This window comes from Mercenaria mercenaria, chromosome 7 (genome assembly GCF_021730395.1).
Source record: "Mercenaria mercenaria strain notata chromosome 7, MADL_Memer_1, whole genome shotgun sequence".
Classification (NCBI taxonomy): Eukaryota; Metazoa; Mollusca; class Bivalvia; order Venerida; family Veneridae; genus Mercenaria; species Mercenaria mercenaria.
This window is the reverse complement of record NC_069367.1, coordinates 21,553,608-22,130,323: the sequence shown is the minus strand read 5'-3', so window position 1 is coordinate 22,130,323 and position 576,716 is coordinate 21,553,608. Positions and strand designations below refer to the sequence as shown.

At 34.3% G+C, this 576,716-nt stretch overlaps 4 protein-coding genes and 2 long non-coding RNA genes across 38 annotated transcripts; 2 read left to right on the top strand and 4 right to left on the bottom strand.

Annotated features, from left to right (window-relative positions):
• Positions 1-174,640: 174,640 nt before the first annotated feature.
• On the bottom strand, positions 174,641-180,757 carry LOC123524212 (uncharacterized). Its single transcript, XM_053547772.1, has 2 exons — positions 179,896-180,757; positions 174,641-175,668 (listed from the first exon to the last, which is right to left on the bottom strand). Exons 1-2 carry the CDS (start codon positions 180,525-180,527, stop codon positions 174,996-174,998), a joined length of 1,305 nt encoding a protein of 434 aa, XP_053403747.1. The 5' UTR covers positions 180,528-180,757; the 3' UTR covers positions 174,641-174,995.
• Positions 180,758-201,003: 20,246 nt separating this feature from the next.
• On the bottom strand, positions 201,004-201,594 carry LOC123556004 (zinc finger protein draculin-like). Its single transcript, XM_045346592.2, has one exon. It carries the CDS (start codon positions 201,592-201,594, stop codon positions 201,004-201,006), a length of 591 nt encoding a protein of 196 aa, XP_045202527.2.
• Positions 201,595-274,808: 73,214 nt separating this feature from the next.
• LOC123554765 (uncharacterized) lies at positions 274,809-314,623 on the top strand. Of its 9 annotated transcripts, XM_053547764.1 has the most exons (16): positions 274,809-274,898; positions 275,278-275,323; positions 286,153-286,291; positions 289,658-290,192; positions 290,563-290,879; positions 294,538-294,670; positions 295,107-295,226; positions 295,717-295,933; positions 298,848-299,185; positions 299,548-299,802; positions 299,969-300,106; positions 303,358-303,571; positions 304,097-304,438; positions 305,528-305,656; positions 306,235-306,642; positions 314,520-314,623. In XM_053547764.1, the coding sequence occupies exons 4-15, from the start codon at positions 289,869-289,871 to the stop codon at positions 306,558-306,560; spliced, it is 2,853 nt and encodes a 950-aa protein (XP_053403739.1). In that variant the 5' UTR covers positions 274,809-274,898; positions 275,278-275,323; positions 286,153-286,291; positions 289,658-289,868; the 3' UTR covers positions 306,561-306,642; positions 314,520-314,623. The 9 variants fall into 9 exon arrangements, with proteins under 9 accessions (XP_053403739.1, XP_053403738.1, XP_053403746.1 ...); XM_053547763.1 differs by lacking the exon at positions 274,809-274,898 and having other exon boundaries at positions 275,179-275,323; XM_053547765.1 differs by lacking the exons at positions 274,809-274,898; positions 275,278-275,323 and adding an exon at positions 275,355-276,020.
• Positions 314,624-326,073: 11,450 nt separating this feature from the next.
• On the top strand, positions 326,074-327,047 carry LOC128558778 (uncharacterized). Its single transcript, XR_008371917.1, has 2 exons — positions 326,074-326,332; positions 326,387-327,047. It is a non-coding gene; the product is annotated as an uncharacterized LOC128558778 (long non-coding RNA).
• A 4,448-nt stretch (positions 327,048-331,495) lies between these two features.
• Positions 331,496-536,359, bottom strand: LOC123554767 (muscleblind-like protein 3). Of its 25 annotated transcripts, none has more exons than XM_053547748.1 (14): positions 536,302-536,359; positions 450,430-450,503; positions 409,068-409,520; positions 374,560-374,730; positions 368,369-368,410; positions 366,792-366,853; positions 363,594-363,678; positions 360,528-360,737; positions 356,887-357,132; positions 352,512-352,577; positions 346,911-347,064; positions 344,610-344,722; positions 342,891-342,975; positions 331,496-341,955 (listed from the first exon to the last, which is right to left on the bottom strand). In XM_053547748.1, exons 3-14 carry the CDS (start codon positions 409,266-409,268, stop codon positions 341,837-341,839), a joined length of 1,554 nt encoding a protein of 517 aa, XP_053403723.1. In that variant the 5' UTR covers positions 409,269-409,520; positions 450,430-450,503; positions 536,302-536,359; the 3' UTR covers positions 331,496-341,836. The 25 variants fall into 25 exon arrangements, 24 of the variants coding, with proteins under 24 accessions (XP_053403723.1, XP_045201026.1, XP_053403721.1 ...); XM_045345091.2 differs by lacking the exon at positions 536,302-536,359 and adding an exon at positions 486,304-486,664 and having other exon boundaries at positions 363,594-363,668; positions 366,791-366,853; XM_053547746.1 differs by lacking the exon at positions 536,302-536,359 and adding an exon at positions 486,304-486,664.
• Positions 536,360-556,698: 20,339 nt separating this feature from the next.
• On the bottom strand, positions 556,699-560,171 carry LOC128558458 (uncharacterized). The gene is made up of 3 exons (XR_008371639.1): positions 559,965-560,171; positions 559,085-559,181; positions 556,699-558,570 (listed from the first exon to the last, which is right to left on the bottom strand). It is a non-coding gene; the product is annotated as an uncharacterized LOC128558458 (long non-coding RNA).
• Between the last annotated feature and the right edge of the window lie 16,545 nt (positions 560,172-576,716).

The following is a 576,716-nucleotide window of genomic DNA, read 5'->3' as shown; positions in this document are numbered from 1 at the left end:
CTTTATGAATATGTCTGTAGGATGTAGGCATACTTGTGTTTAAATGCTCCTGTATGATGAGACTTGCTGTCCAGTAACGTTTTAACCACTGACCTTTCTAAGGCCGCAGTTTCTTCCTTAATGTGTTTTGTTTGTCCTAATTGTCTATCCGTCTTATTTTGTTTAGTATTGTGTACATACATACATACATACATGCGTGTGTGCTGCTTGTGTGTGTGCGTGCGTGATACCCATGGAATACCTTCGCTACTATATCGTTCCAAGAAGCTATCATTTTTGCAATACAGCTTAACAGAATGATGAGCGTTTCCAAGTAAATTAAGGCTTCTTTTAGCCCAATCCCGTTGGAACTCATTTGTCATAATTTGATAAATTTTGACAATGGATATCTCGTGTCACGTTGTTCATGGAGTTATGAATTCGATAGAAACAATTCGAGGACCGTTAAAATCTGATCTTGTGTTCACTGAATTGAAAATCATTTAAGACACAATAATCATGCTTAATAAAGTTTGAAAGTAGGAACGCTCTCTTAATTCGAGTAAAGGGCAGTCTTTTAAACCATTTTGAATCGTACAGCAGATTTAATGAAATACAGATTTTCACAAATTAAAGCGGCAATATTAAGGGAATCTTGAAAATATTCTAAAATCAGAATTATGTTAAACCTATTTTGGTTGATTTCTACCATTCCGCAAGATCGCGTGTTTGTTTCAAAGCAACACGAAATAAAGAAAGTTTAACACTATCAATTTGTTGTGTATCTGGATCTTAAAAAACAACAAAAAATATATCAGATATTTTTCATCAGCTTAAAACAAATGTGTTTCGGAAGAAATGCTTGTGAAAGATGTACTCTAATATCGATGGAATCTAGCTCTCGTTGACCAAATATAGATAATTATAAGCTTACATGATTATATATGATTTCTGAAACCTTTCAAAATACGGATTTACAAACACATCGAATTTTCCATTAACATCTTCTTACACTGTACAGAAATAACCGAATTAAGAAATAGTCAAGAACAAACGACAAAAGAAGGTTATATTCATATCGGTATTGGTTAATTGTTTCGAGAATATGTAAAATGGTGTTGAATTATGGGCACATTTTATTGTAAGTCAATTACCCTTAATGTATAATGTTTTCGTAGAAAAACTACTCCAGAACAAAAGAAAAATATAATTATGATGGTAGGTTAATTCTTTTTTACATTAGCATTGCTAGTAGGGTGTAACTAGCCCTTAACTTACAAACTGTTACTCTCTTTCCTTGTTTGAAGGTGTTCCAGCTACCTCCTATCATTTCATATTCAGATTTTTCATATTTGGAACAAATGCACACCTTTTTATGCCGATTTTTAATCATATTTTAAAGTGCAGACTTTAAATCCTTGTAAATTACCTATCAAGTCATTGATAACTATTTAATCCCCAATTACACCTGAATTATTGCGAGAAGAACTTACCTCTATGCAAAAACGTTGTCAAATACACGATTGTGTGACGTCAGAAAATGTTTTAAGTTTAATAAAAATAAATTTAGATCACAATGAAATGAGTTATCACTAAGTTTTTAACCACACATTTACTTCATTATTCCTATTAACATGTGTCATGCAGGTGTACAGGTAAATGCAGGATTGGATTAATATTTGGGTCTTTGATTGATCTCTAGTACTATGTCTACAAAATATTTACACGGTATTAGGTATCTTGGTACTTGTAAAATGAATGTACTTACAACTGCTTTTGTATGCCGGTATTTTACGTAATTGAATATTTCTTAACCATGCCGACCAATGCTTCCTATAGAAAGTAAAAACATATATTCCTGGCTTCAGTAGAAGTAAAGAAAATTGCAGAGTTTCCACTGTTTTGGACAGTTTAAGTGCCGTAATTATTTTGAAGATGACTTGTTTATACGCGGGTACTTGAAAAAGATAATTAATACATCGGAAGATATGTCTAAATTTTCACGTATAAAATGAAGTTTCCGAAAAAAGTTTCATTTAAATGTAGTCAGAACAGTTTTATATTTGGTGCTAGCTGACAAATTTATTTCGCTTACTTCCTAAATGTAGCGTTTGATTTAAGATTTAAACATATTTTATATGGACAGGTTAACAGAATTACGGAAAAGATATTCTTAAACGAAAGTGTCTGCATTATTTAGTAAGGCAGAAATAAGATATGTTTAATCAACAAATGTTTTACAAAATAGCCTGCCTATGCGAATGGATAGACACTGCACATGCACTTTCATTTATGAAGTAATCGAAACAAACATTTACCGTATGAATCTAGTAATTAGGTTTGTACAGTAACTTGAAACAAACTTTATGTTGCGCATTACATGCATAGATAAAAGATGTGATTAATACTGATCTGTATGATTTGTATGTAAGAGAAACAAAACTTTTAAGGTGCTGTGATGTAATTAAATGCTACTATTGTTACTACTGGTAGGGAAGACATCATCCTTTTATCAGTCACCTACTGGTTGAACACTAGTTTCGGGGACTTTAGCATTGCGCTTTTTCGTCGGTCCGACCGTCACAGTCACAGTCGGAGGTCAAAGGTAAATAAGGTTTTATCCTGTCCGGTCCATAACTCTTTCATCCATCAAGGGGTTTTAATATTACTTGGCATAAATTTCCCTTATAATGAGATGATATGTCAAGCGCAAAACTAAGATCCCTAGCTCAAAGTTCAATGTCATAGTTGGAGGTTAAAGATTAATAGGGTTTTTATTCCTGCGCAGTTCATTACTCTATCATTCATAACGGTATTATACTATTACTTAATAATAATGTTCCCCACAATGAGACGACTTGTCATGTGTAGTGCCCAGACCCCGAATACAAAGGCCACGGTCACATTTGAATGTCAAATGTCAACATTGATCTTCTTTACCTGTCAAGTCTGTAAAATGTTCTAACTAGGGATGGCAACGTATAGCATTTTTGGTATTCGAATATTCGGTCAGCCTTCCGAACGAATATTCGAATATTCGGTCATCATCTGATTAACAAATCAACTCAAATTCCTACGTGTTTATCATAACTTAATCGGCGACATGCATTAGTTTAATTCAGCTTTCGTTTACACAGGAAGTCAGACTGACAAATTGTTCTTATCGCTTGTTCATCTTTTTGAATATAAAACATTCGTTATTTGCCTACATATATATACGATTTATATAGGATTTATTTATTTCTTACATGGGTGTAATCCTCACGTAGGTGAGGTTCTCTACACACATATAACACGTTAGAACTTCTAACATAAGCTCATGTGTCATTTAGACCAAAAGGGGAAAAATGGTGTTTTTTTTTTCAGAATTACGTTCCTTTAATATGATGAGTTCTTACATTTTTTTTCTAACATTTCCCTACCAATTTAAAAGTGAAATGATACATGTATTAAAATTGAAATTAAATGCTTTTTTTATAGATGTTATAATCATAATATAATACATAATGTATAGTTAGTACAATGTTGTATATACATCCTTGACAGATATCGATCATTACACTGCAGTGGAGATAATTAATCACCTTCTAGTAGGGGACTTCGTATTGCATGGCAATACTTCATTTACTTGTTTTTTTAGGCATAAATGTTATACCATTGCGTGCAAGTTGATTGAACCATATGTAAACATTGCAGTATAGAAAATTTGATATGGCGTGTTTACCTCAAACTTTACACTAAATGTACAAGCTTTTTTAGTTTTCCACTTAACACAAAACAGCACCGATTGCTGTAAAATAATCTCTTTGATATATCTTATGTCTTGATGAGCGTTTTGTCTACGTTTATATTTCCGTATTGGATTTACTTTAAATGCCTTCTTCGGGTCAATGGCTTTTCAAATGGAATTAAACTTACATATTGTGAAAATCGAAATTACTAAAAACAAAATAAAACCAATTTGGATTTTATTGCCTTCTGAGTAATTGGGTTATCCATGATTTCTCCATCGTACAATTGGTACTACTTGCAACAAGAAGGGGAAAGGTTATCATTTTCTTTTTGCAAGATGTTCCTTGTGTTATGGACATAACCACGATTTTGCAGCACAAAAAAAAGGCTTTCCGAGCGCTGTCCATATTATAATGAGTTTAATGTCGTTAAAAAGTAATTTGCAAGTCGAAACAGTAACAGCAGATTCTTATTTTTCATCACATATAAAGTAGCTCAGTTGTTTGGCTATATATAATGGTGTCTTCGGAAGCGGTGTTTCAGAAACCAAGAATACATTGATGCTGTATACAAACTTTCAAGTATTTTCTGCTGTATCAATGTCAATATTGCCCCAAACAATTTTCGCAAGTACGATGATGCTATGGCCGATGATTATGTCATTATTCAGACATTTTGATAGTGTACTCTCAGTAACTAGACTTTTATCTAAATCTAATCATACATGTACAAGTCGCCTGTTTGATACTATATTCGCGGTACTTAGAATAAAGAAAAACAAGATTGCATCACAATTTTTCTATTTACTTAGTTTACCTTTACATTGCTAATATTTCAAACAATAAATCGCTTTTCTAGTCCTAGTTTACATTCATATCCATCTTTAAGTGAATTCTGATTTCGCAGTATGGAATTCCTCATGATACAAATGATCAGATTTGTTTTCATAATTTCAAGAGTAATAATTGTATTACATAACTTTCAGACGTTGACAGGGTAATAACTTCGTCAATTAGTTGGACAACAAACAATTAATTACCGATTGTACTAGTTAAAAGATCTGCAATGGCATTTAAATAGAGACTAAAAGGCACGTCTTTTGATATCAATGTTATCAAATAGAGGTTGATATTGCCTGGAAGTGGTGAGGTTCACCAAACCCCTTCACCTATATATGCCGAGCCTGGTAACATTGATATCAGAAAACAGTACTCTTTTATTCTATTTAACATTAAACTCACATAACCTGCCTAGAACAACATATGGCCTTGTCTTATTACGTAAAGATTGATTTCTGATTCAAAAATAAATAAATTCAGATTTTACAGATTTGAAAATTCATCCGCTCCAAAAACATCTGAACGAAATAATATGGCAGTCATGTGGAATTCAATATGTACATGGTTTATTGACTTTGTGAAATGAGAATAAAATAAATTCCTTCCTGCGTGGAAATAAAAGTCATCCTCTAGAATAAATAAGAACTTGCTATATTTCCACATTTTTAAACATTTGACTAAGACAGCTACAGATCCCAAGCGCTAAAGATTTTGCTTCTAGTTCCAGGCTCAGTCAGAGAGACTTTAATATCTAAATTTACACTGTTCCAATAATTATAATTAATACAAAACACATTTGCTTCTACTTAATAAATATTGTCTTAAATAAATCAAGAATGCACAATAAGTATATTGTCTTAAGTGTATTATAAAGTTTTCCAAGAATCAATCCATGAAAACAAGGTGACGTCATGATGAATGTTAACAGTGACGTAATAAGTATTGTTGTTTGTGCGATAAAAGTCGAGACAGACAGAGTTAAGGAAACAATAAGTTGAGACTACAGAATCTGTTTAGAAATGTTATGCAGCATTAAAAGTGTACATTACAGTTAAGTCTGGAATGGAACTGATGTGAAAACTAGTGCGTCAATATGGGCTGGCCAATATTTGTTACAAGGACATTGAAGTGATAACAAAAACTGACATCAGGCAAGTGTTATCGGGCAGTTTTCATCACAAAAAATAATTATCTTACTTTTCTCCTGAATAAAGCTTGATATGTAATCAGGTCATTTTTCCTGTAGGTGGCGCTGTACATTATTGTTCTCATAAAAAATCAAATACCGAGGGAACGGATGTAACGCAAAAATAGCAACAAGTAGTATATTTTCACAACAAAAACCTATCTCAAGTTTGATGCATGCCACTTTAGTTCAAAACGTTATTTTAAGCATACTTTCATATTTACTAGAACAAAGACAATATCAATTATCTGATCATACAATGTTCTAAGAGTTGGTCCTACTGTGTCTACAAGGTCTTCCGTTTTGATTGAAATGTTAAGACCAACTTCTGTCTTGTCCTGCATTTTACGTAATTAGAAAAAGTGACACCAAAAGACATATTTGTAAATTTGACAGAACAAAATGTTTATTTACGTCTTTTCCCGATGGTTACTATTTTAGTGTATGAAAGGACAAGATGTAAACTCTGTAAATGCCTATCTAAAATTTTGTATCAAAATGACAGAAAGTTAAATGTGTGTTTACTGAAAAAATACCCATGCTGTTAAGGGTGAAAAAGAATGTTGATGCCAAATATTGGCGTTAAATGAATCACTTTTTGAGGGTTTTGTTTTACAAACGTTTCTGCCTGAAACAGGTCTTTAACAATGTCTGTATTTTATGCTAGTTTTATCCGGCATATCTCTAATATCTATGCTCTGACAACTCAATAATAAATAAAGACAATACCATCTTCGAAATTGTTTAGAAACCACCATAAATAAAACGTACGATTTTTATATTTTTCATAATATTTATATTGTCGTGAAATGCAATTCAAAGAATTTACAGTGAGTGGTGTACTCTAATACCACTGGAATGTAGCACTTGCTTGAATATAGAGTACAGCAAATAATTGTAATCTTACATAATTATATACTCTCATACCCTTTATTATGGACTGACAAACATATTATTTCACCCTTCAAAACTTCCTGTTTTTTTATACAATTAAAATAATAGGGCAAGTACCGTGGTAAATTATATGGATTACAGTTCATTATGTGGAGAAAAACTGAAATGGCGTTGTAATATATGCAAGGGGTCAGATGTAAAACATATGTTACTACACTTTTACGGAGGAGTTTGGTACTAGTAAAAAGAGGAAATATCTACGGCTTTTATGTTTTATGTTTCCGTACATTTTGCCCCGTACATGTAACACTAAAAATTAAAAATTAAACCTTGAAGTAGATCCCAAAGAGGTTGAAAATTCAAATTAAAAGTCTAATTTTGAACGACACAGATGTAGGCAAAAAAGGAAATAAACGGCTGTATTGTGTGACGCTAACTGATTGATTGATCTCTAGTACTATATCTACAAGGTTGTCTGATAGCCTACAATGATTGAAAAAAAAACCTATTTACATCTGTGTAGTGTGTAATGCTAACTCAATGAATATAATTCCATCTACCAAGTCATAATGTTTGTAATGTATTTACCTAGCGTATTTATATATGAACTGTTCGGTCTGTATTTTCCGCATACAGTATCAATGTTTGTGTTACGTCTTTAACTTGCATTTATTTCATTTTGTATCGAAAAGGATTTAGATATTTCGCACTCAAAACTGTCCATAATATTATATACTTGCGTAATGAAATAAAATTATCTTGGACCATTCTGACAGAACGAATCAAGGACTTTGGAAATACAGATTATTACCCTCACACATGTCTTACCTGTCATGGGAGAGAAAAAGTATTATTATTATTATTATTATACCAGAGTTATATAGCGCCCTTTCCATGATAAACACGTTCAAAGGCGCTTTACAAACAGCAGTCGCAGCCACACAGGGCGCGAAATTCATCCATCTCTACTAGTCAGACACAGAGCGATCTGACCAGAGAGAAATCAATTTTAGATACAGGCCTGTCCGGCTAACTTAGCCTTGCTCTTTACGAATAGACAGTCACGTTCTTTAACGTGCCCGGTGTATACAATGTAGCACCGATACACGCAAAGCCGTCTTTCCTGGGAAGAACCAGTACAGGCTTCTAAGTTAGGTGGGAGACACTCAAGAGCATCTCAGAAATTTCTAATGCAGGAACCGGGATTCGAACCCCGGATCTCTGAATTGTAAGTCAAGGGTGTTACCACTAGATCACCGGCCCACCAAACAGTACAAATGAATATAAACAAAAAGTAGTAGTAATTAAACCATTCGTAATAAGAAACATCTCTAAACATATGTATTTTTAGTTTTAACAAACGCCCAGTACAACTGGCAAACATATACAGCACTTTTTAGGGTCATTCCACTATTTGGCTTTGACTTTTAGAACCCGAACGTAAATGTACCGCTGGTGTTCACATTACTTCACATCTCCAAACCAGTTTCTGTCATTTGAAGCCTATGATCGCTGTCCAATTGTATAATTGCGTGCGATCACGATTTTTTTTAACTTAAACGATGTTTCATAAAGTAACATAACTAATGGGAATAAATCGAAGAAAATAATACCTCTGTCCTATTTGACGTTTTCAACTCTTGTTTTACAGTTTTATTGTCGTGTTTCTCTAATAATATTTATGTAATGAGTCTTTCTTTACGTCAGTTGCTCATTAAATTTAATCAAACTTACATAAACTGTGGCAAACAAAATTACTCAGAAGAATATAAAAAGGAAATCTGGCTTTTATTGCTTGGGTTACCAAATCCCTTTTCCACTGTATCAGAAAAGAAGTTAATTTTGTTTTCTTTTCCTAGAAACAGACCCGTAGTCTTTTATATCATTGATAAAACAGGTAGCCAAAACACAAGAAAATGTCATTCAAATGCATTCATGCATTCGGCACACTGAGATAGTGAAAGTGATACCACACGTCAGTTATTATTATTCACCTCCAACTGTCCTCTACAGTTTATAATTTTGATTCACTTGAGATATAGTACTGTATTTAATTACATTTAATTTAATCACATTAAATTTTTCAAGGTTTTGTTTCTAACGAATTGTATATTCAAAAAAGCTGACGGCACTGATAATGTAGTACTGTAGCCAGACGTATTTTCCACAGCAGTTAATAGTTCTTCTGTTGTTTTTCTTTTTTCTGTTGACTTGTGTCCTTCCACATATTGATACCTGATACATTAATCTGTGTGCAATCAATAACCAATCTAGTTCCTCTGTGCATCTTACGCATAAAAATAAACAATAAAGAACATAAAACACTTTGAAACATTTTATACAGGAATATGAACCAAATATCTCTTCCCTGTTGACTTTGTTACAGTATATGACTCTAAAACTTATCAGCTCAGCTCGTGCAATCCATTAAAACAAACAACGACGATATATATTTTATGAAATTAATGCACTTTAGATCGTAACACTCACGAGACTGCTTTTTGTTTCTATATACATATTAAAACATAACTTCCAAATCTGTAGAGCACATTATTCCTGTCTAAACATGGCCGTTAGTGCTACTAGGTGAATAACGTATCGAAACAAGGACAGGACAAACTCCATTAGTTTGCCAAACTGTTCGAAGCCAATATCCGTCTACTCTAAATCCGTCTACAACATACTTTCCTGCCAAGACAGCAATCAAATAAACCCGCCTTTTATGTAGTCCAAAATTAAAGCAGTTAGGTTATATCCTGTAACATGTATTTTGTCAGATTTATGGGTAATTGAAAGTCACATAGACGTAATTTGGTTTAAAATTGGCATTTGGCATAAATCAACGCCCTTCAGATAAATTTTCTAAGACATATTTTCTGAAAGTTGAACATAAAAATGGCTTTAATGACTTTTAACAAAATGGAAAGAACCATCAATCCCAATATCAGCGTGATTATATGAAGAAAATTATTCCTGTCGCACATTTGCAAAAGCTTGGATTTCTTTACTTCAAAAAGGCAGATGTTCAAAGCTATAACTGTAAAGATGCATTGCTGCATTTAGTTGGTCCTTACGTATATATTATCATTATTTTTTAATCAAGAATACATGAAGATTTTGCAAATATCATAAATAAGCTTAAGCAAATTGCATCGATTCATATTAGGAATTTCTAAGACTAAATAAGGACTTCGAATGTTCAAACACCTAACTACTGCTTTCTGTCTCCTAATTAATATATTCATTTTTCATATTTATAGCGTTCACACTTGCGAATAAACGGAAGAAATTGTAAATACATTTTACATAAGCACAAAAAACTAAATGTGTGTGTATTTTATATTGTAAAGTTATTTTATCTTCCAATAAGAGCAAAATCAGTATTTCTTTAAATCTGCTAAGACGGCGTTTTCTGAGACGACATGACATTGGACTTCTCTGCAGATACTAATAGAATTGATATCATTTTCTCCTGCAATAATGCGAGACAGTAATATCGTTTGTGAGACCACATTTAACCTTTAGATGTATTTGTGGTGGATACAATACACTTCAGATTGCAATATTTGCAATCTCTGATGCCTTTTCTCAGAGGAGACAATCTCTGTATTAGATCTGTATGTATAATATACGAAGGTCTTTAAACAGATAAATTGTGTTCTTATACATTAGCATACAACAAAATAAGACGGGCTATACAAGTGATTGGTTTTAGATATCACAAAGTTATTGTCCATATTACTAGGAAATAAAAACCTACATATGATTCAGCTTTAAACACACTTTTTTTGTCACAGCACGAAAGCAGGTCTTCGTATTTTAATTGCTTGTCTCACCTTACTGTTATTAAATAAACTGAAATATTTAAAAAAATGGATTACCCATATGGAGAGAAACGTCTTAATTCCCTCTGAGGTCGGCGTGTTTTGAATTTGTTTTTTCTACGAAATTGTGTTTCTGAGTATAACGTCTAAATTTATGTTGACGTCAGTGGTATATTAACCTTATGTCATCAAATGTATTTTGAATATGTGTTTGTATATCCATTCTTCTGAAAAAAAAAGCATGTACCGGTCTCCGATCTGATGCTTAATGGTTTATTTATGCAGAAATAATGAATAAATTGCCGCAGAAACGCTTCAAAACATTATTGCCTTAAGATAACGTCACTGACGTCATTACGTTAAGTGTCAGTTACCTCGTTGTGGTTTCTTAAATTAAAATGATGTTACCATGGAAACGAATCCCGTGACCTATATATCTAAATGTAAAATTTAAAGCGTTGACACTAGTCTATTTAAGGAATACAGTTTCGGCTTTTTATTTGCATTTCAACAATATCCATGATGCAGAACGATTTTCCATAAAAATGTCAGATGAGGGGGTACTGCTGTAAGTACTTTAAGCTGTGAAATTTGTTTAACTAAATGCAGATAACACGGAAATATTACTTACCGTAGAAATAAGATGTTATAAAGCTACACTAACAAGAAAGATTCTTTATTTAATATTTTTATAAGAAATTACGATAAGAATCAAGATATAAGCTATTTTAAACATCTCTGTTGCCATGGTTACTTTAAACTTTCAGAAAAAATAAGGTACCATCCATGTAAAGGGCTTGGTATTTTGCTTATATTATTACCCAAATATTCCCTGTTGGTCATTAACAGAATGGCATTGAAGCCGTCGAAAATCCCGTTTTCATACATAATTGTTTAAAAATGAGAGAAAATACGTTACCATGGAAACACGAGCCCCGCGACATAAACATTTTAAATTTATATTAGAAAGCTAACGCTCATAATAATAAAATTATCAATTATGCAGACTTCTATGGATAACAATGAAACCAAAATACACCAAAAAGTGTTAAATATCGGTATTTTATTACATGAGTACCTATAAATAGTAACAAATTTGTGCTGAAAATTCTCCCATTATCGCATTGCGTCATGCATTATCACATTATCATAATAAGCCCCGGGGCCATTATCGATAATGGCCCTGGCATTAGCGCGGGAAATTAACGTCCGTAAACAGAAAGGACGTCATGGCGTTTTATGGAGGTAAAACAGCGGATATTTCCGTTTTATTTTATCATCTTGAGCGTAATATCGTGTATTCTTCGTGAAATAACGTATTTTTATCCTTAAATTATGCAGTAAGCAAGAAAGTACAACTATCCAGGTATTTGATTTTATACAGTAAATAGACTCTTATACAAATAATATAGAAACTGAAAAGCTGAAATTTATTGTAAAAGAAGATGCAAGTACCCATAAAAATGACACAAAACACCATTTCTTACTATATTATAGTTAAACATGTAATAAACAGGTAACTACATGGGAGAGCGGTGCCTTTGAGTGGTAATGGCCCTGGAAGAAGATAATAGCCCTCGGGCTATTATCACCTTACCAGGGCCATTATCACTCAAAGGCACCGCTCTCCCATTTATTAACCTATACTTCCTTTTTCTTTCAATATAAAATACTTTTGGAGGGTCATGTACTTCAAACCTTAATAAGAATTTTACTTAAAGGACAGTGAGAAACGAAATTGAGGTTGTAGCAATTCAAACATTAAATTACACGAAATACAAAACATTGCTACAGTTCAACTAATTTGAATTTAACCTGGTAACAAGTTATCCTACCTTCTTAAGAGGAAATATTGTCCAAAGTGTCCCGTGACGCTCTATTAGCATTGCAAAGGTAATCAATTAAAATGGACTACTTCATTTACTGTCAAATAGATAGGTAAGGACTGAAATCTTAATCTTGTTATGATAACCAAAATATTGACTTGACAGGATGAAAAGTCAGATTTAATAAGTACTGGTTGGCGACCCAGATTCGGACAATTTTACAACCTTTTCAGCTGTCAGTTTCATTTTTAACGCAAGATCCATGAAATGTTACCTAAATCAAGTTCAGTTCTTTGATGTCACAAAACGCGAATTTATTTGTATCTAAAAAATAAACTGAACACGTCACTCCCAGTAAACACCTGACGTCGTAACGACGTTGGTTAGACGTTGGATTTTGGTCGCGACGTCGGCGACCTGAATCTAACGTCTAACCAACGTCATAACCACGACGTCTAATAGACGTCAGACTTAGACGTCTAGGAGACGTTGGAATTAGGCTAGATAGAAAGTCTGTTTAAATGTTTTCATTTATGAAATTAACTGGTGTAATTTTGCTATAATAGTTTAAAGATAGTTATGCCTGAACATGCGCTTATAAATAATAGTTCATTAGCACATAACCATTATCATTAATTATGTTACAAAATCGCATGAGATTGTCTATTTTCGGAAACGATTTCTTTTTCCAATTTAAAACTGTTCAGGAAAAATTACATTCTATACACATGTATAAATTATTATATTTCACCTAAGATCTTCTTCTACACATGTTGTTTATTAGTCATGCCTTCGCCGCGAGATAAGCTGCATCGGTTTACACAAGTCTTCGGTAATTTGATATTTGTGGATAAATAGCAAGTTTATAAATAACTTTACACAAGGGATCCGCAACGTGAGTAGCAGATTTTGAAAGTTGTACTTAGTTAATAGTTTATTCTTTTTAATGTTACGTATTTTTCAAAGATTGATGCATTAAGTTTATACTTAAAAATCAATTGCGTTTAACAAAAACTTTATTACATTTTATGAGTTATAGAGAATTCTTTTAGAATTTAAATATAACATGTTGTTTTGCACGTAGCAATTATGTTCTTAGTAATGCTCTAGCATACTTGTATAAGTTTTAAAAATTTAATGAAATGATAAACTGTCAAATTTTTATACATTTCAGATGGGAATTTTAGCGAGTTGAAGAATCATGCAGACATGACTAAACTTGAAAGTTTCAATTACTGATTACCTTTTTTGATTTATGATTTAGACTTATGTCGCTATCATGTGAAATAAAGATGATAAATACATGTGTTGATTACTTGTTTGATTGCAAATTCTGTTGAAAATTTGGTCAGATTTTGGTTGGAAAGTGGTTAGATTTTGGTTGGAAAATGGTCTAGCCAACGTCGGGATCCGACGTCTAAACGGTTTGCAAATCCAACCAAAATCCAACGTTAATCCGACGTTGGGGTCTGACGTCTATACGACGTCTAACCGACGTCAAATGCCTACTGGGCTGAGGTGCGAAAGAGGGTACGTAAATTTAATGTTTTTAGCGTGTTGCAGGACCCAGAAATGGGACAGTAGGAAAACGCTAATTATCGTCATTTCTGTCTCTCATAATCACTTTTAGGTCGATGTTAATGATAATAGACATGGTTACCTTGTTTACATTCAACTATTAATGTTTGATATACGGCTGTTAAAAAAATCAGCTGGCTTATATATGACACAAAATGTTGAGTAAAAATTTGATTTTAACGCATTTAACTGTTTTTAACGGGAAAACTTTGACACTTGTTTTTATATGGCACTATTAACCCATTTTGATCATTTTTAAACACGCAATTCTCTTGTCTGCATTTAGCAGATGGTAGATGAGTACCCCTTGAATAATGTTGGGGCCACAAAACAAGTATGCGCATGCGCACTGAAAGCACATGTAACTTCCCCCAGCGAGAGTTGTCTCAACATTTCGTGAACAAATGTAAATATTCCAGTTTTGTAAGTTTTTCTTACCGATTTGCAATTATTGCGGTGGATGTTGCACATAAAGCAAGCGTCTGTGTACTTGGCAACACGTGATCAAAAGGAACGCCGAAATAACGGTTTTCGAGACTGTCCGGGTTTTTGGGTCGTCCGAAATTCTGGGTCGCCAACCAGTAACTAAATGAAATCTAAACTGCAAATAATAAATTTATTTTGAGCGTTAATATTAATGTCTAATAGGAAGACCACATTAAATGTTAAAATCCAAAAAGTAATAGAACGTATGTATCGAACACAAATATTGAATAAAACGAATAAAGGAATTTCCTACACTAGACATACATGTGGACCTCATAAACATTTTATCGTATAGGAATCCTGAAGGATTATATTATTTATTGCTGTTTATGATTGTATGGCTGCTACAGAAATTGACGTCTATTGAAAACAATTTACACGTCGAAGCGATTTACTTGTAAGATAATTTGTTTTGGCAAGTTTATTCAATAACATTAATTTAATACTTTGTGTGGAAAGATATTCAAGTTGATAAATAAAGGAATAACGTGACCATGCAAATTTCTCATGATTTCAAGAAATGTTTACAATTCTTTATGTACCGGATTAAATGAAAACAACTGGTAACATAGGAAACGCGCATATTGTCTTATGGCCCTTTAAACCTTCAGATCATAATGTTGCATATAGACATCTAATTGTTATTGAACCTTTTTTAAAAAGACAAGACTTCTTGATCAAACAAAGTTTCTCAGGCATATATACACATACATACAGTAAAAATATAACATAAAATCTATAACAAAATTGTAGCAACGGAAGTCTCTCGGACTACAACACCATTACTTTAGTTCAGCTAGCTGGTAGGCAGAGCAAAGACAAATGTACCCAAAAAGAGAGAAAATGTGCTTCCATGCTGTATGTACCCATTATTATTTTTAATGCAATAATAATTTCTTTTGTAACATCTTAAATTACAGAAACATGGCTTTTGTTTACAAAACTAGATCAAACTTTATGTCGCGCATTTAATACGTAGATGAGTATGTGATTGATACTGCTCTGTATGACTTGTATGTAAAAAAAATCAACCTCAACTACTTTCAACTTTGATGTATTTAAATGCTTCCATTTTTGCCACTGGTAGGAAAAGCATTATCCTTTTATTAGTCCCTTTCTGGTTGTAAATCCAGGTTCGGGGACTAAAGCATTGCGCTTTCCTCCCTCCGTCCGTCCTTCGGAGGTCGAAGGTCAATAAGCTTTTATCCTATCCGGTCCATAACTCTGTCATCCATCAAGGGATTTTAATATTACTTGTCACAAATGTTCCCAAAGATAATATTTCATGAGCAACACTCAGATCTCTTGCTCACAGATCAAGGTCACTCCTGGAAGTCAAAGTCCAGTATTTTTTTTTTGTCCCGTCCATAACATTCATCCGTCAAGGATTTTTAACACACGACTTTTCAAGCGCAAACTCAGGCCCCTTGTCCAAAGGTTAAGGTCGCACTTTTACGGCAAAAAATATCAGTCATTTCCACCTTTCCAGTCCATTACTCTGTCATCCTCGAAGGGAAAATAATGTTAGTAAACAATAATGTTTTCCTACATTTCGCTTACGTCACAACAATATAAAATTATAAAATATGTAAATAGGTAAAATACTACATATGAGAATGGTTAAGTAAAGGTTAAGTAAAGGCTTCGTCGACCAAAAACATTATATTGCCAGTTCTGTCTTGTCTTGCCTTTTACGTAATCAGAAACAGTGACACCAAAAGACATATTTGCAAATTTTACAGAACATATGACATTTATAGTGCTGGGCAAACGAAAGTCTGTCTCTGATAATTATTATTTTAGTGTATGGAAACTTTGTAAATGCCTATTGAAAATGTTGTCTTAAAATGACAGAAAGTTAAATGCTTATACCGCAAAAGTGCCCATTCAGTTAAGGATGAAAAGAAATGTTGATGCCAAACATTAGGGTTAAATAAATCTTTTTTGGGAGTTTTGTCGTACAAATGTTTTCTGCTTGAAACAAGTCTTTGTTTAGCAATGTTTGTATTATACGCTAGTTTCATCAGACGTATCTCTAATTTGGTAACTTATACATTACTTAAGAATAAGTAAAGAAACATTTAACTTATACATTTTCAAGAAGCTACCGTAAATAAAACGAATGCTTTATATATTTTTCATAATATTGTCATGAAACGCAAGTCAAAGAAATAACAATGAGAGATGTACTCTTTTACCATTGGAATGAAGCACTCGCTGGAATATAGGCAAATAATTGTAATCTAACATAATTATATACTCTCACTCCTTTTTTACGGACTTACAAACATTTAATTTCACCTTTCAAATCTTCCCGTTTTACAAAATTAGGATAACAGGGCATATATCATTGAACATTATATGGATAAAAGTTCATTACGTGGAGAATAACCGAAATGGCATTGTAATATTAACACATTTGTGTATGCAAGAGATCAGATGTAAAACATACATTACTACTAGAGGAATGCAGTACTAGTACAAAGGAGTAAATTGTCTTATACTTCCTGTATATTTCGTCGCATAACACTTATATTAAACCTTTAAGTAGATTCCAAGGAGGTTGAGAAAATTGATTAAAAGTATATTTTTAACGACACAGATGTTGTTAAAAAGCAATTAAAAGGCTACAAGATTGTCAGCTAACCTGCAAAAATTGAAATAAATATTTACATCATTGCATTGTGTGATGCCAACTGAATGAATATAATGCCATCTGCCAAAGCATGTCTGTAATGATTATGTGAACTACTCGGTTAGTATTTTCCAGTATCAATGTTAGTGTGACATCGTTACCTTGCATTTATTTCATTTTGTATTGGAAAGGGTTTAGCTATTTTACAATCAAAACTATCCATAACACGTTACACGGGTCTAATACATGTAAAGAATGAAATAAACGTATCTTAATATCATAAAAATAACATTCATCCATTCAGGAACAAAAATAAGATTTCTTCTGATAAACATTTTTAAGTATTGGGTCATTCTGACTTTGTAAATACCTATAACTGGAACATCACACATGTCTTACCTGTCACGGGTGAAAAAGTACAATCAAGTTTAAACAACTAATAGTAATATTCAACCTATTTGTAATATGAAATTACTCTTTACAGGTGTATTTTAAGATTTAACAAACGCCTAGAGCAACTGGCAAACCTATATAGCCACTTCCATTCGAATATTGAACTTGACTTTTTTCGGCGACGCCGTCTAAATTCGTTTTCGTTACCTATGCCACGTGACTTCAGTTTGCAAATCAAACTACTTGATAACGCATTATAGATAATTTATCAAAATGGAAGATTTATGCAGCACTCTGCCTGATTGGACGAGAGTGTCAATTTCTTTCACTCTGTTGATTGTGCCACGTTGAGTGAATTGTAGACAAAGCGTTTATAAACGACGCTGTTCACAGTTTTAAAGCTAACTTTGGCTCGGTATATTTAGCAAGAATATTGATATATTTCAAAATGATAAGTAAGTTTAATAAATATGATAAAACCTGTTCAAATACCAACATATATCAAATTAAAGAAAGAGCTGAATACGGTCTGCGTATCACATGAATAAGGGTGTGATAAGAGTTTTTTATGTAGAGAAGTGCTTTTTAAAAGATTTCCCTTGTTACAATTGTCGTCTGTATATGAAAAGGTTTCTTGCTTTTGTGACTTATTCAGATTGAATATTAAAATGAGTACTTGTTTGCTTTGATATATTTGTTATAAATTATTTAACTGATTTATTATATATGAATATTTTTCTTTTGAACTCAGTTGAAATCTGTTTTATTATATGCTATATAATGACTGAATTTCATTACGCTGAAATGAAGGTACGCTGCATACAGTTTATCTATGTGATATGACTACGGTCAAACTTTGCTTATGAAACAGAAATATTGAAATAATTACAATTGTATGTTTTGCTTGACCTTCACGTTTTTTATAGGTGTGACGTCATTGTCCAAAGAATATGCATTTGTTAAAGCGGGATCAGTTGGCCTATTTTAGAAATAAATAAAAATAATAAATAAAAAAATCCTTTAATTGATTTTTTCTCATGTATTCTAATCAAACTTGATTTGTAGCATCTTTATTAGGCCCGCAGCCAACATTGTTCAGCTGGAACATTTAACCCCTTTTAGGGGCTGCTAGAGCTAAAAATAGAAATGCCTTTATACAGCGTCTCATGAACAGCTTGCTGGATCTTTGTCATACTTGGTCTGGAGCATCATTATAAGGTTCTCATCCAAATTTATTTATATAGGAACTTGGGCCCTATTAGGGACCACTATAGCTAAAAGTAGATATGCCTTTCTTCGCATTAACCACTAAAATGTAATGGATTTTTATCAAACTCGATGTGTAACAATATCGTAAGGTTTCCTGCTATTTTGTTACAAATGGGGATAGGGACCAATTTAGCTAAAAATATAAACACGTTTAATGACCTCTTCTCATGAACCGCTTCATGAATCTTCATCAAACTACTGCTGTAATTATTCGTCTAAGGATAAACGTAACAAAATTGCAACCCTACGAAACCTTTGCGAAAAATTAAAAGAGAAGCATTTAAATTGTTAAAGTGCGGTGTTTAGTTTTGCAATTTGAAAAATGTTAGATGAAAGATGAATGTTAGATGAAAAAATCATAAACTTCTTTCCTTATTACAATTCGCCGACCATCATTTTTAAAGATATTTCTTGTTAGAGCTATTGCTAGTATTATCATTACTGCATATCTCCACACCAGTTTCTGTCATTTGAAGCCAAGAATCGCTTTCCAGTTGATCGCATTTCATTTTTGTATTTAAACGATGTAACTAAACTATTGAAACAACAATTGGGAATAAATTGACGAAAATAATCCCTTCGTTCTATTTGACGTTTTTAACTTTGTTCTTACGTTTTCAAGTTTGTCATATAATGTATATGCATATGAGTCCTTCCTTACCCCAATAAAATTTAATCAAACTTACATAAACTGTGGCAAACAAAATTACCCAGAACAATATAAAAGAGCAATTGGGTTTTATTGCTTTGATATCAATTTGGTTGCGAAATACTTTTCCATTGTATCAGTGATATTTCCTGCGACAGGCAAAGAATTATGTTTTCTTTTTACAGAAAAAGATCCGTAGTCGTGTATATCATTGATATGACCAGAAATCAAAACACTACAAAATATAATTCCAATGTATGCGTTCATTTTACACATTCAAATAGTTAAAGGGTTATCACACAGCAATTACCCTAATTACGCTTCAACTTTCCTCTACAATTTATTATTTTGATCCACTTGATATGCAGTAGTGTATTTAATCACATTAAATTTCTCAAGTTCAATTGTGTGTATGACGGCATACTGTAGTACCCAAATCAGACTTATTTTCCACTGCACTGATTTTTCTTGTGTAGCTTTTCTTTCTTTGTTGAATTGTGTCCTTCCACATATTAATACCTGATATATCGATGTAACCTTTGTAAAATCGATAATTGCAATAATTCATCTAGTTCCTTCTTGAATATAACCAATTAGTATGAAACAATAAAGAACATATTGAAAAACAATTTGTTACATCCTGTACCAGAATATGAAACAAGAATCTGAAGTTGTTGACATTTTCCAAATTATTTCATAGTTGTCCTTTTATAATAATGTACATTTGATTAAGTTCCTTTTTAAATCAGTCTTCCCAATAAAGTTAAAATTGCATGAAGACCAAGATTAGTCTGACATGAAGTTTAGAAAACAGTATCTCTAACATATATCAAAGAAAACGTGAACAATAACTATACTATACTGAGTAGTTTATGATATATAGTTAAGTATTCTTATTTCAAGAGAAATGTTGATTGTAATATAAGTGAGATATGACGATCAGTTTAGTATATATCAAAATGCACTGCAATAAGTAACAAAATGTAAGTATATATTGATATTGACAGCTAACATTGAAAGTTAAATAGGTTATACCTACATGATAAAATGCAAGTCAGCGAGCATATGAGGAAATTATTAGTTTTGGTTACGTAAGTTGTATATATATTGAATTTATTATACATGTAATATAGGTTAAATTGTATAGCTTGAGTAAGTTAGATTAATTCTTCTTGGTTATGCTTCCACTTTGCTTAAGCCTTTTAATTTTCCGACAAGTTTTTGTTTGTTTGCTTTGGGTTTAACGCCGTTTTCAACAATATTTCAGTTATGTAACTTATCCACATGAATCAAAGGTGGAGGACGAATGATTTCAGACTCAATGTCTTTTATCAAATCGTCAAGGAGAACATATGCCACACCCGGGGATCGAACTCATGACCCCGCGATCCATAGATCTGCCCTCTCCCTATTGAGCTGAGCCGGCGGGCTTCCGACAAGTTTTGTCTCCAAATATAGAAACTACGCTGGAAACTATTATTTAACATACATAAACTGTCAAATATAATCTCATATTGTCATCGATTTGTTATTGTCTAATTGTTTTCTTGTAGATACAGTTTTGGTTTAAAAGTTAGTGCACTAGAATGTTTAGTAAAAGATAAATGAAGTAACGTCATTCGGTACACTTAGTATTACTTAAAAGACTATGTAATAACATACTACTGAAAAGTAAGACACCGTCTAATATTTGCTTTAATTTGTATATTGTCACCTCTTAGCTAGTTAAACAGAGTAATAGATATCGTACTGGTAAAGAATTGTTTTCTAATACTCAGGAATACCTTTCCCGGTTTGCTAATGTTGTATTTTGAATGTGACAATTGATTAAGGGGGAAAAGTTATATCATAGTTTGTCGCCATATAACTTTGTTACAAAATATGAATCCAAGCAGTGTGTGACTGTTTATAATCTAAATCATTATAACACTAACCTCGTGAAACCCATTAAAACAAACAATGACGATATAGCTCAAGAAATGCACTTTAGATCATTCTGTTTCTAAATACATATTGATACAACATAATTTCCAGATGTGTAGAAGACGTCCTTTTTAAACATGGCCGTTAGTGCTAGTACGACAACAAGGACAGGACAAACTCCGTTAGTTTGACAGACTGTTTGAAGTCAATATCCGTCTACTCTAAACCCGTATAGAACATATTATTACTGGCAAGACATCAATCAAATAGACTCGCCTTTTATTTAGTCCAACATTAAAGCAGTAGGTCTTTATCCTGTAACACTTGTTTTGTCATATTTATGAATTATTGAAAAGCAAATATATAGACATAATTTCGCTTTAGGTTTGGTGTTTGGCATCAATCAACGTCCTTCGGATAATTTTTCAAAGAAACAGTTTCTAAAATTGGAAAATAAAAGTGGCAGTAATGACTTTTGACAAACTGAAAACAACCCATCGATCCCACTATCAGCGTGAGTATATGAAGAAAATACTTCCTGTCACACATTTATAAAAGCTTGAATTTCTTTACTTCAGAAAGGCAGATGTTCAAATTTATAGCTGTAAAGGTAAATTGCTGCATTTTCTTGAACTTTATGTATGTTTTATGAAGATTTACGAAACAAAAACATGAAGATTTTGAAAATATCAGAAGTAAGTGTATTTTTTCTGTTCATGACCATAGTTCTTATAGTATACCTAGTGGTGGGGTATTGCATGTACAGCGGCTTCTTCTTTCTGGTCTGGTGCCAGTGAGTCACACTGTAACATGATATATAGCTTTAAGGACGTATGCTAGAATTTGGTGCGAAAATTTTCCCAATAACAGAATTTCTTCAAACTTGGGATATTGAAGGACAATCATCTAAGAAACAAAAATATGTAATAAAAATCATAGGTCACCGGTATCGAAAAAGAGTTATCTGCCCTTGAAAACAGCATTTCCCCCAAAAATGGCGTTTTCAAGGGCAGATAACTCTTTTTCGATACCGGTGACCAATGATTTTTATTGCATATTTTTGTTTCTTAGATGATTGTCCTTCAATATCCAAAGTTTGAAGAAATTCTGTTATTGGGAAAATTTTCGCCCATCTCATATACAGGGAATTCTAGCGTACGCCTTTTACGATCTACTTGTGCATTGTCTATTGAGGTTAAACGTGATGAAAATTTTAATCGCGCTTTGTTCTTTATATTATATTTTTCAATTCAAATGAGGACAGTGAACGAGATTAGCATGAGTGAGTGAGTGAGTTAGATTTTACGGCGAATCGACACAAAAAGGCCACATATCGCCGAAAAAAGCGGTCTGAAAACGTAAATTGTAAAGCATCTCTAAAAAAACAATTATGTACAAATGTATAAACATATAAAATGTAAAGTAAATTGTAAAGCACGTCTAAAAACATTTATGCAAAAACGTATATAAAGGGTTAAAATATTAGTGACAAACAACAATATTGCAAAATGTGTAAATAAAAATATAAGATTTCAGATTTTGTGATAAATGCCTGTCTGCTTTTGAATTAAAAAGGACAACATATTGCTGACTAAAATGTTTTCAAACAACTATTTCAAAGAGTGCACGTCATAGTATGTACTGCGCTGTGGAACGTGCTGACACATTTTAACTGCTTTATTTGCACGCATATTTTTTGAAATAGTACAAAATGTACCATTGATTTTTCCTTGACCCCTGAGCTACCATCCTGACTAGAAATGGTAGTGAAGTTTGCAAAAATCATGGTTTTGCAAATATATCCTGGTGGCTGTTATAAACAAATTTCAACGATCCTTATAAGGAGATACTAAGGCTAAATAAGGACTTGGAATATTTAAACTCCTAATTACAGCTTTGTGTCTCCAGATTAAAACTTAGAAATTCCTAATTTACAAGTTTTATAGAATGCTTTGGCACCAGGAGGCTTGCATTCACACGTTCGATACCATGAAAATTGTAAATCCATCAGCATAAAAAGAACTAAAAGAGTGTGTATTCTGTCTGAAAAAAAAACAACATCTGTATTCTAAAGTGATTTCATCTTACAATAAAAACAGAATTAGTATTTCTTTAAATCTGCTAAGACAGCGTTTTCTTAGAAGACAGGACACTGGACTTCTCTGCCGATACTAAAATAATTGATATTATTTTCTCCTGCAATAATGCGAGGCAGTAATATCATTCATGACACCACATTTAACCTTTAGATTTATTTGTAGTGGATTACAATGTATTTCAAATTGCAATATGTGCACTCTCTGATGCCTTTTCTCAGAGGATATAGTTTTACTTGATCCGTTTGCATTAGATACAAAGGTCTTTTAGCAAATAAATAGCGTTGTTATACATTAGCAAAACAACAAATTTAGACGTGGCATACCAGTGACTGGTTTTAGATATCACACAAAATTAGAGCTTCAAAGAATTTTTATTTGTTTTCATATTACGGAAGCACTTTCTTTAGGTGGGCCGGTGGTCTAGTGGTGACACGATTGACTGTCAATCCAGAGGTCCGGGTTTCGAATCCCGGTCCAGGCACTGGAAATTTCTGAGATGCTCTTGAGGTTTTCCCACTTAACTTGCAGGCCTGTACTGGTTCTTCCGAGGAAAGACGGCTTCGCGTGTATCGGTGCTATACACTGGGCACGTTAAAGAACCAAACTGTCTATTCGCAAAGAGGTAGGCTAAGTTAGCCGGACAAGTCTGTATCTAAAAAGGACTTCTATGTATCTGGTCTTGGGGCTTTATCTCACTCTGTCCCTCTGGTCAGATCGATCTGTGTCTGTACTAGTAGAGGATGAATTTCGCGCCCTGTGTGGCTGCGTTTGCTATATGTAAACGCCTTTGAACGTGTTTATAATGAAAAGGGTGCTATATAAATCTGGTATAATAATAATAATAATAATAATAATAATAATTTAGAAAACTAATTCTATCATTTAGAAGATTTTTGAGCTACCTGATGTCAAACAAATGTACCTGGTCATTTAGAGAGCTACGGTAAAACATGTATAATAAATGTATACAACTGGACTTCAAACCCACGCCTTGTTTAATGTGGTAATTATTTTAATATCTGGCCTTTAAAGATAACCATCGAAATTGATTTTAAGGAGTCATGCTTTTATATTTTTGCAGGTGTTGGCAGGCATTTGAATCAAAGGCATTTACCTGATCGGCTCTTTATTTTCTCTCATCCTTTGCCCAACTCTCCTAGTTATCGTATCTAATATAATATTTCAGTGTGGTTTTCCACATAAACTTACAACGATTTACAACCGCCTCGGTAGCCTAGTGGTAGAGCGTCCGCTTCGAGTGCGGGAGGTCGTGGGTTCGATCCCCGGCCGCGTCATACCAAAGACGTAAAAAATGGTATTAGCAGCTTCCTCGCTTGGCGCTCAGCATTAAGGGGATAGTGCTTAGACTGGTCAGCCTGGTGTCAGTATAATGTGACTGGGTAGGGTATCATGCCACGTGTCTACGTCGTGATATTCCAGTGAGGCAGAACTATAAAGTTGTGCTACAAGTAGACACCGTCGTTAATATGACTGAAATATTGTTGAAAAAGACGTTAAACCCGAACACACACACTTACAACGATTTACAAAGAATGAAATGTATATATTTATAGACAAAAGTACCCCAAGACTGATAACAAAACATAAATAAACAATACAACTGTCGAAAATTGCAAAGAAATCAAAACCTACGTATGCTTCAACTTGAAATACACTTTCCTTGTCGCCACAAGAAAGCAGATCTGTGTATTCAAATTGCTTGTCTCACCTTACTGTTAATATATAAACTAGAAAATGAAAGAGAAACGGATTTCTTTTCTGGAGGGAAACGCCTTGATTCTCTTTGACCTTTGTGGGAAATTAGTAAAAGTAGTTTCAATATTGTTTAGAAGTGTCAATTTACAATTTTAACGTAGTAATGGAATTACCGCACATACTATTACTATAATATTATATTTACAGGAAATGTAAATTTAAGATAAATGCATTACAATGGCCGGTCATTCATTCCGTACATTTTGTGAAAATGTCTGTAATACTTTGAAATACATGTATAACTCGTTATATTACATCATGTTCACATTCAGGAATCTAATGAATGTGCAAAGTTTTTTATGACTAAATTAGTAAGTCAATATAAATATCAACGATCGTGCATTATACACGCACTGAAAACTTCAGGCGTGTAATAAGTGGCATTATAATAATCAAAGTATTCCCTTCCTTGCTGTCGGAATTAATATACACATAATGCACTGCCGGACCACATTTATCTTGGACACGTCACATCATGTCGAGTCGCACGTTGAGACTTTTCTTCATTCAGGTTCAATCTCTTGCATGTTAGCGTACAATCTTCTGAATTTAGTAACGTTTATATATACCTTACTATAAAGAGATTGATTAAGATTCCCAAGAAATGTCATGTCATTATTGTGATCACAATATATTAAAGCATTATCATAATGAAAAGTATAATTGTCTATTTTGAAAACTTTTGCATGCCGGTTGGTGCCGGTCCTCCCAGAGCACAAAGCCTAATGATGGCGTGTTTTGAATATGTTTTTTCCTCTACATATCTGTTACCATTGCCTCTACGAAATTGTGTTTCTGGGTATAACGTCGAAATGTCTGTGGGTGTCAGGGGTATTTTAAAATAACATCATCAAAAGTACTTTATGCCAACTAAAGGTAATGGCTATGACAGGAATTTGTTACAGAGTTACTGACGGCCCCCACCTAGAGATATTTTCCACAAAACAATTTGCATGCCAGTACAACATTTTTAAGTAATAGGGCAACATACTAACAATGTATGTAAATCATAACTGTATATCATATTACTCATGAAGACGTTATGATGTTTGAAAATGTCTGGAAATCTATAATTGGTGAATGCTTTCAAATACTAATATCTGTATTTTAAAGATTTAATAAATGTGATTTTTTAAATTTAAATGGTTAACTAGAATGAAAAGAAATACAATGAACGATTTTATCATATTTAAGGGAGGTAATTAAAAAACAAATGCAATGCATAATACTTATATGGTGCTAAAAACAAATTATACACCAGTAAAAATGTTGATTCTACTGTCGGACAATTTAGAGGTGCATATCAACCTAATGTATTGCAACCATAGTAACGCTGCATTTACCTGTTTACACCGTTAAGTTATAACTTGTGTCTTGGTTTGCATTCTAAAAGTCTGGATTTGTTAATGGCTTTTTATATCTGTCAATACCAATCATCTTACTTAAAACATAACTTCATTTGTAAATAAGTGTAAATAACCTGACATGGTACTTTTTCATATAAAGGGGAGGTGTTTTCATTTACAAATAAGGAAAAAAAATTAACCTTGGTATCTGCGACCTTGACTTCTGCACATGACACAATGTCTTGTAATGGTGAATATTTAGATATAAACCAATGCATAAAAAGTTACATTATCTCTAGACCTTGGAGTTAGAGTTCTGGGTCTTGCAAAAGTTACATCAATTCATAATGGGGAACATTTGTGCCAACTGATTTTAAAATCCTTAGACGAATGTCAAGCAGAGTTGTGGATTGGACAAGAAACAGACCATTTTAAAATTTGACTCTAAGTGTGACCTTGAAATTCGAGCTAGGGATCTAGGTCTTGCGCATGACACATCAACATTGTCTCAAATATGACATGTCGTCTCATTATGGGGAACATTTGTGTATTTGACCTCTTAGTGTGACTTTGACCTTGGAGCTAAGGGTCTGAGTCTTGCGCATGAAACGTCATCTTATTATTGAAAACTTTTGTGAAAAGTTATTTCAAAATCCCTTCATGGATGGCAGAGTTTTGGACAGGACAAAAAGGTGACGGACGGAGAACGCAGCCTATTTCTATGTCCCCCTTTTGTTCTTCGAAAAAGGCGGAGGACAAAAATCAAAAGGGAACCATGAATAGAATGTATCGCCTGAAGCGCTCAGTGACACTCTATCAGCTTTGCAAAAATAATAGATTAAAACGGACTGCTTTAATGTTTGTCTTTTTCATGTAAGTCAACAAAAATACAAACATTAGGACTGAACTTTTAATAATGTTATGATAACTAAAATATTGATTTGACTTGTAAAAATCACATTTACGAAGTAACTCTAAATAACTTAAACGTAAATTATAGCTTTCATTCTTCATAAATGTTCAAATTCTAAAACAAAATGCATTAAATCGAGATCAAGACAGAACGAATGTATCAACCACAGGATTGAAATAAATGAAGAAGGCATTCCCTACACTAGACATACACGCGGACCTCTTAAAATGTTATCGTACAGGAACCCCCGGCGGATTATTTATTGCTGTTTATGATTGTATGACTCCTACAGAAATTGATTTCTATTGAAAACCATTTACATATGCCACGTCGAAGTGATTTACTTCTGAGATGATTTATTACGGCATGTTCTTTCATATAGTTCTTTGTGCAGCGAATGAAGTTAGATAAAGGAATAAAGTGACCATGTGAATTTCTCATGATTTCAAGAAATGTTTACAATTTATTTTATGTACCGGAGTAAATGAAAACATTTGGTAACACAGGAAATGCGCTTATTGTCATATGGCTTTTTGTAAACTTTTCAACATACATCTTCAGATATATTGCATATAAGCGTCTAATTGTTATTGGGCATTTTTACTGTGACAAAATTTCTTGTGAAAACAAAGATATTTAGGCATTTATTGACATACATACAGTAAAAATAAAGCATAAGTTCTATAACAAAATTTAACTACCGAAGTCTCTCGAACTACAACACCATCACTTTGTTTGTCAAGGACCAAGCTAGCTAGTAGGTGTAACAAAGACAAATGTACCCGACATAAGAGAAATGTGCTTCCATTCAGAATGTACCCATTATTAATATGTAACGAACTATTAAGTTCTTTTGCCAATATTTATGTAAAGAAACATGGCATACGTTTACAAAAGATAGATCCTCTACTAATCTTTCAAAAAGTTCAAAAAACATTTCATGGAAGTGACTGGTGTCTACTAGGTTTTTTGGAGAATATGCAGTTTCAATTTAATAAAATTATGACAAATTACCGGCCATGACTAGCATTAGTGTTGTTTACAGTATTACATAAAAAGGATGGTGTTGTCTCATATTTTAAGATAACTATAGGTAAAAAAACATTTTACGGAATAGATTGATGAAGAAGTAAACAAGACTTTTAAAAAAAAAACAACGGTCGGCGAATTGTGCTAAGACAAGAAGTTTATGAGGTTTTCATATCATTTGTGTTATTCTATCATTTATCTAACATTTTGCAAATAACAAAACTTAACAACACAATTTAAATGGTTTTCTTTTAATTTCTTTTACGAAGATTTCCTAGGTGTGCAATTTTGTTTTGTTTATTCTTCTACGAATAATTACAACTGTTAAAGTGGTATGGAAGCCTCTACTCTACATAGAACACTTTAATCGACCAGCTTTTCATACACTTATTTATGTCTTATGCAGACCGAATTCAGCTCTTTCTGTAAATTGATATACATGTATGTTGGTAGTTGAGCATGTTTATTTTCTGGTCCTTCGGGATCATTGATTACAACTCATTTAGATTTGAAAATTGAATACTGCTTAAGCCGATGCTAGGGGGCGTAGGCAGTGTTGCATTTTCCATTACTGCTCATGAACAGACTCAATCAAACCGAGTCTGCAATTTTCACTGTTTGCTTTGTTCTCGGTGCTTCCGAGGGATCTACTTTCCAGATTTTATTATATTCATTTAACTTACTTTTCATTTTCTAGATATATCAATATTCTTGCCAAATATACTGAGCGAAAAGTAGCTTTAAAACTTTAAACAGCACCATTAGGGATAAACGCTTTGTCTGATATTTCATTCAGTGTTACACACTCAGCCGAGTGAATAAAATAGATACTCTCTTTCAAACAGGCAGAATGTTGCATAAATCTTTCATTTTGATAAATTATCTAAAAATAAATGCATTATCAAGTAGACTGATTTGCAAACTTAAGTGACCTGGCATTGGTCAGTCAAGGTCACGAATACGTTCTTAGTACGACATTCTCCGAAAAAGACTCTTATTTCATAGGTTAATATATTTTCAGTAATTGTATTAGAAATAAGCTTACGACAAAAACATTCCACCTTTGTCTGGGTGCGATACGGTCAAATAATAGTCACAATTAATCTTCTTCCGTTATCCTGTCTAGACGATACAGAACATAATCAAAGATGTCATATACCCAGTCCGGTATAATAAATGTGACGATATATCTGACACGCCATTAATCTCATTACAGGAAGAAACGAAAGTTACAACCTAGACATGGGCCTTTTTATATCGCAACTTTAATAATTTGCCCTCATTATATGTGTGCACGCATCAAGGTTATAATATACTGACTAAATGAAAGGGTAAAAATTATCCTAGGTCAAGGCGTTTATTCAATGCGTGTGTACATTCAATGCGGCAGAATTAATGCCTTCCCTTATACTATTAATCAAAATATTCCACTCAGTTTGTCTTATAAACATATATGTTTCAAGGCGCAAATGGCAAAGGGTCAAGTGTGGAACTCGTACTAAAAAGGAATGCATTACATGCAGCTGACCTGATCAGGACATCACGAGAGAAAGTACATATCTGAAGTTCAGATATCTTCTACATACTGCACTCTTTACGTTAGTACGTTCAATTATCAAGGCTGTGTCAGAAGCAAAATTAATAAAATATATATTAATTCCTTTTTTGAACTTTTGTTTTCATTTAGTACACTTACCGGTATATCAATACCGCGATAATTTGTGCCGGCAAAATTTAATGTTTTAATGTTAATCATCTTTAGTAACACCGTTGCTTTTTTCATTTTATCTAATTTTCTTTTCACAAAGACATCTGGGGCCTTATTCATAAAGCATCTTAAGTATAAGAAATTGATTATTTACCAAGAGCTCGTCGAACACGAAATGTCCCCCTTGATGCATTTAGTAATTGCACAAGGAACAAAAATTATATGCACACTGTAAATAAGTATATGTAAACCATGTGACCCACAGGGCGGAGCCATATTTGACCCTTGGGGAATAATTTGAATAATCTTAGTAGAGGATCACTAGATGATGTCATATACAAAATATCAAAGCCCTAGGCCCTGTGGTTTTGGACAAGAGGTTTTTCAAAGTTTTTTCCTATATAAGGCTATATAAACCATGTGACCCTAGGGGTGGGGCCATATTTGACCCCAGGGAAATAATCTGAACAATCTTGGTATAGGACAACTAGATTTTGCTACATACCAAATATCAAAACCCCAGGCCCTATTGTTTTGGACAAGAAGATCAGAAACCATTTAACTGTTCCTGGCCAATGTGACCTTGACCTTTGACCTAATGACCTCAAAATCAATAGGGGTCATCTGCTGGTCATGACCAACCTCCCTATCAACTTTCATGATCCTAGGCCCAAGTGTTCTTGAGTTATCATCCGGAAACTGTTTTACTGTTCAGGATCACTGTGACCTTGACCTTTAACATACTGACCTCAAAATCAATAGGGGTCATCTGCTGGTCATGGCCAACCTAACTATCAATTTTCCTGACATTTGGCCCAAGCGTTCTTGAGTTATTGCCTGGAAACCATTTTACTGTTCCTGGTCACTGTGACCTTGACCTTTGACATACTGACCTCAAAATCAATAGGAGTCACCTGCTGGTCATGACCAACCTCCCTATCAACTTATGTGATCCTAGGCCTAAGCGTTCTTGAGTTATCATCCGGAAACTGTTTTCCTGTTCAGGGTCACTGTGACCTTGACCTTTAATATACTGACCTCAAAATCAATAGGGGTCATTTGCTGGTCATGACCAACCTCCCTATCAACTTTCATGATCCTAGGCCCAAGTGTTCTTGATTTATCATCCGGAAACCGTTTTACTATTCAGTGTCACTGTGACCTTGACCTTTGACATACAGACCTTAAAATCAATAGGGGTCATCTACTGGTGATGACCAACCTGCCTATCAACTTTCATGATCCTAGGCCCAAGCGTTCTTGAGTTACCATCCGGAAACGGATAGGTCTACATTCCGACCGACCGACCGACCGACAGACCGACCGACATCTGCAAAACAATATACCCCTCCTTTTTCAAAGGGGGGCATAATTAAGTATTACTTAGGTAAGAAATGCATTCCTAACGCATTACTCTTTATTTGGATCGACGTAATTTGATCTGATGCAGAAAACTGCAATCCAATGTTTAGTGATACAGAATATTGAGCGTTGCGTATAATTTGTCTCTGTCATGTTTGTTTTGCTCTGTCTGCGCTTAAACTTTATTTAGACATGTGAGCGATGGAAACGATTGGCAAATGAGAAAAGTATACAGATTTGCTCATTAGGATTTGATTTTGCCTTCGTGGGCGGTCATTTGTCAAGACTGGAATCACTTTAGACCGGAGAAAGCTGGTCTGAATTTGTAATTAACAAATACCTATATAGTGTCGTCTACAGGACATGTTTATATCTTATGCATTAATAATAGATTAATAAGTCTGGTTGCTTTGTTATTTTTCAAGTTGCATCTGGTATCTAACTAAGTCATCGTTGCGTATGTTTCGTTAAAATTTCTTTGCTGTATTTTACACATTGTGCATTTTTAACCATAACGTGTGCTACATTTTCATCTGGCGGGGTCGTTTCCTATCGATTCCTTTTCTTTTTTGGAAAATCTTTCACATGGCAAGTATTAAGTGTAAAGTGTTGTGAACAGTTAGCCGGTTGCAGTGTTCCAGTGATTTGTTTGAGACTGCCTGTTTTAAGGTAGAGTCCCATGTTTTTATACAGTCGTTTTTTATCCGTCCATCGATAATTTTACTTTGTCTATGTATTTTTATGTACATCTCCACTATTTTCATATTCAAAGCTGTAGTGTTTTGTTATTTGCATGTAATACTTACGTTACTTAAGTACTACAGAATAAAACGGCATCAAAAATATGTCTGCCTTCGAGACTATGAAAACATGTTAGGTTTTTAGGGCTTTACAGTCTGTGATTAAATTGGATATATATTCCTGAGAAGCTTAGAGCAATTTTGTGTTATTGAGTCAGGAAATATCTAATTACTGTAGTGATGTTTGGAGTATCTGTTCTAAATGATAGAGAAGGAACTGAGAAAAGCTGGATGTTGAATTTATTTGAAATAAAGTTTTGACCGAGAGTATGAATTTGTTATCTGATATGTTGCTGGTCTACTTTGAAAAAATGTTTCACCATGACATACTGGATGCGAGACGTTCGCCATCTTTGAAATCTTTTGATCTTCTGAACAGGACTTTTACTGTTAAATACGTCATCTGCAATTGTTAGGCAATGACCATTTAAGGAAAATAACACTAACTTCAAAAGTTAAGCTGTTTATGAAATCAGTATGAAATCAGAACGCTACAATGGCTTTCCACTACAATTGCTTTTATAGATTAACGATGTAATATTTTAAGGTGATTTGTGCATGTTATTAAATAATGCTCCCTACACCGTATAACAACAATTATGCAAGAAAAATAACTATTTAAGAGAGTGTTTTACAAAGTCATTACCTTTCATGTAATATGTCATATTAAACGATTTTGAGGTTGGTAATGGTAAAATTCAAATTTTCTAAGCATCTTGATTACTTGATAACTCCTTAATATATCATCAAAACGATAGTTATTGGGTTATTTTAACCGTCCACATCAATGAAGTCGAAGTAAAGTGAAAATGTTTGGCTTGTAGCATCAGGATTCTTAGAGGCATCAGCTTTCAGCTGTTTGGAATGGTTTATGAGTATTAGACAATTTCCTTTCTAGTCTTAAAAAATGTCACCAGTGTCGCAAGCTTTTTTGATTACCCAGTTGATGAGAAAGCAATAAACATCAAGAGACAGAGATTTGCATTTTCTTGCTACAACTTCTGGATAATTTACTTGGAAAATTTCATGACTGAATCAAGGACGTGCGTCCTCTTTGCGGAGCAGTGAATAATGTTGTGATTTGATCTATGGTACAGCTGTATATATATAGAAAAAGGCCCTAAAAGAGCTTTTTCATAGTAATTCTTACTAGCGGATTTAATTATTGTCAGTGTATATTGTCATTTATTAATGTGAACTGCAGAAATGAATCTTACTTTTTAGAAATCAAAGAATAGAAGGAAATGGAAAGCATTAGTTTTTCATTTGTTCTGACCAATTTACCACATTTCCGAACTATTTTCTCTGAAAGTATTCGGATTTTTCTCTTACTGATGTATGATTTGATAAGCGACAACTGAAATACGTGAATTATGAATTATGACTAGAAAACAAACAACGGAAATGTGTGAACCGTAACTAGAAATGTATGATTTGATAGCACACATGACTGTATAACAGACGGAACAAGAAGAATTTTGATGCATGGCATCAAAGAAGCCGCAATTTCTTTGTTCCTTAAAATATCTTAGACATAGAAATATGGAAGCTGTCTATGAAGTAAAATGCTTAGAAGAATGAATGATTATAAAATTGCACCACGTAGAATTATGATTGGTGCACGGTGATGTTAATATTTCATATCATTAATACTTCAGATTTATACTTCATTTATTCAGGACAGCTGAAATATCAGCCAATTATCCTTCTCCATGCCATATAACATCTTAGGAATTGTTTTACACTACAACTAGATGTCTTTGGACAACATGTCAAGCTTGAAAGGTGTCAAAAGGACTAACACCAAATTTTGATATTTGACCACTAAGTATGACTTTGAGGTAGGGGTCTCTGTAAAGAAATTTAGTTTCATCTAGCTCTTTCTGTCTAAAAATTATGTTAACCCGAGCCTTGGGTTAAAATTATTTTAGACAGAAAGAGTTAGATGAACATAAGTTATGTTTTGAACCCATATGCACACCGGGACAGCAGCTACTAGCAACAAAATGTACCAAAACGTATACCACTGGATCACTGAAAAGAAACTGTAACTATGATATAACTGTTATGTAAAAAGATTTTTTATTCAATTAGCAGACGTCTTGAAATGTGAAATATAACTTGATTATATTTTTTGCATGGGTCGAAAATCTTCTCCATTTAAGGTTTTTAAATCATTAATACCAACTTCTGCTAATTTCGACCAAAAGCTTTATGGCGGTCATTTTAGGAGATTATCTTCGATAGAATATCACAATAATTTGACATACACGCAGAGTTGAAAATTTCCGTGAAAAATCTGATAAATTGGTGCCTATTTTGCAAAAGTCATACACATACTCCTTTCATTCCAACACAAAGCAATCTGAAAATTATTCTTCATTTAAATCAAAGTTATCACAGAAACTTTGAATCCAAGTTATTGATCTACAGATTTCGGCTAAAAATTATCTTTCTTTAATTGTTTGGTCTTATTATGGACGTTAGAAAGTGAGTTTTTGTTTCTAAATTATCTTTAAAAAATACAAAAAAGAGGTGGGTGGGGGGTGGGGGGTGGGGGAGAGAGAGAGAAAAAGAACATGATTTCCTTTTAATTATGCCTTAATTACGGCTTAACACTTTATATTGTAAAACATCTAATCCCTTTTCTAATCTTAATCCATTGTTTAAATATTCATTCTGCCTATGCCCAAATTTAACTCAACACCATTCAATATCTGGTTAATATTATTCTTAAATATCATTCTTTTATATAAAAACAATTATTTTTGTAATACTTGTTATACTTGCTGCTGAGGATACATTGTTGAATATATTTACTAATTATGTTCTTACACGTGGATCGAAATGAACGGTAATTTACTTCTTATCTTATTATGCATTGTGCTTTTAGATAAGACTTACTGATATCAAAGTAACATAATGCACTTCTAAATAGTTTATACATATTTACTAATATAACGAATAAGAAGACTATTTTAGATGTTTTCATTTAGGTATCATAGTTTTTACATAATTGTAATTGAAGATTAAGGGCAAATCAAATCAGACCTTTAAGGGCTTTTTTTTTGGTGTATGATTTAAAGTATTGAGATTAGTAACACAAAACTGAACCTTAACTCATGAAGACGCACTGACCACCTGTTAACTAAATGTTGATTAAGATCTCTATCCATAGGGGAAATTCATTGCAGTGTCATGGTTCCCGATAATAGATGTGCGTAAAGTAATGGAGCAGATAAATTCGAAAACCAGTCTGTATAGACTTGCATTTCTGCAGGTAAAAGAGAAAGAATTTCAATCGCTTATTTTGCACGAAGAAGATCATTTTAAATATTCTATTACTTTATAAATATATTTACATTTTTCACTATAGTTAAATTATGATGTAAAAATATGCGAAATTCACGGAAATAACTATAAATAAATCAAATAAAGTGTTTAAGAAGAGGACCCTTGACAAGTCTACAAAAATGGGGAAAAGTTCTTTTACGATTGTTGCTGACAGGTTATTGTTATAATTAAGATTATATGCCTGCAAAAAAAAAGAAACTGAATGATTTTAAAAAATCAATTTAATTTTATGCTTTCAAATTTCATTAAATCATGTTGTGTTATGTACAATTTTTATATTCTAAACATAACAGGTAATACAACAGCTGGTCCTAAATTGATGACGTAATCTCTATAGGAGAAATTTTTAAGCATACCTACTGGAAGCCTACTGGCGGCTTCAACAAATATGTGAACTATGACTTTATTCAGGCTGACGGAATCCTAAGGAGGTACACAATTGTTTTTTCCTGCTTATATGGGTGCGTTTGTTTGATTGTGAGTCTAAGACGGTACCCAGCTGTTTTCTATGTTATTTAGTTGGGTATGGTTGTGTGTGGTACACGAGTGTCTGCACTTACGTTGTAGTGTCACTGTTAATAAGGAACGTAGCATTCCCTTTGTATTTTCATCCTTGTTCTTCTTTCCTCTTCAAATCCCCCACCCCACCATTTTATCACTTCCTCACCCTCTATCTATATTTCACATAAAGTAATATGTACTTGTTAGATGTTGGAAGCAACCCGTCTGTAATATTTTTCCATTACAGCTTCTTTTTGTTGTGGGCCTACTTTGCTTATGCGTGGCTCTGAGGCTGTGTTTTAGGTGCTCTGTGCTTCCGAGGCAGCAGAAATATGATTTGATAGCACACAACTGAAATATATGAACTTGATAAAAGACATCAGACATATGTGAATAATGACTAGATTACAAACAGAAAATGTGACTCTGACTAGATAGATACGGGAGTAACGATTTGATAAAACGTTGAACTAGGTAATAGACAGCAGAAATATGCGAATTATGTTTTACATTAGACACAGCAAAAATAAGTGAATAAAGACCCAATATAGCAGGCAACCAAACATGAATAATGACTAGATAACCGACAACAAAAATGCATGAAGTATGACTAAATACAATGTAACCGACAACAGAAATGTGTAAATTATGACTAGATAAAGACAAGAGAAGTATGTGAATATAACTAGATACTTTTACTGTATAACTTTAGAGTACTGACTGTCCTCATTTACAAATACATGCCTTTAATAGGGAAAAATAAATCACTTAAAAGTGTCTAGAAACATCTAAAGATTTAAGTGCGATGTCATTTGCAGTCTGTCTGATAAATTACTTTCACCGCTCAAATGCATTTCAAAGATTTTTTTAATACTTAGCTATTTCCTGTTCGATTGTGATTTGTGTAAATGGGTGCCGCTTCAGCTATTTATTTATTACATTTAAATTCGCACTTTATACTTTTATCTTTTATGCATCTTGTGTTAAAGCTGATTTCCACGCTCTAATTAAATTTCGTTATAGAAAAAAATAATTCTACTTGTACGTGGTCTAATAATTCTGGTTTAAATAGTGAAACATTGATAATTGTTAAATTCGGCGTACTTTCAAAGATTTCAATGGTAAACTACTAAGTGTCGTCGACGACACTTAACAGTTATAAGATAACCACTTTTTGGCCAACAGTAATAGGTGGCAGGGGAGCGGTTTCGTAGTTTGGCCCCTGTCGATTTTCTGTATAAACAGGACAGGGTAGATATAAAGGCATATCTGTCTTACTGGTTATTTATCATTATTAATTCTTTAATATATCTGGGGAATGAGGAACGGTTAATGATTCTACATGGCGGGTGTTTAAAAATTCCTAGCTCCGTACTTCCGGTTGAGGCTAAAACATAAACATCAGAACAAAAAGTCGGCCAGACGCTCGGCTGTTATCCATCCACTTTTTTCAAGTGAAAATTAGGGAAATAAAGTGGTGGTTGGGAGACACATTCCACACCACCTGGGTATGCATCTATGTTCGCACTATACATAAATGCTACGAAATTGGATTTAAAAATACAAAATGGATGAATGGCAGAGTTCAAAGTGAGGCCCGGTTAGGCTAATTTTGGTCTATAAAGTTTGGGTGATTTGGCCAATTTTCACTACATCTGGCATGGAAAGCGACAGGTGCATAGGACCGGAGAGTTGTCTTTATGTAGTCTATAGTATCTGCAATAGTCCATAGTAGTTTCAAAGAGAAATAAGCAAAAACGAGATTTCTATGGATATTTCAACATGGTACCCACACGTCAATGTGGAATTCGCAAATCTGCACTCCCCTGCCACCTAGAAACATAACAAAGATTTCAACTAGCGTTTATTGGTCGACGGAGCTTAAAAATGTACGGCACAGGTTCCTTTTTCAGGGAATATATAATACAATTCATCATACATGTACATCATTGTACAGATATTTAAAGATATTTACTGTCTTTCAAATTCATTTTGGTCCAGGCTTTTATCTCTGGTATGATTTAGGTAGTTCATTCAATCTTCTACCTTATGTCTATTAGAAGTATTTTCCCCAAGATAGAACATTGCATGTTCAAGCATTTGAAAGACAATATAATGTGGCAGGGGAGCGGTTTCGTAGTTTTGGCCCCTGTCGATTTTCTGTATAAACAGGACAGGGTAGATATAAAGGCATATATATCTTACTAGTTATTTATCATTATTAATTCTTTAATATATCTGGGGAATGTGGAACGGTTAATGATTCTACATGACAGGTGTTATAAATTCCTAGTTCCGTACTTCCGGTTGAGGCTAAAACATAAATATCAGAACGAAAAGTCGGCCAGACGCGCGTCTGTCATCCATCCACTTTTTTTTAAAGTGAAAATTAGGGGAATAAAGTGGTGGTTGGCAGACACATTCCCTACCACCTGGGTATGCATCTTTGTTCGTACTATACATATATGCTACGAAATTGGATTTAAAAATAGAAATGGATGAATGGCAGAGTTCAAAGTGAGGCCCGGTTAGGCTATTTTTGGTCTATAAAATTTGAGTTCAGTGGCCGATTTTCACTACATCTGGCGTGGAAAGCGACAGGTGCATAGGACCGGAGGTGTGTCTTTATGTAGTCTATAGTATATGCAATGGTCCATAGTAGTTTTAAAGAAAAATAAGCAAAAACAAGATTTCTATGGATATTTCAACACTGGTATCCACATGTCAATGTTGAATTCGCAAATTTGCACTCCCCTGCCACCTTAAGGAAAACAGACAAAATTTCAAACCACTCAAATATTGACTTTTTGCATTTATTGCAACCCATTACGGAATGAACTGAAACATATAGTGGTTTTTATTAGACCCCTAGTGGTTGAAAACCAGTTTCGGGGACTATAGGAATGCGCTTTTCCGTCATTCCGTCTTTCCGTCATTCCGTCTTTCGGTCATTCCGTCATTCTGTCATTCCGTCATTCCGTCCGTCCGCAATTTCGTGTCCGGTCCATAACTCTGTCATCCATGAAGGGATTTTAATATTACTTGGCACAAATGTTCCCCATGATGAGACGACGTGTCATGCGCAAAACTCGGACCCCTAGCTCAAAGGTCAAGGTCACAATTGGAGGTCAAAGGTCAACAGTGCTTTTTTCCTGTCCGGTCCACAACTCTCCCATCCTTGAAGGGATTTTAGTATTACTTGGCACAAATGTTCCCCATGATGAGATGATGTGTCATGCGCAAATCCCGGACCCCTAGCTCAAAGGTCAAGGTCACAATTGGAGGTCAAAGGTCAACAGGACTTTTTTCCTGTCCGGTCCATAACTCTCCCATCCATGAAGAGATTTTAATATTACTTAGCACAAGTGTTCCCTATGATGAGACGACATGTCTTGCGCAAATCCCGGACCCTAGCTCAAAGGTCAAGAACACAATTGTGGGTCAAAGGTCAACAGAGTTTTTTTCCTGTCCCGTCCATAACTCTGCCATCCAAGAAGGGATTTTAATATTACTTGACACAAATGTTTCCCATGATGAGACGACGTGTCGTGCGCAACACCCAGTACCCTAGCTTAAAGGTCAAGGTCACACTTTGAGATCAAATGTCAAGAGGATTTTTTTCCTGTCCGGTCTATAACTTTGTCATGCAAAGCAGAATTTGGATATCAGTTGGCACAAATATTCCCCGGGGTTACTTTGATTCAGAATGCAAATTTTGGCTGATTCTTGCGTGGAGGGGTGGGCATTTTTGTTGTCTTATTCACCGGCTATCTTGTAAATTACGACAACGCTTTTTTTCAGTTGATAGCAGCATAAGTGTCTTAGGATTCAGGACAGGTTACATTTTATCTTATTTAAACATCTAAAATACTTAAGGTGGCAGGGGAGCGGTTTCGTAGTTTTGGCCCCTGTCGATTTTCTGTATAAACAGGACAGGGTAGATATAAAGGCATATCTATCTTACTGGTTATTTATCATTATTAAACTATAAAATCTGGGTGCTGTGGCCGATTTTCACTACATCTGGCGTGGAAAGCGACAGGTGCATAGGACCGGAGAGGCGTCTTTATGTGGTCTATAGTATCTGCAATGGTCCACAGTAGTTTCAAAGAAAAATAAGCAAAAACAAGATTTCTATGGATATTTCAACACTGGTACCCACACGTCAATGTTTAATTCGCAAATTTGCACTCCCCTGCCACCTAAATACCTTTAAAATGGTGTACAGTAAGTGGTATCATATTCCCTGGCATAGTAATTGTTTGCTCTTCATTATGTTCACTAACGGGGTTTCTCCCTAGACAGCTACATACAAAATTGATTAATACACCCTATTCATTCTCAAAGTATGCGCGTTGCCCTACATGCATTTAAAAGAAATTAACATCACGTTTAAATTCATGTTTAATAAACTGTGTCACCAACGAACATTTACATTGCATATAAGGCCGTATATTAGAATATTCGCCGTTAATTCACCGAATTTCTTTACCCAGAAGCCTTAATGTGCGCTAGGGCATCCATTTTGTTACTGTTCGCCAGCTATTGTGCTCTTTTGATTATCATAGCCTACTTTCAATTTCACATTCTAAAAATAGGTTTCGGTACCCCGAGGAAAATAAGCGATTACAAAGTATCAAAATGGAATTTAGATAAAATAATTGCTATTTGCATAGTCTGAAACCATAAAGAAAATATAGGCAAATGATAAGATTGCTTGCGATTCTATGGAAAGTAGCTTTGAATTCGTGGTCGCAACGATGTAGTTTGAGCACATTTAAGACTGAGTTTATTCTTTAAGATTGACTTCGCATCCATTGAACGTGCAAACAATCAGTAACATTATACTTGTTACATTTTTGAAACAACATGTCTGTTGTGATGTCTGCTGATGAAATTGAATAAAGTTAGTGTTACTCTGTTGTTGTACACCTTAACTATATAATCACGGCTGATTTAATATTGAAAAAAGATTGCTTTCAAGAACTCAGATTGGTTGTTTATAATGTAATTAACTGTAAAATATAAAATTAATTTTATTGCAAATGTATGTCATTTCTGTCTTTTAAAAGAACGGATTTGTAGGATAAGATATAAATCATATGGTCTTATCATACAAAAACTGTTCTTTATTCATTCATATTGTCCTCAAAAAAGTAACAATTGTTGTTAGTTTGTGCTTGGTTTAACATGACACTGTCACAAGTTAGGACATATGAGGGCGGTGCAAGACCCTAGGTGCCTCTCCGTGCATTTTTTATGAAAGAATTGCACATCAGCGCCGCGCCGAGTCAGAACTGTGCAAAGAAGTAAAATATCGCTGATTTTTGTCTAGCTCTTAAATAGTGATGTGCTGCCAATATCATACCGCACGTTATGGATATAGTAATGGCGTAATAATGCTGTAATAATTCCAACTAAACAAGTCACTATATCGCCAGATACTTCAATTACAGTCTGAATGAACTGAGCGGCGATGAGTCCCCCCCCCCGCCCCTGCAAGGTCGTTAATGAGACAAACAAAACTCGATGGGTCTGTATAATTTGTATAAACGATGCTTGATGAAGCAATTTATATTCACTCCCTCGACTGGGAAAAATGGCCAAGAAATGTTATTTAACATTATCACGAATTCCATAATATCCACCTACAACAGACATTTGTGGAATACATAATTCATAAGAAATGGTAAAAGTTTCTTGCCAAAAAGATTCAAAGAGTCTTTTCAAAATCACAAAGCATCTGTTAAGTGCTACAAATGACATCACTTTACTACGGTGCCCCTAAAGTGACATGTTACACACATTTTTTCCAATTAGGTAATGTGAGACTTTTTTTATTTCGTTTAAACAATGTTTAAGTGTACAAATGATCATTTACACGTGACCCTAAAGTGATTGTTTACACACATTTTTCAATTATGTAAGAGAATTTTTTATTTCGTTTAAACGAAATGATTTCGTTTAAACGAAATAAGTTATTTCGTTTAAACGAAATGATTTCGTTTAAACGAAATAATCATTTCGTTTAAACGAAATAATTTATTTCGTTTAAACGAAATAAGTTATTTCGTTTAAACAAAATATTCGTTAACGAAAACTATTCGTTAAACAATAAACGCTACATTACAATGAAAAAAGTGTGTAACATGTCACTTTAGGGGCACCGTACTTTACAAAAAGCTGCATCCTCCAAACAACTCGCGCAATACTTTAGTGATTTTTTCATAAACAAAATAGACAAAATACGGACAGACATAGCATCCTGTTTTGTATCTGACATTTCTGACGACACTGAAACATAACCACAAATGGAGGACTGCCTAAACAGTTTTACTCCAGCCACACCAGATGAAGTGAAGAATATTATTCAGGCATCTCCATGTAAGTCGTGTGAATTAGACCCAATACCAACTTGGCTTTTAAAGACATGCCTTGACGAGCTCCTTCCAGCTTTAACAAAATTATCAACACATCACTGGAAACCGCGTATGTTCCAAAAGAATTCAAAAAGTCTCACGTTAGATCTCTTTTGAAAAAAGACAGACCTTGATTCCAATGAACTAAAGAACTACAGGCCTGTTTCAAACCTACCTTTTGTCTCAAAAGTACTGGAAAAAAATAGTAGATAAACGCATTGAGGACCACCTGACTTCGAAGAACCTACATGAACAGCACCAGTCTACATACAGAAAGCATCAACCGACAGAAACTGCACTTCTCAAAGTTCAAAATGACATTCTTCAATCCCTGCATCAAAACGAAATCAGTTGCGAGCTGCGCTTGATACTATCGACCATAAAACGTTGCTAAAACGCTTGAAAAAGGACTTCGGGATCATTGGCAAACCACTACGCTCGTAATACAACAAGAGGACCATGATGGTCCTGAATCGCTCACCTGTCCCAACATGACCCAGTTTTGAACTGAGTATGACGTCGTTTTTTTTCTATTATTTGACATAGTGACCTAGTTTTTGAGCTCATGTGACCCAGTTTTGAATCTGACCTAGATTTCATCAAGATGAACATTCAGACCAACTTTCATACAGATCCCATGAAAAATATGGCCTCTAGAAAGGTCACAAGGTTTTTTCATTATTTGACCTACTGACCTAGCTATTGATGGCACGTGACCCAGTTTCAAACTTGACCTAGATATCATCAAGATGAACATTCTGACCAATTTTCATGAAGATCCACTCAAAAGTATGGCCTCTAGAGAGGTCACAAGCTTTTTCTATTTTTAGACCTAATGACCTAGTTTTTGACCGCAGCTGACCCAGTTTCGAAATTGATCTAGATATCATCAAGATGAACATTCAGACCAACTTTCATACAGATCCCATGAAAAATATGGCCTCTAGAGAGGTCACAATGTTTTTTCATTATTTGACCTACTGACCTAGTTATTGATGGCACGTGACCCAGTTTCGAACCTGACCTAGACATCATCAAGATGAACATTCTGACCAATTTTCATGAAGATCTATTCAAAAGTATGGCCTCTAGAGAGGTCACAAGGTTTTTCTTTTATTTGACCTACTGACCTAGTTTTTGAAGGCACGTGACCCAGTTTCGAACTTGACCTAGATATCATCAAGATGAACATTCTGACCAATTTTCATGAAGATCATGTGAAAAATGTGGCCTCTAAAGAGGTCAAAATGTTTTTCTATTTTTAGACCTACTGACCTAGTTTTTGACCGTACGTGACCCAGTTTCGAATCTGACCTAGATATCATCAAGATAAACATTCTGACCAACTTTCATAAAGATCCCGTGAAAAATATGGCTTCTAGAGAGGTCACAAGGTTTTTTCATTATTTGACCTACTGACCTCGTTATTGATGGCACGTGACCCAGTTTCAAACTTGACCTAGATATCATCAAGGTGAACATTCTGACCAATTTTCATGAAGATCCATTCAAAAGTATGACCTCTACAGAGTTCTATTTTTAGACCTAATGACCTAGTTTTTGCCCGCAGCTGACCCAGTTTCGAACTTGACCTAGATATCATCAAGATGAATATTCAGACCAACTTTCATACAGATCCCATGAAAATTATGGCCTCTAGAGCGGTCACAAGGTTTTTCTATTATTTGACCTACTGACCTAGTTTTTGAAGGCACGTGACCCACTTTCGAACTTGACCTAGATATCATCAAGATGAACATTCTGACCAATTTTCATGAAGATCATTTGAAAAATATGGCCTCTAGAGAGGTCACAAGGTTTTTCTATTTTTAGACCTACTGACCTAGTTTTTGACCGCACGTGACCCAGTTTCTAACCTGACCTAGATATCATCAAGATGAACATTCTGACCAACTTTCATAAAGATCCCATGAAAAATGTGACCTCTAGAGAGGTCACAAGCAAAAGTTTACGCACGGACGCACGGACGGACGCACGGACGCACGGACGGACGACGGACGACGGACGCTGCACGATCACAAAAGCTCACACTGTCACTTTGTGACATGTGAGCTACAAATGGTTGGAAGAAGGTCAGCGTACGCCGTTGAAATACGATCCTATATTAAGAATCGTTGTATTCTTGGCATAGGATGCAAAGACATTTTTGATAAAATATGTTCTGTTTATTGGCATAATGAAATGTCTTTTTCGACAGTTATTCGTTGGTTTAAGAAATTCAAATGTGGGTTAGTTTCAGCAGAAGATGCACCACATGGCCGTCGGCCGAAAACAGCAATGTCTGCCAAGATGGTTGCTAGAGTGAAAGAAATAGTTGCTACTGATCCAAGATACACAGCTAGGCAAATAGCTAGTATGGCTGGCATCTCATTAGGAGCAGCTCATACAATTCTGAAAAGTAATTTGAAAATGAGAAAGATCTGTGCTAGATGGATTCCCCATCTGTTGACAGATGAGCAGAAAAAGGCACGCGTGCAATGCGCAGAACTGTTGCTTAAACAGTTTCCAAATTACAATGCACGGTCTTTCGCAAATGTCGTCACTGGTGACGAGACATGGGTTCACTTTTTTGAGCCCAAACGAAAGATTCAGAACAAAGTATGGGCAACAAAGTCTGGCAAAAGACCATGCATTGCAAAGCGGACCATGAGTGTCAAGAAGGTAATGTAGACCATATTCTTCACAACTCAGGGTCCTGCCATTCAGGTTGCTGTACCTAAAGGCAAATCCGTAAATGCGAAGTTTTACAAGACTAAAGTTTTTCGAAAACTGAAGAAATATTTTAAAAAATCGAAGACCCGCATCTGGTTTGGCCAATGTCAGATTGCTACATGACAATGCGTCATCGCACAAGGCGTCTATTGTACAAGACTTTCTGAAGCAGGAAAAGGTTGTTGTGCTCCCTCACCCTTCTTTTTTCGCCTGACCTTGTCTCGTGTGACTTCTTTTTGTTCCCAAGGCTCAAAAAATACCTTTCTGGTCGAAAATTTGTGCAGCGCAAACACCTCCGTTCTGCAATATTCCAGTGTCCTCATAGTATACCTAGAAAAGACTATGAAAATGCCTTCAAGAATTGGATTAGAAGACTGAAACTTTGCATATCTGTTGGAGGTGAATACTTCGAGGGGACCAAATAAAATTTTCATTGAAATCTATCAAGGATACATTTTTATGTGCTTAGATGCATTCATATTTGAACAATCCTCGTACAGTGGATGACTTCTTATCTGAATGACCGCTACCAAACAGTCTCAGTAAATGGCGAACTGTTTACTCCAGTCCACATGAAATACAGTGTACCACAAGCATCTGTCCTAGGACAGAAAAACTACATCATGTACAGAAAACCTGCTGGCTCAATCTTCAGAAGCCATGGACTGAATCGTCACTTTTATGCCGATGACTCACAACTATACTTGTCGTTTAAGCCAAAAAATATTTCCTACCAACATGAAGCCCTATCTCGAATTGAAATCTGTCTCAACGACATAGTCTCTTGGATGCATCAGAACATGCTGAAGCTCAATACTGACAAAACTGAGGTCATTTTGTTTCACACAAATTACACAAAAATACCCGAAGATATCTGCGTGAAAGTAGGACCCTCTCAGATTAAACCATCAATTTGTGTGAAGAATGGATTCAAACATGGTTATGACACAGCATGTTAACTCTCTTTGTAGAGCTAGTTATGCACAACTTCGGCAAATAGGCCACATTAGGCAGTGCATCACAGCTGATGCTACCAAGTCTCTTGTGAACTCTCTTGTTACATCGAAAGTAGACTACTGTAACTTGCTGTTGTATGGAATTTCCAAAGACACACTGCAAAAACTTCAGTGTACAAAACACAGCGGTCTTGAATGAGATGCATTGGCTTCCGGTCCAGCACCGCATTGAGTTCAAACTCTTGACACTTACATGCAAAGCCATGCACAATGAATTTCCCCAAGTACATTGTCGATATGCTGGACATTAGTCCTATAAATAAGACCTGACATAACATATTTTTACATTTTGACGTGTATCGGTTATGTCAGGGCTTATCGGATCGCCATTTGTAAGATGTAGTAAGTAGCGAAGAAACTTCTTGTCGCCTTAAATCTTCAAATTTTGACTAATATAACACAATCCAAAGTGAAAGAACACTACTTTCACCGTAAATAATCCTTTTTTCAACTGCTTATGTTAAAAATTACCGGAAAAACTTACTTTATATGTATAAATATCGACTTGTTTCTTTACACCGTATGTATCGCCATGAATCTGTGTTAGGGTGTGCAACATTGCCGGTCTATTCCGAATGTTGTGTAAACACAATTTATTCTGAGAATCAATTTTAGACGAAATATGTTCCTTCTTGATCACTTCGAAAATAGTTCTCGTGGAAAATTGTTTTCGTCTAAGTCAATTTTAAATATATTATAACCCGCTGGAAGTGCATGAAAAATGGCGGATTGTGTATTGAAAAGTGTACACAATTGACATGTAGGATATTAGGGGTTTCAAAGGTAAATTTTAGCAAGATATCACTAGAAGATGACAGGTCAAAAGTTTTTCCGCCGCCAGAAATGTACATTCAGATCAGTCATAATGATCTCAAAAATAATTGGGGTCATTTGCAGGTCATGGCAATCTAAATATATTAAATTATATCCTAAAAAAATCTGATATTTATAGTTTATGCAAACTAACCACACTTTCCTAACCAGAATCCTAACAGAAGTATTGTAAACACATTTCCATTTACTCATCTCTATCAAAAGTTATCAGCTCACTGAACAGCTGATTATTTGTTTACATGTTATGTACGTGGATGACGTCAAACACAACCTGTTTTTACAATTTAATATTAGGAAAAAGCATAATTCCACAAATCTCCGATAATCGTGGTAATCCTACATCATTACCTAATTATAAAATTCTTGTATCTAAGTCAAATGTACCACATGAAAGGCGAAAGTTGTAGAAATAAAAATGTAAAAGGATCGTGTGAATTAGGTCGCGGTCATCCGAGATGGTTGTAACTCACGGTGTGTTACGAAGATGGTCGAAACTTGTCACGTGACCTAAGTTTTTTTCTTATTTTTTAAAAAATAATAAAATATATTTATATATAAATAGGATATTTTATAATTTAAATATAGTATTAGTGTATCACATATCTACGAACAAAAAAATCTGTACAGGATCGAAAACCTGTCACGTGACTTGCTCCATGTCCCACACGCGAAAATGTTTTAGCATACCAATAAACCCACCGCCTCCTGACGGCGGGTAATAAATAACGGTAGATTCAACTGTTTAAACCTGCGTACATAGTATATTTTACGTATAAGAAAATGCTACATTCTGCCGAGTACGGCCATTTTAGACGTTACAATGCAAATTGGAAATAAAAAGTAAAATAATAAAATAATGAATGTTGAAGGTAAAATGAGCATGTGCACGTCTAATATTTTGGACTAACTGGACATGTACAAGCCTCGAAGAGACTTAAGGTCGGAAAATGGCCCGGTGCCTTTGGTTGTACCGAGGAGTCGAACAGTTAAGTATGGCGTCAGAAGTTTCAAGCATGCAGCTCCAAAGCTTTGGAATGCCCTCCCAGCAAGCATCAGAGATTCAAGCTTACTGTCCGCATTTAAAAAATCTATGAAAACGCATCGCTTTCACACATGTTATATAAAATAACAAAATCTGAAATACTGTTAAAAATGGCGTTAAACCCAAAACAAACCATGACTGATTTGTTTCGTGTTGAGAAAGGGATTGCTCTCGTAATGTAATTTGACGTTGAACATGATTTATAGATGATCTTGTTTTAATTATGTCTCTCTCTTCCCTCCCCCCCCCCCCCCCCCCAACACACACACACTTCTGGGGGGAGACATATTGTTTTTGCCCTGTCCGTCCGTACGTACGTCACACTTCATTTCCGAGCAATAACTGGAGAACCCTTTGACCTAGAAACTTCAAACTTCATAGGGTTGTAGGGCTGCTGGAGAGGACGACCCCTATTGTTTTTGGGATCACTCCGTCAAAGGTCAAGATCACAGGGGCCTGAACATTGAAAACCATTTCCGATCAATAACTAGAGAACCACTTGACTCAGAATGTTGAAACTTAATAAGATGATTGGTCATGAAGAGTAGATGAACTCTATTGATTTTGGGGTCACTCTGTCAAAGGTCAAGGTCACAGGGGCCTGAACATGGAAAACCATTTCCGATCAATAACTAGAGAACCACTTGACCCAGAATGTTGAAACTTCATAGGATGATAGGTCATGAAAAGTAGATGACCCCTATTGATTATGGGGTCACTCCGTCAAAGGTCAAGGTCACAGGGGCCTGAACATGGAAAACCATTTCCGATCAATAACTAGAAAACCACTTGACCCAGAATGTTGAAACTTAATAGGATGATTGGTCATGAAGAGTAGATGAACCCTATTGCTTTTGGGGTTACTCCGTCAAAGGTCAAGGTCACAGGGACCTGAACATTGAAAACCATTTCAGATTAATAACTAGAGAACCACTTGACCCAGAATGTTGAAACTTCATAGGATGATTGATCATGGAGAGTAGATGAACCCTATTGATTTGGGGTCACTCCGTCAAAGATGAAAGTCACAGGGGCCTGAACATTGATAACCATTTCCGATCAATAACTAGAGAACCACTTGACCCAGAATGTTGAAATTTCATAGGTTGATTATTTATGAATAGTAGATGACCTCTATTGGTTTTTGGGGTCACTCCGGCATACGTCAAGGTCACAGGGGCCTGAACATTGAAAACCATTTCCGATCAATAACTAGAGAACCACTCGACCCAGAATGTTGAAACTTCATAGGATGATTAGTCATGAAGAGTAGATGAACCCTATTGTTTTTTGGGTCACTCCGTCATAGGTCAAGGTCACAGGGGCCTGAACATTGAAAACCATTTCCGATCAATAACTAGAGAACCACTTTACCCAGAATGTTGAAACTTCATAGGATGATTGGTCATATAGAGTAGATGACCTCTGTTGCTTTTGGGGTCACTCTTCAAAGGTGAAGGTCACAGGGGCCTGAACATTGAAAACCATTTCCGATCAATAACTTGAGTACCACTTGACCCAGAATGTTGAAACTTCATAGAATGATTGTACATGCAAAGTAGATGACCGCTATTGATTTTGGAGTCACTCTGTTAAAGTTCAAGGTCACAGGGGCCTGAACATTGAAAACCATTTCCGGTCAGTAACTTGAGAACCACTCGTCTCAGAATGTTGAAACTTCACAGGATGATTGTTCATGCAGAGTAGATGATCCCTTTTGATTTTGGTGTCAGTCTATTAAAGGTCAAGGTCACAGGGGCCTGGTCATGTAAAATCATTTCTGGAGAACAACTTGAGAACCACTTGACCTAGAATGTTGAAACTTAATAGGATGATTGGACATGCAGAGTAGATGATTCCTATTGATTTTGGGACCAAGAATGTTGAAACTTAATAGGATGATTGGACATGCAGGGTAGATGATCTCTGTTTATTTTGAGGTCACTTGATCCAAGGTCAAGGTCACAGGAGCCTGAACAGTGACTTGAGAACCACTAGGCCAATAGTGTTGAAATTTAGCGGGATGACTGGATATGCCAAGTAGATGATCCCTGTTGCAGCCAACCATCAGTGTCTCTTTGACTTTCGCTCCTGACCCCTATTGACTTCTTGCCTATAGGACTTTGCATTGGGGGAGACATGTGCTTTTTTACAAAAGCAATTTCTAGTTACTATTCCTTTTAATCTTTTACCAATATATTTACATGTATGTATATGTATGTATGTGTTCTTTATGTTTTTGTAAAGCACTTTTGAACATACATATCTTATATGAAATAATAATAAAAAAGTAGAACCTCACTGCGATAGAGTGGCCGAAATATAATACTGTATCAGTCTTTCAATGCACACACTACTGTACGAATTGACAATCTTGAAGGCGTAATATGTCTGCTATTAAGCTATATATTGCTTATTCAAATTCCAATGAGAGCAGTATTTGTCTGAGGTTTCAGGTTTATTGTAAGGTATTCCAGTCTTTAAGTGATTTAAAAGTTGCATTTCATCGTCGCAGAAAATCACGTGGATGTGGTATATTTCGTATAAAATTTTATTATTCAATTTGTGTGTCTCAATTGTAGACATATATTTGATAGAAACAATAACTTTAATTTATTGCCTGTCTTAATGTGAAAGTGTCTCTGGCAAGTTCCAAAAGAAGACATTTTCTTTCCTTCAATTTCTATAAAGTCAAGACTTTAAAGATATATTATTTTTAAATTTAATATTTGAAACAATAAACAACAGTTACTTCACATTATCTACGTCAAAATAAAATGACAAGTATTTTTGTATAAACAGTACTGTCTGTTAGGTTAAAATATACATGAGTGTTTTATTAATTATATATTTATTGCAAAAGCCTGTCCAACCCTCCGAATATATTCAGATTCGAATGTATGTCAAACGTTTGCACCGCAGTAACAAAAGAATGGTTCAAAACAATATATTAGGGTATAAAAACACATAAAATAACACATTATTTATATATTTAGTCTGACATACCATCTTTTTCCCTGCCTAACTGATATAAATCAGTATGTTTCTTCGCAATCCCATAAGAAGTTTGCATTACTCATGAGGTAACTAACGTTCTACATAAACATGTATCCTTGGCTAGAACATATTTTAGTTGCTGGTGAAGTAGTGATAGTAGTGTCATAGGTCCATTATTCTCTGGTATTTTCAATGGGCCGGAAGATACAAACTATTTCTTTATAAAGATATGTCAAAAATAGACCACGAACTACAGGAAACTGTTAGGTTTATGAAACAATGACAAATATTAAACTGATTCTTTGAAATGGCAATGAATGTTTAGTAGTCTAATAGTTGCCCCAGTTACAAAATTTATAAAGGCTATCTATGTATGTTGTTCAACGGCAGACAATGAAATGAGATTGTGAACTATTATATTTTTCTGAATACAAATGTATTTGATTTATTTCTGTATGAGATAAATCTTGAATTTTGTTTTCATATATTAAACAGTGTCACTTTAAACTTTTTCTGCACCAATGGATACTAAGTTAATGATTTTAATACGATTTTAACTGTGTTCTAGTAAAATCAAGGTGGACGGACATTTGCAGTAAATGCATATGTACAAAGATGGTGATAAGTAAACAAAGTATGAATATATAGATCTACTTACATAACAAATAACTTACTATAATATATGAATGTGCAAAATGATCGTTAGAACTTTAGCCTATTGAATATATTTTATAAATATCTTCAAGATTCAAAGCGATATTTAATGAAGAGATATTCTAATGAAGAAATGAGTATGATACATCTTCAGACTTGCTAAGTTGAATATTATGAATATATATTTATATATATTCAACTTAGCACGTCTGTAATCAAATAATTTAACGTGACCACTGACCTGTAATGTATAAATGACTGTTTTTTTTACTGCATGCAAATTTCAGTGCTATCTGTAACAGTCATTTAAAATACGAGAACTTCCTGATTTTAGGGGCAAGTACACAATTCTACTGCTCTTAATACATGTATATGGTTTGTACTATCTTTAAGTTGACATTCGGCACTGTCTGTACGCACAAACGAAGTCTTTCTCCGTGTTAATCAACTTTCTAGTTTTTGATGTTATTGCTTTTTGCTTATGAAAATGACTCAAGAAATTGAAAAACAGTTAATATCTAGCTTGTGATATGTCATAAAATATCCTAACTCAATAAAATCACTGTAATTTAAGATTAAGGATGACAGTTTTCCTGTTTTTACTCAGGAGATAATCAAGTTACTTTGCAATTAATTTTGCGGACTCGGAATCAATAACCATTTCCAGAGAACGTCAAAAATTGTATTTAATGTGCAATTTTATTGGACTGGAATAAAGACAGCTTTGAATCAGTTCATGGAGAAATGACAATACTACGGAAGCATTATTGTACCTCTATTTTCGAAATGAGATTTTTGTATTTCGCATCTTATCCATATATTTTCTTATTTCACTGTAAAAGTATGCAAACGCCTGTCGGCTCATATTTTCGTCGACAGATATATCTGTTTTACTGTCAATTTCTATTATAATTTATAAGCCTTACGGAGTGCTCCAGCATTCATGCCAGTATGTGATTGTAACAGAAAAAGATAAAATGTTAGCTAGGTAATGATTAAAATATATATCTCTTGTTATTTGCTATTGAAGGAAATGCGAAAGTTCTAATTTAAAACCAGATCATTTTTGTCGAGTCCGCTTTCGGAAACGAAGACGTAGTTGTCAAAATGGCTGTTCGGTGTATGTGCGTGCGTGCGTCTATCCGTGCGTCCGTCCGGATTTGTTTATCCGGACCATCACTTTGACATGCATAGAGCAATCTTGTTTATATTTGGCATGAATTTTAATCTCAGTGAGTCGGAATGTCCTGCATAAACCCCAGGTTCTTATCTCAAATGTCAAGATCACAGTTGGAGGTCAGAGGTCATGTCAGATCTTGTCCTGCCCATAACATTGATATGCATTGAGGAATCTTGTTAATATTTGGCATGAATGTTTAACTCAATGAGACGAAGTGTCTTGTGCAAACTCCAGTTTCCTATCTTAAAGGTCAATGTCACAGTTAGGGGTCAAAGAGCGGGCTCGACATGTTGCCCGTGTGCATCTAGTTTTACTTTTGTTTTGGTTCATTTGCCCTAAATATGTTTTAAAGAAGAACTGATGTCTTAAACAGTGCACATTGTACTTATTCCCAATACAAGGTTTTTATCAAGAACAAATGTTAGCTTTTTACCTATCTTATTGCTTGAACATGTCAAGTTATGTGCGCACAATATTTGGAAGTGTCAGCAATGCAAAAAAGCAAGAGATTAATTTTATTTGTAAGAAATGGAAAAGAATTGTCGCAATGCAAACGTTGCATCAATATGTATAACAACAACACTGGTGCAGTATGGCGTCCATTATAATGTCATATATAGGTGCTAATTTGTTTATACAGCAAGTAATACTGTAGTCGGAATTAGAATACAATAGCAAAGTATCTTAGAACTTTGAATTCAATGTGTGAACATTGTACATATTAATGTCAAAAACTGTGATAACTGTGGTATTTTACTGACCTTTAGGCATATTCTTCACCGTATTGATCATAATTCTTAATACATTTCTCAGAACGCTGTAATTTGTTTTAACAAAAGCAGTGCTATTTTAATTTAGGATATGAAAGTATATATGCTTTCAGTAAGAAATTGAACTGTTTACTGTCAAAATCTGATGTTATACCCAATTTATTGAAAATATGTTGCGAAATGCCATTTCTCTACGAATAACTTTTGAATTTTGATTGAGCTTATATTTTGTTTACACATCTATTTTACATCTTAAATGTAAAACTAGAGAAGGGAAAAGACATTTAATAAATGCCTTTTTGAGATAATGATGATAATGAGAATCGTAGAAACTTTACGAATATTGACGGAACATAAGTGAAATATTCGATGGAGTTTTCTTATAATCAGGGTATGACAATAGCAGTAGTCTCATTCTAATCTTGTTATGGAAATTGCCTTAGACATCGGATTCACATTTCGTTATTTATTTCACTGCCAAAAGTTTGTACGGGAAAATAAGATAATTGAATGCAGTGGCACTGATATGTCTAGTTGTTCAATCGGAATCTGTTAATCGCTCTTTTTTTTTAATTGATTCAGTTAAGGATCATGTCTTTAAATTAATTCCCAAAGAATATTGTAATCAAGTGTAATGTGCTCGTAAAATGAGAACGTGGAAATAATTCAAACGTGAAAATAAATATATGCCTTGCCAGCAGCCAAAACGCTGAAACGCCGTTTTATATAAGTAACTGCCAAGAAGACTATATGTTAAAACCCATTGAATGATCGAATCACAAATAAGAAAGTAAATACTAAAGATTAAATTAAATTTGAATCAGATACAATACTCATTATCAGAATCTATATTTGTCTCATAGATTTGATTTTATGAAGACCAGTACGAGACATGATAATTTCGCAAAGTTTGTGGCAGTAATGACATCTGCAATGGGATCTTTTCTTGCTTTCCGATTAACTATACTATAAATAATATTTAAACATTCTTTTATCTTTTAACTGTAAATAAGAAGGCTGGCTTTATAAGCTTACAGAATTTGCGAAAGGCGAACTTCAGCGAACCATCTGATTGAGCTTATCTCGTATTTTATTACGTATTTTGTCGTTTAATTTATATGAATACAAATAAACACAAAGTGAAGTTTGGATTCGTTCATACCAGAATGGCTTTAATACGATTCAAATGAGTTCTAGCTGAGACTGTAATCTATAGTGTAATGAAACTCGTGTTTTCTAAATGTCTTTTTCTGTACTTGAAAGAATAAAGTGGTCATCCATGTATGAGTGGTTAAAGTTGCTATCACTTGCCTTTCATCGTTTGAGTTCGAGCCCTGCTCGGTTTGTCATTTCAAGACGTTATACAGCAGGTTTCCGGCCGGTAGGTGATTCTACCAAGGTGACCACCCGTGCCTGAAATAATGCCAAGAGGGACATCTGAAGTCTTCCACAAAAATGAATGAAGCGTGACTGTATTTTTTTCTTTTTTGCGTAAATATTCTACTTTTTTGTCTACATGTGGCACCGGTGAAATCAAATTCTAGCCTACTGCTGAGTAGTATGAATCGCCGTAACTGTTGAATGTTGGTGTAGCCACGTAGTCATTTAAAACGTATTGATACCTCTATCCGAAGGTCGTTATAACCCACAATTCGGAAACTGTCTTTCGCATGTACCTTTGCCTCCAGTAATCGCCAATTATCATTGTAACTCTTCTGCCACCGTATGATGCCTTCTCCGTTTGTCTTTGCCTTTCATGAAAATATAAATTCATAATGCAGTTTCAATTATTAATTAACACACCAGTAAATAGACTATAAAGCTATTGAAGATTAAACAAAATGTTCATGGCACAATTAAAATCATCTTCAAAGGACTTAAGTCAGAACCACTTTCTTATTGATTTCATTGATGGATATATATGGAAATACAACACAAATCATTAAGTACCTGTTATGGGATATTTTATGAATTACTACATACGAGAGGCATCTAAAAGTAATGCACTCATGTACTTTTTATGTCATTCTTTTGTTATTTTGATTTTTTTTTTACATAAACTTAAGTCGTCCATTAAAATATGATACTCTGGAAAGTCATTCGTAAATAAATTAACAAATAAGCAACAAGAAAATTGAAAAGAATTCTATAGCTTTAAAAGCGACTCATTCACAGGATTGAATACTTTAATATCTTCATTTAAATATATCCTAATAAAATGTATATTGTATTATTGAGGAAAAAGGAACAAATCTCTAACTTACGAGTTATTTTGTTATATTTTCTTGTTCGCTTAGGATCAAGGAGTTCATACAATGTTAATGTGTAAGCTAGGGGCGTGGGGTGTTGCGCATTTTGTTACGTCTCACTAACAGACTCAATCAAACCGTGTCTTGGTTGCTTTTCTTCGCTTCACATGAAGCATATGGACTGTGCTAAAACACATACAAAACTTTGACATAATCATTTCATATCGTTTCACGAAGACTTTACTGCCGCTAGTATGTCTATAACCATTTTCATTAAACAGATTTTAACTAATTCATACTCTTCCCTTTTACCCTATAACTGCGAATGAACCACTTTGAATGAAAAAATGTCTATTATAAGACTTCATGTTAGCGATTTTCTTTCTGTATACATGATAAGGACCTAAATACCATATAAATGGACTGTGATATTAATCTTGAAACATTTCCAGTTAAATTGAAGTTATAGAAAACCTTAAAGTTGGGGACACATATTGTTCCCCTTTACATTTAACCAATACGGTAATATAAAATTATTGATTCTAGAGCAGTTAAAAATCCTGTAATATTCAACAGAAAAAAGTTGCATGCAGATCAAAGACAATACCAGACTACGTACATTAAATAGATTATAATTTAGGACTTCAAAGAAGCCACACACAGTGGAAGAAATTATAGTATATTAAAATACAACTCTAATTTGCTTCGTCCTCTTATCTTAATACGCCATGGCTGTAGTTTGTTTATCTTATGAAAGGAGTGTAATTTGTTTACTTTTTATTTCCTTCAAAGCTTTTCACAAATTGTAAAATTGTTCCATTTATCTGTGAATATTTTTTTTCTAATTATCATTATACCACATCTATTTAACACCCTTATCATGTTCTATGTGTACAACAAGTTAAAAGTGCTTTCATGGTCATTAAACAAAAATACATGTTAACTTAACTTTAATAAAGAGTTAAGATAAAAACCATGAAAATGTCAAAAAGTAGGTGTTTAACTGATGTTTGTAATAAGTAAGTGCATCGTCCTTTTGAACTTTGACTGGGAGTACATTCAATAGTGTTAGAGCAGTGTTAGCAATTTTCTGGTTTCCATACGTCTCGGATAGAGTCTTTTACATAACCTAAGACAAAAATGATATTAGGTTCTTTACCAGCCGTTTAACTGCTAGAGTGACCATAATGTAGGCTTGGACTCAGTGTAGGCATATATTACTTGTTCTTTTGGGTCACGGAGAACAATTATTTTTTACTGTAATAGAATTCCGCTTAAGCCGGTGATAGGGTGCGTGAAACATTTCATTTGCTCTCATGAACAGATTCAATCAAACCGAGTCTGCTATTTTGTTTCTTGCTTGCGTTCTATGCCTCAAAATTATCATTTCACAGACTTTATTAATTGTCACAAAACAGTCTTTAAGTGTCGTATGTCTACCCGGACTTAGACTCAGTGTTGTTATAATTTCTGACCCTTTTGAGATCATGGAGAACATTGAATATTACTGCAATAAAATTCCACTTGAATTCCACAATAGAATGCACATGTCATTGCGTCTCACAAGCAACTCAGTCAAACCGATTTTCTAAAGATCTTTTCACAGATCTGATTGGAATGTAGAGCCTTGAAGGTGTGAGTAAGAATTGTGTACTGTATCATATATCTCACGGATCACTAGTGGATCTTCTTCAACACAAGGTATAATATAACTAGCTTTTCACGTCCTACTTAAAAACCGAATTGACGTGTTTCTGAACATTTTAGTAATTTCACTGTAAACAAACAAAAACCGTCTTCCGTACAATAGTCTACTAGCGATGTGACCAAGCTCTGTACATAGTCTGACATGATCTATTCTGAATATTTGTGCAAATCATCTAGTCGTGTATACAGAGTTAACATGTTGTTCCAACTCCATACTACAGATAGCACGGCCACGAGATTTTTCATGCATTTAACTGATTAATCACAAAGTCGCCAAGATAACCTACACGACAGTAATGTGTCTTGACAGATGCTTTGGTGTGAATAGATTATTTTTGTATATCGGCATGGCAGCCTTCAATATGGTACACTGCCCCATTCCTTTGAACAGATTATATCGGCTTGTGCTTTAAAGTAATCGGTGTAAAAATGATTAAGCGATCCGTGGGCGCCTTAAAATTTCATCTACGGGCTACGTGTACATTATGAAGCTCTTAAGAACCAGCGCCGATCCCTGTACCAAACTTGTATTAGCACAAGCTCCGAAAGCTCAAGAAAGCTGTCATCCAGATTTGACAACATTTAAGCATGTGCTTTGTCTGTTACTTCAGAATGTTGTTAAAGGTAGTAAAACCGTGTAAACAGTAACACAGTTTTAGTCATAATCTATCAAGTCTCGAGTTTCGAATGGCTCAAAAACATTTTAAAGCTTTTAAATTTTCAATATTATTCATGTTCTTCTATGTTTTTTACATTCTTTTATGTTTTTTTACATATTTCCATGTTCTACGAAAGACAAAAAAAAAATACTTTGCCGGTTATAGATCACTCCAAATGCTGATAAGCAGTTTTAAAGGTACATCCGTGGCCGAGTGGTTAAGGTCGCTGACTTTGAATCACTTGCCCTCATCAATGTAGGTTCGAACCTCACTTTTGGCGTTAAATTCATCCAGCTAGCTAACGGAAGGTTGTTGGTTCTATCTAAACAATCACTTTATTAACTCAGGTTACATGTTACATAACATAAGAGTGTACATATACAAAGTTCACATGTAAATTATTTTTCACCTGACACGGTACCTTTTGATAAATGATTAACAGCATATTTGTTTTGTTAGTGGAGCAAGGGGGATAGGGGTAAATGCCCTACTGTATCAAGAATAGATTTGTAAATGTCTATTACATATTTGAAACGGAATATAGTATGGACCTCGACCTCAATTGAGTCATCGACTGTGTACTATAATACAATCAATTACACGTGAATTTCGCAAAAAAGGAAATAATGAAAACATGGAAAGTTAAAAATGCTTGTCCAAAAATAAACTATGCTGTAAACATGTCGGTATAGTAGGGACGTTGGGCGGACAAAGGGGAATTAACCTAAGGTAAATTTTACATTCACAGATCTAACTGTATTAAAAATAACATAATATACAGTCAGTGAACGGAAAAGAAAATGTATACATAACTTTATATAGAATTGTCTGTTAAAAAACGAAAGAAGGAGAGACTTAATACGTTACTTAATCGTCCTTAACAAAACTGATATAAATTTGCTGAGTTTCTTCAGCTGACTTGCATTGGTACAGGTTAATAATTCTCTAAATTTGTCAGAATTCGGCCTATATTAATAGTATCTTTTTATGTACTTTCTGTGATCATCATCAAAAAATGGGCATTTTAGTAGATAGTGCTGTTTATTGTGATTGTTTATTGTGCCTAGTATTAGAACTTTTGTTTTGCTGATGTTTCCTTTAAGTTTCCATAAATCACAGTACTGTATAAAGTCATTTAAACATTTTTGCAGCTTATTTGGGTTATCTGATATTAAAACTGTGTCATCAGCATAGGGAAGAAGTAATATTTTAACATAGGTTTCTATTTGGTTAAACGGGTCTCCAAATTCGATAACAATATTATTCTTTTCTTCTAAATAATTTTCTAAATCGTTCAAAATTAGAGAGAACAAAACTGGAGATAAGTTTTCTCCTTGACAAACTCCGCAGTTACACCTAAAAAAGTCAGACGTTACACCATTTTTAGATACACAAGACTTAATGTTTGAGTACATGTTTTTGACAATTCTAAGAAATTTATCGTCTATGTTTTTTTCTAAAAGTATTGTCCATAGTCCGACTCTCCGGACAGAGTCAAAGGCCCCAGAGAAATGTATGAACAACCAGAATACTTTTTTATTTGATTTTCTGAGAATTTCTATCAGCGAGTTCAGGGTAAAATGTGATCAATTGTCGAGTAATGCTTTCTAAAACCGGCTTGATTTTCCTCAATTACTTTATCATCTTCCAAAACGTTATTTAACATATTGTTAAGAATAGAAGTAAATAGTTTACTAACGCAGCTAAGTAGGGTTATAGGCCTATAATTCTCTGGAAATGAAGACTCACCTTTATTTTTAAAAATTGGTAGTATAATACCCCTGGATCATTGTGTAGGATATATACCAGTTACAAGTACACGATTAAATAATGCAATATACACAGGTAATAGTTTATCGGCAAAAGATTTAATACATTCATTCATTATACCATCTAATCCTGCAGCTTTACCATTTTTCAGGGCTTTAATGCACTTTTTAATTTCTTCACTAGTTATATTAGAGTTTAGAGAACTATCATTTGTTAAGTCTATATTACGAATCGCATCTAGGTCATCATCATCATCGTGGTTATCGTTTTCACTGGCTTGTTTAAAGGCCTAGATTCACTACTATATAAGTGTCCCCCCCAAATCCAATATACAACTCCCATCTTATCTGCTGCTTATCAGCAATTATGTAACCGTAACTGATTAGATGGCAATTAGCACAGCAGGGACCCCTAGACCATGAAGATGTGTGCAGTGGATTTGAAAGAAATTTATTTTTTCTTCAGTGAAATGTGGAAGAATATTAATTATCATTTTGATATTATATAAATGATAATAACTACAATGTATTACTTAAATGTTATAATAATGATAATAATAATAATAATAATAATAAAAATAATAATTATTATTATTATTATTATTATATTACATAAAGGATGATTAAAGATACAGTAATAATATTGAAAATAATAATGATAATAAAATACAAGTATAGTGAAAACTTCATGAGTTCTTTGTGCTGACAAACAATATTTTTCTAATTGGAAACTGGATTTCTTGTATTCATGTAATCAACATTATTTGAACTTCAAATTATTGTGTTCCATCTATACTGAATTTTCTTTTCAGTATGTTGCCAAAAGTGACTTTTTTCATGCTTTGCCTTGTCACGTAGAAATGCACATACTGTTTTCGATTTTTAGACAAATGCTATTTACATAGATGAGTGAAAGTCACATTTTTCTGAAATATCACAATTCTCCAGACAGACTTTGAAAAAATAAAAACTTTTTAAGTAAGATTATCATTATTTCATTATTGTGAAAATAAGTTTCTGATTATCTTATTATTGTGTTTGATCAACAAATACTTTTCTTCACATAGAAATGCCAAAAAAACACAACAAACTAATATAACTTTAAAAGTTATCAATTATATATCAATTTAAAATAAATTTCATTGTTTGCCCTTTTCACTAATTGATACACTTGTAAGGTAGACTGACTCTCCAATAAACATTGACCCTTGTTTATTGGAACCATACTGTGATGGTCATTAGCCCCCAACTGTGCTGGTGAAGACAGAAATCCTTTGACCCACTGCCAAAATCTAGGCCTTTAAAGTAGTCGTGCAAAGCATCTAAAGATGGTGTTTCTACAGATTTATTAATTCGAACTTTATTTAATTACCTCCAATAATCTTTTGGAGACCTACTTTGTAATTTTCTTAGTTTTAATTCTTTATTTTTATTATATATATTTATGTATTTGTTCATTATTTTCTTATAATTTTTTATATAAGTGCCCGCCCGTGATGAAATGTTGCACAGAAGGGCAGCTGGAGGTCTTCCTCCACCATCAAAGCTGGAAAGTTGCCATATGATCTTTAATTGTGTCAGTGCGACAAAAAAAATCAAAAAAAGCAATTTTAAGGTCACCGTTACATATTACTTACATTTGAAAATTTATACTAGTTTCATATTGGCGGACATCTGCTGATAAATAATTAAACTGTATTTTCTAAAATATGAATAAGAAAATAATTAAAATGCATGTTTGGCTATGATTGCACAATGCGCTTTAAAGGTGAAGAATGGCAAGTTAGAGAATTATATTTTAAATTGACATTTCAATGTAACAGTTTTTATTTCATTCCCAAATTAACTACATTTGAATCAAAACTTATAAGATTTACTTTTTGTTTTCTCTTTTACTTTATATTTTTTTACTATTATTAAAGAAGGCTACAGAGCAAACTTTCTAACAAAACAGGCTTTGTTCACTTCCAACGGGCGTTCTGCTCAGAAACTGATTCAGTTTGAAGTTCATTCACATGAAATGAATTACGGCCAATGTATTAAGTTTCATCCAAAGCGCCGCCTAAGGTGGTAAATATACTAAAACAGAACTTATTGTTTAGACGATTTATTGGAGATTTGTCTCCCCAAGATGTCAAAACATATTTTAGTGCTACCACAAAGATAGACAATATTGTCTATTAAGCCTCAATATAATGTATTTGCATTATGATAATTACCGTGTTCAGCTGTCTTTCTATCAAACAGTATAATGAATGCTTCTAGACCGGAGCCAAAACTTTTTAATTTCCTAAGTTGTTGTTTGTTATTATCGTCTTTAACATTCCGTAAATTGTTCAGATTTTCCTCTCTATAGATTCACTGACTTGTTTAAGAAAGCAGTTCATTAACCAGTTTTAGATATATGATTTGAGCCCGACCGCTCAGTAGGGAGAACGCAGATTTACGGATCGCTGAGTAGTAGGTTCAATCCCCAAGCGAGGCGTAAGTTTTCCGTAACGATTTGATAAAAGACATCATGTGTAACATCATTCGTCCTCCACCTTTGATGTTGTCAGATACATGCTGAGAACAGTTTTGTACTGGTACAGAATCCAGGAACACTGGTTAGGTTCACTGCCTGCCGTTACATAACTGAAATACTGTTGAAAAACGGCGTTTTACCAAAAATAAAAAGCAAACCAGGATTTTGATGTTTATTATACAATTATTTAAGAAATCTACATTCCCGTCATTCATTATTACTGAAACATTATTTTCAAATTGTGTTAAGACAGAGCACATTCTGCTACAAAATTAACAATTATTATATTAAATGCAAATACTCAGAGACAGAATGCTTTGTGTATTTATATGAGAGACTTTGTTATATATGACGTATAAACGCAATGAGATACAATCGTTAACTACTCACAATATTGTTAACATTATTACAATATACCCGCTGTAGCACTTTAGCTACGCCTTGAAGGTGTGCTTTCATGTGTCTGTTATACATGATATATAACAGTATGGGTAGTTTCCACCAAGTCTAATTCTGGAAATAGGCCATTTCAGATATCTCAGTGTCTAAAAAGCAGCAAACCGAGAGTACTTTTTCTTGTTTTGATAACAAACATACAAATTTAAATCTAACACACCAATCAAAACTGTTATTTCTATTTGTTATAAAAGCAAGCAAACCCTTTATTGCACGTGAATGACTATTTTATTTTACCAAACATAAACTCACATCACAAACACAATTTCATGAAATATATCGATATAATTATATTACATAACGGGTATAATTTGTATGCATCCAATAAAAACATATCAGACGTTCAAATAATCCTTTTTAGAATCTGATATTACCATATGTTTTGCCCTTGGTTTATTTGTATTTCATATATTCATGACGTGGTCAGTCGTTAAAAATCAGGATGTTTATAAATTGATACAACGAACCGTTCGACATACTGTTTTAAAGGTGAGAGAAAAAACTAAAGTGAAAAGGTTAACAAAACTATGATCCCAGAGAGATTTTAACTCAAGATAGGAAAACGAAAAATATCTTATGGCGAAAGCTTTAACTATATAGATACGAAGCCAACACATCGAACAGCTCTCTAAATACGTTTTAAGTGTTATCCAGAATCGACGAATATCTAAAGGAGGGTTTGAATTATATATATAAATCTATAATTCAAATTATTTATGGACCTGCTAATTTGTCAATTAGTGTGTTTATTCCTTCCTAATCAGCAGTCAGTCATATTATGTCAATCGAGTTAAACACAATCAATTATTAAGCCCAATCAATCATACTATTTTATACTGTTGTACACATTTTTATTTCCAAACCTCGTTCTACTTCACTTCAACATTTTTTGTAGCCTATAATTATTATTATAATATACCAGGTTTATATAGCGCACTTTTCGTAATAAACACGTTCAAAGGTGCTTTACATATACTGCAGCCACACAGGGTGCGAAATCATCCTCTTCTAGTACAGACACAGAGCGATCTGACCTGAGGGACATAATGAGATAAAGCCCCCAGCACAGACAGAGAGAACTTTTCAGATACAGACGTGTCCGGCTAACTTAGCCTAGCTCTTTTCGAATAGACACGTGCCCGGTGTATAGCACCGATACACGCGAAACCGTCTTTCCTGGGAAGAACCAGTACAGGCCTCTAGTTAGGTGGGAGACACTAAGGAGATTCTCAGAAATTTCCAGTGCCTGGACCGGGATTCGAACCCCGGACCTCTGGATTGACAGTCAAGCGTGTTACCACTAGACCACTGGCCCACCTTATGAATTCCTATAAGGGATGCCTGTGGTTTTGATTATATTGATTAGATAAGTTTCAAATAGGATTTTATAGTCCTAAATCTTATAAATATGTATGTAATTCAATAAGTTGCTTCAGGCCTATACACAAACAGTTTTGACGATCATTTTCAACGTTTACGTAAGACCTGAAAGACTGCAACATTTTATATATGAATATATAAGAAAATGTCTTGTTGGGAATTAAACCTGCAATGAAATGTCGCATCCCGTTTTTGGGATATTCTGATGCACGAATGATTTTTTGTAATAGAAATTGATAAATCCTAGATTATGTTCTCAAAGAGATAAGGTTTCTTCATGTGTATCTTTAAACATATCTCGTGCGTACAATAAGATGTGTACTGTTTTTATTTTACAACAAAGGACTTAAAAAAGGTTCTCTCTGATCAGCATGCATTTGTATACAACGCTGTGAGACAGATAGCTAGCTTGGTAAAACTAAGATGTTCTTTATTTTCTTTTTTATGTCGTATAATCATATTGATCAACTCTATGCAGACAAACACACATTTTTTGATCGGAAGGCTTGGGGCTTTCAGTACGCTAGAAGATATTTCTATGATTTCTCTAGGGACAAATATTTACCACATCTTTCCGTAGTTAATAAAATAAAACATGAATTATCTTCATTCCTTTTTATTTGTTGTGACAGAATTTGAATTAATGCAGATGACTATAATATTACACTAATTCAATATCTATGGAAGCAGAAAATTAAGGAAAATTTGGTCTGAACTGTGGAATTACATTGTTTTTATCAAACTAACTCAATTAACCGTTCAGAATTCATTCTCGTAAGGGTAATAAATACAGACACTGTAGAAAAATGAAAACAACTATTGGGATTAGTTAGAGTCAAACATTAGTTCCAAATATTTTCAGGATATACTCTTGAAATTTGATAAATAATTTAAGCATGGATGTTTTTTTTAAGATTGGTTTACGGATATACATTTTAGCAAAATGAATACAAAGTCTACAAGGACACTAGATAATTGTACACTGGTTTGTGTTATAGATGCTCGATCATTGCTTTTACGTTGTGTACAGGTGTACATTTGCTACAGTGACCCTTATAAACCACAAATTTCTGGAAAAGTTGTTATTCATTGCATAAGTCCTTTTCAGTAAAATTGGTAATTACCTTTTCTGTTGCATATCCAGACCCGAAATGAGCGGTATCAGGGAGCGACATTGTACTTGTCAAGGTGACTTGTTTTGACTTAAAAGGAACCTTTTTTGTATTTAATTACCCCGCCTTAGAAAAGTCAATAACCAGACATAAAGGCAACTTTGGATAAATTAGGAGCACCTAAATAAACCTTTAATGTGAACGTAGCATGCAGTCAATTGAATTTTAAGACTGTATTAAGTTTAAGATTGAAGGTTCGCTTATATTATTCTCGAAAATGAAATATTCATGAAATACAAGAGTTACATGCTGAATATGTATATGGGGACACCAATGGTGGTCATTTGATTTACTCTTTACTATCTCTGTCAGAAGAATAAATTGTGCTCATTTAGTGATATGAAAGATATGTAATTTCTTTGATAAGTGAACAAACAATGTTTTGCTGATTTGTATTGAATGTGACGGAAATGAAAATTTGACTGTCAAGATCTGTTTACTCAATTATCTGATATTACAAATTGTTGCAATTGTTAAACGATAATGTTAAATGATATTTCAGATTCTACAGCTATTCTTCTGTATTATTATAAAACATTTTATCTAAGATGTCACGTTACTGTCTGAATTGAGGGTAGAAAAGTATGTTTTAAAAAGGAATGTATTATATGATTACTATTTATTAGACAAAATAGTTTATTTAACTTTTAGTGTTCAATTTTGTCATTTAAGGTGTATAAAATGCAGAAAATTGATATTTTTATTGAGTGCTTCATGTGCATATATTGGTTTATGATAAAACCCGTTTTTTTGCATCGAAGACTTACTTGCTAACACCGAGTGAGTTTATTTACACGTAAATACGCTTGTATAGCCCTCTCTCTATTTTCTATGGAAGGATACGTATGTCCATTACAGTCTTTTTTCGAAGTGTTTAACTCGAGACAGAGATTGTTTTTACATTGCTCCCCCATAAACAATTATCAGAACATTAAAATGAAAATCAAGTTGTCTGAGCGATATCAATAAATCTGGATAACTAATCTGAAAAGTTTCACGTTTGTCAAGCGTAACTCTTACTGTATTTGTAGGCATTGTAGTGTAAAAACAACTGTCTGACCCCTTAACAACGATCGCTCTATTCATGACAAGAAAAGCCGAATGGTGATATAAAAGCGTGTACTTTAGTCGAACATAGACTTGGCTTTCCTGTAACTGTTGATCAAACTAGTTATAACCTTTCCTGTGATACACCTGGTTAGAGGGAAATTAAGTTATTAAAGGCTTGCAAATACAGTACACAATTGTAAATGATTAAGGCGATCGGGATAAATTGTTCTCTTTGCTCAAGGATGAATGAGATTTTTGCAGACAGACAGTCCTTGTTACCTGAATTTGATGAAACTCCTTCACATTATAGGATAGCCATTTTATTTCATAGAATGGAGATAGCTGATGTTATACGACCAGTTGTTTCTTGAATTGTGTTCACTGTGGAGTAGTACGGCCACTATAATTTTAAAAATACTACTTAGTTATTCTGAATAACAAAGTGATAAATTTTGTTTAAAAGTTTTAACTCAAAGCACAAAATTCTAAAAGGCAGGCAATGTTTTAATACATATATCATATCCCAATGTTACAGCTAACCTTAACATAATCCACAGGTCTTACTAACTGACAATTAATAAGTAAATAGAAATAAATATTTTACCAGACACTCGCTTGATAATGAAATTGATGCCTAGACATTCAACTTTTTCAATTTTGTACAATGGATGTCACTACAGATTAACTGATCTGTATTCAAGTTATAAAGTTGACTTACTTTCGCATTTCTTTGTTACTACTGAAGTGTTAAACTAGACAACTGTACAGAAAATATTGCGTTTTACGTGAACTGCATTCTGAATTTTATTAATGGAGCTACTGGTTAGACTATCAAATCGTCTGGGGTACCTTTCTGTTAAGTATATTGAAATATTTGAACATTTGTTTGCAGAATCGTCGTTCCTTTTCTGTTTTTTTTTTTTTTTTTCTTGTTGAAAAATTGTTAATAGCAACATGTGTACATTTTCATCGTTGTAAGTAAACCTGTAAATGTAGAATTTCAGAATCTAGCACTGGGTTTGTTTTTCTTAAGACGTTAATATTTCAAACAATTTACAAGAAGCATACAATAGGGTTATTATAACAGTAGCTCGATCTGGGATGCTGTATTCGGCTCGAGTGGATTTTGCCAGATCGGATCTCACGAGGCGTCCTTGCAAAATCAACGAGATCCGAATACAAAATCCAAGATCTAGTTACTGTTGTAATGACCCTGTTATTATATACCTCCACCTTTTGTATGTTTATTTGTAATCGAACGAAATCTCAAATGTTTCTTGATGTTAAAATGAAATGAGTGGTGTTTTTGTATGCGCTAATTATATAACTGTGTCAGCTTATGCATATAAACGTTATTTGTATTAGTCCGGCAACAAACAATACGGAGGTACAATATGGGATTTTTGGAAGTACAATACAGGATTATTTTCAGCCCGTTCGTATTTCTTTGTATTTTTGACATAATTTAAGTAGGTATATAATAAAGAGTCTGTTCATGAGAGGTAATAGAATCTGCAATACAACTCAAGCCTCCTAGCACAAGCTTAGGTGGAATTCTTTCATACAGATATACTTAATGGACTTTTTGGTTCCATCGATCAATAAAACAGCAACGACGTTTTTTTCTCGTTTTTGTCGGGTTTCGCGGCACAATCGTATGTCATATGGTGACGTTCCATCTTTAATCGTAGAGGAAGACCCCAATTGCCACTCCATGTACTATTTCACCAAAGGCGGGTACCTGGAGGGCTTCATCACATAATGAATTCAACGCCCCAAGTTTGAACCCTCATCGGTTAGGGGCAAGTGATTTGAAGTCAGCGACCTTAATCACTCAGCAACAGAGGCCCAGAACAACATCCTGAATAAAGAAATCATTTATTGCAATGAACTTTAAAGCCAAACATACTGTTTCAATTTATCTTTCGGAAGATAAATACATGCTTTAACGGAAGTATTACCATATATATCAACAACATCCCCATTAATTCAGTTTTATTAAGATAGTCAAGCGCTTCCAAGATGCTTAAACGCATTTATAGTATTTATCTAAATGTGTATGTTTATAAAATTACCACTAATTTGTTTTGACATAATTTGGTCTTGTATTTATTATACAAGTTTCATAATATTAATTCAATATCCAGACATACAGAAAAATACCTATTGTTTGTAATGAAATCTAAAATTATAGTTAAGGCATGATAGCGCTCCCGCACAATTTAGCGACATATGTCATTTTCTTCAGCTATGTATAGAATAAACAAACGGCTTTATTTCTGATCGAAAATCCAGACTAGACCGAGTTATGGTACAGTGATATTAAAAACAAGTTAAATATGCAAGTGTTGATGACCATGTAATTGTTATGTCTCTTAAAGAAACGGTGAATTCTGATTTTTTCAGATTTGTAACAGGACCAGGAAATATTTACATTCGACAGGTTAATTGAACTTGTTGACTGTATTCTTTTTAACATTTTTAACATGACATATAAGATCCTACATGTTCATAGTGATAGATACACTTAATATACAAACCGCCAACAGTCCATCTGTCTGGATGATACTGAACATAATTCCTGATATAGTAAACTTGGTGATTAATGAGACTCCATGTTGCAGACAAAAAATTACAATCCAGACATTCTTGTTCTTGAGTGTATTAATTCTCGCCGCCGAGAGTATATATGTCAATTCCGAGCTTCTGTGACAATTCTAAGAACATTGTTTTAATCTGCATCGATCATATCGGCAATAGTCATCAGTTAGAATTAAAACTAGCAAAGTAACAAGGATTTATTATGAAAAGATGGTTTTTGTTACTCTTAATGTGGCAATAATGGACAGAGTGTTTGCCAAATATGTTAAGGTGTTTTGTAACCGCTATGACCATTTTAGTTGTAGGTTGTATTGTACAGTCACTGTTTGTACAAGACACATTGAGAAATTCCGCGTCTCTTGCCTCCAGACTTTGAATTAGCCTGATACAATTATTTTCCTTCAACTTGTATGAAAATTATTGCCTATTATTTACAAAGACAGATCTATTTTTCTTTTTCGACTTTGGGTCGATCCAAATTTTTTTTAAGAGTTTGCTATATCTAGCATTTAATGCAATGTATTTTATAGCTATTATCACGAAATGATAGCGGACATCCGTTCCAAATACAGTGATAGACGCGCAATTCGAATGGGGTCGCTACAGATAGGAGGTACAAACGACTATTTTTGTGTGGAATCGAGAAATAATTAAAAGGAATTTCTTCGAATATGATTAAATATGAAATAAAATCGGATTGCTTGTCAAGATCTGTATAATTCGTTGTCGCATTCAAGTTTTTGTCTTTCGAGTTCGTAAGTTCGGTCTTTGTTAATGTTTGTCCAGTTTGTTTATTTTCTAGATTTTAAGTCACATGTACACAAATTAAGTCAAATGCTCTGATGAACTTGGAAGATCCCAGGTTCCATTTCAGACATACCTTCTGCGTTGAGAAGAAGGTCAACTGACCATTCTCACGCCTACTGAAAACCTTACGTGAAAGAAATATTCAAAAGCAGGGTTTCAAACAAGCGTTGATGTAAGACAAGTGATTAACATTTTTCGACTTTATCCACTCAAACACATTACAATTTCACAATTATACTAACCAACTATTCACATGTAATACTTGACTTATCTTCACAACGAGCGACAATATAATGTTCAAATTTGGCGTACGTTTAGAAAAACATGTTGTTTCTGACAAGTCGAAATGTTTAAAATCAAAATTCTGCCAAAAGTCAACCCAAAGTGGTGTTTTATCGGATTAAAATATTGCAACGGAAGGACAGGTTTAAAAGGTTCACTAAATGTATGGGAAGCAAATTATGAGTATACCTAGCGTTGTGTTTATTGGTACTACTATGCTTCATTTGCAGACTTTTGTTTGCCTGCATACGAGCTTGTGTTGTTATCGAACAAAACAAAATATAATGGTTTGAGTGTTATTAAAAATTGGTGTCAATGCCTGTCGTCGGCAAGGTAGAGGAACTGATTTTAGGTCAGAAATATTTTACCTACTTTTTGAAGAAGATTCATTTTATGAGTGTTACTGAATATCATTCCGTATTTCACTAATATATTTCCCAAGATGACTAAAACTCTAAAGAGAGGTAGAACGTAGCTTCTAAACTGACGTTAAGCCTCGACAAGACCTACGATTTAAGCTCTTGAACAGAAAGTCTAATTAGCAGTAGTACTTGATAACCTATGTCTGATTTGTACTGTCATGTGTAAAACAGAGAAATACATATACATGTATGGTTTTTGGAGTTAGAAAAATACTTAAAAAGTAAATTCCTTATTCGAAAATAAAACGTTTTGTTTTAGAAGATTTTTTAAGTGTAGAATTAGTTTAGTAAGGTCTATAAATAACTTTAAAAATCTATAAAACAAGCTTTATTGCAATTTTATTAACTGCAATCGTTTCTGTTACAAGGAAATAAAAACACTTTTTAACTTTTATGCTTTTACCAGTTTTAAAATGATTAAAACTTGTCTACAGATTTATTTATTTTTTAACACATCCTTAAAGACTGCAGATTTTCACTAAATTGATCTTTCTTTAAAATAAAAGTTTGGGCATTTTATGAACATTAGAACATGAGATTTTTTTGGCCCCAGTGTATTACAAAAATAATAAATCAAGACCATCTTGATCAGTTCACCAAGGAGGAATTCGTACCTAACGACTGTTTATATAACCTTTTATAATTAACTAAAAGCAGTTTGCATTAAGTACCACGTGACATACGCTTTGAATGGAAACGTTAGTACAGTAACTTATTATGTTTTCTCATTATGTATAATATTTCAGTAACTAAGTTTCAAAGCCTTCTTAAAGGACAAGGAAAACCTGACAATAAGTTAATTTAATATTAAAGCCATCCTCAAGTCTTTCATAACGCTGAAAGAATTTTTAAAATCAGACATCCTCTGTTGACAAAGATATGGCAATTTGAAATTTAAGAAAATAACTGATCATGGAGGCAGCCATTTTAGTGTGTTTATGACGTCATTTGCACACTGCTGAATTCTTTACTTAGCAAATAACCTTTTAAATAGATTAACTTTACTTATTTCTTGTGTGTAAGATGTAAAACATGGTTATGTCTTTCATTATAGCTGGAAAAAGTAGAGAAATTATTTTACAGAAATAAGTAAATTCAGTTTAAATATTATCTAGAAATTTAATAAATCCAACATTGTGTGTTCTGCTGCTATGGAAACAAAATGGCCGCTATTTTGATCAAATACTCAAATGCTCATAACTTTCTCATTTTTAAGCCGATTTCGAAAATTATTTCACTTCTTTAGATGATATAGAAAATTCTGTAAGTCAAAATTAATAAGAGAACAGCATTGCCTTTCCTTTTAAGAAATACAGCAATTATTTGTTGATATCTCAATTTTTTCTTTTTTCCCTGTTGTTGTACTAACTGGAGGTCAGTCCATTTAATTCCTACACACAAATTTTACTGATTATGAAACTCAAAGCTGCTTTCTAAATCTTCTCCATGTTTTCACTTTAGTCGCGATACGGTTCATATGTACATAAAATACAGCCAAGGCAATTTAAAGCTTTATAACTGCTTACGTAACAAAATATAATTTTATTCATTGTAGATAATTCCAGATATATTTCATAAAAGAAAGACTGAATTTTCCTACATTAATCCCCGCACAAAATCGATTATTCCGAATTCAGTTCCATGACTTTGTTTCCATGTACTGATGCCACATACTTATTTTATACCAAAAATGGTCAGTTTGGAAATTTATCTATTTTATTGCTATATTACATTTATTGTACGATTGAAATGTTATGTAACCGGACGTTCATTTTAAAAATATCAAAGTAAAATATAAGTGGACCACTTCAGAAATTAGCTTAATAAATATAGATTGTAAATTCAGTATTTTTCAAACGCTTTTAAGTCAAACAGTTTAACTGACATTTACAAACAAATCTACTCGTATTTCATCTGCCCACTAAAAGACTAAATGTCATATGAACTATTCATTTCAGTATGAAAACACCACACACTTTTGTCTGGTAATAAATGCATTTAATCTTCCAAGAGAAGACAGGAAATTTTATTTGTCTGCAGATAAGAAAAGTATTGATATAATTATTTCCTGCAAAACTGCGATGTGACCATATTTAATCTTGCGGATTTCAATAAGCTTCAATTTGTTATTTTGCTGTTTTTGCCTTTTCGCAGAGGATATAGTCTTTATTACATTCATATGCACCAGACAGAAAAAACAGACGCACTCGTCAGTTAGTTACCGTTTCCATTGGTAAAGGGTGTAACGAAAGTTAGTTCCAGTTAAGCTAACAGCTACACTATTTTTACCGAGATATAAATGACGATAAGAAAGGTACCTGTTATTCACTAAAAGACCACATATGATAATATTTTTATTACCGGATTAGTTTCGATGAATGTATTATACTCGATGAAATCATATTGTTGTGTTTTTTTTTTTTTGTTTTTTTTTTTCGTATAACATTGTAAGAATGACATTTACCACTAAATCTCATAGAGGTAAGCCACTTTCACGCTTAAAAGCACATCTATGTTCAATACATTTAGAATAATATTGTTTTGTTTTAAATAAAAAAAAGTGTTTTTGAACGCACAATTATAAAGACACGATATAAAATGTGAGAGTTATCATCGATTAAATCTTGTATCATAATATTCAAAATTTACTTCTTAATTTAGCGTATAAAATAAATCGTACATCGTATTATAAGAAAATCTGATATCAACAAAGTTAATTTATCAACGGTATTTAACATTTTTGAAAAAGTACACAGTATTTTTTTCCATTTGTTTGATATGCTGGTTTAATTGTTGAGTATGAACTTTCCTTACACATTTTACCTTATGCTAAAATTCTTGGTATAATAATGATTTTGAGCAATTCTACAATGCTAAAACAAAACAATTTTTTTTAAAAACAAATCTGGTAGTTTCTTTCAGATAGACACATATTGTATAAGTTTCTAGAATAATAAAACTATAAGTTTCAGATCTCAACACTTATAACGATAGGTTGCTATGGCAACAATCTTGGGAGACGACTCTTCTTTCTATATATTACGGACGCCATTGCAATAGCCCGTATGATTTAGAACTGTTTGGTTAGTATTCTTACTTGTTATTTACGGTGCTGCCATAAAAAGGAAGAAGCGAACAGCACTTCAGCCTCAGGGTTAGATAAACATGTCTTACATTAATAGTGTTCTATGATTTTTACAAAAAAAGAAATAAACACAATTGCTCGGTTTTCCCTCAGTCATTTTTTCTTTAAACAGTAGGCTCTACGCTTCTAAATCTCCGTGGCTAATGAACAATTATGGGAACGACGCTATGCGCATAAAGATGCGAAATGCAAACCATCGGATGTGCTTTTAGGGTAGTTCTGCGTGTTCGGACCAAAGTTTGTACTACATTATAGGATTTGATTAAACCTTGATTATTCTAAACTTCAATATATACTACAAATAATGGAAAAACAAAAAATATATGGTCTTGCGCTTGATTGTTTGCTAGACTTTCTTTAAAAGTTTGGACCTCTTGCGAGTTTTCATTTTGGGAGTCTACTGGAAACTCACAATTTTGAAGACATTATCGCGAACAGATTTTTTTTCATACTGTATGTCTTAACGAAACTTAAACAGATGTAAATCAACATATTATCTATATTGGTCACATTTTTAAAATTATTTTTCTTTAGAAAGAAAGTAATGTGGCCGGTACACGGGATGCTATTTTATGCAAGACACTTTTCATCTCCGTATACCAAGTTCAAGCTTTATTCTACGTTATCCGGATAAAACATGTTTCACTCCGGCACCCGGTTTGCAGAAATACTTTAAGAGGTGGTAGCACAACACATAATATTTAACATTGATTATGTGCTTCGTTGAATACGAGACAAAGATATAGAGGATATTCAAGATTATTTTATATACACGGAATTCGTTAGTGGTAAATAAAAGTATTTCACGACTGGCGGCAGCCACGAGTGAATTTTTGATATTATCATACCACGAGATGAAAAATAAATACCGTATTTACAAAAAATCTTGAATTTTCTGTTTATGATAATTATACTTTAGCAATTATTGACTTTACGTAACGAAAGACTTTCCCTTTAATTTTGTGTATTGACAACCCCTGACAACCCATTTTGTTCGATATCGATTCTTTTCATTTCATACGCTCTAAAATAGATTGTATTTTGGGTTCTTTGAGCTTTATAGATGGAATATAAATCTTCTATTTCAGAAAATTAACTAATTTAGTGTCTACTTATACTTAATAGTTGCTTAAATTCAAGTTAGCACATTCTGTTGACTCTTAATATATATTCATCCGCCTCAGGATCGAATGTCTGTCATTTTTGTTGGTAGAAAAAAAAACGCGTGCCAGCATGTCTCATGAAATGTTGGAATATGGTTGATAAGCAAAGACAAATGGAAGGTCATACATATGTAATATGTGAAGAAACATTTATTGCAGCACGTAAACACTTACGTATAGGCTGTCACGTCGCCTATGAAGAGTTTTTGATTATACAAGGTTACTGTCACGTAACGTCATGCGTTTCTGCTCTAATATACTTATTATATTGGCATTATTTAACAATTAAGTATCCAATCAGAGACAGGTTTATGTAATTATCCAGAAGAGTGAATATACAAACACCCTTAGTTGTCGTTTATGTTGCCGTTAATCATTACGTTCCGTGTCCAGTTACACATGCACACATTAAATTCTTTTGATATACCACGCCCTTAAGTCGACCGCATGACACCAGAACAATTGTTTTTTGGTTTTGTTTTTCTTTGTTGTTGTTGTTTCTTTTTTCATAGGCGTCGTCGTCTAAACTTACTTAAAACGATGTTTTTAATAAAAACTCCAATTGGACTTCTTCCAATTCTATAGATTGGAAAAAACAACGGGATTATTTCCAACTGGAAATTCGTCCGGGCGGACATTTTTAAATTAAAAAAAAAGAGGGCAAAAATCCCTCTGGATTTTTTTTTTAAATCTCAGAAGACTGCTATTTGATAAAAATTACGTTATTATATACCATATAAACAGTGACTAATTGTTTTTACACAATTAAAAAAAAGAAGTTTCCGCTCGAAAAAAAAAACCAGCACGCCACAATAATTATTGGAAAAGATTCCGATTGGACTTTCTTAAAATCCGATTGGACGCATATAATCAAATTAGATTTTTAAAAAGATCCGATTGGACAAATTTTAAATCATCTTTTTGTACATGAAAAATTTAAAAAACACACACATACACACACACAACTTTGTCATTCATTGATTGCTCCTTGGCACCTAAACTACCATCCAAACTGAAACTGAAGTTTCTAAGTCACTTAGAAATGATAGTGAAGTTTGCCAAAATCCTTGTTTTACAAAGATATCCTGGTAGCTGTTCAGTGCACTTTATAAACACAAAAACAAATAATGCAAAACATTCGAGGAGTCTAGCGTATAAAATTCCATAAAGCACTGTACTTTACCTAAAGTTACTTGAAAAAGAACTGTTTGCGTGTAAAACAAGCATAGTTTACCACGAAGCAGCCTTATGAAACAGTTAATTAGGAAATACACGTGTCTGTAATTTTGAAAATCTATCGTTGAAGTGGACAAATACATAAGTTACTGCGGTTTATCAGGAAAATATTGATTTAAAAGACGAAAGCTAACAACATATCCTTATTTTCAGCGCCTATGAGCGTACGTCATTATTTACTAACTTGCTTTGAAGAGGTCTGTAGCTTTCTATATTAATATGACAAAATCTAACATATCTTCAGTTTAACCTGTATAAAAGACGTCCTCATAAATACCAGTCAGCTGTTTTAAGTAAACCCATTTGTCAACATACAACGCAAACAAGCAAAATACTACTAGGTTTAGTTGTTCACGAGAGGTTATAAAGTGTGCAACGTTTTAGGGAATCCTATGATACGTCTATATTGAATGGTAGGTAGGATCAAGGACATTTTAACATTTAAATATCCTTTGAAAAATGCAAATGAAATTTCATAAACTATCAAAACATTGCAAAAACGAGTTGCTAATTTTGGATCGATAAATCATGCCGAATATTGGTAAACGTAAAACCATTAATCACTTAAGCTCATCTTAAAGAATCCCTGAGAACAAAACATTACTCGTTTGCAAAGAAAATACATGCCCTTCAAAATGTTCACCCATGGGGATATGTGAAAATTATGGGAACTTTACCCTTGTAGAATTTTTAAAAACACACAAGTAATATATGTGCATCAAATATGATAAAAAAAACTATTGAAAGTTTTGGTTTTCATTATCAAATTATTTAATTTGATTTATCTGACAGAAATGTTTTTTATTGCATGTTTTGTTTTTTTTTATTTGACGAAGTAGTACCAACTCATTAAGCGAACATTTATACGAAACTGTTTTATTAATTTAATATCTCTTTAATTAGTCAGTAACTGTAACCGTCAAGTAGCTATGTCTATGAAGCTTCGAACTTGTCATAGAACAACTAATTAATCCGAACAAAGTTTGGTTAAGGTATTGTATGCGGAGACAGAATATGTAAAGAGCTGAGAAATAATAGACTAGTAAAGACCGAGACCGAGATACAATAGAAAAAAGCTAAAACTGTAAGAAGTAAAAAATAGTACTAATTTCCTCCCATGGCACTTAAGAGGATAGTACTAGGACTGGTGAACCCGTTGCAAGTGAAGTGTGACCGGGTCTGGATGGGGTATCATGTCACGTGTCTACGGCGTAGTATTCCAGTGAGGCAGCACTATAACGTTGTGCATTGTGCTCACACCTCCGTTTATATGACTGAAAAAGTGTTGAAACAGACGTTAAACTCGAACACACACATTTGTATACATTGTAGCAAAGATGTGTGAAGTCGATGTCTCAAAAACAGTCACCTACAACTGGTAGATAGAAATAGAAAACTAGAACGTTTTCACTTTAAGCTGGTTATTGCAGGTAAAGTTCCGGTAGGAACAGATTTAGATATTCTCTAAGGTTTCAGTTTTATTATAAATTTCTTCCAATAACTGAATAACTTTAGCGTCACATTTCACAGTCCAAACTTGTGTGGACGTTGAATCAATTCGCTCACAGGTAAACGAATTTCTTATAATGTTTACCTCTTCAGTACCATAAAGGCAGTTGTAAATCTCTATAATACTGAGAGATTTCACAGACAATTTAAATAATTACCTATTCTATTAATTTAGCTTCCGGACATGGAAAACAGTAAAAGGTACATATTTTTGTTTTGAGTGCAATTTTTCAGCCTTTTTTTCAGACTTCACAGAGAAATTACGTACGATTTCTCAGCTCTGTGAACAATTTGGAATAAGTTTACTTGATTATTAAAAAGTAATGTCTTTATATAGCAGGAAAATATACGGCAATGGGGTATTATTTCCAGTTAAAATCACCTAAATCTCAGTTATTTTTGTTTTTCTTTTCAAGCCGGACCGATTTTGTGTTGCTACTTCCAAAAATAAATCAAAAATAAAAACGTGTTGAGTTTAATAAAAGTATAGACAGGTTATATTCATTTTGACAAAATGAATGTTGAAATTAGTTTCACTGAACATAAAAACGACGAAGGCCGCAGAGTGTCATTAACACATACTACTTTAATGATATATATTCAACGAATGCAGTCATATTTTGCTAGAGTTGATGAGAGTTCAATGGATAAATCAGCATGATTGTAATGTCTCAAGCCTTTGTTTTATCAGCTGCATCAGATGGTCTAGAGCACTCGTGAATGTAGACTGATCAAACTCCATTGGAAATAAGACTTATTTTTAGGACGACGACTTAAAAAGATCAGTATATCACTTTTGACCAAAACAGCAAATATTTTGCAACCTTTATCCGTACATAACAGTTTTAATGTTATTTGGAAAGAATGAGAGTAAAGCGTCAATTGTAAACTCGTACTACTTGAATAGAGGTTTGTGATACACTTTGAAAGTATCCTAAACCAATGTCACTGACATTCAAAATAATGGATTACAGTTTTCCAATTGTTATTTGAATAGATGACCAAGTTATAGTTATCCTATAATTGATTGTGGGGACTCACAATCAACTACTGGATCAAGGGAGTGTAAAGTATTGTATTGTTTGAGCATTTTACTGGAAGCAGCTTTTAAGGAGCTATTATGCGAAAGGATAATATGTAATTTGTGCCTCGACTTGCGAAAACATATTTTGAGATTTCATTTCCTTTTTTTCAAAATTATTTGCTGTATTGACATTTCACACATAGAAACCGACTTAATGTAGTTCAGTTTTGCTATTATCAGCTAGCCAATGATAATGAAACTGGCTCCGCACTGTTTATATATAACACATATATGATAAAATGAATAATACATAATACGAGCATTTCCGATACAGTGGTCATTACTGTTAATAGGCATTTTATGAAATACCTAAAACGATATTTAAATCAGACAATTCACCTGTAACCAATAACTCTTTAAATTACAAGGTTTACTGTTTACGTCATGTTTATGGCACGACATAAACGTTACACGTTGACGTCGAAGTCCGTCCGTCCTCGTTATAAATTTTCGACATATTCGAATAATAATATAAGGAGTGCCGACAACGTAATTAGCTGACGGGTCTACTGAACAGAAATACAATGTAGCTAAGAAGAGCGAGTCATTTCGTACCTTTGAAACGCTTGTGCAGTATGGTGAGCACATAAAAAGTCATTTATCGGCGCTAATTGCTAATTTAGAAGCCGCCTGTTAAGCAAATGACAATAAGGTTAGATTGATGAAAGTGTCTTAGAAATTAAGGTCCATTCTTTTATAGTGTAAAAATGCAGACATCTTTAGATAAATTTGGGGCATGTTATGCGAAGTATTGACCAAACTCGACGCTATATTCAAGATAAACAGACAGTATTATCTTTATTATAGTTGGTAACAATATTTGCGCTTTCACTGCAATGACGAATGCATGAGTTTGTGGTCTTTTAACTGTCGCAGTCTAAATGTGTTGCTACTTTCTGTTGTTCTACAAATACCTCTTAGATTGCAACTTGAATTTGGAATTATTTCAGATTTATTTTATATACAAATTACGCATGGAAATGACATTCAATAAATAGCTTTCTGCGGTAATGTTAACGGCAACCGCAGAAACTTTACAATGAACATAAAATAAAATACTCATGATTCGAAAATCGAAAATTCTTCAAATAAGACTAACAATAAAAGTCCTCTGATTTTAATCTTATTACGGAAATTGCATTAGATGAGTAATTACCCTCAGGGTATTGATTTTACTTGTGAAGGTTGATACGCGCAAAATTAAATAATTGGATGTAGTTGCACTAAATTGTCTGATGCTTAATCGGATTCTGTTTATCTCCTTTTTTGTTAATCACGTTTGGTTTAAAATTCATTTATTTTCATCCTTTCTTTAAATCGATACCCAAGGATGACAGTAATAGAGTCGCCTGTGCCCATAATTAGAAAGAATAATACGCTTATCTGCCGCATCATCTGCCAAAATGTAGACTACTCATTAATATCCCACACAAAAATATAAAAAAAGATAAAAACAATGAATACTGACCTATATATATATATGTATAAAATCAATTGGCATGAAGATATTAAACAACTGGAACTTTTTTTATTTGATCAGTGCAAAGTCGTATATATGTTTGTGTCTTTGCAAATCAGTTCTTGTAAGAAGCTAAATACATCGTTCCTGATATTATATTTCAATCCTGATCAAAGATCGAAACACAACTTTTCAGAACAATCAAATGGGAAAGAGTTTCTTAAAAAGCTTATAAGCTTACTACTCGATCCCTTTCTTTTGAAAAATATATTATAATCACATGCTAGTTGTTGAATAAAATATTGTTTAAACCAACGATCAAATATTTCAAGCTTGCATTTAATGTCAAGGTTACACCAAAATTCAAATTTTAATTTTGACACTGCAGAATCAGTTACGAGCCTAATCAATTTTGGCCCAAATTTAAGACAGAAACTTTGAGTTTCGATTTTCGAGATAGCTCCAAGTTCGACGTCAATTCGAACTTCGACAATGAAATTATAAAATTTGGAATATTGGTACTCAGACTATTTAAAATCGGCAAATGACTACGAACAACATTCAGATTATGGATCTTTCACTAATTTCTAAACCTTCAGAATACTGCAGTTTAAATGATGAGAAGAAATCAGTATTTACCGTTATTCTGTAAGAATTTCTGGAAATTAAGAGATTGTTCGAGTGTTGCTGATAATTAAAATTTAATGTTCATTTAAAAGAACAATGTCTTCTTCAGCTAGAAAGCTATAGTTAATATGAAATAAATAACAGATATAATGATTATAGAATACGCCGTCTGCAGTGGTCTTAAAGAGTAAATGATAAACTATTTATTCCTGCTCGAATAGAAGTATTTTCGGCAAATCTGTATTTTATTAAACGGGTTTATGCTATCAATATACCATATGATATTTCGAAATGAATTGCAAACCATTTTCTAAGAGCAATAGTTTTATAACGAGACAAAATAAATGCTAAAACTTAGTTGTTTCTACAAAAGTGATACAATTTAAAATTGTTTATTTACCTTTTTGTAAAACGTGATAAATTTTGACATGGTGCTGAGTCTAAGTTAAGACTTGATTACCTTACAAAATCGGATATTCAACTTTATGCAATTGGTAAGATGAATCAAGTTGTAAATATATGACAAACGATGAATGTATGTATTTTATAATGTCAACAGTATTGAAACACCTTATGTGTTTGATGTATTATTAATGATAGAACAAGAATCCTAGATCTTAAACTCGATTTTATCTAAAAAAAATATTTTTTCAAACATTCAGAGATATTTATATGATTTGACTTTATTTGTCAAGCATTTCCTCCTTGGACATCGTTCCTTATTATGAGATGCTGGATCGTCCTAAAATTAAATTGATAAGGATTTGAAATCCTTCAACAAACTACATGTCAGAAATAACGTAAATTTATGTATCACAACGTTTTAACGTTATTCACACGTATTACGTTTTGGCGTCATTGACGTCACTTCCTCATATTGTAAACATCTTTAGTTTGAATAATAGATTCATATGAACCAGATGTGTGTTCTTATATAGTTTACCCGCAACACCCCACACTCCATGCAGCTGTTTCAGTTCCTGGTAAGAAAATAATGCACCCACCTCTCTAAGACTTCTGTATATGGATTTCTTATGTCTTTTAATTGACTGATTTGAACGCTTAAAATGTTGCATGACGTTGTTCTTGTATATCTGAAGTCTATATTAGGCAAACATAATCAACACATACAAATGAAGAATGCATCGACAGTTAAAAACTAAAATGTTTTCAGGAGCAAAATCACTTAGCTAAACAGGTTGCAAAATCAGTCATTGTTGTAAGTAAATAGAAACTAGAAACAAACACAGCTGCTGTTTCAGCAGTTCAAACATCAAAGTATATGGGTAAGGTTTTTATAACGAATTTATACTTTCGTTAATTTTATCCAATCAAGGCATAAATTCGAACTTTCTTTCCATTCAAAGGCTGTTTATCGGAGTTTATTTGTTCAAAACTTTAACTACTGATCATTTTCACTTATTCATGTCCACAGAGTTTCTTCATTAACGTTAGATTTTCACTGGAGGTATTTTATTTCTAAAATTGGATTTTCATATCAAGATAGAGTTATTTTATCATGGATATTATTTTGATAAACATTTTTGTGATACAAAATGTTTCAACTACTCCAAATCATCTGTCGACATAACAACGCCAGAGAAAATTGTCGTCATTATATAAAGAATATACGAACGAAAATACAGTTGACAAATGTGACTTTACATTTTCAAATCGACATGTTCGACATACAAGTGTTATTTAGGATACACCGTAATCAAATTTACAAAGACAAAAACACATTAAAGGCAGCCTACATTTTCAGTGTGACGTTTCCACGGTCATGAACTGTTTCTAGTATTCATTTTCTTCGACACATGTAGTTGATTGTATTGATAAGGCAAAGACACTCGTTTTATTCTGATAATCTAATTATGTTCCTGGCAGGCTGTAAGCTGTTCAAAGAAATACCGGTATTATCGTAAATTAAGTTTACTAGCCATTAAAAACCTTCTTTGTAGCAAGCTACGGATGAATTTGTACTGAAACCTAATCAGGAGTTAATATTATAAGCTGTTATTTATTAAATTATCAGTGGAATGCTACTACAATATAGAAAATATAATGATGGTTTTGTTACAATGATCTTTACGTAACGTACTGGAACTCGCTATATGTATTTTCGATCTTATGACATCTCTGGAGAGATCACTTGGAAGCATAGAAAGCAACCAAGAAAGGTAATAGGAGACCCAGTTGAACTATCTCTGTTCATTAGAAGTAATGAGCTATACCCCTTATACCTCTAGCACATGGAATTCATGTGCTGCATAAGATATCTAGTGATAAAAGCAGTTCTGTAACTTGACATCATTCGTCTAAAATTGGTTAAGTCGGACTAAATAAATTTACTTGCTTCTCCAGTCAAAAGAAATACATTTGAAGCTACAATCGCACTACAGATAATATTCATGCCATGTGCTTGCTGCTAAAGCGATTTCACGTAAAATTATTTGTTTGGACACAGGAGAGGCAACAGAGCCACAAACGGTATACGAATATGACTATATACCGAACATCTGATATCAGTAAGTGAGATATAATAGTCAGATTTTGTGATGTGTTACGTACGTCTTGAAATGGTGATATGTAATATAAAAACATATCAACCAGAAGTGGTGACGTCCAAACTGGTCGATTTGTGTTATGACATAGGGTGATGTAGGCTAGTATTTTATGTAATTATCTTAAGAAAGTAACAAACTTTCTTTATAAGGTCAAGTGTGCTGTCCTACCCCCAGTTTGTAGTTTTTTAGTTTAATGACAGTAAATGTAAACTGTTATCGCAATTTATAATAAATGTTTGTTATAAAACGTAGCTACAGAGCTTTCTCTTCCAATCAGTGGTCATAACTGTGTTATTGCATACAAAAAGTCGTGCAAAAAGAGCAACGAAACAAACGAAGTAGGAATAAGATGTAAATGTGTCTGCTAAAATCTAAACAACACCCATCTATGCATATGGACACAAAACCGTATACTCGTTCGAAACAAAGTCTCGTAATCAGAGTGTATAAAAACATGATGGTAAGAAAGCAGTGAAAGTCTTATTTGTATAGGTTATGGAAATGTTATTATAGCCCAGTAAGTCTTTTCCTTAAGAATGAAATATCTTACGTACCATTCAATGTATCTTATTTATATTGAATCTGCATTCCCAACGATGAATCTGTGTAACACTTGTTTACATTTTCTAATGATCTTACATTGCTATTACGAGTCCTAATAATAAAGTTGTCATATTATTTCATCGGCCGTTATCCTTAGGACGCGAACTTATTCATCAAACACCTTTTATTTTACTTTTGCAGCGCAAAAATTAAAATTCAATTTTAAAATCATTGGATCAGGCAAAATAATGTGAAATAATAGTGAACATTAGATATAAATATCGTATTAGTAATTTCCAGTTTGGTATGAAATTCTTTTGTTAAGTACATGTTGAGACATAATTAACACGTCTATATATCTCATGCCAAAGTATAACCTCCTGAACCACAATTTATATCTCAAATATACGCCGTATTTTAATTATATAACTTTAAAACAATAGAGATTATATATAATTAGACATTCTATATTTCATTGTAACGGTAAAAATTCAGGGGTACTACTTTCCTGCAGAATTAACAATATGTGTTATTTAGTGTTAGTAATACAAAGTAAGTATTTGATATGCATTGAGTGAGTAGTTTTCTCTTTTGGAAAATTGTTTTAAAAAAGAAAAGCATTTTTGTGGCTCATGATTGACATTCTTCTTAGATATATCGTTCCTATGATTGGAAAATCTCTCTTTCTTCGAAAACGAAGTAAACGTCTTAAAACATCAAAAAAAGCTCAGTTAACTCCCAATATTTCTCTTTACAGTGCACTGACACTCTAATCAAATAAATACTCCTTCAAGATAACAAATGTCACATGAAAATTGTTCCAGCCTTGGGGACAACTCTCTGATCAAAGGGATTAAATAAGTTCTAAGTAAACTTGTTGCTTTTGTGTGATTTCGTGTTTGATTACTATCGTTTAATTCATGAATAAACTTTTCAAATAAGTTAGCACAGATATCTGCAATAATAAGACTACATGCACGATGCAACGTAAAGTCGTGTCGATACAAGGGATACAAGGTTAATGTCGCACGGTAAGATATTAAAATGTTGCAACGCGGGATCTTATGTCAGCTATTTATAGTCTGAATCTAAGCCTTGACACGTAAGTTATTTATAACCATAATAAGACGAAAGACTTCATATCAAGATTTTTTTAAATCGAAGTCTTGGAATGAACAACAACAACACGTAAAATTAATATTATAGTTTATCAACGCATTTCGGTAGTTCTTACCTTCATCAGGATAAACAAACATATGTGACGTGTAAAACAGACGTCACAAACGTTGGCGGAAAAATATGACGTTACATTTGTAAAGTTTACCGAACACGCTTTCGGATATAATAATACAAAAGATAATAGGTAAGGGTAGATTTCTCGGAAGCCCAGAGCACCACAAACACAGCATTAGAGCCACGCATTTGCAAAGTAGGTCCACAACAAAAAGAAGCTGTAACGGAAATATTATAGACGGGTTACTTCAAAAATCCAACAAGAACATTTTAATTTTATGCAAAATATAGAAAAAAGGGGGAGGAAGGAGAAGGGGGTAGAAAAGGGGAGGGGGTTGAAGGGGAAAGTGGAACAAGGATGAAGATTTAAAAGGGAATGCTACGTTCCTTAATCACTGTTACCCTACAACGTAAACCACAGCAGCGCAGACACTGATGAACAAAAGACAAACACACACACACACACACACACACACACTCGCACGCACACACACACACACACACACACACACACACACACACACACACACATAACTAACTTACATAGATAAACAGACAAGTAAGATATAACAACACTGTAGGGCACCGCCCAAGACACACAGACGCACAAGCACACAAACGCACACAAATAAGCAGGAAAAAACAACAATTGGGCACCGCCTTAGGATTCCAGCAGCCAAAATTAAGGTGGTCACGATAACTTACTCATAGTAAAAGGGGAGGGGATGCCAAACCAAGGGAGCGCAAATGCAAGGGGAAAGGATGGGAGTCGATAGGGGGAGTGAGGAGAAAGAGGAAAGAAACGCTAACAACAAACAAGACAACATACACAACACAAAATACAAGACAGTCAGAAAATAAGTTTAAAATAGGGGCACCGCCTTGGAACGGTCAGTAACCTATATAAAGGAAACTGGGGATTTAAACGCGTTTAGGGCATGCCAACCTCACACTTACCTTATTTTTAACAAATTAGACCACGCAATGTAAATAAAATCATTCCTCGCTGAGAAAGACTTTAACATTAGTGAAAAAAATACCAGATCATATTAAGTAAAACATAAAATTATGGTAAATCTAAGGTATAATTACACCAATGTACTCAACAACTTGTCTGAAGTCAGAGCACCAAGAGCCTAACTTTTAAGGGCACGACTAAGAAAGCTGCAAGACAAAATCCCACTCCCTCCGTCCGTTTTATGTAGGATTTAGGAGAAAAGCATCAAGGAGTCTTACATTTAATTGGTCATCGCACCATCAAATAGGAAAGCGTTGCGATTAACTGTAGAGGGGTCAATCACCAAGCATGCACTGTGCTTCAAGATTTTCGCATCGTATTCCCTTTGGATAAACTTTTTACAAATATCTGATTGAAATAAGGACTATGTTTAAATTTCCGAATTTTATAAACTACATCTCCGTAGTATTCCGGGTGTGTAAGAGTAAGTTTTAAAAGTGTTTTAAGGTAAGTATTATATTTCTTTAACAGTTCGGACGATCTGTAATAAACTTTAATGAAAGCTTTCCGTAGCTTATGATAACGGTAACCCAGTTGTAATAATTTTTTGATGATATGAATTTGAGCAAGCTCTTGCAAAACGAATAAGTTGTGAAATATAGACACCGTATGATGTTGCTCGAAGGACATCTCCATTACGGTGGGGGAAGTTGACGATTTCGAAATTAAAATCGTCTCTTTTATCATATGTTTTCGTTTCTAGATTATTATTCACAATTGTTAAATTTAAGTCCAAAAATGACGCTGCTAAATCTGAAGTATTAGCCTTGTTAAATCTTTTGGGTAAATGTGTTTCACCATTTCTGAAAAATATAGGTTGTCCATATTTAAAATATCATCAAGATACATCGAGGTTCCATTAAAAGCTTCAATAATTTCAAATTTGTCTCAGTGGACAAACTAAGCATGAAATTCCGTTCATTACAGTATAAGAATAAATCAGTGGGGCGCAATTAGTTCCCATTCGGATACCAATTACTTGTCTGTAAGTTTTATTGCCAAATATGTTATCTAACAGAAATCTAAGAGCTTCACAAACCTGATCACAACTCCATATGGTGTATCTCTTAATTTTACTGTTAGAAAAGTATGCTCGTTTTTCATTGTATGCCAGATAATTAACGTTTTCTCTTGCAAATGTTTTCTCAATTAAAGCTACCAGATTTTCTTTAATAAGATTATGTGGTAAATTAGTATAAAGAGTAGAAAAGTCATAAGTACTTATAGTTGCACATTTGAAATGTTTGTATATTAGCTTATTAGCTTTTTGATAACATCTCCAGGGTTCTTGATGGACCAAAACAGATTAACCCCAGAGTTCTCATATACCTTGGAGCAATACTTCTGTACGTGGTCTTTTATTGCAGTAAGACAATAAGTCAAAAGTAGAGAAATAATTTTTGTAGTGCATAAGGTTGAATTTGCAATGAATCGAGCTTTATATGGAGTTTTGTTTAGCTTAGGGATCCAATAAAGAGTAGGGAGCTTCATCAGGTTGTCGTCAAATGTTACATTAAATTTTATACATTGATCTACAAGACTTTTTACAATATTATTCTCATCTTGTAGCGAAAACTGATAAGTTTTCGTATGTTTAAGTTCATTTTGTAATATTCTGTGTAGTAAATGCGTCATATAATAATAATATTATTTGAAGCTTTGTCTGCAGGAGTCAAAACAAAATTCTTGTGTAACTTAGATAAAGCTTTCTTTAAATTTCGAAGTGAAAACGTGAGTTTAGGAGATAATAAGGAAGCGTTTGATTCATGAAATTTTACTAGAGATTTTATGATTTTAAAAATATTCCTTTTCCATTCAGTAAGAGCGTTCGGGTCTGCATTTTCTTTCCGACACCATTTTTTAGTATAGTCGTCAATAGACTGAGTTATTTCAGAGAGACATTTTTCGAAGTTAATAGATGATGGAATTCTATATTTTGGACCTCGAGAAAATATTTCTGATTCTTTTATCATTAAAAATCTTTAAGTTACCTGTTATGATATGGCCGGTAACAGTATTTAGATTCTTTACAGTAACAACTATCTGGAACATTAATCTCTATGTCTAAATCCGAAACAATTTTATTGTAATTAAATGTAACGTTTCCCTATAGTGAATAAATAAAAAGAAGAACAATAGGGAACAGCGAAAGCGTGTTCAGTATCTAGAAAAAAATGATGTTAGTTTGAATTGAAAACCACCTTTGTATTTAAGCCGTATTGATATAAAGCTTTCAACTTGTGGATTCAAAATGTCTCTTTACACAAACGGTCGATATTGTTTTAATATCAATTGACAAAAATGTGAAGTCATTTAAAGAATGTTCATCAGAGTTTAAATGTATAGCTACATAGGTTGAGAAATCATTATCAATGAAGTTAGAAATGTCAAATCTATGACTATTCATACGGTTTGACACAAGTTGTACCGTCTGTCCAACATACTAAATATTGCATGTTTTACCTGTAATCAAATATATAACACCACTAGTTCTGTAGTTTGTGTTTTTGGCGTAGACTGAAAATATCACATGTTACATGACTACTAAATGTAGAGCCAACCGTTATACTGTTGCAATGCGAGCATCTGCTTCTGCTACAATTAGTAGATGCATATGTGTCAAAGTGTGAAATTTCGAAGTATTCAAGGGTTTAAAAAGATGTGAAACAAGCAGGAATCCAACCAAGCTGCCGTTTAACCTCACTGCAAGACCTTGACCATGAATCGATCTGACAGAAATAAGTAAGTGTTTGTTTGAGTTGTCGTCTGTTTATGGCAAACATTTTGCTACGATCTTAAAAAATCTTGATATGAAGCTAGTCGTCTTATTATGGTTATTAATAACTTATGTGCCAAGACTAAGATTCCGACTATATATAGTTAACATAAGATATCGCGTTGCAACATTTTATCTTACCGTGCGACATTAACTTTGTATCGACACGACTTTACGTTGCATCGTGCACTTAGTCTTAATGTTGCAGATATCTGTGCCAACTTATATGATAAGTTTTTGCGTGAATTAAAGGATAGTAATCAATCACGACTTGTTAAATTCTTTTGTATTTTGTTTAGAAAAAAATGAAAGATACACAAATGCAATTTTTTAACAACCGTCACAGTCGTCAGTCTTCATTTCAATTAATTAATCTACGGGTTAAAATTATAATAATATTATATCATATATTATATTTATTATTATTATCATTATTTTATTATAATAATATACTAAAGGTTAATGATCAATTGCGGCTATAAAATAAATCGTTGGAAAATTTCAATCATTTATCATTTCAAAATTTATAACTGTATGCATGGTAGGGTTCATCAAAAGGCCCTCAAGCTTCTAAATACTGAAACGTTGACAAAATGCAACAAGATATCATTAATTTCATGGTTTATGTCAAACGAATTAAGAAGTTATTGCTCAAATTCTTAACCAACTTCATAAATGTCTTTTCCATGTCTCGGTTTGGATATAATTGACCACGCATTCCACAAGAATAAAGTCTAGGTATACAGTACGCATATATGCTGTGTTTGTGTTTTATCAAATTCGTTTTGAACATTTTGATTACTACAAAGAAATATTATTTCATTTAGTTTCATCCTAATTTTTTACGTTACTTGCATTCATTTTATAACGTTATAGTTGTATCTAAACTGTTACCAAAAAGGTGTTATAATTTCACCTAAACGTTGTAGCATTGCTTCATTGACAAGTAGGCATATATTCACAATAAATACACTTCTGAAGCACCAAAATGTAGTCAACAGACGTACATAATAATTGTAAGGTTAATTTAAGTCATTTTGATAATAAATATGCGCCACCAATGAAATAAATTTCAATAACTTTCTCATCTTAAACATAAAAATTGCTTAGCTTAGGGTAATGGCGTACATTTTTAGTGCATATGTTATGACTAAGGCGTATCATGTATTAAATGAATGCTTTCGTCTAGATCTTACGACAGTTTCTTGGAATGATTGAGGTTATGAGTGCTTGGTTTTAAAAAATCAGATGTTCTCATTTGAACTTAATCTAAAGGATTTTGTCATTCATCGTTTCTTTTCATATAAGGGTAAATCAGTACTTATAAACCATTGCTCTCAAGGTGGAAAATGTTTTTAAATTGTCTTCGTTTAAGCAGCTGTTTAATAGACTATGTATTCACTTTAGACTATTCAACATAAATTGATGTTTATCTTGATTAACATTGTAGTAGAGTATTGGATAAAACAACCTATCCCAACTCAGAGATACATGTGATCGGATATAAACGGATCTACGCTGGACTGATAAATACTACTCACCAGACTGATAGTGAGAAGAAATATTAATATAATTGTCCAAACAACATCAACGTCTATGATTATTGGCACATAAAATTTGCGCTTCTGTGAAAGTATTTAAAGAGACTTAGCGTCGGCTTTCTAAAACATGTCCACTTTTTTGATATTAAATGACATTTTTCTATCTATCAAACTTTTGCTGAACCAGCATTAACTTCTTCACAAGTCAGTCGCGCGTGTGTACAAGAAAAAATAATGAAAATAGATTTTGTGAGGCTAACATGTGTAATTTCAATTAATTTGTTACAGTTGTTCAAATAAGGGGAGGGCAAATTGATTAACAATAATTGATCAAATGATTTAACGAGATATCGTAAGCGTTCAGTGCAGTGATAAGCTTATGCTATATTTAAGGATTTTCATTTTAGCAAACAGAAACGCAGAAAATATCTTCACAAAAGCATACATGTTGTGCACAATATGTCTACTTGTTAAACTTATGTGGTAAATCTAATTATGGCAATATATGTGCCAGGTTATTAAAAAAGATCAAATGATAAGTGGGTAAACGATATAGGACAGGCATAAAATACTGCGCTTCGTTGTACGACCTTCTAGGCTTGAATGGTCACGGTCTGTAAAGTTAAATCAAATCTACATTCTACAAATCAAAGCCTACCATTCCCCGATTTGTGATATTCGATACAATGCTTGTAAAAAATCAAAAAATATGATGGCACTCACCTTTGTTGACGTTCTTTTATCGCAACATGTACTAGCTCGGAAGTTGCGACAGAGCGATTTACCGTATACCTCTGAAAGAAGTAGCTCTGTTGTTTACCAGGAGCTTTTGCTGTGACTGTAGTATCCTTTCAATGTTTGCAATATTGAGATTCTTACTTCAATAGATCAACTAAAACGAGCTCTTAATTCTTTAGAGCAAGGGTTAAGTAAAGTTTAAACTTTTCATGGACAATTTGTGGAAAATAAGTTCATAGCCTTTATCCAGAACATTTCGCTATGTCAATAAACCTTATCTAACCATACATCTAAACATACATTGGACTATAGTTGTACGATGATAGCGATATCAAAGCACCTGTGGTACAGTAGGAAACGACTAATACATCTTCAAACTATTCGAAAGGGTATTGACGAAATAAATAATTCATCAGTGTACAAATGACTAAATAAATATTAAAATGGCTGATCCTTTCAACTTTGTGAATGGCTGGTCGATGGCCGTCAAGTAAAATCAACTCGTGGTTAGGTATGCCTTACGCTTTAAGTGATAAGCTTTTATTTTGTGGGCTGCAAATATGTCTATGTACTGAACGACTACTTTTGTTTTGACATAACTTCAACAGGATGTGCTTAAAACATACTATCAGGTTACTTCTACGAACTTCAGCACACACAAATAAACTTTTGCATTATTTGAACTTGAATAAAAGAAGTCTTTGAAATGTCTTTTTCTCTCTAAATAGGACTATTCCACACCACTATTTTCTACATCTCAATCTGTTCATAGAGGAGCATTTAACAAAATGAATACATTAATCTGAATGTCTTCATAACAGTATTTGCATAAATCTGAATCTGAAGATTTTCACACAATGTGTGTATACATCTGATTGTCTTCGTATATTAGCATTTCACACAGTTTATGCATGCATTTGAACTTCATCAATCATAAGCATTTCTCACAGTGTGGCTGAATATTTTTATACAGCATGCGTGCTTCATTCGAATATTTCATGCTGTGACATTGCACAGCGTGAAGATTGCCATTGCTGGAATCTTATTAAGCACACTGGTTGTTAATAGAATCATAGAAGCTGACTCAATGAGTATGCAAAGAAGCCCCAACCCACATTGCACTACAGTTCAATATAAACAAAACTAAGCACAGTTAATGTATCATCAATAACGGAAAATTTCAAACAGAATTTAAGGCATTATCTGCAATTGTTCCACTTTTTGTTATCAATTTCATCAATGGAAACAAAATAATGTTGTCGTTTTATAAATGTACACACGAGATGACATTCATACGCATGGTGATTTTCATTTCCGTGTGCCGGGTTCAAGATCATTCTATGTGATTATTCGAATATATAAGTTAACGCTTTGACTTTTTGGTTGTGAAACATGTAGAGCTAACCTGAGCTATGAATAAATAAGAACCTGTCGACAGTTACGTATACAAATTCAGCAATACCTATATGTAATAATCACAAAGCTGCCTCTCACCGGATACAACATTTCATGACAAGAATGTGTAAAATGTTGCAATTTGCTTTTCAGAGCAAGAAAGTGTCGTTAAGAAGTGCAATAATATGAAAAAGAAATTATTGGCCTCAAATACTAGAAGCTAATTTGTATACACTTGCTAGAGATAATGTAGTCACTAGTTATACATTAAAGGTCAATGACACACTAGGTTAAATCTTATTTTGAAACGCGATGAAAATGTAAGGAAAAATGAAAATATCATACATTTTTCTTCTTTATTCTAAACTAAAATAGGTATTTTTGCAATATAAAAAAGGGTGTTATATATATTATAAACTTACTAACGAATATACACACTGAGTCATTGATAGATACGACAAGACAGCATTTCCTAGTCAAAAAGGAAGGTCTTAGAAAAACAAATAATGGCAATGTAGGATCAGATAATTGGTACTAGTATCTCACCGATCATCAAGGATTATGTCAATTAATTCACTGCTTGAAGTTATAAAGGATAGTACCCAAAACTTATTTGGCACTCTCAGACAGTAAATATGATTACCATTCAAAGCAAAGCTGTTCTGTAATCGTTCTTTTAGGCTAGAAAAAAACGATGCAAAATCTGTCAGAATAACTTCTATTTTCAATGTATATCAGTACAGGATTTCTCAACATCTTCCATGCACCATGCAAGAGTTCAGATGAGTGGATTTTCTTGCACGGAAAGCTTGCGTTTCCGGTGATTTTACCCATGCCGTCAAGATCAATCTGGCACCCACATGCCAAATGACTCTCGTGTTGTTAATGACGACTAACGATTTGTGCGTTGATTATATATTGTTTATGTAAAATTCCATAAAATAGTTTTTAATTTATATATAATCAAGAAACGGGTTTAAGTGCAATATATTCAGTCAAGTGTAAATATGCACTGGGTCACTGGTAATGAAATTTCCTAAAATGTATGTAAGATAATAAAGATGTAAAATGCAAATGTAAAGTTCAAATGTAAACAAATGTGATTTTCTTCATCCAGTGTTTGAAAAGAAATATTTCTCATGATTCACAGTACGTCAGAATATCAGAACTATTAGTTCTCATTGTTTTTTATTTCTGGGGTAATAGCGGGAGGGGTAATGAAGAGGGAATAATCGCGCCGTATCGACAAAAAATAGGGGAAATTTGCGTCGAAATACTAATAGTATCGTTCATATTTCTCACTTTCTGGAAGAAAATGTCTTATTAAACACATTGTTCATAAACATGCATTTTCAAATTTAATTCAGATGAGTTCAAGGCAGGTCGACTCCCGATTTAGGCAAAGCTTTATTTCATATTAATTTTTATCATTTAATACAATAGCAATCAGCCGAAAGACGTGTTTCTTGATGACTGTCTGCAAATAATTTTTACCAGTCAGCATTTATCATTATCGGGCATGATAAACACACTGTAATACATAAAACCGTAACCGTTCTCATTTGTCAAATGTTTCAATGAACATAGATACCATCATGATACCTTAAATTGCAGAAAAAACCTTATCATTAATTTGAATGATCTCGTCTTTGTGTAGTTTGTTGTTAAAAAGAAGAGTGTTTAATGTCTTTGATATAAATTATTGCAGTAGAAGGTATGGACTACAGCCGATAACAATACAACAAACTCTGTGGAAGAAGGCATACAGAATCAAAAAATTTAGACGTTTGTACTCTTCGTATTACTGATTATGATAACGCTGTTTAGACAGCGATGGTCATTAAGACGAATAGTTTTTAAGTGTCGCATTATACTGAAACACACTAACAATAATAGACTGTTTTATTGACGAGATATTTGCGTTCCCATTTTGCTGAGAAGATACAAAAATTAGAATATTTCTTCAATAAGTCATTCAAAATATATGAAATTTTCCTTCACCAGGATTATTAAGTTGCCTAATAAAAACATTAATTCCTCGGTTTTTGACAGCCTGAATTATGTTTTCTATATATTGAGCTTGATGTATAGCACTTCAAAGAGAGTGTTGGATTATTTATTGATCAAGTACAGTGTTTCCTAGCAGAGGCCTTCATAAAAAGCGGAAGCGCCTCTCCACACTTTGGTTTTTCCCATTCTGGTCATATCACGGCAGAAGGAAGATCCTCATTCAGCAATATCAGCCCAAACTTCATTTAAAACTACCATTACGGGGTAATTTCTAATGCTACTGCGCAAATTATTTTCTGCTGCATCCGTATCATTACAGGTTTTAGGCAGTATATATCTTGAAGCATTGCGCAAGAGAACAAAATGTATATCGTTGTTTAAAAGAGCACATTAATCTACATTAGACATATGACAAGAAATATAAGTATAAGTTGGGCAAAAGCTAAACTTTTTTGACGATAATGCTTATAACTATATTCAAGCTAGACATATCTATCAAATTAAAAGCTTCCTTTTTAACAGAAATACTAGAAGCGTCATAATGACGGACTCTCCTTACCTTTCAATATTGTATCGAAAGGCTTTTTTCCTTATTTTGCATTGGACTTATACAATAGTGGTATCATTATAGTAGCTTGATATGGGTGCTTGCGCGCCTCATGCGATCCGACCTGGCAAAATCCACACGAGCCGAATACAAAATCCCAGATCTAGCTTCTGTTATAATGACCCTTTTATTATATATCTCCATCATTTTGTTTGTTGGTTTTTCCCTAATGCGTATCGACTTTAAAATGAAATAAAGTGTTTATTTTCTGTGTGCTATTTATAGAATTTTACTGAATCAAAGTAGTCCGGCAGCATAACATACAAATGGTACAATGCTGTCAGAATAATTTGTACATTGAATATATTGCTAATGTAACAAATAAACACAGATATTGCTTGACTCCTTTTTCATTGTATCATTGCTATAACTATAGTTGATTTGTTGTAAATAGTAGAATTTGGGTCATTTAAGGCTGATTTGGGTTAATTATGGCGATAGCTGGATCCTAGCATCACGCATAATATTATGTACAAAAAAGGGAACCAACTATGTGTTAAAGTAAGTACCCGTTGTAAAATACTAAGTGCTAATTTGGACCAATCAGAAACAAGTGCTATAAATAGCACCAATCAAAACTAACTTCCATATATGTAATGGCGATGAACATGTATATATGTTTATGCCTAATAAACTATTGAATTGATTGAATTTAATTGAATTGATAAGGTATAAATAGGTAGATGGATGACAGAGATTATTCTGTATCCAACGATTGGTGTAGACACATCGAGGAATCAGCTAATATTGTATCCCAGTACCTTAATGATGAAGTTATTGATAAATTATTAAAAAGAAGACGTTTGAAGTTCATAGACTAAATTAGAGCTGCAGAATTTCAGCAAGGTTTCGAGCTATAGGGCCAGAGCATAAGAGTTTTACCTTAAGGGTAGTTGAATGCTATAGACGATAGCAAATATAGGCTGAGCATCGGAAAGCTGAGGCAGAGACACAGGTTTTGGTAATCTACTGAGACAGTAGGAGAGTTCCAGCTTATAGACGAGGTTCAGCGTTATAGGAAAGTACAGCCAAGGCATCGGAGTTATATGTATACGATAGTTAAATGCTACATGTACATGTGATAGCATATAGGCGCTGGGCATCCAGGAGTCAGGGCAAGCATATAGAGTTACAGCTTCAATAAAGAAGACATAGGCTGAGTATCTATGCGATAGGACTCGTATGTTGTAGATTCAAAGACATTGTCTGACGGAAACCTAAACAAAAAGACCAGTCAAGTATAGTATCTCCAGCCTATAGGAATTTGAGCTGATTTACATTAGTTGAAGGTTGTTAGTTTAAAACTGATTTGCCTGATCCTTGAAATTATCTAGCTCATAATTAAAATATTTTACAAATCATTGGTACACGAATCATTTAGGCGTGGTAGCCAGAGAAAAAATTTATATACGAGATACATGGTCTCACCAGCTATACGTTTTAACAAAGGTAATTCTGCATCGTTTGTTAGCTAGTCTAAGACATAGACACCTTAGCGATTGGAATCATTTCATTGTTTAAGATACTAAAGGTGTAGGCACTTCCCTGGGTCTTATAACTCGTATCCTGACAAATACGGATTTTTTTCTGCCTGTTCGTATTTACTTGTCAAGTAAAAGCCGTATTTTTGACAGAATTTATATGAGTTATATTTTTGTGCAATTACAAAACGTCATTTAGATAAAGCAAGTGTAAGGCGGGAAGAATCTCAGATCGTTATACTCGAATTTATAGGGTTGTTGATATTTGATCGTTTCAAGTTTAATAGATTATTATATGAAAATTACTAACTTCACCCTTATCTGGCTGAAATATCATTGGTCATTATTTCTTATTACAATCATCTTAAAAACCCAATATGTCCTTTAGTTAATAATTTAATATATAATGAATATGTTAGAGAATAAGTTAGGGACAAGAAAAACTTGAAAACAGGCATTACTTCTTTTGCGTTTTACATGAGCACCTTGCATTTAAAACATAAACTTTATCAATTTTGGAGACGAAAGTATTATGAGTGACAATTTTTGAATATCATCACCCGGATCAGGCAAAATAACCGATCTGGTAATATGCCTTTTTGATACACGCACGACTGTGCTATAATTCAAAACATGTCTTCAATATGTAACAAATATTGAATTTCTGTACCGTAGAACGAAATCTTAAGAAAATTAATATGTGATCCAATCTTGTGAAATCATGTGAGATATACTACACACATTTTGGAGTAATACTTATCTTAATTGCTAAAGCACGTGGGACGTATCTATCTTTAGATAAATCTTATAGAGATCTAATTTAGCATATTTTAAGCACTTAACTATACTAATATTGCTGTGTCACTTATCATAAGACTGTTGACCGATATGATGCTATGCAATATACCCTCATGCTGTCTTTTAAGGAAAATGTGATATTATGTTTTAGACTTAAATAATATATGTACAAAACGATGCCTTTTCAGTAAATGCCTTTTCTTGTTTTCCATGGCATTAGTATCAAGAATAATTGCACAGCAGAATTTCTACATGTAATACGTTCAGTTCTTCATTATTAACAATATTTACTATACTAACATTTGTATTTGTTCTTTAAATACCACAGTAATTTGATATTGGTGTATAAACGATAAACAGAGAATAATATTCTAAAGAACTTTGCACGTAAAACAGTTCCTGACTACTTTACATGAATGTTTAACGCAGAAATGCATGAAATTCTTGGTCAAAAGTAAATTTCGTCTTTGACAAAGCCTATGATACAGACGCACAATTATACTTTAAAACAGAGAGAAAATATAGATATTACCTACCTATATTTTTCCGTTCAAAACACAAGCTTAATCAAACAACATCTTGTATCATCATCAATTCAGTGTTTTCAGAACTAGTCCTAGTCTGTAGGTCTTGCTCTTCTTTCGTGATCTGGGATTAAAAGAAAAAAAAACATTATTTTTTCTTTTGCTTTACTTTTCGTTAAAAACGAAAGCAGTCCGATATATTCAGTTGACACGAAAATTCACACAACTAACTGGATTCGACAAAAATGCCGATATCAAAATACTAAACGCAAATGTCAGTTGATAATTCAAACTTCTTTCCATTGAAATTTAAAATGTCGTTATCAAATATTTCAGGGACAGGGAATTTTCTTTGATATATATCAAACCCTCTGGCTAACGGCTTATCAGAAGCTGCATGATATGCAGGAATATACACAACTTCTATTAAAAAATAAAAATAGGTGAATTTCTAACTGTTGTCTACAAGTCAGTCTTGGTTATTGTGTCAAAGTAATAACAACGTATATAATATCAACTCGTCTATAACTTAACATTTATTTTTATTATTTGGAAAAAAGTGTACGATGTATGGCATGCTGTGCACACATACAATTAAATGTTGCAAATGACGTCAGTGATGCTATATTTTCTGGACCTTTTGGATCATCACTATATCCATTCAGTTTTGCAAGAATAGAATTCCGTATTACCCCTCACGAACAGTCGAAATCAAATCGAGTCTTGTATTATATTGCTTGGTTGTGTTCTATGCTTTAAAACGAACTTCTGAATAACAAGAAGAAGAAAAAAGCGAGCGTCGAAACGCTTACAACACATGTAATAATTATGCTTTATATTACATTAACAAAATTTGTATTCATACAAAAGGATTTACTATCAAATTGATAAATGAATACTTTTTGGGGGGAAAAACGGAAGAGACATATTAGTTAACTCTAAATACTTCCTACATTTCTTGATTATTATTTTGTCAGAATCTGATATTGTAGCCTCCAGACTATCAATTCTGATTATTTGGTTAAATCAAATTAGATATCCACACTTAGTACAATCTTCCATTAATGTTCTGCATAGTTAATATAACTGCCATCTCCATTAGGCAAAATTATGTCACAACAAAGAAATAACAATGAAGGTTTAAGTACGGGAAGAAAGGGTATGAATGTCTCTAGAGAAATCATAGAATTGCATTATAACTTCTTAAAAACAGTAAACTTGTGTCCTTATCGGGATAAAATCGAGTGACATGATTCTGCAAGATAAACAGGAAAAATACACAGAATTAATATTTAAATCACATATTGATCCATTCTGTTTCGTTGATTATTCTTGTCTTTAGTGTGCAAATGAGTGTCATTGATCTTGTTAGAAATGTTTGCTAATTCATTTGTGCATGTATATATCTATGATCGTCAAAGCTACTTGCCTTTGTACCTTTTCTCATCCTGTTGCAAGAAAACCCTTAATCTGATTATCAGGCGACCCATTACTTGTTTTAACTGTTGTATACGAGGGGCGGTCGGAAAATATCCGGACTTTTTCATGCTCCTGTCTTTCCACGTGCAGCTACCTACACATATTCGACACGAGCGAAAACTACATTTTATCGCCAATAAATCGATTGAAAAGAGTGTATACACGAAGTTTTGAGCATTTAAACGAGATAGGTATAATGGCTACCACGGACTCTAAGCCGGAGGGACAGAGATCATTTGGGGCGTTTTAACCGTGATGAAAATAAGTTCTTGAACTGTTTTTCCACTGGAGCTGAAATATGGGCTCATTATGCTGAATCTGAAACAAAAGCTCGGTCAAAGCAGTGGAAACGAACTGGTTCGCCACCTCCCAAGAAGTTAAAGCCGTCTCCCTTTTATTTGTTTCCAGAACTGAAAAACGGCTTGCTTGAAACAAACATTGAGACCGGGGCGGCTTTGATTTCAGCTGTTAATCGGTATCTCAGCAGTAGGTTTACTTTATGGTATGCAGGGAGAATGCAAAAGCTCCAACGAAGATGGCAAAAGTGTACAGTTGTAGTAGGGGGATACTTTGAAAAATAATGAAAATAATTCGAAAAATATTGAACGTTTTTTTGAGAAAAAGCAAAAAGTCCGGATATAGTATCTGCCGAATGTTTTGTTTTAAGGTCGAGCAGTCTTACTCTTATTTGCATTGCTGTTCTTGATAAAGTATTGCATTAAGATTTTATTCAGTTTATAAGTTTGTAAACAGATAATTTTACTGACCATATAAATTCCGTATATATATTTATCTTTCCCACGAATAAATACGAATCATCGATTGAATCACCAAGTTAGTTTCTCTTATCTTATATCTACTACATAAATATTACTCGGGTTTATATCAGCCTTAAAAAGGCCAGTGTTATTAAATTAATAAGCGTTCAAAGTGGTTATCAAACTTACAATCACTGCTTTTTATCGGTTTTCATCAATTGGGTTAATAACGATTTTCCATCATTTTCTTTCTTCTAACGTAATGACATTGTTTATGACAGTGCCCGTGATGCTTGTCGTTTAAAGACTTCCCAATGGTGATTTCCCAAACACTTCTCTATACTTCTCTCATATTAAAGCTGTCAGTAATAAACAATCAAATGATGTCAAACCTAGTTTCCATCTGTTGACCTCCATGCACTAGTTGACCTCCATGTACTAGTTGACTGTAGTTCAACCATTAACTCTCTGTTTACTAGGACGAATATCTGTCTATAACTCCGGTCAGTTGGAGTATGCAATGGTCCCTTCAAGCATAGTGAACTGAGCCTTTAAGTAAAAACGTACGTATTTACCTGACACTCATGAATATTTTGTTTGTTTCTGTAAATTAATTGTCTGTGTCCGAACGTTCTTTATTACTAATATTACACATGAGTAACCATTCGCAGATAGCTGTTTGGACAAAGCGTTCAGGTTATGCTTTCGAGTCCTATGTCCGGCCTGTCATTGTTTTTATTTTTGTCTCAACCAAAATTAACAAGCGGGAAAATTGCCAAACATATCATACTTTTTAATGGTTAATACTCAACATTCTTCTACCTTTAACTTTATGTGCATATCAGTTATCAGTAATCGAAAATGTCGGCCAATTTGAAATTGTTTATATGCATTAATATATGATGATAAAATTGGCTGAACGAAAGAAAGGAAAGCTTTGAAAAAAAAAAACAATTAAAAAGTAACACATGTACATCATTGAAATGCATTTGAATTTCGGCGCTTACACTGTTTGAGAGGTTGTAGTTGTTGTACAGTGGTTTGTATTAGAATGACTAGTTCCAGAATTTTGCAATACTGGTCGGCATGTAGGGGTCAAAATTCTAGATATCTTGAGATATCTTCAGATCTTGCCTGATCTGTAGCAGATTTTATATTAGGAAAACACTACAAACTGGCGGCTAGTAGAAAAAATATGTGCTAAGCATCTATACACATTTAAACATCTCGTTTATAGATAGCTATTATCAAAAATGCATTAAACTTGAATTAATCTGTAGCATATTCTTTAACGTACTGTAAGGCGAGATAGAGTGGCACATACTCAAGTGTGCCTATACAGTTATCTAATATATGCGACTTGAAAATGTCATTGAGAGTGCCAAACAGTTCAGCTTCTCATTACTGTATTGATTTCACTTCAAACTTCCAAAGTCTGGTGCGTGAAAATAAGATAATTGAATGCAGTTGCATTGCTTTTTGTGCTTGCTGTTCTATTGGATTCTATTCATTGCATTTCTGGGAATCACTTTGGCCTAAGGCTAAGTCTAGCAAATTCATTTTAACTGAGATTCTGAATTATGCAACATCACTAACACTCCCCTCCCCCACTTCCGCACAAATCCAAGGACGGAGAAACATGCGTTTTAATTAATTGGCTATTAAGCTTTTTGCATTGCTGACACTTCCCTTTGTTTTGTGCAGCTATTTAAATTTACGTAACATGACATGCATGTACAAGCAATGTAAAATAAAATGCAATTATTGCTCTTCTATCAAAATTATATCCTATAAATGATGACGTCAACGGCACATTACCGTCATTAAACATATAGTTGCTGTATAATATATTTAAATAAAAACTGCATAAATTTCAATTATTTTTTTTTTTTGTAAACCTCTATATTAACACTAGAAACAGATCAGTTGAAAGTTATGACACCTGTATCGACAGTTTGAATCGCATTTATGTTGCGAAGTTGATTAGCAATGAAGTGAAGCCCCTAACTGATCTAAATTTCCGTTGTTTCTTCATTTAATTTTTTATCAAATCGCTATTTTCATTTCTTCATTACCGAGCATATTATTTAATTTCTGTGATATTTTATAGTGTTGATTTAGCAAACTGATATGAAATAGAAATCTATTTTGATATCAGGCACATAGAAACACATCAGCTGCTTTTTCTTTCAATGAGCCTCTTCGAAGCCGACTTTGCTCCAGTAACGTAAAGTAAGGCTTAGATGTGTTTATGTGACATTATTAAAATCCCCATCTCCATGACTGAATACCAATGAGATATTTACCGGTGGGATTTTACCATCATACAAAGTCTCAAATAATTAATTCAAGTTCTTTGATAAACTTATCCAAAATTTATTTCAAATTTACATAACGTATGCCTTTAAATTGAAATTAATAATTGCAATCATTTTAATCAGGGGTTACCATATTAATGTGGTTATAGCTCTCGGGCTAAAACTCTCCTTGTATCAGTAGGGGAAACTTCCCGTTCGGGAAAATATTCAATGGTTTTTCCCTACTTTCCGAACGGAAACTTGTAACTATATATTGTAACTTGTTTCATGTTCGAAAAGCAAAATCGTCATTTTTGACTCGTTGCTATCAAGAGTCCCGGTGCATAAGAGTATACAAGGTGTCATTAAACGAAATATGCCAATTTAAACAGGAAATGTATATTTACATTGAATTGCATTCAGTCATTAGCATGACCCATTTTCCACTCAATTTTTTTTTCAGGTTTTTATTCAGGCCTGTTTAAAAGATTTTAATGAGGCATTCTATTGCTTAAAATAATTTTGGGTCATACTAATTTTAAGCAACATAACATTTAAAGCAAAGACTGCATTTTTTATAAGTATAAACTGCGTAATTATCAAAAGAAAGTCTTGAAGCATCTGGAAATATACTGCTTTAGCAGTCATCAAGCAGGGAAACCTTAAAACAGTTATATAAGTATTACTTGTGTCATATTTAGCCTTTTATTAAAGAAACCCCAGGTATTTGTATTTCTATTGTGTTATCTACATCAAAGTCTACAGCTTACTGTCAGTCTTCAAATATAAATAGGTTTAACTGAAAATCAGTTTGTAGCGCTTTTTCACTTCTGACTGAAAATGAAGAACCTCTTCAAAGATTATTGCATGTATGTAATAAAGAAATACGAATGATAACAGGCTCTTAATGTCATCAACCTGTCTCGGATGGATCTGTATTTATGTTCTCTTGATGGTATTTCAGATACATAGGTGTTGATCATCTTCCTTTATATAGCCTGATTGCAGACCCATGTTTTCGCTAATTAGGCAAGTTGCTTTTCTTGTATTCACTTTCGTTTACACGCAAAGTACTTTTGCCGTTATGTTGAAAGAACATTTAGGCTTCGATTATGTTTGCTATTCATTGTTTACTATATATACATTCATTGTGGTACATCAGCCATCACTTATTTAAAGAATCCAACGATCTTGTCACTAGCGTAAAAGAAGTTATCCTCAGACTGCTGATAATAATGACAACTTTTATTTCTATATAGTTACAAATTTTCATTTACAGAAATCAGGAATGTTTTAAGAAAACGCATTGCACTATTCACTTGTTGAAATTCCGACGCAATACGACTTGAATATCAAAGAAAACGTGAACAACATCACAAATTTATACAATATTTAAAATCGGGTTAAACGAATCAGCCTGAAAATTAAACCCTTCATTAGTTACGTGTAGCACGACAACCTAGTACAAAAAGTGTACAGTGTACGTTTGCAGACAGGATCACAATCCTTCAGGGAATAGTACTATATTCAAAGAATATAGAGCTCTCTGGAAGAGACTGAAGTAGCAAACTAGAAAAGGTATAACACTGCATGTTCGTGTTTTGTTAGATGTTTATCTTGCATTAATTCTAGACGAAATCAAGTGATTTATTCTTCTCTGATAAAGACATCCATTTGTTCATTTTTCACTAAGTGAAAATGGTGCTTAAATGTGATGAGTTGATTACAACAGCAGGCAAAACGATATTTCTTTGTTTAGAATTTAAAAGTATATTTTCTTGGTTTTAAAGTACTTCAGCAGGGTTACCGTTATCATAAATTAAGTAAACATTCTAATATTTCACTATTGTAACAGTAATTTAGATTTGGTTTTAAAATCTATTAGTAACTTAAAGACACTTCTGCGAGGAGGTATATCAAAACATGATTTTTATAGGGGCGACTTTGCAAACGTCATAAGATTTAGGGCCACTGTAATATTCCTACTGTTTCGTCCTGGTCGTTTTTTTCTGTTGGATTTTTGTCTCTATGAAATCTAGGTCAAGCTTGAAACGGGGTTACCTGAGGTCTTAAACTATGTCACTATGTCAAATCATAGAAAAACCTTGTTACAACTCTAGAGGCCACATTTTCTATTTGATCTTCATAAAACTTTGAATGTTTTTCTCTATGAAATCTAGGTCAAATTAAATCTCTCGTTACCTGATATCTTAAAACTAGGTAACTTGTTCAAGTCATAGTACAATCTTGTTAACACTTCAGAGGCCACATTTCATACCCGATCTTCACAAAACTTTGTCAGTATGTTTGTCTCTATGAAATATATGTCTAGTTTGAAAAACTCTATCACTATGTCAAATCACAGAAAGACGATGTTAATACTAAAAGGGAACACATTTTCTACCCCATCTTTATTAGACTTGGTCGGAATGTTTGTCTGGTTAAAATCTAGGATAAATTTGTAATTGGGCTACTTATGTAAAACGCTAGGTCATTAGGTTAAATTATAGGAAAACTTTCTTAACACTTCAGAGGCCACTTTTTGAACTTGATGAACATAAATCTTTGCCTGAATGTTTGTCTCTATGCAATCTAGGTCAAGTTCAAAAGTTGGGTACCTGAGGTCATAAACTAGGTCAAATCATTAACAAACTTGGAAAATGATGTACCTGATTTACATAAAACTTTGTCAAAATGTTTGTCCCTGTGTAATGTAAGCCAAATTAGATACTAGGTTTTCTGAGTTAAGAACTAGGTCAATTGAGCGATATAGGGCCTTCTGCTCCATTACATCTGATTTGTCATCATGAAATTAGAACTTTATGAAATTTAGAGAAACGATTTTTTCGAAGAACAAGAAAAAATTCATCCTTGAAGATGTAACCATTTAAACTGAGGACAGGGTACATATAATAAGCGTTTTCCCATGGGTATGTCAAGCTACAATCAGACATAGAGCACTTTTACACTTTAGTATTTCGTTTTCAACATAACTATGAGATTAAAGGCACTTTTTGTCTAATATTAATTAATTATTTTTTCTCTAAGAAAAACATCAGGTATTGCACATATTGCAATTCAAATTTATTGAATTTACTGAATTCCATCACAAAAAAAATCTCAAGAATAAATTTAGTTCAGGAATAATATAACCGTCTCTCGTTATTGCAAGGGAAAATGATACCTCTGACTTTAATATTTGCAGGGAACTTAAATTTAATGTCTTCTAGGAACCCGTTGTCATGGAAAATATGGCAGATTGATTCTGTATTCGTGGTAAGTTGACATAGCTACAGCCCTAGTTACTGAAACATTGTCACATATGCTTTTCATATCATATTTAGCCTTCTTCCTTTCATAACAGACTTTGTATTCTCAGAATTTGACTCAGAATTTGTATTTCGGAAAGGTTATTTGTAAGTATCACCAAAGTTATTCCAATGGTAAAACTGCAATTTAGTAGTCACCAGTGATTGGAGGTAGTAGCATTCTTTTAAATTCTATTAGTCCATGATCATGTATCTTAAGTGTAGTTATGGATACCAAAATATCGTGTTTAGTGTATATGCAAAGGCAAAAACAAGTTTAAATATTAAGAGGATTTTTTTTCGGTCTGTATAAACATTTTCTCAGATTATAGGTATGAAGATAAAAAGCTTTTAAACACTTGCAAATGATTTAAACCCTAACTGGGACCCCAGGAAGGCGGCGGACACCATGCTACATAGCTATGACAGAGGGTCTATAGCTTTGTAGTGTAAGTGCACCCTTATATTCTACCAGACTACATTATGGAAACTGAAAAAAATACTGTGACAATGGCATTTGCAGATCACTCCAGGTCACTGGTGTATAATGAATTGTGTGTAAAAAAATAATAGTATTAGTTTGTCCAATGTATTTGATCCGTCAAAACTTCCTGAATATGTTTAGATTGGAAATTCAACTCAGAATAGCTTTCTGAACTGTAAAAATTTGGCTCTAGTTCCAAAATCAAAATTAATATGACGCAAGTTCATAAGCAAATAAATTATTAATATTTTTCAAAACTTACACTCCTGACATCTCTAAGTATACAAACCTTACAGTAAATTAAAAAAAAAGTACACATGGTCCATTTGCAAAGGAATCAGAACTAATTTAAACCCAATTAGTGTGAATCGCAACGGACGGGAGTGGAATTTTGTCTTGTAGCTTTCTTAGTCGTGCCCTTAAAAGTTAGGCTCTTGGTGCTCTGACTTCAGACAACTTGTTGAGTACATTGGTGTAATTATATCTTAGATTTACCATAATTTTATGTTTTACTTAACATGATCTGGTATTTTTTCACTAATGTTAATGCCTTTCTCAGCGGAGAATGATTTTATTTATATTGTGTTGTCTAACTTGTTGAAAATATGGTAAGTGCGAGGTTGGTATGCCCTAAGCGCGTTTAAACCTCGGGTTCCTTTATATAGGTTACTGACCGTTCCAAGGCGGTGCCCCTATTCTCAACTTGTTTTCTGTCTGCCTTGTACTTTGTGTTGCATATGTTGTCCTGTTTGTTGTTAGCGTTTCTTTCCTCTTTCTCCTCTCTACCCCTATCGTCGCCCGCCCCCCCTCCCCCCCCCCTTCCCCGCCCCCAATCCTTTCCCCTTGCATTTACGCTCCGTTGCTTTGGCATCTCCTCCCTTATTACTATGAGTAAGTTAATTTTGGCTGCCGGAATCCTTAGGCGGTGCCCGATTGTTGTTTTTTCCTGCTTATGTGTGTGCGTCTGTGTGTCTTGGGCGGTGCCCTACATTATTCTTATATCTTACTTGTCTGTTTATCTAGTATGTAAGTTAGTTGTGTGTGTTTGTGTGTTTGTCTTTTGTACATGAATGTCTGCGCTGATGTGGTTTACGTTGTAGGGTAACTGTTATTAAGGAACGTAGCATTCCCTTTTGAATATTCATCCCCCACCCCTTCCTCCCCCTTTTTCTATATTTTGCATAAAATAAATATGTACTTGTTGGATTTTTGAAGCAACCCGTCCATAATGTTTTTCCGTTACAGATTCTTTTTGTTGTGGGCCTACTTTGCAAATGCGTGGCTCTGGTGCTGTGTTGTGTTGCTCTGTGCTTCCGAGAAATCTACCTTTACCTATTATCTTTTGTCATCAGTCTTATGGAGATTTATTAAACTTTTGCCTATATCAACATTTATAGCTTCACTGTTTTGGTTCTCAATGTGGATGGATCAGAATAAGTTATGTCTGAAATTACACTTTGCACCTTCTTTCATCAGAGTTAATATATATTTTGCGTCATTGTGGCCTGCAGTCAAGAAAAATGGAAACGTAAGAGGAATTTACTTGATTAAATTAGCACTGATTTTAATATCTCTTGATATGAAACAATAAGATAGTGACAATTCATTTGCAGTAAATTCACTTTAATCATCCCTCAGTTGTTACAGTTAGAACTCCTTTTGTTTCTTCCTCTTTTTGCTTTCCATATTTATCGCTATCTGTGAATCAACTTCGTGATAAAATCAAATTCATTAAGTAAAAGCTGCCAATCGCATAAAAAAGCAAAATACGAATGCTGCCTCTGAATAAGAAAATGTACCTAGTGTATTTTGTTTCAACTTGTTATTCTCTCTGATCTTGATGAAATGCTAGAGTGTATATTCTCGGGTCTTGGTAAATCACGTTTGCTGGAGCATGATCTTGCATTGGTCGTTCATGTTTTTCAGGAAAATGTAACTTTGATAGGAGATATATTTAAATATATAGCTTTTGGTTTTAAAAAGGTCCCTAATATAAGTATAAGACTAGTGAGAATACGTATTTGTATTTAGCTAGACATTTTTCAAAGATATGATTAATATATAACTTTAAGTAGTATTTCATTTACATCTGTCAATTTAAAATGGTCAATTTATTCATTTAGCCAACATATTAGGGCATTTTTTGCTTCAGATATTCTGTTAGAGATTTATTTCAGGACAAAAACTGTCCATTACATAGAGTTAAATTCGTATTTGAAACGTCTGTATGTCATAAATACAAATGTGGAATTTGCGGGGTTTTTTTTTTCATTTCAGTCAGTTCATTCGTATTTATTTGATACACTGGGATATTGAACAATCTGTAGTGATCAGTTTTAAAATTACTTGAAACTTTACTATTGACTTTATTTTGAATTATTAATAAAAGGGAGGTTATATATTTTTGATAATCTGCATTTCTTATAAATTTTCTAAATTTACCGCCACTGAGTATAAGATGCGATATCGAACACGTATCGCTATTCCGCCAACGCATACATCGATCATGTTTGTTAAAAAAATGAAACATTTTACTTGTTATCTTTTGCAAACATTTCTGACAAAAATCTTTGTGTTCCAGTTCTCTGTTCACATTAGTTAACTTTAAAGTAGCGTCAGTTTAACAATTTGATTTAATTAGAATTTGTCTTGATCAAATATCCATTAACTGTCATCACAAATGTCTAACGCGATCGCCAAGTGCATACGTTTAGATTTATGCACTTGCAGTGTCAAAAAGAAAAAAAAAGAGTATTATTCACCAGGCCTGAAAAAAATGATGTTTCTCAGGGTAGAAATATTCTCCAGCTCAGGAATTCCAACGTCATGAACTCTTATTACCTATGCAGTTTTGAAATTTTCTGCATTACATCTAAATGTTAAACGAAATGCTGGATTTATCTAATTTATGAAATTATGTGTTATTAATGGCAAAATAATCTATTGCAAATATATTTTACATTTTCAGTTCAACGAACGAGTTACATGAATTTAAAGATGCGTTCAAAACCGTGTATTCTGTATAGAAGTTAAACTCGGGTTTCCTAGTAACGTGTCAGTCATTTACGATAAAATCAACATCATAATAGAAAGGTATATCATCCTAGCAACTTCGATAGCCTGAGGTTATTTAAATCGTACCTAATATATGAGAGAGAGAGAAAACAACTTACTACCTATACAAAATTCCGGGGACTAGTTGTCAAAACTCAAAGGATTCAAATTAAAACAATAATAATATTATGTAATTGGAAGTGAAAATGAAAATTTCTAAAATTGCGATAACTAATATGTTCACCTTTAAAAGCGCATTTGGCATCACTTTTTTTAAAAAAAAAGTAGTGGTCGTTTAAAATACATCAGTATTATTCTGAAACCGGCACGAGATCAAGACAATCAATGCAAAAAAGACGGACGAAACTTTATTTACTTTGAGTATTTACCACAGATGAAAGACACTCTTGTTTGTAGGTGCCAGACAAAACAGCAAGTCTTCAAACCCGTTTCATTGTAAACCAAACAATAAATGCAGCAGTGCAGTACCAGGATATATATGACGGACTCTGTAGACAATATATTCTTGCATATCAGACTGGGATTTTTGGTTATTTCACCGGTGCTGGAAACCTTCATGACGTACTTCCTGTTTACGAACGCAAAGTTCCTGCGCTTTGTTCATACGCTATTATAAGAAAAAAGTGCTATAAGAACATTATTTGTTTGAATTTATTTTTACTATTATTTTATTGAATATGACATGCAAGAAAACAATTCTACCACTTGTGGTAGATGCAGATGGAAATATCCGTCTCTCGGGTAATTATCTAATCGGTAACTCGGCAGAGGCTCGTTACCACCAAAAACAGTTACACTCCAGACGGATATTCCCATCTGTACCAACCACTAGTGAAAGAATCTTATAATCTGCTCCTCATTTCCAAGAGGACATAAATATACAGTATATCAGTATTCAAAATTACAAGACCTGTAGCAGTTTATGCAAAATAAGGGACTCTTATTATTTTAGTAGGAAATGTGGTTTATAGCGGTGTAAACGCATTAAAGTAGCATCCAGTTCTTATATTTACATCTGTACAGTATCTTGCTACAAAAATAAGCAGTTTATTTTCGATATATACACGAAATCTAAATAAATAAATCTTAATTGAACAGCCAAAAAGACTTGCCATTGTTCAATTGTAATTCGCCTTCCGATAAAAATACAGTTCTGATTTTTGTTTAGCATTTCGTTAAATCTAGTAAAAAATAATATAATCACGTCAATTCAACTTTGATTTTTAATGTCAGAAACTTTCGTTACTTTCAGAAAGAATTAACCGTTCTTTTTTAATTTTTTAAAACGACGCCATTTTGTTAACGTTTTTAGTAAATGACGTCAGATTGTGCGTGCAATCTCGCGGAAAGAGCCATCCTTGATATCGTTACGCCAATGTTGTTTATACAAAAATAAACGCTTATTTTCTTTCCATACAAAATATATTAGTGAATGTAAATAATAAGAGTATGAAATAAACATGATCAGAAACAATGATATTCCCGTGCATTTTACGAACATTTAATCACGCTGATGGACAATTTATTCATTTTCTTAGCTTTTCTTAGCTTTTCACACATTTAATGCTAGAATAGAATAAACACATGTTTTGTTTCAAGTTAAAACATCCCTTGAGGATACCTGACAGTTTCGGGCATCAACGAAGTCCTCGGGGTTCTGCAGATGTTATAACACGGCAAAACATGTGTCATCCCAACATTTAAAAAAAAAATTCTTCAAAGGAATTATGTCAGGTTTTTCTGTCGTGTACAATTTAAAAGCACTGGATAGAGTTATTCTTGTAAAACATAATTAAAGGAGCCTGTTTTCTTCTGTATAAATACGTCATTGAAGCATTTGCACTCTAAGCAAGTTGTTTTTTTTTCTCTTATAAATAAGACGATATGAGACAAAAAGCAACTTCAGTTATCAATCAAAGCACTAAGAGTACTGATGGGGCGGTGCATTTCAGCTGTTTTTGTAACATTCTTAGATGAAAGTCAAATATTGAGATAGGAACCTGTGGTTTGCGCAAGAGACTTCGTCTGACTGAGGATGACATTCATGCCTAATATAAAATAGATTGCATGATAAAATGTGAAACACCAACCCCCATCCCTAGCACCGGCATAAGCACAACTTTTATAGGCGACGTCGGTCAAATTGACTTGTTTATATAGCTTGTTTATATATTGTTTATATAATTTTTGGTGTTTCGACACGAAAGGCTACCATGTGATAAAAAGAATTCATCTTACATTTGTGACTATCCACATTGAATTTATTACACTATAAATGACGCCGATGTCAAAGCTTTATTGCACTAGTGTAGTATCGCTTTTATTTAATGGCTGTTTTACACTCCTGCAACGTCAAACATGTAATAAATAGAGAATATTAGGTTACTGTCATATGAATTTAAATTTATTACGTGGGTCAGAGAAAGTATAAACAAGAGGGCCATGAAGGCCCTGTATCGCTCACCTGACCTATTGACCTAAAGATCATCAAGATTAACATTCTGACCAAGTTTCATTAAGATATGGTCATAAATGTGGCTTTTCCTTTAATCTGACCCGTTGACCCAGTTTTTGACCCGACATGACCAAGGTTCGAACTTGACCTATAGATCATCAAGATGAATATTCTGACCAAGTTTTATTAAGATATGGTCATAAATGTGGCCTCTACAGTATTAACAAGCTTTTCCTTTAATTTGACTTGCTGACCTAGTTTTTGACCTAAGATGACCCAATATCAAACTCGTCCAAGACTTAATTGAGGGTAACATTCTGGTCAAGTTTCATTAAGATTGGGCTTGAATTGTGACCTCTGGAGTGTAAACAAGCTTTTCCTTTGATTTGACCTGGTGACCTAGTTTTTGACTCCAGATGACCCAATGTCAATCTCGTACAAGATTTTATTGATGGTTCTATTCTGACCAAGTTTCATTAAGATTGGGCAAAACATTTGACCTATAGAGTGTTACATGTAACAAGCTTTTCCTTTAGTTTGACCTGCTGACCTAGTTTTTAATCCTATATGACCCAATATCGAACTTGTCCAAGATGTTATTGAGGTTAATATTCTGTCATCAAGATTGGGCAAAAATTGTGATCTCTAGAGTGTTTACAAGTTTTTCCTTTGATTTGACCTGGTGCCCTAGTTTTCGACCCAAGATGACCTAATCTAAAACATGTCAAATGACGGACACAGGGCAATCACAAAAGCTCAATTTGAGCACTCAAAAAATGAGGCTCAAAAATATTTTTTATTACATTCAAACTTTACAACCAAGTTGATCCGAGTCTGCCTTGCATATAGTTCTGGATACCATAACTTTTAAAATAAGGTCATTTATATACTGACGGTGATCTTTTAGTTATGGAATTGCCCTCTTTCAAAATCAACTCTGTGTGTGATCAGCACATAAAATGCGTGTTCACTGTTAGAATATTGCAAAAAAGTAATGTCTACATATAATTGTAGTATTATTCAAATGTTTTGTCGAAAGAATTTTGATACTAAACTAATAAACGATTTTATGCTGAGAATTGCATTATTTCCAAGGGCTTTTCACCAGCAAATTGGGAAGAGGCCTAGGCCTTTAAAATCGGGAATTTTCTGTGCGATAACCGTCCAGATTGGGGAAAAAATGCTATATATGGAAAGATGGTGTTAGTGTTAAAATTTAAACAGTAATAAATATTTTAAACTCAAATTTAATTTTTACTGTTATAGACCAACTAGACTGTTGCATTTTAATTTTCAGACTTCCAAGTTTCACAAATTTAATCACAGGCCGTGTCTTCGGTGTTATTATTACCCGGTACCCTCGAATTTACACTTATTTATCCCAAAGTCGAACAATGACTTCTGATTTCTTTTGATATCGCCACGCATTTGATTGATTTGCAGTAATATTTCCAGTCATATAATATTTTGTTGGGAGAATAATCAACTGGAAGTAAACAGAGAAAGATGGATTAAATTTATCTCCCATGAAGCACAGACTAAAATCTAAAATCCGGGACACAGAACATAACGGATTTAGACAACACGCAGTTCTTTGCGCTTTAGTAAGACAAAAAATCGATACCCGACAACCGCTTTCCCTGATAAAACTAAAATGTGAACAAAATTAAACCATTTGTTGGTGTGATTTTGGAAAATGTTATCTTGCATTTTGGGAAGTGTCTCTGCCATAGTGCCGTTTTTTGAAAATCCTTGATTAAAATAGAATAGGCTAAGTTAAAAATAGACTGCATCAACATCACTAGTCCAAATCCGTGACTCTAGTTACCTCCCCTGACGGTCCGTCCACAGAGTCACAAGCAGCCACTATTAAACATTGGAGTAATTTATGTACTTGAACTTCAGTCTTTCAGACATGATTGCAAGCATAATGATGATTTAATCGCGGAAAGAAAAGTTTTTCAAATAACAAATTTATTCTTGTGTTTTTCTTGTAATGTCCTGAGCACTTCGTAGTTCCTGAAGAAAGTCACTTGCTGACCTACATTATCGATTTGTTTTTCGCCGTAGGTGTCGTCACAGCTTTATTACATCACTATTGGCGCATTGCATTCATAGTCAGCTACCGGTACTAGATGAGCTCAACATCTAAGGCTAATTCTTAATGTATTAGCGCAATATTATTAGTATATTTACCTCGGAAGATGAATTACAAAATTTGAAGACAAAATAAATATTGGGAGAAAACTATTCACGTATATTCTCATGTGCTTGTTCCTTCACGAACACCCGGAATAAACTTTGGAGAACAAATCGAGTACAACTTCACACTGTGCTAAATGCTGTACGTTCATGAATGTATATTTGATAGCTGTTTTTCTATACTTTTTTATGCAGAATATGTCAAATAACATTTCTGTTCAAGAGATAAATGTTTTACCTACAGCAAATTAAAATATTTTGTTTGTTTTTCATACTGTGAAGCTTATAATTCATGTCCATATTTTAATCACTAATGATTACGCCTGAGTCCGGACGTGGCTGAGTTGGACGTAATATCAGACTGAAATGAAATGAAAGTGATAATTACGCCACGAGTTGGACTACAACATCACCAAATACACAGTATAAAATGTGTTCATGGAAAATGTTGATTTACTTATTAATTAAGATTTAATAGGGGAGATCATGTTTGTATACAAATCCGTTGTATATTCTATTTATAGAACTGATAAGAAAAGATTGGATGGGCATGTTTTTGGTTAACAGTGATGTTTTTCTAACGGCTTATATCTTCTAAAAACACAAATGATATCAATAATTTTTTGATCAATGGAAAGGATATAAAATAAGCATTTATTGATAACTTTTAATTATTATTTCGAAATAAAACGGATTAATTATGAACGCTTACCTTACAGTGTTTTTTCTAAAACTTGAGGGCATCTACGGCGCAATTTAATTAGTATGTCATTTAAAACGGTTATTCATTTTCAAAAGATATTTGAATAACAAAACATGAATATCGTAAGCATTTTGAAACTTTTAGATTTTCTAAAATCCATAAATGAACGAAAAAGTTATTAAAGAATTAAAAATTCTGATCCCATACACAGTGTAAAATTATTTGTTTTGCCCACCACCAGATAAATAGGTGTTGGTGCGTGACGTTGGGGCGATCTCTCCTATTAGATAAGGAAAAACTTGGGCTACAAACAAAAGTTGATTTCTTTCTTAATTAAGATTTAATTCGTCATGGAAAAGAGGTTGGGAAACTAAAAATCGATCACATAATAACGGAATACCTCAGTTATTGTCAATTCCGAAAATAGCAAATCGAAGGGAAAAACAGCTAATTGGAGTGGTATTTATTGTATAAACATTTTGTTTTTCAGTGTACATTAATAGAATGTGGTCCAATTGATGGGATACCAATTTGTAAAAAATGTGCCTTTTGTAATAAAACGAATGCAACTACTTTGGAGTCGTACCCTGTTGACTTTCAAAGAACAACTGGCTTTGACAATGAAATGAAGTGTAATTTGTTTGTTTGTTTATTTTGGGTTTAACGCCTTTTTTCAACATTATTTCAGTCACGTAACTAACGGCAGACAGTTAACCTAACCAGTGTTCCTGGATTCTGTACCAGTACAAACCTGTTCTCCTCAAGTAACTGCCAACTTCCCCCACATGAATCAGAGGTGGAGGACTAATGATTTCAGACACATGTCGTTTATCAAATAGTTATGAAGAACATACGCCCCGCCCGATAATCAAACTTGCGACTCCACGATCTGTAGACCAATGCTCTACATACTGAGCTAAGCGGGTGGCGGGCTATGAAATGTTATGCTCATGATGATAATCATCAAAGACCTTCGACTACCTTACATAGAAATCTAAAAATTAATATGTCAAACCGTTATCTATTTATCTATTTATCTATTTATACTGCATCACCCCTCTTTACAAGAGTATTATGTGAAGCTGCGCCCCTGTTCAAGAAACTTAAAAGTAGAATGGACAGTAGAATACACAAATAGCTGAAAAGAACCTTTTAAATCAAAAATATTATAAAATAAGAGCTGAAAAACAAACGCTAACCTTGTTTAGCATTGTGCCCGACCTCTCTGTTCTGCTTAACATTTTTGGATAATTTTGATTTGCTGCCAAGTAAAATTTAGTCAGAAGTTCAGTTGCATTCCGGGTTACCCATCCTCACCAAGCAAACGAATGACGGGACTTATACAAACGCCATAACGCCGGGCTTGCAGAACAAATAAGCAACCCGTATCCTCGATGATTTTATTCAATAACATTCCATTCCAGATGCAACATCTTCCTAGATTTAATTGCAGAAAGCTAAAATTCTAAACAAATGCTAACATGAGTCACTTTCTGTTTCCTTAAGCGTTTCCGTTATAAAAACTTTTATGTAGTACTTGCAAATACGGTGCGCATACACTATACATTTGTACCAGGGTCTCACGAACCTAATAAAAGCCCAGTTAATAATAATAATCGCATAGATATGTCTTTTTTGCAGTTATTCTCAAGAACAAGATGGCTTCGATTAAAGAAAAAAATTTAAAAAGTAGTCCGCCAAGCTTTACAAGTCACTGACCTAATAAGCAAAATTATTTGACCCCTTGATTTTTGCCTCTAATTTGCATGAAGGTAGGATAAATATGTATACATATATATAGACGAATTCTGATTAAAAACAAGTTGGGCTTCAGTAATATGTTCAGTAATTTTCCCTCATGACGTCAGAGTATAAAAATAGCCGTAATATAGGTCATATTCATGCGCTTTGTTGTAGGTGCTCTTATTTATGAGAGGATGTAGAAAGTGGATGCGCTTTGCCGTTTTGCACTAAGAAGTGTCGGGCTTTCATTTTCCCGTCTTAATTCCATTGGAGGCGGAGCTTACGCACCGCCCCAAAAATGAGGACATTGTCTGGGTCGCGACTTCCGCCCTTCCTTTAAAGAGAACAATGGAGTGTGTCAGTTATCATCACGTACATTATTCCAGATATTATAAATATATCATTTTGATTAAGTTACGTATCGTCCGGACTGCGGTAGGTGTGTTAATATGTTTGCTTGTGTCACTTCCTCCTTTACATTTTGAGAAGGCTCGATTTTCTGACTTTTTTTCTACTTTTTATTCATTATTTTACGGGGAAAAAAGACGGCAAATTCTATTAACCTGTACAATGTAGAAATTTGTCTTATTCCTCCTGTATGGAATAGATATTCATCACGTCTTACATTAACCATGTGATATATAATTTGCTATGATCATATCATTTAATCTTGTCAGTCAATGGTAACATGATTTTCTGAATGACTCTCTGCGTGCAGATATTTCTGCCAATATTGATCACTTTTGGTCAAGATAAAAGACGGATAGAAACTCCCTCTTATCAACAAAATTGTACACTTCTCTCATCTTGAATGGTTCTAACATATAATATATATTTTGCATTTTGTGGATTATACAAATTACAAAAAGAATTACCTGTCATCCGATTACATTTTGTTTTTTTAGCTGAATGACCATCACGTGATCGTGACCTTTGCACGAGCTGACCAAGACTATGCATTCAAAGTAGCTGAAGGACACTGAATAAGTCAATGTATGCTTTATGAGTGGCAGCAGTTGGACAAATTTCTATTGTAGAACTCCGCATTATCTTATTTATGAGACCAATTTTCTTTGCATATGAGACTAGAAACTACCGCATCACCCGGGCCAATTTATCATGCGTTCACTTTACTCTGAATAGCGTCTAGACATTTATCAAATCAAGAAAAAGAAGTTACGTCTTTGTCAATAAACGCGATCACGATATTTAGGAACATTTCAATCTATAGTAATATTTCTGTGTCAGAATTGTTTATCTAGATTCATCTATTAGATACAAGCTGTCTGTCTTGACGGCCCGGCCGTTTGCTACATTGTCAAACCGTTTTCGTGATCTTTCTGAACATACTAGTCTAGTAGAAATTGAAGAGGATAGAATTTTATAAAATTATGAAACATCCCGAGTGCCTGAGGCGGGACTCGAACCCGGGCCGCACGGGTGGAATTCCAATGCTCTAAACACTGAACCAAAGAGTCGACTCCCTGACGCAGTTGTCAGAGATTGGGTTTTTAAACTTACAGGCTATGCGTAAGCGACCGTAACACTTACCCTCTTCAAAGAAGTCATCATTTATGATGACGTGTTAGCCATTTCGGCATAGAAAATGCCATTAAGAGCGTAACAGAAATTGAAGAGGATAGAATTTTATAAAATTATGAAACATCCCGAGTGCCTGAGGCGGGATTCGAACTCGGGCCGCACGGGTGGAATTCCAATGCTCTAAACACTGAACAAAGAGTCGACTCCCTGACGCAGTTGTCAGAGATTGGGTTTTTTAACTTACAGGCTATGCGTAAGCGACAGTAACACTTACCCTCTTCAAAGAAGTCATCATTTATGATGACGTGTTAGCCATTTCGGCATAGAAAATGCCATTTTCGGCACGAGATCAAGTCCGTTTCTCGAGCGAGCTACGATTTTTAGCCGTAACAGAAATTAAAGAGGATAGAATTTCATGATAAAAAAATCCCAAGTGCCTGAGGCGGGATTCGAACCCGGATGGAAGTCCAATGCTCTAACCACTGAGTCAAAGAGTCGACTCCCTTTTAGAAATATCAGAGGAAATGAAAATAGGTATTATATACTGGTTTCAAAGCGTCTCAGACGTTAAACTTTTGGATATGTATACTTTGTAATCCAATGTATGCCAAAGTCTACTTCTAAAATGAAATAGTTATCAATATTTGAGAAGACTTCACTTTTGATAAAAGTCTAAATTAGCCGTTTTGGAATCATAGAGTTCCACATTTATGTATATTTTATGAAGGTTTACTGCTGGGCATTACTCATTCCATTACCTGTCATGAAAAGTCCCGATCAAAATCAGTGTTCTTACATTTCGCTTGGTTGCTTGCGTTAGGTGTTTCCATAGGGTTTGCTTCTAGATTGTTTCAAAATATATATATTACCGCTTTTTTAGTTATATCAAAAGTCTATCAAGTTGAGACTTTCGTGTTTCGTTTACCCCTTAATAATGATGATATATTAACAGAATTGCAGCGCTTTGATGCCGTAACTGAATACACTCAAAAATATTTGACAAAAAAGCAAGTCACAATTATTCCAGATTTCCATACAAACAAATGTTCATATTCTGCTTCACTGGTTGTTGAGTTAGGACGAAACTTGAGCAATCAGTATTTGACTCAATAATGTCCAAATCAAATAAAAGTTATATATATGGACATTCCAATATGATAATTGAATCAGTTATGGAAGAAAGTGGGAAGTGTGTATCCTTAGAGATATCCCATAAATGTGGAAGTACTTAAGTGTCTTAACAAACAGTGTCTTACATCGGGATAATGTACCAAAATATGATATCCACAAATTATTGACGAAACGTAGATCGTACTCCTTTGCATTCTCCTATCCTATAAGGTAGGACATTGATCCAAAATGTATTTTCATTCCTATTCAAATGTAGGTTTTATTTTGTTCATTACTCATTTTCAGATACGCTTAAAATACATTAAGTACACCGTCGACTACATTTCTATCGACTCACCAATCGCATTAATGCAAAACTCTTTATCTTCGGCTAACTTTGCGCCACTTCTGACATTACAGAGACAACTTTATTATTTATTTGACTTCTCTGTTCTCTGATAATTGGTTAGGAGCCCTACAGTTGTTCATCCTAAACAAATATACATGCTTGCGACCTAATGTCCATCTTTTTGACATTTTTTTTTCCGAAATCAGCAGATATTTATCTGAATGTTCTGGCCCCGTGTTCACAAAGCATTTTCAGTCTCAGCTGAGTTTGATAATGCAACTTTATTTGTGTTTTATATCTAAATAGCATGTTTAAAACTAAATTTTTATTTTATAACCATTCTCAAATGACTTTTCAGTATTGATGGTCAGTCTCATTTGGAATTAAGTCTTGAAGTTTTAGTAAAATTGATATTAAAATTTCAAACTCAAACTCAGCTGAGACCGAAAAATGTTTTGTGAACACGGGACCTGATCATTGATTAGCGGTGGTACAGTTTAAAGGGATACTCAGATTCATGATCTATTTATTCAATTTAAGGAACCATGAAGTGGCCTTTACCAGATTTCACCACAGTTTTCATGTTTCGCCTATGTTCATAATTTATTTTGCAGAATTGCTGTTGTGAGTTGTCTACCATTTTATTTAGCAGAAAACGAATTCTACGTACTAACTACTTGTTATGAAATTTATTATATAATGTACAGTTAATTCAAATACATGTTAAAAATCACTCTTTATTGAATTTTGGTCCACCTGGCCTTTATCAAAACATGAAAAGTCATCGATACAGCTATGTAACATCCATTATATAATACTTGTTTTGTCTCAATGACGTGACGTCATTTCCTGTAAACACGACGTCAACCGACGTAACGTCTCTTTCCGAAATGATATCCTATCGTGTTTTCTTCAATAAAGCACGTAGCAATCCACAATTACACACGAAGTGCTACTTACTAGCTATAGAGCTAATATGTTAAATACTTCAGGAAAATCACACGGTTAGCGATCCAGTTATAGACGTCGAAATTTTAAATACTTAAGGAAAATTGGACGGTTAGCGATCCATGTAAATATTATACTTTTAATGAATGAGGAACACGACTTAAGCCCATTAAGAAACATTCGATTAATCGATGTACTTCTCAATAAAACGAAGCGATAATTGTTGCGTTATCTAAAGGTTCAGATGATAAAATATACGTTGAAACCAATTAGGACTTTAAAGATTATTTCCGTGTCATACAATAAGATAGTTAATTGATGTAGCAGAATATATATTAATCTGAAAATTATTTTGTTTATTTATCATGATGTATAATTGTTACACTCCTAAGTAAAATATAAACGTTTTTATTACAAATCATTTCAGAAGAGACATGCTTCATATTTCAATTATAGCTGATAACGGTAAAGTCAGATGATAAAGGACTTCGGACATTTTCCTATTCAGATTGCCTATCCGATTAAGCAAAACGTGACATAGGGATAGACTTCTGAAATTGCATAGTTATGATAGTTAAAGACCATTTCTTGATAAATGCGACTTCATTTTACAAGTTTATGAACAAAAAAAGAAGACTTTGTAGACATTTCTCATTCTCTTTTCTATTAAAATATGAACATAAATCATTTTTACGTTTTAAACATCTTTTCCACCAGTGACGCAACAAAATATTTCACATGCCTTTGTAAATAATTATTATGTACGTATGCTGCAAAAATGGCAGTTGGTCACGGGTGGGAAAGTGTTTAAAATTGAAAAAAACTATGTACAGGGTGTCAGCAAATAAATTTTTACATAAATATTTGACACTTATTGCATGTGTTTCCTAAACCTTACATATCTACAGCTTTATTCATTTTTGTAAAAATTTCAAGCACAGAAAACACTAAACTAAATAAATAGGGGACAAAGAAAGTGAAGTTAAAAAGCAGACAGATCCTTATAAGTATATCTTATGAGTTTTTCAATCAGATCTGTTACCTCTTGACAGTCTAAGTCCTTTGATTGAGTGTTTGAGTGAGACAACTGCATCTGTCATAAGTCAAGAACCAAGCAAGTGGCTTCGACATATTACATAATTATGTGTCTTCAACGTAAACATGACAAAGAAATCAAACGAACTTCTATGGGAATAGTGCCACTTAGGTGCATTTTTCTTTTTACCTTTTTGTAGGACACAGTTGAAGCGAACCTAGAATGCATTTTAAGAGCAACATTTGCTTTTATTCGATACAGCATCCTATACCCTAACAAAACTACACCAGACACCATCTCATTAACTAACCTAATTGCTTCCAGAACTTACACTGACACCCATAGAACTAATACTGACTCGCCCATATCTAACACTGACACCCCCAGAATTAACATCAATTCGCTCACATGTCTGAAACTTATTTCGAAGCCAACCGAAATACTAGTAAGGACCTCAAAGAACTAACACAGACACCCCAAGAATATCTATATAAATGTTGATACTAGCTAGTGAAGTTCCACTGATATAAAATGCTAAAAGTAAGGCATCCCTGAACCCGCAGTGGAATAGGCAGTCTCCTTCACCCCTCCGGTTCAACTGAAAAAGGCCAACTACGCCAATGTATGGCCAGCTACACCACTGCATGTGTTCAATAATAATCCTCCACATAATGCCCGGTCAGTATTGTACATGTGTATAAATACAGTATAGCAATAGATGTATAGAAAACAAACAATAGGATATGATCAATGCATCAGTGTTATCATGGGCACTCTGGTGGAAATAACTGAAGTACAGTTAGGGACCAAATGTTTTGTTGCACTTTTATTTTTTCCGTTTCGTTTATTTTCAAAAATGTCAATAAAACTGATAATCTGCATGGTATCAGTTTATTTATTGTGTTAAAATATTTCATGGTAGACATACCTTAAATACCAATGCTTATTTTAAGTAAAAATACACATTTTAAATTTTTCAGAAATATGACCCTTAGTTACAAACTGTTCGAATTTCAAGAAAACGAATATAAAATAAAACTATTTTTTGTGACAGTTTGATAGGAATATAACTTATTTATCAGTATTTGAAGCTGTTATATAAAACTATTAGCTACTGAAGTCAAGAAATAGCATTGCACTTAGGGCAAAATCCCTAGCATAATGTCCGATGTCCTTCATTGAGAATCAACGCAGCAAAGTAGACAAAGAGGATGATTTGATTAGATAAAGACTGTTTTATAGTATTACGTTGTTTCCGTTTCATTAGTCAATAATACAGACCACAAAATATGTTTAATACCGTAATATGTTAACTGTGACTAAGAACAGATCGCATATGTTAAAACGGGTTTAAAAAAGTGCCTTCATGTTTCTGTTTTCTACAACTACGGAATTTCTACTAACTATTTGTAAATAATGAGGTCAAAAATAAAAGATTCTAATCAAAATGATGTAACACTGAATCCCGGAAAAGATAAAAGTTTTCTTTCCATACCGACATGTCTTCAGTTATTCTTGTTTACAAGAAATGAGTGCCCAGTGTCTCACGTGTGCTGGAAAAATCGACTTTTACATCAATTTTTGTGACTGTTACGTACCGTAGCTTAAAAACGGAACTGCGTAATTGTAGCTGTTTTCATTTTGTAAAAGTGAATAAGTAATAATCTGGTTTTATTGCCAATATAATAACAATGACAAAAGTTATATTGCACTTTTAGGCTTATGTAGCATACTTACCAAAAGCAGTAAAATGAAATTATCAAAATGTACAGTCACTGCTATTTGAATATAAGTTAAGCGGATAAAAACAAATAATAGTGCATTTCATGCGTGATACAGACATTCTTTCTTGCTAATCATATAAAAATGACGATCTAATTATCCCTGCAAAATGTTACTCAGTTTCAACACATAAACCTTTTATGGCTGTAAACAATTAATTCTGGAAAAAAATAGCTCATCTAATTATCCCACTTCTGATCGGATTTTGTAAATTAGTTCCAAATTTACCCTAAGCTTATTAACGAAGTAAATTTATCTATGTTAAATCGCCATATCAGATCTGTTCTGCTTTGGTTACGTATCATAATAGATTTGTTAACAGATTTTTACAGAAAAATTTAAACACAATTGTTCGGTTTTCCCTCAGTCATATTGTCTTTAAACAGTAGGCCCTACCCTTCTAAATATCCATGGCTAATGAACAATTATGGAAACGACGCTATGCGCATGAAGATGCGAAAGTTGAAACCATCGAATGTGATTTTAGGGTAGCTCTGCGTGCTCGGACCAAAGTTTGTACTACATTATAGGATTTGATTAAACCTTTTACAATTTTGATGACATTATCGCGAACAGATTTTTTTTTCATACTGTATGTCTTAACGAAACTTGTACAGATGTAAATCAACATATTATCTATATTGGTCACATTTTTAAAATTATTTTATCTTTAGAAAGAAAGTGATGTGGCCGGTACACGGGATGCTATTTTAAACATTCGAAGAGTCCAGCGTATAAAATTCCATACAGCACTATACTTTACCTAAAGTTACTTGAAAAAGATCCGTTTGCGTGTAAAAAAAGCATAGTTTATCACATAGCAGCCTTATGAAACAGTTAATTAGGAAATACACGTGTCTGTAATTTTAAAAATCTATCATTGAAGTGGACACATACATAAGTTACTGCCGTTTATCAGGATATTATTGATTTAAATTAAAAGACGAAAGCAAACAACATGTCCTTATTTTAAGCGCCTATGATCATACGTCATTATTTACTAACTTGCTTTGAAGAGGTCTGTAGCTTTCTATATTAATATGACAAAATCTAAACATATCTTTAGTTTAACCTGTATAAAAGACGTCATCATAGTTACCAGTCAGCTGTGTTTTAAGGAAACCCATTTGGAAACATACAACGCAACTAAGCAGAATATTAGGTTTAGTTGTTCACGAGAGGTAATAAAGTGTGCAACGTTTAAGGGAATCCTATGATACGTCTATATTGAATGGTAGCCAGGACCCAATACATTTTAACATTTAAATATCATTTGAAAAATGCAAATTAAATTTCATAAACAATCAAAACATTGCAAAAACAACGAGTTGCTAATTTTGGATCGGTAAATCATGCCGAATATTGGTAAACGTAAAACCATTAATCACTTAAGCTCATCCTTGGGACCAAAATATTTCTTGTTTGCCCTTCAAAATGATCATAATTAACCCATGGGGATATGTGAAAATTATGGGAACTTTACCCTTGTAGTATTTTTAAAAACACACAAATAAAATATGTACATCAAATATGATAAAAGATACGATTGAAAGTTTTGGTTATTATTATCAAATTATTTAACTTAATTTATCTGACAGAAAGGCTTTTTATTGCATGTTTTTTTTTTATTTGACGAAGTAGTACCAACTCATTAAGCGAACATTTATACGAAACTGTTTTATAGCTTTATATTAATTAAATATAACTTTAACTAGTCAGTAACTGCAACCGTTAGGTAGCTAGCTCTATGAAGCTTCGAATTTGTCATAGAACAACTAATTAATCCGAATAAAGTTTGGTTAAGGTATTGTATGTGGAGATAGAATATGAAAAGAGTTAAGAAATAATAGACTAGTAAAGACCGAGATACAATAGATAAAACTAAAACTGCTAAAAGTAAAAAATAGTACTAGTAGCTTCCTCCCTTGGCACTAAAGAGGATAGTACTAGGACTGGTGAGCCCGTTGCCCGTAAAGTGTGACTGGGTCTGGATGGGGTATCATGCCACGTGTCTATGGCGTGGTATTCCATAGAGGCAGCACTATAAAGTTGGGCTTTGTGCTCACACCTCCGTTTATATGACTGAAAAAGTGTTGAAACAGATGTTAAAATCGAACACACACATTTGTATACATTGTAGCAAAGATGCGTGATAAAGTCCATTTCTCAAAAACAGTCACCTTCAACTGGTAGACAGAAATAAAAAACTAGAACGTTTTCACTTTAAGCTGGTTATTGCAGATAAAGTTCCAGTAGGAACAGATTTAGATTTTCTCTGGGGTTTCATTTTTATTATATATTTCTTCCAATAACTGAATAAATTAAGCGTCACATTTCACAAGTCCAAACTTGTGTGGACGTTGAATCAATTCGCTCACAGGTAGACGAATACCTCTTCAGTACCATCAAGTCAAATATGTAAATCTCTATAATACTGGAATATTTCACAGACAATTTAAATGATTACCTATTCTATTAATTTCCATTCCGGACATGGAAAAACAGTAAAAAGTACATATTTTTGTTTTGAGTGCAATAATTTTTTTAGCCTTTTTTTAGACTTCACAGAGAAAAATACGTACGTCTTCTTAGCTCTGTGAACAATTTAGAATAAGTTTACTTGATTATTAAATAGTAAAAGTTTCTGTCTTTATATAGCAGAAATATACGGCAATTGGGTTATATCTCGAGTTAAAATCACCTAAATCTCAGTTGTTTTTTATTTTTCTTTTCAAGCCGGACCGATATTTTGTTGCTACTTCCAACACTGACAAAGGCCTCAGAGTGTCATAAACACGTACCACTTTAATGATTTATATTCAACGAATGCAGTCAGAGTTGATGAGAGTTCAATCAATTATCAGCATGGATAAATCAGCATGATCGTAATGTCTGAGATGCCCTAAATTCATGATGAATTACATTAATAGCTAGAATTAATTCAAGTCTTGAATAACCAAATGTTCAAAATGAGTTTATGATAGTTTTGTTATAATAACAGTTAATTTTAATTTAAAGTTGGATCAAAAGAATGAAACTCTTGCTTGTAGTCTTATAAGTAGATCTATTGTTTATCCTTGCAATTACAATTGATGGAATGAAGTTTAAGCACATTAATTTTTACAACAAAATCTAGATTTATTCATTGGTTGATTTACCTAGACATGGTTCCTATGTTTGTCAACTTCATATGGTAAAAAATAACTTTTACAAGCATAAAAAACGAAGTACAAAGGTAATAATGTGCGTAATAATTTGCTTGTATCAAGCACAATAGATCACTTTGTAACAGAAACTGTGGATGTAAGGTGCAATTATGACTTTTTCCTATGCATAATGTCTCGACATTTTTCACAGATCAAATAGTAGGCAGCACTCGTAATGTAGACTGATCAAACTCCATTGGAAGTAACACTGAACGAATTGCGAAAAGACTTATTTTTAGGACGACGACTGAAAACGATCAATATAGACCAAAACAGCAAATATTTTGCAACCTTTATCCGTTCATAACACTTTTCTTGTTATTTGGGAAAAAAGAGTCAAGCGTCAATTGTAAACTCATACTACTTGAATAGATGCTTGTGATACACTTTGAAAGGATCCTAGGATCTTAAACTAATGTCACTGACATTCAAAATAATTGATTACAGTTTTCCGATTGTTATTTGAATAGATGACCAAGTTATCCTATAACTGATTGTGGGGACTCACAATCAATTACTGGATCAAGGGAGTGTAAAGTCTTGCACTGTTTGAGCATTTTACTGGAGCCGTATGAAGCAGCTTTTAAGGAGCTAATATGCGAAAGGATAATATTGTGGATAGGTAATTTGTGCCTCGACTTGCGGAAACATATTTTGAGATTTCATTTCTTTTTTCCAAATTATTTGCTGTATTGACATTTCACTCGTAGAAACCGACTTAATGTAGTTCAATTTTGTTATTGTCAGTGTCTACTTCACGTAGCAAATGTTTTATCCGGATGGAAAGTGATCCAAGCTAGCCAATGATAATGCAATTGGCTCCGCACTGTTTATGTATAACATAAATGATAAACTGAATAATACATAATACGATAATTTCCGATACAGTGTTCATAACTGTTTATATGCATTTTATAAAATACCTAAAAACGATATTTAATTCAGACAATTCACCCGTAACCAATAACTCTTTAAATTACAAGGTTTACTGTTAACGTCATGTTTGTGGACGAAATAAACGTTACGTTGACGTCGAAGTCCGTCCGTCCTCATTATAAATTTTCGACGCTATATTCAAGATAAACAGACAGTGCTATCTTTATTATAGTTGGTAATAATATTTACGCTTCACTGCAATGACGAATGCATGAGTTTTTTGTGTCTTTCAACTGTCGCAGTCTAAATGTGTTACTACTTTCTGTTGTTCTACAAATACCTCTTAGATTGCAACTTGAATTTAGAATTATTTCAGATTTATTTTATAAACAAATTACACATGGAAATGACATTCAATAAATAGCTTTCTGTGGTAATGATGTTGACGGCAATCGCAGAAACTTTACAATGAACATAAAATAAAAAACTTATGATTCGAAAATCGAAAATTCTTTAAATAAGACTTACAATAAAAAAAAACCCTGATTTTAATATTATTACGGAAATTGCATTAGATGAGGAATTACCCTCTGGGTATTATTTTACTTGTAAAGATTAATAAGCGCAAAATTAGATAATTGGAAGTAGTTGCACTAAATTTTCTGATGTTTAATCGGATTCTGTTTATCTCCTTTTTATGTTAATCACGTTTGGTTTAAAATCCATTTATTTTCATCCTTTCTTTAAATTGATACCAAAGGATGACTACGCTTATCTGCCGCATCATCAGCCAAAATGTAGAGACTACTCATTAATATTTGCAAATCAGTTCTTGATATAAAAACTTTTATCTTTCTGGATTATATTTTCAAATAATGTTTTAGAAATATAAATGTGATAATCAAATAAATTTGTCTAAATATTAGTCTCAAAACGTTTCCTCTTTAAAGAAAATGTTGTCGTTAAAAATAAATTAGCTGTTGTTACCTACCTGTCTATTTCATCTATTTCTTTTTAAAGAACCAGACTTGATAGTTTTTGTTTCTGTCTTGTGGGCGAAAATGTAATACCTTTTGAGAATTATTTCAGGCAACTTTTAGTCGCATTCAGATGGCGTGTGTGCGTGATTTTGCTATCTGAACCTACGGATGCCAGGTTAGGGAATTTGGGATTATCTATCTATCTTCGTTTACTGCTTAGCTACCCTTTCGGGTATTATTAGCAGATGCGCAGTCAGTGCAAGTAAAATATTTTTACAAAAGTATTGGCAGTGAGATGTCAAAGTGGAAAAGTGAGACTGAAAATAAGTTCAAAAAGTGTTAGATATACAGAAAAGGGTAGTAAAACCATAATAAAACGCACTTTTGCTACGCCTACTTGAAACATTCAAGCGTAGACAAGAGAACAATTTCAGATGGGAGGTTGTTCCATAAGACCAGAGCACTTGGAAAATTTGTTATAATCTGAAACTGTATGGATTTGTCTATAGGCCAGGGGTGTGTGTGTGATAAGTCAGTCTCCTAGGTCTCTCAAAATATGCTGGGACAGGAATAGCTACTAGTGAATGGACAATTTTGTAAAACATTATTAATTTTGCATCAGTTCATCTGTTCTCCAAAGATCATAGACCGAGAGAATTTTGCGTATCTGAGACACTGCCATATGTGGAATAGTTGTTGTATATCCACCTGATTGCTTTGTTTTGTACCATTTCTATCTAATTGATATTACGTTTAGTGTAGGGTGACCAGACTGAGGATGAATATTCTACATGACGTCTGACAAGAGTTTATATGCTATTTCTCAAACTTTTTTTTTTGTATTGAAATGGAGAAATGAGGGACGACACGTCAAACACCGGGTACTAGTTTGATAACTTTAGTCAATATCTACAGGTTTCGGTCATATAATGACCTTTATCAGGATATTAATTTTAACAAGAAATTCTAGCCTAAAGTACACAAAATATGGGTGACGTTTTTCAGATGTGTTACTACAAATAGCCTATTTTTTGCATGAGTCCAAGAATAGTTTTTGTTTTTAGTTTTGATGTAAATAACAGTTACGTTTTATGAAACCAAATGTTTGCTGTTGTGCAGATTTTGTTAATATGAGTGTCTATTTAACAATCGTCTACCTCTAGGAGAGGTCGATTGTTAGGTCTACACCATAGTATTTTGCAATTGTTACGGTTTCAAGGATCTGGCCATGCAATATATGATCATGTTGTATTGTATGTTTGTTTCGTGAGATCTTAAGAATCAGACATTTACTTGGGTTAAGTGCAGTTTACCAAGTTTGATTTAGGTGGTAAGCTTTTAATTTTTGAAATATCATTTTGATCTATTGACATACTCAGTCACCATAAAATTTGTCTATCAATGTACCAGGTAAATCTGGGTCCTCTTTGTCTACTCCATTATTTTCTACCAGTGCTTAAAGGTGATCCCTTCGGTAAAGGTTTACCGTTTTATTAATATTTTAATCATAACAACAAATATTAAAGGCTGATATACAGTGCTTTCAAAGATGCGAGGGAAAGGTTATTAATAGAATAAACTGTTCAGTCAGTTGGAACCTAAAAGTTCAGCAATAACAGAACACTGCCAGACTTTACTTCAACAATGAAATATTCACAGTTTGCAAAAGTAATCTATTTCCATTACCAAAAACTTCAAAAAATATTGTAATGAAATATACGTTTTAAATAGTGTTGCGGGTAATCAAATATCAGTGGGTACACATGTATTAATTAACTGTTAACCGCGACCCTGTCAGAAAAGATATAAATCAATTTCTAACCAGCTTTGAATCTCATATACTAGTTCGATGATTGAAATTTTAGACAAGTCGAATGTCGATTCAAAGCTGCCTCGAGGATAGAAATTCAAAGTTTCAAAAAGTTTAATTTCAACATGGCATTTAATGTGGTTGATATTCACATACAATGTATTGCAAAATCTGAATTGAGACCTGGTATTGAGTTACCAGCTTGTTGTAAGACTGAAACTTATTTCTTAAAGTCATAAAGCGACCTGACATTGATTTGTAGAGCCAGGTCGGAAAATCTAGCACTACGTTTCGAACCAAATCAAACATATCGAAGAAGCTAAATATATTGTTCCATGTATTATATTTCAATCCTGCTCAAAGATCGAAACTCAACATTTCAGAACAATCAAATATTTCAAGCTTGCATACTATGTCAAACTTGAACTAAAACTGAAATTAAAATGTTGACACCGCTGAATTAATTTCCAGCCAACTCAACGGTTTGAAAATCTATAACTGCTACATTTGGATTTAGCTACGTTTGGTTCCAGCATTAATTTCGACCTAGATCGCCTATGAAGATAATTTTCCCGCTCTAGTTTAATTTAAAGCCAGATGGATAAACGAAATTAAAATTTTGAAAAGCTGAATTTCAATTTACCTTTAAATCAAGAAATATCTCGTGGAAAAATGTAGGATTTAAAAATGTTTGATATGTCCGTGCAATTCGAATATCAATCTTAAAATTTTCAACAAGCTGAAATACGACCTAGCATTAAATTTTTGAATGGTATCAAATTTCGAGCCATTTCGAAGATCAGAATTCAAATTTTTAAAAAGCTCTGATCGAGGTGACATTGACTCGAAATTAATGCTAGCTTGAATTCAGCTATATAAACATTTGCATTTAGATCTTTCATCTCTAATATCAATTCCAGCCCAATACTCGGTGTCTTCTTTTTTATTAGAATTTTATCTCCGAATTTACTGGGAATTTAATTTCAGCTTGATGTTCGTTTGTTGAAATTTTTATTTCGATCTGACTTGCCCAAAATTTGATTCTGTCTCGTAATTCAGTTCTTGAAATTTTTAATTTCGATCTTCTAACAGGCTTAAAACTTAATCAAGCACGAATCAGTTCAATGTTGTCCCGAATTCAAGACTGAAAATTTAAGTTTCGACCTTCCAGATAGCTCCAACGTCAAATCGGCATTTGACACTGAAAATGAAAATTTGGAATTATGGTACTCAAACTGTTTACAATCGACTATTGGCTGTGAACAACATTCAGATTATGAAGCTTTCACTAATTTCTAAACCCTCACGATTCTGCAGTTAAACTGATGAGAAGAAATCAGTATTTACCGTTATTCTGTAAGAATTTATGGAAATTAAGAGAATTTTTGAGAGAATTTTTAGTGTTGTTGGTAATTAGAATTTAATATTCATTTACAAAACGCTTGAAAAAAGAACAATGTCTTCTTCAGATAGAAAGCTATAGTTAATATTAAATAAATAGCAGTGATTACAGAATACGCCGTCTGCAGTGGTCTTTAAGAGTAAATAATAAACTATTTATTCCTTGCCGAATAGAACTATTTTCGGCAAATCCGTATTTTACTAGACGGTTTTACGCTATCAATATACCATATGATATTTCGAAATGATTTGCAAACCATTTTTAAAAGCAATAATTTTATAACGAGAAAAAAATAAATGCTTAAACTTAGTTGTTTCTACAAATGTGATACAATTTTTAAAACATTATTACCTGTTTGTAATTATAATATGATAAATTTTGACGTGCTGAGCCTAGTTAAGATTTTATTACCTTACAAAATCGGATATTCAAGTTTATGCAATTAGTAAGATGAATCAAGTTGTAAATATATGACAAACGATGAATGTACATTTGTATGTATTTTATAATGTATACAGTATTGAAACACTATATGTGTTTGATGTATTGTTAACGACAAAACAAGAATCCTAGATTTTACACTCGCACTGCGGTCCTGATTTTATCTAAAATTTTAATTTTTTAAACGTTCAGAGATATTCAAATGGTTCGACTTTATTTGTCTAGCATTTCCTCCTTGGATATTGTTCCTTATTATGAGATGTTGGATCGTCCTAAAATTAAATTGATTTGGATTTGAAATCCTTCATCCAGCTCCGTGCAGCTACTTCAGTTCCAAGTATTAGGAGAATATCTTTTTTCTGAATACTGGATTTCTATAAATGTATTTTAATCATGATAGTAAAATTTTGCATAACATGTCTGTGTATATAATATTTCAACTACCTAAATATCGCGACATACAAACGAGAATGTTCGACATTTAAAAAACTAAACATTACAGGAGAAAACATTACTAAAGTGACTTAAACTCATCGATTGATTGAACGACGTATATTAAATAAAACAATACTCAGCTTCTCTTTTCGGATAAACATACAAGTATTTGGTCAAGGTTTATACTTTAAGATTTAAAACTACTTTCGTTATTTTTAATCCCAAACGTAAATAACTTCTTTCCATTCCAAAGGTTTTTAATCAAAATCATTTAAAGACAAATTACATTATATGTCCAACAACGTGTTCTTCCAACGTTGGGCTGTTTCTAGTATTCTTTTTCGAACTGGGATTGTTTGATAACAAAAACACGTTTTTTTCTGAGTAATTAATTTTGGACAAAGCATTTTCAGGAATAAATATTTAATCTCCATAACAATTCTTTCGAATAACAAAGCCAGAGAATTGTGTCATTATTAAAGAATACGAGTACTACAGTTGACAACTATCTTACAAAGACTTAACTCTATCGATTGCAAAATTGAACGACGTTATTCTTTTATAATAAACTATACTTCAGCATTTCTCATATTTTGGGATAAAATGATATTCTACCGTATTTGTTCATGATTGGTTTACATACTTTAATGATTTAAACACTAGGCCTTTAGAGTTTGATCTTAATCCCCAAACGTGACATAACATTTTCAACATGTCCAACACACCCGTGTTATTTAGGATACAACCTAATCAAATTTACAAAGACAAAAATACAATATAGGTAACCTACATTTACAGTTGTGAACTGTTTCTAGTATTCATATTCTTCGGAACCTGTGGCTGATTGTATTGATAAGGCAAAAACACTCGTTTTTTTCTGATAATTAATTATGTTGCTGGCAAGCTGTAAGCTGTTCAAGGAAATACCGGTATTATCGTAAATTAAGTTTACTAGACATTAAACACATTCTTTGTAACAAGCCACGGATGAATTTGTACTGACTGAAACCTAATCAGGAGTTAATATCCATTGAAAGCTATAATTTTGAACAATAATGTCATTAGTTGTGATTTGCCTGAAAAGTTGTTATTTATTAAATTATCAGTGAAATGGTACTACAATATAGGAAATACAATGATGGTTAAGTTAAAATGACCTTTATGTAACCACCTGGAACTCGCTATATGTATTTTCGATCTTATGACATCTCTGGAGAGATCACTTGGAAGCATCGAAAGCAACCAAGAAAGGTAACAGAAGACCCGGTTGAACTACCTCTGTTCATGAGAGGAAATGAGCTATACCCCTTATACCTCTAGTACATGGAATTCGTGTGCTGCATAAAATGTCTAGTGGTAAAAACAGTTCTGTAGCTGGACATCATTCGTCTAAATATGCTTAAGTAGGATTAAATAAATTTACTTGCTTCTCCAGGGAAAAGATATACATTTGTAGTTACGATCAGACTCCCAATAACATTCATGCCATGTGCTTGCTGCTAAACCGATTCCACGCAAAACTATTATTTATTCGGACACAGAAGCGGCTACAGAACAACAAACGGTATACGAATATGACTATATACCGAATATTTGATATCAGTAAATGAGGTATAATAGTCCGATTTCGTGATGTGTTACGTACCATTTGAACTGATGATATGTAATATAAAAAATATGTCAACCAGAAGTGGTGACGTCAGAACTGGTCGATTTGTGTTATGACATAGCGTGACGTAGGCTAGTATTTTATGTAATTATCTTAAGAAAGTAACAAACTTTCTTTAGAAGCTCAACTGTGCTGTCCTATCTCAAGTAGGTAGTTTTTTAGTTTCATGACAGTAGATGTAAACTTTTATCGCAATTTGTAATAAATGTTATAAAACGTAATTACAGAGCTTCTTAGATAAGTCGTTTCTGTATGTTTATTGCTTTGCCTACTTACTTCTTAAATCTGAAAATGACAGAATTTCTCTTTAAACACAATGACCGAAACCAAATCATAACTGAGTGACCAAATCATTTATAACCTAATTCTTCAAGAGGATTATGACAGTGATTATTTATTGCGATTTGCTAAATAAGGTTTTGGCACATGGATAACTTTCTCATCAGGCGGAACATAATTTGTAAGCTCTATTATTTTACTGATTGATATTGCCGCAAATATAATTCCTGATTTAAGCGTTGACAAACCAATTATTGTATTATATGATATGAGCCGCGCCATGAGAAAACCAACATAGTGGCTTCGACCAGCATGGATTCATGACCAGCCGTCATACAGCGCATCTGTCAGATCCATGCTGTTTCGAAATTTCCAATTCAATAGGCTTTTAAAACGACAGAATGGAGATGACGATGGCGGATGCGAGTGGTTGATCCATGTGGTCGCAAACCATATGTTGGTTCATGACGTAATAGTTTTACTATTTCTCTTCAATCAGTGGTCATAACTGTGTCATGCATACAAAAGCCGTCAAAAGAGCAACCAATCAGTTTGAACAAAGAAGTAGGATAGATAAAGGTTTGTTAATAAAAAAACACCCATCTTGCATATGCACAAACGAAACGTCAAGTCGAAGTTCGTCTCGTAATCAGAGTTTATGTAAGATAAGATACTGTATTAAGACATAAACGTATAATTCAAAAATATGATGGTAAGAAGCAGTGAAAATCTTATTTTTTGTAGGTTATGGAAATGTTGATATAGCCCAGTAAGTCTTTTTCTTTTTAAATGAAATATTTTACGTACCATTCAAACTAAATCTGCATTCCCAACGATGAATCTGTATAATACTTGTTTACATTTTCGAATGATCTTACATTGCTTTACGAGTCATTATAATAAAGTTAATTGTCATACTATTATGTGTAAGATACATTCATTTCACCGGCCGTTGTCCTTAGGACGCGAAGTCATCCATCAAACAACTTTTATTTTACTTTTGCAGGGCTATTGAATTTTAAAATCATTTAACCAGGCAAAATAATGTGAAAGAATAGAATATTAGTGAACATTAGAATACAAATCTCGAATTAGTAATGTAGTTTGGTATGAAATACTATGCTTTGTCTTAAGTACATGTTAAGACATAATTAACGTTTCTATATATCTCAAGACAAAATATAAATTCCTGAACCGCAATTTATATTTCAGATATATATCATATTTTAATTACATAACTTTTAAACAATAGAGATCGTATATAATTATATCAGATATTTTATATCTCATTGTAACGGTAAAAAGTCAGGGGTAGTACTTTCCTGCAAAATAACCATTTGTATTATTCAGTGTTAATAATACACAGTAAGTATTTGAGTGAGTAGTTTCTCTTTTGGAAAAAAAGAAAAGCATTTTGTGGCACTTGATTGACATCCATCTTAGATATATCCTTCCTATGATTGGAAAATCTCTCGTTCTCCGAAAACGAAGTAAAAATCTTAAAACATCAAAAGTAAGCTCTGTTAACTCCAGACATTTTACACATTGTCTTGGCCTAATATATGTCACTGTCAATTTGAAACTAAATACCATCATGGAGATACAAAGGAATACAGTTATTTTGTGGTGCGTCTTCATGAGCTCGTGCTTTTGAAAGATATGAAGCGGGAAGGAAAGTTTGACTGCATGACCTTGAACCAACATAGCCGATACGTTGTTCACATGATATTATTGTGGGCAACGGAAATTTCAAAGTGTTCAAGGGTTTGAAAAGATTTGAAACAAGCACGAAATCCAACCAAGCTGCCCTTTAAAATCATCACAAGACTTTGAGCATGAATCGGTCTGGCAGGTATAAGTAAGTGTTTGTCTGACTTGTCGTCTGCTTATGGCAAACATTTTACTACGATTTTAAAACATCTTGTTATGAAGTCTGTTCTCTCATTAAGGTTCTTAATAACTTACGTGCCAAGACCTAAATTCAGACCATATATAGCTGACTTAAGATATCGCGTTGCAACATTTTATCTTACCGTGCGATATTAACCTTGTATCGACAAGACTTTACGTTGCATCGTGCACGTAGTCTTATTAGGCAGATATCTGTGTCAACTTATTTGAACAGTTTGTGCATGAGTTAAAGGATAGTAATCAAGCACGAAATCACATAACACTGCCTTGCTACATGACACTTCGGAAAACTCAAATAACATTGAAAATGAAACAAGAAGTTGTATTATATTTCTGAAATGTTAGGACAGTTGTGTCAATTTTAGATTCATCGCATTTTGATCACAAGTCCAATGCATTGAAATCCAAGTGCATAGTCTATTGTAACAATAAAGTTCTATGATTTTGTGTGACAGAAAGCTGTACATATTTCTATAAGTATATAGTAAAATAGAAAAAGTGGAAGCCACAGGTCGCTCAACACAACAAAAATGAAAATGTTGCAGGCTCGGTTTTATTGAACCTGTTCATGGACGGTAGTGGAAATGCATGCTACCGTTCACGCCCTCTAGCCCCGGGTTGAGCAGAACTCAACATTTACACAAGTTACAAGTACCAACTGCCGCAGATGTGTTCATACGGCGGAGCACGTGGAACCTTCAAATATATTGATATACATTAGTGTGCAATAGCATGAAAAGTGGATCATGTTCTCCAGTTAAAATAATGAATTTACAAGTGTGGTCACCTTAGTATACAAAACAGTGCGTAATAGGAAAAAAGAGCAATATAAACTTAAAGTTTTGAAAGAGGTTATGAAACAAAATTACTTCCAAACTGTCGCAGCGAAATCTTAAAATTTTATTTTTTTCTTTAATTTGAAAATTTGTGTTATAGGTTATAGGAATCATTTGGTGAATCGTCTATATATAATACATTGAATGCCTGTCATAAATATAAAAGGGGAACGCTTATATTGTTTCCCGTGGTTTTAGAAAATGACCTTTCCTTGAAGTTCTCTAAACATCTAAAATTATAAAGAATAATAAATAATTATTTTTTGACACTTGGATGACTGCGTTATAGTACTGTTTATAAGAATAGACATTGTGTATTTTTTTGTTTTGTTGACTTGTTGTTGTTGTTTTATTTTTGTTAATTTTTATTATTTTTGTCGAGCCCGCTTGCGGTGAGCTCGACTTTGTCGTCATTTTTTGGCGGCTCGGTGTGTGTGCTACCGTCCGTGCATGAGTCCGTGCGTGCGTCCGTCCGACTTTGTCCGGACCGTAACTTTTACATGCATGAACCAATTTTGTTTATATTTGGTACGAATGTTTACCTAAATGAGAAGGAGTCTCGTGCGCAAACCCATGTTCCTATCTCAAAGGTCAAGGTCACAGTTGGAGGTCAAAGGTCAAATTGAAGTTTGTCCGGAACATTTCTTCTTCATGCATGCTGGGATTTTGATGTAACTTGGCATGAATGTTCACCATTATGGGACGGAGTGTCATGCGCAAGGACCAGGTACCTAGGTCAAAGGTCAAGGTCACACTTGACAGTAGGTGGGCTCGACATTCTGGCCGTGGGCATACTTGTTTTTTGTTTTGTTTTGTTTTGTTACATGATGTTTTGACTATAAACCTGCAAGTAATCGATAACTTCCTGAAGTTGGAGGGTGAAAAACGTCAAAATATTGTGTTCAAACAGTTATCATGAACATGAGGTATTGTATAGTACAGGTTGAAAGCTAAGCAAACGCCCGTACTGATCGAAGACAACACCAGCTGTTCAGTTCTCCAGCCAGTAAGAAACTAACACGTCTGCGTCCGACTTGGTTAAATTCTTTTGTAGTTTGTTTAGAAATAATAAAAAAAATGAAAGATACAGAAATGCAATTATTAAACAATCATGCGTCAATAAAACTGATAAAATTGAGGATACCTTCACAGTCGTCAATCTTCATTTCAATGAATTAATCTACGGGGACTATATTAAAGGTTAAGGTAGTTCTGCACGTTTGGATCGAAATTATTTCTACAATGTAGAATTTGATTAAACACTGATTTTTCAAAACTTCAGAATATACCTAGAAAATTAAGCAAATAAAAAAGATAGGGTCGTGTGCTTGATTTTTTGCTAGACTGATTTGAAAAATAGGGACCTCATGCAGTATTTCATAATGAGAGTCTATGGGAAAATCATAACTTTCTTAACATTTTCGCGAATAGAAATTTTTCTACAATGTAGATTTTGATGAAACTTCTCACAGTTGTAAATAAAGACATGACCTATAATTTGATGAAATAAAATATATAGGTCCGTGTGCTTATTTTTGAGATATTTGACCATGCTTAAAGTAAACCGGACATTTCACGCTAATTTTAGGACGTTATTTTGAATTATTTAACATGTGATATGTTTTAATATCATATTTTGACTTTACAATATAGCAACAGTACCATTGTAATAAATTTACTCACAGGTTGCAATTAATTCATAAAATGATTTTCTGTTCCGTTCGCCGAATCCAGTCTTTATTCTACGTTTTCCGGAAAAATGGCGTCACGCCATCACTTCCGGTTTATCAAACGTGCAGAACTACCTTAATGATCAATTGCGGCTATAAAATTAATCGTTGGAAAATTTCAGTCATTTATTATTTCAAAATTTATAACTGTATGCATGGAAGGGTTCATCAAAAGGCCTTCAAGCTTCTGAGTACTGAAACGTTTACAATCATTAATTTCATGGTTTATGTCAAACGAATTAACAAGTTATTGATCAGATGCTTAACCAGCTTCATAAATGTCTTTTCCATATCTCGATTTGGATATAATTCATTATACATGTACACGCATTCCACAAGAATAAAGTCTGGGTATACAGTACGCATATATGCTGTGCATTTGTTTTATTAAATTAGTTTGGAACATTTTGATGACTAGAAAGAGATATTGTTTTATTTAGTTTCATCCTAGATTTTTTCACGTTATTTGCATTCAGTTGATAACGTTATACTTGTATTTAAATTGTTCCCAAAAACAAGTGTGTTTATAATTTCACCAAAACGTTGTAGCATTGCTTTACTGACAAGTAGGCATATATTCACAATAAATAAACTTCTGACGCGAAGCACCAAATATAGTCAACAGACGTAAATAATAATTGTAAGGTTAATTTAAGACATTTTGATAATAAATATGCGCCACCAAGGAAATAGATTTCAAGTACTTTCTCATTTTGGACATAAAAATTGCTTATCTTCGGGCAATGGCGTACATTTTTAGTGCAAATGTTATGACTAAGACGTATCATGTATTAAATGAATGCTTTCGTCTAGACCTTACGGTAGATTCTTGGAACGATTGAAGTTATGATCGCTTGGTTTTAAAAAATCAAATGTTCTTATTTGAACTTAGACTAAAGGTTTTGTTGTCATTCATAGTTTCTTTTTCATAAAGGGGTAAACCAGTACTCTTTAACCATTGCTCTAAAGGTGGAAAAATGTTTTCAAATTGCCTTCGTTTAAGCAGCTATTGTATTGTATTGTTCAGGTAACTTCCGCCTTTTGTATAGGCGCACCCTCCGGAGAGGTAGTTTTTTCCTTTTTTATGAACTGTGATCACTAAGTGATATTATTTACAAGTGCACACTACGTGTATATGTACAAGTGTCTGACAGGTGCAGACTAGTTGAAGAGACAGATATTCAGATACAAGGGAATCCGGGTACCAGACCCTAGCTCTTTTTGAATAGACCCCTTGGTTCTTTAACGTGCCTGGTCTATAGCACCAATACACGCGAGGATCACCTGGGTTTCTGACCAGTACACCTCTAGTTGGGTGGGAAACACTGAAAAGCATTTCTGAAAATTCCTGAGGCATCTGTCGGGGATCGAACCCAACACCTCTGGATTCTAATAGACTAAGAATTGACTTTAGACTATTCAACATAAATTGATATTTATCTTGATTAACATTGTAGTATCATTGTCTTTCATTCAACATTATTCTATGACCATTCTTCTGTTGTGTTTAAACATACTTTTCTTTTTACAGATTTTTCAGATTTATCTCAAAGTATCTGAGCGATCTGAGGATGTCGATATAACACCATTTGGATAAAACAACCTATCACATCTGAGAGATACATGTGCTCTGATATAAAAGGATCTTTGCTGGACTGATAAATACTAGTCACCAGGCTGCTAGTGAGAAGTAATATTATGATCGTCCAAACAACATCAACGTCTACGATTATTAGTTAACAAACGTCAAATTAAAGCAACTTAGAAAACAACAGGTTTCTGTATTGTCATCGTAACATCCCCAGACAGCGACAATATAATTTGAGAAAACTAATAGCATTTTCATGTTCTTTATATTCGCAACAGAATGACAACACCCATTAATTAATTGAGCCTGTTAAAAATCACTTACCTGCTTCATTCAGATTAAGGGCCTGCTTGCAGTCTTTCTTGCCATTTTAAACGTACAACACGAGAGATATGCGCTTCTGTGAAAGCTTTAAAGAGTGTCCGCTCTCTGAAACGTGTCCACTTTTTCGACTTCAAATGACATATTTCTTTTTCATTAAACGTTTGCTGAACTTCGTCACAAGTCAGTCGCGCCTGTGTCTATATGTGCGTGGGTGCGTGTCTAAATAGAAAAAATAATGAAAATAGATTTTGTGAGGCTAACATGTTTATTTCAATTAGTTTGTTACAGTTGTTCAAATAAGGGGAGGGCAAGTTGATTAACAGTAATTTCAGTGGATTTTATCGTAAGCGTTTGTGCATTCAAGAACGTTATGTAATGGAATATCAGTGTAGTGATAAAATAGGAATTATAAGAAACCTTAAGGAGGTTCATCTAGCAAACAGAAACGCAGAAAATGTCTTCCAAAAGCATACATGTTGTGCACAATATGTCTACCGGTTAAAATTAAGTGGTAAATATAATTATGGCAATACATGTGCCAGGTAATTAAAAAAGATCAAATGATAAGTGGGTAAAAGACATAGGACAGGCATAAAATACGGCACTTCAACGTACGACCTTATAAGCTTGAATGGTCACGGATGAATACTGCGTTCTGCACTTCATCTCATTATGGAAAACAGTTCGTTGGCTTAATGCGAAACTGTTGTATCTTGTTCTTTATCTATAAATGAATACAGTAACAATAGGTTTGCTTTGAGCCCTCGATTTGTGGTTATTATTTTGACAATTCTTTGTCAGATGACGATTTGAATTCAACACGGAAACAGTGCATTTTAATCTCAATATATCCTGCCTTGTTGCGACTATTTTGTTTTCTAATGTACTTGAAAATACAACAACATATTTCAGGAATAATATGAGTTTCATGTGTAAACTTCAAAATTACCGCGTAATGATCAGGAGCCTTATGCATTAAAATCCATTATAGCACTGAAAAGTAAAAAGCATGTGACAAGAGAACACAAATAATGCTTTAAATGTACATAACGTTCTGAGAAAAGAAATCCCAAGCTGTCTCATTCAGTGAGACTGTCACAATTTGCTCCTTTCTACATGCCTTTAAGGTATTAGGCCCATAATAGAGTACCTTTTTTTTTGAAAATATTCAATTCCTACCATAAACCTACTTTGACTGCAATTTTCAGGGGGGCGTGGGTTCAAATCCTACTGGGACCAAAATTTTTTCCCCTTATTTTCCTTTTTTTCTAGTAAGTTTTCACTTCTTTCAAGACTTGTTATTGATATATTGCATGAGTAGAGTTAGACATCTTTAAAAATACTGAGTTACATACGGTAAAAGTTCTTTATTTTGCCTTCAATCTTTAGATTTCATATTGTGGAAGAAATGTAGGTAGGTTTTACTTCTGCCCCATGGTTATTTTTGAATGAAGTGAGCAAAATTCAAAACAGACCAATAGCATTCGACCTTAATTTTTCAATGTTGAAGTAAGAATTCTGTCGCATTAAACCCGTTTACTTGAGGCACCCTAAAAAATGATACTGACAGTTTTATTTTAAGTTTTATAGTTGTTTACCAATAGTTTGATGTTTCTTTCATAAAAAATAATAGTAAAATGAATTCTATGTAAACGTTTCAGATAAAAGCCATCACTTTGAAATTTGTCGACACTTGAGCTTGAGGAAATACCATAAATTACACAAAATTTATAAAAAACGGCATGGTAAAAGTTTTTAAAAATTTGCAACACAATGTAAAGTACGGTCAACTGTAAGAATATACCAAGCAAATGCCTTGTTTTAAACATTACTATTAGGTGCCTAATACCTTAAAACAGGTTTCATAGGTTTTATATTGGCATTGAAGAAACTAGTTAATCGTTTCTTTTATACATTTTTCACTGACTGTTATCAACGCAGAAAGAAATGCTAGAATTATAGGTAGCGTAATTCTTTGCCGCTGTTGTTCTTTTCCTGCATGTCTTTAAAAACAAGTTCCAGAGGTTTAGCATTTTAACTGTTATATGACAAAACGGAAGAAATTTGTAAATTGTCTTTTTATAACGTTTTCACTGACTGTCATCAACATAGGAAAGAAACGCTTTGTACAATGGTTGCACATAAAGTAATTAATATTCTTTCCCGCTGTTATGGAAATGACTTGAACGATCAAAACTCTTAGAAAACGCCTACATGATATATTCATTTGATCAAAAATGTTACACAAATTAGTTAAACATCGAAAATTTGGCGGTTATTTGACCGCGTTACTGCGACTTTCTAGTAATTGTTTCTTCTTTTGTTTGACAAACATACTTTATGCACTAGATATCAGTTACATTATACTGCTGAGGTAAAAAGAACAGTTTTATGTACAAATGATAACTGTCGATATGAATATGACCTCTTTAACATGTGAAACATGTCTAAAATTGAGCATACCGCTAGAATAAAATATACGTATGTAGAACGTAATATTTTTTGCACACATTTTACTGAGCATCTCAAATGAAAATATTTTGGATATCGTTGTTTTTAAAGTTCAACTGTTAAAATAAAGAAAAGTGGAAACTTCACAGGTCGCTCAACTCATTTTGTTATGTTAATGTTGCATTCTATTCGTTCTCTAAATCCCGTGTAAAAGAACTTCATATTTCTCGATTTTACTTTCGTGTACACACACACGTATTACAATTAATACATATGTTCAGTGCCGTAACCAGAAGTCATATACAGTAGTTATTACATGTACGTTAATTTAGTCTATAATAATGAAAGCAGACAGGCTTAATATGTATGTAGAATGTTACAAATCGCTATGAACACATAAAGATTTTTCTATTGCACTTTTTTATGAAATATGTAACACACTAAAAATACGTATTTGAAAAAAGTAACTGGTTCCCTTTTGCCATTCAGATTTACTACTTATTCATAATAACTTGAAAGGAAAATTTAAACTTTATCGTTTTTTTTATTTTCATGTGATATACTACGAAAGGAAAAATAAGAAAGAACAATATCTAACCAGGTCATGAAAACATGTGATAAAACTAATTATCAACATTTTTGTATATTTAGAGATTAATTTCAATTAAATACTCCTCTACATTGTAGTTTATAGAATATTCAATAAAACTCAGACAAATGTAATTTGAAATTACCTTTGGTCTCCTTATTCGACCCACGTGATAATTTCCACTGTGTAAGGTTACTGGCACTGACCAACTATTTCATTTTACCACAATTAAAATGCCTGAGTGTATCCTTATTGAGAAACATTTCAATACCAAAATTACCTTGTCTGTACTCCTGAAACATTCGACACAAAACTGTCCATTTAGACAATTGGGAAAATTTCTCGTCCGTCCACACCCTAAATTTCGCTGAAAATATCTATATAAAATTTATGGTTTATTTTTCAGACCGCTTTTTTGGATTGTATCAGGGGTTTGCTTTTATGGTGAGTCTACATTTCGAAACGATTAAGGTGGATATCAGATGATTTAATTTGAACTAGTTTCTTAATTCCTCTTTAAATAAAAAGAAACCAGCATTTGATAAAGATTATAAAATGTAAAGTTATTCTTCCTTTCCGAAATTAGGTACATTCCCCTTTTATTTACTGTATTTGATGTTTATTTAGATCAACATTGTGCAAAATTTACAACGTGTCAATTCCGGTAAACGTCTTTGGACAAACATTGTATTGTTGAAGTTTAAACATGCCCTCCAGAAGTTTTCCAGCTTACCACGGCATCCCTGAAGATATCCCTGTGCGATATGGAGAACATGTAACATCATGAGGTGAATGAAGCGACGTTGAAGCTGGATTGAAATTACTCAAACTATACAGCGGGTGCCTCCGTGAACGAGAGTTTAAGGTCGCTGACGTCAAATAAATTTCATACAGACTTTAAGGCATTAACTGCAATTATTCCACTTTTGGATATCACTTTCATCATTTGAAACAAAATGATATTGTCGTTTTATGAATGCACACAAGGGTAGACATTCATACGCATGGTGATTTTTATTTCCGTGTGCCGGGTTCAAGATCATTCTGTATTATTTATTCGAATATATAAGTTTACGCTTTGACTTTCCGGCTGTCAAACATGCAGAACTAACCTAAGCTATGAATAAATGAGAACCTGTCGAAAGTTACGTGACATACAGAAGTAATTACCAAGCTGCCTCTCACCGGATACAACGTTTCATGACACAAATGTGTAAAATGTTGAAATTTGCTTTTCAGAGCAAGAAAGTGTCATTAAGAAGTGAAATACTATGAAAAAGGAATTATAGAAGCTAATTTGTATACACTTGCTAGAGATAATGAAGTCACTAGTTTTACAATAAAGGTCATTGACACACTAATGGCTAGGTTTAATCTTCTTTTGGAACGCGATGAAAATGTAAGGAAAAATGAAAATATCATACATTGTTTTCTTTATTCTAAACTAAAATGGGTATTTTTGCAATATAAAAAGGTTTGCCATATATATTATAAATTTGCTAACGAACTGAGTCTTTGATAGATTCGGCAAGACAGCCGTTCCCAATTAAAAAAGGAAGATCGTAGGGAAAAAATAATGGCAATATAGGATCAAATTAATTCACTGCTTGACGTTACAGAGAACAGTACATAAAACCTTTTTTGTACTCTCAGACAGTAAATATGCTTACCATTCAAAGCAAATGTGTTAAGTAATCGTTCATTTTGGCTGGAGAAACAAACGTAGCAAAGTCTGTCAGTATTACTTGTGTTATAAATGTATATCAGCAAGAATTCTTAACATCCTCCACGCACCATCTCAAGACTTCAGAGGTGCGGATTTTCTTGCACGACAAACTTGCGTTTCCGGTGATTTTACCCATGCCGTCATGACCAATCTGGCACCCGCATGCCAAATGACTCTCGTGTTGATAATGACGACTAACGATTTGTGCGTTGATTATATATTGTTTATGTAAAATTCCATAAATTTGAATAGATGTTCTTTGGTCCTTAAAGTGTTTTGCAAATCAAAACAACGTACATGTACCAAACAAAATAACGTTACACTAGAAATGCCGTAACTAACCCGGAACTTTGTTGTTGTGCGTATTAGAAATGTCATGACGTTATTTCTGTTTACTGGTGTTACTCTCTCGGTCTTTGTTGGACATACTGATGGGAATATCCGGTCTTCGGGTATTTATTTTCCCGGTAACTTTACAGAGCATCGTTACCGCCAAAACATTTACCTTATACCCTGAGATTTCCATCTGCATATTTTTTGTTAAACAAAATTGTCATGTTTGAATTGTTCGAAAATTTCATGGGAATATGAATAAAAGAGAAATGTGTCATATTCGTGTATTCTTATTCGTAATGAAAAGATAATTATGTGTATTTCTTCTGGTAGATTCGTCAAAACACATTGTTTAGGAGTAACAAAAAGTATGTTTTGTTTTCTTTGGTCGATTCATACCAACACGTTGTTTAGGTACAACAATGAAATAATGTATACTACTTCAAGTAGCTTCATTCCAAGACATTATGTAGGATTAACAAAAGGATCATGTGTTAATTTCTCTGCATTGTTTAGGAATAACAATAAAATCATGTGTATTTCTTATGATGGATTCATTTCTCCACATTGTCTAGGAAAAACAGTGAAATCGTTTGTACTTCTTGCGTTAGATTTATCTCAACACAATGTTTTTGAGATTTTCGTATTTTAAAGAACATGTTCCACGCTGTATTTATATTGATTTCAACACGACGAATGTGTTATACATTCCACGGAATAAATTTAACACGAGTCTACTGTTTAACAGTTCGATTCTAATTTGATTCATAAAAGCAAATTAAACCAATTTGTCATGAAATTTATTGATAATTTGCATCAGCTTTTGGTTCTTACAATTTTAAATTGGTCATGTTCTTATCATGTCCATAACATAAAAACGATTATGATTACATACCCTTATGATCGCTGAAAATGGTGAAGTACGCATTGAAGGAAATTCGTGTAAAATGTTTTATTTTTTACCTGTTCTTGGAAAACAATTCACAAGGAAATGTCCTTAAACGAACACGATTTGTAATACTAGAATTACGAATTGTTTTATTCTAGTCTAGAGATATTTCATTAAATAACGCTCCTTACATGCAAACACGCATATGTTTACGTAATTTAGGACAAATATAAACTCTAGAATCAGCAAATTCATAATTGTAGTTTGTACATTGTATTTTGCAAACCTAAGCAGAATTTTTATGAGTAGGCACCCGTTGATGTTTGTTTTAGTTCAGTGACCACCAACACTTTTCTGGTATGCATCTTGTTACAAGATAATTACTAAGTGCTTCTGCATGTCTATGAGCTATAAGAAGTACTCTTTATAAACAACTCTGTATATTTAATGATCCAGCTGGTAAAAAAATGAAATCCATGGAAAAGCGCTTTCTTTTTTATTGTTGTATATTCGTTAGTTATATCGAGAAAATATTTTCATAAGTTGTATCATGAAAACATTTTCATTTCTTGTATTATGGTAGCATTATCATCAGATATAGTATGGAAACATTTTCATCTGTTGTATAAAGGAAGTATTGTCATTTTTATACAGATGAAACATTTTCCTTTGTTGTTTTTAGGAAATATTTGTTATATATAGAAAACAATTTCATATTTATAAAGGAAGCATTTAACAGGAAACATTTTTATCTGATATATATAGGAAACAGTTCCAGACTGAAGTGTACTTGGTCCTATGTCTTGTCACACATGAGTTGAATTCATCATAATCAAATATATATTAACTGAAAATGCAAAGTCTTCATTGTGATAGCAAATGTACAAATGTTCTGTCCATTCTTAGCACACGCAGAGAAATAAAACGGAATATTTAATAACGCGGAAGCTTTGAAATTGTATTTAGAAATTCTAAGAAGGCAAAGAGAGGTATTTGTGTTTCTTTGTATGGTGCAAAATAATCTCAGTCAGTAAGAATTACACTGATACAAACTTTAATTAAAAAGTGAAATAAACTATGCATAGTCAAGACATGGAATTAAGTGCAATATATACAGTCCAGTGTAAATATGCACTGGGTCACTGGTAATGATATTTCCTAAAATGTATGTAAGATAATAAAGATGTAAAGTTCAAATGTAATGTGATTTTCCTCATCCAGCGTTTGAAAAGAAATATTTCTCATGATTCACAATACGTTAGAGTATCAGAATTATTAGTTCGCAATTTTCTTTAGTTCTGAGGCAATAGCGGTAGGGGTAATAAAGAGGGAATAATCTCGCCTTATCTACTAAAATAAGGGTAATTTGCCGCGAAATACAAATGGTATCATTGATAGATATGCCACTCACTTCCTAGAAGAAAATGCCTTAAACACGTTGTTCATAAATATGCATTTTCAATTTTAATTCAGCTGAGTTCAAGGCAGGCCGACTCCCGATTTAGGGAAAAGCTTTATTTCATATTAATTTTTATCATTTAATACAATAGCAATCAGCCGAAAGACGTGTTTTTTGATGATTGTCTGCAAATAATTTTTACCAGTCAGCATTTATCATTTTCGGGCATGATAAACACACTGTAATACACAAAACCGTAACCTTCCTCATTTGTCAAATGTTTCAAAGCACATAAGTACCATCATGATACCTTACATTGCAGTAAAAAATTTATGATTGATTTGAATGATCTCGTCTTTCTGTAGTTTCTTGTTTAAAAGAAGAATTATTAATGTGACTTGATATAAATTATTGCAGTAGAAGGTATGGACTACAGCCGAAAATAATACAACAAAGCTTGTGGAAGAGGGCATACAGAATCAAACAATTTAGACGTTTGTACTCTTTGTATTACTGGTTATGAAAACGCCGTTTAGGCAGCGATTTAAGACGATTTGTTCTCCTTTGAGGAACAATAGTACTAAATATGTAATCACACAACACATCCGGGCAGTTCAGATAATGGCGAAAGAAAAATCCTTAACTTTTTCTCAGCTACTTGACATTTTGGTAGCATTTTGCTTTTATAGAAATGTAAACAACCCTTATTACTCATGTGTTCATACCCACATTTTGCTTTCAGTTGGGAAGATATTACGTGTGTTGACCTGTCAGACAAAAAATCTTTACCTGCTTTTCTGGGTGTTTTTGTAGTTTATAGGTCATTTAAGAACATAAGGCTAGTAATTCTTTTTAAAATGGGCCTGGCTACTTAGTATGTGTTGCAGCTCTAAGAAGTTTGTTAATAGTGTTACGCTCCTGCCCCTCGGAGGAGCTTTCGGTATTAATTTCTGTGTCTAAAATATATATATAGCCTATATGCTATGTGGTCAGTTGCTGCCTAGCAAATATGCCAATAAGTGCTACCTGACTGTAGCCCTTGGGCTTGATCTTGGGTGTGATTCAGGACTACACTGGACTGGGTCTGACCGAACCTTAAGGTCGGGTATTGAGCATGTATGCATATAATTGGTAGACGTGACTGACCGTTCGACCGCAAAGCTTGGCTTGACCACTGCTGCTTAACGTGTCTGCACCTCTGTAGACTGCTGAGACCAAACTCCTGTGGGCTGCTTTACGTAACCGGACTCCCGTAGGCTGCTTGACGTGACTGGACACCTGCAGGTTGCTTGACGTGACTTGACTTTTATAGACTGCTAGGTGTGACTGGACTTCTGTAGGATGCTAAGTGTGACAGGACTTCCGTTGACTGCTCAACGTGACCGTACTTCTATAGGCTGCTAAGCGTGACAGGACTTCAGTTAACTGTTCAACATGACTGGTCAGCCTTCGCAGACTGTTCTCTTCAGGTTGAACTCCAACATTTAAGTTTTGAGAAAATACATCTACTTAAGACTTAACAAAAGAAATATCTAAAAGACTATTAAAGTACCACAAACGACTATTGAAAGTTTCTGTTATTTATTTAACAAATCATTTAATTATTTGTTTCTCATAAATAAATCATCAAACATTAAATAAAATCTAAAACGGAATAGTCGCAAAGCAGCTTGGTCTATCAGGTTCTCGAGTCAAAGTTTAATTTCTGCAAAATAATTTAAATACAGCAAATAAGTCTTCCTTTTCCGAAAAAAAACTTTAGAATGCCAAAAAAAACTAATAAAAATGGTGCACACCTTTATAATTTCGATTTCAAGCCATGTATTGCAAATTTCGAAGAACGGCCAAATACGGTGTGAAGCCAAAAGTTTCGTGTTGGAGCTCCAGAATGACGGTGAGCACCCCACAGAAAAAATGGTGAAGTGGTGAATTCACCGAAAGAACGCTGTGAATTCACTGAAAACACGGTAAATTCACCATGAACGCTCCACAGAAAAACACTGTGCCCACAGAAAAATCGTGGTAAAGATTTAAAATGGCTCTAGCGGACTGAAAAGTACACAAATGCACAAAATATTTAAGAGACATACAGAAAATTACAAGTGCTATCTGGAAAAGATTTAGTGTAACTAGCCGTAATTTTAGTATGAAAATATTCACTCCCTTTGCAACTATTCACCGTGTAGACAAACATGGCGGATAAGATTCTAGACAACAGGTGTACTGGATAAAACATTAAAATACAGTGTTTTACATCAAAATTCATAGAATTACCCAGCAGAATTACTTTATAAAGGTTGCTACACAGTATGAAATTGGAATTTAACATCTGAAAATTAAAATGAAGGAATATGGAATTGCTGACATAAGCCGTGAAAACTGGATACACATACAAACTTTGACAAAGTTCTGTCATGGAAAACGGCTTCAAAAGGGAAGGATAGATCAAAATGCTGTTACAGTACGTAATGTCTGGTTGTTGTCTTGTGAATATAACCTAAGACAACATCCAGCTTCATGCGTTGTCGCCAGTTAAAGCTGCAAAACGGAAGTAAACAACCCGAGTGAAAGAATGAAGAATAAATGAAAGGTAATATTTCTAGAGCATTCCAATAGCAAGTTTATTTACGACTTTATAGCCTTAGATCCTACCGACGTGACGTTATCATTGTGACTTGGCATGCCTGAAACATTTCATGAATTATTCAAAGTGTCGCATTTTACTGAAACATACTAGAAATAAACAATGTTTTGTTGACGATATATTTGTGTTCCCTTTTTGCAGAGGAGATACAAAAAATTAGAACATTTCTTCAATAATTCATTCAAAATAAATGAAATTTTCCTTCACTAGGATTATTAAGTTGCCGAACAAACACATAAATTCGTCGATTTTTGACAGCCTAAATGATGTTTTCCATGTATTGCGTTGATGTATAGCACTACAAATTGAGTGTCAGATTATTTATGGAAGTACAGTGTTTCCTAACAGAGGCCTTATCAAAGAACGGAAGCGCCTCTCCACACTTTGTTTTTTCTCCAATTCTGGTAATATTACGGCAAACGGAAGATGCTCCTTCGGCAAAATCAGCCCAAACTTCATTTAAAACTACCATTACGGGGCAATTTCTAATGCTACTAATTAAGATGATTATGTCGAGGTTTTCAGTGCAAATTATTTCCTGCTGCATCCGTACAATTATAGTCTTAAGGCAATATATACATGTATCTTATGAAGCATTGCGCAAGATAACAATATGTATATCGTTGTTTAAAAGAGTACATTAATCTACATCAGACATATGACAAAAAATATAAGAATTAGCTTGGCAAAAGGACAATGCTTATAATTATATTTATGCTAGACATATCTACCAAATTAAAACATCTGTTTGATACCTGGTTGGTCAAATTCTTACATATTGTTATCAAGAGTCTTGACAGTGCCTTCCAATACTAAACAAACTTTTTAACAGAAATATTAGAAAGCGTCATAATGGCAGACTCTCCTTACCTTTCATTAGTGTAACGAAATGCTAATTGATAAACACGCCAATATTGGTCGAGTGCAAACGTTTTTTTCTCCTTTATTTTGCATCAGACCAATGCAATAGGGTCATTATTATAATAGCATTACGCACCTTGTGTGACCCGACCTGGCAAAATCCACTCGAGCCGAATACAAATCCCAGATCAAGGTATAACATCATCTTGTATCAGCATCAATTCAGTGTTTCACGAACAGTCTAAAACAACTCGAGTCTTGTATTATACTGTTTGGTTGCGTTCTATGCTTTTAAGCGATCTTCTGATCATTAAAAACAAACACAAAAACGCGAGCGTCGAACGCTTACAACACGTGTAATAATTGTGCATTTTATTACATTAACATTCTTCAAAAAATTGTGTATTCATACAAAAGGATTAACTATCAGATTGATGAATGAATACTTTTGGAAAAAAACAGAAGGGATATATTAGTTAACTTTAAATACTTCCTACATTTCTTGATTACTATTTTGTTTGAATCTGATAATGTAGCCACCAGACTATCAATTATGATTATTCGGTTAAATCTAATTGGCAAAAAATGAGTTATTCCATACTTCAGTACAATCTTCCATTAATGTTCTGCATAGTTAATATAACTGCCATCTCCATAAGGCAAAATTATGTCACAACAAAGAAATAACAATGAAGGTTTAAGTACGGGAAGAAAGGTTAAGAATGTCTCTAGAGAAATCATAGAATTGCATTTTAACATCTTAAAAACAGGAAACTTGTGTCCTTATCGGGATAAAATCGAGTGACATGATTCTGCAAGATAAACAGGAAAAATAAAACAGAATCAATATTTAAATCACATATTGATCCATTCTGTTTCGTTGATTATTCTTGTCTTTAGTGTGAAAATGAGTGTCATTGATCTTGTTAGAAATGTTTGCAACTTAATGTGTGCATGTATATATCTATGATCGTCAAAGCTACTTGCCTTTGTACCTTTTCTCATCCTGTTGCAAGAAAACCCTTAAGGGGACGCATATTGCTACATTCACAGTTCATACAGCAATGTGGAAGGGGTACATACTCAAGAAATCGATGGTGGGAAAATAAAAAACATATTCCTAAACTGATATAATACTGATGGACACCTGTAATATTCAGTATTTTGTGAATAAGGATGTGGTATTATGAATGTAATAGGAAAACAGAGGTCTTTGTGAAAGTACATTCAACACAAAATATTAAGCTTTTGTATAAGGAAAAAAACAGGTTTTTTACAATAACAGTGTTCCAAATAATGTTGAAGGGATGGGATTTTCTTTCTAACACACCAGGTTTGCTTAAACATGTAAAAATTTAACGCCACGTCAGTTCATCTCGGGATGGACGCCATATTTCTCATTGATAAAAAATGTAAAGAAAAAAATCAGAGTGGGATTAGCATTGCAAGGGCATAACATGACATTCTACACAATGAATACCTTAGAACAGATATCTAAGATGCTACACAGGTCAGGCGGGTTAAATGCATAATGTCGATCACTTGAAATTCATCTTGAAATGGTGGTTAATTTTAGTTTGTTTACATGGTTTTTAATTTTCACTCGACTTCTCGGCGATTCACTGCAAATGTATTACTGCGACGGACGAAAGGTAACTCTAATAAACAACGGGAGACAACTTAGGTGTCAGCACGTGTACGAATTTTAAAAAAAACATGTCGATGATTATAATTTCTTATCAAATAATGAATCCTATTCAGATAATCGTCTTTAATATTAGAAAATTATTAATTTCTGTGGATATTTGTCAAAAAATATTACTTACAGTGGATTACTTTGCGCATCAAACTGGTTTCCGCTTCAGTTGTGAGGCACTTCCGTTATACTTTTTGACAACAATAACAAAACACAAAATGAATCAATAAAGTCACTTATAAACCGACTGCTACTTAAATCAGTGTAAGTAAAGTTGTTGTTACAACATTATACATGTTCGTTACGTCATGAGATAAACTTTATCTTGAACTGCATAATCCATTAATTACGTTTAGATGATATTATATTTACAACTTATTTGATCCGTTTTTTTACGTGAATGACAGCGTTCTCGTGCAACTCGTGCAAACAGAGTTATGAAAAGTATGGTGGAGAATTCAAGGACAAATTATAAATGACATTAAAGTGAGGATAACTGTATATTCGTCCAGTTTTGATCATTAACATTCCTGCTGTGTATTAGTAAGTTTTGTGAACAAGATAAGAATGTTACTTTTGCACATATACACATTGATTGGACCTCTCAACCAAATTTCATACCTTATTTTAGGGATTTTAAGACAATACATTTTCAAAAGTTTGTTGAATGTGTTTTGATATTTAAGTGCATTATAGTTCATGAATACCAAGTTAAAAATTAATAATGTCAACATTTTCAGGCCTTTATTGTAAGCCACTAGACTTCTGTAACGATAAATGTTTAATGTATTAAGGGGAATATACACTTTTAGTTTTGGAATGTGGCATTCCTTGACCACCGTATCTTTTCTTATGCACTACTTCGTAAACAAACTAAATAATGTGTTTTAGCTCACATTTGCGAAATGAAAAGTAATACAGTGAACTTATTTCACATTCTTTCTTTAAATTAGAATCTGTAAGACATTGATAAATGTTTGGACAAAGTGAAGCACTATTATTTTCGCACCAAAAAGTCTTAATTGTTGACTTTGAATGTACACAAGAAGTCTTATGTAATTCAACAATAACTTTCTTGTTGCAGTTTTTCTCATTTTATTTTAGTGAGCAATCCTTTGTGTACCTATAACAGTTGAAACAGTATTCATTTCATTTACCAAAACCTTGTACTTTTTTGCAGGTAAATTTTATAATACCCCACCCACTTTTTTCTAATTTCAAAGTATGCGTCCCCTTAATCTGATTATCAGGCGACTCATTACTTGTTTAAACTGTTGTATACGAGAGACGGGCGGAAAATATCCGGACTTTTCATTCTCCTGTCTTTCCACGTGCAGCTATCTACATATATTATTAGAACTGAGCGAAAACTACATTTTATCGCCTATAAATCTATTAGTTTAGTTTTAATGAGAAGTGTGTATACACGAAGTTTTGAGCATTTAAATAGGTAGTTATTAGGGCTACCACGGACTCTAAGCCCGAGGAACAGAAATCTGTAATAAAAATCTTGCTTTTAGAGAGTTAAAAACCATGCAACACTTTTCAAAGGTTGCAAGAAAGATTTTCTAAAGCCTGCATATTCCGTTCTAACTTTTATAGCTGGGTTTCACAGTTTAAGGAAAGCAAGATAAACGTGAGGGACAAGCCTAGGCCTGGGAGGTCCGCTAAGGCAGTGACCCCTACAATGGTGGTGAATGTTGTGGTTTTGTCGACAATGATTGCAGAGTGACATTGCAGGAGGTAGCTAATCTGTTTAGAATCGGTAAAGCGTCGGAACAGCATATTAAGTACTAGGTGGGTGCCAAAACAGACGGCAGAAGACCAAAAGACATCCAGAGAGAACATTTGGGTCGTTTTAACAGTGATGAAAATAAGTTTTTGAATTTTTTTCCACTGGAGCTAAAATATGGGCTCATTATGCAGAACCTTAAACAAAAGCTCAGTCAAATTCTCTCATATTAAAGCTGTCAGTAATAAACATTCCAATGATGTCAAATCTTGTTTCCATCTGTTGACCTCGTGTGCTAGTTGACCTATAGTTGACTGTAGTTCAACCATTAACTCTCTGTTTACTAGGACGAATATCTGTCTATAACTCCGGTCAGTTGGAGTATGCAATGGTCCCTTCAAGCATAGTGAACTGAACCTTTAAGTAAAAACATACGTATTTACCTGACACTCATGAATATTTTGTTTGTTTCTGTAAATTGATTGTCTGTATCCGAACATTCTTTATTACTAATATTACACATGACTAACCATTCACAGATAGCTGTTTGGACAAAGCGTTCAGGTTATGCTTTCGAGTCTTATGTCCGGCCTGTCATTGTATTTATTTTTGTCTCGATCAAAATTAACATGCGTGAAAATTGCCAAACATATCATGCTTTTTAATGGTTAATACATTAATATTCAACATTCTTCTACCTTTAAGATTTTGTACATGTCAGTTATCAGTAGTCGAAAATATCGACCAGTTTGGTATTGTTTATATGCATTATTATCATATGATAAATGGGTGAACAAAAAAAGGGAAAAAAAGAGAGCTTTGGAAAAAAACAATACACATGTACATCTTTGAAATGCATTTGAATTTCGGCGCTAACACTGTTTGAGAGGCTGTGATTGTTGCACAGTGTTTGTGTTAAAATGACTAGTTCCAGAATTTAGCATTATTTATTTCTTGGTGAAAACTGGCCGGCATGTAGGGGGTCAAAATTCTAGGTATCTTGAGATCTTGCCTGATCAGTAGCAGTTTTTATATTAGAAAAGCCCCACAAACTGTCAGTATTTCGTCTATAAGTTGTATTGTCCTCGTTCTGTGTATAAATTGTATGAAATGTCTTTATGTGTTATTATTTTATATTATTTCCATACAGCCCGATCCTATATGAATTCCTATATCATTTTCATTTCATTCATACATCTAACATTTTCTAACACTTACCAGTTAATTAAAGGCCTTGACAAGATTTGCATGCCGGGCCTCATATTTTTTTAATTTTCCCCGGTTGTAACTACAAGCATGCGCACTTGGAAATATATTCTTGATGGCTTGCGCCTGATGATTTTCCTTCTGATAAATTTATTTATCAAGATTTTGTTTTTGTGCCTTTACAGGTACAGTGTAATTGTTATTTCATTCATTTTGTCATGTATTCATGCATCTTTCCATATCATATTTATGTAACTCGGCGCTGTATTTATTGAACTGCACTTGGAAATATATTCTTGATGGCTTGCGCCTGATGTTTTCCTTTTGATAAATTTATTTATCAAGATTTTGTTTTTGTGCTTTTACAGGCCAAAACGCCCCATCCCAAGAAAAAGAGAACACACGACACTAAGCATCTGTACACATTTAAAACTCTCGTTTACAGGTAGTTATTATCAAAAATGCATATGTAAGGCTCGATAGGTGGCAAATACTCAAGTGTGCTTGTACAGTTATCTAATAACTGTGACTTGAAAATGTCATTGAGAGTGCCAAACATTTCAGCTGCTCATTACTGAATTGATTTCACTTCAAACTGCCAAAGCCTCGTGCGTGAAAATAAGATAATTGAATGCAGTTGCACTGCTTTTTGTGCTTGCTGTTCAATTAGAATTCTATTTATTGCATTTCTGGGAATCACTTTGGTCTAAGGCTAAGTCTAGCAAATTCATTTTAACTAAGATTCTGAAATATGCAACATCACTAACACCTCTCCCCCATTTCCGCACAACTGCAAGGACGGAGAAACATTTCGTAATGCGTTTTAACTAATTGACTATTCTGCTTTTTGCATTGCTGACACTTCCCTATGTTTTGTGCAGCTATTTAAATTTACATAACATGACATGTACAAGCAATGTAAAATAAAATGCAATTATTGCTCTTCTATCAAAATTATATCCTACTAATGATGACGTCAACGGCACATTTCCGTCCTTAAACATACAGCTGCTCTACAATATATCTAAATAAAAACAGCTTAAATTTCAATTATTTCTTTATTGTAACCTTCTATCTTAACACTAGAAACAGATCAGTTGAAAGTTATGACACCTGTATCTACATTTTGAATGCCATAAAATGTAGCCCCTTACTGATCTTGATTTCCGTTGTTCCTTCAATTATTTTTTATCAAAACGATATTTTTATTTCCTCATTACCGAGCATATTATTTAATTTCTTTGATATTTTATAGTAATCAGATAGTTGTGTGGGTTCACATAAATGTCAATATACACATACATATGATATAAAGTATATGTTTAAAATGCAGATGTGGAGGCCCTGTGAACAGAGGCCTAATACAGTATACTTGAAACAAACAAACTTCTTATTACACAACGTTAAGATATACAGGTGGAGGCTGACCTAACCGCCGAACCTGGGATCAGAATTCAACGGAGATCAGGTATACAAAAAACAGACACACATAACCAGTGACTACGTTAAACGTTTACATATGACACATACACATTTCACAGTTCTGGAAAACAGACACTGTCATGTCCTTACATCAACATGTGAACACTGCCAATATTCCATGTGAAGCTGTAACGACTGAAGGGAAGGAATGTGTAGGCTGAACTTGAACACATAAGATGTACCTGAAATTATAAAGAAAAAGGAGAACACAAGCAAAATAAGGAGAGTGGAGGGTGGGATATTAAACATCAGCCAGTATAAACAATCGAGGATTCCTTCGATAAGAAGCAAAATCAACCCTCGCATCTATTTGCAAACGACCTTCTTCTTCCATGTGCAAAACTGAAAGGACCCAAAAGGAGATTAAATCGCAACAAGTATATTAATATACCAACAAGACATAAGTTAAAACGTACCCTTACAACAGGATAAGAGCTCCTTCAGTAACAGGTTTTGAATGGTAATCATTAAAAACACATTATTTGCTAACTGGGATAAGCTGGTTTCTGCACTAGCCGTGTCGATTTAGCGAACCGATATGGAATAGAAAACTATTTTAATATCAGGCACATTGAAATACATCAGCTGCTCTTTCTTTCAATGAGCCTATTTGAAGCCGACTTTGCTCCAGTCACGTAAAGTACGAGGCTTAGATGTGTTCATGTGACATTATTAAAATTCCCATCTCCATGCCTGAATACCAGTGAGATATTTACCAGTGGGGTTTTACTATCATACAAATTCTGAGATAATTAATTCAAGTTCTTTGATAAACTTATCCTTATCTATATAACGTATGCTTTTAAATTTAAATCAATAACTGCAATCATTTTAATTAGGGGTTTCCATACTAATATGATTAAATCCCTCGGGTTAATTCCTCTCCTTGTATCAGTAGGGGAAACTTCCCGTTAGGGAAAATATTTTATGTTTTTTCCCTACTTTCCGAACGGAAACTTGAAACTACATATTGTAACTTGTTTCATGTTCGAGCAGAGAAATCATTTTTTCTGACCCGTTTCTATGAAGAGGCCCGGTGCATAGGAGTATACATGGTGTCATGAAATGAAACAGGAAGTGTCTATTTACACTGAATTGCATTCAGTCGTAAGCATGGCCCATTTTCCACCCAATTTTTTTTAGGTTTTTGTTCAGGTCTGTATAAAAGATTTTAATGAGGTATACTATTGCTTATAATCATTTTGGATCATACTTATTTTAATCAACATAACATTTAAGCAAGGACTGCATTTTTTTTTTATAAGTATAAACTGCGTAATTATCAAAGGAATGGAAATATAATATTGCTTTAGTAGTCATCACGCAGGGCAACCTTAAAACAGTTTTATAAGTTTATTACTTGTGTCATATCTAGCCATTAATTAAAGAAACCTCAGGTATTTGTATCTGATCAAATTCCACAGTTTACTGTCAGACTTTAAATATAGATAGGTTTAACTGAAAATCAGTTTTTAGCGCTTTTCACTTCATACTTATAATGATGAACCTCTTCAAAGATAATTATGTAATTAAGAAACACGAAGGATAACAGGCTGTTAATGTCATCAACCTGTCTCGGATCTATATCTATGTTCTCTTGATGGTATTTCAGATACATAGGTGTTAATCATCTTCCTTTATATAGCCTGATTGCAGACACATGTTTTCGCTATTAGGTATATTGCAAGTTGCTTTCCTTGTATTCACTTTTGTTTTACACGCAAAGTACTTTTGCCGTTATGTTGAAAGAACGTTTAAGTTATTGTACAGGCTTTGATTATGTTCGCTATTCATTGTTTACTATATATACATTCATTGTGGTACATCAGCCATCACTTATTTAAAGAATCCAACGATCTGGTCACTAGCGTAAAAGAAGATATCCTCAGACGGCTGATAATAATGATAACTTTATTTTTATATAGTTACAAATTTTCATTTAAAGAAATCAGGAATAGTTTAGGCAAAGGCATTGCACTATTCTCTTGAAATTCTAACGCAATACGACTTAAATTTCAAAGAAATCATGAACATTTCAAATATATAGAGAGGCATGTTTGTGATCTTTCAACATCACAAATTTACACGATATTCAAAATCAGGTTAAACGAATCAGCCTGAAAATTGAAGCTTTCATTAGTTACGTGAAGCACAAAACGTCTACAGTGTACGTTTGCAGACAGGATCACAATCCTTCAAGGAATAGTAATATATACAAGAAAATAGAGCTCTCTGAAGACACTGAACTGGCAAACTAGAAAAGGTATACCACTGCATGTTACATCAGCCGTGTTCTGTTAGATGTTTATCATGCATTAATTCTAGACGAAATCAAGTGATTTATTCTTATCTGATAAAGACATCAATTTGTTCATGTGGATATCGGGTACTCTCATTTTAATAATTTACATGTTTCTGATGTCTGTTAGGAATTAAGTAACTAAGTGAAAATGGTGCTTAAATGTGATGGGTTGATTACAACAGCAGGCAAAAGGATATATTTCTTTGTTTAGAATTTAAAAGTGCATTTTCTCGGTTTTAAAGTAGTTTAGCAGGGTTACCGTTATCAAAAATTACGTAAACATTCTAATATTTTACTAGTGTAACAGTAATTTAGATTTGGTTTTAAAATTTATTGGTAACTTATAGACACTTCTACGAGGAGGTATATCAAAACAGTATTTCTATAGGGATGACTTTGCAAACTACATAAGATTTGGGCCACTATAATATTCCTACTGTTTCATCCTGGTCGGTTTTCCTGTCTCTATGAAATCTAGGTCAAGTTTGAAACTGTGTTACCTTAGGTCTTAAACTAGGTCACTATGTCAAACCGTAGAAAAAATTTGTTACAACTCTAGAGGCCACATTTTCTATTTGATCTTCATAAAACATTGTTGGAATGTTTGTCTCTATTAAATCTAGGTCAAAACAAAACTTTGTCAGTATGTTTATCTCTATGAGATATATGTCTAGTTTGAAAAACTCTATCACTATGTCAAATCTCAGAAAACGTTGTAAATACTAAAAATACTAAAAAGGAACATATTTTCTACCCCATCTTCAAGAGATTATAGGTAAGGGTAGATAGGCCTGGTTAGAATGTTTGTCTGGTTAAAATCTAAGATAAATTATGGGAAAACTTTCTTCACCTTTACATTTTTGTTACTATTATTCATTTTTGTCTTTGACGTCTTACATCGTTTGCAACGTAGTACTATGCTTTAAAATGTTAACAAAACATATACATTGTCAAAATGGTACGGAATAATTCAAAGTGTTCAATATTTTACGAAAATCTGTAATTATTTCAAATACTTTTGAATGGGTAGTATCTACCTGCCAGCAGTTTAATGATCCAAACATGAGCTCTCTTTGAAGCATTCTTATCTGTCTTCAAAATTCAACATGCGGTTTTACTTATCGTATAATAGAATCTTGTTCAACATCTCAACTATTAAACATTATCGCATAATCAAAAAAGGACGTTAAAATTTGTAATAGGCACAGTTTTGATGTATCATTTATCTTAACGAAACACTTTACAATATTGCACTATTAATCAAAATATTTTTATTGATTTCCTTTATAGAGATCCTAAATTGGAACATCATCATCCATAATTATAGTGCAATGACATTACCAACATCAAACTGTGTGTGGATCAGAAACTTGTGTTGTGGTAATTTCACACAATTGACATCCACGTCTACTGCGTTGCTAACTTGCTAGCCTGCTTAAGATCCGTAAATGATCGATTACCTGATCACTTTCATTCAACGGAATGATTTCTAATGGCGTTAAAGAGAGATAAGTTAAACATAAAACAAAGAAATATACGTTTTATTGCAATAGCATTTACTTAATAGGCAAAATTATTTAGTTTTTTTCAAAGTTATTGATGCCGACCTTAAAATGTGTCTCTATGGTTAATACGATGTCATTCAGTATATACTTTCTAAATATTGCATTTTTTGTCCTATAAATTCGTTAAAGTCTAATAAGATGCACAACACATAATCCATCGAAAGTTTATCAATCTCGACTGCCTGCAAGTAAAATATTTCATGATGATATATGCAAGTGGTTACTTATATCAAAATACTATGTTGATTTCGTAAAAACACACATGACTTATGTACAAATAAGTCTCTCTTCTCTTTATAAACGTTTCATACATGTAAATCTGAAATACCCAATAAGAAAAATTGTGTTGAGGTAGTTTACAAATGAAATATGGTTGAAAAGCTTATGTAATGGCTCTTTTATTTCTTCCAATAACTGGAAGAAAAGATACCTTAACATTTCAATATTTCCACTTAATTCTAACGGAGTATAATTCACATATACTCACGCATACGCTGGAATTTTCTCATGCCACTTTTTAAAAATGGACATAGAACATTAAGTGTTGAAACGTAAATTCTTTAACTTTAGTAAATACTTTCAGACCGAACGTTGGTCTAAATGCATGTCTGATAATGTTTTCTTTCTTTTAATATTACTTTTCTCTCATCTACACAGGCCATGATCTTATCGATGCATCTTATCATTTTAAACTTTTCTTTTACCCGAACAGGGAATAAACAATAATGTTCTACAGCTTGCTTGTAAATCGTTGTTACAGGACCTGCTCCGTTACATCTGATTTGTCATGATGTAATTAGAACATTATAAAATGTAGAGAAACGACATTTTCGGAAAACAATCAATTACTCAAACAGCGTTGAAGATGTAACCATTTAAACTGAGGACAGGGTACACAGAATAAGTTTTTTTTTCCATTGGTATGATAAGCTGCAAACAGAACTATGAGTTTAAATGCACTTTACGTTTAATATTAATTAATTATTTTTTCTCTAAGAAAAACATCAGGTATTGCACATATTGCAATTCAAATTTATTGAATTCACTGAAATTTATCACAAAGAAATTTCAAGAATAAATTGAGTTCAAGAATAATATAACCGACTCTCTTTATTGCAAGGGAAAATGACATTAAACTTAAATTTAATGTCTTCTAGGAAACCGTTGTCATGGAAAATTATATGGCAGATTGATTCTGTACTTGCGGTAGGTTGACATAGCTACAGACCTAGTTTTTGAAACATTGTCACATAAGCTTTTCATATCATATGCAACCCTTTTCCTTTCATAACAGACTTTGTATTCTCAGAATTTGGCTCATAATTTGTATTTCGGAAAGGTCATTTGTAAGTCTCACCAAAATTATTACAATGGTAAAACTGCAATTAGTCACCAGTGATTGGAATTCTTTTAAATTCTATTAGTTCATGAACATGTATCCTAAGCATAATAATGCATACCAAATATCGTATTTATTGTATATACACAGGCAACAAAAAACAGTTTAAATATTAAGAGGTTGTTTTCGGTCTGTACATTTTCTCAGATTATCGGTATGAAGATAAAACCTTTTAAATACTTGCATATGCTGAGACCAAGGAACTCTTGCACAAAAGGCGGACACCATGCCACATAGCTATGACAGAAGGTTCTATAGCTTTCTAGTGTAAGTGCACCCTTATATTCTACCAGACTACATTACGAAAACTGCAAAAAAAAGGACTGTGACATTGGCATATGCAGCTCACTCCAGGTCACCGGTGTATAATGAATTCTGTGTAAAAAGTAATAGTATTAGTTTGTCCAATGAATTTGATCCGTCAAAACTTCCTGAATTTGTTTAGATTGGAAATTCAACTCAGAATAGCTTACTGAACTGTAAAGTTTGGCCCTAGTTCGAAATTCATCAAATAAATGTGACACAAGCTCATAAGCAAATAGATTATCAATATTTTTCAAAACTTTCACTCCTGACATCTCTTAACATACAATCCTTACAGAATACTTTTTTAAAAATTTGCAAAAGAATCGGAACCCATTTAAACCCAATTACAGGATAATTAGTGAGTCGCAACTTAACGTCAGTATTATAGAGATTTATTATTGTCAATATCAAAATTATGAGCATCTCTACTTTGATTCTTAAGGTCGATGGATAAGACTTAGTTATCATGTCAGAAATTGCACTTTGCACCTTCCTTCATGAAACTTAATTATTATTTTGCATCAATGTAGCCTGCAGTAAAGAAAACTGGAAACGTAAGAGAAATTTACTTCATTAAATTAGCACTAATTTTAATATCACGTTCAGTGCAAATTTATTTGCAGTAAAATCACTTTAATTATCCCTCAGTTGTTACAGTTAGAACTCCCTTTTGTTTCTTCCTCTTTTTGCTTTCCATATTTATCGCTTTCTGTGGATCAACTTAGTGACAAAATCAAATGCATTAATTAAAAGCTGCCAATCGCATTAAAGACAAAATACAGATGCTGCCTCTGAATAAGAAATTGTACCTAGTGTTTTTGTTTCAACTTGTTATTCTCTCTGAACTTGATGATACACTAGTGTGTATATTCTCTGGTCTTAGTAAATCAGGTTTGCCGGAGCATGATTTTGCATTTGGCCGTTCAGGTTTTTCAGGAAAATATATCTTTGATAAGAGATATCTGGGAATTCAAATATATAGCTTTGATTTTAAAAAGGTCCCTTAGGTAAGTATAAGTCATAATGAGAATACATATTTGTACTTTAGCTAGACATTTTTCAAAGACATTATTAAGAACGTCTCAATTTCTTATGGTCGCAGTATTTGCTTAAATAAACAAAATTCAAGCTGTACTTGCATCCTTTATAACATACCTTTATTTCGTGTTTCCTCTCAATATTGTTATATCATTGCACATTTGAGTTAACGCATTTTCTAGATTTGTTTCAAAACTGAGTTCTTTTGCATATCCGTGTAGAATAAAAGCGGTCAGGTGTCTAGTAAGTATTACACTCTGACTTGTAAAATTGAACAAGAATGATAATTTGTTAATAACACACAGATAGAGAATACATGAAACTTTTCGTGACAAGGTCTTGTTAATATTCATGTTTTCTTTATTTTGCGTGCAGTTGCTTCATAGATATTGTCATAACATATAACTATAGTATTTTGTTTCCAGAAACTTGTATAATGCGAGGGATGTTCAATAAATACGCGGAAATGTGCCCTTATTTCTTCAAGTATCATCAAAAATGAATGAAACTGGTACATAATGTAGATTAGGGAATACTGAGTTGATATGACAAAATTTTGTTTTCTTAGATAAATAATAAGTAAATACAAGTCCCCATGGCAACGTCATGTGACGTCATCCGGCCAAATTTTGTTTCCTTTTCTATACTACATGCGCTAAAACATTACTTGCCACTAGCGTATATTTCAAGCCATCTTTTCTTTAACTGGGTAAGTATAAATATGAAGTGTAAGCGCTACACCAATAACGTCAAATTATAAATGTGGCATCATAAAAATGTTTGACAGGCATATTGTGTTGGTATTCGCTTGGAAGTCATTGTTGAACGGAGTCATGAGATAACACTCGGTGTTATGAATCGAAAATCAAGGAAAGAGACAAATGCTATACTGCTAAAGGTTTAATGGACAATGCGATGAAGAAAACAAAATTTTAATAGTGGAACGGGACGTTTAAAAGCGGTCAGGAGAATATCGCTGACAATTCGTGGTACAGACATGATACGGCATCACAGTTCAGTGTGCTATTTCATCAATACAATTTTATTTTTTGGTAGGAAGGTGTAGAAAATGCATTTAATTGTGATAAATATTGGACAAATGGTAATCACGAGTTGTATCGATTAATTGTTTGTAATATGACAGCGTCTTAATGACGTTGGGTCGCTTTTTGCCTACGAGTACGATAAATAAATATTATGCATGTCCTGATATCTGTAATTTTAATATTTGCATTCATTATGTTTATATCCGTCAAATTTTCAAATTTCAGCAAAATACGACCAGAAATAAAGAAATGAGAGCATATTTCCGCCTACTTATTGAACACCCCTCGTACATATAAGTCCAATAGAGTGTTGCTATTTTTGCTTTATCATTTTTAATTTGATTTCTTGGTATTCTATTGCTTGAGAAGACAAAAACGTTATATTGTTCGATCAAGTTAAAAATACGCAGATACTAAAGGCTATGATGATTTGACAAGTTAAATCTAGCCTACCTCACATAAGTTTTCTAGTAAAGAGTTAACTTTACTAAAAGCTTATCTGTTAAAGAGGTTCTATAACTTTTAGTAGTATTTCTTTTCCATCTGTCAATTTATTCATTTACGGCAACATATTTGGGCATTTTTCACTTTTCATGTATTCTATTAGAGATTTATTTCAGGAACAAAACTGTCCATTACATAGAGTTAGATTACTATCTGAAACGTCTGTATGATATCATTGACATAACTTTGTAATTTGCGTATTTTCTTTTTCATTTCAGTCAGTTTATGCGTATCTGTTTGATACACTGGGATATTGAACAATCTGCACTGATCAATTTTGAAATTACTTAAAACTTTACTATTACTGTATTTGAATTATTGATAAAAGGGGGGTGGGGGTATCGTTTTGTCTGCATTTCTTATAAATTCCTTCTCAACATATAACTGTTACTCCAAATCGTCGACAAATGTAATAAAATCTAAGTTATACATGTATATCAAATTTATACTTTTGCTGAAAAATTCTTAACTTAGTTGGGCATCCAGGTTTGAAATCTAGTTCTAAAATACCTCACGTGATAATCTAACATGCATTATTAACACAATTTGGTCATGATCCATGGCACGACCGAATTCATATTGACCACTTTTAAGATGCTGGTATTTCAACATTTATTATATTTAGTTATATCATTAAATATCTATTTAGATTGAATATAAATACAGGAATCTTATTTTACGTCACTACACGTAACAACCTGGAATCGATGGAACATTTTTTCCGCCTGAGCACACAGCAGGTATCATATATACGTTCCTCATCATGCAACCTAGGTAAGTACTGCTGGAAATAGTACGTTAAAGTTTTAACTAAATCAACCGGCACTGAATACAAGACGCGATATCGAACACGAATTAAGGCTTTAGCCTATTCCGCCAATGCATACATAGTTCATGTTTGTTATAAAAAATGAAACATTTTATTTGTTATCTATTGAAAACATTTCTGACAAAAATCTTTGTGTTCCAGTTTTGTTTTCACATTAGTTATCTTTAATCAACTTGGTTTATTTGGAATTTGTCTTGATCAAATATCTATTATCTGCCTTCGCAATTTGATTAACGTGACCACAAAATGTGCATACGTTTAGATTGATGCACTTGTAGTGTCAAAAAGAAAATAATGAGTATTATTCACCAGGCCTGAAAAATAATGTTTCTCAGGGCAGAAATATTCTCCAGCTATGGAATTCCAAGACGTCATGAACTCAGATTACCCATGCAACTTTGAAATTTTCTGAATTACATTTAAATGTTAAACGAAATGAATTGCTAGATTCATTTAATTCAAATAACTATGTGTTATTAATGGCAAAATAATCTATTGCAAATATATTATACATTTTCTATTCAAAGACTGTTTTGTACAGTTGTTGAATGTTCACTTGGGTTTAATAAAAAGATGTCGAATAAATGAAAACCATCTTCATAAAAAGTATGATAAATTTAGAACCATGCCAGCAGGTTTGTCATTTGTATATCATTTATATTATTTGTCATTTGTTATTTCGTTGAAGTGAAAGGTATTTTTCACACTGTCTGTTTTCAGTCTGTGAGTAACTTGAAATGAATGTTTGGGAACACTTACTACCTCAAACATCAAGAACATCGTGCAAATAAATCCGATTGTATCTTTAAAAGATCTTATAGACATAGCTGAAAGAACCATCCTTGATATCGTTACGCCAATGTTGTTTAAATACGAAAATACATGCTTATTTTCTTTCCATACAAAATATATTAGTGAATATAAATGCAAGAATGCGAAAACAACATGACAAAAAACAATGATATTTTCGTGCATTTCATGAACATTTAATGACGCTGATGGACAATACATTCTTTTTTCTTACCTTTCCTTAGCTTTTCACACATTCAACGCTAGAACAGAATTCACACATGTTTGTTTCGAGTTAAAAAATGTGCAAAATCCCTTTAGGATACCTGGCAGTTTCGGGCATCAACGAAGTCGTCGGGGTTCAGCAGATATTATAACACGACAAAACATATGTCATCCCCAGTAAACAATAATGTTTTCTTCAAAGGAATTATGTCAGGTTTTCCTGTCTTGTGCACTCTGGATTGAGTTATTGGTTGTAAAACATAAATAAAGGAGCCTGTTTTCTTCTGTATAGATACGTCACTGAAGCATTTGCACTCTAAGCAAATTGTTTTCTTTTCTCTAAAAAATTAGACGATATGAGATATTAAGCAACATCAATTATCAAAAATAAAGACATTGTTTGGGTCGCGACTTCCATTATCCCTGTAAAGAGAACAATGGAGTATGTCAGTATCACGTACATTATTCCAGATATTCTAAATATATCATTATGATTAAGATAGCAGGGTACACTTCGAATTTTGGCCCCCGTCAATATTTGTAATACTACCCGTTAAGAACATCTTTCCCGTTTGACTCTTTGCCTGCATTTCTCTTTGTACAAGTTCAAACGAAAAACCGATAGTTTGATATCGCCGCATATTACGACATGCACCTGTCCTTAACCAGTTATCCAAAGCTGTCATTTTATTTCACTTACAATGACAAGCGTGTAAGCCAATCAAAACTAAGTAGGGCGTTTCCTTACGTCTAGTACATGACCAAGCGCATTTTTTTTTTTTTTGTATAAAATATGGCTACTTCAAGTAAGCCTAGAGGTGGGAGGCCGCTGAGCTCCGATTTTAGAAATCTGATTATCAAAAAGATGATTAACTTTGGTGCTGATGAAAACTTAAACATCAAACCTCGCGGTGCATATACATCCGTAGCCAGACAGCTAGAAATAGACAGGGGCACTGTGAGAAATATATGGAATAAGTACTGTGCAACAAAAAATTGTGCTCCATCTCCGTATATTCGACATGCAAGTGGGAAATTGACGGATGAACACAAACAGTATATCATTTTTCTTGTGCAGCAGACACCATCATTGTCCCTTGGGAGTATCAAAGATAAATTGAGCGCTATGTGTAATGTTGACATTTCAAAACCGGCTATTTGCGGCTTTTTGAAGAAGGAAATGACCCGGAAAATACTTACAAAACCTGCAGCTGAAAGGTTCAACGATGAAAATATGATGTACACTAGAGCTTTTCTTGCCGTAATGTACAGAACAGATCCAAAGAAAATGAAATTTTTGGACGAAAGCGGTTTTCACAAACCTGATGTGTGTAACCGTCGCTATGGTAGATCAACGAAAGGGGAAAGGGCATTAGAAATTCAGACCAGGACTCGAACAAAAAATGTGACGCTAAATCTACTAATAGGAATTGATGGAGTGTGTCATGCAAATATTCTTGATGGTGCTAGCAATGCAGATACATTTATGGAATTTTTCAATGCATTAAATTCTACAACTAATTACGGAGATCTAGCTTTACGACCAGGAGATTTCTTGATTTTAGATAACTGTCCAATTCATCGCTTCCGAGCCGAAGATGTATTATCACGAATGTTGGACAGATTTGGGATAGAATACATTTTGTTACCAACTTACTCTCCACATCTGAATCCAGTGGAACTGTGTTTTAATCACATTAAAACTTTAATGAAAACTGAGGATATTCGCAATGTGGCAAAAGATAATTTGGAATATGCGATCATGTGTTGTGTTAACAGTATCACTGCTGATGACTGCATGGGATATTACAGTCATGTAGGTTATTTACGCATGTGAAATGAATCGTGAAATATAGTTAATGTTAAATATTTTAGAAGTACTGTTGCTATATCTTCGTTTCTTTTGACAACAGAGCCTTTGAGAAACTGAACTGAAGAATTCCACGTATGAATTCAGATAGCAGACCTATTCGAAAATATTTGGAAATTGAGATGTAAATAATTTTACAGTAATTGTTATTTTGTTGTGAACAATTATAGACATAAGATTTACCATTTATACAAGTTCATAAATAAATCATCCGGATGTTCATTAAAGGGAATTCCGATAGTTTTTTATGCGCATCTTTCTGCGCAGCCGACACTTTCTATGAAAAACTGAACTGAAGTCAACATTTGTTGAAACATGTTACAGACAGTCTTAAATATGAGGAATCTTGAATGAAATAACATTTTTGATAAGTTTTATCAGTAATCAAATGTTGATACTGGTTTATGTTGTATTGACAAGTATCATGCCTGACAGGTATCTTGCAATTTTTGTGGTTGTGTTTTCAAATCGCATTTTGGTACAAAGACAGTGTTGTTCATATAATGTAAGATAATTGACTTAGTACTGATAAGACAATATCACCTTTCAGATTATTTAGTATTCAATTATAGAAAGAATTAAGAATTTTAAAACTTTTTATAACTTCTAGCAGACATACATGTAATCAATTTGGCCAGGTTCGCTCCATTTTCCGTCCGAACAGGTGTTGTATTCTAGCGGTCTTAACATAAAATGTAGCCTGGTGACCCATACATTTTTAGCCATTTTTATGCTCACAATACAATTATCTATATACAAGAAAAATAGGAAAAAATTCTATGAAAGAATTTTTTCAAAATGTTAAAAAATATTCTTCACTATGGGTATTTTTCACTGAAAAAAGTTCACAAAAGTAAATATGAAACAGTATTTTTTTTTCATTTGTACCCATTATTGTAAGGATAGAGTATTACAAATATGACTATGATATCAAATAAGTATATGATAAAATCTGTAAAAAGAAAACAACTTTATTGTGTTGTGTTGATGTATATTTTGGTTGGTATTTATAAAAAAGCAGAAAATTATGAAAATGTTGAAAAATCGCTAGCAGTTTCAGCAACAGTGGGTGTGTTCAAAACAATTTTTCACAAAAACAAGCCTGGTGACCTATTGTTTTTATTTGTTCATTGTTTTCAGCACAAATTTTCCTATCATATATGTGAATTTTAAAAAATTCTATGAAAGAAAAAAAAAACTATAGGAATTCTCTTTAATATGATTATTTTAAAACCAATACTTTCATTCTGTTTCAGCTTGTAAAGAACTTTATTTTAAAGTTGAATTAAAATATATTTGCTTTGTATTTCCCAAACCTAGTGCTTATTATGCATCTTTGAGGAATGCAGTTGATTGCTGATAGTAAATATGAAAAAATATTAACAAGCTAGTTCTTCTCTTGCTCCCAGAGCTTTGAAAATTGTTAAATTAGAATGTTTGGCATCCAGTTGATTGTTTCTTGTCAAAGTCCCCCACCCCACTCCAACGAAGTCGCTAGACATTATTCTTTTTCCGTTTGTCCGTCTACCTGTCTGGAATATAGTTCGTCCCTTTTGTTTGGTTTTGCCTTTGCACTAAATTTAAAGTTAGCATTTCTGAAAGTAAAGTTTTCGCCCGAAACGTCATTTTTAAGAAAGTTATTATTTCATTTACGAATATTGATGTTAGAATTAATTGAAAAGTACGGCTATTTCATCAGCAGACTGTTGTTGTTTGTAATCACGGTACAGAATATTTGTTGCTGTAATCCGTTGTGGGAATTATTTTTTTTTTATATTTAATAAATATGGGCGCTTTACACTTCTATTGTCTCGTATTGAAGATAATAAAATTTCCGAATGACCCCTCTTAGTCTGTGAAGATATATCTGCGCCCCTATGATGTAATTATGCAAATAAATACTTGCATACATGGCTTCATCAATTATGCACTGATAATTTCCTAAAGACCCTATAAAGTGTCCAGTTTTAAGTAGAAAACAGACGGGCTACTAATGATAAATGAGTACTTGAAACAGGTTATGTAAATTTAGACATAGTTTATGTATCCCTAAGTACTGGATGTTAAAGATAATGTGTTGCTTAAGGCCATAAGCACATTTATGTCAAGGCTGACATGCTTCATGCGTTCTTGCTTTATTAACTTGACTGTACTGTGTAACTAAGTTCAATCTTTTAGATATAAAAAACACCCAACAAGACTGCCGCTGAATGACATAACCCGTTCATTTGCAAGATAATTTAAGAATCTTTTACTGGTGAATTTAAATAGCTGACTTTGGTTTACATACTACCTTCAAATATTAAAATACATAAAACAAGAGGGTGGAGATGGTCCAATATCACTCACTAGTTTCACAGCTCAGGAAGGTTTTACTGGGAACTTTTCTGCCAAATTACTTGGAAAACTGGCAGTCTAATTTATCATAGATTTCAAAGTTTTCAGTGGAGCCACGCTTCTTTTGACAAATCAAGATGTATTTTAACAATTTTAGTTGACGGTCATCTACGGAATGCTGGTAGGGACATGCCAGTTGCCACTTGTCCGTTGCTAGTTACTAACTGCGAATTGGGTCAAATTTATGTGTTCACCCTATGTTTGCGTTTGACTCGTCACTGTCGGGATAAGGCAAGCGTATAAAGAATGCAGGACTCTTATTCGATCCTCGGACAAATTTTTCTTCAATACAAAGGTCTTGTGAATGCTACTTGCCTGTTGCTACTTGCCAGTCGTTACTTGCTACTTGCCAACTTAATTGATGGCCGTGGGAATCTGAATTTTGCAGCTTTCGACAGGCATCTGTCAGATATGAGCCGCGCCATGAGAAAACCAACATAGTGGGTTTGGGACCAGCATGGATCCAGACCAGCCTGCGCATCCGCGCAGTCTGGTCAGGATCCATGCTGTTCACTTTCAAAGCCTATTGGAAATGGAGAAACTCAGTTAGCGAACAGCATGGATCGTGACCATGGATCATGGATCCGCGCAGTCTGGTCCGGATCCATGTTGGTCCCAAACCCACTATGTCGGTTTTCTCATGGCACGGCTCAATTATGTTTTGTATCCTTTTGATTATATACAATGCGGAGTATAGTTAGGGGGTGGGGGGATTAACATGACAAGACAGTAAATATTTTACGTCTATTTCACGGCAATTAGCAACTGACAACTAGCTATTAGCAGGTGGCATGTTAAGACTTACAAAGTCTGTTGAGATCAAGTTATCTGTATAAAGTTTATTCTTTCTTCATACTGACACTAATATTTTTCAAGAAAAACATTTTCTCTCTGGGATCATCTCAACAGTCAGAGGTTAGAGATATTGTAAATTTCTTTTAGAAAGTGCTATCAAAGAGGACTGATTTTATGGCCAAGTGCTTTACATTTAATGACTCTACCGACTGATGCCAGTCTAGTGGCATGTGACCCTACCCACATTCCAGTCACCAAAGGAACGTTCATGTTTAGGAAATGACTTTTAAAGATTTTTATTCTATTGTTCTCTGGTGGCTATGTGTGACAAACATGCTAGTGAGGAGTACTGAAGGCACTGTGATCATGAGAAGGGCTTACAGAGATGAACTACATTTGGCATAAATTAATGTACTTGTAAGATTTTGAACAACCCGTCTGTAATGTTTTTCCATTACAGCATCTTTTTGTTGTCGCTTTGCAAATGCGTGGCTTCCAAGAAATCTACCCTTAACTATTATCTTTTGGAAAAATTTTTTATTTTAAGCTCTGGTGGCCATGGTATTTTGTATATATTTTTTGGTTAATCGAAGTATTTTGAGTAATATGTTGCACAAGGAACAAAGTATTTTAAAATCACACATATGATTTTTAAGTTCTCCTTATAAATTATATACATACAGAGAAATTATTCACCATCAGCTTGTGGCCAAGTTTATTTTGTGAATCAGTATTATTTGAACAAATTAGTAAATGGTAGCCAAAGGATGATTCATGTGAAATGACTATAAAAATCGGGCCGGCAGATTCTTGCGGGAAGATCTTTAAAGTTACCCTTCCCCGCCAGTTGTCAAAAGGACCAACAGCTCAAAGTTTTAACCTTTGGCCTCTAAGTATGGCCTTGACCTTGAGTTAGGGGATTGGGGTTGCACCAACAGTCATACTGAGGCAAACATTTATGCCAAATAAAAAGATTGCTTTATGCATGGCGAAGTTACAGCCCAAACAAGCTCTAAAATGACCTATGACCCTGAAGTTTGACCATTACCTTTGGGATAGGGATGCTGCGTACAATTGTCCGTCTCATATAGGTGATCATTAACACCAAAGAAAGAAGATTGCTTCATACTTATCAAAGTTATGGGCTGGAAAGCTCTATGACATTTGACCCCTAACTGTGAGCTTTGAGATAGGAACCTGGGATTTGCATAAGACACTTTGTCTTATCGAGTTAAAAATTTCTGCAAAATTTGAACAAGAATCCTCAATGCATGTCAAAGTTATGGGCCGGACAAGATCTGACATGACCTTTGACCTCCAACTGTGACTCTGACCTTTAAGATGGGAACCTGGTGTTGAAAACTGTATGTACTTGTAAGCAAAGGTGTGACGCCGACGCCAACGCCAGGGTGAGTAGAATAGCTAGACTATTCTTCGAATAGTCGAGCTAGAAACTAAGGATCATTTCTTTGTCAACATTAATATGTCAACATGTGTCCCCCCAAACTTTGTAGAAAATTCGATACATAACTACAGTTTAATCAATGTTGTTTATTTACAATATCAAAACAAACTGAACAAATAAGAAAGAACTTGTGCATTCTTATATTTTCAAAATCTAATGCCGGGTAATGTCTATATTTTATATATATTTCAAATATATTTAAGTCACATATCTGCATGAACTCCTTGTTCTTAAAGCTAGCTAGATCTAGTAAAACAATGGTAAACTGACATGATACATAATAAGTTTGATAAAAGACAAAACTTTAGTGACCCTGTGCATTTTATGCAACAATTAATAGTCTATATACTTTTAAAAAAGAACACAAAACAAACAAGAAACAGATTTGTTTTCAGTCACATGTACATTATCACAAATAAAATCAGCCCTCTTGTGGTGGTGGTGGTGGCGGCGTCTCCACTGGTGCTTGTGGTGATGCTTGGACTGTATCAAACGGTCTGAAGTTTGACCCAAATATTTGCGATGTACTCTGTCCAGGTGAACCAAAATTCGGCACAAAACTTTGACCGTAATTCCAGACATATGGATAGGGATATGGGTAAAGCATAGAAGAACCCTGTAAATTTTCCCCAACAACAGAACATGTATTTGTATTCAACTGAATATCTAACTGTTTAGCTACACTATTTTTTGGTTTGTTACTCCGTTTGTTCACTTTCTCTTCGTATGAGCGAACAACAGTTTGAAATATATCACTGTCTCGTTCAAGGTCGTCCTTTGAAGGGTTCTTGCTACCATAGTATTGTTTTAAAATATATGAATCTGCTAGAATAACTCCTTCTTTTGGCCTTCTATTGTTTGTTAGATACTTGGCAGGATTTGTACGGATTAATATGTCATGAATTTTAGCTTCAAAGGAACTAGTTGCTTCAGCAGATATTTTTTCCTTCATTTTTAGCTCACATTTTAGTGTTTTCAGTTCACCCTCAATCTTCTGTTTCTTTTTTGACAGTTCTTGCACTTCCTTTTTTTCAGCTGGGTGGCGCTCTATCAATCCACATACTGATGATGAAATGCATTCATCCATGTGACAACTGCAAATAATGAAATTGTATGCAGTGTAAATATTAAATTGGTGGAAGAAACATTCTAATTTATTACATTTGCAAATATTTGACATGTTTAACAATTGTACAAAATACAATGATTTCTAGGAAATACTCATATTCAAGTAAGTAGTGAGCATTGTTCTGAGTGTATCATTCACATAGCTTATTTTAAGGTTGAATACTTATTACCAGCCTAGAAAGATTCAGGTATTAAATGGTTTGAGAGGTATATCCGTAAGTATGAAACTATGGGTTTTGTTTTTTGAACTGGGCACTATAGCATTATCATCTATTACTATTTAAAGGTACACTCCCATTATCAAAACTTTTTGTTGCGTAATTTTTACAAGGGGAACAGACTGACGAATGGACTGACAGACAGACAGATGAACCTTGCATCTGCTCAAAAAAAAACCCATCAAAAACGGCTGCATGATTTGCCCAATATTATCCACTTATTCACCAATTTTAAGGTTTTTAAGGAGTCGAAATTAAGGTAGTTCTGCATGTTTGATAAACCGGGAGTGATGGAGTAACATCATTTATCCGGAAAACGTAGAATAAAGCTTAGATTCCACGTACGGAAATGAAAAATTTTATGAATTAATCGCAACCTCTGGGTAAATTTATTGCAATGGCTCTGTTTCTGTATTTCTAAATACAAAATTTGGTATTAAAACATATGACACCTTAAATAATTCGAAATAATGTCTTAAAATCAGCGTGAAATGTGCGGTTCACTTTAATCATGGTCAAATATCTTGAAAATAAGCACACGGACCCATACATTTTATTTCATCAACTCATAGGCCATGTCTTTATTTACAAGTGTGAGAAGTTTCATCAAAATCTACAATGTAGAAAAATTTCTCTTTGTGAAAATATTATGAAAATTATGATTTTCCAATAGACTCCCATTATGAAATATTGCATGAGGCCCATATTTTTCAAACCAGTCTTAGCAAAAAATCTAGCACAGGACCCTATCTTTTTTATTTGCTGATATTTCTAGGTATAAAATTCTACATTCAGCATTTTAGAAAAAATTTCGATCTAAAAGTGCAGAACTACCTTAAAAATCTCAAATTTTGGCAAAGATTCCGCTTGAAAACATTTCCACCAAACCAGTGAGTATGTAGAATCTATATAAACATTAACATTTCAAACACAATGTGCCTTTAAAATGATTTTCTTTTCTAATAAAAAACATGATTTCCCCATGTTTAGTAAGAACACAATTATCCCCTCTAAAAGACCCGTTACAATTCCACCAAAACTCAAATAAACCCTGCAGCTATGAGTGCAGGAATTCGATGTTTTTTTCTTTTCTAGTTTTATAAAAATTATATTTAAAATAGTACTTCGCTATTCTTTTCGGGTTTTCAAAGATTTTCATTAATACTTTACTGGTACTGATGATAAACCGGGAAAGATGATAAAGTCGACCACCTTGGAAATATTCAATTGCAATCAGTCAATACTCGAACACACCATCTAATAGTTTCCACTTAAACACCAACTGGGGTAAACAAAAACAAAATTGGTAAATATTCTGTATAAATAAATGACTTAATTTATTTGTATAAAAAAAATATTTATCCAGAATTACTGGGGAAGAGGGTGTTTTTTGTGCATGCTCACTGCTGAAACATGAAGGCCTGACATTGGGTCACTTTTCATTACTTGATCAGGAATGACTGTTGCAGCATTTTGAGAACGTTACAATATAATAATACAAGAAAATTTTCTAAATGACAAAGTGGTCGAATTTATCATCAGTCAACATTCATTTAGTCCCAATTTTACAATCCCCTTTCAGGGCCTCACTTCGTGTGAGTTTGCTTACTAAATATAAATTTGAATTATGTGAAGTTTTTAGCAAATGTTAAGCTTTATTTTGATACCGACCATTGATTACAATTTGCAAAAATAAAAAAGTTACATGTAAAAAAACTCATTTTCTGTTCGGGTTTATCATCAGTACCAGTATGCTTGACCAAACTAGCCAAACATCAGTAACTGCTGAGAGATTTGCTTCTCTTTATACTTTTTTTATGAAAGATACAAATGTATAAATTAACATGCTTTCTTTCTGTTGTACAAGAGTACAATAATATATCGGTTTTGTGATAAAATGTAACTTAGAACTGCATGTTTTAGCTTTTTTTAAATAAAATAAAATAAACAAATTTTATTTAAATATCAACACCGACTATGTGTGGTTATATTTCAATAAAACTATACTGACTTTAAAAGCATACATTTCGCGTCGGTATTTAAAAAAAAAAAAAAACATGTTTGAACTTATTACGTCGGTATTTCATTACAGACTTCAAACCAAGAAGTCGGTTTTTAAAATATGAAAAATAACTTGTTTTCCGAGGAATCTACGGGCATTTATTGAAAAATGCAAACTACAACATTTATTGCAAACGAGATGTCAATTAATTTGCAAATAATTTTACCGGTTGTTAACATGGTTATTCATAGATACAGTTTATCAATTACCTAAAAAAATCATGTGACGGGTATCAAAAATCGTTCAAAATAAACCCGAACAAACCAGATGTCTGATGATGATCATAAATAAATGAAACATAAGATCCATAAGATAGTAAAGTTATAATTTCTTTACAGAAATAACTTTATAAAATTCTGTCAAATATTCATTTATGTTAAATCTTATTGCGCATAAAAATGTTTATATAAGAGTCAAAACAGAAGTTTAGGTGGGTCAATGAAATTCATTCACGAATGTTCAAATTTCCCGTGCGCTCACCCAAAAACGTCTTGCGCGAACGTATTTTATTTACCTTTTGTTAATTAATTATTATATATTATATACGAGTTAATTCCACCATAAATCCTACAAAAATACCATTTATTGAAAATATATGGGCGCAGTTTGTTTATGAAAATTTCCCGTGCCCTTGCTAAATTTCAATCTCGTATAAAATCGTTTTGCGCGAACGTATTTCATTTTCCTTTCTTAAATTTATTATTTATGTTATATACGGAATGAATTCTGCTAAAAACCCTATAAAAGTACGACTTACTAAAGAAATACGGGTGCATTTCTGCTATGGATATTTCCCGTGCGCTCGCCGTATTTCAATCTCGTATAAAAGTCGTTTTGCGGAATTTATTTCATTTTCCTTTCGTATGTTAGTTATTTATGTTATATATTATGATTGAATATTGTTAAACACCCAACAAAAATACCTTTAATTAAAAAAATACAGGTGTTTTCCTTTTTAGTTGTATTCCGGATTAATGTGTGGCCGTCTCACATTATCAAGTACCAAATACCATTTTTTATGGTGTGCGAGATGGACAAAGTTTTGTCCAACAAATTTACCATTTAATTAGGTGGTTTTAGTAACACTTTCTTCTAACGCTGCGATGACAAGAAAATTCTTACTTCGAAAGTAATTAAACATTTCACAAAATCAGACCTGGACATCAGCATAATGTATTTTCAAAGAAAACGCAGTAGAAATACATTCCCTTAATATTTTGTATGAATATATAACATAGCTGTGTAATTATTGTGTGCTTGTTATGAAGCTTTCATCTAAATCTAATCGGACAATAAATTTTCAATAAAAATGTCTCATAAATGTCATATAATGCGTTCAGTACAAATAGATATTAATTTTCCAATACTTAAGCGGCTTCGGATTCGTAAGACAAAAAAAAAATGAATGAAATAAATTAAAATAAAAATAAATAATTTTACGCTTGTGGCATTTGTAGCAGTCCAAATATTTTCAACACCGCATGGAAAATATAATTTGAAATGAAACACCTGTAAATAATTAAGATTTAAGACTAACATGTCGGAAAATGGCATGAAATCGAACCCGCTTTACTTTTGACTTTTTCATTGTACATGTATTATTTATTTGGAGATGTTACAAATGTATTAACGGGACATGCTTCCAAATGGACATCAAAATGTTTTTTTGTTTTTTTTTTTTAAAATGCAAATCGTTTATTTGTGTATGTGAAATAACGTACAAATAAATCATTTTATATCAAATTTCAATAGCGTGATTAATGCTTTTGCTAGCGACTGAGTGTTTTTCTATCAAATTTCGTGAATCTTACAATGAAATCGGTAACGAAAAATCAACTAAAATTTCAGATTTTTTATAATAATCTGGCGATGCAGCTTTTTCAACAACAGTCATATAAATATTAAAAACATACCGATTTTTCGTGTGTCCGAGTCGCAGATGGCATCTGGTACATAAACCTTTCGAATTATCCGTGAAAACAGCAGGAACGGGATTGTATTCCTGCCAAACTTTATCGTATTGTTTCGTAATTTCACTTAATTCGTTATTCTTTAACATGACTTCGCGTTGTTTTAAGTCTATTTCCAATTCAATGGGACTTCTGTATTTACTAGTACAATCTAGTCTATATTCGTTGTCATCTGGAAAGTTCAGAGATCGCTTGGATGTAGAAGTTCCATCCGTGTTAAAAGATCCTAGACTCGACAGTCCTTTGACCGCTGGAGAACTACCCTCCTGTACTTTCACACTGATTTTCGGAGTTCCACTTTTGAACGCGTGCGTTGCTAATTTCAAAAATCTGTGGTAATTTCGCTCCGTTAGGTCCACGTAGGTATTCTCATCATCAAGAAAACTTATTTTCAGTACGAAAAGTCTCTGTAAAAATGGTATCTCCGATTTCAGGAAATGTTCGAATTCAGTATATCCCATTCCAAACAAATCAGCATAGTTGCAATCTATCAGAGCACATCTTTGTGTCCCGTGATATTCGTAATGCACTTTAATATCAACAGGATCACTTCCTACAAATTTTGAAGAAGCCATACTGCTGATTTTCTCGCATAAATGGTGCAACTGCGACGTTACAACTGACGCATTTTTTTTTTATCAAGTGACCCCGCCCTTTACTGAAATATCAAAATTTTACTCCTTATCTGATTGGACCGGCAATGTTCACAGGTACAGCTCTCAATGACATGTTGGCAGATACCGAGATCATAAAGGGAAAACGGTTGTTTGAAGTGTTCCGAAAGTAAACGAGTGCAAATTTACAAACGGGAAAGATCTTCTTAACGGGTAGTAATTAGAACTTCTATATTTTGGATGTCTGTAAATTACAGTCAGAGATGATGTTTGTTAATTCTTAAGAAAAGCTGATATATGTAAAATTCTGATGTCAGTTGTAAAACTAACAGCTGCTAGCTTTGTATGAATCGATGATGAGTCATCTTCGGCGCGGGAAATTCAAATCATTGAAGAGTTCCATGTTTGTTGATTGGCACTCGGGTACTTGTTGCTATTTTGTGAAAAAAAACGTGATGGCTAGGCCGACATTCCATTATTATCCTGTAGTTCAGTAGGGCGTATTAACTGAGAAATGAAAAATGTTGGACATTGTTCCTTCAAAAGTATCATTGCAGGCTGTCCAAAAAGTGTAAACTTGATCATTTTGGCATGTTATTTTAATGGATATGTACGACTTTCGTTTTGATAGCTTTCTGTATTATTGTATGAGAGTCCTGATTCTGTGATTAATTAAAATCACAAAACATGCACACAATTTATCAAGTGGCCACTCTGATTCTGCACAATAAGGAATTGCAATATTAAGACTCGCAACATGTAAGCTTGGCCGAGACCAATATGTTCGAATCCGAGTGTACCCTGCTACCTAAGTTATGTATCGTCCACTTCCTCTTTTACATTTTAAGAAGGCTCGATTTTCTGACTTTTTTTCTACTTCTTATTCATTATTTTACGAAAAAAAAGACGGCAAATTCTATTAACATGTATATTGTAGAAAATTATCTTATTCCTCCTGTATGGAATAGATATTCATCACGTCTTACATTAACCATGTGATTTATGATTTATATGATCATATCATTTAATCTTGTCAGTCAACGGTAATATATTTTCCTTAATGACTGTCTGCGTGCAGATATTTCTGCCAATATTAATAACTTTTGGTCAAGATAAAAGAAGGATGAATCAATGAAACCCGCTCTAATAAACAAAATTGTCCACTCGTCTCATTTTGAATGGTTCTAACATATTACATATATTTTGTATTTTGTAGATTATACAAATTACAAAAGAAATACCTGCCATCCGATTATATGTTTTAGCTGAATGACGATCACGTGATCGTGACCTTTGCACGAGCTGACTTAGGCTATGCATTCAAAGTGGCTGAAGGACACTAATTAAATCAAGGTATGCTTTATGAGTGGCAACCCCGCATTGAATATTATGTTATTTATGAGACCAATTTTCTTTGCATATGAGACTAGAAACTACCGTATCACCCCGGCCAATTTATCATGCGTTCACTTTACTCTGAATAGCGTCTAGACATTTATCAAATCAAGAAAAAGAAGTTACGTCTTTGTCAATAAACGCGATTACGATATTTAGGGACATTTCAATCTATAGTAATATTTCTGTGTCAGAATTGTTTATCTAGATTCATCTATTAGATACAGGCTGTCTGTCTTAACGGCCGTTTTCTACATTATCAAACCGTTTTCGTGGTTTTTCTAAACATACTCGTCAGCTTAACAGAAACTGAAGAGGATAGAATTTTAAAAGATTATGAAAAATCCCAAGTACCTGAGGCGGGATTCGAACCCGGGTCGCACGGGTGGAAGTCCAATGCTCTGACCACTGAACCAAAGAGTCGCAGTTGTGAGAGATTGTGTTTTTTGACTTACAGGCTATGCGTAAGTGACCGTAACACTTCCCCTCTTCAAAGAAGTCATCATTTATGATGGCGTGTTAGCCATTTCGGCATAGAAAATGCCATTTTGGCACGAGATAAGTCCGTATCTCGGGCGAGTTACGACTTCAAGCCGTTATAGAAATAAAAGAGGACAGAATTTCATGATAAAAAAAACCCAAGTGCCTGAGGCGGGATTTGAACCCAGGTGGAAGTCCAATGCTCTAACCACTGAGTGAAAGAGCCGACTCCCTTTAAGAAATATCAGAGGAAATGAAAATAGGTATTATATACTGGATTATGTTTATCATTTCAAAGAGTCTCAGACGATAAACTGATGGATACGTATACTTTGTTATTCACTGTTTGCCAAAGTCTACTTTTAAAATGAAATTGTTATCAATATTTTGATAAAGGTCTTAGCAAGCCGTTTTGGAATCATAGAGTTTCACATTTATGTACATTTTATGAAGGTGTACTGCTGGGCATTAATCATTCCATTACCTGTCATGAAAAGACCCGATCAAACTCAGTGTTCTTACATTTTGCTTAGTTGCTTGCGTTAGGTGCTTCCAAAGGGTCTAAAAGTGACTTCTAGATTTTATCAAAATATTTATTACCGCATTTTTCGTTCTATGAAAAGTCGATCAAGTTGAGACTTTCATGTTCGTTTACACCTTAATTTGTTGATATATTTACAAAAATGCAGCACTTTGATGCCGTAACTAAATACACTAAAAATATTTGATAAAAACCAAGAGACAATTATTTCAGATTTCCATACAAACAAATGTTAATTTTCTGTTTCACTGGTTGTTGAGTTAGGACGAAATTTTAGCAATTAGTATTAGACTCAATAATGTCCAAATCAAATAAATGTTATATCTAGGGACATTCCAATACGATAATTGAATCAGCTATAGAAGAAAGTGGGAAGTGTGTATCCTTAGAGATATCCCATAAATGTGGAAGTCCTTAAGTGTCTTAACAAAACAGTGTCTTATATCAGGATACTGGATCAATATCATACTGGGAAAATGTACCAAGATATGATGTCCACATCGTCTGACAAATTATTAACAAATCGTAGCTCCTGCTCCTTTGCATTCCCCTTTCCTATGAGGTAGGGCATTGATACAAAATAAAATATCATTCCTATTCAAAAGTAGACTTTGTTTTGTTCATTATCCTTTTTCAAATACGCTCTAAATTTTATATTACATGTCTATCAATGACGAACATATATCTCTTGCTCTTAGCAAGTTTATCAAAATTCAATGGACACAAATTTCTGCAAACAATGGATTCAAAAACATGCAAAATCAAATTGGTTAATCGGATTTATAATTCATTTTTTGGCTGTTAAAAGATTTTCAACAACTCCTGCTGAAATGTGCTGTCTGAATTGTCAAATGCAGGCTATTCAAACATGTGATTTGCATAAAGCATTAGTAAAATTTAGACAGAAGTAATTTGAATTCACGGTATTTTTATATTAAACGTATTTCAAAACCTTATGCTAAATGAATAAGCATGAATAATAATAGGTCCTGGAACTAGATTTCTTATTAGATAAAAAATACAAACCTCGAAATATAATATGCCAAAAGAACTGCACATATCATATCAGTACGTATTAAGCAAAAAAGTAAAATAAATCTTGACTGCATGAAATAAGACGATAAAAGCCACCAACCAATACGATGAAAGCGATCCAAACAACTTTATAGACAAACAATCATTCACAGACAGTTCTTTCATTGCAACTGTTTTGTTTGTTTTGAGTTTTACGCCTTTCAGTTATGTAACGGCGGGCAGTTAACCTAACCAGTGTTCCTAGACTTTATACCAATACAAACCTGTTCACGAACCAGTAATTAGTGCAACACTACGTATTGTAGAGTAATGACCATGATCCTGCTCTATTAAGGTCACTCCTGTGCGTTTTGCACATCATTTCATAGGTACATATGGACCGGGGCATTTCAATTTTCTGTAATGTTCGGTTCATGTTAATGTTCTTTCTCAAGATGTATATTTATTCCAGGCAAGTAAGATTATTTATGAAGACCTGCTTGATATCAAACAATTAAAGGAGTTTCGTGCAATAAAATTTGTATATCTCGTGTTAGTACCACAGACCAAGGCTTTACGATCTGGGCATCATAAACAACATGTTAAAAGGCATTAAGGTATCTTGATTGTGACGGTTCTGATAGACATCAGTATCTCACTTGGTATTTAACTTTACATTTAAAGAGAATTGCCCCCAGAATAACGTCAGAATAATTTTTGAAAGATCATGTTATTTTGAACTATATAATAAAATGTACAGCTAAAATTCTTCTTTTTCACATCCAATTTCAGTAGCATTTCTTAAACTTTTAGTGCTTTATACATATATTTTTCAGACAATAATTATCTTTGTTTTATTAATCAATACTGCATAGAGCACAATGAATCACACTGCTTCTTCAAAAATTAAATAAAATCATTTTCTGAATTGCCAAAATGTTTACAAAACTATGCAGTGTACCTTTGTTTGAACAGACACTTAAAATTTCTAATTATTTCAATTCCTTGTGGTTTTCTTTTCTACTTCGGCTAGAATTGTATGCGAATCTTTAAAAGATTTGTTTAATCGAAGGACTGCAATATGAAAATAAAACTTCCTCAAACATGAGATAATACAATAAACTAAATAATAAAAAAGCTTACAATAGAGTTCTTAATAACATCAATTCTCTTTCGTTTATACATTTGGTTACCCCTATATGTTAGCAAAATAAAATCCATGTGCCTAATTGCAGAAATTTATAGTATGTGTACGAACCAAAAGACCTTTATTTAACTAGTGTCTAATTTCAAATATGTTTCAAAAACTGCCAGATAGCCCATCCTATAGTGCATTAAATACACTGTTGACTACATTTTTATCGACTTGCCAATCGCATTAATGCAAAACTCTTTATCTTCGGCTTACTGTGCTCCACTTCTGACATTACAGAGACAACTTGATTATTTATTTGACTTCTCTGTTCTCTGATAATTGGTTAGGAGCCCTACAGTTGTTCATCCTAGACAAATATACATGCTTGCGACCTAATGTCCACCTTTTTGACATTGCACAAATCAACAGTTATTTATCTGAATGCTCTGAGCATTGATTAGTGGTGGTACAGCCTAAAGAGATACTCAGATATTTATTTAAGAAATAGAATCATGATATATTTATATAATTTTACAAAATTAATAAAAGAAAACATGAAGAGGCCTTTACCAGATTTCACCACAGTTTTCATGTTTCGCCTACTAGTATTTTGTATAATTGCTGCTGTGAGTTGTCTTCCATTTTGATTGAGCAGAAAGCGAATTCTACGTACTAGCCACTTCTTATAAGATTTATTATATGAGCCGCGCCATGAGAAAACCAACATAGTGGCTTTGCGACCAGCATGGATCCAGACCAGACTGCGCATTCGCGCAGTCTGGTCAGGATCCATGCTGTTCGCTTTCAAAGCCTATTGTAATTAAAGAAACCGTTAGCGAACAGCATGGATCCTGACCAGACTGCGCGGATGCGCAGTCTGGTCTGGATCCATGCTGGTCGCAAAGCCACTATGTTGGTTTTCTCATGGCACGGCTCATATAATGTTTAGTTCATTCAATTACAGTTTTAACCAGGATTTCCAAATTCTTTTTCCCTGAAGAATCGGAAGATCTGCTTTTCTGTCCGTATTTGCTTATGCATAACTCAATGCGATCATGAAATATAGGTGCATTACAGCGAGGTCACTGAACTCCATAATCTTTCATTCAAAATATCCTCCGGCAGTATCCACAATTTACAGAACGACACAGACAACAAAGCCTGAGACAATGGCCATCCCATTATATAAACCTATTAAGGGAATCTCCAGTCCAGAAATATTCGTTATGGTGCTTGACACGGAGACAGCTGTATGGTATCATTATCAGAAATTATTGAGGCTTTAAAAGACTTAGTAGACAGAGTCGTCTATCTCTGCTGTCGCCCTGACATTATGTAGTGACAGCTTAGGAACTACATAATATACTTATTGGAACTTATTACATCGATCGTAATTTTTGTGAATAACGTGCAAGGGGACGGTCGTTTTCTTTGGCTGTGCTTACTAACATTTAATTCACAGAAAGCGAAAGCCACGAATAGCGGCCAAAGGAAAATCTGTTTTGATGTGATATTAGAACATGTGCCGTAATAATATCCATATTGTTTACAGAACTCAGGGTAGATAAAACGTTAATCAGATATCAAAATCTATATATGTAATATTTAATTGTGAATAAAATAATATGCTATGTTGAGATACATGTCAAGCAGACATGTATCTAGACTGCGGTAGGTCAACATTAATTTAAAATGCACATATAGAAAAAACTGCATGATAATATTATTACTGTTTGAAGAATTTCTAGCACTATTTAATTGCAGGCTGTCCATCAATACAAACTTGATATAAATTCACAAAGGTAAAACACGTGCACTTATGCATCCGCAGTAACAGTTGCAGTTTACAGATCTATTTGTAGTTTCACTTATATAATGTTAAGTAGTGAAATCACAAAAGCAATAGGAAGGTATAAATAACACTGATTTCCTTTTAATTTTTAAACGTTACTTTTGTAAATTTTACTTAGTGCATACAGTGTAATAAAGTCAAACTAAAATTGCACAATTTTTACTTATGAGCTGAATACTGCTATTTTCATCAAATATATATGAAAGGCTTTTAAGGAAATAGCGCTTTGAAAGTGCGAAATAAAACCATCAGATGAAACAGAACTTTAGTAAGTCTTTATGTCATAAACCCTTTATTCAGTTTTTGTGGCTTCTCTCATATCTTAAAATCAGCCCATTGAATCCTCTTAATTTGGGATTGGCTTTGTTCTGAAAGCGTCCATATTTGTTGCGAGGACGTCATTCAGCTGGCTTACGGTACTGTCCCGTGCTTGAAATAATGCATGGAGGGGCCCCTTGTGCTTTCCTCTACCAGGAAAATCTCGAAAGTCGTCATGGGTCTTATTCTTGTGTCGATATGATTTTAAACCCAGCACAAACAGAAACAAATATCTCAGCATGCATCTTGTTCACATATTAAGGATGGAAAACGATTAAAATACCATGATGTTCGCTGTTGATCGGATCGCGACAAAGTTCATTCGAAGCATTAGACAATATTTTATATATCCTATTCAATTTAGCTGATAAAAAGTAAGTACAAATTTCCAGTAATGATTGAACAAATAATTTCCAAAGCACAGCCTAAATACACTAAGTCTGACTCAATACCTGATTCATCTAGAAGGACATCATGCTCATGATATGAAAATAATTAAATAAAATTAAATATGGACGGACTGCATGTCTACCTTGGAATAATATTTTTATTTCAAAACTATTATCAGACACCTTGGATATCAACACTGTCATTCATCCTTAGCAAACATTTGTATAGCCGATCAAATTTACCGAACTCACTATTTACCTATTCATAAAAAAGTCAGAAATTTATAAACGGCATTTACAGTTACACAAGTAAAATCATAGAATGCTGCATGTCTGAAGAAAAGATTATAGCATAAAATGGCAAACAAATCAATTAAACGATTCCAAATTTATTTGCTTTAGAACCTTACCAGTTTTTGAGACAGCTTGGTCATTATATAATTTGTACATACATATATCTACTTTGAAATCCATTCCAATTATATGCTAGTAAATTATACTTTAATACAGTATTCAGAAAGTGGACCTGATTTAGCTGATAAGTCAGTATTATATCCGCTTCAAGTAGACGACAATATTCTTCGGCAAACTTTAAGGTTTTCTATAACTTCAAATAAACCGGAAAATCTTCTAGATTAATATTACAAATATATTTTATATGGTTTCTAGGCTCAGATCATACAGGAAGGAAACCGCATATATGGCGAAATGTTGAATTCTGGATGAAATACAGTGTACTCTGATATCTCGAGCTATGTACAAGACTAGTTGGATACGAACTCAATATGTAGTTGAAACTTTGCTGGTTTGGGAATAGATGATACAAACTTATACCCACAGCCACTTTGTTTCCTGTGTTACCTATATGAACAATTGACTTCGCTAGGCTGGATTATAGCCCGAATATCCGGATGTCCGCAATAACAGATGTTTTTGCTCTTCTTGCATATGTACATTAATATAACAAAATCAATGTCAAAATAACGGTTCCGGCTGATGTGCGGCCGACTGCGATGTGATCGCAAAGGACCTACGTGTTATAGACAGCGGATCCTGGCAGACAAATATTGCTTTCTGAATACACAAATGGTCTCAATGCAGGTTTCGTTTCTCACAACGAGCTGAAAAGGAGCGGATAATGGCAGTATATCTCCGGATGATACATCATCGTAGGTTGCAAAACAACATTCTTCCACTACAGAAACTCAGTCAGAATAGTTCGCGTTGCCATCATCTCACCTGCGTGTGCCTCTAGCAAAGCGAGTGACTGTTAGTAGGGTATCAGCAAGGTTTGACTGAAGGTTAACATCGACATGGTCTATTTCAGGCCGCTCCGTCGTTCATCTGAGATACTTATATGAAATCGGTAGTTGTACTGTCTTGCCATTTGCGCAAACGCATTATTTAGTTGCTTTCTTGAGGTTACGCTGAAGCTGACTGTCCCCGATGATTCTCAAGATGAGAAAGATGAGGTATCTGTGATAATATGTGATTGCAACGATTTTTATACAGAAATCAGTCAGATTTCCCGGGCATCTCTACTGGTTGCGTACTAGAAGATACTTTATATCGCAAGTTGATGAAGGTAACAATGACAGGCTTTATGCACCGCCCTCTCAGATACTTTCAAACCAGCTGCCCTTTGGCAAAGATTATATTGCTTATATGTACCTGAGTGATGCCCAATGTATCCAAATAAAGATGAAGATGTGCTGTAACTATGAGAAAGATGATGATTATTATCAAATTACTCTCTAATGAAGACCGAATGATTTGTTAGCAATTACTATACGAACCGTGGAAGGTGAACAGTATGTCATATTTCTATAGGACTGTAAAACTTGTGTCAAAAACAATGTAGATGCAAGTAACAATCCTTCACGCTACAAGCAAATGCACAAATACTCGGACCAAACGGTAAACAAGTAGCGAAAAAACAAGGTTATGCCTACAGGTCTTTCAACAAGCTCTAAAGAGACTTTGTATTACAACTCTCGAAAAGACAAGAAAATCCGGTCGTGATAGGAAATATAGAACTGAACAGGTGCTCGCGAATAGACGCTTGTGTCCCAACGTCAGTACTGACAGTACAAGACATTACTTGCTCATCACTACAAGCCATGTTACATCCATCAGTTACGTCGCGTAAATTTATAAGGACAACATTTAACGGAAATATGGGCTCTCCTAAAGAAGAATATAAGGTACATAGGAGCATGCCCAAATCGGTTCGTTCTAAACAACATTGACCACTTGCAATGCTGCCTTTGCTCTAATGACATGCAAGCAAATCGATCCAAAGTTCGCAGGGTTTACGTAATAACAGTATAATAGAGTGATATCTCTGATCGGGAATATTAAGGTGACTTTGCCCAGTTGTATCCCGTAGCATGTATATACATGTAGGTTCCAAACAAAAGCAATCTATGTAATCGCCCAGTACGGGTTTGTAACCCTATTAAACATGTATACGGCGGGTGATTTAAAAAATGTAAACGTAAAGCTACATGTATTTACGTTATTTGAGCCTGTGTTGAGATGTTCTCATCAACGAAACAAGCTTATAAAATCAAAGCATTGTAAATACTGCAGGACGGATTGTCTTGAAATGTATTGATTCTGTCAGGTCCGAGATCAGCACTGTCCCTTTTCAGTTTGGACTGTTAAACTAGTAAATGTCTTTTTCGGTTGTTTTTTTTTACAACAGTGTAACCTTTTCCTTGCCAAATTTCTATGTTCAATGTGAATTTAATGATTAAATACGAACAATGCAGACTATCATTATCAGACTGCATAGATGTGCATGTAGACACATACACACAATTACAAAACAATCATACATTTTGTAATATCTACTGGGCAAATATACATCAAACTAACATAGGGAACAGAACAGAAACACAATTTTTAAGGTCATTAATTATAGCAGGGACGATCAGACTTTTAAGGAAAACACATATGACTGATCACCGTGTAGCAAATTAAAATATACTATAATAGCCAACTCATTTGAGAATGAAATATTTTGATTTTGCTCTGGAATAGTAATAACTTTTACAGATTTACCGAGAGCTAAGTAATATTGTATTCGGCAATATAATAATTCCTTTCTCAATAAATTTCCAAGTATCATAAATCATTGGAAAAGTCTTTTGCTTCTTTTGATTATCAAAAGCATCTATCAAAGTTCTATTATTCTATTTCACTTCTTTGTGATGATTAAAAATAACAAATATTCGAGCTTTTACCTCCCCAAAATTCTGACTTTTTTAGTACAGCTAATTTATTTATGAATTCCATTGATGTAAAATCTTCAATGAAAAATCCGTCATCCAGCGATAAAAACACTGTCTCGTATATTAAGCGTGCTTAGTTTATTGGTCAGTGGGCACATCGTCTGCTCGAGTTAATACTACACTAATCCTCAGCATTCAATTAAAGCGCGCAGTGAAGCATGGTAATTTCAGTTGTTCTATGTGCTGCCATTTGAGAACTATTTTCTTTCGGCGGAGTGTGAAATCTATGGTGGTTATCAAAAAATCGATTAAGCCGAAATTCGTATATGTATTATTGTGGTTCCACTGGACGGAATTGTCTTCGACAATCCGTTCAAAAAAGCATGTATGTGTGGCGAGTGATTTTAGAAATACATGTTATAAAAGTTTACGGGTGTGTCTAAATGACAATCTGGAAACAGCGCTTTTATGAAGCGACCTTACGAAGGCAACGACTGACAGTCCCATTAGAATACTATTAAAAAACAAAGGTCAAAAGTCTAGTTGGTTTACTTCGTGCAAAACAATAAATATACTTAGTTTGTAATACCCTGCCAGGCATTTTTATTGCAATATATAAACATGGTTTCACGTATTCTTAAATCCAAAATATTCTTATTCAAAAGTTTAGTTTTTCACCGAATAAAAGAACAAATCCGGAATTCTTTGAATCAGTTGTCCCTGAATAATCACAGGCAATAACAATATGTATTTCTTGGAACTGGTATATTTTAAATATTTGTCTCTATCGTCTGGAGTATATATGTCTGAGCATAATATAATAATTTCAGCATGTCATCACTATTCAGTGAAATCTGTTTACGTCATCTATAGATTAATCCTGTTAAGCGCCTTTCACTCTTCCAATGTCAATCCCCTCTTGTTGCTCCAGCTAATTCAAACAAATGAACGAAGAAATCGTATATTGTGTGATTAGCGCCGATGCATGTACTTCTGCAGTACACTTAAGGGACTGATTTATTAGATAGGATTAGAATCCTTACAACTCGCTACATTTGATGAATGATATTAGAGGGTCTTAATGAGGTATTCAATCTATTCTTATTTGCATTCTGTTACCAAAATAACAGGGACAAAAGTCCAACAGGAAAAGCCACATTTAAAGAACGCAGCCGTCCATACAGCACTCCAGATGGAATTATGGGTATGTAAATCTGTACACTAGTACATATTTGAGTGGCAGGGGCCAGTTTCGCATTTGGCCCGGGTATGTTTTTTTAAATAAAAAAGACATATGTACTTTACAGGCATATATATTCAACTGGTTATTTATGATGTTTATAGAACTAAGGATTCCTGCGTACGAGTGATTATTGTGTAAAATAAATATGTGCATGTATCGATTTTCCTAGCTCCATGTAGACGGCCGGGTCTAAAACTTTACCTGAGGTAACGGAAGTCAGACGAATTGGAAACGGTCCTCCATCCATCCAGCTTCAGCTCAAATTTGCGGAAATAGTAAACGGTTATGAGATACTTACTTCCCACCATTATTTTCGTCTGGCCACATGCTTTAAAAATATGCATGTGTTTTAGGTCAGTCATTTGCAGATAATACGGTACAGGTCGCGCAAGGAGTGCATTTTGGGCCATTTTTGTCTAAACATTTAGTGTCCTGAAACCTGCGTTTTACTCGCTTTTATTACAGAAGCAACATAATCGGCAGACTGGAAATGTCACATAATGAAGTGCTATGTCTATGCGAGACATTCGCTCAACAATTGCCTTGAATTTATCGAAATTGGATTTTTTATGATTTTTTTCGCACTGGTATCAACGCAGAGTTGTGGAGTTTTCAAATTTACTGTCCCTTGCCCCCTTGCTGAGTTGAAGTTTTTGTAGTAGATGTAAGGAATGGTATGTATAGAAGGTAAACAAGTAGGAGGAATAGACTTGTGCCCGTGTTTACTCTCTACGTTCCATATTATTAGCGCATACCGGGTTGTTTCTCGAAATACAGTCGGGTACCAGGCTAGTAGGAGGAAGTGTTTTTCCTGTAAAGCATAAAGTTTTGTATCTTTTGTAGCTTAAACTTAATTAAGTATTATAAATTTCAATAGAGATAAGTCAGATGGCTTTTAATTTCTATCTTCCTATCTTCACAAATGTTTCTCAAGTAATGAGGATACTTATAACCACTCACACACTTAGGTCAAGTTTAAAGGAATATAACCACTGACTTAAGAAGATATTTTAAGGCAACTGTAAATCTATGTATTTTCAAGTGAATGTTGGATTGAAACAATTCCACTTTGGTGAAATTTTACTTGGTATTAAAAGAATAAAAGATGGTTTCAACATGTCATTTTCGCAAATAAGCACAGTATTAATTGAACATTTTCTGACAAATGAAATGTTCCTGAAGACCTCCAAATACAGTTAACTCGATTCAAACAATTTCTTACCAACCTTGCCCGCTGCTCTCGTTAATGGTTACTGGCCGATACATGTGTCCGTTTCTACACAATTTCAGCTTAAATTTCTATACTTATTACTGGAGTTAGATTTTATTTCCGCTTTCATGCGACACGTTTGAGTGCCAATGTAATATAACTCCTTTATTTTCACACGTAATGCCAGTCCCCCATTTGTCGCATCATCTAATTTAAACAAATGGCTGATACTAATCTGCTAAGTAGAGCGTATAGTGTGTGATACGTGTGGAAGTACATGTATTTACTTCAACAATACACAAGGGAAAAGTGGGACTAAGTTATCATATCGGATTAGAATTCTTATAACTGGCTACATTTGATGAATGATAAATATGACATAAGGTCTCCGGTCTAGAACACATTTTCGAATTATTTTACTTTGCTTATTATGGTTTTAATGAGGCATTCCAGTATAGTCTGTTACGAAGTTTTCATGGGAGATGTAAGGAATGATCTGTATAGCGTGCATTTTCACTACCGTCCAAGAACAGACTCAATCATACCGAAGCAGCAACATTTTCGTTTATGTCGTGTTGGGCGACCTGTGGTTTTCCAATTAGTCTATTTAAAGGACATGTGTAATTAAGATTCATAGGCTTAGAAATGATGAAGGAGGCCATGGCGTCTGCAAATGGCATCAACGGGTTTAGTGTACATGATATAGTTTATTTTTGTCCAGGTACTGATCCCTTGGGCACACTGTACTTATCAACCTTGGTGTCGACAACTCATCATCAACGAACACAGTTTGATAGCGGTCGCCTAGATATGACGACTTCAAAATAATGTTTGAGGCAATGCAACAGTGGTTGGTGGTCAATCGTGTCGAAAGCTGCTGACAGACCGAGTAGCACGAGGGCTGTTAAAGAATTTTGGTGGAGAGATGTGAGGATGTCAATCTGTACATTTAAGCTGACACAGTTGTAATAAACGAAACTTTCTGCACACACGCACACTGTAGTCTCTCATATTATTTTTTTCACTGTGCCACTGAAGACACGCATCTACTTCCTTTTCCAAGATTTCTTAAATGAACGGGAGATTAGTACACATGCTTTTAGTTTTGAGAATATTTGTTCTCAATAACTACTCGAAACTTTTTTGAAAGTTCATTAAGACGAAGTATGTGCCATGTCGAAGAATTTCGCTTTTGTGCGAGTTTTAATTATATTAAAATATGTAATAATCATACTTTGGGGAGCATCAGTCGGTTTTATGGATATTTTCTAACAGTAGCGTATTAAACAAAGCGCATGAAAGTTACGTCCGTAAACAAGAACATTATCGTGATGTTACAAAGACAAACACAACGTAACAGTTCCAGTTTTGTTTTATCATCTGCAGCGAAACGTTCTATTTTTGTTTTGTTGTTTTTTCATTAAATAAACGTTTTCAAATCAAGAAATGTTTTGTAAGGAACAACGAGGAACTACCAAGGTATATGATTTCAATATAATTACTACAAGAAATTACTGCATAGATGTAGTTCTTTATTCGTCATTTATAGAGTACATAAGTCATCTTCCATCCAAGGGTGTAAAATGGCGGTTTCCAGCACCGGTAAAAACACATGATACTCCCATCAGGTATACAAGAATGCAATTGTCTTATATCTAGCTAAGACAAGACAGATTATCATTACACGTCATTTTGGATCTTAATTTTTACTGTTTAAAAGGTAACATTCAAAAATGTAATATAAATGTTCGTAAAAAAATAATCCCGTCGTGTAACACCAGTTAATTTAAACATTTTTAGATAAAGCTTATACAAAGTAAAATCTATTTTGATTGATTACCATTATCGAATGCACTTCAGCATTGGCAATGTTTGGGTTAATTGTAAAATATGACAGAAGTCAGGATAACTGTCTTCCTCATACAAACAAAATATTTCTAGAATAAGGTCACCGGCGTATTTTATCACAAAAGTATCTCCTGTTTTACGTTTCCGTTGACCTCTTCTTTCTTCTCAATTTGTTGCTATTTAATATTGTCCATTTCCGAACATCTAAGCATTCTTGCACTTTCAGTGAAATCTCAGTTAAGAGTTATTGACAACTTGGTTTATGTCATTTGAATTGGTAATTCATCATTAGCGCCATTTTGCGGTCTGAGACCATAATTATGCAAACAATGGCAGTGTAGGCCAAACATTCATTATTGTATAATAGAAGGAAATAACTAAATTTTCTGTTATCTGAATACTTTATCAGTATTATTATTATTATTATTATTATACCAGATTTATATAGCGCCCTCTTCATGATCAATTTCACGTTCAAAGGCGCTTTACATAGTTCAAATGCAGCCACACAGGGCGCATATTTCATCCTCTACTAGTACAGACACAGAGCAATCTGACCAGAGGGACAGAGTGAGACAAAGCCCCCACGACAGAGAGATCAGAAATCAGATACAGGCGTGTCCGGCTAACTTAGCCTAGCTCGTTGCGAATAGACCGCCTGGTTCTTTAACGTGCCCAGTGTATAGCACTGGTACACGCAAGGATTGCCTGGGTTCCTGACCAGTACACCTCTAGTTGGGTTGGAAACACTGAAATGCGTTTCTGAAAATTCCCGAGTAGCTGCCGGGGATCGAACCCCCGACCTCAGGATTGGAACGCCAGTGTGCAAACCACTGAACTATCCGTCCACCCATTATCGAATGCACTTCAGCTTTGGCAATGTTGGGGTTAATTGTAAAATATGACAGAAGTCAGGATAACTGTCTTCCTCATATAATTTGTATATCGTATAAAAAGTAAAATCCATGTTTAGTATAGGTTTTTATGAGCTAAATGGAAGTTGATATGAGCATAAAAATGTTCATTAGCTCTTTAGAAAGTTGGGTTTAAATTCTTTCTTGTTGACAAGCAGAGGAAGTATTCACAGTTTATAAAAGACGTTTCTGTGTGCATATAATATATTGTCACACACATATTAAGGGGATATAAATGCAGTCAGAACTTGGTCCATGTACACATGTCATGCTCAACATAAATATGACGTTATACAAAAGAAACTTAAATCCCCATATCAAAATATCCCATGCCTTAAGTTACTCAATGTCATTTACTAGAATAATTCTTGTTTTAAATGCAGTCAAATATATGTAACACCTCATAATAAGCAAATAAGCAATTTTTGTGTTCAGTTCAAAAACGCTATATTTTTTAACAAATAAAAAGGAACCATCCATAGATATCACTTTCCGGTATATTTCCTTATCACGGGGAAGGAAGTGTTACACGAAGGACGGAGTTCTTCTGATAACCTGTCATGTTTTCTTATGATAACTGTAACGGAGTTCCTGGAAAACGTTCTGATATCTGTATGACAAAACAAGGAATCTGTCGACGAAATGGTAATTATTTATCTTTAAAAAGAGAGAATGGTGTGTAAAACTAAAGTGTGATGATCAAGTTGCCTAATGTTTTGTGCTATGCGTTTAGAAGGTAGTCTAGTCTAATAATCAGCGCCACTTCTTTGAAATCAAGACATTTTGAGTGAAATATCGAAATCGTTTGCTTATTCATAGATATTAATCTACTCATTCATGTTTTTCATTCTCACCATACGCAATAGCTTAATTTTAGTGCAAAGTTGCAACATAAACCACTATCTAACAATTTTATGCCCGATTTTAAAAATGTTACGGAGTTCAGGTGATAACTCTGAAGATGTCACAGAATTCTTATGAAAACTTTTGGTACTGCCATGGTGTTTCTTGAGCTATGTTGAGATACTTTTTAGCTAATTTTATTATTTAGAAACGGTGTTAATCATGTTCTTACGTAAGCCATTTATCCAAGGCACAGTATTGTGGTTATATAATGTATGGTATGTGTGTTTTTGAGTTCCAATGATAACTTTTTAGTGTTAAATTTCTTATTCTAACTAGATGTTACTTTTAAAGGGACTGTGTATGCTCATAATGATGATCTAGCTAACTATGTTAAATGTTTTGAAATACAAATTGTACATAAATGATGTACAGTGTCAAACAGTTACAGAAATATAGACTTATTTTCATTTAATTGGCTGGGAAATTACATTGTGTATTCTATTGTAAGAAAGTGCAGAATCCTCTTACTTAACAATATTTCCAACTATACTCAAAATGCCCTTCTATTCATCTTATAGCATTTTGGCAAATGCAAAGGTCGTTTCTGTCGAAGGATTGATATAGATAGCACTTTGAAATTCACATTATTCACGCATTATGATATTCTTTAAGACAAAAAGTATATGAATGTATGAGGATGACAACCCCCTTTTTGGTACGCAGTATTCAGCGCATTGAAAATTATATGCATTCTATAAGATGTTATGACAATACCAATTAAGATTTTTCGCAGTATTTACGCCAGTCACATTTAAATTTGCCAAATACGAACATCTCGGTCATCTACCTTGAGTCTATAGCATCATATGACTCGTGTCAATAGATGACACATGAAGCGGTAGCTCGCTCTCTGTGTAATGTCGCATTGTGACTGTACTCTTTCATCGTCAACTTTTAAAATTCTACTTCATGAAGGATTAGAAGAATTAAGATGGTAAATTTATAATTATGTTACTGATAATATATAGCATTATTATTATCATTATTACATTCTTTATGAAAATCTATTGATTTGAATACAACTGTATACATAGTATGCGAAAGCGTTCGATCGGATTAAGGTCAAATGTTTTTGGTCTATAACTTAATGAAAACATGAGCAACTGCTTCAGATGGTGTCAGGAATCTTTTATGACAGTATTTACACCTGACTGTCGCATCCTGAAAATGGCAATTATCTAAAGCTTTACCTAGCATATTTGCCTTTTCAACCTACCACATATTAACTCAACGTAAAGGTCATAATATGAGCATGAGATGACAACAGCAGTCATAGATATTAATTCAAATAAACCACTTCAGAAAAAAACAGCTTCTGCAAATTCAGGATTTAGATGTACCCTAAATTAAAGATAAAGGATTTGATTTTATTTCAGTGATCAATCAAAACGGAATCCACTAAACCGTTGTTCACGAACACTGGCACATCCATTGATAGGACGAACAATACAATTTACTGCATTTGTTACCTATTCCTATTTTACTATATATATGCCATTATACTGCACATAGTTTTAAACTTTACAAAAGACTCATATCATACATTATACAACCACAATACTGTGCCGCGGATAAACATCATACATTAGAACATGATTAACACCCTTTCTAAATAACACAATTAGCTAAAAAGTATCTTAACATAGCTCAAGAAACAGCCTGGCAGTAACAAAAGTTATCATAAGAATACTGTGACATCTTCAGAGTTATCACCTGAACTCCGTAACATTTTAAAAATCGGGCATAAATTGTAAGATAGTGGTTTATGTTTGCAGCTTTGCACTAAAACTAGGTGTGGTGAGGATGAAGAACGTGAATGAGTAGATTAGTATGTATGAATAAGAATCGATTTTGCTTTTTTACTCAATATGTCTTGATTACAAAGAAGTGGCGCTGATTATAAGACTAAAAAGTTCTTTTCTGACGCAAAGCACAAAACATTTGGCAGCCTTGATCATTAAACTTTTGTTTAACACACCATTCTCTCTTTTTAAAGATAAATACTTACCATTTTGTCGACCGATTCCTTGTTTTGTCATACAGATATCAGAAGAACTCTGTAACGTCTTCCAGGAACACCGTAACAGTAATCAAAAGAAAACATGACAGGTTATCAGGAGAACTCCGTCCTTCGTGTAACACTTCCTCCCCCGTGCTTATGAATAAGCACACTGTCATTATTTCTGGTCATAATTTGAAATATATTAATTTTAAATCTCTTCTTTACATAAAATGTCTGCTATTTGTCAAATATTGATATTGCATTTTTTTATAATAGCATTCGTGAAAGTCGTGTCCACATTTTACAAATAGCAAACGTACGTGCATGTATTTATATTATATATATGTGTAACGAATCGGGTTCTGGTTCGACGACAGCACAACAGAATAACAGTAAAATTAACCACATTTATTTAGTATCCCGAAGTGTTTAACAATCCATTCTATATTCAACGTTCAACACTTTACTTCCAACTTCAGTCTATAGATGTTACACTCCCTCTACTGAAACAAAAGTTTCCCAAAAGTCCTTAATGTCTAATACTCCAAATATTCCTAAACACCCATGAAGTGCAATTGTTACATTACTCCCTATTTGAGCTTCCACTGTTCAATATAAACAAAATACTGTAAAGTTACTTATTCAGAGAGTAACAACCAACATGTCAATGAACAAAATAAGTTCTTAACAAGCAATTTACACAATAAACCATAATTGTTTTTGCATGCTTTCGATAAACGGTCATAATTTCAATATTTGCATAAACAAAATTGAAATATTACCTATTTAGAGTACCACACATGTTTAGAAGTAAAACACTTGGTTAATACATAAACCCCTAGCAGTCTCTGACTACAATTAAATCCATGAAGCATTGTAAAATACTGAAGTATTACATATGTAAAACATCACCCACCTTTTTTTAGAAACAAAAAGACTCTGTTAATATGTAAAATGTACACAATAATCTCTTGCAGTCTCTGGCTGCATTTGCAACCCTCAAAAATTCACAAATGCTAAGCAAAAATACTGAAATATCGCTTATAGTCAGTTTTGAAAATAACACACATGTTTAGAAACAAAACAACTGCTGAACAGAAAAATTACACAACAATCAAACTATAGCGTTTCTGACTATTTAAAGCTGTCATAAGCTCATGGATCATTTTGGAATTGTTTAGTGAAATATCTAAACTCCTCCTGAAACATCTCATAAAGTGCATGCGGATTAATTTCGCCAATATTGATATTTTCAGAATATCCAATAGACGTCGAACGTCGAGCGGGGACACCGTTTACAATTTTAGTAGTACGTTGCAACGTGAGATTGATACTGGAAACTTAAAATTGCTCATTATCCTTTGTTTCGTCGTCTTGGGGTTCATCTTCAATTATGATAACGTCATCATCACAACTAACATTACTATAATTGTTATTATATTCGTCCATTTTATCATAGTCTCAGTCTCAATTTATGCTATCTTTCACCTCATGTGGGTCACAGTTAGACATGTTATTGTCAGCTTCAACAACTGCAATAACACTATTTTCAATGTACGGCACATATACTTCTGTGTCAGTACTGTCGTTTGCGTTGATGTTATCTGGCACTTCACAGTTAGCTTCATCCTCAGAAGGAAAACGCTGTGATAGTGCGCATTTATCAGTAGGCACTTGTACACTGCTTTCATCATTCGAAATCTCCACATCAGGCTTATCCAACACTTCACTCTGCATTTCCATTGTATTGTACTCAACTGTACAACAGTCATACAAAAAGTTTAATGAATCATCGAGGGTCAGTGGAACTGAACTGTTTTGTATTGGAGCAGGACTAGCTGGCATTTCATTCACTGAGTCACTGACAGTACCCTGGGTTGAGATAGCACTTGCTTTAGCACCATCAACATGCTATTCTAGCGACTGGGATAAATCATCCAACATAGTGTCTGTATCAAAAAAAGCTTTCTCCATCACTGATATCAATATAATAGTTATCCGCACTGCGTGAAACTTTTCTTACACGTCGACTCCGCCTTTTTGATTTAGTATCAGACAATCCATGATGTTTCTTCAGATGTTGCGACAGATATGAACGTCTTACGAAGCGCCCGTCACACTTCTCTGTACAAGCATAGTACTCCAGATATTTATTGTGCTTTTCATGGATATGTTTTTTCACGTTACTTTTGCTGCTGTAACTTTTTCCACACGTATCACATGTGTACTGGCTGCGTTCATCATGATCATGATAGAGTTGTTGAGTATTCATTTTCACTACGCAAATGTAATCTTTCAAATGTTCGGGAGTTCGAATAGCACGTCTAGTACGACTGGATGTTTGAGAATTAATGGCAGATTTCTTACCTGTTTTTGTATTTTCACGAAATGCACGTGCATAGGACGGGCATTGATCTATTTCTTCCGACTGCTCCAAATAATCTGGTTCTTCCTCAACCGGCGGATGTTGTGATTTGGGGCAACTTGATTTATCACTTATATCAAAATCAATTAGGTCGCCCCTACTGGTTTCGATATTAGGCATTCTATCACTATAAAATCCAGATGTAAATGCCAGTCCTTTTGATTATCTGCTATGTACTTGGACAAGATATTCTGTATTGTCCTGCTCAATCTTTCTACCATGCCGTCTGAACGAGCGTGCAAAGGTGTCGTTCTGCACTTGTTTATTTCAAGTAGATTACACATTTCTCGGAAAACTGCGCTTCCAAGTTGTCTCCCCTGATCGGAATGTATTTCACTCGGGCGCCCATATCTTTTTATCCATCCTCTAAATAAACAATTTGCAACTGTCTCCGCTTGTATACTTTGGAGGGCAAATATTTCAGTGAGCTTTGAAAAATAATCCATGATCACAAGAGCATAGATGTTTCCACGATCTGTTTCTGGATAAGGTCTGGCTATATATATGCCTATTTTTTCGAATCTCTCGCCAATTACATACTTTTGCAACGGGTGTCACTTACTGCTAGTAGACATTTGCGAATTAAGTCTACGTGGACTGTGGACACCTAAGACGATAGATTTTTCAAGGGGACCGTCTCAACATAATTTGATTATATTATGCCTGGTAGGAAATTGAGTTCATAACGGCAATACGGTTTGGGTTATTATATCATCACTATGTGGTAGGTGATATAAATTCGGATGTGCCTGTTTTTAGCTCGACTTTTCGAAGAACTCTGATTTGAATTTTGATAGAATTATGCCCCTTTTTAACTTAGAATTTCTGGTTAAAGTTTTTGATAAAGTCAAATATCTCTGTTACTATCAAAGCTATTGACTTGAAACCTAAAATAGTTATTTACTATTGAAGTCTACACCAGGAAAATAAAACAATCTTCATTACTCGGATTTGAATTTTGACAGAATTATGCCCCTTTTTAATTTAGTATTTTGGTTAAAGTTTTTGATAAAGTTAAATATCTCTGTTACTATCAAAACTATTGAATTGAAACTTAAAATATTTATTTACTATCGAAGTCTACACCAGGAAAAACAATCCCCATAACTCTGATTTGAATTTTGACAGAATTATGCCCCCTTTTCACTTAGAATTTTTGTTAAAATTTTTCATAAAGTCAAATATCTCTGTTACTATTAAAGCTTTTGACTTAAAACTTAAAATATCTTTTACTATCAAAATCTACACGTGGAGAAACAATCCCCATTACTCTGATTTGAATTTTGACAGAATTATGTCCCGTTTTAACTTGGAATTGTTTTACTGGCAAAGCTCTAATTCAGAGTCAAGTACTGAGAAAAGTCGAGCGCGCTGTCTTATGGACAGCTCTTGTTCTGTGTTTCTGTCCATCTGAGAGAAGTTATGCTACACATATCGCCAAAAGTTTAAAGCGAGCCATGCGCTCTGCACGTCGTCATAATGTGTTGAACATTTGTGCCAAGTTTCTTTAAAATCCTTTCAAGCAGTTCATGAGTTACACATCGCACTCGAAACAAAGTAATATGACCTTTGACCCCACCCCTAAGTGTGACATTGACCTTGTCTCGATGTGGTGGACATTTGTGCAATGTTTCTTTAAAATCCCTCAAACAGATCAAGAAATACAGAGCGGACACGAAACAAAGTCATATGACCTTGACACCTAAGTGTGACCTTGACCTTAAAGCGAGCCACCTGATACAGGCGCTCTGCACGTCGTCTTGATGTGGAGAACATTTGTCAAGTTTGTTTAATATCCTTTAAGGGTTTCATGAGTTACAGAGCGGAGTCGACAAAAAATTGCTAACGGACAGACGGACACACAGACAGACAGACAGACGGACGGCCAGATGAACACCTGTGGTATCCCAAAATACGTCCCCTCGGACGTATAATAACATCAAAGGAATGGAGACGCAAGCTATTACGTTTTCCACAGTTTTCACAATGATTTACCTACTGACCTACATTTTGATCCCAGCTGACCCATTTTAGATTTTTTCATGTCGGACGTCGACGACGATGGAATACGGATACATTGCGATCAGACTAGCTCATCTTATCAACTTTGACGCAGATACGCAACTTATAATATTAAAAAACATTTCAGGAAAGTGTTATGACGCTAGATCAAGTACTTTTTGCGATATGTATAACAAAACATTTCTCTGGTGAACAGACGGACGGGAAGACAAATCCAAATCTTATCCTTTTCGGTGACATAATAAGCAAGACCTTACCATCATTATAGGAATGTTTTCCTACCAAATATAAATTAAAATTATCATGTTGAGACGGTCCCCTTGAAAAATCGACCGTCTTAGGTGTTCACAGTCCACGTAGACTTAATTCGCAAATGTCTAGTAGGATTATTCGCTTCACTGCATATTGCACATCTCTTCACATAATCTTCGACTGACTGACGCATGTTCTTCCAATAAAATTGACATAATTTTGCTCTGTTTATAGTCCTCATGATAGCCAAAGGTCCAGAAACTCGTGCATTGTGTAAATACCACAAAACTTTATCAACAGTTCTTCTTGGAATACAAATTCTCCACTTTACATCGTTTTGTTTAAACTCACACTTTATGCACAATAGTCCATTTGCACAGACAGTATGTCCCATCTTTCAATCCAGAATTTAACTTCCGCACTCCTGCCTGAAATTTCAGGGAGGCTTGTTAGTTCCAGTCTTAAGTAAATCTAGCACAAAACTGATATCATTATCCTGACTCTGTTCTACCCAAAATAATTCTTTGCTGAGTATATGAATATCCGGCTCGGGTTCTCGCACTGCTTGCTTCGGCTTGTTTACTTTCCTTCCTCTTTTACGTCGATCCCTCACTGGTTCTGGTCTTTCGATCTCATCTTCGTCTTCTTCACTGTCACCAACAAGTTCAAGCAAACTAATGTTGATACAGTGCTCTTCGCCATTGTGTTCCGGATTGTAATGAACTGGTTCGCTTAAAGGCATATGGCATTGTCTGCATTCCACACTGTCAGCTCTACATACACTGCACAGAAAATCAGCATTCGAATGTTTTGCTCTCGCACGATGTTCTATGCCATAATTAAACTTACTTAACTGCTCTATCCAACGATGTACTTGACCATCTGGACTGGATGTTTGAAGTTTCGGAGCCACCGGAGCGACGAATGGTCCGTTTCGGAGCCACCGGAGCGACGAATGGTCCGTTTGAATGAGGAACTTTCTGCCTAGCAAATACTCCTGAAAGTACTTGGTAAAATACACCACAGAAAGCATTTCTCTACGAGTCATACAATAGTTCTGCTCAGCCTTATCAAGGACCCTACTGCCGTATGCTATCATCCTCTCTACGCCCTGTTGCATTTGTGAAAGCACTGCTCCGATGCAATAGTTGCTGGCATCACAATCGAGAACAAACGTACATCCGTTCGCATCAGGATACGCCAATATCGGTGATGAAGCCAGTTTTTCTTTCAGTGTCACAAACGCTTGTTCACAATAAGCAATCCAATCCCATACAAGCTTTTTCTTCGTGCGTTTTGTAATCAATGCGTGGTCCTTCACAAATTACCGGAAATATGATATAAATCCTAAGAGTATGCGTAGCTCTGTTATATTCGTCGATGCAGGTGCATTCTTTACACTTTTTATCTTAGAATCGTCGGTTTTTATCCCAGTTTTTGACACTGTGTGTCTCAAAAATTTGGCTTCTTTGCGGAAGAAGTGACACTTTCACACCATGTTTTAACTTTACTCGGATGGCATTTTCAAAGTTATCAGAAATATCTTCTTGAGGTCTTTCACTAGATACAACCTTCCTCTGACCTCCCGAGTACCTTCTAAACTCGTGCCAAACATCATTTCCGGTTCCATTAGAAAGTTCTATGGCACGGAAAATCGCAGGGTAATGACTTTGCAATCAGGTGCTCGCCATTTTCAATTTTATCGACTCTATAATTCCCACGTTTTGATACTGGAGACAACAATATATTGTCTGCACGTCCAGGCAATCAGGTAATCCCCCTTTATATACTAGGACTGCCTGTCCCAAACGTTTTTAATGTCTTATATTCCAAATATTCCCAAAAACCAATAAAGTCCAATTGTTACATATGTTAATAAACAATAAATAGGATATGAATCACTAAAACGAGCAACATCAAACTTGACATGTGTACTGAAGGTTTGATATTGTTTAATCTTCATCTGTGTCTTTAAAAATGGTATCTTTGCACTATTAAGTTGTAAGTGTATGATCTGTCAATTAAGCAGAAGATACTGTATGTACATCTTCTGATATAAATGGAAACGATGAGAATGTGCGACAACACTGAATATTCTTAGGTTACTTACGGTACAAAATGCAGGAAAGTCTCGATATGTTTGTGTCGGCGTGACGTTAAAACCCAATAAAATAAAATAAAATGAACTTATGAAAGCAACGTCATTATTATCATTTTGTTACTTCCTCCAGTTTGTAAACAATAGTTTGAACTATATTTAACAGGAACCACATTTCAGCGACATAATTTGCATTTGTAGCAACTCGCGAATTTGTGAACAGGCTTACAAGAAATATATTTTTATTAATATCACGCATACTGATTTCTGCGTTTAAGCTGAAAGATGTACATGTCTATGTTTCAAGATTAAAAACAACATGGCTGTGAAATTTATCTTTGGTGTTTTGACCTAATTACACTTAAAGTGGAAAATGTAGAAAAAGACCAGTGTAGAGCATTTATGCTCACAGGTGTACATATATATATAGTCTGGCAATGTATTATAATTTACAGTTATATAAAGTGTAGACATGCCATAGATGATTTAAATGACAGTAATATAATTTTAATATGTGTACAATTTTACGGTATTCATACTAAAAGACTTTGAAAATTTGTTTCTCAATACTTGCATTGCATACTTTTTACCCAATTCATATATTTTTTAATAAATTTGAAAACTTCAGTATAAGAAATCTATGTATAGTTGTATTCGCTATAGATTCACCTACAACAAGCCAAGACATTAAGTAATTAAGACAGCAATAATTAGATAAGAAAGTTCACTGTGTAGTTTGCAACCTATCTTGATATCTTTTCTTGTTTAACATTTACATTTCATGCAAATATAACGCAATATGTCCAAAAAAAGTTAATATAGAGCTCATTTCAGGCTAATATCACGCGAAAACAAACACACTCTTCCGAGTGATAGATACTTTTGATAAAGTTTTAGTGCACATACAGCTGCTTTAAGTTATCTTCATACCACCGTAATATTTCGAAATAAGTTTCACACCACGATCATATTCTAAAAACAATAACATCACAACGGGACAAAGAAAATATCTAAACTATGTGTTTACACGGCATTGAGACCAGTCATATGTCTACTATATTTTGCCGTTACAGTTTCCTTTTCTTGTGGGCCTATTTTGCAAAGCATGGCCCTTTGACTGTGTTTGGGGTGCACTGTGCTTTCGGGGAAATCTACCACTACCTTTTTAATGCCTTTAAGTAATATAACATTCTACAGCATGCCTTTGGTAGGATGAGTTCAGTTTTAAATGTATGAAGACAATATAAATGATAATTATGTCAGTATTTTAAAATTGATTTTTGTTCTTTATCTATATTTACTCTCACCTGAAACTTTATGCATGGGCTGGTTAGACTAAAAATCATGTTTAATGAACGTGAACAATCAATTCCAAATTACTTTTAGCATAAACTATCAATGCATATAAAGTATGTTTAAGATTGAATACTTTGGTAAACAATTGTGATGTTCATGCAGTAGTGCTAGTAGTTATATAAATACCGCTTTTGGCCCTATTTCCCCTAATTTAACATTTAGTCTTTGACCTAAACCGACCAATACCAACCAATTAAAAACCCACAGGTTTTAACTTTACTTTCGTTTTCTCATATTTTCAGAAAACCTGGTTATAAATAGCTGACATATTTTCTGAAAATGTTATATTGGAATTTACGTTGTATTTTCTGAAAATGACTATGTGGGAAACCACAAATTCAACCAATCAAAAGCCTGCCATTTTTCTGTCAAGTTGGCAGCAAACTGTCATTTGCTTTTACTTTGGCCAAATCTTTGGCCGAATCTTTGGCAGAAATTTGGCAGATTAATTTCATTAATAAAATGTAAGGTATTTGATCTTATTTTCAATTAGTAAGTACATTATCAGGGTACACATAGTAATTAAAACTTTAATTAAGCTTTTAATCCAAAAGTCTGTTTCTATCATAGGATACAGGTTCATCCGATATGTAGAATCTGATGTAACTATTTATCAAAAGCATAAATGTTATTTCTGTAGATGCTGAATCGTCATAAGGATGAATATCAAACCTTGTTTTAGATAAATTTTAATTTTTTTCTTATACATAGATATTAACTTATCAGTGTCAAAGTCCTCAGCTGCCTCAGCTGTTATATTTACATTATCAAATATATCAAAAAATAAAACATCATCCTGAGGCCTATAATTCCGCCACCTAAATATAAAATGTGATATTGGGCTTTTAGTCGGTTTATCCGGTTCACCTATAGGACTTGTACCCTTTAATAAAATCTTAATATCTATTATATAAGTTCCGGTTTTTCTGACTATAAACACACCACTCAAAAGCATATCTAGTACATCTATTTTATATTTTTGGTCTATGAGTATAAAATCTTTATAATCTACGATAATTCCAGGTCTAATTCAAATATATTTAAATAGTTCAGATCGGCCATATTTTTATATGTTGAATATATCCAGGCACCACGACGGTCAAAATACTTTTTCATGAGTATGTAATCAAAAGGATGATTATAATAGTATTCAAAGAGAAACACTTCATGTCTCACTTCCTCTACCCTTTTTTCTATTTTCCTGTCTTTCTTTTTAAGTTTAAGAATTATTTCAGCTAAATCATCAAGTCGTTTTGTTGTAGCAACTTCAGAAGCAGATAAATTGTCAACAACGCCTTTTGTTCTAGCTAATTGTGTTTCTTGTTTTAAGAAAACATTTTTTACTTTTGTAATTTCTTGGGTATTAGTTGTAATTTCTCCGACATTAGTGGTTATTGCTTTAGTATTAGCAGTAATTACTTGGGTATTAGCAGTGATTGATTCTCCTTGTTAAGCTGATATTTCAACTACAGAGTCCAAATCATTTATTATTTTTTTAATTTTATCATTAAATTTATCATTAAATGTATCTTTAAATTCATTAATATCTTTTTGTAATAAACCTTTAAGTTTACTTAACTCTTCGTACTTTGTATTGTGACGTGCATCAACATTATTAATCAGGTCTATAAGTTGTTTCTTCAAATTTTCTAGCTGATTATTAATTATGTTAATTGCTTCAGTATTAGCAGTAATTAACTCTCCTTGTTTAACTGATTTTTCAACTACAAAGTCCAGTTCATTTTTATGTTTTTCAACTTTAGCATTAGATTCATTAATATCATCTTGTAATTTTTTTGTAATATTACTTAAGTCTGCATACTTTAAATTGTGACGGTTGTCAACAATACTAATCCAATTTCGAATTTGTTTTTTAAAGTCATCTATTTTAGAATTGAACTCTTTTTTAAAGTCCTCTAATGCTGTGTCATGATCATCACCTCCTTTAGAAGCTGCCTTTTCCAATTCAGCTTTATATTCTTCAAGTTTATTTGAAATTAATTCTAATAAATCTTTATGCTTATTTTCAGTTTCAGTATTTAGTTTATTTATTTCTGTTCTAATTTCTAACTGATACATATTTTGTAACTTTTTCTCAGCTTCAATAATCTTGTCTTTTAGTTCTTCATGTTTAATCATACTATCTTTTAATTCTTGAATTTGAGTGAATAAAATGTTTAAATTAACTCGAAATACTTCTTTTATGTTGTCATCTGTCAGATCAGATTTCTCTTCAAGTTCTTTAATAGAATCAACCATAGCTTTCATTTCTTCTTCAATTTTACCTTGTAACTGATTAATTAATAATGAATTCTTTTTAAAATCTTTTGTTAATTCTTCAATATTCTTTACTTCTGCTTCTAGTGTTTGTTTTATAGATTTGATGTCTTCAAGTTTATAGTCATCTATTACACTTTGAACTTTTTTAAACATAAATCGTCTTGAAACTACATCGGTGGATTTATCTGGATTTCCTAGGTTGATTATTTTATTACCTCCCATATCTAATGCTCTGTTCATTGTGTTATCAAGTTCCTTATTTCTGTGAAGATATGATTCCATGTCCTTTCTAAGCTTTTTGTATTGTTTTTAGTAGCATAATCACTTAAATCAATATCAAATTTAACTTTACTTATACTTTCAGGTTCACTTATTTGTTCTATATTATTAAAAACTCCCATTATATATTACCAGTAAAGTTTTTTCTTAAAAACTTCCTTGGTTTGTCAATATATAAGAAATCATATTTTTGATTTGTTGCATTAGCAAATGAATCACGATCTATGTTTTGTTCATTACAAATCCTATCATTTTCCATTTTACCTGGACTTTCAAATAAAATATAATGTGAACAGTTAATTCGAATATCTTTTGGTGTTTTATAGTAAGACTGACTTAAATAAATAACACAACAGTTTTTGTGACGTCCTTGAATAAAGTATTTTGTTATTTCATTTTGAACTTTTTTATCTTCACATACAAAATCATCAAATATTACTACTTTTTGTTTTTCTGATTCAAGATTCTCACAAGGTTCAATTTGTTTGGGATCAGCTGAATATTCAAGTATTTCATTTGGATCTACTTTAATTTTTTTTGCAATTTGGTTTAAGTTGTTAATTAAATCTTGATATTTAGATTGTTTTTAGCATATAAGTATAATTTATCATAATATATAAGAGGTTTTCGAAGTATATGCATTAATGTATTTGTTTTTCCAGATCCAGACGATCCACATATTAACATTCTAAAACATGAATCTGGCATAGAAGGATATTGCTTAAATTGTTTAAAGTTATTGGATTTATCACTTTTTGTATCATAATTTGGAATTTCCATTTATATAATATTACATTATTTTACATTATCTTACATTATTTTACATTATCTTACATTATTATATAAATGCAATCAAAACTTAATGAAATAAGAATAAGAAAAACTTAGTCGGGCAAAAGATGAGAGCTCTTAGAGAAGAAATAATGAGAGAAAAAATTAGAAAAGCTACAAATCGGGATATGTACACTGAAATTTATAAACCAATTACTGAAAAAATAGAAAGTCAAAAAGAACAATTATCAAGTCAGTTAAAAGCATTACCTGGAATAAAACAACAATTAGCGTTACTTCCAAAAAGTATATCAGAAGATCTGACACAAGGTATTGCTGAATTAACTAACGGAATGCAAGAAGAATCTAAAAAACAACAAACTTTAAAACCGGCTCCTTATACATCAATAGATTGGGGAGATGAACCAGCTGGATGGGTTCCTCAAGATGAACTTAAAAGATTAGAAGATTACGGAAGAGAAAAGATGGGAATAACTGAAGAATCAGAAGAATTTCCTGAAATTGTTGAGACAAGACCGAAAGAAAAGGAAATACATACAGTAGATTTAGATGCTTATCTGGATAATGATGTTTTAGAAGAATATAAATATTTCAAACCGTCTGAATTATTTAACTTTTTAACTGCAGATGAATCTAATTCAGATAAAATAAGTAAAGACGGTCTTGAAGCTACAATAGATGATGTTACTGAAAATATTAGAAAATTAAATGGTTCAATAACTGGCAAATCAAATTCAAAAGATCCAAATAAACAAGAAGAAGTAAAAGAATTAAAACATGATCGAGATGAACTCATAAAGTACAAAGACCGGTTAAATAATATTCTTGGTATGGCTTCTACATATGGACAAGGAATAAAACATCATAATCCATATAAAGTTTCGCCAAATGGACAATATTGTAATTTAATTATTAACTTAAATAAACTTTATGGTCAAAATAAATTAATTGCTAAGGATAGAATAACTGGAAAGGAAGTAATTAACACTAAAGTAGATGATGATTTAATTGATCTAATTAATAAAAGATATAACAATAATAAAAAAAATTCAATTCATTCAAAAAAAATATTCAAAGAATTAACAGAAAAGTCAGGATTACCTATCAATAAAAGATCTATGAAATTTAAAAAAGTAATTAGGGGACAAGGTTATGACGTATGTCCGTGTAATCCGAAAGAATTGGTTAATGACTTAGAGTTAATTTGTGGTTCAATTGATGCTGGAAATAATAATGAAGAACTAAAAAATGAAGGTATTAGAATAATTGATGAACTATTAAAAATGAATTCTCTTTTACCAGAACAACATGAAAAGTTATATAAAAATTATTTTTCTTGAATTTAGATTTTAATTATATATAAATGGAACAAAAAATAGTATTAAGTTCTGAAACAGTTAAAGATAATAAAAATACTCCGAGTGATTTTACAATCAGATTTAGTCGTTCTTTAATTTTAGATAAAAATAAAACTTACGTTATTGGTTTGGATAGTATTAACACTATGACCTACTCTTGGCATAATATTAGTGATGAATATGATAATAAAAGAATTCGTTATAATAATGGTAAGGATTGGAAAGATATCATATTTACAAATGGTTCTTACAGTTACACAGATATTAATAATTATATTAGGGAAACATTAATAAGTAATGATGATTTTGAATTTAATAAATCAGAAATTGCTCCAATAAGTTTGGAATTTGATTTAAGTAGTTTTAAGATTTTGATTTCAATTACAGATAATTTTAAGTTGGATTTGGAAACATCAAATTTTCATACATTGCTTGGATTTGAGAAAAAAAAATTAGACAATACTGAATGGGGAACTAAAACACCAAATATAACTAACTCTGTGGATACAATTTACATTCATTGTGATCTTATTGATAATTCACTTGTTGATGGTAATTTCAGTGATATTATCTATGCTTTAAGTACTGCAGATTTAACAAGAGCTTATCCTTTTACAAAAGAACCACAAAGAGTTGGATATTCTGAAATTAATAAATATATTATAAATTCAATTAGAATATATATTACAGATGTATTTGGTAGAATAATTAATTTTAATGAGGTTGAAACAAGTTTTACACTAATTTTAAAAGAAATTAATTAAAACTAAAGTTTTAAAACTTTAATTAAAACTTTAATTAAAACTTTTATTAAATTTTAGTTTTATATAATGTACAAAAAAGTTTATGACAAAAATAAAGGAATATTTATTTATGTTGATGCTCACACGGGAAAAGAAATCATACACGGGACAGGTATCTTTGACACTTTAACGAAATTGTTTTCAAGCGGAGTTGCATCTTCAATTAGCACAGCTGGAAAAAAAGCTTTGGAAACAGCAGGAAAAGCAGCACTTGAAAGTGGAACAAAAAAGGTTGGAACAGAAGTTGGAAATTTAGCTGCAGCTAAAATTGTTGAAAAACTTAAAAAGAAACCTGCTCCAGCAGTTGGTAATTTAATTGCCAAGGAATTACAAGAAAAGAATAATAGTAAAAATAATGATAATGAGGAGGATATTCATATGAGAATAAATAGAATATTGTCAGGATCTGGAGCTTTAGCTCCCTATGGGCATAATGCTCGTGCTGGAACTTCAGCTCAACAAAAACGTATTAACAGATTAATTTATAAAAAATAAAAATTAAAATAAAAAATAAAGTTTTAACTTTAATAAAAAAATAAAATAATATATAATATATACATGTTTAGAAAAAAACAATATTGTGAAAGATATGAATTAACTCCTATTCAATTAGATACAGCTTTAATATCTGTCCTGGGAAATAATGTTAAACAACAAAAAAACGGATATCACTTTACAATTAATGATAGAAGTTCATATTTTGATTGGTTTAATGGTTATTTTGAAGTAAGTTTTAAAGTAAATAAACTTGCTGATGGTGCTGAGTATGATGGAGCTCAAATTGCTTTAATTAATAATGCAGCTTCATTAATTGATCAGTTAGTGGTTAAACAAAATGGAAAAATTGTTTATGATTGTAATAATTTATACAAAGTAATAAATGTAAAAAATTTAGTTGAACTATCTGAAGATTATGCAAAATCAACTGGAACAAATGAATTTATCTATTTAGATACTACTGCTACTGCTGCTGCTGATGATAATTCGGGGTTTGCTATTAGAAAGGATTTAATCAAGAAAAATAATGAGGTAAATGCTAAAATTCCATTAAATAATTATTCATTTTTTCAGGGTTTAGAAACTAATATTTTACCTCCAAGTCAAATTCAAATAACACTGCAGCTGACAGATGATGATGAATTAATTTTTAGAGCTAATGCTGCTGATCCAGGTAGAGTAATTGTAACAAAATTAATATTATGGGTTCCACGTTTGGTTTTTAATGAATTTGGACTTAATCTAATTTCTGAAAGATTTACAAAAGCAAGATGGTCATACCTTAGGGAAATGATGACGCAATCAACTGATACACAACAGATTAATACAACTTTTAGAATAACGGCTGGTGTAACAAAACCACAACATGTATTTGTTTATTTACAACGACCTGATAAAAGTAATAATCAAGAAATGAATCCACATTTATTAGATACATTTAAAGTTAATGCAGTAGGTGATGCTTGTACTTTGAGTTCTTGTCGTCTTGAAGTTGGTAATGGTGTTTTTTATCCAGAAACAGAATATACAAGTATATCAAGAATATATGATGATGTAATTAATTATTATTATAAACAAAATAATAAGACTACTGGAAGTCTGCTAAATAGATCAAACTTTAATAGTTTGTATGGATTTGTTCATTTTAACTTGGAATATAAAAAGGAAGTAACTACAGAAGATCCTAAGCAGATTACATTAACAATTAAGTTAACTACACTTCCCGCTGCAAAATATCGTATTTACGCAATTGTATTGTATGAAGAAACAGTTGAAATAAATACTATTGGAAATGAACTTGTTATTGTTTAAATAAAATAAATATAAATTATATATAATGAGTATTAAAAACACTGGGGTTGTAAACAACCACACATCAAATTATATTGAATATAAAATTAACCTTACAGATGGACAAAAGAAAAATTTAGCACAAGCTTATAATAATAAAATTCCACATACTTTTAGATTAAAACATGAACAATTACGTGGAAACTTCCCTTTACTTTTAACAAAAACACAAATTAATCAAATTAAAAAAGCTGTTGCAAATAATAAGGGATTAGAAATTACAATTTCAAAGAAACAAATGTCCAGTCAAGGTCAAAATGGTGGATTTTTAGGAGCTTTGGCTGGTTTGTTAGGAAAAACAATTCTTCCAATGGCAGCAAAAATAGCTCCAAAAATATTAGCCCCTCTAGGCATTGGTGCTTTGTCTGGGCTAGCCAGTACTGGTGTTAGTAAAATACTTGGAAATGGTATGATTTCAGTAGCTAATGATAAGAGAAATATGATCTCACCATATCTTACACCTAATCAAAGAAAGCAACTAGTAGGATCTGGAGTGATTAAATTAACACAAAAACAAAAACAAGACGGTGGGTTTTTAGGTATGTTGGCTGCTAGTCTAGGAATACCTTTGATTACATCTTTGTTGAGTGGAAAAGGACTACAGATTGATTCACAACGGAGACCTTACAGACGAATTCCTATAGTAAAAAAAAATAAAATTTATAAACAAACCTATTTCTAACTTTAAAATTGAACAATGGGTAAAACAATTAAAAATTAAAAACTTTAGGGGTGTATTTAGTAGAAATAATTTATTAAAATTAAAAGAAAAGGTTGAATGTGGAATTATAAATTTGGACGACTCTGTTGGTCCTGGAACACATTGGGTTTGTTACTTTAATACTTTATATTTCGATCCGTTTGGACTTCCTCCATCAAAAGAAGTAATTAAGTATATACCAAATGTAAAATACAACAATGTTCAATATCAAGACAAAACAAGTATGCTTTGCGGATATTATTGTTTATTTTTCATTAAAATGTTACAAGATAAAGTACCGTTGTATGATTTATTGTATAAAATACTAAAAATTAATAATCAAAGAGTAAATGAACAAACTATTATAAATTACTTTAACCAATAAGGACATTTATTTAACTGGAATAATTAATATAATGGGAATATTCAATAATATAAATGAAAAAGTAAATAAAATAAAAAGATGGACGTCAGTCCTTGAGAGCTGGAAGCTCGCACAATTAATAAGAAAACCTCCATTGTTTTTAACAAGTTATACCCAAGATACTGATGGTGGATTATTTCAATGGAACACTGTAAATGCTAGTCCTGGTTTAGTTCAAAATGGTAATAATGTAACAATTAAACAAAATTGCATCTTAATTATTCTTGTTGATGCAATTAAATTAGATAAAGGAGAAGCTAAATTACAACTAAAAAATAAAGAAAATGTAATTCTTCAAAGTTACAATGCAAAAAATAATAGAAAAAATGAATCTATTTCTATTAATTATGCAAATGAATTTAAAATAAATGATGTTATTTATATTAATTCTTTAAACGTTATGAATATTCAGTTAACAATTTATGGTTCTATAATTTAAGAGTAAGCTAATGTATCAATACCATTATCAAGAATATATCTTTTATCATCATAACATGATAAAGATGTTTTATTTATAACATAACTGGAAAGATTGTGTTTATCAGAACGAATAACTTTAAAGGTGTGATTACTTTGGGTTGAATTAAACAAAGTATCTTTATAATTTTTATGAACTATTGTTTTCTTAACAACAAGTTTTTTAATTCCTTTACATTTTTTAACATTAACTTCGTTTTCTAATAAATATGAATACATTTTACTTCTTAATCCGACAAATTCAACAATGGGAATGCTAGCAGCTTCATCTTTAAATTTTCCAATTACTTTTTTATTATTATCAAAATAAAATTTTGAGTTGTTATCGTAATCACTATTATCAAATAAATCTTTGTCCTTATAAAAATCCTCATATGCATCTTTGGTTTTTATTTCATAACATAATGAATCAGTGTCAGTGAATAGTAATTTACAATTACCCTCGTACTTTTCTTTAATGTAATTATAATGAAAATCATACATTAAATATTTTGATAAATCTAGAATGCACATTCCAACATAACAAGGTCTGTTTAATAACAAACTTTCTTTTATTCTATGAATACCAAAAAGGTTAGAGTTAAACATCGTTGAACTAACAAATGAAGGTTTGGCTATGTATTTTAATAAAATATTTTCATCATGTGTTAATTTAATATTAACCCTTTTGCGTAAATTCTCCATCGTCTTACCGAATACAGAATTGTTCATTAACTTAAAAAAGTCCTTTTCAAATGAATTTTTTGCTTTAGATCTTTTTGAGTATTAAAATCAATATACTTTTTTAACCAAGGAGATGAATCAAAAGTTAATATTTTATGTAGTTTTGTTACTTTAACCCTAATTGTGTATATAGTTCAAGATTTTTAAAATGAACTACATAATTTTGTTTTTTTCATTAAAGTTGGAACTAATTTTTTTACATTACTTTTTCCTATTTCAAATTCTGTTTTAATATTTTTACTATAATCAGAAAGCCATTGATCTGGTATTTTAATTTTTTCAGGAGCTAAAGGATAATCGTTGTGGGTTTTATGTAATTCTTTTGGATATTCAAGATCACATTCAACTATAAAGTTACTGTTACCTTTTGCAATTAATTTCTTAAATTGTTTTTCGGATATAAATTTAAAGTTTCCAGAGGGTAAAGGTTGACACATAGCCCAACCGTAAAGGTTATTGGCGTCGAGGTACATAATGTATTTGCTTTCTTCTTTTGAATTATAATCCTTCATATATTTATTGTTTGCTTTACTGTATCTGTTTGAAATATAACTTATTCCTCCTCTCAGTCCCTTTTCAATAAAAAGATACATATCAATATCAGTTATTAAATCTAACTTAATTCCAGTCATTTTTAACATTGCATCCCAAGCTAAACCCGGACTACTAAAATAATGACAAGGATCTAATTTGTAGTACTCCAAACATAGTTTTCTAAAATTTTCGAATACATCAGCTAAAAGTAATACGTCAGTTTTTAAATATAGATCATGATATTCTCCCATTGTTTTAATTTTAAATTTATTCCAGATATTTTTATCATGTTCATATTCGTTGTCAGATATGTGTGTTTCATTTAAAATTGAATAAAACTCTTCTTTAGAAGGTAATTCTGTTTCTTTGAATTTTTTAAATGAATCCATGTAATCATATGGATAAACACCTTTTGTTTTTAATAATTCAACATTTTCACAATTAAATTCAGTTGATGTGTATTTAAATTCTGGAATATTTTTTACTAAGTTATCCAATGATTGAGACATAAATTGGAATGAATCAATAAAGACCAAGTCAGAAATCATAAATGCCATATATCTTTCCATATTGTTAGGAATAACATTAATTTCTTTTTTAAATTTCCCTATTTGTTGCATAATAAAATGACCGTTATAACCTCTTAAATTATGAAAAATAACAGGAATTTTATGTGTTAGTTTAAAATAAATATTACATTCTGAGTGAGCACTTCCTCTGAATTTTCCTGTTATATGACAATGATCCCGGACAGGATTTTCATTTTCCTTATATTCTTTTTCACAAATATGACAAAACTTTGGTTTTTTAAATTCACTTTCATCTTTTTTAAACATTCTCAAATCTTTGTTAAAATGTTCTTTAAATATTTCTTTACAATATTCCTCTTCCTCAAGCATTTTTTCAATAAACTTATAAACTGCATTAGGGCCTCTATAAATCTGGGTTGGTTTAGTATATTTATCGTCATAACAACAAACAACTTTATAGCCGTAACCACAATCTATATGATTTTGATATGGTTCAGTAAATGAAGATTCAGTTGATGGTAAAGCAGTTAAAACTTTTTTAGTTATTGATTCAAAATCAGCATAAATTACAAAAGGTACTGCTAAACCTTTATGATAATTTTTAAATTGTACTTTACTTCCCTCTTTTGGCATTTTTACACCTTGGATACCATTAATAGCTAAACAATTTGGAATATGTTCATTTAATATTCTTTCTTGTGGAAAATTCTGTAAACATGATTTACAAAAATGTTTTTTATGTTGATCTTTGGTTTTGTTAAACATTAATCTATTAAAGTCTTTTATCCAAACATAATGTTGGACTACAGTTCTTGAGGGTTTACAGTCATCATCAGTTATTTTATCATTTATTTTATCATTTATTTTATCATTAGTAATTAGCAACATGTCACAGTGTTCTTCGTATTGATATTTTGATATGTACAATGGATAAATACTATTTTCTTCATATCCAAATATATTAAATGATATTTCATTTAAAACTTCTATTTTAGGTATTTGATTTAATGTAACAGGAAACTTTATTCCAGTATAATCAAGATCGTTTATATGTTTTTTATAATTTGAAATTTTTTGAGGATTTTTTTCAACAGGAAATTTGTAAGCTAAATGACACCATCTAAAACATTCGTTATCATCATTCTTTATATTTATTAATCCTTTCATTGGATGTTGTAATGGTTTTGGTAATTCTAAATAACTTGAAGCAGCCAACGGACTATACTTATATCTATTTATATAATGAGCATCAACTGACTCTATTCTCCAGCCACTTCCTTCAGAAATCCAATTACCAATTCTATTTATTATTTCATCAAAAGCTTGATGTAAAGTTTTTTTTATTTCGTTTGTGTTAATAATTTCTAAAGCCTTTGATTGAAAATAAGCTGATTTATATATTGTATCAGTTTTATCCATTTTTGCAAAAGTTATTTTTAAAACAACGTTTATTTTTATACCTTTTAAAGTTTTAAGTTCAGATTTAAGTATTTCATAAGAGTCGTTTATAGTTAAATATAATTGATTTTTTGGATCTTGTCTATATGTAATTTTAATTTCAAATTTCTTATAATATTGTTTTGTAGATCTCTCGATTTCCATCTATATATTATATTTAGAAAAAAAAATCTTCAAGCAAAAAAGAATTAAAAAAATAATTTAAAAAATAATAAAATAAATAAAGTTTTAAATTATCTTTAAGAAGAAATAAAATATTTAAATTTATATCTTTTTCCATTAACTTTTGATATTCCACATTTTACTCGGTTTGTCCCTTCACAACACATTTTTATTAACCCAGCATTAATACCAAATTCTTTGGATGCTTTGTAAGTGCTTCTATATATTTTTTCTTCATTAGTATCACAATCGGTTACAATAACTTTTTTAGGATTGTTTCGATAATTATTTGGTCTGGGACAATCACATAATCTTTCAGCATTTTCTTCTTCAGTTAATAGACAACCACAGTCCCATTCAAATAAATTATTTTTTAAAAGATAAGGATCTATAACATTTTGTAATTTATCAATAACGTGATTTTTATATTCATCGCTAACTATTTGATCAAGTTTTGATTTAATAACATTTCTTCTTTTAAGAACTTTCTTATATGAATTTTTGTCTGGATTCATTATTTCTCCTAAAGTGCTAGATAATTTTGGCATAATCATTCTATCTACCTTTCTATTAACCATCTATATGTAATATACTTATAGAAAAAAATCTTTAAAAAACGCACCTAATGAAATTATATTGATTTGAGAAGTTTGTTTATATTATCTATATCTTTTGAATAAGATTTTAAAGTCATTTTTTCTAAATTGTTATCAACTGTTTAAAATTTTAATACCTTCTTGAAACATTCTGTTTTAACCATTCTTCGTGTAATTTGTGTAGTTTTTCTAAATAATCTAAACCAACTCTGTTTTCTTCAGTTCTGTTTCTTTTTTGAAGTCTTTTAAAACATATTTCTGGGTCGGTTTTAACATAAACAAATCCATCAATTGGATTTTTTCCGTATGGTTTTATAATATGATCAGTTAAGAAAAGATTGTATACTACGCACTCGGGGTCATTTATAACACCATTGTCGTGATGTTGTTTTGTAAAAACGTTACTGTTAGTTAAATAACAACGTTCAAGGACAGAAACACCATCAAACTGTTTAGCAGAAGATAACATTTTTATATGACTGTTTAAAGTTGATAGCTGAAAAGGAAATAAATATTTGGAAGGTTCTTGAGCAGCAAGTTCAAAAAGGTTATATGAATTATAACTTGCGAAGCTGGAACCTTCGGTTGCACGTGGATCCATAACATTTTGCCATTTGTGAATTGGTTCTGGAATTATATTAAAATTAGGATTATATTCTTTAATAATATCTAAAAACGTACTTTTTCCTGATGCAATATTACCTTCAACTGATATAATTTTTCTCATTTATATAAAATACTTATAGAAAAAAATCTTTAATAATCTTTAATAATCTTTAATAACCTTTATTACAACTCTTCTTCTTTTTTACTTTTATATCCGTTAAGTTTAAATTCCTTCATGTGCATTTCAAGAGGTGTTGAATAATTTTTTTCTTTCTGCATTTCTAATAGTATTGTAAAAATATCCTGAATAACTTTATTTGGATCTTCTTTATTTACTTTTCCGATCCGTGCTTTTGTTATAAGTTGTTTTATTTTGTGATGATGTGTTTTTAAAATAAATTTCTTGTCGTCAAGTTTTAGTCTGTTAGTAAATATGGTAATTACTGATGGAACAGCACCAGCAACTGCTACAAATACAGGAATAGCTGGAACAAGTACTAATGCAGCTGAACAACCAAAGACACCTGCTGTAATATATAATCCGGTACTTACTCTCCCACAAAATTTATAACTTTTTCTGTAAGCAGCAGCTAGTTTAGTTAAGTGAATAATTAATTGATCTATTGTTTCTATTCCATTATTATTAGAAATAAGATTTTTATTACTCATTTATATAATTAAACTTTTTATTTTCTAAATTAAATTTGTTCAAGATTGCTAAACGGAACCCAACTATTAAATTTTTCATTGTAACCTTTCCATTTTACTAAAGCTTGTTTTTTCTTATAGTCTCGTCTAATAACTGTTTCTATTCTAAAAACTTCTTGTGTAGTAGGTAAAAGTTCTTGTTCATAAAATGAACCTTGAATTATTTCATCATTTAAATCTTTAATAGTGTATGTTCTGGGATTTGTATTATTAATTTTATAAATTATAAATATTTCCTCTGTCCAATTTGGTGTATATCCTTTTTCAAAATGTCTTTTAAGTTTGCTTAAGCGAACTCGATCACCAATTTTAAATTTTGTTTTACTCTTTGGTATCTTTAAATCACCATATAAATTAAAGTAAACAGTACCTTTATTTAAGTTTTTACTAGCTTCGGTTGGTGTCATTTTTATACTAGAATGTTTTGTTTTGTTATATTTATCAACCATTTCCTGTAAATTATCTAAATAAGTATAAGTATTATTTGCTGTAAAATATTTCCACATTATTCTTTTTAAACTTCTATTAAATCTTTCTATTACTACAGCCTTTCCTTCATTAAATGTATGATACATATTAATCTTATTTTTATTCAAAAATGATTCAAACTTTTTATTATAAAATTCTTTTCCTTCATCTACCCATAAATTTATTGGTAATCGTCCTTCTAAAATTATTTTTTCAAATGCTTCAGTAACAGATTCTCCAGTTTTATTCTTTAATGGAATAACCCAAGCATATTTACTAAATATATCAATAACGGTTAACAAGTATTTTACTCCTTTATTATATTTTGAAAAAGCTTGCATGTCAACTAAATCAGCTGACCAAGTATCATCAATATCATTAACTATCACTCTTCGTTTCCTAAATTTTCTTTTAATTGGTTTGTGTAATTCTTCTGCTAATTCATCGCTCCAGCGGTAGCTTGGTACAGTGATTCCGGGGGTATACTCTACCCCCTTTTCCCGTTTTTTGATTTTTGTCCGAGACCAAGTGTGTATTTCGTTTTGATGGCTGGTTTTACAACTAAATGTTTTGCAATCTTTTCTCCAAATGTTTTTGATTTAGTGTTATTTAAATTGGAAAGCATTTGCTTATCACATTCACTTTTACTTAGTCCTGAGTCGTAGCAAAAATCATGGTCCATACATACTGCATCCAGTTCGTTGACAGGAGGTCCATTATCTAGGGGATTTCCTGGTCCACAATAGTTATATCCTGGAAGTGTTAAACCTTTTTTAGGTAATAAAGGTAACATTGCTTTGTGAATATCTAAATTACCTGCTTTGATAGTACTTTTAACGAATTTTGATTTCGTTTTTCCACAAGACGAACAGGTAGCTTTTATCATTTTTCTCCCATTTTTTGTTATAATATAATGGGGGTTTATATTATCAGTAAATTTTCTTTCTTTCAAACAATATATTTTATTCTGTAAACTCATCTATATCAAATGTATTTAAAATTATTTAAAGACTAATAATGTAGTTATTAATTCAAAATAAGTTTAAATATCTTTACATTTTATCAATAAAAATAATCTGTCAAAAGTTTGCCAAAAGTTTGTCAAGTTGGCAGACACTGCCACATTGTTGTCTCCGTGGCAGAAATTTGGCAGAAATTTAAATATATATGTTTTATCAAATTTAAGTACATTAAATAACTTTGCCAACATTCTGCCAAAAGTTTGCCAGACATTGTCACATTGCTGCCACTTGGCAGAAAAATGACAGGCTTTTGATTGGTTGAATTTGTGGTTTCCCACATAGTCATTTTCAGAAAATACAACGTAAATTCCAATATAACATTTTCAGAAAATATGTCAGCTATTTATAACCAGGTTTTCTGAAAATATGAGAAAACGAAAGTAAAGTTAAAACCTGTGGGTTTTTAATTGGTTGGTATTGGTCTGTTTAGGTCAAAGACTAAATGTTAAATTAGGTGAAATAGGGCCAAAAGCGGTATTTATATAACTACTAGTGCTAAAAGAAATGTCGTCCTCCATTTTGAAAATTTGCATAAAATGAATATAATACTCGTTCTAACCTTCTTTGACGTAAATGTAACATGCCTATATGAGTTCAAATTGTAAACCGAGTATTTGCTACCTGTTGCATAGCTTACATCTTAGAAACTGAGGGGGCCTCCGTGGCCGAGTGGTTAAGGTCGCTGACTACAAATCACTTGCCCTCATCGATGTGGGTTCGAGCCTCACTCGGGGCGTTGAATTCTTCATGTGAGGAAGCCATCCAGCTGGCTTACGGAAGGTTGGTGGTTCTACCCAGGTGCCCGCTCGTGATGAAATAATGCACGGAGGGCCACCTGGGGTCTTCCTCCACCATTAAAGCCGGAAAGTCGCCATATCACCTATAGTTGTGTCGGTGCGACGTAAAACCCAACAAAATAAATAAACAAATAAAAAAATAAATAGAAGCTGAAGTTAAATTTACTACCTATTACTTGAAAGTAAATGTCGTCAAATTGCCCCTATCTTGATACCCTATCAACAATCCACTTAGAGAAAATTATATATAAGAGGATCCGATCCTTTGGACGCATAGAACACAACAAAGCGAGGCAACACCAGACTCAGTTTGATTGTGTGGGAATGATATGTGCGACACCGCTCACGCTTCTTAATACCACCCTAGTATGAATTCTATCTTGTATGAATTCTATGATACCAAAGGACAAGAAAATATAATAATACTTATTTCGTTCTTACTTCCGTTAGACAACACGGTTTCTGTTGTCATCGTTACTAAAATCGTGCTACAAGAAAACGAACTAATATTTTATCGTTACTTTCGCGACGATTAGCACTAGCAAACACGGCCAACTTCATCCATATAGAGGCGGTAATGACATTGCTAATTCAAATCCAACGTCTTAAATTCTCGTCAGTATTAGAAATGATATAACGGGAATCAAATGATTGATGATCGCACACCAAACGTTGCTCTATCATACAGGTAGCATTCCTGTTCAACATGTAACATTCTCATTGTCAACAGTTCATATTCTTAATGTACCGTTTACATTCATATTACTATTGATGCTTTTGTATTGCGTTTTTACATTCAAGTTTTACATTCTTGTTCTAGTTGTACAACTCGAAATAATGATACAGAACATATAACACAATCTTACATCTGACAATATGCATGTAAAACAAATCAACATAAAATCATAGTAAGGCCAATTTTGGTCAATAATATGTCCAGTTTCAAGTTAAGTAATTTTGAGATAAAAGAAGAATGAAATCATCTATTTCATGAGAACCTTTCTCTTTGTCTGCAATATCACCAGTTTCTACTCAGATTACTACTTTGTCAGTTATTTGATGTGTATGCAGACGATATCTGCTGAATTCATTTCCGGTGCCTGTCACATAAAATTCAAATGTTGTTTATTGACTCGCAATTCCAACAAAACATAATGTCGGAGCATGCAGCAAAAGTTCACTGGGGTACACTGAAATTCATGATTCTGCACATTCAGCATTACTGCTTATCCTCAGTATAAGTATCATCATACCCTCCCACGCCCCCCCCCCCCACCCCACCCCACCCAGCCCCCAGGGAATAGAAAAGTAACAATCAGTATCAAGTATTGCAATCTTTTTTAAAGAGTAAAATTTAAAACTTTGTCTCTTATACAGCAGCAATTATTAAACTTATTCATTCTTGAGGAGCACGCCTGAGTTATTTATTCTTAAAAATTGGTCAAGTTCTTTTCTTTTCGTGGCCACTCCAAATTGATTAATAGTTCTTCGGAACAATTTCAAAGAAAAACGATAGAGCAAGCGAGCGATTTTTTTTTTCTCAGTTTAACTTTAGCTGAATAATTTTCTTATTTTGTTATCCTTATTTTAACTACTTTAATGGCATGTTTCTAGATAAAACCACTGTGTAAAAGAAACAGGTCTGTGTGGGTGGTATGTTTACATATAGTCTCTAAAATTTAATATATTTCCATATTTTTCAATGTATAAATTCACAGATTGAGAGAATAGAATCACTTAAAATCATCATTTTTTAACAATATCACAAAACTCTGACATAAACTTATCGGACACCTTTATATAGCGTGACCCTGTCTGTAACGACCAACCTAATGTACGACAGATGAAAATCCCCATATAATGAACCTTTATATAGCGTGACCCTTTCTAATGCGGTTAACGGCCAGCAAAAAAAATGACCAAAATTTGTCACTGCCGCTTTTAAAATGCCTTTGTCTTATAGCAATGATTTATTGAAAAGGAATTCATTTTAATGTTATTTATAGGTTTAAATATCATATGAATATGTTTTATACTTTGAAAATGCATGTACCCGGTACAATAAGAAATGTACCATCGTAAAAGGAAACCTTACCGGGTTATATACATAAACAATTCGAGGGCCTCGTAAGGCGAGTTTTCTTTGTAAGGAAATCAGCGACCATTTTCATTACATGTTATTCTTATTTGGAATTGAATACTTGATGTAAGCACATAAAATGATTGCTGTTAAGTATTCTATAAACAACAATTATTCCCTTCCAAATTACGTGGAAAACATTTATCTAAATGAATTTTTATCTTTCACACACTCACAATTGGGTTATATTCAGAAATCGCTGACAAAGAGACTCGTAAATTTAAAACTGTAGTTAGTGCTTAACATTGCTACATTTTGTATCTCAAAAAAATGAAAAAGTCTAAATGTTAAAAACTTCACATGAACTGGTTTCGAAAAAAATGAGCAAGCTAACAAATATTGATCTCCTCTATACACAATATTGAACTGAAGATAACAAAATGATCTTGCAGTAGTTACTTATTGGCTCCTATAAAGTGTTTTAGACAGGGCTCAAACATTTTGAGTAATGAGAATGTTGTCAGGAAGTAGAAGCGACTCTAAAATGCCCCTTTTACAGTGTGAAAATTATTTTTAAGGTACAGTCTCTTATGTTTTCACTTTTGCTTCTTTGATTATATGTTGTAACAAACTTATCCCTAGTCTATAAAATAAGAGAAAAAATACAAATGTTATGGCGTTTAGTCACGCAAAACGAAAGATTCTTTTGCTGAAAAAACAAACTCTTTATCCAGCTTTAATCGGCTATGTCAAACTAAATCTGTATACAGATATCAAAGGAAGTAGGAAAATGTATTTCTTACTTTCGTTTATTCTGTTCATTGACCTATGTTTGTCATTGTAAAATTTAAGAGAAGTCTACTGAGATGGAATGTTTCATGCTTCGAAAAAAAAGATATTAATTTTCTTGTAAAAATTTGTTAGCATATTTTGATATATCATCAAAATGATAACGAAAATATTTGTAGCCAATGTATACTATCACAAGAGTTTTCCTGTTAGAGTTTAGTTGTTGAGAAATGTTCTGGCCAATAAGAAATCTAGGGTGGATGATACCATGGCTAGTTACAAATTGACTGAGACTTCTAATTACCATAATTTCCTATAAGCTGACGATCACATGGAGCTGTTCTTGTTTGCAACATTCTGTTTGTCTGTATCATTACTTTGCGTGAGTCTGGTATATTATGTTCAGGATGTCCAAATTCATATTATCTGTTGAAGTATGCATCATTGGTGGATAGTACGAGTACTTCATTGCATTTCCTTTGCCACTGCAGTAGATTTTGGGAGGTGTGTAATTATGATTTGAGCCGTGCCACGAGAAAATCAACATAGTGGGTTTGCGACCAGCATGGATCCAGACCAGCCTGCGCATCCGCACAGTCTGGTCAGGATCCATGCTGTTCGCTAATGGTTTCTCTAATTGCAGTAGGCTTTAAAAGCGAACAGCATGGATCCTGACCAGACTGCGCGGATGCGCAGGCTGGTCTGGATCCATACTGGTCGCATACCCACTATGTTGGTTTTCTCATGGCGCGGCTCATTTAGATATGGCAAGTATCCCCAATGCTCTAAAGGTTACACGTATACAACTTGTAATATTTCATTCAGGATTCGAACATGAAATAGAAACTGTAACATGGTAGAGCTGCGCCCTTGCTTGCAAAACACAGACACGTTTCATGGCAATTATAACATTTAACTCAAGATTTGTTTTATTTTCTCGTATACGTAGAGCACTATTTTAATAAATGCTTGCCAGGTGGTATAAACCACAGGTTATCAGACAAAATCAGAAAATATTCATAATTGACAGTAGGCGTCATTAAGGCCAACCAAAATACATATGACATGCCTGTTTTTATAAATAATTTAATTAATTGTGTATTTTAAAACAAAAGACCAAAACATCACACTTCCATGTGTGTCTAGACTAACGGAGACATTTGTATTAAAGCCTGTTAATTGTTATTCTTTCCATGAACATTTCATTAAAATCGTTCGGACAACGAGTATATTTAAAGCGTAATGTCTTCCATACTTTTCACGATGATTGTAGATTTGATAGTTTAAATTTCGCAGACATTTGATAACACAGCGGCTTGCAAAATTAAACAAACAGCGATCTCTTCCAAGTTGCTTAGTATGCTTAGCCTAAAAACGTGCGATAATTGTATACACCTTTCAAACCTCGAAATACAAGCAACAAAATTCAAAACTTGTAACGCGATTATTGACGTTATCTAATCACGAAACATGCGTCGTTAACAGCGTGTATTTAAAATGTCTAAAGTAAAGTCTTATCTTTTAAAGATGATATAAAGCGTCAAAGTTTGCGAAATTAAGAAAACAAGTCTTACAATCTACATAATCAGGAAATGAATCCTGGAATGCAGATATTTTAAAATGTTTACCAATATCTTTGGGTACATATGATCAGTCATGATTATTTCTTTTTTATATTTGCATCAACAGGCTTTCCCCAAACGTTAAAGTGAAAGACATTTTGTCACGCAAACTTACAAGTTATATTTAGACCTTAAGAATAGACACTCTTTATCTTGCTTTAAGTGGATAAGTCAGGATAGATCTGGGAAAGCCTTGTCACTTAATATATCTCAGAAAAGCAGACTAAAATAGATGTAATTTACGTTTATGAACAAAAGTAAAGGACTCGCGTTCTGTTATCCTATGTTTGCTATTTTAGGACTACTTAAAGAGAATTCCTATAGTTTTTGTTTCCATTCATAATTGTTTTTCAAATTCACATATATGATAGGAAAATTTGTGCTGAAAACAATGAACATAATAAAAACAGTGGGTCAACCGGCTTGTTTTTGTGAAAATTTGTTTTGAACACATCCACTGTTGCTGAAACTGCTAGCGATTTTACAACATTTTTATAATTTTCTGCTTTTTTATAAATACCAACCAAAATATGCATCAAGACAGCTCAATAAGGTTTATTCTTTTTACAGATTTTATTATATACTTATTTGATATCATAGTCATATTTGTAATACTATATCACTACAATTATGGGTACAAATGGGAAAAAAATCTTGTTTCATATTTATTTTTGTAAACTTTTTTCAATGAAAAATAATCATAGTAAAGAATATCCTTTTAAATTCTGAAAAAAACTGTTTCACAGAATTTTTTTCCGGTTTTCCTTGTGTATAGATAATTGTATTGTCAACATGAAAATGGCTAAAATGTATGGGTCACCAGGCTAAATTGTATGTTAAGACCGCTTGAATACAACTCCTGTTCGGACGAAAAATGGCGCGAACCTGACCAAATCGATTATATCTGCTAGAAGTTAATTTTTTTTAAATCTTAATCCTTTCTATAACTGAATACTAAATTATCTAAAAGGAAATGTTGTCTTATCAATACAAAGTTAATTGTCTAACTTTATATGAAAAATACTGTCTTTGTGCTAAAATGCGCTGTCAAAACACAGCCACAAATAGCAAGTTGCATGATGCATGTCAGGCATGCTATATGTCAATACAACATAAACCAGTAACATTTGATTACTGATAAAACTTATTGAAAAATGATATTTTATTCAAGATTCCTCATATTTAAGATGTCTGTCACATGTTTCAACAAATGTTGACTTCATTTCAATTTTCCATAGACAGTGTCGGCTGCGCAGAAAGATGCGCATAAAAAAACTATAGGAATTCTCTTTAAACCAAATGAAATATACAAACAAGTTCATATTTAATTGATATGTGTGGAAAATACAAATGTCTCAAATCCACTTGAGTTTGCACAAATAGAGGAATGTTTTATGCAAATGTTTAGGCACTGTCTTTATTGTTGTTAGTATTCATATTTTGTCTCCTCTAGAATTCTCATCGTGAAAAGTGTTTTCATAAGTCTGACAGATCTTCACAACCATATGTGCAAAGCTAGACTTGGTGGGAAAATGATTCTCTCACATTCTCTCGTCAATCTTTCTATGGGGACCGTTAGACTGGCTAGTCACAAAGTGATTTGCTTGCAATCATATGGCCTTGGATTTTCATACAACCATATATATTTCATAAAAATGCCTCGAATCTATATCATCACTTTAAATCAGTGTTTCCTAAACCACACGGTTTACTTTATGACGGATGATCTGTTTCGACAACAACACATTTTAATGATGCAAATTACAAAATATATATATATATATATTTATTGACCTTCCTACATGTATAAAAATGACTCTTATACTGGCCTATTACATTGACTATTAGAGTATATGCAGTAATGAACATACCATAAAATGTTCTTTCGGGTTGAATACAAATATCCTGAGGCAAATCAGCCTTCTCACCTTTTATTAGTTTTGAAATTATCTATCGGCGGGGAAAATAATTCACACTAAATGTAATCTAATTTATGTAATGTAAATAAATTTTTGTCATTTTTTTTTGTATTTTTCAAACCTTAAAAATCGGTTTAATCAATTTTCTTTATTTCGAAGGAAATGTGTCATACGTTTTATAATTTTCTTTATTTAGAAGGAAATGTGTCATACGTTTAATAATCTCAGTACATCAGGAGAGTGGCAAACACATTTGCCATATATGCATTTGTACATAATAAACACACCTGCATCTAGAGGTGTTCTGGTCAGGAACCCAGGCAATCCTTGCGTGTATCAGTGCTATACACTGGGCACGTTAAAGAAGCAGGCTGTCTATTCGCAACGATCTAGGCTAAATTAGCCGGACAAGCCTGTATCTGATTTCTGATCTCTCTGTCGTGGGGGCTTTGTCTCACTCTGTCCCTCTGGTCAGATCGCTCTGTGTCTGTACTAGTAGAGGGTGAATTATGCGCCCTGTATGGCTGTATTTGAACTATGTAAAGCGCCTTTGAACGTGAAATTGACCATGAAAAGGGCGCTATATAAATCTGGTATAATAATAATAATAATAATAATAATAATCTGTTACTTGTAACTTAAAAATTGAACGTGAACAGACAGAATTTAGCAGCATTTCTACTTATGTCGTTGTTTGACGACATTACAACAAAGGGATATGTAAAATTCTATAGACCGTTTATGCTGTTTTCATGTGAATCTTGGAATATGTTGAAGTGTAGGCAGCCCTTTTAGATTCCGATTGTCTCGGAATTTTCAGCAATGGATGTTTAATTTATTTTTTTAACTTCAAGAGCTAATATGTGTTTATCAGCAATAAACAGGTATCTATTGCATTACAAAATATTTATAAAAAAAGGAGCAAAAATGTATTCTTAATCCTGCGATAAGCTTATGTCTGGCTCTCAGTCATGTAAGATTATTTCACTGGCTACATGTACAGATTGGAATATCCGGCTCAAGGGTAATTGTTAAGGCGGTAACGGGATTGTAACATTAATGAATGTATTTCAGCTTTGGCAACGTTGGGACTAGTTTGTAAATTATGACTAGAATCCGAATAATTTAATTCATTTTTTCAGACGAGATATTTTTAGGATAAAGTAACCGAACTATTTTATCACAAAAATTGCACATGTTTTACGTTTCTGATAAGCTCTTCTCTCTAATAATTTGTTGCTACTTGATACTGTTCATTTACAAATATCTTAACAGTCATACAGTTTCGGAATCATCACAATAAAGCGTTACTGACAATTTGATTAGTTTATGTCATTTGAATTGGTAATTCGTCATAAGCACAATTTTCAAACCATAAATATTTGCGAAGGCGGTGTGAGGTTCTTTGTCAAATATTCATTATTGTATAGCAAACGGAAATAACTGTACTTCCTGTTATCTGAATATTCCAACATTATTTCATAATATTGTATAAAAATATAAATCAATGACAATATAGTTTTTTTTCATGAGCGCAGTGGAAGTTGAATAGCAGCATAATACATAAATCTATCGTAATTAGCTCATTGGAAAGTGGAATTAAACTCTTTATTTTTTTAGATAAGAATTTTAAGTATTCAAAGGTATCCAAAATAAAAGTAAAAACACAAGACAATGTTACATTCGAACATTAAAATAAACACAAGACAATGTTACATTAGAACATTAGAATATCCCTTTGTAATGCATTTAATGTTTAGTCATTCGATGCCATGTACTGTCATTACACTTGTCTAAAATGCAATCAAATATATGCTATCTTTCTTATCCCACATACGAGCGCAATGTAATATAGAGAATGCAAAAATGTATCTAAATACCTTTAAGAGTGTAGGTCAAAAGACTGTATTACAAATACAAAAATGTAAACAGAACCACCCACAGATACTATTGTTAGGTAATTTTTAATCCACATTATGTAATTGATTTGTGTCAATTTTAGGAAATATATAAATGTATTACAATTGCTTAAAATTTCATATAAAACTCTCTTTACTTGAAAAGCTTGCTATTTATAGAACATTGAAATTGTAAGTTTTCATAATAGCTCCCATGAGAGTCATTTCCTTGTTTTACAAATAGCAAGTGTACGTTAGAAACAATAAATAGAACTGGAAACAGTCTAAAAATAAGAACAACAAACTTGACATGATAACAGAAGCTTTCATACAGTTTAATATTCTTTTGTATCTTTGAAGATGGTATCTCAACACTATAATATTTTCTTAATTTCCGCGGATGTCTGAGGATATATGACAACACTATGTATGACAGCTTTCGTGTTTTCGCATGGAGTGGAGAATCATTTGTGATGTGACCCAGTGCACTTACAAATGCAACGCCATTATTATCATTGTGATGCTTCTACAACTTTATTATTCCTTCTCATGAGAAGGAATACTTATGGTTGACATTTTTATATTTCACAGAGCATGTAATAAATACAAGGGTACTGTCAAAGACATCTAATTAACGGTAAGGTGCCGCCATCATTCAATATGGATAGCCTATATGCCAGTCAATATATAATGAAATGCAAGTTATTAACAGCAGGACAACAAGGAACAATATTTCGTAAGGATATCAACCCGTGCATGGAAGATCTGATAATGTAGAATAGAGATTAATATAATGAATGTGCATGATCTAAAAATAGACTCTTGCCAAATAATGAAATAGACGCAGGTCATGTGACATTATTAGCTTCATATATATATATGCGCAATTTGCAATTTGCAAATGCTTCCTTTTATGTTTTTTACTTATCTAGATATTTTTCTTCATTTTCGTAAATGCATAATATTATGTGTATTTTTGCGTATATATGCTGGTGCTCGCCTGTGACAATCACGTGACAAAAACATCCGGGGACAGAATTCAGAAAGATTTTGATGGTCTATAAGTCAAATTGTTGGAAATCCATTACAACGGGCGCTATTCTGTATTAATTTGTAACGCAATGCTACATAAGCGCCGGGTTGACTTATGATACAATTATGAATGTTAACTTTTCGTCAGGACATTTTCTGAGATACTCTAGAGTGTTTCCTACATCACTTAGACGCCAGTACTGTGTCGCGTATCGATTTTAAAGAGCGTTAAAGAATGAATTGTATATTCGCAAAGACCTAAGCTGCGTTGACTCTCTCTCTCTCTCTCCTCTCTCTCCCCGCCTCCCCCCTCTCTCTCTCTCTCTCTCTCTCTCTCTCTCTCTCTCTCTCTCTCTCTCTCTCTCTCTCTCTTGTATAATAATATATAAAAAGAGATGTTTGGATTCATATATAATGCTATGCATTTACCTTCCACAAGACCTCTTAATTAAACACACATCATTCTTATTCTACGTGTTATATCGTTAACTTAAAATTTGTGTTTATAGCTTTTACATTCATTTCCTTACATACTAATTTTTGTTCTAAAAATGTAAGAAAAAGTTTCGAAGATAATGATGTAATCCATTCAACGCGAACTTACATTTGATAGTATAAATGTAAACCAGAGAACACCAATGTAACTAAACAAACTAAACGTAAAGTCTCATTAAGACCCAGCTTAGCGCACATGTCTATAATACGTTCAATTTCAAGACAGCTAAATCTGAGATATAGGAGGAATCATATCATTTATTTCATGAAAACCTTTCACCAATTCAGTAATTTCTGATCAAATTACTGCTTTGGCGGTCATTTGTTGTGTATGCAGGCGATAGCTGCTGAATTCATTTCCGATGCTTGTCACACAAAAATCAGAATGCCGTTGATTGTCTTGCACTTCCAACAGAAATGTTTGTTGGAGCGTGCAGCAAAAGTGTACTCGGACACTCCGCAAATGTATGATTCTGCCCATTCAGCTTGAATACTTATTTAAAGTATTAGTGTCAATATACAAAATTTTACGACGTTAAATGTCATAGTCCTCTATGGTGCAGTGGTTAGTATGCATGCTCCTTTGTTGTTTTTTTTTTTGTTGTTGTTTTTTTTCCTATAAGCCTAGTATTTGTCACAAATTCTGGAGCAGAATTGTTTACCAATGTAAATTTTGAACAAAACTTGAGATTCAAATTCAAAGGCACAAAGGCAGGGAAGAGCATGTGTTGCTTATCTCCCTTTCACAGTCCTAGACTTTTATGAGTTTGGTAAACTAAATTGGGTTTTGACCAACAGAGTTTGTGTCCTTGATAAAATTCTGGTCAAGAACTTCTTAGAATGAATTTGAAATAAGAATTTATCATGTCAGTGGTTGTTTGTTATTCCCCCACACAAGAGGTTTACCATAGCTAATTAGTGGGACAAAATTTGTCCTAAAAGATGTCATTTGACAATATAAATGACATTTAAAAGAATCGCAATAGTCTGTGAATATAAGTTCAAAAGTTTATTTGTTGGAAGAACATTAGATATCTACATTAAAAATTTATATCTCTATTTTCTAATATCCAGCCGAAAAGAGACAAATTTTTATTTAACTGGTTTCTATGATCATAACTAATATAATTAACTCTTGAACAACTGATACGTAGTATTAGACCTTCCTGGATTAACCGTATAACAGACATATTTTAATTATAATTAATTCTCCTCATCTTGTGCTGTAGTAGACGTATTTCTTTTTCTTGTATACCAGACGGGGATTTCCGGTATTTTTACCAGTGCTGGAAGATGACTCTCGTGCTGTAAATGACGTAAAACGAACTACATTTTGGTAGAAAATTTATGTAATAATTTATATTTTATTTCATAATACGGAATAAAAATCCAATACCTTGACAATTCCTCTTTGTTCCTGAAAGTATATTTCTTGATTCAAAAAAACGTTATTTTATCAAAAAAAATCGTAACATTACGCTGCAACTGATAAAACAAAACTGGAACTGAACAGTTTCCCTTGAGGCCGGATATTCCCATCTGCACTACAACCAGTAAAAGAATCTTATATTCGTTAATAGAATAAAAAATGCCAAATTGAGCTTTAATTTTATTGTAGTCTAAGAATCATAACAAACTGATATTACATTCAGGAATTATGGATTATCATTAATGCAAACAATTTACATTGTGTTAATAACTTAATAGAACATCAAACTTCGTACAAAGAATCTGTAATACCAGGTATTGCCATTAATGGGGCACTATTGGTTTATCAAGAGAACTCTGCCTTTTAAATAGCAACTAAATTCACACCGGTTTTTTATTAATTTTGATGTCCATTTTCTCTTTACAAGAATAAGTTTTAAAAGAATTTTTCTAAGTTTGCTATTAAGTATAAATACTGTCACGTCTGACTTGATGTTGCACCCACATAATCTAAGTGCGCTGATACCATGAATGTGACGTTACACAGGATTAATATGTATTTTTAAAACTATTTGTTACGTGTACATGAACTGAAAAGAAACTTTGCATTCCCGGATTCAGACAATTGTATTAGAGAAACGAAATGACAGTAAAGGCATGATCGATGGGGCCCACAGCGCCGACTGTATATACTGGACTAGTGGCCTCTGATGCAGGGACTAGGTTCTGTGCACCCAACGATTTTTCCGTCGTCAGTCTAGTCTTGACACATTTGAAGAAATAATTTGATCTTGTTCATTTATTCCAAACATTTAAAAACATTTGCCTTTGATCATGATTTATATAACAAAAGGCTGAAGAGCAAAACCGTCAGGCTTACTGTCAAAACTGAAACTATCAAAAAGGAAAATGAATGCAGAAATAAGATTCTGTATGACTAGGTTTTCCCGTCAGATAGGCAGCGCCTAATTTCATATTATTTTGTATGGAAAGAGTAGAGTGTTCATTTTCGTATAACAACATTGGCGTAATGACCCGTTCAGCGAGATTGCATGAGCAATATGACAACATTTACAACGAAATGAGAACAAAATGGCGTCGTTTTAAAATTCTTTCAAAACTGGGCACCAAAATTTCAAAAGATCTGTAAATTGTAGCTAAAACTAATTTCTCTCACAGTTGAAAATCAAAAGTGAATCGACACGACTATATGGTTTTCCATTGGACTTAATGTTGTTTTGAATAAAAACTGTATTTTCATCTGAAGGTAAATTACAATTGAACTTGGACTGTTGTATTTGGATGTTGAAAAGATCGATATCCTGACATTTATTTTGATTTTCTGGGACTCGTGGAAAGCAAAACACTTATTTCAGTAGCAAGCTATTGTTAAAAATGTAAATATAAGAACTGAGTGTCATTTGTGTGCGTTTATACGGGTATTTGTGGAATTACAAGAAGTCCCAATGTGGTTTATGCCCGTATAAACGCACAAAAATAGAACGGATTGTATATTCGCAAAGATCTAAGCTGCGTTGACTCTCTCTTCTTTCTCTCTCTCTCTCTCTCTCTCTCTCTCTCTCTCTCTCTCTCTCTCTCTTGTATAATAATATATAAAAAGAGATGTTTGAATTCATATATAATGCTATGCATTTACCTTCCACAAGACCTCTTAATTAAACACACATCATTCTTATTCTACGTGTTGTATCGTTATTGCCAGAAGCTCATATTCTTGTTTACATTCTTGTTATTAATGTATTTGCATTCATATTGAATGTTTTAATTCTTAGAATAAAACTTAAAATTTGCGTTTATAGCTTTTACATTCATTTCCTTACATACTAATTTTTGTTCTAAAAATGAAAGAACAAGTTTCGAAGATAATAATGTAATCCATTCAACGCGAACTTACATTTGATAGTATAAATGTAAACCAGAGAACACCAATGTTACTAAACAAACTAAACGTAAAGTCTTATTAAGACCAAGCTTGGCGCACATGTTAATAATACGTTCAATTTCAAGACAAATAAATTTGAGATATAGGAGGAATCATATCATTTGTTTCATGAAAACCTTTCACCAATTCAGTAATTTCTGATCAAATTACTGCTTTGGCAGTCATTTGTTGTGTATGCAGACGATATCTGCTGAATTCATTTCCGATGCTTGTCACACAAAAATCAGAATGTCATTGATTGTCTTGCACTTCCAACAGAAATGTTTGTTGGAGCGTGCAGCAAAAGTGTACTCGGACACTCCGCAAATTCTGATTCTGCCCATTCAGCTTGAATACTTATTAACAGTGTTAGTGTCATCATACACTGGGGATTAACATGACAGACAAGTAACAATCAGTACTGCATAAGTATATTAATTAATTGATAATTATATTAATAAGTATTGCAAAACTTTTGTAGCAAGCAAAATTTAAAAAAAAAATGTTTCTGATACTGAAAACATTATCACTTAAACGAATTAAACAACACGTAACAAACCGTCAAGTTGTTTTTTATTCTCTTTTCATACTTTTTTGTGGCGAGTAGGTGTGTTTTAAGTCCAAAATAGCTTACCTCGTTTATTTACATTGCTTAATCAGTTATTTCAATAAAAATAAGCGAAAAACAGAAAGTATCAAAATCCTTATCGAATGAACTTGACTAGATATATCAGTCAGCTGTACTTTTGGATCTACAGTCACAATTAAATGTTATATACGATAGTCATATCTTCTTTTAAAAATCTTTTGCATCGGGATTACATATTTATACTGCAGTACCTTGCATTCTTAGGCGTGTACTATTTTAAACCTGACACACAGTACTAACTGCATATTTGCTTAGACAGAACTAAATATATTTTTAAATATGAATTGGGTCTAGCTTATCTTTAGAATTATTTACTTTATTTCTCATTCCTTTGCACATCAATGTGGGAAAAATTATATTAACATTTCTCTTGTCCTATTGTAGTCGTTATTAGCACATATAATGGAACTAACGTTAGTGTCAGAATAATTTGTATATTTGATGTATTGATAACGTAACACATAAGCACAGATAGTGCTTGACTCCCTTTTCATGCTATCATTGCTATAATTATTGTTGAATTGCTGATAATAATAGCAATGAGTCATTTGTGGCATTTGATCTGGGTTCATTATGTCGATAGCTGGATCCCAGCATCACACATTATGTCATATACAATAGTTAAAGGGAACCAGATATTTGTTAGAGCAAGTACTCGTTGTAAAATACTATGTATAAATTTGAACCGATCAGAAACAAGTTCTATAAATAGTACCAATCAAAGCTCGCGTCTGCTAAGGTATAAATAGGTAGATGGAGGACAGAGAGATCATTAGGTATCCAGCAATGGAAGAAGACACATCGAGGATTCAACTAATAATTTATCCCAGAACGTTGATGAGGAAGTTATTGTAACTACACTGTCAGGGCGGATAAATTATTAAAAAGAAAACATTTGAAGTTCATAGAATAAAGAAGAGTTTCAGAATTTCAACTAGGTTTCGAGCTATAGGGCCAGCGCATAGGAGTTTTACCTTAAGGGTAGTTGAATGCTATAGACGATAGCAAATATAGGCTGAGCATCGGAAAGGTGAAATATAGGTTTTGGTGATCTACTGAGAAAGTAGGAGAGTTCCAGCTTACAGACGAGGTTCAGCGTTATTGGCGAAGTACAGCCAAGGCATCAGGGTTATACCTATATGGTAGTTAAATGCTATAAGTGATAGCATATAGGCACTGAGCATCCAGGAGTCAGGGCAATCAGGGCAATCATATTGAGTTGCAGGTTTAATTAAGAGGACATAGGCTAAACATCTATGCGACAGGACTCGTACATTGTTGTTCAAAGACAATGTCTGAAGGGAACTTCGATACAAAGACCAGTCAAGTCAAGTATCTCCAGCCTATAGGAGTTTAAGCTGCTGATTATTAATTGAAGATTGATAGTTGGAACATTGAATGATTTTTGCCTGATCCCTGAAATTATCTAGCTCATAATTGAAATCATTTACGAATCATTGGTACACGAATCATTTAGGCAAGGTACCAGAGGAAAATTTTATATACGAGATATTTGGTCTCACCAGCTTTACGTTTTAACAAAGGACATTCTACATGGTTTGTCAGCTAGTCTAAGACATAGTCACCTTAGCGATTGGACCCATATCATTGTTCAAGATACTAAAGGCGTAGGCACTTCCCTGGGTCTTATAACTCGTATCCTGACAGTTAGTTCACAGTCAGTATATCCGCTGCCACCGTTTTCTTTTTTATGAAGGAAGATGAATAAAAATGATTGAAAGTAAAGTTAAAGTGAAATTTCGTTTAGGTAATTATAGACTAAATTCTTCCAAATCTCGAAGAACATTTCTTTTCGAGAAAATATTCTAGAACAGAAAGAGAAATAATTTCATCAAAATGACAGTTTGATTGAACATATGAATCAAGTGCTTGTCATTAAGCCATCTTTAATTTAGTAATATTAATCGACACATGCTTCCAAATAAAGCTCAGCACTTGACAACTTTTACATAACAATAACAGGCACTTCCGATATCTAGCCATAATGCTAACGAGTAACTATTGTTAGGTTTTATTCACATCAAGTGCCTAACGAACGTATTGCAAGTTTCAAAGAAGCACGCAGTTCCAATCCTGTTAGGGTTTCATTATACCTTAAAATAATCAGCGTACGGTTTGAAAATATCTCAGGCGAAGAGTGTAACTTTGTTTTTGCTGAGTTCTAGTAGTGTAATTCTACTTTAATTTAAACCTAGTCGGTCTTTATGTGCAATGTGCAGAGAATGCAGTCGTTCAAAAAGGTGAGGGATTTGAAGTTAACAGTGATTATTATTTTTACAACAATATCACAGAAATTCATCATAAACTATATTTAAATATAGTACATATATTGTACGAACAGTTTTCTTCGCTCTGTGAATGTTAAATTTTACTCAAATTGATACCGTCACCATGCCCTAACCAATGAACCGAATCGGCGGCGAAACCCCTCAAATTGTAGATCAGACTATTACTTTCAAAGACATATCTTCAATAATAGAGAGGGACAAACACATGTTTCACAGTAATCCGGGATTAAAACAGGCTTCTAATGTGATTTGCACGCGGTTCCTACCTGCGTTGAGTCGTATACGGATGCGTTTTGTGAAAGCTGAAAAAAACATACAACTAGAGATATATTTATTTCATATGCAACCTATAGTAACATTTGCTCTGTAAATATCAATTTGTTACTCCAAATTGACTTCGCCATCCTCTCTTAAACACTAAACCGATTCGGCAGTAAAGCCCCTAAAATGGTAGATCAAAAGCTTAAATCACACAGATAGGATTTCAAGGCCAGATAAGGACAAAATTTTAGGTCATAGTAGCCCGAATTACTAAGGCTTGTAACATCGTAATATGAGGTCCTCATTTGCGTTGAGTCCTATACGGATGAGTTTTGTGAAAGCTGAAAGAAATCACCCAGTACCATATATTTTTCATATACATGCAACGTACGTATAATATTTTGACAGTTCTTGAAATATGCATTTTACTGACGATGTGATATATTTCTCACAACATCTGATTCTTAAATCAGCGTAACTTTTTTGTCTGAGGGTAAGTTATAATTTAACGTTCAGGGTTTGATAAGCTATTTGAATATCATCGTTCAAAAAGAAAGGTAAACCGGGTTATATACCAAAGTCAACTTTGCGATGAAAACCCCGTCGATTGAAAGGTTATTCTTATTTGAAGTTCCATTCCTGATGTAAGCCCATATAAAATGTTATAATATTAATAACTGACTTAAGTAGTTTCTAAACCTTTCAAAGACACACTGAAAACAATACATGTATGTAAAATATTTTTTACTGTCACAAAAATACGCTAACAACGTCTCGATTTTAGAACTGTAGTTTGTAATGCTACCTACGAAAATTTTGAAGTAGCCTAAATTTTTCCACGAATAGTCTAAAATGTCCTATTTACAGTATGAATTTTATTTCTAAGGTATACTTCCTTCTTTTAAATGTTAGTTATAACAAACATTTCCCTTGTCTTTAAAATAAGCGAAAATAACAAATGTCATGGCTACTGTCACGCGAAACAAAAAGTTCTATTGCTGAAAAGAAAATCTTTATCTAGCTTTCATCGGATATGTCAAACTAAATCTGTATACAGATATTGCATAAAGCAGAAAAAAAATGTATGTAATTGCCATTAATTAAGTTCATTGCCCTATGTTTTCCATTTTCAGGTTTTGAAGATGAAACATTAAACTGTTTTGTGCAGGGAAAAAAGGCGCTTATATTCTTGTAAAATTTTGTTAACATATTTTGAAATTTCCTCAAAATTTTAGCGGGAAAATTTTGTAGTTTATTCGTGCTGTCATCAGTTTTTGATTTAATCAATAAGAAATCTAAAGTGAATATTGCGACTAGTCACAAATTTATCTAAACTTCAAATTGTCTTCATGTTCTGTAAACTGACGATCACATGACGGTGCCCCTGTATTCAACATTCTGTTTGTGTCACCATTATTTTGCATCAGTCAGTTACAGTATGTTAATGATGTCAATATTCATATAACCTATTGGATTATGCATACCATATATAAAAATCTTTGTTGACAGATAGTTCAAGTACGTCGTTGTTTTTCATTTGTCATAAATATAATTGCAGTAGATATTAGACGGTGCCTTGTGTATTGATTTACATTACGCATGGTGTGCTGCCACATTTTCTATGTATTTATTCAGGATTTGAACTTTTTCTCGGTACTTCGACGTGGTATAACGTCAATACAATGTTTGGAGTGCAACAATAAAGTTCCAAAATGTGTAAATATAACACAGACACATGCCATGGAATTGATAACATTTAACTTCTGTCAAAACCGTAAATAAAATGGGATGTCAATTTTACTATCTATAGTTTAGTCGCAGTGAACTATTTTAACAAAAGCGTACAAGGATCTGCTGAAGAGAAAATGGCACAAAAATGCACAAAATACACAATACACAAAATAACCCATAGCCGTCATTGAGTCCAACCAAAATACATAAAACATGCCTTTATTGTATATCATTATAAAACATTACGCTTCCATGTGTGACAAGTCTATAACATTCGGTCGAATGTTTTACAAAGACGGGTTTATTGTTATCCTTCATGAAAAATGGAGAGAAAAAAACATTCGGAGAACAAGTATGTTTAAGACGTGTCTTAAACAATTTAAAGATAACGTTAGATTTGATAATATACTCGATGGGTTTACTTTCGCAGACATATGGTAACTCAACAGCTTGCCGAACTTCAACAAGCTACATTCTCTCCCAAATTATTACAAAAAAAACCCTAAAATTAAGGCACGCAGGTAATGCTAAACCTCAAATTAAAAACGACGCTAGATACAATTATAAATTTAGAACGGGTGACACGATTGTTGATGTTATCTATCTCATCACGAAAAACTCGACGCTTTGTGCACTGTTTAGAGATTCAATTTGAAATGTCTAGGTTTATGTCCTAATTTCTAAGCAGATATTATTAAAAGCGTTCAAAAAGGAAACAATTTCTATATTCTACATGATCAGGGAATGAAGTATGAAATGCAAATATTTCAAAATGAGTCTCTGTATATTTGTACATATAATCTGTTACAACTTCAGCTTCTACGATATTTGCATTACCAAAATTAACGCGAAAACAGAAGTAAGGGCAAATGCTAAGACGTTTTGTTACGCAAAGCTAACAAGTGCTGTTTGGGAAAAGACACTCTTTATCTATCTTAAAGCGGATTTGTCAGATTAGATCTCGGACACTCGAGGGACTTTATATGTCACACAAAAGCAGACGAAAATAAATGTAATTTACGTTTATTGACAAATGTAGAAGAATCACGTTCTGTTACATTATGTTTGCTATTTCAAGGTTCTGGAGAAACATATTAGACTCAGACTACTTAAACTAAATGAAATATAATATACAACTCTTTTGTGTGGTCAATATAAATGCCTCTAATCCATTAGAGTGTCCATGAAGAAGAACTGAAAAAAGCAGGAATGTTTTGAGGAAAAATATATGCATTTCCTATGTTCTAGTTAGTATACATATTTTGGCATCTCATCAAGAATTCTCACCGAGAAAAGAGCTTTGACAAGTGCTAAATAATCACAGTCATTTGTGCAAACTCTAAGCTTGGCAGGGAAATGATTCACTTACATATTATTGTCAATCAGAAAATCTATGGGGACCGTTATCCTGACTAGCCGTAAAGAGATTTACTGGCAGTCTTATACGAGTAGCATCGCCCATCATTACATCCTTCCATTTATTTTTACATGTATCTTTGACTTCTTTGCTGTTTAGGAAATCCTCATTCATATTGCCTATAAAGTGTTTATAAGATACAGTCCTATCCGTCTTCGTGGATATTTCAAGTATTCTGTCTGTTTTACTTTTGTGCTAGGTAAAATTGCCTGTATTGCTCGAAGGTTCGCATTTATGAAGTATTTCAATACGTTATGTATTGATTTATACAACGTCGATAATAGATAAATATATGTTATATTTTATTGGATGCTTATTTATACTTCAGAATGTTTTTGAAATAGAAAATAACAAGAAAATCTTTTATTCTTAATGTTTTTCTTTTCTGCTAAGACGCTTTATGAAAATGGGTCAAGACATACATAGGTTTACAGAGTGAAGGTAGATTTGCGCTTGTGATTTTTCTAATACTATGCTTATAACGTTTCATATTTAACATAATAATTCATCAAGAATTGGAGCATACCTAGTGTACTACAGACGCTATTGTTATTTAAGATAGTTGCTGTAATGCTAACAAGTCCCAGATGTCCATTAAACATGTCAGAGTTTCATTCACATATCGCACCATACAAGAGTGCTACATGTACAAAGCAACACGTACGCCTTTCATTTCAATGTGCAATACTTGGCTTATTTTTGAGACACTCTGCGCTGAGACACAGTTGTCGGGTTATATATTCAATTTCATATCAAGCTCATGGTTCTTTTTTCTCATTATCTAGTCTGTAGAATATCGAACTACATTCTGTGTATGTAGGAAATGCGGTGGTTATGCATTTATCTATTTTTTTGTTAATACAATAGCAATACGGCTAGAGGGCGTGGACGGTAGCTTTCATTTCCACTACCGTCCATGAACAGGCTCAATAAAACCCAGCCTGCAACATTTTCATTTATGTCGTGTTTGGCGACCTGTTGTTTTCCACTTTTTTATTTCGTTAATACAATCACATTATCAATGTCATCCAGTTCATTGATTCTAGCGTTACTGTCTTTCTAAAAGAAATGATATATTCTAAAAGAAGAACACTAAGGAACCATTTACAGTTGTTTTTCATACATAAAATGTACATTTGAATTTTAGCTTTACCTTCACAGAAGAATATCAGTGGACTTTTGAAGGTGCGAGTCCGTCTATGAAATCAGGTCGTCTATAGTCTTCTTTACCAATCAAGTCTTGAAAATAAAACTCTTGTCTTAGTACAATGTGATGCCATTCATCAAAGTAGCCATCCAGCTTTGCATACGGGAGGTCGGTGGTTCTATCCCAGGTTATAATTCGCAGGTATGTAGGTATATCCGTCCTTCTTAATTTCGGACAAGCAATGAAGCCGCTTTAGCGTGCTGACTTTCAAACACTTCTATAGATTTGTTCAAGTCTTTTTAAAACTGTTCCAATACTACCTAGACATTTTACAGTTAAGTAGTTCTGCATATTTTATCTAGCATTGCAATATTGATATATAACAGTTTTTTGATAATTGTATGCATTATTTTGTATGGCAAACTTAATATATACAACGCAGACATAGAGAATTCATAATCAGTATTTTAATTCAATCAGCAATCAGCATTTTCTGTGTAATCAGTTGACATCTGTATTCAGATTATTTAAAGTAATTTAATTTAATCTAATCCTAGTTAAAATTGGTATAAATCAGTCTGATTACATCTGTTTACAAATCTTATTACAAAATGAATATACATATTTCCTTCCTTCGGCGATGTACCTTTGTATTGACTGTGTTTCACTGACAGAAATTTTCACAACAATAGGGTTGTTATTGTGGCAACGTTAAATGTCGCAACGCCGCTAAATGTCGCAACCACCGTTATATGTCGCAAGGTTGACGTTAAATGTCGCAACCACCGCTAAATGTCGCAAAATCGCCTGCCGCTAAATGTCGCACCTTTAACGTTAAATGTCGCAAAAATTTGCCCATCGTTACATGTCGCAACTCCAACGCTAAATGTCGCACAGCAAAATAAGAGTTAAACAGTCTTTACATCTTAGAGATAAGATAAGAGGTAATGCATGCTTGCATGCATCAGTATGCAATGTGTTGATTTGGAAGGGCTGAAATGACCTTTTACTCTAATCTGCACGTTTGCTTTTCAGTGTTCCCGCACCATACATACGTTATATATTCTATATCTAAAGGTTTGAGCACTAACGTAGTACTCGCCACAGTACCAAATTTATTTCAGGTCTGAACTATGTAATTCTATGGAGTCCTGTTTAGCTCATGAGATATTAAGCTCGCGCTCCGTATTGTCGCGCGTTGTATCGCATGTTTTTAGTCGACCTTAATTTCGTTACACAACAGCCCGGGGGCCAGAAATTGTTGATGGAGGAGGGGGTGGGGGTGGAGGGGGGTGGGGGACAAGTTTAAAACAAAAGCGTCATCGGCGACGTGTGGTAGGTACGGGGTTCCTCTATTCGTATTTGTGGGAAAGTTTTTTTATGTACAGGTATGAAATGCTGGCCTGTGGTGCATTTTTGTCTATTTTTTTGAGGTACGTACTAAAGGGGCACTCCCCTTATTTGAGATGGTTAGTGTCTTTTCCCATTCACAATTTTGAAATACAGGTATGGAATGCTGGACTTTTACTGCATTTTTTATTCAAAATTTCGGTGTATGGGAGGGGTTAACCCTGCCATTTTCGAGGGCTCAGTGGCTCTCCCCGGGAACGTTTGAAAAACAGGTATTAAATGGTTGCCTCTGGTGCATTTTTGTCTTAATTTTAAGGTACTGGAGGGGTACTCCCCTCATTTTAAGGGGTCAAGGGTTCTTCCCCCTGGGGAATTTTGAAATATAAGTATAAAATGTTCGCCTCTGGGGCGGTTTGGGTCTACATTTTGAGAAAATATTATTTCCAAAGTAGTCGGGTGCAACTTAGATGAGTATAAGTCACTACTAAGCCAACAAGGATGGGGTTGGGGGTGGGGGATCGGCTCGGGCCGCGATCCGGGCCTGTTACACAACAGGATGTTTAACTACGCGACACGAAGACTGTAACTGTGTTTTGTACCACCTGTAGAAAACGAATATTTTCTATTAATCAGCCATGGATTCTATTTCTTTGTTTGGAGGTTTACATTTCAAATCATAAGGTAACTATCAAGCTTCAATGGCGGAGAAAGATCCTATGTGGCCTTTTGTACATATTTTTAGGTAAAGCGGGAATTTTGATATTATTTTACTTTTAGTCTCTTAAAATTGTTTGGTTTAGTCTCATTCCCCTAATTATCCTACTTTTCCGCCTACCCACACATAACCCCCTCTCTCTCTTCCCCCCCCCCCCCCCCCCCCCCCTTCAGAAATGTAAATATTTATATTTTCTATTAATTGTCTTGGTGCTGTGTGTTTGTGTCTTAGATTTCTGTGTCGTTATTCACCCCGTTCCCCACCCATACCCAACCCCCACAAACAAACAGTATCATTACCAAATCGTATTTAGTTAGAAGAAACCTCAGAATATTTCTGTCCTAAAACACTGGTCCTATTACCAAATAATAAATATTTTTCTTGCGTGACTGTTCAAACAAGGTGGAACTCAGGTGAGCGATCTAGGGCCAACAAGGCCTGCTTGTTGCTATACGTAACACCACTTATCATTAAGATAATTATTTGTATTACATAACCCTGTTAATTTTTCTTCCCTCAAAAAAAGTAAATATACACAAGGAATTGATAGTCATTGTGTCATAGTGCGACATTTAGCGTTGGTGTTGCGACATATAACGGTGGGCAAATTTTTGCGACATTTAACGTTAAAAGTGCGACATTTAGCGGCAGACGATTTTGCGACATTTAGCGGTGGTTGCGACATTTAACGTCAACCTTGCGACATATAACGGTGGTTGCGACATTTAGCGGCGTTGCGACATTTAACGTTGCCACAGTTATCCTTTCTAATTTAGACACTGGTACAGTAATTGACTGCTTAACACATCCTCTGGCTAATGGATAAATTAAAATAAAAATTAATAATAATAATAATAATAACAAAGAAACCATCTATTTTGAATTCAATTTTGAAACATATTGCAAAATTGTAGTGACATTTTTATGTTTCATTTGTAACATTGGACATTGTAGGCGGCTCAGTGATAACCTAACTAAGAGGCCAGTACTGGATCTTCCCAGAAAAGACGGCTTTGCGTGTATTGGTACTATACACCGTGCACGTTAAAAAATCAGACTGTCTATTCGAAAGAGCTAGGCTAAAAGTATTTCTTTCGCTCTCTGTTCTCGGGGCTTTGTCTCTATCCTCTAATCAGATCGCTTTATGTCTGTACTAGTAGAGGATGAATGTGTTTATCATGAATATATGTATGCAATATATATATTGTCATTGGTAAAATGGCAAATGTTATTTACATTGATCATACAAAGGTTCATATGATTCATGAATTCCTCCAACGGATACTAGTACTTTTTAAAATCACCGAAGGGGCCTCCGTAGCCGAGTGGTTAAGATGGCTGACTTCAAATTAATTGCAACATAACAAGAATTTACAGAATGTTTAGTATATTCCTGAAGTTGTTTGTAATTTACAAAGTATGAGTAAACAATAATTTAAACTTTCGATAGAAAAGGCAAGAACTTACAATATTAAACCAAATGTTTCACTACGAAATGTCGATCATTGTCCGATTTGAGAAACATGTCTTTTAATAAAAAAGTGCCAAAGTCTACAACTTATTTTACTTGAGATCATATCTGTATCACATATAAAAAAAAGTTTGAAAAATTCTCTCCTATCAAATTTACAAGTGCCAATGCAAAATTCATGGCTGATTGCCTTCTTAATTAACTTTTTACCTTGTATATTTGGAACCATACTGTGAACAGTTCTGACCCCTGTTGCGATAATGAGTCAAAATTTCTTTGGCCGTCTGCCAAGATATAGGCCTTCAAGACCTGTTTATCATGTGCAATAATTGTACATGACCCTTTTAAGTTCATTGTTTGTCCAACTTCTTTTACAATATTTAACAATGTTTTGACAGACTGCGGTTCCCCGGCTATTTTACGAATTAAGTATGTTTGAATGTTTATATTTAAAAATGTAATCGGTAATCACAAATGTAATCAAGATAACTGAAGTCAAGTAATCTGTAATTTAATCGTAACTTTTCAAAATATTATAATCTGTCAAGCTAATTTTCATTAATCATCTAACCCTTTAATCCGTATATCTTACTGAATAATTAAACGTTTTATAAAGAAAATTGCACCACCCTAGTAATCTCTGACACAAAACACGCGGGGTCAATACTGCATGAATTACACTGACTGAACTTGATGATTAGTTTCAGTTATGTTCAGAATAAACTCCCCCCCCCCTCTCTCTCTCTCTCTCTCTCTCTCTCTCTCTCTCTCTCTCTCTCTTATCTTGACTTATGCCCGGAAAAGGCAAAATATATAACAAGTAAATGAAAGAGAAATAGAGAGAGAGAGGTATTTATGTGTGTATGCATGTATGAAACAAAATTTGAATCCATGTTAAAGACATTTCGCATGAATACGATGTACAACATGATTTTAAGAACGCGAACGTCTTATCTTTTACAGTGATCTTCCTATTTTAACTACGGTATGATCTGACATGTGGTATACATTAACCTAAGTTTATTTTCTTGATCTGACATGGTACCTTCTTCTGCGAAAGGAAGTTTCATTATTACCTTCTACTGCGAAAGGAAGTTTCATTTTTCCTGTTAAAGATGATAAAAAGAATGAAAACATGTTCAAGGCAAGTGCAGTATAACATCAAATACTAAATGAGCCGTGCCATGGGAAAACCAACATAGTTGCTTTGCGACCAGCATGGATCCAGACCAGCCTGCGCATCCGCGCAGTCTGGTCAGGATCCATGCTGTTCGCTAACAGTTTCTCTAATTCCAATAGACAATGAAAGTGAACAGCATGGATCCTGACCAGACTGCGCGGATGCGCAGGCTGGTCTGGATCCATGCTGGTCACAAAGCCACTATGTTGGTTTTCCCATGGCACGGCTCAAATGCAAATAAGTGCAGATATTATGTAAAAGTTTACTCCATGACATTATTCGGCGTAATTTCAGAAGAACGCTTCAAATTTTTTTTTTTTTTTTTTTTTTCATTTTCTACATTTGGTTTTTCGTTTCTCTTAATTTTGTCATGCGAATAAAATTGAAAAAGTAAAACCTCCGTAAGAGACTAATGTATTATACAGTATTGCTATCCCCCATTTTCTCTCACAGGAATAAGGGATACGTTGTATAGTCCATGTTGGTCATTCCGCTGGTCAGTAAACCGAATTGCTTTCGGTCAGTCGGGTTGTTTATTTTGTTTAGTGAATGTTCCCTTTGTATTCTAGTGTCATAACGTGAAATATCAAATCACTTTTATTCAGGCCCATGAATCAGTCTCAAAAGAATAATATCACGTGGTCAATGAATTAATTTTAGATATTTGTGATTTAACCCCAGCTTCTTTCTGATGAATAATTGCCTAGTGCATGAGGATAGAACTTGCATGTGATGATTAGTAACTGAATGTCTTGGTTTCTATTTTGACCTAAATGGATCAACTATTAAAGTAACTGACCTCCAGATTTTGACATATAATTATCTTTCTTTAAAATTGAGGTTTGTCATATTTTGAATATTAGAATATGAGTTTTTGTTTCTAAACTATCTTAAAAATGCCAAATCAAGAATAAAAGATGCCCGCGTCGGGAATCGAACACGGGCCGCCGCGGCAATAAAAACTTTTCCGGTGTCTCGCCAAGGAGGATTATGTGTTTAACATTAGTTATTTATAATTAATTTAATACCTCGAGTAAAGCGGATAGCTCTTTCAGTAGCTTTTAATGAAAAATATACCTCATTGCCAGGTTCATTTCTAAACTTGAATGGATCAATTTATTGCTTTATTGTAGTACTTCAGTCTATAATATCATTATCTGCCTTGTTTTTGTCAGTCAAAACTCGATTTCCAGTTCTGCGTTTCAATTAATAGAGGACCGGTGTCCCAGCAAACAAATTGTGGCTTTTGCGTCTTATACATGCTTATCGTGTGTTTATTTGACATATTGCGTAGTCACACTGGCCATAGCTTTCGCAGAAGCTGTGGTTCCAACGCCGCGGCGGTGGAGAATTCGTCGAAGAAGCGGTGGAGAAATATGGCCAACACGACTACACTACGGTATGTTTTCTAATGCGTTTTCCCATATTAATTCATGTTTGAATGGAAACAACCAGTGAGACAGGTGGCCACATGTGTTCTCTTTCAGCCACAAACACTTGTCCAGTGCAATTCTTTGTCGTTAATGTAAACACTCCTGTACAGTTTGACGAGGGACTGCCGTTTTTGTAGAATTTCCATTAAAAAGGGTAAAATATTGTACAAAGCGACCCCTGATCACGTTTGCATCAAATCGTAAGTATGACACTGACAAGCAAAAACTATTTCTGAGTAATCGGTGAATCTTTATTGCAGGCATTTAAGATAATCAACCAAAATGTGATTCCAACGCAGTGGGGGTTGGTACAGTTGCAACGCATTGCGGTGGATCTTCTTTCCTAAATGTTCGTGATGGACGTCTAACTTAACTAAACAGCACTTTTCCCGGGAATTTGAATGGGGTATATCCATGAAATCTCTTTGACATAAGACAGCAATAGAAAATGAAACTTTAGAAATAATATTCTATTGATTCGACTTCCGTTCTGATGAATGCATGTAAAACAAAAATGGAGTTTCATGAACGTATTAAGTTCACTTTGATCCACGGTTTAGCTTATTTGAAATAAGCATGTGCCAATCCAGGTACGATAGACGTATGATTCGTATCTTACTTTGAAAACTCTAAAATATGAAATGCACTTGTTAAAAGTTGTTTCATTCATTTAATCAGATTGAACCTTATCAACATCACGGAGATGACACAGAATTAAATGGAGTGCAGCTGCTTTGTCAAGGTCTGGATGGAGTCCGTTTTGGGGGAATTATTGAACCCTCTACCGGACCATGGGGGAACTGGGTCGGTGAAACAGCATGTAGCAGTAGAAATGGGTCTCCATTCTTTCTTACTTCATTTTCACTCCAAGTTGAGCCATGGGTGAGTTACCTCTGTAGCCGTCTCTTCTTCCATTTCGGAATTCGTACTAGTATCATTGCTAACTACTAATGACGCCTACCTTTTGACATCAGCTTTCAAAATGGGTCATTAGTTTTTACATCTTCCACGTGAAAAGATGGCACACTGTACTTTTCAGTGTTTACATCTCCAAAAGATTAATTTTATGTTTAGTGCTATAGGATACATTGAATAGCTATAAAATAAGCGGAATGTCTAAATGACTACATTTCTGTGTAATTACACATGATGTCCACTTTTTTTGTCGATATTTGTACTCAAAAAATCTGTAATTGAACCTAACGTCAGTTTTAACAATTTTAAGATTTTTGTTTATACCATGTCTATCTTAATTGGCATTTTCACGTTTTCCCCACCAAGGAAAGTGACAATGACGACACATCAGCCAACTACATAAAGTTTCAATGCCGTGACTTCGCCGGTTCACAATCAAGTTATGAACTTGCAAGATCTCCAGGACGTGGAGACTTTGGCAACTATGGGGGATGGAGTGCAAGTTGCCCTTCCAACTCTGCCGTATGTGGTATTGCTACAAAAGTAGAATCACAACAAGGTCACGGTGATGACACAACTCTTAACGATGTGAAGTTGTATTGCTGTGAAGAAAATGAATATGTTGCAGTAGGAAAATAAATTGATATAAATGCCTTTGTTATATTTTAATCGATGCAATGGTGTATACATACTAAATACGTTTTACGATAAGATCGTTGCTCAATTCCTATCAATTATGGATGTTAGAATCAACGCTATTTTAACATCCAAAGTTTAAACCTTTATGCATCGCTTGATAAATAAAAGCATGTAACTGTTCAAATATTACGTATAAATCGCAATTTGAACAGTTTTCATTAGGATGTGAAATGCGTTGGCTTATCTTTTCATATCCAAATGAAAGCTAAAATCTTTATAATATGTCTCAGCAATACTACGAAACCAGGGTAAATTCGACAATATAAAAAGAAAGAAGTTAAAGCGGTGAATAACTAACGTTAATAAATTCTATCTTTGAAGCGTGAAAATATATTTATCAGAATAAAGACTTAATTCGTAAGAATTGGCGAACAAGCAAAAGATAACACTTTACATAGCATACATGAACATAATGATAAAGTGCAAAAATCTCACGTGGTGCATGATTTCAACGAATAGCCGAAGGACTATGACAAAAGATACACATGTATAATTATTCATTTTTCCAAAGTATATACCTATAGATATTTTGCAATTGTCTCACTTTTCAATACAGCTTGTAATAGTGCTATTCCCCTACATTTCCTTTGCTCATCAGTACGTAAAAAGCGCTACAGAAACCAAACGGATAATTGAAAAGGTATATGTAATTATATTTGTGATCGCATTTACAAGAGAAATAACTAACAATAAAGCAGTCCGAGAGACAGGCGGATTCACAGCTACCGTTTTGCTTTAGTAAGACGCGAAATTAATTACAGGTAATTAAAGACAAGGTAAATGTTAAATTTATTTCCGCCAATGAAAAACTAATTTGTTCCCAGTCGTATAAATTTTCTGAAAATATATTTTAGGGCAGAAGGGGGATAATTACATCAAAATGAGCGTCAGTTTATTTGAAGATAAGAAGTTCATACCTAGCATTATTGCTTTAGTGTAAGGACAGTTAAGGTGGATGATTTCCAAAGACTTAACTTTTACCGTTGAGGGTCTGAAACCTCGCTCTGGAATGTTAGAAAGCCATTCAGCTTGTATAAGGTAGATACCCACTCGTTCCTGAAATAATGATTAGAGAGACACATGGGATCTTCCTTAGCCGTCAAAAATCTGAAAAGTGGTCATATGACCTATAATTGTTCATTAATCGTCTCTGCTTATTGTTGAGCGTCTGCTTTGATTTCGTCCGGCTGGAGATTCTATCCACGGAAGCGTTAATGTAAAACTGTTACCATTGCTTGGTGCTCAGCATTAAAAGGGAAACATGCCTCTCCAGTTTTGCACCCTCTTGGCGTTACATAGGGAATCGTGCTGTCGGGAATGATTGATATAAGATGTTAAACTTATTTCACACTGGAACTAAAATAAGTTAATAGTAAGTAATACATATCTTATATTGAAAATATATATTACGCCAGATACTGCATTCATCGATTCATCAAATGTTACCGAAGCTGAGAACTTTAGAACTTTATTATGACACCTTCTGTTTGGAGCATGCTGTTATAATATATACTGTGTATAGTTATCTTTATATTTACACAAGTATTAGAAGCACGTAATCCTGATAGAGGTTTTATAACATTTGAAAATCAATCAGCATTTTGTATTAGAAGTATCCCAGCAGAAAATTGTAACCTGAATGATTATTTCTACTTAATTCTAAACAGCCACGGGATCTTTAATTGGTCTGCTGACAGTGAACGCGAACAATTCTAGAAATGTTATGGAAATATAATACGAAATAATTAATACCGAAAGCTTTCAGACTTATTTCAGTTGGGAATTTTTAAAATGTACTATTTAACAGACAACATGAAATAATTACCTCAACACCGCCTTGCTTCATCATCATAATCATCATCAAGCATACGTACAAGTTATGATCTGTCACAGTAATTCAGCCCGCCCATCTTAGCTCAGTAGGGAGAGAATTGGAATACGGATTTCGGGGTCGCGAGTTCGATCCCCGGGCGGGGCGTATGTTCTCCGTGACGATTTGATAAAAGACACTGTGTCTCAAATCATTCGTCCTACACCTCTGATAGTTGACAGTTACTTGAGCAGAACAGGTTTGTACTGGTACAGAATCTAGGAACACTGGTTAGGTTAACTGCCCGCCGTTACATGACTGAAATACTGTTGAAAAACGGCGTTAAACCCAAAACAAATTCACAGCAATTGTTCCTTTAATATTTGCATAAACAAATACATCTTTTTTGCACTAACTAATATATCCCTAATGACATAAAATAAGCAAAAATAACAAATTTCATGACGTTTTGTCAGGCAAAAAGAAGTTATCAATGGGAAAATGTCTACTCTTTATCGATATATTAGACTCAATCTGTATACAGCCCGCCCGCTTAGCTCAGTAGGTAAGAGCGTTGGTCTACGGATCGCAGGGTTGCGAGTTCGATCCTCGGACGGGGCGTATGTTCTACATGACTATTTGATAAACGACATTGTGTCTGAAATCATTAGTCGCGAGTTCGATCCTCGGGCGGGGCGTATGTTCTCCATGACTATTTGATAAACGACATTATGTCTGAAATCTTTAGTCCTCCACCTCTGTTTCATGTGGGGAAGTTGGCAGTTACTTGCGGAGAACAGGTTTTTACTGGTACAGAATCCAGGAACACCGGTTAGGTTAACTGCCCGCCATTACATGACTGAAATACTGTTGAAAAACGGCGTTAAACCCAAAACAAATTCACAGCTATTGTTCCTTTAATATTTGCATAAACAAATACATCTTTTTGCACTAACAAATATATCCCTAATGACATAAAATAAGCAAAAATAACAAATTTCATGACGTTTGGTCAGGCAAAAAGAAGTTATCAATGGGAAAATGTCTACTCTTTATCGATATATTAGACTCAATCTGTATACAGCCCGCCCGCTTAGCTCAGTAGGTAAGAGCGTTGGTCTACGGATCGCGGGGTCGCGAGTTCGATCCTCGGGCGGGGCGTATGTTCTCCATGACTATTTGATAAACGACATTATGTCTGAAATCTTTAGTCCTCCACCTCTGTTTCATGTGGGGAAGTTGGCAGTTACTTGCGGAGAACAGGTTTATACTGGTACAGAATCCAGGAACACCGGCTAGGTTAACTGCCCGTCATTACATGACTGAAATACTGTTGAAAAACGGCGTTAAACCCAAAACAAATTCACAGCTATTGTTCCTTTAATATTTGCATAAACAAATACATCTTTTTTGCACTAACAAATATATCCCTAATGACATAAAATAAGCAAAAATAACAAATTTCATGACGTTTGGTCAGGCAAAAAGAAGTTATCAATGGGAAAATGTCTACTCTTTATCGATATATTAGACTCAATCTGTATACAGCCCGCCCGCTTAGCTCAGTAGGTAAGAGCGTTGGTATACGGATCGCGGGGTCGCGAGTTCGATCCTCGGGCGGGGCGTACGTTCTCCATGACTATTTGATAAACGACATTGTGTCTGCAATCTTTAGTCCTCCACCTCTGTTTCATGTGGGGAAGTTGGCAGTTACTTGCGGAGAACAGGTTTGTACTGGTACAGAATCCAGGAACACCGGTTAGGTTAACTGCCCGCCATTACATGACTGAAATACTGTTTAAAAACGGCGTTAAACCCAAAACAAACAAACAAACAATCATATACATATACTACATAAAATAAAATGAAATATATGAAATACTAATCCCCAATGATAACATGATTCCTGCCGAAACGCGAGGACGGGTCTAATTCATGATGAAATAACCATTCATAATGCCTGCACATTACTTGACAAGCAAATATTAGTATTTCTTTCATTTCAAATATCAACTAAGTATATGGCAACATAGCTCAGCTGGGAAAAATGCAGACAATAACTGGATGGAAGCAGCTCTTTTTGTGGGTTCGAATCCTCACGAGGGTTGGTTTTTTTTTTCAGATTTTTTTTTTTTGTTTTTCCTATTTGTTTTCAATTTTGCTTCTGTATTTTTGTTTCTTTCTTTGATAGTTTGTTGTCGAGCACGCTTGCTGTGAGCTCGATATAGTCGCCACACCGATTTCGGTGTATGTGCGTACGTAAGAAGCAGGTCCTAAGTCCAAGGTCAAGGTCGCACTTAGAGGTCAAAGGTGCTGATGGGCTCGACATTCTGCCCGTGGGCTTACTTGTATTTGTATATATGTCTTGATATAACACACTAATACAGTACAACCTCTCTAGAGCGGACCTTCCTTAAACAAAACCTCATTATAACAACGTCATCAAAATTTCCCCTAACTGAAATATACTATCAAATTTACCTCTCCAGAACAACAACCTCTACATAACAGTAAATATTTGTATCTCCCAAAGGGAGTTGCTCTGCAGAGGTTGCACTGTATGTTCATTATTTGCATGGCTAAGTGCATGCATTTAATCAATATTATCTTAGTTATGTAATAAACTATTCTGATCTGCTATCTCCTTTAGATACCTCTCTGTCGTATTGTCACAGAGCTCATGGAGAAATCTTAATCTTTATGTAAAAGTGAAATAAAAATTAAAAAGATAATAAATGTCGATGCTGAGTTTCGAACCCACAAGGCAAAAGATCTGTTGTACATGGACTGTATGTTTTACCACTAAGCTAATTCGTAACTGCTACAAAACCTGGAAATATTTAGATTGTAACATGTTAGGAAAATGTTGAATTCCCTATGTTCCATTTTAGTCTATTTATAGTCATGTTTGTAAATATCAAGTTATCGTTGGGGCATAGTATATAAAATTATTGTAAAAAAAGAAACACTGACATGATGTTCGCCGTTTTCACATTATGGAAGAAGCCACCGCATTAGCTTGTCATATAAATGTTAATTAACATATGAGCCGCACCATGAGAAAAACCAACACTTACTTTTGGATTTCTAGTGACAAACTGATTGAATCTTCCAACTGCCTTCACTTTATATAGGCTAACCCTTCCATTTGTTTGTAAGAGTCCGTTGTTTATGATATCAATATTCATATTTTTATTAAGAATGTATATCACGTACACATTTTCTTTGTCTTTTAAAGTAATATTTGGATAGCCTTTCTAACACTCACCATAACTTTATATGAATTTAAAGTTTCCTTAATATAATTGTGACTGTAGCTAATGCATGGTGTATGATGGTTTATCTTGCACCGTTTTTTTCTCAGTTCAGGCTTAATATTTTTTACGTATCATAATTTATTCAAATTCGAAGATATGCCAGGGCTGCTGGATAGTGTAATAATTGTTAACCGTATTATATCATTTGTACATTTAATAAATGTTAAAGCAAAATATCGAGATAACAAGTTTTGTTAAAATGGAAACGTGCTTCATGTTTTTCACCTTATTTCAGATTGCATGATATTAGAGATAATTTTACTCTCGAAATTATTTACTAACACAGTGAGTTGCAAATTACCACGCGAATTTAGGTTTTTTCCTGTTAAGTGGTGAAGTAAATGTGACGCTAAAATAACATACTTACAGTAAACATGTTATTGCAAAAACAATCAGAAACCGGTTGCTGCATTCTGCATATGCAGTATAGTAGATACAAATGTCTATATTTGAAGAGGGAATTTCTAAATCTGTTCCTACAGATGCTCAGTTATTGCTCATACCAAACACTTTCTTGAGCAAAAGTTATGACAAATTACATATGGCAAGCGGTCACGCTAAACAAACAAGTTCTGTTTTAGAATAGACACGCTACATCTAGCTTAAAGTGGATATGTCAGGCTAGATCTGGGACTGTCTGGAGATTTAAGATGTCGCATAAAGCAGACCAAAATAAATGCTGTTTCTGTCTATTGACAAAATATACAGGAATCACGTTTAGTGATCTGACGTTTGCTAATTTACTTTAAAACATTTCAGACGTGTTCAAAACTACTTAAACGAAATATAATGTAAAATAAAAGCTTAGATTTAGATAATGTGTATTTGTGTTAATATCTATGTAGACCTCTAATCCATTTGGGAGCCAACAAAGTATACCAAGGAACATTCTGTGAATTAATGTTTGCCTATATATTTGACATCTTTCCGAGAACAACGAGGTAAATGTTATGTGTACTTTTTTGCAAATCAAGTTTTTTGGGAAATGATTTCATAGACTCTGTCCAAAAAAGCCTGTTAATTGTCTTGCTTTCTTGCATTCTACGCTTCCAAAAGATATTCTTATATATTTCATTTTATCATTTTCACCACTTTGTGCACTTAGTGTGTACAATAACTTCATGTGCCGGAGATTTCGCAGTAATCAATATCACCCAGTTTATTGTTTTTAATTTAAGAGTCACTCTCTTAGCAACCATTTCCAGTTTCTTGTCATACCTAGAATGTACATTTGTATTTAGATTCATCTTCACCACTGTTATGTATGTGTGAATGCACTTATCCACTTTGTGCGCTGAGCGACGAAATGTGAGTTATAAACCAGTCAGTATTGCATGTTTCTTGTTAGAGACTACAGAGCCTCTCTGAACAAATTCAGAGGATATACTCTACACGTGCGCCAGTCCATTTATTAAATAAGCACAAGTGTCTCTCAAGTCGTCTTTCCTAAATGAAGCCAAGGAAATACTATACTTTTAGTACAAAGTAATGATATCCATTATATCTCCTCTGTGTTTACCTGTCCTTCAGGTTTTTGCACAAGCAATGTAAACGTTTTTAGTATGTTGACTTTCAAACTACAAATATTTTTGTTAAAGTCCTTTACTTTTCCTGTTAAAAATCTAATATATATGAATAATAATAATTATTTGTATTATTGGTTAACAATTTTGACACTTGTAAGCATTATTATATATGGCAACATATTTGCGAATGAAGGTACACTATTCAAAAGCATCTGCTTTGACAGTACGTTTTTAGTTATGTCCCTTATATTAATGTTATGTATAATGTGTTTTCTTTAAACGATAAAATTGGTTGAGCAATTTAAAAGATATTGGGATAATAAATGGCATCAGGGGTGTTGCATAAGTCATTATCCCTCGAACAAATTTAATCAGATGAAGTACGCTATTACTTTAGTTGGTTGCGTGCTTTGCTTTATAGAAGGTATCAAATATTAGAAATATTAGACTGCATATTAGTGACAAAACTTCACTATTTAATAGTAATGCTTGATAGTAGTTTTCAATAAATGGCGGTTTTCACGAATACCACATAGGGCGACCAAAGTAGGGCCTACACATCATTTAAAATGTGTTAATTTCTATCAATTTTTTGTCTTTGTATGCCCTGTAATATGTTGCTGACAGGCAAGTTTAAAACATGTACAGTTTGATGTAGTCACATAACTTAAGAAGGTATTACATCATTTTTAAAGTTGTTTATGCCTTACATTTTGTTCATTACGGCGACAAAATATTACTCCGAAATAGACATTAAATCTCTTTCTTTGAAACGCTTCTTTTTTTCTTAATTCTTGGAAGACAAACCTTGCAGCAAGTTAAATTAATTAAAAACGTCCGCGTGCACAGTCAACAAGTATACATATATGTGCACATCTAATGATATACGATGGCAAGTACGATGTCGACTGTAGTGCAAAATTGGATTTAACTTTTCGTTTAGAGTGGCAATATTTTCATAATTTTTCGATGGTATACTGGAAACATGATTACATTGAAGAATTATAATTGATATCTGCGTCCCTTATACATTTTCTTCTTCTATATTTTTGTTGTTATATTTAGTCTTTTGATAGTTCTGAGAACAAATAGATAGTTCTGAGAACAAAACCTAGATGAAGATTAATGCCTGTTAGCCATCGTACAGTTAGCATAAATGTTGCCAAGAAGGTTTCATGGCTTGGGTATAATGTGTTAGAGTCTTTCTTAAAGTTACTTTTAACAATAGATAGGTTTTTGGTGTAAAATAGTTCAATATGATATCATAAAATAAACAGCAATATAAGGTCTCCAAATGATATTCGCAAATTATGAAAAATTATTAAATTCAGCTCATGGGTTTATAATTATATTCAAATTGTATTTCATTTTACTACGTGCCTGAAAATACTTAAACCTACAACTTATTGAAAGTTAGAATAAAATCTGCTTTGTGAAAATATTTCTATACGCGAAAGTACCATCAAAAGTACGGTTTTCCCTTAAAAGCCCATTGTAAAAGATTACCGGAATTCTAGTAGCAATAAAATATAAATACATAGAGGATAGTTGTTTGTTTCAGTGCAAGACTGGCATATCTTTCACGAATTAGCACCAGATGAAATATTTTCACGGAGATGATATTAATGAATGAAAGACAGTAAAGCAAACAAATTTTCTTTTCATTTCATTTCAACAGTGTTGACTAAATTGACGCATTTTATAGTTTCTTACCACTAAAAAAATATAATTGATATTTGTCACTGTAAAATGCCAGATATATTTCACTGTAAAATACCAAATATATTTCACCCTATTATTTCAGCAATACACTGAAAAACATATAGCAAATGGATTTTCTTCCGTCTGTCTATGTACTACGTTTCATGAAAAAATCTGGTAGCAAGATCCCCTTTGTAAGACTGATATCAGACAAGAGCAGACCATAATTCCCCTTCGTTGAAAATCGGGAAGGAGACTAAATAAAAAAAATAAAAAAAAAAATTCATTTTAAACGTGCAGAACACACTCGTTTTCTTTTCCAAACCCGGGGTGGTCGGGCTTTACTTTATGTAGGCGTCAAGTACTTCTGGGTCGTTGTGTTCTAGGCAGTATTTCTTTAAAGTTGTTAAGTCCCCAGTTTGAAGCCATTCTTATCTTGACAGGTTACTTATTGGCATTGTGTAAATTGTGTGTCAATTATTATGTCTTTAACAGTTGCCTTGTCTGTTTCCTGCAGGACTATATTTCAATGTGGGAGGAAAACCAAATACTACAGACAAGTCGGTCATGACAGATATGTATGAAAATGTGGACAATGATTTTAAACATTGAAGTATAGCAAAAATGTCCACAGTACATGACAGTTGATTTATAGTCTTGACTGAATTGGATATTTGACTTTAGAAATACAGAGCTGCTATTGCCGTATTTTTTTGTGAAACTCACAATTCGTGTCCAAAAATGCTTGATCTTTTATACACCAATGAAGGAGAAGTGAAATTGGACAAATACTACAGTGTAACTTCCGAAAACCGAACGACCTCCGGACCAGTATAAAAGTTCGGTATTTGGAAGTTTCCGAAATTCAGAAATTTGAACTTTGGTAGGCAAAATGGATGTATGCACAAGAGTTATGTTTTCTTACATGTAGGATGAAGGAGATTATTATCCTTTATAATTTTACATGTTAATATAAATTAATTAAATAAATGATTAATTAAAAAAATACAAATATTAAGAATAATAGAAACATAAATAACAAATGTAAAAAACATGTCTTTAATAATAGCATTTACATAAACATTTTCCACTTACATTTTACCATATTTGGAGTCCCGAGTTTGTCAATATTTAATAAACACTGATAATGCATAGTTTAATCGATGTATCTAAATCAATTAAAACACAGATCTTTCTTTCATTCAAACATTAAGAAAGTTTTTCGCACGTAAGATATTTAATTCATCACGTTTTTATAAATTGAATACAAATGAAAGTAATCGCCGATTATTTTCTTACTTTTGCATCAAATAATCATTGTGATAATAAAGTGTGTCAAAATAAATGTGCGCCCCTAATAGATAAACAAAAGAACATGCTGACAACTTGCCACCGGCGTTTTTGGATTAACAGGTGACAATTTTAATCTGGCAAATATTTTGCTGTTCGGTTTTCAGAAGTCAATTTTAGTGTTAAAATATAAAAGGTCCTTAAAAAACCGTCCGGTTTTCAAAATTCGGAAGTTCCAGTTTTCAGAAGTTAATGTTATATAGAAATAAGAATAGACAAAAACTGGACCTCGAGTTTTATGCGGTTTTCAAAGGTTTCCGGTTTTCAGAAGGTCCGGTTTTCGGAAGTTACACTGTATATATATTATCCGGATAAATGCAAGATAAATTCCGTTATTGCACGACTTCCGGTTTTTCAAATATATGGAATAAAACAGGATTACATCCGCGTACACAAATGAACTGCTGTTTCTATTTATAAACCTGAAACACAGGGACCAAAATTACTCTAGTAGGTTAAAACATACAAAAAGACTTGGCACTTAAAACAATAAGAAAAGTAATGTGATACTATCTGAAATGTGTCATACAGTGTCTATGCGTAATTATCTGCGTAATATAAATGTATTTATAAACAATTGTATGATATTATTAGAATTATTATTACACCACATTTATATAGCACTCTTTTCATGCACATGTACACGTTCAAAAGTGCTTTACAGAATAGTTGCAAAAAATACAAACAAATACGAAAAATACAAAAAATAATGCATTCCACATTAACAAATATCGTGATTGTTAAACGTATAGATTAAACAAGATAAACATACATACATATTTAAAAGTATCTAAGTGACCCTAGGATAAAATACTGTTCTATCATATCCCTAATACTGGCAGGGGACTGATTGTGTAAAGCCTTAAATGCGTGGGCCAGAACCTTGTACTGCACCCGGTATTTTACTGGCAACCAATGGAGCTCCTTCAGAACCGGGGTTATATGACTGCGACGGGGCGTCTTAGTGATGACGCGAGCTGCCGTGTTCTGGACATGTTGCAACTGATATATATCTTAGATATAACTGATTTTCTTAATGAGATTTTCTGCCAACAGGGTAAGACGATCTTGACAGTATAAATACAAATCTATATCTAATAGTCATAAGACAGAAAAAATACAATACGGTATATGTACAAGTAAGTTGCATGCATATCATTGTTGACTAAAAACAGGTGCTCTGGCAATATTGTTTTCCATTACAAAACTGTTCGAGTAAACGAAATAATGTATGACAAGTTACAAGAAAATACCAGTTAATGGACAGGACAGGACAAGACAAACTTTAATACCGTATATATTTACACCTACATGTGCACTGAACAAAATAATACGAAAATGTACAGGCGAAAATAAAACACTTAATTTTGCTGACGCAAAACAGAAGAGCCTCAGAAATACACGAAATAAACATTGTTTTGTTTATTTTGGGTTTGAACGCCGTCTTTTAACATTTTTGTTTCAGTTATATAACGGCGGACAGTTAACCTAACCAATGTTCCTGGATTCTGTACCAGTACAAACCTGTTCTCCACAAGTAACTACCAACTTCCCCACATGAATCAGAGGTGGAGGACGAATGATTCCAGACACAGTGTCTTTATCAAAACGTCACTCGCCCGGGGATCGAACTCACGACCTCGTAATCCGTTGATCTGGGGTCTCCCTACTGAGCGAAGCGGGCAGGTAAAAATAAACATCGCAGACAGATTTTAAATGAAAGACACAGAATTAACAAGACACCCAGCGTTTTACCTATATTTGATTGTTTTATCATTTATTTGATCAACTTGACCTATGTTCTTGTTTCAGCTGTATTTTTACACACCCATATATACTTTATTGTAGGGTTTCCTTTCGAATATGCTGCGTTCTTAAAATTTCAATTTCTGGAAATTGTCCTATAGTGGTCCATGTCGACGTTTCGGTAACATTTTATTCTCTTTTTTTTTTCGAAAAGTCTCGAAACAAAACGTTAACATGCGGATACTTCTAAAAACAAATTTTCACTGAAAATTTCTAACGGTTCTGATTAAGCGAAACCTTATAATGAAGGACAAGGTAATTCCCCTGACTCTAGACTCTTCAAGTACCTTTCTATGTTATTTTTCTCAGTTTCGTCATAGCAACCGTCACCTGCAAGTTTCACGGCTTTTTCCACATACTGCTTCGCTTTGGAACGGTCTGACTTTTCAAATATTCTTCCGTGAATCACAAAGTAGTACATTCTTCGACGAATGTCTCTTGGGGCAGGCACCAGGTCTAGCATCTTATTAGCATATTCAATATTTTCTGGGTTTATTGTGCTTATGTCACAGACTTCCAGCTTTTGATGTATGCCAACAGTTGAACGCGCTATATCTAATGTTGATATAGTTTTCCAAATGTTTATTTCAACCTCGTCTCTGACGTCTTCCAAGCACTCTTGGATTTCTGAGTAGCTTGCTTTCGCACCGTTGAAGTACAACTTTTCACTGCAGTTACTTCTCACATAAAGTATGTTGTTTTTATACTGCGACCATAGTGTCATGACAATATAAATAAATCCGGGAACGCAAGAACTACAAACTATTCTAGCTTGCACTGCATGCTTTTCGGCAGTTTCCACATTGCCAGAAACAGCCCTGTTAAACGCCATGTACGAATGGAAAATGGTGTCAAATACCGTTCTGTCAACATCTCGCGGCATTGAATCTCGCATTTCCTTTAGAACCTCATTTCGATCGTGTACACTCGGACATTGCTGACAAAGAAGAAAATATAAGACACATCTCGCATCAACAAGTAACTGTAATCTATTTATATCTGAACATAGTATTATCTTTTTAATCTTTTTACGCAGTGCCGTTGTCATTCGACGCAGAGCTAAAGATGTCTGAGTTTTGAACAGATTATTATCAGCGCGTCTTTTCAATTCGGCGTAAAGTCTATGTATTATTTTTGCATTCGGTAGCTCACGTTTCAATACGCCATGATAAATGGCCGTCCCATATTTATCTCTTCCCAAAGTTAGTTCTCGAGAAATTCTGGTATAGCCTGCATTCTCTACTGCGTCTCGAAATCCAAAAAATGGAACGCAACCACGGACGATTTCGAGAAGCAAATAGAAATCTTGCTTTTTAGATATTTCACATCTTGTCGATGTTCTTCTGAATTCTTCATAGAACTGCAACAAACGATGGTGTTTCTCGCTATCTATAACGTGAAGACTTTCCAAACTGTCTATGATAGAGATAATATTAAGATCACCAAATGTCATTTCGTTTAAGTTCTCACACACCCCAAGTAAAACAAAAATATCCTTTGCTGTCATACAGACCTCCGCTACTTCCATTTCATCACAAGTCGGATGTATTCGTTCTTCGCATCATGGCATACATTAATATACTGTTTATAGTCGCAGTTTGGTTATTCGGGGTTGTTTTAAAGTAAAACATATATAAGTCATAACTTATTAATAGAGTTTAATAATACAAAGTTTCGAAGAAGCCTAAAAGCAAATCAACTGCTTCAGTTACATATGGGCCGCGCCATGAGAAAACCAACATAGTGCATTTACGAACAACATGGATCCAGACCAGCGCAGTCTGGTCAGGATCCATGCTGTTCGCTTTCAAAGCCTATTGTAATAAGAGAAACCGTTAGCGAACAGCATTAATCCTGACCAGACTGCGCGGGTGTGCAGGCTGGTCTGGATCCATGCTGGTCGCAAATGCACTATGTTGGTTTTCTCATGGCGCGGCTCATATATGATCAATAAGTTTCATAAGTTTTGGCACAAACAACCATATTGTTTTTCCCTAGTGTTTTTGAAGTCGCTGGTGTATACCTCTTCTTTGTTTTACTAATAAAACAGTCGCATTCACGATATTATCGCAGTGTTTATTCAAAATAGATTTGATACTGTAAATGACTTTATATCTGTGAAAGCATAAAGTTTTATTCTAAAACAGTATTACTATGTGTTTTATTATATTTATTATTATTATTATTATTATTATTATCATCATCATCATCATCATCATCATCATCATCATCGTCATAGCATCGCATTTATTTATCTTGAACTCTTTTCATGCACATGTACACGTTCAAAGTGCTTTAAAGAATATATTGCAAAAATACAATCACAAATTCAGCACAAAATAATGCCTTTTTTACATTTACAAAGCACGAAGATAAAAAGCATGTAGATCTATATAACCAAACAAGACAATATAAACGACATCCATGCATACGCTTTGTCTGTAACTCAGAAATGATGTTCGAGGCGATGTAGCAGTGTTTGATGTTCTATCGAGTCGACAGCTGCAGACAGATTGGGTAGAACGAGGTTATAGAATCTGTGGATGTTATTTTGTACATTTATTAAAGCTGACTCAGTTGAATGAACCTTTCTGTATCTTTCTGTTATCAACGGCCAAGAGATCATCAAGACATTTCTTCAAAAGTCATGTTGGAAAAGATCAAGTTCACAGGATTTTTGGAGAGTTTTATATGACTTGTTTTACCTCTTCTGTCGTTGCAGGAGCCAAACAACAAGACAGTCAACTACTTCCTGATGCTCTGCACAATTTAAGTATGCTGAGTCACAATCAGTCTGGGTTTTTGACATGATGTCATTCCTTATGTTTTCAATTTTACTGATGAAAAAGTCACTAAACGTCTTTGTCAGTTCCTTTGAGAATGAAATGGAGTGATGGACAGCATCTTGACTGTCTCCAGGTAGATTTTTGGTTATTTTGGTTAAGCATTTGTGGTCACGACCACATGATTTTTCCTTGTCAGAAAGTGGTCGGTCATTTCCTGAATGAGACGTCTATTTCCGGTGGCACATTGGTCTCTTTAAAGTTGATGGTCGATTGTTAGCTTAAATTTACCCAATTTCCGCTCAAGCTTTTGCCTCATAAAGTTCGACTGTAAAGCAGGTTGAAGAGCGGTAGTTTTTGTGCGTAGGGAAGCATGTTTATCTATCATTTGTATATGTACTCACCAGCTGATCCATGTCATATATTTATACATTGGACGCTTTATATTTGAAAGAACGTACGGTGATAGAGCGTGATTTCCGAACAGAGACGGTGTTCCGCTGGAGCTGGTTTTGTGGCACAAGAATTGAGATTAAATGCATAATGGTCCCGTGACATACCGGTATTACCAGAATTGACGCAAACACCTGGATCGATATCATTCTGCTGTCTATCATATGACTGTTTAACCCTTACCTGCTAAATTTCTAAAACGGACTGGTCCATCATTCAATTTGTGTAGCACCACTTATTATTTAAAGGGGTATTCACTGGAAATTTACAGACTGATTAGAGATCAATGCAGACCATGATCAGCCTGCACGTCCATCTTGGTCTTCACTGGTCGCAAAGACAAAATCACTTGCCGCCAGCAGGCTAAGGGCTAATATTATGCACTTACTGAAAATAGTTTGTTACATGTATTAGTTTTATACAAAGCACATAATTTTGATAAATTTTCTTTCAGAATCATCTTTCCCAATAACTATTGTTAACAAGCACAATTATAGCGCCCCCCCCCCCCCCCCCCCCCCCCCACGTCCTTTCCGTCGATCTCCTTTTATTTTCTCAATTTCAAAATAAAAATCCTCGTGTACATTTTCTTATTACCTATAGTTCCAATTTATTTGTAATACTTTGACGATGCTACGCTTGCTAATATTCTACCCAATTTCTACTGCGATGAAATCAAAAGTGAAAAACACGTCCAATGTTTATCCAATGTTCCATCAAAATGTATCTAGTATAATGGAAAGTACCCAGAAGAAACGAACACAATAACTTTTCTATGTATGAAAGACAAGCGAACACAATAACTTTTCAATTTAGTGATGATGGCTTTCCTACCCCTGAAATGAAATCATGCAATCGTGCAAAGCAAAGTCTAGAAATTCGTGCGGATGTCTTTTCAAGTCAAAATATCAATTTCTCTTTTCTTTAAAAACAACAACAACATTAAACATTGTCTGTATCGTAATAAGTTATGTATTTTTTAAAAGTGCGGATTTCATAAAAATGATTATTTTCAACAGTTGAACTGCAGCAGAAAATATAATTTAAAAATTTGGATAACAACTAAAGATATAATATTCTGTCGAAAACAATGATTAAAATAAACCCTTGCTCATTTTATACCATACTAGATGTTGATTGGTTTGCAAGTTCAGATAGGGTTAACTAAATGTTTCCTCAGTTTGCTTGAAATGTATTTATTTTTTTTGTTTACACCTGTGAGTTGTAAATAAATCTCCCGACCTGATAAACTAATCCCACAATTCATCATCCGGTTGGCAGCGGGGGCTTAAATGCCAAAACCACCACCTATATTTCTTTGCAAATGTCGATGGAATCAATTTTGAATGTTTATACCTATATGATCTCGGTCTTTTTTTATGGCTCTAGTTGGACCATGTGGTCTTACTTACAATTTCTTTATTTCACCATTTAAATCGTTACTAACTGGAGTCATGTGTCATTAAAATTCCATATTTCCGGTTTATATTTATACACTTTAGCAAAATTCATTTAGGCAAGATTCATTTTCATTCCTGTTGATGTTTAGAACGAATGTTTAAAGTAATAAAATTTCGATCAGTTTTGTTCGATTGCAAAATGGGATCTTTTGGTCCAATGTAATGTACCCTTATGTGTAATTCACCAGTTTAACACTGTAGCAACCTTCGGTTTCCCTTGAAACGTTTGACGATGCGAGTGTTAAATACTACTGTCTTATATTAAAGGCAAAGAAAATCTCCTATATAAGTGACCCCCCCCCCCCCCCCGCCCCCCCAAATACCAGACTTTTTAATCCCCAATATACAAGATCCTGTCTGGTCCAGTCTGATAAGGGTCCATAAAACCCCTGTAGACTTGACATGTAGCCTAATTATTGTCAGAGAATCATAAATTTTATTGCCTACAGGTAAATTGGTTATTTCCTGTGTTTTGCATTTTATTGATTGAAATTCTGTTGTTTTTTTAGTCTTTTTTCAGCATATACAAAAAAATTATTTTAATTGATAAGATACTAATTTTGATTGCTCAGTCATGTTGAGTAATGTCCTGGCCAATTAAATTATAACTCTTATAGCAAAGCATTTCTCACTATAAAATAATTATTCAAAACTTAATAAGAGAAATTACAAGTTTGTTTATTCAATGATTATGATCTTTTTATCAAAAGTAACAAAATAAAAACGAAAAAAAAAAGATAATTGCTGGATTTTATTAGAAATCAAAGGAGCGTTCAGTTGCATTTTTAATAGATAAAGAAGGTATATAGACAGAAGGAGTTATATATTAAAAATGCTTAATTCCTCTTGTGTTGTCTAAATAATGTTAACTTTCTTTTTTTATGTATAATAAAATCCAGCAATAAAGATATATCATTGTTCAAAATACACAATAATTTATTACTTCTAAAAGCTATGTGCCTGAATGCATTTTTTATATTTTTGATAATAAAAAACAGCAATAATGAGATGTAATTGTTAAAAAACTTACTTTATTAAAAATATGATAAAACACTGTTGTATCTTATCACTTTGTTTATTTAGCCCTAATTTAATCAAGCTTTCTAAACTCGTTATAAAGGTGAGAACTGATTTGCTATAAAGGTGAGAAATATCACCTGCAATTTATTTACTGCACAGTAGCTATACAGTAGCTTATAAGCTATACAGTAGCTTATGATGATAAACAGAAGCAAGTCTACCAATGGTCCTGACTTGTGTATTGGCCCTTATCGCCAATACGCAGACCTTATCATCTCCATAGGCCACATACCAGGCATACCAGAATCAGTGTCTTTAAAACACGTATTGCTATAGAAATACTAGTATTGAAAGTGCATGTATCTTGATTTGTACTCAGATAGAGTTTAGTCTTGTTATTTGAAATTATTTATTTATTTCTTTTACAAAATTTAGGACAATATGAAATGCCATAGTCATGATAGTGTTTGAAAATTTGATACTTCCTAGTACCTTAACATTACTATATTTTATTATTTAAAGCAATTTGTATACAACATTACTATATTCTATTATTTAAAGCAATTTGTATACAAGAAATGTAGCTGTATCGTCGAAAAGGTAAATTTTATTATCAGGAACATGAAATTGTACAGGTGGTTATAAAAACAAAACACACTAAATCTCTATCAAACAACAAGTTATATTTGAAGAACACGCAAAACGCTTTAACATTTACATATATGAATAAAATAGGATAAACTTCCCACGTGTATACACGTAACTTATTTAAAATGTAGCTGCTCTGGAAATATGACCTTGGTCGACATCCTTGTCAAAATATTTTCTTTGTTTTTCTTATAACTTCTGTAAGGCAATAAGATGTACATGTACACGATATTACTCTGGTCATTCTTGAAAAGTCTTATAAGGAAGGACGAGGTAATTCTCCTCTCTTTAAACTCTTTAAATATCTCTCAATGTTACTTTTCTCAGTTTCGTCATAGCAACCGTCACCTGCAAGTTTCATAGCTTCTTCCACGTACTGCTTTGCTTTGGGACGATCTGACTTTTCAAATAATCTTCCGCGGATCACACAGTAGTACATCCTTCGACGTATGTCTCTTGGGAAAGGCACCAGGCTTAGCATGTTATTAGCATATTTAAGATTTTCTGAGTCGATTCTGTTAATGTCACATACTTCCAGTTTTGAATGTATACCAACAGTTGAACGCGCCATATCTAATGCCGATATAGTTTTCCAAATATTTCCATCGTCATCACTTCCACTGACATCTTCTAAATACTGTTGGATTATTTCGGAACTTGTTTTCGCCTGGTTGTAATACGACTTTGCACTACAGTTACTTTTTAAATATAGTATGTTGTTTTTATACTGTGACCATAGTGTCATGACAAAACAAACAAATCCAGCAACGCAGGAATTGCAAGCTACTCTAGCTTGCTTTTCGTGCTTTTCAGCGGTTTCAGCGTTTCCAGATACCGCCCAGTTAAACGCCATGTACGAATGAAAAATGGTGTCGAATACCGTTCTGTCAACACCTCGCGGCATTGAATCTCGCATTTGCTTTAGAACCTCATTTCGGTCATGTACACACGAACGTTGCTGGCAGAGAAGAAAATATAAGACACATCTCTTATCTACAAGTAACTGTAATCTACTTATGTCTGGGCATACACATATTTCGCTGCCTAATGAGTCTATCATTTGACTCAGAACTGAAAATGTTTGATTTTCAAAGAAATTGTTATCAGCGCATCTTTTCAGATGAGCGTAATATCTGTGTATTCTTTTTGCATTTGGTAGGTCCCGTTTCATTACGCCGCGTGAAACAGTCGTCCCATATTTATCTCTTCCAATAATTAGGTCTTGAGAAAGTCCGATATAGCCCACATTTTCTAGTGCAGCACAAAATCCAAAGAATGGGACATAACCAGTAATGGTTCTGATAAAACAGTAGAACTTGTTAATTAATGTTTCGCATCTCGACGTTCTACTTATTTCGTCATAGTATTGCAACAAATGTCGGTGTCTCTCGCTGTTTATAACGTGAAGTCTTTTCAAACTGTTTATGACAGAGATAATATCCAGTCCATCAAATATCGCTTCTGGTAGGTTCTCACACACATTAAGTACAACAAGAATATCATTTTCTGACATATGGACCTCAGCTACATCCATTTCATTACAAGTTACATTTATCAGTGAAATATTCAATGCATTTCATAGTGATAGATGCTTATAGCTATACATCAAAGTGTAACCATTAAGTAGGTATGGAAGGAAAACAGGAAAATCCAATACTTAAGGCTGATTCATGGTGTATGCTTATGATTCATTGCATCATATGAATGGATCATGTTTTGATATCTCTTTACAAAATATCATATATCTTACAACTTGCTTTTGAAGTCGTCTTGGTTTGTGTTTCAGTTAAAATACCCTGAGGTCACAAACCCGAAATTTTCTCTGTATTCATAAAGATGATTAGTTTAAATGATGCACAGTCTTACAGTACCCTGTTTTTATCAAGTTGCACCATGCCTTCGTTATACTGGATTTAAATCCTCTATTGTACATTTAGTTTTAGCGGATAATTTACACTAATATAGAGAAAGACATCTTGTTCATTTCAGATACTTTAAAATGTGCAGATCAAAATGTCATTAAGAGAAAATGAAAATGTGTGTTTGTGCTGTAATATACGGCAATACATATACTATACAGACAGTAAAAATGGAACTCAGTATGAGTAATAAGCCTGATCTCTAATCAAACTGAAATTGAAAGTACTAATTGTGACTTTTTTTTCAAACAATTCATATCGAAACTATAAGCAAATAACCGGATCATATGGTACTGTTGCACCATATAAGGAAATAGATTAACCACTTCTTCTTAGGGCAGTAAAAGATGCAAAACAGAACACTTCAAATAATTTCATTTCAGATCCAATTGAGCTAATGGCCGAGTAATCTTAAAGTAGTTGTTTTAAAACAGTCGGTGAAACACACTAGTTCAGTCCAACCATACAAATAAAAAATATATGGTTCAGTTACACATTATGAAAATGGTAACAAATATGAATCACCTGTTTGAATGGCTCTTCGATCGTTATTGTTACACACAATGCATTATCGATACTATATTGGCAGTACACGCAAATAAACAAGTTAAATGGAGGACGTAACTCGGTGATTGTGCTTATAAGAGACAATTATTTATTTCATTTTTTTTTGTCTTACTTAGAAATGCAACGCACACCAGGTCATGAAAACAGCGTTTACAACTTAATCATTTCAAAGTCAAGGAAGCGTTTGTGTTTAACATAACAGGATATGAATTCTTAATGAAACAGAGAGGATAGACTGGATGTATATAAACGTTAAATGTTAATGACTTAAATACGGAAGAGATGACTTTGATGTTTTTTCAAATTTATTTCAAATTTTAGTGCACATAATGGATAAAATACTTTTAATCTATCATGACAGCCTCAAAATAGGGATGGTTTACACATGTCATAAGTGTTGTAGTGAATCGTATAACATTTTCCAGTTCACTGAACTGTTTTAACAACATAAGTCACGTGTTGATTTAAATTAAGTGCTATTTACGGAAAACAAATACGACCGTCGTACAGGAAATATTACTTCTTGAGTTAAATGACTGAATGGATCCAAATATTCTAGTTTTAGTGATAAAAAGAATGAAAAAATATCCGTCATTATTGACTAGACGTTAGAATGATATTATATTTTCATTTCTTAAGATGAAGTAAATGACACAATGTTCTACATGACGGACAGATCTCAAGCGCGATGGATAGAATAAAAACTAATATTCTTGATAACAGACTAGATGTTAGAATGGGGTTTTCATTTCTTAAACACGATGTAAATAACAACATGTTCTACATCTCAGACAGAGAAAATGGATATGTTATTACCTCATGTATGGAGAATTTGAGACATTGTAACTGAGGCATAACGACCATGTTCGTTTACAAAGCTGATATATAGTTAATCTAGTTCGAAAAATATAACTGTTCTCGCGTATTGATTTTCTTATATATTTTTATCAAGTTGTTTGTAGGACTTGATTAAACGTAGGGAATTGTTTAAGAAGAATATGCATAAAATAAAGATAATTGTGAATGCAAAATGAAATGGATGTGTTCCTCATTTGACAAATATACTTTACAACTATCAAGCAATGACAAAAAATGGAACAATCTGTTGTGAAATCGAACCTTTCTAAAACTTCTTCCGACTTTGATATTTCAAATGTTTTAAACGTGTTCATAAAATTAGTGGAACAGTCGTCTATTCAAGTTCTTGATTTTAACAAAATAACCAGTGGTATAAAAAGGTTTGGTTTAATTGATAACGGAACATTTGATCGTCTTTTACTAAAGTATGCAACCTACAAAGGTTCATATAAAGATAAACTATGTGTGTACCTACACGAAATTCTTCCTATCGTGTCTTTAACTGACTTTGCACTTATTCTCTCAGACGCTGGTTACCCAGAAATATGTGATTCAGTTCTTTCAATAGGGAATACTACTGTAAGTGTAATTAAGAAAAGAAGGTTGCCTCATGCAGAGAGTATTCATGAGTTTTATATTACCCTTAAAAAGTGTGCTGATGATAATGCTTTTATGGACGGTGCTAGGTCTCATTTTGAAAGCATGATCTCAGAGTTTAGCCTCAAACTTTCAGACTGTACAAGTGCTGGCAAGAGACAGCTTATTTCAGATAAGCTTGTTGCACTATTTTTCCTTTTGTCAAAGCAATATTCTGATACAAAACAGAGGATGAAGACAGTTCAAAGGTTACGTGCCATAATGCCACATGATGTTGACCGGACTACTTTCGATGCAGTCTTCCATTCACACATGGCGCTTAACTGGGCAATCCATGGCGATTCGGAATTAGCCGATAAACACGAGCAAATTGCAAGAATGGCTTGTGATACATGTAGCCCATGCTTAGCAACTGCAGCAATGAGGCTTAATACCCAGTGCAAAAATAACAGACTGTTTTATGAAAGTTGTAAAACAAACTACCTTGACAGAGCGTACTTCGATTTTGAGAAGGGTATGCAAAGTGCACTGGACTTCAGTGATGAGGAAAGGCGTATCTGGAGTACGATTTCAACTCTTGAAATGTCTCACTCCTTACTTGGCATTAACTTATACTTAGAAGTGTGTGACATCGAAAATATCTTTCCAGCGTATATAGAAAGAGCAAGGGCAATTTTGAATAGATTTAAAGAGCCGAATGAAGCTCGGAGAAAAATGTTTTATAAGCTAGCGATTGGAAGGTTGCATGAAAAAAGTAATCCTGTTCTTGCAAAGGCCTATGTGCAGGAAGCACTAGAACTGACAAGTGAGGGCTGCTACAAAGATGTGGAAAAAGTAAATATTCAGAATTATTTAGACAGTCTAGTGATTAAATATTTGCCTGAACCTTCACTTTAACTACACAAGTATTATGAACATGAACAACTTGTATATACATGTACAGCTCTTGTCATTTCATTCTTCCAATCAATTATTGAAACGGAAATAACCATGAACGTTTTATTTTATATCAAAATGTAGAATATATTATAATATACATATATTTAATATTATCGTTGTAAGTGGTATTATCGAAAAGGATTACGTCAAGTGTACACCGTACTCGGCCATTGCCAGGAATTTAGAAAAATGCGGAAAATGTATGCTGAACATAAATTATGCTTAATAGCTACAACATAATGAACCTCTGATATACGAAGATTGTACATTACAGTGTTCCAACATACAGACTGTTCAACGCCTCCATATATACATACAAGGTAAAACATTTGTATCTCTTCATTTCACCACAATTTTCAATGAAATGTAACGAGTGGTAAGGTAAATGTTGTTTTCAATAATACGTTTATGATAACGGTCAAACAAGAGTGGGAATTTCCCGTGGATTTTTACTGTGCCCTAAAATAAAATATGATGGATGATTTTTCTGCAGTCAAAAATATTTCAGTGGATTGAAAAATATAAACCCGCACATAATTATGGTGTTATGCTTAGTGGTTCAGGAAATGATGATATTTATGTATAGTGTTTATAACTACTGTATGAATGTAATTAGGAATTAAAAAACTACAAATACCAAATTAAAGTAAAAAAAAACTATCACAAGAAATAATCGGCATTTGAATTATGCATCATTGTATGTTTAAAAACTTAAACTCACCTATTACAATGTTGAATCAGAGTTAGGATTTACTGAAGTTGTTCAACCATCACATTGCATCTGGCACATAAATTTTATACACATACATGTATTTATCATAAATCTACAAATGTACTAATTATTGTATTAATGTGTGGATGAATCTCAAATTTGTACACAAAAGTCATATCGATATATATTAATCATGAGAATCCAGGCTACTCTTAGTGTTGTATTTCTTAGTAACTAATTTCCGGGACGAATAATTTGGTACGAGCGGAAGTGATAACGAAGCTGAATTAGGCGCGGACGTTTAGGTAGAAAACTTAAAAGCTTGTTTGACTGTTGGCCCATTGATGAAGTAACTTTTTTTAAGCAAACTTTATCTGTACGAACTAATTGACTATAGTCAGTTTGAATTTACTCAGTCATTGGCACATTTTTTCGCGACATAATTTTGTGTTGGACAAGCTAAGAAGCTTACTGTCGTTGAGTGGTTGCTTTTTACTTGTTAATTTAAGGACTATACGGTATATATAGCATATGAATTACTTGATCCTAAAATCTCATATGCAATACAATTCTGACTCCATTTTTCCAAGAACAAAAATCAACAATATGTTTCTGGAGGTTGGAATGGTCTTCCCTACAGGTACAGTCCAGCCCCAGTTTGATGTCCGTGCTGAGAGGCTGGCACTGTAACATTCTATTATATATGCTAATGCACCTGTCAATATTTTGCCCACCCAGGGGGGCGGCGGGCCGACCTGGGGGAATTTGACATTTCAAAAATTTTGTTGTCTAAATCCCCACCCTAGGGACAACCTTTTTTGTCTAAATCCCACCCTAGAGCCTGGTTGGTACATCAAATGTTTGTCAAATTCCCGCCTGTCAGGAATGGTCTTCTGTCTAAAGTCCCGTGTATGCCCGCCGCTCCCCCGGGCGGGCAAAATATTGACAGGTGCATAATAATAAGGCAGTGGCTAGAGAACCGGAATCGGTTCCATAGACAGCGAACTTATTCGTCCGGAACCGGTTCTCTAGCCAAAGTACCGTGCATAGGCTAGGGAACCGGAATTTTATTTCTATGCATAAACTGGCGAAATTCACTTTGTTTCTTTTCGTAAGTATCATGTGCATGTTCTTATCTTAATTAATTAATTTTACTATTTCAGCAAGCTATGCCCTGTTATTTATTTATGTTTACTGTGTCTCCAGAAGTGTACTCGCCACATACTGTCCGCCATATTGGAATGATAAAATAAACTAGTATGAATGAATGCGAAAGCCGAAATAAACTTGAAATTTAAACTTAAAAGGTGTAAGACAATAAAAGAAACGATTAAAACAAATTAAGTAATTCTGTTAATTAGTATTGATTACATATCTTTGAACGTGAAATGCCGAGGTGTTACAAACCAGTATTTAAAGAATCTGTATGAAGTTTTAAGGGCAATTAAATTAATTTGTTCATAGATATAAACATGTAATGGCGCAAGTACAAACCAATATTATTTTATATTTAAATATAGTAAAAGTTTAAAGCAAAGTTTAATAACATTTAAAAGCTGCGAAGTGTATTTCAAGCATTTATTCGTACTAGTTTATATCATTCCAATACGGCAGACACGGTATATATGCGACGAGTACACTTTTGGAGACAGTATAAATATGCATGACACTTACCAAGAAACAAATGGGATTTCGGCAGCATCATGCATAGAAATAAAATTCCGATTCCCTAGCCTATACATGGTATTTTGCTTAGAGAACCGGTTCCGGATGAATAAGTTTGCAGTCAAGGGAACCGATTCCGGTTCTCTAGCCACTGCCTTATAATAAATCATAGTAACTGTAGTTCCTTTTAACTTTGCACCTAAGGAGCTTTTAACAGTCTTTCCCAAACAAATGCCTCCCAGTTATAATCGGAATTGATTGTTGGACAGTATGTATTGGATATAGACAGGAAACAGAAGTATTCTTTAATCCATTGGTCTTACTGTCTGAGGAAAAATACAACACAAATTCGGTTAATAATAGATACCATTTTGTATGCCGTAATTGGCTCCAAGTTTTTTTTTTTATCAAATTCTTGTTTTTTCGGGAGTGATGAATTATGATAATAAACTTACTGTTTTCTTAAGTATTTAAGACATATATGGGTTGTGCTCGTGAAAGAAAATTCTGTTTTATTACGTGTTTTTAGCTCACCTGTAGTGACAGGGTGACCTTTTGTGATCGCCCTTTGTCCATCGTCCGTCCGTCCACAATTTCTTGTGAACACGATAGAGACCACATTTTGCAAGCAATTTTGATAAAACTTGTACAAAACTTGTATTGGCATGATATCTTGGTTCCTTCTGAAAACTGGCCAGATCCCATCGTGTGTTCTAGAGTTATTGCCCCTTAAAGGGCCAGAATTTGCGTGTGTGCGTGTCAACAATTTCTTGTCTGCAAGATAGTGGTTTCATTTATGATTTTATTTTAACCAAACTTGCACACAAATTGTATCACCAAAAGATCTTGGTTCCTTTCTTGAACTGGCCAGATGCCGTTATGGGTTCCAGAGGGATGGCCACTGAAAGGGCCAGAATTAGCTATTTTGACCTTGTCTGCACAATTGCAGCTTCATTTATGATTTGAATTTAATCAGACTTGCACACAACTTGTATCACTATAAGATCTCGGTTCCAGGTCTCATAATGGGTCCCCTGAAAGGACCAAAATTAGCTATTTTGACCTTGTCTGCACAATAGCAGCTTCATTTATGATTTTAATTTAACCAAACTTGCACACAACTTGTATCACCATAAGATCTTGGTTCCTTTCTTGAACCGGCCAGATCCCATAATGGGTTCCAGAGTTATGGTCCCTGAAAGGGCCAAAATTAGCTATTTTGACCTTGTCTGCACAAAAGCAGCTTCATTTGTGATTTGATTTTAACCAGACTTGCACACAACTTGTATCACCATACGATTTTGATTCCTTTTTATACGCCTGAAGGGACGTATTATGTTATCGCCTCTGTGTCCGTCTGTCTGTTGGTTAGCAATTTCCCTTCCGCTCTGTAACTCTTAAACCCCTTGAAGGATTTCAGAGAAACCTGACACAAATATTCACCTCCTCGAAACGATGTGCAGAGCGCATGTTTCGGATGGCTCACTTCAAGGTCAAGGTCACACTTAGGGGTCAAAGGTCATATGACTTTGTTTTGTGTGTATGTTGCTCTGCATTTGCGTTGCATTGCAGTACTCTTGTGTTTATTTGGCAGATCCTTCTTTTGTTCACTTCAGGGCTCCAGATAAGATGCGTATTAGCGTAAATTACGCTTTCAAAAAATGCATATACACGTCTGATAATTTTTAAGCGTGTTACAACGTATATGAAATTATAGAAACACACACAATGACATTTTACGAGCGTAAACAAAATCTGAATTGTCTGGATGTTTTACGTAACAGAGCACGTTCAGTATTAATTCTGAACGCACACATTGAATGGTTCTCTATAATCCTAGGTAAAACTATTTTAATAATTTAATATACACTTAAAGCGTGCAAAAATCAAATAGTAGAGAATTAATATTGATGTTACGGTAATGTATTTTAAAGCAGCGTCGATATAAAATATCACTTCCAGTGCAGAGTAAACAACAAAAATGTCTCTTTTTAAGAAAGTTAAAGGTGAACAAGGGCTCTAGCCATTCTTTAAACCAGCAAAAAATGATTGTCAAAACAAAGTTATTATACTAAGGTACAAGAAGTGCAATGATAACAGGTGAGCGATATTTTTTTTTTTTTTGCAAATATATTTTATTTATAAATAGCTCTCACTCAGGTTGGCGGCATGTTGAATATGACATTTCAGCAGTCTGTAAGACAGATTTCTAGTACTTATTGTTATCTACTCTTGAAGTATAACAAATTAAACAATTTATAAGCACAATCCTTGTTAAAATTACAAAAGAAAACATTTTAATTCTTCAGTCTCGAGAAAATCACAATATTGATAAAAGCTTCTGATTACGGTGTACAAAGTGCTAATTTATACTACTGGTACTGATGATAAACCCGGACAGATGATAAAGTCGAACACCTTGGAAATATTCGATTGCAATTGGTTATTTATAAAATTGAACACACCATCTAATAGTTTCCACTTACAACACCAACTGGTGTAAACAAAAACAAAATTGGTAAATATTCTGTATAAATAAATGACTTACATAAATTTGTATAAAAAATATTTATCCACAATTACTGGGGAAGAGGGTGTTTTTTTGCGCATGCTCACTGTCGAAACATGAAGGCCTGACATTTGTTAATTTTTCATTACTTGATCAGGAATGACTGTTGCAGCTTTTTGGGGAAAGTTTCAATATAATAATACCAAGAAAATTTTGTAAATGACAAAGGGTTCGAATTTATCATCAGTCAACGTTCATAAAGTCCCCTTTTTACATACCCCTTTCAGGCCCTCACTTCGTGTGAGTTTGCTTACTAAATATAAATTTGAATTATGTAAAGTTTTCAGCAAAGGTTAAGCTTTATTTTGATACCGACCATTGATTTCAATTTGCAGAAATAAAAAAGTTACAGGTAAAAAACCTCATTTTCTGTTCGGGTTTATCATCAGTACCAGTATCAATAATTTACCAAATTTCTTGGGTTTAAATCATGTAAATTATCATAAAAAAAAATAATTCTGTTTCCTGTCTTTAACATTTATCTAAACAACGAAAACAAGAGCAAACTGTTTAGAAAGAAATTATAGTTTCCTCTTTTTAGCTCATCTGATTTTTTGAAAAAAAATGATGAGTTATTGTCATCACTTGAGCGGTTGTCGGCGTCGGCGTCTGCGTCGGCGTTGCCTGGTTAAGTTTTATGTTTAGGTCAGCTTTTCTCCTAAACTATCAAAGCTATTGCTTTGAAACTTGGAATACTTGTTCACCATCATAAGCTGACCCTGTATAGCAAGAAACATAACTCCATCTTGCTTTTTGCAAGATTTATAGCCCCTTTTGTACTTAGAAAATATCAGATTTCTTGGTTAAGTTTTATGTTTAGGTCAACTTTTCTCCTAAACTATCAAAGCTATTGCTTTGAAACTAGGAATACTTGTTCACCATCATAAGCAGACCCTGTACATCAAGAAACATAACTCCATCTTGCTTTTTGCAAGAATTATTGCCCCTTTTGGACTTAGAAAATCAGTTTTCTTGGTTAAGTTTTATGTTTAGGTCAGCTTTTATCCTAAACTATCAAAGCTATTGCTTTAAAACTTGCAACACTTGTTCACCATCATAAGCTGACCCTGTACAGCAAGAAACATAACTCCATCCTGCTTTTTGCAAGATTTATGGCCCCTTTTGGACTTAGAAAATATCAGATTTCTTGGTTAAGTTTTATGTTTAGGTCAACTTTTTCTCTTAAACTATCAAAGCTATTGCTTTGAAACTTGCAACACTTGTTCACCATCATAAGCTGACACTGTACAGCAAGCAACATAACTCCATCCTGCTTTTTGCAATAACTATTGCCCCTTTTGGACTTAGAAAATCATTTTCTTGGTTGAGTATTATGTTTAAGGCAACTTTTCTCATAAACTATCTCTATTGCTTTAAAACTTGCAACAGTTTTTCACCATCATAAGTGGACACTGTACATCAAGAAACATAACTCTATCCTGCTTTTTGCAAGAATGATGGCCCTTTTTAGACTTAGAAAATCATGGGTAGGACAATATTTCTATTATACAAAAAAATCAGATGAGCGTCAGCACCCGCAAGGCGGTGCTCTTGTTTAAATACCGTTATATTGATTACCGGTCCTCTAGACTCCAGGTCTAGAGGTCAAGTTACTCCAGTGTGACAATGCATTTAAACCATGAAGTTCTGAACTGTAAACTTTAATTAACACGCTTTGTGAGTGTCATTGATACTTCATAATTTACTTAGACTAAGAGAGACATCTTTTCAATACATGTAATTTTAGTTATGTCTCCCACCACATAGTTGTGTGGGAGATATATTGATACTGCTGTCCGTGTGTCTTGTCTGTCTGTCACAAATCTTGTCCGCGCTTTAAGTTGAACAGATCTCATCGATCTTCACCAAACCTGAATAAAATGTGTTTGCCAATAAGTCCAGACTCTTGGCCAAGTTCGATAGGTTGCACTTTACAATTATGGCTCTTGAATTTACAGAGAAAGGGCTCTATACACACTTGTCCGAACTCTAAATCGAACATTCCTCGTTCAATCTTCTCCAGACTTGAATAAAATGTGTTTGCCAATAAGTCCTCGGCCAAGTTCGATAACTAGCCAAACTGGCCAAGGCACTTGAATTATAGTCCTTGAATTACCGAAAATCGCTCTGTACACACTTTCCGCACTTAGTTGAACATTTCTATCTTATCTTCATCAAACTTGAACAAGATGTGTTTGCCAATAAGCCCTCATCCAAGTTTGATAACTAGCCAAATCGGCCCAAGCACTTCAGAATTATGGCCCTTGAATTACCGAAAATCACTCTGTACACAGATGCCAGTGATACATGTTTTGGTCACAGGTGCATGGTTGACTCAGATACATAACTATTCAGATGATTAGGCAGTTGTGGGAGACATGTGCTTTTCTCAAAAGCAGCTCTAGTTTCTTTTTGATTCCAATACATTTCTCATATTGTTTTGACGATATTAAGTTTTACATAGCAATTTTACATCGTCAAAATAGCATAGGCCTTAATTTTTAGCTCGACTATTCATAGAATAGTGAGCTATTGCATTCGCCCATGCGTCGGCGTCGGCGTCTGCGTCCGCGTCCCGATTTTGGTTAAGGTTTTGTATGTAAGCTGGTATCTCAGTAACCACTTATGGGAATGGATTGAAACTTCACACACTTATTCACTGTGACAAACTGACTTACATTGCACAGGTTCCATAACTCTATTTTGCTTTTTTACAAAATTATGCCCCTTTTTCGACTTAGAAATTTTTGGTTAAGGTTTTGTATGTAAGCTGGTAACTCAGTAACCACTTGTGGGAATGGATTGAAACTTCACACACTTATTCACTGTGATGAACTGATCTACATTGCACAGGTTCCATAACTCTATTTTGCTTTTTTACAAAATTATGCCCCTTTTTCGACTTAGAAATTTTTGGTTAAGGTTTTGTATGTAAGCTGGTATCTCAGTACTTACTAATGGGAATGGATTGAAACTTCACATACTTGTTCACTATCATGATCTGAGATGCACTAAGCAAGTCCCATAACTCTACTCTCTTTTTTTTTCAAAATTATGCCCCTTTTTCGACTTAGCAGTTTTTGGTTAAATTTTTGTATGTAATCTGATATCTCAGTATCCACTAATTGGAATGGATTGAAACTTCACACACTTGTTCACTGTCATGATCTAACATGCACTGTGAAGGTCCCATAACTCTACTTGGCATTTTTACAAAATTATGCCCCTTTGACTTAGCAGTTTTTTGTTAAGTTTTTGTATGTAAGCTGGTATCTCAGTATCCACAAATTGGAAAGGATTGAAACTTCACACACTTGTTCACTGTCATGATATGACATGCAGTACAGAGGTTCAATACCTCTACTTTGCATTTTACAAAATTATGCCCCTTTTTCAACTTTTGTATTCATTCAAATGACAAGGCTGTTGAATAGTCGAGCGTTGCTGTCCTCCGACAGCTCTTGTTTACATTTGCAGCCACTGTTGTTTGACCTGCCACCTTATAAAACAAACTGTTTGTGTCAGATTAGTTCAACGAAAGTTTGTCTTTAAGACGTTGATTGAGCTATTTCAGAAAATATCTTGTGTGGAAGCAGTACGGGGTGGGGGCCTTGAGCAAAGAAAGGAGGGTATTTATTAAGTCATTGTATTTTAAGTTTTCAACTGCAAGGCAGACTGAGGTTTACCATATGCCTGCAAGGCTTTTTATCGTCCGAGGCAATCTGCACGAGGGTTGTGCCGATAATTTTCCTTATCCGCACGACCATCGTGCTGATTAATTTGTTGCACGACGGTTGTGCCAATATTTTCATTATTCGCACGACGATCATGCCTGGAAAGTCATGTAGATTATTTTTGTTATTCATACGACTAAACTACTGTATACATTGTGATGCCTGTAATTGGTATGTCGAATAACTTATGCACGTGTTGAATTAAAAGACATAAACTGAAAAGTAAGAAACACAGAATTAAGGTATGATAACTAAATAATTATTTATGCAATTATAAGTTTCCTATGCATTCTTTTGATTTATTTGCAATTGATGAATGATTTAATTAATTTAACTGATAGAAAAATGGTATGTAATATCATTTGTTGCAGATCTGTTTTATGCCCTGGAAGGGAGGCATATTAGTTTTCAACTGTCCGTTCGTTCGTTCGTCACAACGTTAACTTTTTGCATGAAGGCACTTTACTCGCGAACCACTGCACCCAGGACCTTCAAACTTCACATGCTGATAGTACTTATTGAGTACACGACCCCTATTGACTTTGGGGTCACCAGGTCAAAGGTCAAGACACTGCGGGGACATTTGTCACCATTAGTGACAGCTCTTGTTATATCTGATTTCTAATTAATGTTTATCGATTTAAATATCTTAATCAATGAACAAGATGCTAATAGCTTTTTTTATGCCCCCCTTCAAAGGAGGGGTGTATCATTTTGCAGATGTCGGTCGGTATGTAGACCAATCCATTTCAGAATGATAACTCAAGAACACTTGGGCCTAGGATCATAATTGAAAGTTGCTAGGGAGGTTGGTCATCACTAGCAGATGACCCCTATTGATTTTGAGATCAGGATGTCAACGATCAAGGTCACAGTGATCCAGAACAGTTAAACGATTTCCGGATGATAACTCAAGAATGCTTGGGCATAGGATTGTGAAAGTTGATAGGGAGGTTGGTCATGACCAGCAGATGACCCTATATTAATTTTGAGGTCAGTAGGTCAAAGATTAAGGTCACAGTGACCTAGAACAGTTAAACAGTTTGCGGATGGTAACTCTAGAATGCTTGGGCCTAGGATCGTGAAAGTTCATTGAGGTTGGTCATCATTAGCAGATGACCCATTGATTTTTAGATCAGTAGGTCAAAGGTCAAGGTCACAGTGACCAGAAACAGTAAAATGGTTTCCAGACGTTAACTCAAGAACGCTTGGGCCTAGGATCAGGAAAATTGATAGGGAGGTTGGTCATGACCAGCAGACCCCTATTGATTTTGAGGTCAAAGTTCAAGGTCACATTGGCCAGGAAAAGTTAAATGGTTTCTGGATGATAACTTAGGAATAGCATTGCTTGGGCCAAGGATCATGAAAGTTCATAGAGAGATTAATCATGACCAGCAGATGACCTACATTGATTTTGAGGTCAGTAGGCCAAAGGTTTAGGTCACATTCACCCAGAACAGTTAAACCCTTTCCGAACGATAACTTGAGAACGCTTGGGCCTAGGATCACAAAACTTAATAGGGAGGTTGATCATGACCAGCAGATGACCCCTGCTGATTTTAAGGTCAGTAGGTCAAGGTCACATTGAACCAGAACAGAGTAGAATCTTTGTTTACAGTATGCAAATAATTTCTATTCTTTGTGCAATTACTGAATGCATCAAGGAGTGCATTTCGTGTTCTACGAGCTCTTATATGACTATGATATATCTTATGCAAAAAATAGAAATGCTACCGAAACACCCGTCATGCGGATAATTGGTTTTATCGGCTGAAAATGCAGTAATCTATTGAAGATGATTAAAAATTTACTTTAGTATTTGTTCACGCAAAATTTGGTTTGCAGATAAGTATTGATATCTTAAAGGTCCATTACTAAGGGAAAGTGAGTTGGCAATTTTTTTCATAGCCAGTGCATAGACTTCTGCAAGACACTAAATAATGAAGATTGGCAGGTCAAAATTTACAGAAGGTCTTTGGAACTCAAAGAAATGTATGTGTATTATGTTGAAATTTCAATGAATCAACAGAATGACCCCCCAGGTCTTTTTAACTTTCTTCATACTTCATAGAAAAATAATTGTACATATACTGCGATTTATTTCGAATTTTTACATACCAACTTTCATTTTCCAATAAAATGAAATAGTTTCTGTGCTTTTTAAAAGAAATTAAAATGTTCACTTTCCTTAGTATTGGACCTTTAAGTAGGTATCCGGTAAAATTATATTAAATCATTATTTTATTCATTAAGAAGTTGATTACTGGACAGCCAGAAAATCCTCTAAGGATTTGCTAGCCATCTGGTAACCATATGGCTAGAAGGTATGCTAGGCGTCCGGTTACTGGCCAGCTAGACACTTCCTTTGGGAAAAATAGCTTTTCATTGAAAGATGGTTATTAGTGTATAAATTTGAATGGTAACTTATTTTCAACCTAAACTTAATTTTTGCAGTACTTTATCTTTCAGACTTCAAAATTCACGATTCAGTTATTTTCTCGGTGGTATCATAGTTGGAAACAGTAGGGACCTTCGCGGTGGTAACAGTGTTTGAAATAGTACAAGTAGGGATCTCCTCGGTGGCCATTTCTTCAGTGGTGTAAATACGGTACCCTCAATTTTATTTTTATATTATTTTAATAAAAACTGTATCTTTTTGTATTAAATTTCCATTGTGAGCATCACTTCTACCTGCCAAAAGAGTAATTTAAACCAAAATAATTCTAGGGGAGGCCACTTTATGCCCCAAGGAGGGTAGGCTCCTTCTGCATTCTCCCCTTTGCTGCTGCTGGCATCTCAAATTTTTATAGAAACATGCCTTTCAAAATTGCTGGCTAGAACCCTAGATTTTACTTCTGCATTTATAGAATGCAAAAACAGGAAAGGAAGGAATTATGAATATTTAAGATCGTTCAATGTTTCTATATTAATAAGTATGATAAGTTTCTATTTATAGCGGATAGTAGTGCCAGAAACAGAATCATATGATCAGTACCAAATATCAAATGATTTTCAATTTTCAATGATTTCTAACTAATTGCTGGTATTTAAGTAATTATTATGACTTACCATCTTGTTTTAAACTTGTGTTGACAATGTGTATATTCAATTTGGTAAATATTAATAAGAAAGAAATAAAAGTTTTCAAAAAAATAAATTGATGAAATAAACTATAAAAATGACAAATTGTTGCAACATGCACAGTGTGTTAGAGAATATACTCCCCCTTCCCCCAATGCCTCACTGACTTAAATATTTTGTTGCCCCACAAAAAAGTAGGGTCAGAGGAAACCCTGCATGTTAAACCTACCATGACATCCTCTGTATACATATTGAAATGTGTAAACAATATAACCAATGAAATGGGTGGAGTGTATTTTCACAGTTTGAACTGCTGTATGCAAAATCGATTTTCTGTACACTAATCAATCGCGGGATTTTTGTCAAGCCCATTTTGCGGAAGCGAAGACATAGTTGTCCAAATGGCTGTTCAGTGTATGTGCGTCTGTCTGAATTTGTTTGTTCGGACAATAACTTTGACATGCATGGAGCAATCTTGTTTATATTTGGCATGAATGTTTTAACTCAATGAGACGGACTCTGTCTCCATGGTCAAGATCACAGTTAGGGGTCAAAGGTCAGGCTTATCATGTTACCCGTGGGCATCTAGTAATTTCTTATCACTATACTTCTTAAAACAATAACATTTATTTATTCCTCATGTGGCACAGGAATTTGATCTATGAGCTTAGAGAAGTTTTAATACACCTGAAAAGGCACGGTAAATGTCAGTCGGTGAAATTGACCTGCCTTGCAGTAGAAAAATTGAAACTAACATCTTATTTATTTGACTTTAAAATGTATTCATATCTTTCGACCTTATTCTCGAACGAGCTATCATTATGGTGTTATGTGTTCTGAAAATTGATTCCAGAACATCTTTTGGGCTACGTACATTTGAGATTTGTACAGTACAATCCTTCTACATGGACAAACAAATACAGGTCTATGAAAAAAAGACTTGAACAAAAGTTGATATACAACAGTTTTATAACGAAAATATGTCTTACTGTTTTAGATAAAGGGCATATTAGAATCAAAGTAATGTATAGCAAAATCATGTTTTACCTACATTGATACACTCAATATTGATTATACATCGCCAGAATAATTCATTAAGGCTACACCCTCATGAAATTATTCCGTGGACGAAAAACCTCTTTCCGTGTTTTAATAACATTAAAACATGTTTTTTCTATACATTTTTTCTTAAAGGAGTGTAAGTAGTTCATTATGTCTCCCCCAGGAAACATATTGTTTTTGCCCTGTCCGTCCGTACGTCACACTTCATTTCCGAGCAATAACTGGAGAACCATTTGACCTAGAACCTTCAAACTTCACAGGGTTGTAGGGCTGCTGGAGTAGACGACCCCTATTGTTTTTGGGGTCACTCCATCAAAGGTCAAGGTCACAGGGGCCTGAACATTGAAAACCATTTCCGATCAATAACTAAAGAACCACTTGACCCAGAATGTTGAAACTTCATAGGATGATTGATCATGAAGAGTAGATGACTCCTATTGATTTTGGGGTCACTCCGTCAAAGGTCAAGGTCAAAGGGGCCTGAACATTAAAAACCATTTCCAGTCAATAACTAGAGAACCACCTGACCCAGAATGTTGAAACTTGATGGGATGATTGGTCATAAAGAGTAGATGACCCTTATTGATTATGGGATCACTCCCTCAAAGGTCAAGGTCACAGGGGCCTGAACATTGAAAACCATTTCTGATCAATAACTAGAGAACCACTTGACCCAAGATTGTTGAAACTTCATTGGATGATTGTACATGCTAAGTAGATGACACCTATCGATTTTGGGATCAATCCATTAAAGGTCAAGGTCACAGGGGCCTGAACATTGAAAACCATTTCCAGTCAGTAACTTGATAACCACTTGACCCAGAATGTTGAAACTTAATAGGATGATTGGTCATAAAGAGTAGATGACCCCTAACGATTTTGGGGTCACTCTGTGAAAGGTCAAGGTCACAGGGGCCCGAACATTGATAACCATTTCCGGTCAGTAACTTGAGAACCACTTGACCCAGAATGATGAAACTTCGTAGGATGATTGGTCATGCAGAGTAGATGAACCCTAACGATTTTAGGGTCACTCTGTTAAAGGTCAAGGCCACAGGGGCCTGAACATGGAAAACCATTTCCAATCAATAACTTGAGAACCTCTGGACCCAGAATGTTGAAACTTCATAGGATGATTGTTCATGCAAAGTAAATGACCCTTATTGTTTTTGGGGTCACTCAGTTAAAGGTCAAAGTCACAGGGGCCTGAACATTGATAACCAGTTCCGATCAATAACTTGAGAAGCACTTGACCCAGAATGCTGAAACTTCATAGGATGATTGAACATGCAGAGTAGATGACCCCTATTGATTTTTGGGTCAGTCTATTAAAGGTCAAGGTCACAGTGGCCTGTTCATGTAAAATCATTTTTTGGAAATAACTTGAGAACCACTTGACCTACAATGTTGAAACTTAATAGGATGATTGGACATGCAGAGTAAATGACCCCTATTTATTTTGAGGTCACTTGATCAAAGGTCAAGGTCACAGGAGCCTGAACAGTGACTGGAGAACCACTAGTGTTGAGAGTGTTGAAATTTAGCGGGATGACTGGACATGCCAAGTAGATGATCCCTATTGCAGCCAACCATCAGTGTCTCTTTGATTTTTGCCTATAGGACTTTGCATTGGGGGAGACATGCGCTTTTTTACAAAAGCATTTTCTAGTTCATCCTTCATATTCATACCTGGAATGGCAGACACTGCAACATATTATAAGCACATGCCACAAACACATAAAGCGCATTCTGTAATAGTAAGTTGTTCATCCAAGGTTAAGATCAAAATGAAATTTATAATTTGATTTTAATGTCTCAAATATTGCTTTAGCATCCATCCTGTTGAATAGCCGAAAGTGGTGTGACGCATTATAACTAAACAATTAGATAACTGGTTGATACAAGTGTGTAATGATTGGAAATGGAATCACGATGACATGTGATCAAAGGCGGACGCTGGCCTTCTGCTGTACATGAGTGTCATTAGATAAACTACACACAGAAGCTGAAATTGAAACTGTGTGCGTCCTTTTGCATTTATAATGGATGTCAAATCGGGATGCGTTAATTGTAATAAGGAGTTTGAAGTAACAGGAAAAGGATACAAAAGGACATTTTTAGTTTCTGATAAAAGAAGTGAAATAGACATAAAAGGAGTGCTAGAAATTGACATACCACCAAAATTTCCAAAGAGAGAAAGCCGATTTGTGTGCACAGAATGCGATAAGTTGTTAAAATCTGCTATAGAAGGTCATCGTGCGAAAGAAGAATTAATGAAACGTACAGATGAGTCTTCATATATTTCAAGAAAAAGGAAACTTGAACTGTCGCCACACTGTTCTTCAAAGATACCAAGAAAATCCCAGGTATGTCTGCAAAATATTTCTACATCTTTAGTAGAATGATAGTATGTGTTCACTGCTAGTAAATAATGAACAACTTGTCTTCCACTCCATTCACGAAAGTAACTATGAGAAAGGAAATCTGAAATTTTTTCCTAATATACAAAGTATGAAAATTTGAATGTGATGAAAATGGCATGGCTAGTTAATCCCGACTTGGAATCGAAAACCCCATCACAGTCTTCAGAGGTTGATCTCCCCTTCACGAGATGTATAGTAACTTTCAATTGTAACTTGAATCCTCTTTGCACACAATTACTTTCCTTCAGCTCACTAGGGTAGTAATAACATCTGCCCGTTAAAAAATGAAATGATAAAATTTTTGCAATTTCAGACAGCCACCACATCAAGGAAGAAATCTAATGGAGCTAAATACTTCGCTAGTTACAGATACAAACAAGGCTTCAAGTTCTACATGAAATCAAAAGCCGCTGTGCAAGCAATGAGGTCAATCCTGCGCAAAGAGACAAGGAAAGGAATGAAGAAACTGGTTAAGAACGGACAGTTACCAAATGCAGGGTCACTAAGTGTAGAGTCTTTCAGTAAGATGTCATTTTCAAAACTGCTAGAGGAAGTGAAAACATCTGCACCCTTCTTGTATGACACAGTTCTTGCGTCCTTGACTGAAAGTTCTACTGGGGAAAACTTACGGTAATTTGCAAAAAGTCAATTCATACTTCTTGAAACACAATAAATTGTATATCAATCGGTAATTTCTTTAAATGCGATCTTCTTCACTACACAGTTTAAGGTGATATTATTAATTAAATATACATGTAGTTAGTTAAATGCTGGTAACCCTGTTCATTTTAAGGTAGTTCAGCATGTTTGATAAATTGGCAGTGATGGTGTAATGTCATTTGTCCAGATAATGTAGAATAAAGCTTTTTATTAGGCGTAATGGAAATGAAAATTGTTTAATGGAATAATGACAGCCTGTTTATTTACTATTAAAGTTTTGTGTATTTTATTTAAATTGATGAAACCTTGCATGAGTCTTTATCATGGTATGAACTTGAGCAGCTCCTATTTTTCATCAGGCTCCGCCCCCTAATTTTAGAGTTATGGCCCCTGAAATAGTCAAAAATACACATTTTCACCTTGTGACACGCCTAGCTCAAATAGTATTTTATATAGATTCATGAAATCTTGCATGAGTCTTAATCATGATATGAACTTGCGCACCTCTTATTTTTCATCTCGGTCCGCCCCCTATTTCTAGAGTTATGGCCCCTGAAATAGTAAAAAATGCACATTTTCACCTTGTGACATGCCTAGCTCAAAAAGTATTTGATATAATTTGATGAAACCTTGCATGAATCTTTATCATGATATGAACTTGCGCACCTATTTTTCATCTGGGTCCGCCCCCTATTTCCAGGGGCCAAAACATTGGATTTTTTGTTTGTGATGCTCATAGCTCAAAAAGTATATGGTATAGAATAATGAATCCATTTCATAATTTATTTTTTTTGAGGCTATACCCCATTAAGACTGCAAACATTTGAATGATTTCCCCTTATTTGTGACAAATGTACCAGTCAGACACATTCTAGTTTGTTTTTTGTTTGTTTGTTTTTTTGAAAAATATGATATTTAAGCATCTGGCATATTAAATAATTTTATATAATGTCTTCATGCAGATCAGTTGAATCTTAAATGCAAGCACTACAAAAACAGACACACAGACCTTTTCATTTTATTTCATCATAATATAGGCCATACGTTTAATTACGACTGAGAAGTTTTGTTAAAATCGACATTTCTTTTCACAAAACTGTTAAAAGAATTGTTATTTTCTGATAGACTCCCAGTATGAAAACTTGTGTGAGATCCACTTTTAGCTCACCTGAGCACAGAGTGCTCATCATGAACCATTGTGATGAAGCTGTGTCCATTGTCTGTGTGTACATCATCTGTCAAGTCGTCCTTCATCAACAGTAGTTTTTGAACAAGATCCTATATCACTGAATGGATTTTGATGAAACTTCCCTGGATGTTTCTTGGGTGGACCTCTACCCAAGTTGTTCAAACTGTTCCGCTTGGTTGTGCATAGGGGCTGCCAGAGCTGAAAATAGAAAATTCTTCAAACTACATCTTCTAAACCGATGGTCCGATTTTGAAATAATTTCACATAAATAGTCCATATGTCACCCTCTACCAAGATTGCTCAAATTATACTGATATACAAAAACATGGCCCCCAGGGGGCATGGTCACTTTTCCCTATTATGTATGTAGTAGAAAATAAAAAATCTTGTGTACTGCAGGCCTCATTTTAGAATAATTTTATACAAATAGTCCTTGTGTTACCCTCTACCAAGATTGTTCAAATTATTTTGTTTCGTCAAAATGCATGGCCGCCAGAGGGTGTGGTCACTTTCCCCTATATGTATCTTCTTATATAAAACTGTTAGCCCGATTTTAAAATAATTTCACACAAATTGTCCTTGTGTGACCTTCTACAAATGTTGTTCAAATTTTTCTGATTCATCAAATAACTTGGCTGCCAGAAGGCATGGTCACTTTTCATCAACAATTTCTTTCAACAATGTCTTCTCCAAAATCACTGAATGGATTTTGATGAAACTTTACACAAATGAACTTTTGGTAGGCCTCTTTCAAATTTGTTCAAATTGTTCCAGTTCATTGAACATGTGGGTCTTTTTGGTTAGAAATAGGTTTTCAGCTTTCTGACTTCAAAAATCTTTTTGTCTATAGCTTTGCTATTTGGCATGTGATATAAGGGTTTGACTCTCAACCATAATTGTCCATATTATTGCTCTAAGGTAAAAAATAGCCATACCTCAGTGTGTGACATGAACTTTAATACTATAGGTTATATATAGATAAGAAAGTCTTATCTGAATCAATAATAGCTAGAGCCTTGATATTTAGTGTATATTGTCAGACTTTTATTGTCTACTGAAATTGTTCAAATTATTGCCCTAGGTTAAAAAATGTGTGTGACATGTATATAACATAGGCTTACATAGAAGAAACCTTACTCTGTACTTGTACCATTACGTTATACAAACTCACTTAAAGCCTTGTACACAGATGAGTGCTTAAGGGCAAATGACCCTCATGTTCAAATCAGACAAGCAAAAAATCAAGCATACATCCCTATACTTTTTATTTTTTGACTTTTCTAAGGATATTTCGAAATATTGAAAAATCAATCTGACTGAAGTACATCTCCTATTACGCTACGCATAGAATCTGAGAACGACCTATTCATAGCCTCGTTCTGACGACCCTTTCGCTAGCCAATCAGAGCTTAACTTACAACATTTTGCAAATCTACCTGTAGCCTTGACTTTTGATATTTACAATTCTTATATGGTAGTGTGTCAGATAGCCGGTTAGCGCAGTCGGTAGGCCACTCGCTTTGTAAGCGAGGGGTCCCTAGTTCGAGCCCTGGAAGGGCTACACATTTTTCTTACTCTTTGACATTCGAACAAGTCGTCTGATTGGTTAAAATAAAAATAGCAATACTGGAAATCCAAAATATACAGAAGACGTATGTGAATGGGTCGTTCTCAGATCTTCGTTTAGAAGATCAAGTACTTTAGTCAGATTGTTGAAAAATTAGGGTTCAATCAATTATATATTGTAAAAACAATTTTGATCTGAATGCACAAAACTACCTTAATATAAAATTGACGACTTCATGATAATTTAATATTCGTATTAAAGTTATGAAGCTACAATGGAATGAATTATATTATGTAAAACAATTGTTATATACCCGAAGGGGACATATTATGTTGTACCCCCCATTGTCCATCCGTCCATTAGCAATTTCGTGTCGGCTCTCCTTGAAGGATTTCAAAGAAACTTGACACAAATGTTCACCAAATTTGGACGACATGCAGAGCTCATGTTTTGGATGGCTCGCTTCAAGGTCAAGGTCACACATAGGGGTAAAAGGTCAAATGAGTGTTTGCGTCTACTCTGTATGTCTTTACCCCCTTGAAGGATTTCAAAGAAACTTGACACAAATGTTCATCACATCAGGATGATGTGCAGAGCGCATATCTGGATGGCTTGCTTCAAGGTCAATTTCACACTTAGGGGTCAAAGGACATCGCTCTGTAACTCTTGAACCCCTTGAAGGATTTCGAAGAAACTTGACACAAATATTCACCATATCAACACAATGTGCAGAGTGCATGTTCTGGATGGCTAGCTACAAGGTCAAGGACACACTTATGTGTCAAAGGTAATATATTTGGGCTTATGTTGATCTGCATTGCGGTGTTCTTGTATAAACTTTGCTAGCATGCCCATATTCCTTTTATTTATAGAGTAAACAGTGAACTTGTCCCGATTATCGGAAGCATTATCTCCATTATAATTGGCACAGTGTCGCCCAGAAAAGCATCGTTGTTTCAAAAAATGAACGCTGTCCAGATGTGGCGTGCGGGCTCCAAAAGTTCGGTATGAAAATGTTTATTTACAGTTACTTTGGTGCTCTTGTAGACAAAGCAGTTTAATTAGTCTCTCTGTTTTGAAATAAATGAGCCACACCATGAGAAAACCAACATAGTGCGTTTGCGACTAGCATGGATCCAGACCAGCCTGCGCAGTCTGGTCAGTATCCATGCTGTTAGCATTCAAAGCCTATTGCAATCAGAGAAACCGTTAGTGAACAGCATTGATCCAGACCAGTCTTCGCAGAAGCGCAGGCTGGTCTGGCTCCATGCAGGTCACAAATGCACTGTGTTAGTTTTCTAATGGCCCAGCTCAAATATGTTTATAAGCCAACTTCAATTGTAAAATTATAGTGCTATTTCAACAGTGTATATGTTTGTGTAATTCTGTAACATAACATGGATATACGCGTAGAATTTACTTTTTCACATGCTTATTTCAGTTATTTCAGAACTTTAAGCGTCTGGGGTTCTCTGTCAGCGAAAAGACATTGCTATCTAGCCTCGATGTATTGCGAAGATCTTTCGATACAAAGCTTTTAATATGGAAAGCTGAGTTACAGGTACATAATGGCCAATAATTATTGTAAAGCGCCCAAGCTCTTTTTGTATTATGTTTTATGTGCCAAGAGATTTTCAGTTGCTTTAGCCAAACAGTTTACTTATTAATCATTACTAGGAAGAACCAGTGCAAGCCTCTATAAGAAATTGTGAACTCTATCACAGAAAGGGGAATGTACGACAGAAGGGCTTGAACCACGACCCCAACCAAGAAGAGACTGCAGTTATTTAAGTCTGTAAATAAACGATAAAACACAGACATATACCATTTCAAATTTAATTTGCTTGTAAGTCATGAAGTATTAAAACCTAAGTAAAAAACATGGACACTCCCAATGAAGACTCTCATAAAATTATGCCATGAATGAATTGCAAGTAACTTGTTTATGCATACAGCATCCATTTATAGAAATTGTCACTTTGACAGAAACATATTGTTATCATTAATATTTCATTGTTATAAAACATGTTTTTATAACAAACTACTTCTAGGACTATATTTCTCCGCCTGGAGTTCAAGCAGCGTCATCTGTTCAAGAACTTCATACTGTACATTCTTCTACTGAGATTCTGGAATCTGAAACCAGAAATGCTTCTTCGACATCTGATGCGGAAAGTGATAAAGAGCAGGAAGATGTAAGGGAAGAAGATGAAGAAAGAGACAAAGCTGATAAGACTATCCAATACAGTGCCACTATTGTCCCAAGAGGTAGGCTTCTTTCCAATTATCACTCTAGTTATATGTATTAAAACTGTTAATACAAGTTTTCGCTACAGTTACACATTATGTATCGGCAACATGATGGAGCCTTACACAGACAACTTGGCAAATGAACCTCCCTTAATGGCCCCCTTAAAGTAAAAAGCCACAAAGTGCTCATAATTAAAGAGGGCTAGGGTACCTTTTTGCATTAAAGGGGCGCAAATTACTATGCATAGCTTTGTCGAATGTAGGACTGATAATACCTAAGAATGGGCCCTCAAAGTTATCTTAAATACTTACAGTTGCAGGGAAATAGCAGTCCAGCCGTCTACTTACACAGGTTTTCAGAAATCTGCAATTTTATCGGTAGCTACCAATATTTTTGTATGGTAGCCCGAACAGTTTATTTTGCAATGACCATTTCGGTTTATTTACAAAGTGCATCTATACTACAGTTGGATGGAATGATTAAATTAATATAGGGTTTCATAATTTTAGCCATTAGCACATTGTTATTAATTTTGTTCTCTTAAATAGCAATTATCATTACTCATTAACATTTACATGTATTTGAACTGATAAATCTTCTCCTGATATAAAAGGATTGCCAATCAATTTTTAGCTTGACTATTCATAGAATAGAAGAGCTATTGGACTTGCCCCTGCGTCGGCAGCCACGTCCGCGTCCCAATTTGGTTAAGGTTTTGTATGTAAGCTGGTATCTCAGTAACCACTTATGGGAATGGATTGAAACTTCACACACTTATCTACTGTGATAAACTGACTTACATTGCACAGGTTCCATAACTCTGTTTTGCTTTTTTACAAAATTATGCCCCTTTTTCGACTAAGGTTGATCTGACATGCACAAAGCAGGTTCCATAACTCTATTCGTTTTTTGTTGTTTTTTTTGTTGTTTTTTTTTCAAAATTATGCCCCTTTTTCGACTTAGCAGTTTTTTGGATAAGTTTTTGTGTGTAAGCTGGTATCTCAGTATCCACTAATGGGAAAGGATTGAACTTCGTTTTTGGTACGTGACATTCCCTGTTTGATATTTGTCTTTGTTTTTTTTTTTCACACACTTGTTCTTGTTCACTGTCATGATATGACATGCAGTGTAAAAGTTCAATTTTACAAAATTATGCCCCTTTTTCAACTTAGGAGTTTTTGGTTAAATTCATGAGCTGATAAGCACTATGCAGGTTCCATAACCCTGTTTTGCTTTTTTAAAAAATTATGCCCCTTTTTCCACTTTTGTTTTCATTTAATTGACAAGGCTGTTGAATAGTTGAGCGTTGCTGTCCTCCGACAGCTCTTGCTATAAACTTGTAAATTCCTTAGAACATCATGAATTGTAATTTAACTCAAAATTGTTTAAAGTTGACATAATAATTCTGTCTGATTCTAAACATCTTATAATGTCTACTTTAATAAAAGGAGCAGAACGGCGTACATAACGTCTCTCAGTTTCTTGGCGCTGTGTATTCACTTATCCGAATTTATGTTTGTCCGAAATTCTCTATACTTTCTGATATGAACTCGCCAATTTTTGCTAAGTCATGGTCGATTTTTTGCATGTTAGGCAAGTACATAAACTCAATGTAAGCACTAAACTGCCTCAGAATCAAATGTCTCTCGATAAATATTGAGGTCAGTGGAATCAAAAGTACACTTTGGTAGGTAGCGGTAAAATGACGTAATTTTAAGACTGGTTTGCATATTGTTTTGAACAATACCGATCAGCGACTTTGATGTTATTGGATCAGTCTAAAATTTTGTGTGCACGTGTTTTTGTAAACATTTGCCTGCGGGTACGATTACACGGTTAATTGTTTGCCGATTATGACAATAGGTGGTAAGATAATTAAAGCCTCGTGCATGTATCTCTCGATAAACAAGGGGACAACTATCAAAATTACGTTTGAAGACTAAATTATTGATTTCCGGGCACGCTCTGAAAAAAAATAGTAGCCCGACAGAATTTTCTGGAAGCCCCCGAGCTCCGGACATGGGATTTCTGAAACCCTGTCACATGTCAATTTTGATACGAAAAGCAAGAAAAAAATCAACTGATTTTTAGCTCACCTGAGCAAAAAGTGCTCAAGGTGAGCTTTTGTGATTGCCTTGTGTTCGTCATCATCCATTGTCAACAATTTGACTGTGAATGCTCTAGCAGTCACAATTTTGGCCCAATCTTTATGAAACTTGGTCAGAACGTTACACTCTGTATTGGGTCATATGGGGTCAAAAACTAGGTCACCAGGTCAGATCAAAGGAGAAGCTTATTAACACTCTAGAGGTCACATTTATGACTTTCTTCATGAAACTTGGTCAGACTGTTAATCTTGATGATCTTAAGGTCAAGTTCAAATCAGGGTCAGGTGGGAAACTAGGTGACCAAGTCAAATTGAAGGAAAAACTAGATAAGTTTAGAGGCCACTTTTATGACCATATCTCTATGAAACTTGGTCAGAATGTTAATCTTGATGATCTTTAGGTTAAGATCAAATCTGGGTCATGTGGGGTCGAAAACTAGGTCACCAGGTCAAAAATCACAGGAAGAGCTTGTTAACACTCTACAGACCACATTTATGACTGCATCTTCATGTAACTTGGTCAGAATGTTAACCTTGATGATCTTTAGACCTGTCAGTTTGAATCTGGGTCATGTGGGGTCAAAATAGTTTGAACGCTAGAATAACACTCAAATAAAACCCTAGAAGTCACATTTTCTTCATAAAACTTTGTCAAAATGTTTGTCTCTATGAAATCACAGCCACCTTAGATTCAAACTTATCAGGGGTTAGAATTAGGTCAGGTGAGCGATACAGGGCCCTGAATTCAGGGCCCTCTTGTTTTTATTTTTATTTGAAATAATTAGCACCAAAAGCATTATGTTGATGCTGTTGAATGATTTCAGGTTATACAATATGTTTGGACAACGTTGGAGAACAGGTGACAGCCAGGCACCACACAAGAAACCAGGGAAACAAAGACAAAAGCCGGGCGCTTGCATATGTAGCTAAAAACAGAATACAAACTACACATTTTGATGACGAGGAAAGCGTCGCAGCTTCAGAAATACCAACTGAGAGTTTCTTTGTGACCAACGCTGAAGCAGGACTAGTAAGGGAGGAGATGGTTTTAATGGTGCAACGAATAATTACAGAGTACCTGTCACTTTTTCAGCCTCTTAAAGATTCCGTTTTGGAAAGCAGACACATGTATGAGACAGAGAGTGCAGGAAAAAGTGAACTGGTAATTCAGTCTTTAATTTTATAGAAATTAAAGTGTTGTTGATTTTTTTGTTTAAACTTCACAGTTACAGTGTCTCCTAAAATAAACCTGTCACACTTGTAAGCTTGATATGCACTGTGTATGAAGTATGAAATTTCTGCTTTAGTCAGTTGATAGTATTTCAATCATATTCTAGTGTCTGCATATTGTTGTTATGACTTATGTGGACACATCGCATGGGATAAAGAGTGTCAATAGATGCCGTCTTTCAAAATTCATATAACATATACCTTGAAGCAAGTGTCTTTGTAACACAGAAATTGAACCTTTGCTTTTAACCATTACGGTTACAGATCCATTTTGTAAGTTTCGATTCTTTTTAGTTTAACATAGGTGTAATCAACGAAAACCCATCAACATGTGATGGCGTAATAAACATTATGGAACAACTTCACAAGTATGTGCCAGTAAAGGCAGACGGCAGTCCATTCAGAATTTTAACATGGGGCGATGGACTATCCTGTGAAAGGCACGTTGATGCACAAAATGCAAGAGCAAATGGTGCTGACCTATTTGCAAAGCTGCAAGGCCTAGAACCGGCTGCCCAAGAGTTCCACAAGAGAATGATTCTCATGCAGGTAAATTACATTTAATAAAGCAAACATACCAAAGAAATTGTGCTTTATATAAATAGCCAATGTAAATTAACTTTGCATGAAGAAAGTAATCCTATTAATTGAATATTAATTTTTGTATAGAAATTTGGTCTGCCTAGCTTCCTACCTGTAAATATATCAATTTCAGGACACGATGGATAAGTTATATTCTGGGAAGAGTGCATCTGAGAAAGGAACACTAAGTCAGTTAAAAAATTTGTTTAACCAACGTTCTGTGAAGAGGAATGTGTCAGAATCCTTTGACAACGTGTCCGATTTTTTGAAGGTAATGCATGCAACTAAAAGCTGATTTAGAATGTTACTAAATATACTTTTATAAAGGAATAAGTTGTAGCAATACTGAAGAAGAGCAGAAGTGTGTTTTTAGCTCGACTATTCAAAGAATAGACGAGCTATAGGACTTGCCTGTGCGTCACGTCGTGGGTTCCGATTGGGTTAAGTTTTTGTATGTAAGCTGGTATCTCAGTAACCACATGTGGGAATGGATTGAAACTTCACACACTTATTCACTTTGATAAACCGACTTACATTGCACAGGTTACATAACTCTGTTTTTACAAAACTATGCCCCTTTTTAGACATAGAAATTTTTGGTAAATGTTTTGTTTGTAAGCTGATATCTCAGTACCAACTAATGGGAATGGATTGAAACTTCACACACTTGTTCACTGTCATCATCAGACATGCACTAAGCAGGTCCCATAACTCTACTTTTTTTTCAAAATTATACCCCTTTTTCGACTAACCAGTATTTAGTTAAGTTTTTGTATGTCAGCTGGTATCTCACTATTCACTAATGGGAATGGATTGAAACTTCACACACTTGTTCACTGTCATGATCTGACATGCACTGTGCTGGTCTCATAACTCTACTTCAAAATTATGCCGTTTTTTTGACTAAGCAGTTTTTGGTTAAGTTTTTGTATGTAAGCTGGTATCTCAGTATCGACTAATGGGAAAGGATTGAAACTTCACATACTTTCACTGTCATGATATGACATGCAGTGCAAAGGTTCAATAACTCTGCTTTGCATTTTTACAAAATTATGCTGCTTTCTCAACTTAGTGGTTTTTTGGTTAAATCCTTATATGTAAGCTGGTATCTCAGTACCCACTAATGGGAATGGATTGAAACTTCACACACTTGTCCACTGTCATGAGCTGATAAGCACTGTGCAGGTTCTATAACCATGTTTCCAATTTTTAGCCCACCATCATCAGATGGTGGGCTATTCAAATCACTCTGCGTCCGTGGTCCGACGTCCGTCCTTCCGTTAACAATTTCTCGTTATCGCATCTCCTCAGAAACTACTGGGGGGATTTTGACCAAACTTTGTCAGAATGATGTATTGGTACCCTAGTTGTGTCCCCCTGAAAATCAGACTGGTTCAACAATTTATGAGTGAGTTATGGCCCTTTGTTTATTTCTATATTTTACATAGATTTATATAGGGAAAAACTTTGAAAACCTTCTTCTCCAAAACCACAGAGCCTAGGGCTTTGATATTTGGTTTGAAGCATCATCTAGTGGTCCTCTACCAAAAGTATTCAAATTATTTCTCTGGGGTCAAATATCGCCCCGCCCTGGGGGTCACATGGTTTATATAGACTTATATAGGGAAAAACTTTGAATAACCTCTTATCCAAAACCACAGGGCCTAGGGCTTTGATATTTTGTATGTGACATCATCTAGTGGTCTTCAACTAAGATTGTTCAAATTACACCCCTAGGGTCAAATATGGCCCCGCCCTGGGGGTCATATGGTTTACATAGACTTATATAGGGAAAAACTTTGAAAATCTTCTTGTCCAAACCACAAAGCCTAGGGCTTTGATACTTGTAATGTAGCATCATCTAGTGGTTCTCTACCAAGTTTGTTTGCCCCTAGGGTCAAAAATGGCCCCGCCACGGGTGTCACATGGTTCATATAGACTTATATAGGGAAAAGCTTTTAAAATGTTCTTGTCAATAACTAAAACATTCAAATTTGGACCACATGTATATTTTTAAGTGGCAAGATGAACCTTGACATGAGTTGACCTTGATTTTGACCTAGTGACCTACTTTCACATTTCTGTAGCTACAGCCTTCAAATTTGGACCACATGTATATTTTTGAGTGGCAAGATGAACCTTGACATGAGTTGACCTTGATTTTGACCTAGTGATCTACTTTCACATTTTTGAAGGTACAGGCATCAAATTTGGACCATATGCATAGTTCCGTGTTTCAAAATTAAATTTGACATTGATTTTGACCTAGTGACCTACTTTTACATTTCTCGAGCTACAGCCTTCAAATTTGGACCACATGCATAGTTTTGTGTACTGAAAAAAACTTTGACCTTCACATTGACCTAGTGACCTACTTTCACATTTTTGAAGGTACAGGCTTTGAATTTGGACCACATGCATAGATTTGTGTTCTGAAGTGTAATTTGACCTTGATTTTGGCTTAGTGACCTTCTTTCACATTTCTCAAGCTACAGCCTTCAAATTTGGACCACTTGCATAGTTTTGTGTACTGAAATGAACTTTGACCTTTACATTGACCTAGTGACCTACTTTCACATTTTTAAGGTAAGGCTTCAAATTTGGACCACATGCATAGTTTTGTATTCCAAAAAAAAAATTTGACTTTGATTTTGACCTAGAGACCTACTTTTACATTTTTCAAGCTACAGCCTTCAAATTTGGACCACATGCATAGTTTTGTATACCGAAACAAACTTTGACCTTTACATTGACCTAGTGACCTACTTTCACATTTTTGAAGGTACAGGCTTCAAATTTGGACCACATGCATAGTTTTTATTCCAAAATAAAATTTGACCTTGATTTTGACCTAGTGACCTACTTTTACATTTCTCAAGCTACAGCCTTCAAATTTAGACCACTCGCATAGTTTTGTGTACCGAAACAAACTTTGACCTTAAGATTGACCTAGTGACCTACTTTCACATATCTGTAGCTACAGGCTTCAAATTTAGACCACATACGTAGGATTGTGTACCGAAACAAACTTTGACCTTGACATTGACCTAGTGACCTACTTTCACATTTCTCAAGCTACAGCTTTCGAATTTGGACCACATGCACAGTGTTGTGTACGGAAATGAAATTTGACCTTGAGCTGGTCAAGTCTAGAAATTTGGAACACTCAAAAATGGCACATTGGTGGGCGCCAAGATCACTCTGTGATCTCTTGTTACAAAATTATGCCTCTTTTTCGACTTCCGAATTCATTCAATTGACAAGGCTGTTAAATAGTCAACTGTTGCTGTCCTCCGACAGCTCTTGTTCTATTAGGATTAACCACAACAATTAGAAGAAACATATACTAACTTGAAGACTGCAAATCGGATCATTATAAAACTGTAAAACATTTACATTTCTTCTTATCAGTTATTATTAATTGCGAAAGTAATCAAAATGAAGTGTATGCATTCTTCTTATTAAGTACATCCAGTAACAGATTTTGTCAGACATTACGAGAAAATTTAATTTTGTTTTCAGTTTGTCACAGAAGGGTATGTAGTGTTGTTTGCCTTGGACATGATGGATCTTGATGGTATCAGCCATGTTCCTGCTGACTTAGATTATAATACTTTGGAAAATGAGCTACAAAGGATAACTCAGGTGATTGTAAACACAGTCTGGAACAATATATCAAAAGTTCCAGTCGAAGAGACAGACGCTGATGACTGCGAGTACTGCATATGTAAAGAAGGTAAGTTTGCCTAAGAATGCTACAGTTGTCTGCGAAAAATATGCCTGAATAGTTTTAGTATGAATCATTTTATGACCATAAAAAAAGAATGTTTTTCATTATGGTTAACATTTACGCCAGAGTTTTTCAAAATCCCTTTATGGATGACAGAGGTATGGACTGGACATGAAAGAGTCCCTATTACGATTTGACCTCTAAGTGTGACCTTGACCTTGGAGCTAGGGGTCTGTGTCTTGGACATTACATGCCATCTCATTATGGTGAACATTTATGCCATGTTATTTCAGAAACCCATAATGGATGGCAGAGTTACAGCCTGGACAAGAATTTACACTGACACACGAACGGACAGTGCGATTTTAATATACCCACCTCCGTAGGCATAAAATATAGATTATCAATAATCCCTTTGATAGCATTATATGTTTCGAAATATTACCTGTATGGGATATGTCAAAATAATTTACAACAAGTACATAGAAAGTAAATCTAATAAGTTTTGACCTCTGTTAACTATTTTTTCAGAAATAGACGATTGTACATTGATAGAATGTGAAAACGAATCTTGTGAATTTGGACAATGGTTCCATTTGGATTGTAAAGGTCTTGATGAAGATGATCTACCCGAGACATGGTATTGTTGCCACGAGTGTGAGCTCTGTGCAGATAAAGCTGCTGAAGACATTGATGGGAAGTTTGAGTACGTAAAGACTGTAATCTGGCGGGGACTTTCTGACATGATACGGCGTGATGCCGTTCGAAAGAACAATGGGCCAATGATGGCATTGTACTGGAAGGTTGACATGTTAGAATTCGCTAGGTACAACCACACTCAGGACCTGATACTGGCCCATAGGCTTATAGCCAGTAAGTGTAACTTATTGAATTGTAATGCATTAATTACATCTTTAGTCGAATTGCATAGCTTGTTTTAATAGCTGGTATGAGTAAGTAAGTAAGCAAGTAAATTCTGTTAAACGCGCATTGTGTTGTGTACATTTACAATTAGAAATTTCATTGGATGCATTGGGCCTATAAGTTACTTAAGACAATAAAAACAGTTTTCAATATCAAGTATTTACAATCACAATGAATTTAATTAATGATGTGTAAGTAAGCACTACATAGTTATAATGTCTCCCACACCATTGCATGGTGGGAGACATATTGATTTACTCCTGTGTGTCCGAATTTGTGTGCGTCCGTTGGTCCATCTGTCACAAATCTTGTCCGCAAGTCAAACATTTCTCATGCGATCTTCACCAAACTTAAACAAAATGTGTTTGCCAATAAGTCCTTGGCCAGGTTCGATAACTAGCCAAATTGACCCGTGCTCTTTGGAATTATGGCCCTTGAAACGTTTTTTTTTTTTAATAATCAAAGCACTGAAAGTGTGATGGGTTATATCAAAGAACTGAAAGAGTGATTTTGTTGTATGAAAGCACTGAAAGTCTGCTTGGGTTGTTTTTGATAATCAAAGCATTGAAAGTCTGCTTGGGTTGTTTTTGATAATCAAAGCATTGAAAGTCTGCTTGGGTTTTTTTTGATAATCAAAGCATTGAAAGTCTGATTGGGAATTAAGAATATTGTAGGGAGTAAGGTTTACGCTTGAACATTTGTCATACGATTGTATACTACTATCCAGTTGATTAGGCAATTGTGGGAGACATGCGCTTTTCTCAAAAGCAGTTCTAGTTTCTATCAAAAGTATCTAATCTGTCCTAGTTCAGTGATTTGGATATTCAGACAATTGTAAACAAATATTGAATATTTATGATTGCGTAAATTACATAACGATCTTTCTTTTTTGTTATTTTCTATATTTCAGTAAAGATACCTTCTAATACGATACATCTATATGTTGCCTGTTTCAAAAATACATGTACAACACATTTGCAAAATAAGAATATCGAAATTTTTGGAGCAAGGTTACAAATACATTCATGTTAACTGCAGGTTTGAGTGGTTTCTTACCAGAACGCTTACGTCAGGACCTGCTTTGGAACAGAACTGTCAATCTTCATGGAGGGAGGGGAAATAATGAAGAGGCAGATCTCGTAAATGAATTTCTCAACATTGAGAAAGGTAACACTTTTTATGTGCAAGAAAATGTTACATTTAGTACCAAATTAATTGTTTACAATGTTTTACATACATGCAGTACAGGACAGAAATTATGCTGTGAAACATATTTTGGTAAGTACTGTGAAATCCTTTAATTTTGTGGGCATAAAATTTCGTGGTTTTGGTCAAAAAGGCAATTTCATGGGGATGTGAATTCGTTGATTTCAACTTTTGAACATAAAGTGAATGGTAATTTTACTTGTTCGTTGGGATTTAATTTCACGGATTGACTCAACCAGGAAATCCATGAAAATTAATCCCCCACGAATATTAATGATTTCACAGTATCAGAATGTTGCACTACCTGTGATCAAAATTGGAAGAATGATATTTTGGCCATCCTGCTGAAACTGTTTCATCAAAACATTAAACAGAAAAGGTGAGAAATGAAAGTAGGATGAATTCTTGTCAAATGATAACAATAAATACAAAAGTTTGTTTCATTTATAAAACCCACAAAAGCCATTAAGTTCTACCAAAAGGTAAGAACGCCTAAAATGAAATATTAGCGTACAAATTATATACCTTTGTTATTTTAGAAAGTCCTACAACTCAGCTGACCCTGGAACGCCACAGAAAACTTATGGGGGGATTGGGGTCAGTCATTGATGGGGTATACAGACAACTGACCAATGTTGTAAAAAAGCCAGGAAAGGATACTACTCCAAAAAGAATCGAAGACATCCAGCTTTTTGTTGAGTTTCTAAGGGATGAAGAGCTTACACTGGAGAAAAAGGGGCGAAGTTTCAAATCGTTTCCCAAGACAAGAAACGTTTTGAACGTGGACATAACAAAATTGTGCAAGAAAATAAAATTGTTTTCTGAAAAGCTTGACAGAGCAAAACGTGTAGCTCAAATTCATTGACATGGTGCTTCGAAGATCTCTGTTTGATCCGTGGCCTAGGTCTGTCAGTGTTACTGTTCTAAAGGAATGAGATTCTGTGACTGTAAGTGCAGAAAAGTTTTAAGAAATAACTTGAGTCATTCCTAAGCTTTGGTCGGTGAAAGAAAAGATAGTCTCAGTACTATTTAGCTCACATGAGCACTGAGTGCAAAAGTTCAACTTTTGTGACCTGTCATTGTCCGACGTCATGTGGTGTGAGTCGTCAGTCAACATATTCCTTGTTAACCCTAGAGGCTGCAGATATGACTCAGTCTTTATGAAATATAGTCAGAATTTTTGTCTAAACTTGGTCAGAATGTTAATCTTTATGATCTTTAGGACAATTTTGAATCTGGGTTATGTGAGGTCAAAAACTAGGTCACCTGGTCAAATAAAGGAAAAGCTTATTAACACTATAGAGGCCACATTTATGACCTAATGTTTAAGAAACTTGTCATGATGATCAATAGGCTAAGTTAGAAAGTGGGTCATGTGGGATCAAAAACTAGGTCAGTAGGCCAAATCAAAGGAAAATCTTCTTATCACTCTAGAGACCACATTTTAAATATGAAACTCATGAGAATTGGTCAGAATAATTGTCTTGATGACTTATAGATCAAGCTCAAATCTAGGTCATGTGGGGTCAAAAACTAGGTCGCCCAGTCAGATCAAAGGAAAAGTTTGTTAACACTCTACAAAGGGCACATTTTTGACACAATCTTAAAGAAAATTTGGCAAGAATATTTATCTTGATGATCTTTAGGCCAAGCTTAAATCTGGGTCATGTGGGGTCAAAAACTATGTGACTAGGCCAGATCAAAGGAAATTCTTATTAACACTCTAGAGACCACATTTTAAGTTTGAAAACTCGTGATAATTGGTTAGAATGTTTCTCTGTGAAATCTAGGTCAAGTTTGAATATGGGTCATTTGGGGTCAAAAACTAGTTCACCTGTTCAAATCAATGAAAAACTGAGTGTGCTATAGAGGCTGCATTTTTAGCTCACCTGAGCCAAAGGCTCATGGTGAGCTTTTGTAACCGCTCAATGTCCGTCGTCAGTCGTGCGTCGTCCGTAGTCAGTCGTGCGTCCGTCAACATTTTCTAAAAAATTCTTCTTCTTGAAAACCACTGGGTAGAATTACGCCAAACTTCACAGGGATGATCCTTGGATGGATGGTCCCCTTTCAAAATTATTCAAAGAATATAATTCCATGCAGAACTCTGGTTGCCATGGCAACCGAAAGGAAAAACTTTAAAAATCTTCTTGTCCAAAACCACAAGGCGTAGAGCCTTGATATTTAGCATGTGACATCACTTTATGGTCCTCTGTCAAGATTGTTCAGATTATGCCCCTGGGGTGAAAAGAGGCCCCGCCTCGGGGGGTCACAAGTTTTACGTAGACTTATATAGTAAAAACTTTAAAAATCTTCTTGTCTAAAACCACATGACCTAGGCCTTTGAGATTTTGTATGTAGCATTGCCTCGTGGTCCTCTACCAGAATTGTTCAAATTATGCCCCTGGGGTAAAAAGGCCCCCGCCCCGGGGGTCACAAGTTTTACATAGACGTATAGTAAAAATTTTGAAAATCTTCTTGTCTAAAACCACATGACCTAGGCCTTTGATATTTTGTATGTAGCATTGCCTCGTGGTCCTCTACCAAAATTATTCAGATTATGCCCCTGGGATGAAAAGAGGCCCTGCTCGCGAACCACTTCACCCAGGACCTTCAAACTTCACATGTTGATAGTACTTAACAAGTACACCACCTCTATTGACCTTGGGGTCACCAGGTCAAAGGTCAAGGTCACAGGGGCAAACGTTATTCTTTTGCATGAAGGCACTATTCGCGAACCACTTCACCCAGGACCTTCAAACTTCACATGCTGATAGTACTTAACGAGTACACCACCCCTACTGGCTTTGGAGTCACCAGGTCAAAGGTCAAGGTCACAGGGGCCAACCTTAACTTTTTGCATGAAGGCACTTTACACGCGAACCACTGCACCCAGGTCCTTCAAACTTCACATGCTGATAGTACTTAACGAGTACACCACCCCTACTGACTTTGGGGTCACCAGGTCAAAGGTCACGGTCACAGGGGCCAACGTTAACTTTTTGCATGAAGGCACTTTAATCGCGAACCACTTCACCCAGGACCTTCAAACTTCACTTGCTGATAGTACTTAACGAGTACACCACCCCTACTGACTTTGGGGTCACCAGGTCAAAGGTCAAGGTGCTGCGGGGGGCATTTGTCACCATTATTGACAGCTGTTGTTTTTTGCTCCAATCTTCTCAAAACTTGTCAGAATGTTTGATTCATGAAATCTTTGACGAGTTCTAATCTGGGTTATGTGGGGTCAAAAACTAGGACACTAGCTAAAATCAAAGAAAATGCTTCTTTACACACTAGAGGCCATATTTTTGGTCCAATCTTAATGAAATGAACATTGTCTCAATGAAATCGCTAGATCAAACATGTTTACGCTGTTGGGGTGTGTTACTCAGGTGAGCTATTTTGGGCCTCCTGTTAATGTGTAATTTTGATGTTATGTCACCATCAAATAATGCAAGTCAGTGATTGCCAAATGTCTGCTGCTGTGTAGAGATTTTATTTGCATTTATCTCAAAATTACCTGAACTGATTTTTTAAAGTGGAAATTTATTTCCACAGAGTGTTCAGTCTACCTTTGCTTACATGTATTCCTGTGCATTTGAAGGTAATATTAATGTTTACAGAAAATAGTTGCTATGGGAACGCAATGGACAGATTCTAGCATTTTTAGTTCACCTGAGCATGAAGTGGTCAAGGTGAGCTATTGTGACTTCCTTTGTCCGGCATCTGTCGTTGTCTGTTGTGCATCAACATTTGCCTTGTTAACACTCCAAGAGGCCACAGTTGTGACCCAATCTTTATGAAACTTGGTCAGAATAATTGTCTTGATGATCTTTAGGTCAAGTTTGAAACTGGGTCATGTGGGTTCAAAAACTAGGTCAGTAGGCCAGATCAGAGGCATCTTGATAACATTCTTTGAGGTCACAGTTTAAGTTTGAAACTCATGAGAATTCGTCAGAATGTTTGTCTGTGTGGCTGTGTTTGTGTTGCTCAGACTGTGCTTGCGGGAAATCTACCCTAAAGTTTTCTTTCTTTCTTTTTCTCCATAAAATCCCGGATAAAAAAAAATGGGTAAGGTTGGGTCAAAAACTATGTCACTAGACCAAATTCTTGTTTACACTCTGGAGGCTACAATTTTGCTTCAGTCTTCACAAAACTTGGTCAGAATGTTTATCTCCCTGAAAACTGGGACGAGTTTCAAACTGGGCTATGTGGTATCAAAAACTGGGTCACTAGGTCAAACATGTTTACACTGTTATGGTGTGTTACTTAGGTGAGCGATCTAGGTAACATTAATTTATGCATGTTCATAAATGCTGTCGTGTCATCTTTATTACAAATTCGAGTTCAGTTAAATTCATTTACAGCTGTTATGTTTAAAGGAACTTTTTTCCATGTTCATTTTCATTTAGAGGAATTATTTGTTACATGCTTGATGAATAAAAAAAATGCAGAAAATTAACTGTTAATGTGTCTTTCGTAACATGTCCCTTTCTTCATGTTAGTATCACGCCACAGTAACTATTTATTAACCAGGTTTAAATTGGGGTATGTCGTTGGTCGGGCGGGCGGGCGGATGGGCGGCAGCGACGTCAAACTGGTGTTTCTGGTCAATAACTTTTGTTTAGGTAAAGATATTTGAATAAAACTTGGTATGTATGTAGCTTATATCAAGACAAAGGCTGGGATTGATTTTGGGGTTTCTGAGGTCAAGGTCACTGTTACTTAAAATAGAAAAAGGGTTTCCGGTCAATAACTTAACTTAGGAATGAGCTATCATGATGAAACTTGGTGTATAGAAAACTTATATAAAGTTGTAGCTTGGGATTGATTTTGTGGTTTCTGGGATCAAGGTCAAGGTCATTGTTACTAAAAATAGGGTTAGGTTAGGGTTAGGGTTGTGCTTTAAAGTGGTGCACTGTGATTCAGTATACTTTTTTATTCTTATGTTGTAGCTTGGGATTGATTTTGGGGTTTCTGGGATCAAGGTCAAGGTCATTGTTACTAAAAATAGGGTTAGGGTTAGGGTTGTGCTTTAAAGTTAGGGTTAGGGTTAGGGTTGTGCTTTAAAGTGGTGCACTGTGATTCAGTATACTTTTTTATTCTTATGAAAAGTGTTGAAAACCTGGTTTCGTGGCATTGCTGCGTTTCTTGTTTATGCTGTATGTGTTCCAAGCAATTGAGATTTAAAAATAAACCAATCAATACACACACAGCCTCATATGACTGAGGAAGAAATTTCACAGTGTAGTAAGAGGAAAACATGCTGACATACTTGGAATTTAAAGATCACACTACACTAAATAGTATTCCCTGTATATTCTATATAAAACTGACATTTTTAGCTTGACTATACGAAGTATATGGAGAGCCACCTACTCAACCAGGCGTCAGCGTCTTTCTGCGTCCCCACCTTGGTTATTTTTTTTTTTTTGCACTTGTGCACTTTCACTCTATCTTAATTATTATACCCCACCAAACGTGGGGGTGGGCTATATAGGAGTCGATTTTGACGCATCGCGTCCAGATATCTATATCTCAGTTACTACTAAATGGATTTGATTCAAACTTAAAATAGATGTTCCACCTTATTACCTACATCATGTGACACAAGGTGACATACTTGGAATTTAAAGATCACACTACACTAAATAGTATTCCCTGTATATTCTATATAAAACTGACATTTTTAGCTTGACTATACGAAGTATATGGAGAGCCACCTACTCAACCAGGCGTCAGCGTCTTTCTGCGTCCCCACCTTGGTTATTTTTTTTTTTTTGCACTTGTGCACTTTCACTCTATCTTAATTATTATACCCCACCAAACGTGGGGGTGGGCTATATAGGAGTCGATTTTGACGCATCGCGTCCAGATATCTATATCTCAGTTACTACTAAATGGATTTGATTCAAACTTAAAATAGATGTTCCACCTTATTACCTACATCATGTGACACAAGGTGCATAACTCTGACACCAATTTTTCATGAGATATGCCACCTTTTACTTAGAATTTAAGGTTTATTTTGATGCATTTCCACTATATCTTTAGTTATTATGATTCAAACTTAAAATAGATGTTCCACGTCATCTCCCATACCAAATAACACAAGGTGCATAACTCCCAATATTTTATGAATTATACCCCTTTTAGCTTAGAATTATACTTACTTAGTGTTTTGATATACTTTATCTTTATCTCTCTTTTAACTTAATATTTTTGACACACATTCAAACTGTTGTGCAATATCTTCATCCACCATTGGAGTCATTTAACACTCCAGTGACAGCTCCAGCTTCCTCAGATGTACCCAGTTTCACTATCCAGCATGGAAAGTCAAGTGCGCTGTCTCCTGTGACAGCTCTAGTTTAGTTCACCTGAGCACAAAGTGCTCAAGGTGAGGTATTGTGACACGGTCATTGTCCGGCGTGCATTGTCCATCAATATTTGCCCTGTGAACACTCTACAGAGGCCACAGTTGTGACCCAATCTTTATGAAACTATGTCAAAATGTTTGTCTTGATGATCTCTAGGTCAAGTTCGAATCTGGGTCATGTGAGGTCAAAAACTAGGTCTGTAGGCCAGATCAAAGAGGACTTGACCGTAGTGACTAGGCAAATGTGGTTTGCATTATGTGCAGTGTGATGCTGCATACTGCTTATACACTCTGGTGCCGGTGCTGGTGATGAAACCAGCACCAACCTGGCACCAGGAGTATCCCAGAAAGCCATGTAAAAGCCAAACCGGCCTGATACGAGCTCCAGCACCAGCACCAGAGAATATATAAGCAGAATGAAGCATCACACTGCACATAATGCAAACCAAACTTGTGTAGAATTTCACATCAGTTACTGCTGGAAGAAACCAGTCAGGGAAGATGTCTAACCAACAAGAGCGCATGTCCTCCATGGCTCACACTCAGCCAAAACATACTTGAAAGTTGACATATGTTTGAGATTCTCCTTTTTAGCAAGGGTCTCGTCGAGCCTCTTCCTTTAGTTAGGCTTAACCCGAAGACACTTTTAAAGCCGCCAAATTCACATGAAGAAAGTAGTCATTGGTTAACAAAAAGAAAGCAGTGGTAAGCATTTGCCATATCAACTGGAAAATGGATTTTAAGTGATATTTTACAAGAGAAATTCGCTGTAGATATATTGTAATTACAGCATTTAAGAAATGTCTTCCTATGCGAAAGCAACCTTCAACAAATGAAATCATGCCTGTCATGTGTAACAATGCTAGAATATTCGTGTAGAAGCCGCTTATCAATTATTCAAATGGAATTAGACTCTTTCTCTTGTTTATTTTACATATTAGCGACTGCAAGAACCCAAGCCAGGTATAAAATTAGTTAAAGATATCAGTCGCTGATTGACTGTATATATTGACGTAAACGTCGCATGGAGCTTCCTTTTATTTTTAGATCTTTTTTTGTGGGCAGCTACAGTAAATCTATATACATTAAGACGATGGAATTTCCAAAAACGTTAAGTAGGCATAGGAAATAGAGATCATTATAATAGCATCTTTACCAATACTACCTGTTCTGTACTAGAAAAGTGCTTCTGTTGTGACATTTTGATGCAAATAATTATAGTTATGTTAATATCAATAGCAGAAGTTTTAAAGTTTAAGCTGTAATCTGCAAAGAATGACAACTCTTGCCTTAAGGCCAGTACTTATAAGCAGAGATATCTATCAGTTTAGTTCCCTTGCAATTACAAAATTGCGTGGAAAATGAAAACGGTTTTAGACACATCATACCTTCTTGCATAACAAAAACATTTTAGATTTTATTCGTATTTCTTTGATTTACCCTGAATAACCTGCTTCCAATGTTTTTGTTAGCTTACTTCAAGTGAAAAATTAACTTTTAACAAGCCGTACCATTTTATAGTGCATATAATAGTTTTATTTGCATCAAAATTTAAAATCAATTTTGGTTATTTCAAGGACTTAGAAATCAGTGTATAGACTTTATTTACTGTATTTCTATCGTTGAAAATTTTAGGGTCTATCTCTACATTAAGAATTTTCTGTAAAAACCAAGTATGCATTGTTTTGCATTAATAAAGAAAGTAACACACAGTGCAGTTTCCTTAAACCAAAACAAGTTCAATGTGTTGGAAAAATAATTGATGAATACACAAACAACTTCACTATCTTTAAAACCCAAATTTGTTATACTTTATTACTAGGGAAGGCAACAGTTAACTGAGTACTCGCTCGATATTCCAATTGCCGATTGAAATTTAGTAATCCAATACTCAAAAAAATTAAATGAAAACAGAAGAAAAAAGGCCTAGAAACATGTCAGTTTTAACGCGGCAGTGTCTACTTGTCAATTTTTCTATCAATTACCCAGATTATACAAACTTGAAGATGTGAATTGATGCGCAGTGGTCATTAATGACCCCTGACAGGTAACAGGTGTTTGCAAAATCACGATTGCTGTAAATTGTAATTATGCCGCTTATTACAGTACCAGGAGGTTGGTTGGGGGAGGGGATTGAAGAACTACAAAGGAGAGGGTAGGGCCATTTTAAAGAACTACAAGGTTGGGGGACATTTTGAAGAAGTGCCTGGACAGACAGCGGGGATGGTTGGTAGGACAGGGTACTGGTCAACCATGTGGAAGCCTTTTTTAAGGCTTAAGATCTATGAATTGAATACTGTATTGAACAGGGTATGGAAGTGGGAGGAGGAGGGGTGGTGTATCCTCCATTATTTTGGTCCTTTGAAGTGTTGACGGTTAGTTTGCCCATCACAAATATAAAACTCCCTGACAATTGAATTATTTTGACTTTTTTTTTTTTTTCAGGTTGAACTTTATGATGGCAGACCAGGCAGATGACCCAATGGGAGTAGCTGATGCCTATGCTGTACAGTTCTTTGGTTTCCTTCCGCAGTCCTTACTTAATGGCAGTAAGTAAATCAAATATTATCACACAGTGCAGGCAGTGCTTTTTTTGTGTTAATGGGATTGAAAATCCACTCCATTTCTCTATGTTCATTAACTACCATTAACTGTCAAAAGGGGTGCATAACCGAAATGATACTGGCTGAATGGCGAACAGTGCAGATCATGATCAACACTGGTTGCAAAGGCTGAATCACTTTCAGATAGCAGGCTAAAGGTTGAAGATGATCTGAAGTATTATTGTAAGGTCTTCTCAAAATTTATTCAAATGGGAAAGGGCTCGAGCTAAAAATGACAATTTCTTTGAACAACAACTTCTCATATCAAATCAGCTTCATGACTTTACAAATTCACTTGTCCGCCAGTAAATACGAGTAGAAATCGGCACCAGGTAAGTGGCACTTGCTGTAGTACTCTTCCTGCAGGATCAGTGCAATTTTTTACCACAAATACAATAAGTATTAAAGTATAAGAGAGAGAGTTTTCTAGATTAATTACCAACGTCACTAGGTCAAGTCTGATAACTCTGACATATATTTTAGCCAAATGATGCCCCCTTTTGGACTAGGAAAATCCTGGTTAGAGTTTACATACAGGTTACTGTCTCCAAAACTAATACAGATATTGAATTAAAACTTCACACATTTCTTCGGGGTAATAAAGCTAGGTGATTGCATCAAGTACCATAACTCTGACATGCATTTTGTCCAAATTATGCCCCCTTTGGACTAAGAAAAGTTAAGTTTTGTGTGCAAGTTCATGTGGCATATAACTCTGAAACTTATTATTTCTTTTTCTATCAATTGCCAACCATACTGGGTCAAGTCCCATAAATCTGACTTGTATTTTGGCAAAATTATGGTCCCTTTTGTACTAAGGAAATCCTCGTTAAAGTTTTACATGCAAGTTACTCTCTCCAAAACTAATGTAGATATTGAATTGAAACTTCACATGACTGTGTCGTTTGGGTTGTTAATCCCCCGCCACAAGTGGTGGGGGGTTATAGGAATGGTCTCTGTCCCCCGCCACAAGTGGTGGGGGTTATAGGAATGGTCTCCCCTGCCACAAGTGGTGGGGGGTTATAGGAATGGTCTCCGTCCCCTGCCACAAGTGGTGGGGGGTTATAGGAATGGTCTCCGTCCCCCGCCACAAGTGGTGGGGGGTTATAGGAATGGTCTCCGTCTGTCCTTCCGTAACAGTTTTTGTCCGCTCTGTATCTCCTAAACCCCTTGAAGGATTTTCATGAAACTTGGGTCAAATGATCACCTCATCAAGACGATGTGCAGAACCCATGAGTCAGCTATGTCGGTTCAAGGTCAAGGTCAAAGGTTTGAGCCTTCCATTTCGTGTCCGCTCTGTATCTCTTAAACCTCTTGAAGGATAATCATGAAGCTTGAATCAAATGGTCACCTCATCAAGACGATGTGCAGAACCCATGAGTCAGCCATGTCAGTTCAAGGTCAAGGTCACAACTCAAGGTCAAAGGTTTGAGCCTACCTTTTTGTGTCCGCTCTGTATCTCTTAAATCTCTTATAGGATAATTATGAAACTTGGATTAAATGATCACCTCATCAAGACGATGTGCAGAACTCATAAGTCAGCCATGTCGATCAAGGTCAAGGTCACAACTCAAAGTCAAAGGTTTGAGCCTTCCATTTTGTGTCTGCTCTGTATCTCCTAAACCCCTTGAAGGATTTTCATCAAACTTGGGTCAAATGATCACCTCATCAAGATGATGTGCAGAATTGATGAGTCAGCCATGCCGGCTCAAGGTCAAGGTCACAACTTAGAGTCAAAGGTTTGAGCCTTCCATTTTTTGTCCATTCTGTATCTCCTAAATCCCTTGAAGGATTTACATTAAACTTGGGTCAAATTATCACCACATCAAGAACTCATGAGTCAGCCATGTCAACTCAAGGTCAAGGTCACAACTCAAGGTCAAAGGTTTGAGCTCTGTATCTCCTAAACCCCTTTTAGGATTTTCATGAAACTTGGGACAAATGATCACCTCATCTAGATGATGTGCAGAATTCATGGGTCAGCCATGTCAGTTCAAGGTCAAGGTCACAGCTCAAGATCAAAGGTTTACTCTTTCACTATCCATACCAGTGGCGGGGATTTAGCTGTCTTTCAGACTGCCTTGTAAAACTTGGTGATAGCATCAAGGCCCATGACTCTGACATGCATTTGGTCAAATTATGACACCTTTTGGAATTAGAAAATCCTGGTTAAATTTTGTATACAAGTACATAATTTGATAGCTATTACTTAAAGACATATAGCTTTGAAACTGTTTTTTTTTCTTTTTCTAGGTCAAGTACCAACCTCACTGCATCAAGTCCCATAACTCTGACATGTGTTTTGGGCAAATTATGCCCCCTTTTGGACTTATGAAATCCTGTTTAAAGTTTTACTGCAATTTACTATCACCAAAACTAATGCTGATAATGAATTGAAACTTCACCTGTGTCTTTGAGGTTATAAATCTAGGTGATAGAATCATGTGCCATAACTCTGACATGCATTTTGACCAAATTATATACTCTTTTTAAACTTAAAACTTCTGGTTAAAGTTTTGCATGCAAGTTAAAATTACTGTCTCCAAAACAAATCTAGAAACTGGATTTAAACTATGTAGATATTTTAACATTTAGGTTAATATTCCTGCTTCTGGGACAACAGTTCGAATAGCCAAGCATTGGCTGTCTTATGGACAGCTCTTGTTTGTTGTCATCTGTAAAGTCAACCAAACTCCACTATGGTTCCGCATTATTTTTGTAACCTTTTAGGGATATGTTCAGCTTTAGAAAGCTAGATTGAAGGACAGAAATGTTTTGTTTGAATTTAGATTACGCAGTGAAAGATGTAAAACTTATTCCCTTTTTAGGAAAGTACTGTTAAGTCCTTGCCTCGACTCCCCCAGTGACATTATTATATTGAACATTTCAGTGTATAATGTTGTATGGGAATACTTGCAGGAAGCAATGGCAGCACTAAACGACAGTATACTGACCACAGTAAGTTTCACTTAGTAGTTATTTTCCTTGTAAATCAGGGCTCGACATATCCACTCGTCTGCTCGTAAATACAAGTAGAGATTGGCTCCTGACATGTGAAACCTGCTAAAGGACGAGTGTGATTTTTTACCAAAAATACAATAAAACCAGTAAAAGTGGAGCTATGTTGGAGCCGGGTAGCAAACAGATCTAAAACTAAAGTTAATTTGATGATGGCTACTCTTATTTAGTCCACTCAATTCTGTTACTGTACCGCATTATGATAGCTTAAGCTGGACGCTTGACAGTCGAGAACAAGATTCTGATAAGTGCCGTCTTTAACAGACTTTAAAAGAGGCACTGTCTGTAAAAAGTTGTTTTCTTGGTAAATTGCAGGACGAGTACAAATCATAGCAATACGAGTGAAAATTCCTGGCAGCTCATCCTGCAGGACGTGTTGCTTTCAAAAAATTGGCCGAGCCCTGTAAATGCATACATTGTTGAGAAATTTATCAAGATTCATGGTTGACAATACCTGGGTTTCTAACCATTAGTCACATTATTTAGGCCTTACTTAATTTGTGTTCCCATCATTTCTCAAAACCTAACTGCTGGTACAAGAGAGGAAAAAGCAAACAAAGTGTTGATAAAAATGAAACTATCATTTAATACTTTCTGTTGCTTTTACACCCATGGAAAGTATACCTGAGTTTTAGAATATGCATATTTTAAGTGATTGTAGCATATGTATTTATGAAGTTCAAATAGCTAACTGGCAGCAGAAAACTTACCAGCCTGAGGGTGCAAAACACAGATCCAGCTAGTTGAGTAACCTTGTAGCAGGGACTTGCTTAATTGCAAAGGAAATCTTACTAGAACAATTGTCAGTCAAAAAAGCAAGTGAAGTTAGGGTTTGCACTTTGAAATTTGTTATACTTGTTAGGGAAATGTAAAACCACTCTCAGTAAGGACCAATAACCCCTCTAAACATTTGATTTTTGGCAAGGTGAAACCTATTCCTTAATCTGAAATTTATCTGTTTGCATATAAACCCAACAAAAAGGGGGTAGGATGGCTAAAATTGACAATTATCGCAAATTTTCTTTGTTGTAACAATAATTATCTATATTATTTTACAAGTTCAAGGATACAGTATCGGAGACAGAACTGCAGGAGGTGTCACATAAACAAGGAAAGATTGCTATTGAACGATTGAATGAAAATTTTGATAGAGCTGAGGTATAGTTTACAATTTTTTTGTTTTTTTGTACCCCTCCCCCCTCCGAACAACAAAGTTGTAAGGGGAGTATACTGGTTTCAGGTTGTCCGTCTGTCTGTCTGTCTGTAGACACAATCTTGTGTGCACCATATCTCCTCATCCCCTTGACACAACTTAATGAAACTTCACACAGGTGATCAGTAACAACAGTAATTGTGCATGGTTCATGTTGGGTTCTTTCAGAAAAAAAATTTGCAAAGTTACGGGACTTTATTTTTTGTTAATATACTATAAACATACAGTCTGCATATGCAATCTTGTGTGCGCCTAATCTCCTGAACCCATGCACACAATTTAATGAAACTTCACACAAGTGATCAGTTCCAACCCTAGTTGTGCATGGTGCATGTTAGGTTCTTTCAGATAAAAAATCTGAACATTTATGGGACTTTGTTTTTTTTTTTTTGTTAATACACTATATACACAGAGTCTGCCATATGCAATCTTTTGCGCGCCTAATCTCCTGAACCCTTGCACACAATTTAATGAAACTTCACACAAGTGATCAGTACCAACCCTAGTTGGTTGTGCATGTTATGTTCTTTTAGATACATATTCTGCAGAGTTATGGGACTTTGTTTTTTGTTACTATACTACATACATAGAGTCTGCAAATGCAATCTTGTGCGTGAATCTCCCAAACCATTGCACACAATTTAATAAAACTTTACGCAAGTGATCAGTACCAACCTTACTTGTGCATGGTGCATGTTAGGTATTTTCAGAAAAATATACTGCAGAGTTATGACTTTTGTTACTATATACATACAGTCCGCATAATTATGCAGTCATGTGTGTGTCAAATTGCAATGTACAGTGTCAGTGCGTGTGTGTGTGAGAGGGTACATTCATCACCTTCAATGATAGCTCTAGTTTTTCCTAGTACACAGTAAGTCTTTGAGAGTCTACCATATTTCAACAACATTTTATTTTTGGCCTTGTCCCCTTTTAGAGGCTGCTATATTGTACTAAACACAATGACCCTCTTGTCAAACTTAGTATTTATACATGTTCATCGGTAATATGACACATAAATATTATTTTTTAATGGTAGTAATTCAACATTTTCAGTATACCATAACCTTACTTTGAAGAGGAAATTGTATTTTCTGAGAATAGGTTTTGTGAAAAATGTCCCAAGGCTAGTAATGTTAGTAACTCTTTTAGTGGTGAAAATCAGGTAAGCTATCTAGGCTAGCGCACTAAACAATTTTTCTTGAGCTGGTACCACTATCCACCAGAAGAGGAATTTCTTACAATTTTTAGACAGGAGGATTTCTTTTCTTGCTGTCATTGATGAAATAGAGTAGGTTAATTGACAGGCATTACATTAATGAAAGACATATATAGAGAGAGATTTGTTGACTATTGAAAAAAATAATATCAACTTGTATAAAATTGATTTTGAAATGTTAACTGGTAAATACATTTTTTCTTTTTGCAGAATTACCTGTTTAAGAATGTGTTCAACATACCAGGTCACCTTGTGTTACCCGAGGATAAACAACAGATTGAGAATCCTTGTATGGAGGAAGACATGAATAAACTAGATGATGATATAAAACATGTTATAGATAGGATTATAGCTGTATGTATCTATACAGTATTGCTGTGTTATGCGAAATACACATGGGTTCAAAGTATTTGATGAAATTGACAGTTTTCCCAAAGATGAATTTTTTCTGTCATTCACTGTCTGTTGTATGCCATGAACAGTTACTTTAAACAAAATTTCCAGAACCACTAGGCCAATTTCAAACAAACTTAACAGTAATGTTTTTTCCGTGAATGTCTGCCTGATATGTCAAAAACATGGCATTAAGTGTTCACTTCTCTCTGTATGTTTGGATGTCAGAAACGTACAGTCTGATTTTGAAAGAAAAATTCACAAAATTTAATGTTCCTTGGATGATGGCCAAGATTGTTCAGATATTTTGATTTGTCAAAAAACATGACTTCTGGAGCTCAAAATACCAAGAAACCTTCAGACAAGTCTACTCAACTGCAGGTCTGAAATAATCTTTGATGGCTACCAAAAATGTTTCAGTTTATATTTCTTAAAAAAAACAACAACGCAGGTTGTCGTTACTTTTACCTCTATATATATTTAAATGAAATAAAAGTTCCATGTGCAGTAATAAGTTAGTTTCTAAAAAATGATAATGCTACAAGCTCTGTTGTTTTCTGATTTATCCGGGTAGCACTTTCTGTTTTTACTTATCTTCAGCCCATAAAATATTAAACAACATTTCAAATATGATGTAATGTAAATATTAATATATGATGTTTTTTGTAGTAACTGAAGTATTTGTTCAATAGATAGGAATGTTTTACCCATGATCCACAGTTTTGCTGGGGCGTGTGTAAATATTACTCCGCACAGAAGTGCTCTTGTAACCAGCTGAAGTGGGGGAATCTGGAGGAATACATATGTTATTTTCGAGTGAATTTGTACAAGTTATATTTGAATTTTTAAAAAGTTATTGAGATTTATTACTGGCTTTTCCAAAATTTATTTTGTGTAACAATATCACGTTACAGGTGAATAGTCAGTTTTCCAGGTTAAGTAAAATGCCTTTAAAGTATTGAGATGCCATTTTTTCAGGTGAATAGTCAGTTTTCCAGGTTTAGTAAAATGCCTTTAAAGTATTGAGATGCCATTTTTTCAGGTGAATAGTCAGTTTTCCAGGTTAAGTAAAATGCCTTTAAAGTATTGAGATGCCATTTTTTCAGGTGAATAGTCAGTTTTCCAGGTTAAGTAAAATGCCTTTAAAGTATTGAGATGCCATTTTTTCAGGTGAATAGTCAGTTTTCCAGTTAAGTAAATGCCTTTAGTATTGAGATGCCAGTTTTTCAGGTGAATAGTCATTTTCCAGTTAAGTAAAATGCTTTAAGTATTGAGATCCATTTTTTAGGTGAATCATTTCAGGTAAGTAAAATGCCTTAAAGTATTGATGCCATTTTTCAGTGAATAGTCAGTTTACCAGTTAAGTAAATGCCTTTAAAGTATTGAGATCATTTTTCAGGTGAATAGTCGTTTTCCAGTTAAGTATAAATGCTTTAAAGTATTGAGATGCCATTTTTTCAGGTGAATAGTCAGTTTTCCAGGTTAAGTAAAATGCCTTTAAAGTATTGAGATGCCATTTTTTCAGGTGAAGTATGCCAATGCTCAGCTACAGGACAGGCTGGTTGAGATGAACACCCTCCAGCAACAGTTAAATACAACACTTTCCAGTATAGAAAACATGCATACAGCTGGTAAACACTTCACTCATTTTATTTAAAGCAAGAATCACCTGAATTATTGCAAGTTGTCATAATGTTAGTATATTTTTATGTGTAAGGAAAAGGTTACTGATCTGGTGTTGTATTACTCAAATTATGATAGTGAAGAATGTGAAAAGGATACTTTTAACTTCCTTAGGATGACATACTGTAATATGTCAAGAAGGCATTCTTAAAATAAGTATTGCACAGATCATTTATATTTGAAGTTTATATTTAATGCATCAAATTTTGAACCAGCTGAAGAAAGCTGTGATGTTGTAGTTAACTCTGGGACGTTGATAAGAGAGAGTGCCATTGTTAATCTCATTATCGCGGTAATCTCTATAAGGGCAAAGAAATGATATATCGATAAAAAAATCGAAGGATATATCATGACCCTCACTGCTATATGCTTGAAACTTCTGTTGGAGTTTTATCTCTTATCAAGAATCTATCCAGCTAGTTTTTGAAAGGGTGGTGGATCTATGTGCCTATCACTGCCTGAAGTAAAGGTTTCATTAATTATAAAGTAGGTGGAAGTTGCAAAGTATAGGTGGGTGCAGTTTAAAATTTATTTGCTACGAGTAAAGTAGCCAGTGCTTCAGATCACAATAGAAGTGGTAAATCCCTGATCTGCCAGCCCTTAATGAAACCCCCACTTTAAGTGGTGACTCTACCTAGGTACCTGTCTGGTTCCACCTAGATGTCTGTTTATGCCTGTTTGTGGCTGAAGTAGTGGCTCCACCTTGGTGTCTGTCTTTGCCTGAAGTATTGGCTTGACCTTGGTGTCTGTGACTGAAGTGGTGGTTCCACTTTGCTGTCTGTCTTTACCTGAAGTATTGGCTTGACCTTGGTGTCTGTATCTGAAGTGATGGCTCCACTTTGCTCTCTGTCTTTGCCTGAAGTATTGGCTTGACCTTGGTGTCTGTGACTGAAGTGGTGGCTCCACCTTGGTGTCTGTCTTTGCCTGAAGTAGCGGCCCCACGGCCACCTTGTTTGTGGTTGAAGTCGTGGCTCCATCTTGGTGTCTGTCTTTGCCTAAGAGTTGGCTTGACCTTCGTGTCTGTGAATGAAGTGGTGGCTCCACTTTGCTGTCTGTCTTTGCCTGAAGTAGCGGCCCCACGGCCACCTTGTTTGTGACTGAAGTGGTGGCTCCACTTTGGTGTCTGTCTTTGCCTGAAGTAGCGGCCCCAGGGCCACCTTGTTTGTGGTTGAAGTGATGGCTCCACCTTGGTGTCTGTCTTTGCCTGAAGTAGCGGCCCCACGGCCACCTTATTTGTCTGAAGTATTGGCTTGACCTTGGTGTTTGTGGTTGAAGTGGTGGCTCCACCTTTGTGTCTGTCTTTGCCTGAAGTATTGGCTTGAACTTGGTGTCTGTGACTTAAGTGGTGGCTCCACTTTGCTGTCTGTCTTTGCTTGAAGTAGCGGCCCCACGGCCACCTTGTTTATGGTTGAAGTGGTGGCTCCATCTTGGTGTCTGTCTTTGCCTGAAGTAGTGGCCCCACGGCCACCTTGTTTGGGGTTGAAGTGGTGGCTCCACCTTGGTGTCTGTCTTCGCCTGAAGAATTGGCTTGACCTTGGTGTCTGTGACTGAAGTGGTGGCTCAACCTTTGTGTCTGTCTTTGCATGAAGTAGCGGCCCCACGGCCACCTTGTTTGGGGTTGAAGTTTATAGTGGCTCAACCTTTAGTGGCTCTCCATGGCTGAAGTTTTGGCTTTGGTTCCATTTTGTTGTCTGTCTGCAAATGCAGAGGTGGCTCCACCTAGATACCTGCCTGTTCCTGAAGTGAACTATAGGAAGTTTCTTATTCCATCATAGAAGCTAGACCTTTGCCATATGACCTAAATAGTGCCTGTATTATTTAAATAACCCAACAGAACAAAGAAAATAAATAAAAGACTTGAATTTTGATTTCTCAATATATCTTAATTATTACTAATGCTTTGCCTACTTGCTCTCTGTACCATCTTGATGTTAAGAGTTTTCAAGCAGTTCCTACCATATGTTAAACAGATATGTAAAACAGACTTGCACTTTTATATTTCAGTGGCAGCTCAGTCACAACAAATGTTTCAGACTGCAAATAGTTATCAACATGTGACGGAATTAGTGGAAAAGTGTAACTTGGATTCAGCCAAATCGTGACAGTTGCAGCTACTCGTGATTAAGTATTTGTGAGATGAGATTGGTCAGCTGATCATTAAAATGTCATCCCTTGTGAACATTTTGCATGCTGTCAGTTATGACCTTCAACAGAAACAGAATCGTATTTCAGTGATTTATAGAAATATTGGAGCGAAATGTGTATATGGCAACAGTGAGAACAGTCAACGGGATGGAATTATGAATAGAGAAAAGTTTGGTTAAAACCTTTGGAAAGACATGAATTAAAAAGAAACTTGTTTTAAATGTAAAATAAAAATGTCTCTCTCTTGAACATCAGACATTACATTTCCACATGTACCTATGGAAATACTGAATGTGGTGTTTTTAGCTCACCTGTCACAAAGTGACAAGGTGAGCTTTTGTGATCGCGCGGTGTCCGTACGTCCGTCGTGCTCGTAAACTTTGGCTTGACACTCTAGAGGTCACATTGTTCATGGATCTTTATGAAATGGTCAGAATGTTCATCTTATGATATCTGGTCAAGTTCGAAAACTGGGTCACGGCATCAAAAACAGGTCAGTAGGTCTAAAAATGAAAAACCTTGTGACCTCTCTAGAGGCCATAATTTCACAAGATCGTCAGAAAATTGGTCAGAATGTTCACCTGATATATCTAGGTCAAGTTCGAAACTGGTCACGTGGTTCAAAACCTAGGTCAGTAGGTCTAAAAATAGAAAACCTGTGACCTCATCTAGAGGCCATATTTCATGAGATCTTCATGAATATTGTCAGAATGTTCACTTGGATTGATACTAGTCAAGTTCGAAACTGGTCTTGGTCAAAAACTAGGGCAGTAGATCTAAAATTAGAAACCTTGTGACCTCTCTAGAGCCATATTTCCAATGGATCTTCATGAAATTGGTCAGAATTCACCTGAGATATCTAGGTCAAGTTCGAAACTGGTCACGGCAGTTCAAAAACTAGGTCAGTAGGTCTAAAATAGGGAACCTTGTGACCCCTCTAGAGCTGTATTTTTCAAGGATCTTCATGAAAATTGGTCAGATGTTTACCTTGAAGATTCTAGGTCAAGTCGAAACTGGTCACGTGGGGTAAAAATAGTCAGTAATCTTAAAATAGAAAAACTTGTGACTCTCTAGAGGCATATTTCATGAGATCTTCATGATTATGGTCAAATGTTCACCTTGATGAATTTAAGTCTAGTTCGAAACTGGGTCACGTGGGTTTAAACTTAGTTTATAGGTCTAAAAATAGACAAATCCCTTTGTGACTCTCTAGAGGCCTATTTGCACACGGATCTTCATGAAATTGGTGAGAATTTCAGCTTGATGATACTAGTCAGGTTTTAACTGGGTCAGTGCAGTCAAAAACTAGGTCAGTAGTCAAAAAATAGAAAAAACTTGTGACTCTCAGAGCCATATTTTTCACGAGATCTTCATGAAAATTAGTGAGAATGTTCACCTTGATGAATCTAGGTCAAGTTTAAAAGTGGTCACGTGCCTTTAAAAACTAGGCCATTAGTCAAATAATAGAAAAACCTTGTGACCTCTCTCGAGGCCATATTTTTCAATGGATCTCAGAAAATGGTCAGAATTTTTATCTGATATATGTAGTCACAGTGCTCAAAACTAGGTCACTAGTCAAATAATAGAAATAATTGACGTCATACTCAGTTCAACACTGTCATGTTGGGATGGTGAGCGATTCAGGACCATCATGGTCCTCTGTTGGTGAAGACGTTTACTTGCATTAATCAAACGATACTCACATATTGTTGTAAATGATGGCTAATTTTAAAAGTGTTCATACTTGTTCTCAGTAATTGTTAAAAAGGAAATGTTACTATGAAATTGGTTTTAAAATGTGTTAAAATATACGAAAACAACAGTATAGGAAAACTTAATAGTTAAAAATATTTTTGTGTTCATATTTAAAGCTGTTAACCAGTTGCCAGTAACTTTTGTCAATCCAGAAATCAGACAAGTGATAGGATTACATTTTTGTACATTTTAATAATCGCAAAAACCAGAGTCTTAGACAAACAGAAAGGTGGGGAAATATCTGTACTGGCAACTGGTTTGAGAGCCTTAGACAAACAGTAAGATGGGGAAATATCTGTACTTGCAACTGTTCAGCTCCTGCTGTTCACCTGTGCTCACAAAGTCCAATTTCTTTATTTTCCAACATCTTTGTTAAATGATTTCTTTCATTGTGGTCTTAAAGTACTCGTGTTTTGGAATACTTCGGTGTTCACTCAAAGCTCCACCAGATGACATAAACTATCTCTACAAATCATCTTGTAGTTTAATTACAGTTCTTGGTGTCTACAATATTTCTTTTTATCAAAATGAAATAGCATATCATTGTTATAAGCACGTAATATTTCAAATGCTGACAGTTAATGTAATGACATCACAATATTCTTTATAGATATAACACTAAATGGACTAAATTGTTGATACAATGATGTCAGGATTAAGGTTGACAGTTGTGCAGTTGTATAATGCTAATTCTTTAAAAAAAATTGGTAAGGGTGTTAAATCAGTCTGAAATTCCATTCAGACATAGTGTTCTGTTGTAACTTATATTCAAATGTATGTACATTTACATTTGTAAGCTATATACATGTATTGCAATAAATTCTGTCAAATTTGTTTTTTTTTTTTATTGTATTTGTAGAAAAGAGCTCAAGTTGTATTTTCGTGTTATATGTGTATTATTATTTTGTAAATATATATTGCAATAAATTCTGTCAAGTTTGAAATTTTTTTATTGTATTTGAGTTAAAGTTGTATATCACAAGAGCAGTTAGTATGATTATTAGTCTCCTGTCAGTTTGAAGACTGGGACTATAGAATTGCACTTTTCCATCTTTGTGTCCGATCCAGAATTCTGCCATCCATAAAAGCTACTCGCCCACAGTTTGGGTGATGTTCATTTCCACCAAGTTTGGCATAAAATATATATAGACGACACTGAAAAATGGTAAAGTGGGTGAAAATAAAAGTTAGATATTGGTAAAGAATGTTAAATTTCTGCATTATTTCAGAACTGTTGCAATGGTTTACTACCTTCTGTACAATATTTTTGGTTGTTTATTAGAATGTCTTGTAAAAATCTTGTCAGTAAGTGTATTCAGAGTAAGTTTTTATGAACTTTTGAGAGAAATTATTTTTTGCCTGAATGTTTGGATTAGTCCCTTATAGAGAATTTATTATTACTTGGCACAATATTATGTCATGCCCAACTTTTGGGCACATAGCTCTAGGTCACTCTTAGTGGTCACAAGATTTTATGTAATTTTCTTGTCATTAATTACACCATTCTTGTATGGATATTCTGACAGCTAAATTTGCACACACAGATTCAGCATAAGACTTTGTGTCAATACAGTCGTGTGCAGCATCCAGGCCCAGTATAGAAAGGTCAAGGTGGAAGTTCGAGGTGTAAGGTTATGATGGATGGATACTAGGGGATCTTTCTCCTGCTATAAATGTAAATTGTACAAATTTTATGGTTTTGCTCGTCTTTTCATGGTCATGTTGTTAAGGTCACTGACTTCGAATTAATTGACCCTCACTGCAGTGGTCATCATTTAACCCACCAGTGCCTTATATAATAACTAGAAGGACAGCCATGGTCTTGTGTGCCCCCATCCCCCTATCAAAAGCTGGAAAGTTGCCATATGACCTATATTGTTCATTTAACCAGAACAAATAAAACTTCTTTCCATTGGCAAGTCTCTGTTGCTAGACCGTCTAATTTTTAGTTGCCAGTCATTAACTGGAGAATGCTTGATTGTACAAGCTGTTTCTCTTCAAGTAAAAATTGCTGTTGTCAGTAGTAGATCACCACTTTTGTTTTCAGAGTAAGTAGGTGTCATGGTCACAATAGCCCAAATACTAGAAATAGTTTCCAATTCAGAAATTAGAGCACACTTTGGCCTAGGTCTGTTGGCTGTCTTAAGGTGGTTTTATAGCCAAAGATAAAGGTAGCTGTGACCTCAAGGTCAAAATGATTTCCAATAAATGACTGCAGAAAACTGGCATAGAAAGGTCGCACTTCATAGAATGTTTACCTGTGGGGGAGAAGCCTGAGCTTCTGTGCAAACATCTGTCAAATTTCGTAAGATGATAATTTGTGGTCAGTAGATAATCCCAACTGTTTTGTAGATCAGTAAGTAATAGTCAAGCTCACAAATTCATGAAGACTGTAAAGTGTTTTTGATCAATATTAGGTGAGCACTTTGGTTCATACAGAAAAAATGTATGTAAAATGAATTTGGCATCGTTCATCAAGGATTTTGAAATAATTGCATATATCCCAGTCACCGTGTTCGAGTTCTCTGGGCTCCTAATTTTTTTTTTTCATGTGTAACCCCCAAGTGAGTGTTGAAATGAGATTTGGCCTTCCTCCACCATTAAAAGCTGGAGTGTTTCCACAGGAAGGCTCACATTATAAAGCTTTTGCAAATACTTGCGCATTCCGTTTTTTTTGGGGGGTGTGGGGTGGGGCTTGGAGGAGGATGGGGGATTAACATTCCAAAACCTGATTTCAGGACTATTCAAATGCATATTTTTGAATCTCCATGAATACTAGATACCTATAAACATTTAAAAACCTTTCGATTAATATAAAAATAGTTGCCATCTTAAAAAAAAATCATTTTCTTTTACTGTATAATCTTCCTTTATGGAATGTTAAACTCAGAGAGGATGAACTAAAACCACAGCATTTGTGTTTCAAACCAAGGAACTGTGGCTTTATAACCACAATGGAAGAGTAGCTTTCTATATAATTATACATGGTATCTCATTTTTAGCTCGACTATTCGAAGAATAGGGGAAGCTATCCTACTCTCCCCGTCATCGGTGTTAACGTGAGCGTTAGCGTCACACAAATGTTAAAGTTTGCGTACCACCCCAAATATTTTCAAAGTCCATTGAGATATTGCTTTCTATTTGATACTTGTTTACTTGTTTACCATCATGACCCAGTCGTAAACAGGAGCAGACACTCTATCAAGCATTTTGACTGAATTATGGCCCTTTCAACCTAGATATGCTTATTATATGTTAAAGTTGCGTACCACCCCAATATTTCAAGTCATTGAGATATTGCTTTCATATTTTGCATACTTGTTTGCCATCATGACCCCAGTCTGTAAACAGGAGCAGACAACTCTTTCAAGCATTTTGACTGAATTATGGCCCCTTTTTGACTTATAATATGCTTATTGTAATGTTAAAGTTTTCTTCATAGCTTATATTATATCAAGCTCTGAGAATAGTCGAGCGCGCTGTCGACTGACAGCTCTTGTTATTTGCCCATTTTGGAAAAATTGGACATATGTGATGGTGTGTGCATCCGTCTGTCTCGTAATTTGTGTCAGGAGCATAACTGTATAACTATTAAAGATATTGACTTTAAACTTGGCATGTAGGTAGTGTTTGAACTGGCTCTGTAGGTCAAGAGGTCAAGGTCACAGATTAAGCTAAAATGTCAAAATTGTCCATCATATTTTGTGTCCGGAGCATAACTAAATAACCATGCAAGGTATTGACTTCAAACTTGGCATGTAGGTAGATGGTAATGAGACTGTGTGCAGGGCACATGAACCGGGTCTGTAGGTCAAAGGTCAAGGTCACAAATTGAGCTCAACAGTCAAAATCTTTGTCATATTTCGTGTCCGGAGCATAACTTGTGAACCATTCAATGTATCAACTTCAAACCTGGGACGTAGGTTGGTAGTGATGGAACGATGTGCAGAGAACATGAACTTGGTCTGTAGGTTTAAGGTCAAGGTCATAAATTGAGCTCAAAGGTCAAATCTGTTCATCAAATTTTGTGTCCAGAGCACAACTTATTAACCATTCATTAATCAAGGTATTGAATTCAAACTGGATGTAGGTAGGTGGTGATGAGACAATGTGCAGAGTACACCAGTCCATGAGCCAGAATGATAGGTCAAAGGTCAGGTCACAGCAAGGTCAAATCTGCCAATCATATTTTGTGTCCAGAGCATAACTTAAGAACTATTAAAAGGTATCAACTTGAAATCTACTTTGCAAACCCCTCCCCCCCCCCCCCCCCCCCCCACACCCTTGCCACTACCAACTTTTTTTTTTTTCATTTAGTTTCTTGCCCTTTAGTATCCTGCCACTACCACCACATACACACCACACACCCTGCTCCTCCACACTCCCTCCTCTTACCTCCCACCAGAAAAAGTTCTTTGAAATTTTCCTTTTTCTTTAAATTTTGCTTCCTTCCTCCGATATAACCCTGTGGGCGTATATTGCCCCACTTGGCAGAGCTCTTGTTGGGAATAGATACTTGAAAATCAGCTCAGATTTTCAGAGTAGTATTGTGTCATTTTCTTGATGGTTTTGTTGCAAGGAATTGAGCCTCAGAGACCAAAAAAGGTCAAAATCCCCATCTCACTGCAGCTTGTGAATGTGGTTCTAGGAAGGTGCTCATGCACGTCTGCAATAATGTCCAGTTATGTATCTTGAGTCTTCTCCCAACAGTAAAGCTTTGAAAGCCATCATTGGATCCTACCTTCCAATTTGGCTTTCTTCAAAGGAGACTGGTCAAATAGATAATTTTCAGAGTGATAATCCTTCATTTCTAAGATGGTTCCACAGAATTGCACGTGCCCGCCTGCTTAGCTCAGTAGGGAGAACGTTGATCTACAGATCGTGGGGTCATGAGTTTGATTCATGTGTGGAAGTTGGCAGTTACTCCTGGAGAACAGGTTTGTACTGGTACAGAATCCAGGAACAGTGGATAGGTTAACTGCCCACCGTTACATGACTGAAATACTGTTGAAAAACGGAGTTAAACCCAAAACAAACAAATATAACAGAATTGCACAGAATTTAGACATCCGAGGCCTGCGGAGTTAAAAGTATTCTGCTACAATGATGTGTTGCTGCAGCTAGCTATGGTGCTAGTGGTTATCCATGTTTGTATTATTTGGTCTTCCTCCAACAGTAAAGCTTTGTAATTCGTCATTACTTGTACCTTGGCCATTGTTTTGACTACATACAACAAAATAACTTGAATGCAGGCAAGTCCAAACAAACTTGTCTGGACTTGGCTAGGGGCTAACAAATATTTTGAATCTCTGATGCTATGCTTACATTCAAACTTAATACTGTGGATGGGGAGGAAGGGAGAAGTTGTTAGTAGAAAAATGAAAACAATCTGTGGAGAAACAAAGTTTAATTTTTGTAACTAACACATTACAATATTGTAAACATCAAATGTTTGTGAAACCTCTTGTATTTTTCTCACCTCAAAGTATAGCACCATGAATTTGACATTAAAAAAAAACATAAAATAATCGAAAGACGTTCATCATTGCAAAACTGAAGTTAAAGGGATCTGTCATTAATTCAATCCAAATTTTATTTGATAAGAGAAATAATAAAAGATCCCTAACAACATGTAAATGCTTGAAATTTGAGCAACATTGTTGCAATTTCATCTCCTCTATTCAATGCCTAAGCACAATTTTCGATTTCATCAATTAGCAAAAGCTCTCAGCAGAAGAGAATTAACTGGAACATGCTGCCTTTTGCTCATAAAAGGTAATTCTGCTTAAGTATTGATTAAAATGCCTGGCGAGTAAAAGTTAATAAAGTCTGGAACAACCTAGCATACCTCCTTGTTTGTTATGGCTACCATATTGCAACCAAGGTATTTTTTTTAGATTTTCTGATGGACACCTCCATTTAGATATTTTGTAATAATTATGTCCAGGACGAAAACAGTTTCCAAATCTCAAATGACTGAAATAATTTGAATTTTACTGTACATAAAAGTCTTGATTTCAAAATTTCATCTCTAAAAGAAGGCACAACCTGAAACAGAATTACTATTTACTAGCAGGAGAGATCTAAAAGTTTTAATTTTGCAAGATTTCAAAGGAAATTGTTCATAAAAGCTCCATGTTTAAAGTCCATTGTGGACTGGTTAGGCTTTTAAGCAAGTATTCATTAGTGCGTATGCGTAAAAAATGTACAATATTATGCCGATTTTAAAAACCATGGTGGAATTAAAAATGTTTCTTAAGGAAATTTGTAACTAAAAGCATCTACAAGAATCTTTTATCAAGCTATATGAATGTACATGGCAGTAATTCATTTCAGGCACGCAATCATTTTCACAGTTTAATCTTAAAAATTAGTTACCACTAGTTAAATTAAATGATTTTACTAAGGTCTATGTTACTTAAATTTAAGTGCCGCTAGAATTAAGGGTGCTTAATTTTCGCTACAGCGGTTATTCAGTGCATGGGGGGGGGCGGGCGGATCCAGAGGAATTACAATCTGTTGACGCATCCACGAGTAGACATTTTAGACAAGAACATGTTTAGTACCTGCATTTATTAAACGCTCTGGTTTTTGCATTTCTCATATTATTTTGTTCAAAATTTTTGTTCAAAATTTTTAACCAGTGTTTGTAACGATACATGCATGCAGTAGAATAAACAAGCTTTCTGAAGTATCTACTTCTATACACTTTTGTTCTTTTTTGAAAAACTTCCTGCAAGTCACATTTGTGTGTTATATCTGTCTGTAATCCAAACTGCTGGACACAATAGTTGTCAGAAATGAATAACCAGATAAAATGGACCAAACCATGTAACACTTGGTCGGACTTGGCAAACTTGCATTTTGACTACCTTTTTAGCTTGTTTTGTACTGCATCTCTCCAGTGCATAAATGTACCAATATATTTTGTCAGTTGAGGATGAATTTATTGTATGTAAACCTCTGCGCCACTGGCTGTCTGGATCCGACCCCTAAATTGTGCAGCACGGGAAATGCCACCAAGCCAAGCGAAGCCATATAAAAGCTAAACTGATAGCAAACAAAATGAAGCTTCAACGCTTTTAAATCTGAAAGCCTTCAGACTTGTTTATTTTAAATTATTTTACCGAAGTATTTTACCAAAGATGATTATATCTATTACTGTTATTGTTTTATTAAGTGCAGGTTTCTGTAACAAGCAAGTTTTTCTTAAAATAGATTTTTCCCAGCTTCCAGAAAAAAGGGTACTCTTAAATATCTATAACTGAAGGACTATGTTTATATCATCTAAAACAGATCAGTTCTATTACTATTTTTATCCATTTCCATCTACAATTCTTCATTATTACTGGTATACGTCATTTTTATTGCCATATAAATGTTATAAGCTTACAGTTTCTATCAAATACTGCGTGTACCTGTATTTCAACTGGTCTATTTTAAGAGGCGGGGGAAATGCCGCAGAGACCGGAGCTTTTCGTTGCACAGTACGTCGGCATTCAGGAGAAATAATTTCTGAATCAGCTTTAGATTAGCTTCGTTTCACAGTATTCTCCTCATTTTAAGAATATTAACTGTCTCACTCAATGCAGACTGGAAAATAAGAACTTTAATACATTTAAAAAAAAAAAGTATATTTCATCTGAAGCAAGGTTTAAAAAGTTTAAAAGTTAAAAACAATACCTATAGCTAAAACCTACATCTACATTAAAATTATTTACATAAAACATCACCGGTAAATTTATATGAAAAATCATTTGCAAAACAAATCAATAACATTCCATCATGGTATTGTCCCAATTTTTACACACCTAAAGATTAATTTTTTTCCTAATGTAAGTTTTTATAAGTGACCAACTATATTTTCTTGCATTCCTTCAACTTAATCTAGGCAAGCGAACTTGTCAGATTTCTGTGATGACATCATTGATCTGATTTTTTATTCATACATCTTCCATTTTGCTAAATGGGTATATTTTCCATTTCAGTCTTCTGTGACATTTTTTTGTAGTAAATGTTAAGTATAAAGTAGTGATACAGCCTTTTTGTTTCATGTATTACTGAGATTTTGGTTCCTTAGTGTGCAGGAAAAGGGATGGGCGGGGGTATGGGGAAAGCAGGAGTTGTAATGTCTCTTGTTTTTGTTAAGTGCAAAACTTACCTCTGTTGCTCTAAGGCCCCTGATATTCATGCAAGAATTATAATATGCACAAAATAAGACATTTTCACTGCCTTTCAAAAGAGATATTGAAGATCTTCATTGATTGAAACTGGCTGTAAATTGACCTGCAACAGTTTTGTGGTTTGAAATAAATTAAATATTTCTACAAATTTGAAAATGTTAAGCTACGATAATGCAAAATATGCAAGTGACGTTGATTTATTTCTTTGAACAACTAGCTGGCATTCAGTGTTATGTAGGTATGTATCTTGTTTGGTACTGTATACTTAGTTACTGACAATGAACCATTATTTCTAGCATGTTAAAAGAGAAGCAGTTGGAGGACAGATTTTAACACTGGATTTAGCAAATATCTAAAAGGTAGTGAAGAAAGCCTTTTAAGTGTTAGCTGTGTCAAGTGCCAATGCCTCGGAAATTTAGTTTTTACAATATTGTGTTATCTAAAGAAAGTTACGGGTTAGTAAAAGACAAAAGCCACTGTGATCCCATTTTCCAGTTAACGAGTTGATAAACTATGGGTTTGTACTACTGGCAACTAGAGGAGTGAATGTACAACTATTGTAAATACTGCTAAATTGTGTCCTCCCTTTGGTGCAGCAACATTGCCTCGGTAACCAAATAAAAGAGCCGGTGGACAGTATCATACAATATTTCTGCATTCACATCCTCAAGTTTGTAAATATAACAGCAATCAGAGATTCAAACCTTGGAAGGTTGTTTGAAAGTCGAGGTCATGCAAAGAAATGAAAAAAGCGGGACGCAAAACGCCTCAACTGGAGATTATATGAAGTCTGCATTTATTAAGCTCTCTTTCAGAGTTCAAACATATAAGCAAGCTGACACATGACAATAATAAGCAAATAAATTCCCAAATATATTTTCCCATCTAGCGTAAGCAAAAAGCATAAAATATAACATATAGTAACTACTAGGAAAAAAAGTCAAGGTCGCTAAATCCTTAATATCTCCTACTATGTGAAAACGTAATTTTGTGGATGGATACATTTTTCGTGATCAAAGAAAACTTCTGATTTAGTTTTTTTGTTTTTCTTTTTCATTGAAAAAGGTTATTTTTAAAAATAGCAGTAGGAGGTATTAAGGGTCAATTTAAATAATAGCACATTTTTAACTACAACACGTACATAAAAATACGTGGACTGGTTTGCTTGAACATGTAAATCATGATTTCCATGGCAACTGAGAAGGAAGACAAATCTAAAACAGAAAAAGTGTGCAAGTGTAGACCTACAGTAATTTTCATTTGAATGTGATAACCTTGCTATGTGTCCAATATAGCAGAACTACATGAAAAAGATTTAAATATCAGAAACCTAACTTTCTAAAAATAATCCTGTTTTTTTTTTTCTTTTAATTTCTGCAGGAACTGTGTTTTAATAAATGCATAATTTTATTTAATCATTCAAATCTATAACAGAGAAAAAAAGTCATCAAATTCTATCTCAAACTTAATACATGTACGTGCTGGCTACATGTTCGAGCCAAATAAAAAAAATTCTACGTTCGTTTCATCATCTTGCACACTTTTCTGCGATTTAAGAATATTTGAACTTGGTGTAAATTGCTAAGAAAATATTGCTGCATCTGATGGCACTCGTATGGCAAACTTTCTCAACGATGTAAAAAATAACTGGTAACATTCATTACCATGGCTACTGAAACAAAGATAAATGGTTATACAATCATTAACAACAGCTGCGACTAAAACAATGTACAGAAAAAAAAAAACTACATTAATTCTAAAGTCAAGAATGTTTTAAATGTCTTCATTTGTACTACAGATTCAAAACTGGTTAAAATTAACTGCTGAACATATATCTGTATGTTTCAATATCTTCGAGACAAAATAATATCTACAAATACAGTTCCTACCAAATCCCAAAATATGTGAAGTCTATATAACATACAGTACAGTTCTTAATATGGTATGTACAGTGTTTAGTAATGTCACTTTTTCAAAATGTTCTTCAGTACTTATAGTTTTGAAATCATTATCTTTTCCAATATTTAAAAGCTTCTAGCTGAAAAAAGAAAAAGACTCGTAACATTTTAACATTAAATATTTTCTTTCATATATTTATACTATTCGTGATAGTTTTTTTCAACTTTTGGGTCTCTCCCAGTAAACTTAAAAATTTATGCCACCAGAGCAAAAGGGCAATTTTCAACATTCAAAAGGGTTTACTTCCACAACCCAACCATAGAGGAAGAAAAAAACAACATTTGTAAACAGTTTCAGTACAGCACTTAAATAAACCTATCATGTTCTCTTAGTTTCTAACCAGCACCAGCCTTTAATTAATCAGGTTCTAGATTTGACAATTCCCTCACATGGGATATATTAGATGACAAATGATTTGTCAAAATGTCGACTTTGGTCAAATTGTAACAGAGAGCATGTACCTTTCAAAGGGATCTTGTGAAGTTCACCAGTATAATTTTGTAGTCAACTTACTAGTACTTGTTCAGCTTAAACTGGAGTACCGATTTGCTCTGATGGCAGAAAACTGCCCGATAAAAGGCAAAGTCTAAGATACCAAAAATAGTAACACAGGATATCTTTTTGAAGAAATTTATCCCATTGCATACAACAAAGTCTGTCATCGTAAACTAAGCAAAAATTGAACTAATAAGAAATACTTGCCCTTTTCAAGCAATGTTCATTTTCACTTCAGATTTTATAAATGGCATTATGATGTAATTTCTTTTTATGTGTTTCACATCAAGATTACCTCCCTTTAATCAATCAACAAAGATCATTTTTTTGACAAGAGTTGTTTCCCTGTTTTAAATCAACAAAATTAGTCACAACTTGTTAGAGGAAAGACTATCTGCAATATGGCCAGAATAGCAATGGCTGTTTCACAGCCTGAGAGCCACAAAAAGCGGAAAGCATAGCAGAAATTACACTTTGGGTTAAAACAGATATCTAATATTTGTATTTTACAAAAAAGAACACGTTTTACATCACTATAAAATATCTCAAAAAGTGTTTTATACAATCACTCAAGTCAGAACATTAAATGTCCTCAAATAACATGCAAAAATCTGACTCAAAAAATCAACACGTCAGGTAACGTATCTAGTAACGCACACTGTAACAACTTTCATACATATGTAACGTCCATAATGTCTGACACTGCAGAGTTACATACTTTACTATTTACAAAAAATCATAGTTATATAACATCACATTTTACAATACAAAAACATTGAGTTACCCCAATCTAAAGGCTTAATATGCATTTTTTATTGCTTTAAAGAATAAAACTTTAAAATGTCTATTTCAAAACAATTCCTTTTTAAAAGAATAAACTGTAATAATAATTTTTAAAAGAGATATACTTCTTAAGCATTATTAATGTATGCAGGTAATGCAAACAGAGCGTTTACTTTATCTGGAATGTAAAATTGCAGTTTTGAACAAATTAAGCAAGAGCTAGATTATTAGCGAGACACATTAAGTCAGTATCACTACACAGTAATGTGAAATGTTACCACCCATTTTCTGAAAATACTGCAGAGAACTTCGGCCTCCCAAATTCAATTCAGAATGACATACAACCTTAAAATTGATCAAAGTTCAAACATTCAATGAAATGTTATGTATGTTACAACACTGACCTTTTGGAATATTATATGAAATAACTGATACTGAAATTTAACTTGTTTTAATCATTAAAAAATTTAAATGGAAAATAAAGACTTCCTGTACAAATCCTACAAGATTTTGCAAATACATGCTTATAGATTTATTTTATACGAACACAAACTTACAAATCAGACAGTATGTGTATTTTATTAGATAACTGAGATGTTCAACAGCTGATATTCTTTCCTTTGGTGCCTGATTGAGGTAACATAACATAATTATCGTAATCACCATAACCAATGTAAATGTTTAAATAAGTCTTCATTTAAAGTCATGAAGATGAAAACCTAAAATACTGCAGCCTCCTTCAGAGCCCCGCAAATTCTTTCCATTGTCAACTGGCATACTTTGAAACATTCAAAGGTTAACATGACAAAAATCAAATGTTACCTTGTTTCCCCACAGTTTAGTAATGGTAACGTAAAAGTAACGTAATATTTCAGGTTTATCTTCACAACACTCAAATGTGACTAATTTTATTCTAATATAAGAAGGCATATTTTGCCAGAAATCACATATATACACATAGAATCCACAACTTCAGACAAAGTCACTGGGACACATATAATAAAAACATACATATCACAAATAAACATATTACGTAACTCTTGTGTCTAACTTCTGTTACACCTTTGTAGTGTTAAAACTTGTGTAAAACAAATGGAACTTTATATTCAAATTTCACAAAGGAAGTTTCATCTAAAATGAAAAGCAGTACTCATCAAAGAAATAACTGGTTCAAGTTGAAAATTTTACTGCAAATGCTGACCGGCACCTAAACAGTAACTAGACTTATGCTTGCTCAACATTGTACAGAGATATATTCTGTACTTGATTTTTACCCAGAGAGTGACCGATATTAAACAGTCTTTTTTAATTTTTTCATATCGAGAACAAATTAAATTAGACATTCTCGTTTCAGTTTTGTCTTAGCATTAACTGTTATTACATTTCATAAATCATAATGTGAGCTTATATCAATGAAAAAAAACTACAGTGTACCAGGTTTGGGAATGTAAAGCAAAGAATTTGCTCAAAACTGACTAAATCTTTATTTTTGTTGGGTTTAGATCACACCAACACAATTATAGGCAACTTTCTAGCTTTTAACGGTGGAAGAACACCCAGGTACCCCTCCAGATGTTATTTCAAACATGGGTGAGCACCTGGGTATGCATAACTGAACATTTCCAGTAAACTTGTATAACCAGTTATTTCAAAGACAGATTCTGTAAACAGCTCAACCATTATTAAAATAACAACACAATAGGATCAACCTTTTGCAATCCAAGTTGTGGAAAATACCAACAACTTGTAAGAACTACCAACAACTTCAGAAAAGCATTACCTTCCATAAAAACTTGTGTTAAATTACTTAAAATATAAAAAAAACCTCAATATCTTTATAAATATATTAATCAAACCATTTTAAAATGTATTGTATAAAATAGAAATGAAAAAAAAAATCAATTTACTTCAGAAATTTTTGTTTCAATTATATTTCCAAAATTAAAACTGTAAAAAAAAAGCTTTGTATCTGACGTAAGTTTAATGTGATTGAGCTGCAAAACAAAAACAAATTATAAAATTCAAAGAGAGATTCTCATTGGCCAATGTCATGAGCCATGTGATCATCTCATGCACCAATCGGAAGATTTGTATCTAAACATAAAAATAAACATCCATAATCATCATTACAAATAAATCAGCACTTAAAAAATGACTGTACAAGACTATCAAATTGATTAGCATTTTAATTAGTGAAATAATTTGAGACTAAATTCAATCAGCCCTATAACCCTACTGAATATCTATCATTTTTCTTCTGAATGATTTTTTTTCTTCATAAATTCTATTCTTTTTTCCAACATACAATAAAAACACTCTGCATATTTGCTGTAAAAACAACTAGCAAAGAATGTTTGCATAATTAAACTGATATTACTTAGGTGAGTATGCTGTAATTCCATCTAACAGTTAGTTAATGGTCTTTTTCATTATACTTCTTGCTTATATTTAATAGTATTCCATGTAAAATTTTAGTTATTCAGCAAGGCCAAGGACTAAAATTAACAATAATAACAACAACTTATATTTCACTATACAATATGTAAATGGTTTCTCAGTAATTGTAAGTAAAACATATATAAAAAAACTTGACATTCTTATCAACCTACAATATGTAATAAAACATGGCACTTTCTTTTTCAAAAAAACGGAAATTTGGTTGATTCATTATGATGACTATTGGATGATGAATGATGAACTTAAAAAAAAATCATGAGTTACTTAACAAGAATAAATATAAATGCAAGTTTCACCCTTGTAAAAAGACTTAACTTTATAAAAGAACAGTGAATATCATTAACAAAGCAAAAACAAAGTCGGATTTTCTGTAACCGTTTAACAACCTAAGACAGTACTTAGAAAGAGGATTCTTTTTCTTCCTCTCTTTGTTTCTACTTATTCTGAAATTTTGAATTGGCTGCTAAATACTCCAAAAATTGCAACAGATGCTTTTCAAATGGCTGACTCAGATACTCAATTCATATTAAATAAGATTTGATAAATGGACAGATTTGCTGACAAAGAAACTATATCTGATACAAGTTTCTAAACAAGTATTTATACAAAATAGGCATTTTAGAAACAGTTTTGTCCCACAGCTGCAGGGACATTCACAATCTATGGCACATAGTTTTAAAGTTTGGAACGTGGTTTCGTTAGTTAAATCGGAAGTTTGCGTGCACCATACAGCATTGCACCAGTCATGTTTACAAAAATAATAAGTGTACAACAATAATATTAAAACAACTAAAAATGCTTTGAGAACCATCACAAAAAATAAACACTTTGCTTTCATAATTTTGGTGAAGTTTTACTTCACCAGAATCATGAGAGCCATTTCTCAAAGTATCATGAAATATGAAGAAGTAATGCAGTTGTCAATTTGGCCTTATCATGTTAATTTCCCATGGGGTCAAAGGTTAAAAGCAATGTTCTTCATTCCAAATTAACCAATGAAAAGCACCCTTACAGAAAATTAACATAAATGAACCAATCAGTGCACTGTGTAGGAATACAAATGTTCTCAATAGGAATGCTTCTGCAATCACCAAAGCAAGAACTATTTTTCATCATAAAGGAACCTTTACTATACAAAATAGACAGAATTAACAAAGCAGAGCTGTCTGTCTTTTTGTTGTTTTTTTTGTTTTTTTTAATATTTTTCATTTCTAAACAATTGTTATGTGATTTCTTTTAAAGCTATACATGGAAGTTATGTTTCAAGTGCTTAAAAAACAACTCGGGTATTGTGAAGCAGGATTAAACTGACAAGCAGATGGCATATATTTCCCCCGACGCTTCGCCAAGCTTGTAGAAAAATAACTCTGATGACATTTTTTACACCAGTAATATCACAATTGAGAGAATTTCGATACTAGAACAGGAATCTGTGTCATTTTTGCACGTATTTTATACGTTGATGCTAAAGATTTCTATACTAGTATGGATATGGCATTTGTATCTAAGTGGTTTTAAACCACAAATTAACATACAAAATGTCTTTTTTTATCACATAATGTTTGGTTTTCATTGGTTGGTTGCAGACTTCTCACTCCTCCAATCAACTACGGCGGCCACTTGTAACATGTAAAAAGTTAAGTCAACAAGTCCTTCATTGAAAATTTTGACTAGAAAATGACAGTTCATTTTTGCCTCCTTCTGGATAAGGAAGTTATGATGATAAATGAATCATTCTCTTTGATTTTTTTTTTTCACAAATTAACATGAAATGCAGAAAAGTTAGTTTAAAACATCTAAAAATATTCTGAGAAACTCAATTTTGGTACATTCCTTCTTTAAACATTTTAGTGGCATTATTCTGATGGTGGGAGAGCAACTGGTATATGATAATATTTGCAAGTTGGCCGCGAACATTTCCCGCGCACTGCATCCCTACAGACGGTCACACGACCCTCATTTACTTCTACATAATCTGAAAAAGATATAAAAACAATATTGTATAATATACTGAGTAAACAACATAATCTGTCTGGTAAAAAATACACAATAATGTATTTTACATATGTAATATTGACAGACACACCTAACTTAACACAATTATACCAAATACGAAGCATCAGTACTGAACTGTTCCCAGGATTTGAACACCCTCCAATAACCGAGGTAGAGGGCAAACAAATTTCAGTGTCAATTCTTTATATAGCAATCTCATCATGGTAAACAAATTTATCACATCTGTCTTTTTTTAAAAACTAATTTGCATAAAATTAACAGTAATTTACAAACATTTAAAGTTTAATAATAATTTAATCGCAGTTTTCTTACGGCTTGCCAGATATCTTTATTAAAGTAAAAGTCGATAAATATGCAAATTACGTCACAGTACTTTAACCAGTTTATGAATAAATTATGCAAATTGGAAAATCTAAAAGATATCTTTTTTATCTAAAACTACAAAATCTCAATCTAAAATCAAACTTCTTTGTCACTTTCAAGAGAAAGTTGGTTTTATTTCCTTAATGATTTCTTTCAATATTTCTTCCTTGTCTCCAAACCTGTCAAAGTTTTCTATTCTTACTGAAGCAAATTACTTTTTATCTTCACTTCATCCATGGTGGGAGACAGACATCAAGAAATATCTTCATTAATTTTATAATAAGTAGAAGCCATAAAGTATTTTGTAAAGCAGTCCAAGGTGTAACTGCTATGATGCATCCCAAGGAAGAAAAATATTTATTTCTTGCAAGACTGTGATTCATATGAAGGACTTTTAATTTCAAGACTAACAAAAAGAATTAATGATTTAGACGGTTGTGCCCCAAGAAAATTATGTTGTGCAAGTATTGAAAGAGTCTTAGTGGGTCTTTAAGTACCATAAAAACTCAAAAGATAGTAAATGATACTCACCCTCAATAACATGAACATACTTGCATGTAGGCCTCTGACACAGGCCTAACTTAAAATCTTTGCACACTGGGAGGGTGTCCAGCAACTGTAACAGCAACAAGGTCAAGGTCACATGTATTCTGTTCCCAAGGTGACTAAATTTTTTCAAAGTATATAGTTTGCTTGCCTCCTTTTTATAATTTGATGTAATTTAATGTTGTATAAAATTTGGATTGTGCAGTTATACAAATAGTTCAGTAGCAATTGAAATCCAATTTACAACTTGGCAAATAAATTTGCTTGTATTATCTCTGACCCTTGACCCAAATCTATTAATTTCTGAAAAGGAGGCAATCAATACTAAAACATACAACATCAAGAACAACATTTTGATACATTTTCTACTGGTGAGGTGCATGTTAAACAAAAAGTAAAATTAGCAAAATTAGTAAAAAATAAAAGTTCCAACTAAAAGTACAGGATGGTTAGTTTGTAAGATATCCGGCACTGCAAAGCACTTATTAAAAGGTTTTAGTGGCAATCCGAAGATATAAGCTGCTTTTACTAGCTTTGTTAGGTGTAATATGTGTAAATTATCAAAATATACCCACATGCAGTAATATGGCAATTTGGGATATTGTTATGGGAAACTTGCAACCATATGGGTAACAATGCACACTATACAAGACCTTTTCCCATTTTTTATCTTGATGTCAATGAATACATAAAAACATTACATGTCTTTTTTGAGAAAGCCCATTATCATTCTAAAAATGTATGACAAGCCTTAAGACACAGACCCTTATTTTACAAATCCTCCATAGATATTTTATGGAAGTACAGAATCTACTTCAATCAGTTTAGAGACTTCTGAATCTAACTAATTCTAAACTTAGATTTTCTATTTGAACCAGTGTTCAGTTCTGTATTTTTAACCAGTGTACAGTTTTGTATTTTTAACCAGTCTAGTTTTATATTTGTAACCAATTTGAAGTTTTGTATTTGTAACCAGTCTACAATTTCATATTTGTAACCAGCCTACTGTCTCATGTGTGTAACCAGTCTACAGGATGACACAGACCACCAAAAATAGAACTGCAGACAAATACTTTCAAACAAAAGGAAATCAGGACTGTATTCTCCATTCTAGAAGGATAAAAGTTGATTTTCAGGCATGTCCTAGGTATAATTGAAGGGAAGTACAGGACTACATTTAGAATTCTAGTTAACTTTGTACTTTACAATATACAGAATCATGCAAGACTGGATGACTACATTGAGACACTGAAGCATCTAAAAGTTACAGTCTTTTTTCCCCAAAACTGCCGTTTCTGAAACAGCAGTTACATAAGACTCTTGGTATTCTCAAAACTACATCCCCTCCCTCACTCAAATTCTAATGATAACTTTGGCCAAATTTCCACTTTTTATCCCTTTATAATCGGCATTTATTTTTCAAAAAGTAATAAATCTGCATATCAGGGAAACACTAAAGCATCTACCATAATATAAATAATACAAAATCATTCCGATAGGCTTAAGATGAACTGTGACTTCAAATATTAAAGTTGAAAAAAAAAACCGGGCTTTTAGAATGTTACATTCAAGGAATGATAAATACTATTGCTTTCCGATTTTCATTTCAAAGTCCGTTCCTAAACTGAAATGACGTCTGAATGTATTTCCCTGATTTACAGGAAAAAAAAAAACAAAGAAAAAAATTGAAGTTTAGTCTTATACCTGTTTATTATCATCAAAGTAATTAACACTATGTGCATTGCTGGCTACAATGCTCCCTGGAAGCGGGCCCGTCACCATCGCTGTTGCCATCTCCGGGGCAACAACCATCGGTACTGTTACCATGACGACAGTTGTGTCATGACCACCGCCATGCAGACGGGCAGGCCAATTTTATTTAGTGTCAATATTTGTGTAATTTATGGCAAATGTTTTTTTTTGTATTTTTTTTGGTCAAGCAGCGGCGAGTTTTTTTTTAATACACATGCAGGTGTGAGAGTAGGTGTTGAAGCAATAAAGCACACGAACAGATGAACAGGTGCAACGAGCATGAAATAAAAGATAAATACAACACAAATGTTAGCTAGTGTGTCAACTAAGTAGTAGTGCCATTTCAGTGCTATAGCTACGAATCAATTTATGGGATATGCACCAGGTTCCATATATATATATATATATCCATTCTGATACACAACCACTTTCTCTAGGTTTTGCAATTTATTTAGAAAGTTGTGAATTTCTAAATGTATATTTGAATATATGTAGCAGCAAACCAGAAAATAAACTTTCCAGTGCTTTTTAATTTGCACTGAAATGGCACTTATGTTAATAAAAAGCAGTTAAGGTTAAAATTGCAACTTAAAATAAAATATTAATACACCCTTTCCCTTTCTTGTTAACCATGAGGTGTTTCTAAATTTCTGCACAAGTAACATAATACCCTTGGAAAAGTTAAACCCAGACTTTCTATTTCAAATTACAGCCAATACTTCCTAACCCTGCTAATTTTCAAGAATTAACTTGTCCTCCTTTCAATCTGAACAGTACCATTAACCCATTAACTGTTAAAAGGGGTGCATACCAAAAAGATACTGACTGAACAGCGAACAGTGCAGATCATGATCTGTGCAGGCTGATCATGATCTACACTGGTCGCAAAGGTAGAATCAGTTGCGTCCAGCATGATAAGGGTTAAGTTATATAACACTGTTTTCCAGTTTGAAGTATTTAAATGCAAATGTTTGAGGCATACTAAAAATGGTTGAATCCCCCCATCCCAAACACGCACACCCTGCATGGTGACACAAGAAAGGTCAAATTAAAAAATGTTACAGAAAATATATGAATGGTAATAAACTATCATAATGTTAAATAACAGAACAGATGATCATGACTTGTACAGTTATTAGATATTTTGTATTATGGCCTTTTTACAAAACAGAATATTTTTGGGGGTTTGAAAACTTGCAAAAACCAACCAATGATAAGCCATGAATAGTTCCAGATAAAATAATTGTACATGTTCATCTGCTAACAAAACAAAATTACAACTTTTATTAAACCAAATTAAAATTCCCATAATTATCAAGTGAAATTAAGCTACAGGTTCTATTTGTGTATGTATAGTAACTGTATTTGTATCCCTCATAAACACTCAGAATATTATTTCTATTTGTTACACAATATTCTGTCAATAAAAACTGCATAAAACCTTCTCTTGATCATCATCATCATCATCATCATCATCATCATCATCATCACCATTTTACTACCTCAATACAAGATTTCTTAATAATATTTTCACGCTATTGTACTTAGATGTTCTAATGACACAATTTAGTTCCAGTTACAAAACCAACATAAACTAGAGATGCTTTTGAGAAAAGCGCATGTCTCCCACAACTGCCCCTTAGATGATGAAAAATGTTAGTTTCTCTAGATGTTTTAGACGAGTGGATCCAATTAGATGGTCTGGATGAGTGGATCCAATCAGTAATTCAAGGGCCATAAATGAAAAGTGCCTGGGTGGATTTGGCTAGTTATCGAACTTGGGTAAGGTCTTATGGCCAAACACATTTTGTTCAAGTTTGGTGAAGATTGGATGAGAAATATTCGAATTAGAGTGCGGACAAGAGTAAAAAGACTGATTTTTGGTAATTCAAGGGCCATAACTCCAGGACGCCTGGACCGATTTGGCTAGTTATCGAACTTGGCCGAGGTCTTATGGTCAAACACATTTTGTTCAAGTTTGGTGAAAATCGGATGAGAAATGTTCAACTTAGAGTGCGGACAAGCTTTGTGACAGACACACACACAGACAGACAGACAGACTGGAGTAAATCAATATGTCTCCCACACCACTGTGTGGTGGGAGACATAATTAAATAGGACAAGAAAAGTCACAGGTGTTTAGATCCATAACAAGATCTATCCAGACAAATTTCACATTTCATTAAGTGAAAACTAATATCAAAGTGCACACTGACATATTTAGTGGACATTTTATAGAACACAAGTACTTACAAGACACCGGTATGTATTGTGGCTGATTTAACTGCATTGCAGCTATCGCCTGTTGATAGGACGTCATATTCGAGATCGGTTGATACATAGGTAAACCCTTCGCATCGGCCACCGCTACACGTTTATACTGCCCAACCATGCCAGGTACTTGCGACTGAAAGATAAACATAACCACCCAATTGCCTCACCAGTCTCCCTAGTTGCAAACCAAATAAATATGAAAAATATGAATACAATATATCAGTGGTATCAAGGATTTGGACAACTCTATTGTCTGTTATATAAATCTGAATGATGACAACAACTTCAGCAGTTGTTTACCCACATCCTTAATCAACTTTGACCCATATTATTTAAACAGCATCCCCTTCCCAAACTAATACACTTTTAATGCTGCACACAGTTTCAAATTGCCATCATTTTTTTGGAAGTTTTTCGCTGAAAATAAAGCGAAAAGCGACTACTTTCTCAACAATAATCCGAGAGATGATTTGCCAGATTGTAACAATTGCACATGTTTCTAATGTCATTTACCACAATCTGATTTTCATTCCTCAAATTACTTGAACGGTTTTCACTCATTTGTAAAACATACAGCAACCAATTTCAGAACACTGCAATGACAGTTTGCAAGTTTTATCAAAGTCTGCTAAAAATATTGTAATACCTTTCCATCTTGTACCAAATAATACATTAAGAAACAACAAGAGCACCGCCTATGGGTGCCATCACTCGTCTGCAAGTGCTGGTCAGTATATTAAGAAGTGTTCTAGTTCAGAATTTGTAAGTACAAAAGGGGCCATAATTCTAACAAAATGCAGGTTAGAGTTATGGTTCTTGGCCTACATAGTCATCTTAGGATGATAAACAAGTGTGCAAATATTCAAAGCTGTAACTCTTACAGTTTTTGAGAAAAGATGGATGTAAACAAATATTTTAACCAATAAACTCAATTTTTTTTAAGTACAAAAAGAGCCATAATTCTGACAAAATGCATATCAGAGTTATGGTATTTGGCCTACATAGTCCCCTAATGATGGTACACAAGTGTGCAAAGTTTCGAGGCTGTAGCTCTTACAGTGTTTGAGAAAAGGTGAACCTAAAAAAAAACAATTTAACCAATGCCGACAATCAAGTGACGACAGTACCTTGTAGATTTTTTTTTAAAAATCAGACAAGCTAAAATGTTCCAATATAATTATGAGTAAGTAAATGATATGGTTTGAAAAATGTATAAATGTGGAAATCCAGGAGATACATCATACCCCTGAAAATGATCTGCTCAAGGCAAACTGCTACCAAATTAATTAAAGTACAATTCAGAATTGTTTAATACTTTATCATTTATATCACAACATAAGAATAATAACAACGTCATAAACAAAATTGCACTTTATGAAGCACCAATTCTGATTGACTCCTGTATATTTCACACATGAGTGATTTTTCTAAAGAGGGCGGGGCTTTCATATTTATTCAGCAATTTGAGTGACAGGATTCTGGTTTTACTGTAGGCTGCTGTCCAATGTATAACAGGACAGAATTCTACCAATTGTTGCTCCAGATACATTTTACTCTGTGTAATGTACATAGACTTTTCTTTTGAAATTCTTTAAAAACCCAAATGCCTGCAGTGCAATTAATTAATTTATGACAAACAAGGTTCATTGACTCTTGGCACTTTCTGTCAAAAGTGGCAACTTTTTCACTTGTTAAACAATAAATAACTTGACACAGGTTTAACAAAAGTTGCACATTGTGTCTTACATGTGCTTCTGTGATGATCAATTTCTTCTGGTACTAAAACATTAACATCCTACCACCTTCAGTATTGCCAAAATATGTCCTACCGAGTCTACAATTCTAAATGAATGTATACTATATAAAGCAGAAATAAGCAAACAAATTAAACCATCACTGAGTGCAAAACACAGAGTAAAATTATATTTGAGCTTTCTTTCAAGCAAATATGGATTCTGTTTACTTATGGGTGTGATATGTACAAAACATATAATCCCCTTGACACCCCCTACTGAAGACACACCCTTGCAATTAAAGATGTCCAAATCAAAAAATCTTGTAAATCTTCAGATTTTCATCCATAGGCAGACTTTCAATGAAGTTTTCAATTTTCTCTTAACATTTTATTTAATGCACAAAAGTATTACTAAAACTTATAATATTAAATTAGACAAGCGCATGACAACTGTCATGTTTGAAAGACTATACCATTTATAAATCTTACAAACAAAAATCTGCTCAGTTTAGAAACCCTCAAGGCAAAAGGAGGCCTGCACAAATTCATTTTATGTAACCAGCTAGATGTACAAGTCTCTCAATCTTTAATTCATCAAGAACGTTACACATAATAAAGTGTAACCTGTAATCAATTCTGTATGGGGAAAATCTGCCTTGAATGAAAAACAAAATGCAAAATCACATGACAAATTGAAAATATTTCTTATCCTTTGCTGAAAGTGCAAACTGTATCAAATATTATAAAAAACGGTCAAATTTCTACACGGCAAAAAAAGCTTTCCAAAAGGACAGATAAAAATACGGAAATGGACAAAAAACAAGCAGTTTCTAGCAAAATTTCGTTATAATATCCAAACAATAAATACTGGTCTTAGTTTCTAATAATACACAAGCCAATTCAGTTTTTATATTCCAGCCAACATGCATTAGCGTGAAAAGTCCACGATTTAGCATCGATTACACGAAAAAAATCACGCACTTCCTCTATAAACAGCTTGACTAAGTATTGATGGTGGCAAGTACTGATAAATTTTAACTCATATTAGTAACAAAAAAAAACACAGGTAAATAAAATCATCAAACATATGAAAAAAATCTGAGATAATACTGTTTAGGGAAATGAACAATTATTCTTTTTAAATAACCACATTTTTTGTTCCTTGCCTTATCCGTCTGTTATTTGTGACGTAATATTAAAAGGAATAAATCTTCTTACTACACTATTATTACTTCTAAATGAATTTAAGTACATTATTAACATAAGTGACTTAGTTTGTGACCTTTGAACTACACTGTCTCAATTTTTTCTCATAACAGTTTCATTGACATCAAGTGTCATAATAGAATCAAGTGTCATTGTAACAGGACTTACTGAAATAGCACAAAATGCTTAACTGCAAGACACCATATTATTTTGCAAAGAAACTGGGACTGCTATATTTTGATATTTCTATAATAATTTCTCATGATTTTCATGTCTGGTTACAGATGCTCACATTCTGCAATATGTTTTTTGAACAAGTTTCATTATGAACTGAAACTGAAAATGTCAGCACAGTTTATGACACAAAAAAAAAACAGCCAAAGCTGCTTCATAAGCATTTAATTTGTTTTTGAACATATCAGTATACAATGTACCTAATGGTAATTTTCTAAAGCTGCTTGAGAAGTTTGGGGATTTTAAACCAATGACCTCTGTAACTGTATACTACTTTAAGTATTATACTTGATAATGTCTGTAAATGTGTTTGTTTTTTGTTTTGTACAAAAACATAAAAATGACAGCTTCATAAAATAGACATGAAGACAGTGTCCTTCAAATACAGACTGTATTTCTGTCTATCTATTTGTAAATTTTGTACATAATTTTGAGGCCCACTTGGAAGACTGGGCATGCCTAATAGTGTTGCCTCAATAAATAAAGTCATTATTATTATTATTAATATTATTATTACAGTGACTAATACTTTCAAAATGTAAGTATCAAGTTGAATGCTTTGAAATACATGCAAATGTGTATATATTTCCCAAAAACAAATCTAATCAGAAAAGTTTTACAAACTCACATAGTTATTAGCATTTGGTATCAAAGAAAAATAACTGATCAAAGGAAATGCAACTCTGCTTGGACCTCTTAGAGCAGAAATTTCAAAGAAACTGTATGTATTGCATTATTTAAGTTCAACATAGCTAAAACAGTCTAGTACCCTGCCCTATCATAAGTAAAAAAACAACAACCTGAACTGGGATCATATTGTGAAAAGTTTAATTACTTAAATATAATCTAGATTTTCCAACATTTTTCAGCAAACATCTCTTACATAGTTCTTAGTAGATGAATTTACTAACTGGCACTACAGACAAAAATACAACTAGCTCAAAAACTCTGAACTGGAATTTTTAGAAGCTGCCAAACAACGAAGACAGTGAGCATTTTCCAAATTTCAGGAGCAGGAATGTTGGGATTTCTAAAGTATAACATTTTAAAACTAAATGTTTCCATAAAAATGTATTAGAACTTTCTCTTCAATCAGCAGGTTTTCTTTGATCACCTTTCATTTGTTTTGTGATATAGACTGATACAATTCATTGTTTACCTTTGGTCGCTGTTGCACATGTAGCTTATATCAAAATTAGAGTAGGCACAGAACACCAGGTACTGCTTCTACTTTTAAGTGATTAGAATGTTATTTTATTTTTAGTCAAATGACATTCCTGTTTATTTCAAGCAATTTTTCATGAAAAAATTATGGTAAATTTATAATGAAATGTGAGTAGAGTAATACATCATGCAGTTCTGAATAGTAAAAGCATTACTTGATTATTAATAGATGAATTGATTGAAATTCAATAAATAAAATATTTAACTTCTGTTTTTCACAAATAAATTAACATATTTTAACTGGTGAAAAAAAATCTTAAAATTTTAACTTCACTAAAGAGCATTTCTATCTAATTTACATTACCAATTACATTACCAAAATAGTCATATATATATATGTAAGATGATTTTGGTAACATAATTAGTAAGGTAAAAAGATTTCTTCATAATCATTGATTGATTATAGAAAGCTGATGACTATGCAGTAATATGGTTAAGATTCATTAAATGAATGGGAACTACTTTCCAACTGTAAGATTTTGAGGACATGTAATGTAAATTACGCAAAAATATGATCAAGCAACAAAAAATGAAAAGGAAAAGCAATGATTCTTTTTATTCACACCAAATATCACTACACCACCATCAAATATTTAAGCTGTATACAAAGGTCAAATTAAAGAGTTAAACTCATATCACCAATATACACGTTGTGTAGTATTAAAGAATGAAATAAACTCTACAAGCAGAAAATAGAGCGGAGTAATACGTTTATACACAATATACGTTGTCATGTGACTGTGCAATTTCATCCTAAGCTGACTACATCTACATGCGAAAAGCATGATGGGAAAATTTTATTTTTGTTTTTCTTTAACTTTTTACTTTTTCTTTTCAAAAAGTAATTTTCTGAGACCTGTTACTGCCATATGCAAATACTACAATTTTGAAGTTTAAGCAATTTTTAAAGGCTGACTGAATTTTTTCAAAAATGTAGCTTTCTTTTCAATTTAAGGAAGAACATATCAAGTTTTTAATATGCATTTGTTTCATAATAAGCATTCTGTGTCTTAGTTAAACGACATAAAATTGCAAAATTTTGACAAGAATGTAAATGCAAATTGTATAATCATTTAAATTTAAGTCAAATTTCCCAAAACACAATTATGAAATAATTAATAACTGAAATGCACTGGAACAGGTCTTAGAAAATTTTAGAAATGATTTGAAGTTACAAGTACCAGCATAAGATCCTCGCTTGGGTCACGAGGTCGTTTCTTGCCCGTCAATACCTCGACCACTTGTGGCTAATTTTTTGAAAAAATTAGCAGAGATGTAGCACAACGTACGAATGTTTGTACAACATTGTCAAGGATGTTTGATTGGCCGTAATGTTGGCGATTTTGGCGGGAATTGGCGGCACATGACAACAGCAAGCACAGCAGCACAAGGCATTATGGGTAGTAGTGGTTGTGATGAAAATAAAAATAAAATAGCACCATCGGTAAAAAATGTTCAATCCAACATGCATAAGATATTAATTTTTATGATCTATCTCCATCCAATAGTTTTGGTACTGCGGTAATTTTGTATGCTGTAATGTAACTTCTCCCATAACGAGAAAAACTATAAATTGGTTATGTGTGTTTCATGCGAGAATGACTCTTTGTGGAAGTTAAAAATATTCTGCGTCCTCATAAGAAACGCTTTTTGTGAAGCCTTAACTTTTATAGAACAGCCAATAGACAACTACTGCACAGAGACCATTTTTGTTAATTTGTATTCAATTTTTTTTTTTTTTCGAAAGCAGTTCATGTGAAGCTTAGATTGTTAGTGGAAAATCTTGAAAAATTCGCAAGCAAATGGAGTACTAAAGACAGGAATCTACCAAATGAAAAATTTCACAGCAGTTTTGCACCTTTGCTATCCCAAATGCAGTCTAATCTCTGACATATTTACAAAGAGTTCATCCTAGCATGTTTATCAAGCTTCAGACAAAACTGAACATGCCGCTGTCCTTAGCAACAAGTACTTAGCAACAGTTACAAAAATGATATTCTAAAATGTAAAAGCTCAAATTATAACACTTTTGCTAAATGAATGATGGTTTGGAAAAATAGAAAAATAAAATCTATTCATAAAGCCAATTAGCTTGTACAATAGACTATGGATCAAATTCAACACCTAAGCATTGGCAAGAAATTTTAAAACTTGAGTGCAAAGGTCAAGGTTAAAATGTGTAAATATAGCTAAGAGGTCAGAGGAATAGATCAATTTTGTCCAAAAAAAGATGCAAAATATTTGAATTAAGACAACTCATTTGATTTTAGTGTAAAGCAAACAAAAGCTTTTTCCTGAAATGAAAAAAAGTTTGTCCTCATACTCCTGCAACAAAAATAATCTTTATTTCGGCTTAATTTTGAAGGGCAGGTCAAGAAGAAATTCAAAATGGCTGCCTCCATGCTGTTCAGCCAGTCACATGACACCATGTATCCAGGAAGTGCATCATTTGGAATGCCTTAGCTGTTTTTGTACAATTGTGGTACTGGTAGGTGGGGTTTTCCCTGCTGATACGTTAAAAGCTGTTCCTTGCAAGATTAGCATAATTCATCTAGGAGAAACTAATTCAAGCCAGTAAGCTGAACAATAAAAATCATCAAGATATATTAATGTAAACATTTTCAATGCATCTTTTGCAAATATACTGCTGATCAAATTTATTCAAACCTTTTCAAAAGAGGGAAATTGATTATATTTACAAGCTATATTATTTTATGAATAGTTCTTTTCATCTGTTTCATATAATGTATTTGAACACTCAAGTTTCATTTGAATTTATGCAAAACAAAATGTTTACATTAATATACCTTAGAAAACTGAGTATATTGAAATACAAGCAATATAATCGTGAGATAAATGTAAACATTGGTACATAATTTCATTAACAACTGTACAAAGCAAAAGACAAATTACTGCAGTCATATTTCATATTCTACAAGTACATAAAAACATTGCTACATAAATAGTAACAAGACCATGCGTAAGGTCCCAACTTGGCCTCTGAAACTTCTACAACAGGATTGGTATTTTTGTGGTCCCAGTACAACAAATATTTGAAACTTAATGCACCCCTGTAACATTTTTTTGTTTGCATATGTTTCCATTTGCTTGAAGTTCAACTGGCATTATGAAAACATGCCAAGTACATAGAAATACTGATCAATGTATGGACCATTTTGTAGTTCTTTTAACATGTACACGTGTTTCGTGTGTCAAGGAAGCAGGAGGCAAAAGGTTGAAGGTCAAGAAGGTGAATAGACAAGGCACTACTGCACTACCATAGGCAAAGTGATATTAAAAGCTCTTCTACAGTGTAAGAATAAATACAATATATCCAATCACCAGAAGTGTTACAAAATGAAACTAAGATGTAAAATTTCTAATTTCAAACTGAACGAAACACAATCATGATGCACACTTTGCATCAAAATGCACAAAAAAAAAATCCCACAATTTTAAAAACAAAATTTGACATATATATTTAGAAAGCTTCCTTTACATAATTGATTTATATCTTGAATGTCAATCTTCAAGCAGAGGCGTGTGTAAGCTGCTGAAGCTGTATAAGCAAGTGCTTCTACTGCCCCATTACCACAGGCCTTGACGTTATAAAATTTTACTTACAGCTCAAAAGCTCAAGTATTCTGATTGGTTAGATTTGAGAAATGAAATCATCTCTGACCAATCAGAAAAAATGAGACAAAATTTGAACGACAAAGTAACTTTTATAACATCAATGTCATAAAAGAATGAAACCGAATTCCCTATCATTTTGTTTCTCATTACAATGTTTAACAGGAAGGTTTTATAGGTAAAAGATAGGATATAACATACCATACCAAAACAGGGTGAAGACAAATAAAGTTTGTGAAGGAATACATGTAGACTGGGACAAGTTGTACCACTCAAAACACCTCTCAATAATAGCTAAACTAGCTGTGTAGTAGCAATGTATTACCATAGAAACTTGAGGAGTGTCACATTGAAATGATCCATTCAAAACTCTATTTGATTCAATTTTGAAAATTATACGTACAAAATGAGAACATTTAAAGTCTTAATTTCAACATTTTAAAATGAAAGTTTCTATGATATTTTTTTTTCATAAAATAAATCTCATAATACCTTCAGCTACTTCACTTGAAAAAGTTTTACTATATGATAAACTAAAAACTTTTAAACATAATATTATGTGAAAATCAGGTTTTTATGTTCAAGAAAAATATGAGAGAAAATTCATAAATATCTGAAACTATCTTGATTAGGTTTTTTTTTCTCAAGAAAACTATGAGAAAAGTTTCACAAACAATCATTGCTGATATTTCAGTTTACATAGCTGGAGCTATTATGAGATTTTCAGGTTGAAATTCAAAGAGAAAAGACTAAAAAACAGCAAAAAAATGTTGTGAAATCTGATGAAGCTAAAATGCATCACAATTTACTGGAGATCAAAAGAGAAAGACCGGTAATGAAATAAAATTTAAGAGGATTGGAATTGGAAGGTATTTTAGGAAAAAGAAATTCAGTTCAAAATGAAATAAAGAGATTGATCTGAAATAAATAATGAAATGAATACAGGACAGCTTTCAAGGGAGGAAAAACTGTGATACATTTTAAAGATGAAAGGGGTTTTTAAAGCCTCATTATACTGGATTGGTCTGCATTACTTTGTGCTGTAGTTACAAAAAAATTAAATTGCGAATATATATATATCACAATTGTTCTGTTGAACGGAATCACCTCTAAAGTGGGTTTTGAATAAGGATCACAGATTGTTTTCTGTGGAAGTCAAAATAAAAAGATTTTAGAATATAAGTTCATTTCACTGATTTTAAAAACTGATTAATTTATAAGGGCTTTAGAAAAGCTATCACAGTGCCTGTCATTTCAGTTTAATCAAAGCATAGCTAAATGGTAGCCTGATAATAAAGCAGGGCGAAGCATTAAGATTTGAGCTTCGCAAAATATCAGATACAATAAGCATATATTGCATCTAACTTTTAGTCATCTAGCAACAGGAGATTATCCAGTATAATGTTTTCCAGAAGTTAGCAGTGCAACTACGATTCTAAGATGGGTACCAAACATGGTTCAACTAAAATATCTGCCTAGAAATAAATTTCTGAGAATAAAGAAGTCTTCCAATTTTTTTTCTTCATTTTTTTTGCTTTTTGACATAACACGTAGCTGGGATGCATTGAAACATGTTTGGCAGTTCCCAGGTAAAAGCAGAAAGAATAGCTGCAAGTAAGTCTGAGTAAATCTAAAGAAAAGTGAAAGAGTTATTTGAACTAGTTTATATACACTTCATTTTTTGAAATTATTATTCAACTCACAAAATGTTTTCCTTTCCAAAGAACAGTAAGCTGTTTCAAACTATTAAATTTTTTAAAAAGTAACTGCAATATTATATTTGAAAAACTGTTTGCAATTTTTTTCAATACTGAAAAAAAACAGACTAACTCCCAGCTTTTAAGGAGAAAGAATAGAGTGAAGGCTGCAGTGAGAGGGTGGGTGGGGTAAATGACATGATGTCCGGTGGTCAGATTACCCTACCAAGGCTTGAGCCTGCGCTGCGGCAGCTGCGTTAGCTCGTTGCTGACAGGCCTTGATTTGCGCTTGAAGGTGAGGAGGAGGGTGAAAATAACGACACGAATCCCGTGTACATTTCCCTTTTATGTAATCCATACACACCGTTACGCAGTTTTCAGATGTGTCAACCGTAACATTATCAGGCGGGTGCGCGTAACGGCACTCGCTTGGTTGACGTGTGCAGGAACCACGCTGAAACTCACGACATACCTGTGACAAGAAAAAAAGGAATGAAGAAAGACAGTAAAGTTTCAGAAATTTGCAGTGGATTTTACAAAGGGAATTAAGTAATCTCCCTTTAAAGATCATCTGAAAAAAGTTCCTAAAGACTTCAATTATGGCTTAATTCTTCTTGTATGGAAAGTTGTTAAGACATGTTTTATGACCTTACATTTGATCCTGTGTCTTGTAGCTTTTTTTTAACTGACTGATCGATAAAGCACAATAATTTCCTTTTATTTGACAAATAAATATCTATATCACTTCTTGACATTATTTTTTGAGTAATTATGAAATTACTTCCAGCTCAGATTTCTAGTACTAAATGTGAAAAGGCTGTGTGATCTGGTACAGTCATATTTTAAAAGATTTTTATTCCCTGATAGAATTACTGAGTAATGGACTTCAACACACTATATTCACATTAAAACCATATTTCTGAAAGGAAATTCCAATTTTTTTCTTCAGCATTACATGACAGATAATCTGTTTAATGGACTTTCAGGAGATGAAAGCATTGTCTACCCAGCCAATATAGCTATTAGGCATTTGTATGTCATTTGTCTTGTGCATCAGAGAAGCCTATTTCCATATATCACTGATAAATGTCTCTACCACATTATAGCACAGAAACATGACAACAAACCATTGGGTCTGTCTGATTTATATTAACAACAACTTATTCTGTGGTATGCAGCTTAGCTTATGCAAATTTTCTCTTATCCCATCTAAATTTTAGACATTACTTCGTAGGTCAAAAGTGCAGTGCATTTCTGAAACTTTCATGTTGCTTTTGAATGAGTATCTTTGTTTTAACCACATTTCTATCATGTTTATGTGACTTGAAGCTTACCTGACAGCTATGTGGCTTTAAGTCTTCCTAATCTTATATTTATGCTTCAGGTCTGTCTAATGCTGTAAATAGCTTCAAGTCTGCTTAACAATTTATGTGGCTTATTTAACTGCCTTACAATTGTTTGGCTTCAAGTCTGCCACGCCACAATATGCAGCTTCAGTGCTGCTTAATTTAAGTTTGCCTAACATTCATGTGACTAAAAATTGTGCTTGCAATTACAGTTTCATGAGTAATATTTACATTGCATTAAGTCTGCCTAAACTCATTAATGTGGCTTCATGTCTGCCTGGTACTTTTGTGACTTAGTCTCCCTTACTATTTTTATTTTGCTTCATGTCTGTCTTACATTAATATTGCTTTTTTGTCTGCAAAACAACATAGATGTTGCTTCATGTCTGCAAAATAACATTTATTTGAAGTCTAAATAATATTTTTGTGTCTTCAAGTCCATCTAACATTAATATGAATAAAATTATTAAAATTTAAAATAACATTTAAGCCAAAACATATTTGTGTTGCTTCTTTGTCTAAACAATTATATGACTTCAAGTGTAAATGACATTTTTGTCCATCTAGCATTTATGTAACTTCTTTCTTTTCTTGTTTCTTTTTTATTTTGCCTAACCACATTTACGTAGCTTTGTCTCTAAACAAAATTTTCTAGCTTCATTTCTTGTGCTAACCATATCTTTATCTTAACTGAAGTCTTACACTTACATCATTCTGCATGTTGCTTTCCTTTACATTTCCTTTTTACATAATTATGAGGTATTTGTTATCTTTCTCTACAATTCATAAAAGCAAGATATAGGGAAAAAGTTGAGAACAGATGAAAAAGGGAAAGTGTACAATAATACCCACAGTTGTAACTGTCAGTATTAACACCCAAATCAGGAGTTCATGGTAATTTTCTTGAAGCAAGATCACAGAAAGTCCAAAACTGGTTCCAAAAATATAGAAAGAGATTTTGATAGAATCTGTTAAGACTCACTCAACAATAATTTCTTTGAAAACAAGGTTGGCCTACATGTGGGTGTTAATTAAGACAGTGTGATATCTTGCTATGCAGTGTTAGAATACTTTAAGCATTTATATAAAGCAATTGCAAAAAAGCCGCTTTTTTATCAAGGGTGAAACGTCAAAGCTGGTACTCTTGTAAAAAAAAAATTCCTACATGTAGATATTTCTGTTACTAAATTCAATTCGCAAACACAGTTTTGCCTGTTTGGTAATTTGACAACAAAACTATATTTTGTGGACTTTCACAGGACAAATATAACCACATAACGCATTCTAGTTTACAGCACTAATGTTGACTAATCACTAGCAAGGTTTTAAATGGACTATACTGGCTGAAGTTAATATAGCAGGTGCCAATATATGTTTTTCTAATGCACATTTTGCGATACATAAATGCTTTAAATAGTCTAACAGGACCAGTAAACATCTTTTTGTATGCTGCCTAACTGTAAGTTACCACTTAATGCTTGAAACACAGAATGATTAAAAGCATTCCTCCATTTTTTCTGTTTTTTTCCTCTCCAATTTTTCCAACAAGGTCAACCAAAATATTCATCAAATAATCAAATTAATTCTGACCTAATTCATAGTTAGGTTTAACTCACAGTTAGGCAGAAACAAACAATTTAGCAACTTTCACACAAAGCACATTTTTTTTTTGTCTTTTGACAATCTATAATTTTCTTTTTCATATTTACTCCTTTGGCATTATAAGATGTATCTGATACAATTTCATAGTAAGAAAATAAAGGAAGAAAAGTGAAAATAAAGCAAAATTTTCTGTGCACCTTAAAAATTCTGCAGCTATTGCTACTTTTGCAAAGGGATTCGAATTTCCTCACCATTACAAACAACAGACATACTACATCTAAGTTACACCCAAACAATTTGTGGTATTTTTGACACTTTCACTATCCCGACTATAAAAATCTTCTCCCTTTTTGTCAAACTTTCTTACATGTAAAGTTTTGAAAAAGAACTTAAATGAAAGGCGAGGGTCGCTGGAAATTTATGCAAAAGTTCAAGGTCGTTATGTGTTACGAAAAAGGTACAATTAAAATTTTCTTAATTTACAAAAAAAATCTTTATAGGTCATGCCCGATGTAGTATGCAATATTCCAGAAAACAGTAAGCAAATATCTTGTCACCATGGCACTACCATGGAAACAGTAACATGTATACATTGGTGACACCATGGTGATAAACTAAGATCCAGTATAAATAAATCTGTCTTTAAAATATATAATATAAAAGGACATAAAGAAACTAATTTATCACAATGCATGTGTATAAAACGAAAGCAACAGTTCAACATTAGAAAACACATTGGCTTATCAACAGCTTTCACTTAGCCTTAATCAACACATACTACTGCATTGCCATAGCAACAGTTTTGTTCAAGTAATGCTGCAAAAAATAATTTGAAATATTTATTTGTTCTATGTAGACACTACTTATCATTTAAACAAGTTCTTTATTACTGTTACCATGGCAACGACTTTTGACCTACCTCTAGTCTGTCTGGCCTTGCCAACTTTGCCGTAGGAACACTGGAAAACGCAGTTGGAATGACTCCAGATGGATGCTGGGAAACTAAGGAAGGAGACTCTCCGTTTGTTTGTGCACCGGTAACTGCAATAGTCTGGATGCCGGCACTGAGATATGGGTTAAATGCAACAGCGGAAGTCGGTGTTGGGGTTCCTCCAATATAGGGATGTGCCTGTAAAGTCATATGGTAATTAGATTTTTTTAAAGGTTTTCCTGTTTTCACAGTATTAATGCATTGTGCATATTTAGGTATGAACTATATTGAGAAGTATAGCAAAATTTGAGAGGGAACTGAAATTTAGATTCATGAAGGAAAATAATGCTACACAGTTAACAATTTATCTGGAGAACCCCCTACCCCCTGTATAATATCTTTCATTGAATACATTATACAATGCCAAAAAACAAAAAGATAATTAAGGTAAACAGAGATCTAATAATATGTAGCATCATTTCATCTTCAGCTTGAAAAAAGCAAATGCAAAGCTGTCCTTCAAATGCCTTAAGTGTCAAATAAGCTGACCCAAAGGCAAAGTGCAACACTGAAGCAACTTCTATAAAATTATGCAAAGCTGTATATTATATGCAGTGCTAAAATACATACATTAAGCCTATCTTTATATGGTGTTCATATGGTGCTGATAATTAAGAGTTTATGTTAAAACTATGTTTCTTACTATATGATGACAGGATCAAACTCATATAATTTACTTTACTTAACAAATTAGGTTTGACTTTCTTTTAATGAATGATGGTGTTGTGTCAAAATTTAGGTAAAATATAGTTTGAATGGTGATGATTTAGTGACCTCTCCTTATATATATTCAACGTAATTGGTCTACTGTGTGAAGATATTTCAAACTACAGTGATCCATTTTACTTTTATGGAGGGTGATAATCGAAATTTGGAAATACTCAATAAGTTTTCATTTATATTTCAGGTCAAGCTGTCGAATAATGGTAGACTGAATTTGAGATAAAACCTTGTTTGAGATGAAATCAAGATCAGATTACAATAATTCAAAATATGTACATCTCAAAACTGAAAAAAATGGATTTACAGCATGTTACTCAGCCAATGAATACTTAACATAAAATCAAATCCAAAGAAACTTAAAGCTGTCAAAAGTTCCAAGTTTTATCCTGGGTGATTGAGGTCAGATCATTCTTAGGAATATGTAACTATTACAGATGTTTTGTTCCTAATTTTTCTGATACTGCTGAACCAATTATAACATTTAAAAATGAATGTGCTTACTGCCAATGGTCCAGTATCCACATGGCAGCTCTTGGTTATTTAAAAGGGTCTTTTACTTGTTCTACTTGTACACTGATGCCAGTGGTAAAGGTAAAGGAGCATGTCTGACAGTGAAATGAACAACAAAGTTATCAAATTTAATTGGGGGTGTTTATAGAAGGGTATATGGTATTTGGACTTTCTGCCATCTTTTTTAATGTATATTTTATTTAAACACAATAAATACAAACAGACAGGACAAGACGTCAAACACCAGAAAAAGTTTTTATTTATTTATTTTGATCAACCGGTTTCGGAGTATCCTACTCCTTCATCAGGATAAAAACACGCAGATTTTTATTATATATATTATATTTTATTTAGAACAATTTATGAAGTGAAATGATTAGCTCAAAAATTAAATTATTCAATTTACAGTTTCTTCAATTAAATAGAACAATTAAATCACCTGATGTAAAATTATTGTCTAATGATTTATTCTTATACATTTATTAAGTACAGATTTAATGAGGTTTAAGTTTTGTGACTTTTGATAAGGTATTCATAGTTATAATCACATCTTTATATCTGATTTTAGTATGTAAGACATAATGTATAGTAATAAAATTCATGTACGGTATATTATATGTGTATTATTGATATTTCAGAAGTGAATAAATGAAATAAATAGGATACATTTTCTACTTGACTACTGTGCTTTCTATCAGTTCAGTATGTAGCAAAATTCACACAAATTATAGCATGTTTTGCAAGGTCTTCACAAAATGTGTGCTTATATGAAGCTTACCAACATAGTTTTTTCTTTTTCATATCATTCATTAATCGAGGAATGAACAGGAAATTGTTGTTATCTGTTCTTTGAATTCATTGAGTTATGACAATTTTCTGTTCAGCCCTTGAAATTTAGTATCTATAAGTCAGTATAAACCATTCTTTTTTCTTGCACATGTCTTATCTATGCATAAAACACACATTTTTTGTCAAGACTTTACACAAATGTGCTTAGCAAAACATTTGGCATATATAAACCAGAAAAGCAAATATATGTCATCTTGCAATTAACAGCCACAAAAAAACACATGCCTTCCTCATAGCTTTGAGCTATACAGCAAACTGCAAGTTCTTGTGTATACCAAATATAGAGTTTGTCTGACAAACAGAAATTTAATGAACAGCCATTTTGTAAGTCAAAAAGTAACTTGCAGCCCCATCCAGCCCTATTCCATTGAAATACGATAAAATTTTGTATTTTTAAGCTTTTTTTATGGAAAATGTATACAGACACAGCATCATAAAATATCATTCTGACAAAATGGCTGGCATTATGCTGTTGATTTTCTAGCATTATTTCAAATTTATAGACTTTTTTCTTCTTTCACAAAATTTGAGAATTTAAGAACTAGCTAGAAAACTTAACACACATGGCTTGAGTATTTTTTATATTATTTACGTTTAAATATTTGCAAAAAATTTCTAACCTCTCTTTAAAAATTTCAATAACGGCTAGTTACATCAAGTTCTGTGAAAGTATTTCAAACTAAAATTTACTTTAAATAGAAATTTCTTGAATAAAAAATCATATCGCCAAAACAAGAAATACTACTTACCCATACAGCTTTTACTCTATTACTTAAATTTTTTTGAAAGTTAAGTGCCATGAAATACAACTGAAAAATTCATTCCTAAATAATTGTTTTTGTCATTATATGTATCAAGCAAGCCATGCGTGTTACACGTTTTGAATGTGAGAGAGAAAAGATTACCACTAACCAACATAGGGGGGTATTGCCCGGCACTCGGCACAACCGTAGGAGGGATAGCCATGGCCGTCTTGTTGGCACCAGCCTCAAACATCAAAAATAAAGAAAAACATGCAAACCAATTAGTATTCTTTAATCTGCGGTTTCTTAGATCCCTCCATTGTAACATATAAACATTTCTCTAAACAAAGGTTTATAACAACTTTTTCCTTTCAAAAGACTTTCAAATTTTGCCTTATGTACCTATTGGTCATACACTAGCATTTCCACAGTGAACAAGGTTATGACAGAGTATTAAAAATATTGAATAAAAAGCACATGAATGGTTAAAATCTGAACAATAGAATTTTAATAACCTGCGAAAAACTTTAAAAAAAAAAAATCTTTTATAGGAAATGTATAGAGATATTCTCATCTTCTTAAAATTGTCAAGCTGATATTAGACTTAAAAATTAAATTTGGTAAATATCATCAAACTGTTCATTCTGCAAATTTCAATACATTTTTAAAGCTGTTCCTTTAATCATAGGAGCTATATTTTAAAATGATGCACAAAACATAATCAACTAATAGCAAAATTTCAGCATTTTTTATATAAAAATTTGTGCAGGTATATAAAATTAAAATAGAAAATAAATAGTAAAAAACAAGTCTGACAAAATGAATGTAATCAAGTTTGAAAGGAAACACCTTTGTAGTGAGATTTTTAAAATCATTTCTCATTACCAAAAAAAATGGATGTTGACACTAGGTACAGTTTTAACATTGTTAGTTTATTCCCGAATCTAAAACTATCCTAAAGTTCAACAAAAATTATTAAAAGTGTTGAATTTGATGGTTTCCATTATACTGAATTGATGCTTTACCAAGCCTGCAACATTTTTGTTAATGTCGTGTTGAGCGACCTGTGATTTTCCACTTTTTTATTTTACATTACATCAATATTCTTTGGAAAATGAGAAAAGATAGAACATGGAGAGATCTAAGTATATAAAAAGCTAAAACACAGACAGGTGCTTATGGAATCTTTGGTTAGCAAATATTCAAGAAAACAACCATAAGTGCTTGTACTCTCACATAAATCCATGGGACAACCCTCATATAACCGCACTAAAGCACTCGCAACTATTTGAGTATTTGTTATTATACTTAAACAGAATTTATGATTCAAACTTTAATAATCAGCATACTGAAAAAAAATAATAATTTTTGTCTCAGCACACTAGTTTCAATCTGAAACAATGATGAAATTGTTCAACCATTCTTTAGTGAAATTATATGAGAGTTACTTCCCTTGGATTAAAAAAAACACACACAGAAAGGTATCTAAGATATGCTTCATAATAATAAAACAAGATGTTAGCCAACCCATGCCGAGACAAAAAAGGTGTAATCTAGTTCAAAAGCTCTTTTCATATCAATTTCTTCAGCTATAACAGAAATATATAGTATTTTTTTAGAGCCAGGTATGATTTTGACAAATGATTCAAATGTGGTATTTTCAGCTTCATTTCATCTAAATCTGTCAGAGAACTTCTGTCGAGAATTTTATCCCCATCAAATCATTTTTGCTACAAAGCAAAAACTTAATAAAGCAGCCAATCTTTTCATCAACAACATTTGATTACTGTCTAGTCTAAACTGCCTTTTATAAAATCACAAGAATTTTCCACAGACGGCTGAAATTCAAAACAAAATTCATAATTTGGTCGCAAAAATAAATTGCCTTATGGTGCTACGAGTGCCGCCTTTGGGACAAAACTGAAAATACTCTACGTTACATCAACCAATAATTAAAACAGGCAATGAAGGTTCACGTTTTCGATTGTTAGACTTCAGCTAATTATACAATCTGCACAAAATGCATATAAAACACATCCTTCTCCTTGATTATAATGGATATGGAAGTATTATGGTAAAATATTATAATGCTATTGAAACGGACAATATTATTATATAAAACAAGTCATGTGTGCAAGGAAGCTAACTGAAATGTAAGAGGCCTTGTGGTGTCATTTTTTTTTTAAGTCTAAAAAACATCGAGCATAAAATTAATTGTCACTGAATAATTTAAAACCCAATGTCATTTTGCTATTGTTGCATTCAACTGTTATTTAGAGATAATAGCTAAAGGAATAAAACTAGCCTAATTTGTGGTATAATGAGTCCTGTATACATATGGATATAATTTGTACAGGTTAAACTTTGCATGCAAAATAAATAAGGATGTTCATTTCATATTTTCAAATGTCCTTAAAAATAACTAGTTTTATGTTAACCCAACCAACAACATAATCTTGTTCATTTCTTAAATATGCCACAATAATCTTGAAACCAATTACACTTTTATAATGTGGTTTCTTTAAGAAAATTCTGCAAAAAAATGCTGATTTCTTCATGTTGGTAAGGTTAAGATAAAATGACTATTTTTTTTTTTGAAAGTTCATTTTCCATACATAATAAACATATATACATGTTAAGGATGCAGTATTAAAACACAGGATGTTTTTAATAAGAAGACTAAAAGTTTTGGGTTATGCAGAAAGTTAACTAAACAACACAGAAGTATAAAAATGTGAAAATCTAAAACTTAGTTTAAAAAGAAAACCATTGAAATACTTCAACCAGAGAGGGAAAATGGACAGCATTAGAAATTTTCTGAATTTCAAACTGATTGAAGTTCTATTTCCATACTGTATCCCATATTATTTTCTAACCAAAAGGACACCTCATCAACCAAAATACATCCCTTTCAACCAAAAGACAACCATATAAACCCAAATGAACCAAACAATTCAGAAAACATGACTGAGTACATAAATTAAGTCTGTGCATGGTGTTATAAATCCTATACTCTAGCGTAACACAACATACAAAACTAAAGACACACCATCTATTTAATTAAAAGCCAATGTATAATAAAAATGTATTAAAGGATGTCCAAGCTTTTGATTCTTCAAACACACAACATAAAAGCAACATACAAGGAAGCGTCTGAAATGTATGTGAATTACCTCCCTTTAATGTAGAAATATGAGTGTATTCATACAGGAATTATTCTTTCTATTCTGGACAAATATTTTATTCCCAGAAAAAAATATAAGGATGTTTTTTTTCCTGTTAAAGGGAGGTAATTACTTTTTCTATATATGCAAAAGAACAGTATCTCTTGTGTGTATAGTAGACTGGTTTACTGAAGGTATTCACCTCTGGTCTGGCTCTCTGGAACTGTTGGGGAACCGCTGGGCTACTGTATGCAACATTGTTGTTCTGAAACCCAAATCACTGCATGTAACTAAATATAGAATACTGTAAAATCATCGCCAAGACTTCATGGTCAAGCTCTAATAGAGCTGTCATACTCATGAAATGCAATAATTTTACGGTATGACCTGAAACTTTCTGCCAAAGTTAAAACACTGAAATAACAATCACACATGTTAAATATTCAAACACAGTTTATAACTGATTGCTATCTTTAGTTAAAATGTTCATTTATTTCTTTGCTGAAACTTTTTCAAAAGTCCTTCATAAAACCTTGAATATTGCAACAGAAAATTTCAGGAGCAAATGAATGAAGCCTTATAATGAGCTTATCATGCACTAAACAGACACAAAAGAAAGCGCTGACAATATTTCACCCTGGTATACCCTGCTGCAATCCTGAAGGCTATATCTTACCACCTAAACTGCATACTAAGTATTACTGCAAATTTCAAAATAGTTATAGTATTTCAATAACTTTAGAACAAAATTTGCTCATAAAATGTCTTTGTTAATGAGCACCAGCTTCACTGACAATTGCAAATTGCAGACTGTTTACCAGGGTGACTATAGGGACATTATGGATGAGCACAATTGCGCATGTTTAAGCAAAATGAAAAGCTCAATTAACATTATGAGAAAAGCTTTATTAAGTACTTAACTTTAAAATGATCAAAGACAGCTTAAATGAGCATTGTTAATGATAAAATTGATTGCCTGCCTATTCTATTAATTTTAATTAAAGTCAAAACATCTGGACTGGATTTAAACAATTGAGATAACAAAATTACAGTACTTTCCACTATGAGGACAGTAAACCAAGAACAACATGCTTTCAAGAAATTTATCAAAAGTTTGGTAAAAAGAAAGTGAGGTTCCACTAACTAGAATATTCAACTGAAAATAAAACAAAATAAAATAAGCAAGAAACCACAACAAATCCCAACTTCAAATAAATCTAAAAGTATGTGTCCATCAAAAGAAAAAAAATGTGACTGTAAATCAAAATTTTAAGAAATGAAAATGGAATTACTTGAATTTCAAAAAATAAATACAAAAAAGAATAAGGACATTCTGAACCAAAGACTCTGCTGTAGGTACACACTTTCCGATTAAATCAAATTAATACTTTTCTACTTTTGAAAGTTCCTGTGCAACCCAATCACCCAATAAAGTCTTTCCTGCAATCTACTTTCACAACATAATATACCAAATAATTTATCAGATTATTGTGTCTATTTAACACACTTTCCTCACAAAATATATTGCCTTCTAAACACTGTCAACAGAAATTTAGACTTCTGGCTGAGGCACATACACAGCACCTGACCATATGCCTAAAATAGATGTTTCAGGTGTTTAATATAATTTATGCTTGTTTTTTGCTTCCTTTTTTTTTTTTTTTTACTTTAATGTATGTCTAAATGCACTTTTGGAACCAGGGATGACAACAATAATCTGAATGAAAAGACTTCCAAGTTAATTTAGACTGTTCCACAACAAGATGCACTTCTGTCCTACCTGTCGTAAAGGGGCACTTAACTCTGTCGCAGGTCTTGGCTGCTGAGAACAATACAAAATGTTTAAGCCACATGATGACATGCATGTTTAAGCAATGATAAATGAGTTCTGAAACCTTCCTGTTACTTTCTTTGACATATGAACTGTTTAAGTGAAATTAACATATTTTTCAACAGAAGTTATTTGATGATTTGTGTTCCTGGGATTCAGTCCATTACTATACATACCTACAACTCAAATCAACAGAGGCCGCACAAAAATCATTTCTTTGGTAAAATGCTTGCAGAAAACATCGCATTTTGTCTCAGCCAATCAGCAAAACTACCCATGTACTGTTTTAAGGTCTGTATAGTTGTATTAATAATACTTTTCCACTCTGTTAAGCCTTACCATTTAACCTTTACCCTGCTGAATTTCTAAAATGGACTGGTCCATCACTCAATAATTGCACAGACCTGCAGGCTGATCTTGGTCTGCTCTGGTGGCAAAAGCAAACGACTTGCTGCCACCAAGTTTAAGTTTAATATCTCTTAAAATTAGTTATGCTGACCAGGAACACAGGAAGGTTTCATTGAAAAGAGATATACATATTGGCCGGACTTGACTACATGCATTTTGATCCTAGGTAAAATAAAATGCTGGTCTACTTTTACCATTTCATTATTCAAGTTATTCAATACATACACTGAATGCCTGAGAAATCAGTCATGCTTCAGCTATGTTTTTCAATCACCATCTTCAAACCTGACATATCAAAGGACCAAAATTACATGTAGTCATTTGGAGGGCTGTTACAATTTTTAACTTTAGATAGTACATATCTACTGAAGCAACTTAAAAAGACATAAAAAGCATGTAATCATGTACATCTCATCTGAAAAGAAAACACAAACTATTAATGCTGCACAAGTTTCAAACATACATTACATGCATACATACACTATTTTCAAGTGCATATGAACTGCTGTTATAGTAAACAAAGGACTTCCTACTATTTATAGATTCAATCAGACTGCGAGACATTGGCCAACTCCTTTTATACTATATATAGATAAAAAAATTAATTCAAAGCAACAAAGCCCTGAAGCTTTTTTCTCAGGAACATTAATCTAGATGAATTTTCATAACATCTCCACAGGGGATCCTATAACCTTTCTTTTTTTCAAGAAAAAGTAACAGAAATTGATTGATTTCTTTGAAATATGACCATCTTTTGTGCAAAGATAATTATATAACATTCAACCTTTACACTTTGATCAATCTTAGCAAAAGGTGAGTGACACATGCTGGTGGCACATAATTATCTTTGAAGAAAAAATTACGGCAATTCTTGCCAGCAATTATGACAAGCACCAAACTTATTAAGGTATGGCAGAGAAGGATAAACATTTGCTCTTGAGGTTTATTACTGAAAAAACAACCACTTAGAATCTGAACCTTACTTTATTCTCCATAACCTTTACTGACTTTATTCCCCATAATTTAAGTTGAATTCTTTAGCATGCAGAATTGCACAAGGATGAAGCCTGCTTAATTGTTCTGTTTTAATTCAGTGGATCTGATCTGAAAGCTTTCTGGAATCCACTACCCTGATGGAGGTATACACAGATGCAACAAAAAGTGGGGTTCAAACCAAACACCTTTGTCACTAATCCATCCCTCCCTTTTGATCTGAGACCCAAAGTGAAAATTCCACAGGACCAGATTTTTAGAAGCTTTGTAATTTTTTATACCAAGCGCTACTTACACTGACTAAGTAGCTGCAATATAAATGCCCCACAGCATGAAGAGATTAACTATTTTCCAGCAAAAAATGATTCCTGTCTATTTAAAAGTGCTGTTTTATAAGGGGAACAACTACTGCTTGACTGTAACTCAACATTTTAGGGGAGGCAACTTATGACAAAAAACTGGCACAGACTTTTAAATAAATTGAATCAATTAATCTAAATGAAGGAATCAGTTTGCCCTAATATCTCTGTAACAAAATGACAGTGTAATCTTGATGAATCATTTCCCTAAATTTTATAGCAAATTCTTGATAAGATAGGATAAATAACATAAATTTATTACAAAAACACCACTACAAAATACTTGGATACCATGAGTCAATAAAATATATTTCAATTAAACAACCAGCTGTATGCTTAAGTATTTCATGGAATTTATTATGTCTGCAGCACATTTCTGTTGCATCTCCAACAAACATTTGCTATTTTAAGTGATTAGACATTATTTAACTTGAGCACTTTTAGGTAAACAATTGATGCGTTTTTGCAATGCTTGAAAATACTAGAGTCAGTTAAAATCTGTGGCAACAACAGAAGCATCCGGACAGATGACATTATTATTGGCCATGTTTAGAAATAATGACTCTGTCTAAGTCAAAATCAGATCTGCATCTTCAACACTTCATTGACTGTCAAACAGTAACTACTTGTTTTTAATTCCATCTAACTCAAAGCATTCTTTTTTCTAATATAAAAGAAACAAAAAACTGGTTAGAAAGCCAAAAGTAGTCACCTAAAATTTTCCTGGAACATATAAACAAATTCGTAAAAATTCCCAAAGGTCACCTTCTCAAAAGGTTGGCACAATATGTTACCAAGAAATGTTCTTTCAATGTAGTCTGTCTGTACTTGTTCCAGTATTTTGGTATTAAATGAACAGAGGCCAGTGCAGTCAAAACTTCAGAACATATTCCATAAGTTCAGACTGTAATTACATTTCAATCAAGTACTGCATTCCCAGAATTCCTTGGGGTTTTCAGCAGGTGAGAAAAGACACCAGGAAAAGAATATCAAACAAATTTATGGTATATCTAGAAACTGAAACTTTCAAAATATTGTTTTTGTGGGTGTTCTACATTTCAATGATGAGTGAGCCAAGCCAAATGTTCTCTGAAATTGTTTCAGGATGAGGTATAAGTTTGTGTTCAGAAGTTCTATTTGCACTACCAAAAGGCAGTCTGTAACCCTTTAATATTTTTTGTAGTCAATTAAATTTTTCATTTCAGAACCAGTTCCTACTGGCTTTGAAACATTCAAACTATTTATAGGTATAAGAAATATCTGCCATATACTGCATCTTGTTATTTGATAAGTAATAAATTTACAGAAAAAAAACCTTTGTTTTAATAATTTATAAATCTGCTCTTTATAAATCCCTCCAATAAATAGCAAAAGCCTGACATACACTTCTGTCATTTCTGATACTGTCAGGGGTTCGGATGATAATAAATGGAGAAAAAATAAATTAAAAAATAATTTGTACATTTTCTGAAAGCAGTAAAGGTGACCTGCTGCATGATGTGCATGAACATTGCAATATGATTTATTAACAAAATAACCATAAACCTATCAATTCAATGTCACTAATTCCAAGAAATTATTTTTTCAGAGCTAGCTAGTGTCAACAAAACAAGAGCTGTCGGAGGACAGCAACGCTCGACTATTCAACAGCCTTGTTGATTGAATGAATACGAAAGTCGAAAAAGGGGCATAACTTAAAAAAAGCAAAATAGGGTTATGGAACCTGCATAGTGCTTATCAGCTCATGACAGTGGACAAGTGTGTGAAGTTTCAATCCATTCCCATTTGTGGGTACTGAGATACCAGCTTACATATAAGAATTTAACTAAAACCCCTAAGTTTAAAAAGGGACATAATTTTGTAAAATGCAAAGTTGAGTTATTGACCCTTTGCACTGCATGTCATATCATGACAGTGAACAAGTGTGTGACGTTTCAATCTTTTCCCATTAGTGGATACTGAGATACCAGCTTACATACAAAAACTTAACCAAAAATTTCAATGTTGAAAAAGGGGCATAATTTTGTAAAACAGAAAAATAAAGTTATGGGACCTGCTTTGTGCATGTCAGATCATGACAGTTAACAAGTGTGTGAAGTTTCAATCCATTCCAATTAGTGAGTACTAAGATACCAGCTTACATACAAAACCTTAACCAAAAAATTCTAAGTCAAAAAAGGGGCATAATTTTGTAAAAAAGCAAAATAGAGTTATGGAACCTGTGCAATGTAAGTCAGTTTATCACAGTGAATAAGTGTGTGAAGTTTCAATCCATTCCCACAAGTGGTTACTGAGATACCAGCTTACATACAAAACCTTAACCAAAAATTTCTAAGTCAAAAAAGGGGCATAATTTTGTAAAAAAGCAAAACAGAGTTATGGAACCTGTGCAATGTAAGTCAGTTTATCACAGTGAATAAGTGTGTGAAGTTTCAATCCATTCCCACAAGTGGTTGCTGAGATACCAGCTTACATACAAAAACTTAACCAAATCGGGACGCCGACGCGGACGCCGACGCAGACGCGGACGCCGACGCATGGGCGAGTCCAATAGCTCTACTATTCTATGAATAGTCGAGCTAAAAAATGGTGAGAGGGTTTACTAATTGTTTTTTCCTTAATGAAATATGACTGGAAACATTATCAAACAATTTTTTTCCGAGAGTAACATAGAATGGTAAAAGATCTCAATTAATTGCAAGGCCTTCCTTATCATTTTTTCCTCCTAATGAAATATGATAGATGCCTTCTGTCATACGATCAACCTACTATCTTTTTTCTTCCTCAAATATGATGCCAGAAATATCCTGTATGTCAATATACAGAATCATTCAATAAGCCCCGAGATAAGAAAATGTCAAATTTTACTTGCAAAACACAAGACAAAACTGTATAATCAGATTGGAATAACCAAATTTGTCCAAATCTGTCTGGCAGAAACTGACAAAATGAATTGCAAATGAGAGACAAAAATGCATAAATGTCCTAACTCTAACTTTCAAAAGATATTCTGTAATGCAGTTCTGCAACAAAAGGATCAAATAATATTTTCTTCCGCTGTTGGATTGGTCTAACCTCTTATGACTAAACTATGTTATTTTGTAGATTGCAAGGAAACTTTATGAAGAATTTTTATCTCTAAAAGAAATTGATGTTTTCCATGAGAAGTAGTTGCATTTTGGCACCGATAAGAGAAAATGTTTTGTCTTCCCTCTAAAAGTCATCAATAACATTTCTTCCCATAATTTACAAAATTCTTCAAAGATTATAAAGACAGTACCATTTTCAATTACAAATTGCAGTATACTGATTAATTTAAATAAGATACTGCATGCGGCATCAAAATTGATGTTCTGTCTGTAATTTAGGTTAGATGGTTTCTCGAGAATCATATACATTGAACTGAAATTATTTGATAATGCAAATGATCTGAAAGCGGCAAAACAATGCATTATTTTACACAACAGTGTGCAGGCATTGAGCAAAAGCCATGAACCATTTGAGGGGAAGAGAATAAAACAGTTCTTGCTTTCAAATGGTTCCATAATGATCTTAAAACGCATAATGTAAATAAAATTCTAACTACACATTAAAGGCAGCGTGTGTAATTTCAGCAAAGTACAGTCAAGCTACAGGAGTTGCTTTTAACTACACAAAGCCATTCATACAGCCTTTCTCTCGAGTTTTGAAGACTTTGGTCAAATATTTCCTAAATATTAATTTACATCAACCTTTCCTGCATATCTGACCAATAAATAATTTACATAGAAAAGTAAGAAGAGGATAATATAATTTTCTGTCATACCAACAGGATGTGTTACAATGCCTTTTTATATGAGGTCTTTTGCCATGCACAGAATTATTAATTTAGTTAAAGGTTTCTAAAATTCATCAATGCTTGCTTCAGAATCACAGCAAACAGTCTTTTCATTTCCACAGTTAAAACTAAACTTCTGAAAATTCAATCTAAACAAGAATTAAAGTTTTGAAAAATTACCCTCCAGTGTAGATAAAATACTGAACCTGAACTTTGAGCTAAGCTAAAAAAAGCCCAAATATTGTAACAAGTGAATCTGTAGTTATGAGATGTTACAGTTAAGACTTGAGTAACCTAACAATTACATGTAAAACAAGCGGGCATTGTTTTCTTTTTAAAAGCTACTGATTCTAGATCTAAGACAGTTAGTAAAGACCTAATATACCTAAAGCTTGTATTCAACACAGTTCACAAGTCATCCTCCGACTCAAAAAACAATTCTTGGTAAAGCAAGTTCCTCAAAGACTAAGTTCCCTTATCATCAACATATATGATGGATGCATAACAAAAACACACAATCCAAAATATGTTCTAGTGTTGTTGTTCTATATTTAGATACTTACAATTGGAATAAGACCGGGCATCATGCCTTGGTTCATGGCTGCTTGTTGAGCCGCTTGTAGCTGAAGATTCTTCAATATCAAGTTATTTCTACCATTCTGTAGCAACTGTTCTCGTAAATGTTGGGGCGGGTGTAAGTATTTACATGGTGGCTCTTTTCTTTGACATTTACCCTGAAAAAAAAAGAAATTTAAAATTATGCCATTAATTTTGAAAACTATGTCAAAATACTATTTTTATAAAAATACCTTTGCAGTGACATATATCATTAAAATACAGCAATATTTTAAATGTTCCTAAATAATAAATTCTATAATTGCCTTGATATTCTATCCTGAAAATTAACATAGCATAATAGTACAAAGTCTTTGTTTTAATATTAATATTGGCCTGAAACTAGAGCACAATACTAAAGCATTTTCCTTGACATTTTATCCTACAATCGGAGCATACTATTGTAACTGTTAAATCCAACTTTTCCATAACAACAGTTTTTAACTTATTTCTCTTTTCAGCAAATTTTACTCTCAATTTTTTCGAAATTTAAACATGCCTTTCATTTTGTGAATGGACTTTTACATAGCTTTCAAAGCTTAAAAGCAGAATTTCCAAACACCTCCTAAATTGTGATTTTTGCCTGAATTTTACAATGGGTAACTAAAATTGACAAAAGATATTTTAAAAATTCAAAAACACAACCATCATTGGGAGACATTTAGAATGGTGTATATTTAATGGAATCAAGCTGAAATTCACAAACAACCCTGTTACAGACTAGGTGGATGAAACAAAACATACTATTTAAAAACAACAGTCAATGTCTGTGTTATGAAGACTGCAAGTTCATTTTTAACTTTGCAAGATGCTGAATATTAACCTTTATAGTCTGTTATAAAGTGATTCTGCTTTTGCGACCAGCGCAGACCAAGATCAGCCTGCACATCCGCTGTTCGTTATTCAGTCAAAAAATTTTCAGTGAAAACCCTTTGAATGATAAACAATACTGCCCAAATTGAATGATATCTAAATTTTTAAAATGAAACTTCACTGAAGATTAAAAACAACATATCACAAAAGCTAAACTATGAACTTTTAAATGGATGTCCCTGCATCTATGTCAAACATACTCGACATGTCATTGAACTCTATATAATATGTGTAGGTGACTTTGATGTAAACAGAAAAAGGCTTATGAAAGTTATCAATTATCTTAAAAGCAAATTATATAATGATAACATAATCACTAGCCATATTAATTTGTTACTGCTTCGATGAATTTATTTACATCAAAGTTCCATCATTTATGGTTGCGACTACATAAAAACTTCATTAAAATATCATGGCTGTGGTTAAATAATTTATCAAATGTGTGAAAACATTTTATGGTCCGCCCACTTCAATTTTTATGATACCATATAAAGAAATCATTCGATGCAGCATGATTTTAGTGATATTGTTGAACAAATGACACTTTACTAATGGTAACATTATAAATATGTAGGCATTTTTTTTTTCTTTTTCAGTCATCTTGTATTTCAGGGACAATTCTAAAACAACACCCTAGCATGCACGCCATTGGGATGTACACATCTAGGTCAGTAAGGACTATTATCTTAACACAGTTTAATATGAAAGCAGTTTTATTTTCTTACATCAGTGACCTAACAGATGTATTCTTGATTGCAAAAACTCCAATAATTTTCAATAAAAATGCCACAGAAGTCTTTGTCGCCAAGATATTGCGCCGTATAATGAACCGATCCCAGTCTGTTGCTAACCAGCATTGTTGCGTGCCAAACATTAACTGTTATTGCAGTGAAATGTGACTTGATTGCTCGATGTAACCAATATTGGAAAGAAAGATGGAGTTTCCATTTGCGGCCCCAGACGTCCAATCAATACGCGTTTTACTGAAGAGAGGAATCTTTTCCGTCTAGACATCATGCAAATCAGGCTTGTTACCCACGCTTGATTACAATGGATGAACTACAGGATAAATTCACAGAATTAAAGACTTTTGGAGACGTTGGACATTATTCAGAATAAAACATCATGAATAAAATGTCACAAAGGAAATGATTATTTGGCATTGCACAATCAAGATGGTCAGGAATGGAAACTTGAATAACAAAACCAAATTATTCATAGCAATTACATGAATATAAAAATAGCCCATATAATCTTGACTTTTATCGCAAGTATCTATTTTAAGAAATGTCAAAGTACATTAAAAATATCACTTAACACAAACACACTGGGTTTTACAGTTCAACAAAGCTGTAAATTCTGTAACAAAAAATAGATTGTAAGCATACTTAATCTTAAAGTGTTCATGTACATTTTACACAGCATATAATTTTCTGTCTTCCAGGATTTTCTGTCTTCCAGGATTTTCTGTATTTAATAATATCAGATCAATGCCCTTATGCATTATAAAATAGTCTTGAATTTAAATGTAAGGTGTGGAAGAAAAAATAATGTTTCATAATAAATGCATGAAAGTTAATTGAGTCTGCATTTGTTATAAGTAAATAATATACAGCAAAAAAAAAACAGCACCATGGCAGTTTCTTCCCAGTGTTATTTTCCTGAATTATTCCATTTATCACAAACAACAGGGAAAGTGATAACGCATATGCTGCTGATTACAAGAAAGATCTACATTTCAAAAGTGAGATAAGTTTTTTGTAATTACAAATGCTGGAAGCATCTGTTGCAATATGTCACCCTCCTTAATTACCACATTCCAGCAGAGCTTATCTACTGAGTAATGACAGGAAAAAAATGTTTCCCTTTTGTTTACAGTATGTCTGTAGACTCTTGCGCAATAATGAGGACTAGGGAACAAAAAGAAAACTAGCAAACAAAACATATTAGAATACAGGGAAGTAATTCAAATTATCTGCCAAAACCATTCCATTTTAACAAAGGGAAGTAATTCAAATTATCTGTCTTTAAACCATTCAATTTTAATTAATTGAATGGTTTTAAGACAGATAATTTGAATTACTTCCCTCTAATGCACTTCCTTTTTAGTTACACAATTACTATTATAGTTAAGACCAAAAAAAGACTTGTGTTTCTGGGTGTGTGGTCAAAAAATAAAGGGCCGGTAGATAAATACATTTTCTATTTCATATATTTTTTTTTTAATTTATACATGCCCTTTAACACAAAGATCATACAATAAACTGAATAAGCCATACAGGTAAGGGTGGTGCGGAAAAGAGTGCAGCAAAGAAGTATCTGATCGTCAATTTAAATACACTGTCAGTTGGTTGGTCCAGCAGAACCTAATTTTTTAGACCTAATATGTATTTGTTGGTTTAACCTATCGATGTTTGATTCCAAACCAGAACTAATTTGTTCTCTGCAAGTAAATAAACAACTTCCACACAAGAAATTATTAAGAGGGAAAGATTATCAATGAAAGTCAACATTGGAAGGTGAGTGCTTTAACCATATCAAATGTATGGTTGTAAAAGACTGGAAAAACTTCGGTGACATGAAGAGTTATATTTCAGTTTTTCAGTAATGCAAAAACGAAGTGTTCTGGTTTTATTGTCACTAAATGGACATGCATTAATAAAATAACCATCAAATTTCCATCAAAATAAATGGAAAAGTTAACCAATCTGCTAAAATAAAGCAGTTATGAAGGATAATTTCATAGACTGGTTTTTATGTCATAGTATAATGAATGGAACCAGGGAGAAATAGGCAACCATAAAAGAAATCTGAGTGCATGAAAAGTGCTTCTAAACAAGTAACAGACATAAGCTAGCCATGATGGACTGAACTTGAAATGAGGGCTAGTTGTGTAATTTGAGAGACATAGCAAGATTCCAGGTGATGAAGCTTGGTGAGCAACAGGCTGTCAAAGACTATATGAGTGACACAACAAGATTCCATGTGATGAAGCTTGGTGAGCAACAGGCTGTCAAAGACTATATGAGTGACACAACAAGATTCCAGGTGATGAAGCTTGGTAGGTAACAGGCTGTCAAAGACTATATGAGTGACACAACAAGATTCCAGGTGATGAAGCTTGGTAGGTAACAGGCTGTCAAAGACTATAATTATGAGTGACACAACAAGATTCCAATGTGATGAGCTTGGTAGGTAACAGGCTGTCAAAGACTATAATTATGAGTGACACAACAAGATTCCAGGTGATGAAGCTTGGTAGGTAACAGGCTGTCAAAGACTATATGAGTGACACAACAAGATTCCAGGTGATGAAGCTTGGTAGGTAACAGGCTGTCAAAGATTATATGAGTGACACAACAAGATTCCAGGTGATGAAGCTTGGTAGGTAACAGGCTGTCAAAGACTATATGAGTGACACAACAAGATTCCAGGTGAGGAAGCTTGGTAGGTAACAGGCTGTCAAAGACTATATGAGTGACACAGCAAGAGCTTAGTGAGAGCCTGGGATGCACTATAATTATTGGAGCTATCTGTGAAAACATCTCTTTAAGAGAAGAGAGGCTTGGCTGGGATACTGGTCATTTAAAATTCTGATCCAGTTCTGAATTTTTATTTATTACAGCAGGGTTTTGCAAAATACTGTATGATTGACAAAATCAGGAGAATTCTTCTTATTCTTTTATGTACCAAAATTTGACATGACCCAAGCAGGTATTTGAAAAATTGACTTGTACACAAAGCTAAATGCCATTCTAATATATTTCTTTTTATTACAAGAACCATGAAAATTGAAGAACCTTCAAGGATTCTTTCAGTTAATGTCTTTAATATTACTATCTGATTAATAACATACTAAATGAAATTAATAATTACCTTTTTATGTGGATGATGATAAACAGCAGAAAAACTTTAGTTACAGTAAAAATGTCAAAGTCGGAGTTGTTCTTAGATTTAGTAGACATAAATTAGTCGTTTTATTACCTCCATAAACATTACATTTTTGTGATATTGTATTTTTGTTGTTTTTTGCTGTGAAAGTTATTATACTTCAGTGCAAATAAAAAGACAAGAAGAACATTACTATATTATACTTTATGGTATAGTTATATATTACTTGTAGACAATACAGTATCTTTTATTCTTCTTTTGTTAGGGGAAGGGAAGGGGTGCTAAATCTTAAAAAATCATAAATAAAATGCTAGATGCACAACTTCACATGCTGAACAACATTTCATGACCCTTGAAAACTTTCTGACACTTACTGACACGTGCAACAAAAACTTATTGGCATTTTATGCAGATTTCTGACTGTATCAAGGGCCATAACACTGGTGCACAACCTCACCTGCTGAATAACAATCCTATATCACCCGATGACTCTAGATCGATCACTTTTTGAGACATACATGACACAAATGTCCGACAGACCACTGGACATAAGTGGCTCCCTCAAGTTAAAATGGGGGAAATCAAAAATAGTTGTGAGGAACAATGAAGGGTTTCTTGTTTTTTGTTAGTAGTGAGCTCTTGGAGAAAACTCCATTTGTAATATTCATGATACCAGTAACACAGGTTAGATAAACTGTCAATACGGTAAAACCCATCTGTAAAGACCATTACCTGGTGAAGCAAAAAGGAGACTATTTGAAGGTGGTCTTTATTCATAGGTTATAACACACTGGAAATGTTTAAATATGACATTTACAGTCAGATAGTCTCTATTTATAGGAGGTCTTAAACAATATATCTGACTGCTGATGTAACGGTGTCAAAACTTTTTATTAAGGGTTTTGCCAACTGCACCAAAACATAGTATTTTTACACTATTATATTTTGTTTTCCAACAAACATTGTTTCTATCATTACTAAGCAACAGTAACATTCTAATTAACTGCAGTATTACAGCTATGAAAGTTATGTTTCTGACATGCCGGTAGTTCCTAGAGTGTTGCAGAAAATTGGAACAGTGCAGCTGACTAAATGCCATGTACTCTTACAATGAATTATGGCTTGTTCTACTCTTCGCACAAGGAAATAATAATCCAGAATTTTCCACGAATCTACTTCGTTTTTAAGCTTTTGCTTTCTGCAAAAAGCAGTATGTTAATAAAACTGCATACAGATTTGCAAGGAGTGTAATTCATTCTACCAAGTCTGCATTGTTTGTAACATCATTAAATTCTCATTACAGTAAATATGCAAGCATTACATTTGATTAATACTGCACATAATATGCCATGAAATGCAAATGGCAGAACAAAGTTTTAGGCAGTGTAAGAAGATAAATTTATTCTGGGTTCTCTGGTTGATAAAAATGCTGTTTTAATGCAAAAATGTATTTTTTATTCTTAAGTGATAAATCATCACCATCAACATTATCACCATCACAATGTGAAATATATCAATCATTATTTTAAAGGACTGTGACAGTGGCTAAATAATAAATCAAACCATGATGTCCAAGTTTGTAAAGCTGAGATAGAAAATGAAATTCACTGTTCTTTGTTCAACAAAGGGTTTCTTACTATTTTCCCATTTTTGATAAAAAATTTAAGTGCAATACAGAAATGTATATAATTTATGATTATATCTCCCCCAAAACATGAATTTAACACTACAAACCATGACTAAAAAAATTTATATTTTCATCAGTAAAAAAATTCTCATTCTTCAGATTGTTTGAGAAATTTGCAGTTGCTTTTGAAAACACAAAATAATCAGATATGAAATGGCAAACATGGAAACTATTTCTATCTTTTTAATATTCAACCACAGCAGATTCTATGTAAAATAAGAAATTACTTTTTAGCGGAAGGGCCCAGGTTTCAAATAATAATTTGTTGTAAAATTTGAAGTGAGTAAAAAGACTAAAGCATCAAGAACTGACAGGCACATTTACAAAAGAATATTTATTCTATTTTAGCCTATGATATCCTAAAATTCCAAGAAGTATGCAGTTTTGATTTAATGATGCATTTTACATTTACATAATGTAAAATTTATCATTTTCGTTCTGGCCAGACTTGAAATTCCGCCAAACTGTCTCTCATTTGTCATTGAATTTATTCTGAAATTACACAAAATAGAATGTTTTTTATCTCTTTAATGAATATTGTAATTGCTGCATATGATTTTATAGTATTCTAATAATACACTAAAACATAATTATTGTAAACTGCGTGCAGTTTTTTACCAGTAGCATCTGTATAAACTGCCGGTTTGGGTTTTTACCGGAACATAAAGACAGAAAGATAATATCAGGAGGACATTTACTGGATGTATGCATGATAATTATTTCCTGCAACTGTGCAATGCATCTTTTTCTAAAGCATAAATCAGGTGTGTTTTTTTTAACTTTTGCTTTAACTTTAGGAGAGCTGTATTAAAAATGGTGCATAGCATATAGACTGAGAAACACTTCTTCTGGCTGTGCCAATAATGACACATAAATGCTCCCATTCAAAACTTAATTGGCATTCATTACAGAAAAATATTAAAACTAATATTTACCCTGAAAACATTTGTTATTTCTTTCTTCAAATATATAAAGACTGCTTGTTATCAGACAACATGCCTGTTAATTGCTGTCTAATCAATTTAAGTAATTCAATCTAACAAACTTTTATCATGTTACATGCCAATTAACCTGGAGTAAAATTTTTAGCTACCAGAATTTTAATGATCTTCAAATTTAAGTATTTCAATTTTAACTTGTATTTCCCATGAAAACTTGAAGCTCTGATTATATACAAAATAAAATAAAATTCATGAAGTTCAAGGGACAAAGCTGCTTAGTAAATTGACCATTTAATTCTAGTAACCTATAGCAACATTTAAAAAAAAAAAAGTTTAATTTATTGTTTCAAAATATTATCTTTTATTATTTTTACCATTTTTCTAGACACACCATCAAAACTTAAATCTTTTGTACATACTAATTAATATATAGTTTGCTGACTCATATATTCACAGTGGGTGGGGTATATTTTTTCTTTGTGTTATTAACTGCAATATCTGACTATGGAAGGTGATTCAAACTCCTGTTTTATTTGCAAAAAGAATGTACTCTGCTAATTCATACCAGACATGCATTTGTTTAGATGATACATCCATTAAATATTTGACTTTAAGTGCAAGATAAACTTATTTACAGAACCAATATCTCAACAATCTAGACTTTAATACCCATTATTTCTATTCAAGTTTGGTTTGAGTTCTCTCAGACACAACATCTTGCAGACTTTCTGAGTAAGTATCAAAGAATGCAAAGCAAAATTCTCATATCTAGCATGCTTATTTCTTGCATTGTTATGAATTAAGCTGCATGCAGTCCTTTGCTTTAACGATTTTCAATTGTTGGTCCTTTTTTAACTAGCATTTTTTTCTCCTACATAGATGAAAGAAGGAGAAGAAAGAATATCCTTTGCTTAAACATTTTTGAAGATGACCACTATAAGGTGTTAAAGACTTAAAATAGTACTCCTCTTTTATCTTTTTGTTATTTTCAATCTTTGAGCAACATGCTTTAATTTAAAAAGTCTGCATTACACCATACCATAAGCATGTAATTAGCAACTTTTCATTGTTTTAACAGAACTCACTGCTCTTAAAAATCATAACAACCAGCCAACCAGATATCTCCTTCAAAGAAACTAAAGAATTATTTACACTGCAAAAACAGTGCAAGAATGCTCTGAAGGGAATCAATTATAAATCACAGCAGGGTGTTCCTTTCATTCATTTTATTCTCTTGTGGCTTGTTTGTGCACTTTGTGTACAAAAAAAAACAGTTTTATCACAATGTTCCCCACATGTCAGAGATATTTTTTTTACATTTTAAGTTGATGCACTTTTAATGTTGTGTTTTCCAGCTATCAGATAAGTGTGGTATTTAGGAGCTTTCCTGAATATGAATATTTATACAGCATTCTGCTTACTTTGCTGAACAGGTATTGAAAGTCTCTCATAATGCTTCCTTAGCAAAACTCTAGCAGAATTTAGGTTAACTGGAGGGTTGGCTAGCCCTCTACATTAGTATTTAGAATTTAGGTTAACTGAATGGTTGGCTAGCCCTCTACATTAGTATTTAGAATTTAGGTTAACTGGAGGGTTGGCTAGCCCTCTACATTAGTATTTAGAATTTAGGTTAACTGGAGGGTTGGCTAGCCCTCTACATTAATATTTAGAGTGGTGGAACCTATGCTCGCGGTATTTTGTACATATATAATCTTTTTAAGAAGCAAGAAAAAATTATTAATTCGATTTGCCTATGCAAAAACATAAAGTTATCCTCCTTTTAGCGAAACATATTGTTGATGTGCGTCATCACGTGACTTAGTCGTCTCGTGAGCTATCGACACGGCATACGTAAAAAGGTGAAAATTCGCCCTGAAGGGAACCTATGCTGGCGGTATGTAATATCGATTAAACTAAGGACGAAAAAAAAATTCAGCAGGCTAAAAATGAACAAACAAGCATATGCGAATATAATATTTAGAACATTACTCATTTATTATATGAAAAACAAAATAAATGGGGAAAACATTTAGTATGTGCCTCTATGTGTATATTTCCCTTACATAAATGGAGTCACTATTAGAACAAAGCTTAAAAACGTATAATAATGTTGTTTAAAAACAGAATGTTCAAGTATTAAAGATTCAAACAACGACAGTGATTAACTCGCTAATGCTTTCTACACTTCTTTTGTGTGTAGGAAATTTACTCCTCCCTACATCTCAGAAAGAACCATTTGGACTTTGTCAAAATACTAAGACCTTTTTCTTGGTTCGAAAGGCACTCATAGTGTAGCCAGGCGCCACATTCATCACATCTTGCTCTTAAATGTATCTTATATCTGAATGTAATGCATGATTTCAAAAAAAAACTAACTTTAGTTGAGTGATTTTGACATATTTGTGTGAGATTTGTGCGACGGATACAGATTGCGTAAAATGTTTCGGCTGCGGTATACGTCACGTGAGCAGCACGCGCGGCTATCGCTACGTTTGTTGTAAAGGTATTTCACTACTGGTCGGTGTTGAATATAGCATGATGAAATATTTTTATCAGTGCTTCTGCAGCGAGCATATTTATTGAAATACCGCGAGCATAGGAATACCGCGAGCATAGGTTCCACCACTCTAGAATTAAGGTTAACTGAATGGTTGGCTAGCCCTCTACATTAGTATTTAGAATTTAGGTTAACTGCGGGTTTGATTTCTTATAAACTTATTTTATCATAACATGTTCCTTGATTATTTTAACCAGTACAAAATTAATATGGATTGATAGACTTGAAATAAATATGTCAATGAGGCCAATGATCGGTGTTAAAATGCATGCAGAGCAAGTTGTAATAGTGAATAAAGAAGACAATGTGACATTTTGTGCATTCAGTACAGAACAATATTTCAAACTGTCATGCAACTGCATTATATATATAGTAATTTCAGGACAACAGGCCAATTTATGTTTATTGTTTCATTTTTTACCAAAATTTATATGCATAAACTTTCAAACTGACATTTAACTTTTAAACTTATTTATTCAAGTAAATTTAAATTACTGTGACTTTTAAATAAAACAGACATTTTACAAAAGTGATGTTATTTTCCAATTTGAGCAAGATAATCTTTGCAAAATGATGCCTCTAAGGATTTCTCATTATTAAGGTTGCTTTTATTTCAGGATTTGAATCAATTATTTGTATCTCATTTAAGCCAGTATATATACATACATATATATATATATATTTGTATCTCATTTAAGCCAGTATATATACATACATATATATATATATAATAATCACGTTTGTGGTAGATTTTACCTCTTGGCCTTAAAGGCCGAAAATATTTCAAACATAAAACAAAACAACAAGCTAAATAAACTTTAATATAATATTTTGTTTTTTCTACACTGGTCGTGGCTATGAGAGAAATAAACACCACAGAAAAAGTTTATTTCTGCTCTGTTTAGCGGGTAATTCAGTTTTCGTTTAATTTTCTCAAGAATGTTACACACACAAAAAGCTTATCAACATTTCCATCAAAGAAACATACTATACAATAACACTAAAAATGTCTGGTGAAACATTGATTAGAATCTACAGAGATATCCAATATCAGGAAGTTAATAAAAACAAAATCAGGTCAATTACTTCAGCAGGCCTTTTTCTTTTTGAGTATATCATAAGTTCCTAAATTAATAGCAGTCAATAGCCATCTCAGTGTTTACACAGTTTGTTTTTCGTATGGGTTCTACAAAAAGCAATCGTATTCATTCTGATTACTATGATGTTTTTTAAACATTTTAAAGAGAGAACCACATACTTAAGGTTTTAAGAATACAACCTATCAGCGTGTCCATTGTTTACCTAACAGTACTTACTGATTATTCTCCACTTGTACCCGAGCCTGCTCCTCTTGTATCAGAGCTTGCTCCTCTTGTATCCGAGGCCGAGGACAAATAACGCAAGATGAATCCCTCATAATATTATTTAATAATGAAATCCCTCATATTTAATAATGGAAGGTTTTGCAAAAAGTGAAATAGGCTGTATGTTGAACATTATATCAATCAAGTTACTTTTCTGGAAACATCATGGTCATGGCCCAGCTTCCACCGCATGACCAAGTATTTTCATACATATTTTTTCATAATTGTCTTTTCATGATGTTACATTTAACAGCTAAAAACTCTTAACCACAGTGAAATTTACAGTCTCTTGTAACTCTTTCTCATTAAACAGTTATGGTGAGTTTCTTTTTCATGAATATCAAACAGTTTTAATTCCAGTCTCCATTCACTGGGGCCACAAGTCTTATCAGCCACCAATGGCTTTATCTTACTTACCCCTTATCAATCATTCCAGTAAAGATATAACACAGTAGGCATGTAATTTCCCCTAAAACACCTTGAAATTAAAAATGTCCTACTCCATCAAAATGTCAAATAAAGGCTAATGACTTGAATTTTCTTACTTAAAAGAGCTCTTATAAGGTAAACACAGATTTTAGTGATTGTTATTCTTTGTAAACCTTTATAATTTTATATTTGAACATAAGTATCAATAGGCAGACATTTCTGGATAGAAATAATGATTTTTCATAAATCCTCTTTTGAAAGACACTATAATGATATCAAACATGAACTTTTTATATAGTAAAAGGACATCTTTAAGTTATGTCAAACTTTTCTTAATCAATCCTTTCGAACAGTAAGTTGATTAAAAAATCGGGAAAAATCAGTTGATTTTAACAGTCCAGGCTATCTGTTTCTATATAATAGAGCATTTTCAAGGCCTGTACAAATGTTGCTGATATGCTCCCCCTCTAATTTGTTAACTGCATTATAGTGCAAGACTCTGCAACCAGAGAACTCTATATTTTAACTTATGATTGGCTGTCAATCACAGAATTCATATATCAACCATTATAGGAGATAATTAGCTTTTAATTGACTTGGTGGGGCAGCTGGGATATCTCTTAATGACCAGGTTATCATACTCAACTGAGATTTACACCATGCTCATTATATTGGTACAGAGACAGAATCCTGTTGTTTTAATAGCAATAGTAGTAGTATTTTATTTTCTCCATTTTGTATGTTGTATTTATGTTGGGTAATAATCACCTGATAAACCACCTCAGGTTATCACTGTTTGATATGTGATTTACCAGGTTTTCTTCCCCTCTTTGATGAATATTTTTTCATCTGGTTCTGAAGGTAAATGTGTTTCTCCTGTATATTATATTAAGAACATGAGCGTATACTTTTTGCTATGATAGTTATGTACATTTTGTTAGCAAAACTACTACATACAAACAAGATCAGTAGTTGATTTGCCAGGATGTGATTTTTAGCTCTTCACATCAAGGAATATCTATTATTTGCTAACCCCACAATATCCTTTTAAATAACTAATTTATAAACATTGAAGTCAAAGAATTTCTCAGTATTATACTGTTGCATCAGTATTTTCTTTTATTGTTTTTTGTTACTTTGTTTTTCAACTTGGGCTAGTTACTTTTTTTTTTAAACCTGAACCTCCTTGGCTGAATGGCTACTTCCTTTCTTAACCTGGACCTCCATGGTCGAGTGGTTCCTTTCTTTTTTAAACTGGACCTCCATGGCTGACTGGTTAATTTTATTCATTTTACCTGAGCATTTGTGCCAAAGAGGTTACTTTGATTTTAACTTCGGCTGGTTACTTTTGTTTTTAAACCTGGACCTCCATGGCCGAGTGGTTATACTTCCTTTCTTAACCTGGACTTCCACGGTTGAGTGGTTCCTTTGTTTTTTAAACAGGACCTCCAAGGCTGATTGGTTACTTTCTTACTTCGAATCAATGCAATGGATTTAATAAACATGCTTACATAATTCAAGTGGTTCCATGGAGGTTCTTTGACATTTGGTGTTGTTTTCCAAATTCCATCCATGTATGGTAGTACCAAGACTACACTGGTTCAGGTTGCTCACACTGAATCACTTGCCCCTTACAGCTGCTGGTTGGAAACTTCATTTAATGTGTAGAGTTCTTTCAATGAGGAAGATTCTCAGGTGGCTCATGGAAGGTCAATGGTTTAGACTGCCAAGGTACCCGCTTTTGCCAGAAACAGTCAGAAGGGGAGTCCAGTGACAAAAGCTAAATAAGTTGTCAAATGATCTTAAATTGTGTGGATTTCATTAAACTAAATGAAAGCATTGAACTGTTGTTTTTATTAAGCAATCTGTGATATGACCAAATAATATAAGTTTTTAATTCCTATCAGATATCAAACTCGCATCTAAACAGTATTTCATCTGATTTTATTTTCAAATGACCTACTTCACTTGATTAAATTTCATTTTTTCTCCCTGGCATCAAAACATGTGGATTAATTTCAACAATAAAAATGAAATGGAACCCCAAGAAATAAAATTAGGAGAAAGCAATGACAACAGTAAACTGAGACTCCTGCAAATGACACAGTGGAAGATTTAAAAGCAACATCATTGATTTCAGGGAAATAATGTGGAGCAATTTCCTTTTAGTGTTTGATCTGGAATTTTATGTAAACATGCATCTGCCGTAAACTGACGCCTGTTTTTTCTCCTTTAAACAACAGGGTGGTTAGTTAATGGTATTAATATTTAAAAACTCATCTGTTACTGCTAATACCATACACATTTCTAAACGTAATCCCATCATACACAAATAGAAATGGGAAACCAACATCAAATGTCAAAGAACCTCAATGGAACTGCCTGCATTATGCAAGGATGTATATTAAGTAATTTCTGCTGATTATTTTTGGCGCATTTACATTATTTGATCATTATATTTGCTGCCAATTACTTTCTATGATCATTATTCTTGTCGCCATTTAATTCATGTGATCATTACATCCTCCATTTACTTCAGGCTGTCATTATTTTTGCCACCATTTTCTTTATTTGGTTATTATCTTTATCCCCATTTACTTTATTCTGTCATCATTTTGTTGCAGATAATTTATGTGGCCATTTATGTTGTGCCAATGTTTAATTTACATCAAGTGTACAGCTACATCTAGCAACAATTTGATCTGATGAAAGTTACTTTATTTGATCATTATTTTTGAGGCCATTTACAATATTCAATCATTACTTTAGCCACTTTTTACTTCACTGAATTTCCATCATTATTTTAGCCACAATTTACTTCATTTCATCATTATTTTGCTTTCTATTTTTTGCATTCATGTATATGTTACAGTTTCTTCCTTTAAATGTTCATATCACAAAGCTATCATGCTGAATAAATGTCACGAGCTGCTCAAATTCTTTCTGATTTCCCATCATCTACACTGTAATTTGTGCAAAACATATTTGTCAAAAAAATCAGATTAACAGCAAACAGAGATCAAATCCTGAATCAGATTCTCTCGTTTTTCATCAAAACTTCTCATGGAAGCTGGTCAATTAAATTATATCTCATAAAATTATTGAATTATGATGAGCTACAACAGCTCTTTTGACACTGCAGTGATAATCTGAACAGTTTAACACTAATCTGTGAAGGCAGGTTTCAGAGTTATTCCAATGAGTGTTTTTCTGATATTTAATGGAACATTTTAAAAATTGTTTATTGTTATGACTCATATTCTGTTTGAAAAAGATCATTTGCAATAATAATTAAGAGAGTTGCCAATATGCATTTTTCTGAATGCAAACTGCATGTTACTAGACCTACTTTTAACTACCCAATTTTGCTCTTTATAATTATTTCTTCCCCATTTTTTTTTTTTGGGGGGGGGGGGGGGGGGGTTGTGTGTGTGGGGGGGGGGAGTTCTCAAGGAAGGGGGTGTTTACTGTGTAGACTGAAATGCAACATTGACAAAAATTAGCACTAAAAGTTGAGAAACATGTTTCATAGTAAGCCCTGATATGTTCAAATTGTAAGTATGTATGTTTCTTAATGAAACAATAACTATCACCAACATGGTATGATAACCATCACATGTTCCGCCCCATCATAATATTGGTGTTGGCAAGTTGCAGTTCACTGCCCTGATATGACCTGACAGAATTCCAGATTAATTTTCCAGCATGCCAAAAACAACTGCAGGCTGTGTGATTCTCCTCATGAAACTGCACTGGATTGGTTTTTTTTCCCCCTGCATTTTATTGTGGTACTAGTCCCAAAAATCTTACTATATAGTGCTTGTAACAAAAAGACACCTCTTCATTCTACTCAAAACTTGTTAAAAGCCGTGTCAAGAAAACCTTTGCCTATGACCCAATATTTGTCATCTTGAATACAATATAGTTTATTACCCCAATATTCAAAAGCTAGTAAAGATAATTTCTACAAATGGTAATAATAAATCCAATAAAGTGTTTCTTATCAATTTTCATGCCATGATTCGTAAGATAGAGACTTAATTGATTCTCTTACAAGGATGAGAATGGTCAGCTCATAATCCTAATGCAATTATCACAAGAACTTTATTCTTACAGAAGCTTGACTGGAACATTAATTCTGTGTTCTTATTGTCATCCTTGGCACCAAAAATCAATTTCAGGTGAACCAGTCACAAGATTCTAGAATAAACATGTCTGCTGCAGTAGGCAACATCACATAATACAACTTATTATCGAAGGCCGTTTGGTAGAAACTTCTTATCATCTGCAAATATTAAAAATTTTGTTTATATTTTGTACTTTTAAAGCTTTTTGCCTTGAACATTTTACTTGACGTAAGTGGAACAAAATGAATCACTTCTGTGTTTTGTAATTCAATCAACCAGTGCATTGCCACTTAAATGATGTGAAAACAAATCTCTGGAGATATCTCACATCAATATTTCAATTTGAAAAGTTTTATAATATTCATTATTCATGCTCTTTAAAATATGACAAAAACACTTGTCTCTGTCAAGTGCATCATTTTCAACCATTTCAAATTCGGATATTTTAGTCATGATTCCCCTACAGAATAGATCAAATTAGTGGAAGAATTTGCCCTAGTTGTCAGACAGCTTGTACAAGGTCAGGGAGGTAATCATCCCTCCCAGTAAACATGTGATAGGACCGCCTCCCCAGAGAATGCAGCCTGCAAGTTGATTATTTCTCTCAACTCCTAACAGACCATGTATTCTGTCAAGAATATTTTTCTCAGGAAAAGTACTGTTAAACAGTCCCAATAGTTGACAATAACTTTCAAACATTATGCAGCATATAAAATGACAGGGAAACAAGTTGTAGTGATTTCATTGTATTTTTGGCAATACTAAATACATATCTTAATGGTAAATAAAATCTAGAAAGTAGATCCCTCAGAAGCACCGAGAACAAGGCAAACAGTGAAAATTGCAGACTCATTTGATTGAGTCAAATGCAACACTGTCCATGCCCCCTAGTCTGTGTTCAGACTGTATGTTTTGTTCAAAGGAGACAAGACCTGAGGCTATTCAAATTTTGAATAATTATGTCCCTTGTCTTCTCAAAACATAGATAATCAGAGCCAAGATGATGAAGTCAGAATTATTTACAGAATTATTTTTTCTAAAATAAAAAAGATTATCTAGTCGGTAGCCAGACTTCACGCACCCTAGCACTCAATCCTCAAATCTAAATGAGTTGAAATCAATGATCCCAAAGGACCAGAAAATATAACAACACTGAGATGAAGTTGGGGCAATGCATAGGAAATTTTGCTCGGACTAACGTACAGTTCAGTGAAATCTGGTATTTCTGATTACCTACCATTATTATGCACATTAAACTGAATTAACTTTAACAGTAATCTTTTCCTCACATTGCAAAGGTCAGAGGACTTGAGCAGGATAACTGCTGAGTTACCCTTACATTTTGAGAGATGAAAACAGGCTATTCAATTACCTTAATCTTTAAGTCCCCAAAATGAGGGAATTAATTCAGGAGTACAGGACACTGTAATTGAGCATAAAAGGATTTTCAGATTATTCTGTAAGCAGATGTTTAAGCTGAGTTTCATAATGGACAATAAAAGAGAAACTAAGCTACTAATGTGCCTTTAAATTAAGAAACAGTTTTAGTACAGTATTGCAGTAAGTCCCTGCTTAATTATTCTTCTCACAAAGAAGTTGTATTATTCAAACTTAAAATATTCATAATAAGATTCATATAAGGAAATGAAAAACAAGAACTGAATTGACCATTATAATCTTGGAGTATAAGGAAAATTTTATGAAGAAAACAAGTTTTATGTCTATTTCAAACTTTATAAATCCACAGTCATAACAGGAAATTTTCTACACTTCTGTACCCAGGTGACTAAATGTGTCTGTTTTAAATGTTAAAGAAAGATATACCTGCATCGTGAAATATCTGACGAAATCGTCCTAAAATTTCGCTAAGTCCAATTCCTAATAGGTCACAAACATCTATAAAACTTGTGTCCAATAATGTGGGCTAAATAATGTATATATGGGCTATTCTGTACACATGTAATACTTATCTAAGTACCTAATGGCTTATCATAAACTAATACCCTGGGTAAACACATTCCCTCTATACTATCATACAAGAACACTTTATCAGTGCTGCAAAGTTTCCAAAAATTTTAGATTACTTTCATACAAGGTAGGTGGTGATAGGGGTATGTGGATCAAATTGTAGACAAAAATAGAAAATGTAGATGAGCAACTGAAATTTGTAAACTTTTATGTATTATAAATGGAGGATTAAATTATTTTGGAGGCAACTGGTATTGAAGCTATATTGCAGCTTTTAATGAGTTATGAAACTTTCCAATCATTTTTATATCAATAGTGCATTGACTGGAAGCAGTTAGAAGTTAGAAACCCCACAGAACACAATACTGAACACAATGTAATTACAGATGCAAATGCTAACGGAGTTACTTATCAATTTAAGTCTAAGAAGATGACATTCTTCTACAAGAATTCCAAACATGTTTTAAATAATGCCCTTAATGATTGGAAGGCAGACAGAATATTTCATAATATGAATTTTTAGACAATTCAAGGCGCATTTGGCATCAAAATGATATATTTTTCAAACTAATTCATACTTTATTGTCATTTTTTATTACATTTTGTTTCCCAAAGGCTCCAAGGATTTGGCACGAGTTTTCTCTTCCTGCCGAAAGTACACCAACTTGAATATCATAACACCATAAAGGAGGCTTCACCAACAAAAATCGACACTTGTACCGAAAACTTACAACTTTGTTTAGTTAATTTTACAAAACCCCGTCTATTTCAGACAAAAGTATCTTATACAAATGATTTAATATAATTACCTTTGTTTCCTAAATATCATCTGGCGGCCTTATTTTCTTTATGATCATTAGCATCATAAACCTTTCAAAATTAGAACAGAATTTGCTTGTTTTTCATACATAATTCATGTTTCTTCCAAGAAACATTATGAATTAGTTCTGAATAAGAGAAATAAAATTAATAAATCTTTCACCTACTGGAAAATGTGCTTCTGGTATTTATTTAGAACTTTTATCGTTATATCTGAAATTTTCAATTTTATAAAATATTATGTGCCAATCTGGCTTATTTAACCGCTGTAAGGGCCTCAATTTAACACTGAATCAATGACTGAAAGCAAGCAAGAGGTGTATCAATGTTCTTAAGGGTCTTTGTCAACATTGTCAAGCACATTAAATGAGAAACTGATAAACTATACAGTACTAGCAATGCAGTTTATATCTAACACTTGATAAACTATCCACTACTATCCAACTTTTTTATATTTATTATTTACATTTTAGACAATGGAACATTTATACTAAATATTTAATCAGGGCATTAATCTAAACCGTCAATTAATCTATTTCACAGACACTTTTTCCTGCCATAAAATTTTAAAGTAATTTAATTAAACACATTTTTTCAATTGGGTGCAGATATTTTTAGAACACATAAAACTTTGATTGTTTTTAGAACATCATTCAGTTAAGAGAACCATGTGTTCCTATATTACAACAGAATTTAAACAGGTGATACACCTGCAAAATTTTACACATTTAGTGTTGTGATATATTACAAATTGGTCCTGCTATATTTTAATTATTTCGATTTTGAATGAACCAAGTGTTTCACTCTTCCTATTCAAAAATGTCTAATATTTAAGGATCAAATCTTCCTTTCTCCTCACCTGTATGGCAAGTATGATGATGTGATATATTGCCATGATTTAAAGGAAATGTGCAGTATTTTGCATATTAGAATGTTTCATACATCTGCACCATTGTCAAAACTGTCGAATATGTTTAATCATTTAAATACTTCCGTATGTTACTATGTAAGGCAACTTTTATTTTTTATTCACACTTAAGAGGAGAGTGCCATTTATAAAATACATTGCTTTCTAGTACAGAATGTACAGAATCCTTAAATAAAGCACAAGGAAAAGTACTTTTGCTACTTCTGCACAAATACAGACAGAATATCATATTTATATATAATATTTAATGAGAAAAAATATCAGACAAATCTACTGGTTGATTAAATAGCCTCTGAAGAATTTGGTCATGTTATTCTAGCAGACAGACACAAATCAATGCTTCAAAAACATCTTCTGAAACCCTCATTTAAATAAGCAAGCAGACAAAAAGCTAAAAATCAAATACGAGGGTAAAATTTGTTTCTGACAAGAGAATTTACTGGTCTCCAGTGTTTCTTGAAGTATTTCAATACAGACAAAAAATGTTTTGAAGAAAATAAATGCTATATAATCTAATAACCAGAAATTAGCGGTGAAACCTGAGTGGATTGCTCCCCGAAATATGATTATTGCATATTAAAAGCACAAAAGCGGACTTCATTGACTGGGCATGTACCCAGTCTTCATAGTGAAGCTTCAAAAGAAGTTTCTTCAGATACCAGCTAGTAGTTGTTGAGAAAAACAGTGCACAAGATATGTGTGCATCTCCGCTTGGGAGGGAATTTTTACTTCCAGTGAAAGTTCACTAAATTCCAGCCAGTGGTTGCTGAGAAATACTCCAGACAAGAAATACAAGAAATGGTACTATAGTATACTAATAGTTAATAATCAAAGGGCAATAACTCATTGAAAATCACCAGACCGAAACATGAAGATAATATGCACATCTCCTCATGGCAGCGAAGCTTCCTATAAAGTTTCGCTAAATTCCAGCCTACAGTTGCTGAAAAATACTCCAGACAATAATTACAGGACAGAGATGCCTATAATTTTATGCTTCCTCTTCAGGATGCATTAAAAAGTTTTTGCGTTACCGATAACTAACAACTGCCCCTATGAAAAATGCTAGTTCCGCTAGATGTTTTAGATGAGTGGATCCAATTAGATGGTCTGGATGAGTGGATCCAATCAGTAATTCAAGGGCCATAAATCAAAAGTGCCTGGACGGATCTGGCTAGTTATCGAACTTGGGTAAGGTCTTATGGCCAAACACATTTTGTTCAAGTTTGGTGAAGATCAGATGAGAAATGTTCGACTTAGAGAGCGGACAAGAGTAAACAGACGGATTTTTCCCGTAATTCAATGGGCTGTAAACTCAAAATGCCTGGGACCGATTGGCTAGTTATCGAACTTGGCCAAGTCTATGGCCAAACACATTTTGTTCAAGTTTGTGAAGATCGGATGAGAAATGTTCGACTTAGAGTGCGGACAAGAGTAAAAAGGCCGATTTTTCGATAATTCAAGGGCCGTAACTCCAAAATGCCTGGACCGATTTGGCTATTTATCGAACTTGGCCGAGTCTCATGGTCAAACACATTTTGTTCAAGTTTGATGAAGATCGGATGAGAAATGTTGATTAAGAGTGCGAACAGAGTAAAAAGACCAATTTTTCGATAATTCAAGGGCCGTAACTCCAAAATGCCTGGACCATTTGGCTATTTATCGAACTTGGCCGAGGTCTCATGGTCAAACACATTTTGTTATAGTTTGGTGAAGATTGGATGAGAAAATTTCGAATTCGAGTGCGGACAATGAGTAAAAAGACCATTTTTGTAATTCAAGGGCCATAACTCCAAAGCCTGGACTGATTTGGCTAGTTATCGAACCTGGCCAAGGTCTTATGATCAAACACATTTTGTTCAAGTTCGGTGAAAATCGGATGAGAAATGTTCGACTTAAAGAGTGCGGACAAGCTTTGTGACAGACACACAGACTGGAGTAAATCAATATGTCTCCCACACCACTGTGTGGTGGGAGACATAATTATTAAAGATCCAAACTTTTTTTTTTTCGTTCATTTCAAAAATGACATTATTTTTTCAAAAACACTGAGCAACATGCTTTCAGGCAAAAAAACGTTTGAAAATCATTTTCATTTTCATTTGCATGTCCATTTTACTCTTGAGAAATGTCAAGCAATATATAGACATTTACAGTTTTTATGGATTATAAATTATGATACTTGCCAAGACTGTGCATCTTCCTCGCGACTCTGGCTGCTAAAAAAGGCATGCTCTGAAGCTTAACATTTCCAATTACAGCATGTGATTGATGTTGCAGACAGAAAAATAAAAATCTGTCGTCTATATTATTACATTATTGACTAGATCTATAATACCATTTTTGCCTAACTTAAAGCACCATACACTCAAGTTTCTGTTTTTTATATCTAATGCACTTTTGATCTTGAATTAATACATTGACACTAAAAGCACACATTTTTGTTTTTCTATAAAATAAAACCTAAATACATAGTAATATGAAAACCTTACTGCTTCTATTTTGAAGACCTTAATCAGTATCAGGGTTACTTCCCTTTTGACGTGAAATTCGGTTAATCAAAAACATGAATGTATGAAATATGCCTGTAATGGTTTTCTGCTTAAGTTTGTGGTAACTTTTTATGTTTCCACGTAGACTTAATTGTAAGTGGGTTAATAGAAAACAGATTTCTGTATCAATGCTTAAAAGTACTCAGCCACTTCATATAAACATTACATACATTCTCTTGAAAAAAAAATATTCAAATTTTTATTGAAATTATTTTGACTCTTCTCAATACTATACATTTATCAATCGGAACTTTACAACTACACAACATACTTCTACACTGAAATGACATCAACAGAAAGCAGAGGTAACTAGATGAAAACTCAAGTATTGACAACTATAATACATATTTCTTCTAGTTCAAACATGATCTATTACTTTTAATATTTTAAGATTTTTTTTATATTTTTAACGCTGGTATGATAAAATATCCTCCGGGCATCCATTACAGTAAGTATGGTGTAGTGATTTTTATCTGTAATATTGATGCATTCTGTTCCCTTAAGGTCAATTACTTGTGTTATTAGCTGTTTGTTGCCGCCTTTGACTTTACTTCAAAAGTCTTCTCATCTGTTGAATTCATTACTAGGATTGCTGTCATAATTTTATAAATCTTAAATGAAAGAAATCTGATAGAAATTCCAGTCACGTAATATTCCCTTACATTGCTGTAGTGATGTAGCCGCCACAAGTTCTGCCCCATTCAGTTATCAGTTACAAAAAAAAATGATTGATCAGGATGTACCTTTAGTGGGCTTTGATCACAATAAAATACCAGAAAAAGAGAAGTTTGATTTTGTTAAAAACTTATTAACCTTTAGCCTGCTGGCGGCAATTGTATCTGCCTTTGCGACCAGTGCAGACCAAGATCAGCCTGCACATCCATGCAGTCTGATCATGGTCTGCACTGTTCGCTATTCAGTCAGTAAATTTTCAGTGAACACCCCTTTGAATAATAAATGGTATTGCCCAAATTGAATGATGGACCAGTCCATTTTAGAAATTTAGCAGGCTAAGGGTCAATATCAACAGTGGGTTCTAGTCTGAACTGTTATTTAGTGGTCTGTGACCTCCAACAGTCTGGTAGTGGTCATTCTCTAATAAAGTTACAAGGAAATTATGAACCCCTAATTTGGGTCCTGCTGATAGGTCAGTACACATTAATTAACCAATTAAATATTCCTCCTGGAATGACCAACTAACCTAGATTGGAAATAACAAATTACTAATCAAAATACAGACCAAGATTGGAAATGAATAATGACTTCAGTAATACTGACCTGTATCAATAGATAAAATCTGAACTTGTATCTGATAATCCGAGTTTGCTGATATTCCAAATAGTGGTCACTGACCTTATGTCTGATGCTAGTGGACACTGACATATCTTGGCAGCATTGAAACATACACAAGTCTACTCAAAGAACAGGTGAAGGGAAATTGTAAAGACTTTTCACACAAGACAATCATATATTTTTTAATGTTTCAGTAGAGAGGGGTCTGCTATTTGTCTGATGTACTTCTAAAATTGTTGTACAAGTGAGTGGTCTGAAATTTGTTGTACTCAAGTCATTGCTTTTGAGAGGTTTCAAATTGAGAGGTCTATTTTTAGTTACTTTATTAGATTGTGTAATACTAGGAATACAGATTCAACTGCCCGGGTACTAAACTGTGCCTGCGGTACTGTCTGTGCCTATGGGGAATGAAGGTTCTTCGCTTCCGGTACGGCAGGTACCTTGCCAATGTTGACAAAATGAGCGAGATCGGTGAGTGATTTTTTCATCTTTGTCAATTTTTTACTGAAGGGAGCATTTTTTGAAAATCAGGGAATGTAGTCGGGTGTAGCTGTAACTTACCTATACATCCATGCTTAAATTAGTGGCAAATCATCAATTCCCTAGAAATGAACGGAAAAATAAGCGATACTGGAAGCGAAGTACCTTCATCCTCATCAGCGAAGACGGTACAGCAGGCACAGTTTAGTACCCGTGAACTGGCCACATCCAAAACCTCAATGCAACTAACTCCTGTAAATGTTACTACATATATATTAAACAAGTCTTGCAGAAAAATATGTGCCCAAAATATGTCAGAATTATACATAACTGCTAGATTACTATTTTGGCAGCTTGTAGAGTACATATATACTGGTATATATATATATAAAGCAACTAATTAGCAAGGCAACATGATCTCAGGTATTTTGTCTTTAATGTCGACATCATGTGCTGTGTTTTATGTCTGTATGTAATGTTAGTTGTTCATAAAATGTCAAGTATAAATAGATTGTCTCCTTGAGACACTAATGAGGCAATGTCCAAATAAAGAAAAAAAAACAACATCTTGAATCTGGCCTTCATTCCCTTGATTTATTTGTTTGTTTGGAAGGTAAGCAGTTATTTAAAAGACTTTATTTTCTGATTAGTTATAGAACACTATTACTTCAAGTGTTTGTTATCATACTTTCAGCTCAACTCAGGTTTAGTTCTGACCTTGACCTGAACTAACTGGGCTAGCTACTGGGCTATTTAGAACATAATTTATGTATTTGATCATAAACGAAAATCTTTTTTATCAAGAATATGCTTTTTATCACATAAGCATTCATTTTATTTTTATATACGCCCCTGAATGACCTAATACCATTCAATCAATTAAATGGAGTTAACTGATAGGATCTTGAATAGATAAACTACCTCCAAATTGCTATGAAGTGTTGATTAAAATTAACTAGTTCTCACGCGGGTTTGCCATAGACAATGGACACAAAAGTTAGGCAAAAATATCAATCACTGAGTTTTAAATATTGAGACAATGTGAAACAATGGAATGATAAATTGGTGCCATCTTGACAATACAGATAAAGAATCAATATGCTTGCATAGAGTAAATTTGAGATATGTAAAGTCTTATAAAATCAACTATAAAATGTTAAATGCCTCACAGCTGTAAAAATTATAATTACATTCTGATTTTTTTTTTTCAAACAAAGGACTCGCCAAGACAATATGTCTTTCTTTTCCAACTGGATCACCTAAATTCAACAACAACATCGTACATGATGATTGGAACGTTCTTTTTGACAACAACTGTGAACCTTGCAACCTCCTTCATCTTTCCAGTACATCACATACCTCCTTATACACTTTTCAAACATATTCAATGGTGCACTGATACATGTTTGTGTAGGATTTCATTCTCCTATATCATTAAAATACTTGCACCACAATTTTTACTAAATTGTACATTGGTGTGTGTGTGTGTGTGTGTGTGTGTGCATTCCAGTTTAATGTCTTTTTCAACAATTTTTCAGTCATATTATAAGTTACAGTGTCTACTTGTAGCAGTGAGCACAATGCCCAATTTTATAGTGCTGCCTCACTGGAATATCATGCCATAGACATATGACAATGTCATATGTCTATGGCATGATATTCCATTGATATCCCACCCAGTCACATTATAGTGACACCGTGCTGACCAGTCCTAGCACTATCCTCTTAATGCTGAGCGCCAAGCGAGGAAGCCACTAGTACCATTTTTTTTACATCTTTGGTATGATATGGCCAGGGATAAAACCCACGACCTCCAGCACTCTAAGCAGGCACTCTACCTCTAGGCGCTTTCTATGTGTAGACAGGTCTTTTATCATCTCATTCTCTCCAGTGACTGATACAGAAGTATAATTAAAACATTTACCAAATATGGTTCAGCGATTGCGATCTTTTTTTAAAGTAGGTTGTATGATTATTAATTTCATAAATTTCATGTTCACACACCAAAACCAATAAAAAAAATCTGCTTTGTTTGATTAGCAGTTCTCTTGTCAGACTGGTTCAACATTTGTCAACAGAAATCTGATTTATTAAATCAGTGAATTATCACTAGATCCAGTCTGTAAAAGGAAGTGCTAGGTCATAGGTCATTTGTTAGACTAACAGGAACTGTTTACAAAGTAAATATTCAATATTTACTTGTCTGCAGGGTAGGGGTAAAGTTATATGCCGACTTGTCTGCCATTAAAGCTCCTTCTAATCAATAGGCAACAGTAATGCAGACTTTACTTTAGCTCAAAACTGGGCTAAAAATGCAAAGAGAAGCACTTTTTTTGCAGTCATCTGAATGTTTACATATTTTTCAGCGGAAAAATAATGAAGAATATCTTCTCCTTATTGCTTTCCTTTACATAAAAATTCCAGATGAAAATTCTCCAACTAAAATTTTTTTTTAACCCCACAAAGATGGACATTTTTGGCAGCAAAACTTAGGGGCCTGGGAAATTCCTTTTACGCATTTTTTAAAATCAATAGGTGCAATAATATGGAAACAAGAGGACCATGATGGTCCTGAATCGCTCACCTATCCCCACATGACCCAGTGTTGAACTGAGTATGACGTCGTTATTTCTATTAGTTGACATAGTGACCTAGTTTTTGAGCACATGTGACCTAGATATCATCAAGAAAAAAAATTCTGACCAATTTTCATGAAGATCCATTGAAAAATATGGCCTCTAGAGAGGTCACAAGGTTTTTCTATTATTTGACCTAATGACCTAGTTTTTGAAGGCACGTGACCCACTTTTAAACTTGACCTAGATATCATCAAGGTGAACATTCTCACCAATTTTCATGAAGATCTCGTGAAAAATATGGCCTCTAGAGAGGTCACAAGGTTTTTCTATTTTTCGACCTACTGACCTAGTTTTTGACCGCACATGACCCAGTTACGAACCTGACCTAGATATCATCAAGCTGAACATTCTCACCAATTTTCATGAAGATCCGTTGAGAAATATGGCCTCTAGAGAGGTCACAAGGTTTTTTCTATTTTTAGACCTACTGACCTAGTTTTTGACCCCACGTGACCCAGTTTTGAACTTGACTTAGATATCATCAAGGTAAACATTCTGACCAATATTCATGAAGATCTCATGAAAAATATGGCCTCTAGAGAGGCCACAAGGTTTTTCTATTTTTAGATCTACTGACCTAGTTTTTAACCCCACGTGACCCAGTTTCGAACTTGACCTAGATATCTTCAAGGTAAACACTCTTACCAATTTTCATGAAGATCCATTGAAAAATATCGCCTCTAGAGTGGTCACACGGTTTTCCTATTTTTAGACCTACTGACCTAGTTTTTGACCGCACGTGACCCAGTTTCGAACTTGACCTAGATATCATCAAGGTGAACATTCTGACCAATTTTCATGAAGATCCATTGAGAAATATGGCCTCTAGAGAGGTCACAAGGTTTTTCTATTTTTAGATCTACTGACCTAGTTTTTGACCGCACATGACCCAGTTTCGAACTTGATCTAGATATCATCAAGGTGAACATTCTGACCAATATTCATGAAGATCTCATGAAAAATATGGCCTCTAGAGAGGTCACAAGGTTTTTCTATTTTTAGATCTACTGACCTAGTTTTTAACCCCACGTGACCCAGTTTCGAACTTGATCTAGATATCATCAAGGTGAACATTCTGGCCAATTTTCATGAAGATCCATTGAGAAATATGGCCTCTAGAGAGGTCACAAGGTTTTTCTATTTTTAGACCTAATGACCTAGTTTTTGACCCTACGTGACCGAGTTTCGAACTTGACCTAGATATCATCAAGGTAAACATTCTGACCAATATTCATGAAGATCTCATGAAAAATATGGCCTCTAGAGAGGTCACAAGGTTTTTCTATTTTTAGACCTACTGACCTAGTTTTTGAACCCATGTGATCCAGTTTCAAACTTGACCTAGATATCATCAAGGTGAACATTCTGACCAATTTTCATGAAGATCTTATGAAATATATGGCCTCTAGAGAGGTCACAAGGTTTTTCTATTTTTAGACCTACTGACCTAGTTTTTGATGGCACGTGACCCAGTTTCGAACTTGACCTAGATATCATCAAGATGAACATTCTGACCAACTTTCATAAAGATCCCATGAAAAATGTGACCTCTAGAGTGGTCACAAGCAAAAGTTTACGGACGCACGTACGCACGGACGCACGGACGGACGACGGACGACGGACACCGCGTGATCACAAAAGCTCACCTTGTCACTTTGTGACAGGTGAGCTAAAAATGATAGATAATTATCATTTGGTTTTAAAAGATTCTCTTTAGAGCAAAATTGAAATCTTCAGATCAGAAGGAAAGTGCATTTCACAGCCAGCCACTTCTGTTGTCCCTAACAATGAAATGTAATATACCAAATGGATTGCGCATGCAACATGTCTTTTAAATGTATTAAATACGGAAATGACAGACATTACATTATGCACTACCCGATAGCTTTTTGTTTTTGACATATTTTAGCTATTCCGGTAAAAGCATTTCTATGAATTAATAATGGCGACCTAATGCGTTTTTATGCAATGAACACTAGACTGCCACCACTAAATATAATGTGTTCATATCAGTTGTGAAGGTAGCCATTTAAACCATCCACTGGGACACTGTAGACAAATTAATACATCATAAAAATTGAGTTCTTCATTTTCAGTCTAGCAAACATATTCTGACAATGGTTTCAATGGGATTATAGAACCAGAAGTACTTTTTTAGAGGAGTGACTGCCTTAAGCTCAAGAAAAAGGTGGTAAGCTTCATCTTATACTGTTATATATATATAAGTTAATGAAGAAAGGTTGGTAAAGAAAGATTATTTAAGTACCACTTTTGCATGCACACTCAGCATTTAGAAAACCTGGGGGGGGGGGGGGTATATATATATATCTGTAGTTGTTACACCTTTTCCCTGCTACTGATGATGCAGTAAGTTCTACTAGCTTTCATCAAGTGGCATTGTAGTCAGTCTTGAATATAATTCTAATGAACAAGACTGATGTTCCAAAGAAATATTCATCTGCCCTAGTTTTAACCTGAATCCCCTAAGACAGTCACTTCTTACTGTTGAGTACCAAACTCCTATTCGATTAAATATTTACTTGTGGCCTTGAATTCCTATTTCATGTGAGGAAGTTGTAAATAACTTCATCAGTTAGTTCTGGCAAGAGGTGTGCCGGATCAGATTTACTGCATAAAAATAATGTAAATACTGAAAAAGCAACTCAAACAAATAAATTAGGTGACCTTTCAATGCAAATATCTGCACCATATAAATCGGACCTAAATCCATACAAGATCACACAGACCGGCTTTATTACTCAAACAAGAGAAATCAACATGCCTACAATAATTTCTCTCCCCCATAGTATTAATAATTGATCATGAGGCCATTTACAGAATTATTGTCATTAGGATAATGAAATGTATGACAAAACTCATTTATTAGACTTTTTCATATTGAGGGGTTATTGTAAAGCTTAACTGTAATGCCGCTTTTTGTTGAGTTCCCTGATACAGCCAAAAGTTTTCTGTAATTCTGATAATAAGCCAAATAGCATCTGCAGCTTTCCTTTGAAGTTGTTTATGTAATTTATTAACCTCATATGGATAATTTTGGATTTTCATTGCAGAATGCAAAACTCTGTCGTCTTTAGAGCGTACCAGAAGAATAAAGCCATCTTGTCATGAACATATTGCATTCCTCCCCACCCCACCGCTCCTTTGACTTTGCTTTAGGGAATTCAGTGTTAGTACTCATTACTAAACTTCAGTAGGTTTATTTCTGTTTTTAAAAACAGAAGCAATCGGCATAAAACTCAGTACATGCACATTTATTGCGTAGAGCAAAAACAACACAATGTAGATCATAACAGAGACTTTTGATGGTCAAGAAAGTCCAGGCATTGTTTCAGGCATTTGATAGGTGGGTGTGTAGAACCACTGACCTACCATAGGCAAGCTGGATGACTTCCTCACATGAAGAATTCTTCATAACACCCCCAAGCTAAGTTTCAAGCCCACATTGGTGATGGACAAGTGTTTTGAAGTCAACAACCTTAACCATGTGGCCATGGAGGCCACTTGCAAAAAGGTGCTATCTGTAACATGTAGACAAAGATGGCAGAATGTGCCTCTTTATTTAAAGCAGTTTCTTTTTGCTTTATACCATTAACATAATCAGAATTTATTATATTTGTACTAAATGTTTACAGGCTTTGTATTCTTTTATTGACACTTTACTTTCTGTTGTAAAATTAATGACACTGAATTTCCTTGAACATAGAAATGACTCAACACACATTCATACATTTTACAATAGCAATTTTCAGTTTCCAAGGATATTTCCCCGCCAAAATGATCTCATAACGCGCTTTTCAGGTTTTAAAAAAAAGACACGTCATGCACTTTAAATGACAATGATCAGTATTTCCGCTTTATAAACGTGCAACACTTCAAATAAACTTGTCTATTATGATAACTCTGAGTGTGTGGAGCAGTTTCACAGGGTAAATTTCCGAAACGTTTTTTTTTCCTTGTGACATGTGTTTTAAATTTTAAGTGGGTCTGTATAAACAATATCTTAGTTCCCACATAATCTTACAATCTGTAAATAACTTTTGATTACATGGTATATATTTCATTTTTCCCCTTGTTATCATAAAGTGGAACTCATTCATTCCATATGTGAGGGATTGGCTTGACAAACGGAAATTTCAACCCTCTGCACAGTGTCTGCATGTACAATGCATATGTCTGGCATTTTAAAACTAATGATCCTGAGCCTGCAATCATTAACTTTTCTAAGTTACAATAATCAACTGGTTGAGTTTCCTGGTTCTAAAGGATATTCTTATAGATATATATTACCTTCACAACAGCAGTTCTGTTTCTAGGGGTTCTGTTACTAGGTGATGTGCAAGTTTTGCTGCTGCTAAAGGTTGGAAAATCTGTTGCTAGGGGTTACAGTTCTGTTTCTAGGGGTTGATAGTTCTGTTGCTAAGGTGACTGAGAGTTCTGCTGCATGAGTGTTCTGTTGTTAGGAGGTGTTTACAGTTCTGTTTCTAGGGGCTGAGTATTCTAGGGATGGTGGAGTTGAGTTCTGCTGCTAGGGAGTGAGAGAGTTCTGTTGCTAGGGGGTGTAAGAGTTCTGTTGCAAGGGGGCATGAGTGTTCTGTTGCTAGAGGATACGAGATTTGTGTTGCTAGGGGGTGTGAGGGGAGTCATGATTTTCATTACCCCTCAAGAACAGCATTTTGTTTGCATGTGTTCTTTGCTTCCAGCGGATAGTCTTATAAATGCATTTTTAAAAATTGGTGATTTATATCACACCTGGTTCTAAGTATTTTTTTTACTGTTAGTAGCCCTTGTCAGTGTAATCATTCTGGTACTTCAATCCTTCTTTTGGCCATACATCCCCAATAAATATATACGGAATCCATCCACATCAGCATTAATGTCGGCAGTTTTGTGTCATTCTTTTAACATGTCTGTTTAAAGCAGGATATGTCTGTAGGTAATTAACCAGTTAATCAACCAACTCACATACAGCAATGTCTACAAGTTATTAACAAGTTAATTAACCAAAGTGCATACAATACTTTTAACAAGGTTCTGCTGAATCATGTATTATGTAATTAACAGAAGTAAAGTATAACATTACCTATTCTCTTTGATTACAAAACTGAAGATGCAAAAAACCTGTCTGTAATTATTTAACAAAAACCATTTAAATACCAGACTTCTTTCCAATGTAAATTTCACATTTCTTTAGTTTTTTGTTGGATGGTGGAATGTGGTGCCTTAATTATCATGTTGTCCTCTGGGGAAGAGCAAATACTAACTTGGATGAGAGTATGTTGAAGGCTGTATTCGGATGAAATGGCCCTCTGTGGTGGATACATAACTTGTTCTCTAGGTTCTGCACATAAAGGCGGAGGGTGAATTATGAAAACACAAAGATCATCAGCACCTCATTGGCGGAATCAAACTCTCATGGTATTAGGTTTACTCAGAATGTCCTTCAACTTTTGACTTTGAAGAGCACGATAATATTTCACGGCATAAAAACTGCACAGATATGTTTTATACATCTAACCTTGAAGAAAAATTCCAGGCAAATTTGTCTGGATTGCTATAAATTTTACTTTCATCTTTTTATATATTCTGAGATCAGTTGTTAATTGCCTTCGGAAAAGAAGGAGAAAAATTAACCGAATTAACTGGTTACACGTACTTTGAAAATACTCTTACTTCTCTCCGCTTGATATTTCCATGCAATAATATCTTTACGATTTTTGCAACCACTGAGAAAAAAATTGCAATAAAAAAACATGTGGCAGCTCAGAAAATAAGGCAAAGTTTCAACAATCAGCAGTAGAAAGCTTGGCAGTTCAATTTGCCAAACATGTTAAAAATAGTAGCTTTCACTTTTAATCTCCAAGATTTCCTTCAAACAGACAGTAGGACTACCATCTGTGCCAAAAATTTACATACAAATCCATAAATCATGCAAATTACATTTAAAGCAGAAGGAAGTTCCATGAATCTTTTCCATGTATCTATGAACCGTTCCATGTTCTGTATTTTTGTATGGATCCAAACTACATGTTACTCATCATATTCTCATTTAAATTCCTGTTTTTTTTTTGTGTAACAGGATGTAGTCTCCTTTATAATGAAAATGAATGCCTTATATATTGTAAATGGGCTCCTCGCATTTCTCTAATCCAAATTACATCATGAATTTGCATTTGCAGATGAAAGTTTATTTCATTCCCTAAAAGTTTATAAAGGGTGTCCAATAATAATCTACACTATTTTAAATGTTTGAGGACTATTGCCCAGAACATATTATGCTTAACTGCATTAAATTTTTATATATATCGTCCCATTTTCCCCACCTACCTTCATATCTTCCATATTGAAAAGTTCATGAAATATATATAATGAAAATCTTTAGTATGTGCAGAGTATAAGATTTTTTCACTGTTTGTAGGTACAGATGGAATTATCTCGCAAATAAGAGGGTAACTGTTTAGGTGGTAACGAGGCTCTGCCGTGTTACAGCCATAACAGTTACCTCTAAGAGCCGGAAATTCCCATCTGCATCTACAACAAGTGATAGAATATTGTATATTATGACTTAACTGTACAAATGAAATAATGCTTTGAACATCAATATTTTTGTATGCAGATGTGTAATTTCATACGTGAATTTATTTGTGATGTAAACTCCTCTTGAAAATTCTCATTGCGGTAGATATATTTTAATTTATTGCAGAACAAATTGAAAATGTCATGTATAGAAGTGCAAATGGGAGTGTAATAACAAGATTGTAATTCATTTTTGCATTGAGAAGTATACTCTCCTTCTTTTGTCGGAGCAATATTGCGCATCTTAAGTTGCACAATATTTCCACTGCGGAACATGAGCATATTTCTCAATACAAATCAGGCACTCAGCGTGAAACTACTGTATCTTGCTCTTTATTTATACACTGTTAGAATAGTATAATAACACGATTTATTTCACATTATTCACCACTCTTCAGCTTACTATCACATGCATTAGTTATAAACAGTGACTTGTTTTCTTGCACAGTGATTTTATTTTCTTTATGAAAAAATGCAGTCAGTACTAAAAAAAGCTAAAAACTGTTGTTGTTTTTTTTTAAGATAAAAACATATTTTTACAACCAGTGTACCACAATATCCTATCAACTTAATTCCTTGCAATAAGTATAATGTCCTCGCACACATTCTCTGTGACACTAATCTGCCTTAAAACACGTTCCGCTAAGTATAATGTGTTACTATACAGCTAAGTGTTTTCTGTTATTATAAATAACTGTTTTTTATATTATTTTTTTTACAATAATACTAACACAGCAAATATAACCTCTCATGATTAAACCAGTTTTTGTCCAACATTTTCATCAGTATCTAACACCACGTGAGTAATTAATAATCACAGCAATGGCAGAAGTTCTAGAAAATGAAATTTATACTAATGGTTACAACTAGGGAATTATTCAATCCATAAAGTTAATGTACTGCGCAATACAGTTCAGCCATTTATTCGTAAATTATACATTTTATATATGTTTTTTTGGTCTAGACGTGGTTATGAAATTTAGGAGGTAAACTTGTGCAGTAATTTGTTACAGTAATAGACACACACATTTAATAAAATACAAATTAAACTAAAAATTAAAGCCAATTACCTCATTAAAAAAGATCCAAAAAAAGCCCCGAAAAACGAGAAATTTAATTTGATTTTTTTTTCTTTTTAGCAGAAATGATTACTGTTTGGAATTTTCCTTTCCATTGCTTCTGAAATTCTCCTGGAAAAATTTTTTTCAGCAAAGTTTCATAGTAGAGCAGCTTGTACACAGACTTATATTGTTGCTAACTCAAAAGTATGCAAATAAAATATTTGTCATCTTGTGATAAATTGCTTGTACATACCTTGATAGAATCAAAGCAAGCTGTTACTCGGCCATTTTGTACTTCTACATGCGGCGGAGGATGTGCAAACTTACATTCTGTATCACTTCGAGTGCATTTATTTCTTTGAAACTCACGGCACACTTCAAGTGTCAACCAACGCGAGTCTTTAACATTGGCAGCCGCCGCCAAATTTAGTACTGCCGGATTGACCATGGCCATAACAATGTATTTATGAAAGACTTGGAATTATGGACTAAATACAGAACACAACTGCGGTGTATACACTAACAAAAACAAAACTATTTCCTCCGCAGGGCGATAAATTTCTTTACAAAAAAGATATCGACCAATCAACAAAAACTATGGCTTAGCACTAAATATTTCCACAAATAGAAGCTGAGTTTTAGCGTGTGTCATATTCACGTAGTCATCTTCAAATTTCTTGATTATCTCCCCTTGCAATCTGTTTGTCTGAAAAGAGAAAACAATCTTGTTTTTATTGAGTCATTTGATGAAACGTTCACTATACATTTATGATTAAATGTTCCCATCAAAGTTTAAAACGTCTTAACAAAGAATGAGTGATTAATATTTCATTTACGATGCAACTATATGCATTTATTTTGCATGTTTAAATACATGAAACACATTCACATTCAGTCTAACTGTTTGTGTTTCCACTGCCAAAGAAATTTGGTCTTCACTGTCATTAGGTTATCAAGAAAGCAGGAAGGACTTTGTTATTATGTGAAATTATGCCAGCACTATGTCAAAAATCTTTAGTGTGATTTATTAATAAGTACATTATTATATGTACTACACAAAAGGACACTTATTGCGTATTTTTGAATACACGCATGAAGACAGTACCTGGGTCAAGGCAAAAGATGTCAGAAAAGTAGATGTATGTAATTCTGTTTGGGAATTTCTTTTCACTTAAATTAAAATTCTGCAAAATCCTGACAACAAAGCCAGCAAGGACTTTTTTTCCTGTACACTCATTGGTTTTTATCACAAAACATTATAATCTTCAGAATCTACAGGAATATGTCTAAAAACAATGGCCATAACCATATGGTAACATTACCAGCAGAATGGTTACACAATGGGAATTTTTATCGTTATAAATTGTACTTATTATTATTTTCACTAATATTTTTATTTTCACTAATACTTTTTTTCCAAATTAACCAAGTAACATGTTGAAAATTGTAAACCATTTTCAATCTAGGAAGTTAAAATATCTAAATACAAAATTGTAAAATATCTAAGTACAAAATCACATTTGACTTGAACAAATACTGTCCGTGTTTTCCTGGAGTACATACAAGATATCCCAGAAACTAGAACCGACTCACGTGGAAACATACATTGTGCACCTGCACGACAGACTGTATATCGAAATATCTCCATCAAAATCCAATCACTGAGACTTTTGTAGGTTTTTTCTTGCACAAATGTCAAACCGACTTACTTTAGAAGCTTTAGAAGTGTTGGCATGAAGAAAGCCGAAAATTACCTGAATTCGTAAGAAATGACTCACATGAACATAAAAACTCGAGAAGGAAAGCCTGCCAATGGAGTAGGCACTTGAAACAGTATTTCCTGTCATTTAACAAACACTGAACACAGTACAATAAGTAATGTTTCTGCAAATATTACCTCTGTTCATTAGTTTACGATTTATTTATGATGTCTCTGTGTAATGGAGCAGCTTCCTTTATTTCATGGTGGAAAATGAGGAAAACAACAGAATATATTGTATCCAAATGTCAAGCAACAGTTTGGAAATGAACACTCTCAAAACGTTTTGGAAACACTAAGTCTTAAAGAATATCAGCTCCCTTTTAATGATATGTACTATGCACACTATTTCATTATAATTAAGATATTAACATTAAAAGTAGAAAATCCTCAACAAATGTACCTTTCACAGAAAATTGTCTCCTAATAAAACTGTTGTTAAAAAAATGCCAAGTAGTACTTTCTCTCACTGTAGTTAGGTATACATTTAGTGTGTATATATACAAAACATTTATTTCAAGGGACTTCACAGTAAAAATGAGTTCTTGACTGAACACATCTATGACTTTTCTGATTAATACTTCGTAAACAACAAAAGCACTCTAAAATTATGTTTTAGTCAGTTCTGACACACGTTTATGTATGGAGATAATATACTAGATAGATCACAAAATTTTTGTCATTTTCATTAATTTTCTTTTTAAACTTTAAAACCTTAATTTTACAAAATTGCCTTATTATGCTTGCATTAAGCTTTCACATTTATTTTTCAACCAAAAAGTAGTTAAAAACACATTAAAAGAATGCTGTACAACCTAACTGCATTTCAAAACATCATAACTTTGCAATACAGAAAATGTTTAAAATGTCTTAAATATTTGGTAAAGATAGACTTTGGGATATAAAAATTGTCTGAGGCCAAATAAAATCAACTCCTGCTTTTTGAATGCTATCTTATACAAATTATCTAATTTAATATCGAAACTTTATCTTATCAAATGATACTCTTTAAAATTACAGAAATTCATGCATGTACTTCTTTCCATTATTTGCAGAAATGAAGTTCTTATAGTCATTAATATTATAACACTTTCGTAGAAAACAAATTTTGGTAAAAACAGTATAAAAATTTTCTCAATATCTCTCTCAGTCTTACTAAATTAATCTCGAAAGATCATATCACATCCGCCTTAACTTAATGCGCAATTTTATTTCATTTCCCCGAAAACCTTCCCGCTAAAGTTCTTTTAATCTGTGCAACATAGTAATTTAGTAATGTTGCCATGTTTTTTTTTGCAGTAATTAATTAAAACCAAACAACTTCATAAATCTTCCAGACAAAACACTGAAAATAAGCAGAAAATATATCATTTGTAAACTGCAACTGTTCCAATTTTTTGTTCCATTTCGGAACTTGTTCTGTGCCAATTTATTTAAACAAAAGATAGTCTGCATTTAACTTCTAGCCTGCTGGTGGCAAGTGATTCTGCCTTTGCGACCAGTGCAGACCAAGATCAGCCTGCACATCCATGTAGACTGAAAATGGTCTGCACAGTGTTCGCTATCCAGTTGGTAAATTTTCTATGATTACCTCTTCAAATAGTAAATGGTACTGCCCAAATTGAATGATGGACCAGTCCATTTTAGAAATTTAGCAGTGTAAGGATTAATGAGTCTGTATCGTTTGATATTGTAACAATGAAAAGTTATCATCATGAAAAATGATCTAGACCTTTAGTTCAGTCTTTTAGTATCTGGTATGAATTATACTCCTGGAATGAATGGAAAAACTTATTTTCTACTGAGTCCTTCATTTATCTCCCCAGTGTCCAGTCTAAGGCTCGTACTGTTAGAGACGGTACCAATTTAAGTACTCTGCACTCAGTCTGGCAGCCAGAAATGGAACTCGGACCGCTAGCATTGTGGTGAATCAACGTAACCCCTGCACCAATGTGTTGTTATTTTACTATTGAAACAGAGCTGAAAATAAGTTTAGTAGGAAAGAATAATGGAGAACAGCAATTAGGTTGATTAACTGGCTGCTGAAAATACTGTCACATAATCTGAATTAATACAAAGTTATATATAGATCTATATATATACCCAAATGTCAGAAAGGTCGTTTTTCCGAAATGAAGTGGATCATGTATTATCATTTCTATGCCCTAGCTTATATTCAATTGCATATCTTAGACAGAAAAATAATACAAATGAATACATTTATTATTATGCTTCTAAATACAAAATATTCAATCATTTTCTGTTTTTGGCGATGACTTCAACTCTGGTGTGATTTTGCACAGACAGTATCTGACTCATTCCCTTAAAATAAAACTGCGGTGTGCTGCGTAAAAAAATGTTGTTTTCTTTCAATCCACAAAATAAATACTTGAAACCACATTGAAAAAACACACACACACACACACACCAAAAAATCCCTCATAAAACCTTGATTTAGTACCCAGTATGGTGCTTGAAACAGGATATTCAGAAAAACTATATGATATCATTTGATATCATACAAAAAGCTATCTGTTTAACACCTACATAAAATTATTGGTGTAAAATTTCAACTCCAATAATCTTTAAATGCTGATGAAAGATAAACAATTTTTACAAATGAAGAAGTCTGGCCCTGCTAAATCTAAAAATGCTCTAAAAGGATATTTGGCAGCCAATTTGGCTTATAGCTATAAGCAACCAAAGATTAGTACTTTATAATAGTAAGCATTTCTACTGACAGAAAGCAGTCTGTATGTTGCAGAAAGAGCCCATCTAACTTTTATTTTGTGTCACAATTTTTAATTTGAGCTATACTTGTATGACTTTCATTCCTTCTGGGCACATTTTGACAGTAAATTATATTTGTGGCCCTAATGTGAAAAGACAGGAATAAATGTGTAAATATTAAATGGCTGATGAGAACACTATGGGACATTTCAAGTCATCCATACCATCTTCCAGAGCGCACGTCAATAAAATATGTCCTTTATCCTTATTTCGCTCTAAAATGGGATTCCACACTCTATGAACAAGTAAAATCATCTAGTTTTCAATGAACCTGCTGGCGGCGATTGGTTTTGCCTTTGCGACCAGTGCAGACCAAGATCAGCCTGCACATCCGTGCAGGCTGATCATGGTCTGCACTGTTCGCTATTCAGTTAGTAAATTTTCAGTGAACACCCCTTCGAATAATAAATGGTACTGCCCAAACTGAATGATGGAACAGTCCATTTTAGAAATTTAGCAGGCTAAGGGTTAAAATCAAGTTTGAATAATTCAAAACTGTAATAAAGCAACAAAATCTCAAAGGTCTTTCATAAACAAAACAAAAAACTAAAAATGGAAAATTAATTAAAAAATCAAACATGGTATGACTAGAAGTACAAAGAATAATTCATAAGTATATAAAATACGAGTTGTTTCCATATGTCGTCCTTGTGGAAAATTAACTAATAAACATTTTATACTGCTTTTTATCATTTTATAATGAAACCGAATCTAATTTCATCCTATCACAAATCAATTATTTACAAGTAAATCATCATGACTTGAAATTTTGAAAAGTTCCCTTTTATTAGTTTTTATTACATGCATCAGTAAATTCTATCAACAGAAATCCTTCTTTTCAAAACAGAGACTTTCTTGTGATTTGCCGACAATTTTTATCAACACAAATTTTTATTTCAGTTTTGCAGAATATATGGAATTATGGTAGACTAACACTCAATGTAATACTCACAGCATAAATAATAATTCACTTATTCACAAAAATATCCAAATTTTCTTATAATCTCTATCTAACCAACACTAACTCACAAGGAAATCAGAAATTCACGTATCCTAAATTTCACTTTCAATTATTTAATTTCCCTGTCTAAGTACGCATATGACATCCACACTTACATCTTATGACACGGCTTTCAAATTGAAAAGAGGCAATATGCACTTCTGCCATAAATAAGTATAAAATCGTCTATTCACAGTATGATATTCAAAAATATAATGAGATTCATAAAACCTTATCTTTATTTACAGTATGACTTTGTATACATCCAAAACAACTTTTTAATACCAGCGATCTTCTTCTTCATTTACATATTCTTAGCAGTTTCCATGCAGAAAGCTTTTAGCACAATGACGATTATGTTTTATATATTCAACACGCATGACTGCCTCGTCTGTTTGCGTCCTTTGTATAAGCTCGGCATTTCACTCTCGGTTGGATCGTACACAATGATGACGCTTTCTCACTCGATCTCCCAGCCAATTATGATTAGATCATAAACCTGTATTATGCACATACTTTTTTCAATACCGCAATATTTTGTTTGTTTATTTCACTTAATCCATCAAAGAACAAAAGCTTTCTTCTCAAATGGAAGTTTGATGAAATGCATGAATACAAAAAAAATTAGGTATAAAATAAAATTAATTTTAATGACTTATACGAAACCTGAATAATTTAACTGATGCAGTGACTAAGTCAATATATTTACACAATTATATAGCTGTCCAGATGCACATAAAGTCTAGCGAAAAAATCTTTGACAACAACTGCGTACAGTCATTTCCTTCTTTCATGTAACAGATTTAGGTACACTCATACTAGTTATTCACGTAAAAAATGTAATTTTACGCATCTCTTGTGGAATGATATGAATCACTGCATTACAAGACCAGACGGAAAGCCGTTAAATATCGATTACTGCACGCCTCACCTGCAGAAACTAATCATACATACGACAATTCTCTGTAACATAACTTCAGGCATGCGGAAAGCAGATATTTTACTTTCAGACTCTCTCAAGGAATTTCTAGATTTGTATCCAACTTTTAGATCGTGTTTGTCTTATACAGCACAATAACCTTCAGAAAAATGTTTGTTCCACTCAAAAGCTGTCACCTAGGTAAGTAAGACGTATTGGAAAGTAAACTTTACAGAAAACATTACAATCCCGTGTGAATATTTGGAATTTTTACCTAGTCTTGCATTTGCTACAGCATATGACATTTGGCGTCATTACTCTTAGCACTTCACATCCCAATAATTTCATTTTTGTAAGAGTTTCCAAATAGAGGTACTTTGTAGAAGACTGACATTAACACTTATCACTTACTGTTAATTACAAATAGACAACTAAGACAAAGCAAAATTCGCATTGGCAATTTGTTGCAAAAGTTCTTGCCTTCGCAATTCACCTTAATTTGAAGGTTAATACTGCAAGTGCAGTAACAATTGAATTTTCTGTCACTGCCTTGTTGTCCTTTAATCATTCAGCCTCTAATTGGTCACAACAGGAATATTATGCATGCAGACTGAAGAAACCTGACTCATGCACTCCTTCACACCACCGTAAAAGAGTCTGAGGTTGCTGTCAGCCCATCGATTGAACGATACCAGAAAAATAAGCATTGAAATAAAAGAAATTGTCATGTAATCACATTGACACTGTAGCTGATTGGATTTACGCAGGAGTGAATATAAAGTGATGAAGGTTCAATACAAGCTTGCAATTCATCAATTCTGCATTTCAAATAAAATGTTTCAGTACAAAGGAATGAACAACACTAAATCAAAGTTACTGAATAACAAGAATTACACACAAAGACTTACAGTTACTACTGTAGTTCTTATGCAACTTTCTATCACCATTACTGGTTTACCAATACATGCAGATTAATAATTAGTTTAAACAACTGACAAATTACATGGATAAAACATTTAAAAAGTAAAGAAAAGTGTTTTTGACACACATTAAAGTCTTTATAATTGCAGAATTCACAACGCCTGAATAAATTTTATAATTCCAACTGTCCCTTCAAACCAAGCCGAACATAACTCATGGAGAAAAGGTGAATCACTTTCTTCTTTTAGATAGGTAATAAAACACATATTTAGACAAAGGTGATATTTTAAGTATTTTGACTTTCAATTAACAAATTCTTTTCACTTAGTGACTGTAACAACCTGGCTTTTAAAATGAAATATTACACTTCATTATCACTATACACAGAGACATGTAGTATTTTCATGTTTCATATACATGTGTAATTGTTAATATAACAAAATAATTCTGTGTGTTCAAGAAACCTAGCATTTGGCTCCTGGTATTAAAAGACCAGTCCTTCTTAAACATAATAATTCTACAGATTAACATGGCACCAGTTAAAGCCTCAATATTGATAGTTTACAGACTGTGTCTCCAGAGACACTTGCCTTGGTGACAACATTAGAAACAATTTGTCTTGCAGACCAATCTACAGAAAAACTGTCATTTTCACTAGCAACATGAATAAGACAATTCTGTGACAGAAATGTTTAAGCAACAACCTTATATTACTAAGCAAAATAATGTAAACCATTCAAAAGCTTGTTTCTAATAATTCTTTAGAAGTAAATCTAACAGAGAGACACGAAATGTACAACAGGTTGATGGCCCAAGCTGTAACATACACTTTACAAACCCACCTGCTTAGCTCAAAAACAAATTGATAAAAGACATTGTGTCTGAAATCATTCATCCTCCACCCCTGATTCATGTGGGGAAGTTTGAAGTTACTTGTGGAGAACAGGTTTGTATTGGTATAGAATCCAGGAACACTGGTTAGGTTAACTGCCTGCCATTATATAACTGAAATACTGTTGAAAAATGGCATTAAACCCCAAACAAACAAACACACAAACACTTTATGAGTCTTGTTCACTTGAAGAAAAGTGCACCAAGTTAATTCTAATGGAAATAAATTATTAACATTAACATTTACTTTCCTACTAATAAGACATTTTTCTACCAATTCTCTACAAAAGTTTAGAAGAATTTATTTATTTATTTTGTTGGGTTTAATGTCACACCGACACAAATATGGTCATATGGTGACTTTTCAGCTTTGATGATGGAGGAAGACCCCAGGACCTGGTGCTCCTCCATGCATTATTTCATCATGAGTGGGCACCTGGGCAGAACCACCGACCCTCCATAAACCAGCTGGATGGTATCCTCAAATGAAGAGTTCAACGCCCCGAGTGAGGCTCGAACCCACATCGATGAGGGGCAAGTGATTTGAAGTCAGCGCCTTATAACCATTTGGCCACAGAGGCCCCCTGTAGAAGAAATACAACATTTTAAAATACCACCACTTTCACAAACATGTCAGATATTGAATATGCTGCAGATCTATTTAAAATGCAATTTCCTTGCCAATCTTGTATTTTAAACATTCTTAATTCCTGCTTTGCATTTAAACTATCATTTTAAACACTCATACAGGCCCCAGGTGGTTAAGACGAATTTCATTTCTAGGAGACATCTGAATGTGACAAGATAATTAGGCTCAGTTGTGTGCCAAGGAATCTTCCTGGAATTTCTTTTGAACATTTTTAGAACATTTAATTGTCACAGTCTTTCTAAATGATTTACATAATAATAATGTGGTCTCCAATATTTCCTCTGTATCAAATTACTTTACAGCTGTGTCTAAAATGCACTTGTTTGTTTTAGTGTCATCTCTTTTGACATACCATGCTTTTTTCTTGTACACATCAGTCTACCTCCATAAACATTTCCTTTACCATCAGGCATTAGACAACAGGCAATCAGTGGCCATTTTTAAACTAGCTGTCAACTCATCAACTAGCCATTTTGAACAGATTGTAGTGAGGTATAAACCTTCAACCCAGTTTCCACTTTCTGAGCAAATGATCTCAAAGCAAAAGCTTTGACTGCATTACATTCCGAGCACATGATCCTTCCTAGGCAACAGCTTCAACTGCTTTATGTTTTGTGCAAATGCTCTTTCTAGGCAACAGCTTTGACTGCTTTACAATCTGTGCAAACGCTGCATCTAGGCAACAGCTTTGACTGCTTTAAATTCTGTGCAAATGCTCCTTCTAGGCAACAGCTTTGACTGCTTAACATTCTGTGCAAATACTCATTCTAGACAACAGCTTTGACTTCACTAGATTCTGTGCAAATTATTCTTTCTAGGTAACAGCTTCGACTGCTTTACATTCTGTGCAAATGCTCCTTCTAGGCAACAGCTTTGACTTCATTAGATTCTGTGCAAATTATCCTTTCTAGGCAACAGCTTTGACTGCTCTACATTCTGTGCAAATGCTCATTCTAGGCAACAGTTTTGACTTCATTAGATTCTGTGCAAATGCTCCTTCTAGGCAACAGCTTTGACTGCTTTACATTCTGTGCAAATGCTCCTTCCAGGCAACAGCTTTGACTGCTTTACGTTCTATGCAAATGCTCCTTCTAGACAACAGCTTTGACTGCATTAGATTCTGTGTAACTGATGCTTTCTAGGTAACAGCTTTGATTGTTCTACAATATGTGCAAATGCTCCTTCTAAGCAACAGCTTTGACTGCTTTACAATCTGTGCAAATGCACTTTGCCAACAGCTTTGACTGCTTTACAATCTGTGCAAATGCTCCTTCTAGGCAACAGCTTTGACTGCTTTATAATCTGTGCAAATGCACTTTGCCAACAGCTTTGACTGCTTTACAATCTGTGCAAATGCCCTTTGCCAACAGCTTTGACTGCTTTACAATCTGTGCAAATGCTCCTTCTAAGCAACAGCTTTGACTGCTTTACAATCTGTGCAAATGCACTTTGCCAACAGCTTTGACTGCTTTACATTCTGTGCAAATGATCCTTCTAGGCAACAGCTTTGACTTCATTAGATTCTGTGCAAATGCTCCTTCTAGGCAACAGCTTTGACTGCTTTACAATCTGTGCAAATGCACTTTGCCAACAGCTTTGACTGCTTTACATTCTGTGCAAATTCTCCTTCTAGGCAACAGCTTTGACTGCTTTACAATCTGTGCAAATGCTCCTTCTAAGCAACAGATTTGACTGCTTTACAATCTGTGCAAATGCACTTTGCCAACAGCTTTGACTGCTTTACATTCTGTGCAAATGCTCCTTCTAGGCAACAGCTTTGACTTCATTAGATTCTATGTAAATGATCCTTCTAGGTAACAGCTTTCCCTGTATTATATAACAGGAAGATCCTTTTTGACTATGTTATATTCTAGGCAAATGGGTCATTCCTAGACAACAGCTCTGCAGGACTGGTGTCATCATTTTTTAACTTAAACATCTCAAATTCTCCTTCTTGGCAACAGCTTTGACTGCTTTACATTCTGTGCAAATGCTCATTCTAGGCAACAGCTTTGACTTCATTAGATTCTGTGCAAATGATTCTTTCTAGGTAACAGCTTCGACTGCTTTACATTCTGTGCAAATGCTCCTTCTATACAACAGCTTTGACTGCTTTACATTCTGTGCAAATTCTCCTTCTAGGCAACAGCTTTGACTGCTTTACATTCTGTGCAATTCTCCTTCTAGGCAACAGCTTTGACTGCTTTAAATTCTGTGCAAATGATCCTTCTAGGCAACAACTTTGACTGCATTAGATTCTGTGTAATTGATCCTTTCTAGGTAACAGCTTTGATTGTTCTACAATCTATGCAAATGCTCCTTCTAAGCAACTGTGACTGCTTTACATTCTGTGCAAATTCTCCTTCTAGGCAACAGCTTTGACTGCTTTACAATCTGTGCAAATGCGCTTTGCCAACAGCTTTGACTGCTTTACATTCTGTGCAAATACTCCTTCTAGGCAACAGCTTTCACTTCATTAGATTCTGTGTAAATGATCCTTTCTAGGTAACAGCTTAACTGTTCACATTCTGTGCAAATGCTCCTTCTAGGTAACAGCTTTCCCTGTATTATATAACAGGAAGATCCTTTCTGACTATGTTATATTCTAGACAAATGGGTCATTCCTAGACAACAGCTCTGCAGGACTGGTGTCATCACTTTTTAACTTCAAATCTGTTTTAATTAAATTTTCAGATTACCAACGCTTTCACTGATTTGACAAAGCTACTTCTATTATCTTTACACTCACTGCAAAAGCTCCTTTCTGGACAACAGATTAAAAAAGATGCTCCTATGAACAGTACATTATTTCCTTTTTGAACAAAGGCAGTAAGACAATAATGAACTTACTGATTTAACATTGAAATTCATGCAAAGGCACCAAGTTTAAAGTAATGAAACTTCATTTTACTGTATACATGATTGTATGGACATGGATCTCTTGGCAGAATGACCCCAAGACTCTGTCTGCTGATGCTCAATCCTTGACTATAAGAGTATTGAAACAAATAAACATACAGACCAGGAAAGTTGCATTGTATTCCTCTCAGAATAAAAATTCTACTTACTAAACTTTCAAAGTCAATAAAGAGGAAGCAGAAGGATAATAAAACAAATTTTGAGCATTAACATCATCTTACTAAGATATATGAAACCGTAAAATTGTGATGGCTGTCACCTTAATTTTGACAAAATGTGCCTACGTTAAAAGGTATACATTGACAATGTACTCTTTTACTAGAAAGGATATTGCATATTTATGTTAAAATATGGAAAGTAGATCCCTTGGAAGCACTGAGAACAATGCAAACAGTGAAAATTGCAAACTTGGTTTGATTGAGTCTGTTCATGAGCAGTAATGGAAAATGCAACACTGCCCACGCTCCCTAGCACTGGCTTAAGCAGTATTCAATCTTCGAATCTAAATGAGTTGAAATCAATGATCCCGAAGGACCAGAAAATATAACAACACTGAGATGAAGTCGGGGCGACTTTTTACAGCCGCCACACAGCACTTAACACCCGCTGTTGTGAAGTAAATAAAATATGGAAGGTAGATCCCTCAGAAGCACCGAGAACAATGCAAACAGTGAAAATTGCAGACTCGGTTTGACTGAGTCTGTTCATGAGCAGTAATGGAAAATGCAACACTGCCCACGCATAATTTAAACAGACGTCCCACTGTGATTGATATGAAATTTTCCTAACCAGCTTCCATTTTAATTTTGCAGAAGGGCACAAAACTAATCTCTCTGAAAGAGTTCTTCAAATCTTATATTCAGAATAAGATATACACAGGTCTTTCTTTGCCATCATTAGGATTTTAATATTTAGAACTACTCAATTTAGTTCTAATGAAGTTTCCTTAAAATTACTTCATAGAAAACCAAAGCAAAAGTTGCATACTTGGTGAACCATTCCTAATATGAACATCTAGAAATGAAATATCCTAAAATCTATAAAATTAATTATGTACAGAATACCAAATACGAGCTTACAGAAAACAAGGACATATCCTTTCTGAAATTAATAATTATAGTCTGAACATACAATTTTTTATAAGTCGTTGTAAGGGATGAGCCTTTTTCTTGCTGGAATATTCCAGAATCTATAAAATTAACTAGCATGAAATACTGGCATTCTGAGATAATATCAAATAACATGAAGTCTGACAACCACACTACAATCTACTTTAAGAATTGTGAATTGGTCTCCAGAGAAAGGCGAAATGTGATCCCAAATCAATATGTCTACCACAGCAATCAACAAGTTCCAATCACACAGGCCATGTATGGAGTAGAGAGATATTAAACAGACTTTTTCTGGTAATCATCACATGGCTAACTAGCTTTTTCACTCAGAAACCAAAGCATTAAATAAGGGGCTTATGAGCTAATCTGACTGTAACTGTATTAAATGTTCCATTAAACAAGGATTTTGTGTCCTTTTTAAGACACTTAATGTACAATCATGCTTTTCAATCATGTAATAACTAAATCTTGCCTATTTTATAGAAGCTTGCTGTTGTTTCAATCTTTGCATACTGACAATTTTATAGAAGCTTGCTGGTGTTTCAATCTTTGTATACTGACTGTTTTATAGAAGCTTGCTGGTGCTTCAATCTTATAGAAGCTTGCTGGTGTTTCAATCTTTGCATACTGATTATTCCCTAGAGGCTTGCTGGTGCTTCAATCTTTGCATACTGACTATTTTATAGAAGCTTGCTGGTGTTTCAATCTTTGCATACTGACTATTTTACAGAAGCTTGCTGGTGTTTAAATCTTTGCATATCGCCTATTTTATAGAAGCTTGCTGGTGCTTCAATCTTTGCATACTGACTAATATTTGGGATTTTGCAAAAAAACAACAACTGTATTTTACACTACCATTCATGTAAACAGAAGTCAAATTGTGAAACAGAAGCAAAATAGTAAGAAGCCAAATCATGAACTAGAAGTAATATCATATGAAACCAAATCACGAAATAAAAACTAAACTGTAAGAAGCAAAATCTTGAATTTAAAGCATATTTGTAAGAAGCCAAAACAGAAGCAAAACCACATGACAACAAATCATAAAATAGAAGCTAAACCATAGAAAGCCAAAATCTTGGAACAGAAAAAAAACGTAAGAAGCCAAATCATGAACTAGAAGAGTGAAATCATAAGAAGTCAAGTTGTGAAATAGAAGCAAAATGGTAAGAAGCCAAATCATGAACTAGAAGTAAAGTAAATAAGAGCAAAACTGTAAGTCAAATCGTGACACAGAAGCAAGATAACAAGACGCAAAATCAAAAAGCATGGGATGGAATGCAACCTTATGTACAGAAGTTCTTAAAAATTTCATCAGCTTATGATCTGATTATCTATTTAATTATGCTTGTATCATCTTGTACTGTAAAGCAGTAGGTGAATAAACATATGAAAATTTCAGCAGAAGCTATGAATCTTCTCACTTAATAGTAAAATACACATAAACTCACACACTGGAAAGAAATCTGGATATAGATCTTCTACAAAACTAGTAAAACATCTATAAGCATCTTTGCAGTAAGGATTGCAATGTTGTCAATATTTTAGACACTGCCTCCAGTAACCTGTAATTACAAGAAAATCATCTAGACTATTTATGGGCTCTTCTAACAGTCATTAGTGGCTTCCACAAAGGGATGATATATACCTGTCCTTTGAATAGACAGTGACATCATGTAAAATGGAGAGGATTAATGTCTTTAATGTCTTTACATCCAGATAAAAGGGGAAAGAAGATACTAAGGAATGGCTTAACAGTAGCCTCTGGTGGCCAGAATGTTAAAACCTTTTAACATACAAATCATTTATAAAGATCAAATGTTAATGCCATCTTATGAATGATTTATAACTTTTGAATGCATTACTCTCACTAATTTCAATTAGCTTAACATTTGTTTTTATTCTGGAGTAATTTTTTGAATGCAGTTGCCATGCTTTGTGTTTTAATGATATTAGAATGATATTTAAAGCTTTGTAACAAGATATAGACATTAAATCAAAACAAAATCAAATGATTTATAAAGAAATTACAGTTTTTAACAAGATTTATTAAGCAACTAAAAGCATTATGATCAGATACAAATATGAATAGAAAGGCTGCAACATGATTTATAAGGAAGTAGCAGTGATCTTGATTCCAAACTTCCTCACTGGAATATCCAGCTGACACCTGATATTTTACCCCAACCAGTCACATTATTCTGACACTAGGCCGACCAGTCCTAGATTAAATAGCTATCTCTTAATTCTGGGCACTAAGCAAGAAGTTACTATTTACATTTCTTATGTATGGTATGACGTCACCAGGAAACAAACCCACAACCTCCCTCATTTGAAACTTGCACTCTACCACTAGGCTACCAAGGCGGCTATATAGGGTGTACGAAGATTTTTTTAAAGCCTTGTACAAAAAATTTTGAAAAAGTATATAAACATAATTTATGTCACATGATTTCAAAATGTAATATTTACCCAAAGCTTCATAACATACAGATATATATGTTTTGTATCTCGATTAACTGGTTTGAACTGTGTAACTCGACAAATTCTATAAACATGTTCAAACAGTTTTACTATGTAATACAATTTCAGGTACATAATCTAATTTCTTACTCATTTTACACATGGTCCATTATTTAGTCAATACTCTATGCAGATCACATGAAATATATTTCATGACTGCACTTCAGTTCATATCTTGTTTCTGACAGGTAAAGAATCATTTTTGTTTTATACATGTGTGTGGCATGGCATAAATTTATTATAGCCAAATAAAAAAAAGCCATGTCTGAAAATTGCCAGGATGTATGTTTTCTGATTTATTAATATTCTTGCAACACTTTTTTTCCTGAAATATCATCCATGACACAAACTCCAACTGGCAATTAGTGAGCGAAAATTTGTAATTACACACCACGTAATCTATTTCTATATATTTGCCTGGCACCAAGGGAAATTACTGCAAAACCATAAAATGAAATTACCAATGTAAAAACCATCAAGGAAGCTCAAAAAACGGTAGCAGTTGGGTCAACTAAACACTGAAAATCTCCTTAAAACCAATTTTTATGCCATTTACAAAACCTAGAAAATTCCTGGGGAGTATGTTTTAAGAGGCTGCCATGTTGTTTCTAAGATAAGCGAGTAGATATAGACTTCTAGCATTTCATCATCAGTTTTTGTACTTTTACTTGAAATCTGTAGATCTAACCGATTTTAAGAGCTCATTTTAGTTTGATTGTAAAATAAGCTCCTGCAACATTAAACAAAATTCCATAGCTGTTTTATGGATGTTTTAACAGAAATCATGCATAAAACATCGCACATTGAAAAGTAGCGTTTCAATTCTTGGAACCTTACAAGATTCAAACAAATGATCCCTTGATAACGTTTTGTCAAAAATGCTCACACTGGACCCTTGCTTCAGCCCTGTCCTTTTGGACTTAAACTAGATAATGACAAGGACCACTGCTTTTGCATCCACAATGAAAAACCTACATGACCTCAAATGGCTATGGCATCACATACATGCAGACAAAATATTTCAGTGATTATAAAACTCAATTGGCTATGACCATTAAATTTAGTTACATTACATTGTCATATAAAGGTATTTACATTTTACTGAATGCGCTACCCACAGTAAATGTGTGCTATAACGTGATGTTAGAAAGTCTGCTATGCTAACAGCTGCTGTTAGCTGACAACTTTGCTGTTGCAGAGATCCGTAACTTCAAACGCACAGTCAAGGGAGCTCTTCATGCAAATGCCTGTTTAAAAGTTGAATTACAACAAAAAGTCAATTCAGAAATGTGGCTGACTGGCTGCTTAATGCAGGATGACTGTGTGTTTAAAGTGGCTGCTAAGGTGGGTTAAAATGTAATGTAATATGAGCCACACCATGATAAAACCAACAGTGCATTTTTGACCAGCAAGGATCCAGACCAGCCTGCGCATCCACACAGTCTGGTCAGGATCCATGCTGTTCGTTAACGGTTTCTCTAATTGCAATAGGTTTTGAAAGCAAACAGCATAGATCCTGACTAGACTGTGCGGATGCGCAGGCTGGTCTGGATCCTTGCTGGTCCCAAATGCACTATGTTGGTTTTCTCATGGTGCGGCTCATATTTAGATCAATTATAAAACAAAGGAAAAGAAGCTAAAAACAAAATCTAAAATACAAGATATAAATTACAATTTGGTAGTTCACAATGCTGTACAAGTGGAGTCCATCACTTTAAACACATCATTTTAAACTGCTTGGACATAGAATGGCAAAATGCAACAATTCTCTACCAGTAACCTCTTTGGTTATATTCTTTTTTCATTATGTGTCAATATTAACAGCAAACTCATACATGTATTCCTTTTTAACTTCATACCATACAAGAACATTATCTTCCCTACAGCGATATTATGAACGAAACTGTATCAAAGGAAAATTTTATTTTCCCTTTCACATCCCCATCAACCCTTGAGTGTAAGACGTGTTAACGAATACTCATCAAAAAAAAAAAATCTGAGTGTTTAAGTGTGTTTTTTTTTTGTCTAATTTTAATTCAAGGTTAAAACATATATAAGGAAGTAGCCTTGACTTCTAAAACATTACAATTATACAATGGCTATTTATAGAACTGCACAATCCCCAGCATGCGGTTACTCTCCTTGAACAGATGTCACATGCAGATGATGTATTAAAAGTAAATTTTAATGCTTTTTTGCTTTTCTTAAGCCGTCTCTTAGCGACAACTGGCTAACTTGAAATGGATTATTTAATAATGAAGTGAATTTAAATTGTCATACTTAAACAGAACTTTTTGGTATTACTTAATGTTCAGCTGCCTGCTTCGTGTACTTTGTTATATATACCACAGTAATGTATTGCCAAAGGCTGTTATACTTACTACTATTTCTTGCAACTTCTTACAAATTTAAGGTTTAGGAGTATATCGTCAATACACAGAAATATTTGATAAACAAACAATATCTTTACTAACAATCTACCCGGACCATTACATAATATTATTCTGTTGTACTGTCATGCATGATGGGATACTTAAAATATTCTGAAAAAGTTGTCCCCCTTTTAAAACGACAGCCATTTGAAAATATGTTAAGCCTAGTTATACGGCACCGTGTAAAATATGGAGTGGAGTCATGGAGTGGAGTGGTGGAGTGGAGTCTGGAGTCGATTTTGGAGTCAAATTTGGAGTCGCTTTTGGAGTCATTTTTGGAGTCAAATTCGGAGTGGAGTCAAAGTTGGAGTCAATTTTGGAGTCTAATTTGGAGTCAAAATTTAATAAAACCTAAACATTTATTAAAAGACCCTACGTTTATATGTCACCTCCAAATAATTATCCACATACAATATTTCACACTTACATTTACTAGTAAACTGTTGAATCATGGGCTCAATATCATACTCCTCTAGAAATAACAATAACAGTTACTGATGTTTTCTCAAATGAACCTTATCAGATTGGTAAGAATAACTTGTCATTACATTGGAAAGTTAATTACAACAAATCACTCTCTACTGTATGACAGATTTCTACAATTCCGCTGACGAAGAAGGTACTGGTACAGCACCTCAGCATGATATCTCATTCTTATCAGGACTTGACCCCTAGTTCCTTCATGGTTTGTTATTTATGATGTTGGGCCAGATGTTGCCTGAAGATTACTCAGAGAGAATTGATAAACATTTCAAACTTGAAATGTTAAATAATGAGAAAGTATTGTTTTAAAATTTTAAAATGAATCAGGAAAATGAAAACAAGAAAAAAACTTGGGTAATTAGATATTTACTATCTACTACAAACGGCATAATATAATAAGACACATAATAAGACATAATAATACTTGATGAAATTAATGAAAGATAGAATACTGTGTGTTATGCATATGTTTATAATAGACAATAGTACAATTCACAAAAAAAAGTACATTTGCACTAGTCTGGCTCTTGATTCGTCTTTTCATTCCATACAAAATTTGCTTTCAAACCATATTCGAGTAAGACAAATTGTTAAGAACTATATGAATTCTGATCAACTTCGTGCCTGTGCAGGCCATTCTCGCATACAAGAGCTCTACCACGGTTCTCGGGTACCATGTCGAACATCAGATGAATGAGAATAGTGCAGGCTGATCTAGTTCTATGCAAATGCAGTAAACTATGTAGGTTTTCTCATGGCGGGCTCAACTATGAATAAAGACAAAACATCTGCATTTTTTAAGATTTGCATTTTGTAAATTTTAAGTTCAGACCGTTAAATAGTAAACAGGTAAATAGGTCTGCCTTCTGTGAACAATGCAAACCATGACCAGCCATGGTCTTTGCTGGATAATATTCAAAATTTATAAATGATACCTATATTAAACAGGACCTTATTCATAGTACGCAGGGGTGGTGTTGGGGGTACGGGGTTATCCTCCCCAAGAATTTTTTTTTTAATGAGAACAGCAAATGGTGCATTTTTGGGTATTTGAAGCAAATACAGTGAACGTAAACCTTGTTCTTTTTTGTTTGTTTTGCTTTTAATAAATTTCATACAAAATGTATCATTTTAGTAGACCTACACGCAGGTGAAAAAAATATGCAGCAGGTCTGCAAGTAGACTAAAGCGACATTTTTATTACAGATATTTTTCAGTACATTCAATAGGATCGAGCCAACATTTACCCTAAAACAGAGCAAATCACATAATCCCTTTTCTATACAAACTGATCGATCATTTGAACAAAGTAAATGGTCAAATCTCTAAAAACATTGGTTTAAAAAACGCAGGCTTTTGTTGTAACTTTAAAATAAATCAACAAAGACATATTGAGGGGCGATATCGAAAAATGTTCTAAGTGTTTATTTAGAATTATTTCTATTACGTTCCTTTACACGTTAACTGCAATAACCCTCGGTTGTTTTCAGTAGTTTGGAAACTTCTACAATGTATGCATTATTTAATGGTTTGATCAGATTTCTACAGACATTCTTATGAAAACAATGCTAAAGACCGAACAAAATTTGTAGAGAGGCTGATAGTTTTGAATTCTTTCTTCGTGAAATAAATGCTACTTGAAATTATAATATCCAAAGTGTTTCTGTGACTTTAATACCCTTGGTAAACCGTAATATTACCAATAATGACATGACCATTGTCTTAAAACACAGGCTCTAACAGAAATTTTATAACTAGGAAAACCGTGATGAAAACAGTTATAACCAGTGTTGTTGTGTTTTTCTTCGACCATAAAATTAAGGAATTCCATTCCTAAATTCACCACAAAAATGACAATAATGATTAATATAGACCAAACATTTCAGTAACATTAAGTATCAATGAGACTCCATTCACAAAATCGTTTAACATTTAAAAAATCCTGCTTGAGAGGCCGCATAAAATTAGAGACCATTTGTCTTGAGGCCCATTTTATCAATCAAGACTGTTTCATTAGAGATAATTACATATATTTAGTGACTACAGGCCTGAGAGAAATTATACCATGCCTCCAATCCAAAAATAGCTCCAAAAAAGACTCTACTCCAAATTGACTCCAAAATCAACTCCAAATTTGACTCCAAAAAAAGACTCTACTCCAAATTTGACTCCAAAATCAACTCCAAAACTGACTCCAAAAAAGACTCCACTCCAAATTTGACTCCAAAATCGACTCCAAAATTGACTCCAAAAAAGACTCCACTCCAAAATCGACTCCAAATTTGACTCCAAAAAAGACTCCACTCCAAATTTGACTCCAGAATTGACTCCAAAATTGACTCCAAAAACGACTCCAGACTCCACTCCACCACTCCACTCCACGACTCCACTCCATATTTTACACGGTGCCCTAGTTATACTGGGTATATACCTTTACTACAATCATACTGAAAGCAGAGATCTTGATCAAGGTATAATTGGTACTGTAACATTTGTTCTCTAACTCTCCTGAAAGACTTACACCAAGACAGTAGATTTTGCAACAGATAGGAAAACTCATTAGTCTGATAACAGAACCGATGGTGCATATTTCATCTGAAATGATCACATCTCCAGACTTGTAACTAGAATTATTTACATTTTTCAAGCTCTGGGCTGTTTATCACAATCTGTTTCCTGTGTTATGACTCTTGGGCTATGATATCAGCAGCAGGATGTAACGACTTTCACATGTCTTTTTGGTAATTCTTAACCAATGAAAAAAAATCTTTCAATACCCAGATTGTAGATGAAGGAAGATTAAAGGTAGATTCTGTCAAAATCATTTTTGTAGTAATTACATCATCTTTAATATACAAAAATATGAAACTTTATTATATACTTTATATTGAAATATTGACAAATATTGATGAAATATAATGCATATTTTTACCGTGTTGTTTTTCACTGCTTCTATATTTCCACTGCTTTTCTGAAACAACTTTACTATCGTTTGGTTAAAGGTGGTCAATCACATTTATGCTGCGTTTACACTTAGCCACGATGTCCACGATGCCCACGATTTTTTTTTATTTCTACGCTTTCCTGTGCTTTCTTACGCTCTCAGTACGTTTTGTTACTACCTGCAGCGTTTTATTACGAAACCAACACAATTCTGATCAAGATCTGCCACGATTTCATCACGTTCTCTCAAGTTCTCTTACGATTACCACGATATGCTATCATGTTTTGTCATGTTCTGTTTAGATCCCTCACGTTATCAAGTTTTGTTAAGCTCTCCTACGATTTATGGCCACTATTTGACCAAGACTGACACGTTTTGAGCATGATTGGAGTATAAATAGGAGGCATGGATCATCCTCACATTCTCTTCAGAGATTCCAAAGAGGAACGAGATATGCATCAAAGAGCTGAGCAAGATGCTGAATTTGCAATTTTCGTGTATGCCTATAATAGTTACTCGTCGGCAGCAGCAACAAGGGACAGAACAAGGCAGGATAGAAGAGAGGGGAAGGAGAAGAAGAAATAGAAGGCCTAAGACCTGCTGGGTGAGACCATGGTTAAGTGGAAACCGAAGGCACCAACTGAGACAATACCCTCAACTTTTCAACACAGAACTCAGGCAAAGATGTTGGCTCCAACTTCAACTATGTAAGAATACCTCCAGATCTAGTGGAACTTAGAATCGTGTTTCCAAGTCCACCAAGATGCCCATACGATGGCGCATCAAGGTCTGATGCGCTACGTTAAGGTCTGTTAAGCTGCATTACGCTCTACAATGATTTCTACGTTCTATCACGCTCTCTCAAGATCCAAGATAAATCGGGATAATCGTGGCAAAATTTTTGACTGTCAAAAATTTTGTCACGATCCTTACGATCATCACGATTCCACCAAGTTCCCTCAAGATCACCACGATTCGATCCCATGAGCACCCGCGCTCACCACGCTTCTCTCAAATCTTGGACATCGTGGCTAAGTGTAAACGCAGCATTAAACAACATTTAATGACATTTTTTACTTTTTGTATATTCTGGTAGAGAATTATTTAAGGAACAAAAAGACCGATTACATAGAGTTAGATTCCTATTTGAAATGTATATTTTATTATTTTTATAAAATTTTGTAATTATCCCCTTTAATATGAAAGTATATAAAAAGCTTGGTATTTCTTTTTATTTCTATACAATGTCTAGTTTTACATTTGCATTTGATAGACATATCAACTATTGAACAATCTGAACCACAATGCAATTTTAAAAGCTGTCTGTAGCTTCTGAATTCATTTATTTCGCAACCAAGATAGGCAAAGGGAGGTAATAATAATTTTGCAAACTTGCGTTTCTAATGAATTCCATCTAAATACATAATTTTTAATGCAAATATTTTACAAATATATTACAATATGTCTAATATTTATACATTTTCTTAGGCAAAGTATGTTTATCAAATTTATACTTATGATAAAATAACTCGATCTTGGTTGGACAACCAGGATAGGAAAATGAAATTTTAAAAATACCTCCAGTGAAAATCTAATTTGTATTAAGTGTTAAGTGAACATAAATGAGTGTAAATGATCAGATGCCAAAGTTTAGAACAAATCTGTTACATGGCCAAAATCTGATTATCCACCTTTAAGTGATTTCAGAATCATCTGAAGGAAAAATTGCTTATGAATAAAGAAATAAACTATTTCTCTATCTTGTAAAAGTCAATATACAAAATTCAAATGATCCCAGTGTTATCTGTCAAATTATATTTTATCTTGTAAGTATACCAAACCTATGCAAAGGGCAATACTCAGAAAACCTATCTTTCAGAAAATAAAAAACATGTTGAACTATTCGAACTGCAAGCTGTATGCACCTTGTACAGCTATATTTTCATGTTTTATATCTTTGTTGTTCATTTATTTCAAGTAAAGATTGGATTATGGCTGCAATAAGAAAGGTATTGTTGTTGTTGTCACTAGTATTCAATGTAAACAAATAACATATCATAAAGTTTAAACATACTTTAGGCAATAGAAAATTAGTTTTTAGATTCTCATCCCCGCCCGCCCCTATCTGAAACCCCCCCCCCCCCCCCCCCCCCCCTCGAAATTTTTTATTGGTCAAAATCCAGATATCCAAAATTTCATGTCCGGATACAGGTACACTTTCATAAACATTGCATAATTCTAGAGTTTAAAGAAAATGTTTAACATATTATGGTAATGCAAAGACAATTCAACAGCATTTGACAGTATCTGATATTAAAATTTACCATGACAAATTAAGAGAAACGATCATAAAATACCGGCAATTCACATGACTAGCAGACGTTCTGGCAACCTACTTTCAATTTCAAAAACTTTTAGAAAAAGGTAAAGCCAGTGTATTTTCTTATCCTTATTTGATTGTTATTGATTTTTATTGATTAGAAATAAGTATCTGTTGTCTGGATTTCAATATTTCAATTGTGTTTAACATGGACATTTGCCTTCGTGGGGAAGCCTGACATGCCATTTTCACGTGCAAAGTATACTGAATTACCGCGCTATTTGTTTCATAGATATGGAAATAGGATTAAAATATGCTGTGCATGCAAGTGCATCTAATTAAGAAATATCTGATTTTTTTCAAGCTAAAACTACTAGATTCCTCGTATTTAAGCTTTAAGCTTGAATGTCAATATCATCATCATCGGTTCCACCGGTATATAGCTTTTAGCACATGCTCAGCAGGAATGATAGATTGATTGTTTTCTTTAAAAATCGTGACTGTACTTTGACAGAACTAAATATTTTGAATTTGCAAATACACTGAACAGACAAATATTAATTTGCTGTTGTTGTAGATTTACTTTTTTGTATAGGATACAACCAACCATCAGACAAAATGATTTACTATCACATTATAAACAAGATAAAAGTTTATGACATAAAATTATTTTGTTCATTTCAAAATTATTTCAAAATGGGTTTTACATATACAAGCATTTCAAAGACACAGCAATACACACTAGCATATCAATACAGTGATATTTTAAATATAATTTGTCAGATTGACCTCCACAACACCATATTTCCAAATTAAAAAATAAAAAATAAAAAGTGCCCACCCGCCCCATTTTTCTCAAAATTCGGATGAGAATCTAAACATTTATTTTCTCTGGCCTTACCTAAGGGATGACATTAACATAAGACTTATTGTAGTAAATTTGTTAAAAATTTGTATCAACAGTGAATTTCATTAAAAAGTAATTTTTTAAGTAGTACTATCTTGAACCTTTCCAAGACAGACTGGTGAACATAAATCAGAAGCTACATACAGATTAGAAATAAATTGCTGAAATATCCTGGTATCTATCAAATGAAAATATAAAACTACTTTAGAAATTGTACAGAAATAAAAAGAATTTCTCAGCTTCTTTGAAATTTTCATATTAAAGGGAGGTAATTCTAAGATTTTATAAAAATTAATAAAACATATAGTTCTAACAGAGACCTAACTCTGTGTAATCAAAATTTATGTTCCTTAAATAAATTTCTTACAGAATATAAGAAAGTAAAAAAATCTATTTAAAACAAGAGCTGTCTCCGTAGGATGACACATGCCCCCGATCGCACTTTGAATGAATAGTTATGGCCGATGTTAGAGTTTAGGACCTTTGACCTACGGAGCTGGGTCTTGCGCGCAACACGTCGTCTTACTGTGTTACACATTCATGCGTAGTTATTTTAAAATCCATGCATGAATGACAATGATATGGACCGGACACGCCATCAATGCACCACGCCATCAATGCACTATCATGAAAAATGACCTTTAATGTCTAAGTGTGACCTTGACCTTTGAGCTACGGACCTGGGTCTTGCGTGCGACACGTCATCTTACTGTGGTACACATTCATGCCAAGTTATTTGAAAATCCATCCATCGATGACAAAGATATGGACCAGATACGCCCATCAATGCACTATCCTTTAACGTCTAAGTGTGACCTTGACCTTTGAGCTACGGACCTGGGTCTTGCGCATGACACGTCGTCTTACTGTGGTACACATTCATGCCAAGTTATTTGAAAATCCATCCATCGATGACAAAGATATGGACCGGACACGCCCATCAAGGCACTATCCTTTAACGTCTAAGTGTGACCTTGACCTTTGAGCTACAGACCTGGGTCTTGCGCGCGACACGTCGTCTTACTGTGGTACACATTCATGCCAAGTTATTTGAAAATCCATTCATCGATGACAAAGATATGGATCGGACACGCCCATCAATGCACTATCCTTTATTGTCTAAGTGTGACCTTGACCTTTGAGCTACGGGCCTGGGTCTTGCGCGCGACACGTCATCTTACTGTGGTTCACATTCATGCCAAGTTATTTGAAAATCCATCCATCGATGACAAAGATATGGACCGGACACGAAAATTGCGGACAGACTGACAGACCGACAGACAGACTGACAGACTGACAGACCGACAGACGGTTCAAAAACTATATGCCTCCCTTCAGGGGCATAAAAAAAAACAATACAAAGATAAAAAAATGAAAGACAATCTTTTTCTGAATGTCTGATGAAGAAAAAGAAAGTAACTTACTGTACTTCAAGATAGACAAGACTTTGAGTAATTACTTCGTTTAAAACATGACACTTCATCTTTAAATATCTGTCTTAACTTCAATAAGATGTTGTTTATGGAATAAACTCGCCATTTTCTCCATGTAAGACTGCCACAATCTCATGAATTTTAGAAAACAAAAAAACCTTTGTGTGACAAGCTGATGTTCCAATATCAATGTTAAATTAATAGATTTAATGAAAGCCAAAACACATCTTATAAACCATTTAATTACCACGAAATTAATCAGAAATGGGAGTCCCCTTAAATATCTAATAATTAAACTGTAATTAAGAAGAAACAATACACCATAAATCATACCAAATATTGTCTTGAACATTAAAGCTATCTTGTCAATGTTATCTTAATTCTGACCCAAATTTTTAATACTATTATCAACTATGCTTTAAGAACAATATGAAACAATGTGTACAATACATGAAAATCTACAGTATGTGTATTATATGGTCATTAAAACATTAAGACAATGGTCTAAGTGTGTACAAATGTAGGATTTAAAGAGACTGTGTTATCAGTCTAACTAAAAACTTTTATAATTGTGATGTAAGTCAACTACACAGTATTCCAAGACTTGGGCCGTTACAAAAGCTGCCCGTACACAGACTAAATCTAAATGTCTTTAAACCCACTTCATTGCAAAATGAAAACAGAATTTTATCCTAATTTTATCATATGTAGTTTTAAGTCGGTATATTTTTGTATTTCTTACAGCAGTATATCATACTTGTATATACTAAATGTACCATTAACTGCAAAAGAAGGATTTTCCTTTCATTTCTTTGATAATCTTGCACGTAACATTTGAAAGTGACCAATTTAGAAATGAATCATCATCAGGTTTCATGCTGAGCCCTTTCAACATTTACATTTTCTTCCTTCATGATTTTGTTTTAACATCAAAACTCAGTCTTTTCTTTTATTAATCTTTAAATACATAGGTAAAAGGACTTTGAAATTATAGTCCATTTCTCAATCAGAATATCCCTTTTAAAAATATTTGATATCAACAAGACTGAATCAATTGTCATTGTAATGATCTTAATTGGAAAATTAAACACAAGTTGTACTTTTTTTTTTTGAAGAAATCAGTGTGAACACAAGATTTTCCCCGCAGGGTATCCTACTACCTAAAAAACTCAAATTATATTAAGCTATACATATTGGAACAGATCCAAAATTTTGTTAATAGATGCATAAAAAAGGTATTGCCTACTGTAATTTCTTTTTACATTCATCAAACTTTATTGCGTGCATAAAACAGCAATTAAAACCAAAAACATGTACCATCACATAAAACAGTAATTAATTGTCCGCAATTTATATACAGTTATACAATATACAGTGTTCAAGCTTCACCACTAAAATATTAATGAACTTCCAGCTATAAATAGTACTTGTTCATTTAGGAAAAGATTTTGTATTGATTGAGGAATTAGCTATTTTCAGTGCAGGACCAGTCAACCAGTCAGATATCAAAAGTCAGAAGACAGAGTATCACAAGTTTAAGGTATTGGACCTGCAATGACAATTATAGGCATTTTCTTTGCCATTACGAATCCTCTCTATGCAACTTCGGCACCCATCAGCCATAACAGAAAATTATTTTTCATGCATAAACTGCATACAAAGAATACATAAACTAAGTTGGAATGGCAAATGCTGATTGTCATTACTACTTTAAAATTACATCTCAGTCAGTTAGGAGGAACCCCAGCATCTGTACGGATGTCGTATCATTGACCAATGGCAGACTTGTATTTTAAGATGTCACGAAATTGACCAATAGCTGACTTGTATTTTAGGATGTCATGAAATTGCCCAATGGCTGACTTGTATTTTAGGATGATTATGAAACTGACCAATGGCAGACTTGTATATAGGATGTCATGAAACTGACCAATGGCAGACTTGTATTTTAGGAAGTCATGAAACTGACCAATGGCTGACTTGTATTTTAGGATGTAGGATGTCATGAAACTGACCAATGGCTGACTTGTATTTTAGGATGTCATGAAACTGACCAATGACTGACCTGTATTTTAGGAAGTCATGAAACTGACCAATGCCTGACTGGTATTTTAGGATGTAGGATGTCATGAAACTGACCAATGGCTGACTTGTATTTTAGGATGTCATGAAATTGACCAATGGCTGACCTGTATTTTAGGATGTCATGTAACTGACCAATGGCTGACATGTATTTTAGGATGTCATGAAACTGACCAATGGCTGACTTGTATTTTAGGATGTTGTGAATTGACCATTGAGGCTGACTTGTATTTTAGGATGTCATGAAATTGACCAATGGCTAACCTGTATTTAGGATGTCATGAAATTGACCAATGGCTGACTTGTATTTAAGGATGTCATGAAATTGGCCAATGGCTGACATGTAGTTTAGGACCAGTCTGAGAACTCAAGTTTAATTACACTGAAGCTAGCTCTAAAGAAGCCAAAATTATCTGTCACAAGACCCTTGATTGAAGTTATTAAGTCACTGACATCCCAGTGTTGCAGAGACCTGAGGCACAGCGACCCGGTGCCTCATTGGTAAGTTTTCTCGGGAAACTAAAGGGAGGTAGACTTATCACAGTCAAGCCGCAACGTCAGGATATCAACAAAGGTATCAATAGCTGATGTAACCTGATTCTAAGTGGATCTCAACATGTCACAGTGGATCTCAACATTCTGAACTGTGGATCTCAACATTTCCATCAGCAACAAAGAGCAACTCAACTGTCATTCTCCTGAAAAACAACTGATCACCACAAAATCAGACAGGGCTAATATGAATATATTTTGTGTCCCCACAGGTCTCGAGACTAGAGGGAATTTTCTGGCCTAAATGAAAAGGTCATGTAATACTGACACCATGTAGAATTCCTGTCAAGATGGCTAAATGGTTCAGCAAAGTTGACACTGAATTGAAATTAATGATTTATTTATTTATTTATTTTGTTGGGTTTATTGTCGCACAGACACAATTTTAGGTCATATGGCGACTTTCCAGCTTTTTTTAATGGTGAGGAAGACCCCAGGTGCCCCTCCGTGATATGTCATCACGAGCTGGCACAGGGTAAACCCTGACCTTCCGTAAGCCAGCTGGATGGTTCCTCACGTGAGAATTCTACGCCCAAATGAGGTTTCGAACCCACATCGATGTGGGCAAATGGTTTGAAGTCAACGACTCTAACCACTCGGCCACGGAGGCCCCTGAAATTAATGATGCTTGGGAGATTTCATTATTATAAATTCCCTTGACAGATTAGTTCAAATAAATTAAATATGCACAAGTCAATACTGTTGTTTTTTACCAGTGCATTAGCAACCACTGAAATGAATTGAAACAGAGATCAGGTTTCTGCAGGGCATGACTCATAAAAAACGAAAGTAAATAAATATGAAAACAAATCGCTTGAACATTTACAACAACCTGATTTGTGACATCAACAATTGTTTCCATTTTATACATAAACAGAAACTAAATATCACAAAATGAGGTAACACATGCAGTATGTGTTCTAGAAGGCAACAGCATATCCAATAAATAAAAACTTCAAAACGAAACAAAAAATAAATGGTATCATCACGTAACAACTTAATTTTCTATGAATCACACCTGTCTTTTAAGTGGCGGGAATTCAAACAACCTCTCCAACACAAGATGTCCCAACCAGGCTAACTCAGGTGACTGGTATAACAACCGATCAATATCTAATTAAGGAAATGTGTTAAACTGTAAATAAGAAAGGTGTCTGTAATCTTCAGCTCTGTTCTACAAAAGCTGATAATCCTCTCACCTGTAAATACTACAAAGGTTTAATATTACTTACCTGTAACAATATTTATTTAATAATCTCCATTATACTAACTGTAGACAGTTCATTTCCCCTATAGCATAAAGTAGTAGCACTTTACCAGTACACAGTCTAACATGTGGTCCAGACTGGGTCATATGTTATTTTTTTGCTAGTTTCAAGATGGCCGACTTCACTCATGTGTTTATTTTATCTAAAAGGTTTGTCATCTGTCATTTGTCATCGCTTATCTCATATAACATCATTCTCACACAAAGTTCTTAAAATGTGTATATTCTATAACACTTAATCCATCTTCAACCAAAAAGATGAATCAATTAATATAAAATTCCAGAAAATTAAATTGCGTCTGCTTCACACTTGATCTCCCTTTGCATACAAATGGTTAATTCCCCTGCATGTGAATGGTTGAGAAGATCATACAAAAACTTGTCATCCACACACTAGGTATAAACTACTTCAACTGATAAAGGTAAACATAACACAAGCAGAAGGAAAAAATGGCCAGATAAAATAAATTGAATTTGAACATCCGTCAACTGATAATGAAAGTACATACATACAGGGTAACTCAAGTGGAAAACTTGTTTTAAAATAGCTTTAATTGAAGATGAATCTATCTGCATTTAAAATACTCCAAGTTAAGATCTTGAATATCTGAAAAAAAAGACAAAAAAAAAACACAAGAAATCTTTTAATCAAACAGATGAATGAACCTTTTTATCAAACTGAGGGACAGTTTAATTTGTTAAACTATTCCCAATAGAATATTCATGAGCAATCAGTAGGGAAAAAAAAAAACTGTTACCATATTTACTCATGAAAATTTTGTATCAGTTAATCTGAGCAACTGTAATTATCTGCAAGTACTACAACTTCCACTCTGCTAACTGTGTAGGAGAATAAATGTGTGGACCTGCTGTCAGTAAACAGGTAATCACAACTTCCAAAACAGAAGTTCGAACTTCTCTTCATATTTTTTTCATATTTGAAAGGGGGATTGAGGAATAAGAAAGGACCATTTTCAGTGATGTGCGACAGAAGGGCATGACTAGGGTCCATTAATGGAGGGCATGTATGAGACAGTGCTATGAGACAGATGGACATGGAGAAATATAAAAAAGACCATTTTCAGTGCTGTGAGACAGGATGGCATGGAAAGATTAACGCAGTGCCATTTCATTGGGGGCTTGAAGGAGTTAAAAATGCTGTGAGACAGTAGAACCAGGAACCATTTTCAGTGCTATAAGACAGTAGGGCATGAAGGAACTAAAAGGGTTCCATTTTCAGTGCTGTGAGACAGATGAACACAGAGGAATAAACAAGGAACCATTTTCAGTGCTGACGTGGGACAAGAGGCCATGAAGTAATTAACACAGGACCATTTTCTGTTCTGCAATGAAAAAAAAACAACAAACCATTTTCAATGCTGTGAGACAGGAGGGCATGGAGTGATTAACAAGGGCCCATTTTCAGTGCTGTTAGACATAACTTAGGCATGAAGAAATTAAGTAAGCACCATTTTCAGAGCTGAGACAGAAGGCCTTGGGCAGATTAAAAAGGAATCATTTTTAGTACTGTGAGACAGGATGGCATGGAGGAGTAGAACAGGGACTATAATTTTCAATGTTGTGAGTTACAAAGGCACTGAATTATAAACAGACAAATTTCAGTGTTTTGAGAAAGGAATGCACGGTTAAATTAACGATTTTCTGTGCTGTGAGACAGGAGGGCATGGATAAATTAACAAGGGACCATTTTCTGTGTTGTGAGACAGGAGGGCATGGATGAATTAACAAGGGACCATTTTCTGTGTTGTGAGACAGGAGGGCATGGATTAATTAACAAGAGGCCATTTTCTGTGTTGTGAGACAGCAGTGCATGGATGAATTAACAAGAGGCCATTTTCTGTTCTGTGAGACAGGACTGGCATGGATGAATTAACAAGAGGCCATTTTCTGTGTTGTGAGACAGGAGGGCATGAATGAATTAACAAGAGGCCATTTTCTGTTCTGTGAGACAGGAGGGCATGGATGAATTAACAAGGGACCATTTTCTGTGTTGTGAGACAGGAGGGCATGGATTAATTAACAAGAGACCATTTTTTGTTCTGTGAGACAGGAGGGCATGGATGAATTAACAAGAGGCCATTTTCTGTGTTGTGAGACAGGAGGGCATGGATGAATTAACAAGAGGCCATTTTCTTTTCTGTGAGACAGGAGGGCATGGATGAATTAACAAGAGACCATTTTCTGTGTTGTGAGACAGGAGGGCATGGATGAATTAACATGGGACCATTTTCTGTGTTGTGAGACAGGAGGGCATGGATGAATTAACAAGAGGCCATTTTCTATTCTGTGAGACAGGAGGGCATGGATGAATTAACAAGAGGCCATTTTCTGTGTTGTGAGACAGGAGGGCATGAATGAATTAACAAGAGACCATTTTCTGTTCTGTGAGACAGGAGGGCATGGATGAATTAACAAGGGACCATTTTCTGTGTTGTGAGACAGGAGGGCATGGATGAATTAACAAGGGTCCATTTTCTGTGCTGTGATACAGGAGGGCATGGATGAATTAACAAGGGACCATTTTCTGTGTTGTGAGACAGGAGGGCATGGATGAATTAACAAGAGGCCATTTTCTGTGTTGTGAGACAGGAGGACATTGATGAATTATCAAGAGGCCATTTTAAGTGCTGTGAGACAGGAGGGCATAGATGAATTAACAAGGGACCATTTTCTGTGTTGTGAGACAGGAGGGCATGGATGAATTAACAAGAGCCATTTTCTGTGTTGTGAGACAGGAGGGCATGTATGAATTAACAAGAGGCCATTTTCTGTTCTGTGAGACAGGAGAGCATGGATGAATTAACAAGGGACCATTTTCTGTGTTGTGAGTCAGGAGGGCATGGATGAATTAACAAGAGGCCATTTTCTGTGCTGTGATACAGGAGGGCATGGATGAATTAACAAGGGACCATTTTCTGTGTTGTGAGACAGGAGGGCATGGAAGAATTAACAAGAGCCCATTTTCTGTGTTGTGAGACAGGAGGGCATGGATGAATTAACACGAGGCCATTTTCTGTGTTGTGAGACAGAAGGGCATGGATGAATCAACAAGAGGCCATTTTCTGTTCTGTGAGACAGGAGGGCAGGGATGAATTAACAAGAGAACATTTTCTGTGTTGTGAGACAGGAGGGCATGGATGGATTATCAAGAGGCCATTTTCAGTGTAGTGAGACAGGAGAAAATGGAGACACCAACAGCAGGGCATGGAGGAACTAACAAGGGGCCATTTTCAGTGCTGTGAGACAGGAGGGCATGGATGAATTAACAAGAGGCCATTTTCAGTGCTGTGAGACAGGAGGGCATGGATGAATTATCAAGGGGCCATTTTCAGTGCTGTGAGACAGGAGAGCATGGCTGTACTAACAGCAGGGCATGGTGGAATTAACAAGGGGCCATTTTTAATGCTGTGAGACAGGAAAGCATGGCCAAACTAACAGCAGGGCATGGATGAATTAACAAGGGGCCATTTTCAGTGCTGTGAGACAGGAGAGCATGGCCGAACTAACAGCAGGGAATGTTGGAATTAACAAGGGGCCATTTTCAATGCTGTGAGACAGGAGAGCATGGCCGAACTAACAGCAGGGCATGGTGGAATTAACAAGGGGCCATTTTCAATGCTGTGAGACAAGAATGTTAAGACAGCAATTTGTCTACAGTGGATGAAATGTAGTAAATAAGATTAAGTTAGACAGACTTTGTCCATAATCAAAGATGAATTCCAAGAAATATACTGTCCTTAGGGAAGGTATGTAGGCTGATCAAATTAACCCTTAGCCTGCTGGCGGCGATTGGTTTTGCCTTTGCGACCAGTGCAGACCAAGATCAGCCTGCACATCCGTGCAGGCTGATCATGGTCTGCACTGTTCGCTATTCAGTTAGTAAATTTTCAGTGAACACCCCTTCTAATAATAAATGGTACTGCCCAAACTGAATGACAGAACAGTCCATTTTAGAAATTTAGCAGGCTAAGGGTTAAATATCTGTGAGGTGGAGGTTGATGGAGGGTTACTGAGTAGCATATGAAACAGTCAGAATTTTATTTGATTGGTGATCTTTTAGTAAAACATTATATCAGAAGCAGATTCGGGATTTTGAATTAACCCTTACCCTGCTAAATTTCTAAAATGGACTGGTCAATCATTCAATTTAGGCAGTACCACTTATCATTCAAAGGTGTGTTCATTGAAAATTTACTGACTGAATAGCGAATAGTGCAGACCATGATCAGACTGCATGGACGTGCAGGCTGATCTCGGTCTGAACTGGTCGCAAAGGCAAAATCATTTGCCGCCAGCAGTCTAAAGACAGATTTTTCAGAAGGCTATCACATTTATATTACATATAATAAAGTTTATGAGGACTTTGAGCTGAACATTCTAAAATAACTGTTTGAACTTCACACAATAAGAGTCACACAATTATGTACACCTAAACGATTTAACAGGGATGAAATTAGGTGGGGAGACTGGGTCAGCCCAGCCTTATTCTCCCAGTCACCCGTTAGTCCATTCTTGATCAACCAGCTTTTGTTTTAAAAAATTTAACTTCAATGTGCAATGTCAGGCAAACCTAGACAATAAATTTTTGGGGGAGTAGCCCTAAAAACCGGTTTACCTGGAGCTACTTGCAGATATTGAAGATTTTTGGTTTACGTGATAATTTATACATTTAAATGTGCAAACAAGATTCTAATTATTAAACTGGGATGAAAATTTGCAGGAATTTCTTATTTGACAACTTTCTCATAATTGAACAATGACAGATACCTTTACACTCTATGACAATAACAAAAATATGACTCTTCAAGGGAGAATGCAAAACCATTATATCATAACATATCAAGTTTAAAAGATTTCTTATTGGAAAGCATATGCTGCCATCTCTCATTTAACGTTATTTTCCCTATGGAGATCTGTAGTTGTGTGTTTTTTTTATTGTTTTATCAATCTTATTACATGAAACAATATGAAGAAAACATCTAACAGCAGTGAAAGAAGTTTCCAATTTTTGATGCAACAGATGGACATCTGTGTTATACATCCACTGGCAACAATCTAAATTCTTTCTTTCAAGTTTTGTCATCAATATCAAGCAGTTAAACAGCCAGAAATTCCAGTCTTTCCATGTCTCTGTGCATGTTAATATTTTTAAGTACCATTTCTTGCCAGAACAAAAAGAAAATTGAAATCTAGATAGCCTACATTACACAAGCAAAGTCTGTTGAAAATGCAATGAAACCAAAGAATAGATTCAGAGCATAGAGCAAAAAGGAGGCTGTCTGCTTCCTTTGTCTTTTGGTTGGTTACATAATTTATTCTCCTTTGAAATTACAGCAAAATCATCCCAAGCCATATTCCATAAAAGATACCATACTGACCTTAAAAATGACTGTGTTATGCGCAGCTCAATCAATTTTAAATATATGACTCTTTTCATCTAGCTGAAGGAATCCAAACAACTTCTAATTCTGATGTTTTGAGATGGTACATGGCCTAGCTTTTTTGTCAAAAACTCATGAAGACTTCAGTGCGAAAATTTATGTTGTCTTAATAATAAAGGCTGAAATCTCAAGCTGTTACTTCAGATACAAAGACCATTCACTTCATTTCCTAAGAATTTGCATTTCAGTGAAAAAGGTCTTTATATGTATTACCAAAATGGGAAATGAATTTCTAACATTTACCTTATATGCTTATGTAAATGGGCAAGGAATTTAACAAAGTAACTATAGCAATGAAATGTCTTAAAATCAGGCCTGAGACCAACGGAATTATTCCAAGTATCAAATGCGAAGACAAACAACTATCTACAAGTTAATAAATCATAACTCAATCTAATTTAATCTAATGAAATCTACAAATCAAAATGAAATCGAAAATTTCATTTAAACGTTTTGAAACGGATGTACTAATCTCGTGTTCATGGAGGGCAGAGATAAAATTGTGTGTAACTATTTTTACTATTCCCGACATTTAGCTAAGATTAAAATTGTGAAGGTCACAATTTAACATGTAAAACGTCAGTCTTGAAAGTAATATTACATGAGCTTTCAGCTGAATTGAACTTAATTTATCTTGTGTTTGGTATCATTGAAAGAGATTTTGCAGTGTTATCAGTCCCTATTGTAATCAGTACTTAAAACTTCCGGGCTATGCACTATACAAATACCCCAGTCGACCAGGAGTGAATGAAATGTTTTCAAGTCCAATTAGACAAACAAATTTCACCAGCTAAAATGGCTAATTTAACAACCAAATAATTGCGTTAATTTGATTAAACAGACTGGTTTAAAGCTCTCTTTCTCTATCTGCTTTTAGTGAGGAGGGAACATAATGTTTCAAAATTAACAAGAATTTAAAGGGAAGTAATTCAAATGCACTTTAAAAATGTATTTCTTTATTTTATAATCTACGGGCACTAATTATAAATCCTTAATTTTTTCTACTGCAACAGAATTCATTTTCTGGCAAATTTTTGTCTTCATCTTTTCCATTATTTTTCTCAATGTATTCCACAGTGTACCTTTCTCTCGAAAAATAAAAAGCAAAACAAGACTATCATAAATTATTTGTGTTTTCAAAATGCCTTACGAAAATGGTAAAACAAGGATTTAATCCTCAGTATTTACACTGTGAATCATAAAATGATCAGTTTTAATGTGTTTGCACAGACATAATGACAAGTTTCCTGGAGAGATTAAAACAGGTTTTAAAAAATCAATGTTTGGGACAGCTAGATTAGCACGCAGATTTTCAAAACGGAGGAAAGACTTTATCAAAGGAAGTTTGCACCAAGATTCCTTAATCTCTAGGTGTTAATAAAAACGCAACATTGATACTATCATGCAATAATCTGTATGCAAAACAATTTTTTACGATGCCCTATCTGATGTATTGAACGATAAAATCGATAAAAGGAAATGCTGGGATTAAATCTTCGGAGTTCTTCTATACAAAAGATGAAATTGTTTATTCTTAAAGTGTTTCAGCTGCTTTCTTGAAATCTTTCAAGCTAATTAAGTCTTCTGGGAGAATATAAATCCAATTATAGTAAAGGTTTTACCTATTGAATAATAACAGTATCTATCAAAATACATCCAAGTATTCCCAGCTTGGGAAGGTGCAGCTTTCTAGTGGTTTTTGTTAGGTTTTCATCACAATTACTCACAATTCATGTCATTTGTGTTCCTGGATTTCTTGTCTTTTTACTGTAACTTGTTCCATGCAGGTAACTAACAACACTCTTCCCCAGGATTTCTTGTCTTTTTACTGTAACTTGTTCCGTGCATGTAACGAGCAACACCCTTCCCCAGGATTTCTTGTCTTTTTACTGTAACCTGTTCCGTGCAGATAGCTGACAACACCCTTCCCTAGGATTTCTTGTTTGTTCTGTGCAGGTAACTAACAACACTTTTCCCCAGGAGTTCTTGCCGTGCTACTGCAACATGTTCTATGCAGGTAACTTAGCAGCACCCTTCCCCAGGATTTCTTGTCTTTTTACTGTAACTTGTTCCGTGCATGTAGCTGACAACACCCTTCCCCAGGATTTCTTGTCTTTTTACTGTAACCTGTTCCGTGCAGATAGCTGACAACACCCTTCCCTAGGATTTCTTGTTTGTTCTGTGCAGGTAACTAACAACACTTTTCCCCAGGAGTTCTTGCCATGCTACTGCAACATGTTCTATGCAGGTAACTTTGCAGCACCCTTCCTCAGGATTTCTTGTCTTTTTACTGTAACTTGTTCCATGCATGTAGCTGACAACACCCTTCCCCAGGATTTCTTGTCTTTTTACTGTAACTTGTTCCGTGCAGGTAGCTGACAACACCCTTCCCCAGGAACTCTTGTCTTTTTACTGTATCTTGTTCCGTGCAGATAGCTGACAACACACTTCCCTAGGATTTCTTGTTTGTTCCATGCAGGTAACTAACAACACTTTTCCCCAGGAGTTCTTGCCATGCTACTGCAACATGTTCTATGCAGGTAACTTAGCAGCACCCTTCCCAAGGATGTCTTGCCCTTTTTCTGTATTTAACTTGTTCTTTACAGCAGACTGGCAACACTGTTTTCTAGAATTTATTGCCTTTTTTATGTAACTTGTTCCATGCAGGTAACTAGCAACACAGTTTCCCCAGATTTCTTGCCTTTAACTTGTTCTATGCAGGTCACTAGCAACACTGTCTCCCAGGATTTCTTGCCTTTAACTTGTTCTATGCAGGTTTCCCAGGATTTCTTGCCTTTAACTACTAATAACACTGTTTTGAAGGATTTCTTGCCTTTAACTTGTTCTATGCTGGTTACTAACAACACAGTTTTGAAGGATTTCTTGCCTTTAACCTGTTCTATGCAGGATACTAACAACACTGTTTCCTAGGATTTTTTGTCTTTAACTTGTTCTATGCAGGTTACTTAGCAACACTGTTTCCCAGGATTTCTTGGCAATGCCTTTTAACTTGTTCTATGCAGGTTACTTAGCAACACTGTTTCCCAGGATTTCTTGGCAATGCCTTTTAACTTGTTCTATGCAGGTTACTAGCAACACTGTTTCCCAGGATTTCTTGGCAATGCCTTTTAACTTGTTCTATGTAAGTTACTTAGCAACACTGTTTCCCAGGATTTCTTGGCAATGCCTTTTAACTTGTTCTATGCAGGTTACTTAGCAACACTGTTTCCCAGGATTTTTTGGCAATGCCTTTTAACTTGTTCTATGCAGGTTACTAGCAACACTGTTTCCCAGGATTTCTTGGCAATGCCTTTTAACTTGTTCTATGCAGGATACTAACAACACTGTTTCCTAGGATTTCTTGTCTTTAACTTGTTCTATGTAGGTTACTTAGCAACACTGTTTCCCAGGATTTCTTGGCAATGCCTTTTAACTTGTTCTATGCAGGTTACTAGCAACAGTGTTTCCCAAGTTATCTTGCCTATTCTATGCAGGTTACTAACAAACACTGTTTCTTGCCTTAGTAACTTAAAACATTGATCATTCCTGGATTTCTTGCCTTTCTTCTGTAATTTGTCCTATGCATGTACATGAAAGTTAAAACAATAAATAATTGTTCCCAGAGATTTATGCCTTCTTCTATACAGAAACTTGCAGAACTTTTCATAGACTTTTTTGCTTTTTTCTACTACTTGTCGTCTGTAACACTGTGCTAGATTTCTTGCATCTTTACTGAACCTAATGTTCTATTAGGGTATTACTTTCACACAAGAAAATATGCCTGTTTGTTTGTTTGTTTTGGGTTTAACGCCATTTTTCAACAGTATTTCAGTAAGGTAACGGCGGGCAGCCCCGCTCGAGGATCGAACTCGCGACCCCGAGATCCGTAGACCAACGCTCTTACCTACTGAGCTAAGCGGGTGGGTTGCCTATGGGTGTACTGACTTCAGTCAAATCGTAGGGAACATTCTGTCCTTCCACTGGCTTCAAACATTAAATCTTTGACTGGCAGTCAATCAGTTAAACAAAACTTATACTTTACAAATTAATATATTTAAACATTTTTTCTACAAATTTAAAGCACTGTTCCCGGTCTTAAAATTATTCAAAAAAAATTTCTTAATTGAAAACTCTATTTTTTCTAAGACAAATCTGATGCTACCAATTATTTTTTGTTCTTTTTTTTTTTTCTTGACTTTGTTCATTATTTAATTGAACCTTATTGTATGCCCTTCTAAAATTTTGGTGTACTTAAAAGCAGAGAAACAAAAAAATGATGAAAATTAAACCTAAATTTTCCACTTTATGTCCTTCAGCCTCAATATGGCTTGTAATCTTGGACTGGTTCTGTGTTTTATTTCCAGAAAATTACACCAAAGAAATAAAAATGACAATATAAACCAGTCTAGAATCCTGACACGAGATGCAATTAACCAGGAATAGACTAGCATTTTGAATAAGCAACAAGACTTTATTTAAAGAGTTCTTATTTAGTTATTTCTGATCATTTATATGCAACAGGAGAAAATAACCTTATACCAGACTACTGTTTAAGGATATATGGCTGGCATGGACAGACATTATAATTAAGTAAATCTGTCCCTTCAATACCAGCAGTCTGCTGTCCTTTTATTCCATAAGCCAGGTCTAACACAGCATAATCACTGAATTCACGGGACACAAAGGTAAAAGTATCAGACAGTAACTTATATTTCATATACCCATCCCCCATCCTGCAGAAATCAAAGGCAAATTTTCTTTAATTTTATTTAATGATATGTATGAACAATTCCATTACATTGGAACACAGTGGAAGCCGGATTCGTCACCACCCTGTATGAAAAACTGTGTTCTCTGCAAGTATATCTTAAAACTTCTCCAACTGAATCATAGCTAACTGAACAAAATTTAACTTTGTATATACGTAAGAACTAAAATTTGCCTAACTTTTTGTGAACACAAAATCATATAACAGATGTTTTATTTATATTTGTAACAAGCCTACTTTACAGACAGCAACCTTGAAAAGTTGCTTTTTTTGTGAGTGAATTAAAAAAAAAAACTTGTCAACAACTTGGCAAGAAACAAACAACCATAGCAATATATCCCTGACCTTGAGCCTATAATAATGCAGCAATTAATATCAAAGTCAGATTTTACTGAAACTTTCCTAAAGCCCTCTACAGACGGTAGGTTTTTGTTGTACAACACTAATTATCTCAAAGATGTACAATTTTGAAATTGTACGTTTTTCACATACAGACAGTATTCCATTAGAGATTTACCTAGTGAACATAGTGCATCAGGCACTGAAAAGAATGTAACTATTAATATTATAAAAAATAATATTCGCCTTTTTATGTCCCATGAATTTGATTACGCATGACACAAATGAGACACGCCATGAGTAAACCAACATAGTGGCTCTGCAACCAACATGGATGCAGACCAACCTGTGCATCCGCACATTCTGGTCAGGATCAGTGATGGTTGCTTTCAAATTCTATTACAATTAGAGAAACCGTTAGCGAACAGCATGGATCAGACTGCGCGGATGCTGGTTGGAAACGCACTACGTTGGTTTTCTCATGGCGCGGCTCAAATCAGTTTTAGTGTCATCCTTCTTCCATTATGCATTAGAAGCCATTTTATATTCAGATTTGTGTTTATTTTTTGGCCAATTGTTTCTGGAATTTTATTCACTTGCCTCTTATCAACTAATTATTTACCAATTTGTTGCTTGTCAACGTGGGTGGTACGTAAGGCAAAACTTACAAAATAGAACATGTCCTAATCTGTAAGTCAAGACTTAAGATTTACGAAATCGAGGAATAGCATCATACACACGATAATATTTGGCTGTACATCTTGAATTTAACTGGTGTTGTACAACAAAAACCTACCGTCTGTAGAGGGCTTAACACTGTTCCAGTCGAGAATTGATATTAACGATAATAAAACAAGACTGGTGTTTCAATTACCAAAAAGAACTAAATTTATCCTTCTTATCACAATATATCAGTGTTTTAACCAACTTCATGTCAGCATGTGCATAAAGATTTGTACTCAAGCCCAAGACTTATTGTTTCTACATAGGTACTCAAAAACAAAAGAAGAGTTGTGCAATTATATATGAAAACATATAATTCATATACCATGAACAGGGTTTAAAGTGCTATAAATCTTGTAGTGTTTAAGTACCTCTAATGAAACAATGAATTCCTGAAAATTAAAGACAGAACAGACTTACGTTTAACAGCTGTCTCTCTCGGTCTTTAAATAATTCTGCAATTAGCCTAATGGAAGCACTGTAGGTTTTTAAATCTGAAAATAAACGAAAATACATTTGTAAAATGAGTAAATTAATTTTTATTATCTGTTTCACTAGAAAAATTCTCTGTGGTAAATAACTTAATTGTGTTACAATAATTGAAGTTCTACTATATCAGCACTGTGTGACCTTGACCTTTTTTCTTTAAAAGTTGTCAGTGAGGGGATGTCATGTTGACCTGAAAATGTCAGTAGTCTTCTGCTAATATAACTTACAAATTTCAACTGGATATTTGTAGGTAATGGTTATGCTAAATTCAATAGAATTTTAGCATTAAATTTAATGGTAATGATAAATACAATTGGATTAGCATTAAATGGTAATGCTAAATTCAACTGAATTTTATATATAGCACTTACTGGTTATGCTTAATTCAGTTGAATTTTAGCATAAATTTTAATGGTTACGCAAAATTCAATTGGATGAGCCGATGAGCGTTAAATGGTAATTTAATGCTTAATTCAACCAGAATTTAGCTATTTAAAGATGATGTTGGTTAATAACTGTGCTGCCTGCCAGGGCTTCAGGTGCATTTTGGGCGTGTTGTGATTTTCAGTACCACTCGTGGATTGTCTGCTAAGATTTTGCTTGTTTACATTCTAAACTTCCAAAGGATCTCTTTATTGATTTAAAAAATTACCAGCAAGGTATTATAGTCTCAATAAATACTAGAAAGTGGTTTCATGAAACATGGCTAATTAAAATATTTTAACTGCAGGCTCAGAAAAATGACTTGCTAACTTATAAGCACTGTGTATTCAAGAAACAAACAATTTGCACAGCAGAGCAAGAGTAATGAAAACAGCAATTTTAGCTCAAGAATTGCTAAACACCACCGCACTGAAGCCGCACTGAGCTAAAATTTTAACACAATAGGCCTGTTTAATTCTGGCCCAGCATCTAACTGCAGTATTAATATATTTAAGAATTTACAACATCTGCTGCATACATAAAAAAAAAACGGGTAATAAATTAAATACTCAAGTGTCTATTGTGACATGACACTTTGATGAATTTAACAAAGAAACAAAAGTTTGGATGCCAGCCATGTAAATGCACTTTTTGCTCAAGTGTTTCAAATATTTTGAGAAGAAAGCATGCAGTTCTTTTTATAAAGAAAGCACTTTTAGTGCTTCAAGTATCCTGATGAATTACCATCATGCTTTTCCTTGTCTGAGAGCCAATAATAATGTAACATAACAACATTGTGTACAGGAAAAATTTAGTAAGATCTTGTAAGAGTTCTACTAGATCATTCTTGCTCTCCTGAAGTTATCTATTATTTCCCTATATAAACCTGAAAACAAGGCACTGAACTCAGTAATCCTGATTTTATATGGTTTGACAGAGCTAAAAAAGAATTGCAAAATTCTTCCTTAGAGACTAGAGCTATCACTGAAGGTGACTAATACTCAAAGCAGGAGATTGCTTTAATAGATACAAAGAACGTTCTAATCATGACCTCTGACATCCCATGTGTGACCTCGATTTCTGACTTGTAAGTGCTTGCTCCCATGTGCAAGACGGCATTTCAATAGGATTCTACTATAAAAACTAGCTAAAACTCGGAACATTACTAGAAAGGGGAAGTGCACAGTTTCCAGCTTTTCCTTCCATCATCATATGAAGGACAGGGGCCAAACACAATCATGTGACAATGAAACTTTATAGGTGACAGGAAACACACCCCCCACCCCACTTCCAAAAAAAAAGATCTCTATGGCACAGATTCATAACCAAAAAGATCTCAGATGCACAGAAAGGATCAAATCAATTGGTTAACATTAAACCTTGGCTTTTTATAAAGCTAACCTTGTCTATATTCAGTTCGATAGTAGGTTTTATAGATAGGGGACAACTCAGATGAGACTATTCAAATTTTGTATTACTTGTGATTATTAATTCATGCAGTCAGTAGCCAGACAACCATAGATCTAGAGACATAAGACATGTGCTTTCCACAGCAACTTTATGAGGTACAAATATTTCATTTCATTTATGAAAAAGTAACATTAATTTTGTCTTATCAAAATCTAGTGAAAAAAGTAGATATTGATCCAACATGTTGTATTTTTTATGATTGAATCTAATTCTGCAAAAACTAATTTGCACAAAACATCAGTTGCGGTATCTTAACCTATAAGCTAACAATTGGACACAAACCATTACATGGTAAAATGCCTCAACATGTAAATGTTCACACAATAGATTCTTTTTCTCCATTTAATAATTCAATAGAAGTTTTGAATTATGATCTCATAAATCAGATCTAGTTAAACACATTATGAGAAATTTAATACAGTGGCGGACTTGAAATACGAACAAATCCAACTAAGTGTAATATCGTAATGTTGCTGTACAATTTTATTATTACTTTTCAGTTTTTCGATTGTGGAACAAAATGTGAAACATCAAAGAAGCTAGGTCCTGCTTTTAAATCTATAATTGCTTTTGTTAGGTGCAAAGATAATGTTACATGTCGCCGCCCTTTGGTCAATATACAGTGAGTCAGTCCTCGAAATGTCAATCAATATTTTTTCGTTACAAGTCATTACCGTCTTGATTACGAATCTGCAGATAAACGAATGATGCAATGGACAGGACATTAAAAACACATTAAGATGAATTTTTCAAAACAAATGTATGTTTTTCATCTCCATCATTAAAGATTTTTTCTCCTTTATCACAAAAAAATCGCAAATCCAATATTGATCGTGTTAACACTCATTACAATATGACAAAACTGTTCATCAGTTCAATTCCTCTGTCTGCTAGTACTGATGTAACAGTTAACCTCAGAAACAAATGTTAAATCGTTCTGTATGTATGGATAAAGACAAAGTGTTTGATACCAATGAAGAAGGCAGACAGCCAGTACAACATTATGGATGAAGGTGAAGAGCAAGACAGCATTAAAGAATTGGCTGAAGATGTTCACAATGCTATAGCTGATGGTTATGTTGAAAACTATTTAAAGCAAAGTTGGTACTGACAAGGAAAATATGTGTCTGTTATCTACAGGGAAAAAATCAGTAATGAAATCAGGATAAAATGATTACAAAAGACATTTAAAATAATGACTTCTAATGTTTTGAAATGGACTTACTGTGGTTACAGATTTCATTTCACTTCCTTAGACTGCCACATAGAATGAAAATTTAGACAAATAACAGAAAATGAATGTTCTCCATGCCACCTAACTTCCCTTTTATTGCTATTGGTTATCAAATTAACTATCGCCCAATCTCTAATAAAACAATTTTGTTTTATTTAGAGTCACACGTATCTTCCTTTCCGAAAATTATAGTCCCTTTGCATTTATTGACTTTTTTGTCACCTGCCTCGGAATCAATGTCTGCCAGGAAGAAAATAACTGTTAAACACAGCTGACAGTTTCCTTATCAGTAAATATTTCCTGAAACCTTGGAATGAAATTACTGATTGTCTGATAGATGTGATGTTTGGGAGTTATTGCCATGCAACAATATTGATATTTAGTTTATTGTCTTAATGTCATGTAAATCTTGCCAATATTGATGTCATTCATTTTTATCATTTTTATGTAATGTAAACATGCACATCTTGTATATCACATCAATACCATGTAAATCCTGCTAAATTCATTTTTATCATTTTTATGTCATGTAAACATGTACATCATGTATATCATATTAATACCATGTAAATCCTTCTAAATTGATTTTTATCATTTTTATGTCATGTAAACATGCACACCGTGTATATCACATCAATACCATGTAAATCCTGCTAAATTCATTTTTATCATTTTTATGTCATGTAAACATGCACACCGTGTATATCACATCAATACTATGCAAAATCCTGCTAAATTGATTTTTATCATTTTTATGTCACTTAATTTATGCATTAACAAAATGGACGTCATGTATATTACATCAATATCGTGTAAATCCTACCAATTTTAATCCTTATATCATTGCAGCAGATGCTTTTACATAATGTCAGTAATGTATATCATAATCCATCTGATTTAATGTCAAGCAACAATAATTACATCAAGCAAATTTATATCATGTAAAATAAAAAAATGTCAGTCATGTCAACTATTCATTAATTTGTTATTTATCATATCATTTACTTATATCATCAAAAATGCCACGTATTTATCATGTTTGTATCATACAAATTTTTAAGACTTAATTAAGAAATAATTCATAGCAAAACTGTGTTTCAACACCATTTATGCACGATGGGCGGTTATACGGTGGGCATAATAATTTTACGAGGGCACAGCCCAAGTGAAAAAAATTATTTCTTACAACGTATAACTGCCAGAGTGTATAGTGTTCAAACACGGTTTTGCTATAATTTTATATTTATATAATTTATATAATTTTATATTAATAAAAAAATATAAACAATTCTATATCTTTTATTGTAAAAATTATATAAAATATGATAGAACTGTTTATTGGCGTATGTATGGTACCAAATGATAGGTTGTCACGCTCCTTTATTTATACACGCCAGGATCAGAAATGGTAATACGTCTTGCGGAATAGTTCCAATAGCGCGCAAATGACGGCGAATTATTCTGAACAGCTTATAACCATGGCACTCTGTGTGTGTTTAAATTAATTAAGACAGTAAAACTGTTATGCTATGTAACATTTCGTTTTAAACATGTTTTTAAGTAAAACATTTGATCAAATTTAAAGCGCTATTTCTCAATGCGTACATGGCGCTAAATACCACGTTGATGTGACATCAACATAATATCATTGTGATGATATAAAGCATTGTTAGTCATATTAGAATTATATTTAAAACAATTTTTTACATGTAATGCAAACCAAACTGATACCATATCAATCTCACTGCCATCCACCACTTCATAACCATGGCCCTTCATAGTTACATTTATGTCCCTTATTTTGGTAAATACTGTATAACTTAAATATCAATTTCAATGTCATGAAGTAAGCAAAACCTTTCTTTATTCATCAATTCTCATTTATCACTGGTACAAAACAAGGACATTTTTGGATTTAATTTCCCCATTTTTTACAAACCTCCAGTTTAAAAAAGGAAGTCTTGTTCTGCTATATATACAAAAAGAAGAACCCTTAGAGCACTGTGCCAAAAGGGGAGTATTTAATATTGTGCAACAGGGGAACCCTTTAACCACTGTGCCACAGGGGAACCGGTTAACCACTGTGCCACAGAGGAAATTCCTTTAACCACAGTGCTACCTGGGAACCCTTTAACAACTGTTCCACAAGGGCGCCTTTTAACCACTGTGCTACATGGGAACCCTTTAACAACTGTTTCGCAATGGTGCCTTTCAACCACTGTGCCACAGAGAAACCCTTTGACCACTGTGCTACATGGGAACCCTTTAATCACTGTTGCACAAGGGCACATTTTATCCACTGTGCCACAGGGGAACTGGTTAATCACTGTGCCACAGGTGAACCATTTAAAGCACTGTGCCACAAGGGAACAAGTTAACCATTGCGCAACAGGGGAATCCTTTAACCACTGTGCCACAAGGGCACTTATAAACCACTGTGCCACAGGAGCACCTTTTTACCACTGTGCCACAAAGGCACCTTTTAACTACTGTGCCACTGGGGAAACCTTTAACCACTGTGCTACATTGAACCCTTTAACCATTGTTCCACAAGGGCACTTCTAAAACACTATGCCACAGGAGCATCTTTTTACCACTGTGCTACAGGGGAAACATTTAGCCACTGTGCTACATGGAACCCTTTAACCACTGTTCCACAAGGGCACCTTTTTACCACTGTGCCACATGGGCACCTTTTAACCACTGTGCCACAGGGGAAACGTTTAACCACTGTGCTACATGAAACCCTTTAACCACTGTTCCACAAGGGCACCTTTTAACCACTGTGCCAAAGGGGAACCGGTTAAGCTATAGTCACACATACGGATATGTCTGTGCGTTGAGGTACGTTGCAGATGGGATTGGTCTCTGGGGGTGCGGACACGGAAAAGTACAGAGCAGTACGTCTTAGTACGGGAGCATAGGTGAGAAACAGGGAACAAAAAATACAAGACGCGAATAAGTCCTACATTGAACTGCGTTTTTACTGCGCCTGGTAACTTGCCAAGCACGTGGACGGGTCTGCGGTGTACTACGTTGAACTACCCTTAAGTACGGGCAGCCTCAGGTAACTGTTCAGCTACGTATCAATATGACAAGTACGTTTCAGTACGGATAACTACGTTTTAGTATGTTTAACTAAGGATGAATAAGTACAACCAAGTTGGACTAAAGTCACGCTCAAATGGCTTCGGATCGTTAAAATTTTTGTGCATGTTCAAAAGTTGGAGAAACTTGCACGTTTGGGATAAGTGACCAAGTGTTGGTATGGATTGATACGGATTACTACTTTGATACATGTAGGGCTCAGGTACGGATCGATACGGATTACTACGTTTCTATCTGTGCTGTATGTGTGACTGGAGTATAAACCATTGTACCACAGCGGTACCCTTTGACCACTATGCTACAGAGGTACCCATAATTTTCTTGTGCACAAATCACTCAAGGTCACAAAGTTATGAAATTCATGGAGCATTCCCTTTAATTATTTTACATGAAACTGACAAAATATAATAGTACAAAGAAAAATATGAACCAATATTTGTTAAAACTGTTTGAAAACAAAGGTGATTAAAATAGACTATCTTTCTAGAAAATCTTCACATAAAAAGCTGAATTACAAAATATGATACCAAATTTTGTTAAAAATGTGTTGCTAATTAATGCATTGCATTTTGAAAATGTCTGCCATATGGATTTAATTGGCAAACTGAGTGTTACACCATCGTCAAAGTGCCATAAAAATTCTCTTTTGAATTTGATCCGAAAATAATACTCCCTTTATTAAGTAAGTCAAACTGCAAAAATAGTCAGCCATAAAAAGGTTTCATAAATTTTACATTCATAGATAAATTTATACCCTGCTAAAGAAAGCTGCATGTTATATAACACCCACGGTTATGTAAAGTACATCAGTAGGATATAAATCCAAGTCATACCTTGTTATCTAAAATCTTCAATTTACTTGTCAAGTTGATTTGAAATGCATACACTTTTTGTGTTAAAATGTGCATCTGAATACCCATTTACTAATTCTTAAGCTATACAGTAAGATTTTTTGTTAAAATGTAGTCCTCCATCCTAAAACTTCTTTTTTGAATTAAAAGGCATGACTTAAATTTAATCCCCTTTGGTCCATTAATCAAAATAAAATGTCTCATCAATTTGGTCCTCTTGAGGCTACACCAAATTATCACCTAGAGTAATGTCAAGAAATATATATTTTTTAAAATCTATTTATTTATTTATTTATTTGGGTTTTACGGCGCACCAACACAGTATAGGTTATATGGTGCCAAACAGGACTACATATAAACTATAATGTGTTGGTGCGCCGTAAAACCCAAATAAACAAGTGAATGAAGTATTGCCATGCAATACAAAGTCCCCTACTGGAAGGCACCTAATTTTCTCTACTGCAGTATAACATAATGAACTGATATCTGTCAATGATGTATAAACAATATTGTACTACATATACAATATGTTACAACAACACACTTGGATTAAAATGTGCATATATAAAAACCCACAGTTGTTTTCATATTGAATTTTTTTGGCTGATTATAAAAATGTTATCATGTAAGTTATTTATAGTAACAACAAAGGGAAATTAATCTTTAAAAAAAAAATCTATATAATATAAGTCCACAAGAAACTCTTTACCAGGTAGAGATAGGTCAAAATACACCTAAAAATTGGATGTAACGTGCAACAGAAAAGTGGTCTCAATTTTTCTCTACCGCCAGTAATAAAAAAGTTACAATAAAATCTATTTATAGTAAAAACAAAGGGACGTAATTCTAAAAACAAGGGTGCCTCATGGTGGTGAACATTTGGTCCAAGTTATATCAAAATCCCTCCATGCATGAAGAAGAAATGTTCCGTACAAAGTCATTCTTGAATTTGACCTTTGACCTCTAAATATGACCTTGACCTTAGACCTAGGGACCTGGTTCTTGCGCATGACATGTTGTCTCATCCAGGGGAATATTTGTGCCAACTGATATCTAAATCCTGCTTTGCATGACAAAGTTATAGACCGGACAGGAAAAAAATCCTCTTGACCTTTGATCTCAAAGTGTGACCTTGACCTTTAAGCTAGGGTACTGGGTGTTGCGCATGACACGTCGTCTCATCATGGGAAACATTTGTGCCAAGTAATATTAAAATCCCTTCATGGATGGCACAGTTATGGACGGGACAGGAAAAAAACTCTGTTGACCTTTGACCCCCAATTGTGACCTTGACCTTTGAGCTAGGGGTCCGGGTTTTGCGCATGACACGTCGTCTCATCATGGGGAACACTTGTGCTAAGTGATATTAAAATCCCTTAATGAATGTCAGAGTTATGGACCGGACACGAAACAGACCCTGTTCATGCTATGTTAACATTTGACTGTTTAGTGTGACCTTGACCTTTGAGCTAGGGGTCTGAAAGTTGTGCATGACACATCGTCTTATTATGAGGTACATTTCTGCCAAGTAATATTAAAATCCCTTCATAGATGGGAGAGTTATGGACCGGACAGGAAAAAAGCCTTGTTGACCTTTGACCTCCAATTGTGACCTTGACCTTTAAGCTAGGGGTCCAGGTTTTGCGCATGACACGTCATCTCATCATGGGGAACATTTGTGCCAAGTAATATTAAAATCTCTTCATGGATGGGAGAGTTATGGACTGGACAGGAAAAAAGCCCTGTTGACCTTTGACCTCCAATTGTGACCTTGACCTTTGAGCTAGGGGTCCGGGATTTGCGCATGACACATCATCTCATCATGGGGAACATTTGTGCCAAGTAATACTAAAATCCCTTCAAGGATGGGAGAGTTGTGGACAGGACAGGAAAAAAGCCCTGTTGACCTTTGACCTCCAATTGTGACCTTGACCTTTGAGCTAGGGGTCCGGGTTTTGCGCATGACACGTCGTCTCATCATGGGGAACATTTGTGCCAAGTAATATTAAAATCCCTTCATGGATGACAGAGTTATGGACCGGACACGAAATTGCTGACGGACGGACGGACGGACGGAAGGACAGACGGACGGACGGACGGACGGACGGAATGACGGAAAAGTGCATTCCTATAGTCCCCGAAACTGGTTTTCAACCAGTAGGGGACTAATAAACAAATAAATAAATAGATTTTAAAAAAAAAATATATTTCTTGACAGTACTCTAGATGATAATTTCAATGAGATGCATAAGAATATAATTCCTGTAAAACTATTTCTACACAATAAAACAGTAACACCCCATCAGGCTGTAGTCCTTTTTTAAGCAGTTTCAACATGGCAGCTTGAACAAGATTAGTTCTACAGTCCAAGAAATGGTTCGCTGTGATGAAATAAAATGGCGGTAAAATGTAGCTTCAAAATGGTAAAGATTTACCTCAATATAAAATGGCAAAACACAGGTCTCATAATGAATAAAAGAGGCCATATTCCTTCACAATTATAGCCCTTGTGTCGTAAAGTCTTATGAAACAGGATTCCAAAACAGTTGTTTTTGTGACATGGCATACACCTCAGCATGCAGACAAAACCATGAAATAATTATATCTAAAAACTGTTGCATATCTCAAGTTTTGTGCACAGTAGCATACTATGCACATCAGTGTCAATAAGGTGCATGAAAGCCTGTGCTGCCAGCTCTAATTCATTTGTTTTGTATACTCTCATCACTATAATGTGTCATCACAGTAGGCTGCAATTAATTTTATTGTGCACGCAAAAACCTACATATTGTACCCAGTGCTTCATTATATACACGTATTTCCTAATTGGAACGCCTGGCCGTTTTCTTCCAAATTACAAAAAAAAAAAAATCGTCTCTTCCTTCCACGTATAAAACAATTTTACTGTATAAAAAAGACGCAATAGTTTACTTCAACAAATTTCCCCCGAGGGCTTTTTTTTCTCTCCATGTATGTCTGACGATATGCGTATCATAATAATGATGATTGTCGAACAACACTTTATAATGTATAATTACTGTCCGTACAGAATGTCATCAAGTACATATACAGCCTCATTAAGTATACGTCTATTGTTTCCTGTTGTAATATACGTGCGATGGATTTGTACGAGTTTCGGGTCCCATGTAATTACTGCAGCAAGATTCATTTCCCTCATGTTCCTATAATGATGTAATTATCACCTTTGCTTCGCAACTGCAATGGCGTCTGCTGAATTTGTTCCCTATGCAATTATTGAACAAGGATTCATTTCTCTAACATCCTTGTTATTGTCATATATCACACAATATCTTAATACTGTAATGGAAACTTTTGCTGTTTCCCATCTGCATAAACTGAAGTCTTGTCCACATCATGTTGTGAATGTGTCTAGAATATTCTTATGACCCAAGTATTAGTAAATTAAGGTATGAATTCATGTTACAACGGTCATCACTGGTAAAAAATCTGAAATATTTTATTACTATATAGGGCTTTGAAATTGCCGTTTCTTTTGTTTTGCTATCTTTACAAAACTGACTGGTTCCCAGTTATTTTTCAATGCATGCATTTTCACAGAAATTTATTTGCTAACAAGTTTAATACTTGATACAACATTATTGTTTTCTGTACTTGTTATGGAAATTATGCCGCCATTTTCAGGAATCTGGAGTTCCGATTTGAACGCCTCACAACACAGACAATCGCTATTATTACATATCTTTATCTTGATTCTTATGAAGAATTTTTCGTTTAAAACAGTTCACCATCACCTCAATTGTCAAATATCAAGGAATATGCAACTCTGAGAGAAAAGTCACTTACATTTAAGAGCATTTTTGTTTGTATCTACATCTACTGTATCAATAACAAACTGACAGAGACAATATCTCAAACTATGTTGTTTAAACATTCAGAGTGAACTACAGTCAGATAAATCAGTTATCCAATGTTACATGCATTTATTTACCATTTCTAATATCACAAATCTGTGTTTACCAACACTGTCAAAAATCAGCAACATTTAATATCATTTCTTACTAGTGGTTCATCAGCAATTACAGGAGTACTGTTTACAGTTGTCACTGTTAACAAGAGACTTCTTGGGAATGAAACGCATGTCTCTCCCTGGCCACTTCAAAGAGATTTGGATAGGATGTTGTATGACAAGGCCAATGTCTCTTGTGTATTCACCTGACAGATACATGCACACATTAATATATAAACTTTTGTGCATGTTTAACATGATAACCTCACTGTCAGAAATAATTACTGTAAAGATAGTTTGAATATTTCAAGTTTTAAAAATGAAATATTTTGGAATTTTAGTTGTATGAAAAATTCCAAGTCAATCAATTACTGGCTAGACTGGTCGCAGCATTATCTCTGAAATTCACTTGTACATAAATGGACCCCGTCTCAACAAAATAAGATAATACCATATTTTCTAGATTAAAAGGAAATGCCACAAATACTGCAGCTGATGTGCAAACGCACTATGTTGGTTTTCTGATGGTGCAGCTCATATTTATTAACAATTAACCCTTAGCCTGCTGCAGGCGAATTTAACAGCCTTTGCAAACAGCTTGGAACCAGATCAGACGCCGATTAAATCGGCGTCTGATCAGGTTTCAAGCTGTTTGCTACTCTGACAATATTTCTTCCAATTTTGGAGCAAATTGAATGAACTTTACAATTTTAGCAGACGACATTTCCAGCAGACGATAATTTATCTAGCATGCTAAAGGTTAAATAACAAATTAATTATGCTGTCCAGCACTTTCTCATTTTTTGACATTGTTATAATAGAGTTTGCTATGTAGGAAACATATTTTTAGATTTGACAAGTTTACATTTCTAAAATGGGTTTAGGAAACATTAAAGAGCTTAAATATTCAACATTAAAAGTAATAAAATAAAATTTACAAAACACCTTTTAAAAGTTTTTCCAATAAATCTTATCAGCGGGTAAAAGTTTTATGACACAAGAATATCAAATTAAAAATTTTCAGATTTCAGTAAATTTTTATTATTTACATAAAGCGTTAAGGTGTTTGACTAAATAAATGATTTAATTAGGAACATTAGCTGTATGCTTTATGCTTGAGGGCTACCAATCTGTCATCTCAACAAGGGCGGTACCCTATAACTTCCTACACGTTCCCTCGTCGTCAACATAAAGCCTTTGGTAAGTGTGATTATACATCTAATAGGCAACCTGCATGTCCCATTGGTAATATATCTTAACAGACAAACCAACATGTCCATAAACCGCAATGAATTGCACAAATTTTGTTAGACTTAAAAATTATAATTTTTCCATGACTGCTTGAAAAACCATTTTTTAATTTTTTAATACCATGTTCAACCATCTCAGCACAGCCATTTCAAACAACAAACTTTTTTTTTACATGTCACAAACCACAAATTTGTTAATTACGCAATAAAGTGCCATCACAACTTTGTCAGCAAGAAAATTGACCATGTTTTAAATACTGTTAATGATTCTCTCCTCCTATTGCAGAAAAATTCTTGTGTTGCAATTTTCTTTATTTTGAGTCAACACGGGCAACAAATTTGCCTCCATATCCTTAAAAAAATAGAACAAATTAATTCAATTCCATTAGGTCTAATCTAATCAAAGAAATCTCCTTTTGTGAGAGATGAAAAAGCAATTCTCGAATGTCAATATTTGTCCTGCACTCCACATCCTGTTGCAGCTGCTGTAACGTCTTGCGTAATTGCAACATAAAAGCTTTCTCAGACATCTTTTTCCACCACTCGAGGCAGCAAAAAACAAAATTTCAACACGATACTGACAATGATTTGTTGCAAGATTGATGAGTGGTTTCATACACAGTCATATGTCACACATTGTTGCTTGGACATACATCGTACATAATGACTTCACAGTGAAACAAAACAAGGTTTTATAAACATCCACAGAGACTAGCAATTCCTAGAAAGTTAAAGGAATAAATGTTGTTAAAGTAAAAATATGATAACCCAATAAAAATTGTTAAATATTGTATCTTTTAAGTAACTAGTGCCTGTCACACAGTTCTGAAAAGGTGCACCAGTCGACACAATTATAGGTCATATGGCGACTTTTCAGCTTTGCTGGTGGAGGAAGACCCCAAGTGCCCTTCGTGAATTATTTCATCACGAGCAGGCACCTGGGTAGAACCACCAACCTTCCGTTTGCCAGCTGGATGGCTTCCTCACATTAAGAATTCAATGCCCCGAGTGAGGTTCGAACCAACATCGATGAGGGGCAAGTGATTTGAAGTCAGCGACCTTAACCACTCGGCCATGGAGGCCCCTAAAAAGCGAAAAGATGCTAAAATAACTTTTAATAATACCTCTAGTGAAAATCTAACATATTTAGCACTATTATAAAGAGTGCATAATAATGTGTAAATGATCAGTTTTTATAGTTTCAAAACAAATCCATTACTTGACCAAAATCTGATGAACGGGCCTTAACCCTTACCATGCTAAATTTCTATAATGGACTGGTCCATCTTCCAATTTGGGCTGTACCATTTATCATTTAAAGGGGTGTTTCCTGAAAATTTACTGACAGAATAGCGAACAGTGTAGACCATGATCAGACTGCATGGATGTGCAGGCTGATCTTGGTCTACACTGATCGCAAAGGCATAATCAATCGTGTCCAGCAAGTGACGTTCCCTCTTTTTGTTATTTCTCAATGTCTGAAATACATGTTATAAAGAAGGATATAAAATATTTTTTAAACCTCACTCTCGTTTTTCTTTTTAATTACAAAATGGATTCACATTTCATCAAGTAACACCAATGAAAACTCATAAAATATCCTGACAAATATTGCCAACCCACGCAAAATATTCAAGGTCAGGTATTTTTCAGTTTGCATAAATAATTGTTAGACTGTAATATTACCAAAATTTATGGCTTTAATCACAGAACTGTAGCAGACAGGATGACTCATCTTGTCTGTTGTTTTCATTACATGGTGACAAAAGATGATGTCTAAAACCTTGCCACCAAACAATCAAGATAAAAACATCTTTCTGTGACTCAGCCTGATAACTGCCACAAAAAAAGCGCTCCAACGTTTTGCATTTTCACGCGCATCTCATTGCGCATACATGCGCATGTATGCTTATATATATATAAAGACTGTCTAGACATAGGACAAGAATCTATAAAGTACGTGACTAGAATTTAACACAGAAAAAAATTCAATAAAATGAAACACGAGTTTTAAGTTATTTCTTTTTTAAAAAAAAAATAAACAACAAACCAACCTTATGCATTCTTTTTTCAGACATCTCATAACAAATACAAGTTTCATTTAAAAACTAGAAATATGTCCATAGGACACGAATGCTGCCGCTATGTGATGTAAAGACATAGAAGTGTGGCTTCAAAAAAGTATTGCTTTATGGCAATTTTTACAAAATCAAGAGCCACAACTGTTGTTATTTGCGCTATCTAACAGGTTCTGCCTCAGTACAGTCTTTAAAAGTTTCCTGTGGATCCCTGTAATATGTCATTAAAATGTGAAATAATATAACTGTATACAGCATTTATATAACACTCTCATGTATATATACATTTAAAAAAATCCCTTAAAATAAAGCAATTTTACTTATTCAAGGGCCAGAACTCTAATAACTCTAAGAATTAATTAACAGTATGTAAAAAATTATCCATCCATCTAATGCATAACAGGGCTTTTGTGAAATGCTGTTTTATTTTACAAGATCCAGAAATCAAAAATTCATAATTATAAAGGTCTCTTGGAGTGGTAATATCGTAGGATGTTTTTTAATTTTTAAAATATCTTTAATGTCAATTTATGGGGCAAAAGTTTATTTTCCCCATGCAATTGCAAAAAATTAGGCAAAATCATAAATACGAAAATTTTTTAGTATTAATAAATAGTCAGTGATGCAATGGTTAGTAGGTTGGTAGAAAGCAGTCCAGGTTCAATTCCCGGTCACGGCTGCGATATCCCGACTAGTGTTCAGTGCTGGGTGATCTACTTAAATTGGTACTGTTTCCAGACTGAATGCTGGGGAGGCAGATATACGACACCTGCCATGGGTTTGGCTGGAAATTATACTTGTTCCATCCATTCCAGGTGGGGACTTTCATCGACTACCCACGTTAAACAAGAAACTTTACTTTATCTTTAGAAGTACTACATGGAACTGTTGCTTTTATGCATTTTACAAATAAAGTCAGAAATGAATTTTTTAGAAGTGGTGTCCAAAATGGCCAGAAATTTACAATGAAAATACCCCCATCAGTTGTTGTTTTTTTTCATGGACAATTAAATCAAACCTAAGCGAGGTATTTTGAAAATTAAAAAAAGTTCTGAATTCTTTAGAATATCAATGTTATTGTCTTAATCAAGGAATTAAAAGCCATGTTACTGAAGAAGCTGGATCAACTAGCAATAAGTTAAATGATGATTTCTTGAGAAGTGTTAGCTAGATTTGACTTCTAAAGGGCCATAACTCTGGTGTTATTGGAGTAATCTTGCAAATTATTATTACACATTTCCAAGAGCTGTAGAACACTAGTTCTTCTACATTTCGGAAATACAAAGCCTATAAAAGTTCTTAAGTGAATGTGTCAACATGGAAAAATATGGCAATTCTACACAATTTAGCTCCCTTTAAATAGACAACATCCGATGTCCATTCACTCAAAAAAATTGCTCCAAAAATGCTTTTTTAAAAATGTTTTGACAGGAAAACTGTTGATAGAGGACAGAGTGATGATTGTCAGACAAAGATGGGATGGGGTAGAGAACAGCACTCAGTGCCTGGGTAAGCTATAAATTACTTAGGTCATGGTTTCATTTTCATGAAAGCCAATAAAATTTATTCCATGAAATAACAATGATTAATACAAGTCCTTGATAAATGACTTCAAATAAAAGATGAGGACCAGTTACAGATTATGTGAAGAGGTATAAGTGCAAAATTTAAGATGAGATGAGTCACTTTTTTCACCCACATAGGGAGAATTTATCTGTCCAACTTGTATGTCTTATCAGGATAATTTAACAAATGCATATTTTATGTGGATGCACTTTTCTATACACCTTTCTCTACAGGTGTTCAATTTTAATAACAAGACTCATGCAGTTTATGAAAGGTCAATCTGATTTATTCTGTATAATATATTCATAGCCTCTAGCTTCCGGCAATTAATAAATCCAGACTGACTGTGTATGTAGCGAGCCTAATCCCAGGGTATTTTCCTAGGTGAGGAAGTTGTCATTTTATTCGGTGTTTGCACCAATAAAGCATCTTTTAAACAACCTTTTCAAACAGAACTGGTGACCACAATACCCATTTCAAATTGCTGAATGGGTACAAAATTGACTAATATTTCATCCAGTCACATTATACTGTCACAGTGTAAACCAGTCCTAGAACTATCAGTTATAATGGCTGCACACCAAGGAAGGTTTGATCCAGATAGCATCATGATATGACATGAACTGAGCTCCAAACCACTGGCAGTCACTTTTTCAGGGGTTTCATTAATGGAAAGGGACAGGGATTTCCTCCCTCTACAGTGGTACCAAGCCCCTTGCCCAAACTACTTTTCTTGGGAAAATAAAATAAAAAACCAACATTATGCAGTGTTTTTTAGACATCTCATTACAGTGTTCTAAATGGGAGGACCTCCAGACCACCATTTACTTGCAACTTCCAACTTCCACTTCATTTATTAATGAAGCCCCTGGTTATTATCAATATTTATTATTATACCTATATATTAATAAGAATAACATTACTTGCCACACCAATTTTTAATTCTTAGGGTTCACTAGGTGTATCAAGTCAAAGAAATTAATTCAGTCAATGAATGCACACACTAATTAATTTTAATTTTTCTGCAGCAGTATATCATTATAAAAATGAACCTAGTAAATCTTACGTCTTTTTGCTACTTTAACTTGGAGCAAAGTGTAAATATACAGTCAAACTTATACACAAAGTCCACTCTTGTCTGTCCCTATGTTTGTTAAGTACTGTTTTTTAACACATTTTCAGTTATGTAACGGCAGGCAGTCAACCCACTGAGTGTGCCTGTATTCTTACCAGCACTATATAAGCTGTTCTGGGCACACATAACTTCCAGTTAGAGTTAAAGGACAATTAATGATTTCAGACACAATGTTTTTTATCAAATCATCACAAAGAACATGGCCCTCACCAAAGATCAAACTTGGGAGAGTCATAAAGTGGCCTTAGTTTGAAGGTGGTCTTTATTTATGTTAAAATTCACTTTAAATGTTCAAATTTGAAATGAAACTAGTGTTTTTCAAGAGACAGGTGATTTTGACCATTTGTAATTTGTAAGAGCTGTTTTCTTAAACATGTACACATGAGGCTCCCATGATACCCTTCCCTTTTTCAGTCATGAGATCACAATGACCTTGACCTACTGACCTGCAACATAATAGCTGTCATACTAACCACATTTGTCCCATAAAGTTTGAGGGCTGTAGGCCAAAGCATTCTTTAGATATTGAAAGGAAATAGTTTTCAGTCTCAAGGTCACTGTCATCTTAACCTTTGACCTACTGACCAGTAGCAATCCTCCTACGAAGTCTGACTATTGGGAGACCAAGCATTCTTTAGTTATTCAGTGGAAACCAAATGGTCTACCAACTGATAGAATGACCATTAACCTACAGACTGACATATCTGCAACTTATGCTTGGCAAATTTGTGCCACAATATTTTGGCTTTTGATCCAATGCTGAAAAGGAAAAGTAATCTTTTGTAGTCATTAATTTCCTCAGCCAATCATCATTTTTTTCCTCAACATTTTTTACATCCTGTTTTACCCCCATGTATTTAATGATATTATTTGTCCTTGTTTGTAAAGTAAACTGGAACAGGGTATGTATGACTGAACATTAGTTTACCCTTGTGTTCTTTTATCACCTTATGTATTAATGTCAGTTGTTTTGTTTTTTTTAAGATTATTTCCGTGATATACCCAACTCAATTAACATATCTGTGCACCAGTGCTATCTGGTGAGAACAATAATACTTTGCAAACTTGACCTTGAAGTAATGACCTTGAGTTGTTTGTAAAATACAATTAAAGTTAATGTAGGTAAAAGCTAATAAAAATATGAGGTATGAAACGAATTTAACTTCATTTCACCCAGCATCAATGAAATACAGGTAAACCAAGTGTTCAGACTCTTGTTTGTTGCCTCCTACAATCATGCAAGGGTTATTTCCAACTCTTTTCATGCACAAGTTGACTCCCAGAACAACATGGGACATGACCTAGATCAAAGACAAGTTATAAACCTGAGTTTGGAGACTAGTTTTAGAAAGCAAACTTGCCATTGGTCAGTTTCAAGACACAGCTCTGAAACAACCAATCAGATGCTTCCTTTGAGAGGATGGTCTGATAACTCAAATCAGAAATATAACCTTGAACCTGGGAGATTTCAAGTCCATGTTTGCAACAGTAACAATATTGCATGACTACTATACTTCTCACCACCTTTCACGAGTAAAAAGATAAAATACAACATGACAAAAAAGAAGAAGAAGAAAGCAGCCATTTAAAGAGAAACATTCCTTTACATTATAATCAATTATTTCAACACAAGGTATACAATTTGTTCATTAACCATTCATTAAGTGCAAAGTAATTAAATTTCATGATCAAATGAATGTATTGAAAAGTGACATACAATCATGTTACACTTCCGATATATGTAATTTATGACCTTCACCAATGTTTTAGAACAAAAGTAGGCATGAACAGTCATTTAACAATATTCATACATGTTCAGGTAAAATTGGAAATGACAACAATCAGCCATTGTATGATATACCTTTCATTTGAATAAACCTTAAAATTGCTACATTTAACAACAAATAGATTCAACACAGACTAAAAGTGACCACTATAACACACTATTTCCATTTTCACACACAATGGCAAGACGTCATTTTATATCGATAACCTAGAATAATGCCTGGTAGCCATTACACAGACCGGGGAATCTATTATATCCCATGCATTAAGTGTTTTAAAACAGTCAGCACTATCATCTTTCCTATGAATGATTTTAACAAGGGATAGGTTTTTTCAAAATTAGCTGCAAAGTAAGAACTCCAACTGAACTGATAATTGGCGAATTCTGAAAAAATTATGCACAAAATCAACTGAATTTCTTTGGTCACATGACTGAAAATCAGTAACTCTTAACACTACAAATTTTTTGTTGTGGATCTATAGGAGGAAATGCCTTCAACAGCCAATTTTGAAAATTGACTAACAAGAAATCAAGCACACAACCCTACAGTCCGTGTATGATAACTTCGGAGTGACGTCACGTTTGTTTATGTTTTCTGGACTTATAAAACTAACAAAATAGGTAAAGCAGCTTACATAAACAAATATATTAGGTATATTTTATTGCAATACGTGTGTCAGTCCCGGTAGCTCAGTGGTTAAGCATTAGTCTTTGAAATATCAAATATTGCGGGCCGTAGGTTTGAATCGAGGAGAATGTTGTTGTTTTTTGGGGGTTTTTTTTGGTTTCTCTTTCAGGGTAACCACCATAATCATTCATTTCTCCTTGAATATATTTTTATTTATTTAGATAGAAATATTAATAAATTAATTTCTGTTTAAAGGGGACCAAGCATCAGCTCTGTGTAAACACATCGTGTTATGAATGCATAGTCAAGAAAACACTCAGAAATTTCGTGCAGCTTAAATTCCTCTCTGGTATATTGCCAGTATTAGTGTAGTCAAGATGTCCGAGGCGTCCACGTATTTTTTTTGCAAAGAGAAACACTGTTCAGCATAAGAATGATGCATGCTTAATGCATACTATAAAATATTCTGAAGGTTATTGCAAGCATCATCATTTTTTCATATTTTAGTTCGTTATTGTATACCGTAGTGCTGTATTACAGCATTTTGAATATTTTCAATTGTCTTTGAAAAAAAAATGTAATTAAAACATAGATAAAAAGCAAGGATTTAAAAAAAGTATAAATCACGGCGGGATTCGAACCAACGCGACAATGGAAATATGAAAGAATCACACATGTAAGGCTAACGCTCTACAACCGATACTAATCTTCTACTTCAAAGTAAGCGTTTCAGTAGTAGTATAATATAAAAGTGTTTACTTAGATAAATGATGATTATCAATTACCCTCCTGACTTGGACTCGTCCAAATACGTCACTCCGAAGTTATCAGACACAGACTGTATATTTTTTATTTGCTGAATTTCTTTCAGATGCAGTGATGCTTTGAGAAAATATGGTTCAATAAAATTCTTCATTGTAGAACAAACAATGGAGACTACCTTTAGAAAAGCCAACAGCATAATATATAGTACAAGACTAGTATTAAGTTGGCTAGTCATCAACCCATTTGAACAATTGATTGACAGGTCAAAGGCCAAGCCCCCATTTGAAACAAGCTTATTTATTGGTGGTTATATATAGTATCCTACCTGCAGTAAAAAGTCAATTTTCCATCAAACTGGGAGTATATCCCAGGGTTTAATCTTTTAATTCTTGGATTTACTTTCACTTTATTTCATAACAAAGCAAAACTTAAAACATTCAGACATTCATATATGAATACAGATTCAAACTTATAACACAATACTATGACTGTGACTGTGTTCTGATGTAAAAAGTGATCTTGCTCATTAGTTCTAATTAGTAACCAATGACATTATCACAAAAACTGGAGCATAACAGGAAGACAGACAGTCCTCTGACCTATACTCATTATTTAACTGGCACATAGTGAAACAAAAGAGTGTTCAGAAAGTTCCTAAGCATCATGACAAAAACAATTACACATATAACTAATGAGTCTGAGCATAAAGTATGCAGAGACATACTGTATACAAAATTTCCTTCCAGCACAGAAAGAATAATAAAAAATCTTATGCAATTTTCAGCCTTTCATTAACTGCCTTATTTTTCTTTTGTTTACAATATCACATTTTCATTGTCACATTTAATAACTTCTCCTACCAGCTGAAAAATCTTAAAGCATATCAAATATAGTTGCCGTTTTCTACCAGCGACTAACAAGAACAGAGAGTATTTCGGACATGAAAATAAAACAGCTGCCTGAGAAAGAACAGCAGATTTCATATGTACAAAATCATTTTTTGTTGTAAGTAAGGACTTTATTTATAGTGGATGACATATTTGGCAGAGCCAATTTACAATATGGTCCAATGTTGTGTTGGAGGAGCAGCAAAAAAAGAGTGGCAACTCATGAGAATCAATGGTAATTTTTCTGTGTGACTTGAAGCCTGACTATTATAACTAACTGCTGGTAGGTAAGTTTTATTTGGATATGCATCTATTTTATTTGGATATGTATCTAATAAGTTTTATTTGGATATGCAGGTATTTGATTGCTGGAAAGGAATATCAAAAGTCTATGTTTGTCATGTTATCATTAAATGATGAATAAATTTACCAGGACTTCCAGTTAAAAACATTTTAGTAGACTGTTAGGTTTGAAAATATTTTCTTGGTGACATTGACATAATTAAAATGCTGATGTGTCTACTTTGTATATATCTAGATGACACCCCCATACTGAAGTAACTGAAAAATGACTGGTCTCCTTGTGTAACAACTCTTCAATGAAAGATGTTAGAGATACACCTACTTAAGACAAGAATACAAGTCAGTAACCATTTTTGTAAACAAGTTTGAAACTAAATGTTTGTCCATAGGACACTGATGCCCACATTTCCTTTCATTGTATGCATATTTTTGACTAAGTCAAGGACCATAACTCTGGTCTGGCTGTGTGAAATCCCAATGAAAACACCACATGCACAGTTTCACATTCTGAATAACAATCCTGTGAGGTCTGATAACATGATAAGGTGAGAGACATTTTGGGATATGCACCACACAAATTCGGACTGACCAACTGACAGATGAACAACGGAAAATCTAAGTGTCCCAACCCCTAAAGCTTTGAAGGCGGGGGGGGGGGGGCAATTTTTAAGAAATCTTGTTAGTTTTAAATAACATTTGGTTAAAGCCCCTTGACTTTGAATCGCCTGCCCCTTACTGCTTTTGTTGCAGAATTCTTCATGTCAGGAAGCCATACAGCTAGATAGGAAGGTTGTGGTACTACCAGGGTGCCCTCCCTTGCCTGAAACAATGCTTGGAAGAGTACCTGGAGTCTTCATCTACCGTCAAAAGCTGGAAATGTCAACAAATGACCTAAATTAAATTGAATACCTAAATTAAATTGTGTCAGTGTGACTCTAAATCCAACCAAACTACAAGAAAAGCTGTAAAAAGGGGATATATTTAATGAAATATTTGAAGACTTATAAATGGACCTTGTGTCATAATTATGATGTTGGTGATGATATATACAATGAGAACTGACAATTCAAATCCATTTAGTTACAACAGAGATAGAGTGAAAGTGCATCAAATCTTTGTGGCATAATTCTTGAAATATCTGAGCAAGAGTTTTGACCTGTGGATGATGATGAGGAATAACTATTTTAAGTTTGAATAAAATCCATCAAGTTTTAACCCTTAGCCTGCTGGTGGCAAGTGTTTCTGCCTTTGCGACCAGTGCAGACCAAGATCAGCCTGCACATCCTTGCAGTCTGATCATGGTCTGCACTGTTCGCTATTCAGTCAGTAAATTTTTAGTAAACACCCCTTCAGACGATAAATGGTACTGCCTAAATTGGAAGATGGACCAGTCCATTATAGAAATTTAGCATGGTAAGGGTTAATAGTGATAACAAGATAATGAATCATAATTTCAAAATGTCGACACTAGGGCAAGTAGAACAGCTCTCTCTATATATATACTGCATATAGCCAATTAAAAACAAATATAATGAATAAGAATAATTGCATACAAATATTTTTGCAACAAAATATTTGCCATATGAAGTTTTTTAATTTTTCGTGAGTGTAAAATTGAGCTATCAAAACTGTTGTAACATTTATTAGAACAAACCTTGACCAAAATATGTAGCAAAGGTCAATTCCCTGGGCAAGATAAAATGATCCAGTTTAAAAATTATCCTCTAACATTTACTATAATATTAGGAAATTACACTATTAACATCTTGAAAGTCATTCTATCATAAAAAATTTCCACTGTCAAGTGGTACTACTCAGCCTCATGTATTTTCCACTTATATTCCACTTGAGATTAGACCAATCTAAAATTGGATCATGATAACATATTTGTTCTTCCTCTACTTCTTCAACATTTGCATATTTATCGCTAAGATTTCTCCCTACATGAATATTTATTAGAATTACTACGATCAAAGCTTGGTCTGGAGGATTTGAAAAAAAAAAACAATTTACATTGGCAACAGCTGAGACCTGGCCCCTGCTTCAGAATGGCTAACCTCCTCCACTGAAGAGTTCACATGTAAACAGGAGAAAAGATTTAGGGATGACATAAAAACTCATGTCTTGGAAGAAATTCTGAATCACTCAGGGCAGGGACATTGAGGTGGAACAATAATGTCCATAAGGCTGGTGGTCTGAAGCACTCCATATGCAAGCTGGGTGGCCTATCATGAACTGGCGCAGAAACCTGACCCAATACACTTGGGTATTTAAATTTCTAACACATCTAGAAGTCTCCAAGTTCAATATGTTTTAGTCAACAGATTAAGAAAATGACTGAACCAAAGTGTGCCAGTCTAAAGCTCACAGTCATACCACAGTCTAGACATTCTAACAATGTGCCTGTCTAAAGCTCATAGTCACACTATTCCAGATGTTTGAACAATGTGCCAGTCTAAAGCTCATAGTCACAACAGTCCAGATGTTCAAACACTGTGCTCATCTAAAGCTCCGACCTTTCAAGATGTTCAAACAATAACTGTGCTAGTCGAAAAACTGAAGATTTTTCCAGATGTTCCAAAAATGTGCCACTCAAACTCACAGTCAGACCTTTTCAGGTGTCCGAACACTGTGCCAGACCTTTCCAGAAGTTTGGACAATGTGCCAGTCTAAAGCCCAAAGTCAAACCTTTCCAGATGTTCAAACAATGTGCCAGTCTAAAGCTTGTGGTCACACCAGACCAGATGTTCAAACAAGAACCATTATGCAGGTTTTCATGTTTGGAATACCTTCAAGGCCATAAAACCTGCTAGTAGCAATAATTCCATGAAATAAATGTCAGTAAAAATGTTTCAATTTCTTGGAAGCTGCCACATTTTCTTCATTCACCATCAACTCAGTTCTTATCAAACTGTTTATGTAGTCCGGAATATGTCAATCACATAGAACAATCAGCATATCGGAGGAAGATACAGTATCTCTGTTCCATCCTTGTATCTACGGATGTCTATCAAAATCTAATAAATACCACATAAACTGTCAACTAATCTCAATCACTAGTAGGTATCTGTACATCAAGTTGTGAACCATAGATGGGCAAGATGGTACCTCGCCAGAGCACCTGCTCAGTGGGACCAAGATACTCTTCATTACTGTCAGTCTGAGACAGACTGTCAATCAAACTGTCAATTCATGCTAGGACTTCAGCTATAACTTTATATTCTCAAGCTTCAGTCACCCCTCATGAGCTGGTCTGGCAAGTTTTTTACCATGACATTTTACTGGCTGGTCTGCAAGCTAAGTGTTTTTGCACTATTGGCATACTCGCAAGGTCTTTTCCCTCAATGCCTTGCCTGCCTGTTGCTTTCCCTTAACTATTAGGTCTTCTTCTTCTTTGCCTAGTCTGCTTGGTCTTCTTCCCTCTTTGCCAGGCCCACATGGTCTTCTTCCCTCTTTGCCATGCCTGCTTTGTCTTCTTCCCTCTTTGCCAGGCCCGCTTGGTCTTCTTCCCTCTTTGCCAGGCCTGCTTTGTCTTCTTCCCTCTTTGCCAGGCCTGCTTGGTCTTCTTCTTCTTTGCCAGGCCTGCTTGGTCTTCTTCCCTCTTTGCCAGGCCTGCTTGGTCTTCTTCTTTGCCAGGCCTGCTTGGTCTTCTTCTTCTTTGCCAGGCCTGCTTTGTCTTCTTCCCTCTTTCCCAGGCCCGCTTGGTCTTCTTCCCTCTTTCCCAGGCCTGCTTTGTCTTCTTCCCTCTTTGCCAGGCCTGCTTGGTCTTCTTCTTCTTTGCCTGGCCTGCTTGGTCTTCTTCCCTCTTTGCAAGGCCTGCTTTGTCTTCTTCCCTCTTTGCAAGGCCTGCTTGGTGTTCTTCCCTCTTTGCAAGGCCTGCTTTGTCTTCTTCCCTCTTTGCCAGGCCTGCTTGGTCTTCTTCCCTCTTTGCAAGGCCTGCTTGGTCTTTTCCCTCTTTGCCAGGCCTGCTTGGTCTTCTTCCCTCTTTGCCAGGCCTGCTTGGTCTTCTTCCCTATTCGCAAGGCCTGCTTGGTCTTCTTCTTCTTTGCAAGGCCTGCTTTGTCTTCTTCCCTCTTTGCAAGGCCTGCTTGGTCTTCTTCTTCTTTGCCAGGCCTGCTTGGTCTTCTTCCCTCTTTGCCAGGCCTGCTTTATCTTCTTCCCTCTTTGCCAGGCCAGCTTGGTCTTCTTCTTCTTTGCCAGGCCTGCTTGGTCTTCTTCCCTCTTTGCCTAACCTATTAGGTCTTTTATCTCTCTGCACCTAGCCCGACAGTTTTTTTTCTCTCCATGCATAGCCTGCCAGTTCTTAATCCCTCCATGGCTAGACTACTAGGGTTTGTTTTCTCCTTGTCACTGTTGGGTCTTTTTCCACTCCTGCCTTCCAAACCATTGCAATCTTGGCCTTATCAAAGACCAGTTCTACATAAATATAGGAAGATAAAACTTGACATGCAGCTTGAAAATGAAAATGTAACAGATAACATTGTGCAGTACAGCATTGTGAACATTACTGTCAAAAACATTCAAAACAGCAAGAGAATCTATGGGAGGCACCACTGTATAACACAGAAACAGATTTCTTTTGTGCCATCAAGAATGTGCGCTGCATTAGTTTTTGTATAAGACTAATCAATCTTGCTGCGAGAAAAATGCCAACTTGATGAAAAAAATATTATAAAAGATTGTGTATAGAATTCAAAACATATGGTAAAATGCAGTAAGAAATTCCACTGCAGATGCTGTAATGTAATTATGCAGGCAAGTTTTCTGTATCCCCAAGGGACCATGCAGTACTTTTATACAATCAAAAGCTGGAAAATTCTTTTTCTGCAATTTTCTCCTCCAAAATATGCCCAGTTAAAACCTGTATAGACACTGCTTTAGAAAATTTCAGTTGTAAGATCTTTCATAGAGTAATAACAAGATAAGAAATAGATCAATCTTCACTGACTTTTTGACTAACTGGCAGCACAACTGAAGCTGTCAAAATATTAAGTGTTTCAAGCTTCAAAATTTAACTGACTGAACTTGGCCCTCTCAGTTAGCTTAACAGGAAGATCCCAGGCTACACTGACAGAAAAAATATGTTTAAAATGATCTTGTTGGTGCCTGGGTTAGGTTGTCTGTAATTTGAAAAGAACATGTAACGCATTGGAAAACTAGTTATATCAATTCACCATTGCTGTAGACTGAGCAATATTCCTGACATATTATTTTCACTAATATCAGTTCTGTGAAAATATGCAACCTCAAAATTTAAAATGTCTGTGAACAAGAAATTGTGAACGGACGACGGACAAAATGCATTCACAAAAGCTCACCTTGTCACTACGTGACAGCTGAGCTAACAAAATTATGGTGTTCAATTTTCATGTGAAACAACCTTTTCATTCTATGATTTGGTGTTGTTTGAATTTTTTTTTCTCAAAATGTAAGGCTAAATCTTGAACCCAAAACTACCAAATATACCTTCATTTATAACATTAGCAATACACCAAATATGAGTGAACTTGATTACATTTATATTTCTTAAAGGAGCACTCAGATTGGTCAGATCATGATATCTGAATAGATTAGGCAAACTTAAGGTGTTGTTTACAAATAAATTTTCATGTTGCAAAATAACATCATGTCTTTTTATGAGATTTCTGTCGCCAATCATTTTACTGTCATGGTAACCTTTTAATGTATGCTACTACATGATCAATATCAAGAAAGTCAAGTACATTTTAATCAGATAGGGTTTAATGGTATACATTTACATTAAAAAAAACAGACTGGGAACTAAAATAGCACTGTTTGATGTAATGAAGATTTCACCATGAACTTTAGTTTCATGTTATGAAGATTGTGACCATGAACTTCACTGTTTGTGGTTAAGTGATCATGTCTCACACTTAAATACTCCTTCTACAAAAACATGTCAAACTTTGCTATATAAACCCTTAAGATGTACATATACAATACACTTAAAGGTGGCCTTTAGCCAGCTGCTGGCGGCAAGTGATTCTGCCTATGCGACCAGTGCAGACCAAGATCAGCCTGCACATCCGTGCACATCCTTTGAACAAGAAGTGGTAACTGTCGAAACTGAATGACTGATCAGTCAATTTTAGATATTTAACAGGGTAACGGTTAAGCAATTTTGAAGTTTTCATATATTCTCTTTGAGATTTCACCTTGAAATGTATGCTCTGATATTACCTTTTATGCAATCTGTAATTACCCACCCCACCTACCTTTAACATGTCAGTATAGTTAATAAGAGCTGTCCGTAAGACAGCACGCTCGACTTTTCTTAGTGCTTTACTCTGAATTAGAGCTTTGCCAGTAAAAGGGGCATAAATCTGTCAAAACTCTAATCAGAGTTATAGGGATTGTTTCTTATGGTGTAGCCTTGGATAGTAAATAACTATTTTAAGTTTCAAGTCAATAGCATTGATAGTAATAGAGATATTGGATGTTACATAAAACTTTAACCAAAATATTCTAAGTTAACAAGAGGGCCATGAAGGCCCTGTATCGCTCACCTGACATATTGACCTAAAGATCATCAAGATTAACATTCTGACCAAGTTTCATCAAGATATGTTCATAAATGTGGCCTCTACAGTGTTAACTAGCTTTTCTTTTGATTTGACCCCGTGACCTAGTTTTTGACCCACATGACCCAGATTCGAACTTGACCTAAAGATCATCAAGTTTAACATTCTTAGTTTCATGAAGTTACAGTCATAGATGTGGCCTCTAGAGTGTTAACAAGCTTTTCCTTTGATTTGCCCCCATGACCTAATTCTTGACCCAACATGACCCAGATTCAAACTTGACCTAAAGATCATCAAGTTTAATATTCTGACTAAGTTTCATGAAGATATAGTCATAAATGTGGCCTCTACAGTGTTAACAAGCTTTTCCTTTGATTTAACCTAGTGACCTAGTTTTTGACCGAAGCTGACCCAGGTTTAAACTTGACCTAAAGAGCATCAAGATAAACATTCTGACCAAGTTTCTTTAAGATATGGTCATAAATGTGGCCTCTACAGTGTTAACTAGCTTTTCCTTTGATTTGACCAGATGACCTACTTTTTAATCCTACATGACCCAGATTCAAACTGGACCTTAAGATCATCAATATTAACATTCTGACCAGTTTCATGAAGATATAGTCATAAATGCGGCCTCTACAGTGTTAACAAGCTTTTCCTTTGATTTGACCTGGTGACCTAGTTTTTGACCCCAGATGACCCAATATCGAACTCATCCAAGATTTTATGGAGGGTAACATTCTGACCAAGTTTCATTAAGATTGGGCCAAAAATGTGACCTCTAGAGTGTTAACAAGCTTTTCCTTTGATTTGACCTGGTGACCTAGTTTTTGACCCCAGATGACCGAATATCGAACTCGTCCAAGACTTTATGGAGGGTAACATTCTGGCCAAGTTTCATTAAGATTGGGTCAAAATTGTGACCTCTAGAGTGTTAACAAGCTTTTCCCTTGATTTGACCTGGTGACCTAGTTTTTGAACCCAGATGACCGAATATCGAACTCATCCAAGATTTTATGGAGGGTCACATTCCGACCAAGTTTCATTAAGATTGGGCCAAAAATGTGACCTCTAGAGTGTTAACAGTCAAATTGTTGACGACGGACGGACGGACGGACGGACGACGGACGACGACGGACGCCGGACACAGGGTGATCACTAAAGCTCACCTTTGAGCACTTCGTGCTCAGGTGAGCTAAAAAGGGGCATAACTCTGTAAAAATTCAAATCAGAGTTCTGGGGATTGTTTCTCCTTGTGTAGACTGTGATAGTAAATAACGGTTTTAAGTTTCAAGTCAAAAGCAGTAGTATTTCTACCATCAGAACAGAAAGGCAGGTTTTAAAATGGCATGTAGCTTCCTTATTTATTTATTTCCTTTCACACTGCTAGGCAAAGGGAGGTAATAATAATTTTACAAACTTGAATTTCTAATGAATTTTAGATAAACATATAATTGTCAATGCAAATCTTTAACAACTGTATTACAATAATAATGTTTTATTATATTTGCCTCACCCCTTAGGCAAAGCATGTTTATTAAATTTACACTTAAATTACAAACTCAAAGAAATAAAATTCTATTTAAAAATACATGTACCTACAATGTAAATCTAAAATATATAACTAACTGTAAATATAAATCTGATGGACCCCTCCACGGCTGAGTGGTTAAGGAAGCTGCTGTGGGTTCGAAACCTTGCCTTAGGAGTAGACTTCTTTCATTATGAGGAAGCCATCGAGCCGGCTTAATGTAAGGCAGATGGTTCTACCCATGCATCCACTCGTGCCTGAAATAATACTTAGAGAGGCACTTGGCACCTTCCTCAACCACAACAAGCGGGAATGTCACCATAAATGTTACCTGTTGTTGTGCCAGTATCATGTTAAACCCAACAAAAATAGTAATAATTTGAAGTAAATATTTTGAACAAATCCATTACTTTATAAAAATCAAATAGACCATCTTTAACCTTTAGCCTGCTGGCATGTGATTCTGCCTTTGCGACCAGTGCAGACCAAGATCAGCCTGCACATCCGTGCAGTCTGATCATGGTCTGCACTGTTCACTTTTCAGTCAGTATCTTTTTGGTAAGCACGCTTTTTAACAGTTAATAGTACTGACTAAATTGAAAGACGGACAAGTTCGCAAGGTAAGGGTTAAGATGCTCATTCAAAGCAACTCAAGGAATACAACATTTTCAAAGACTTCAAATAAAGTGACTGCTTCTTCAGACAGTGATTTCTTAAAACAGGCACAATCATTCTTCTGACAAACAGCACTTTAAAAACAAGAAATTATGCAGACAGGCACATCTAAAGTGCATTTTGTGGTTTTAACTCATAAATGTGCCAGGTCTGAAATATAAACACAATATTCTTAAAACTGTCAGATTTGAAATATAAACAACAATTTTAATTTCCTCCAGAATTCAAGGCTAGCACTATTTTACCTTTGAACAAAGCTGTGTTTTGTCCTATGACCTGAACTGTACCTACCAACAAGAAGGCCATAGTCGCCCTAAGTTGCTCACCTGACTGTAACTATTTGACCTTGAACATAAACATGACACACTGAATCATGAATGGTAACATCTACGTTTTGTATAAAATACGAAAAACAGGTCCAGTGCCCCCATTTGAATGTTTGAGAGAGGGCCTTACAAGGATGTTACAGGCCTAATTTAAATGCTGATCCGCCAAGCAGTTCATGAGAAAATGTACTTCAAAGATATAATTTTAGTGTCCTCTTTATACCCAAATTTGAAAAAATTTTAACATAGGACTTTATAATGAATGCTACAGTGCACTGAGTTTGATGAGGATCCATCTGGTGTTCCATGAGAACCTGTTTAAAGTCATTTCAATTTTAGCCCTAGAGGCCCCAAGAACGGGCTCAGTTCCCAATTTGAACAAAAAGAAGAGATGGCATTTAATTGATACTACAGATCAATTTTGATGACAAGAGGGCCATGAAGGCCCTGCATCACTCACCTGACCTATTGACCTTAAGATCATCAAGATAGTTTCATAAAGATATGGTCATAAATGTGGCCTCTAAAGTGTTAACTCACTTTTCCTTTGATTTGACCCGGTGACCTAGTTTTTGACCCCACATGACCCAGATTCGAACCTGACCTAAAGATCATCAAGATTAACAATCCGACTAAGTTTCATGAAGATATATCATAAATGTGGCCTCTAGAGTGTTAACTAGCTTTTCCTTTGATTTGACCTGGTGACCTAGTTTTTGATCCTACATGACCCAGATTCAAAATGGACTTTGAGATCATCATGATTAACATTCTGACCAAGTTTCATGAAGATACAGTCTAAAATGTTGCCTCTACAGTGTTAACAAGCTTTTCCATTGATTTGACCCGGTGACCTAGTTTTTGACCCAAGATGACCCAATATCAAACTCGTCCCAGATTTCATTGAGGGTAACATTCTGACCAAGTTTCATTAAGATTGGGCCAAAATTGTGACCACTAGAGTGTTAACAAGCTTTTCCTTTGATTTGACCCGGTGACCTAGTTTTTGTCCTAAGATGACCCAATACCAAACTCGTCCAAGATTTTATTGAGGGTAACATTCTGACCAAGTTTCATTAAAATTAGGCCAAAATTGTGACCTCTAGAGTGTTAACAGTCAAATTGTTGACGACGACGGACGGACGACGACGGACAACGGACACAGAAGCTCACCTTCAGCACTTCGTGCTCAGGTGAGCTAAAAAGCCAAAGAGTACTTTTAGAGGAGAAAATCAAAATAAAGAATACCAGACCATCCACCTATACCAACAGCTTACTCTGAATAAGTTTAGGTGAGCTAAAAACTGGACCAACAATAAGCCTTTAATTAAGACTCAGAGGATTTCCACAGGCACCAATATCAGACATGGGATTGCAAAAATATGATCAGATTCAGATCAGATTCATAAAATAAATCTTTCAAGCCAAAATGAAATCTTCATAGTGAAATATAAACCCTTTCAAATGATATACACGAATTCTGTAACAATACATTCTTGTCCCTGGGGTTTGAAACTCCTGCCTATGGGAAACAGTCTCATAAATGTAAGAATATCTTGTCTCTATCATTATGTTTGCGGATATAAGTCTGTGGTTCTGACCCCCTAAACTACTTCTGTCACACAGCTATCACCTTTGCCTTGGAGGCTACAGACCAAACAAAGCCGACAGAAACTGTTTTTTCAAAGGGATTACCAGAATATTGCATCATTACCATTGGTCAGGGAAACAGATTTTGATTAATTGGTCACTTCATTTTTTAGTATAACCGTTCTCACTTTTCCCTGAAAGCACTGCTGTATATTGTTGTTATAATATACATTGTACTTACAATATACTCTAGCTAACTAATATTTAGATCATAATAAAAGATAAGCTACCCTGAACTAGACTTACAGGCCAAAACAACCAAACAATATTGCCTCTGTTTTTATATTGCCAGATTTTATGATCATGACCTCAAACAACCTATAAAACCAAACACCAGCACTGCATTCCAAAACCAATTTTGGTAATTAACTGGTAATTATGGTAATATAGATGGGGGAAAGTATAAGTGCCACTGATGTTATTTATTACCTACCAGAACATTAGATGGTATTCAATATCACTGTTTGGGTTCATTAGGAAATTTAAGCTTTATTAACCATGACTAAACAATATGAGGAAATTAAAAAACAGAAATATAAAACCTGGCAGTAAAATGCTGCTGACCATATTAAATGTTTTGTTATTTTCAGGGTCCATTTTATAGTGTTCAGTATTTTCTGTCAAATCAACTTTGGATTTTTACACTGCATCTAGAATGCATGGGCACCTGGTTTTTAATTTGTTTGTTTTGGGTTTTATGCCGTCTTACAACAGTATTTCAGTTATGTAATGGCGGGCAGTTAACCCTACCAGTATTCCTGGATTCTGTACTAGTACAGTGATCTGCTCTGTGCAAGTAACTGCCAACTTCCCCACATGAACCAGAGGTGGAGGACGAATGATTTTAGAAACAATGTCTTTTATGAAAGCTTCACAAAGAACCGCTCAGGGATCAAACTCACAACCAACGATCCTCCCTACTGAGCTAAGCTTCGGCTATTTAAATCAAAGGTGGCAGAAGTAGGAAAGAATTTAATATGATCCTGTTTTCAACACGACATTAAGTACCTTATTTTCAGAGTCTCTGTTACTAGTATGAAAATACACAATAGTTAAAGCCTAGATACAAACACAACCAGAAGTCAATTTTAAATCCCTCCAAAAATACCAGCAATAGTATTACTGAATTACAACCACATGTTGTGGTCATTCACCTGAAGGTATATTAATAAATCAGACACTAAAGTGGGCTGTAGTCAATATTACTGCACTGACCACAGGTCAGTGACCTACTAATGACCACCAAAGCTGTATAATCTGGTCAGGTCAAAAGCTGACCTGAGATAAACTTGGAAAGCTATACCAGACCAGGAAAATGGTAATGCTAGTAAACTGTTGAACATAAAAAAGTATGTAAACGGGCAGTCTTATCTTTTTATATCTTGTAAACAATTTACACTGAGATTACAAAAATTAAGGCACAGATTAGTTTGGTTTACATAATATACAAACCATTAGGAATGATTTTTTTTTAAAAATCACATTTTCAATCACATCTTGAGAGATTTTTTGTCTTTACTTAAATCCAGCTGTTACCAATTACATTATGCAAATGTGTTAATGTTCTTAACCATTAGGCCTCGAGGCGTTTTGATTTTTCCGTATATACATGTAACACGTTATCGAGAAATTCACTTTCATTTGTTCTCTGAGTGAATTTAACATGAAACTGAAGCTTTAATTCTGAACATGCTTTATTCATGAAAAGAAACTGAATTAATTATGGTAACATCTTTCCAAGTTCCATACTTTTCGAGTTATTTGGGTACAGTCAAATTTTGATCAATTTCACTTGATATAATGCCGTTTTATTTTTGTTTGTGTAATACATTTTGTACTCTAAATTCTAGATAAATAGGCTACCGTATACTTCAACGTTTGAATAAGTGCGTGAATTAGACCAGCTCTGTACCACAACTGGTATCTAAATATAAGGCATCACGTTTTGATCCCCACAACTAAACATTTGGCATGACCAGCTACTGTTTCATCCACTGTAGCTCTAGTAATTTTACATTCTAAATTCTAAGTATTCTATAGTTAATCTGGACTTGGCAAAACCTTTGCAATTTTACTGGTTCTGCTGCAATAACAATGTAATTGTCCTGCAATTCCCCAAGGATAACACGATCCAATACAGCATCTATTTCAAACTCCATTGAATAAGTCTCATACAGCATTCTGGTCATAGGTATTTGGCGTCTACCTAATGTGATCTTAATACAGTATGGAATGGAAAAGATTTTAGAGCTTCAAAAAATAAATATACGTTAACTTCTGTTTTTGACTGTTTTGATATCATTAGATTTATTAGATTTTTGATAAACAATTGCTCTCCTCCAGCAGGATGAGTACTACAGCAACTTCCACTCACCCAGAGGAGTGGAAATGTCGAACTCTGGTGCAATATGATGCCAAATTGTATGCAGGATCCCTCAAGTTCGATAGCTTTCCAGACAATAAGAAATATTTCAACCTTGATCCTAACAGTGCAAACATCTGTGGAAGAATGGGCAACAGCTTCTTTGGAAGCTGCAACGACCTGAAATCTATTGCTACCCAAGGTTAAACCTTCAAGATCCAAACTTTATTTTCAAGGCGGACGAAACAAAATATGTGAAGAAATTACTGCTCATCGATTTAGCAAACTTGCAAATTTATACTAATCTTGAGATCGAGCCAATTTCTAAACAACATCTAGACAAAATATAGACAGATAGCTGTAAAAATTGCAATATCTTTTTCTGTGCAACTTGTTCAATCCATATACACATTTCTCAAGAGTTTTATCTAACTTTAGGTTCTTTTGCTCAAGACCAAAGAAAACCTGAACATAGATCTATATAACTAACAATTGCTATACCATACTGTGAGAAATATATACCATACTGTGCTGAACAGGAATTTCCTTTACTATAACCAATTTATTTCTGTGGAATCTGGGTCAGACATCAGGATGTCAAATTCCTCAGCCTGTAGGTATTATTTTGAAACTAGAAATCTCAAAATAGATTATTTCATTTTTCCCTCAGGCCTCATGCAGAGTTTATAGTGCTTTAGATAATGTCAAAATGAGGTATATTAATAAAACACAAGTTCTAATGTTTTGATCTAATAGTCAAATAATGTGTGGTTAAAGTAATTGCAAAAGTATCAGAAGCCTGTTTTGATCCTTTTGGGTTAAAGCTACATGGGTTACTGCATGATAAAGATAGACAATAATCTATGTAAAGTAGGGCTTTTTAAATTTTTGCCAATCTTTAGTTTCTTTTTTTATATTCTTCATATAAAAGAGAAGCAGGGATAATTATTAATGTTATCAAGAAAATCACACAATGCATAATACCTGTACACAAATATGAACTGACCTTTCAATTTTTTCCATTCAAAACGGAAGTATTTTATGAATATGCAATGTGAAACGTGATAGTCAATATTTCAACTGTGTTTCATGATAAAAACAATGTATACACAGTGTGTACTTACATACAAAGGCAGGTAAAATGTTACAAACGATATCTGTTTACCTATTACTGTGTTACACTTGACTAGGTTAGAGACAACACAAATTGTAAAATATCTATAAAAGGTAATAAAGTGAATATTTACCTTTGTGAGCTATCCAGTTTTAATATAACCCCATCAGTTTTATACACTAGTTATCTTGACTAAATTTAAGTCCAATGACACGGTGCAGTAGTTATCGTACAAAATCAACTGAAGTGTTAAGGGCCTAAAACACAAATGAGTCGTCGCTTTGTTGACACAAGGAAAATGAATGACAGCAAAAAAATGAAGCAACCGGGAGCGCACTTTAACCCCGCTTACACATACACGGGTCACAAAATATGTCTAAAAACACAAAATTTCACTATAGGCAATATAGGTGATATTAGCAAAGAGTGAGATATTTACACTCTGTAATAAAGCACAAAATAGTTCCCCTATGTTTTTACCAGACACCACGTCACAGACTATAAATAGCGCAGGCCATTGATTGGCTCACTGATTTTCTCTATAATCTTCTGCTGCTTCCACTATGTAGAAAGTGAAAAAGAGAAAGTACAAGATGTTTCCTTGAGGAAAAGATATTGTTTTGTATTGATTAACTATTGAGAGAAAGATGCAACAGGCCAAGTACTAGATGCTGTAACACTCTAAATGGCTGCTCTCCTCCAATAGCTGCTCCAGCAATTAACTTTTGACTGATTGCACCAACTGTTGCAGTGAAGCAAAAATGGATTTATCAATTGATGAAACAATTTCAGATATTTGATAATTCTCAACAGTAAAATATAGAAAAAGATACAGATTATTCCTTAAAAATCATGAGGTAAAAGTCTGTATTCTGCTGCACTGTGTCTTAATATCATTTAAACATGTTTTACTACAAGTATTAAAATTTAAGAATTATATTCTGAGATTTTTTTAAGAAAACAAAGAATGTTTATAATGCAGTCTATAGAAGGATCATACTAACAAGTTTTTTCTGTGTTTCACATCAGTGAAATATAAGTGGATCATTGACCTTTGTGTCAAAACTACAGTCTGTGGGAACCAAAAAAAAATGTATGTGAAGAGAGATAACTCTTACAAAACTTGATAATATAATAAATTATCAAATTCGAATATTATTGTATAATATTTAAGACTTATTTTTTCCTTCAAGGCATGATAAGGTTCCTAAAAACCAACAAGAAACTAGAAGATGCTTTTGTAGAAAAGCACATGTCTCCCCTCTATGATCAGTTGTATAGGCAAGAAGTCAATATGGGACAGGAGTGAAAGTCAAAGAGACACTGACAGTTGGCTGCAATAGGGATCATCTACTTGCCATGTCCAAACATCCCACTAAGTTTAAACATTCTGGGCCTAGTGGTTCTCAGTTTATGAATTGGAAACAATTTTGGGCAAGGACCTTACAATGAGGCTACAGACCAAAGTGATGAAAATCCATCAATCAACTTGTGAGAGGTCTTTCTATTAGCAGTTTTTCAAGTTATTCAAGGGCCATAATCCAAGTGTCTGGAGCGATTTGGGTGGTTATCGAACTTGGCCGAGATATTATGCCCACAAACATTGTCAGCAAATTTGGTGAAGATTGGATGAAAACTGTTTGACTTAGAGAGCAGACATGCTTTTGGACGCTGCCCGCCCGCCCGCCTGCCACGTACAAAGCTTGTTCATCTGTGAAAGTTTGAAGCAAATCAGGCTAATTCACCCATGATTTCAGGCTTATGTGTGTATGAACAGCTGCAATGCTATATACACCCTCCCCCACCCCCATAAATGTGTCGGGGCATAAAAATGTTGACGCAGGACAATGGTGACAGATGTCAGACCATCCACCTATACTAATAGCTCACCCAAAACAAAGTTCAGCTCAGCGGAATAAAAAATTGGACATGAAAGTCCAGTTAATAAGCACATGTTTACTTCATGCTGAAGACTTATTCTAATTTCCAATTCAACTGAATAAAAACTGTATGCTGAGTTGAGAACACAATGTTTTGAATTTTTACCTACATACATATAATGATACAACTAAAAAGACTTTGCTAGACTGTTACATTATGCCTTATCTAATCATCCTAAAGGAACCTTGATCTTTAATCTAGAATCAATAGAGGCTTCATGGGCCCAAGTGTTTTCTCGTCAGATTCCTGGGTGGATCAGTTTATGATGTCACATTGATGTGTGTGGTTCTGACTGGCTGCTTAGTGTTTCCGGTGTTTCCGTTCTTACTTCACTTCAAACTGTCTTTATTCTCAAGGTCAGACTGACCTTTAGGCAATAATCAATGGCAAGGCCACTACAGACCAAATTTCAAGTGAATTCATCAGGTTCACCTCAAACTAATCTGGACAAAAAACTAGCTTCTAAGCAAACAACATATTTTGCAACAATCCATGTATTTCTCATTGTCCAAATATCCAGCTCCCATGCAAATAACTGACAGTAAATCTTGTATAATGGCATTTACAGAATTATATCACACAAGATTTATCACTTTAATGTGGGATTTCTTGCATTTTCATGTGCAACTGAGATTGATAAAGAGAAGTTCTAGATCAGAATAACTACAGGATGATCTGATTACAAACCCTGATATCCAGTATAAAAGTTGTGTCATTTTTTGCAAACTTTGTATTATTACATTTCCACATTAGAAGGATTTTGGCAAAATAAAACAAAATTAGACACAAGTTCTTGAATTATTATAACCAATTTTCTACAGAATTATAATGAACAAACATGACTTCAAGTGTGTTAAAAAGCTTTTCCTTTGATTTTAACGGGTGGCCTAGTTTTTGACCCCATATGACCTAGTTTTAAAACTGGCATAGAAATCATGAAGATAAACATTCTGACCTATACAGCTACTAAACGCTAGCGCCACCACCAAAGTGTGGTGATAAGGAAAAGAGCTAGCTTTCGACGTTTTCTGTAAATGTAGTAATTTATCGATTTCTTATATTATTGTAAACATTTGAAATAATTATCCATGTTTAAATTTTATCGAATGACTATTTATTCGCCATAAATCGGAGACGAAGACTTGCGATGACAAATTTTATGATTACAGTCACATTTTAGTATCGGGATTCAGAACCATTATATGATAATAATCTTCACTGTGAAAAATACTCCATCAACAAATTGATTAAACAGAATTATACATAAATTAGTATCGGGTTCTAAACAATTAAGTAGTGATAAATCAATCTTCACGTGTGAATTAGAAAATTAATCTTCACAAAATATTTAAAGACAGTAACTTTTAAATTTTAAGCTAGAAGACGAGGTGTACATATCTTTCAATTCATACACGCCAACGAGTCTGCTGCATTGTCGTTTCAATCCTGTCAAAGGATCTTTACAAAATTTATCACACTGTAAAGGTAATGATAATCAAGAGCACGCTAGACCGTCACGTAAATTGAAAAAAATCCAGTATTTACATTGTAACAGACAGAAATTTTATTATGAATTCAGTCTTAATTTCAACAACAACATTATGCTCCGCTGTGGGATTTTCATACATATAAATTAAATATTATAGCCACTTATCATATACGACAGCGCCACCACTACTGTATAGCGACTCCACTAGAGTGATAGCGCCACCACTTTCAAAAATAGTGATGATTTTCCTTTTTACTGAGATTTTCGTTATTCTTTGGTGTGTGGGAATACGTGTAATTCATTTTTACACCATTCTGCATGCGCAGGTATGTTCTTACAGTGTGTCTATTCATCGGAATGGTGTTCGAATGGCCGAATGCTGGCCGATATGAAAATGTGCCACTGTCAAATTCGGGAGAAAAGCTCCTGGCACCACAATTTGCATAATATTTTAATGAAATTACAGACAACCTATAGTAAAAGTGTTGTTACACGGCACTACATTCTTCGATTTTCTAAAAAAGTTCTATCAATTAAAATATAAGATAAAATATAAATTTTACTTACATGTTTACAAGTAGAAACAGGCGATAGCTGCACCACAGAAATGTCGATAGCTCTTTTCCTTATCAACCACACTTTGGTGGTGGCGCTAGCGTTTAGTAGCCATGACCTAGTTTCATGAAGATAGGATCATAAATGTGGCCTCTAGGGTGTAAACAAGCTTTTCCTTTGATTTGACCCGATGACCTAGTTTTTGACCCCACATGACCCAGTTTCTATCTTGACCTTGAAATCATCAAGATAAACATTCTGTGCAAGTTTGTATCAAATCAAAGCATAAATGAAACCATTATATAGCTGAAAGGACCAAAATAGAAAAATTTGAACTCGTGATGTAATCTAGCCAGTTTTTGAAAAGAACCAAGATCTTATTGTGATTTAAGTTGTGTGTGTGATTAAATTTAAATGTAAAATGTCAGTTCTATCGTTTTCAAAATGTAAAAAAATTTTTTTTGGCACTTTCATCCGTCAATCAGGGGCCGTAACTCCGGAACTTATGACTGGATCTGATGGATTTATCATGGAATCCAAGATCTATCGTTGTTAAAGATATTCTGCAAGTTTGTATCAAATCAATGCATAAATGAGTCTCTATATGGCTGCAAAAGCCAAAATAGCAAATTTTGGCCCTTTTAGGGGCTATAACTCTGGAACCTATGATGGGATCTGGCCATTTTTGAAATGAACTGGAATATTACGCCAATACAAATTGTGTGCAAGTTTGATTAAAACCAGTTGCAAAATGTGGTCTCTATCATGTTCACAATAAATTGTGGATGGACGAGGGACGCGGCCATCGTCGCCTGACGGACAACGAATAAAGGGCAATCACAAAAGCTTACCTTGCCACTACGTGACAGGTGAGCTAAAAACACAAAACAGAGTTATGGAACCTGTACACTGCATATCAGATCATCACATTGAACAGGTGTGTAAAGTTTCAATCCATTCCCATCAGTGGGTACTGAAATACCAGCTTACATACAAAAACATAACCAAAAAGTCTGAAAAGGAGCAAGCAAAATAAATTTATGGAACCTGTGCAATATAGGACTTTTTTTAGTCAGTTTATCACAGTAATTAAGAGTGTGAAGTTTCAATCTATTCCTACAAATAGTTACTGAGACACCAATACCAGCTTACATACAACAAGAGGGCCATGAAGGCCCTGTATCGCTCACCTGACCTATTGACCTAAAGATCAAGATTAACATTCTGACCAAGTTTCATTAAGATATGGTCATAAATGTGGCCTCTAAAGTGGTAACTAGCTATTCCTATGATTTGACCCCGTGTCCTAGTTTTTGACCCGACATGACCCAGATTCAAACTTGACCTAAAGATTATCAAGTTTAACATTCTAACTAAGTTTCATGAAGATATAGTCATAAATGTGGCCTCTAGAGTGTTAACAAGCTTTTCCTTTGATATGACTTAGTGACCTAGTTTTTGACCCCACCTGACCCAGATTTAAACTTGACCTAAAGATCATCAAGATTCACATCCTGACCAAGTTTCATTAAGATATGGTCAAAAATGTGGCCTCTACAGTGTTAACCAGCTTTTCCTTTGATTTGACCTGGTGACACAGTTTTTGACCCGACATGACCCAGATTCAAACTTGTCCTCAAGATCATCAAGTTTAACATTCTGACTAAGTTTCATGAAGATACAGTCATAAATGTGGCCTCTAGAGTGTTAACAAGCTTTTCCTTTGATTTGACCAGGTCACCTAGTTTTTGACCCCACCTAACCCAGATTTGAACATGAGCTATAGATCATCAAGATTAACATTCTGATCAAGTTTCATAAAGATACAGTCATAAATGTGGCCTATAAAGTGTTAAATAGCTTTTCCTTTGATTTGACCTGGTGACCTAGTTTTTAATCGGACATGACCCAGATTCGAACTTGTCCTAAAGATCATTAAGTTTAACATTCTGACTAAGTTTCATGAAGATACAGTCATTAATATGGCCTCTAGAGTGTTAACAAGCTCTTCCTTTGATTTGACCTGGTGACCTAGTTTTTGACCCCACCTAACCCAGATTTGATCTTGAGCTATAGATCATCAAGATTAACATTCTGACCAAGTTTCATTAAGATATGGTCATAAATGTGGCCTCTACAGTGTTAACCAGCTTTTCCTTTGATTTGACCTGGTGACACAGTTTTTGACCCGACATGACCCAGATTCGAACTTGTCCTCAAGATCATCAAGTTTAACATTCTGACTAAGTTTCATGAAGATACAGTCATAAATGTGGCCTCTAGAGTGTTAACAAGCTTTTCCTTTGATTTGACCTGGTCACCTAGTTTTTGACCCCACCTAACCCAGATTTGAACATGAGCTATAGATCATCAAGATTAACATTCTGATCAAGTTTCATAAAGATACAGTCATAAATGTGGCCTATAAAGTGTTAAATAGCTTTTCCTTTGATTTGACCTGGTGACCTAGTTTTTAATCGGACATGACCCAGATTCGAACTTGTCCTAAAGATCATTAAGTTTAACATTCTGACTAAGTTTCATGAAGATACAGTCATTAATATGGCCTCTAGAGTGTTAACAAGCTCTTCCTTTGATTTGACCTGGTGACCTAGTTTTTGACCCCACCTAACCCAGATTTGAACTTGAGCTATAGATTATCAAGATTAACATTCTGACCAAGTTTCATTAAGATATGGTCATAAATGTGGCCTCTAGAGTGTCAACTAGCTTTTCCTTTGATTTGACCTGGTGACCTAGTTTTAGGTCCTACATGACCCAGATTCAAACTGGACCTTAAGATCATCAGTATTAACATTCTGACTAAGTTTCATGAAGATACAGTCATAAATGCGGCCTCTACAGTGTTAACAAGCTTTTCCTTTGATTTGACCCAGTGACCTAGTTTTTGACCCCTGATGACCCAATATCAATCTAGTCCAAGACTTTTTTGAGGATAACACTCTGATGAAGTTTTATTAAGATTGGGCCAAAATTGTGACCTCTAGTGTTAACAAGCTTTTTCTCTGATTTGACCTGGTGACCTAGTTTTTGACCCCAGATGACCGTATATCGAACTCATCCAAGATTTTATTAAGGGTAACATTCTGACCAAGTTTCATTAATGACCTCTAGAGTGTTAACAAGCTTTTCCTTTGATTTGACCTGGTGACCTAGTTTTTGACCCCAGATGACCCAATATCGAACTTGTCCAGGATTTTATTGAGTTTTGACCATGTTGCATTAAGTTTGGGCCAAAAATGTGACCTTTAGAGTGGTAACAGTCAAACTGTTGATGACAGACGGATGAGAGACGACGGACACAGGGTGACCACTAAAGCTCACCTTTGAGCACTACGTGCTCAGGTGAGCTAAAAACTGAACAAAATTGGGACACCGATGCAGACTCATGTGTGAGTCCAACCACTCTACGTATTCTTTGAAAAGTCAAGCCAAAAATCCTTAAGAAGATCCTATGGAAGCATAAACAATACCAAACAGAATAATAGCAGACCTGGTGGGACTGAGTCTGATCATGAGAGGTAACAAAATGTACAACAACCCTCATGCCCCATAGCACAAGCCCAATCATGAAAATATCCAGTGGTGTCCATGGTCTGAAAGGACCAGAAAATATATACAACATCAAGTACCCCTATTTGAACAAAATGGGGAGAAAACCTTATGATAATGCTACAAACCAAGTCTGATGAAGATCCACTGAGCAGTTTATGAGAAGAAGTTGTTTAACATTATTTCTATAGCTCTTCTGACCTAGTTTTTGTCCAAGTCGTGCAGTTTTGAACTTGACCTAGATTTCATAGTAAAAAAAAAACACATTTTGTTGAAGTAATTATTGTGGACAAACTCACAAATTAGCTCAGGAGATCTTAAGAATCAGTTAACCACAATTCAAAATTGAAATTTGATGAATCTTGGCTTTGTTTATAATCTGTTCTACACAAATCGACTTTAATATTGCTTTTTTTGGGGTTTTTTTTAAATTTATTTCAGCTAAGAGGACAATTAAATGGACCCTTCAATTCATTTCAATGAACCTTAAGTATAACTTTCAAATTACTTTTTCAAAAGCATAGGCACAATACTGTCTATTATTTAAAAGTTCTTAAAGTGTTCCTTCTTCATCAAACTAAAACATTATCTTTATTAGACATCTATGCACACTGCAGAAGACCATTATGTAACAGCATCTGTGAAAAGCTTTTAGAAGTGATGCATTATGAAAAATAAAAATGTGCCACAATAAAAGCTTGCCTGTAATAAATTTGAAGTATCTGTTGCTAAAACATTCTGGTAATAGTATTGCATAATTTACGATACTTCCTTCACCTAGATGCAACAGTGTGGAAGAAACACCAAATGCAAATTTATAAAGTGTGAGCCTGTGAAGATACTACACATAAGGCCATACCAAATTGATATGTCGTTCGTCGGAACTACCGCATGAATAATTTCATTCCCGAGAAAAAAAAATAAAAATTACCCGCCCGCACGTACATAAAAATCTCCGAAAAAAAAAATTTTTTTTCGATTACGTGGTCCGGAATAATAACGGCAAAACAGGTTTTATCGCTGTTTTAATGCGTCAAAGTGATTATGATCGGATTTCATGCGTCCGTAATACATGTAGCTGATGATCCAAACTCAAAAAGTCAGGAATTATGGTGTTGTTCATCATTTGTTTTAAATCTGGAGTGTCTGTGCTAGTGCCACACATGGCCTTCGATGTGCCGGTAGGTAATGAAATAGGCACTTTCTACTTTTGTTCAATACAGTGAAAAGAACGAAGCCCGACTTGTAAGACCTGCACGGGGATGCAGTTAAAATGTTTGGAAATATTGTTCAGATATAAAGTTTTCAAACCATTTGTTATCAGTTGTTTAATTCAGCATGTTAGATCTAGAGCCCAAGGCTGAGGCCAACTACTATTTTAAAAAAATATTTGTTCACAGATCCTGACTTATCACATTGTCTCGGCCCAAATCTTTTTGAACGTAACTTCTTTAGTACAGCAGTCAGATATTCTATCAAAACACATTTAGTCAAGTTAAAAATTGTTTAGCTTTTCAAATAAGTAGTGTTGATATGAAAATAATTTCTTACAAAATCTGTCCTTTTGTAACCCCAGTTTTGCCTCTTTGTACACATGACGCCAGGATATATTTAAAATTGGCTGTAAATTGATTGAACGAAAGAAACTGAAAAAAACAGACTTCCCCAACTCTAAATTTATAGTTCAGTCAAAGCACAACAAACAACACTTTTAAGGGTGGCCATATTGGGACCATTCTTTGTCCGCCTGTTATTATTTTTGCCTGAAATGAATCTCTACCACAAAAGCTTAAGCTAGCCTGATCATGATCTGTTAAGAAATTATTCCAAATCGATTCGAGCAATGTCGAAGCATCTGTATGCCCAACTCCGTTTGGTCGCACTGGTCAAGTGGTTTATTACTTCCCCTCACCTCTATGGGTAGGATTTCCACTAGGGGCACAAATTTGTTCATGTGTCAAAGCCATCTAACTGTGTTTCAGAAGAAATGTTATTCCACACAATCATGTGCCTGTTTTGTCTTTAATATTCCTCATCCTGTGCCATTAAATAGGCACGTCTTCAGATTAATGTAGAAAAATCAAAATTAAAAATAAGACACTCATTCCTTAGTAATTAAAATTACAAAATAAAAAAAAATAAAGTGATTCAGTGAGTTTTGGCAAGAATTTATTTGCAAAATCATTCATGTAGTCTTTAAAACATATAGAAAAGCTATATACTGTGTTACCCACACTGTAAATGTTTGATTTCTGTGTTATTTCTAAAGAAATGTTAACTTTATATATAATCATAACCGCCTCCTCAAGGGTTCAAGCTGGGAAAAAAAATAAAAAAAGCCCGCTCGCTCCATGTAAAATCTACCCGCCTCTGAAAAAATCAAAATTGAGAAAAAAAAATAAAATAAAAATTTCGCTCGCCCGCTCCTATGTTTTTTGAAAATTTTCCGAAGAACTATTAATCAATTTGGTATGGCCTAAAACCATGTAAAAATGATATCATGTGTAATAATTTCTTTCCTTCAACAGAAAAAGAAACATAACTGTTGCTTTTTCACTATAATATATTATTGTTTTTAATTCCAAATTATGTTACTGATAAAACTTGGTAAAACAATGAACTCAATTAACTTTTGGATCAGAACTCAAGTACTTTAATACCACTCTTACTTAAATGCAAAAGTACATGCATATCAAAATTTAAAATAGGATTTCTGCTCGATTTTCCAAGGTTTTTACCTTATCTTTTTTATCATCTGGCAACAAACGAGCACCGCAACGCAGAGCAATATGTGCCCAAAGATATGACCTTTGACCCCTAAGTGCGACCTTGACCTTGAAGCGAGCCATCCGAAACATGCACTCTGCGGGTTGTCTCGATGTGGTGAACATTTGTGCCAAGTTTCTTTAAAATCCTTCAAGCAGTTCAAGAGTTACAGAGCAGACAAAAAACAAACCCATTTGACCCCTAAGTGTGGCCTTGACCCTATAGTGAGCCATCCAAAACATGCACTCTGCATGTGGTCTTGATGTGGTGAACATTTGTGTCAACTTTCTTCGAAATTTTTCAAAGTGTTCAAGAGTTACAGAGCGGACATGAAATTGCTAACGGACAGATGGGCACTAGGGACATAACTATCCCTTCCAGCATATAATAAAGGTAACAGAATGATGTCCTTAAAATATAAATAATTATACAGTCAAACCTGTGAACAAAGACCACTCTTCCGAACAAGCAAAAGTGGTCTTTGTTCACAGGTGGTCTTTATTTGGGAGGAAGAGTCACTTCTCAGTTAGCCATTATCATGCTGATAAAAAGTTTTTTACAGCTTCTTGCATTCTTTATGTTCTATGTATTCTATGTTCTATCGGCCGGTGCAAACTTGCAAATTTTCAATCAAGCAGTAATTATTGTTTGTTATAAGGCTAACATCGTGAAAATTCGGTGGATTTCAAATATTTTCAAGCCGGAATGGTCCAGCTTGGTCGTTATTTGGGGGCAAATATGACCCTTAAAGTGACATGGCAACTCTCTCAGCAAGACTGTAACCTATACCTGGAAGAAAATTCAGGTTTTTAGATACTGACAAACAAATTTGTGAAAAAGATCATTTTTCAATTAAAGATGTAATTTGAAAAAGACCTGTTGGCTAAATGATAAAATATATTTAAACCAATTAAACATGTGCAGAAAAAAAAAACATGCCATGGATGGACTGAATCTGAGATTTTATTGTCGTTTTATAGCCAATATTTCGCAGTTGACAGTAAATGAAAAAGAGTGTTTTGAATAATTTATTTCTGAATTGTGAAACTTAATGAATGATGGCTTATTAATGCAATGAAAATCCACCAAGCTCTGATATTTTAACAAGCATTTATTCATTCTTAAATTATAATACTCTTTTATACTATTTAATACAGGATTATTCAAGGATGATAAATATACAGCAAACATATACAAAAATTATCTCTATTTCTAGTTAAGTTATGAGCTTTGTTTTTAAGTTATTCAGTTCTCTTCTCTAATATCGGGAAAATTTCTCAGATAGAGCAGTATACTGTTATTTTTTTCGCATGAAAACGAACATAACCAAATCATACTTGTATAAAACTAAAAATGTGTCTAAAGAACATGCTTGCACATGATTATGTGACATTAGCACACAGATATATAAGTGCATTTTTAAACAAGAGCTCGACTATTCAACAGCCTTGTCAACTGAATGAATACGAGTCGAAAAAAGGGCATAATTTAGTAAAAAAGCAAAATAGGGTTATGGAACCTGCATAGTGCTTATCAGCTCATGACATTAGACAAGTGTGTGAAGTTTCAATCCTTTCCCATTAGTGGATACTGAGATACCAGCTTACATACAAAAACTTAACCAAAAATTTCTATGTTGAAAAAGGGGCATAATTTTGTAAATAAGGAAAATAAAGTTACGGGACCTGCTTTGTGCATGTCAAATTATGACAGTGAACAAGTGTGTTAAGTTTCAATCCATTCAAATTAGTGAGTACTGAGATACCAGCTTACATATAAAACCTTAACCAAAAAATTCTAAGTCAAACAAGGGGCATTATTTTGTAAAAAAGTGAAACAGAGTTATGGAACCTGTGCAGTGTATGTCAGTTTATCACAGTGAATAAGTGTGTGAAGTTTCAATCCATTCCCACAAGTGGTTGCTGAGATACCAGCTTACATACAAAAGCTTAACTAAATTGGGACGCGGACGCGGACGCCGACGCATGGTCGAGCGATTTATGTATAATTTGCCAATCCTATTCTGTTGTTCATTTCGCATGAACATTTAAAAAAAAAAAAGTTTCGTTTTTTATATTTACATTATATTTTATTTCTACTTGTAAACAAAATTAAATTATAAATAGGACACATTTTGTTGCATTTAACATTAAAATCAGATTTGCGGCCATTCTGTTCACCAGGCACTCAGAACAACTGCCACGTCATTTAAGGAATGTCTCCCTGACTTATACGCTAACGTCGTCAAAAACAGCCTCCCGTTATCACTAAGCAATGTTGCCCCGGTGAAATGGAATTCATGAAATCATGAATTTTTCATCACCATTATGAATTATTCATGAACTGTTCTGGATTACTTCTTAAAGTTTTATGCATGAAGTGTCATTTGATCTACTTCATGAAGATATCAAGCATTACTGACAGATTCATAAAATCCTTGAAATATTCATGAACTAGTTTAAGAATGAATCAAGATTTTTTCATGAATGTCAATATACCTATAGAATTCAAGAAAAATTCTTGAAAAAAATGATGAACATTTTATGAGCAGTTTAAGAATATTAAATTCTTAAAACATTCTTTATGTGTTCTTAAGAAAAAGTCATGAATATTTAATGAGTATATCTATGATTCATTAAAAGTACTTAAATTCAAAACCTTTTTCTAGTTCAGTGCCAGTTCTTGAACCCAATTGTGAGTTTCTGAACTGTCCATTCATTAAACATAAAACTTAGGTTTACCTTTTACAATAAATGAATAAGTTCATGAACTGTTCATGAATGTTCATGAACATTAAATTCAATTGTCACATGATCAGTTTCCATTATTTTGTTGCATGCTGGGAAATTATTTGCACATGTGATTCAGCAATTTTTGAGAAGTTTGTGCAGCAAATGAGAAGGAAATATTTATCATACTACAGTAAGGAATGGTTTAAAAGGAACATGAGTATACTGAATATCAAATACGTAACTAGAAAATGCTTTTGTAAAAAAGCGCATGTCTCCCCCAATGCAAAGTCCTATAGGCAAGAAGTCAATAGGGGTCAGGAGCGAAAGTCCAAGAGACACTGATGGTTGGCTGCAATAGGGATCATCTACTTGGCATGTACAGTCATCTCGCTAAATTTCAACACTCTTGGCCTAGTGGTTCTCAAGTCACTGTTCAGGCTCCTGTGACCTTGACCTTTGATCAGATGACCTCAAAATAATTAAGGGTCATCTACTCTGCATGTCCAATCATCCTATTAAGTTTCAACATTGTAGGTCAAGTGGTTCTCAAGTTATTTCCAAAATATGATTTTACATGAACAGGCCACTGTGACCTTGACCTTTAATAGACTGACCCCAAAAACAATAGGGGTCATTTATTCTGCACGAACAATCATCCTATGATGTTTCAACATTCTGGGTCGAGATGTTCTCAAGTTATTGATTGGAAATGGTTTTCCATGTTCAGGCCCCTGTGTCCTTGACCTTTAACAGAGTGACCCTAAAATCGTTAGGGGTCATCTACTCTGCATGACCAATCATCCTATGAAGTTTCATCATTCTGGGTCAAGTGGTTCTCAAGTTACTGACCGGAAATGGTTTTCAATGTTCAGGCCCCTGTGACCTTGACCTTTCACAGAGTGATCCCAAAATCGTTAGGGGTCATCTACTCTGCATGACCAATCATCCTATTAAGTTTCAACATTCTGGGTCAAGTGGTTCTCAAGTTACTGACCAGAAATGGTTTTCAATGTTTAGGCCACTGTGACCTTGACCTTTGACGGAGTGACCCCAAAATCTATAGGGGTCATCTACTCTTCATGACCAATCATCCTATGAAGTTTCAACATTCTGGGTCAAGTGGTTCTCTAGTTATTGATATGAAATTGTTTTCAATGTTCAGGCCCCTGTGACCTTGACCTTTGACGGAGTGACCCCAAAATCAATAGAGGTCATCTACTCTTCATGACCAATCATCCTATGAAATTTCAACATTCTGGGTCAAGTGGTTCTCTAGTTATTGATCGGAAATGGTTTTCAATGTTCAGGCCCCTGTGACCTTGACCTTTGACGGAGTGACCCCAAAATCAATAGGGGTTATCCACTCTTCATGACCAATCATCCTATGAAGTTTCAACATACTGGGTCAAGTGGTTCTCTAGTTATTGATCGGAAATGGTTTTCAATGTTCAGGCCCCTGTGACCTTGACCTTTGACGGAGTGACCCCAAAAATAATAGGGGTCGTCTATTCCAGCAGCCCTACAACCCTATGAAGTTTGAAGGTTCTATGTCAAATGGTTCTCCAGTTATTGCTCGGAAATGAAGTGTGATGGATGGACGGACGGACGGACGGACGGACGGACGGACGGACTGGGCAAAAACAATATGTCTCCTAGGGGAGACATAATTATGGTGCTGTTATAAATTGTTCATTTTAAAAATATAAAATCCTTCTAAAATGTCACAAGTTTTCACGACCCTGAAGCAGAGCTAGTCTCTAAATTTCAATCTTGAGATTAAAGTAAATTATACATTGTTTAACTTAATGTTTTATATTTCATACAGCAATTGTTTACTTCTTATTATGCTCCCAATCCAACTCCAGGTTACTGTTTGACTAAACATTTTTTTAAGGTTGGAAAATGTCATTGTCACAGTGACTCAGTACAGACTAAAACAATCTCTAGCCACTAACTGAACAACACTTTGACCTACAGGATTTTTTCTTGTATCAAACTATACTGATATTGTTCAAAGAATCCCATTACATGCAGATCTCTCAGGTTTCACTCCTACCACTGGTTACCTTGACTAGTTCATGAAGAAGTCATGAATGCTTCATGAGTACTTCATGAAGTATGAATAAACATTTGACAGGGGAATGAAATAAAGAACAAAAACTTCATGCATTATAATTCATGAAGTGTTTTTTAAGAATATTTACATGAAGTCTTCATGAAGAATTATTAATGCACAGTTCAAGAACTTTTCATGCAAAATACCCATGCTTGATTTCATGCATTTTTATGCATCCATCAATTTTACTGAAAATAACTCATGAAGTATTCATGGCAAACATGTGAACTGAAAATGAGACAATGAAATTAAGAAAAAAAACTTCATGCATTATTCATGAAGTGTTTTTTGAAGAATAATTGCATGAAGTCTTCATGAACATTAACATCATGAACATTAATTAATGCATAGGTCAAGAATTTTTCATGCAAACAATACATGCTTGATTTTATGCATTTTTATGCATTTTGTTGTTCTAATTATTCATGAAGTTACATTTCATGAGTTGTTGATGAATTTGTCTCATTTTCAGTTCACTTCTTCCTCATGAAGACTTCATGAAGTCCTGCGTGAAATCCTGCGTGAAGTAATCATGCAAAATTCATGAATACTTCATGAAGTATGAGTATTCATTTGACAGGGGTGATTAACTTTCCCACCTTTCCTTTTGCTGTTCATACGAAATGAACGTCATGATTTTCAATGGAAAAGAATAGGGCGAATGTAAATATTGAAACTTAAATAAGTGTTCTTAATGTATGTACAGGAAAAAAAACAATGAGGATACACATTTATTTCTCCTTTAAATGATTAGAAATTTCATCGTCTTCTTATGGTGAATGTTGGCTGTGGCTAAGTTGTTTGTATATTTTCAAAGCAGACAAGAAAAATGACATAAAATCTTTTACCATGACCTATTATTTAGGGGTCTAGATCTTTCACATAACATTCATATCATTATAGAGATTTTTTGTGCTAAGTAATTACAATATTTATCTATGCGTACAAAACTACAAACTGGTTGATGAACTTAGTTTAATACTTAGTCTAGGACATCATTGCAAATGCATCAAAAACAAGCAAATTTGAAGAATTGGTATCCCCCGATAACTGATGAAAAAAAAAATGGGTGGGAGGTGGGAAGGCAAGACTGAGGTGGTGGAACGGTACAACTTTGCACTCTGATAAATATTCATGAAAGGTCTGAGAAGAAATAATAATAAAAAGAAATGAATTTTTTTTTTTGTTGGGGGTGGGGGGGGGGGGGGGGGACCAAGGCAAGGTGGTTACCAGGTGTGGGTACAAAACTTCACATGTTTGTAATAAATTTTCATGGAAAAGAATGAAAGAAGTTTAATGAAATTCTACCAATTGGTTGGTTTGTTATGTACAAATTTGTAGGTTTTAAAACAATTTAAGGGCAATAACTCCAAGGAAAATTGACCAACTGAAAAAAAAAATGACAGGCATCATCAAAGTATGTTGGTTCATATTTATTTCAAGTTTCATGAAATTCTATCAGCTTATTACTGCGAAATGGCTGAAGACATGGATTTTTTATTAAATCAAGGGCAATAACTCTAAGAGAAATTGACCAATCAAAAAAAAACTTGTCAGGCATCATCGCAGTATGTAGGTGCATGTTTATTTCAAGTTTCATTAAATTCTACTTAATAGTTACTGAGAAATGGCTGCGGACGGACATTTTTGGGCATTTTTCATTAAATCAAGGGCAATAACTCTAAAGGAAATTGACCAATCAAAAAAAAAAACTTGACGGGCATCATCGCAGAATGTTGATTCATGTTTATTTCAAGTTTCATGAAATTCTATCAGCTAGTTACTGAGGAATGGCTGCGGACGGACACAAGGACGGACGGACAATACCATTTCAATACCCCCCTCCCAATTTCCCGGGGGATAATAAAGACATGTGACAGTTTTTGAACAAGGTGAGGTACTTTCAGAAAATTTAGTCCCTTTATATTTTATAAGGGAGACAACCTCATACTTTAACATTTAATTAAAATCCGACAGATTTGCAAAACTATCATGTTACGTCAACTTGACTGTGTTGGCTATAAACATCATTTTAAAAGTTCTAAACAATGCTAGATTGTGCTCATACACTGAAGTTCTGTGAAAAGTAAGTATAATAGTTTTGTTAACATTAATTTACATAACCCATTTCCTGATCTACTCACTGATTCAATTTTTTTAGTTGATTATCCATGTCTAACCTAACCAACAAAGAAAACTGCAGGTTTGGAACTATTTTAAGACGGCAGTCAAAACATTTGTTTGTTTTTGGTTTAACGCCATTTTTCAACAGTATTTCAGTGCAGTTAACCTATCCAGATTTCCTGGACTCTTTAGCAGTACAAATCTGTTCTCCACAAGTAACTACCAATTTCCCCACATGAATCTGAGGTGGAGGACAAATGATATCAGACACAATATCTTTTATCAAATCATCACGGAGAACATAATTTATGCCCCGCCAATTTCTCTAATCTTGGTAATTACTCTTTTTATGGAAAACTATTCATATTTTATATGATGTTTATAATTTTTCAAATAACATTGTTTTAAGATGATCTGATGATGTGCATTTTTATGTAAAAAACATCATTCTAAACCACTGACTGACATGCAGTCAATAAAGTTTAGTCAACAGTCATCATTCTGTGGTGTAAGAGAAGTACTTTTTTGTTGGTGTCATGGGACTAAACATTTTTAGAAATCTGCAGACACTTGATGTAAGGATATATATATAGACCAAATCTGGTAAGTGCCTCCTATAATATATGTTTAGACAAAGTTTTATTAAAAGCATGCATCGTGGAAGACTGTTGAACTATTTTGTTGTTGAACCTGAATTATATCATAATTAATGTCAACTTAATAGCTAGGAAAAAGGGGTTTTCACCAAAGAAATATTTGCATTTGAGATCAGTAAAATGTACAGGATTTATAATTTGATTAGTTTATATATATTATATGAGCCGCGCCATGAGAAAACCAACATAGTGGCTTTGCGACCAGCATGGATCCAGACCAGCCTGCGCAGTCTGGTCAGAATCCATGCTGTTCGCTAATGGTTTCTCTTTTTGCAATAGGCTTTGAAAGCGAACAGCATGGATCCTGACCAGACTGCGCGGATGTGCAGGCTGGTCTGGATCCATGCTGGTCGCAAAGCCACTATGTTGGTTTTCTCATGGCGCAGCTCATATGTCCTTGAAGACCACAAATATTTTCACTGAATAAGTTTCTAAATGTGGTTTCTAAGGAAACTGAACATTCTAGACAGCCCATACAAAATGCTTGCTAGGTGTAATTGTTTTTACTGTTTACAGGGAAGGATGATCCATTACTGCCATCAGTCACTAGTCTGTTTTTGGGGGAGAAAAAACTTATTTGTCTTTGGCAAATACACTTTCTTGAGTGCTTCACCACTGACATAAACATTTATTAGATTAAACAGTTTTGTTTGTTTGTTTGCTTTCACATAATATGGGATTATCTTGGGTAATGCTTTTGTTTAGGAACTTCTACACAATTGAGATAAGTAGCGGTACATTAGACACACAATTTCAGTAATTTATTGTAACCAAAAATCAGATTGAGGGTGGTAAATCAATTAAGTAAATGTTGTTAGCATAATATAATAATGTTCCTTTCTTAATGAGCTAAGTAAGTTATACTATTCATACCCATATATACAATTTTAAAGAGATCTGCAAATTTGCCCCACCGGATATTAAATTTTGCGCCATAGGAGCTATATTTTCAAAATGCAAAATTATACCCTGAAGTGTATGACCAATGATGTATTTTGTGGTTTTAAGTTTCAAGGTGACGTTAAAATTATGAAGGTCAAGGTCATCTATAAATATATGGTAGAGAGAATATATATGAACTAAATAACCACCACAATATACCAGACCAATTACGGCAAAGCACCTAGCTGAGCGCGCACATTATTGCCACCGCAAGTCCACCAACCCAATAATATTAGTTTTGATGCTGCTTTATATACACACCCGAATTGTACTACACATTGGTACCAGTTCAACATTTACATACTGTAAAATCATTTAATTTCGTGGCCATAAAATTTCGTGGTTTTGGTCAAAACGGAAATTTCCTTGGGATATGAATTCGTGGATTTCAACTTTTGAACATAAAATGAATGGGAATTTTACTTGTTCATTGGGATTAAATTTTGTGGATTGACTCAACCACAAAATCCACGAAAATGAGTCCCCCACAAATATTAATGATTTCATAGTTGTACTCAAATTTCTATTTTCATGTCTCAAAAATCAGCAGTGACATTTTAGTCTTTTTAACTGATTGGGACCAGAGAAGCTACATTTTCTCTCTCTGAAAGTTAACTGGATCTTGGGGATACACTGAATATATAGAGTTAGTTTGCATTAAGGGATACAAGTCAAATGGTTTATCGCGGCCAGAAATTTGTACAAACCGGACAGAAGTTGCGAAATTGTCATTTGTGCAGGAAAGAAGCGTTTACCATAATGTCCAGTACTGGACAGGTATAGTGACATACGTTTAAGATATCATGCTTTCTGTTTATGCAAGTAAACTTGTGTTTGGTTAAATTTCAACAGAGCACAATTGTCTGAACAGTGTACAAACTCATTACTGTTTTTTCAGGCAAGGGTGGAAAAAAAGTGGTAGACAATGAAAGCAGTAACATTTTTATTAAAAAAAAACAAACTACAGTCGAGACTGTTTTAAGAGACAGAGTTTGGGAAGCAGCGAAAAAGGTCACATATGACAGGGAGTCTCTTAAAACAGTCTCACTTAACAGGATGACGCTGGTTTCATATGTTTTTCCAATTAAAGTATATGAATATCGGATACTTCAATACTGGCCTCTTTTAAGGTAGGAGTGGAAAATGATTAAATACTATTTCTTTAATTGCATATTGATAAAATATAAATTTCAAATAATTTGCATCATTCGTATGATGTTGATAAAACAAATTTAAGCTCATGATCTGGCAAGAAAGGGGAGCAGTAAAATATAAATGTTCCATTTGAACTACTTACACACTGAGGTTTATGACATTTATATTTTTGTGTACTAATTATTCATTGTCATTTATTCGATTATTGACTACATCTTTAATCTGTGTTTACTTCGTCGTTTCCTGTTAAATACCGCCATATTTTTGTTTCACCAGGAATAAAGTTAATTTATGCACCGACTCCGAATTCTTCAGCGACTTTATACGCTGGTTTTCCCTAATCGAACAATTCAAGTGCCTTAACACGCTGTTCTAATGTCAAAACAGTTCTTTTTTATGCTTTTCATCAGCCATTTTTTGTAAACAAATTAGTTCTCGTCTCAAACAACTTCACGCGAGATAAAGAACGGTAACTCTGTCGTGTAAAATCTTGCGAGGGGGCGTCTCAAAGTCGCTGAAAACGGTCTAAATATCGATTCGGGAGCCTGATTTCACAGTCGCTTGTCGCGTAAGGCAGGGGGTTGCTTAATTCAGACTCTTTTCATAGTAAATTGCCTCCGGAGCATAAAATAGGGTCGCATATGACAGGGAGTCGCTAAATTCAGGGGGTCGTTAAGGCAGTCTCGACTGTATGAGACAAACATTTCCAACATCTTTGGACGGTTCAAAAATCCCATGTTAAACATACGATAAAGCCCGAAACGCGTGAAAATGTTCCGAATGTAAATCGGGTGAAGTAGGCGCTCTATGTATAGAGTTAGATTATGCGTCTTGATACTGTACCAGAGGGGTCGGTCAATTGTGGGTTATTGATTACACTGGGTGAGTCTACTTACTTATTACTTGAGGATGAAAAAAAAACGTGTTGCTCTTAAACAAGGGTGGCGGTTGAACTACAAAAAGTACAACAACAGTTAATTCACAACAAACTGTACAGTATGTTTTATAATCAGTAGAAGTTAGTCATATTTACGCTTATGAGACCTGTTTCACCCATAAGTAAAGAATTCACAGGTCCATCATGAAATATTTTCCCAAGCGCATATGCTTCACCTACTCAATAATCAAATTCAGAATGGCTGACTTTCCCATACTTCAGAACTGCTGGGATACAAGTTCGAATTATAAATTATTATATGATAGAGAATTTATACCAACTAAATCACCACCACAATATACCAGACCAATTAAGGCAAAGCATATATATATACTTACGTCAGTTTGTAGGTCTTGCCACAAGGTTTGTTGAGTGTGAGTATGAACTGAATTGGGTCATTTATGTTGGCTGTAGGACCAAAAATGTTGTTTATAAGATTTTAAGTCATATTCGGGTAAAGTCATCTGTATATAGGTCAGTTTGTAGGTCTCACCACAAGGTTTGTTGAGTGTAAGTATGAACTAAATTGGGTTATATATGTGGGCTGCAGGCAATCTGGTTTGTAGGGGCCTCCACGGTCGATTGGTTAAGGTCACTGACTTCAAATCACTTGTCCCTCATCGATGTGGGTTCAAGCCTCACTTAGGGCATTGAACTCTTCATGTGAGGAAGCCATCCAGCTGGCTTACGGAAGGTCGGTGGTTCTACCCAGGTGCCACTCGTGATGAAATAATGCACGGATGGGCACCTGCGGTCTTCCTCCACCATTACAGCTGGAAAGTCGCCATATGACCTATCATATGTCAGTACGACGTTAAATAATAAAAAAACAAATCTGGTTTGTACCAACAGATGGATTAAAAGACAGCAGTTCAATCACTATATGCCCAGGGCTTAAAGTTTCTAGTATTTAGAAATTCTGTTGCATGCAGATAACTCTACTATGAACACTCAAGATAAGTTTTCTTTTTTTGGCACTGATCACTCTAGTTCAAAATGTGTCTGCTCTTTAAACTCTGCTGAGAATGTTCTTGTTTGTTGAATTTTTGGGCATTTTAAACTTACGTAAATAACGAGGCATGGAATCATGCTGTGTGCAGTGTATACAATCTTCTGCAGGAAGCAGAAATGCTCCAGAATGCAACCACTTGAAAATCTGCACAGAATGTGCATTCACTTGCATGCTGCAGTGCAATATCAGTTTTAATTACACTTTCAAAAAATGTTAGCTTGATTTATTTCATTCAGTCTAGACTGCATGATGGCTTTTACCATATGCACGTGTTTCTGTTCACTGTACATTTACATTAAATATTAATGGGAAAGACTTCAAACCTCAATGATTTGGGTAGTTTTATTTGAGAAACTATTGAAACGGCCATGTGCCAGAATGTATGCAGTTATCAAATTCCCATAATGATTTAACAGTACCTTTGTATGGAATTAAATTGCAGTGTGTGTCATAGGAGACTAATTCAGGTCTTCTACCATTGTACTGAATTCCTCCTTGTCAATTATTCATATTTGAAAGAAAAAAAATGTATTGACTCTACTTTAGTGTGACTCAGTGGGGTTTAGCAGAAACAAAAAATGATAATCAGTGTTTTATGGGGCTGAAACTTTCACAAAGTGCAATGGCAAATGCTTGAACTAAGGGCCTAATAGGCTTTCACTGTCATTTCAGTCATGATCACCCAATCATTTTGCTAAGAACTGCATATAGGCTAAGCTGAATTGGGTATTTAAAAACAATTTGTTACTCCAAAAATTGCAGTTTAGATAAAATTTCAAACAACTAATTTGCATGCAGAAATTTCTATAAAAAGCATTGTAGACAAGTATTCTCACATACTTTGCTGAAATATGATAGGGGGAAAAAATATTCGTCAGAAATAAAGCCTGTTGGATAGTTCATGGTCTTCTTATGCATTAGTTACTAACATCCTGGTTTATGCTGGTACACACAGATAAAATCAAGAATTATGTATTTCAGATTTACACAGATATTTTAATATGCATTAAAATTATACGAATTGCGTAATTTACAATTTAATTGCATGTTTACGCGAATACACAGCCTAGCTGTTGTTGAAGAAACTTGAACCAGGGTAATAGGTACATAGAATTCTTCATATAGCTCAGTGCCCTTAGGTTGATTCTGGACCAATTTACAGAGTAACATATTATCCACTTTAGTCAAAATTACAGTATGTGCTTGTTTATTGACAGGGATCGAATTTAGCGGTCGCTAACTCGCGAAATTCTAGTAAGAATAAAAAAATGCGAGTAGGAAACCATGGCACTCGAATATTTTCGCGATCACTTTCGAAAATCAACAAATTCGCTCAAACTGTCCTTTCCTCTTTAAAAACTCCTTTGGGGTAGTTATTTTACTGATAATCGCGTGACCACTTGTAGACCGTTGTTGCTGTTATACAAATGTAATTATCATCTAAGTAAGTGTCTAGACGATATTTTTTATTGTTTTGGTCTGTGATTCGCAAAGTTCTGCGAAAATGGAGAGGAAAATTACAAATTTCTTTGGGCGAAAATACCTGTGGAGACCTAAAATGCTAGCGACACCATGGCAGTGAGCTGAAAAAACTTAAAACTTCCGAGACCAGCCAAAAGTCCAAAGAATCATTGAGTATTTTGGTTTGTTCTTCAGAAACCAGAAAATCCCAGTCTGTTCGAACCATGAAAAAGCGGAAACGGAGCTGAACATTAAACTTTTATATGAAACCAAACCAACAAAACAACTTAATAAATTTAGCACGTAAAACAGCCTTTAAATAATTGCTAGTGGAACCCACCATTTTGCTAGTGGAAAAAAATGGCACTAGCAAAAAAAATTGCTAGTGGGAAAAAAAGTTAAATTTGATCCCTGATTCATATACAATTATAATATTTTCAAAATTTAATTATGTAAAATTATGCATTTTATCAGAAGCTTGCTTTATGGTGGTGCACCTTGAATGTTGGATTCCAAAACTGACACAAGTAAACAATATGAAATTAAAATACATTTCCTACTTTAATTACAGATGAAAAAGTTTCAGACATACCGACTGATACATAAGGACACTAAAACATGGACTGAGACACATGGTCACCAAAAGCATGTTTGGACTGATACACAGTCACTAAAAACACGGACTAATACACATGGTCACCAAAAGCATGGACTGAGACACATGGTCACCAAAAATATGGACTGAGACACATGATCACCAAAAACATGGACTAATACACATGGTCACCAAAAGCATGGACTAATACACATGGTCACAAAAAACATGGACTGAGACACATGGTCACCAAAAGCATGGACTGATACACATGGTCACCAAAAGCATGGACTGAGACACATGGTCACCAAAAGCATGGACTGATACACATGGTCACCAAAACATGGACTTATACACATAATCACCAAAAACATAGACTAATACAGAGTCATGGTCACCAAAAGCATGGACTGAGACACATGGTCACCAAAAGCATAGATTGATATACAGTCATGGTCACCAAAAGCATGGACTGACACACATGGTCACCAAAAGCATGGACTGACACACATGGTCACCAAAAGCATGGACTGACACACATGGTCACCAAAAACATGGACTAATACACATGATCACCAAAAACATGGACTAATACACAGTCATGTTCACCAAAAGCAAGGACTGAGACACATGGTCACCAAAAGCATGGACTGATACACAGTCATGGTCACCAAAAGCATGGACTGACACACATGGTCACCAATGACACACATGGTCACCAAAAGCATGGACTGACACACATGGTCACCAAAAGCACGGACTGATACACATGGTCACCAAAAACATGGACTTATACACATGGTCACCAAAAGCATCAACTAATACACAGTCATGGTCATCAAAAGCATCAACTGAGATACACATGGACTGATACACATGGTCACCAAAAACATGGACTAATACACATGATCACCAAAAACATGGACTAATACACAGTCATGTTCACCAAAAGCAAGGACTGAGACACATGGTCACCAAAAGCATGGACTGATACACAGTCATGGTCACCAAAAGCATGGACTGACACACATGGTCACCAATGACACACATGGTCACCAAAAGCATGGACTGACACACATGGTCACCAAAAGCATGGACTGATACACATGGTCACCAAAAACATGGACTGATACACATGGTCATCAAAAACATGGACTGATATACATGGTCACCAAAAGCATGGACTAATACACATGGTCACCAAAAGCATGGACTGATACACATGGTCACCAAAAGCATGGACTGACACACATGGTCACCAAAAGCATGGACTGATACACAGTCATGGTCACCAAAAGCATGGACTGAGACACATGGTCACCAAAAGCATGGACTGAGACACATGGTTACCAAAAGCATGGACTGATCCACATGGTCACCAAAAAAATGGATTTATACACATGGTCACCAAAAGCATGGACTAATACACAGTCATGGTCACCAAAAGCATCAACTGAGACACATGATCACCAAAAGCATGGACTGATACACATGGTCACCAAAAACATGGACTGATATACATGGTCACCAAAAGTATGGACTGATACACAGTCATCGTCACCAAAAGCATGGACTGAGACACATGGTCACCAAAAGCATGGACTGACACACATGGTCACCAAAAGCATGGACTAATACACATGGTCACCAAAAACATGAACTGATACACATGGTCACCAAAAACATGGACTTATACACATGGTCACCAAAAGCATGGACTCGTACACATGGTCACCAAAAGCAATTGGACTGATACACAACGATACTAAAAAGAGTTATATACAAACAGCCTACTATTTATATGAAGTCTTTTCTGAATAAAACTCAAAAATAACTTCCTAAATTCATATCAAAGTCACTGAGCACATTAACATGTTGGGAATCAAATAAGAACAAGAGCTGTTACTAATGGTGACAAATGCCCCCGCAGCGTCTTGACCTTTGACTTGGTGACCCAGAAGTCAATTGGAGTCGTGTACTCAATAAGTACTATCAGCTTGTGAAGTTTGAAGGTCCTGGGTGCAGTGGTTCGCGAGTAAAGTGCCTTCATGCAAAAAGTTAACATTGGCCCCTGTGACCTTGACCTTTGACCTGGTAACCCCAAAGTCAGTAGGGGTCCTGTACTCAATAAGTACTACCAGCATGTGAAGTTTAAAGGTCCTGGGTGCAGTGGTTCACGAGTAAAGTGCCTCCATGCAAAAATTTAACATTGGCCCCTGTGACCTTGACCTTTGACCTGGTGACCTCAAAGGCAGTAGGGATTGTGTACTCAATAAGTACTATCAGCATGTTAAGTTTTAAGGTCCTGGGTACAGTGGTTCGCGAGTAAAGTGCCTTCATGCAAAAAGTTAACATTGGTCCCTGTGACCTTGACCTTTGACCTGGTGACCCCAAAGTCAGTAGGGGTCGTGTACTCAATAAGTACTATCAGCAAGTGAAGTTTGAAGGTCCTGGGTGCAGTGGTTCGCGAGTAAAGTGCCTTCATGCAAAAAGTTAACGTTGTGACGAACGAACAAACTAACTAACGGACGGACAGTTGAAAACTAATATGCCTCCCTTCGGGGGCATAAAAATATGAAGCTGTCATTTTACAGAACTGCTGTTGATCGTACAAACAACTGCTGTCGTTCTGCATCATAAAACATCAATAGCCACGTGTTTTTTCAATTTACATTATATCATCTGTAACTTGTAGATGCACTTCTACATGCACACATTTGCCTCAAGGCTTATATTTTACATCAGGAAATAGTAGAAATACAAGCGAAAAACGCATAAACAAATTGCTCAATGTTTGTTTTTTCAAGTGGCTTTGAAGATGTAATTAATGTTATAATCTAGTCATGTTTTCTTCATGGTTGGAAGTTATCATGATGAACACTGAGTGTCAACAATATTAATAACAAAAAGGCGTTCAGCTGTTACAAATTAATCCTGTTCGTTTAAGACTATTTATTTCATACCAAAACATGAGGGCAAAACTGACCTTGAGTCGCTCACATGGAACTGATAATTTTACCTTGAATATATGTATGACATAAAAGGTAACAACTGCATTGAGCTTTCTATTTTAAGCTCTTGCAGCCCCTAAAATCAATCAAGCAGAACCATCTGAACAAATCTGAGAGAGCACCTAAGAGGTCACAAACAAGTAAATAGTTTTCCCTATATATTCTTTATAAAACTGACATTTTTCAAAGAGCTACCAAACATAGCTAGACCCATTTCAGAGAACAAATCTTTACCTCATTTTAAAGAGTTATGATAAAACTGATATAAAATGAAGAGAAACGTAGGGGTCATGTATTTCTCTGGTCACATTTGCTTACTGTAAAATCACATCAAAATCACACTGCTGTGACCTGGGATACTACTCATACTAAAATTGAGTTTCACTTCACCAAATACAACCTTCTCTCCCATTTTTCCTACCAAAATGTCAAAAACACATCCACAATGAAATTTAAACAGAAACTAGCTTTAATTTAGACCTCTGTTGCCATGCCGAGTGAAAAATTAGTGTTCAAATACCTGGCAGCCATTACGCGACTAGACCAGATGGCAGTTAGGCCTAGACAAGGATGCAACAGACTAACTTTGGTGATGCTCCATCAAGCCGATCATGGAAAAAAGTTGTTAAAAGGTTTTTCTAGTTTTAATTCTAGTGGCCCCTAATATCAGTCAAGCTAAATTATTTGAACAGATATAGGAAAGGACCTTAGAAGGATGCTACAGATCAAGTTTGGTGACAATCTATCAAGCAGTTCATGAAAAGAAGTTGTTTCAAGGTTTTCCTTTTTTTAGCTCTTCTGGCACTTAAAGTCAGTCAAGTTTTTGACAATTTACAAGGATGCAGACTAAATTTAGTGATGATCCATCTAGCTGTTCATGAGAAATAGTTGTTCAAACAGTTTTCTGTTTTTAAATTTGGCAATCCCTAAAATCAAGCAAGCAGAACCGTTTGAACAAATTTGAAAGAGGACCTTACAGGGATGCTACAGACCTAGTTTGGTGATGATCCATCTTGCAGGTCATGAAAAGAAGTTTTTTAAAGGTGAAAAGTAAAATTTAATGCCAGATGACAGACACAGACGATAGAAGACAGCACCCTCATCACAATAGCTCACCCTGCACCTCTGGTACAGGGTGAGCTAAATACCCAGTCGAAATTGACGGTTTATTACCATGATAATTCATTGTTTACCATGGTAGTTCATGGTCATGGGACAATTGTTTACCATGGCTGACCATGGTTGTGGTAATTGGCACAACGGTCATGGTCAACAATGGTATCAGACCATGGTCAAAATTCCAGTAATCCCATGGGGCAGGGTCAATTTGACCCCGGGGGTCATGATTTGAAAAAAAATTTGTAGAGGTCCACTAGGCAATGCTACACGTGAAATATCTAAGCTATAGACCTTCAGGTTTATTTTTATTTCTGGTTTTTGAGAAGAAGATTTTTTAAGATTTTCCTACGTAAAATCAAGTGACCCCTGGGGCGGGGTCAATTTTGACCCCGGGGTCATGATTTGAACAAATTTTGTAGAGGTCCACTAGGCAATGCTACACGTGAAATATCTAAGCTCTAGGCCTTCAGGTTTATTTTTATTTCTGGTTTTTGAGAAGAAGATTTTTTAAGATTTTCCTATGTAAAATCAAGTGACCCCTGGGGCAGGGTCAATTTTGACCCCGGGGTCATGATTCGAACAAACTTGGTAGAGGTCCACTAGGCAATGCTTCACACCAAATATCTAAGCTCTAGGGCTTCTGATTTTGGAGAAGATTTTTAAAGTTTTTCATTTTGGTTGACATGGCAACCAGAGTTCTGCATGGAATTCTATTCTTTGAATAATTTTTAAAGAAGACCATCCAAGAAATATCCCTGTGAAGTTTCATCAAGATTGGCCTGTTGGTTTAGGAGGAGATGTTGTTTAAAGGAAAGTGTGGTCGGACGCCGGCCGGACGCTGGACGGTGAGCAATCACAATACCTCACCCTGAGCACTTTGTGCTTAGGTGAGCTAAAAACAAGAAAGTGGGTCAGTAGGTCAAGGTCACAGTCAAGTGACATATTACTTTGGGTCATCAGGTAATTATAATTAAACAGTCTTTATTTGACCCTAGGGGGATAATTTGAACAATCTTGGTAGTGGACCACTAGATGATGCTATATACTACATATCAAAGCCCTAGGCCATGTGCCATGATGTGGTTTTGTACAAGAAGATTTTCAAAGTTTTCCCTATATAAACCATGTGACCCCCGGGGCGGGGCCATATTTGATCCTAGCAGGATAATTTGAACAATCTTGGTAGAGGACCACTAGATGATGCTACATACCAAATATCAAAGCCCTAGGTCATGTGGTTTTGTACAAGAAGATTTTCAAAGTTTTCCCTATATAAGTCTATATAAACCATGTGACCCCAGGGCGGGGCCATATTTGACCCTTGGGGGATAACTTGAAAAATTTTGGTAGAGGACCATTAGATGATGCTACACACCAGATATCAAAGCCCTAGGCCCTGTGGTTTTGGACAAGAAGATTTTTAAAGTTTTTCCTTTCAGTTGCCATGGCAACCAGAGTTCTGCAAGGAATTCAGTTCTTTGAACAATTTTGAAAGGGGGCCACCCAAGGATCATTCCTGTGAAGTTTGGTGTAATTCTGCCAAGTGGTTTTCAAGAAGAAGATTTTTTTAGAAATTGTTGACGTATGACATCAAGCCGTCACAATAGCTCACCTTGTCACTTTGTGACAGGTGAGCTAAAAACAGTTACACATACACAAGTCTAGGAAATCCAATCAGATTGTATCATTTCATTTACAAAAAATAACCAACAAAGTGCATAATAACAAGCCTTTTCTCAATTTCATGAAAATTAGAGCTCTTTTAACAACATATTACCACAAAATTAATGACAGAGTTCGTTTTCAATGAAAACAAATAATATGCTGAAAACTACTTAAATAAATGATACAGATTAAATTTCCATATTCAAATAGGCCTGTTTTTGTGAAGTTCATATAATTAATAACAGGTGAATCATTCCTATCAGTCGGATGAGAAACTATAAAATAAGATCAAACTCCATTTACAGCTTCAAGTAAATTTTCACCCTTTTATTTCATTTATCATTCGCGTGTGATTCTTAAATAAAGGTGTAACAGTGTCATCTTTTGATAAAATTACAATTTCTTCTGTATTATTTCACTTATTTACAAAGTTTAGTTGACAAACAAGTCTCTATAATTACATGACAATTTCCTCATATCCGTAGGACGGCCAGCACATATTTATGCAATCTTGCCAGGCATATATAATTATGTATTGACAACACAGAAAATGACGTCACTCAACCTTCAGCTATTTCCAGAAGTAAAGAAAATGAAAGTATACTGACGAGATAAAGAAACGCCTCATTGAAATTTGGCGTTATTTTTTTTCCTAACGCTTTTAATTGTTGTGAAATGTAGTAAATCTACATGTACTCGATTTCATTCAGCCATTTGTTCACTTCATGTACCTGGTCATGATTTCCTCGTGCAGTCCGTGCATGTAAACCATGTGGTTTGATTGAACGATTTTTGCACATGTACATGTGTAATACGACACACAACCATATTTTCAGCTATTCTCTGAAAAAAACATTAGTTTTCGTAGTGCCGAGGCTGAATTCTGAAGAGAGGGCTCAGGTTTTGGCTATGCTTGAATGTGGGCGAACGCAGGAACAAGTTGCTAGACGTTTTAACGTCTCTCGTTCGACAATTGTGCGTCTTATTCGACGTGTTAGAGACACGGGAACGTCTATCGATAGACCACGTTCAGGTAGACCGCGTGTAACGTCAATACGACAGGATAATTATATACGTCAACGTCATTTAAGTGACAGATTTGTGACGGCGCAATCTACGTCACGTATAGTTGTAGGTAACCGTGGACGTCCAATTAGTCGACATACAGTGAGAAATCGACTCAGAGAACGCGGAATTACAACGCGCTACTGATTTTTCTAATGCAATTTCTCCGACCGGGCTATTAAAATTCAAGATTTAAGCTTAATGCGACAATGAAATGATTTCTTATTGACCATAAATTCTTGTAAAGCATCTAATTTGCGAATGGAATTGTTCTTTTCTAATTTTGAATCACGGTTAACGAAAAATTGTATACCGAGTTTGAATGAGGCGTTTCTTTATCTCGTCAGTGTAGAAATGCTAAACTTGAAAACAAAAGCCGTATTTTAATTCGTAGATAGTCAGGGTCACGCCCAGTGGTCACCCCGTCTAAATGTATGCGTGTGGCCTCCTTTTTGCTATTGGGGAGTCAATTTTCAGCATTTTCTAACAAACTGAAATTACCTGGGCTTTAGTATCACATGTCAGCTTTTCATCTACGAAAAGATATTTGAGCTCGGGGATAAACACAAATCCCACAGGGGTCCGTAACGAACCAAGTGTACACTGAATTTTGAAACTTCATCAAATCACTCAAAAGGTTGTTTTTGATGTTGTCTGAAAGTGTCAGTAATATGCCTCGGATGTAAGATATAACTGTATTTGAGAGCTGCAGACCCTCCCTTTTCAGAAATATTTTCAAAATAAATTTCGTATAATAAATGTTGACTCTACGGAAGCATGGAAGGGCCATCAGACGTTAATAAGTTTTATTACGTTACGGCTGTGGAAAGGATATGAAACAGAAGTGAAAGATTAACTAGCGCTCTAGGTACGACAGTATGCCCAAATGTTTCAAAAATCTTTTACCACCTTTTTTTAGGTGGAGGGAATGAGGGATATTAAGAAATCATATGAGATATATAATAAATAAATTAAGTGTAAGAAACAAAACAAAAGGGTCGTGATCATCCTAGATCACTCATCTGAGTTTCAACACTCAAACTGGCGAGAGTGTGCAACTTTGAAAGAGCATAATCTGCTCAAAGTGTAGAAAGTTCAAACACTGTATGCTTTTTCTTTCAAAAATACATACAGACCAGTGGAGCAGGCTGAGGGTGTTTTGGAAGGTCCCTCTATCAAGGTTACAGAGCTGTGTCGAGTAATTTATGAGAAGAAGTTGTTTAAAGGTATTTCTATACATTTATAGCTCTTGGGGAGGTCCTTTTTGAACAAATTTGAGACCGGACTTTACAATGAAACTACAGACCATGTTTGGTGAAGATCCTTCAAGCCTTTCATGAGAAGAAGTTGTTTAAATGTATTTCTATTTTCAGATCAAGATACCACTAAATGGGGCCGAGAGCAAATTTGGGAGCAGACCTTACAATGATGCTACAGATCATGTTTGATGAAAATTCATCAAACAGTTCACAAGAAGTTGTTCAAATGTATTTCTATTTTAGCTCTAGTGGCCCTTAAAAGGGGCCAAGTTCTCCATTTTGAACAAAAATAAGAGAGGAACTTGTAATAGTATAGAATAATGCTGTAAAGAGACAAAATTTGATGAAGATCCATCAAGTAGTTCATGAAAAAAAGTTGTTTACATGTATTTTTATTTTTAGTTCAAGCAACCCCTTAAAGGCGTTAGGAGCCCCAATTTCATCAAATTTGAGAGGGAATTTTACTTTGATGCTACAGACCAAGTTTAATGAAGATCCATCAAGCAGTTCATGAGAAAAAGGTGTTTAAAGGTATTTCTATTTTTGGCTCTAGCAACCCCTGTAAGAGGCCAAGCACCCCCATTTAAACAAAATTGGAGAGAAACTTTCAATGATGCTACAGACAAAGTCAAGCAGCAGTTCATGAGAAAAATAATTTAAAGGTATTTCTCCTTTTAGCTCTTCTGCCCCCTAAATGGGCCAAATTCCCAAATGTTAACAAATCTGGTAGAGAAATTTTAATGATGCTACAGATCAAGTTTGATGAAGATCCATGAGAAGAATTTGTCTGAAGGTATTTCTATTTTTAATTTTAGCCGCCCCTAGACTAGTCCAAGTTCCCCCATTTGAACAAGGTTGGGAGAGGGCTTTATAATGTCACCACAGACCAAATTTGATGACAATGCATGAAGTGGTACACAAGAAGCAGTTATATATAGCTTCTTCTAAGCAGCCCTTTAAAGGGGCCAAGGGCTCAAATGTGAAGAAATTTGGGAGAGACTTTATCATGATGTTACAGACCAGGTATGATGAAGATCCATAGTGACTGGTACTTTCAGAGGAAATGTCATCTGAAGTGTGGACAAATGGATGGATGATGGACAGTGAGCTCAGGTTAAGCATCTTTTTAATTATTTTCCAGCCATATAATTTCCCTGTTGAGAAATTCATGAACAGTTCATGAATAATCCTTGAACTATCCCAGAACTTTGTTCATGAACAGTTCACGAATAGTTCATGAAAGTTTGTGAACTACAAATGGGACTTTTTACGGCATCAAAAATTCATGAACTGGGTGTGGTGCATCAAGTTCATGAACTGGACTGGTTTGTCAAATTCATGAACTGAATGTGTTCATCAAAGTTCATGAATTGATAGGTTCATGAATTTGATGAACCAGAAATTCACGAACTTGGTGAACAGTTCATGAATAATTCTTGAACTATTCATGAACTATTCATGAACAGTTCATCAACTACAAATGGGACTTTTTGCGGCATCAACTATTCATCAAGTTGATGAACCATAGTTCATGAACCAGGGGTTCATGAACTGAAAGTAACAAGATAAATGGAAAGTTGATGAACCCAGCTGAATTAGATACAGTGATTTTGACAATAGTGATGTTACTATTGCAACTGCCTGATAAAGCCTGTCTGAGAAAAGCAGGTTTTCTCAGGTCAGTGACTTGAGAACACTTTGCACTGTTTAAACCTGTGATTAAATCTAAGGACATCCGATTGTGTCCATTTTGCATTTAAAAATTATTATGCCCTCATACGACACTGAAAAAGGTCTTTAAATTCCAAAATATAAAAAATTGGAAAAAACAACAAATGCTAACCTTGTGTTTTGAAACCACATCTCTGTTTTCCTAAACACGAAAGAGTATCTGAAATTCAGTTGCTGGATGGTCTAATTTACTTTAATCTCAAGATTGACATTCAGATTAGATACTAGCTTTGTTTCAGGGTCGTGAAAACATGTGACATTTTAAAAGGATTTTATATTTTTTAAAATGAACAATTTCTGACAACACCATAATTACTTATTTGATAATCAGTACACTCATGTTCCTTTTAAACCATTCCTTACTGCAGTATGATAAATATTTCCTTCTCATTTGCTGCACAAACTTCTAAAAAATTGCTGAATCACATGTGCAAAAAATTTCCCAGCATGCAACAAAATAATGGAAACTGATCATGTGACATAAATTTAATGTTCATGAACATTCATGAACAGTTCATGAACTTCTTCATTTATTGTAAAAGGAAAACCTAAGTTTTATGTTTAATGACTGAACAGTTCAGAAACTCCTAATTGCCAGGGTTCAAGAACTGGTACTGAACTAGAAAAAGGTTTTGAATTTTTAGTACTTATATTGAATCTTAGATGACTTTTTCTTAAGAACACATCAAGAATGTTTTAAGAATTTAATATTCTTGAACTGCTCATAAAATGTTCATCTTTTTTTTTTACAAGAATTTTTCTTGAATTCTATAGGTATATTGACATTCATGAAAAAGTCTTGATTCATTCTTAAACAAGTTCATGAATATTTCAAGGATTTCTGGTATGAAATGAAAGACATCAATAAATTCACCAACCAAGTATCAGTGTACACCATTATTCTTTTCCAGTGACATTTTCTAAATTGCCAAATAATGATGAAACTTCTGTTAGCTATCCCCAATGTTTAATCAAAATTTTGTACAAATTGCAGACAACATAAAATAAAAAATACATGTAGTAACATTCCTAGTCATATGTATGTTATCAGTAACTCTGGTACTAGCCTTCAGCTGTAAATACTAGAAGCTTTTACAAGTACTAATCCCCAATGATAACGTGATTCCCGCCGAAACGCGAGGACGAGTCTAAGTCATGATAACTGATGAAATAACCATTCATAATGCTTGCACATTACTTGACAAGCAAATATTAGTATTTCTTTCATTTTAAATATCCACTAAGTATATGGCAACATAGCTCAGTTGGGTAAAATGCAGACAATAATTGGGTGTAAGCAGATCGTTTTGTGGGTTCGAATCCTGAGGTTTATTTTCCAGAATTTTTTGTTGTTTTTCCTATTCGTTTTCGTATTCGTTTTCATTTTTACTTCCGTATTTTTGTTTCTTTCTTTGATGGTTTGTTGTCGAGCACGCTTGCGGTGAGCTGATACGGTCGCCACTTTCGGTATATGTGCGTGCGTGCGTCCGTCCGATTTTGTCCGGATCATAACTTTGACATGCATAGACCAATCTTGTTTATATTTCGCATTAATGTTTAACTCAATGAGAAGGCATGTCATGTGCAAACCCATGTTCCTATCTCAAAGGTCAAATTGAAGTCTGTCTGGAGCATTTCTCCTTCATACATAGGATTTTGATGTAACTTGGCATGAATGTTCACCATTATAAGACGGAGTGTCATGCGTAAGAAGCAGGTCCCTAGGTCATAGGTCAAGGTCACACTTAGAGGTCAAAGGTGCTGGTGGGCTCGACATTCTGCCCGTGGAGATACTTGTATTTGTATATATGTCTTCATATAACACAATAGTATGTTCATTATTTGCATTAATCAATATCATCTTTGTTATATAATAAACTATTCTGATCTGCCATGTCGCCTTTAGATACCTGTCTGTCGTGTTGTCACAGAGCTCATGAAGGAATCTTAATTTTTATGCAAAAGTGAAATAAAAATTAAAAAAATAAATAAATGTCGATATTGAGTTTCGAACCCACACGGCAAAGGATCTGTTGAACATGGACTGTATGCTTTACCACTGAGCTAATTCGTAACTGGTATAAAATCTAGAAATATTTAGATTGTAACATGTTAGGAAAATGTTGAATTCCCTATGTTCCATTTTAATCTATTTATAGTCAAGTTTGTAAATATCAAGTTATCGTTGGGGCATAGTAAATGGATCTTGTTTTATGGATTTTATGAATTTCAGACTTGATTGATCAATTCATTAATTTGAAGTTCATGAACATTGTATGAACTTCAGGTTCATGAACCATCAGCATAATTGAAATAAAATCAAATACTGCACTGGAGTTCTGAATGAATTTTAAGTCAATTGTTTGATTACTGAACTATTCGTGAACTTAAAATCATGCACCACAGGTGACATTTTTGAAGAACCAGTTCATGAATAATTCTTGAACTTCAGGTTCACAGACAGTTAGTGAACTTTTTCAGGAATAGTTTCATGAACCATTCATGAACTTTTGGTTTGTGAACAGTTCACAAACTTTTTGAGGAACTTTCATCGCATTGTTCACGAATGGTTCAGGAATGTTCTAAACAGTTTGTGAACAGTTCATGAATGTTCATCAGTTCATGAACTACAGCTCGACAGGGTTGTAGCAGCCATGCAGCATAATGCCAAACTTTATAAGGATGCCTCACTGGAACATCACATCACAGATATGTCATGGTGTCCCACACATGTACAGTCTCATTATGCTGACACCTGGCTCAGACCAGTTCTAGTTTTTTTATTTTGTTTTTTGTTAGGTTTAATGTCGCACTGACACAATTATAGGTCAGCCTATTCCAGTTTCATGTGGTTTGAACCTCTTGCCTCTGTACCAGCTGTTTGACTCTCTTATAAACTTTTCCAGCAAGTGAGTATTACATAGATTTTCCAATAGCACATTTCCAATTTAAATGAGCATTTAGAAGCTTACAATTGAGTTGTGCCATGAGAAAAGCAACACAGTGCGTTTGCGACCAGCATGGATACAGACTAGCCTGCACATCCACTCAGTCTGGTCAGGATCCATGCTGTTCGCCAACAGTTTCTCTACTTCCAATAGGCTTTGAAAGCGAACAGCATGGATTCCACGCTGGTCTGGATCCACGCTGGTCTCAAAACCACTATGTTGGTTTTCTCATGTTGCGCCAGCTTACATTTATTTCAGAAGTTCTTGCCAGCCCTAGAGAAGCTCTAAATTAGGAGTTTTTGTTGGACTAGAAAAAACTCCATTTTAATTCTAACCTTGGCTTTTATAAGATGTGGAGTTTTTAAAGGATTACTTGAAATGAGAATGTTTAAACTCAGGACAACACTATATTAATCTTTACCTTCGTTAATCTAACAAACTTTGGAAAATATCATTCAGGCCTTTTTAACTGTTGTTTGGTTTTTTGAACTTTTTGAAGTATGTCACAATGTGTTCATACCACAGTACCTTCATACTAAAATGAAACCAAAACCAGTTCTCATGTTACCATGCAATTATCTGCAAATAAAAAAAGCAAATGCATGCACAATATTTGAATTTTATGGCAGTATGCCTTGTATAAATTTCTAATTCGACATTTTATTGTTTTCACACTGGATAAATTTTACATTAAGCCTCAACAAAATCTACAATTTCTCAGTGCATAATTCTACAAACGAACATAAAATACACATTAAATATCTGTACAGGCTTGTGCAACTTTTTTTGTCTTCTGTAATATACATTTAAAGGGAGACAACCTCATACTTTAACATTTAATTAAAATCTGACAGATTTGCAAAACTATCATGTTACGGCAACTTTACTATGTTGGCTATAAACATCATTTAAAAAGTTCTAAAGAATGCTAGATTGTGCTCATACACTGTAGTTCTGTGAAAAGTAAGTATAATAGTTTTGTTAACATTAATTTACATATCTACTAACTGCATTCAAATTTCTAAATTGATTATCCATATCTAACCCAACCAACAAAGAAAACTGCAGGTTTGGAGTAGTCAAAACATTTGTTTGTTTTGGGTTTAACACTGTTTTTCAACAGTATTTCAGTTATGTAACAGCGGGCAGTTGACCTAACCAGTATTCCTGGATTCTGTACCTGTACAAACCTCTTCTCCGCAAGTAACTGCCAACTTCCCCACACAAAACAGAGGCGGAGGACAAATGATATCAGACATAATGTCTTTTATCAAATCATCACAACATAGACCACGCCACTTTCTCTTACCTTGGTAATTACTTTCTTATCTTCCTTTTATTTGCACTACATTTTGGATAACACGACAGTCATAAGGGAGTTAATAAGTCATTTTATAGCAAAATTTATTTTCCATAGACAAAAAAAAAAATCAGACAATCTTACCAACCTAAGGCATTGTATGTCTGTTGCTAAATATAACTAAAAGCATTTTATGCACTTACTAATCTACACTGCAATATGTCTCCTTTCTTTAGGCCATATCTTATAAAATTGTTAGAAATACTGTGAAATTATCAATATTCATGGGGGACTAATTTTCATGGGGGACTAAATTTTACGAGGGACTAATTTTCATGGGGAACTAATTTTCAAAGCTTTTATGGTTGCATCAATCCACAAAATTACATGTCAAAAAATTGATTCCAAATTATTTGAAATAAATTAATTAAAAGAACAGACATTTTGGATAAAAGCATGGAATTTAAGGCCAAGCAATTAAACAATTTCACAGTATAGGAGTTCATGGTGAATATGTGGTTTGATGGCCATTGACCTTGAATCACGTGACCCTCATCTCTGTGGGCCAAAGTCTTGCTTCAATCATCATATGATGTCATCAAACTGGCTTGAAAAAGTTTGCTGGTTCTATTGGGTTTTCAGCCATACCAGCTGAAATCTTCTCGAGCTAAACATTTTAAGCGATTCACTATAGACTGCGTCCATTGGAATAACAATGAATTACATATGTACAGTCTTGTGAGATAATATTAAACTTGAATAAACTAATTCAAAAGATAATCTAAATATTTACAATTAGAAAATATAATAACGCTTTATTTGTAGCGGATAACATATTGAGCTAAGCCAATTTACAATATGTTCTACATACATATATACAAATATACATGCAAGACTCAAGCTTTTTTTGCACAAACTTTAATGGTACTCCATACTTGGGCCTAGGTACAAGATGTCTCAATCCGTGTTAAATGAGAGAGTTCAAGAACAACATCTGCACAAATGTTACCTTAATGTCAGTTATAAGTGCAGATATTGTAGCACATAGACACTGTCTCGGTCTGTTTTCCTAGACAATCTTTTCCATTTTTGTCTCTTTAAAAATGACTGTATTGTGCATAAAGAGAACAATTTTACATCTCTTAACTTTTTTCCGCTCGCCTACAGGCGACAGGATGTATGTTGGGAATTTCCCATGAACGCATCAAAAAAGCATGGAAATGAGCTAATGGCTTTGTGTTTTTAGCCAAGGTGAAAGTCAGCAACCAAGTCATATTGATCTGTCCGTCTAAATTCAACTAAAACAAGTCTATGTAGAATACTGGAAAAATCAATGAGAAACATTCATAACAAACAGCTCAGCAATATCACACTGGCACAAACCGTGCAACATTGGCACAAACCGTGCAACATTGGCACAAACCGTGCAACATTGGCACAAACCGTGCAACATTGGCACAAACCGTGCAACATTGGCACAAACCGTGCAAACCGTGCAACAAATAGATTGAGCCCAAGTCAAACTAAAATTAGAGTATTATCCCCAACATGTTTTCAGTACCCCAACTGTTTGATTTTCACTGAATATGCAAATTAAGCATGTCTCCCTGGACCAATGAAAACTCGCCTTATCATCTATGGAAAAAACACTCGGGAAAGCCAGTAAAAAATCACATGTTATGTCTGGGTTGATTAGTAAGAACACAAATTACATGGCCTAGGTCGAAACACAAAAACCTCATGACGTGTCATAAAATGACACAACAATAAACCTTTATTAACGACATTGACAATTTGAGGCCCGTCTGCTATCGTAACATTAAAGTGCACCAGAATATTGTACTGCATAGAAAATCAAGGCTTTATTGTAAAGACAACTGAAGAAGTGGGCTTCAAATACCCTGGGTGAAATCCTAACAGTAAATATCACAGTTTTAAGCACGCCTGCACAGGGCGGGCACTAAAGCATGTACGTATAAGTACCACTGTGTTTTTTTAATATACCAAACTAACGTCTTTAATGTAAACGTTCTGTTTATCTTATTTAAAGATATTTCTTATTTTCAGACGAGTACTCACCAACTCAAGTATACTTAGCCAGGACAGTGGACTCTATACCATTACTGACCTGATCACTCTTCAAAGCAGATAATAAGCAATGCCAAGACATTAAAATTTCAAAGGTGCAGACATAAAGACCCACCACAGAATAACTGTATTCTGTGGTAATTATACATGACTTGCACTTAAAAACTGAGAAAATACAGGTATTTAGTTACAAATTGATAGTGCAATATATTAGGCCAAGACAATGTGTTTAATAAATGTCCAAACATTCTACTGAATTAATGTAGCAGTAATGCACAGCACTTGAGGTGAATGACACTATTTCTACAGTCTAAGATAACTACTTATCTATATCTTTAAAACTTTACTGAAAAGACATTGAATGAATCAGTGTGAAATCAGGAAGAGCCTATAGTGTATCACAGTCCTGTCATCTACTATAGTTGCATTATATCAGATTTCTGTATTATCAGATGGATTTTCATGGAGTTTATGTTGGTTGGGGGAGTAGATCACTAGGCTGTGGTGGGTCTTTAAGGACCAAAATACTATATAAATACCATCTTCATAGAACAATACAGTTCTTCATACCATTACAATTAAAAGAGCTGATTGTATATATTCTGACCTACCATTTTTTGTGGGTTTTTTTTTTGTATTAAAACAACTGTACTATCTGCTTAGTGAGCCTAGCACAAAATATCAGCTTAGTGAGCCTAGCACAAAGTCAAGACTGCAAGATGGATCCATGAACATTTTCACTAAATACATAACTGGAGCTGAACTACAGTTTACTTCAATAGGGAGAGCGCAGATCTACGGATCTCGGGGTCGTGAGTTCCATCCCCAAGCGGGGCGTATGTTCTCCGTGGCGATTTGATAGAAGACATTGTGTCCAACATCATTTGTCCTCCACCTCTGTTTCATGTGGGAAAGTTGGCGGTTATTTGCAGAGAACAGGTTTATACTGGAACAAAATCCAGGAACACCAGTTAGGTTAACTGCCCACCATTACATAACTGAAATACTGTTGAAAAACAGCGTTAAACCCAACAGCTTACTTTTCTCCCACCACTTACCACTTAGACACTCTAAAATGCCACAAACTATGGGCAACAACTTCTGTTAAGATCACTGAACCATAACATTCCAAAGATGTACACAACTAGGCAAGGCTCTGATTGCTCTTGTAGAATTTGGTGGAATTACTATCATTGGTATAGCAGAAGCAGCATAAACATAATAGAATTTGATAAATCAAGGGTCATAACTGCGCTGAAAAATCAATGAATTGGAACATGCCAATAATATGTACAATAAGCCTTGGCACTGATCACTCATGTAGGTTTAGTGGAAATCCACATCATAAGAGAAGTGGCCAAAAAATCATAAAATTTGGTGAACCAAGAGCCATAACTCAGCTGAAGATCAACAAACGGAACATGGCAACGATATATGCACAAGTAGGCTTGGCAATGATCACTTTTGTGAAGTTTGATGTTCTTCCTCCTGGTGCTATCGGAGCAGTTGTGTGGACAAGGTAAAATATAACAAATCAAGGGCCATAACTGCACTGAAATTCACTGAATCAGAAAATGCCCAAAATATGCACAATGAGGCTTGATCACTCTGATGGAAATCCGCTCAGTAATATAAGAGAAGTGGCCAAAACATCATAACATTTGACAAATCTTGGGCCATAACTGCTGAAAATCACAAAACTGGATAATGCGGACCATATTATGCACAACAATCACTTTTGTGAAGTTAGCTAGGTATAAATCTATTTGGTGGTGTCAGAGGAGTTGCACAGACAAACTTTGTGCCAGACAGAGGAATGTACTGACACTCCTCGCTCAGACAGATGGACAGCACTAAATCAATATGTCTCCCCCACTTCATATGAGAAACAACAAAATGTTTTTCTTATTGGTGAAATGATAACAGGTGGTGCACTGCAAGTAATTAAAATCATTTTCATGTGGAACTTTTAAAATCACTTGACCTTTTAGATAAAGGTAAAATTGCATTCATCCAGTTAGCTAAGTAGTATAATATTTTAGGGAACTGGGTGCAAATTTGCATTAAGCACTAAGATAAGATGCAATTAGGACTAATTAATGAAAATAAAGATGGTAAAACCTGAACAAAGAACTCTTGCTAATGCTAAACTCTATGAAGCATTACGATCAACCAGGGAAAATTCCCATTCAATCTTTCAAATGCTACAGCATGTGGTTAAAGAAACTACAGATAAAATCCTTGTATCATGAAACTTTTAAATGGCTTAATATTATTTGAAATTTGTACACTTAAAATGAGTATAACACAATTTAACATCACTTAACAATATTCCAGATTCCATATCAGTACTGGCTTACTTATTCTCCATAAGTATGAAACAAACAACTACTTTGGATCTTCTGTCTCCTATCAATTCCTTAAAATATGCCTCTTCCAAAGATTGAACCTGCCACCTTTATGTTGGCAGTTTTCTTCACTACCTACTGTCAGGGTTCGAATTTGAGCTCGCATACTCGCGAAATGCGAGTGCAAATTTCAAACTGCGAGGTGAGATTTCAGACACCAGCATTTTTTTGCGAGTGAAAATTTTTGGCCGAATAATGTGCATTTCTAACGGTCGTCTCGATCTTACACTGTTCTTTCTTTAACAACTCGCGGTCATTGCAGCGCATTGTCATTTGCAGAACGAATTTCGGAGCACTCTTTCATCTTTCGTCGTAAACGGAAGTTTACACTCGATACATGTCCCGTACGCATGTCTTTTCAACTGTGACAAGTACCTGCGCTAATTTTGATGACGATTACCGCATCCGGTGGGTTTTTTGGTAATCTATAATAAGTTACTATTTACATAGCGCAGATATGATTGGCTTGACTCGTCACATGGATGTTTGTGTTAATGTTGTAATAAAGTGACAAGTCGCGGAAAATGCAAGTTGTTTTTTCATTTAGCAAGTTAAAAAAAATACCACTTGCGAAAAAATGCAAGTAGAAAATCTGGCTAAATTCGAACCCTGACTGTGCGAAGCTCAGGCTGAAATAACAAAAGATGCAACACTCCCCTTAATAAGTGAGCTGGAATGCGTGCAGATGAAACACTTCAAAGTAGGCAATATATGTTCATAGACTTCTGTAAATGGCCCGAACATTCACAGATGAAACACTTGCTACCATACTAAGCAACAATAGGAAGCATACCCTACTGTGGTTAGTGGGCATGAATGTTCACAGATGAGGCAAACCCTATTATGCTCAGTGGGCACGAATGTCTACAAAAGAAAACCTACTGTGTTGTGAGGGAATGACTATAAACAAAACAGTCCCTACCATACTAAGAGGGAATGTCAAAAGATTAAACACTCCCTACTACACCTAGTGGGAATGTCAACAGATGAAACACTCCCTACTGTACTGAACTGGAATGTCAACAAATGAAACACTTTCTACCGTACTGAGCGAAAATGTCACAGATGAAACACTCACTACTGTACTGAGCGTAAATGTCAACAAATGAAACTCCCTACTGTACTGAGCGGAAATGTCCACAGATGAAACACTCCCTACTGTACTGAGCGTAAATGTCCACAGATTAAACAATCCCTACTGAATGGAGCATAAATGTCACAGATGAAACACTCCCTACTTAACTGAGCGTAAATTTCCACAGAGGATACACTTCCTACAGTACTGAGCAGGAATGTCCGCAGATGAAACACTCCCTAATGTACTGAGCAAGAATTTCCACAGATGAAACAATTACTACCATACTGAGTGGGAATGTCCTCAGATGAAACACTCCCTACTCAACTGAGCGTAAATGTTCACAGATGAAACACTCCCTACAGTACTGAGCGGAATGTCCACAGACGAAACACTCCCTACTGTACTGAGCAGGAATGTCCACAGATGAAACAATCACTACAGTACTGAGCGAGAATGTCAACAAATGAAACACTCCCTACTCACTGAACGTAAATGTCCACAGATGAAACACTCCCTATCATACTAAGCGTGAATGTGAACAAATGAAACACTCCCTATCGTACTAAGCGTGAATGTCAACAATAAACACTCCCTTGTACTGAGCGGAATGTCCACAGATGAAACACTCCCAATACTGAGCTGAATGTCAACAAATGAACCCTACTTCCGTACTGAGCAGGAATGTCACAGATGAAACACTCCCTACCGTGCTGAGCAGTACATTCACAGATGAAAAAATCCCTACCATACTGAGCGTGAATGTAAACAAATGAAACCCTACTTACCGTACTGAGCAGGAATGTCACAGATGAAACACTCCCTACCGCGCTGATGCGTACATGTCACAGATGAAACAATCCCTACTGTACTGAGCATGAATGACCAAAGATGAAACATCCCTACTGTACTGAGCAGGAATGTCACAGATGAAACACTCCCTACTCAACTGAAGTGAAATGTCAACAATAAACACTCCTCCTACGTACTGAAGCATGAATGTCAACAAATAAAACACTCCTACTGTACTGAAGCGGAATGTCCACAGATGAAACACTCCACCTTACGACTGAATGTCAACAAATGAAACCTACTTACCCTACTGAGCAGGAATGTCACAGATGAAACACTCCTACGTGCTGAGCGTACATTCACAGATGAAAAATCCCTACCATACTGAGCGTGAATGTCAACAAATGAAACCCTACTTACCGTACTGAGCAGGAATGTCACAGATGAAACACTCCCTACCGCGCTGAGCGTAATGTCCACAGATGAAACAATCCCTACTGTACTGAGCATGAATGACCAAGATGAAACAGTCCCTACTGTACTGAGCAGGAATGTCCCACAGATGAAACACTCCCTACTGTACTGAGCGTGAATGTCAACAAATTAAACACTCCCTACCATACTGAGCATGACTGACCACAATGAAACACTCCCTACTGTACTGAGCGGAATGTCAACAGATGAAACACTCCCTACCTACTGAGCCTAATGCCACAATGGAACACTCCCTACTGTACTGAGCGGTAATGTCCACAATGAAACACTCATACTGTACTGAACAGGAATGTCCACAGATGAAACACACCCTACCATACTGGCATGAATCCAACAAATGAAACCCTACTTACCGTACTGAGCAGGAATGTCCACAGATGAAACACTCCCTACTGCGCTGAGCGTAATGTTCACAGATGAAACAATCCTACCGTACAGAGCATGAATGCTACAGATGAAACAGTCCCTACTGTACTGAGCGGGAATGTTCACAGATGAAACACTCCCTACTGTACTGAGCATGAATGTCAACAAATTTAAACACTCCCTACCATACTGACATGACTGACCACAAATGAAACACTCCCTACTGTACTGAGCAGGAATGTCAACAGATGAAACACTCCCTACCATACTGACAGATGAAACACTCCCTACTGTACTGAGTGTACATGTCCACAAATGAAACACTCCCTACTGTACTGAGCGTAAATGACCACAGATGAAACACTCCCTACTGTACTGAGCGTAAATGTCCACAGATGAAACACTCCCTACCATACTGAGCAAGAATGTCAACAGATGAAACACTCCCTACTCAACTGAAAGTAAATGTCCACAGATAAAACACTCCCTATCGTACTAAGCGTGAATGTCAACAAATAAAACACTCCGTCTTGTACTGAACAGGAATGTCCACAGATGAAACACTCCCAACCTTACTGAGCGTGAATGTCAACAAATGAAACCCTACTTACCCTACTGAGCAGGAATGTCACAGATGAAACACTCCCTACCGTGCTGAGCGTACATTCACAGATGAAAAATCCCAACCTTACTGAGCGTGAATGTCAACAAATGAAACCCTACTTACCCTACTGAGCAGGAATGTCACAGATGAAACACTCCCTACCGTGCTGAGCGTACATTCACAGATGAAAAAATCCCTACCATACTGAGCGTGAATGTCAACAAATGAAACCCTACTTACCGTACTGAGCAGGAATGTCACAGATGAAACACTCCCTACCGCGCTGAGCGTACATGTCCACAGATGAAACAATCCCTACTGTACTGAGCATGAATGACCAAAGATGAAACAGTCCCTACTGTACTGAGCAGGAATGCCCACAGATGAAACACTCCCTACTGAACTGAGCGTGAATGTCAACAAATTAAACACTCCCTACCATACTGAGCATGACTGACCACAAATGAAACACTCCCTACTGTACTGAGCGGGAATGTCAACAGATGAAACACTCCCTACCGTACTGAGCCTGAATGACCACAAATGGAACACTCCCTACTGTACTGAGCGGTAATGTCCACACATGAAACACTCAGTACTGTACTGAACAGGAATGTCCACAGATGAAACACACCCTACCATACTGGGCATGAATACCAACAAATGAAACCCTACTTACCGTACTGAGCAGGAATGTCACAGATGAAACACTCCCTACCGCGCTGAGCGTAAATGTTCACAGATGAAACAATCCCTACCGTACAGAGCATGAATGACTACAGATGAAACAGTCCCTACTGTACTGAGCGGGAATGTTCACAGATGAAACACTCCCTACTGTACTGAGCATGAATGTCAACAAATTAAACACTCCCTACCATACTGAGCATGACTGACCACAAATGAAACACTCCCTACTGTACTGAGCAGGAATGTCAACAGATGAAACACTCCCTACCATACTGACAGATGAAACACTCCCTACTGTACTGAGTGTACATGTCCACAAATGAAACACTCCCTACTGTACTGAGCGTAAATGACCACAGATGAAACACTCCCTACTGTACTGAGCGTAAATGTCCACAGATGAAACAATCCCTACCATACTGAGCATGAATGACCACAGATGAAACACTCCCTACGGTACTGAGTGTAAATGATCACAGATGAAACACTCCCTACTGAACTGAGCGTAAATGTCACAGATGAAACACTCCCTACCATACTGAGCGCAAATGTCCACAGATGAAACAATCCCTACCATACTGAGCATGAATGACCACAGACGAAACACTCCCTACTTAACTGAGCGTAAATGACCACAGATGAAACACTTCCTACTGTACTGAGCCTAAATGTCACAGATGAAACACTCCCTACAATATTGAGCGCAAATGTCCACAGAGGAAACAATCCCTACCATACTGAGCATGAATGACCACAGACGAAACACTCCCTACTTAACTGAGCGTAAATGACCACAGATGAAACACTTTCTACTGTACTGAGCGTAAAGGTCAACAAATGAAACACTCACTACTGTACTGAGCATAAATGTCCACAGATGAAACAATCCCTACCATAGTGAGCATGAATGACCACAGATGAAACACTCCCTACTGTACTGAGCATGAATGACCACAAATGAAACACTCCCTACTGTACTGAGCAGGAATGTCACAGATGAAACAGTTGCTACTGTACTGAGCGTAAATGTCAACAAATGCAACATCCCTACTGTACTGAGCATGAATGACCACAGATGAAACACTCCCTACTGTACTGAGCAGGAATGTCACAGATGAAACACTCCCTACCGTACTGAGCGTAAATGTCCACAGATGAAATAATCCCTACTGTACTGAGCAGGAATGCCCACAGATGAAACACTCCCTACTGTACTGAGTAGGAATGTCCACACATGAAACACTCCCTATCGTACTGAGCATGAATGTCAACAATTGAAACATGTACTCCCTACCGTACTGAGCGTGAATGACCACAGATGATTTATTTATTTGGGTTTTACGGCGCACCAACACAGTATAGGTGATCTGGCGCCAAACAGGACTACAAATTTTGGTTTCACATCTCATTTACATCGAAATAAAAACATGAGGTATGGAATCAAAATTTGTATACCTGCTGGAATCACAGAATTACAGCAAAACCAGGTGTTAAGACCCTATTAGTCGCCTCTTACGATCATGCAAGGGTAAGGAAAAGGTTCTAATTCTTTTCATACACAGATTGTCCCAGAACCACAGACCATAGATGAAACATTCCCTACTGTACTAAGTGAAACTGTCCACAGATGAAACACATGCTAAAGATCTAAGTGAGTCAGAAGGACCATAATGGTAACAATCCCTTTTTTGCTAAATGGGTCTGCAGGATCACAAATGAAACACGTGCTACTATGCTTAGTTGGTGTAAAATACCTCAGAAAACAAACTGTCCAATGTGGTGCTAATAGGAAGAGAATGACAACAGCAGCTGAAACAATCATGTGATGTTAATTTGTTGGATGACATAATTCCTGGATAGAGAATTTCTTCCTTTTTGCATAACTGCAATGTCTGGCACTTATTAGAAAATACAGCAGTATTTATTGGAATTAACAGATAATTATTAAATGCAGCAGCATTTAATAATTGTAAATAACAATCTGCAAAATTACAGCTTAACAAGATGGTAACGTGATTGTCTGATGGATTCATTAGGTAATTGTGTTTACTATAAGTCTGGGAACAATGGTTGTTTATATGATTGGTTGCAGTCCGCTCTTTTTTGAGGAAATCTTCCATTGCATTTGTATGACAAGCTGTTTTTTCTTTGTAATAGTTTAACACCACTTGGAATGAACAGAAAGTTATTCAGCTGGTTGCATGGACCAGTGGGCCGGTTCAAGCCCAGTCCTGAAATACTATATGGAGGGGCACAAGTCCTGAGAGACCTCTCCAACCATTAAAGTGCCTTTGGGTCTCTATGACATAAAACCCAACAAAATAATGTACCAGTCCTAATGAGTAAATGTCTCAAACACAGATATCTTTGCTCTCCGAATTCAGTTACACAACCAACAAAGCTCCAACAGGAGTGAGGGAACAATAACAGACTATTACAAGTTAGTTGCATAATTTTGGATCACCCGATATACTTAGGATATCTTACTGACCAATACTTGACTGCAACTTTAGTACGAGTCCTCACATGTGAGATTTCAAGGTCATTTCATTTCTCCCTTTCACACTAGATCTTTCTAAGTTGTCAGAAAATATACCTACCCAGGGGCCATTACTCAAGACTGATTGGGACTATCCAGTTGGTTACTGAAATTGTCACAGTCAGAGATATTACGCCCATTAACAGTGTGATCAAATTTTAGTGAACACTGGATAAGAGCTATTTAAGTTAGCGAGCAGACACTGTCAATGTTTGCAATGTTGAGTAATTCAAGGGCCATAACTCTAGAGATACTGATCCGAGCTGGCTGGTTAGTGTACTTGACCTAGATTTATAGAGATACACCCTCTGTATAAGTTATATTTAGTTCTGAAAAAAAATTACTGTAGTTATCAAGCGGACACTGTCCATTTTGGCAATTTTGATCCATTCAAAGTGCTGGTCAGCACCCTCTGGTTGTCAAACTTGGCCTAGATTTTATAATAATAAATCTTCTGTATAAGTACTGTTGACAGCAAAGAAAAATTCACTGTTTATCAGGATGACACAGTCAATTTTGGCAACTTTGACCAATTCAAGGGCCATAATTCTGGAGATACTGTATTCACACTTAGCCTATATTTTGTGTAAGTTTAGTTTAGTTCTGATATAAAATACTCCAACTGCTACACCATCCGTTCGCCCATGAAAACATCATACACCCTGTTTTTCAAAACCGGCATATAAAAAAGCTGACTGGGTAAATAAATTTGTTTCTATCAAATTGTGAAAAGTGCCATAATCATAATTATGCACAACTACATTATGCCTATCTAAAGAATATAAAATTTTCGTATGGGCATGATAGTTAAAAATATTTGTGATATATAAACCAATTAGGTGACACAGAAACACTGAACAAACTTATGACATTTTTAAAGGAATATTTACAATTTACACTTTAGTTCATATAATCCACTAACCTGTATTGTTACCATGCACTCTGTAATTCCAGTCAAGACCCATTACTCTGTCAAAATTCTGCAAGTAGAAAATAGTAAGTGTATACTGACAAACTTTCAATGAAATAAGCTTATTATCCCATCAGCAGCGGATCTTTAAAAGTTAGAATTTCTGAGTTGATGTTTAAGTTCGTCTGTATCAAAATTTGCATACATTCAAAGTTTTTCTTTATCTTTTAACTTAAGTTTTCTCAACATCTATGCATAATTTTAAGTGGATTTCTATATCTCTGCATAACTTTCTGTATGTCTGCATAGTTTTTAAAATTCAGTTTTGGATCTTAGCATACTTACAATGTTAAAGAGATTCAAATGACAAAGTAAAACAAGAGGGCCCTGAGGGCCGGTCAGTAGGTCACATTCCACATGACACAGATTCGAACTTGACCTAAAGATCATCAAGGTTAACATTCTGACCAAGTTTTGAAGATACAGTCATAAATGTGGCCTCTAGAGTGTTAACAAGCTTTTCCTTTGATTTGACCTGGTGACCTAGTTTTTGACTTCACCTGACCCAAATTTGAACTTTACCTACAGATAATCAAGATTAACATTCTGACCAAGCTTCATGAAGATAAAGTCATAAATGTGGCCTCTAGAGTTTTAACTAGCTTTTCCTCTGATTTGACCTGGTGACCTAGTTTTTGACCCCACCTGACCCAGATTTCAACTTGACCTAAAGATCATCAAGGTTAACATTCTGACCAAGTTTCATTAAGATATAGTCATAAATGTGGCATCTTGAGTGTTAACAAGCTTCACGTTTGATTTGACCTGGTTACCTAGTTTCTGACTCCACTTGACCTAGACTTTAACTTGACCTATAAATCATCAAGATTAACATTCTGACCAAGTTTCATAGAGATATTATCATAAATGTGGCCTCAAGAATGTGAACAAGCTTTACATTTGATTTGACCTTGTGACCTAGTTTTTGACCTCAACAAGATTATCATTCTGACCAAGTTTCATGAAGATACAGTCATAAATGTGGCCTCTAGAGTGTTAACAAGCTTTTCTTTTGTTTTGACCTGGTGACCTAGTTTTTGACCCCAGATGACCCAATATCGAACTCGTCCAAGATTTTATTGAGAGTAACATTCTGACCAAGTTTCATTAAGATTGGGCCAAAATTGTGACCTCTATAGTGTTAACAGTCAAATTGTTGAAGACGGACAGTCGGCGGACACAAGGCGATCACAAAAGCTCACCTTTGAGCACTTCGTGATCAGGTGAGCTAAAAAACTGTGTTCCCTCAATGCCAAATTCTGCTACATCTACTATATGTTATTTAATATTTCTTAGCTAATAAGCTTTATCCTTGAAAACGTGCATCAAACATGCATTACAGCTGTAACTGCTAAATCAGGTATCCTGAAATCGTATCATTTCTGACTGTTTCACAATTTGCAAGCTTATCACTTCAGACTTTTAGACTGGTTGCATTCCTTTACTTCAATGAAAAGGAAGTGACTGCCAGTGTGCATGAAGGGCTCAGCATTTATCTTGCCAAGAGATCTCCCTGGCTGTCAAAATAATGCACATAAAGCTTTGCCAAGGACATAAGGCCCAGGATATAGGTCTACATACACTAATTTTTGTCATATCTTTTGCCAGAATGCTACTGTAAAACTGTACACATTTCAGATTTAGTTTTTGTCATATTCAAATTACAGCAATATTTCAACTGTTTTAAAGTTATGTAGCAGTGCCCTTTGAATTCTTAATACTTTGTTAACTATGTATATATGATTGGCCAGCAAACATCTAGCAAAAATTGTTTCAGATTTTCATCCTTATCTAAAGGAAGCCACTAAGGTTATTTTTTCCCCAGTGGTGATACAGATATTTGTAAAACAAGAGGAACATGATGGCCCTAGATTCCTCACACATGTTTCACAGCACAAACATGTTTCGTTTTTAAAAGTACTAACATGATTTGCTAAAATTGAGTCAATGCCAAAATGGATACCCACTTAAGTTTAGCCTTTGTTAACGAATTCTGTTATCGAAGGAAATATCCCAACTTCAATACAATGCACTTTTCCAAAATTGGGTAATTACCATACATGAATCAAGGCTTCTTTCCAAATGCTTGTCTTGAAGTAATCTTTTATAACACTCTACAGGAACAAAAAAAGTTGTTTTGACAGAAGCAACAGACATAGAACCTTCATCTGTCAACAGTCTGAAATACCCCAACATATACAGAACCCTGACATAGAACCTCCATCCTGTCAACAGTCTGAAATATCCCGACATTAAGAACCTCTATCCCTTAAACAGTCTGAAAAACCCCGACATAGAACCTCCATCCCGTAAACAGTCTGAAATACCCCGACACAGAACCTCCATCCCATTAACAGTCTGAAATACCCTAACATAGAACCTCCATCCCATAAACAGTCTTGTAGGTGGGCCGGTGGTCTAGTGGTAACATGCTTGACTGCCAATCCAGAGGTCCGGGGTTCGAATCCCGATCCAGGAACTGGAAATTTCTGAGATGCTCTTGAGTGTCTCCCACCTGACTAAGATGCCTGTACTGGCTCTTCCCAGGAAAGACGGCTTCGCGTGTATTGGTGCTATACACCGGGCACATTAAAGAACCAGACTGTATTCGCAAAGAGCTAGGCTAAGTTAGCCGGACAGGCCTGTATCTCTCTCCGTTCTCTCTGTCTGTTGGGGGGGGGGGGGGGGGGGGGGGGGGCTTTATCTCACTCTGTCCCTCTGGTCAGATCGCTATGTGTCTGTACTAGTAGAGGATGAATTTCGCACCCTGTGTGGCTGCGTTTGCTATATGTAAAGCGCCTTTGAACGTGTTTATCATGAAAAGGGCGCTATATAAATCTGGTATAATGATAATAATAATAAATACCCTAACATAGAACTTCCATCCAATCAAAAGCCTGAAATAACCCGACATAGAACCTTAATCCCACAAACAGTCTGAAATACCCTAACATAGAACTTCCATTCCATCAACAGTCTGAAACACCCTGACATAGAACTTCCATTCCATCAACGTCTAAAATACCCCGACATAGAGCTTCCATTCCATCAACAGTCTGAAACACCCTGACATAGAACTTCCATTCAATCAACAGTCTGAAACACCCTGACATAGAACTTCCATTCCATCAACGTCTGAAATACCCCGACATAGAACTTCCATTCCATCAACAGTGTGAAACACACTGACATAGGACCTCCAACCCGCCAACATTCTGAAATACCCTAACATAGAACTTCCATCCTGTAAAAAGTCTGAAATACCCTGACATAGAACCTCCATCCCACAGACAGTCTGAAAAACCCTAACATAGAACTTCTATCCCATTAACAGTCTGAAATTGCCCGACATAGAACTTCCATCCCATAAAAAGTCTAAAATAACCCGACATAGAACCTTAGTCCCATAAACAGTCTGAAATACCCTGACATAGAACTTCCATCCCATCAACAGTCTGAAATACCACGACATAGAACTTCCATACCGTCAACAGTCTGAAGTACCCCGACATAGGACCTCCATCCCGTCAACAGTCTTAAATACGCTAACATAAAACTTCCATCCTGTAAACAGTCTGAAATACCCCAACATAAAACTTCCATCCCGTCAACAGTCTGAAATACGCTAACATAAAACTTCCATCCTGTAAACAGTCTGAAATACCCCAACATAAAACTTCCATCCCGTCAACAGTCTGTAATACCCTGACATAGAACTTCCATCCCGTCAACAGTCTGATATACCCTAGGTAACATAAAACTTCCATCCCATCAACAGTCTGAAATACCCTAACATAGAATTTCCATCCTGTAAACAGTCTGAAATACCCAAACATAGAACTTCCATCCCATCAACAGTCTGAAATACCCTAACATAGAACATCCATCCTATAGACAGTCTGAAATACCCTAATATAGAATATCAATCCCATAGACAGTCTGAAACATCCTAACATAGAACTTCGTTTCCATCAACAGTCTGAAATACCCTAACATAGGACTTCCATCCCATAGACATTCTGAAACACCCTGACATAGAACTTCCATCCTATCAACAGTCTGAAATACCCTGACATAGAATTTCCATCCCGTAAACAGTCTGAAATACCCCAACATAGAACCTTCATCCCATCAACAGTCTGAAATACCCTGACATAGAACTTTATTTCCAACAACAGTCTGAAATACCCCGACATAGAACTTCCATCCCATAAACTGTCTGAAATACCCTGACATAGAACTTCCATCCCATCAACAGTCTGAAATACCCCGACATAAAACTTCCATCCCATCAAAAGCCTGAAATAACCCGACATAGAACCTTAATCCCACAAACAGTCTGAAATACCCCGACATAGAACTTCCATTCCATCAACAGTCTGAAACACCCTGACATAGAACTTCCATTCCATCAACGTCTGAAATACCCTGACATAGAACTTCCATTCCATCAACAGTCTGAAACACGCTGACATAGGACCTCCAACCTGTCAACATTCTGAAATACCCTAACATAGAACTTCCATCCTGTAAACAGTCTGAAATACCCTGACACAGAACCTCCATCCCACAGACAGTCTGAAATACCCCAACATAGAACTTCTATCCCATTAACAGTCTGAAATTGCCCGACATAGAACTTCCATCCCATCAAAAGTCTAAAATAACCCGACATAGAACCTAAGTCCCATAAACAGTCTGAAATACCCCGACATAGAACTTCCATCCCATCAACAGTCTGAAATACCACGACACAGAACTCCCATCCCGTCAACAGTCTGAAATACCCCGACATAGAACTTCCATTCCATCAACAGTCTGAAACACCCTGACATAGGACCTCCATCCCGTCAACAGTCTGAAATACGCTAACATAAAACTTCCATCCTGTAACCAGTCTGAAATACCCCAACATAAAACTTCCATCCCGTCAACAGTCTGAAATACTGTGACATAGAACTTCCATCCTGTCAACAGTCTGAAATACCCTAACATAAAACTTCCATCCCATCAACAGTCTGAAATACCCTAACATAGAATTTCCATCCTGTAAACAGTCTGAAATACCCAAACATAGAACTTCCATCCCATCAACAGTCTGAAATACCCTAACATAGAACATCCATCCTATAGACAGTCTGAAATACCCTAATATAGAATATCAATCCCGTAGACAGTCTGAAATATCCTAACATAGAACTTTGTTTCCATCAACAGTCTGAAATACCCTAACATAGGACTTCCATCCCATAGACATTCTGAAACACCCTGACATAGAACTTCCATCCCATCAACAGTCTGAAATACCCTGACATAGAATTTCCATCCCGTAAACAGTCTGAAATACCCTGTCATAGAACTTCCATCCCATCAACAGTCTGAAATACCCTGACATAGGACTTCCATCCCATAGACATTCTGAAACACCCTGACATAGAACTTCCATCCCATCAACAGTCTGAAATACCCTGACATAGAATTTCCATCCCGTCAACAGTCTGTAATACCCTTACATAGAACTTCCATCCCGTCAACAGTCTGAAATACCCAACATAAAACTTCCATCCCATCAACAGTCTGAAATACCCTAACATAGAATTTCCATCCTGTAAACAGTCTGAAATACCCAAACATAGAACTTCCATCCCATCAACAGTCTGAAATACCCTAACATAGAACATCCATCCTATAGACAGTCTGAAATACCCTAATATAGAATATCAATCCCATAGACAGTCTGAAACATCCTAACATAGAACTTTGTTTCCATCAACAGTCTGAAATACCCTAACATAGGACTTCCATCCCATAGACATTCTGAAACACCCTGACATAGAACTTCCATCCTATCAACAGTCTGAAATACCCTGACATAGAATGTCCATCCCGTAAACAGTCTGAAATACCCCAACATAGAACCTTCATCCCATCAACAGTCTGAAATACCCTGACATAAAACTTTGTTTCCAACAACAGTCTGAAATACCCCGACATAGAACTTCCATCCCATAAACTGTCTGAAATACCCTGACATAGAACTTCCATCCCATCAACAGTCTGAAATACCCCGACATAAAACTTCCATCCCATCAAAAGGCTGAAATAACCCGACATAGAACCTTAATCCCACAAACAGTCTGAAATACCCCGACATAGAACTTCCATTCCATCAACAGTCTGAAACACCCTGACATAGAACTTCCATTCCATCAATGTCTGAAATACCCTGACATAGAACTTCCATTCCATCAACAGTCTGAAACACGCTGACATAGGACCTCCAACCAGTCAACATTCTGAAATACCCTAACATAGAACTTCCATCCTGTAAACAGTCTGAAATACCCTGACACAGAACCTCCATCCCACAGACAGTCTGAAATACCCCAACATAGAACTTCTATCCCATTAACAGTCTGAAATTGCCCGACATAGAACTTCCATCCCATCAAAAGTCTAAAATAACCCGACATAGAACCTAAGTCCCATAAACAGTCTGAAATACCCCGACATAGAACTTCCATCCCATCAACAGTCTGAAATACCACGACACAGAACTCCCATCCCGTCAACAGTCTGAAATACCCCGACATAGAACTTCCATTCCATCAACAGTCTGAAACACCCTGACATAGGACCTCCATCCCGTCAACAGTCTGAAATACGCTAACATAAAACTTCCATCCTGTAACCAGTCTGAAATACCCCAACATAAAACTTCCATCCCATCAACAGTCTGAAATACTGTGACATAGAACTTCCATCCTGTCAACAGTCTGAAATACCCTAACATAAAACTTCCATCCCATCAACAGTCTGAAATACCCTAACATAGAATTTTTTCCATCCTGTAAACAGTCTGAAATACCCAAACATAGAACTTCCATCCCATCAACAGTCTGAAATACCCTAACATAGAACATCCATCCTATAGACAGTCTGAAATACCCTTATATAGAATATCAATCCCGTAGACAGTCTGAAATATCCTAACATAGAACTTTGTTTCAATCAACAGTCTGAAATACCCTAACATAGGACTTCCATCCCATAGACATTCTGAAACACCCTGACATAGAACTTCCATCCCATCAACAGTCTGAAATACCCTGACATAGAACTTCCATCCCGTAAACAGTCTGAAATACCCTGTCATAGAACTTCCATCCCATCAACAGTCTGAAATACCCTGACACAGAACTTCCATCCCGTAAACAGTCTGAAATACCCCAACATAGAACCTTCATCCCATCAACAGTCTGAAATATCCTAACATAGAACTTTGTTTCCATCAACAGTCTGAAATACCCTAACATAGGACTTCCATCCCATAGACATTCTGAAACACCCTGACATAGAACTTCCATCCCATCAACAGTCTGAAATACCCTGAACAGAACTTCCATCCCGTAAACAGTCTGAAATAACCTGACATAGAACTTCCATCCCATCAACAGTCTGAAATACCCTGACATAGAACTTCCATCCCGTAAACAGTCTGAAATACCCCGACATAGAACCTTCATCCTATCAACAGTCTGAAATACCCTGACATAGAACTTCCATCCCGTAAACAGTCTGAAATACCCTGATATAGAACTTCCATCCCATCAACAGTCTGAAATACCCTGACATAGAACTTCCATCCCATAAACAGTCTGAAATACCCTTACATAGAACTTCGTTTCCCGTCAACAGTCTGAATTACCCTAACATAGAACTTTGTTTCCATCAACAGTTTGAAATACCCTAACATAGGACTTCCATCCCATAGACATTCTGAAACACCCTGACATAGAACTTCCATCCTGTAAACAGTCTGAAATACCCTGACATAGAACTTCCATCCCGTAAACAGTCTGAAATACCCTGACATAGAACTTCCATCCCGTAAATAGTCTGAAATACCCTGACATAGAACTTCCATCCCGTAAACAGTCTGAAATACCCTGACATAGAACTTCCATTCCATCAACAGTCTGAAATACCCTTACATAAAACTTCCATCCCATCAACAGTCTGAAATACCCTGACATAGAACTTCCATCCCGTAAACAGTCTGAAATACCCCGACATAGAACCTTCATCCCATCAACAGTCTGAAATACCCTGACATAGAACTTCCATCCCGTAAACAGTCTGAAATACCCTGACATAGAACTTCCATTCCGTCAACAGTCTGAAATACCCTGACATAGAACTTCCATCCAATCAACTGTCTGAAATACCCCGACACAGAGCATGTTTGTACATAGAATAACATTTCCGCAAGAGTTGGTGAGCTTTGTTTTTAAAATATGAATTTGCTTTCTCTCTGGTTTTATTATTTTCACATAAAGGCCACAAACTGCACAAAGGAAATAAAAACTTACCTAAGGAAAATCACCCAGACCCCTTAATTTCTGTAGGTAAGTATCATTATGAGTCTATGTGAACATCCTATACACTTGAAAAGCTGGTCTTCTGACACATTTCAAAATAAAGTTCTGGAAAATTTGAACAGTAAATAGTTAGAAGGGTTATTTCCTCCAGAAATAATTAGTTTAAGCAAAAGTATAAACAAATTAGAACAATCTGTGTGCAGACATTTGAACACCTTGGTAAATGTTAAACTGAACATTCTAATTACACTGTGCCACATGTATCACCCAAATCACCGAAAGCAGCTTCAAGCAAAATCTGTTGTGAAAATAATCACAATATGAGATATATCTTTCAAACTTTGAAAACTGGTCGAGAGACTGACAACAGAAGCAACAATATGACATATTCTTCTCAGTCCCCGTTAAGTTACAAGGGTACCGGAAACATCAATATTCTTCAATACACCGACGACTGAATTTCATATCGTGTACTTGACGTAATTTAATGTATTGTCAATCTTATTCAAGCTATTGAACAAATCCATAATGTTAACATTACATTTATACGTGTAGATTATCTTTGCATCGTGAAATATGTGCTCGTTCTTAAGTGAAAGAATATTGCGCTCCTCAAGTCATGCAATATTTCCACTGCAGAACTTGTGCATATTTCCCCGATACAAAGCTAATAACCTATCTCATTTTCATTACTGTCAAATATCGAAAACATTCATCTTATTTCTGTATGTTTTGAAATAATCTGCTTTGTAAAAGGCGCAAGAATGTGAAAGAATTAATTATATTCTTCAAGCCTATCATCACACTTCCAAAACTGATCTCTTCTGGCCAGGTGCATTAACTTGAATTGATGAAAACTCTTTGTCAGCAAATACTTTCATGAAATTACAACAGAATGGTAAGTTGATTATTCTGTAATAAGGCATACTTACCAGTTTTTATAGATGAAGATACAGCTATCTCTGATGATATTCATTATAAAGTGGTTGAAATGTTGATCAGTTACTGTTTTGATATAAAAAATAGACCATTTGTGAGAGCAATGTATTTTGCATTGGTCTTTAAAGCCCTGCTCAACGACTATTCAAATTCTGTTGTGTGTATGCAACCCATGATTACAATCGGTAACAGTTAATGGCCACGTCCCACACTTTAGCATGCAAAACCACAGGTATTTTATATAGAATTTTATAGGGGTATAACAATACATTGAAATATCAATGCATTGCGATCCTGAGTGTCCTGATAGTATGTATCGATAGAAATAACAATAACAATCGCCGATAGTTCCTTCAACAATCAATAGTTTTGATAGTTTTGAAATTTTAGAATAATAGAATAATTTATAAACCAAGAAACAGAACCAGCTTTCATTTGTGCCTCGGAAAATGTTTACGTCTCCATTACAATAATTAACCTCACAGAATTAAACTACCATAAAGGACTGAGAAGTCTGGGAGATAATTAATAAATTTAGTTTCTTAAAAACTTTTATTAAATATATTGAAATAACCTGTTAATCTTAAATGAGAAAAAGTACTATGGACATGGAGAAAGTAGGCTACTTGTATGATATAGCAAACTGTTCGGTATGGCCCTTCATTTAGTGCTAATACACCTTAGTCCGATCTGTCAATTTTCGTCTTTTTCGATGCTTTGGGTTATTAAACACGTTGACATTTGCAACAAAATGGCTGGTTCGTTTGAGTATACCTTGCACAGGTTTATTGTTTTACTTATTGTTTCGAAGGTAAGAAATAGAAACAAGAGGACCATGATGGTCCTGAATCGCTAACCTGTCTCCACATGACCCAGTTTTCATGAAGATTCATTGAAAAATATGGCTTCTAGAAAGGTCAAAAGGTTTTTCTATTATTTGACCTAATAACCTAGTTTTTGAAGGCACATGACCCAGTTTTGAACTTGATCTAGATATTATCAAGGTGAACATACTCACATATTTTCATGAAGATCTCATGAAGAGTATGGCCTCTAGAGAGGTCACAAGGTTTTTCTATTTTTATACCTACTGACTTAGTTTTGACCACAGGTGACCCAGTTTCAAACTTTATCTAGATATCATCAACAGGGTTTTTTCTTGCTGTTTTGGGAACATAGCCTATACCCCCAAAATTGGGAATTTTGACGCGTAAATGTTCCAGATTGGGAAATATTTAGTCCCATAGAATAAAGTAAGGATGTGTTTAAGCACTTTCTCATACACTTGTTTCACATTGTACAACCTCTTGAACATACTGTCATTACAAAATTGTCCATAATTTGGTCAATGTTTGTGCAATTTTGATGATTTTTTTTTCAGAATGTAGATTGGGAATTTTTGCACTCATTTTGGGAAAAAAACATACTATTTGGCATTGGGAATATAGCCCAATAACGGCTATAAAAACGGCCGAAAAAAAACCCTGATCAAGGTGAACATTCAGACCAATTTTCATGAAGATCCATTGAAAAATATGGCTTCTAGAGTGGTCAAAAGGTTTTTCTATTTTTAGACCTACTGACCTAGTTTTTGACCGCAGTTGACCCAGTTTCGAACCTGACCTAGATATCATCAAGATGAATATTCAGACCAACTTTCATACAGATCCCATGAAAAATATGGCCTCTAGAGAGGTCACAACGCTTTTTTATTATTTGACCTACTGACCTAGTTTTTGATGGCATGTAACCCAGTTTCAAACTCGAACTAGATATCATCAAGACGAACATCCTGACCAATTTTCATGAAGATCCATTGAAAAGTATGGCCTCTAGAGAGGTCACAAGGTTTTTCTATTTTTAGACCTACTGACCTAGTTTTTGACCGCAGTTGACCCAGTTTCGAATTTGACCTAGATATCATCAAGATGAATATTCAGACCAACTTTCATACAGATCCCATGAAAAATACGGCCTCTAGAGAGGTCACAAGGTTTTTCTATTATTTGACCTACTGACCTAGATTTTGATGGCACGTGACCCATTTCGAACTTGACCTAGATATCATCATAGTGAACATTCTGACCAATTTTCATGAAGATCCATTGAAAAGTACGGCCTCTAGAGACGTCACAAGGTTTTTCTATTTTTAGACCTACTGACCTAGTTTTTGACCGCAGCTGACCAAGTTTCAAACTTGATCTAGATATCATTAAGATGAACATTCAAACCAACTTTCATACAGATCCCATGAAAAATATGGCCTCTAGAAAGGTCACAAGGTTTTTCTATTATTTGACCTACTGACCTAGTTATTGAAGGCACGTGACCCAGTTTCGAACTTGACCTAGATATCATCAAAGTAAACATTCTGACCAATTTTCATGAAGATCCATTGAAAAGTATGGCCTCTAGAGAGGTCACAAGGTTTTTCTATTTTTAGACCTACTGACCTAGTTTTTGACCGCAGTTGACCCAGTTTCAAACAGGACCTAGATATCATCAAGATAAACGTTCTGACCAACTTTCATAAAGATCTTATGAAAAATGTGACCTCTAGAGTGGTCACAAGCAAAAGTTACAGACGGACGCACGCATGCACGGACGGACGCCACGCGATCACAAAAGCTCACCTTGTCACTTTGTGACAGGTGAGCTAAAAATGGTAAAAATATTTAATGTTAGATTTATTTCTGTCCATTTCAGTTATACAAACAACTCAATATGTATTAACAGCAATTATAAAAAGCGCCCCGTCTTACACTGTGTAATAATGCCAGTTGGTAGTTTTACTGTATAAAACATGGTCAGGCTGACAACTATTGCAATAGTATCGCAATAGTTACCTGCAATAGAATAGTATCACAATAATTTTTCAGCAATATCAATAGTATTGCAATAGTCAAAATTGGCCTCAACAATCACCCCTAGAATTTTATATAAAATAGACTCTATTTTGACAGGTGTCACTGTTCATAGTCAGGATTTTCATGCTTTTTCAGTTACAATTTAAGGTTAAAAAGTAGGATTGGAGCAGGTCTTTAACCTCAACATGTAACAATTGAAACAGTATATAGTTTCAGAAATTAGCTGTCTGTAAAACACAAATGCCTTCCATGATGACCTGTTACATTTTCAGTCCCAAGATCACTGTGACCTTGACCTTTTATCTCCTGACTTCCGAGCCATTATAGGCCATGTACTGATCACAGTCAATCATCCTAAAAAATTTGGAAGTAGAAGGCCAAAGGAATGACCCCCCAAACATAATAAAGGATATCAACTGACCACAGGCAATCATCCAATGAAGTCTGACATATGTAGACCAAAAGTGTTCTTTTCTTATTGAGTGGAAACCATTTTCTTTCTCAAGGTCACTTTGACCTTAACCTTACTGACTTACTGACCCCCCAGAACATCAGAGGTCGTAGGCAATCATCCTATGAAGTTTGAGTACTGTAGACCAAAGAATTTTTCTGTTACTGAGCAGAAACAGTTTTCAATCTCAAAGATAATGCGACCTTGACTTTTGACATACTGTCCCCATACAAAAAAGCAATATGGTCATTCACTGACCAAAGGCAATCATCCTACGACATCTGACAACTGTTGGCCAAGCATTCTTTAGATATTGAGTAAAAACCATTTTAAGTCTAAATTCATTTGTTTGATTTGGATTTAGGGCCATTTCTCATGTAATGGCTGGCAGTTAACCTAACCAGTTTTTTCTGGATTCTGTACCAGTACTTACCTGTTCTCTGTTAGAAACTACCAACTTCTCCACACAAATCTGAGGTGTAAGACAAATGATTTCAGAAACAATGTCTTTCATAAAATCGTCACAGAGAACATACCAAAGGATCTAACTCAAGACCATGCGATCCATAGATCTGCACTCTCTCTACTGAGCTCAGCTTGCAAGCTTTCAGTCTCAATGTCATTGTGACTTTGATCTTTTACCTACTGCATCCTGAACAGAAGGCATTATTTACTGACAAAAGACAATCATCCACTGTAGGCCACAGCATACTTTATTATTGAACAAAAGCTATTTTCAGTCTTGCAGTCACTGTGACCTTGACCCTTGACCTCCAAAATTCAATATGGGTCATCTACAGGCCGCATGCAATCATCCTATTATGTTTAACTACAGTGAGACCAAGCATTCTTTATTCAATGAGCGAAAACATAATGGTCTAACGATCAAGCGACAGACAGACCAACAGACAATGAGTAAAACAATATACCACCTTTTTTACCAAGAGGTGGGTGGGGCAAAAAATATCCCAATTAAGATGAAGTTCATGAGTTAACGCACTTTCATGAACAGTTCCTGATCATTCCTGAACAACCCATGAATGGTTCATGACCAATTGAGGCCAAAGCAACTTAAATGAAGCAAAAACTAACAAGGATAAGAGAAAACTAGCAGCAACCACCTAGCCATGTAAGCAAACTTTCTATGAAACAGATACTGAATAACTTCTGCAAAGTAACTACAGAAGATGCATGTATCTCATATTCAAGACCTAGCTGGCTGACCAGTTACAGTTGTTAGTATAGCACAGTCTAGACAAACATCTTCGATTTGTTTCACATACAGTCAAACTCGCTTTATACGAACTCATCCGGACCTAAGAAATATGTTCGTATCAAACGAAATTCGTATTAATGAATGTATGACCAGGTAATTTGTCCGAGCAATTTGGGCAGTATCACCGGTATCATCGATGAATAGATTCCAATATTATGATACATGAAAGTAGTGAATAGTTTTAAACTGATTAAGTTAATTCATTCAGATAACATTGAAATTACTCAAGAAAAGTCATACTTAAACAGGTAAAACTGTATTAATTCAAATTTTAATGTGCGGTCGAGGTCAAGAGCGCCAAATTATATCCACCGCCAACATTGATGCTTGTACTATATAACAAGCATTCTAAGAGGTATAAAAGTTTGTATATTTAGGAAGACACAGCCTACCTGTATCGACACTAGAACGAATAATGTGTATACATTTTTTTACACCTCTTTAAATCTTGACCTGTTAATTGATTAAATTATTTTATATTTACATGATATACAAAGGACCGAGTGTTTGTTTGTGAATAGGTGTGAACTACTCCATTGTCCAATTACCAAGCGGCACAAGCTTGACCATATTATTATTTTCAACACATTTTATAACGGCCACGACTTATAAAGTTAATTCGTATCAAAAGATGGAAAAGTATAATATTTAAGCTTATTGGGACTTCCAAAATGTGTTCGTATCTACCGATTATTCGTATCAAGCGAGTTCGCTATTACCGAAATAATTTTACAAAGAAAATAGAAGGACCCGGCAGGGGAATTCGGACTTAGTTCGTTTAATCAGAAAATTCGTATCAAGCGAGTTCGTATTAAGTGGACTCGACTGTATTTATAACGTGTACAAACATTTATAATGTGTACAACTACCAGTACATCTTTTAGCAATATGAAGTATATCAGCTGCATAGAAAAAGTAAGTGCCTCCGACTTTAATTAAAATCTCAGCTACCAGCTATCCCTACTTACAAACACAAAGAACTGACAATTTTGTTCCCTTGATCCAAAAACAACTACTCAGTTATTCAATTATTTTCAAGTATCTAGTGCTCTCATCTAATTTCCCCTAGTTTATGTAAGGAAATACTGTGCTAACATGTTGGAGAACTAATTATATCCTTCAAGTGTTTCACCTATCAGTGGCTGATGTTCAGTGACAAGAAAGTTCAGTTACCAATACCCTGAATATTGTGTTGTTACCTTTTGTATCTGAATGAAACTTTCCTTGTAACCCTGAACAAGAGCGCCATGTTGGCAAAAAGTACAAATTGTGGTATATTTTAAACAAGCAAACTTTGTAGGACTTAAATCATTTAGTTGGTTTTGCTATGGTGGAGAAGTGTGTGAAGTATTATTTAGTTGTGATGCGTTAGTAACTAAAATAGTAATTTGCTGCCAGTGGCAAACTGAATATTGTTGCTCGGCAATGTTCGATAGAAATTGAATAAATGCAGCAAATATTACTTTCATGTACAGATAAGAACAGCATACAAACCAACATTCTATACTCTTTTTGAGAAATTGTTACTAATTTAGCTATATCCTTTAAAATAAACTTTCCAAACTTTGCTGGCAAACAGGATTCATGTGCTAGTACGTATCGCAAATGAAAAGCAGTTTTAAATTTTAAATAAAGTCAGTATAACCTTAAGTACAATGAATTCCTAAATGAAATGTATAAAAAGTTATTGCATGTGTTAGACTCTTAATTCTGACATTCCTGTGCAGTTTTTCGCTACGTGAGGAGCTTTAGTCACTCCATTGATTACTGATTACTGACAAACCATTAATCTCAGCATTTTCAATGTGTCTCAATAATTTTTACCAGAAATAGGAAGAAAACCCCAATTCCAACATCAATAAATAACACAAAAACCTCCCCAGTTACAGTTTTATGTGACAGTCAGCCTAACTAGACTGGTTTCAGAAAACAGGAACATGACAATCAATGTGTCGCAGAAGCTTGCTGGTAATTCCTTCCAAGCATCTATAAATCTTCTCTAATAAGACACAGTCTGACCTGTTGCTTTCAGAGAAATTCCAGCAAAAACAGAACTTTATACAGACTTTTCTATTGGTAACTGACAACAATGGTCAACCGAAGATTGTTATTTCAAACAAAACACAGAATGTCAAAGTTCAATCATCCTTATAAATGAGCTACAGTCAATTTTACACATACTTCAGACTTGTGTAAAGTTTCATCATTTTTATATATTTTTCTGTTTTCATTTTCTTCTCAAATAAGGTCACAGTGTATGCACCTTTTTGAGAAATTTAAGCTAGAGGTAAGACTAATTTTTGCAGATCTGTACATGAATCAGGATTAATGCACTCATGCTCTTTCACAGGAATGAGGAATTTGTTCATATCAACAGGCTGACATCTTGTAACTAAAAATTGTGGATGTGTTTTCCTTTTCCATCTGCATTCACACATAGTATTACCATAGAGCTACATTGAATTCCAGACTGAACCTCTGGCACATTTTTGCTAAAATTTTGTTTACATTACAGGTTAAAAGTGTCAGCTAATCAGAGATGATTCACAGCTGTCCTTTGTGAAGCAATCAAAATTGTCCATGAAAAGATGGACTGCTTTCTGTATTATCTGATGTAAGTTAATTTGTAAGTATCTGATTAGAGAACACCCTTACTAATCACAGTCATTTTGTATCTCCATACCAAGTATTTTTCATAGATGCTGCTTGAACTTGCACTTTTTTAAATTAAAGATTGACATAAATCGTAAACTAACATTTATATATTTTTTTCAGCAAAAATAAATCAATTTTAACCCAACAAGGGAAACAACTCAGGTCATACAAGACTGGTTTTCGAAACATGTTCAGTGAAACTTTTATGAGTGAATACAAACAGCAAACAGTACAAACACATACAAAGCCAATGAACCTGAGAGACAAACAGTTACTGTAGTTTTTAATTAATCAAATGGCAATAACTTCAGCCTATTTAGGAAGATTCTTGCGGCATTTGCTGGTAGGAGTCATTCACTTGTGCGGGTCATAGGTTAAGTCATTCTCAAATAAGAGCCTGCTCAAAAACTTTGAAACCTTTCCACCACATACTTGCTTACACGAACAAGAGGTCATGATGATCCTATATCCCTCACCTGTTAAACCTGGCCTTGGAATAATCAAGATAAACATTCTGACCAAGTTTCATGAAGATAGGGTCATAAATGTGGCCTCTAAAGTGTTAATAAGCTTTTCCTTTGATTTGAGCAAGTGACCTAGTTTTTGAACCTACATGACCCAGTTTCAAACTTGGCCTAGGAATCATCAAGATAAACATTCTGTACTAAGTTTCATGAAGATAGGGTCATAAATGTGGCCTCAAGAGTGTTTAGAAGATTTTCCTTTGATTTGACCGAGTGACCTAGTTTATGACCCCACATAACCAAGTTTCAAACTTGGCCTAAGAATCATCAAGATAAACATTCTGACCAAGTTTGTATCAAATCAAGGCTTAAATGAAACCTCTATATGGCTGAAAGTGCCGAAATAGAAAATTTTGCCCTTTTCAGGAGCAGGAACTCTGGACAAAATCTGGAGGTCAATGCCTTTAATATAACAATTTCATTGCTAAATGAATTATCCTCAGCCAGCCTACAAGAATCAAAACCTTTGGCACAATTTTATCACAGAATCCTTAACAAAAGCTGTCACAGGAGACAGCGTGCTTAACTATTTCAATGCTGGATAGTGAAACTGAGCACATCTGAGGAAGCTGGAGCTGTCACTGAGTGTTTAATGACTCCAATGGTGGATGAAGATATTGCACAATAGCTCAAGTCCGTGTCCAAAATATTAAGTTATAAGAGAGATAAAAATAAAGTGTACCAAAACGCTAAATAATTATAATTCTAAGCAAAAGGGGACATAATTCATAAAATATTGGTGCAAGAGTTATACACCTTGTGTCATATGATGTGGGTGATGATGTGGGTCAACTACTTCAAATTTGAATCAAATCCATTTAGTTATTTCTAAGATATATAGTGAAAATGCATCAAAATTAACCTTAAATTCTAAGTAAAAGGGGGCATAATTCATGAAAAATTGGTGCCAGAGTTATGCACCTTGTGTCATATGATGTGGGTGATAAGTTGGAACAACTATTTTAAGTTTGAATCAAATCCATCTAGTAATAACAGAAAGAGTGTAAGTGCACCAAAACTTTAACCTCAAATTCTAAGTAAAATGGGGAGATAATTCATCAAATATTGGTGCAAGAGTTATGGCTTTTGTGCCATATGATGTGAGTGATGATGCTGAACAACTATTTTCAGTTTGAATCAAATCCATGTAGTAATAACTGAGATAGAGTGAAAGTGCATCAAAACTTTAACCTGAAATTCTAAGTAAAAGTGGGGGATAATTCATTAAATATTGGTACCAGAGTTATGGACCTTGTGTCATATGATGTGGGAGATGATGTGGAACAACTGCTTTCAGTTTGAATCAAATACATTTAGTAATAATGAAGATAAAGTGAACGTGCGTCAAAACTTTAACCTGAAATTCTAAGTAAAAGGGGGGATAATTCATGAAATATTGGTGCGCAAGTTATGGCCCTTGTGCCATATGATGCGGGTGATGATGAGGAATAAATATTTTAAGTTTGAAACAAATCCATCTAGTAATTAAAGAGATAAGGAGAAAAAAGAGAAAGTGTTAAAAAAAACTTTAACCAAGGTGGGGACGCCGACGCTGACGCCGGGTTGAGTAGGATAGCTCTCCATATACTGCGTATAGTCGAGCTAAAAATGAGTTGGCAATTTGCTCTCTTGACTCAAAACAAATCACTTACTCCATTATTTTCAAGAATTAGAAGTGTTCATCTTGTTTCCCCATTTTGTTTTGTTTTTTAATAAAAATGTTAGAGAATTAATGGTTTTCCTTCATTCTTTCAACAAGGTTGATTTCCTATCACAGACAATGATTGCAAGGAACCAGGTGCTACATGTTAAAATGATGAAAACTCCCCATGTTCCTGTCAGCATTTTACTCTCAAGCATTCATTATGTCCCAATGATAAGTTAATGGTTCCAGAAATAATATACAGTTACCTTTTTTTATTTTTCTTCAAAATTTTTTGTAGTAAATACGAAATACTTTTGATTAACTAATCGTTATAAAGGAAAGCAGTATTGAAAGAATGGAATTTATTTTCATCTACTATCTTCCGTACCCAATGAATTTCCTTTTCTTTTGATAGCACAGACAGACAGACGAACAGTTCAAACACTATAAACCTCCCAGGTCTTCAACACTGGGAGCATAAATATTGAAAATATTGTAGGAGTACTGTACAAAATAAATACATTGACAAGACAATTGTAAACAATAATTATAATACAGTAAAACCTGTCTTATGCAGCCAGCCAAGGGGGTGGGAAAAAGTGGCTGCTTACAGCAGGTGGCTGCTTAATGCAGGTAATTTATAGAATAAATGACCATTTTGGAAAATGAGACACTGACTGCTTAAGACAGGTTGGTTGCTTAATAGAGTTGACCGCAAAAGCTTGTTTTACTGTAGATGCAATAATTTTACATACTTGAGATACATTTTATGTAAACTGACACTAATTACATAGCTAAACTGGCACCAATTATAGAAAATGCTTTTAAATAAATCCTCATAACATCAGTATCGAAACTATACTGAAACTGATTAGCAAGCAACTGACGTGGGATTGACATTGTCAAGGACCACTTCATGAAAATAATGGAATCCATGATTTGCCAATGAGTGCTTCAAGCAGAACAATTCTGAACAAACTGCAACCCTTCCAACTATTCTGTCAAACCTTAAGATATCCATCATATTTGTCATGTTTATCTGTTTTTGTTTTTTGTTTGTTTTAAAAGCGCCATTTTTCAACAGAATTTCAGTTATGTAACAACTAGTGTGTTCCTGGATTCTGTACCAGTACTTACCTGTTCTATGCAAGCAGCTGCCAACTTAATCTCAACATAAATCAGAGGTGGAGGATAAATGATTTCAGACAAAGTGTCCTTTAACTAATTGTCATTAACAATACACACCTCAACCAAAGACTAAAGTCACAACCCTGCATACGGCAGATCTTTGCTCTTCCTAAATTGCAAAACTGAAACCCTTCTAACAAACAGAAGATTAAAGCAACATAAATGTGACAGAGCATGAGATTTTGGGTCCAAATGCAATTTTGGTCAAAAATGGGGTTTTGGGCTAATCTGACAGACTGACCCGTTCTGAGTAAAAATCTTCAATTTGACAACAAAAATCAGTCGTTGTCATGGAGATATTACCACTTTTCGGACACCATGTTTTTGTCTAACTGTACCAAAATTGAGGCAGTATATCTTAATAATGACACCATATTTAAATAATATCAAGATAAAATACATGATAAAATAACAAAAGCAACATGCAATTAATGGAATGTATTTCTTTTTGTCTCTTTCTTTCATGTAGTATAAAAATATTTATGTTCTAAAAATCGTTTCTATAGCAACACTGTTGTTTAACCTCTTTTTTAACAGTTTTTTGATGAATCTGGCAATAAATTACATAGAATGTGAAATAAATACACAATTAACTTTTTCTAGTGTGCTAACAGTTAACAGACAACTGTTTTATGACATTCTTTTGAACAAGATACAGAATTTATTTGATATCAAATTAGACAACATCCCAAAAACTAGGACATTAATCTTATTATTATAGACACTTTATCTATTAAACAGTAAGAAAGAATATCAGGCAAGAAAATATAATTATTAGACTATTATTATCAACTGTGAGTTTGCTAAAATTTCAAAAGACTTAGATTACTGATCAGTGAATCATTACCATGGCAACGATGTGGTATTTTCTTACAAAAATACTAACATTTTTGGCAATTTCTTTGTAATAAATTGAATATTGGAAGTGTTTTTCTATATATTTACATCAAAAGCTGTCTGTTTTCTTATTTAAAAGTAAGAGAGTAGACATCATTCCGTGAAAATTAATGTAATATGGTTTGAGAAATACATAATTTTCAGATACACCTCTCTGTTACAACTATTGCCATTTCAAGGCAGGCTTGTGTAATAACATAGTGCTTTGTTGATGCAATTATTACATATGAAAATATATTCACTAACATAATACAGCTTAACATATATAACATATAAACAAGAAAGATGTTGTTTACATATGATGATATCCAAAATAATTTAAAGGTTAAATTAATGTTACCATGGCAACAATACACTGTTTTCTTAAAACAGTAATTTTTTGTAAATTTTCCAGAAAGAATCAGAACATTCATTTAGCATCTGTTCAGTATACATTTGTTTTACACCACAAATGGTTAATTATGATCATTTATAAAAAACAAACATCATTTCATGTAATATAACTTGTCTTTCAGAACTACATATTTTCCTGATATGCCTACCTGCATTACAGCTCTGCCATTTTATGACAGATTTGTGTTATGACATGTTTTGTTGATGGTTACACATAAAAGATATTTTCTTGCAGAACATAGTCTGATTAGCAGAATATAAAAAAGACACGTGCTGTCTACATAATCAAACAAATCTAAATTTAAGTCAAATTTGTGTTACCATGGCAACTCACAATGTTTTGCAAAAAAATAGCTATTTCTGCAAAGGTCATGTCATGTAAAAATATCTTTTAACACAGTTATAACCATGGATTAACATGATTAATTCTTGAAATAAAATTATATTATATTCAGCCAGTAACAAATATTTTCTGCTATATTGGTAGTTTTCTGCCATTTCTGGAAAAATCCTTCCTACACTCACACTGGCAAGGCAGCTTTTATTGTAAAAATGTTTTTTCCAAAGGTTGTGCTTTAATGTCACACATGTTGTAGTTTTGAAACAACTAGGATTCATTCAACAGACATGTCTTAGTATTTCATGCATGCAGTTTTGGAAAATTTATGTTAAATTCTGTATTGTTAGAACAATTAAGATAGTGCTTCTCAAACAACTTCACAGCTGTCATGACATCAAAACACTACTTTTACCCAATATTTCTCACAGTTGACTAAGTTTTACTTTTTCTTGAAACACATTTGTAATTTGAACTAGAATTTTTAACTTTTTCAGGTCATGAGGGCAGGAAACATGACATTATTTGTGCAATATGGAGTTATTTGCTCATATCAGTATTTGTGACATGCACTCTATTCCACAGGCATGATTTCAGCTGGATGATCAGTAGAACATATTAATTCCTTCTGTTTCATTCCCATTTACATATTCATAGTTCTTTCATCACTGCAAAACAAAAATTCATCAACATTAGAACTTCATTTTAATAAGATTAGTATGAGGTTACAGAATATAAGACTGTAAAGCATCTTTTTAAGCTTAAGAGAGTCTTTTTGTTAAAAACTGACTGAAGGCAGATTTGATAAGTATAAACTCATCCAAGAATCTTACAGTATTCATGCAGAAAAAGTAGCTTTTCAAGAATACATAAACTAGCTAAGATTCCTACAGACTAGACATACAATTCATGCAATCAAACTTAATGTAAACACAAATACTGTAAAAATAATTTTGAAAATATGAAAAAATACATACATGATATATTCAATTATTGTATGTCATTACTTATTCACTTCTTAATATATTACACATATTTGTTGAATGGGTCTATAATCAAAATCATTTCTCTTAAAATGTTATGAATGAAATAGATCATTTATGTTTATGCTACTTTAATGTCTTTATCTTTCTTAGAATAGCAGTATAGTAAGTGTAAAAATGTATGAAGAAATTTACAAACCCCCATAAAATCCAGCTTGTTGTGTATAGACCTTCCTGGAAAATCACTTCACTGTTTAAGGTCATTGCATCAAGCCAAACAATCCTCAGTGGTTGATCTGTAAAATGAAAAAAAATACTGAAAAAGGCTGAAATGTGAGATAAAAATGCCCTGGGCAGTTAGCTCAGTACTTATTTAGCACAAAGACTTCTATAAAAAGAGTAAAAGGTTTGAATTCCTGGCAAGGCTTTCAAAACAGAATGTATCTAAAGTTTATTTATTTTACTAAGTGGTTTTTAGTCACTTGCCAAGAACAGTTATAAAATGGTGAGGAATCCAGAAATAATGGCCAAGTGAACAGTATGCAAATTTAACATGAAAAGCTTCAGAAAAAACTCTCTTTCCAAGTAAAAACAATATTTATTCCTTGTAGAAGTTTTATGTATGGACTGATTTGACATTACATGTAAGAAATTAGTGGTTGAAGCTGACAATAGATGTGTTTCAACTATTCTGAATCAGTCACTTTCATGGCATGGCTATATTTATAAAATGATCAGGGCTTTAACTTTAATATGTAACTAAACATTATGACTGACTGTTGTAATTTTATCTGGCACCAGAGTCACAAGGTCTTCTTGTAATTGTCTTGTATACAGATTCTACTGAGTAAGAGTCAAAACCGATTTAAAAAAAGTTGAATTCATGGCAGATTCAGTAAATAAAATATAGTCTACAATATATTGACACTTGTAAATAAAATGTGAACTGCGCTAAATCTACCTCGAATCTGTCATTAGTGTCAAATCCGGGCTATTTTTGGAAAAGATATCGGACAAAACTGTCGATATGAACTCAAATAATATTTTTAACACTACATATCGCTTAAATACTTACTTACCTTGAGATTCGCTAACTGTCATTCTTTATACAATCGAAATAAATCATCAAATAATTGTTTTTGGTAGTTTCATTTTCTCCGCGACCTTCGATGTTTACAAATGGCGTGTCGATTCAAAGGGCGATAAATTATCAATCATTTAAACTTTTTAAAGAAACGGAATTGCAAAACACGGAAATGTTTATAAATGTCACTTCATTTTTCTCTTGTGGCAAGGTAGAGTATTATTGAAAACAAGAAATGCTTAATTGCCGCGAACACGTGGTAACGTCCATAATTTTTTTGTGACGTAACTTTAATTGATGTTTTCTCAAATGACGTAACGCCGAATTTGGACCCAAAATGTCATGGTGCGTCACAAATATGCTGAAAGAATAATAAATGCAGGCTGCATCATTTTACTGTTAAAATTCACATGACCAAAAAATAACGTCATCAAAGAGTTCTTACAAACAAAGTTTGTTTTGAATTTGTCATTGACTTCAAAATGAATGAAACACTTCTTTTCAAAACTTATCTATACTGTATTAAAGTATTGTCTACATACAGTACAATTATTTTGTATACAATTAAGAACATATCAGACGTTTAAAAATTCATGTTACGATTCAGTAAGTTTGATTGTCCTAAACATTTCCAGAAATATAGAACAATTTGCCAAAATTCTAGACAAAATTAAAGTGTTACATCATATCTCCGAGACAACATTTTAAATTATGATACCTCATATGAACAATATTTATTTATTTATTTGGGTTTTACGGTGCACCAACACAGTATAGGTTATATGGTGCCAAACAGGTCTACAAATTTTGGTTCTACATCTCATTTACATTGAAATAAAAACATGAGGTATGGAATCAAAATTTGCATACCTGCTGGAATCACAGAGTTACTGCAAAACCAAGTGTTAAGACCCTATTAGTCGCCTCTTACGATCATGCAAGGGTAAGGCAGTGGTTCCAATTCTTTTCATACACAGATCGTCCCAGAACCACATGGGGCCTCAGATGAACAAATTATTACAGGACTCCTTATACAAGTTTATGCTGTATGTCAGCTAGATCTATATCCAACACTTTTTCCAGCTAATAAATCAAACATCTAAAAATAAAAGTCTGAAAATTCATTTCTGATGTCATGAAATAAAACACCTTTTGAATGGCTAGGCAGTAAATAGCCAAAACCTTGGATCCTTCAGACCTCGAGCAATAGTTCCGACTATTTACTGCCAAACCATTCATTAAGTGTATAAATTACTATAATACAACACCATTCTTTCTTTTCATCTTTCAGTATATATAGCTAACAATAATAATCTATTTCTGCACACCAGAAGAGCCTCAACTTTCTTATGTATAAAGGAATTAAACTTCAGTTTATATTCATCAGTTTTACCTTGATTGTGACAAAAAACTTATTTAAAAAGGTTATTTAATTTATGAATCCCTTGTTAAGAGGCCCACAACTTAATTACTAGGACCATCACTCCCCATTTTCAAAAAAATTTCTTATATTACAATATTAAATATCAGAGGTAGTTTCACCTTACTACAACCAACAAGAGAAAACCGAATAGTATATGTAACACTCCATTTTATCTCTTCTTTGGAAGAAGTAAAAAATAACCTACCCCTTCTTTTCAAAAAGCAATTATATTTCCCTTTAAAATTATTAGCTCCACTTATCTGAAGTGCTTAAAAATAGAGATAAACCAAAAAACATTGATACAACCCTCCCTTCTAACACTGATGGCTCAAGTACCTACACTTCTAATTGATCCAAGCGGTTTCGGTCACTCCTTATAATTATTTTCAATATGAAATTACCGACTGGGCGGAGCATCAATAACTTGACAGCTCAAACATGATACTCAACCTTTTTTGATGTCACATATGTTTAACCTGTTAACAGTTTATTCTAACCAAACACATGTAAATAAAGAACACAATTATTAGCTAAACAGTTTGCATAGCTTGAAACCCTGGTATCACTACAGCACTAATGCTCACCCCCTTGCAACTTTAAGCAATTTTTTCTGCACTAAATTTGAATAAATTATCAATATATAACCAAAGATGCACAAGTCCTCAGTAAGAGATCATACAGTATCAGAAGTACAGTATTTCTGTCAGCACCCTCATGTTTTCTGACATTTCTCAAAGAAAATGAGCATATTCAAGTGGCGGTGTAGTGGCACTGATGGTTTTCAAATTGTCTTTTCAGTAATACTTCTTAGCAGACATGTTGTCTAAATATTCCCCCAATGTTCCATTATCACCACTCAAATAAACATTTTATCTTTTCTGGAGTGATGGCACATTTTTGGCTGACAACCTTTCGTGCAAGAAAAAAGAGAGCTCCTCTTGTAAGATCTCTCTCCTTTGACATGTTCGTCTCAAGTATTTATGCAGTTTCTAGTTCTCCGGATATATGACAAGTTGTGTAATATATACATATCATTCTCTCTTTTTAATGCTGGTGATGATGTTGTTGTTAATGATGACAATTATGATCTACATGTTGTTGATGATGCTGATGATGATACTTAAAATGAAAATGCCAAGACTGCTAGATTTAAATCATTTTGTAAAGGTTGAAAGCCGTAGCTATTCCACTTTCTGGCTTTCTGACTTTGAGCCCGGAAACAAAGAAAATACAAGAAATTTAGTCAGATCCCTATGACCTTGACCTCTGAGCCACTGTCCCCGAAATTATTAAGGACCTTCGTTTATTGTGATCAAATGTTTGGAAGCTTAAGCTATTTATTAATCAAGTGTCCATAAACCATTTTCAGTTGACAGGTCAATGTGCACTTTACATTCGACCTACTGATCTCACAACACTCCTCAACTAGTGTCTACTCATGCTGTAATGTCTAAAAGCTGTACCTATTACATTTTGTGACAAAGTCAGAACCGAAAAACTGACCAGAAATTTAATCAGGTCCCTATGACCTTGACCTTGGAGACACTGATCCAAAAATCAAAAGGAATCTTATTCTAGTAGTACTTAGTCATTGTTTTATGTTTGGAAGCCTCAGGTAGCTCAGGCGGCAGCTTTCTTTAATCCCGTAATATCCAGAAACAATTTTCAGTCCCAAGGTCACTATGCCGTTGACCTTTCACCTACTGATCCAGAAAACAATAAGGGATGTAGCTATTGAGTTCTGAAATGGAAAATACTGACTGACGGACATGTAACAGACATCATTCAATGATTTACACCAGGGTTCCTGATGTAAGTAAATGCTTTGTATAAAATATATTAATACAGGATTACTGTATGTGGTCAATTAATTTGTTGTGACTCTCACTTTAGAAGTGTACATGAATATCGTATGTGCCATATTTCTGTACACCTGGTGATTTTAAAGGAATAAGTCTTTTTGTCTGATAATCTAAGGCTTTTCATGAACAGGTGGAGCTACAGACTTGCCATTAACCTTATTTTGTTTTCTAAATACAAAGTAAGAGTAGATCATTTGCTGAATTGTCTTAAGGACCCCATTGGAAGTAAGTAATTAATTTTACTTTGATGGGTCATTCCAGGTATTAAGATCATACCTTTTTCTATTTAGTAAATCATAAAAGATACTTGACGTAATTTTTCATGTACCAGTTATGAATTCGAAATGTGTTTTAACATGTTTATTATATTCTAATCAAAACATTTTTCAATCTATATGGGCTATTGTTTACATGTATTTTTAATGCATTAGTTTTATTTAATGTTTTATGATCTTATGCCTGAATAAATTTGATTGATTGATGAAGTGCTCACATGTTTGAGCAGTAAACATTTACAAAATTTCTACCTGTTTTAAGAAAATGATCCTATCACCAGTCGAACCAACAGCTCATAAATCTTATGGGGAAATAGGACAGTTGCCTGTATGATTGTGTATAGGGCAAAAAATTCATACAGGCAGAATTTCTTTAAACTTTGTATACTGGCTGAGAAACAAGTTTAAAATAGAAATATGTATCAAAATTCATAGGTACCCAGGCTTGATCTTGAATTATCTGCCCTTGAAAGTAGATTTTTTTCAGTTTTTTCCAACTTTCAAGGGCAGATAATTCATGGCCAAGGCTGGGTTCCTATGGTTTGTTTTATTTCATATTTCTTTTTTTTGATTTGATTCTCTTGTCAGTAAAAGAAGTCTAAAGAAGAAATTCCTTCAGTAAGAAAATTTTTGCCCCATGTCAATATCTATAGAGTATTAGACTGTTGCAAATGTCCTTAACTATGAACATGACAAAATGATACCGCAAAGTCCTAGTCTTTGTATACTGACCACAAATGAAGTCTAAAACAGAAATAACAAGAGCTGTCATTATTGGTGACAAATGCCCCCGGAGTAGGCCTAAGAATGCCACATTTGTATTCGCAAAAAATCACATATCATTTTGTGACCATGACCTAAGAGGCCTCAGTCAAGGTCACATCTTCTCAATATGGTTAACATTTGAGTCAAATTATTTTCAAATCCCTTGATAAATGGCAGATTTATGGACCAGACAAGAAACACCTTTGACTTCTAAGTGTGACCTTGACCTTGGAGCTAGGGTCTGGGTCTTGCACAAGACACCTCACCTCATTTATGCCAAGTAATTTCAAAATCGCTTCATCAATGGCAGTGTTATGGACAGGACAAGAAACAGATCATGTTAACCTTTGACCTCTAAGTGTGACCTTGACCTTGGAGCTAGGGGTCTGGGTCTTGTGCATGACATGTCGTCTCATTATGGTAAACATTTATGCAAAGTTGTTTTAAAAATCCTTTCATGGATGGCAGAGTTATGGACCGGACAAGAATTTACCGGACACACGCACGCACGCTCGGACGGACAGTGCGATTTTAATATGCCCACCTTCAGGGGCATAAAAATTAAAATATACAGTTCTCGTCTTGATCTTGAATTATCTGCCCTTGAAAATTGGATTTTTTAGTATTTTCTGATTTTCAAGGGCAGATCATTCAAGATCAAGCCTGGGATACCTGTGAATTTTAATACATGTACATATTTCTGTTTTAAATTTGATTCTTGGTCAGTACACAAAGTTTAAAGAAATTCTGCATGTAGGAAAATTTTTGAGCATTGATATTTGGATAAATCCCTAATATCTTGCATTTCTTTTTTTTGAAAGATAGTTGAAGTGTTTACAAGATTCGTTCAGCTTACCAGGATGATTATGATCCGATATTTTATAGTTGCAACCCCTCTAAACATTACCTGTATCTGCATTTTACTGTTTTGAAAACAAAGACATCCAAAAATCAAAAAGTCATTAAATACTTGTCAGATTTATCTGCTGCAATAAACAATTTTATATATTAAAGAGACTTTAATCTTCGGAAATACATTGTCAACAGTTGCAATGGGAAATCTACCCCTACACTGGCTTCCATTATACACAGCAGACCACTGAATTGACACTAGATTGGAGAAACAAAACCCAAATTTTACATTACAGGTCAGACTGTGTCGTAATTTCATGATTTAATGTAGACATAAGTTCATTATAATACCAGAAAATTTCCCAACTGATTTCACTGGGGATTTCCTAACAGAAATATATGCAAAGTATGTTCGGATGTGACAGCAACAGTGAAAAGTTATCGCACTGTCCCAAAACATATTAATATTTGGACTACCGTAGATCTACATGTGCACAGTGATTTTTTTTGCCCTTTTGGGAAAAGGTCTAGTACTGGATAAATTGGGAAATTTAGCAGTATTTTTACTCAGATTGGGAATTTTTATAGTTAATTTATAACAACATTTAGAATGCTTCTTCCTTTAATTCCATGTAAACAGCATCAAACAAACTGTTTAAATGGATAAATCATGGTGAATGTCAATGTAACTAAATTTTCCTTCTGCAATCATCAAAATGCAAACTTAATTTGGTCATTTGGGGAATTTTTGGATGATAATTGGGAAAAAAGATTGCATTTTTCAATTGGGAAAAGGTCCTTTTAGGGGTACTTTATAAGGAAGGAAAAAAATCGCTGTGCGCAGTGAACCACTTCAACAAGTTGCTGAGGCTCCAACCTGCCATTTCTAGATCTATTCTCTTTGACATATATTATTTGAAATGGCTCATATTTCAATACATATTCTCACTTAATTTTGCTCGCTTAATTTGAAACGATTCCGGTTGTATTTTATTTATCCTATTTCCGACACACAATACTCACACTGACTCGTGCAGGCTGTGTGTTTGATTTCCACTAGTCCTATGTTTAACAAATGAGAATTACCTTTTGGCCTTTAGTATGATTAGGACATTGACTAAAGATATGTGTAGCTTTGTGCTGATTCTGTCTGCTTTATTCTGCAACATTTACCCTAACAGCAGACCCTGTTCTGTTCGTGGACACCGTCTCGTGCATATAGCTTGAAAAAAAAACTGTACAGAAACACCGTCCTGATTCCGTTTGTCAGAAATATATTCTGTCCTGTGTACCGCAGTCATTGATCTAATGATAAAACATGTTTAAACCGTAGTCCGAGAACCCGCTCCTCCAACTGAACATTACTAACATTTGGATAAGAGCAAGGCCGTCGCGGACGGTCCCACCGGTCGAACCACTTTTTTTGGCCGAGTATAATATCGACCGTACCAGTTTTTTCGCATTAAATTTCACTTTTACTTTGTTTTAAGTGCTGAAATATTACCTTGTTATTGTAATTATCCACAACGAGCGGTATCTGTTATGACTGCCCGCGGGTGTGAAAACAACTTCGGCACACTTCGTGTCACACGTATCGACCCTGCTTCAATGGATTAATCATAAACGATTATCTGATGGATCTTTAATCCGGTATGATTTAAAAGACGATTTCTTTGTTCCTATACAGACAAATAAAAACTTGCTTTAATCATGCAGAATACCTTACCGTTTTTTGATATTCCGAAGTATGGAAATGTTATTGCTAAAGTAAGGTTAAACTCGCACAACTGGTAGACATAGAAACATTGAAAGGAATCGTCGTTTTTGTACCTTACGTAACACAAATGATTTAGAAGACGAATTTCATTTTGTTTTAGCGTGTCCATTTTACAATCAATATAGAAATATGTATATTCCAAGATATCTTAGAATTCGTCCAAGTATGTATAAATTCTGTATAAATTCTGTGTATTGCTTAATTCAGATAAAAAGTCTGTTCTACATAAATTAATCGTTTTTAGCCTAAAGTGTTTCAAAATAAGAAATGAATATTTAAATAACTTATCATTATATTGTACATTATATTTCATTTTATGTTTATGTTTTTTCTAAATATATAATGACTTTAATAGGTGATCACTCTCAAATCTTTAAATTGCCAAATGTAGAATGAATACTATATGTATATAATATGACACAGTATGTTTTGTAAAATTGTGACTGTCATGTAATGTTATGCTATATGACGATGAGCTATATGCTTAAGTCAAAATAAAACTTCTGTTCTGTTCTGTTCTCATCTTTAAAATAATTGTTTAAATTAAAAACAAAAAAAAACATGCCCTATGTTTAATTAAGTGGAAACAATTGTGGTTTTCGCGACGTAATGAAACAAAACTGACCAAAAGCTGATTTCTTCTGATTATTTGGACTAATCTTAAATAATTGCTTTAAATCAAACAAAATGCCGACATACAGAACAGAACAGAACAGAACATCTCTTTTATTCTCTCAAACATGTACAAATCATGCACTATGAGCATCTCAACTTCGTTTCTATCTACTCTTAACATTCTAAGGAATCCTCGTGCTTGCAATAATTGACATACCTCCAATTCTGAAATGTTATGCGCTCGAATTCAGCACTTAAGTACGTTACTATATATATAAAAAACTAGAGATAGAGAGGAAATGAAGAATGCATACGAATAAATGCAAAATCTATCAATTGTAGCTTATATTTATGATGATATATCAACAGAGGAAAAAGAGTTGTTTTCTATGTCTTGGCTGACACTCAGAAACTGAAATACATCAACATTCGCTAAAATTGGGCAAATACTACATAGTTATCCTTGAAAAATATTATGAAACTGACTGAAAATCTTAACCGAAAATGCTTTCAAAATGCAAGAAAAACGCACTTAATGCCATCCCAAATCTTAAAATTTTCTCATGCTCGAACTTACACAAAACCCAATCCAGTTGAATATATATCTTAGTGGTATTATAGATATGCCTTTCCTGTTTGTGTAACGAACATGCATTCGAAAATATAAGTAACATACCTGTATAATTATATTGGTAGTATCATACAATCCGTGTAAAACATTTGGAGATTTTCAGGAGTTTGCAACACCAGCATCTATATGTACACAGTCACTGAAATAGTGTCTCAAAATACAAAGACCAACTTAATTTATGAGCCCCATCAATGCAAGGACATCGTTTCTTATTTTCTGGTACCGAAACAGTGTCACATTCTACAAGTCAGGGATTCCGAGAATACATGTTTGACCCCGGGGATTTTGATAATTTACCCGTTGACTTATACATACACAGAAATTATTTCCCTTGTCTAGATCAAGCAACAAAAATCCAAAATCGGGTCGAACTGACCCCCAGGCCCCTTATCTAAAAGAGAAGAAAATCTTTGTCTTTTTTTTTTCTACTTACTTAAATTGTAATTTGATCGAAACGCCGTATCTCTCAACTCAAAGACTGTCTAAATTTATAAGAGAAGTCGGACTGCGGTGCCAGCGATCCGAGTCCGGTTCGTGTTCTAGGTGATAATTTTAATCTGTACTGGTTCCGACAGTATCGGCCTAAACCAGTTGATGGGAAGATAAATATGACACCTGTCATACGCCCGATAATTTGTTCCACCCATTGGTGTGGTGACTTTCGTCGACTACCAACGTCAACTCAATACAGAGAGCGCAGAACTACGGATTGCGGGGTTGTGAGTTAGATCACAGGGCATGGCGTATGTTGTTCGTGACGATTTGATAAAACACTGTGTCTGAAATCATTTCGTCCCCCACTACTGATCCATGTGGGGAAGTTGACAGTTACTTGCGGAGAAAGGTTTTGTACTGGTAACACAATCCAGGAACACTGGTTAAGTTAACTGCCCGTCGTTACATAACTGAAATACTGTTAAAAAACGGCGTCAAACCCAAAACAAACAAAAAACCAACGTTAACATAACAATCCTTTCTTGTTTCGTAAATCTTAATTCTTAATGTTTCATACCACCTAATGTTATTATTTCCGGAATTCAGAGAAGGAAAAAAATGCGCGCTCGTAAATGATGCTACTGGATGGTGTTAGAAGGATACAGTGTTGTTATGAAAGTTGTATCATATAGACATAATCATAATTGTCATGTCGTTCATTTACTGTGTGTTTTTACCTAATCTGCATTATCAATGCAGGCACAAATATCGTTTAACTGAAGCACTGATGTCCGGAAGTGGCATTTATTGCAAGCCTTTTAGCACTGATCACAGAGAGGCTTAAAACGTATGTTCATAAAAATCAAATGGCATTAACGGATTTACTAACAAATGTCAGATTAAATATTAACACATTTTCTGTGATAAATCAAGGGTAGATCTATGAGAATATGCGGAGATGGGGTTGCAGTCGGCGTGCGCTCCTTTCTAAATTCGACGTAGTTCTACATACATTTTTGACATCATCATTCATTTAAGATTACCGGCTCGAAGGAGAGCTAAATTACTCGTCTCGTCCTATCTTCGGTTATTTTCAGGTAAATGTTTTATGGCAAGCTTCTCAATCACATATATTCTTAATCACTAGCTACTACGGCGGCCGGTTGCGGCCATTTTAAACCCGCGATAAATTTCATCGGTCGCGGGCAACTTACAAATCCCCGAGAGTTCCTGTCGAAATCGTACAAAATGTCGCGAGGAACCGTGATATAAACCGCGATACATTGTATTTTATAATAATTGTTGGAAACAGCAAGGAATGTTTTGACTTCGGCGACCGGTAGCGTCCATGGTTTGACTCTTCATTTTATCCCTCGTCAGTCAATAAAAGGTCGAGGAACAGAAAAAAATCCGGAACATTTTTTTGTTTGCAATTTTAGTAGAAATTCTACAAAAAATCGAGTGTAAAAGTTGAGCCGCGACTTTTTGTTTCTCAAGAACGGTCTCATAAAATGTCGCGGTGAAAAAATAGCGAGTTTTTAGCCACGACTTTTTATGGGAGACGTTTCTAGGCATAAAAACTCGTGGCTTAAATGTTAAAACTCGACTTTTTAAAAGGTACGTATCAAAAAATATATCGCGGATTAAAATCGCCGCAATCGGCTATCTAAAATAAAAATATGTTTGCGTGGCTTATTCTACTACATAGTATATAGACAGAACATGTCGGGGCTTCGTCTGTAATGCACGACCTTTTGGGAGAGAAGTGACAGTAAAACTCGAGAATTTATCTTGGCCGCGATATTTTATAAAATTTCGACATAAAATCTCGCTAACGGTTGCCTGTGGCATTTTATAAACTGACGGTAAAAGTTCTCGCGGACGTTACCGGCCACCATACACTTCCACTATTATCATCAAACTCATACATTCTAAATGTCAAAGTCACTGAGGTAACAGTGCAATAAGGTTGATAAAGATTTTACGGCACAGTTCTCATTTTTTGACTACTTGGGTGTCTTCTAAACTGTTGTTCCATTATCATCAAACCACACATATGGATTGGTCTAAGTGTATACTAGTACTAAGTTTCTTTTAGCTCGATTGCAATTGCAAGCTTCAAGCTTATCTAAACCAGTCTCGAGTCCGCTTCCTGGAAATACCAGTACTGCTGTCATACGAGAAGGAGTGGGTCCCGGGTTGAGAGGCCGACACCTTAACCACTAAACCACTGTTCCACTTGAACGATTGGTCATGGTTCTCAATTTCACTGTATTTTCTTAATTCCTGCTCTTATTATTTTAGTTTAGGGCCCAAAGGTCAATGCCAGGCTTCAAGATTCAGCTCGTATACCTTTTTGTCATCCTTCCTCTTAAAACTTTCTTATATAAAAGCATATTCCTTCTTTTTATCCCCATCCCTTCTATCATTCTTCTCTCCTACACCTCCTTCTCCCCGCCCCCACTCCCCAACACACACAATACACACCCTACCACCAGACCTTATTCAACCCGAAATATTTTTCCTGTTACCACTTTCATATGGCACTCCATATTGTTTCTTAGTAGTCAATATACACCAATACGTATAATTATTACATACACGTTTCTATTCCCCGTTAAGTAACACTGGTACCGGAAACGTCAATATTTTTCCATACACTGACGCCTGAATTTCATATCGGGTGCGTGACGTATTCAGTGTTTGTTCTTGCACTATTTTTTTCCATTTTGTTCAGTTTTGTCAATCCTATTCGGGCTACTGAACAAATTTATGATATTTACATTATATTTATACGTGTTGATATGTATGTAATAAAAAGGTTATTATCTTTGCATCGGGAAATATGCACTCGTTCTTCAGCGGAAGAATACTGCGCTCCTAAAGTCGCGCAATATTTCCGCTGAGAACTCGTGCATATTTCCCGATACAAAGCTAATAACCTATAATTACATCTCTCTATTCCGACTTTCTAAACACATCTTTTCTTTAATATTATATGATATTTTTTTTTTATCTCATTATTACTTCCTAAGTGGCGTCGGCGACCGTGAGGCTAAGGTCACTGACTTCGGATCACTTCCTCCTCACCGATGTGGGTTCAACACTTTGCTTGGGGTGTAGCATTGTTCATGTGACACACCTATAAATGTGTTGGTTTGACGGTAAACTAAATAAAAGCAAATTCTTAATTCTTCTTAAAATTCCTTTTTCTTCTTACCTCACTCATCTGTCCTTTCCGCACAACACCCACCCAAACGGAAAATAAATTAATCGCACGCACAAACACAAACTCGCATACAAGAACACACATACCCACCAACCTGACTTTCTGGATTGTATCCGCCGTTTCCTTTTGTTTTTCTTTGAAGTCTCTTTGTCTGACATTCTAGAGCACGCTGTCCATCCAGTCAAAATTGTTGGCATTAAACCCACAGGGTGTGATTGATGCTAAAAGTAAAAATGGTCCGCTCTCACAAGTCCTTTTTGTAGAATATGTCATGAATATTTGGCAATCATTTACGTCTGTATCGTATTTAAGTTTTTATGATAATGCATCAAACACGTTCTAACGTGATCAGATTTCGTCACTTACGAGCGAACATCAGCTTCTTGGAATTCCGAGCACAATGGTAGTAGCGGGGTCTAGTAATAACAACCTGCGGATGTTGCAAAGCAAGAACAGTTCTTTTTGTATAAAATGTGTATCAGGAAAGTGTAAGTTAACAGCTGACATTTACCATCACTTTTGAAATATGAAAATTGCTTGCTGAAGTGTTGATTATATATAAAAAAAATAATCTAGAAAACCTGTCTGAATCAGAAATTGCAATTTGAAAATTATCAATGCCATTATATTACCGTTTGAATTTTCCATTTTCTTTAAAATGTCAGAAAATGTAAGGATTTGTTCTGTTAGGTGCCTTTTTATCTTTAATATTGAAGAACTTTGTTCTTTGAAAATAGATAACTAGGTAGTTATGCATGTTTGAAACTGTTCTACTAAGAAATTTTATGAAAGCATATTTTCAAAGCACCATTGTAGCAGAAAGAAGTTCAGCAAATAAAAAAGGATTATGCGTTTAATTCTTTTGGACCGCTCTGAAATTATTGGTCCTCCTGAAAACTTTCATAACGAGGTTTTATGGGGAAATCGCACGTTTGGCGACATTTTATCGAACGAAAAGTTTTTTAATGATTTTTTTTCTACTTGTAGATTTACCCATTTTAACTTATATGGCTACATAAATTGTGTTTGTCTTTGTGTTTAATTTTTCACAATTCACGAAATACCAATTGGAGTTCTTTCACTGCTACTATAATGTCTATTGTTATTAGTTCGAATTATTTTATCTGTTGTCAAAAATTATAAATAACAGTCATTGACTGTCTAACACTTAATACACGGGATATATCAGACTACCGGCAACATTTATGCCAACCGTATAACGGCTACTATGCATTATTCTAGGGTTTTCTGATAAATAACGTTACGCCGTCACTTTCGGCTTATCAAACATACTAAACCAGACGTGCAAAACTACCTTAAAATCCTTTCTGGCTGACATGACTTCGCCCTACTATTTGATTCTCCTGTTTTTTCGTGAAACAGTATTTCTTGATTTTTCTTCAAATAGTTCCTGCTACCATCCCTGGAGACATTTAGAATTATGTATCAATATATGATTTTTGTATTTGTCAACATATTGCACTTATAACTAGCTTTCAAGTAGAGTCAGTCTACACTTAACTAGTCGTCAGAAGTTTTTTTCCATGTACCTGTCGAAAAATATACAATGTACTTTTAACGTTTCAGTAGTACGTCTACCTCTGACTAGAAATAAAATAATATAGTGAAAACATCAGTGCAAGCAGCACTCTTACCTCAGACTGTGTAAGCGCCATTAAATACAATTACTTCTCAGAGTGAAAGCATCAACGCCGGAATTTTGGCATCACAATTTCCTCTAACAATGATTTTCAGCAGTAGAACTACTTCCGACAGCAAAGTTTCAGTAGTACACTTCCTTTTGAAAGGTAAAGTATCACTGTTGGAAATGAGGACACAATGTCTTGAAAGGAAAGCCTTATTTCTATCAAAGGGGCCATTCACTATAAAATGAGCCAGCATTTTTTCTATGTTTAAACATTACATGTTTACTTACAAGTATTCCCAATTACGTGAGAACGCATGCTTGATATATAAAAAGTTATTGTGACTCTTAAATAATCGATTGTATAAAGGTTTTAATACTGTTCTCTTGAACAATAATTCTACCCCTAGAAACTTTGGCTATTTTTGCTGAACTCTGGAGTCAACTAAAGAAAGTAAGTATTTCACAAATTTCCTCTATACACCCTTGGGATCAAGGTTGGTATAGCTATTGGTGTTAGACGCAATATTTAGGTTAAGCATGCCTGTATAAATTATCTCCGAAAGAAAAATGGGCCGACTGCAGTCTTTAATTAATGTACATTCTTGTCGGTTTATATCATACAATAAGTGTCAAAGATGTGAGATGATAACTTATTAGGCCTAAAAATTGTTTGTTTCCGGTAACATGCTATAAAAATAAGGGTAGGTAGGTTTTTAATTTTTTTTTTTTATTAAGATGGACTTTTCGGAAATTATTTTTCTGTCAAAAATGAATACAAATAAGGTGGTTATGCCTTTAGAGCATCAGCAAGTTGATTCATAACACCACTGACCATGTTTAAAGCATAAAAAGTGCAGTTTTGAAAAAAAAAATCTCCCAAGGCCATAAAAACATTTAGACTCGGGCTAAAAATTTAGGGTAGTCGGGATACCGGGGAAAAATAGGCCTTATAGTTCATTTCTAAAACAATTAATGTTGGCAGTCAGAGGTTTTCAGCGTTTTACCTTATAGCAATCGTTTCGATAAATAAGACTGCTTTGATACTGTCTTTCATTCTTGTTCTTAAAATATAGAACCTAAATCAAACTGTTTCTACAATTATGATACAATCAAATTTGCTTGAGAGATGTCTATTTAGAGAACACTTGCATTAAGAGATCTGATTTATGTTCATAAAGAACAAATTGTTCTTGTGAGAGACCAGCAGTGTTAAGAGACCACTTTTTGTCCTGTCCTTGGATGGCCTCTTAATGCAAGTATATAACACGAAATTACATTTGACATTAAGAATGTAAGGCAATGAAACATAAATGTAAAAAAATATTAACACATGTATCAAGTTTGATTATAGGAAAAAGAAACAGTCCGACAGGGATACGAAAAATCTTAGTGATACGAATGTGGAAGAAGAATGCAAGTGTTTGCCCTGTAATAGGTAGAAAGTCGTGTTGAAAATCACAATTTAGGTTCTTTTCTCCATAATGTCAGTACAATTGCTTTACATGTAAAATAAAAATACTTTTATACAGTTTCATTTCAGTTTCGAAAAATTACTTGCCCCTTACCGGTATGGATTCGAAACCGCGTTTTGAGTGTAGAATTCTTCATGTGTGGAAGCCATCCATCTGGCTTACGAAAGGTGCCTATCTGTGATAAAATTATGCCCAGAGGGACACCCGGGGTATTCTTCCACCATCAAAAGATGGAAAACTTGCTATATGGCCTAAATTGTGTCAATGTGACTCGATCTGAACTTTAAAAAAAAATTCGCCTGAAACGTGTTTGAGGTTATGAACAAACTCCACATTTTTAATGTTTTCAAAAGTACAAATGTATGATTCCGATTTTCGTTTTATTTGTCATTCCTTAAAGTCAAATTCAACTTCCGTATTCTGTGAGTTTGTCAACCGTTTCTACTCTACGTAGGCTCACCATTCATGGAAAACAATGGTATGACTGCCTTAACTGTCATTTCAAGGTTCTCATTTACTAATACTGGGCGAGATTACTAGCAAGCTTCTGTTGTGCATCAAATATCTGTTCTTGGTGATCACGTACCCTGTTATTATGAATTTCCATATGACATTAAAGGATGTCCGTATTTGATTACCTTTTTATATTCTACTGGTCCGGGATTTTCTTTTTGGATATTTTGAATCGCATATGATTTCGCTGGGCAGACTAAACTACTGAACTTGTTTCAGCAGATTTTATTTCTGCAGGATAATGGCAAAACACCTTTTCAAAATTCCTTTTACATAATATTACAATACAATAATTTTATTTGATATTTGAAACGAAACAATCACATATCAGAATATACGTGCAATGTTTAGATGTGTGTATAAATGAAAAAACTCGATCATTTTCTATCAAATTTCAAGTTTGGTGGATTAATGTACAGTTAAAAGAAAGCACTCTTGAGAATTGTTAATGTTCTCGTTGTAACCACAAGAAAGGACTTTGTAGATGGAGTCTAAAAGCGGTAACACCGCGAGATGGCATCTGCAACAGACGTCGCAATTTTTCTTAAATCCACGACGTCACTGCTACCCAGCACCTCGGAAGCAAAAACAGCAAACGCAGACCAGTTGTAAGATTTTCTGACTACAATACTAGGATGCTATGTTCGAGCCCCACTCCTCTTGCTTAAATTGCTTACATTCGGATAATAGATCCGACTAGTCCTTCGCACCTGGAAACTGAAGCGATTTCTGTATCTTCAATTTTCTGTCAACAGTCTGTCAACCGTCTTCTGGAGCAGTCGCCAATGTGGGCTACCGGTGTCGGCTAAAAATAACCTTAAATACAGACGTAGCTGACTTACCTGAGTCACACCGGTTGAAGGCTTTAAACATTTTATGATGTTTCATTTGTTGTTCATAAGTTGAATTCATCCTAAATTCAAAGGAAAAGCTCGTTTTTATGATGCACAATCAATGTTGCGTATTTCTTTTCAAAGAGCAACATCTGTTCTTGTATTGAATTTCACACGGTATTTAAACATTAAAACTGATTTATTCGTGTGGATGCATGTGCAATCCTTTTCAGATATGCTCTAAAACGCAGATTTTCAATAATGTAATAGGAATTATTGTAGCAATATAATATCTTCCATGATCAGATAACCATTAGCCTTTATAATACTGAGGTGTTACAAATTTGTACAGTTATTTCACAATGATATCAAAAAATTAATTGATAAACCCGGTGATCCAAAATAATACATTAAAGC

Excerpts from the sequence above, each read along its gene's own strand:
- LOC123524212 (XM_053547772.1), bottom strand. The coding sequence starts at position 180,527 with ATGGCTTCTTCAAAATTTGTAGGAAGTGATCCTGTTGATATTAAAGTG. Across the intron at positions 175,669-179,895 it reads CTCGGACACACGAAAAATCG|TTGTCACATGGATGAATGCA; the intron begins GTATGTTTTTAA and ends CATTATTTGCAG.
- LOC123556004 (XM_045346592.2), bottom strand. The coding sequence starts at position 201,594 with ATGCCTAATATCGAAACCAGTAGGGGCGACCTAATTGATTTTGATATA.
- LOC123554765 (XM_053547764.1), top strand. The coding sequence starts at position 289,869 with ATGGATGTCAAATCGGGATGCGTTAATTGTAATAAGGAGTTTGAAGTA. Across the intron at positions 290,880-294,537 it reads TCTACTGGGGAAAACTTACG|AGTAAACAGTGAACTTGTCC; the intron begins GTAATTTGCAAA and ends TTTTATTTATAG. Across the intron at positions 295,227-295,716 it reads TATGGAAAGCTGAGTTACAG|GACTATATTTCTCCGCCTGG; the intron begins GTACATAATGGC and ends AACTACTTCTAG.
- LOC123554767 (XM_053547748.1), bottom strand. The coding sequence starts at position 409,268 with ATGGCCATGGTCAATCCGGCAGTACTAAATTTGGCGGCGGCTGCCAAT. Across the intron at positions 366,854-368,368 it reads TAAGTGCCCCTTTACGACAG|AACAACAATGTTGCATACAG; the intron begins GTAGGACAGAAG and ends TTTGGGTTTCAG. Across the intron at positions 344,723-346,910 it reads ACAATACATACCGGTGTCTT|TACCGATGGTTGTTGCCCCG; the intron begins GTAAGTACTTGT and ends TCATGGTAACAG.